The sequence below is a fragment of the Myotis myotis genome, unplaced genomic scaffold (assembly GCF_014108235.1).
Source record: "Myotis myotis isolate mMyoMyo1 unplaced genomic scaffold, mMyoMyo1.p scaffold_m19_p_11, whole genome shotgun sequence".
Lineage (NCBI taxonomy): Eukaryota > Metazoa > Chordata > Mammalia > Chiroptera > Vespertilionidae > Myotis > Myotis myotis.
In genome coordinates this window covers 50,472,663-51,049,378 of record NW_023416315.1, presented here as the reverse complement: position 1 = coordinate 51,049,378, position 576,716 = coordinate 50,472,663, and the positions used below count along the sequence as shown (strand labels likewise).

The window sequence follows — 576,716 nt, the reverse complement described above, 5'->3', positions numbered from 1 at the left end:
CCTAGCAATGAGTCCTCATCTATCTCTGAGGGGAACAGGGTTTGCTCTCCTTCCCCAGGGGCTTCAGGCTTTTGTTCCTTAAGGGAGACAGCCTTGGTGATGGGAGCATGCTTCCTGCTTACACAGAGACTGTGGCTGCTCTCACTAGACCTACACCATGAAGGAGGCTTTGTCTGGTTTTCCATACTCCCTCAAGCATGCTTGTGAGGGCTGTTCTAAGTCTGTGAAGAAAACTTGAAAATAGATGTGAACTTGTTTTTTTCCTTTGGCTCTTAGCCATTGTATACACATAGCACTCCCAAAATGAGTCTTCAACAGTTTTATAAAACAATTGTTATGGGCTTGTATGATGGCACCATTTTTCTCCCATATTCTGGCTCAGGTAAGGCAGTGCTCACACGGATGCCTCTATGGATATACTTACCTTTATTAAGATTTCCTTCCAGCTGGTTTTCCTGCAACCTCAGCTCTTTGATGATTTCAAGAGTAGTTATGATTTTATAGATTATCTGATGTGTTCTTGTTTATGTTGGAAGTAATTTTTTTCCAACTTTATAACTTAAATGAAGTGTAGAAGAAGCAAAATTACTTTTTTTAATGTCTGTTAACAGACAAAATAAAATGGGGTCTATTGTATTTTAACTAACTGATCTTTAACTGAATACTATAGCATCTGAAAATAATGCTTTTAGGTCAAGGTATTTTGTGTCAAAACACTTTTCTGGACATTGCCTACCCAAATTATATGCATACTGCCTATAAAAGATTAATTTGTTATACTTAACAGATTTTTTTCAAACTATGCATTGATTGTATATATTTGTGTGTCTGTCACAAATGATTCTTAAAAGAACTAATTCAATTTCTAGGTAGACACCTATGAGATGACCCCCCCTGGACAGAAGAAAGACCATTTCCTGTTTGGGAAACAATAAGAATTGTAGGATGGAGGTTTCACATTGGGGAGAAGCATGAAAAAAGACTGTGGTTGATGTTTAAACTGTTCACTCTGAGTTAGTTGAGGTTTGGCATTAAAGTCATTGGAGACTTTAGATCAAACCTTTGTGACGTGGATAATGGTACAATGAAGTAGTGCAATGAAAACATTCAATAGTGGTCTACAAAAGGAATTGTTTTAGTAGTTTTCAAATTTTATTCTATCTGAAACACCTGCAAAGTGTTTTATCAGAAACATCTGAAAGTCTCATAAAAACACAGTTTTCTGGACCCTGTCTGCATAGTTTCTGACAGTCAGTCTGGGTAGGATGACACCCATTATGTTTCAAAAGTCACTTAGGAACAAAGTGCTAAAATAATAGAAGTCAGCAGTATTAGTAATGGGAAGGAAGGACCTAGGTGACAGCTGTTTCAGAGTAATAGTTGATATAACTTGTTGAATGATAGAGGATGAATGAAAAGGAAGATTTCCCAAGATTTTGAGCAGGAGTGACTGAGAGTGTTGTGGAGTTCTTGTTAAATGTGATTAAGATTCATGGCGTGTTGCAAAAGATGACACACAAACAGACTTTCAGGGAGGAAAAGCTTTTGGGAACAGAGCTCTCCTTCAAGCCACATTGTGTTTCACATTGGATTTTCGAGGCTGATCTAATGTTTTGTCTATTCATGACCTCTAAATTGGCATGAATAGTATAGCAAAAAGATTAAAATTCTGAAATACAATATAATTCTAGAAGAGGAATAATTCTTCTAGAGTGTGCATATCTCCTGAATCTTAAAATCAATATGTCTCTCTTCCTAATGTGGTGGAAAGGAGAGAAGTAATTTATGAAGTAGACAGTCAATAGAAGTAGAAAATATTGTCTTAAATATATAATACACTCCCCAGCATGAGATAATAAAATGTGGCACTGAATGTTGAAAAATGTACCAACATGTCAGTCCAGGACTTCCTTCTTGGCAAAGTTTAATTGAATATTTTTGAGTGTTGGTCCACGGAGTAGCAAAGGAAACTAAAAGAAATGTTAAAATGATTAACAAATGTAAACAGAAGGATCTGAAGTCATTTCCAGAGAACCACAGGTAATGATCCTGTCTGTCTGTGTACACCAACATATGAAAAGTGACTTAAACATAAGATAGAAAACCATAAAAATACTAGAGGAATCCACAGGCAGCAAAATCTCAGACATATGCCGAAGTAATTTCTTCACTGATACTGTTCCTAGGGCAATGGAAACTAAAGAGAAAATAAACAAATGGGACTATACCAAAATAAAAAGCTTTTGCACAGCAAAAGAAACCATCAACAAAACAAGAAAGCCCACTGCGTGGGAGAACATATTTGCCAATGTTATTACCAATAACGGCTTAATCCCCAACATTTACAGGGAACTCATACAACTTAACAAAAGGTAGATAAACAACCCAATAAAAAAATGGGCAACAGATCTAAATAGATACTTTTCGAAAGAAGACAGAAGGAAGGCCAAGAGAGATATGAAAACATGCTCAAAGTCACTAATCATCTGAGAGATGCAAATCAAAATGACAATACGGTATCATCTCACACCTGTCAGAATGGCTATCATCAACAAATCAACAAACGACAAGTGCTGGCGAGGATTCAGAGAAAAAGGAACCCTGGTGCACTGCTGGTGGGAACGCAGACTGGTGCAGCCACTGTGGAGAACAGTATGGAGTTTCCTCAAAAAACTAAAAATGGAACTCCCATTTGACCCAGTGATCGCACTTCTATGAATATATCCCAAGAAACTAGAAACACCAATCAGAAAGGATATATACACTTGGTTAATTTTCTATGGTTTAGGTCAGGTTACTCTTTTTTTTCCCCCTTGATGAGCAGTTGCTCATAATTCTTCAAGTCCTTACCAATAGTGTTAGTGCAGGAGTATGAGGAGGCTGTGATAAAAGGCTAAAAGGATGCTTTAGGTTGAGAAGCCATATGATTACTTGGGGCTTATTAATACACTCTCATCTCTGGCATACTGCAGAGCTGCAGGGAGCTACTCAGGGAAGGGGCTCCTGTCTGGGAGATTAACTGGTCAGAGTTTAAGTAAATTGTAATAGACTAGTTGGGAAAAGCTGATTTTTGTTATTCCAAAATGCCAGTGGTTTATGAAATATATTACCAAAAATCACTACCTGGACTAATGTCACCCCAATAAATATTTTTTTAAAAATCACTACTTTCTTTATCATTAGAAATATATTTAACTTGACTTAAGATCTTGACTTTCCTGATATTCTTTTTAAAATGGGGAGAGAAAGGGGCAATTCTAGAGCTAGGGCCACTTCTCTTGGAAGCAAGCTTTGGTTTAGAGAGTTAAGAGATGGCATGAAACTCTTTGGCTCATAGATGAAGGGATAAAAGACACTCAGAAAAAGGAAGGCAGGAACATGCCAAATTTTATCCCTGTCTTCTTTCCCAGATAAAGCCTATTTCTAACATCAGCTTGCATGGTTGTCTGAATTTTTCATTTTTCATCTTCTTGTTCAGGTGACATATATTTTCAGCTGAAGATGTTACCAGATAGTAGGAAATTAAAACAATAGGAAAAATAGTTGTGGTTGAATTAATGGAGATATAATAGATTAAAAAAATAACATTTAACTTGTTACAGTTTACACCAATTTTTCTAATACAAAATAAAAATAACAGTTTTCACAGAACTGATGAACAAAACTGCTTTATTTAAAAAATGATCAGAATGATTGATTAAAATTCAACTTGTAAGTAGGTGTAAAAAGTGAGTGTTTTATTTTTGCAAAATATGACAATCTATTTCTGTTTTATTTTTTTGTCATAGACATAAAACATTTTAGTGCTGACATTTGCTATAACTAGTAATTACTAGATACCAGGAGAAGGCAAGTGGAGGTACTCTTAATTAATGTCTAACAAAAGTAATATATTAAACAAAAAAAGTTGATCTTTGCAGTCCATACCTAACTTTTCCTGATATACTAGTTCATAACGAGATTAGGTACTTTACATTTTAAAACTCCCATTTATAATTGTTTCCTTTTTAATAATTTCACAAAAAGGACAATTTTCACTTAAAAGTAATAGGTTTCAGGCATTAGTGATAGTGCTTAAAGGAGATAATTTTGTCATGAACTATTTCAATGGTACCTATCTTATTATATCACATATTGTGTTTTATTAGTTATAGTCACAGTAATTACATCCACCATAATTCATAAACCATAAGCATGAGGAATTTCTTTTTTCATGGTGTTCATGTCTCAGGAGATGAACCACAGGGTTATATAATTGTTCAATACAATGTTCTGAGCAAACAGCATGGATTGTTTATTTTTGAGTAGACAAAGAAAATTCAAAACATATATAGAGAGTTGTGGCTTGAGGTTTGCTGAGTATTAGCATGATATGGCCCAAAGAATGTAAAGTAGAATTTGTTGTTTAATTATTAATTATTTACAAAATAAATTGCATTATTTAAGGTATACAGCATGATTTTTTTATATATATGTATATTTAGTGAAATGATTACTACAGTCAAGGTAATTAACATATTGTTCTCTCACATAGTTACCTTTTTTTGTGATAAGCACCTAAAATAAACTCTCTAGCACATTTCCAGTATTAAATACAGTATTAAAGACTAGAGGCCAAGTGCACAAAATTCGTACACTGGTAGGGTCCCTAGTGGCTTCCAGCTGCTGCTGGGGCCTCTCTCCCTTCCCCTGGCCAGCTCTGCCCCCTGGTTGAACTTCCAGACAAATCCCAGTGGAGGTGACACTTTGCATACTATGCTTTTATTATATAGGATAGTCATCATGCTGTTACCTCTCTAAACTTATCCATCCTTAATAACGACAAATTTGTCTCTTTGACCAGCATCTTCCCATTTCCTCCACCTCCCTGCCCTTAGTAACCACTTTTCTACTCTGATTCTCTGTAGTTGCTATTTTAGATTCCACATATAAGTGAGATATGCAGTGTGCTTTTTCTTTTCTTTCTGTGTCTGGCTTATTTCACTTAGCATGCTATCCTCCAGCTTCATCCATGTTGTTGCAAATGGCAGGATTGCCTTCTCTTTTAAATCTCAAAAAGATTCCATTGTATGTTTATACAACACAGTCTCTTTATCCAGTCATCCTCTGACAGACACTTATTTGTCTCCATGTCTTGACTGTTGTGAATAGTGCTGCAATGAGCATGGGAGGGCAGATATCTCTCTAAGCTACTGGTTTCATTTCTTTTAGGTGTGTATCAGAAGTGGGATTGTTAGATCAAATGGTAGTTTATGTATTTATTTATTTAAATATATTTTATTGATTTTTTACAGAGAGGAGGGAGAAGGATAGAGAGTTAGAAACATCGATGAGAGAAACATCGATCAGCTGCCTCCTGCACACCCCCTACTGGGGATGTGCCCGCAACCAAGGTACATGCCCTTGGCTAGAATTGAACCTGGGATCCTTTAGTCCACAGGCTGACGCTCTATCCACTGAGCATAACCGGTTAGGGCTATTTTATTTTATTTTTTAAAATATATTTCTTTATTGGTTTCAGAGAGGAAGGGAGAAGGAGAGAGAGATAGAAACATCAATGATGAGAGAGAACCATTGATCGGCTGCCTCCTGCACGTCCCCTACTGGGGACTGAGCCCACAACCCAGGCATGTGCCCTTGGCCGGAATCGAACCTGGGACCCTTCGCTCCGCAGGCTGATGCTTTATCCGCTGAGCCAAGCCAGCTAGGGCTGATTTTTTATTTTTTTGAAGAAACTCCACCCTGTTTTCCATAGTGGCTTTAGCAATTTACATTCCTACCAACGGTGTACTAGGGTTCTCTTTTATCTTTTATTAGAGGCCTGGTGCATGAATTCATGCACAGGGGGCATCCTGAGGGGTGGTGGTGGTGGTGTGTGTGTGTGGGGGGGTTCTGGACGTGATCAGTCCTCCAGGCTGGCGGTGGGACACCCTTGCTGGCCTGGGATCTGACATTCGCACGGGTTGTCAGGAGCCACGTGGCAGCTGCTTTTATATCCTTTCTTCCTTGTGGAGCATCTAGGGAGGGGACGCAGCTGTGGTGCCCAAGGCCGACTTCCAGGAGACCAGTGGCACTGTCGGGATCGTGCTGGTGGCACTGGACCATCGGTGCCTGGCCCATTCTCTGGAGATTGGACCTGCAGGACTACTGAGGGAGTGGCTGCCACTGGGCCAGTGGCTGCTGGGATGGGTCTGTCAGCTGAGCTGTGCTCCCGCTGTGGGAGTACACTGACCACCAGGGGGCAGCTTCTGCATTGAGCGTCTGCCCCCCTGGTGGTCAGTGCTCATCATAGTGTCCAGTTGTTCCAGTCATTTGGTCACTTAGGCTTTTATATATATAGATTTTTTTGGATAATAGCCATCCTTACAGGTGTGAGGTGATATCTCATTGTAGTTTTGGTTTGCATTTCCATGATGATTAGTGTTGTTGAGATATCTTTTCATATGCCTGTTGGCCATTTGTATGTATTCTTTGGGAAAATGTCTATTCAGGAACTTTATCAATTTTTAATTGGTTATTGTCTTTCCTATAGAGTTGTATACATCTTTATATATTTTGTATATTTGCTGCTGAAGTAAGTACATATGTATCTTGAATATTAACCCTTTGTGAGATATATGGTTGCAAATATTTTCTCTCAATTCGTAGGCTGCCTTTTCATTTTGTTATTTCCTTTGATGTGTGGAAGCTTTTTAGTTGGGTATAGTTCCACTCACTTATTTTTGCTTTTGGTGTCAATAAAAAAGAGAATCACTGCCAAAGCTAATATCAAGGAGGTTGCTGGATGTGTGGCCCTATCCCATAGATTCTCAGTGAGAAACTGAGAGTTATGGGTTTCCTCCCAATTGTAAGGCATGGTGCCAGTGGTGGGGTTTATGGCAAAAATGTGCCTCAGCTTCTTCTACCTGTTCTGATGTGGGTATTTTCTCAACAGTTAAAGTTTAGAAGTCTCTCTACTAGTTTCTGGATTTCTCTCAGAGGAGTTGATTTCTGTGTAGGAGGGAAAGCCATTTTATTGACATCTTTTCTCAGGTTTGATTGTCTATTAAAGGAGCATTAGGTACCTGGAAAAAAGATGAAGTAGCCAGAGTTGTAACAAATATTGAGCAGAGAACATAAACTTAAATTGGAGGAAGAGCTAACTCTTAACTGTGGTGGTTGTTCAACACTGGTCAAGGCAAGCAGATGTTTTCTCAGACTGATCATGATTGAAGAAAAGCAAAGGGAGGGGTAGTGATGGAATTATCATGATGCAGCAGGAAAGGGGGAACTGTTGATAGATCAGTTTTTGAGGAAGATATTAGAAAAGGAGTTTCTAAAAATGTATGTGTCTGATCATGAATAGGAAAGGCATTTCTGGAACGACTTTCTTTGTTTTGTCTTTTAAGAGGTATGAGAGTTAAACATAAACAGTCTTACCCTTTCTACTCAGAGACCCTAAACTGACCCCTATATGGGTTCTGGAATGAGAAAAGCAGCTCTATACTTCCCTCAACCATTCCTGCTGTCTTTATTTCCTCCTTTCCCTTATTTTGTACTTTGCAAGAAAAGGAAAGTTAGTGAATAGGCAGACATGAAGAAATAAAATTGAGTTGGTGCTTCTCAAATGTATTTTAAAATTTAAGCTATTTCTGTTTAATGTTCAAATTATTATTATAACACATTAGAGCTACTGAAAAGCATTTCTTGAGCAAAATAAAACAAAAGGGAAACTTCATTTTAATGTACATTTCCATTAATTCATACCCTCTTCTCTGCCTTAGACAATGAAGAAGAGTAAACATTTGCTTTTTTCTTACTCTCTTGTACCACGTCTTCTTTGCTTTCTTTTGAGCCCATTTACAAAGGGTAAATATTAGTAGGATTACTCAAAAAGATAAACAGGACAAGGTACAAGTACAATCTCCTTTCCTATTTCATCCCATAAAAGGATGAAGAGATCAAAGCTATCAAAAACACCAAAAGAACCAAAACCCTCAAAGCAGCCATCCATTCCTAAGCCCACAGATTCATTAAAGATGGTCTCCCAATTCATTTATGTCTGAGTTTGTGGAAAATATCTGTGAGAAAAATCACATTTGCTACCTTATCTACTCCAAGGCAGAGATCATGTTAATGCTAATACTCATCCTACTGTGTACTACTATCAGTAATAATTCACAAGAACTTTCCTCATGGTACATTGAGCTTAAATGTACTTGTGAGCTGTAAAATAATATCCTGTTTCATATATAAAGGTTTCTCACTAAACCAAAATCACATATCTGCTAAATAAAAACAGGTTTCAAAGCTAGGATCCTTGATTCCAGATTTTTTCACAAGAATTTGCTGCTTTTCAGTCTTTCCTTTTATAATAATACTAGAGGCCCAGTGCACAAAAATTTGTGCACTGAATTTGTGCACTCAGGGGGGAAGGGGGGTCCCTCAGCCCGGCCTGTGCCCTCTCGTAGTCTGGGACCTCTCACGGGATGACCACCTGCTGGCTTAGGCCCACTCCCCGGGGTATTGGGCCTAAGATGGCAATCAGACATCCCTCTGGCAGCCCGGCAGCCCTTGGGGTACGTCCACTTGCCAGTGGGGAGCAGGCCTAAATTTCAGTCGGACATCCTTAGCGCTGCTGAGGAGGCAGGAGAGGCTCCCACCACCACAGCTGTACTGGCAGCCATCAGCCTGGCTTGTGGCTGAGCAGAGCTCCTCCCATGTGAGAGCTCCCTGACCACCAGAGGGCAGCTCCTGCATTGAGCATCTGCCCCCTGGTGGTCAGTGTGTGTCATAGTGACCAGTCATTCCCAGTCTTTCTGCTGTTAGGGTCAGTTTGCATATTACCCTTTTACTATATAGGATAGAGGCCTGATGCACAGGTGGGGGCCAGCTGGTTTGCCCTGAAGGGTGTCCCGGATCAGGGTGGGGATCCTGCTTGGGTGCCTGGCGAGCCTGGATGAGGGGAAGATGGCTGTTTGCAGCTGGTCACACCCCCTTCAAGGTGGGGGTCCCCACTGGGGTGCCTGGCCAGTCTGGGTGAGGGGCTGAGGGCCGTTTTCAGGCTGGCGGGTGACTGAAGCTCCCCACCTCTCCTTTTATTCTTTTTTTTTTTAATCTGGGATTTATTTACTTGTATGGCTGTCACTGGAACTGAGACGCGGCTTTAGCTCTGAGGCTCGGCTCCAGCTCTGAGACCTTGGCTGCTGAAAGCAGGTATCTGGGTTTGTTTGGCTTCTATAATTGAAACACTGTTTCAGCTCCAGCTCTGAGGCCCAGCTGGCTGAAAGCAGGTTTCTGGGGTTTGTTTAGCTTCTAAAATTGCAACATTGTTTCTTAGAGTGCAGCTCAGAGGCCAGCAGCAGCAGACGGGGAACCTTGGCTTCCTCCATCACTGGAGCAAGCAAGCCTCCTGTTTGCTTCAGCTGCCTGGCTGCCGGCCACCATCTTGGTTGGCAGTTAATTTGCATATCGCCCTGATTAGCCAATTGGAAGTGTGTCGGAGGTACGGTTAATTACCATGTTTGTCTATTATTAGATAGGACATTTATTCTTTATATTATGACAGGTCTAGTTAATATATATATATATATTTTTTTAATATATTTTTTATTGATTAAGATATTACATATGTGTCCTTGTCCCCATGTTACCCTCTACCCCCCCACCCCCCGCTTATGCCCTCTCCCCCCCGTTGTCCATGTCCATTGATTAGGCCTATTTGCTTGCATATAAGTCCTTTGGTTGATCTTTCCCCCTTACCCCCACCCTCCTCTACCTTCCCTCCATCTCGACAGTCCAATCAATGCCTCTCCGTCTCTGGATCAGTCCTTGTTCATCAGCTTATGTTATTCATTATATTCCACAAATGAGTGAGATCATGTGGTATTTATCCGCTCTCCAGTTCCATCCATGCTGTGGCAAATGGTAAGAGTTCCTTTTTCTTCTTCCTCTTCTTAAAGAATAGCTTTCAGCATTTCATATAATGCTGGTTTGGTGGTGATGAACTCCTTTAGCTTTTTCTTATCCGTGAAGCTCTTTATCTGACCTTCTATTCTGAATGATAGCTTTGCTGGATAAAGTAATCTTGGTTGCAGGTTCTTGCTATTCATTACTTTGAATATTTCTTGCCACTCTCTTCTGGCCTGCATGGTTTCTGTTGAGAAATCAGCTGACAGTCGTATGGGTACTCCCTTGTAGGTAACTGACTGTCTTTCTCTTGCTGCTTTTAAGATTCTCTCTTTATCTTTTGCTCTTGGCATTTTAATTATGATGTGTCTTGGTGTGGTCCTCTTTGGATTCCTTTTGTTTGGGGTTCTCTGCGCTTCCTGGACTTGTAAGTCCATTTCTTTCACCAGGTAGGGGAAGTTTTCTGTCATTATTTCTTCAAAAAGGTTTTCAATATCTTGCCCTCTCTCTCCTTCTGGTACCCCTATAATTCTGATGTTGGTACGCTTGAAGTTGTCCCAGAGGTTCCTTACACTATCTTCATATTTTTGGAATCTCTTTTCTTTTTTCTTTTTCGGTTGGGTATTTTTTGTTTCTTTGTATTTCAAATCTTTGACTTGATTCTTGGGATCCTCTTGTCTGCTGCTGGATCTCTGTAAATTATTCTTTATTTCAGTCAGTGTATGCTTAATTTCTAGTTGGTCCTTTTTCATGTCCTCCATGGTCTCACTATACTTATTGAGGGATTCATTAAATTTATCGGCGGTTTCCATAAAATTCTTGAAAAACCTTATAAACGTGGCCTTGAACTCTATATCCAATCGTTTGCTTTCCTCCATTTCTGCCATTTGTGACCTGTGTCTTTGTCTCCGCATTTTGGCAGCTTCCCTGTGTTGATAGAGTGGCCCTGCGCGCCAGGTGTCCTGTAGGGCCCAGTAGCTCAGCCTCCCCAGTTACCTGGGGTGGACACTCTTGGTGCACTCTTGGTGCCTTGGTTGTTGTAGAATCACTGGGAGGAATGACCTCCAGGCCAATTGGCTGTGAGAATCAGCTGTGTCTAAAGTGGGAGAACTTCTGTGCTGAAGACACCCTTCTGGGGCAAGACTTGCTTCAGTGGGGCTTTGGTGCTCACTGAGTCTGCTCCCTGAGTGTGTCCCTTATGGATCTGAGGAGTTGCAGTCTGGTACCCTCTGACCACTGGGTACAGTGGCTCCTGGATCTAAGGAGGTGCTAATTCAGCCTCTGCCTGAGGCCACACAGCAGGAGCCACGAAGAGGCTCAGCTGTGAAGCAATGCAAGCCGCTGCGGGGCCTTGGGCCTTCTCTTGGAAGTTCCGGGTCTGCCTGGTTCGGCTGCAGTTAGGTACATTCACATGCAAAAGCCTCTGCCGCAGCCTGGGTGGGGCGGGGTCTCAGGGAGTCAAAGGGCGGATCAGGGAGCTATGGCCGATTCTCCGCCCGGAGTCGCGCATCTCAGTGTCCCGGTAACGGCTGCAAGCACCTCTGAGGGAAAGCCGCCCTCAAGTTCGCCCGCTGCCGGACAGACCAGCCTCTCCCCGTATGAGTCCTGGGTCCCCAGAGACTTCCCGGAACCGGAGTTCAGAGCAGTCGGGCGTTTGTGATTCAAAAAGACAGCCGCGTCCTCAGGCGCCACCCCCTTTCCTCGCGCGCGCGAGCCGCCGTACCTCTGCACTTCACCTCTGCAGCGCCTCTGGCTCTCAGCGTGCTTTTCTTTCCTTCTAGTTGTAGAATTTACACTCAGCCAGCCTTTCAGTTGTTCTGGATGATGTTTGCTCAGTCCTTTGCGGTAATTTTCAATTGTTGTGTGAGGTGACAATTTCCCAGTGTTTACCTATGCCGCCATCTTAGTTTTCTCGACATGTTTTGAAATTTTAACTGTGTCTAGTTAATATATTTAAGGTACGTTTCAAAAAATCTTTCCTCCCTAGCCTGTTTGGCTCACTGGATAGAGTGTCAGCCTGTGGAGCAAAGGGTCCCAGGTTTGATTCTGCTCAAGATTGCTTACCTTGGTTGCAGGCTCCTTCCATACCAGGGTTTTGGTTGGGGCATGTGCAGGAGGCAATCAATCGGTGTATTTCTCTCACATCGATGTTTCTCTATGTCTTTCGCTTTCTCATTTACTCTCTCTAAAAATGAATGGAAAAATATCCTTGAGTGATGAATAAAAACAAAACAAAAAAACTTTCTAATCAGGAATTTTGTAATTGTTTATTATTGTCACCTTTCAAGCTCTTCTTGCCCTAGAATCTGAGGTAAGTTGGTGAAGATATAGATCTCTGAAAGTTGCACTGCATCATCTCTAGGCTTTAGCTGAGTCTCCCTGAGGCCATATCATGTCCTCATCAAGGTATTGGCCTGTCTCTGATGTGGAAAAGATATAGTGCATATTGGAACATAGCCTGTAGTGATGGCCAATAAAGAATCTGAAGCATCTAGCTAAGGCTGGCCACTTGTATAAAGTTTGTATTGCTAAAAAGTTTTTCTTAAGGTTCTTTGATTCAACAGCTTGTTTTTTGTTTTCTTTTTCTGACTCTCTCTGCAGATTAATAATCCTCAGACTTTTTAATGGGAACAGAAAACCAGACGTGGGTGAGAGAGTTTATTCTTCTGGGCCTGTCCAGTGACTGGGACACTCAGGTCTCTCTCTTTGTCCTGTTCTCCATCACATACATGGTGACAGTGCTGGGGAACTTCCTCATTGTTCTTCTGATCAGACTGGACAGCCGACTCCACACGCCCATGTATTTCTTTCTCACCAACCTCTCCCTTGTTGATGTCTCTTATGCCACAACCATAGTCCCTCAGATGTTGGTTCATTTCCTTGCAGAACATAAAGTAATCCCACTCGTGAGCTGTGCAGCCCAGTTATTTTTTTCTCTGGGATTGGGCGGGATTGAGTTTGTTCTACTGGCAGTGATGGCTTATGACCGCTATGTGGCTGTGTGTGACCCTCTGCGATACGTGGTCATCATGCATGGAGGGCTCTGTACTAGGTTGGCCATCACATCCTGGGTCAGTGGCTCTGTCAACTCTCTCATGCATACTGCGATCACCTTTCAGCTGCCCATGTGCTCCAACAAGTTTATTGATCACATATCCTGTGAACTCCTAGCTGTGGTGAGACTGGCCTGTGTGGAAACCTCCTTCAATGAGATCGCAACCATGGTTTCTAGCATTGTCCTGCTGATGTCACCATTCTGCCTGGTTCTCTTGTCCTATGTCAAGATCATCTCCACCATCCTAAAGATCAGGTCCACAGAGGGAAGAAAGAAAGCCTTCCACACCTGTGCCTCTCACCTCACAGTAGTTATCCTGTGCTATGGCATGGCCATTTTCATTTACATCCAGCCCAGCTCTGGCCCCTCTGGCCTTCAGGAGAAGTTGATCTCTCTCTTCTATGCCATTTTGACACCTATGCTGAACCCCATGATTTATAGTCTAAGGAATAAGGAAGTGAAGGAGGCCTGGCAGAAACTCTTAGGGCAATTATCAGAATTTATGTCAAAACTTGGAACTTGATGAATCATGAGCATCACTTAGAAAAATAAACTTTGCCTGTGTGTTTTCCACTTAACTCAGATATGACAGGCATCAACTGCATTGCCCATAATGTATACTGGTGATGTAGAGTAGGAGTCTGAGTGTTTAGGTTGTGGTCTGAGATGTGGTGCTTTTTTATGTCTCAGAAGCATATTCAGTGGTGTTAAGCACTGTAATCTATTTCACCTTACTCAGTCTTCACTCAGATGGCTTGAGAGAAATTGGAGAAAACACCATTTACTGATTTGATTTGTCACATTGTTTGTCGTCATGGACCTGGTTATGAATCTTAATTTGTACAAAGTTATCATGTTTCTATTGGGAGCACAATGATTTTCACATATGAAGACTCACTTAAGATAAGTGTGATGAATGTAGCTGAATGAGTCACTATTCTTAGGAGAGTGTTGCTATAAAAGTTTATTAAAATGTTTTTGTGCAGGACTTACTATATGTGAACATACACACTCTGTCTGACTAATGGAAATAATTGAGTGGAGAAACAAATAATTTACTCTGATAAAGATATAACCAGGGTCATTTGTGCACAATGACATTATTGGCTAGGGAAAATCTGAATTTTTTTATTTTATGATCATTTTGTGGGCATCCACTTTGTTGAAGACACTGCTGTAGGCATTGTGGGAGTACCAATGTTGTGTTTAGATATTGCCACTACTTCAGGAAATTGACAGTCTTCTAAGACAGGGGTTGGGAAACTGTTTCTGTAAAGGGCCAGATAGTAAATATTTTAAGCTTTGTGGGCTAAACAGTTTATGTTACAGCTACTCTACTCTGCCCTTGAAGCACTAAAACAGCCAGAGGCAATGTATGAAAGAATGAATACCAAATAAATCTTAATTTGTGGATACTGAAATTTGAATTTTATATAATTTTCACATAATCAAATATTATTATTTTGATTTTTTCAAACATTTAAAAAATAAAAAAATTCTTTTCTTGTGGGCCATACAAAAACAGGTGGTGAGCAAAACTTGACTTATGAGGTATAGTTTACTGTACAATTATAGGGCAAATAGGACAAAATCCAAAATTATAACACAAGTTATACACAGACGAACTCTGGGAATTCAAAAGATCAAAGGATTTTCCCCCCTCCCCACTTTCTCCCCACTGAAGGTTGCATTGGTGAAGGCTTCTATGAGAAGATAAAATGATTCTCACTTCAGTTTGCATTTCAGAAAGCATCTCAATTTATCATAGTCATTTATGTTCAGTCGCCCAAGACCTAAGGACTCCATACTAATGGGTAAATAATGCATTGAGTATCTTGAACTATGGGTATCAGCATTACTTTTATTATTGTTAATTTGGGCACTATTACTTTACATTGAATAGTTGAAATTTTTAAACTATTTTGATATCTATTATTTCAATTCTATTGTTTTATCAATTCACTGTAAGGACTGCCATAACAAAGTACCATAGACTGGATGGCTTAAACAGAACTTTATTTTCTCACAATTCTGGAAACTAGAAGTCTGAGATCAAGGTATCAGCAGAGTTGCTTTCTTCTGAGACTTCTCTCCTTGCCTTTAGATGATGTCCTCTCTCTGTGCCTTCATATGGTTTTCCCTCTGCATGTCTGTCTTAATTTCCTCTTATAAGGACACCAGTCATATTGGATTAGGGCCAACTCTAATGACTTCATTTTAACTCAATTTCCTCTGAAGGCCATTGGGGTTAAGGACACGAGTCAGCCCATAACAGTCACATATTCAATAAAGATTTTTTCTGTGACTGTTATAGCCCTTTTCTCTATCCTTTATCCAGTAAGGACAGAATTGACATTAATATTCTCACTCAAAATATGAGAAAATCAATGAATTTGGAAAGGCTACAAAGGATTTAACTTTGCTTGATATTTTATTTTCTTTAAAATTACTGAGGGTTATTCTAAGACAAGTAAAGGTCTTTAAAATAAATTTTTATTGCAGAAACTTTACAGAGATGCAATTTTGCTTTCACTAAGTACTAAGTGCTATCTAAGTACTATAATTAGAGGTCAAGTGAAAGTCAAATTTGTGGTTATCTAAGAGCATTAAAACTCCTATGAAGACACATAAGAGAAAGGAGACAGTGAGATTTTGAACAATCTCTTGCATTTTCCTGATTTTTCATCCTATATAATAAAAGCCTAATATGCTAAGTGTCCAGTCGTCTGGTCTGCTGTTCAACCAATCAAAGTGCAATATGCTAATGATATGCTAAGGCCTCTCAACTGCTCACTCTGACGTGCACTGACCACTAGAGGTCAGACAGTTGACTGGTCAACCAGTTGCTATGACGTGCACTAACCACCAGGGGGAAGATGCTCCGGTCAGTAGGTTAGCTTGCTGCTGGGGTCCAGCCCATCGGGACTGAGTGAGATGGGCTGGACATGCCCTGGAGCCCTCCTGTGGCTCCTTGCCAGCTGGCCAACATCCTGCATCCCTCCCTGGCCCTGTTTGTGCACTGGTGGGGTCCCTCAGCCTGGCCTGCATCCTCTCACAATCTGGGACCCCTTGGGAGATGTCAGAGAGCGAATTTTGACCCGATCCCACAGCCAGGCCGAGGGACCCCACTGATGAATTCATGCACCAGGCCTCTAGTATATACACTGAGTGGCCAGATTATTATGACCACCCCATCAGTACTTCATTGACACTTCCAAAAATACTGAATATGAAAACTTCCTAAGCAAATACTCTCAAGGTTTTATTATTATTTGCATAATTAATTCACTTCATTGTACTGATGGGATGGTCATAATAATCTGGTCGGTCATAATAATCTGGCCACTCAGTGTATATAAAAATGTTTTGGGGGTTTTTGCCAAATTGGTAAATGTTTTATTTTATTTTTAAATTTTGTATTGTTTAAAGTATTACTTAAGTCTCCTTCTCCCCCCCCCACCGCCCTGACCTCTCCCCAGCTGTTTCCACCCCCAGAATATGCCTTCACCCTCCTACTGTCTGTGTCCATTGGTTATGCTCACATGCATGCATACAAGTCCTTTGGTTGATCTCTTACCCTTCCCCCTTTTTCTTTTCTTTTTTTAAAAAATATTTTTTATTGATTTTTTATAGAGAGGAAGGGAGAGGGATAGAGAGTTAGAAACATCGATGAGAGAGAAACATCGATCAGCTGCGTCCTGCACATCTCTTACTGGGGATGTGCCTGCAACCAAGGTACATGTCCTTGACCAGAATCGAACCTGGGACCTTTCAGTCCTCAGGCTGACGCTCTATCCACTGAGCCAAACCGGTTAGGGTTCCCCCTTTTTCTTATATTTTTTTAATGAGAGGACATGATTGTATGGTACATGCACATAAAAAATAGGAAGAAGAACTAGTTATGGGAAGATGATAAATTTGCTTTAAGACAATTTTTCTAAACTTATGAGATGTAGACATGGGATAAATGTAGACATCAGTTGACTCAACTTTCTACTTTCATTAGAGGGGCTGGCAACTAGACTCATAGCTTAGTAAAATGGCATGGTCTTTGTTCCAATGAGAAAAAGGCATCCCTTCAGGATAAAAAGTCCCATGCCAGGGCACATCCATTGTCAAGTAAAACATGGGTGTGATTATACTGTCTTACTTATTACCTCATCTCTCTACCTTTGTGTAACACACAACTACACACTGGAGCTCCAGCGGGTATGATTGAAATGATTCTGTTTTGTGAAAATTTGATGGAACTCACTCATCTAGCTATTTCTGTGGGAATATTTTTAATACAAGCTCCATTTCTTTAATGCTTATAGGATTTTTCAGGCTATTTTACATCCCATCAGCTTTTGTTAGTTATATTTTATCAGAAATTTGTCTGTTTTAAGTTTTTAAATTTATTGACATAAATTTATTCACAGCCTTGCTTATTGCCCTTTGAATGCCTACTCAATTTGTAGTTACATCTCTTTTCAAAATTATGATATTATTTAAATAAATAATATCCTTTATCACTTTTCCTTCTTAAAATCATGTTTATTGATGCATATTTTACATACAAAAATTCATCATTTTAAAGTGTTCAGTTATATGAGTTTTGACAAATGTTAAATTTAAAAAAATATGTTTTTATTAATTTCAGAGAGAGGAAGAGAGTGGGAGAGAGGGATAGAAAGATCAATGATGAGAGAGAATCATCCATCAGCTGCCTCCTGCATGCCCCCCACTGGAGATCAAGCCTGCAATCTGGGCATGTGCCCTGACTGGGAATTGAAATGTGACCTCCTGGTTCATGGGTCTATGTTCAAACACTGAGCCACACCTACTAAGGCTTGACAAATGTTTATAACCAACATAAACAAATTATGGAATATTTCCAAAAGTTGCTTTGTCCCAGTTTGTGGGAATATTTAAAACTATAAATTGAATACCTTTTATAGATAGAGAGGTATTTAGATTATTTATTTAATCTTGTGTGAGCTTTGGCAACACAATTTTTTTTCCATTTCATCCAACTAGTCAAAAGTATTGACTTTAAATATATTCAAGAGGTTTTGTTTTATTCGTTTGATATCTGTAGGACCAGTGGTGATGTCACCCCTTTTATTTCTTAATGTTGATCATTTATAAATTCTTTTTTGTTCATCAATCTGGATATAAATTTATCAATTTTACTGATATAGTACTGTTAAAGAATCAGCTTTTGATTTCCTTAATTTTCTCTATTTTTTCTGTCTTTTCACTTACTAGAGGCCCGGTGCATGAAATTCTTGCATGGAGGCAGGGGTCCCCTCAGCCCAGCCTGCACCCTCTCCAATCCAGGACATCTCTCTCACAACCTTGGACCACTGGCTCCTAATCGCTCATCTGCCTGCCTGCCTAGTCACCCCTAACTGCCCCCCCCCCACCAGCCTGATCGCCCCTCACTGCCTCTGCGTGCCGGCCTGATCACCCCTAACTGCCCCCCAGCTGTCCTGGTCACCCCTAACTGGCCCCCGCTGCTGGCCAGGTCACCACCAACTGCCCCCACCCCCCTGCCAGCCTGATTGCTCCTAACTGCCACCCCCTGCTGGATTGGTTGCCCCCAATTGCCCCCCCCCCCCCCCGCTGGCCTTGTTGCCCCTCACTGACCCCCTGCCAGCCTGATTGCTCCTAACTGCCACCCCCTGCTGGATTGGTTGCCCCCAATTGCCCCCCCCCCCCGCTGGCCTTGTTGCCCCTCACTGACCCCCTGCCAGCCTAATCATCCCCAACTGCCCCCTGCTGCCAGCCTGGTCACCACCAACTGCACCCCCCCCCCCACCAGCCTGGTTGCCCCTAACTTCCCCCCCCACTGGCCTGGTCACCTCTTAATGCCCCCTCTGCTGGCCTGGTCCCCCCAAACTGCCCTCCCCTGCCAGCCTGGTCTCCCTTCACTGCCCCCCACCCCCCACTGGCCTGGTCGCCCCACACAGCCTGCTGTTCAGCCATTTGGTCGTCCCTCACTAACCCCCCTGCCAGCCTGGTCATAGGCAGCCATCTTGTGAGGGCATGATGGTCAATTTGCATATTACCTCTTTAGCATATAGGATGTCCTCATTTTAATTTTTTTCCTTGGTTTATGTCCTTAAGTTCCTTGAAATTCATTTTTGTTTCTATTGCTGATGAATACTTTTATCATTTGTATGCCTGAATATATTCTTATTTATATTTTATTTTTTCTCATTTTTTTTCTGTTTTGCAGTGTCTAATCTGCTATTGAGTCCATGTAGTGTATTTTTTATTTCAATATCGTAGTTTTTATCCTTGTAGTTTGAATTGGTGTCTTTATATCTTTGGTTTTATTCCTCATCATCCTTAGACTTCCCTCTATCTTCTTGAACATGTGAAGTATATTTATAATGGTTATTTTAATGTGCTTGTATCCTAATTATGTCATCTATGTTGTTTCTACATGCTCCTATTGATTGCCTTTTCCCCCTCACTGTGACTTGTTTGGGTTTCCCCACATTGTACTATGACCTAGAAAGTCTCCTGCCTCTTAGCATGCATGGAAAATTTTTATTGCATTACCGACATTGTGAGTTTTATGTTTTCATGTGCTAGATATTTTTGTTTTACTTTAAATATTTCTGCACTTTGTTCAGGGAGGCAGTTACATGGTTTAGAATTTATTTGATAATTTGAGGCTTTCTTTTACAGAAGGGTCATAAAGGTTGGATCTAAAACAGGCCAAAATATTGAGTCAATTTGTAACACTACTGAGGTTATACTTTCCTGAGGACCTTGCTCAATGTCTTGTGTGTTAGAGGGCTTTCCTTTCTGACTGGTGAGCACATGAACTGCTCCGGGCCTGTGTTACCTGTAGAGATCACTCTGTTTACTCCTTTCTGGTGGTTCTCTTCTTGGCCTTGGTGGGCCCTCACAACATGCAAAGATTAGTAGTCAGCAAAAGACTTTAAAAACCAATATTCAGATAATAAATGCCCCTTTCCTTTGCACCCCCTTCTCTTTGGCACTATGTTCCAAACTACGAACTGTCTTTTCAGGATGAACAGGATGACCACAGGCTCTGTTTAGGTTTCTCTCATCATCCTGTAGCCTGGAAACTCTCTCTAGGCAGTGAGCAGGGGCACTTGTGACTCACCTCACTTGTTCTCATCTCTCAGGATCAGTGTCTGGAACTGATGTTTGACTGATGTTTTCCAGCATTTTATGTATTTTGTTCAATTTTCTAGATGTTTAGGACAAATACCATCCCCATTTTTCAATTATGGCCAGAAACTGAATTTGTAATGACTTTGGATATTGACATTTTTAATCCAACAGGGTTTTCTAAAATCCCTAGAATTGGGTTTGATATACTAGCTATGTTTCTCAGTGTCCTAGAGTACTAATTCTCTGGTCCTGTACTAGCAATAACTCAGAAGAACTACATGTTCTCTACTTCCCTTCACATATAATTTAGGATAATTTTTATGATGTTTGACAGTTTTTAATATTTTTCTTTTAAGGAAAAAAATATTTTTTTCTCCCTATTAAATCTAGTAAGTGACCTATTAAATGGCATTTGCTAAGTAAATGGAATTTGCTAAGGGATGGGATTACCTTGTCTTTGTTGCTCTCCTTGCACCAAATGATATTAAAAAGTATTTTATGGTAAACCATAGTTCATTGCCAAGACTAATAAAAAAAAAGAGAGAAATGTAAGAAATAAACAGTATTGTGGAAGAAAGAGAGATTCTATATACACTAAAATCATAGGAAGATATTAATTTAGGCTCATAAATTTGAGAAGTTAGAACAAATTTCTAAAAAAAAAATAAACTTACCAAAATGAACACATGAAGAAATAGAATAATCCTATATACTAAGAAATTTGAATCCATATTTAAGAATTTTCTACCAAATAGAACTTCAAGCCAGGTGGCTTTACCAGTGAATTTTACCAAAAATATAAGGAAGAAATGACACCAGTCATCCATAAAAGTCATTTCATATATACATATCCTATATAATCCTATATAATAAAGAGCTAATATGCAAATGGTCATCATGCCCTTGTGCCCTTGCACCCTCACGCCCTTTTGCCAGGCCTGGGGAACCTGAGGTCATGCACCCCGCCCGGTGCCTGGCTGGGAGACCTGAGGCCATGTTCTGCGTCCCTGCAGGGCTTAACAGGGGATCTGAGGCTGCACCCCCTGCCCAGCGGGGCTTAATGGGTGTGGGGCCAGCCAGGTCTGGGTCTTTCATGATTTTGAGGCATGCGCGGGTGGGCGGGGATTTGACTCTGGGTCCCGTGGCATTCCCCAGACTCTAACAAGAGGGAGATTTTCATATACATTTTACTAATTTTTTAATTAGTAAAAATATTTTCTCTAATTAATTCCTTTTTAATGTGCACGAGTTTCATGCACTGGGCCACTAGTCCTATATAATAAAAGGCCAATATGCAAATTGTCCCCTTGACCAGGAGTTCAACCGGGAGTTCAACCAGGGGGTGGGGCCAGCTGGCCAACTGCCTGCATCCCCTCCCCCCGGCCAGCCCGGCCCAATTGGCCCCGATCGGGGCAGGCCAGCCAGACCTCACCCAGGCAGGAATTCATGCACCAGGCCTCTATTTTAATATATAAAAGCTAACTACATTTTATATAATTTAAAAGATATTATTTAAAACAGCATGTGAAAAATACCATGTCTAGGAACCAATCTAATGAGAGATATACAACATTTTCACATAGAAAAAAATGAACAGATATTAAATAAATTGGAAAATATATATTTTTAAGCGTTGGGATACTCAAAAGCACAGAAATGTGACTTTTCCTAAAACTGATTTCTTAGATAAAATCCCAACTAAAATAGCAAGCTTTTCTTTCCTGGAAATGTTTGAGCTAATTTTAGAATCCGATTACAAATTCAAATGGCCAGGAATAACCAAAACAATTGAGAATGTAGAAACAAGTTGGATGATTTACACTATAAAACAAGGTTTATTATAAAACTACCGTAATTAAGACAATGCAGTATTTTATAATAATAGATAAATAGACCAATGGGTCAGAAATAAGAATTTCAAAACAAACCTACAAATATAAATTGAAATTTGCTTGATGGCAACACAGAAGAATAGTAAGGAAAGCATGGTCTCTCAATAAAGTTGGATAGTCACATAGAAAACAAGTGAATGTGGGTTCCTTTCTCATACTATGCACAACAATACATTCCAGATATATTGTTGATCTAAATGTGAAAAAGAAAACATTAAAGCTCCTGGAATATAACATGAATAATAACTTCATGATTTAGGGTAGGCAAAGATTTTTCAAGACACAAAAGAGCAATAAATATATGGGAAACAACTGATAAGTAGAATTACATTAAAATTAAAAACATCTCTTCATCAGAGACACCATTAAGGGAATGAAAAGTTAAACCACTTTTTTTGGTGTGATACATATAAATGACAAATGACCCATACTCAAAATGTTAAAATAATTAAAATTAATCAGAAAAAGAGAGATAACCAAATAGAAGAATGGGCAAAAGATTGAATACCTCAGAAAATTGAATATCCAAATGAGCAATAAATATTTTAAAATATGCAAAACCTCATTAATCATCGGAGAAATATAAAATATAGTAACAATGGTATACCATTATATGGATATATATATATATATATATATATATCCATCAGAATTGCTAAAATCAAAAGGATTTACAATCCAATGTTAGAGAAAGCTTAGGGCAAATAAATCTTCATACATAGTTGGTGCAAGTATAACGGTACAACTTTTTTTAAAAAAAAAACTGACAATATTAGCTAAAACTGGAAATGCACATAATCACATAATCTGTGATGGGTCAGTGCTACTACTGGGAAACAGAAATGAATACATATATGGGACAAAAGTTGAGAGAGGTAGCGTGTGTGTGTGTGTGTGTGTGTGTGTGAATGTTCATAGCAAGTATTGTTTGCAATAGCTACAAACAAGAAACAACCTGAATATATTGTAGAATGGATATATAATTTGAGATGCTTAAAGTGGATAGTAAATTTCTGTATTTGCAGAATATGAGGACAGACATTTAGATATAAAAGCAGTCAAATAATTAGACAAGGCCCAGTTAAAAGGAGCCTCCTAACAGTGAGCCAAAATTGGAGAAAGCTCATGTACAACTTCAGAATCATGGTACAAAAAGTATTGTTCGTGGTCTCCTATGAGATCTATGAATAATTGGGGGTTTTGGGTCAAATAATGCCAATCATGAGAACATGGACAGAAAGTCATGGGCAAGTTATAACTTCCTCCAAGTGAAAGTTCAACAAAGACCTAAGAGAATGTCTCCAGGGAAACTGGGGCTTTGTTTCTGGGTCAGGAAAAACTAGCTTCTCTTACTAGTGAAAGCAGGTGAAAGTTTAAGATGAAGGAATCACCAGCTAGAGAAGAAGTAACAGGTCTAACAAGCACAGCATAATTGGCCTGCAGAGATTTTATCCCTGAGGGAAAAGAAAGTTACTTCTTCCAAAATCCCACATCCTGCTCAGCCCCACCCTTCCTGGGGCATTGCTGGCCTGTCCTGAAGGTAGGAGAGTCATGCTCAGAGAGTGGGTTCTTGGGACAGGAGTCAGGAAACTAGGCTTTCCTTAACACACAGCTCCTTCCTAGTCTTATGTGATAATTGAATTGAATTGGATTACTGGAGAGATATGTCCCATTTTGAGGAGCCAAACTGAGGAGAAAGTTCTTTCTCCTCTGAGAAATGAAGTACCTAGCACAGGTTTTGACAGCATTCATAGGAATCACTGGGCTTAGCTACTACAGGTCCCATCCCCTGCACTGCACTGCGTGCCTTAGCACCTGCCCACTGGAAATCTGGACTCAGAGGACAGGTTTGTGCAGAACAGCTCATTCTGAAATGATAATGGTCAAGCAGTATAGATATGCATAAGGAAGTCGGGATGGAGTGGGGAGAACAGCTTTGCCAATGAACATTTGGGGAAAATCTCAAGGTTTCCAGGTGGATTTTTTTCTTTAAAGATCACTTGTGATTAACTAGCTTGAATCACAATTCTAGGGAAAAAAGGAGGTACGGGAATGCCATCATTGCCAGTTAAAACACCTCCATTTTACTTTTGAAAATCTGTTTTAATCTCCATTTAATATCAAATTTTCAAAAAATGTTTTAAACATTTTATTTTATTTCTTAACTTAGTCATTCATTTTACTATTGGTGTTACAGCCTTATTTTTTAACCTCCCAACTTTCCTGCCTCTAATGAATTAGGACAGACTTGAAATTATGTTTCCTTTACCCAGAAGAAGAAATTAGGTAATGAGAGTTGAACTGGGAAATTAAAGTTCGTTGGCAAAGGAGTTCACTCACTCCTAGGGAGAGGCACTTTACAAAGCATGAAGATGATGCAGAAACAATGATAAGGCTAACTAGGGGTATTTCTACTTTTGACCCATACCTTTGTGGGCTTTTAAGGAAAATTGCTGACCAAAGATCAGGGATTACATTCTCTTTGTCAAACCCTTAACTAATTATTATTAGTTTTTAAGAAGTGAAAGACTCAAAACTCCAAGAGATTTACATTAGTCAGGTTTTTTGTTTGTAACAAAATCTTATTTGGCACCCGAGAAAACATTAAATAATCACCAGTCATAAGTTACCTCCTGCACTATTATTTTTCTTTTTGCCTTCTGCTGGTGAAATTCCTTTACATAAATTGTTTCAGTATTGTAGCAGAATTGGAGACTACCCCATTCTCCTTCCTTAGCTTAGCTCATAAAAGATCATGCATAGGTGGTCAAGCTCCATTGATGCGTCCTAGGCACAAATTTTTCCCCTGTGAAATCACTTGTCTTTCTCTTATACCTGAGACCCTTAACAGTGATATTTTTGTATTTCAAGTTTTCTTTTTTATTAGGGACAAAAAGGTAGGTTTCCTATTTCTTTGATAGAGATATTGCAAGGTGACTTGTTAACCATTTGAAGTTCTAGAGTAAGTTTTAAAGAATTAAAGAACATTCTGTATTTTTACTGCCTCTCCTTGTGTCCACATAAGTTATCTCTTGAAGTGAGAATTGTTTATCAAGCTTAATTTATTCATAGGTAAAGGAAGGATTGTCATATGCAGATGCCCATGGATCCCTTTCTTCTGGCTAATCCAAGCACCTCTGGCAGCTTCCTTATCCACAGTTAGTGGCTCTTACTGTCATGAATACCCTCAACACAAAGTCTGATTCCCATAACATATTCATTGGTACTATCTGATTACAGTAAGCAAATAATATCTCCTTGGCACTGCTGTGTAAGGGTTTCACTTTCTCTACTTAAATGGCAGACTAATTAGAGGGACAATGTGTGGAAAACTGAGAGTGGGCTTTGTTGAGTCCATGAGGTTTTTGGAAATCACTTGTGACTTGAATAAGGTGCAAACAGGATTACTAGAGATAATACTAGAGCTCCAGAGAGAATACTAGAGTGCTCGAGCTTTCTGAAATACCAATATGCCAGCAGGATTAGAAAGTTTAAGGATGGTATTGAGCAGACTAGCCTATTGCCTTTTGTCTTGCGAATCATGATAGAGGGAATAGAGTGCGAGGATGAGAGAAGACAGTTTCTTGGGGGGTGGAGGGAGGCACAGGATAGTCGAGTATTTCAGATGGGGATAAAAGGAAAGGAAAGAGTTAATCAACAGTCATTGTACTGAGTTAATTCCAATTAATTATTTTCCATCACATTATAGTCTCCAATCCATCATGATCACTGTCCAGGATACGTACAAATAGAATCAGTGGGAATGCACAGCCAGCTTTCCATTACCTCTTCGTTAATAGGCTAATATGTATGGCAAGTATTTGAGTTCTTCTTATTCTTAGGGAAGGTAGTTAATGCCTCCCTGACTTTGATTTATTTCTTGACAGTCATGCCTGTCAAGAAACATATGTATGGTGGATGTATGGCAGTCCTCTTAGCCTCTCATCCAGATAAAAAGACAAGTAGGTGAAGATTTTTCAAAACTAAGCCCAATGGCCAGGTCTTCATTCTTTATGTCACTGTCTCTGAAATGTAATTTTGACCATTTTTTTTTTTTTTTGCTATTTAAAAGCCTATTGTATATTTGCCACATTCTAACTTATAACCCCACATTTCTTATTTCAAAAGGTGAAAATTGAGTGTTTTATTATCATAGAGAATCCAGGTGTAAAAATGTCATTTAAAAAAACCTGTTTCTGCCTGTTAGGTTCCATTTAATATGGATTTTGAGAGAGTAAAGAGGTGAAAACGGGTTTCCAAAGGAGAAGTAAACAAACTTCAGGGTTAAGGATTGGCTCTGAAGAAGAAAGTGTGTTTTACAGTTAATTTTTTAACTTAAATGTCTAAGCATTCTAATAAAACCTTTCCTACTTAAGGAAGGAGAAAAGAAGAATTTTATTTTCTCCTTGAACCTGAGTCATGTTAATGTGTTTTACTATGGTCCCAAACCCTGAAGGAAACAATTAGGGAAACCACGCCATTTAGTTTTAGATGGCTATTTGGTCTACATGCCCTATCAGGCTCTCTGCCACCTTAAGTATCTGGTATTTATTGATTTATAACTGGGGTTTTGTCTTCAGAGGCTCATGGGCAGGGAAAACCAGACTTGGGCGAGTGAGTTCATTCTCCTGGGCCTGTCCAGCTGCTGGGAAACTCAGGTCTCCCTCTTCTTCCTTTTCCTGGCCATGTATCTGGTGACCATGCTGGGGAACTTTCTCATCCTCCTCCTTATCAGACTGGACAGCAGACTAAATACACCCATGTACTTTTTCCTCAGTGTCCTGTCATTTGTGGACATCTGTTACACCAACAGCACTGTCCCACAGATGCTTGTTCACTTCCTGTCAGCCTGGAAGACCATCCCATTCCAAAGCTGTGTGCTCCAGCTCTATGTGTCCCTGGCATTGGGCGGGTCTGAGTTCTTCCTGCTGGGAGCCATGGCCTATGACCGCTATGTGGCGGTGTGCCACCCTCTGCACTACACAGTCATCATGCATGGGGGGCTGTGCCTGGGGCTGGCTGCCGGCTGCTTGGTGGCTGGTTTCATGAATTCACTGATGGAAACAATCATCACCTTTCGGCTTCCCCTGTGTCACAACATTATTAACCATTTTGCCTGTGAGACCCTGGCTGTGCTGCGGCTAGCCTGCGTGGACATCTCCTTCAACAAGGTCATGGTGGCCATCTCAGGATTTCTGGTGATCATGCTTCCCTGTTCCCTGGTCCTCTTCTCCTATGGTCATATAGTTGCTGCCATTCTGCGTATTCGCTCTGCTCAGGGACGTAGCAAAGCCTTTGGGACCTGTGCTTCCCACCTCACTGTGGTGTCCATGTGCTTCGGAACGGCCATCTTCACATACATGAGACCTGAGGTTGACTCCTCAGCAGAACAGAAGATGACCACCCTCTTCTTTGCTGTGGTGACTCCAATGCTGAATCCTGTAATCTATAGTTTGAGGAACAAGGAGGTGATGAGTGCCCTAAGAAGAGTGGTGAGAAAACTTAATGAAAAAAGGTGAAATTTCAAAGGAGTCCTACTTCCCTCCAACAGCCCAGAGAACATTTCAGAGAGGAAATGATTGACATGTCCTTTCTCCTCAGATTTGCTGAAAGGTAATTAGTGAGCACATCCTTTTCAGACTGACTTTCCACACCAGTCCACATTTTCACTATGTATCATTGCCCTGTTATACATGTGGTAAAAAAAAAATGCGTTCAGTTATTAAACAGAGGTCTGCTGGGTAATCTATCCTAGAATTCATATTTCCCCATCCCTTTCATAGTCCTTCTGCATATTCCCTCAGGAAGTACCATGTGGACAATGAAAAGTTTCAGGCTGAGTACAACCATACTTCACATCTTGACCCAACGCTCACCAGCAATATGGCTTTGAAAATGTATTTAATACCTCTGACCTCCAGTTTCCTCAACTATAAAAAGAATAACCAGGAAGTGTTATTATCCTGAAGATTATGAGTAATCAATATAAAATACCTAGTAGAGTGATAGCATAGAGTAGATATTCAACTATTTTTAAGAATATTTTTAGGACACAACTACAGGACTAAGCATTATGCAACTTTCTTTCTATATACAGTTATTCAAAATGAACTTTTTCCCTATTGCTTTGCCTGTAGTAGATCACTATCCCATGTCTGTGATTTTACAGAGAACCATGGCCTCTATCTATCTATGTATTTATCCATCCATCCATCTATCTAATCTGTTTATCTGTCAAAGCTAAAGTTCTTATTTTTCTTATCTCCAATTCAAACAAGAGGTTTCTCATGTGCTCCAAACGCATATGTCTACTGGCTTACTTAACCCCTTCACTTATCACATAGGAACCTCATTCTTAACATAATTAAAATAGAACTATTGCTCTTGCTTCTTCTAGCCCAGGGTACTCCTTTCCTTTTGTCCCAATATACCTTGACTGTATTAGTAAAATTAACCATCAGACACTCAAAATAATTTATTTATTTTTAATCCTCACCTGAGGATATTTTTTTCCATTGATTTTGAGGGAGAATGGAAGAGAGAGGGAAAGACAGAGAAAAATATCAATGTGAGAGAAACACATGGATTGGTTGCCTCCTGTGTGAGCCCCGACCAAGGGCCCAGGTCGGGGAGGAGTCTGCAACCAAGATACATGCCCTTGACTGAAATCAAACCAGGGACCCTTCAGTTTGCAGTCTGATGCACTATCCACTGAGCCAAGCTGACTAGGGCAATAATTTCTTTCTCTTATATATAATCCATCAATAGATTCCATGAGCTTTATTAACAAAATATATGATCAGTCTGCTTTCTACATTTTATTCTTTACACAGCAGCTTTAATTTTTAAAATTATTATTTATTTTTGACTTTATGTTGTGAAGTAAAACACAGAAGCAGAAAACCACACTAAACAAATGTGTAACTTAGTGAATTATTATAATACAATACCCCTTGTAACAAACACTCAAGTAAAAAAGCAGATCTGGCAGCTACTACAGAAGCCCCTCATGTGCTTGTCCTAACCACAACTCCTTTTCCCCCCAAATACTATCTTGACCTTTGTAGCAATCACTTACTTGTACTTCTTTATGGCTTTATTACCCAAACAAACATCCCTACTCATTGTAGTTCAGTCTCATTCAATTTGATATGTCTATGAAGTCTCTCTCATCTATCAGTCCCCTCTAACTCCTTATTGCCATACAATTTATTTGAGTGACCTGGACCATTTGACCTGCAGAAGGCATCTTTACCTTAGGAAATAAATCAGGGCACATCTTTATACTGTTTACAGTAAAATCCAGACTCCACACATGCAAGGCACGATGTGATCCAGCAGTAGGATGCTTCTTCATCTGTTCCCATCCCCTCTCTTACTGCATTTGTGGCATAATGGTTACCTGGCAAGAGTCAGAAGAAAACAGATCAATCTCTATAAAAGGCAAGTTTATTTTTACACAAGTCATCATATTCATGGAGAAAATATTATAGACAAAAGTTTCTTGTGTATGAAATCTGAGACTTATGCAATGTATTAATTTACTAATAAATACTAATAGCTTAATCATAAATACTGACTTTCACTGGAAATTTTGAATCCTATCAATTAGCATCATAAATCGTGCTAAAATTTCTGAATAAAATCTCAACAGCAAAGGCTTTTTGATCTCCCACTTTTTTAAAGAAGAAAATCCAAGTTGCTGCCTTGAAAACGGAGTCTTGCCTTCACTGGTTTGGCTCAATGGATAGAGTGTCAGCCTGCAGACTGAAGAATCCCGAGTATGATTCTAGTCAAGGTCTCATACATCAGTTACAAGCTACTCCCTGGCCTGGGCCCTGGTCAGGGCTCGTGCAGAAGGCAACCAATAGATGTGTTTCTCTCACATTGATATTTCTCTCTGTCTTTCCCTCTCTCTTCCACTCTTTCTAAAAATCAATGGAAAAATATCCTCCAGTGAGGATTAAGGAAAAAGAAAAGAAAGGCAGTCTTGTATTCACCAGCTAGACTATAAGCTTCTTGAGAGCAAGGACTATTCATTTAAACATATTTGTATTTGTGGTGCCTTAACAATACTAATAATTCCTGCTGATTGAATAGTTTATTGATTGAAACTTTCTTTACTATTTTAGGAGTTGCCTTTTCTGAAGTATATAAAGACCATATGTGTTGTAATTTATAAGATCCTATCTAATAAAGAGGGAATATACTAATTGGCCCTCATGCTGTCACAAAGATGGCAGCGCCACAGCCAATAAGGAGGGAATATGCTAATTGACTGTCCCACCCTCAAAGATGGCGGCACCCACAGCCTCAAGATGGTGGCGCTGAGTCCCCTTGGCCCCGCAGGGGTGGCAGGCACGCGGCAAGGCCCCAAGGCGCAGGCAGTCCTCGGATGGTGGCTACCCAGCCGCCTAGGGCTGCCTGAGGCTCAAGTAACCAGGGCCGGCTGAGGCTTGCACTGCTGGCAGTGGCAGCAGCAGTGGTGTGATGGGCATCGCCTTCCCCTAATCGCCAGGTCACCTCCTGCCCCTAAGGGCTCCTGGACAGTGAGAGGGTAAGGCCACGCTGAGGGAATTTTCATGCACTGGGTCTCTAGTTAATAAGTAAGACTTTAAAACTCTCAGGTGCAGAGTGGAATTAATTGATTAATAATACTCCCCAGTACATGGGACATTAATAAATTACACAAGGCCTTTTATTAATTTTTAAAAATTAATTATTTTTAAATTTCATCTCTACTTTTATTTCTAATTTCTAATGTGTTTGATACATATAATTGGATTGAGGTGCATTTATGTATTTTCTAAAAATTCTTCATTGTTTAAAGTATTACATATAGTATTACATATGTCTCCTTTTCCCCCCATTGACCTCTGCCCTGCCACCCCAACCCCCAGCACATGCCCTCACCCCCCTAGTGTCTGTGTCCATTGGTTATGCTTATATGCATGCATACAAGTCCTTTGGTTGATCTCTTAGCCCCTCTTGGCCCTCTCCTGCCTTCCCTCTGAAGTTTATGTATTTTTTAAAAGTGCATTATATTGTTAACTACTCATCCTTTGTCTATACTACATAACACTATACTTTAAAGATCTACATATATATTTAAGACCCATACATATTGCTCATTTATTACTTCTCTTCATAGTAATCCATGGTGCTCACAATATTTTAGCTATCACTCTTTGTTATGGAACCCAACTACCCTCCCCCCGCCCGCCCCCACACACAATCACATATAGCCCCATATTGAACATCATAATATAGGCACACTTAAGTACCCATGTGAGAATTTATTTAGGGAATACACACAGCAGTCAAGTTGCTAGGTCATAGAATATTCTCTCCAGAATCTGTACTAATAATAGGGTAATATGCAAATTGGCTGGGACCCCATCACAGTAACGACCAATCAGCAGGCTGCATGCGCAGCAGGAGCAGGTGGGCAGGGATTTGCAGCATTGCTGCCCCAGCCAGGGGCAGGTCTGTGGCAGAGAGGCCCCTCCTCTGCGGCACCAGTCAGGGGTCCACAGGTGCGCAGAGGTCCGCAGGCCTCTGCCACGGCCCAGCCCGGGGGTCCACAGGCCTTCCCCGGCTCCAGCCTACCTCTTTGGGGAAATCCACTGAGGAGCCCCGGATGGGTGGACTGGGCCTACCTCTTTGCGACAATGGATCGTGGTGTTCCCACACTATGACAGGGCACAGGCCAGGCTGGGGGACACCCCCCCCCCCCGAGTGCACGAATTTCATGCACTGGGCCACTAGTAGCTTTATAACTCTATACCCCTTTAGTGCATGAGAGTTCTTATCTATACAGAGCCTGCACACTTTGAATTTTTTTTCTAGCCTAAAAGATATAAAATTGTTTTATTTTTATTACTTGATAAGTAATTGATATGAATTACTTATGCTGCACTCCTGATTCTTGTCTCCCTTCACCCCACATTGTTCTACCCATGCCTCCCCACCTCAGTTCATGATGACTGCATCACCACTGTGATCAGGCCATTTACTACTCTTTCTCTCAACAAATGATTCAAATCTACAAGAATATCCTATTGTTTGCTGCTTTCTAGATCTAAACAGAATATGCTCAGTTCTCATCCGCCCACTCTTACATGCTAGTGCGAGCCCCCATCTCTTCCACTTGGGTCCTACAAAGGTCTGCAACAAATTTCTCTGCTTCTACTCTTGCATCCCAGCCCTCAGAGCAATCCCTTTAAAACATAACTCAAATCATGTCATTCTTCTTGTGAGTGTTAATATTTTCTCCATCTGTGTTGAACAAATATTTGTTAAATACCTATTATGTGCTAGACACTCTTCTAGGTGTTGTGGATACAACAGTGAAAAGCAAAGAACAATCTCTGCTTTCATGGAGATTACATTCTAGTTAAAGGAAATAGACAATAAATATAATAAATAAGTAGTATATGTAGTATGTTATGTGGTTTTAATTGCTATAGAGAAAAGTAAAATAGAAAATGTAGGTAAAGAATACTGGGAAGACAACGTTTTGGCAGAGTACTCAATGGAAGTCATATACTAGTATACTCTCTGTTAAGGGATCCCTAAATGCTTTATAATTTATGCTGCATTTATAACTGGCATTTATTTTTTTAGTTGGTTATTTCTGATGTACATAAATGCTCTTGATTTCTATAAGGTGGTTTTTTTATCTAGTTCTTACATATTAAATCTAATAGATTGTTGAATATTTTCCCCTACATATATAATCTTATCATCTGTACATAGTGATAGTTCTTCTTATAAACTTGGTACATCTTAATCTATTTTTTTATTCTTAGGCCAGGACTGCTAATGTCATATCACACAGTAGCTATGATAGCAGATATCCCTTCTTGTTCCTGATCCAAAGCAAAGCATCTATAGATTCTCCATTAAGTATTATGTTTGCTGTGGATTTAGGGTATTTTACCTTCATTAAGTTAAGTTTTTGAGAACAAAGTGTAATAAAGTGAGGGTGTGCCTGCCTTAGTATATAGCAAAATATATTATAAAGTAACTACTATTAAAACTGTGGTATTGGTATAGAAAAAGACATGCATCCATGAATCAAAATATAAGCCCAAAGAAGCTTTTGTAAATGGGATTTAGTATATAATTTCAAATAAATTTAGGAAAATAGAGTCTACTAAATAAATGATGTTAGTACAAATGGCTACACTAACAGGAAAAAGAAATGTCATCTTTTCTATTGTATGTCATAAAAATGAATCCTAGCTAATAAAAGAGAAAACATGGTAATTAGCGTACGACCGCTACCCTTCCCATTGGCTAATCAGGGCGATATGCAAATTAACTGCCAGCCAAGATGGCGGCCAGCAGCCAGGCAGCTTCAAGCTAACATGGGGCTTGCTTGCTTCAGTGATGGGGGACTCCAACGTTCCCCGCCTGCCTTGCCGGCCTCTGAGCTTGCAGTTTGAAACATAGTTACAAATATAGAAGCTAAACAAAACCCCAGAAACCTGCTTTCAGCCCCCCAGGATCTCAGAGCTGGAGTTATACATTGTTTCGATTATAGAACCCAAACAAACCAGATACCTGCTTTCAGCAGCAGAGGCCTCAGAGCTGGAGCCAGAGCTAAAGCTGGCCCAGAAGAAAAAGCAGTTGGGAGCTTCAGTCACCCGCCAGCCTGAAAACAGCCCTCAGCCCCTCACCCAGACTGGCCAGGCACCCCAGTGGGGACGCCCACCCTGATCCAGGACAACCTTCAGGGAAAACCAGCCAGCCCCACCCATGCACCAGGCCTCTATCCTATATAGTAAAAGGGTAATATGCCTCCCAGCACCAGGATCAGCAGAGCCGTGAGGCCTCCCAGCACCGGGATCAGCGTGACAGGGGGCAGCGCCCAAACCCCCTGATCGCCCTGCAGCTCTGTGTGTGACAGGGTGCGGCACCCCAACCCCCTGATCGGCCCTGCTCTGTGTGTGACAGGGTGCGGCCCCCCAACCTCCCCCCCCCCCCCCGCGCCCCACGGGCCCTGCTCTGTGTGTGACAGGGTAGAGCCATAACCTCCCCATCGGCCCTGCCCTGAGTGTGAGAGTGGCGGCACCCCAACATCCTGATCGGCCCTGCTCTGTGGGTGATAGAGGGCAGCGCCCCAACCGCCCCCCCACCCCCCCGCCACAGGCCCTGCTCTGTGTGTGATGGGGTAGAGCCATAACCTTCCCATCAGCCCTGCCCTGAGTGTGACAGTGGCGGTGCCCCAACCCCCTGATCCATCCTGCTCTGTGTGTGACAGGGCGCAGTGCCCCAACTCCCCTATTGGCCCTACTCTGTGAGTGACAGGGGGGAACTCCTCAAACCCCTGATGGGCCCTACTCTGTGCGTGACAGGGGGGAGCTCCCCAACCCCCCTGATGGGCCCTGCTCTGTGCGTGACAAGGGGGAGCTCCCCAACCCCCTGATCAACCCTGCTCTGTGCATGACAGGGTATGGAGCCCCAACCCCCCTGATGGGCCCTGCTCTGTGCATGACAGGGGGTGGCACTGCAACTTCCCCATTGACCCTGCCTTGAGTGTGACAGGGGGTGGTGCCCCAACCCCCCAATCGGCCCTACCCTGAGCGTGATTGAGGATGGCATCACAACCTCCTGATCCGCCCTGCTCTGTGCATGACAGGGGGCGGCGCCCCAACTCCCCAATCAGCCCTGCTCTGAGCCTGACAAGGGGCTGCACCTAGGGATTGGGCCTGCCCTCTGCCACCCGGGAGCAGGCCTAAGCCAGCAGGGCGTTATCTCCCGAGGGGTCCCGGACTGCGAGAGGGCACAGGCCAGGCTGAGGGACCCCCCCTTCCCCCCCGAGTGCACAAATTTTTGTGCACCGGGCCTCTAGTTTATAATATTTAAAGGTGAGGAAATATATTTTGTAAATGAGTTTATGTCTGTTGCCTTCCATTCTAAAAACATACCAAATAATGGTAAAGGGATAAAAAATGATATAGTAAATCCACAAAGTGAAGAGCACAATAAGTAAAAAATAAGTACAAATTGGTAGTCACAGAATAGTCATGAAGATGTAAAGTACAACATAGGGAATATTATCAATATTATTACAATAGCTATGTATGGTGCCAAGTGGGTACTGGACTTATAGGGAGGATCACTTTGCAAATTATATAAATATCTAACAACCATGCTGTATACCTGAAACTAATATAAAATAATATTGAATGTCAACTGTAATTGATATTTGTAAAAAAAAAAAGACCCAAAACAATATTTTATGAGAAATGCCAGCAACATTTGGAAACTAGAAAAGCAGCTTTGTTTTGGTTTCTTTTGTCTTTTTGAAGATCCAAAGCTAACTTGGACTCGGTTAAACTTCCCCTTCTAACTGCAGCACTCACATGGGTAGTCCTCAGCAGGCAGATTGTTTATTGTGCTTAGAAAGTTGGCTGGGAGATAATGCTGTTGCCACCAGCTCCCAGAATAAGTTGGGAGAGGAAACCACAAGTCCTTTCCTGGGGCAGTGCCAGGTGGCTGGGCAGAGAGCAGCCTGGTCGCTGTCACCTGGACAAGGCACACGAGTGGAAGTCTTCACTCTCACTCTTGAGGAAGGGGAGAGAGGCACACACTGGGCCTCTGGATGTTTCACTGTACAGTGCTCAACATCCTCAGTGGTGTTTGTTTACACAGGGTGATTGCACTTTTCTTAGCAATTCTGAACCCGGAACGTCTCTAAGTACAAACCAGGGTTTATAGGAAGGTTGTCTTTCTTAACATGAAAGGAAAGGCAAAGTTCTAAAAGGTTACAGGATGTGATGGTTGAATTCCAAAGGTGGAGACCACCCCAATAGTAAGCAGCATCTGTCTAGGGATTGGCATAAAAAGGCCTCCCTGCCCACACTCAGACTAGACAGTGTTCCACAGAGCATCCCAGTGATGGTCTGGCCCCAGAGCTATTGCTGAAAGGAATGCGGAGATGGGTGAATTGGAATGAGGAAGTTGAGGTGGAATCATATCTTCATGCTCATAAAGTGGATAAAATTCCCACCATTTAAAGGCAATGTCGCTGAAGGCTCAGACAAACCCCTCTTGAGAAATTAACGTTTGGTGAGCTCCTTCCCATGCTCTAGGGACAAGGAAGCAAAACCTTCATTGGCAAAGTTGAAATATAGGTTAAGGTATTAGGTGTAGAAATGACCAGATAAGGGGAGGGAAAGTAAAAGAAATCTAATAAACAAAACGTAATTGGCCCCTTGAGATGTCATCACTAAAGTTAGAGAAAGTTCTACCTTATCCAACTGCACTTGCTTTAAAATGACAAGCTTTCCCCGCCTTGCACAGGATAGCCTCCTCCACTCTCCGAAGGTGAGTCTGACATTTTTCAGCCTTTCTTCAACACTTACTTGGGAACATGAATACAAAACCAGGTCCTGTAATCCATGCCTTCTCCTGTATTCTTCGAGCCTAAGAGTGTGATGGTGTGAGGTAATTGTCCTCTAGTAACAGTTTGTCCTAAGAAAAATGCTCTGGCGATCCAAATTATGACGCCAGCACCGTGCCACTGTTTTAGGGATTCCCCATGTGGATGAGCCTGAGAATGCTGCAGAGTCAGTGCCAGATTTGCAGTCATGAACTCTGCTTTTCACTGTCTCCTGGAAACTGGTCAGGCGCCAGGTCTGTGCTGATGGGCCTTTTCTTTGCTGATGGAGTAGAAAGATGAGCCCTCCCCCAGAGACTTGCTCTTTTCTCTCCATACCGAATTTCTGCTTGGAGAACAAGTTTTTAAAGTAACACCATGTATGAAGTGCTTTCCACAATTGCACATCTGGGACTGGGCAGAAATATAATTTGGCTTCTCTAGGTCCCAGTGTACACACTTGTGTGCTGAGGTCAGTTAGCTGGTGCATGTTTTGAAAATAGTCTTATATTTTCAAGTTTATTTCCATTTGCATAATAATAAATCAGTTTGGTTATTTTTACTGTTGTAGGTAACTATGTGTATATTCCTCTGGGGGAGAGATTATTCATGCCATTATCTTTTTTAAAAGTATTTTTATTGATTTCAGAATAGAAGAGAGAGAGAGAGAGAGAAACATCAGTGATGAGAGAGAATCATTGATCAGCTGCTTTCTGAACACCTCACACTGAGGATAGAGCCCGCAACCCAGGCATGTGCCCTGACCAGGAATCCAACCGTCACCTCCTGGTTCACAGGTTGACGCTAAACCACTGAACCATGCCAGCTATGCTATGCCATTATCTTCATTTTACAAATGTGAAAACTGATGTGGTAAGATTTTAGAATATATGCTTTTTCATAAAGCATCAGTCCATGGAAAGGGTCTTTCAAAATGAAAATAAAATGTTTGAGTTGCATGAAAACAATCCAAAGAAAGAAATCTGTTGTTGGTAATGATAAATGCAGGTATTCTACTTGATTTAAAAAATTGTGAGACTGGTTCTAGCTTGATGCTCATCCTTTAAGTACTTTGGGGCAAAGAAAACAGCCCGATAATGGCAAAGGGCTGGAAAGGTGCTGAGCAAGGAGGAGGGGAGACTCTGCCCACAGGAGGCAGATGGACCCAGAAGCCCTTGCTTTTCCTCCAGCTCAAATCTGTGCCATCCCCCCATTTCTTCCTGCTCTCTATAATTTTACTTAGTTTTCTCTTCTTCATCCCACATCTATCTCCTCTTAAAATGATTCTGAAAGCTCTGAGTAAAGGAATGTGGGTTTGTGAACATCTCCACCGTGCTTTTCAATGCAGAGACGACTCTGGTGAAGTACTGCTCCTCTTTACAAAGCAGATTATAATAAAGGGGCCAAAGAGCAGAAATTAAGCTTGTGTGGAAATATACAGTAATGCCAACTACACATGTGTTAATGAAGTGTTTTTGAGTCTTCTAGCTCTTGGTGGGGAATTTGGGGTTTTTCAGTAATGTAACTGAAAAAAAAAAATGTCCTGAAGATTTTTGTATGTGCATATGTGCATATGTGTGGGGCTGTTGTCTTGAAAGATCTCACTTTTCAGATTTTCTGAGGATCCATTGATCTCTCTGGTAAGTATATTTTGATCAAGGTTTCCACCATTAGAGTACCAAATTCTATAAAAATATCACTGTAAGAAATGACTGAACACCACACACCGGGACAGAATACCAGGATAAATAAAATATTGGAAGCTCTGGCATACATATAGCTAGCAATGTGTAAATTTATTAAATGTCAAGAAAATGGCATTTATACATGTTAATTTCTACTTTATTTTCTTTCATTTTCATACTTTCCATTTCTTCCTCATATGGTTTCATTTTTATTGCCTTGGTTTCTTCATTGTGCTCTTCTTTTTCTTTGACTTCCTCTCTGATTTTCTTTCTTACCATCCATTTTCTCTTTTTTACTTTGTTCCATATTAGCTTATCAATATCTTCTCTCATTATTCTTATTTACATTTTAGTATCCCCTCCTTTTCTCTCATTTTTCCATTTTTCACAACTTTCTCTTTCAAATATTTGTTTACCTATCTACATTTATTTATTTAAATTTGGGCTAGTTTTGATTTTTTGAGAAAGACATTTACATATTTAGAAAGACATATCACTGGTCTGTGAAAACTTTCTTAAAACTTGAAGTGAAGTAGGGGAGGCCAGGGGACTGTCAAGGGCAGGGGAAAAAAAGGGACACATATGTAATACCCTTTGTAATACTGTAAGCAATAAAAAATAAAAAATAAATAAATAAATAAATAAAAATTTATCTTTGTTATTGAAAGTAAAAAAAAATATCTTTGTTATTGAAAGGAAAAAAGAAAAAAGAAACATTGAAGTGAAATTCGCATAACATCGAATAGTACACAATTCAGTGGCATTTAGTATGTTCACAATGTTATTTTGGCCTTAAATTTGTAAGGGTACAACTAAGCAGGTATGAAAAGGCGTCTGAACAGCTTGGGCACAAGCGACTATATTTGTGTGTGGGACCTGAGGGGACACTATGGAAAGAAAACATTCCTATGACTGTGGAAAGAATTCCTGCTTCTCTTCTCTGTAGTGATTTCAGCTTAACTACACAGCTGCTCAACATGTTATCTCTGTCTTTGATGTGATTGCCAAATGACCGGGAAATATAACCTCTTTTTTTATGTTAGTGTGACAGTACTATTTACACAAACAGTGAGGGATATGTAAGCACTACTTATAAGTGCTCACAACCACAAGGAATAAATTCCAAGTTCCCGTGGGAGTGACTCAGAGGGGACAAGTCTTTCCAACCAGATAAGATGCATCCCCACAGTCCAGGATCCTTTGTCATGCTTCACCTTCTACCAGTTAGGGATATTCTTTGAACTAGACAAAAATATCCTTAGCTTCACATTTTCTTTTGAATGCTAATTTTAAAAAAATAAACATTTGATTTATCTTTTTCTGATATTAGACCATTATTGTGTCCTTATAGTCTATAAGCAGAGCCCTTTATTTTTTTCTTAGGGGAAAAAAAGACTTCCTGCCATGGATCTACTCTTGTAGTTGTATTCATCGGCATATCCAACACAAAGTAGAAGCATGATCGCCTTTTCAAATGTATAAAAGAGGACAGTTAGTCACATACATCAAGAAGAGTTCCTAATGGGAGACATGTGCTGCGCTCCTGTTTCTCCTTGTCATGCTGGCCATGTGGCTTAAAGGCCAGACTTTAAGTTCACAGGTGAGTGGGAGGGTCTACTCTGGTCAACCATGATTCTGAAGTGAATGGGACCAAAAGTAAGAAGTCAGTCCTCTTGATATATCTCCTGATTTTTGTGTTAGGTGAGTCCACAACCTTTAAACAGTGACTGTCACTGTGCTGTACAAACACAGGGTCATGCTATGTAGAGGAGGAGCATAGCAGATGTACTCCAGGTTATCCGATAATCAGTTTACCTGCTGACTCCTCCACTATCTACTCACTTCACCTCTTTTTCTCTATCTGCAAAATAGAGATAATAAGCCAAAATTCAGTATTGTGAAGATTGTTATATGACATTATATTACATTATATTAATAGATATGTAAAGTATTCAATAGAATGCCCGGTACAGAGTAGGTGTTTAGCAAATAAAGGGTTCATATCAACTTGATATAGAAAAAAGTGTAGCTATGGTTTTAAATTCTTCTCTTAACATTCCTCCCACCCGAGAGAGTTTTTGGTCTTGGCTTGGCAAGAGTATTTCAGGAGCTTGTTTGCTCTCTTCCCACCATCTGCCACCAAACAACGGACAAGACTGACAAGGTTTTCTGAAATTGATCCTGGCTGTTCAATGATTCACAGGGTAATTGAGTTGGGTAAGTTATATGAAACAATTTTACAAAGAAACAGATTTTACTTTGACATATCACTTTTTTAAAATATCAAATATATTTTATTTTTAAAAATTGCTTACACAAATAACATGTCACTTGGAAATACACTTGTTTGACTACATAACTAAGCAAAAACAACATGGCTTTAAGCACAAATACCTTCCTATGAGTATATTTTTGGAAATAGGTAGGAAACATCACTTGTTTTGTTGTTGTTTGTTTGATTTTTTTAAAACTGACATTTGTTTAACTCCTGGTTATAGAATTTCAAACAGTATAAATGAATTTACCATTAACCATCACCTTCAATCCATGCCACCTGTGTGCACATACAGACCTGCTGATATACCTGGAGGAGCTGCTGTATCACACTTACACTTGAGATGTTGGCTGATGGGACTAAAGAAAGGTTATTTGGAACAAGTCTTACATACAATGTAGGACAAAATCACTGGTGTGCCTCTAAAGAAAGGTCACAGTAGAAATACTTCTAGAAAGTAATTTATCCTACTTTGGTATGTTTTAGGTTTTATTTGTGATTTGTATAGTTGTTTAACCCAAACACAGAGTAGGCAACACAAAATAATTATTGATTTCTTCAACATCTATGTTGTCAGCAATTTTTGAAATATGTGTATATACATCTTTAGATGCCAACTATAGCCATCAGGATATTAGGTGGGAAAGAGAAAATAAAGGGGAAAGTAAACACATGTGAAGGAAATATAGTTAAAATATTTAGACTTAAAATGACATCCCTAGGGAAAATAGTTATAGTTTTCCAGAAAACTCCTTTGCCTATCAACGTGGACCTGATGATGCCCTCAATCCAAATATTCTGAAAACTACAAGTGTAGGAAGCCACATGTTGGGTACAAAGCAGTTGGTGGGGAAGGATGGATGGGTCTTGCATTTAGCTGTATTTTGTAGTGTATTTCTTTTAGCTATTGGTGAATTTCCAAAAAGCATTGGTGTATCTGAAGTACATTTACATAAGGATAAGAAAGCACTGTAAACATTACCCATCCATATTTTTATCCGGGCTTTCATGACTAGGAAATTTTCCAACCAGTCTAAGGACAATATTTTCTATTCCAGAATAGAATGTAACAGAACAAAAAGAAATCAGTGTACAAATAGATATGATGCAAAAGAAAATTACAAAGAAGGGATTACAAAAATTAGGACTATGTTATTGATTTTTAGCCACGAGGCTAAAAAAACCTGTTAATACTAAACGTTCTAGAAAATATCATTATTGATTGTAAACCACCTATTTTTTTTTTTCATGAAGATTTCGACTCCTTTATTTTTTTCGCACAGTGAAGAGTCTTACATATTTAGGCATTTTATATTTCTTTGCCAGTCCCATAGCTGAGTATCTTGTTCCAATTAATTTTGGTGTGGGTGACTGAAGCTTCCAGTACAAGGGCTTGAGGGTGGTACCTGACATTGTTTGATCATTTCTATTGTGTGACAATTTCTGAAAGCTCTGTTTTATTTTTAAAAATATTTTTATTGATTTCAGAGAGGAAGGGAGAAGGAGAGAGATATAGAAACATCAATGATGAAAGAGACTCATTGATCAGCTGCCTCCTGCATGCACCCTACTGGGGATCGAGCACACAACCTGGTTATACGCCCTGACCTGGAATCAAACCAGGACCTCCTGGTTCATAGGTTGATTCTCAATCACTGAGCCATGCTGGCTGGGCTGAAAGCTCTCTTTTTAAAAAAGTTTCTCAAAATTTTGGAGCTTATTCAAAACAATACTAAATCCTGAATATTTGATGACTAACCATCTGAATATTGCTATCTTGATAATAATGAATTATAATCTTAAGCCCCCCAAACCACCTGTGTCATTCATTGGTGGTATGATATCGAACATTTTGAAAAGTTGAAACTGGAACCTTTCAATAAATTTAACTGTAGTCTGCTGTCCATCTATAGTTAGGGCATGAATAATCTATGGAGCCATTTGAATAATGATCTTACATGTATTGTCACAGGGCTGTCTCCAAAGCTTCAGATTCCCATCTGTATGCTTTAGTTATGGATCACTTATTTCCTTCTGTAAGTGAGAAAACAAGAAAAATTTTGTTTGGGGGTCAAAAAACTACTACTGCCTATGACATTACCATATGTTCTATAATTATGACCTGATCTTCTATCCTTCTATCTTCACTGGTGAGGTTATATCGATGTTCTATTGTGAGTGAATGAGCTGTTCTTTCCTTAAAAAAACATTGTTATTAAGTAATAAACTGACATCAATAAGCACTCCATTAAATTCCTCTTGTGGGGCATAAGTGATGAATTTTAGAAGCTATGCATACCTTCTCTATGCAACACCTGATAATTGATTTAGACCACCTTGGGTTGATCTTGCCTAACTGACCCACTTGTGTGAGATAGGTAGAGAGGAGGCCTCCTATTTGACACTCTCAAAGTAAAAATACAGCCCAGCCATTGACCCATGAACCATGAACCAAGAGGTCATCAGATCAATTCCCGGTCAGGGCACGTGCCCAGGTTATGGGCTCAATCCCCATTAGGGGTTGTACAGGAGGCAGCCTATCAATGTTTCTCTCTCATTGATGTTTATATCTCTTCTTTCTCTCTCTCTAAAATCAATGAAAGTAAAAAGACAAGTTACAGAAGATAAATTCAAAATAATTTAGTAAAAAAAAACACCTATAAGAATATTTATATTTAAATCATTTAGGATTTCATAGATACATTGCACTGAGGAGAGGTAAGTAGGGTTGTGTCAGAAATATTTAGAGTGGAAACCTAGTAAATAAAAAGCAGTTAAATGCTATTGGACATTATTCAGAAGTATACTTCCATGTGGACCAAGAACTTTCTCACCAGAAAGACAGGGATTATATAACAACTATTAAATTGAGTAGGATTTTAAATCCTACTTCATTCATTACCTTCTCCCATTTAAGAACAGATGTTTGGGAGAAATTATGTTCCAGTTAATTGAACTCCAAGAATGTAATTTCTTTTCTCCTTGATTTCCAGCTGCACAGCTGGATCCCATTGTGTTCTTCGTCTATGGATATGTTCAAGCAGAGTTTGGCTGATGTGTTCTAGAGAAACTTTAGGTTCAGATGGGTAGGTTCTCTATATGGTCTAAAAGCCACCCTTTCAATCCTGAGTTTTCATGATTATTATATCAACACCTTTCGTTTAAATCCTCAGGAACTCATGGGCCAGGAAAATAAAACCCAGACATGGGTGAGTGAGTTCTTTCTGCTGGGGCTGTCCAGAGACTGGGGAACACAAGTGTCCCTCTTTGTCTTGTTCCTGATCATGTACTTGGTGACCATTGTGGGAAATCTCCTCATTCTTCTTCTGATCAGACTGGACAGCAGGCTTCATACCCCTATGTACTTCTTTCTTACTGTTTTATCCTTTGTGGACCTTTGTTATTCAAGCAGTAATGCCCCACAAATGCTAGCCCACTTGCTCTCAGCCCAGAAGTCCATCCCATTCCAAAGCTGTGTGCTCCAGCTCTATGTGTCCCTGGCATTGGGCGGGTCTGAGTTCTTCCTGCTGGGAGCCATGGCCTATGACCGCTATGTGGCAGTGTGTCACCCGCTGCACTACACAGTCATCATGCATGGAGGGCTGTGCCTGGGGCTGGCTGCCGGCTGCTTGGTGGCTGGTTTCATGAATTCACTGATGGAAACAATCATCACCTTTCGGCTTCCCCTGTGTCACAACATTATTAACCATTTTGCCTGTGAGACCCTGGCTGTGCTGCGGCTAGCCTGCGTGGACATCTCTTTCAACATGGTCATGGTGGCCATCTCAGGATTTCTGGTGATCATGCTTCCCTGTTCCCTGGTCCTCTTCTCCTATGGTCATATAGTTGCTGCCATTCTGCGTATTCGCTCTGCTCAGGGACGTAGCAAAGCCTTTGGGACCTGTGCTTCCCACCTCACTGTGGTGTCCATGTGCTTTGGGGCTACCATCTTCACCTACCTGGGGCCACGGTCAGCATCCTCAGTGGAAGAGGAGAAGATGGTTGCTCTATTCTACGCTGTGGTGGCACCTATGTTGAACCCCTTGATTTATAGCTTGAGAAATAAGGAAGTTATGGCTGCTGTCTGGAAAATTTTAAAGAAATTTAGAGATAAAAGATAAAAACTGTGAGAAATTCTTATCAAAACACAAAGGATATCACATTTACACTGAAGAAAATTATTATGGTCAGATCCTTGCATTTGAATGATTAATGAATTTCTTTACATAGGCCAATATCAGATAAGTTATGCCAGTGATCCATGAGAGAGCCTTGTCTTAGATCATCTTGCCTCACATATCCAGTGGTATTTAGACTTTATCTAACCATTTTTGGTTTTACTGGTGTATCAGTGGCTAAAGGAATGATCTGTGGCTTCATCAGTGGCATTAATTGCATTAAAAAAGTGTTATGCAAATGTCACTATATCTATTTCCAAAATTATTCATCACCATAGTCTTTTATTTAACTAATCTTCCAAGACTTGTTTCCTATAAACTGGTCACAAAGTCTCCACATCCATTGCACTCTTTTAAAAACTTAAATGTAGGTATGTATATTTATTCTACTAATTGTTATTATTGATTTTCACATATCACACCAATCTGCCAAGATTATTTTGAATTTTTATTCTCCAATTTATCCCATTAGTTTACTTTCTCTTTCTGTTCCATAGAAAAAATAAGCAGAAAAAGTCATGAAAAGAAATACTAAATAGTACATGTTCATTATATATCACTGTGAACCTACCTCCAGGTAGTAAAAATAGGACCAGATGTCATATAATTGAAATCATGTAGTATGCAGCCTTTTCAGATAGGCTTTTTTGCCATAGTGTTATACATTTAAGTTTCCTTTATGTCTTTTCATGGTTTCATAGTTTTTTTTTTCTTTTTGGAACTGAATAATATTCGATTATCTCTATGTAGTACAGTTTGTGCTACTGAAAGACACATTGTTTTCAAATTTTGGTAATTATGAATACAGCTGCTAGGTTTTGTGGAAATATTTTCAAATCCTTTGGGTAAATACCAAGACACATAATTGCTAGATCACATGGTAAATATATGTTTAATTTTGTAAAAAAAACACCAAACTGTCTTCCAAAGTGGCTGTACCATTGTGCATTCCAGCAGCACTGAATGAGGCTTTTTATTGCTCCATATTTTACCAGAAATTGGTATTGTCAATGTTCTGGATTTTGGTCATTCTAACAGGTGTGTTTTTTTAAATTTGCATTTCCTTGATGACAAAACACCGGAAGCATCTTTTCATGTATTTACTTGCCATCTGTATATCTTCTTTGGTGAGGTATTTAAGATAGTAGGCTAATTTTGAATCAGGTTGTTTGTTTTCTTATTGTCAAGTTTTAAGAGTTCTTTGTAAATTTTAGATAATAGTTATTTATCTGATATGTCTTTTGCAAAAACTTTCTTCCAGTGTGTGGCTTTCTTTTCATTCTCTTGACATCATTCACTTTCATATTGACAGAAATACATATCGACATATGCAACAACTCAATAAAATTATTGCCCATTCATTCTTTAAAAGACTAACAATTATAACAGAAAAATGTAAAAACAACTTCAGCCAACAAAAAATGGCTTAAAGTAAAGGACTAGGGGCATGGAAATTAAGTTGTGCTAGGACAGGCAACAAGCTAAAACCTTCTAAATATAAAATTAAGCTTTAAAAGCTTACATTTTTATGATGTTGAAAGTGAAGAAACCAAAGCCAGAATGATAAGCACAAAATAAAGCTGCCACCTCTATGGGATATGAGAACTTGGATAGAGACCAGTGGAGAAAGAAGTTTTAATTAAATTTGATTAATCACCCTTTCTTAAGAGATTATCCCAAGCAATATTGTCATGCCTGACAATCTTCCATCATCTGGACTTTTATCTCCATTTGTCCCACACATCTGACCCACATGCTAACCTCCTATGATACCACAATTATTCTTTTCTTAAAACAACAACAACAACTCTTTATTGTTGAAAGTATTACATGTGTCTCCTTTCCCACTGTTGTTCTTTCCCAGTCTGCCCCCACTCCCCAGCCCAGGCCTTCACCACCACTCCCATTGATATGAGTATAGGCATACAAGTTCTTTGGTTGATCTCTCCCCACCCACCACCCACCACCAGCCCACCTTCCATCTGCTTTCCCTTTGAGGGTCTGTTCGATGCTTCTATGTCTCTGGATCTATTTTTTTCCCATCAGTTTATGTTGTTCATTACATTCCACAAATGAGTGAGATCATGTGATATCCTTCTCTGACTAGCTTATTTCGATTAGCATAATGCTCTCCAGTTCCATCCATGCTGTTGTAAATGGTAAGAGTTCTTTCTTTTTGACAGCAGCATAGTTTTCCATTGTGTAGATGTACCACCATTTTTTAATCCACTCATCTGCTGATGGGCACTTAGGCTGTTTCCAAATCTTAGCTATTGTAAATTGTGCTGCTATGAACATAGGGGTGCATATGTTCTTTCTGATTGGTGTTTCTAGTTTCTTGGGATATATTCCTAGGAGTAGGATTACTAGGTCAAATGGAAATTAGATTTTTAATTTGTTGAGGAAATTCATCTGTTTTCCACAGAGGCTATGCCAGTTTGTATTCCCACCAGCAGTGTACAAGGGTTTCCTTTTCTCCACATCCTTGCTAGCACTTGCCATTGTTGATTTGTTAATATTTCACAGACCTATAACAAACTCTCCAAAAAATTTATATGGAATAAAAAAAGACCCTGAATAGTCACAGAAATCCTGAGAAAAAAGAAAAAAGTTGGAGGGATCACAATACTAGACATCAAATTATATTACAAAGCCACTGTTCTCCAAACAGCCTGCTACTGGTGCAAGAACATACAAATAAACCAAGAAATCGACCCAAGCCATTATGCTCAATTAATATTTGACAAAGGAGGCAAGAGCATACAATGGAGTCAAGACAGTTTCTTCAAGAAATGGTGTTGGAAAAATTGGACAGATGCATGCAAAAAATGAAACTTGACTACCAACTTGCATCATAAACAAAAATAAACTCAAAATGGATAAAAGACTTAAACATAAGATGGGAAGCCATAAAAATCTTAGAAGAATCTATAGGCAGCAAAATATCAGATATAGCTTATAGCAATATGTTTACCAACATATCTCCTAGAACAGTGGAAACTAAGAAGAAAATAAATAAATGGGACTACATCAAAATAAAAAGCTTCTGCAAAAGAAACCATCATCATCATCATCATCATCATCAACAACAACAACAACAACAACAACAACAACAAAAACCCAAAAAACAAAACAAAACAAGAAATCCCTCTGCATAGAACATATTTGCCAATGTGACATCTGATAAGGGTTTAATCTCCAAAATTTATAGGGAACTCATATAACTTAACAAAAGGAAGATAAACAATCCAATCAAAAAATGGGTAAAGGATTAGACACGTCTCAAAAGCAGACATACAGAAGGCCAAGAGGCATATGAAAAAATGCTCAAAATCACTAATTTGCATCTCTGAGAGATGCAAATCAAAACAACAATGAGGTCTAGGTCACCCATTTCTGTCATTATACCCTGGACTTTCTATTGCTAATAATTGTACTACCTCTGACATCTGCATGTCAAGTTCCCCACTCTGACCACTCGCTCTGATTCCTCTTTCCGGTTTACACCATATAGTATAACTCAAACAAATTTGATCCCACCATGACCTCTATTACATTAAGCCTAGCACATTTTTCTCATCCATACTCCCCCCCGACTCCCCCCTCTGCCACACATACACACACACAGACACACAGACACACACATTTTGTCTTATTACCCCTCTTTCTACGCTGGGAAAGAGTAGCTTCCATGCAAAATTGTATGATTATTACTTCCATGTACTCTGTGGTCATCTTGAGGACATTGCATTTGCAATTAACTCTCCTACATCCAGAAGTAGATTTACCATCAAGCTAATAGAATAAAACTTGATGGTAAATGGTGACTAGATAACAAATCGTGGTAACATCCTACTGAGGAATGAAAACATAAACTTCCCCTTATGATTGAAAAACCTGGACATAACACAACAAGAGACAGAAGACTGAGAAAAAGCAGACGACAACCAAGAGTCCCCAGAATGTGAGGAACAACACGACAGTGAGTTCCCAGGGTTTCCTGACTTTCTCCCATATATCCTGAACTGTGGTCTGAAAAATTCTCCAACCTAGAACTGCCAACAGATAGAGACAAAAACAGCTCTAAGAAAAGTCTATATAGTTGAATTCTAGGATAGGCTGTGTCAGTATGTCATGGACTAGAGCCAGTTTGTATAATCTCTAACCTATTTGGGATTATTTGCATGAAATTTGGACCCCAAGAATCTTGTATGAAGGATCACAGTTACAGCAATTCATAGAAGCTCTTCACAACAGATGGGCATTTCCTATCTTTGGATAAGTGTGTTCCCCTTTCCATTTTCCCTCCCCCACTGTCAGCACAGCAGGCAACCAGACCTGGTTAGCACAACTGTCATTTGGTGGACACTCTCATTTCCATTTCTATCAGTGACCACCACATGACAGTATATTTTAAATCCTTGTTGGAAAATTGTGACTAATATCCAGTTATATACTGTAGAGGCTGTCGGGGTTTTTCTCGGGTTTTGAGATAAATTGAGGCCAGAGATATGAAAGAATTGCCTTATTTTTATTTGCTACAATTTGGTTTTCATACTTCAGTCTATAAGAGAAACTGTATTGAAGGCTGCTTCATTGCCATAAGCAAGTGTGGCAGATTGAGTTATTTATAACTGTTAATATCTCCATTTACCATTTCAGGGAAGCATAGCGAATCTGACAGCTTTTCTTTCTGTGTGGGCTTGCTTCAGAGGTAAGCAGATGATAGAGAAGTGATGTTTGGTAAATTGGAGTTTTGTCCCAAAACATAAAATATTGGTCAAGTGGCTCCCAAAGGCAGTTGACAAAGTAATGATGGTCCCATCACAGGATAAATTTATTTAGCATACATTATGGCACAAGCATTTACAGCAAAAACTTTAATTAAAAATGTACTGAAGTGTAGCAATATAAGTCTACTTTGGGTATTAATGTTTCCCTTGGAGCACTGATATGATCTTCCTGTTTCAAGTAAGCTGAAGATTGAATAATAATCAAGAATTTGCAAATAGATTTAAAAGCACTAATTTTTTTTCTCTTTATGTTTCAACAAAGAATAAATTCAAATGTGGTTCTTTTCAAAGCATGTGGCCATAAGTAGCTCCTTCACCCATGGAACTAATATTATATAAAACAAATTGGCTGTCACAACGGGCAAACAGAAATTTTTCATGGCTCCCACAAGAGACCTGAACTGCCATCATCATGGTGCTTTCCTCTTGGGTCCTTGCAGAGATGGAGGGAAAGTCCTGATCCCATATAAAGCCCTCAGAATCCAGAGATCTTCACTGCTTGAGGCGCCCAAGACTGCAGCTCCCCAGGACGGTGATGGGTGCACTGGCCCCAGGGTGCTCAGAGAGCTTGCCTGGTGCCGCATCAGGCACATATGTGGCCCCAGGCCCCCGGGCTCACCTCTCCTCCAGTCCTGGATGTCAGTGTGGAAGCAGTTGGGTAACCTGTGCCCATTCAGTCCTTCCAGCTTTAGAGGCTGGGTTCCTCAAATCTCTTCAGTACCTGAACCTTTCTTTTCTACTTCTCCCTGCTTTAGAACCAGTGAAGAATTTCTTGTCACGTCCTATCCCAGCAGAGGCTGCTGAGCCGTGGTAAGTGTCCCCTCCCAGAGTGTCACTGTCTGACTGCGCAGGCAGCTCTGTGGCACAGCAGTGCTTCAGTGCTAAATAGTTAATTCCATTGCCACGTCTTCCCACTACCACCCTCGGTTCCCAGCAATGGATGGATAATCTCATCTTTTGAACATCTAGTGCAGCCAGGTATGTATCGAGCTGAGGGAACACACTCTCCCCACCACCCTGGGGGGGCATCTCTTGGTGTTGAATCAGAAATGAGCACTGAAGATTCTGATCCCAATCAGCAGATCCTCCCACACCTCTGACTTTCTGTACTGCAGGCTGCTGTGTCTTCCTGGTGAATCATTTGTGACTCTGGTTGCAAAAACTGCTGTTGTCTCAGCAGGGACGAAGGTTATGTTTCCTCAAACTTAAATTATTTGAAACCTACTTATGTAGAATGTGGACAAGACTAAGGGAAGGTGCATACACAGCAGGAATAAGAATGGAGAGAAGCTAAGATATTTGATTCTAGATCAATGGTAAAAATCTGCTGTGGGGGAAATAAGTTTGAGTACACTGTAATGGAGTAGATATTATCATCAGTGGAAGGGCCCACAAATTTTACAGTAAAATCATACACTGACAACTAATATGGTCAATTCTTCTTTTTAGTATGCAGTAATTAATACCTATGTACTCTCCATTTAGCTGATAAGGACTAGGGAAATTTATTTTACTGAGCTTTCTTTAGGAGTGCAAAATTACTTGTGTAATTTGTGAGCAGATATATCTAAATGTGTTTCTTTAGCAAACATTGTAACTGGTGATTTTCTACTTTGTGTGTGCCCTTAAGTGTCTGCTATAGGGGTGTCTTCCAACTTAGTCTCTTAGTCTCTGATTTGGTAATTGTGACCCATCCTAATCCATCTCCAACATCAAAAGCCAGGGCAAAATATGAGGATGTTAAAATCTGCCTAAAAAACATTCAGTGGTTACTTATTGTATGTACTATAGGATAATTCTTAAATGCCTTAATATTTCATCCAAAAGTCTCCATTATGTAGCCCTTAACACTATGTGTTCCCTCTCTCTCTCTCCCTTTTCACTCTTTCATTCATTCATACTTTTCCCACTCACACAGCCTTTAGGCCATAATGAGATGTTTCCTGACAATGCCAGGCTGTTTCATACCTCTGTTCCTTTGTTCTCTCATTCATGTGCCTTCAATGCCTTGCCCCCTCACTTATTTATATTTTAAGACTCAGTCAATGATTATCTCTTCTCTGATACAGTTACAAAGCATTTCTATAGGTTCATTTGTTTTGTTTGTCTGAGTGAATATGTACCTGTGTCATATATGAATATATTAAAGTTGGGCTTATCTATAATAGCATGTGCCTATAGTATAATTTCAGTAGGTTTACAAAATATTTCCTAAAATAACCAAAAGTTTTAAATGTATGAAAGAGGTGGCGAATCCCAAATCCCAAATCTGGCATTTCTCATCTCTACATGGCAGCCTAGTAATTAAGAGAATGCCATTCACACACACACACACACACACACACACACACACACACACACGCTTCCACAGTCAGACAGATCTCGGCTTTGCTGTGATTCTGACTCATCACTCTCTCACTTAGAAATGTTCATCTAAATCACAGTGTCTTCTGTGAAATTAGAATAACAGCACCTCATTAGTAGTGTTTTGTGGATTTAATGGGATATTGTGTGAAAAGTACTTAGCAAACTTACTGGCACCTAGTACATAATCAGTACATATTGTTAGATAATTTTCTGCACTGATTACTTAGGCTTCATGTTAAAACTAATCAAACCATAACCCTACCAACGTCTTGCCCTTTGCCATGGCCTTATGAGGAATAGGCCTGTAAGCATTCCAACTTTTACCCATCGTAGTAAATGGCATCCCATCTATGTCATAAGCACAGATATGAGATTCCTCCTTGATTTCTTTTTCCTTTAACTCCATGTTCATCCATCAATTACTGTTAAAGACTCTTCTGAAACATATCTTAAATCCACCCACTTCTCTGAATCTGCTCTAGTCGTCAAGGTTACTGTCATCTCTGATTAGCTTCCAACCAGTCTCAGACTCCCACTCCTGCTGCCATGAAGTCTGCTGCGACCATAGGGCGGTCTTTCCAGAGCATGAATCATCTGTGCCCCTATTTAGCATCAATCTTCCACCTGCTTCTCATTGTATGAAAACACTGTTCAGATCCCTTACTATGACCCATGGAGCCATGCACACCCTGGCCCTCACCTTCCCCCAGTCTCTTTCTGCCCTCTGCAGCCCAGCTCTTCCAAGGGCCGCGAGCCTGCCTTCATGTCCCCTCTTCATTGGTCAGAGGGGCCTTTCCTAATCAACTAGTAACATTGTCTGTTTTTCAACCCCAAAATGTCTCACATTTTATTATTTGTTTCTATCTTTGTTTGCTTATTTAAAATAAAATCTCTACCCAGGGACTCTCACCCCTACCCAAGGACTGAAAGCTTCCTAAGAGGAAGCTCATACTTCTTGTGCTCACTGCTCTACTTGGCTCATAACATTTACTCTCTCCCCTCTTATCCCAGACCTACATCTTTAATGACCTATGGAGAGGTAAGAGTCCCTTCCACACTTATCATTATTTATAGTCCATATAAGATTTCATCTAGGTTTTGATCCACATTGATGTACGCTGGGTGAATATTAATATTTCCACTTATAGAAGAGTAAATTGTGTTTCAGAGAGGATCATATTTCAAGGTCACATAGGGTAGGGCAAAAATAGGTTTACAGTTGTAAGTACATGAAACACATAGTTTATTTTTGTATTATTATTTATTAATCATAGTATTATTTTCCATATGAACAATTTAAACCTACTTTTGCAAATCAAGAGCAGACATGGTCCAGATTTTTAACACTGAAAAGCATGACTCATTTTTTTAAAAATTGTATTTTTTATTGATTTCAGAGAAGAAGGAGAGATAGAAACATCAATGATGAGAGTGAATCATTGATCAGCTGCCTCCTGCATGCCTCCTACTGGTGATTGAGCCCACAACCCGGGCATGTGCCCTGACCAGGAATCGAACTGTGACTTCCAGGTTCATAGGTCGATGCTCAACCACTGAGTCATGCTGGCTGGGCTGAAAAGCATGGCTATTACCTCCCCTTCTCAGGTACCTCACAGAGATATGGTCCATTTCAATGCATTTAGAGCAAAAGAAAGAGATAGTAGGTGAGGGATAAACAAGTTGTAAGGAGGAGCTTCCAGAACTCTGGGTGGATGATGGGCAAGGAAAGCCAGGTATATTCTCTGGAATTGGCAATGGGAACATGCGGGTTTGAAACTGTTTAATTTGGGGGTGATTGTGAAGGACAATGTAGGATATTAGACAGAACATGGGGTGTCAGCTTAGACTTGAATGTGATTCCTACACTGCTACCAGTGGGAACTTGGTAAGTTACTTAATAACTACTTTTCCAAGACTCATATCTTCATCACTAAAATGGGTATCTATATATAAAAGCCAAGCAACCAGAACAACAGAACAATCGGAACGACCGATCACTATGACACACACTGAGTTGGCCAACCAGCCTGATTGGGGCCCCAATCACCCCCCTACACACAACCTCCCGCATCCCCTCCCCGCTGCCAACCTGGCCCAATTAGCCCCCATCAGGGTGGGCTGGCTGGACCCCACCCATGCATGAATTCATGCCCTGGGCCTCTAGTAATAGCATAAAGAAGCTATGTGAGAATTAAATTACATTATGTACATAATATACCCAGTATATGGTCTAGCTTATATTAAATTTTTACTAAATATCTATTATGATTATTGCTAGCAGAGAAGGCAAAGAATGGAAGGGTCTAACTAGACCATGGTGTCTGACCAAGTGATTTTTCCCCTCAGGAGAGCTAAGCCCTGTGTCTCCAATATGGAAGTGAAGAACCAAACATGGGTCACCAAGTTCATTCTGGTGGGGTTCCCCGGCAACTGGGGCATGCGTGCAGCAGTGTTCCTGATGTTCCTTGTGGCCTATATTTTGACAGTGGCTGAAAACATGATCATCATCCTGTTGGTACAGCAGAACCGGCCACTGCACAAGCCTATGTACTTCTTTCTGGCCAACCTGTCCTTCTTAGAGACCTGGTACATCTCTGTGACTGTACCCAAGTTGCTGTTTGGTTTTTGGTCTGTGAGCAACAGCATCTCCTTCACTCACTGTATGATACAACTTTACTTTTTCATCGCGCTCATGTGTACAGAATGTGTGCTTCTGGCAGCCATGGCCTATGATCGGTATGTGGCCATCTGCCGCCCACTGCACTACCCCACCATCATGAGCCACAGGCTCTGCTTACACCTGACTCTTGCTTCCTGGGCCATTGGCTTTGGCATTTCCTTGGCGAAGATCTACTTCATCTCTCACCTCAGCTTCTGTGGCCCCAATGTCATCAATCACTTCTTCTGTGACATCTCTCCAGTACTTAACCTTTCCTGTGCAGACATGTCCATAGCTGAGTTGGTGGACTTTGTCCTGGCACTGGTCATCTTACTCCTCCCCCTCTCTATTACTGTCCTGTCTTATGTATATATTCTGGCCACTGTTCTACACATGCCCACAGGAAAGCAGAAAGCCTTCTCTACTTGTACCTCGCACCTGGTGGTGGTCACCATCTTCTACTCAGCCACTATTTTCATGTATGCCCGGCCTCGAGTTATCCATGCCTTCAACTTGAACAAAGTAATTTCCATCTTCTATGCCATTGTCACCCCTGCTCTCAACCCTTTCATTTATTGCCTAAGGAACCGAGAAGTCAAGGAGGCTTTGAAGAAACTGATCTATTGCAAGGCCATCTGATCTGACTAGACTATTAAAAGTCATTAGAAATACATGATTTGCTTTGCTTCCTGCCCTTCCATCCTCTGTCCTTTCTCCTTTAATGCCTTAGCTGGGTGGGATTCATGTTAATAGGCCATCCCCACATCCACATCAGCCATAGGCTATGTCCTGAGTCTGTGTCTGTGCATGTGGTTTGTGCTCTATGAGAATAGTCCTCATATAGAGAATTCTCTTGCTGGAACCCAAAATGAAGTGTCTCAACTGAGGTGGAGCGAGAGATGGCAGTGTATGAGTTAGCTGTTTGGGGATCTAGCATACATTAAGGGCTTTGAGGCCAACAGACTGAGGATGGCTTCCCCAAAGAGGTATAAGGTAGCAGCTTCCCCAACAATGCCATTCTGGATGTTGAGTTGGGAATCAGTCTTGGTGGAAGAGAGTGAAGACTACTTCTCTAGGCCTTCCACCACCTTTTGTTAGGTTAGCACTTGGTTCCCTGTATTAAATATCTTCCTGCTTCTAATAGCAATAGTGCTTTCTGTTATCTGTATGTGGAGTTAACCTTTTATAATTATACTAGGGGCCCAGTGCACAAATTCGTGCACCTTGAACTGGGGGCCACATGGCTGCGGTGGGCACAGGGGTGGGTCTCGGCCCATCCTCCATGTCCCCTCCTGGCCCCTTCCATTGCGGCCCTCAGTCCCCTTTCTGCCGGAAGCCCTGCTCCTGCTGCTGCTCCCACACGCTGACTGCGCTCCCACACACTGACGGTGCTGGCCCCACTCGCACCTGCTGACAGCATGGAGCTATTGGGGCCAGTGCCAGCAGCTGGTGCGAGCAGGGCTGGCGCTGTCAGGGGGTGTGAACAGCAGCTGACAGCCCCGATCACCCCTCAGGACCAGGGGGAGGTGGAGAAGCCCTCAAGGGCAATCAGGGCTGGCAGCTGGTGCTCGCCCCTGCTGACAGCACCAAGTGATCAGTGATGGCACCAGTGCTGGCAGCAGGTGTGAGCGCCGGGCAGGATCACGGAACACAGGAGCAAAGAATTTTCAGTAACCACCAGAGGCTCGCCCTGATGACAGCGACCAGCACCCTGCCTTTGTCTGGTGCCCCCGCTCACCTGCTCCACCATCCCGCCGTGGCTGATGCCTGTCATATTCCGTGCTCTGCCACCTGCTGCCAACACCCGCCATGTTCCACACCCCCGCCCCCTCGGTGGTCAGCACATAGTGAACGGTTGTTCGGTTGTTCCACAGTTTGGTCTATTTGCATATTAGCCTTTTATTATACAGGATACTGTCTTCTGACATAACTTATAGAGTTGCTTTATATTGCCTTTCACATTTTCCTTCTAGATGTCACAATATGTTTGTATCCTCTAGTAGATGAGCACTATATAGATGATAAATAAAATAATCAAATATATTATTTGCTGAGTAAAACTTGCCCTCATCAGTTGCCTGTTCTTCTGAACTCAATGTTCTCATTCCTCTTCATTTTTCTTTTAGTTCCTCCTGACCTTCAACACACATGTCATAGGCAAGCAATGAGGTAATTTTAGGATTTGACAGATTTTCATTCTATGCTACAGTGACTCCCAGTTCTTCTACTTGTTTATCTGACACCTTACCTGTGTACACTAGTCCTTTCTGATCTAACGTGCCTACACATCCACAGAAGGGTACACAGATATGCCCACTCTCTCTTGGTTCACAGTTTTGTCAATGACCAAGGGAGCTATACTTTAAGCTCTATTCCATATAACACACCCATGTCAGTGGGAATTTAAATCTTTCATTAGAAGAATTTAAAATAGGATGGATTTTGGCATTTGCAATATTTTTCAGCTAAGAACAAATACTACTTTCAAGAACATTTTCTCATTCTTTTGAAGTAAGAGGCATTAGGTGGGATTCTTTGCTACATTTTACAAATTTCCAGAACAGAAGCTTAAGGAAGTAAATGATTTTTAGTCACAGATAGTGGGGAGTAGTGTCAAAAGCCCAGGTCTCCTGCCCGGCTGGTGTGGTTCAGTGGTTGAGTGTCGACCCATGCACCAGGAGATCACTTTCCAGTCAGGGCATGTGCCCAAGTTGCGGGCTCAATCCCTAGTAGGGAACATGCAGGAGGCAACTGATTGATGATTCCCTCTCATCATTGATTCTATCTCTCTCTCCCTCTCCCTTTCTCTCTGAATCAATAAAACATTTAAAAAATCTTTCCAAAAAGTCCAGGTCTCCTAAATCTGAACCCTGGGCCCCTTCTTAGCTCATGGGTCTCCTTAGAGAGAACACATGCTTCTTCAGCAAGCCAACTATGGAAACTTAACTGTGCAAAAGACATGGTTGGAATCACCAATTACTACATCTGGAAAATTATTGATAAAACAAACATGGGCAAATGTGAAATACTGTCCTCAGGAAAGAAACAAAGATAAAATGCGATCCTACCTCCTATAGAGAATAAATATGAAAAAAGTGGTTATGAATATATTGCCCCTTAAAACCCACATATGAAGAAAAGTGATTATTTTCTGAGACAATTCATATGAATCAAGACATTATGGCCCTAGCTGGTTTGGCTCAGGGGATAGAGCGTCAGCCTGTAGACTGAAGGGTTCCAGGCTCGATTCTGGCCAAGGGCACATCCCCCGATTGTGGCTCGATCCCCAGCTGGGGGAGTGCAGAAGGCAGTCAATTAATGATTCTCTCTCATCATTAATGCTTTTATTCCTCTCCCTCTCCCTTTTTCTCTGAAATCAATAAAAATATATTATAAAAATATTGTGGAAAATTCATATAGGGCTGTGAAATATGTGCATGGAAAAGCAGGAGAAGACACCATCAGCAGGAATAAGGTATAAAAACAATCTGAGTTTAATCCAAGATATATTTTTAACACATGGCCTGGGACAAACCATCCCAACTTTCTGAAACACTGATTCTTCTTATGCAAAATAGGAATAATAATGCGTGCTCTGCCTACCTTACACAGTGGCCATAATGGCCAACTAACATGATGCAGAATACCTTGATTGTCAAAGGATTGGGCCAGTGGAAGATCAGAGAAGGCTGAAACTCAGTTAGGGTTTGTCTGAAACTCTCCCAAACTGACAGAGCTCCACAAATGTCACCTGGGAGACTCCAAATATAAGGGATATTTGTTCCTTGATTTTTTCTCACAGTGTCTGGGTGAGGGAGTGTGTGGAAGTAATATTTCATCATAAATTATATTAAACTGTGTTTGAGAGCAGGTGGAATCAATAATGTTACCTTGACCTCTGTGTGAGAGGAAGAGCTGAATGCATGGGCTAAGCAGAGTAGAGGGTACACACAGATCAGACCTATGAGGGAATCAGCCCTCAAGGAAAGATTTACAGCAGTGGAATGGATACATGAACATAGACGAGAGCTATGTTTAAGGCGAGGCACATAAAGCAAGTTAGAAGTTTTGCGCCAGTTTTCATGGGGTTAGGTAACCATGATATAGTCTCTGGTAGTCAGTTTTAGCAGTTTATCCTGAGATTAAGCCCTCAGAATTTCGTTATTACCAACCAAACTCAAGGAAGTCCATACATACCTAAGATAGTGGGTTAAATGGTAGCTCCCAAAAGGCTATGTCTACATTCTCTACTTGGAACTTGTGGTTGTGAACTTATTTGAAAAGAGGGTCTTTGAAATGTGATTAAGTTAAGGATCTCAAAATGAGACCATCTTGGATGATCTGGGTACGCACTAAAATCCAATGACAAATTCTTTATTAGTGAGAAGGGGGAATTGGGAAGATGTTATAATTTTGCAGCTTAATTAGAGAAGTTGAACCAAAGTTGAGGTGGCTTATTGGACTGTAAAAAGTTCACCAGAACACAATTATCTTATTTGGATATTCCTTTCCTGACTGACTATAAATTTCTGTTCCTGAATGCTGTTGGAACAATCTCTTTGGTTTTCCTGCTGTTTCTCTTAAATAAATATTGGCACATGTTTAGTATTTACTAGTATTTGTCAGAGACTTTATGTGTGGCAGTGGAACAGGGCAGGGCAAGTATTGAGTAAGCAGCATGGTGATGGCCTGTGATTGGGCAGTGCTTACTAACAGCGTCTGAGGGCCTAGGACCACGCAGCACTTCGCACAGAGCCTGAATGGTGGCAGGGAGCCCATCAGGACACCCAAAGTGTAATAACTGAAAAGCACAGGCTCTGGGGATGTGTACAACTTGGGCAACTTTAACCTTCTGTGCCTCAGTTTCCTCAGATGTAAAATGAGGTTAATAAGATTATCTGTCTCACTGCATTGTTTTTTTTTAATTAAATCTTTATTGTTGAGATTATTACATTTGTTCCTCTTTTTTTCCCCCCATAACTCCCCTCCTCCCATTTCCCACCCCACCCTCCACCCTCGCTCCCCACCCACTGTCCTCATCCATAGGTGCACGATTTTTGTCCAGTCTCTTCCCGCATCTCCCACACCCCTTCCCCCCCCGCAAGAATAGTCAGTCCATTCCCTTTCTATGTCCCTGATTCTATTATAATCACCAGTTCATTCTGTTCATCAGATTATTTATTCACTTGATTCTTAGATTCACTTGTTGATAGATGCATATTTGTTGTTCATAATTTGTATCTTTACCTTTTTCTTCCTCTTCCTCTTCCTCTTCTTAAAGGATACCTTTCAGCATTTCATATAATCCTGGTTTGGTGGTGATGAACTCCTTTAGCTTTTCCTTATCTGTGAAGCTCTTTATCTGACCTTCAATTCTGAATGACAGCTTTGCTGGATAAAGTAATCTTGGTTGTAGGTTCTTGGTATTCATCACTTTGAATATTTCTTGCCACTGCCTTCTGGCCTGCAAAGTTTCTGTTGAGAAATCAGCTGACAGTCATATGGGTATTCCCTTGTAGGTAACTGAGTTTCTTTCTCTTGCTGTTTTTAAGATTCTCTCTTTATCTTTTGCTCTTGGCATTTTAATTATGATGTGTCTTGGTGTGGTCCTCTTTGGATTCCTTTTGTTTGGGGTTCTCCGCGCTTCTTGGACCTGTAAGTCCATTTCTTTCATCAGGTGGGGGAAGTTTTCTGTCATTATTTCTTCAAATAGATTTTCAATATCTTGCTCTCTCTCATCTTCTGGCACCCCTATAATTCTGATGTTGGTACGCTTGAAGCTGTCCCAGAGGCTCCTTATACTATCCTCGCATTTTTGGATTCTTTTTTCATTTTGCTTTTCCGGTTGGGTGTTTTTTGCTTCCTCGCATTTCAAATCATTGACTTGATTCTTGCGCTCCTCTGGTCTGCTGTCGGGAGTCTGTATAATATTCGTTATTTCAGTCTGTGTATGCTTAATTTCTAGTTGGTTCCCCAATATAACATCGAGGGTCTCATTAGTTTTCTTGTAGATCTCATTAAGTTTATTGGCGGCTTCTAAACAGTTCTTGAGAGATCTTAAAAGTGTGGTTCTGAACTCTATATCTTCCATTGACAATTTTGTCCTGTTTCTTTGTCTCCGCATTTTGTTATGCTTTCTTGGTGCACCCCCTAGTGGTCTTTGTGCGCAGTCTTATAGTTAAACCTTGATTGTTGTAGGTAATACCAGGGAGGGTTTGGCCTCCAGGCCAAGTGGCTGTGAGAATCAGCTGTGTCTGCAGTGAGAGAACTTCTGTCCTCTAGGGAGGTGCTAATCTAGCCTTTGCCTGAGGCTATCCGGCAAATGCCTCTGTGCAGGGCTTGGGCAGGGCGGGTCGCACAGGATCAACAGAGTGGGCCGGAGAGAGCAGTTATGGCGGCTCTCAGTCCTGTCCCCAGGGGCTCTGCCTCTCTGAGTCCCAGCGCCCGCTGCAAACCTCGGAGAGAAAGCTGCACTCACTCTGACTGAAGCCAGACAGTCCCGCTTCTCCCGTTTGAGTCTGGGTCCCTAAAGACTCGGCTGTATCTGGAGCTCAGAGTCTGCGACTCCCTCCAGATTGAAAACGCCAACCGCGCCCTCCGCTGCCAGCCCGCTCCGTGCACTCCGCACCTCAGAATTTGACTTTAGCACTGCGCCTCCTCTGAGTGTCCGTATGCATTTCTCTTTCCTCCTAGTTGTAGGACTTCCACTCAGCCAACGTTCCTGTGGTTCTGGGTGATGTCCGTTCCGTTTTTTAGTTTCACTTTTGAAGTAGTTGTTCAAGGCAGCAAACTCCGGCGTTAACCTATGCCGCCATCTTGGTTCTCCTTCACTGCATTGTTTTGAAGAGTAAATTAGCAAATACAGGTAAACTACTTGGATTACTGCTTGGAACAGAGTAAGTGTTCGATAAAGTATATTTTATTTTTACTTGGGGCAAAATATTTATAGGCAGAACATTTTGAAGCTTATGGTGAGAACTAGGGTAGCAAGCCCTTGAAGCAGGCTAGTGATGCTGGGACCACAGTAAAACTTGTAGTGTAATAAGTCCAATTTAGACATTTATACTAAGGGAATGTGTACATGTGGAAGTAACTAATGGGATGCTCATTACAATGTTGTTTACAACATAATAATTAAAAAATAAAACTCAGTATGTTAAACAAAATAGAGTTAGGTGGATTAACATATGACATGTCCTTATGAAGGAAAATGTAGTGAGAAAAAAGGACATGGAAAGTGGCTCATATGATATTACAGAGGTGAAAAGTGGTCACTAATAAGTAATTCCAAAAATAATGTGCAGTGTGATACCATAAAGATACATGCATGTATAGCATATGTGTACTTCCATGAAAAGAGAAACAAAGAGAAGCATTAATAAGTTTAGAGATGCAGAGGAGAGAGTAGGTGGGTCAAATATTAGTCAAATGAAGGATTTATAGTCCAACAGAGATCGAGAGAACCGAGGTGGCTACCCCCTGAACTTGCTTGCTCTCACATTTTACTAAGGATCTCGCATCAAGGCAGAATAACAATGACTGGTTACGTATATGCAGAATTATTTTCCTTTTGTTCATTATCAGATTCTTCTGAGGTTCAGGAACATCTATGGATTGGCCCTATTATGACTCCAAAAGTATATGCAGAGAAGAAACAGGTTCTACTGAAATTTGAAATTTAGGTAGTTTCAGATTCCTGGTGTACGACAGATTGTGCCCGAAGCCTGGCTGAGGTTTTTTGATACGAAAATCAGAGCAACTTCATCAACCTTGCCTTGTGCTGGGCAGGTTGTCATAGTAACAGCAGGGCCTCAGAACCCAGAGCTGGCCAAAGCAGCAGTTATAAGTTTGCATAAAACATATTTAACCTTTACAGAGTTTTGCTCATGTCTAGACTGAGACACTGGAATATTCCCGTGGTGTGCTGAGATCATGTGGTCAATCATAATCAAATAAGGAAAACATCAGCAGGCATAGATACAAATTTAAGAAGTGTTTGTCTCAGAGTTGATGGATGGCATGTTTTCTGCATCTCTGCCTTCTCCCCCTGGTCCTCCTCCTCCTTTTTCATGTACCTCTTACTTTCTGTTTAGTAAATGCTCTATTGCTGTTTCTAAGGTAAAATAATTCCTCCCTAAATTAAAATGCTAATGAGCTCCTGTCTACTCCTCTTTAAGACATGCCAGTGTTTTTCTCCACCAGCTGCAAAGACGGGTTCCTCCACTTGGTCCTGGGCTCTCTGCGCTGTGTTCCACTGCTGCTTCCGTCTCAGCACCTGCCTCCCCAGGGCAGTACCTGACCCTGCCACCAGCACCTTACGTCCTCAATCTTCCTGTCCTTTCTAAAATACGACATGGCCTCCCCATCTTATTTACAGTTCCTGTGCTTAAAACATTCCTCCATCTTCATTTATGTGGTTAGGCATTTTTTATTTTATTTTTCTAGTTCAATTTAGGTGTCACTTCCTCCAGGAACCTTACTCACTGGGGCCTCCTGTTCCTGCAGAGGCACAATCTGTGTCCTGCATTCTTCTCTCTGAGCTCAAAGGAGCAGGCATCTTGTCTAACGCCTTTGTGCCTTAGAGTCCGTCACAGGTCCTGGCGTGTGGTTAGTGCTTGATTAACTCGTTAATCTAAGTGGAACTGAATTAAGGGAGAGTTTCTGCTTTTGAGAAAAAGGGAAGGGACAGAAGGACAAAGAAATTTACTGGAGCCACGTGTGGCATTTCTCCAATACTACTCGAAATGTCTTGAAAAGGTTCCTTAGGAGAAGAATCCAAAAGACCTACACAATTCTGTAGCTGTTACTGACAGACTCAACAGAGACCCAGCTCTGAATAACTTGCTTTAGATGGTGCTGCAGGTACAACACTTACCCAACAGATATAGTTGCTTTCCAAATCATGAACACACATGCAGCATGCCAAAACAAACAAACAAACAAACAAACAAACAAAAAACACAGGAATCAGGACCTGCTGCTGTTATGGAGCAAAACAGCCCCCCCCCCGCCCCCCCGCCAGATGTATTGAGAGTATTGTAGTGTCAGTTGCTAAAACTCAGAATGTTCAAAATTAATGATCTTTCATTCCTTCATAATACACAAAACTAAAACTGACTGCAGTTCTCTCCAGTTGTTATCCAGTTATTATATTTGTTTGCATTTCCTAGACCTCCACTTCAATCCATTCTTCCTCATGTCCTTGGTGCCATAAATCCATCGCCCACCATCATGCATCTTCAAGCCATTATAACCTTCATGTGAATGTACTATCATATCTTCCTTCCTTTCATTCTCATCAAATAGCCACAGAACCAACAGTACCTTTTTAAAAACAAACACCAAAAGGCATTGTATTGAAGTATAATTTACATGTAAAGTGCTGTACATATTTAATATATATAGCTCAATGAGTATATACCCATGAAAACATTACCACCACAAAGGTCATAGACATAGCCATCACCCCCAAAAGTTTCTTCAGCTCCATTTTTATTATTATTAATCATTATTGTTTTTTTTTGTAATAAGAGCACTTAACATATGGTCTATCATCTTAGAAAATTTCAAATATACAATGCAGTATTGTTAGCTATACGCGCTATGCTGTGTGGTAGACCTCCTGAGCTTTTTAAAATTTTTATTACTGAGACTTTGTATACTTTGACCATCAACTCCCCATTTCTCCCTTCATCTAGCCCCTGTCAGTCACCACCCTACTCTGTGCTCCCATGTATATGACTGTTTTAGGTTCCATTTATAAGTGAGATCATACAATATTTCTGTGAGCAGACACACTTTTACAAACACAGCTCTGATTATGAAACTCTGTGTGGAAACTCTTCAATTTTGCCCCATTATCTACTGAATAAAGTTCAAAGACCTCAGTTTGAAACTCAGTATCCTCCACTGTCTATCTGCTTCAACCTGCTTTCCCTTTTTTAATGACACAACAAATTGAATCCATAATTCAAAATTCACCTAAAATACCAAATTCCCATGAAGACTAATGCTAATTTCTGCAGCTGAAGTAATACCTGTGCCTTCTGAACGTTCCCATTTCTCAGTTGTATTATGGTTTTAAAATGCAGGTCTCATTTTCGTTATAAGAGCAGCTGTGTATGCTTTGTCTTTGTGTAGCCTTAACCTAGCATATTTTTGTATAAGGTAGGCACTCAGTAAATACTTGTTAAATATGGTATTTTGAATTGATTTTATAACCATTATTCCAAATAATGTTTTTTGGGAATAATCATAAAATTATTTATTATCAAATATCTCTCCACTTAAAAAATAAAAAAAATCTATCATTCTGTATATTTTATTCATAAATTATAACTGTTATACACAACAGGCTACCTTTTTTTAAATTTTTTTATTGCTTAAAGTATTACAAAGGGTATTACATATGTGTCCTTTTTTTTCCCCCGCCCTTGACAGTCCCCTGGCCTCCCCTACCCCCCAGTCTCTTATGTCCATTGGTTTTGTTTATATGCATGCATACAAGTCCTTCGGTTGATCTTTTACCCCCCTCCCTCCTGCCCCCTAACCCTCCCCAACCTTCCCGCTGCAGTTTGACAATCTGTTTGAGGCAGCTCTGCCTCTGTATCTATTATTGTTCAAAAGTTTATAATGGTCTCTATTATCCATGAATGAGTGAGATTATGTGGTATTTTTCCTTCATTGACTGGCTTATTTCACTTAGCATAATGCTCTCCACTTCCATCCATGCTGTTGCAAATGGTAAGAGTTCCTTCCTTTTTAGAGCAGCATAGTATTCCATCGTGTAGATGTACCACCGTTTTCTAATCCATTCATCTACTGATGGGCACTTAGGCTGTTTCCAGATCTTAGCTATGGTGAATTGTGCTGCTATGAACATAGAGGTGCATATATCCTTTCTGATTGGTGTTTCTGGTTTCTTGGGATATATTCCTAGAAGTGGGATCACAGGGTCAAATGGGAGTTCCATTTTCAGTTTTTTGAGGAAACTCCATACTGTCTTCCATAGTGGCTGCACCAGTCTGCATTCCCACCAGCAGTGCACAAGTGTTCCTTTTTCTCCACATCCTCTCCAGCACTTGTCGTTTGTTGATTTGTTGATGATAGCCAGTCTGACAGGTGTGAGATGGTATCTCATTGTTGTTTTGATTTGCATCTCTCGGATGATTAGTGACTTTGAGCATGTTTTCATATGTCTCTTGGCTTTCTGAATGTCCTCTTTTGAAAGGTGTCTATTTAGGTCCTTTGCCCATTTTTTGATTGGATTGTTTATCTTCCTTTTGTTAATTTGTATGAGTTCCCTATAAATTTTGGAGATTAGGCCCTTATCAGATACGACATTGGCAAATATGTTTTCCCACGCAGTGGGTTTTCTCGTTGTTTTGTTGATGGTTTCTTTTGCTGTGCAGAAGCTTTTTATTTTGATGTAGTCCCATTTGTTCATTTTCTCTTTCGTTTCAAGAGCCCTAGGAGCTGTATCAGTGAAGAAATTGCTTCAGAATATGTCTGAGATTTTGTTGCCTTTGGATTCTTCTAGAATTTTTATGGTTTCCTGTCATACATTTAAGTCCTTTATCCATTTTGCGTTTATTTTTCTGATTATTCATTTTTACAACTCAAAAAAATAGTCCGGTTTCTCAAGTAGTGTTTATTTGGTGTTGGTACCATCTAGTGGGAATTATGAGTAATGCTTCAACAATTGGCATTGGAGAATTAGTCAGAGTCCTTAAAGATATTCAGGTCTAACACTCTTCATTATACAAATTGATAAACTGGGATTTTGATAATTTAAGTAGTTTCTCAATGTCTACATAAGGCAGAGCTCCTATTATATGAAATAAACTGTTAGATGAGATACTAAGAATTATAAAGCATTGTTCATACACTCACATAGCTTACTACTGACTTGGGGACATAAGACATTGATATGTAAAAGGTGACGATAAAATATTTGAATTACTTAATATGAATAAAACTTGCCTGATAAAATATACAGACAAAAAGTTTTATAAATTTATAAGATTAAATTTTATAAATTCATAAATTTGCTAAGATTTCAGTGAATAAAAAAATGAGGTTTTTAAAGGAGGTGAAAGTTGTGTTAAATCCTGAAAGCTGTGTAGAATTTTGGCAGCTAGAGAAGCAAGGAACATTTAATGCAATGGAAAAGACAGAACAAGACATATTTAGGGGACAATGGCTATAGGAATAAGATGACATAAGAGTACATTGACTATTTAAAGTGAAATGGAGGCTTATACAAATAAAATATTTAAAAGTGTTTTTAATAACTTTGACGTGAGAAGATAAACAATAAACCATAAAATTGAATCAATAAATTGAGTGAGTATGGTGAATGTATTGAAAGGTAATATCTTGGAGTTTGTAATTAAGATTATTTTAGCCAAAACCGGTTTGGCTCAGTGGATAGAGCGTCGGCCTGCGGACTGAAAGGTCCCAGGTTCGATTCCGGTCAAGGACATGTACCTTGGTTGCGGGCATATCCCCAATGGGAGATGTGCAGGAGGCAGCTGATCGATGTTTCTCTCTCATCGATGTTTCTGACTATCTATCTCTCTCCCTTCCTCTCTGTAAAAAATCAATAAAATATATTAAAAAAAAAATTATTTTAAACTAGAGATCTGGTGCATGGATTCGTGCACCTGTGGGGTCCCTCGGCCTGGCCTGCATCCGCTTGTAATTCAGGACCCCTCGGGGGATGTCGGACTGCTGGTTTCCGCCTGATCCCCACAGGCCAGGCCGAGGTACCCCACCGGGCCTCTAGTATGCATATAAGATCTTTGGTTAATTTCTCCTCGCCCTCCTCCCTTTTCTCTGAGATTCATCAGTCTGTTCCATGTTTCCATGCCTGTACATTGAGCATCTGCCCCCTGATGGTCAGTGCGCATCATAGCTACCAGTAGAACGGTTGAACCGTCGAACAGTCAAATGGTCACTTAGGCATATATATATATTATATATATATATATATAATAGTGATTAGATTAAAAATTATGAATATACATGAGAAAAAAAGACAAATACTCCAATATTATATGATTGAGCACTTGTTGCTTAGAATGAGATTCACTAAAGATAATATATTGGTTCAAAAAGTGTATTTCAGGTAACTTAAAGGAAGGTGAAAATGGTGTGCTTTAGAAAATTGTGTAAGATGATTCAAAAAGTAGCTCTGATGACAAAGACACTGGTATCAAAGACATATATAAAAGTTAGAATAAAACTGTGGTGTCCAGTCCAAGTGGCTCAGTTGGTGGAGTGTTGTCCCATGCACCTAAAGGTTGCTGGTTCCATAAAGCAAAAACTACAAGCTATTTGCGGATTAATGGCAAAGAAAAGCAGGGCATATATCTGGGTTGTGGTTTTGATCCTCAGTTGGGGAGCATATAGAAGACAACTAATCCATATTTCTCTTGCATATAGATGTTTCTCTGTTTCTCTCTCTCCCCTTCTGTCTAAGCATGTTCTTGAGTGAAGATTAGAAATAAAAACAAAAAACTGGCATAAAATTAAGTCAAAAGTATTATGCCTAAATCATTCAATATTATTGAATACTAGTGACCCAGTGCATGAAATTTGTACATGGGAGGGGAGTGTCCCTCAGCCCGGCCTATACCTTCTCCAACCTGGGATCCCTCTCACAATCCAGGACTGTTGGCTCCTAACAGCTCACCTGCCTGTCTGCGGGATTGCCCCTAACTGCTTCTGCCTGCCAGCCTGATTGTCCCTAACTGCTCCTCTACTGGCTTGATTGCCCATAACCACCTCTGCCTCAGCCCTGCACCCGGGACCTGGGCTTCCCTCCCTCTGACCGGCCACAGGCACTGGGACCTGGGCCAGCTTCACCTGGGCCGGCTGCAGCCGCAGGGGATGGTGGGGCAGGTGGCTTCGCTCGGGCCACAGGCGCTGGCGCCCAGGACCGTGCGGTAAGCGGCTCTCTGTCTCCCAGACCACAGCCAGCCACAGGCACTGGTGCCCGGGACTGTGGGGTAGGCAGCTTCTTCGTCTCTCAGGCCACAGTCAGCCACAGGCACTGGTGCCTGGGACTGCCGTAGGCGGCTTCGCCTGGGCCCGGCTTTGTCAGGAAAGACGTATGGATGGTCATCCGGAAGATGTCTGGTCTAATTAGCATATTACCCTTTTATATAGATCATGGTGTGTTTTTCTTGCCATCATTAACCATAGTAACTGTTGCTTATGTATTAAAGTCCTATTCCTGTTAAGTGTAGAAGCAGCCTCAGAATCCTTCCCACCATTCATCTTAAGTTAGATGCTTAGTTGATCAGAATTAATAACTGAGGTGAAGCCTCTTACTGCAGATGTATCCCAGAATGTATGGCATCCTCTCTGCTTTATGATCCAGCTAATAATACATTGCCTCAATCATGTTGATTGAGGTCATTAGTTTCTAGCAATAAATTACCGTCTACTGCCTAGGAAGCAAAATTGACTGTCTCCATGTAGATCACAAAATAAGATATTTTTCTCATCAATAAAATTTCATTCTTTCAGCATGAGTAGAGTAATTTTGTCAACAATGTATTGAGGTAGTAACAGTTTATAAAAAATTGAGTGAATTATTGTTTTAGGTGCTGTGCTGTGTCATACACAGATTTCATTTTATCTTCGCAACAACTCTATACAGTAGGTACTATAATTACACAGATGAGAACACTGAGGTATAGAGATCAGGTAACTTGACCAGTAAAATCTGAAAGTGGCTGAGTCTCATTTTAAATCCATGAGCCATGCCCTTTAACCATTATACTCCACTCAGTATTGTGCTGGAGCCTGCTCTTACTGGCTAACAAATTTTCAGGAATTTTGCAAGCTGGTTGTTAAACATGGTCATTATTAAAAATTAAATTATGTAATCTTAAAAGTGAATAAATTACATTAAAACCAAAGGTAATACATACTCTAAATTCATCACTCCTCAATTATTCACTACACTTTACTGTTCTGACTCTTGACATTATTTTTATCTTTTGGGTCTCTCTGGTGGAATATAATAGTGTATTACTGCATGTTTCTCCTCAGCTCTGCATTTAATGGCATCACATTAGCAGTTGATATCAGCCATGGATGGAGAATTTATGCCACAGAAATTGGCCAATACTATAAATCAGGGTTTTGTTTTCTTTGATTGAGAGCCAGGTGTTAAACATTTACAGCACAACACTGACCACATTGGTGGCGGTGGTCTTGTCAGAATGTGTTATATTATGCAGATGAAAATCTATTTAAACAGACTTGATATGGATATTTTCAAAGATGGAAGAATTGTCCCTGTCAACTATTTCAGTTGATTCATATCTTCACTGATTGTCATCATTGCAAAGTTTTCAGTCCCTACATGGATTGCTGGATATAATGTGTCTTGCCCTGTCCCTATCCCCTCCCCTTCTAGCCTTTGTTACCTTAAGGACTCTAGTTTTCCATTTATATGTTTAAGTACCAATCTTACCTGCTTAAAAATGTAAGCTTTTAACATTGCTCTCTCTGTTCCCTATCCTTCAGATGAAAAGTGGAGTTGGGTTGGGGCAGCAGAGAGAAATTCAGAAGGGGAATATTGGCGTAATGACTGCAGTGGGAGAAGAGGGAATCTATCTCCTGGGCAGCAGGCGCTGGCTCCCTGGACCACAGGGCTGGCGGCTTCTTCATCTCCCAGGTGGCAGCCAGCCACAGGCGCTGCACTCAGGACCACTGGCTGGCAGCTTCATCCAGCTGGCTTTGTCAGGAAGGATGTCCGGATGGTCGTCTGGAAGACATCTGGTCTAATTAGCATACTACTCTTTTATTGGTATAGATACTACTCTTTTATTAGTATGGATTATATATGATTTAAATCAGTGTAAGTAAATGAATAAGTTAAATAGAAGCTTATATATGATTTAAATCAGTGTAAGTAAATGAATAAGATAAAAAGAAGAGGAATTAATGAGGCTGATTGCTGTTTATTGGTATTTACCAGTATGGGGGGATTTTTTTGGCTTGAGCATTTTCTATATATTCTATATTCCTTACATTTCTAAAACATATCTTACCTTTACAATAAGAAAAATACACTATTTCAAAACAATATAATAAAAGTCTTTTTGTATTTTATTTTTAAAAAACATTTATGCACTTTCATGGTTTAAAATTCAAGAGCATATAGTGAAAAAGTTTTCCTTGCTTCCCCATCCATGTGTTGGGGATGGATTTGGACATCTGGCAGACATAACTGTATGAAGTGAGAGACATAAATTCAATTTTATTATTTTCTAGTACACCCAGTACATTTATTGTGTAATTCATTTTTGTGTCACTGATTTGAGATACATTCTCATGGTAAACAAAATTCCAATGCACATTTGTTTATTTACAGTCTTTTTATCCTGATTCCTGACATATGTCTCTAGTTGTGCACCAGTAACATACTTTAATTACTAAAATTTTAAGGAATTTGGAAATAAAAAAAGGTTCATCTTCCTTGTAACTCTTCTTTTATATAATTTTCTAGTTGTTCATGCTTTTGACTTTGCTGTATGATTTTACCATCATCCTATCTAATTAAAAAACAAATGCTGCTGCTCCTTTGGGATCACTTTATATTTACTGAATTGCTTGGGGGAATTGGAATACTTATTGAAAGGCGCGCCGCCCGCCTCTCCGGGCGGTGCGGGAGGAGGAGTCTGGCCGCTGGGCTCTGAAATCCCTCCGCGCCCGCTGTAGGGCCTGGCCTCCCCGGAGCGGGTCCGAGTGTCCAGACCAGCTGCGTGGTGGCCAGCGGCGGGCCGAGGGATGGGGCCGGGCAGCGACCGACTTCCGGGGAGGTCATGGGAGTGGAAGGCCTCACCGCCTGGCTCTTCCCTCCCTTCCCCCGTGGTCGGCTCCCCGCTTGCCCGCGCTGGGGCCGGGAGTCCATGCGGCCCTTGGGGCCCGGTCGGGGGGACCGGGGCCTGCGTGGGCCGACCGCCGGGCCCCATGGGGGGGGGGCATTGGCTCCCCGGCCCACGGCGGGAGCCCGGCGCGGGCTGCCACCCGCCCGCTGCCCCCCGGACCGTGTCCAGTGCAGCAGCGGCGGCAGCGGAGTGGGGCGCTTGCCCTAGCTCGGGGAGGCCGCCATGTTGCAGTGCACCGGCCCCATGGCCGGGCCTGCTCCGAGCGGATGCCGCTCCTCCAGAGCTGGGCCGCTCCACCGGCCGCACCCCGTTTGCTGGGCCTGTGCCGCCCAGGCGCGCTGGAGTCCCAGTCTGCCCGCAGGCCGGCTGCGGGTGCTGTGCGGGGGGCCGTCCTGCCTTGTGGTGAGTTCGAGTGGCAGCGGCAGGAGCCGGACAAGGACTGCGCCCTCCATCTTGCCTTGGGTACTCCATCTTGGGACAGAGCCATGTGCGCCCTCCATCTTGCCTTGGGTCCTCCATTTTGGGACGGTGCCATGTGCTTCCTCACGGGAAGAAGCCGCTACTAGCCACACCCAGGATTTCTCTGGACTAACCAATAATAATCAAGGGAAGTGCACGCCATCACTATGACCACATCCTGTACCGACTCGCGCCTGGCCAATCGGCGGGGCCCACAGTCCCCTCTCCTGCCCTCACTCCACCCCCCTTTAAAACCCCCTGTCCCATCAGGCCCCTCTCTCTCTCGGCCACTGGAGCTTACCGTTGCATCGGTGAGTGTGGCAGGGGAGCCAAACCTAGGTTTGAAATAAATGACTCTTTGCTTTTGCATCGGACTGACTGGCTCCCTGGAGGTCTTGGGAACTTTGAAATCTGGGCACAACACTTATAATGCTCAGTCTTCCTATTCAAGATGATGATACATTTTCCTTTTGATCAGGTTGTTGCATCACTAAGCATTGTTTTGAAGTGTTCACACATTGTGTTAAAATTTTAAGATACTGTGGAATTTTATTGTTCTTATTTTATTAGTATTTTCTATTTTTAAAATTGTGCTTGGAAAATAGTGCCTGTATGAGTTCTATTATTTGAAATTAGTAGTCTTTGGCACTTGATATGTGGCCCTTTTCTTCTTTTTGTTTTTTCCTTTTCTCTGTGGGTGTTCTAGCATTTGAAAAGAAGATTCATTGTCTGCTTTCAGGATTGAGAATCAGTAAAATATTAATTATATCTACTTTATTAATTAAGCTGCTTTTAGTCCTCTACATCTTAAATTTTTTTAATGATCTGATATGACTAAGCAGGGTAAATTAATGTCTTCTACTGCTTCTGCTTTTTCTTGACATTAATCTTCAAATAGCTTGTAGTTTTTGCTTAATGAAGATTGACCTGATTTCATTAGTAGTTACATGGTTATAACTATTATATTGTCTGTGCTGATTTTGTTTCTTGATGTTATATAATTTATTAATGATTTTTTGCATTTACATTATACCTTGTATGATATTAAGATTACAATTCACGCTTTTCTTTCTAGATATGCTAGATCTCTCTGCTTTAACTGTTTCATGAGAACACCATAAAATTGAGCATGAGAGAGAGAGAGAGAGAAACATCAGTGATGAGAGAGAATCATTGATCAGCTGCCTCCTGCATGCCCCCTAGAATCCAACCTGGGACCCTTCAGTCCGCAGGCTGATGCTCTATCCACTGAGCCAAACCAGCTAGGGCTGAGTTTTGTGTTTTGATACAATCTCTAAGTTCTTTTAATAAGTGAGCTTAGCCCTAGCCGGTTTTTCTCAGTGGTCAGAACATTGCCCCAAGTACTGATGGGTCATGGGTTCAATTCTGGTCAAGGGCACTTACCTTGGCTGCAGGCTCAATCCCTGGCCCCGGTTGGGGTATGTGCAGGAGGCAACAAATCAATGTGTCTCTCTCATACAGATGTTTCTCTCTCTCTGTCTCTCCCCATCCCTTCCACTTTCTCTAAAAAAAAATCAATGGAAAAAATCCTTAATTAACAACAAAAACAAAAAAATAAGTGAGCTTAAGTCTCTTTACATTTATTGTTATGACTAAGATGTTTGTTCTGATTTCTATCATCTGATTTTATGTTAAGCTTGGTAGATTGATAACTTTGAAAAATTATGTTGTATATTTTATTTTTGTTGTGCAAATTATTTTATTGTATTTTTATTAAACTGATTGTAGTGATATTGGTTAATAAGATTATGTAGGTTTTAAGTGTACATTTCTATAATACATCATCTATATATTGCATTATATGCCCATCTCCCCAAGTCAAATCATTTTCTGTCACCATATATTTGACACCTTCTACCCTATATTACTTCCTCGCCCCTCTTCCCTCTGGTAACCACCACACTGTTGTCTGTGTCTATGAATTATTGTTTGTTTGCTCATTTGTTGCTTTCAGTTTGGTATCTCACATCTGAGTGAAATTATATGGCTCTTTACTTTTTCTGTCTTTCTTATTTCACTTAGCATGCTATTCTCAAGATCTAGCCATGTTGTCACAAATTGGCAGTATTTCATCTTTTCTTATGGCTGAGTAGTATTCCACTGTATATATGTATCATTGGGATGATTTATTAAAAACATTGTTAAAATTATGGAAGGTGGAGTCTAAGCAGGCTCAGAGAAACAGTGAAAACTAATAGAAGAAAAGGTAGAACAATGGAAAGACTAGAGGCTCCCATATGGTCAAAAAGTGATATATTATTTGATTTAACTTTTCCCTGATTTTTTTGTGTGAAATTTTTAAATCTACAGAATTTTTGAAAGATTAATATGACAAATACCTATATCTCCTCTTCTTATACTTAATAATTGTTAATTGTTAGTATTTTTACATGTTTTTATCTATCATCTATCTATCTATCTATCTATCTATCTATCTACCTACCTACCTACCTACCTATCTACTATACTATGTGCCTATCTACCTATCTCTCTTGCTTTTTCTCTTGATAGTTCTCCATATCTAAATATATCATAGTGACACTCTGTGGCCCATTCCTGAGGGGATATATGACAATGTCTGGATATAATTTTGATTGTTATGAATGGGAGAGAGAGGTATTTGGTAGGAGACCAGTGTTGCTGCTAAACACCCCATAATGTGTAGGACAGCCCTCCACAACAAAGTATTATCCAGTCCAAAATTATTTAGTTAACAGTGCTAAAGTTAAGGAGGGGAATATATACAGGGTAGGGCAAAAGTAGGCTTATAATTGTTCATATATAAAATAATACAGCAATCAAATAATAATAATAAAGAATAAACTTTTGCATACTCACAACTGTACATCTAGTTTTGCCCCACCCTGTACGAGTATATATATACTATTTATTACAATAAATGTTATATGTACCATTAATAAATATATATTTATTTAAAATATTTACAAATTTATATATAAAACAGTATTATATATAATTATGTAATTATACATACAAAATAATAAATATATATGATTTCCTAATATATATTTTTGCTGAATCATTTAGAAGTATGATTTAGACATTATGGTTAACTGTAATAGAGCATATACACATGTACTTAATCACCCCTATATAATTTAGCATGTACTTCCTAAAAACAAATATTAAACACAGTACCATTATCACATTCATAGAATTTAACATCAATACAATAATACCTACTAATGACTCTGGTGTTTTGTTTTGTTTTTCAATTCAGGGTCCAATCAGAGATCATACATTTAGTTTCTTATCTCTTTGTTTTCATTTAATCTCAAAGGGTTTTCTCCACCTTTGTCTTTCAGTTTTGAAGAGTCTAGGCTAGTTGTTTTGTAAATTACCCTGAAATTTGGATTTATCATATCTAGATTCAGGTAACACTATTTTTGGAGGAATTCTACATAGACTATGTTGTGTTCTCTGGAATGCATCATATCAGGAGGCATAGGACGTCAGTCTGCCCATTATCAATAGTGATAAATTTGGTGATTTGGTTAAGTGTTTCCACCAAATTCTGCATCATACAGGAACATTGTTCTTCTTTGAAATGAATTAGTATCCTGTAGTTTGCGTCTTGGAGATCATGTGAAGAACCTGTCTCCTAACAGTATTTCAGCCAATAATTTTAGCATCCATTGACTGTCTGAATCAATTACTAAGTAGGCTGCGAAACTGTGATTTTCAAATTCTGACATTACTTTTCACATTCTTTCTGAAGAAATTTCTCTTCTGCTTCTCATCACTATTACCTCATGTACCTTTTATGACTATTCAAAATTTTATTTATACCTATAAGTAAATATTTGTAAATACAACATGTGTGAAATTCCCTTGAGGTTTCTGATCAGACAGAGTCCAAAATCATGGCCAGTTCTGATAAACATACAAATCAAATGCTTTGCGAACATCCTCCCTTTGCCCCTCCATATCTACACTTCACTTTTTCTGCCCTGCTCTGTGTTTGTTATGACCAATCTGTATGTACCACACCCTGGGGCTTCACTGCCCTCTGGCTTCTTATTAGGGTTTGGTCCTTTGGAAAGAAAGACAAGAGCTTGGGGAGAGAGGGGTGAGGGAGTTCTAGTGTTTATTCATTTCCTGCAGGTTCAGTGTGGACTGGACCAATAGATTTAGGATTCCAGTTTCTATCAGGTCACACTTTCTACACATTCCCCTTAGTCTCCAGGTTCTTGTAAAAGCAATCTCTTCTTCTTCTTTAGGCCTACAGTTTGTAAAGGAGTTTTATTACCAGCCCAGGATTCTGTACTATCCTGGATTAAACTTTCTTCAGATTACCAAATTTGAGTGAACCTTGTTTCCAGTTGTGAGTCTAGGTAATACACATGGCTTGTTCTCTTCTCTCTCCCTTCACAGGAATCAGACCTTCATCAAATGGCTATCCAAGCCTCCACTGGATTCCTCCTCACTTTTCCTCATCGTGTTTCCCTTGCACATCCAATCTTGTCTGAACATCAGCTCTTGGAAGACCTAGACAAACACTGTAGCTTATGAACCCAAGCATTCCTCCATGCGTTGGGTATTAGTTGACGCTTACAGAACTGAGACGGTTGACTAATTTGACATCAATTTGGTGTCTATCTATTCAGAAAGATTCTGTTGTATTAGTGAACCAGCAAAGGCATCTAAATGGACTATGACAGGGAGATGGTGTACTCAGACCTGGGGTTAATAGCAACTGAGACCGACATATGCTAGCAGCAGGAAATGTACATATTGGAATAATGTTAATTCAAAGAAGTTCTAGCTTATATCTTTTATCATTATGTCTTGAGTTAATGTTGCCCTGTTTGGTCTTCCTTGTTATTGCCAAAGAAGAAATAAATAAGATGGTTGTTTGGGAGGATGAGTAGGTCTAAAAAGAGTATACTTGAGTTCATACTGGACTCTGTCAGCAGAAAAATGTAAAAGGCTTTGGAATCAGTTTTAAATTTGGGAGCTATCACTTATATGACCTCGGATGAGGTTTTTCACTTGATTGAACTTGCTTCTTTTTTTATAAACAGGAAGGAAAGAAATATTTACTTTTAAATGTTATTTTGATGATTGGTAATAATTCATAGAAAGGTCTTAGTTTGTTATTCTCTTACCTAAATGTGTGAATGGGAAAAGCATTCAGTTCATTGATAAAATGCTTTGAGCTTCAGCCTCCAAGGAAGGTGTCTCCACACACCACTTAAACATTAACTGTAGGGCTTCATTGCTGAGTAACCAGGGCTTTCCCCAAAAGGCCACGTGCCTCCGTGGTCTCCTGAGCTGCTGCCTGCTGAGAGTGCCCCTGATATAATTAAGAGTGGCAAAGTTTTAATGAACTCCACAAGGAGGTTTTTTTCTAACACACTTACTTTTTAGCTCCTGAAATAGCTTTTATTCCTTTGAGATCAATTAAAAACTTAAAAACTAACTCTTTGTCAAGGTGCTTGAGGCAACTTTCCAGTTGTGTCTTTTTAATGAGTTCTCTAAATGGCTCATGGACCCTGAGGTTCTTTCGTGAAATAACTGAAGTTACAGGAGCTCTGGGAGCTGGAAAGAGGACAAGAAAACTTGAGAAACCCTTAGGTGATTTCTCTGGGCAGGCTCAGAGGTATCCATACCTTTCAATTTACAATTGCTAGATTCAGTCATGGCCACTGAGGGAGGGAAGAAGGAAGGGAGAGTACTCCAAAAGGATTTAAGAGGTCACTGGTTAAGGCTTTTCCAATTAGTTTCATATATAAGTGCAGACTTTGGGCTTCTCAACTATGTCCTGTCAGCTATGAGCTGGAGCACTGATCAGATCTGCAGTGAGGAATATAAGTACTCTTACCATCCCTAGCCCCAGCCTCAGGCTACCTCAGGTCTTTAATTAACCTGACGTTATGGCAGGTGGTCCTCTCACCCCAGGAAATCAGCACACAAAGAATGTGTATATATGGTATATATGCTTATGCATACACAGACCAGATTGGACTTTTAATTGAACAGATTAGTGAATTCATGATGAAAAACATTTAACTCAAACTTTCGTAGAACTAAGTTTGGGTCCATGAAGCTAAGTAATGGAATAGATTGATATTTACTGCTGAAGTGACCAATTTTTTTGAGTTCCTTGACCTTGTGTTTCCATTGGTTTTCATGCTCACCATCTATCAAATATGCCAGTGGAACAGAGTTGGGGTCAAGGTAAATGGAAGAACCTGCGATGGATTAGAGTTATTATAGATAGATGAGGCAGGAGAGACACTGACATGATATCTCTGATGGAATTTTATAAAGAGTCTTCAGTTTATGACTTAAAGCTAAAGAATTTCTCAAATTCCTTCTGGGGGAAAAAATAAGCCATAAGCTACTAATAGTCAAAAGATTTTCCAGAATATGCAAGGGCAATTTTGTTTTGTAAAATACTAGACAAATTAATTAAATTCATGTTAGAGAGAGAGAGAGAATTCTTAGAGTGAAGAATTTATAGAAATATACAATTATAAGTGACAATAAGGGGTCTGTTTGCACAAGGAAATGTATCAGAAACATTTATCTCTTCTCCCTTCCAAGACACCATGAAATGGCAATAGAGAAAAAGACATAACCCACAGGAGCAAATAGAATGGCAGAGGAGATATTAGTGAATCAGAGAAATTGAAACATACTTTTAAATATGGAAATCACATGGAGGAATAATAAATAATTTATTAGAGAAAAAGCTACCAACTAACAAGCATGCAGAAGGGCAAACGCACAGGAAGTAAGACAGGTTACTTCCAAGAACCCCTGAGGGGCTGCAGACTTGAGCACATTAGCAACAGTGGAGGGTGGGGGTGGGCAAAAGGGTGAAAACCAGGCAAGATAAGAGTCTGTTATTACAGTGGTTGGACTTTCTGACTTCTGTACCCCTCCCCCCCACACACACACACACATACACACACAGCCAGTCAACAGCTCACTCTGGGCAGGAGTGGGGAGGCTCATTCTATGGAGAAACTGAAGATAAAAGCCCTAGATTTTAGGATCCCAGACAAAGCAGAAACCAGTGAGGCTTGGTTCTGAAAACAGGAATTAAGTGAAAGTCTGAGCACTGAAGAATGAGAGTGTGAGCTCTGTTACTCTCCCTGCACATCAGTCTCTCACACTCAGGTGCACTCTACCCCTCCTGCTCCCAATTAGGCAAGAGGTTGAAGAAGCCATTTGGATAAACCATACTTGCAAGAGACATTCACATTTAAGGGAATCTCAACAAAATGGCTACTGGACTATCCTATCCCCCTACTTGAAACTCCACATACAGATTTTCCAATGAAAGACAAAACCAAAAACAAACAAAAAAACAACAGTGGAAATATAAATGATGGCGAGAATAAAACTATAACAGTCAATAATTAGATAATTCCATTTTCCCACCTTCTTTCCCTAGAAGAAATCAATAGTTGGTCAGTTGCTTGGGTGTGGGTGGGGTAGTGATGCAGGAACTCATGGACGTGCACCAGAGGTACCCAGGATGCAAAGTATAGAGGTAGCATGGTTGGGACATTGGATGTACTGAGCAAATAAGCAGATACTTTGAGGACTTATCACAATTGAAAAAGGTACTAATAACTATGGGATAGTGGATAGGCTAGCAAACACTTAGAGGTGTAGGTTGGAATTGAGCAATTGGTATGAAATAATTTTGTTTTTAAGTCAGTTTATTGAGGTATAATTTATACACAATTAAATGTATATATTGTCAGAGTACAATCCAATGAGTTATGACAAATCAATGTGATCAGGATATAGACAATTTTCATCACTCAAACAATTCTCCTGGTGTCCTGTACAATGAATTTATGCATCTTCACCTCTGCCCTATGCAACCACTGACCTGCCACTATAGATTTCTGTCACTATAGATTAGTTTTGCCTGTTCCAGTTTCATGTGAATGCAACCATACAGAATATTCTCTTTTCTGTTTAACTTCTTTCACATAAGTATTGCTATTTTTTAAAAAGCAGCTCTGAATGTTAGTGTACATCTTGGTGTGAAGATATGCTTTCATTCTCTTTGGAAAATACCTAAAAACATTTCCTTACTTTACCATGAAGAAGTGTATATTTTAGTTCAGAGGGCACTGAAAAACAGTTCCATTTTACATCCCACCAGCAATCTATATCTATCTATATATATATATATATATATATATATATAAAAGCCTAAGTGACCATTCCGACCTGTCAACCGAACGACCAGCTGACTGCTTGCTATGATGACGCACTGACCACCAGGGGGCAGACGATCAATGCAAGAGCTGCACCCTGATGGTCAATGCACTCCCATAACCAACCTCCCATGGCTGGCCAACCTCCCGCAGTCCCTTCCCCCCGGCTGGCCAGCTGATCGGCCCTCATCGGCCCCCATTGCCGGCCAAGCCAAGGGACCCCACATGTTCATGAATCCGTGTACCAGGACTCTAGTATATGAGAATTCCAGTTGACCAACATCTTTAATATAGTTTTTAAATTTTTTTTTTACTAGAGGCCCAGTACAAGAAATTCATGCTTGGGTGGGATCCCTAGGCCTGGCTGGCAATCAGGGCCGATCAGGTCCCTGGCCCCCCCACCTCCCCACCTCCTCCTTCCCTCGCTGGGGTGGAGGGGCCAATCATTACTGTGGCTGGTGGGCAGTGGGCTAATCAGAGCCTGTTGGCCAGGGGAGGGATATGGGGAGGAACCCGGGAGGTTGGCCACTGGCCCTGAGAAGGGAGCTGGCCCTCGGACCCCCTGGGAAAAGGGCCATGTCTGCCACCATCCATCCCCAGTTCCACGTCCCAGCCCGATCAGGCAATCGGGGCCTGCCAGCCAAGGGGAAGGACCAGGAGGTTAGCTAGTAGACCCCATTGGCAATTGGGGCTTGTGGGATGGAGGGAGCTCCTGCGGTGAGCATCTGCCCCCTGGTGGTCAGTGTACATCATAGTTACCGGTTGTTCTGGTCATTCCATCGTAAAGGTCGCTTAGGCTTTTATATATATAGATTTTGAACCTTTATAGTGGGTGTATTGTGGTATCTGCTTGTTTTAATATGTATTTCTCTGATTAATAATGTTGAACACCTTTTAATGTGTTTATTGATCCTTTGTATGTATTTGTTTGTAAAGTATCTGTTCAAATATCTATTTATTATTTAGGTCACTTACCTGTTTATTAAATTTAAGAGATCTTTATGTATTCTCTGTAGCTGTCCTTTCAGCTGTCAGATATATGTATTGGGTATATTTTATTTTATTTTGTTGCTAGCCCTTGCATTTTCTTAACAGTACCTTTCAAAAAATAAGTTTTTAATTTGTTGAAGTACAAGTTATCATTTCACCTAAATCATATATATATATATATATATATATATATATATATATATATATATATATATATATATATTTTAAACATATTTTCATTAAAAATATATATACATAGCCCAGTTGATGTGATTGAGTGTCAACCAATGAACCAGGAGGTCATGGTTCAATTCCCAGTCAGAGCACATGCCCAGGTTGCAGGCTCCATCCCCAGTGTGGGGCAAGTAGGAGGCAGCCAATCAATGCTTTTCTCTCATAATGAATGTTTCTATCTCTATCTCCCTCTTCCTTCCTCTCTGAAATCAATAAAAATATTAAAAATATGTATACAGAATATAGAATGATTATAGATGTGTTTGGAACTTTGCACGTAAGTTCCAAAGTTCATGCGTAATTGAAGCTGAACTCTAAAATTTTTAATATAAGTTAAATAATTACCAAGAGTGATTTTGTTTTAAGGGTGAAATTCTTCTCTTTGTCAAAGTATTATTTGATTGTTGTAAATATTTTATCTTGAAATAATTTTAAACTTATAGAAAAGGTATATATATTCTCTAGTATGTGTAATGTTAGTCTAGTATTTTGAAATACTAGTAGTATAGACAACCAAAATGGTGGCATAGGTAAACACCTGAATTTGCTGCCACACACAACCACATTAAAACTATAACTAAAAGACAAAATGAATATCATCCAGAACCACAGGAAGGCTGGCTGATTGGAAATTCTACAACTAGAAGGAAAAAGAAAAGCACATTGAGTCTGGTAGGAGGTGCAGAGGTGTGGAAGTGTGGAGGGAAGCAGCCAAAATGCGGAGACAAAGAAACAGGTCACAAATGAAAAAAAATGGAGGAAAGCAAACTACTGGATATAGAGTTCAAAACCACAGTTATAAGGTTACTCAAGAATCTTCTAGAAACCTCTGAGAAATATAGTGAGACCTTCAAGGATATGAAAAAGGACCAATTAGAAATTATACATACACTGACTGAAATAAAGAATAATATACAGAGATCCAACAGCAGACTAGAGAATCCCAAGAATCAAGTCAAAGATTTGAAATACGAAGAAGCAAAAAACCCCAACTAGAAAAGCAAAAGGAAAAAAGAATCCAAAAATATGAAGATAGTGTAAGGAGCCTCTGGGACAACTTCAAGTGTACCAACACCCGAATTATAGGGGTGCCAGAAGAAGAGAGAGAGCAAGATATTGAAAACCTATTTGAAGAAATAATGACAGAAAACTTCCCCTACCTGGTGAAAGAAATAGACTTACAAGTCCAGGAAGCACAGAGAACCCCAAACAAAAGGAACCCAAAGAGGACCACACCAAGACACATCATAATTAAAATGTCAAGGGCAAAAGACAAAGAGAGAATACTAAAAGCAGCAAGAGAAAAACATTTATCTACAAGGGAGTACCCATAGACTGTCAGCTGATTTCTCAACAGAAACTATGCAGGCCAGAAGGGAGTGGCAAGAAATATTCAAAGTGATGAATAGCAAGAACCTACAACCAAGATTACTCTACCCAGCAAAGCTATCATTTAGAATCGAAGGTCAGATAAAGAGCTTCACAGATAAGAAAAAGCTAAAAGAGTTCATCACTGCCAAACCAGTATTATATGAAATGCTGAAGGGTATTCTTTAAGAAGAGGAAGAAAAAGAAAAAGGTAAAGATAAAATTTATGAACAGCAAAGTGACAACAAATACATATCTATCAACAAGTGAATCTAAAAATCAAATGAATAAAAAATCTGATGAACAGAATAAACTGGTGAATATAATAGAATCAGGGGCATAGAAAGGGAGTGGACTGACAATTATCAGGGGGAAGAGGGTGTGGGGGGTGCGAGAAGAGATTGGATAAAAATCGTACACCTATGGACAAGGACAGTGGGGGTGATAAGGGCAGGGGGCGGGGGGAGGGGAACTATGGGGGGGTGGGGAAGAGGAACAACTGTAATAATCTGAACAATAAAGATTTATTAAAAGTAAAATAAAATACTAGTAGTATAATATTTTAGTGTATGGAGAAACATCTCATTATCTAAAAACTGATTAAATAAATTATAATATGCTCACACAATGGGATACTATATAACTATAAAAAATTAAATTTATGGATAGATTGCCTAGGTTACTATTGGTGAGTGTGACAGCATAGGAAATTATATGAGCTTGACTATCTTTTAAAAATATATGAAATCTGAAAAAAAGAATAGCAATATTAACAAAATTTATCTCTGAATGGTGGTCTTGGTGAATTTTATTTTTCTCTACTTTAAGCATATACATTAATTTAAAATCAAAGGAGGACTAAAGCATTTAAAAAGTTGTTCTGTGTTACAAGCACTAAGGCAAATGAAACTCAGTCAGACAACATGACCATCTTGCCATGTGGCATGTATATTCATGTACTTCCTGGGCTTACTAAGTGCAACCTACCAGACAAGGAAGAGGGCAGTGGCTAAGAGCGTGGAGTTGTAGTCAGATTGATCGGGGCTCAAGATTACTTACATCCTTGCAGGCCTAATTTTCTCATTCACATGAACTCATTAGTTTTCAGTGTATTTTGGACAATTGCTGCATGAGAGCATATATGCAAAGTTTCTGGAACAGTTCCTGACATACACCAAGAACTTAACCAATGTGTCAATTATCATTACCAGTTGAGCTCTTAGAAGCAAAGGATTATGTTTGTAGAGATAAATGTGAACTCAATTTGAGGTTCTTAGATACAATTAGCAACAAAACATAGGTCCAGATAGAAAATACCACTAACTGGAGTACATAAATTTAAACTAGACAACTTTTAAAACAGTTTATCTAAGGGGTGCTGACTGGTAAGGAATCCACTGTTATGGTTAATTCCCACTCATCTTTAGGTGTTGATTAGATGAGAGTTGAGCAGGGTACACCACATCTCAACCTCTGACCTCCTCTGATAATGGAGATGAGACGGCTCATGATCTTAAGTTTTGGGGAATATTTAAGATTCTGTATGTGGGACAATTCCACATCAATAATAAGTAATCATAAATTTTACCTAGATCACAACTAGAAACTTAAGAAAAAACTTGCTTTGAACTTAAAGTTCTTGGCACTCCTAAATTTCCTTTTGACTTGTCCCCGTTCTAGTTATAAAAACATGAAACCCTTCTTATTCTCTTGATCAATGATAAATCACTAGTCTTTGATTAATACACAAGTATTTCAAAATTTTTATATATTATGCAAGTTGTCATTGAAATGAGGAAAAGTATATTTACACCACTACTTTCACTACTACAATGTGTTCAGGATGTGAAGACATGAAACAACTGTAAAAAAAAATCTTGAAAAAAGACTTGAGATTCATGGCTGCTACTCCACACTAACCAATAGATAATGTGTGAGCCTTCCTCATATAGATGTTAGCTCAGGCCCAGCCTCATTCAGTGAGGAACATCAATATAATTACAAGAAGTCCAGTATTAAACTTTTGAAAAAGATCTATTTTTTATCTAACTGTGTTATAAATCTTGAAAAAAAGAGTTGAGATTCATGGCTGCTACTCCCTTGACTGGAACTGAACCCACGACCCTTCAGTGCGCAGGCTGATGTTCTATCTACTGAGCCAAACTGGTCAGGGTGGTTGGAGATTTTTAACCAGGATACATACATAATATGCTTTTCGTTTGAAGGGGATAATTGTTACTATGTGGAGAATGGCTTGTGTGGCAGCAGGAATGGAAGTCTGAAGCCAAGTTAAGAGACTATACATAGTATAGGGGATTTTGTCCCCCTGACTAAAATAAAACCTCACATAACTTAAGATACAGATCAAGTGTTTTAATTTAACTAATTAATGTTGTTAAGGCAGCAATAATAACACAATCTATCTTTGTTAGAGATAAGATAATTATGAGTTGGTAAGGTATTATTTATAGTATAGTATAGGCAGTGTGGTCCAGCAGTGAGACACAGGTTTAAGGTTATACAATAATGTTTTTAGGTGTGTGTACGTGGGTGAGAAGAGATGGCAGTGAGTGAAGCTGTGTGAGGAGTCCGGTGGGGGCAGAGTGGTGGAGGGGGAGGGAGGAACCCAGTCTCACTGAAACTGGTTGCCATGGCCCTCGGGCCCATAGTATATTTTTGGAGATTTTAGCTCTGATGAAAGCAATCCGTTTTTTGTGACTCCTCACTCTTCAGTTGATCGTCCTCCATACAATGGAACAGTTCTGTGTGCAGCATAGTTCTTCAAAAGAAAAACACAAAAAATAAGTTGCTGGTTTCTAAGAGGAAAAGTACATTTTAATAATAGTGCAATGAGAAACTGCTTACGTACACATTACAGTCAAATATTTGGAGTTAAGGTGTTGGTCACACAGATGCGTGATTGTAACTTCATTTCCATTAAAAGATTTCAAATTGCCCCTGCTGGCATGGCTCAGTGGTTGAGCACTGACTTAAGAAGCAGGAGGTCATCAGTTGGATTCCTGGTCAGGGCACATGCCTGGGTTGTGGGCTCAATCGCCAGTTGGAGGCACGCAGGAGGCAGTCAATCAATGATTCTCTCTCATCATTGATGTTTTTCTCTCTCTCCGTCTCTCTTTTTCTCAGAAATCAATCAAAATATATTTAACAACAGCAACAAAAACCAACTTCAAATTGCATTCATGCTTCTGTGTACACATAATGAAAGATGGGCAACATAATGAAGGCTGACCTTCTTGTAAGTCTGCTCTGTTTAATTCTGCTGCCTGCTTTTCAGAATGCTGCGTCTCTAACTGTACACACTTTAGAGATACCTAGGAGTATAAAGTTGTTGCCTGCCAATAAAAAGCACAAAGTTGAAAAAGTTTTAATTGATGTTGTGAATCTATATCTGTTTATATTATTAAATTTGGAATTACTACTAAATGTATGTGTTTACGGTCTTTTTTAACATTGAGGCTCAAACCTCTCTCCCTGTCTTCTAATTCAAGCATTCCTCTTAGACTGTGGTCCATGGCAGTGGCATTGAAGATGGAGAGAAGTGAACAGAATTTAAGTAATTTTGGAAAGGAAGAAGAATGACTCAGTTTCTCACTAGAGTAACTTGGAGGGATAGCACTTCAACCTGTGAAGGTAAGACAGGAAAATTAAGCATCCATTTTGAATACACTAAATTTGAAATGCCTGGGTTCTTGTCTTAAACTGCCTTTATTCTTGAATGAGTCCTACCTTTTCTAGCTTCAGTAGTCTCATCTCCAAATGACACCTTTGGTTGCAATAATCTCTAAGGTTTCTTGCATGCATGAAAGCTGTTTTGTTTTTAATAGTACCTTACATTTACTTTGAACTTTAGAATTTACAAAGCACTTTTTGTTTCCTTATAAAGAGTGAAATTCTCTTTTCATGCTGGTGGTCCTTGGACCAGGTTTTGAGAAACACATCTCTGCTGCTAAGGACTCTACCAAATGCTTAGCAATTGAGAGATAAAAGGAGAATTTGATGGTTTTCTAGCAACAACAACAACAAAAACCCAACAAACTGGCACACAATTTGTCCATCATATTTATTAATATTCTGCATATCTAATACTGATTTTTCTGTGTTTAAAAATGCCATTGCTCCTTGTCCCTCCCCTTGAGTCTATACTGTGGCCCTGGAGATATGAGAGATCATGTAGACTTTTGTCCCCTAATTGAAGAAAAAATGAGAAGGTGTGAAATCCTTACTTTCCCAATCATCAGCTCTTTCTGAGAGTGTTGAGGAATTTAGAACAATGTGATAAGTTGATGGAGTATAGATGTATTTCCAGGGTACTGACAGTAACTCCATTTGAATGTGATAGGTTCCTGGCAGGGCGCACTATTGATAAATCTCACATTGGAAATCTTTGGTAATTTGCCTCCCCATCCTTGGCATCATATTCTATCGGTTGACTCCTTGTTTCATGCTTTCCATTTTCACAGTGATGTTACTGCAAATTTGTATGGTATTTCTGGTTAACCTTTTAATAACAGGATCTTTGTAAATTAAAATGTTCCATGCATGTTGCATAATGTTCACCCTAGGATACATCTGGCATGTCCTATCCATCTTGTGTCTTCTTCAAGGGTGTTCCACCCACTATGAGGCCTGTCTCAACCCCTTTCAGAATAATCTAGCACACCTTCTCTTTGTCCCAGGGTATACTATGCACACTTCTAAAACAGCCCCTAAATTGTTTATTTACATGGCTAGCTCTATAGGGAAACTGTAATGTCCTTCACATTCAAGGCAGTATCTCATTAATGTTTGCTTCTCCAGTATCTAGGATAATGCCCACAAATAGCAGATACTCAATAAATGTAAATTGAATAAGTAGATTAAGAAATGAATGACTCAATGACATTTAATATCTACATGTGAGTAATTATGGAGATATAGTATTCATATATGGAGAGATACTGTATAGAAATTGAAACTCATCTTGGTGATATTTTATTTAGTTCTCCAGTTTTAGGTAGTCAGTAAATTAATTTTATCTAATTAAGTGCTTCCATTAATTTTTAAACCACTATACAATGGCTTTTAAACTTTTCTTATCACTTCTCCAGAGGTTTCAGGGAAATTGTTCCTTGAGCTTCTTTATTTCGCCAATGGAAATATGTATGTTTTCAATTATCAACTAGGCTGTGAACCAAAAACCATAGCCAAATTTTCTTTCCTTCCTTGTTAACACAGAACCACATTGCACACACATAAAAACCTACATCTCTCTAAAGTAAAGTACCAAATGTGTTCTGATAGGTGGATTTTGGACAATTCTCTCCAAAACTTTGCCCAATGAGCAAACACACATAAATATACACATTCGCACCTGTATAGGCTTGACCCATAAGAGAGACATTCAGAAAATTTTTCAAGAAATTCTCTATTTATATTTTATTTTGTGTTATATAAAGACAACACCTCATTCCAAGGCATCATTGTATCAGAGTTTTCACTGAACATCATGAGTATATCATAGTTTAGATGTGAATTTGACATTCCTGTCCTCTAAACCCCAAGACACCTCTTCAAGGCTAGTTTTACTCGGGTTTCTGGTTTCCCTTCCTTCTAATACCCCATATAAAAATCTCAGATGCTATGTGGAAATGTCTCAGCATCTTTCTCATCAAGTGTGGGAAGGTTGATAAAAATGTTTTTCTTACCTACTGATACCAAACTTAAAATTCTCTAAGAAGAAAGGAGAAATAAATTAATGCCAGTTTTTGAAGTCATTATCTCATAAGGATGATGCTTTGCCTCCTCTGAGCTCCACTAATTTCGTTTGGGACAAGACGGAGATCCAGGATCCATCACTATCCAAATACTGAGGGGGTGTAATTTGCAATGTGGCCCCAGGAGTATGTTTATCCTTATTATGATACAAGTTTCATGTATATGGATCCAGCTGGGTATTAAGTCAATAATACCTGCTCCTTTTCTTCTGAATATCCATCCCCAGGGCCCAGAGAGAGAGAAAGACAAACAACTTCTGGTTTTCCTGGTAGAGATGGTGTCTGTATCTTTTGTGACCTTGTCTCATCTCTCTCAGGGACCGTCAGGAACAATCTAGGAGAGCTTGGGTGGCGATGACCTCACTGTAAAACCTTTACAGCTGTGCTCACAGTGAGCCAGCCTATCTCTGCATTCGCCTGCGTCAAGAGAACAGGGACAGAGGGAGTCAGTGGAAGCCTTTGCCCCCTCCCCACATGGGAGTCCGTTCTGTGGGACTCTTTCCTTCTCCCCACGTGGGAGTCTGTACTTGTTCTTCAATAAATATCCACCTTTGCTATAAAAAAAAAAAAAAGAGAGAGAACTGGGACAACTCCTGCACCTGCCAAGATCCTCTTTCCACAACTGTTGGAGGGAGCAAGATCCTCAGCTCCGACCTGCAAAATCTCTCCTCATTTCTATGCAGTTTCCTCTAAATCTAATATCTCTGAGATAAGGCGGGTGCCGCAGTGAGTAAAGGGCCTTTTGCAAAGTGTGATAATTTACAGAAGCTGGGGTCTGGAGGAAGGAAGGGCTCCAGAAATCAACAAATTAAATGGGAGGTACAGGGTCAATTTATGGGCAGGCAGCTTTCTGGGCTTAAGGCAGGGCTGGAATTTACAGATCTGGGGTTATACATTGCCCATTGAGAATGAATACTCTTGAATGCCATGAATTGTCAGGTAGTAGGTGTACACTTCTATGGAATATCTTAGGTTTCCCCTTTTGGTTCTCCCTATGGCCATATGGTTGGTGGAATGTATTGTCTTTCATCCATCCATCCATCCATCCATCCAACAAATGTACTGGGCAATATTCAAATGCAGTGGGCCCAGAAACAGTATCTACTCAGAAGCAGGGGAGAAGCCCTATAAGAGGCTGGGGTGGGGTAGGAGGGGGTAATGTTATATTGTTAACTCTTTACATAGATAACCACTCGCCCTGACCCTGTACCATGAATTGACTCTATGAACACTGGACAGATTAGTGATGTTGCTCTTCTTGTGCCCAGAAAGGAGACAGCTAGATTTTCCTGCATAGCATCAGGAAGTAAAAAACTTACTGCCAGCATTTACTAAAGCCCTAAACCTAGTGAATACAGAGGAAAACGGACCTCTTTGAAATTGCATTTGTAAATCTCATTCCCTAAATCATTAATTTATATATTTGCTCCTGATCATTTATTGAGCACCTGCAATGGGCAATATACTCTGCACACATTATATAAGAGAAAATCAAATGAGGAGGAAAAAATGGGAACAGAATTAAAAATCTAAATAAATTAGAGCCGAAACCAGTTTGGCTCAGTGGATAGAGCGTCAGCCTGCGGACTGAAAGGTCACAGGTTCGATTCCGGTCAAGGGCATGTACCTGGGTTGCGGGCACATCCCCAGGGGGTGTGCAGGAGGCAGCTGATCGATGTTTCTCTCTCATCGATGTTTCTAACTCTCTATCTCTCTCCCTTCCTCTCTGTAAGAAATCAATAAAATATATTTAAAAAAAATAAAAATAAATTAGAAAGTAAAACTACATGAGAATATGGCAATGGGCCTTTCTAAAAAATAAAATGATTAGGCATTCTTGAAAATGATTTATTCTGTGGCTGCCATCAGGATGGTAAAAATGTGGATCTTGCAATCAAAGTTAATAAAATTCTTTAGAAATGGAAACAGTACATGATACCTTGTGCCCATTTAGACTAGTTACCTGAACAGATTGTATTTCTACTTTCATGTGGATAAAAGGATCTGATGTAATGACCCTGAAAGAGGTTACTAGCTGAGTCAGCACACAGTGGGCACCATAAATGCCCTCTTTCTGTTTAATAACTAATCCAGATCTGCATTTGCTTCTCAGCCCACAGCATACTGCAGTGACCCACATAGGCACAGTCGCCAGGGCATGATGGGAAATCAGACATGGGTCACAGAATTCATTCTCCTGGGATTCCTGCTCAGCCCAAGCATGCAGCTGCTCCTCTTTGTGCTCTTCTCGCTGTTCTACGCTTTCACCCTACTGGGCAATACAGTCATCCTGGGGCTCATCTGGCTGGACTCCCGACTGCACACCCCCATGTACTTCTTTCTCTCACACCTGGCCATTGTTGATATTTCATATGCTTCAAACAATGTCCCAAAGATGCTGGAAAACCTTCTGAACAAGGAAAAAACTATCTCCTTTGTCCCATGCATAATACAGACCTTTTTATATATGGCTTTTGCTCACACTGAGTGTCTCCTCTTGGTAATGATGTCCTATGATCGGTACGTGGCAATCTGCCACCCCCTCCATTACCCTGTCATCATGAGCTGGAGAGTGTGCACAGTCCTGGCTGCCACTTCCTGGGCATGTGGTTCCCTCCTGGCTCTGGTCCATGTGGTTCTCATCCTGAGGCTGCCCTTCTGTGGGCCTCAGGAAATCAACCACTTCTTCTGTGAGATCCTGTCTGTCCTCAGGCTGGCCTGCGCTGACACTAGGCTCAACCAGGTTGTCATCTTTGCTGCTTCTGTATTTATCTTAGTGGGGCCCCTCAGCTTGGTGCTGGTGTCCTACACACGCATCCTCATTGCTATCCTGAGGATCCAGTCTGGAGAGGGTCGCAGAAAGGCCTTCTCCACCTGCTCCTCCCACCTCTGTGTGGTTGGTCTCTTCTTTGGCAGTGCCATCGTCATATACATGGCCCCCAAATCCTACCATCCTGAAGAGCAGCAGAAGATCCTTTCCCTGTTTTATAGCCTTTTCAACCCTATGCTGAACCCGCTGATCTACAGCCTGAGGAACGCAGAAATCAAGGGTGCCCTGAGGAGAGTGAAGTGGAAACAGAGAGCAGTGTGAGGGATGCCAGGGAGAGGCCTGAAGGTGGAAGATTTGTTCTCTGTGAGATCTGGGGGAACGGTGATGTGAATATTCAAAAATCTCATGTCTTAGATTTCTGCTATCAAGAATATATATTCATCAATTCTATCCTTAACATGGTGTACTGTCCAGAACATGGAGCATAAGTAGAAAGTGACAAAGCGCACAGACTGGGACAAGTCACAAAGTGGGTAAGCACAGGGGCAGAGAGCCACGGACTCCTACAGCAAATTCCCAGCACAATCTGAGATGCGGTTTCTCTTCTGCTGAGGATTTGTTCTCTCTAATCTCCTTTTAGATTCCTCTGAAATTTCCATTGCCCTTATTGCTGTAAGTGTATGCTAACAGTTCCATAATATATGCTGCTACGAAGGGCACCTCTATCAAGACAGAATACTCGCCTGGGGATAAGCAGACTCCTATAGTCAACTCCCTGCTCTGGAATGTAACAACTAGAGATGATGACATTCAATCTGAAAAAGCATCTGCATCTGAGCCCAATAAATCTATTTCTGTGAAAAGCAAAGTTTAATTATACGAGTTTTCAATACGAGAGACAGAAATATCAGAATCTTAGTTTCATTTCATTCTGCACCATTTGATTAGAAAGAGCTTGTGTCTAGAATAAATATGAGTCAGTTACTAGGGAAGTTGTCTTTCCCAGAGTCCTGGTGACAGAGCTTGATGTCTGTCATCACCCATTAGGATGATCATTACATAAAATATTCTAGGAGTAAGGAAACCCTGTGAAAGGAAGAAAGCATCAGGAGAGGCTAATAGCTTGACAGAACATTGTAGACCCACACTTAGAACCAATAACACGACAAAGTCAGATAAGGACTTATAGGAACCTCAACAAAATTTCAAAGAACACCTGTTCCAGGGACTATAAATTACTTCTTCTGGACCCAAGTGATAAGAATGATATGGAAGAGGAATTTATTTTTTAAAAAAAAACACAAGTTCAAGGCTTAAGTGTCCAGCATAGTATAATGAATGATTTCTTTAACACAGTAATTATGGTGTCTTCTGAATTCTCTTCCTCTCTATTCTTGTTTTATCATGCATCATTCAAGTGTATCATATATGTGATAGTGTATTATCTGCTTTCTTTGCATTTATTTTTTCATCTGAATTTTCTCATATACCATTATCACTTCATATCTTTCTTCTCCCATGAAATTAGGAAGCAAAAGGGAAGCTTTTCCCTCCACCCTCCTATTTTCCTCTCAGTTCTCAAAAAGCTTCATTCATTAGCTCATTTGGGAAATACATTTTATCTCTGGCCATTAGTCTTTTTATCTCCAGCCATTAGCCTTTTTATCTCCATGGAATCAAGACATTTCCAGCCCCAGAAAACCACAAACCTTGCTCTGAGCCCCCTTGCCCCAGTATACGAACAATTTGAATAAACAATTAAAATGGCTCTAAGTGTAACAAAAAGCACTATGGAATTATCGAGTGCCCCATTTGAAAGTTAGCAAGAAACAAACAGGCTTTTTAACTATGCCTAGGGAAATTGTTATTTTCTCTAAAATATGTATATCTTGTGTTAAGGTTAAAACCGTACAAAAGAAGAGGAAGAAGAAAATATAGGATAATTTCTCTCACACAAAACATAAGCCATAGGTTTGAATTTAGAATATTTTTAGAAGAGCCCATTAGAAAAATTAGGGATGGCATTCACTCTTATTATGTCAGTTCAAAAATACTTGACAAAGAATGGGCCTAAAAGACCAAGCTTCTGTGAAGGTAACTGGTACCACTGAATTATTTATAGCCTCCAGTAGGTCTGAGAAGTGGTGAGGACTTAAAAAAAAACAAACACAAAAAAACCCCAACTCTATTTTGTTATTAAACTGCAGGAAATGTTTGAGTATATGAGGAAATTCTATTAACTGTTTTAATATTTGAGTTTTAGAATTCTAATAAATTATATTTTGCTCTTATGACTTCTTTTGTTTTGGAGGTATACTCCTAATTAGAGTTTATTTAGCACATGAGTCCAAATACTGCTTATGAATATTGTTTTATGACTCTCTCTCTCTCTCTCTCTCTCTCTCTCTCTCTCTCTCTATATATATATATATATATATATATATATATATATTCTTTCAACATGAGTCACTGTTTTCAAAGAGATGAGAAACAAAAAAGGATGCATTTTCTTTATCCTTATAATTCTGTGGGATATTTCCCAATTACCCTATTTACATTTCACCAGTAACATTGTGAAATCAACATTATTCCTTTTTTATTGTTGACACTATTACAGATGTTCCACATCCCAACTCCCCCTTACCCACCTCCATCCAGCCCCAGCTCCCCTCCCTCTGGCCACCACCACACTGTTGTCAGTGTCCACGGGCTATGCATATATGTTCTTTGTCTTCACCTATTTTCATCCTTTCGTAGACAAGGAAGCAAACTTTCAGAGTGATTTAGTAATTTGGCCTACACCACACAGTCGGTAATAGGACCTAGGTGGGGGTTTAACATCATCATACGTATTTCAAACCCACACTGCTTGTTTGCTTTCTTCCCAAAATATCACAGATTTTAACTCAACATGGCTTAACGTTGGAATCCACATGACAGAGCAGAGTGGAAGAAACAAAAAAAGAGTTTATATTATTCTGGTCAAAGCATTAACACCACAAAGAACACGTCTGTTATCCAGCCTGTCATTGGAGAAACATTACTTCTCTTGATCAGAGCAGAAACTCTCACCTGAGTGGCCTAAATCATGCCTAGTAACAACTCCTTTTCCACGCCACTCTGCACTGCCCTAAAGGAGGCAATCTGAGTAAGACACCATGCTGTTCTCAGCATCACATCTTACCTAGGATTCTGATCCTTTGCCCATCATCAAGTTTACACATTTGTTTTCTTTTCCTTTATGAGGAATCTCTGGAAGCTTCCCTGCCTCACCTGTATATGGACCTAGGATGGACCTCACCAGTGCTCTAGGCTGATGGGATTAAAGGAAAGCAGGAACCCAGCACTGGCTCAAATTAAGGGGCATCCTATTTTGGAATCACATCTGTATTATGCCACAGCTTCTAAACATATGTAAGCCTCCCCAATCTTGGGGTTTATCTTAGGCAAAACTGGAACAGAGGTAGCTAAGACAAAAATAGGGTAAGAATCTATATCCATTTGTGTCAGAAATTCATTTTCACAAGAGTGGGGCTGGAAGGAGAAGGCTGAGGTCCTAGGAGGTGTGGGAATGTCAGAAATAGGAGATCTTGTGGTTATAAGTAAACTAGAGGCCTGGTGCACGAAATTCATGCACTTGGATGGGGGAGATCCTTCAGCCCGGCCTGTGCCCTCTCACAGTCCAGGAGCCCTCAGGAGATGTCCTACTGACAGTTTAGGCCCGCTCCCCGAGGAGTGGGCCTAAACCGTCAGTCAGACATCCTTAGCACTGCTGTGGAGGCAGGAGGGGCTCCCGCCACTGCCACTGAGCTCACCAGCCATGAGCCCAGCTGAGCTCACTCCCCCTGTGGGAGCACACTGACCACCAGGGGCAGCTCCTGCATTGAGTGTCTGCCCTCTGGTGGCCAATGAGGGTCATAGCGACCGTTCAATCGATTTGTATATTAGCCTTTTATTATATAGGATAAGCAGGGACTGCATTCTCATGAAGTGGAATTCTGGAATGCAATTAGAATTGAGAGGCTCATTGTGAGCAGCAAGAGGAGGTGGGGGACTGTGCCTCTTGTTTCTTGATCAATATGTGGTGTCAGAGAAGGTGGAGGGATAAACAGGTTCTGGGGTGGCACAAATAGGACAGCCACATTGGTGGTGGCAGGGACCTGCCAAGTTTGAGTGGCCAGGGGCAGGTTTCTGGAGGAGACAAAGAAGGGACAGGCTGCGTGGCACTGCAGTCAGCCTAGATCTCAGTTTTTGTCTTCATGATATTGTTCCACTAACACTCAGCGTTCTCCAAGGTGCCCAGGTTTCTGTCCACAGCAAGGCAAGGCAGCTTAGGATATGGGGGAAGCTCACCTCCATCCCACAGAGTGGTGGCAGTGGTAGCAAACGTGGCATGGACACTTTGTGTTTACAGGGCTTCCTGCAGGCAGAGTCCTGTGGAGACTTGCTTCTTTGTGAGAGGTCTGAAGGCTTTTCATGGTGCATCTCTTTAACCAAAGTCCGTGAACCTGTCAAGCCGGACGATGGTCTTCACCCAGCATTTCCCTTGTGTATCACAGGGCAGCCTGGAGCAGCATGGGGTTGGTCAGAGAGCACTGCTGCTTCTGAGTCAGGCTTAAGAGGAGGGAGGACATCTCCTGCAGGGTTGTGAGCTTGTTACCACTGGTCTACAGAGAAGGAGCCCATGGGAGACATATGGGCAACCTCACACAAGCTGTCTTGTGGGTGCTAGGGATGCAGGTCCAAGGGCCCAGGACTGGAGACTGTGGTGTCCAGGGTCCTAGATATGGGTGGTAGAGCCCCACTGCTGTGGGGGCTGTTCCCATTGTCCTGTCCATTGGTTGCCATGTGATCCTCTTGGTTCTTTTGTTGGATCTTCCCCTCCATCTCATTTGGACAAAGAAGTGGGATGGTTCCAGAGTCACAACCTTGACTACCTGCTCAGGTGGTGAATGTGGGAGAGAAAATCTGCTCCATAGAAGAGGGATGTGGATGGTTCTCGAGTGTCCGAACATGATGAAATGAGGAACAAATAGCAGGGGCCTCTTCGGAAGGTCCTTCCAGGTCTTGGATGGGAGGATCCCCATAAGGGGAGCATCCCCATAAGGGGAGCCCATGACCTCTGGGAGAGGGAACTTCCTCCTGGACTGGATATAAATGGCCTGATGATAAAGGTGCAGAATCCAGATGGAACCCAGGGCAGGTGTGTGAGTAGCAGGGTGGACCCTGACAGGCTGGGCATCTTTATAGCTGACAGGGAAAACCACTGGGTAAAGTTTATAGAGCAAGTTGCCCATGGAGGGCCACTTGTGTTCCAAACGGCTGAGAATAGAACAGGACACTGGGGAAATGTCTCCCTCCTTCCGGCTCCTCTCCTGCCCCAGAGTGCTCTGACGTGCCTTGACTCAGGAGCTTCCTGATGTCTCCCTCACTCCTCACCTAGAAAGGTACGCACTCACAGACAGCTCTGGAAGAGAGAGGTCAAAGGGCAAGGGGTGGGGCCTGAATGATTGGCCAACTACCCTGGGCTTCCCAGCACCTAGGGCCTCCATGGTGGGTGGCAGGTGTTTAGCATTTGATGGCCCACAATGCAGGGATTGGGCCAGACCTTGGAGGCCCCATCCCCAGACCTCACCTCATCTGGCCACCGGGTCAGAGCCCTGCTGGAGCCACCAGATCCCACCGGACGTGGCCACCTCCTATGGGCACCTCCCCAGCATCCCTGTGCATTCTGGAATTGGGTGCTCTTTCTCCATAGCCACCAGCCTCACCGCCAGGGGAAAAGGTGCCGGAGGAGTGGACACAGAGCCTGACCTGACTGGATGCTGCATCCCTGACACCCCTTCTTGGCAGGTAGGTCCTTTCTTCACTTCTCAGAAACTTGGTCCTGCAGATGCCAATTTCAACTTTTGTAAGGGGGGATATTTCTTCCCAGGAAAAGGAGTCCTCATTCCTATTATCCAAAACACCCAGTTCTCTTTTTAAAAATCTGAGAAATGTGTGAAAAATAAAAATATGGCTCAAGGAACACAGAGTTAGAGAAAATGCAATTGAACAATATGGAGGTGTCAAAAGTGTAGAAAAAAATCTCCAATAGATCATACTTCTCATAATGAGAACTCAGGTGTCTGTCAGCTGAAGTGTCTGTGTCTTGGGCTGTGCTTAATAATCTCTAACAAATTCAGCTTCTTATTTTTCAAGATTTCAAGTAAAATATTGAACTTTTGACCTATTAACACACAATTACTCCAAAAACACAATTAATAACAATTTCCAATTATTTTCCACCAATTATATGACTTTCTGCATATCCGTTCACCCTTGAGTTGAATATTTATTACATAAATTAAAGCCAAAAACTTGAAAACCAAATTTATGATAACTTGCTTCGGAAGTTGTTTAAATTATCAATGTGTTGATTTTTACTTATTTTACTTTCAAGTAGAAAGTATATATGAATTTTAGTAGCCCTTGCTATAACTACCCTATCTAATAAAAGAGAAACATGGTAATTGCCGTATGACCGCTACCCTTCCCATTGGCTAATCAGGGCAATATGCAAATTAACTGCCAGCCAAGATGGCGGCCGGCAGCCAGGCAGCTTGAAACTAACATGAGGCTTGCTTGCTTCAGTGAAGGAGGACTCCAACATTCCCCGCCTGCCACTGCAGGCCTGAGCTGCAAGCAACTATGTAACAAACATAGAAGCTAAACAAAACCCCAGAAACCTGCCGGGCTTCAGCCAGCAGGATCGCAACATTGTAAGCAAAGGCCAGAAACCTACTTTTAGCAGTGGAGGCCTAAGAGCTGGAGCCAAGCCTCAAAGCTAAAGCTGGCCCAGAATAAAAAAAGAAAAAAGAAAAAAAGGAGCGGTTGGGAGCTTCAGTCACCCCCAGCCTGAAAACAGCCCTCAGTTCCTCACCCAGACTGGCCAGGCACCCCAGTGGGGACCCCCACCCTGAAGGGTGTGTGACCAGCTGCAAACAGCCATCATCCCCTCACCCAGGCTGGCCAGGCACCCCAGTGGGGACCCCCACCCTGATTCAGGACACCCTTCAGGACAAACCAGCTGGCACCCACCCATGCACCAGGCCTCTACCCTATATAGTAAAAGGGTAATATGCCTCCCAGCATCGGGATCAGCAGAGCCGTGAGGCCTCCCGGCACCGGGATCAGCGTGACAGGGGGCAGCGCCCAAACCCCCTGATTGCCCTGCGGTTCTGTGTGTGACAGGGTGCGGCGCCCCAACCCCCCCCTCCCACGGGCCCTGCTCTGGTTATGGGTAGAGCCATAACCTCCCCATCGGCCCTGCCCTGAGTGTGAGAGTGGCGGCACCCCAACCCCTTGATGGGCCCTGCTCTGTGCGTGACAGGGGGTGGCGCCGCAACCTCCCCATCGACCCTGCCTTGAGTGTGACAGGAGATGGTGCCCCAACCCCCCAATCAGCCCTACCCTGAGCGTGACTGAGGGTGGAATCACAACCTCCTGATCACCCTGCTCTGTGTATGACAGGGGGTGGCGCCCCAACTCCCCAATCGGCCCTGCTTTGAGCCCGACCAGGGGCTGCATCTAGGGATTGGGCCTGCCCTCTGCCACCCGAAGCAGGCCTAAGCCAGCAGGTCGTTATCTCCTGAGGGGTCCCAGACTGCGAGAGGGCACAGGCCGGGCTGAGGGACCCCCCTCCCCCCTGAGTGCACAAATTTTTGTGCACCGGGCCTCTAGTCTTTATAAAACCCTAATATGAAAATAGACTGAACAGAAGAACAATGGGACAGCCTGTCGCTATGATGTGTGCTGACCACCAAGGGGCGCGCATGGAACATGGTGGGCTTTGGCATCAGGTGACAGAGTGCGGAACATGGCGGGTGTCGGCCACGGTGGGATGATGGAGCAGGTGAGTAGGGGTGCCAGACCAAGGCGGTGTGCTGGTCGCTGTCATTGGGGCAAGCCTCTGGTGGTTACTGAAAATTCTTTGCTTCCACGCGCCACGGTCCTGCCCGGCACTCACACCTGCTGCTGGTGCTGGAGCCACCACTTGCACCCGTTGCTGGTGCCTGGCACCAGTCCTGATTGCTCAGTGCCATCAGTGGGTGGGAGTGGTGGCTGATGGCCCTAATTGCCCCTCAGGGCTTCTCCACCTTCCCCTGCTTCCAAGGGGCAATTGGGGCCAGTAGTCGCCACTTGCACCCACTGCTGGCGCTGCGTCTTCAGTGAGTGCAAGTGGAGCCGACACCATCAGCACGTAAGAGTGGGGCTACTGGCTGACAGAGGAACGGGGGCTGAGACAGGAGGGGCCAGGTGGGGGCACGGAGGATGGGCTGAGACCCGCCCTTGTGCCTACCACAGCCTCGTGGCCCACAGTTCCTTTTAAGGTGCACAAGTTCGTGCACTGGGCCCCTATGAGTTATAAATGTGGTTGAAATAAGATCTGTGGTTACAGAAAATGCCCAGTGTTGACAGGTAATGTAAATATCTGAGAACATATTTATTGCAGTTAAGAGCTGACTGTGTTTTGTATGTCATTTTCCTTTGTATACATTTATGTTTCATGTATGTTTATGCTTTACTCTGACCACTTTTAGAAGTTTTTTCACACATTAAAGGAATTTCATCTTGATATGCCATAGAAAACATGTCATTTTGAGAGGATGCTTTAGGTTAAAGTCTGTTTGGTACCCGAAGCATTTATATTTAATGTCTTAGTTCTAATTTTTTACTTTTTATAATTGACTAGAGGCCCGGTGCATGAACTCATGCACAGGTGGGGTCTGGCTAGCCAGGGGGAGGGGCCGTGGGCAGTTGGCCAGCTGGCCCCTCCCCCAATCAGGGTGGGGGGCAATTGGGGGGTGGGGCTGGTCAGGGGTGGGGCTGCAGGTGGTTGGCTGGCTGGCCCCGCCCCTTGGTTGAACTCCTGGTTGAACTCCTGGTCAAACTCCCCTATTAACCTTCTATTATATAGGACTAGAGGCCTGGTGCACAAAAATTTGTGCATTGGCAGGGGTGGGGTGAGGTTAGTGGGGGTGTCCCTCAGCCCCACTTGTGCCCTCTCACAGTCTGGGACCCCTCGGGAGATAACCACCTCCTGGCTTAGGCCCGCTCCCCAGGTGGCAGATGGCAGGCCGATCCCTAGGTTCCTGCCCCGCCTCCCCAGGTCACACACAGGGCAGGGCCGATGGGAGGTTGGGGTGCTGCCCCCATTCCTGCACAGGGCAGGGCTGATGGGGGGGGGGGTTGGGGCGCCGCCCCCGGTCCTGCACAAGGCAGGGCCGATTGGGGGTTGGGGGGCTGCCCCAGGTAGCATACGGGACACCCAGGTGGGCCGGCAGATTGCTGCTGCCCCACCCGGCTGCCCCGGTACCAGTCACACACGGACCACCCCCCTGCCCCCCCGGCCCAGGATCACAGATAGCAGGCCCAGATGGTGGCGGCAGGGCAGGCGGGATGGCGCTGTTCCACCCTGCCTGCAGTATGCAAATTAGCTGCCATCTTTGTTGGCGGTTAATTTTCATATCACGCTAATTAGCCAATGGGAGGCGTAGCAAATGTTTGGTCAATTACCTAGGATGATCAGATGATGACAAACATAGAAAACTATGTCCTAAACTATTGTTTTCACAGGATTAGTTGGCTCCTAATTTTGTCGCCTGTCAGTTTTCTGATTTTCTGATATTCTGTAGGTAACCTATAATATAAAAAGAAAAGGAAAGTGGATAAGTGCCAGTATTTATGGATTGACTGGTATGCACTTTGGTGTTTCTAAATGTGTGTTTCTCCTCACCATGGTTATGGAGGGTCACAGCACAGGGGGACTTGTTCTCCAAACTTGATAACTATGCTCAGTTTTTCCAAATTTGTTTCATAAACCCAGCAAGTCAGGAATCACACTGTAGTAAACAAATCAGTTTGTAAGTTGCATGATTAATTGAAATGAAACTTCCAAAATAATGTTTTGACTCCATTATGTTCTTTCAGTAAAAGAATGCAGTAGAGTACAAATAAATATGACAATGCCTTATGTAGCAAATCTTCTCTCAGTCTCAGAAAAAGCATGAAGCTTCAAGGGGAAGCTGCCATGGGGAGGGTCCCTTTCTTTCCTTCCCTGAGAAACTGGACTTAGAATCACCTCACTTCAAAATAAAGATTAGAGGACACCTTCAATGGGTGTGTGCCTTGTTCCCCCCTCCCTCAGGCAGGTTCTGATACGCCCAACTGGGACCCCTTGACCTCTCTTTGGAGTCCCCAGTCCATTCCCTGAACCCACAGCCAGTTGTGTACAGCATCTCCAAACCTTGAGTTGTCACTGGAATCAGCTGTTGTGTTGTTGTTGTTGTTTTTTTTGGGGGGGGGTGTGCTTTCATCCCACCTTTCTGTAACACACAGGCCCCAGATCGCAGTGGGGATAAGCTGAACCACAGAGTTTAATGCCAGGAGCTTACTCATTGTCACATGGGTTCTGCTTCCTTATGGGCTCACCTGGACCAGACGGGGGACTAGGGCAGTGCTGGGATTCATGAAATTCAAATACTGTGGAGTGTTCGGGTTCTGTAATGAGTGACATCTCAGAGGTGTGCTCTGTGTCTGTCTGAGTTTCTAACTGAGTCCTGCCGGAGATGAGAGCAGAAATAGGAAGAGAGAGTAGCTTGTCTCCTTCCCAGTGGAGGTGGGCACGCACTGCATCTCACAGCCCACCCTGTGGTGAGCCAAGGAGCTGACAGCTAGGATGAGCCCATCAGACAATAAATCCCCTTTTCTGAGGATTCTGCCTCATTTTCAATCAGAACAAAAGAGAGGGTTCTGCAGCTCCTACAGAACTTCCAGAAAGCAGGACCCTGCCCGACCTTTAGGTGCTTTCCTCTTCTGCTGTCCTCTTTTGTCTGTATCCTCACTAGCATTTATCTCTTGTCTTCTTGATGACTCCCGTTCTAACAGGTGAGAGATGCTATCTCAATGTAGGTTTGATTTGTGCCCCCCTTATAATTAGTGATAATGAGCACCTTTCCATGCACCTCTTGGCCATTTGTATGCCTTCACTGGGAAAGTGCCCATTCAGTTTCTTTGCCCATTTTTTGATGAAGTTATTTGATATTTTTACTGTTGAGTTGTATGAGTTCTTTATATAGTTTGGATATTAATCCTTTATGAGATATATGGTTCGCAAACATGTTTTCCCATTCTGTGGGTTATGTTTTCATTTTGCTGATCATTTCTTTTGTTAACCAAAGGATTTTAGTTTGATGAAAACTCACTTGTTTATTTTGATCGCCAAGACCAATGTCAAGGAGCTTTTTCCCTGTGTTTTCTTCTCTGAATTTTATGGTTTCTGGTCTTTTATTTAAGAGTGTTTCCTGGTGAGAGTCTCCCTTTGCTTTTGGCACTGCAGTTAAATCCCTACCGAACAGAATTTAACAAGTCCCCTTGGGATAGCTTATCCTGCTTCTGACTCCTTCACATGTTCCCCATTGCTTCCATAGCTTCTGCTGCTTTATGGGATGTATTCCTTATGGTGACTTGATTAAAATACACACACACACACACACACACACACACACACACACACACACACACACACACACATATATATTGCATATTCTGGTTGGTTGTAACATAAAACTCAGCAAACATTAGAGAGGATGGGAAAAATAGATGGTTCCGTCTGCCTTGTTTCCTACTTACTCTATTTGGAGGGTTAGTAGGTGGGGAAATGTTAGAGTTCTTGAAGCTGTAATAAATCCAAGTGTGTGGTAATTGTAATGTATGAAGGAATTCCCTAAATCCTTCTAGTGCTTCTAAATTGATGATGGTGGACCTCCAGTGAGTGAAGGAATCATCAACATCATCTTGTCATAAATGTCCCTCTAGAGAAAACCAGAGACAAGTCCTTGGAGAGCCCCTTTTCCCTGGAAGGAAGCAGATGGCAGTGTGCCTGGTGGGTCTTTCTCCCTCCCCTACACCAAACACTCAGTGTATTGCGAGGTGGTGGAGTTAAGCAGAGAATAAATCTTCTCTTCTGAGCGGAATCCCGTTGCTTCTGTTGGGGCACCTTTCCTCCTAAGAGATAGATCCTTGTGAGCCAGGATTTCAACACTAACTCACAGATGCTATTCGCTTTATTGGTGTATTTTTGCTTACCCCAGCTCACATTCACCTCGTCTTCTCGTTTTTAGCTGTAAGTCTGTGGTAAGTTTTTTTTTATATTATCCAGAACTTTGTTCACTGTACAGTTTCAGATAGGCTCTAAGGAAAAATCACAAATGGAATTGTTATTGTCTGTCAATACCAGATGTCTGCTATTTATAGTCATACCTAATAGGATAATTTAAGTTATTGTCTCCTTTAGATACACCTAATATGGATCACTTACTTTGATGCATTTAGTGTTGAATTTCATGTTTAAATGATAAGGTAAGATGCTATTTGAGAGGTTTGCTTGAAAATATTTCCATTGTCCCATGAAATTAAATTATGTTTTCATGAAATAATGGACCTAATTGACCACAAAATGAGTTTGTTACAGAAGAGTGTCCTGAAAGTTTTATTTTTGAAAGTGAACTTCCATTTGATGAGTTATTTAAATATGAGAATTATCATCTTTCTAGTCCTTTTACCAGTCTTTTTCATTCCAAGTGGTTAAATACACCAGCAGACAGGAATTGTCTTCTATGTCCTCAGTCAAGACATGTGGCAGGACATTGAATATGTTTAGTAAATATCTGTGGATTTTATGTTTTGTGTTTTAGCTACTGGCAGATAGAAAGAAGATGAGATGACACTCATTATTAGTCCTTCTAATTTAGTTCATTGTGTGCCTTCATCCATGACATTTTAGAAATAGCACCACTGTCTCCATTGTCCCCACATGTTGCAAGAAAGTCAAAATAAAAACGGCTAACACTTTTCTATACATTTAGGACCCATGAATCCTATAGTTGGAAGAGACTTCAGCATTCTTCTTGTTCAACTTCTCACATAACATGGGAATACCATCTTGAATAGATGGTTAATCAATCTCTGATTTAAAACATTCACTGACATGAATGAAGGTCAGTCCTAATGAAACAAACGGTTTTATTCAAGGAGGTGATTCCAATTGCTATGAAGTTATTTCTTAAACTAAGGTAAAATCACCTCCCAATATTTCTACTGTGAATTCTGATTCTTCCTTTGAAGCAGGGTAAAACCTTCAAACTTTTGCTTATAAAACCTTGCAAATATTAACTTACCAGTGTAAGATTAGAGTCACTCAAGGCTTTAGGCAGATGCAGCGAGCAAGAGGGGAGTTTATTCGAGGAAATGGGGGATAGAGCCACAACCGGGAAAGATTAGGACTCAGCCTTCACTGTCCTTATCTTTAAATTCTTTATTAGTTAAGGTATTACAAATGTGTCCTCATCCCCCCCATTAACCCCCATCCTCCCCCCCCCCTCCACTCATGCTCTCATCCCCCTGTTGTCCATGTCCATTGGTTTGGCTTATATGCATGCATACAAGTCCTTTGGTTGATCTCTTCCCCTTACCCCCACCCTCCCCTACTTTCCCTCTGGGGCTTAATAGCCTGATCGCTGTTTCTCTGTCTTTGGATCTGTCCCTGTTCATCAGTCCATGTTGTTCCCTATATTCCACAAATGAGTGAGATCATGTGGTATTTATCTTTCTTTGACTGGCTTATTTCACTTAGTATAATGCTCTCCAGTTCCATCCATGCTGTTGCAAAAGGCAAGAGTTCCTTCTTTTTTACTGCAGCATAGTATTCCATTGTGTAGATGTACCACAGTTTTCTAATCCACTCATCTGCTGATGGGCACTTAGGCTGTTTCCAAATCTTAGCTATGGTGAATTGTGCTGCTATGAACATAGGGGTTCATGTATCCTTTCTGATTGGTGTTTCTCCTTGGGGTTGAATTTTATGTGCAAAAACCACAAGGGGCAGAGGCTGGGAGATGTAAGTGTTCTAGTCAGATTAGATGGAGTTCATTATCCTTCAGACTGATCAGTGCTGGCCATGGAGGCTGTGGGCTGTAAGCGGCCGTTGTTACTGTTGGCCTGCTGTCTCACGCTCCAGGGCAGCTGCCTCCTGTTGTGCTGGATATGGTGACTGTTGGCTGTTCCACGAAATGAGGCTGGGCCACTTTCTCATTTAGGACTTTCTAGTCTGCTTGAGCCAAATGTCCTCTGCTGGACTGACTGTCAATCAGAAAATTTGAATGGGGAACTGATAGATAGGAACTCAATTATGAGTTTTCCTGGGATTTTTTTTTTAGTGAAATTCAGATGGATTCTGGATTGAAGGAAGATACAGAGTCGGACAGACAAGAAAACAAAAGCAATGGCTTAATAATTACAAATCAAACCTTAGAATACCCACTTTGTGGTAGAAATACTTTAAAAAATTGATAAACCACAAAAAGGTAAAGGTTCATGATAAATATCTTTATATTAGAGTTAAGCTATAAAATATGTTGAAGGTTCTATGAATGTGAGTATATAGTTAGAGCTTTAGGCTTGGATTTTTAAAATCTTGGGCTATGACCCATTAAGATATTCAACCAGCATTTCTACTGGTGAAATATAGTAGAAGATAATATAGAAAATACGAAGTACTTGCACACTTGCACATAATAAGGATTCAAGTGCATGTGTACATATATAACTCTATATCTTACATATACATCATGCACACACATGCAGGTATAGAATATAAATATTCATATAGAGGATAAGAGGGTGATGGGTAATATCCGATCATGAAACAGCATGATCAGAGTAGACCATCTGTGGGTACAAAAGTCAAAAGACAAAGCTCTCTCTTTTAAATCCAGCTCAAGGTGTGGCAGGCTGCCTACCATTCTCTCAATTCAAGATTATTCTGTCAGTAAAAATTACAAGGCTAACAAGAAATTCATATAATGAAGGCATAGATTTGTGAAGTCATTGATAAGAGGGTCTCTGACATGCTCCTGGTCCATCTTCCCATCCTCATGTGCAGATATGGATACAAGACCATAGCCCAGATTCTCACATGTGGCTCTGTGTGCACTGCGGTGCAGGATCACACACGGGCAAACCTCTGATGGGATCACACCAACCAGGAGTATCCACGGCTATGAAGGCAGTTGCAGTGTTATCATATTGTGAACAGTGGTGAAAGTTTGAAAATACAGGTAAGATTTACTGAACACTATAAGAGAATACTAGCATTTAGTTTATCACAGTGAAAAACAATTTTCTTCTGTGTTATTTGTAAGGCATAGTATTCATGTAGTAAGTGACTAACAGGACAAACATATCATGGAAGATGTTTTCTGAGGAAAGAAACAATGACACAGATCCACCAGGTTAGTCATTACCCTCCCATCCCTCTACCCCCGGCATTCAGACGAGAGTGCCCTTATCTCTTTCCCAGGAAAATGGGGGAAAACCAGACTTTGGTCACAGAGTTCCTCCTGCTGGGATTTCCCCTCAGCCCAAGGACTCAGATGCTCCTCTTTGGACTCTTCTCCCTGTTCTATGCCTTCACCCTGCTGGGCAATGGGGTCATCCTGGGCCTCATCTGGCTGGACTCCCGACTACACACCCCCATGTACTTTTTCCTCTCACACGTGGCCATTGTTGACATGTCCTATGCCTGCAACACGGTGCCCCAGATGCTGGTAAACCTCCTGAGTCCAGCCAAGCCTGTCTCCTTTGCTGGCTGCATGATGCAGACCTTCTTCTTCTTGACCTTTGCTAGCACTGAATGTCTTCTCCTGGTGGCAATGTCCTATGATCGGTATGTGGCCATCTGCCATCCTCTTCGATATTCTGTCCTCGTGAGCTGGAGAGTCTGCATCACCCTAGCAGTGACTTCCTGGACTTTAGGAGCCCTCCTGGCCTTAGTACATACAGTGCTACTCTTACCATTGCCCTTCTGTGGACCCCAGAAAGTGAATCACTTTTTCTGTGAAATTCTAGCAGTTCTCAAACTTGCCTGTGCAGACACCCACATGAACGAGATTATGGTTTTGGCTGGGGCAGCATCTGTGCTGGTGGGACCATTCTCCTCCATTGTGATATCCTACATTCAGATTCTACGCGCCATCCTGAAGATCCAGTCAGGGGAGGGGCGCCGGAAAGCGTTCTCCACCTGCTCCTCCCACCTGTGCGTGGTTGGACTCTTTTATGGCACAGCCATTATCATGTATGTGGGGCCTCCACATGGGGACCCCATGGAGCAAAAGAAATATCTCCTCCTCTTTCACAGCCTTTTCAATCCCATGCTTAATCCCCTGATCTACAGTCTGAGGAACAGAGATGTCAAAGCTGCTCTGAAGAGGGTGCTTGAAAAGGAGAGAACTTCATGAAAGCCTTATGGAATCAGGAAACAAGTGAGCTTACAGGGACCTGAGGACTCCTGTCACCCAGTATCTACACAAGATACACAGACATGCTCTAGGGAGCGGTTCCCAACCTGTGGGTCGTGACCCCTTTGAGGGTCAAACGACCCTTTCACAGGGGTCGCCTAAATACATCCTGCATATCAGATATTTATATTATGATTTATAACAGTAGCAAAATTGCAGTTATGAAGTAGCAACAAAAATAATTTTATGGTTGGAGTTCACCACAACATGAGGAACTGTATTAAAGGGTCGCGGCATTAGGAAGGTTGAGAACCACTGCTCCAGGGTATCCTTTTCATCTTTAAATTTCCCTGTGACTCCCTCCCAAGAAAGCCATTCTGCTTTCCTCCCTTCTCAGTGCTGCACCGAGAGTGAAAACCTCTCCCAACTATCTGTATGTTGAACACACTTTTAATATGGATGTGAAATATTTGCATATGAGGGAATACATTTATATATTCCATAATGAGGACTTATAGACAAAATGTAGAATAAAACAAAGTTCAGCAGAATATTTAAAACATGGACGTTGAAAAAGATTGACCACATAGTAGTTATTTGAATATTTTAAATTTGGCAACTGTCGTCTTCAAATATTGATCCACATTTAAAATATTTGATTATATTCCTACATATTTCTATGACAGTTAGTGATGTTTTCTAAGGCATTATCAACTTAAATTGGGAAGACCAGGAGCCATGACTTTAAGGGAAATAGGATTAAGGATGTGACTGTGATGGAACTAACAAGAACCAAACCCCAAAGGGTGTCATTCTAAAAATTTTCAGACATATTGGAGCTTTCTCTGTCGCTGTCTTTCTCTGCTTCTGGAGTGTAGGCAGAGATCCATGGATCATGGAGATAAGAGTCAGAGAGCAGAATGGAAGTAGCAGAATGGAAGAATTATACATTTCTTCTCATTCATTTGGTCAATTGTCTTTATGGGAAATGACCAAAACTTGGAGAGAACATTCTGACAAATAAGAATAGACTGTAATTGTTGGGATGACTAGTTGACCAATGACACTAAAGCTATAAATTATTAGAATTGATTTGCTTTTTAATTTCAGAGGTTTGAGGTAAGTTAAATAACCATTTTAATCAAACATGAAACTCCAACACTTAATTTTGAAGTGATAGGATACAGTTAAGAAATAGTGGGAAAAGAGACTTTTACTTTTTCAACACTTTCCTTAAATTATTTACTAAGTTAAACCTTCTGAATATTTGAACTGCATCAAAGGGAAATATTTTACTTTAAAAATAATGTTGTTTCATGAACAATATTTTTAAAGAGGACAGTATATGGATTTCTTTCTTACAAAGCATCCCTTTTATAAGGAAATCTGTTATGTAGACATTACTCCATGACCAAACAATGGTTAAAAACCCATGATTTTGAATTCAGATAAAGTTGTTTGTTTGTTTTTTACCAGCGTTCTGCCAGTTGCTAGATGTACAAACTTTTACCATATAGTTAAATTCTTTGGAATTTAGATTTATTGCATCTAAAATAAATTTACTATTACTAAGCTCATAGTTTGTTGTGAAGAGGAAATACTCTGTGCAAAATGATTAGCAGAACCCACAAGTTAAAATAAGAGCTCAATAAATGGTAATTATTCATATTATCCTCTATATACATTCATCAGTTTTATAGAACAAGGACTGTGACATAAATGAGACAATGTAAAATGAGATTTGCTACTATACTAGACAAAAGTAGGATTATTACAAAAAGTAGTCTTTTATGTGATTCAAAATGACTCAGTCTTTTCTTTGCAATCTCAGTTCTCGAAAGGTTTTTAAAAGTACATGGATAAATACAATTCAAAATTGCAAAAATCTATAATAATAAAAGTGTAATATGCAAATTGAATGAATGGCCAAACAGAGGAACAACTGTCCAGAAAACCTTCCAGATGAAGCCAGGGCAGGGCTGTGAAGGCTGAGGCAGCCGAGGCTGCGAAGGCCTACTCTTGCACGAATTTTGTGCATCAGGCCTCTAGTTTATATATACGTATGTGCACATACACAAAATGTGCATTCAGAGAAAGACAAGTATCACATGATCTCACTTACTAGTATATGTGAAATCTAATGAACAAAATAAATTGATGAACAAAATAGATCCAGAGACATGGAAGCATACAACAGACTGACAGATTTCAGAGCAAGGGAGGCAGGCAGGAAGAGGTTAACCAAATAACTTATATGCATAACCCATGGACCCAGACAATAGTGTGGTAAAGGCCTGGAGAAGGGGCAGGAGCATGGGGTGTAGGGGTCAATAGGGGGAAAAAGGGGGGAAATCTGTGATACTTTCAACAATAAAGATAAATTTTAAAGAAGAAATACAAAAAAAGTACATGGATAAATATAATTAAAATTGCAAAAAATTATATGTAAGTATGTGCACACACATACAATGTGTGTTCTTTTTGTTTTTCTTTTTTCACTCATTACTGAATGAATGTGAGATTCATTCAGGTTGTTATATATAGCTCTATTTCATTAATTTTAATTGTTTCATAGCATTACATTGTATAAACTTATCACAATTTATCTATTGCATTTCTGGTAGTAGATTTCTAGTTCTCTATGAGTTTGGCTATAATAAATAGTTAGTCCATGAAGGTTATTACACATGGGTTTTGAGGAACAGATGTAATCATTTCTGTTGGACATGGTCTCAGGGAAGTTCTGGGTTATGAATGCCTTAGACTTGGATCTGCTTTGGCTTGAACGTCTGATAGGCTGCCGATATCATTATTGCTATCATTTACTCATCACTTACAATGTTCCTCACACTGAGATAATGATGGTAAGACAATGGTGAGCCAAATACAGTTGACCCTTGAACAACAGGGGTTTGAGCTGCATGGGTCCACTGTTATGCATATTTTTTCAACAAGTACTGTAAAATGTTTTCTCTTTCTCATGATTTTTTTAATATTATTCTTTTGCTTACTTTATTATAAGAGTACAGTAAATAATACATATAACATAGAAAATATGTGTCCATTGACTATGTTATTGGCAAGGCTTCTGGTCAACATTAGGCTATTATTAATTGTTTTTAGGAAGTCAAATTTATACTATGTATTTTGAATACATGGGGAATGGGTGTCCCTAACCCCTGCATTGTTAAACTGACAACTATATATGAAATTTCTACCTAGATGATGTACAGTCTAACTAGGGATATTGGCAATGGCTCTGATAATCCTATATAATAAAAGCCTAACATGCAAAGTGTTCAGTCGACTGGTTGACTGTTCAACCAATCAAAGCATACTATGCTAATGATATGCTAAGGCCTCTCTGCCACTAGCTATGACGTGCACTGACCACCAGGGGGCAGACAGTCGACCATTCGCTATGATGTGCACTGATCACCATCGGGCAGACACTCCAACCAGTAGGTTAGCTTGCTGCTGGTGTCCAGCCGATTAGGACTAAGCAAGACAGGCCAGACAAGCCCTGGAGCCCTCCCGCGGTTCCTCCCCAGCTGCCAACCTTCTGCATCTCTTGCCCTCTGGCAATCCGGGACCCCTCTGGGGATGTCAGAGAGCCGGTTTCAGCCTGATTCCACAGGCCAGGCCAAGGAACCCTACTAGTGCATGAATTTGTTCACCGGGCCTCTAGTTGTATACATAGATATATTACTGGGTCACAATTCTTTTTTTAAATATATTTTTATTGTTAATAATGTTACAGATTTCTCCTATTTCCTCCCTTCACCCCCTCCTCCCAGCCCCTATCCAGGTCTTCACTACCCTATTGCCCATGTCCATACTAGAGGGCTAGTGCATGAAATTCATGCACAGGTGGGGTCCCTAGGCCTGGCCAACAATCAGGGCTTATCAGGTTCCCCACCTCCCTGCCTCCCCACCTCTTCCTTCCCTCACCACCTGCATGCCACAACCACCCACCCCCAGTTCCCTGTCCCAGCCTGGGGCCTGGCCCAGATTGGGTGATCAGGACCTGCCAGCTGTGGGGAGGGTTGGGGGGAGGGACCCAGGAGGTTGACCGCCAGCCCTGAGGAGGGAGCTGGCCCTCGGCCTCCCTGGGAAAGGGGTTGTTTCTGCCACTACCCACCCCTGGTTTCCTGTCCTAGCCCAGGGGCTCAGACCCATCTGCTGGCCGGGGAGGAGGAACCGGGAGGTTGTCCGGCCAGCCTGAAGGCTAGGGGCAGCTTCTGCGCCCTGGTGGCCAGTGTACATCTAGCGACCAGTCATTCTGGTCATTCCGTCATAACAGTTGCTTATACTTTTATATATATAGGTAAAGTCTTTGGTTTATCTCTTCTCGTCTCCCCAACTCCACATCAAGGTATGTCAGTCTGTTCCATGCCCCCATGCTTCGGGTCTTATTTTGTTGGTCAGTTCATTTTGTTCATTAGATTCCACAAATAAGTGAAATCATATGATATTTGTGTACAAATCTTACTTTTTTATTCTAAACTACAAGCCCCGTGCACAAAAATTTGTGCACTGGCGGTGGGGGGAGTTCCTCAGCCCAACCTGTGCTCTCTCACAGTCTGGGACCCCTCAGGAGATAACTACCTGCTGGCTTAAGCCCACTCCCCTGGTGGCAGATGGCAGGCCTGATCCCTCGGTGTCTGCCCCGTCTCCCCCGGTCTCAGATGGCAGGCCCAGATCCTGTGCTGGGGTGGGCGGCCACTCAGATCGTGCTGCCACCTGCCCTGCCCACCCCGCCCACCCTGCCTGCCCCATCCCGCACATGGCAGGCCCAGATCCCGCGCTGGGGCAGGCAGCGGCTCAGGATTGTGCTGCCGCCCACCCTGTCTGCCCTGCCCCACACACAACAGGCCTGGATCCCGTGCTGGGGCAGGCAGCGGCCCGGGATCGTGCTGCCGCCCACCCCACCCGCCCCGCCCGCCCTGCCCCGCAGAGCGGAATCTGCCTGCAGTTTGCAAATTAGCAGCCATCTTTGTTGGCAGTTAATTTGCATATCACACTGGTTAGCCAATGGGAGGCGTGGCGAAGGTATGGTCAATTACCATGTTTGTCTATTATTAGATAGGATAGTTCAATCAGGAATAAGGAAATTATTTATTTGCCGGGGTCCAGCCCCAGCGATTCAGGGGTTCCCAAAGGTGTGGACAGAGTTGGTGAAGAATGAAGGACACAGAGACAGTGTTCAGATGATCAGCATAGCTCTCTTTAGTCTCCGTGGATCTTCCTGTGCCAGGCTGAGGACACAAAGAGAGATCCAGAGGCAAGCTGAGCCTTTATTTTATAGTCAAAGGTAAACAAGGTAGTGGTTACCATAGTTACACTGTTCTTGTGAGTTTCACTTGTTTTGGCAGCACTTCCTGCACCTCCATCAGCCCATTAGCTTCTTGTGAGTTTCACTTGTTTTGGCAGCACTTGCTGCACCTCCCTCAGCCCATTAGTTTCCCAGATAAGATGTAGGGAGAGTTATAAGGTCAAGCCTAATTATGCTAAGAGGACTGTGCCCTCTAAGCTGGAACTTGTTTGTGACTTTGCCAACAGGTCAGTCTGAGGCTTAACCCTAAAGCTGTGCCCCACATTTATTCTTTTAAAATTAGCTCAATATTTTTTTTAAAAAAAATATATTTTATTGATTTTTTACAGAGAGGAAGGGAGAGAGATAGAGAGTTAGAAACATCGATGAGAGAGAAACATCGATCAGCAGCCTCCTGCACACCCCCCACTGGGGATGTGCCTGCAACCAAGGTACATGCCCTTGACCAGAATCGAACCTGGGACCCTTCAGTCCGCAGGCTGACGCTCTATCCACCAAGCCAAACCGGCTAGGGCATAATTAGCTCAATATTTTTAATTTCCAGCACTAAGAGGTTTGGGGAGTGGGGAAAATGAAGCTATCTATGTGTGTTAGGACTACATGAATATCTAAATGTTTCTATTGAAGCTCTCACAGTCAGCCGGGTTTAAGGAGCCCCTTTCTCATGTCATATCATTGTTCCATGTGGCAATCTCTCCTGGGAGACTTCTTGTGTCCATAGTGAGGCCTGGCTGTTCTCTGCTGAAACTTGGCCTCTCTGGAAATATTACAGGACCTGTCCTGACTTTGGCCCTGGAGCAGGGGCTGTGGAAAGTATGTTTTCTTATTCTGTTGAATCAGAATCAATTTTACTTCATTGGTGTCTCATTCATATCTTACCCCTTCACTGGTGCTGTGAACCTCTCTGAAATATGGTTGTGTATTTTATTTTGTTCTTGGGTTTCATTGAACCACCCTGAAGCCCTCAGGTACCAGACTATTTCACTGGCCCCATGGTGATTCCCTGTGAAAACAGCAGCCCTATTTCTCCAATATTTGTATCTACCACCTGAGGACATGTGGAATCATCTGAATCCTTTCCAGAAAATACAGAGGTGGCAAAGAACCAGGAGAGCGGCCTCAGGCTTGTCTGTCTATACAACTCAGCTCTTCAGTGCTCATCTCTCCTGCTCCATCTGCTATGATGTTTTATGCAGTTGCCTGTACATTGGTCTCCACCCAGAGACACTAATGGGGGACGTAGAGAATTACTTGTATGCTTTCAGGTTCATTCTTATCAGATGTAGCAAATCCCTATCTGTCATTTCAAACCACAGTGGGAAAGCCAGGATATACATACTTTTCTTGCCTGCCTGCCTTTTTCCTTTATACTTTATTGGGGCCAGAGAAACAGACACTCTACCTTTCCAAAATGGCAGAGAATACCTTACATCTTAGGCTGAGTTCTCTCCACCGCTTGCTTTTGGCAACTTCAGTGGTTTTATTAGCTTGGTTCTCCAAAAAATAGAACCCGATGTAAAAGCTTATGTACCAACATTTAATTATAAATGAGGAGAAAGAGGAGTGAGACAAAAGGGTAGGGAAAGCAAGTTCCAGGGTGACTTACTGATGCTGGTCACTGTGTGGTGTTAGAAACAACTAACTGTTCCACCTCATGGGATGATCTGATGAGAGGCCTTCAGTAGCATGCATCTTGAGACAGTTACATCAGGAAGAGTCAAAGGGAAGAAGGTTAGGCTCACTCTTACCTCCCATTGGTGAAAGGAGTGTTTCACTCCATGGGGTGTTATTTATGTCGCAGTACAAGTTGCATGTACATCATGGCCACCAAGTAATCCAGGGTGACTTTCCCCAGGGGCAGAAGGAAAGCCTTGGATCAGGAAGCAAGAGGCATGGGAAGTGACATGAAGTGAGGTGCTCTCAGGTTTTTCCAGGTGAAGCCGAACAGGTCAGAGCCTAGAGCTGGTCACAGTGGTGGCTGAATTAGGATAACTGGGTGAAGATCCCAGAGAACGGAGGTCGAGAGGTCTGAGAATGTGAATGAGAGGTGTCCACTATAAGGGTTAAGTCCCAGAGAAATAGATCTTGATTTATTCATGAAACTATTATGAATTTAGAAGTCTTTCACACAAAGCCTGAATTGTATGATTCTATAGTGGTATGGACTCAAAAATTCTATCTTAGCTGTCAAAAGCAGAATACAGAATGATTGAGGAAGTTTGCTCAAGCTGGTCATTTGTTTTTTAATAGAACATACTTGAGTATTTAACTCTGAAATTAAAATGACTCAATATAAACTATATTGATTAATTTATCAACTTTAGAACTTCTTGGAGTAATTCATGTTCATTTTCCAAATCAGTTGCAAAAACACAGAGAAAGTAAAGATGAAGGGGTCACACAAAGGTGTGAATATGGTGACCATCTGAGAGGTTGGCTACTATTTTGGACATACAGTTATGCATCTTAAGTTTTTTACTTAATAATGCTCTTGAATATTCTTCCATGTTAATATAAGTAGATATGCCTTAAAAAACAGAGAAAGTCAGAATAATCTCTAGCAGCAAGTAAGCTCTGTAAGATCACATAATAATGTACTCACAATGGTATATAAGAAAAGAGAGCTTTCTTAGAAAGAAAACTTCTTGCCCAATTAACATTTCAATATTCCTTATTAAGGCTCCAGTTTTTAACTGGATGTCTCCTCTAAATGAAGTTTTTTAACAGCTAAGTTTCTTTCCCAAAGTATTTCAAGAGTTTAAAGAGAGATAAAAAGACCAAATTGATTAGAAAAAAAAATTAACTTTCTTTTTAAGCATTTTCAAAACACTCTAAAAATAATTTCCCAAATAGTCAGGACAAATATCATCAGTGATAAAGATTAAAGTAAAAAGAAGATACAATTATCTGTAATTAATATTGATAACTTTTTCAATTTTATTATCATTTTAAAAAAATTTTATTGAACATATTGGGGTGACATTGGTTAATAAGATTATATAGGTTTCAGGTGTACAATTCTATAATACATCATCTGTATATTGTATGTTTACCACCCCAAGTCAAGTCTCCATCCATGCATGACCTTTTATTCCCCCTTTACCCTCATCTACTTGCCTTGTACCCCATTTCCTTTCTGGTAATCACCATGCTGTTGTCTATGTCTATGAGTTGTTTTTGTTTTTAGGTTAATCCCTTCACCTTTTTCACCTAGCCCCAAAATTCCCCTGGCCCTTTGACAGCTGTCAGTCTGTTCTCTATCCATGAGTCTATTTTGATTTTATAGCAGAGCTTTGAGAAAATGGGTAATACCCTACAGTACTGATGAGGACCTGAAGCCTCTTATCTTGCCGAGGGCAATCTGGTACATAATAGCAAAGAGATGAGCACCACAAGTTACTTTTGATCCAGGAATTCCAATTTAAAGAATTTATCTAAGGAAATAATTATGTGAGCAAAGATTCCTCACTGTAGTGTTTGTTTGTAGTAGTGAATGATTTTAAACTTTCAAGATTCCCAACATTATGAAATAAGTAAAATACATATTTATGTGGAACATGCATATTAAAGAATATCTTATTAAAAGTCAGGTTTTGAATATATATATATATATATATATATATATATATATATATATATTGACTTGCCATATATCTACAATTCATATTACATAAAAAAGGAAGATTACTAATGCCATATGTATATCAAATTGTGTTTTTTAAAAATATTTTTATTGATTTGTAGACAGAGAGGAATGAGTTGCCTCCTGCACACTCCCTACTGGGGATCAACCCGCAACCCTGGGCATGTTCCCTGACTGGGAATCAAACCAGCAACCTTTTGTTGCACAGGGTGAGGTCCAATCAACTGAACTACACTGGCACGGGCAAAAATGAGAAAATAAATACTCTTACTATTAAGCCATTGATACCAAATCTGAGATAAAGTGTGAAACAGAAAATCAGTCTTCATCCTATTCTGGAAATAGATCCAACTATCTTAATGAGAATATTAGTAAAACATGTCCATAAAATAATTTTACATTTTGATGAAGATTTTATGCCCCCAATTCAAGAATTGTTTAACATTAAAAACAAACAATGAAAATAATTTGCCACATTCACAAATTAAAGGATGCATGTCAGGAGATATAAGAAAGTGTTTGACAAAATTTAACTATGATAACACTTTAAAAAATTGAATTATGATAAACTCTTTATATGTTAGTATGACAATAAGCATTTCTAAAGAGGATCTACCCCCCCCCCAAAAAAAAGAAAACCCACACAGCAAACATCATACTTAATTATGAAATGCTAACATCCTTTCCTGTAAAATAATGAAATAAAGATGTATACTATCGCCTTGTTTTCAACTTTTGCTAGAGATCTGAACTAGTACAGTTAGACAAAAATAAGAAATACAGGCATGCGCATGTGCACACACACACACATTTGAAAAGGAATAAACACATCATGGTTATATGCAAATGACATGATTATGTTGAAAATCCAAAGAAATCTTTTGATGTATAATTGTAATTACAAGATAGTTTAACAAAGTAGCTTAATACAAAATCAATATGAACATCAATTATATTTTCATATAACAATAACAAATAATTAAAAATGAAATTTTACAAAATGCAGCCCAAAACACCAGGACTTAATTTTTCAATGCTTATGAGTAAATGTAACAAAGGATGTATAAAACACTATAAAGAGACAACAAGGCACTGTGGTAACTAAGTGCACAGATATTCACTGTGAGATATGCTAGATTCTTGGATTGGGAAACATAATGTTACAAGCATTGAGTCTCCTCAAATTGATTGATATATTTAATGTAAACCGAATCAATTTCCTATAATATCCCAGCAGCATGTGTGGGTTTGTGCAGAATTTGACACACTGATTCTAAAATGCAAAGGGCTGAGGCTAGCCCAGATACTATTAAAAATGATAAAATACAACGCGGAAGGATCTGATTTCCCAGGTAACAAAATGCACTATAAGGTGCCAGTAAAGGAAAGTGTGGTAATCATCCAGGGATTGACCAGCAAACAAACTGAACATAATAAAAACATAGAAGCAGATCCATGACTTCATGACCACTTGCTAGATGAGATGTGTGGCAGGGCAGGTCCCTGGGAAAAGGAAGGGCTTTGCCAGAAATGGTGCTGGCACAATTGAGTAACCACATACATACACATAGAAAACACAATTCCTAGTATATTCAAGACCCAAGTGTCAGGGGCAAAACTATAAAGCTTTTAGAAGATATGAAGGGGGAGGATTTTAAAAATAATATGTAAAATTATGTTATAAAAGAAAACGTTGATAAATTTGACTAAATTAAAATTAAGAATGTGTATTATTCAATAAAGAGCATAAAAAGGGTGAAAAGACAAGACAGAATCGTCTTCTACTCAAAGACATTTTATTTGTGTGGTTATATTATTGTCTATATGTGTCACATTAGAACTTAAAACTGGGAATTTATTAAATATTTATTTCTAATTCACATTTCCATTATTATATTTTAACATGAAGAATGTCTTTTATGATAAATAACTATCTTGTATAAGACATAAAAATAGTGAAGAGTAGCCATGTTTTACAGTTTTGAAAATTTTCCAGTATTTGGTTTAACAAAGGACAACTGGCTTTTATTCTTCTGCACTCTGTCTGTTGCAGCATCACATATCATTTTGCCTCTAGAGCTCCACTGTGCACTCAGGAGAGAGTGAGGATGGAGAAGGCAGAAAGTGTATACATGTTATTGTGAAAGTAGTTTTGACCTCATAGACCCTTTGAAAGGTTCTCAGAGATTCCCAGTGGTCCCTGGAGCACACTCAAAGAATTCATAACAGTGTGCTTAAGCTTCGATCTCTACATCTGTAAAGTGAAAATTATAATCAGATGGAACTGTATGGTCAATATATGGTATTTAGCACCTTTTCTGAAACATAAGAAGGACTCAATCATTGTTGCTTATGGATATTATAATATCCTCCTTTGTACCTGTCAACCCTGACTGCAGTGAGAGATAGTCCTGCTTGGGGGAACTGTTCTCTCTTAGGGTTGCCCTAACAAATTCCATGGGAACCCACGTCTCAGCCACCTAAAAGTCCCAGCCTCTTGTGTACATGCATGGGATTGTAGAGAAGCATGCATTCATAAAGCTAATAATGGTAAGAGTTTGGGTACTGTAATTTTTGATACCAGTCTCAGGTTTAAAAACCTTGAGATATCTGAAAGTTTATGTAGAAACAGTACGCTGCTAGTATCCACCCTGCCTGTTCCCTAGTATTTTTCCTCTGAGGACAATTGGACCCAATCTCAGCTCTCCTCCAGAAGATAACTAGGTAGGATATCTTATGATCCTTCTGGGAATTTGAACTCCCAATAGAAACTGAAGAATTTTTTTTTAATATATTTTTTATTGATTTTTTACAGAGAAGAAGGGAGAGGGATAGAGAGTCAGAAACATTGATGAGAGAGAAACATCGATCAGCTGCCTCCTGCACGCCCCCCAGTGAGGATGTGCCCGCAACCAAGGTACATGCCCTTGACCGGAATTGAACCTGGGACCCTTGAGTCCGCAGGCCGACGCTCTATCCACTGAGCCAAACCGGTTCGGCGAATTTTTTTTTTTAATATATTTTTTATTGATTAAGATATTACATATGTGTCCTTATCCTCACGTTGCCCCCTACCCCACCCACCCCCGCTCATGCCCTCACCCCCCCGTTGTCCTTGTCCATTGGTTAGGCCTATATGCTTGCATATAAGTCCTTTGGTTGATCTTTCCCCTTTACCCCCACCCTCCCCTACATTCCCTCCAAGGCCCGACAGTCCAATCAATGCCTCTCCATCTCTGGATCAGTCCTTGTTCATCAGTTTATGTTGTTCATTATATTCCACAAATGAGTGAGATCATGTGGTATTTATCCGCTCTCCAGTTCCATCCATGCTGTGGCAAATGGTAAGAGTTCCCTTTTCTTCTTCCTCTTCTTAAAGAATACCCTTCAGCATTTCATATAATGCTGGTTTGGTGGTGATGAACTCCTTTAGCTTTTTCTTATCTGTGAAGCTCTTTATCTGACCTTCTATTCTGAATGATAGCTTTGCTGGATAAAGTAATCTTGGTTGTAGGTTCTTGCTATTCATCACTTTGAATATTTCTTGCCACTCTCTTCTGGCCTGCATGGTTTCTGTTGAGAAATCAGCTGACAGTCGTATGGGTACTCCCTTGTAGGTAACTGACTGTCTTTCTCTTGCTGCTTTTAAGATTCTCTCTTTGTCTTTTGCTCTTGGCATTTTCATTATGATGTGTCTTGGTGTGGTCCTCTTTGGGTTTCTTTTGTTTGGGGTTCTCTGCGCTTCCTGGACTTGTAAGTCTATTTCTTTGACCAGGTAGGGGAAGTTTTCTGTCATTATTTCTTCAAATAGGTTTTCAATATCTTGCCCTCTCTCTTCTTCTGGTACCCCTATAATTCTGATGTTGGTACGCTTGAAGTTGTCCCAGAGGCTCCTTACACTATCTTCATATATTTGGAATCTTTTTTCTTTTTTCTTTTCCGGTTGGGTATTTTTTGTTTCTTCGTATTTCAAATCTTTGACTTGATTCTTGGGATCCTCTAGTCTGCTGTTGGATCTCTGTATATTATTCTTTATTTCAGTCAGTGTATGCTTAATTTCTAGTTGGTCTTTTTTCATATCCTCCAGGGTCTCACTAAATTTATTGGCAGTTTCCATAAAATTCTTGAAAAACCTTATAAACGTGGTTTTGAACTCTATATCCAGTCATTTGCTTTCCTCCATTTCTGTCATTTGTGACCTGTTTCTTTGTCTCCACATTTTTTATGCTTCCCTGTGTTGGTAGAGTGGTTTTGTGTGCTGGGTGTCCTGTAGGGCCCAGTGGCTCAGCCTCCCCAGTTACCTGAGGTGGACACTCTTGGTGCACCCCCTTGTGGGCTTTGTGCACAGTCTTGTTGTAGTTATGCCTTGATTGTTGTAATTCCACTGGGAGGAATTGACCTCCAGGCCAATTGGCAGTGAGAATCAGCTGTGTCTGCAGTGGCAGAACTTCTGTTCTCAAGACACTTTTCTGGGGCAAGACTTGCTTCAGTGGGGCTTTGGTGCTCACTGAGTCTGCGCTCTGAGTGTGTCCCTTATGGATCTAAGGAGTTGTAATCTGGATGGTCCCCCTCTGGCCACTGGGTACACTGGCTTTTGGATCTAAGGAGGTGCTAATTTAGCCTCTGCCTGAGGTTACCCAGCAGGAGCTACGAAGAGAACTGCAGATTCCCCTTCCTTTTTTGTAGTTTGGAGGTGCCCAGATGAGGTCCAGCTGTGAAGCAATGCAAGCTGCTGTGGGGCCTTGGGCCTTCTCTTGGAAGTTCTGGGTCTGTCTGGCCCAGCTGCAATTTGTCAGGTAATTTTCAGGTTGCAAAGGGCCAGGGCATTCATATGCAAAAGTCTCTGCCACAGCCTGGGTGGGGCGGGGTCTCAGGGAATCAAAGGGCAGAGCAAGCAGCTATGGCTGGTCCTCAGCACTGCCCTAAGGGGCCGCGCATCTCAGTGTCCCGATAATTGCTGCAAGCACCTCTGAGGGAAAGCCGCCCTCAAGTTCAGAGTCCTGCCTGCTGCCAGACAGTCCAGTTTCTCCCCATATGAGTCCTGGGTCCCCAGAGACTTCCTGGAACCGGAGTTCAGAGCAGTCGGGAGCTTGTGACTCTCTCCTGATTCAAAAAGACAGCCTCGTCCTCAGGTACCAGCCCCTTCCCGCGCATGCGCACTTGAGTCTCCGTACCTTTGCACTTTATTTCCGCAGCTCCTCTGAGTCTCAGTGTGCTTTTCTCTTTTCTTCTAGTTGTAGAATTTACACTCAGCCGGCCTTCCTGTAGTTCTGGATAATGTCCGTTTTGTCTTTTCATTGTATTTTTGAAGTTGTTGTGGGAGGCAGCAATTTCCCGGTGTTTACCTATGCCGCCATCTTAGTTTCCCCCCTGAAGAATGTTTTTAATTCATCTGATTCTGAAGTAAAAGCTGTGCTCCTGAGCTTCTCTGAGAAACCTTCACCAAGACCTGTGGATCCTCCTGTACCTGGATTTAAACCCCCACAAGCTGCTGAAGCAGCAGGATACCACACCAGTTTAGAGGTACATCTCTCAGCTCTGGGGGTTTATTCCAGGTCAGAGAGATGCTCGTGAGAAACCCACTACTAGCATCTCCTTGTGCAGTAGTGGGGAATTCATGCTGGGACGTAGGTTTCAGTTCAGGTAGCTGGTGTAGGCCAGGACAGCCACAGAAACCACCTGGCTGTGTGGACAGGAATGACATTGCTGGGTGATCTTTCCTCCTGACTCATATTGTGCCTTGCAGGTAGATATAAGAGGCACCTAGATTTCTTCCTTCCTCATCTTAGGGAACTTCTGCCGACTGTGCTGTGGGCAGGGGCCTTGACCTCCCGATGCTCCTGCGTGGTGGTGGGCAGAGCCAGCACAGCGTCTCAGTGAGAGGCTGTGTATCCAGGCATTTTCTCTGAGTGAGGCTCTGACATAGCCAGATGAATGGTGTTGCATATTACTTCGCCTAATGATGGTGGTGATGTCCAGGGAAAGTTCTCTCAGTGGAAAAGAAAATCCTAGTAAGAGTTTCAGTAAGTTGTTTCTTTGCTGAAACAGTGTAAGGTATAAGTTTGCCACCTAGTTATTTCCTTTCCTGACCTTCCCATGTTATCAGCATATCATCATGACTATCAGATTAGAAGCCACAGAGGCCTGGTGCACAAATTCATGCACCAGTGGGGTCCCTCAGCCTGGCCTGTGGGGATTGGGCTGAAACTGGCTCTCCAACATCCCCTGAGGGGTTCTGGATTGCAAGAGGGCACAGGCCAGGCTGAGGGACCCCACCAGTGCATGATCGGGGCCTGGGAGAGACCACGGGAGGGACCGCGGGAGGGCTCCAGGGAGTGTCTGGCCCCTCTTGCCCAGTCCCTATCAGCTAGACCCCAGCAGCAAGCTATTCTACTGGTTGGAGTGCCTGCCCGTGGTGGTCAGTGCACATCATACTGACTTGTCGAACGGTCGAGCAGACAGTCAGACACTTAGCATATTAGACTTTTATATATATATAGACTAGAGGCCCATTGCAGGAAGATTCCTACAAGAATAGGGCTTCCTCAGGCCTATTCCTGCAAGAATAGGGCTTCCTGAGTGAGGCAGAGAAGGGAGCGAAGCCCACCAAGGCAGGCTTCGCTCCCTTCTCCGCTGCCTCACTCCCTCCCTTCTCCGCCTCCTCAGCTCCCTCCCATCTCTGCTGCCTCGCTCCCTCCCTACTGGGGATGTGCCTGCAACCAAGGTACATGCCCTTGGCCGGAATCAAACCTGGGACCCTTGAGTCTGAAGGCCGACACTCTATCCACTGAGCCAAACCAGTTAGGGCTGAGCCTGTGGACTGAAGGGTCCCAGGTTCGATTCCGGCCAAGGGCATGTACCTCGGTTGTGGGCACATCCCCAGTAGGGGGTGTGCAGGAGGCAGCTGATCAATGTCTCTCTCTCTCATTGATGTTTCTAACTCTCTATCCCTCTCCCTTCCTCTCTGTAAATAATAAATAAAATATATTTTTTTTTAAAAAAAAATAAAGGAACTGTGGTCCACGAGGCTGCAGTAGGCACAGAGGCAGGTCTCGACCCATCCTCCACAACCTCACCGGGCCCCTCCTGCCACAGCCCCCCCGGTCTCCTGTCTGCTGGCAGCCCTGCTCCCACTGCCACTGTTCTCACATGCTGATGGAGCTAGCCCTGCTCATACCTGCTGACAACACAGAGCAATTGGGGCAGGCACCAGCAGTAGGTGCAAGCAGCTGCTGCTGCCCTGATTGCCCCTCAGGAGCAGGGGGAGGTGGAGAAGCCCTCAGGGGCAATCAGGGCCAGCAGCGGCTGCTTGCACTCGCTGACGGCACCAAGCTATCAGGACCAGGGCAAGGTTCTGGCAGCAGGTGCGAGTGATGGGCTGGACTGTGAGGTGCGGGAGCAAAAAATTTTCAGTAACCACCAGAGGCTCACCCCAATGACAGTGACCTGCCTTGGCCTGGCGCCCCTGCTCACCTGGTGCACCATCCGGCCGTGGCCAACATCTACCATGTTCTGTGCGCGCTCCCTGGTTTTCAGCACACATCATAGCGACCAGTTGTTCGGTTGTTCTGGTTGTTCCGCCATTTGGTCTATTTGCATATTATCCTTTTATTATATAGGATGCCTGTGTTCCTCCCTCCCTTTCTATTTCTTCTTTTTGCAACAGTCATTTTAGCATTTATTACATTGCTGGTTTGGTGGGACTTTAAGAGCTTACAGACTATTCTGGGCTCCCCTGTGCTTTGGGGTGGGTAGCAGATGTTTAGCATTTGATAGCCCAGGGGAGAACTGTTCCAGACCTTGGAGGCCTCATCCCCAGAACTCACCTCACCTCACTGCTGGGTCTGCAGCCCCTTGGCACCATCCATGGATCCCAGAGGCCAAAGCCCACTCAGAGCTCCTGCTGGAGCCACCAGATTCTGTGGTGATGTGACCCAACTTCTCCAGGGATTTCCACAGTGTCCCTGTGAGTCCTGGGGCCAAGTGCACTTTCTCCATGGCCCCCAGAATCATCAGCTAGTGCAAGGAGTAGACGCAGAGCTGTGACCTGATTGGGTGCAGCATCCATAACATCCTTCCTGGCAGGTAAGTCCTTTCTTCATTTTTAAAAAAATTGAATTTATTGGGGTTATATTTGTGTGTTTACCACCCAAATTCAAGTCTCTTTCTGTCACCATTTACCCCCCTTTACTCTCTTTTACCTCCTCCATCCCCCCTTTCCCTCTGGTAGACACCATAGTGTTGCCTGTGTCTATAAGTTGTGTTTTGCTTACTCTCTTCACCTTTTTCACCCAGTCCCCTAACCTACCTCCCCTCTAACAGCTGTCAGTCTGTCCTCTGTATCTATGAGTCTATTTCTCTTTTGTTTGTTTATTTTGTTCTTTAGATTCCTTATTTAAGTTAATTAACATAATACTCTCCAGGTTAATCGATGCGGTTGCAAAAGGTAAGATTTCTTTCATTTTTGGCCAAGTAGTATTCCATTATGTAAATGTAACACAGCACTTTTATCCACTCATCTGCTGATGGGCACTGGGGCTGCTTCCAAATCTTGACTATCTATCCTATCTAATAAAAGAGAAACATGGTAATTAGCATATGTCCGCTATCCTTCCCATTGGCTAATCAGGGCGATATGCAAATTAACTGCCAGCCAAGATGGCAGCCGGCAGCCAGGCAGCTTGAAACTAACATGAGGCTTGCTTGCTTCAGTGACGGAGGACTCCAAAGTTCCGCGCCTGCCGCTGCCGGCTTCTGAGCTTGCAGTTTGAAACATTGTTAGAAATATAGAAGCTAAACAAAACCCCAGAAACCTGCTTTCAGCCAGCTGGGAACTCAGAGCTGGAGTTGAAACAGTGTTTCGATTATAGAACCCAAACAAACCAGATACCTGCTTTCAGCAGCTGAGGCCTAAGAGCTGGAGCCAGGCCTCAGAGCTAAAGCTGGCCCAGAATTAAAAAAGAAAAAAAAAAGAAAAAAAGGAGCAGTTGTGAGCTTCAGTCACCCGCCAGCCTGAAAACAGCCCTCAGCCCCTCAACCAGACTTTCCAGGCACCCCAGTGGGGACCCCCACCCCAAAGGGTGTGTGACCAGCTGCAAACAGCCATCATCCCCTCATCCAGGCTGGCCAGGCACCCCAGTGGGGACCCCCACCCTGATCCAGGACACCCTTCAGGGCAAACCAGCCGGCCCCCACCCGTGCACCAGGCCTCTATCCTATATAGTAAAAGGGTAATATGCCTCCCAGCACCAGGATCAGCAGAGCCGCGGGGCCTCCCGGCACGGGGATCAGCGTGACAGGGGCCAGCGCCCAAACCCCCTGATCGCCCTGTGGCTCTGTGTGTGACAGGGGGTGGGGCCACAACCTCCCTATCCGCCCTTCTCTGTTCGTGACAGGGAAAGGCACCCCAACCCCCTGATCAGCCCTGCTCTATGCCTGATAGGGGGGAACTCCCCAACCCCCTGATCACCCTGCGGCTCTGTGTGTGACAGGGTGCGGCGCCCCAACCCCCCCTCCCCACGGGCCCTGCTCTGTGTGTGACGGGGTAGAGCCATAGCCTCCCCATCGGCCATGCTCTGTGCATGACAGGGGGGAGCTCCCCAACCCCCTGATTGACCCTGCTCTGTTCGTGACAGGGTACGGAGCCCCAACCCCCCTGATGGGCCTTGCTCTGTGAGTGACAGGGGGCAGTGCCCCAACCCCCTGATTGGCCCTGCTCTGTGCATGACAGGGGGCGGCGCCCCAACTCCCCAATCAGCCCTGCTCTGAGCCTGACAAGGGGCTGCACCTAGGGATTGGGCCTGCCCTCTGCCACCCGGAAGCAGGCCTAAGCCAGCAGGTCGTTATCTCCCGAGGAGTCCCAGACTGCGAGAGGGCACAGGCCGAGTGCACAAATTTTTGTGCACCGGGCCTCTAGTCCTATGTAATAAAAGAGAAACATGATAATTAGCGTACGTCCGCTACCCTTCCCATTGGCTAATCAGGGCGATATGCAAATTAACTGCCAGCCAAAATAGCGGCCGGCAGCCAGGCAGCTTGAAACTAACATGAGGCTTGCTTGCTTCAGTGACGGAGGACACCAAAGTTCCCCGCATGCCTTGCCGGCCTCTGAGCTTGCAGTTTGAAACACTGTTACAAATATAGAAGCTAAACAAAACCCCAGAAACCTGCTTTCAGCCGGCTGGTATCTCAGAGCTAGAGTTGATACAGTGTTTCGATTATAGAACACAAACAAACCAGATACCTGCTTTCAGCAGCAGAGGCCTCAGAGCTGGAGTCAGAGCTAAAGCTGGCCCAGAATAAAAAAAGTAAAAGAAAAAAAGGAGCAGTTGTGAGCTTCAGTCACCCGCCAGCCTGAAAACAGCCCTCAGCCCCTCACCCAGACTGGCCAGGCACTCCAGTGGGGACCCCCACCCTGAAGGGTGTGTGACCAGCTGCAAACATCCATCATCCCCTCACCCAGGCTGGCCAGGCACCCCAGTGGGGACCCCCACCCTGATCCAGGACACCCTTCAGGGCAAACCAGCCGGCCCCAACCCGTGCACCAGGCCTCTATCCTATATAGTAAAAGGGTAATATGCCTCCCAGCACCAGGATCAGCGGAGCCACAAGGCTTCCTGGCACTGGGATCAGCGTGACAGGGGCCAGTGCCCAAACCCCCTGATTGCCCTGCGGCTCTGTGTGTGACAGGGGGTGGGGCCACAACCTCCCTATCTTCCCTGCTCTGTTTGTGACAGGGGAAGGCGCCCCAACCCCTTGATCAGCCCTGCTCTGTGCCTGATAGGGGGGGAGCTCCCCAACCCCCTGATTGGCCCTGCTCTTGTGTGACAGGGTGCGGTGCCCCAACACCCCCCCCCCCACGGGCCCTGCTCTGTGACAGTGGGCAGCACCCCAGCCCCCTGATTGGCCCTGCTCTGTGCCTGATAGGGGGGAGCTCCCCAACCCCCTGATCGCCCTGCAGCTCTGTGTGTGACAGGGGGTGGGGCCACAACCTCCCTATCCGCCCTGCTCTGTTCATGACAGGGGAAGGCGCCCCAACCCCCTGATCAGCCCTGCTCTGTGCCTGATAGGGGGGAGCTTCACAACCCCCTGATCGCCCTGCGGCTCTGTGTGTGACAGGGTGCGGTGCCCCAACCCCCTGATCGGCCCTGCTCTGTGTGTGACAGGGTAGAGCCATAACCTCCCCATCAGCCCTGCCCTGAGTGTGACAGTGGCAGTGCCCCAACCCCTGATCGGCCCTACTCTGTGAGTGATAGAGGGTGGCACCCCAACCCCCTGATCTGCCCAGCTCTGTGTGTGCCAGGGGGCGGTGCCCCAACTCCCCTATCGGCCCTACCCTGTGAGTGACAGGGGGGAGCTCCCCAACCCCCTGATTGACCCTGCTCTGTGCGTGACAGGGTACGGAGCCCCAACCCCCCTTATGGGCCCTGCTCTGTGCGTGACGGGGCAGCGCCCCAACCCTCTGATTGGCCCTGCTCTGTGCGTGACAGGGGGTGGCGCCGCAACCTCCCCATCGACCCTGCCTTGAATATGATAGGGGGCGGTGCCCCAACCCCCCAATTGGCCCTACCCTGAGCGTGACTGAGGGTGGCATCGCAACCTCCGGATCGCCCTTCTCTGTTCATGACAGGGGGCGGCGCCCCAACTCCCCATCAGCCCTGCTCTGAGCCCGACCAGGGGCTGCACCTAAGGATTGGGCCTGCCCTCTGCCACCCGGGAGCAGGCCTAAGCGAGCAGGGCGTTATCTCCCGAGGGGTCCCGGACTGCGAGAGGGCACAGGCCGGGCTGAGGGACACCCCTCCCCACCGAGTGCACAAATTTTTGTGCACCAGGCCTCTAGTCTATATATAAAAGGCTAATATGCTAAGTGTTCGACCGGTTGCTATGACATGCACTGACCACCAGGGGGCAGATGCTCAACACAGGAGCTTCTGTGATGTGCACTGGCCATTTACAGAGAATCGGCACCACAGACTGGCACCCACAAAGCAACACTTGGCTTCTCCTAAGTGGTACACAGTTCCCACCATCACCCCAGAGCAACAGCCCACCAAATTGCAGCCGATGCTGCTGAGACCCCATGGCACAAAATGCGGCCCACAGCCCAGCCCAGCCCTGAAACAATGGCTGTGGGCACAAGGTAATGATGTCACATAGCAATGCCCAGCTTCCTCTCCCTAGCAACTAGCCTCCTTGGAGTTTCTTCAGCCCAGGAACACAATTTGCTTTATAACCAGGTGGAAACATTTTACACTTAAACAAGTGTCTGTGAAGCATTTTCCCATGCCTCATCTCATTTAATCCTCAGAGAAGTCCTGGAGTAGGTAGATAGGAGACTCAGTGGAATCCTATTTTCTTTTCATTAGCCAGAAAACAGAGATTTAGAAAGCTTAGAAACTTGACCCAACTGAAAAGAAGTAAGAAATGGTGGACCTTGAAAATGACTTTAGGTTTTCTCACTGCACAGAATATAGTCAAACACTGCTGTAGTTAAATATTTCACCCTTGGTTCTCCCTGCGTGATCTACAATAATCATCTGCTTTGTGTTGATATTTACTGCTGTGTTGCTGACAATTACCTGAAAGAGAAGTTGGGGTGCTTCAATGGGCTGCAAAAAGTTTAGACAGCAGGTCTAATTAAGCAAGTTTATTCTATATATATAAAAGGCTAAGTTGACTTGCACAAGTGTGATACATATAAAGCTCTCACTGGCACCAATCGCACACGTGTGTTTTGATCTATCATTGTCAATCGTGAATTTGGTTGACACTTCTATGATAGAGAAAGGGCGAATAGCAATATTAAAATATTTCTTCTAATTATTTTCCTTTCAATGTGTACAAATTTGTGCACTGGGCCACTAGTTGTAAATAATGCTGTAATGAACATAGGGGTGCATACATTCTTTTGAATTAGTGTTTCAGGTTTCTTAGATATATTTCTAGAAGTGAGATCACTGGGTCAAAAAGCAGTTCCATTTTTTTTTATTTTTTGAGAAAACTCCATACTATTTTACATAATGGCTGCAGCAATCTGCATTCCCACCAGCAGTGCACTAGGGTTTCCTTTTCTCCACATCATCATCAACACTTGTTGTTTGTTGATTTATTGATGGTAACCATTCTGGCAGGTGTGAGGTGATACCTCATTGTACTTTTAATTTGCATCTGTCTGTTGATTACTGACAATGAGAATCTCTTCATATATCAATTGGCTATCTATATGTCCTCTTTGGAGAAGTGTCTATTCAGGTCCTCTGCCCATTTTTTAAATTGGATTGTTTAGTTTTTCAGTGTTGAGTTGTCTGAATTCTTTATAAATTTTGGATATTAACCCCTTATGAGATGTCTTATGGGCGGATATCTTCTCCCATTCAGTGGATTGTCTTTATGTTTTGTTGGCGGTTTCTTTTGCTGTACAAAAGCTTTTTAGTTTGATGTAGTCCTATTTGTTTATTTTTTCTTTTGTTTCCCTTGCCTGGGGAGATCTATCAGAAAACATATTGCTATGAGAGATGTCTGAGATTTTACTGCCTCTGCTTTCTTCTAGGATTTTTATTGATTTCATGTTACATTTAAGTCTTTACTCCATTTGAATTTTATTCTAGTTATGGCAAAGGAGATGGTCTAGTTTCATTTTTTTGCATGTATCTGTCCAATTTCCCAGTACCCCTTTTGAATAGGCTGTCTTTCTTCACTTCTTTTTAGAAACTTGCTCATCCAGATCCCAATTTCAACCTTTATAAGGGAGGATATTTATTCCCAGGTAAAAGGATCCTCATGCCCATTTATTCAAGACACCCCAGTTCTCTTTTTAAAAATATGATAAATGTGTAACAAATAAAAATATGGCTTAAGGAATTCAGAATCAGAGAAAATGGAATTGAATAATATTGAAGAGTATTTTTTTAAACTGTAGAAATACACTCCTCCCAATAGATCACAGTTCTCATAATAGGAACTTAGGTGGCTGTCAATTGAGGTGTCTGTGTCTTGGGCTGTGCTCAATAATCTTTAATAAATTATTCATCTTAATTTCTCATTTTTCAAGATTACAAGTAAGACTTGAGCTTTTGACCTTTAACACACAATTACTCCATAAATACAACTAGTAACAATTTACAATATCTATCAATTATACACCAGCCATGACTTTCTGAATATCGGGTCATTTTTTACTTGACATTTATTTTATCAAAAGCCAACTTTTACAAACCAATTTTAAGATAACTTACTTTGGGGATTGTTTAAATTATCAATGTTTTGCTTTTTACTTATTCTACTTTCAAATTACAGTTATGTTCAAATTCTAGTGGCCCTTGCTATAACCTAAAGAGTTATAAATGCAGGTTAAAATAAGATCCGTGATTACAGAAAATGCCCAGTGCTGACAGGTAATGTAAATATCTGAGAACATATTTATTGCAATTAATAGCTGACTGTATTGTGTATGCCATTTTGCTTTGTGTATTTGGGTATGTGTGTGTTTTCCTCTGACCACGTTTAGAAGTTGTCCACAAATTAAGTTGTCACCTTAGAAAACATGTCATTTTGAAATGATGCATTTTCCTAGGTTGACGCTTTGTTTGGTACCCTCAGCATTTATATTTATTTTTTTAATGTTTTTGTTCTAACTTTTTACTTTTTATAATTGATGGTCAGATGATGACAAACATAGAAAACTATGTCCTAAACTATTGTTTTAACAGGATAAGTTGGCTCCTAATTTTGTCACCTGTATGTCAGTTTTCAGATTATCTGATATTCTTCAGGTCACCTGTAACATAAAAGGAAAAAGGAAGAAGATAGGTGCCAATATTTATGGATTGACTGGTACATACCAGGATTTTCATATGGCCAGAGCCATCTTCGGTGTTTCTAAATGTGTGTTTCTCCTCACTGTGGATAAATAGGGTCATAGCATAGAGGGACATGTTCTCCAAACTTGATAACTATGCTCAGTTTTCCCAAGTTTATGTCATAAACCCAGCAAGTCAGGAATGATACTGTAGTGAACAAATTAGTTTGTAAATTGAATGATTGATTGATATGAAATTTCCAAAATAACATTTTGACTCCATTATGTTCAGTGTAAGAATGCAGTAGATCTGTATATTGCACCATGTGCTCATACAGATCTTGTAACATAGAAACCCACACCTGAAGCCTATATGTTCTTGTTGACCAATGTCACCCCAATAAATTTAACTTTACAAAAATAATGCAGTAGAGTACAAATAAATATGACAATTCCTTATGTAGAAGTCTTCTCTCAGTCTCAGAAAAAGCATGAAGCTTCGAGGGGAAGCTGCCGTGGGGAGTGTCCCTTCCTCCCCTTCCCTAAGGGACTGGACTCAGAATCTTCTCACTTCAAAATAGAGATTAGAGGACACCTTCAATGGATGTGTGCCTTGTTCCCCCATCCCTCAGGCAGGTTCTGATAAGCCCAACTGGGATCCCTTGACCTCTCTTTGGAGTCCCCAATCCACTCCCTGCACCCACAACCAGTTGTGTAACAGCTGTGGGCAAACTACGGCCCGCGGGCCGGATCCGGCCTGTTAGAAATGAATAAAACTAAAAAAAAAAAGACTGTACCCTTTTATGTAATGATTTTTACTTTGAATTTATATTCGTCCACACAAACACTCCATCCATGCTTTTGTTCCGGCCCTCAGGTCCATTGTGGCCCTCAAGTCAAAAAGTTTGCCCACCCCTGGTATAGCATCTCCAAACCTTGAGTTGTCACTGGAATCAGCTCTTGTTTTTTTTTTTTTCGGGGGGGGGGGGATCCTTTCATTCCTACCTTTGCTGTAACACACAGGCCCCAGATCGCAGTGGGGATAAGCTGAACCACAGAGTTTAATGCCAGGAGCTTACTCATTGTCACATGGGTTCTGCTTCCTTATGGGCTCACCTGGACCAGACGGGGGACTAGGGCAGTGCTGGGATTCATGAAATTCAAATACTGTGGAGTGTTCGGGTTCTGTAATGAGTGACATCTCAGAGGTGTGCTCTGTGTCTGTCTGAGTTTCTAACTGTGCGTCCCGCCGGAGATGAGAGCAGAAATAGGAAGAGAGAGTAGCTTGTCTCTTTCCCAGTGGAGGTGGGCACGCACTGCACCTCACAGCCCACCCTGCGGTGAGCCAAGGAGCTGACAACGAGGATGAGCCCATCAGACAATAAATCCCCTTTTCTGAGGATTCTGCCTCATTTTCAATCAGGAACAAAAGAGAAGGCTCTGCAGCTCCCACTGAAGCTTCCAGAAAGCAAGACCCTGCCCGACTTTCAGGGGCTCTTCTCTTCTGAGGTCCTTGAGTCCAAATGTGGATGCTAAATAGGTTGCCTTGTTTTATTTTATCATCAATTCCTCCTAGATAGGTTGTAGCTCTAGGTTTTTATTGACTATCACTCTGTTATTGCTGTTATTTTTATGCACAGGTAAGGAAATTGATTTCTCTAAGCACATGCTAATTATTTTTCTGCTATGGGGATAGTTTCAGGAAAAGTTCATGCTAACTTAGTTGAACATGTTGTTCACAGCTAATGTAAGTATATGTAGAAGTTGATTAGTTTCATTTTATACAGTGTAGAAGTAGCTTCATGAAAGTGATAACCTGTGAACATTGATGCTGGATAAAAGAAGAATTCTCTGTGTGATGGATTTACATTAAATATATGGAATATTTTCCTAAAGCCAAAGAAGATTGCACTGGGGTATATTATGGAGTAATTTTACATTTCAGTGAAAGTGATAATAGTTCATTTAGTATGTTTATATCTTGTTAATAAAACCACAATATATAATCTATGCTGCCCATACACATTTCATCCATTATCCATAACTTGGAGAACAGAGCCAGGCACATACACAAAATAAAAACTCAGTACTTTTAAATGTTAGACTTTCCCAACCCTGGCAGTGAATGAATGAATGAGTGTGTGTGTGTGTGTGTGTGTGTGTGTGTGTGTGTGTGTGTGTGTGTGTGGTGGGAGGAAGAGGAGTCGAGGTTATGGGGGAAGTGCAGAAAAGGGTAGGAGTTGCTACCTAAAGGATAAGCCCTTCAATTTTTAATAGAATTGACATAGTTTGGGGCTCTTTTTAAGCCCTAATAATCTCTTCAACTGATTGCACACTTTCTCAGTAAAGACATCAAAAGATCAGAAGCCAAAACCTGCTTAACTGATCCTTCAACAAATTATTCACAAGATCACATTGTTGTTTTACATTGTTATGATCAAAACTTTGCAATGTTGGCTTTCCAACTTCATGTCCAATAAGAGGAATCATTGCCAGGGACTGCCATGAACCATGAAGAAGCCATGCATGTCAGATCCATGCAGTCATAGTTTACCTAAGGAATTGTTAAAGATTGACAATAATTGATCCTAGTTATTGAATGTTCTCTGTGTAGTGGGATTATGCTGGATGTATAACATAACAATCTTTCCAACAACTTCATGAAATAGGTACCATCACTTTTCTCCTTTTAAAAAATAGAAAAGTTAGTCTTGGAAAAGTTAAAAAATGTACTCAAAGTCATAGAAGTAGTAAATGCATATTTTCCCTCTAAATCCATATTCTTTAAATGTTACTCCATAGGGTCTTTATGTATATATTTGGTTTCAGAGAAGAAGGGAGAAGGAAAGAGATAGAAACATCAATGATGAGAGAAAATCATTGATTGGCTGCCTCCTGCATGCCTCCCCAACAGGGATGGAGTTTGAAACTTGGGCATGTGCCCCAACTGAGAATCAAACTATGACCTCCTGGTTCATAAGTCAATGCTCAACCACTGAACCACACTGGCTGGGCTATTTTTTTTTTTTTTTTTTTTTTTTTTACCAAACCTTGCTCAAAGAAGAATGTGGAAAGTTCATCAATTTTTTTCAGACTTAATCAAATTGATATCTAGTCCATCAACACATATTTATTATATTGATTGAACACTATGTATCTAGAGTACTATGTTCTAGACACAATGCATTGTCAAATATATGATATTTTATCACTTACTGGATCTAAAATATTTCTTCAATCTAAGCATATATTTTCAAACAAGTTATGATTAAATTAATTCTGAAATACAATGAGATATCAGTTACTGGTCATTATGGTATCAAGAGATAATATTTCAATATTTCAGATAAGTGGGTTGGCAAATATTATTGCTATTATGAATTAGTATATAATATTGTCCAAGGTTGTATGTAAGACAGATAACCTGAATGCAAACTTCCCATGTAATCAAAATACTTATAGAAACCACTCAAATATTGAAACTGTTGACAAGTCTCTGGAATTTCTATGGGGAAAATTTTGGGGAAGTAGAAAAGAGAGATTTTGTGAATGGGGAATTGCAGAAGAGTAATAAGGAAATTTTGAAATGAAGAGAATATATCAGAAAGGGGACCAGAGAAGAAAAGAGATCCAGATAAGGGAAATGACATAGTGAGGGGGGACACAGTCATCAAGAGAAACAAAATTCAGATAAGGAAAGTTACCGAGGATAAAGAGGGATATTACATAATGATAAGCATCAATTCCCCAGAAAGACTGAACGATTCTTAACATCTATATTCCAAACAACAGAGCAAAAATATACATGAGGCAAAAAGTTATAGACCTGAAAGGAGAACTAGATAATCCACTATTATAGATAGAGACTTTGGCGTGCTGCTATCAGAATTTGATAGATCTAGCAGGCAGGAAATCAGTAGGATATATTTGAATTCAACAACACCATCCATCAAGTGGATAGAATGGAGTTGTATAGACTACTTCAACCAACAACAGCAATATACACATGCTTCTCAAAACTCACATGGAACATTGATCAACATAAACCACATTCTGGGTCATAAAACACACTCAAGCAAATTTAAAATAATAGAACCCATATAGTGCCTGCTCTTAGAGCACAATGAAATTAGAGTGGAAATCAATACCAGAGAGATAGCTGAAAAATCCCAAAGTGTTTGGAAATTAAACACAATTCTTCTAAATAGCCTGTGAATCAAAGAAGAAATCTCAAGAGAAATTTAAAAATATTTTGAACTAAAGAGAGAGGAGAGTTCTACTGAGCATATTAAAACAAATATTCCCCATTACCAGTAAACCAGTACTTCAGTTGAGCTGAGGGTTTAAAAACAGCTTCCATTTTAGGAATGCTGCCTGACTCATGCCCACAGCATTAGGAAAGAGTTTGTCAGCTCATGAAATCCTAAATTTTACTTCTCAAAACACAGACTCCATCTACTACTGACAGGTTTGTTCATGTGTAAATAAATTATTTCAATCTTAGATATTTACTTTGAAACCATAGAGAGACCAGAGAATTTATTAGTCATCAAACAATTTGCCAATTTGTAAATTGCTAACTTGTACCTACATGTAGTATATATCATTTGTAGCATAAAACAGTGTATGCATGTTATATTTGAAACTGGAATAATATATGTAATATTTTTTAAGTCTCTCATTTCTACTAGTCCTTTGACAAATTTCATTCATTTGATTTCAGGTTAAGATGCTTTAAATATCATATAGAATGAAATAAAATATGGGGGGAAAGAAAGAAAATAGAAGTGTCTATCAATATTAATGTGTAAGCCCTGGCCGGTGCAACTCTGTGGTTAGAGAGTTGGCCTGTGCACCGAAAGGTCTCGGGTTCAATTCCCATTCAAAGGCATATGCCTAGGTTGCAGGGTTGCTCTCTGCCCCCAATAGAAGCATATGTGTGTGTGTGTGTCGGGGGGGGGGGGGCAACCAGTCCATGTGTCTCTCTCACATTAATTTTCTCTCTCTCTCTCTCTCTCTCTCCCTCTCCCTCTCTCCCTCTCTCCCTCTCTCCCTCTAACCCTCTCTCCCTCTCTCCCTCTCTCCCTCTCTCCCTCTCTCCTCCCTCCCTTCCACTGTCTCTAAAAAGCAGTGGAAAAATATCCTCATGTGAGGATTAACAACAACAACAAAAAAAGATTAATGCCTAAATGTTTTGGAGATTATACAGTTATTTTTAAAACTTCAGACAGTCTGTTCTCTTTTGCCTGGGAAAAAAATGTCCTTAATTGGGTATAATTATAGGAGGCAAGATTTAAGCAAGCCAGAAATTCCAGAGCCAGTCCAAGGATGGTCTAAAAATTCAATATTTAGGCATTCATTTGTTCATGCATATTCATTTATTTGTTCACTAAATAAACATTTGCTAAATGCCAGAATTACAAAAAAAAAAAAAAAAAAAAAAAAAAAGGAGGGGCACACAGGAGAGCATTACTATCCTGTAAAAGGAACTGGACTTTGGGTCCATATAGCAATGATCCTTAAAGCATCTTAGTGTGCTCATTGGGCCCTCCTCTCTCTTTAGGTTTCACAGAGTCATACTTTGAAGTAATGTTTCTTTTTCCTTTATGTGGTCATTTTAGGAGTTATTAAAGCAACACAGGAGGACTTAATGAAGAGATTAAGATTTTTATAAGATGTGGACTGAAATGCATTTTCACAACTAAATATTTTCATGTGCTTTGTAGGTTTTCTAAATAAATTTAAAAGGTTATCCTAGCACAATAAATTTTTATATAATCCTGAGAAAAATAATTCTTGTCATGAGTTAGGAGTTCATACTATAGTAGTTAAATTCATTTGATTTTTGGTGATATAATGATTTATCGACAACGTTACAAAAAAGACAATTGTTGCTTCTGAGAAGGATTGAGTAAGGATGTCCTTCAGTATCCCAGTTAGCTACTTGGACAAGATTTTTGGGGGTTGTATTTCAATGATGTTTTCTCTGCCCAGGGCCTGACCTTCACTTTGTAAACCCAGCTTTGGAACTGTTGTTCAATGTACACATTTCTCAGCTGTATCATACTATTCAAGCTCAAAAAAGAACCGAATAACCTTAAATGGAATTATCTGTTATAACAGATTGGCAAGAACTTTGCTGATCAGCACATTCCCTCTTTATCAAAATAGCTGCACTGGAAGGCAAATGGATACCTCATGATAGATTGGTGAGCCTGGGATCAGAGCAGAAGAGGATTAATTGGAACTCTCACCAGCTAGGGTTATTGATCACTGATCCCTGAAGCCTTCTGAACCATAGATACAGGCCTGCCAAGAGGACAGCACTTCCAGCCCTTAGACTAGACTCCCCTGGGTGGTGTGAGGAGGTGCTGGCAAACACTGACACTTAAGGATCACCTCTTCTTTATTCCTCAGCCTTTCACCAGACAAGGACCCCACACAACTGTTACATCTGGGCTCCAAGAATCAGGCAGGTTCTCTTCCCTGATTCTGTGAGATTGCATCCGAGCACCTGGAACAGACCTGATCAAGTGCACTGAGAACTCCCCAGGTACATGTTTATTCAGGTTGTCTTGTTTCCTCCTCCAGTTCTTCTCATCCATGCTTGAGTGGATTTTACAAGTTTTACTTCTCAAAAAGAAGTGTTATTTCTCTTATTTCCAAGTTCCTCAGGGAGTATCTCATTGTTGTCTCCATTGATATCAATGACAGCTGGACCGAGGGTCTTATCAACAGTAGCATCTTTCCTTACATTAATCTGGAGAAAGTTTTTCTTCAGAGGCAGGCAGACAAAACTTCAACAGTCCACCCACTGGTTATTTTTGCCTAGCAAAGGCACTAACAAAATGTTTGCAGTAGAAAAGATGCTGGATTTCTACTGGTTTATTGAGGAGGCTGCTATCCAGGACTTAAGGACAAGTCAGCAATTATTTGGTACACTAGGGGCCCAGTGCACGAAATTTGTGCATGTTGGGAGAGGGCGGTCCCTTAGCCAGGCTGCACCCTCTCTAATCCAGGACCCCTCGAGGGATGTCCTAAACCAGCAGTAGGACATCCCTCTCGTAATCTGGGACCGCTGGCTCCTAACTGCTTGCCTGTCTGCCTGCCTGCCTGATTGCCTCTAACCACCTCTGCCTTCCGGCCTGATAGCCCCCTAACTGGCTCCCCTGCTGGCCTGATCGGCCCCTAACTGCTCCCCTGCCGGCCTGATTGTCCCTAACTGCCTCTGCCTCAGCCCCTGCCACTGTGGCTTTGTCCAGAAGGACATCCGGAAGATGTCCAGAAGGTGTCCGGTCTAATTAGCATATTAATTTTTTATTAGTATAGATCACTAATTCACAGAAATATCAAATACCTGACTGCCACTGTATTGCTATAGCAATCTGTAAAATGACACATTCATTAAATTATCTCTTTTCCAAAAAATTTTAAATTAGCTATCAGTATAGTATTTAGAAATTCTTTTGTTGTTGAAGGCAGAGTGAATTTATTAATGGTCATTTCCAATGTGTCTGAATTTCACACATGGTACATGATACAAGTGCTAAGCCATTACACAAATAGTAGGTCTTCCAACACACTGCTATTCAAGTATGGTCTTTCCTCCTTATTATAGTACCTAAATTTGCTCTTTTAATAGGAGTAGATATGGGATGGGTTACAAATAGTAATTGAAATGTTTTCATGCATATTTACACACACTGAGCCCTCAAATCAATTCATGAATGCCTGGCTTCATACTCATTTACACCCCTGCACACAAAGTCTAGACTCATGATACATGAACACTGGACAGCCCCCCAAATTCAGTTCCTACAAATATTATGGGTTGTTAGTCAAAACAATTTTTTGATAAATTAGTAACCATGAATCAATCAGTAGATAATTGCCAAATGGCCAACTGTTGGTTTGTAAAATAGAGTCATTAGAGCCCACATGTAGTACATCCATTGATTCTTTCTTAGCAATCTGAACAATCACATTGTCAGAAAAGTTGCTTTTTATCTTTTTGCTCCTTCTATTATGTAAACCACGCTGAAGTGCAAAGGTTGATTTCGGTTACTGAAAGTTGATATTTCTTTTGAGAAAGTAGAATTACATCTCTTTTCTAGGACTACTCTAATCCTCATATTTGGGGTTCTTATATTACTGATTACTTCCACACTCCAGAAATTCTCTGCATCACTTTGACATGTGCAGTTCTAAGATGATCCCTATTTCACCATTATTTTATTTCCTCTTTTGGGTTGACATTCTTTCTTTCCATCACAAATGTCAAAAGTTATAGGTAACTTTTCATTATTGAAAGGGATTGTGTCACCCTCAGGATGAGGCTCACATGGATCAAGGCTGGGAAGGAGCCACATGCCCAGGAAGTCACCACCAGGGCGATGCAGACTCTGTAGTTCACAATGAGTGAATACCAAGGGGCGTATATGACACCAAGGTTATCCTTTAATCAGGAAGAACACTGGGGCTCATACGTCACCAAAGCCTTGGCATTCACGGCCTCCAGATGTTCCCATCAGCAGCACAGAAGGTCACTCAGCCTTGGATGGAGCAGCCTTGACAATAGTTCAAGCTGCTACCCAGGCTCAGTGACTCCTTTGTGAGTCAGTTGGCAAAGGTCTCTCCCTTTGAACCTGTTTTTAGCCCTTCCACCAAGAAAGCATGGGGGACCTTCCTAAGGCAAAGGAATTCAGATTTTGTTTTTGACATCCAACATTTTATAATCTTAAACCCGGAATTTATACATTTCTCTGTGTATAATCTCTCCACAAGGGGAAGGATGAGAATTGGCTTATCTTTTCATCCGCATCGCCTTAACATTCCTAACACATAGTGAGTGCTCACCAAACACTTGGTAAATAAAGGACCCTTAAATTATCTGTTAGCCTCCTTTCTGAATTTCCAGGCTTGAGCTATATTCTGATTTTTAACCTTTTTTAAAAATTTATTTTTGTTGTTAACAGTATTACATATGTCCTCCATTTCCCCCCGTTTACCCCTTCCACTTAGCTCTGCCCCACCCCAGGCCTTCACTGCACTATTGTCTGTGTCTATTGGCTATGCTTATTATGCATATTTTTTTTGTTAATCTGATCCCACTCCCTCACTCCTTTTTCTTCTGAGATCTGTCAGTCTGTTTCATGTCTCTGGACCTATTTTGTTCATCAGTTTATTTTGTTCATTAGATTCCACATATAAGTGAGATCATGTGATGCTTGTCTTTCTCAGAATGGTTTATTTCACTTAGCTTAATAATCTCCAGGTCCATCCATTCTGTCTCAAAGGGTAAGAGATCTTTCTTTTTTATAGCTGAATAGTATTCCATTGCATAAATGTGACATAGTTTTTTTTATCCACTCTTCTACTAATGGCACTTGGGTTGTTACCAGATATTAGCTATTGTAAATAATGATGGTATGAGCATAGAGGTGCATATATTCTTTTTGATTGATGTTTCAGGCTTCTTTGGATATATTCCCAGAAGTGGGATTGATGGGTCAAATGAAAGTTCCATTTTTAATTTTTTTGAGGAAACTCCATATTGTCTTCCACAGTGGCTGCACCAGTCTGCATTCCCACCAGCAGTGTATTAGGGTTCCCTTTTCCCCACATAATCACCAGCACTTTTCACCAATACATCTGCTAGGGCAGGAGAAGCAAAGGAAAACAATAAACAAATTGGAATATATCAAACTAAAAAGCTTCTACCCAGCAAAAAAAAAACTATCCTCAAAATGAAAACGGAATCCACTCTACGGGAGAACATATTTACCAATGATACAAAATATATAAAAAACTCATATAACTCAACAAAAGGAAGACAAATAATCCAATTTTAAAAATGGGCAAAGGAACTGAAGAGATATTTCTGCAAAGAGGACACACAGATGGCCAAGGGACTTATGGAAAAATGCTCAAGGGACTTATGGAAGAATGTATCATCAGAGATACAATAAGATATATCAGCTCACACCTCCAAGAATGGCTACTATCAATAAATCAACAAACAACAAGTGATTTTTTAAACCTTCTTTAAATCTCTCTAATTGTAAGTTATACTAGAACTTTCATTGTAGCTGATAATGACTGAGCACTTTCTATGTGGTAGACCCTATGTAAAATGCTTTAATATAATCTTCACATCAAGTCTGTGGGATGGGAACTATTACTATCCTTATATAATGACAAAGAAAATGAACTTTAGAGAAGTTTATTAACTTACCCAATGTCACAGAATTATTCACTGATAGAAACATAATTCAAATCAGGTAGTCTGGCTTTAAACGAACTCTGAACCACTCTATTATAGAAGATCTACTGATATTCATAACCCAAATGGCTGGCATCAGGACTTCATAATATACACTCCATAAATTCTGAGTGCATATACAAATGAAGGGGTCAAATTTCTGCCCATAATTTCATGGGCCTGGGCATGTGTTCACCATCATGTTTTAAATTAGATATCTTTTTACCCATTAGATTTATTCAATTCTTGCTTTTAGTATATTCTTACATGATGGATATTAATGATCAAGAACATGTTTTTGCTCTATGATCACAGAGAAGAAAGGAAACAAATTAGGGTAGAAATATAGCACTTAGTATTTTAAGAATATCCTGGGGAGGTTTATTCACTTCTATCATAGAGAACAGTGGTTATTGGCCTCTCAGGGGCATGTGCCAAATTGCTAAGCCTGTGTCTCTGGAAGGCCAGAGTGGTCTGCTGTCCGGTGGGAAGCCATGCTAGGCTGTTGCCCTTGAAAACTCTGGCAAGAGGGTGGAGACAATTATGGACAGTAACCATAGGAAATGATAGGGATGGAACTCTGTATGTGGTAGCTGGTTCACTTGCCACCTGAAATTGGCACCTGAAGCATCTTTGGCATGTAGACCAGGGATTGCCAACACCTAACTTATAAGATTGTTATTTACTGTTTGCTGTGAGTGTAGGATATCATTGCTAAATATGGGTTGTTGACACAGAAACAAAAGGAGAAGGAATGCCATCCCACTGAGTGAAAACGTGATTGTTTTCCCAGCCAGCAGGGAAGTGTCTTATACTCCTTGCTTTCTTGACCAACATTGAATAGCACTGTTTCATTTTGATCTATTTGTAACCTGAGTTTCTCTGTTTGTTTGCTTTTGATTTTTGACGTCATGTTGGGCCAAAAGAAAAACTGGATCCTTGGCCACAGTATGATTTAGTCAATGGAGTGTTGGCTCGGAGTCCAGATGTCTGGGTTCTCATCCCAGTTCTCCCACTAATTCACTGTGTGACCTTAGAAAAATTGCTTAACTGCTCTGGCCTTTAGTTTCCTCATCTATAAGATGAAAATTTGAACTAGACAATCTTTAAGCTTATTTCTTATTTTCTAATTTTCTGTCTCTCTCTTGGTTTCCTGAATTTTCATTGGCATTTGCCTTTTCACTTTTTCAAAGGAATATGGAATAAGTTTCATGCAGAAAAGATGAAATGGACTCTTAAAGTTTAGTGAATATCTTAAGCTTAAACATAGTAGGAACTCAAAGAGTAACTACTGAATTAATAAATGAGTTGACTATTTTAGTTCTCTAGGAAATCAGGATTGCAGAAGGCTGGCTGAAACATAAAGTAAAATGCCCACCTAAGAAAAAGGAGTTTTATTGGCCTTCTTGAATCTTATTAAGAGTAACTTTCACTCTTAATAAGAAATGTTTTAGCACCTGGAATAAAACTTAAATGCCTAATTCCATGCCTGTATTGCCCACATTGTAAAAAATAATTTTAATATCAACTATTTATTGAATGATTATTAAGTGTCAGGCATTGTGCTGAGATACCTGTACTATTATCTTGTTTGAGTTTCATAACCCTTCTATGAGGTTAGTACTTTTATTGTACTCATTTAAAAAACCAAAAAGGAAACAGAGGCACGGAGATGGTAAAACTTTCCTGTGACAAACACAAGTGTGTGACACAACCTGGGCTCTAGTCCAGGTCAGCCTGACTCCAAAGACCACACCCATAACCACTAAGCACACTGCAGCTTTTCTGGCTATAGTTAAGCAAGACTCAAGAAGGTCAACTGGAATATTCTGAAAATCCATTTTAAGGAAAAGATAAAAAATATAGTCAACAGTTTTCATTATACAGGGGTGTGCAAAAGTAGGTTTACAGTTATTCATATGGGAAAAGACATGAGGTGATGTTATTACAGTAGCTTTAATTGCTCAAGAGACTGTCACAATGGCATAGTGCACTGAGGTACAATCCTATAAGTACTTGAATTGCTGGCCTTTAATATTCACACATTCTCGTAGTCTTTAAAAATCAATAAACAAGCCTGGATTTCAGTGACCTGCCTGGGTCAGCCCACTGCCTCCTGAGGTGGTTGAACTCAGACCTGCTTCTTCCTACTTCTGTGTATGTGTGTATAGCAATATATAAAACAGGTTTTTATTGGGCAAAAATTACCTAGATATTAGTAGAGACAAATGAACCATCCACAGTAAAACAAGTGAAAACCACTAAAGAATATGAGAGATATAGGGCCCTCTAGTAATTGGAGAAATACATTTTAAAGCATAAGACCATTTTTTGCCCAGGTGAACAAAAATAAAAAGATGGATACTTGCTAGTGTTGCTGAGCATGTGCTGGCAAATGGATATTTCCTTGTAGTCTTGTTGGAAATATAAGTTAATTTGGTGGTTATTTGGGAATATACTTTTAAAAGTAAAATTTGTAAACTTTCTGATGTAGCAATTCTAATTATAGGATCATAGCCTACAGACATATTCACATGTATATGGGCAAATATATATACACAAATGTATTTTAAACTGCAGCATTATTTGTAATAGCAATGTCATAAATTACCCAATATCCTTCAATAGTTGGGTTGTTAAAAAACACACACACACACACATTATCTATATATATAAAAGCCTAAGTGACCGTTTGACCATTTGACTGTTCGACCAGTAGCTATGATGCACACTGGCAACCAGGGAGCAGATGCTCCAACTGGTAGGTGAGCTTGCTGCTGGGGTCCAGCCCATTGGGACTGGGCAAGATGGGCCAGCACACCCTGGATGAATCCATGCACCAGGCCAGTTTGGGCCCGATCCCCGCAGGACAGGCTGAGGGACCCCACGGGTACATGATCGGGGTGGGGAGGGACCGCAGGAGGGCTCCAGGGTGTGTCTAGCTCATCAGCCTCGATCGGGCTGATCAGGGTCAATTGGGGCCGTCTCGCCCAGTCCCCATCAGGGCCAATCAGGGCAGGCTGGCCGGGGAGGGACCCCACCGGTGCACCGGGCCTCTAATAAATCTATAATATGGAATATATGCAACTATTAATAAAGTCAAGTTTTATTTCTATAATATCCAGAGAAGATTCTCATAAAATAAGTGCATATTGATATTGTACTTTATCATCCATTCAATTTTGTATGAAGTATAATCCAAATAAAGTTTCAAGACAGTAGGCCCCACTACAGTAGAGAAATTCTGGATCGCTACTGCTCCCCAGATCACTTCCCGAGGGACCCAGCTGGTATCAACCATGAACCATCAAATCTCTAGATGGTGGGGAATCTATAGACCTGGGTTCAGGTATGCCATGATCAGTTGTATCCTTGTTTTGCTTCCCCATGTATAAAATGTTGGTAATACCACTCACCCTACCTGTTTGTTGTGAGCTTCAAAAAAATGTAATATACATGTCACCACGTTTTAGGTTGAAATGTAGTACTGAACATGACTCTTAGTCCTACAGCATAGATATTCATCTGTTCTCTTCTCTCATCTTCATCTTTTCTCCTCCCCCACTTCCACTATGTGTTATGTACCTGACCCCTTGTAAACAAGATAGTGTGCTCTCTCGAGCTGAAATCTACTACAGTTCAGTTCTAGGGAGATGTCAGGGGAGAGCCAGAGAAGAGTGTCTGAACAAAAGACAAAACTGGTCAAAAGGTTTTGTTTTGGGGTAACCAACGTAGACAGGTATGTGATCCTTTTTTCCCAAAAAGTAGGTTGTGATGGAGATGGGACAAATGATACTTTAAGAAGGTGGGAGAATGGAAAGGCTGTATTTCCAGCTACCTCAAATGATATCCCCATGGTGACTTGTTGAACTGGAAGAGCAGAAGTAATGACTGAAGCTGGTAGAGTCAGAAAACTAAGTGATTAATTCTTCTAGGCTATTCCATCTTTCTTTATCAGATACAGTGGCACAAAATGTTAGTGTGTGTGCACTGGGCATCTTTTTGTGGACTGTAGCAAAGCTACTGGTTGAGTAATATGAGCTTTTGTAAAGCCAGTGCCTATTCGGTATGATTTTGAAGGCACCCTAGGCTTACAATGATGTCTCCTTCCTACTGTCAGATACTTAGAATTTCTTTAGCAAGACAACTTTCTGTTTCACAATCAGAGATAAACTTAACATGCAGATGCACATATTTATGGTAGGTTGTAAGTAGCAGGTACTAGGGGACCTGTTTTGATAAGTGTTAGAGCCCTAGATACCTAAGGAGGGTGGGGAGTAAGGGAGGCTGAGACTCCCCCTGCCAGCATCACCTATTTTCATCCTTACCTCTTCTGAAACCTGTGGCCATCCAGATTTTTAGCTTCCATTTAAGTCTCTGAAATTGCTAGGAGACTTAAGAAAATGGCAGAAACAAATCAAATATACACTTAGTTCACCCAATAGGGGCTGATTAAGTAAACAGCAATATTTCCATGCTGGTGCAATGGAATGCCATGCAATTATCAACACACACACACACACACAAATCTGATATAGTCATTCTCCATATATTATATAGAAAACCCTTCAAGATACATTGAGTAGCTAGGAGAAAGAGTGTTGACTAAGTGACCAAGCCTTGTGAAAAATTTGAATTCACATAATCAAATTTATAACAAGGAAGTTATAAAAACAGAACAGTAACTACACTGATATATCATATTTCTGCTGTCAGATTGGCAAAGATTAAAAAGTTTCAAAAACACAATTAGTGAGAGCATGGGATGCAATACATTGCTGTAATTTGGTATAAATGACCTCCACGGACAACAGTTTGTCAATGTCTCCCACAATTACAAATGCACACACCATTTGACCCAGCAACTCTACTTCCAGGAATATATCCTACAGGTAGGCTGGCATGTATGCAAAGCAACAGAGGTAAAGGTTATTCATCCAAGCATTGCTTGTACTGCTAACCTATTGGAAACCTCAATAGGAAACTGGTTAACCAAGTTATGGTCCATCCATTCAATAGAATACTGTATCCCTGAAAAATAAGCAAAGAAGCTTTTCTGTACTGACATTATGGAACAATCTTCAATATGTTTTTAAGTGAAAAATGCAAGTTTCAAATTATATTGTGGCCTATTGTTGATGTGATATGTTTCCTATAAGCAGAGAACAATTTTGGAAGCATTTCACAAACAACTTGTAATATTGGAGTATTCAGGAAAGAGAGCTGGATAGCTGGGTCATGTGTGATAGGAAAAATGCACACTTTTGTCCTTTTAAATTTTGAAACATATCTATGTATAACTTTTTAAAAATATGATCTTTGAAACAGTTAAAACATATTTTTTAAAATTCTGCAAAATTTCCAGTAACCTTAAACTCTAAGAAAGCCTGAGACTGTTCAGAGGGCAGCCTATTCAAGTTCCAAACCTTCACTGGAGGAGAAATTCCACATTTGATGGAAGATTGGGCATTTCCCCTCCACTGGAGGATAGAGTTTTCAATACAGAGTTGTCAACATACAAAGGTGGGCAAAGTGGTCTTACAGCTGTTCATATGGAAAAAGACATGTAGGTTACGTTTTACTGTAGCTTTATTAACTCAAAAGGATGTCACAATGACAGTGCACTGAGGTACAATCCCGTAAGTGCTTGAATTGCTGGCCTTCATTATTCACACGTTCTCATAGTCATTGAAAATCAATAAACGAACCTGGATTTCAGTGACCTGCCTGGGTCAGCTCACTGCTTCCTGAGGTGGTTGAACTCAGACCTACTTCTGCCCGTGTGTGTGTGTGTGTGTGTGTGTGTGTGTGTGTGTGTGTAATAGTAATATATAAACCAGGTTTTTATTGGGCAAAAGTTAGAGACAAATGAACCATGCACAATAAAACAAGTGAAAACCACTGAAGACTATGAGAGATGTGCAGTAATTAGAGAAATGAATTTTAAAACATAAGATACCATTTTATTTTGCCCAGATGGACAAAACGAAAAAGATGGATACTTGCTAGTGTTGCTAAGCATGTGGGCAAATGGATATTTCCTCGTAGTCTTGTTGGAAATATAAGTTAATTTGATTGTAAGCAAAACATTTTCTCGGGAATATTTTCTAGGAAATGGTTCTGTATGTTTCAGGCAGCTATGAATTCTTCTCTGTAATGTACCCCATTACAGTGCTTTAGCTCATAAAGATGAAAGCACCTCCTTTGCCCAGCTCCTCTGGAGGAGACAGAAAAGAATCATGACATCCAGTGTTTCTTCCTTTATTTCCCTATATTTCCACTGGGGACTTAGAATTACTTTGCTCCATTCAAAGAGAACCAGATCCCTTTGGATGTGGTTAAAACTCAAACCTGAAAACACACAGCCTATCAGTGGTTCTCAACCTTCCTAATGCCGCGACCCTTTAATACAGTTCCTCATGGTGTGGTGACCCCCAACCATATAATTATTTCGTTGCTACTTCATAACTGTAATTTTGCTACTGTTATGAATCGTAATGTAAATATCTGATATGCAGGATGTATTTTCATTGTTCACGACCCACAGGTTGAGAACCGCTGTAAATGAAACAAGTCTGAGATGGGAGAGTATTGGATCCTAAGTGTGGGTGATTATTCTGAAAAGAAGAAAGCTGCCTTCAGCTGGGAGCTACTAGTTCCGCCAGGAGAGATTTCAAAGGTTTGAGAAACCTTTTGTTACTTACAAATTGTGTGTCACAAGAATTATTTAGCGCTAAAAATGCATTTCAAAATTGATTTTTAAAGGACAGCTGTTATTTTCAGAACAGAATGGCTGTGAGAGCAAGACCATTTATTTCCACAAGATGGTGCTATAACTTCTGCCAAGCAGGAAACTTACTTTTCCCTCAGGAGCCAGAAATCCAAGATATACTTCTGATAGTGGATCAAATCTGTGTGTACTTTGGTGAACCCATCAAAGAAGCATGTTGGGCAAAAGTGTTCTGGTGGAGGTTGATTTGGGCCAATAGGGGGAAGGTTGTTCTAGGTAATAATGCCTTCCACCACCTCCACACATACCCGAGTTGATGTCTCAAGGCTCCATGGTCACCATTCAGCCCAGTCCTTTTCCAAAATGCTGCTCTTACCACTGTCAGACATATGTGTGTCAGGCATGGAACCTGGATGCTAAGGTGTGGCATAGAGCATCAACTATAATGGAAATGTATCTCCCACACCCACCCACACTTTCCACCTGGGGGCAGCTCAGGATTCAACCCTTCAATAAAGCCTTTCTTTCCACTCTGGCCCACATTAATCATACTTTCCTTTGGATTTCCCTGGCACTTTTATTTTTACCTCTCTTTAGGCTTATCAGGGATTGCTTTAGGACACTATTTTACCATTTCCATCTACATTTTCCAAGTTGTTTTGGGACAGAGTCAGAATTGCCTTTGTATAACCTACAACAAGGAGCATCCTACCTTGAATTTATGCATATTAATGATATCACAAATGCAGGCAATCTAAAGTAAATGCTCAACAAACTTAGTTGGTAGCCTAAGTAGGAGGATTCTAACCATATTTGGCCACTTCCTAGGAGTGAGGAGTATGATCTTTTAAGTCACATCCTCTCTGGAGTTGTTTGATCATCTCTAAAAGGGTAGGATTGAACTGTCCTCCTAACTCTCCTTTTCTTTTTAATGTTTGCTTCTATGACTTTAATATCTTCAGTATCCCTGACTTGAGGGAGCCATGGAGGCAAGAATATGTGTATCATAATGGAAACAGAAAGATGTTTCTACTGATGTGAATGACATCTTCATCCCTATTCATCTTTATTTTTATCTCCATTTTTGTGTCTTTCATTCTTTGGCAATCAAAACTGTGACACAGCAATCAAAACTGGCCACTTCCTCTATCTTTTGTCACTAGGACCTCTCTGCTCCCACAGGGAGATGAGGACAAGCAGAAGCCCAGGGGCACAGTGACAATAAGGTCCACTGGGCCCACTATTAGGAGTAGGACAGGAAACCTGCTGTGCAGCTATAGGAGTTGTGGCTGCAATTGGAAGAATGGATAATATGGATGAAAGTGAGAAAGGGGTACTTGTTCCTAAGGACAATCACTGAGGACTGTGATTGCTGGAACAAGACACTTCCAGAAACAGATATCAAGTACTAAAATTAGGGATAAAGCCAGTAACTTTCTATTGAAGGGAAAAACAGTGTTTGGACAATTACAAAAGAACCAAGATCATTCCTGCGTTCAAAATAATCAAACCTGGGGAGAGTGTAGTCAAGGTAGCCTCATGAAGAAGCTTGTAGGCCACGCATGCTACTGAGATTGGACTTTATACTTCCAGAGATGCGGCTCCTCTAAAGGATTTCCCCCCATTTTATCGAGGTCTAATTGACAAAAATTGTATATATGTAAGGTATACAACTTGATATTTTGATATTCATATATGTTGTGAAATGATCCCAATTGAGCTAATTAACATACCCATCATCTTACATAGTTACTATTTTTTTCTTTTTTTCTCTGCCATGTCTTCACCCATCTCGGGTTAAGCCCACACTATTTGCTCTTCCCTGAACTGAATGTGTCCCATTTGCAAGGTTGGTATCATCCTCTCCCCAAGCAACAGAGTACATTTTTAAGACAAGTCAACTCAAACCTCATCATATCCTTTAAGCCTTCTCTTATTCCCTAAGCAGTGCTCCCTTCTTTATGTTACCATTGCACTATGTGTGGATCTCAACATGACCCTTACCACACCCTGCTATCACTAGGTGCTTCTTGTGTCTTTCTTCTGTTCCTTGGGGGCAGAGACTTGGTCTTTGTATATCTGGTTTCTAAAAATGCATACTGAGTAAATAAATAAGGCAGTGAATGAGGCAAATAGTATTTATATCTTGAATAGCACTAAATTTAGGCTATTGCAAGGGATGAGAAAAGAAAAAAAAATGTTCATCAGAATGAAACTGGGTAGCTAAGAACCATAGCAGGGTAGACTTAAAGGAGAGAGATGGAGAGACCATGGTCAACCAGTTAAGAACTGAATTCAGAATCAGTTCAAAAGGTTCATGGGATCAGGCAAAAGGCAGAGTCAGAAAGGTCAGAGCAGTTTTCAAAGAAGTAGCACTGGGTCTGCTGAGAGTCAGAGTTAACTAAGTGGGAGACCACACCGCCAATAACAAGGGTGATGTCCCCAGTAGGACATCTGGTCAGACACTGACAGCCCCAGGGATCACTCAGATGAATTCCTGCTTGTAAAAGGTCACTGTAAATCCTTTATCAAAATAGGAGGATAGGGAGCCCTAGCCGGTTTTGCTCAGTGGATAGAGCATTGGCTTGTGGACTAAAGGGTCCCAGGTTAGATTCTGGTCTAGGGCACATGCCCAGGTTGCAGGCTAGATCCCCAGTAGGGGGCATGCAGGAGGCAGCCAATCAATGATTCTCTCTCATTATTAATGTTTCTATCTCTCTTTCCCTCTCCTTTCCTCTCTGAAATCAATAAAAATATATTTTAAAAAAATAGTAAGATCGGGAGACAGCCCTGATTAAGAAGCCCAGGCACTAAGAGCAAGTATCAAGAAAGGGAAAAGAAGGAAAAAGAGGGAATCATAGTTTGCAAAGAGAAGAGCTCAATTGGTTCCCAATATGCACACACCCTGCAGGCAGGGATGCTCCCCGGGAAGAGCTAACTCCCTAACTGATGAGTTTTAACTTTCCCACATCTCACTGCTACTTGAAAAGTCAGATCTAGCCTGTATACTTAGCTCTCTGGATAAGAGCGCAGTGGTCATTGAATCAGGTTGGTAACTTAAAAAAAAACCAAAAGTGCTGATAGGTCAGTGCTGTCAGAACAAGAAGAGGTCAAGTCTATGAGACCTGAGAGAGGAAACAAAGGACAGAGCTGTAATCCAGGAGAGCACAGAAGCCAGAGTGGAGCAGGAAGAATAGCCAGGTTGGTGGGAGGCAGTCCAGTGCCTCTGACCACATGGCCACTCCCAGGAGTGGAACAGCAGCGATCAGCAGCGATCAGCACCTTCCACCCAAGGATCAGGAGCTCACTAACTTTGCTCACCCATACCCTGGTCTAAGTGCGCTCTCCCAGCCTAGAAATAAAGACAGCTTTAGCTTAAAGTTTTAAAAAAATTTTTTATTTAACTATAGTTTGTATACAGTATTATATTAGTTCCAGGTATACAATATAGTGATTCAACGTTTTTCTACCTTACAATGCGATCACCCCTCTAATTCTAATAATCATCAGTCATTGTGCAAACTTGTCACAATATTATTGACTATATTCACCTTTACCTTTTTCACTCACTCACTCCCTAACCCCCACCAGCCCCTCTGCTCTGGCAACCATTCCTTTGGTCTCTGTTGCTATGAGTCTGGGTTTTTATGTTTTGTTTTGTTCATTTGCTTTGTTTTTTTTTTTAGATTCCACATATAAGTGAAACCATATAGTATTTGTCTTTCTCTGTTTGACATATTTCATTTAGCATAATACTGGCCAGGTCCATCTGTGCCATCTCAAGTGGCAAGATTTCATTCATTTTAAGGCTGTAGTAATATTCCAGTGTGTGTGTGTGTGTGTGTAATCTTTATCAATTCATCTACTAATGGACACCTATGTTGCTCCCATATCTTGGCTATTGTAAATAATGCTTCAATGAATTTTTTGATCTACCGCACTTGCCACTTTTATCCTCTTGCTGAGCTTATGACATGTGCTAGGCCTGTCCTTACATACCTGAACCGTCCCGGTTTCCTCCCATTGCTTCCCTCACCTATATGGCAGCGTAGGGTGGGCTGAAGGCTGCTGAACTGTTTAAGGCTTACCCCTCAGAGTAGTGTGGCTGAAGCAGCACATTCTTTGAACATAGAGATGTTTCAGGACTTTACTGGAGAAGATGTTGTTCTACCTTAATTACATTCTATCCTAAAGTCCCCTTCAAAAATGTAGTAGTCATGGTCAGCGGTTCAATGCAGCAGCCAGTGGTCTAACCCACTAGCTGTTTGGGCTCATAGATGGTGGTATTCCCAGGAACAAAATAACCAGAGAGTCCATGAAGATTCCACTTGACTTATATCAGGATGGAACCTCTGGGTGGGGTTGGGGGGTAGTCTGACTAAAATACCAAGAGCCTTGGTCCCTTAGGGGCGTGTGCTCGCGCACCACAGAAAATTCTGACATTCTTTGAAGTCTATGGAGATGCATTAAAAATAGACCCACTCAGGCTTGGACTCAGACCAACAGAACACAAGCTTTCCCTGAAAGAATTAGGAAAAAATACAGCCGTGAAAAAAACACAGGCAGGCCTGAGAAATGGCTTAGATACTTCAGTACAAACACACACAAACACAGAGGTCCTGGGAAGAGGACAGAAGGAAAAACATCCTGAGATGTATCATCATCCTAAGTGAACTCAGATAACACCTAGGAAAGGCTTGGGCATGCGGTTTTAGAGATGCTCATTCCTAGGCCCTGAGCGATGGCCTCTTGGGAGAGGGAGAGGGAGAGAGGGAGGGAGGGAGAGAGGGAGAAAGAGAGGGAGAAGATGAGGGCGAGGGAGAGAACCCAGGATACACCCTTCGTCTTATAGGGAGTCACAGGGAGACAGTAAGAAGAGAATTAACATTGAATGTTAACTCAGAAATGTTAACACAAAAAACTCAGACGTTCAGAGACAGGCTAACAAAAGGCATGGTCCAGAGTCAGGCTCAAGTGAAGAAATACAGGGGGAAGCGCTATCCAAGCAGATTTCAGAGACATACAAGGGCACAAGAGAGTCCCCCCTCCCCCCGCCTCCGGTCACTCGTGCCGGCCGCTGTCCCCGGCCCAGCAGCCAGCCCTCTGCGCCGGGCTCCCCTCCAGGTCGCCACTTCCCAGCTGTGACGCGGGAGATTCTTTCACACCAATGGGGCCGCGGTGCAGCCGGGCCCTGCCCCTCCCCCAGGAAGGTGTGTCCCTGGTTTCCTCACCTGAAACTTCCTAGGAGAACCAGGTCCCTCCCTCCGGCCGGGCGGGGAGGGGCGGGCGCGGGCGCGGGTGGGGCGGCTGTGGCGTCCAGGGCCTGTGCTGGGGACGGCCGGCCGGCGCCTGGGACCCGGAGGGACTCTGGTGCCGGGACAGCATGTGACACTGCCCAGGTGGGTGCCCTCCTCCCTCGCAGCTCCTGGCTCTGGGCTGGCGGCTGTAGAGTCCTGGCGGAGGTAAGGGAGGGTCGGCCAGGACGGGAAACTAGGCCTTTACCCTGGGGCCAGCCCCAGCCCGGTCCCAGGGCGCAGGCTCCGGAAATGGGGGGCTGGGCAGATGGGCAGAGTTTGGGGCGTGTGACTATCTTGGTCAGGAAGGGGAGGGAAGCTGGAGGAAATGCTCTTGCCTGAAAAATTCGCTTCCGGCCTGGCCCCTTCCTTGGAACTGGGCACCCTGCCCCCAGATGTTCTCCAGGCCAATAATAGGACTCTTCCAAGTTTCGGCCCTGGGGAGGGCTGGCCCTATAATAAGGGATTACTGAGACTCGGCTGTGGAACGTTTTCCCCACCTGTGGATGTCTTATTATCTCCTTTTTCTTAACTAGGCCTGGGCCTTCCTTACTCACCTTCCTATGGATTTGCACACTGTGTATGTCTCCATATTTACCTTTCCCTTGCTAGCCAAGGTACTTTCACCTGTAAAAATGATTCCTGCCCTGGCCCCCTTCTCTGGTTCCCCATATCTGGGGAGTCTCTCCAAAGTTTCCTGTCAAGCACAATTTGTATTCTCAACTTGGGGAGATGGGAAGGGAGCTGTTTATAGTTGGGCTTGGGGCTCTCCTTCTGAGCATCATTTAAAATTGCCTTCAGCAAGACTGTCCTCAGAGAGCTAGTCCTGATGCCAGTTCAGCTAGTCCTGAGCTAGCTCAGATGTCAGTCCCTTCTCCCCTTCCTGGATCTTGGATTCCCAAGACAGGTTTGCCCTTCTGTCTACCAAAGTGAACTCTGGCCAGGAGTCTTGTCAGATTGAGGGAGAGGGGTGTGTCAGACAGACAAGGGAGAGAGGGTGGCTTTCTTTTCTAGCTCCTTCCCTCTTTTGCTTCCCCCATGTCATTCTAAGGCCCTGCATCCTTGGCCTACTCCAGAAATCCCAGCTCCTAGCTCAACAGCTCTTAGCTCAACAGCTCCTGATGTGGCCTTTCTCTCAGACTTCCTGTTTTAGCTACACCAGAGTGAAAGAAGAGACTGGCCTAGATCCTAGCAAAATGGGAATAATTTGTTAACCAGTCTGTGGGCCTGAAACTGAAGCCATGTCTACTGAGGGGATTCTTGGGGGGTGGGGCTGGGAGGAGGAAGGACGTAGGTGTCAATTTTGAGTGAGACTGTCTGGCAGGAGGAATGTATGTCATTATCATGGTAGGGAAGAGAGAGGTCAGGAGGTGTGCAAAGGTATCCTTCTTACCAAAAGAAAACAGTGATTCAAAACATAGTCAAGAGTCTTCATGTCCTAGGGGTCCCAAGAGTATATGGCTGACCACAGTGTGGTCTGTCTGAGGTTGTCTGTGGCCACATCAAGCATGGTGTCTTTGGGATAGACAAGAAGATGTCATTTGTGGTGTCTGGAGTGGTCAGTCACTGGTGTGGACAAGAATGGGCCACTCACAGGGCCATGGATTGAACAAGAGCAGTGTTACTCAATGTCAGGTAGCTTACATCATCTGGTGTAGACAGGGTAAATCACTCACTGTGTCTGTGAAGTGAACAGGAGCTGGTCATTTATAGTGTCTGTAAGGTGGGCAAGAACAAGGTCACCTCTCAGGGGCCCTGCTAAGGACACAAAGAAGTCACTCACACATAATCTGTCTGGATGGCAGGGGGTGTCCACAGTGGGCTTGTGGGGCCTGTCAGCATTGATGTTCTGTGCGGGCCCGTGTGGTCTGCAGGGCAGTGGAGGTTGTGACATTCTCAGACATTAGGAATAGATAAGAGCCGGTTATTATAGTTTTCACTGCGATGGTGGGGCTTTTCTAAAGTGGATAGAGCACAGGTCTTTGCAGTTAGTGGTCCAGATTGTTACTCTAATTTTTATATATGTGTAGCATTGGGGACAATAATGTCAAACACTGATAAAGGCATCCATCTATGTGGGAGTCTCAGTTTTTATATTAAAAAAAATGATTTGGGGGTATTTTCCTAAGATAAGCAGTAGTATAGACAATGTAGTATGAATGCAGAAGTGTTGCAATCTCAAGTGTTTTAGTGATTTTTGGTGTGGATCAGAATATTTGAAACTGCCATTGCTAGAAAATCCAGGAAGCAGATATTTAGACCTACACATAGCAGGCAGCATGGGTTCGAAGGAGAAGCAGCAGTGTGATGGAGGTGGGTGGCGGTGAGGTGGCTGTCTTTGAAATAGTGTTATGTCTTCAGACTAGAAATGGACAAGAGCTAAGATGTTTGTGGGATCCAAGGGAGATACTGCGCTCTGTCATACACTGTGTTAATGGGGTGACTTGCAGATTTGTCTTGAAAGAAGTCATAGGTGGGACGGGGTCAGCAGATGCAACATGTGTCTGGTCTGGAAGGTGCCATGCTCAATCTGTCGGTGCTCAGTTACTGAGCTTCGTCCCCATAGAGAAGGGAGTGAGGAGGCAACTGTAACAATGGGCAGTGCAAAAACTCTCTCCTGATGTCTTTATGTGCTTTGCAGATTTCTTAGAGCTTTGTCATGTTGTAGGTTTGTGGTGCCTAATTCTAATAGGGTTATAATAGGACAGGATCAAGTATAGGGAATGGTGTCTGAGCTGGTGACCACCAATATTTCCAAATGGATAGACTGTGTTAGAAATACTGTCAATGGGATTGCAGGAGGCACACGTGCGTTGTGTCACTTGTATGGAACTGAAGATGTCCAGGTAGCCCATGGGGCATACAGATGTAGCCTAAATATAGCAGAAGCACACATATTTTTAGAGACTGTTTGTTTTGAGGACATGGCAGTGTGTATGGGTATAGGGCCAGGACAATACAGCTGTGGGTGAGGGGAGACTACAGATTTAGTTACACTGTCCCCTTGGGCAGGTAGGAGCCAAGATTCATAAAGTGCTTACATTGAGCAAGTATATTATTTAACATGTGGTTGAGAGAATAGGGTCACATCACAGTATCCATAGTGATTATAGTATTTTGTCCTTAGGGCTAGACATAGGGAGGAAATCTTGCACTGTGTCAATTAACTGGAAAAGGATATAAAAACCCTTCTACACAAGTGTGCTTATGTTAGACATGGTGGCTCTTTGCCCTGTATAGATGGTATTTGTGTCTATGGGGTGGCCTGGAACTTGTCACATACTTATCACATCTGTAGGGTGTTTAGGGACCTGCTCGTTTGGTTATGTCAGTCTCTATTGTGTAGAAACTGCAAGGGTGGCTCATTTTGTGTGTGTGTGTGTGTGTGTGTGTGCACATGCAGGTACGTGCATGTGGATGGGTGCTTGTGCAAGCATGTGCACAAGTGCAATACCTTAGCAGGACAGTGGGCATTTGGGTGGTGGGCTTCCACTTTAAGCCCAGACCAGACAAGGAGGGTGCAGGTCCAGGTGCACCTGTGTATTCCCTAGGCCCCTGAGGTCTCTCCAGGCTGGTGACCTTCCAGCTTTCTTACACCTGAACTTCTAGTTGCTTATAGTTGAGTTGTCAGAAGACCTTGGTTAGTTCACCTGTACCAATTGCTTATGTGAGCAAGTGTTTAGATTATCTGACCTTCAGGTTCCTCATTTAACTTAAGCAGTTTTCTGTCTGTCTCTGAAGGTCCTTCCAGCTCATAAGTCCTGTATTTCTCTCTTACACTTATTCTCTCTCATCAACCATAATTACAATCCCTAACATTTTTATGATCCTTACATTTAACAATGCACTTTTTATACTGTCGTACTTAACTTTCATTACAATTCCTTGCAAAGAAAATATCTTTCCCTTTTATAAAGATAAGAAAATGGATGTTTAAGTGATTTTCACAATTGCTTTAAAATTAGCAAGATAACAAAAAGGCAGAACTGGAAACTGAACAGCGCTCTTTCACCTCTGCATTCTTCCTTCCTCCATTCATCCACTCAATAAATCTTTGTTGAGGGCCAACTAAGCTTCAAGCAGAGGGCTAAGCAGTTAACATTGCAGTTTTTGTGCCCTTATGAGAACAGACACTAAATATGTAACTCCAAGTGCAGTGAGTGTGGGACAGTAGAGGCTTCTCTGGGGTAGGAGCAGAGGATTCTAGGCCGAGGAGCAGCACTGAAGGCCTACAGGAGAGAGGGAGGTGAGCCAGAGGGACTGAAGGCCAGTGGGGTGGGGGCTGAGGAGGGGGAAGAGGTAGGCAAAGGCCAGGTTAAGGAGGGTACATAACCCATGCTGGATATTTGTATTTCATCCTATTGGCAGTTAGAGGCTACTGAAGAATTTAAACTAGAAGTGGGGCTTTTGAGACTCACTCAAGTGCTGGGTAGAGAATGCCTTGGGAAAGGGCAAGAGAAGCTATGTAGAGGCCAGTGGCCAGGCTCTGCCCCAAGTGCAGTGGCCTGAGTGAGAGAGGACAGTAGCCTGCGTAGGGTCTAGCAGTGGATTTGGAGAGAAGAGGACAGACTTGAAGGATATTGAGGAGATGGGGTTAATAGGACTTGGTAGCTAGATTAGATATGGGAAATGTAGGCCAAGAGAGAAACAAGAATTTATTCTGTAATTAAAAGGTATTTATTAAATACTTAGTACAGGCCAGGTAGAGAACTATGTATAGATATTTGAGCAGGACAGATGTAGTTCTTTATCTCAGGACATTTACCACCTATTGTTTGAGATAGATGGTAAATCAGAATACACACATCCTATATAATAAAAGCCTAATATGCTAAGTGTTCGGTCATCTGGTCGGCCATTCAACCAATCAAAGTGTAATATGTTAATAATATGCTAAGGTTGCTCAACGTCTCACTATGACATGCACTGACCACCAGGGGGCAGACTGTCGACCAGTTGCTATGACGTGCACTGACCACCAGGGGGCAAACGCTACGACTGGTATGTTAGCTTGCTGCTGGGGTCTGGCAGATCAGGACTGAGCGAGATGGGCCAGACATGCCCTGGAGCCTTCCCGCAGTCCCTCCCCAGCCTCCCATGTCCCTCCCCAGCCCCGTTGTGCACCGGTGGGGTCCCTCAGCCTGGCCTGCACCCTCTTGCAATCTGGGACCACTTGGGGGATGTCAGAGAGCTGATTTCAGCCTGATCCCACAGGCCAGGCTGAGGGACCCTACTGGTGCATGAATACCAGGTCTCTAGTAATTATATAATAATCATAATTGTATAAATGCTACAGAGAAGAAAAGTGCACTGTAATTGATAAGTGCTACAAAGAGGAGCACAGTAACGTAGTTAGAGGATTGGGGAAAATGTAAGAGGTTAAATCGGTAAGTTATAGTCTCACAGATAACAAGAAAGAGAGTATTTCTAATGTCAGGAGTGTCAAATACTGACAAGAACCTCCAAAATAAGCATTCATAGAGTCTCCTTTGATTGTAGGAGACGCAGGCGAGATGCGAGGCTGTGAAGACAGCAGGTATGAGCAACTCCCTTTACAGGTTAGAAAAATGAGAAAGGCATGGACATGCTTAAATGCTGGTGGGATGATTCTAGCAGAGGTGATGGTGAGAGGAAGGTCACCCATAGCATAGGGTCCCTGAGAAGGAAGTCTGAAGAAGGTGGTGCTTTGAGAGGAGGGACGCCTGCCCTGTTGGAGGAGGAAAGATGGAGAGAGCAAAATGCAGGTCTCTCTGAGTTGCAAGAAACTGGAGCAACTTTGATTTCTCCATATTCTCCTTTCCTTTGGTTTCTCAATATTTTGCAAAGAATTTGCTGAAGTGAGAGCAGGGGTGGGAAGGTCAAGATTTTGATGAGTAATGAGAAGAGTTCACAAGGTTGTTGGAGAGAAAGAGTAAGATAATGGAGTAACACAGTTTTATGGACCTACTTGAAGCAGTTAACCTCGGTATCCCTTCAGTTCTAATCTAACAAGTCATTCTGCTTTATGACAGCTGCCTTTCTAATTGAAAACAAAATTGTTAATTAGTTACAGGGCTGTGCGACACTATGAAAAATGAGATGAGCACAGTCCAGACCCAGTATAAAGGCAGTTACACTACACTTTGCCTTAGACATAGGTTATAATGACCAGACCTATTTTAACCCCCATCAGCAGATGAGGAGGAAGGTCCCCCGAAACACTGCTTCTCATGCTGTTAGGCCTTGGGTGTGTCGCTCAGTGTCTGGGAGTTACATAGGCCTGAGTCACTCTTGATGTCCAGAGAGTAGACAGGGAGAGACAATATGACATAATACTATCTAGGAGGAATGACCATTGGGGAACTTGGCACTCTGACAATGAGGGTCTAATTCAATCACTTCCTATCTGTCTCTCCCACAAGACTGCAGGCTCCTTGAGGACATTATCTCCTTCACTACCGAATATCCCCCACTTGAAAGGGTCACTTGCTAAGTACTTATTAAATGGGCAAATAAGTGACAAGTTTTATAGAGGCTATTGCTTATTTTGTTGTGTACCTTTTGTCTCAAAGAATGAGTCTATGGAGAACCAAAGAAATGTCCCACTCTTGTTCTTCATGGTCTGCCCCTCTGATAGTTAAAAGCCGAAGAGGTGATAGAAACTTTGTCTTTTATGCCTCTTTAGGATTCAGCCCCGATGGAGGCTGCGGAGCCGCGGAGTGGAGCACCGGCTCCCATTCCTGCTGTAGCAGAATTCAGTGTCATCCCTGAAGCTCTCGTGAGAAGCAGCCAGCCCCCTGCCGTGGGGCCCAAAGCTCAAGAAGGCCAGGACCCATCCTATACGTGGGCAGAGGAAAGCAGACTCTGGGAGACCCAGCAGAGAGATTTAAGAGATATGAATGACTGTGCAACTGAGAGTATGACCTCTTTCCCCAAGGAGGCCCCTTTGGATCTGGAGACCAAGCAGGAAAACCTTATGGCCGAGGCCTGGGACACCCCAGAGTGCCAGGAGGCAGTGCCCGTGAGCCTGGCAGACAGACAGGCAAGGACACCAGCTCCTCCAGAGCACTGGGCCTGCCCTGTCCAGGGTAAACATCTGGACATGGCCCCACTATGCAGCGAACTGCGCAGCAGAATGGAGGTGGAACTCGGACCAGAATTCCCTTCTTTGACGTTGGGGACTGGACAAGCAGCAGAGAAAGAGGAAGCTTCTCCAGATGCCTCTGCTCGGGCCAGATGTTCATCTTCCTGTGAAGAGCACCTTGTAGAGACCAACTCCCTGCAGGACTCTGAAAGTGGGACTGCCAGGCAGGGCGAGGAGCTGCAGGAAAGTCAAGGGAAAGAAAGGCTTTTGTGTCCCCAGGAGGCCAAGGGGCTGGAGGTGCAGGGACAAGAAGAGGGGGAAGTCCTGGGGGAGGCTGTGTGTTCTGAGGGGCTTCTAGGGGAGCAGGAACAGATGGGGGAGCAGGTTAATGGTACACAGGGAGGACAGAGGCAAAAACAGGGACAGATGCAAGATGATATGGTGCTTGCAAAACAAGGAGAAAGGGAGGAGCCTAATGAGAAATCAGGAGGTGTGAATTGTGATGAGTGGGAGGGGAGGACTCGGGGCCAGGAAGATCTGGAAGTGGGTGAACAGAGGAAGAGGGAGTTGAAGGGGCCTGAGGAGAGTAGGATGGGTGCTCAGTACCAGGAGTATCAAAGCTTAGCCAGGAGGTCAGTGAACGCACCTGGAAGGCAAGAACATCAAGATCTGCCAGGGGCACTGATGCCAGAGGAGGAGGAAGAGGAGGCAGAAGATTGGGATGGGGCCACACTGGGGGGAGTGGGAGGAGAGAGGATTGCAGAGGAGAGGGAAGAGCATGATGGTCTTCCCCCACTAGCCCCCAAGGTTTATTCTCCCTGTGACTTGTTCCCAGATGCTTGTAATGCCAGGATTCCTGGTTCTCAGACAGAGTTTAGGGCTGAGGAGCTTTGTCCCATAGCTCAGACTCCTACCCTGGAGCCAATAGGATGTTCCTGTCAGTCCAATCCTTCACCTCGCTTCTCTCCTGCTGGGGGGCCACCTGCTCAAGAAATAGCTCGGGACCCCCAGCCAGAGGGTTCCCAGTTGGGGACAGGGACAGCATCCAGTGGGAGGCCCCACGTGGCCTCTGCTGGTGCACCTGAGACTTCTCCAAACTCACCAGATTCAGCTCCCTCCCCATTTGCTGAAGTCTCCCCCAGCAGAGCCGCCTTGCTGGCTGCCAGCCCCCCAATTGCCATCCCCAGGACAAAGGCCTCTCTGGCTGCATATTCTCCAGAAACCATCAGAGCCTCTTTCTCCACCGACATCCCATCTGCCTGTGGGGCTTCTGAGACTCTCCTGACGGCCCTCCCCGGCTCCCCCTCTTCAGAGGCTACCGTGGACCCACATGGAAGCTCCAATGGGGCCATTCCTCAGAGCCCCCTAGCTGACTTCGCAGGGGCCATCCAGCACCTATTGAGCAACTCTTTCCCGGGCTCTCACAGGACACAGCTGGCTCCGGACCTGGTGGGACGATCACTTTCCTTCTCTCATTCAGGGTTGCCTCAGAGACCTCCCAAAGCTGCCATCCATGGCTCTGTGAACCCAAGAAGGGACAGGAGAAGCAGTAGAGACTGCAGCGTTATTCCAGAATTCCCTAGTTCATTGTCCACTCTGGGGCATGACTCTGGAGACTTTACCTCTGATCCACACAGGCCCAGCAGTCCCCACAGCAGCCAGCCATGGGACTCCCCACATAATTCAGCTTTTACCCCAGGGTCTCCTATATATGGCTCTTCACCTGTCTTCATAGATACCAGGCTGCATGAACCTCCACCTCCTGCTCCTCCAAAGAAGAGGCACGTCCATGCCTCCACGGGGGAGAGAGACGGCCATCCCAGTGCAGCAGTCCCCACACTGAGGCACTGTAGCTACCCTCCATTGGCCCTAAGTTCAGGGCTGTGTGGCCCCCCCAAAGTTCCACTTCCTGAAATTCCTGACCCCCATGTGGCAAGGCAGTACCGACCTCTGCCCTCTACCCCAGATGATTCCCACCATAGTCGGACTTCTTCCTCCCCAAGGCTGAGATACAACAAGCCATTACCCCCAACTCCTGATTTGTTTCAGCCCCACCATTCTCCCGTTTCTCATAATAGTCCAAGGATCTACAGGCCTCTACCCCCTGTCCCTGTCATAAATCCCCTCACCGAACCACCACCATTACCCCCGAAGGCCAGAGGGAGGAACAAGAGCCTTCAGGGAGCACTCATGAATTCAGGGGGTCAAGCCAAGCCCAGGCCTGTTGGTCAAGAGTGGGCAGTCTCCAGTCCCCACTCTGGAGGACGTACTTCCTGGCCCCCAGCCATGGGCAGATCAACAGACTCTTTGGCTTCCACCAGTAGGAGAAAGAGTGAAGTATCCCCTGACATAGCTTTCAGCAACATGACGAACCTTCCGAGTCCCTCTTCCCCAGCCACCCCCTGGACTATGGGTCTCCAGGAACCCACCTCTGAACCAGGGCTCTCAGAAGAGTCAGAGGCCCCTGCCAAAGGATCTTTAAGAAGAACAGACCCTCAGGAAGGAGCCAGTAGCCTGAGGAGGTCAGATATAGGTCGAACAAGGCAGCCTGAAAAACCCAGCCATCCCCACCTGGAGAAGGCATCCAGCTGGCCCCACAGGCGGGACTCAGGGAGACCACCACAGGGCAGTGGTGAACAGGCTGCCATCTCTGGTGAGGGCTCCAGTAAGCACAAGGGCTGGCATCGGCAAGGCCTGCGCAGACCTTCCATCTTACCTGAGGGCTCTTCAGGTGAGCAAGGAGCACTCATCAGACCAAGCTTTCTGTAGCTCTTACCACTTCATCCATCTTCTGTCCCAGGGCTCTTCCTATTCCCCCTACTGCTTCACTCACCCACATATCCAACCCCAACATAGAGGGAAGTCCTTGGAAGCTCACTGTGATGCTCTTCCTTCTCCTTCCCTGCATCTCTGTTTGTCACCCAACCATGGTGTTTTCATTGTGTGTCACATTTCCTAAGGTTTTTGTGGACACTCTTCCCTACCCCCAAACACACCCCACTTTCCAGTTACCAGCACCTCTTGATGTCCTCCTCATAGTAGAGAAGACATCATCTCCTTGTCCAATCTACGTTCTGACATGAGGGATGTGTTCATACCTCCCAGTCGTGTCATCAGATGCTTTCTGCTTTGGCACTTCCCTCACAGATTCCCAGATCAGCCTTTTTTCCCCTCCCCGGGTGCCTACATCTCTCTATGTCTTACTTTCTTCAGCTATCTCTGAATGTTCCTTTGAAACTTCAGTTACTTCATCCATTTCCCTTTACAGATACAAGAGGCCAGGCCACGGAAAAGCCCCCTGGCCCTTCAGACTCCATTATTTTTCGGTGAGTCATCCCTCCCAACCAGCACACTTGTACTCTCTTTTCTTAGCATACTGAGATTTCTGTTAGTTGACATGGGTTCTGTGACCCTGTCTCTTCCAGAGGGAAGGAGAGGAAGAGACAGACACCAGGATACCAGGGTAGGGAGCCTGGTATCCTTTGATCTACCTGGTTTTGTTACCTAAATCTTAATTTTCTATCCTCCTAGGCCCTTTAGCTATGAACTAAACCCCCTGTAAAAATTCAACATGACATCCAAGAAAGCTCCAAACTACCCCAAAATGGGTCAGGGGACTTGGCCCTGACATCCCAGCATACGTCCCAGAGGTTAGAGACTATCCCATCTACAGTTTCCTGGGGCTCCTCGGTATCTAAGGGCCAGCAAGCACCCCAGAGCCCTTCTTTGCTCCACAGGGAGAAAAAGCCAAAGGAGGTGATGGGAGGCTTTTCAAGACGCTGCTCAAAGCTCATCAACTCCTGTGAGTATATTGAAACAGAACTATGGATGCACATAGGTGTTGTGCCCAAGACTGGGGAGGGGCTTATGGCTGCCAGCAGGGGTTGGGGACACCTACAGGAAGAGAAAACTGCCAGGAGAGCCAGAAGTCTGGTGGCTTCTGTCTGTCTCTGTGCCTAATTCCCCTGTCTCCCTAATTCTCTCCCTCTCCCACACTGCTTTGCCCCACAGCCCAGCTGCTTTACCAGGAGTACAGCGATGTGGTTCTGAACAAGGAGATTCAGAGCCAGCAGCGGCTGGACAGCTTGGCAGAGGCCTCTGGGCCCGCCTCCCCCCGGCAGCCCCGAAAGGCCCTGGTGTCCTCAGAGTCTTACCTGCAGCGCCTCTCCATGGCCTCCAGGAGCTCCCTCTGGCAGGAGATCCCTGTGGTGCGCAATAGCACTGTGCTGCTCTCCATGACCCATGAGGACCAAAAACTGCAAGAGGTACCCAACAGAGCAGGGTGGGGGCAAGAGAGAGGGATGCAGGAGGGGAGGCTCACATCCTATCTCCTCATCAGTACCACCACCACCACCACCTCCACCATCACCACGCACTCGTGCATCCCAAGCTGTCAGCCATCTCCACTCCAACGGACTTCAATTGCTCTCTGAAGATCATCACCCGCCTGCCTGTCCACCTCCTTCTGCCATGGCCATTTACTGCTACCTGGTGTTGGTTCAGACTCATACAAAGTGGCCAGACGTAGAATTAATCCCATCACTAGTGCTTCAGGCTAGACAGAAATTTCCATCTTGAACCATGGTTTCAGGCTCCGCTAAAGATTGCTACTTCAACCAAGGCACACCAGGGGCTTTCTGTTGTATCCCTTGAAGACTGAGTGCCCTTGTGCCTGACCTGTGGTCCATTGGACTCATAGAGGCTTTTGAATGACCATCAGTCTCTGCTTGGTCCTTAGCCCCAAAGCAAGACTGTAGTAGAGGCTGTGTGTCTGATGTCGTTACCATGAATGGGTTTTATCTGGAGAGCTTTGCTGATAACCAGCCTGGGATAAACTTTTCTTCCCAGGAAGATAAAATAGTACAACGTAAAGGTTTCCTGGAATAATGTCTAAGTATTAAGGTTTCAGAGTCAATGACCTGGAAGCCCACTTTAATGTTTGCCAGTTATTTAACTCTGGCCTAATTACTTGCTCTTTCTAAACTTCTGTTTCCTCATTTGTAAAATTGCATTGCAAAGAGGTACTGGGAGAGTTAAAAAAAAAAAAAAAGATAAGTTTCTAATATATAGTAATTATTCAAAGCATGTTCATGACTTTAATTTCGAGTTAGGCCAACCCAGGTTTAAAGCCTTGCCTTGCCATTTACTAGCTGTGTCACCTCAGGCAATTATATAACTGCTCAGTCCCAGTTTCCTCATCTAAAAATTGAAGATAATGAATACCTACCTTTCAGGGTTGCTACATGGTTTAAGTGAAATGACACGTATCTAGCTTTAAACAGAGTGTGTGGCACATTGTTTGATATGCATTGGTGGCATACTCACCCCTTTCAGAAGTGGGAAGGAGAAACATTTGGGCCAGAAGGACTTACGGATAAACGATGCTTTTACCAAGTCAGACAGACAAATATAAATTTTAGGATTTTTGAAGCTCAGACTTGGGGGACCCTGTTCTGACCTCAACTTCCAAAGCACCTGGAGGATATTTAGAAAACCACTTCTTCTCTTCCCCGTGTTTGTGAACCAGACCCTGGGAGCTGATTCGAACCCAGGTCCCTTTCAGCATCTCCAGCATCCTCACAGGTCCACGTGGCTCCCGGGCCAGCCGGTCTCACATTTCTGAGAAGACAGGCCTCTGCGCTTATAAGCACATATTTCTTTCATAAAATAGCACTTCTAGGGTCTGTAAGATGCTTTCACTGACTCCATTTCTTTTGACTGTCACATGTTTGTGAGGTTGGGTCACTGTCCCTGCCCCAAAGGCAAGAAAACAGCTTCAGAGAGATCAAATGAGCCACCCAAAGCCACATAGAGTGTCAGGGCCAAGACACAAAAACAAATGAATCTCTGAGTTCTCTGGCTCATTCTCCCAGTTACCCAACTCAAAAACTGAGGCATTAGCTGGCACTCTTCCTGCTCTTTTAGAGTCCATTTCTAGCAAATAACTAGGTCCTTCCCCGTGTCCCTCCTGAATAGTCATGAAACTGGCCCCTTCCCATTCCCACGGCTATTTAGGCCTTCATCTCTCACCTGGACTTAATACGGCAGGTTCCTAACATGGCTCTCTTGCCCCTTCTAATCTTTTCTCTACACTGTGCTTAGAAACACATTGATGGCCAAGTTATTCCCCTACATAGAGCCTCTTTTTGTTTTTCTGTGGTATGAAGCCCACCAAACTCCTTTGCCTTGTTCACTTAACTCTCCAGACTGCCATGTTTGCCTCTCTGGCTTCCTCTCCTGCCCCTACTTTAGTACATGGTTCTGCAAATGTTCAGTGTAAGTTTCCGGAAAGCATCTTTCTCTATTACACCTCTGGGGTCTGCACATGTTCTCCCCTTGGCTTCAATGCACCTTCCCTCTCCCTGATACCAGGTTAGGTTTCACTGTGACGGTGAGTTACAGATGGATCTGTCTTGTTCACCACTCTACTCCTAAAACATACACCAGGGACTCAAAATGTGTTGTACATTAATCTTCCTCCTCCCCAACTCCTAGGCCAAATTTGAGCTGATTGTGTCAGAGGCTTCCTACCTGCGCAGCCTGAACATAGCTGTGGATCACTTCCAGCATTCACCCCAGCTCCGGGCCATCCTTTCCAACCAAGACCAGCAGTGGCTCTTCTCTCGTCTACAGGACGTGCGTGATGTCAGTGCCACGTAAGACACCTCTTCTCCCAAATGCTACTCACTCCACCTCACTGTCTTTAGCCTATAAACCTTCAGTAGGTATCTTTTTCCTTCTCGGAAACCCTCTCACTGCTCCCTCTGAGATTCCCAATGGCTGTAGGGAACGGAGGAAATAGTAGAGGAGAGGGTCCTGGATGGATAGAGCCATTGGTGGATGAACAAATTAATGAGATGCCTCCTGGGTTGAGTTTTGGATGTACTGTGGGTATGCAGTGCATTGAAGATGAGATTTGGGAAGCATCTAAAGGTTAGAAAACCAGAACATATTCCAGAAAAGAACAAGAAATGGAATATTAGGACCAAAGCGTTAGATCATGGGAAAACTAGGAGCAGCCTCGGAGAGAACATAAGTGCAGAGCAAGGGGCACAGAGCAAAGGACAGAAGTTATTCACTAACTGAGAGATGTCACAGATCAGGTAGAGCAGGGCTCAGCCAGCTGCTCACTTGAGACCCACAGGTCTCATGAGACTTGTTTGAATATTGCGCAGGTTCCTTTCAGACTTGGAGGAGAACTTTGAGAACAACATCTTCACCTTCCACGTGTGTGATGTAGTCCTGAACCATGCCTCCCACTTCCGCCGGGTCTACCTGCCATATGTCACCAACCAGACCTACCAGGAACGCACCTTCCAAACTCTGCTGTGAGACCCAAATCCCGTTCAGTCCCTGTGTGGGCCTGGTAGTGACCTTGCATCCAAACTTCCAACCCCTGATCCAGAGTGCTGTCACCTGAGCACATATTCTGTGCCCGTTCTGTGATCTCAAGCCCCAGTGCCTTCCAGATCACAGGCCCTGGACCATTAGGTCTCAGCTCCATGTCATTGGATCTCACCATCCTTCCCTGACCCACAAACATTCCACTGTGTCTCCACTCCGCATGCCTTCCCTGTGGCCCACTATTCCCCACCCTCCTTACCCACTTGCTGTCTGACAGGAGCACCAACAGCAGCTTCCGCGAGGTCCTAGAGAGGCTGGAGAGCGACCCTGTCTGCCAGCGCCTGTCCCTCAAGTCCTTTCTGATCCTGCCATTCCAGCGCATCACCCGTCTCAAACTGCTGCTCCAGGTACAGACCCCACCTGGGATTCTCCCCTCAACTCAAAAGGGTGATTTCAGGAAGCCCCACAACACAGGACTGGCCCTTCTGCACTGTCCTGCACCCTGTGGACAAAGTGCGCAGTCTCCCCACCACCCACACCCTTCTTTCTCAGGGTTAATTTGCTACTAAAATTTTGTTCCTGGACCTCTCCCAATGGCCCACCCCCATCATCTCTTCCTGTTTACCACCCCTTCCATCTGGCTGCTGTTTGTTCTATAGAACATTCTGAAGAGAACACAGCCTGGCTCCTCAGAGGAAGCAGAGGCCACGAAGGCGCACCATGCTCTGGAGGAGGTAGGTGGCCCACAGTTCCCCTCATGGAGAAGTCTTCCCCTGCCCAGGTCCATGGCCACTGCTGATGGGATTACCCAGGTACCTCCTGCACCCACCAAACCTCCCTCCACACCCACAGCCTCCTCCCACCATGAGGACACTGCAGGCACTCTCCAAATTCCATCTTGCTTTCACTCAGCCCAGGAATGTTGACCCTGTCATAGCAAGTACACCAAGAGTCCTGAAACGTTTCCTAGATACCACCTTCATGCAGGTCAAGCCTGGTGGAAAAGCTGTCACAAGTACTGATTTCCAGATTTCTTTCAGGGCCTCAAAGGTCAAACCTCTAACACAGTGCCCTTCCTCTTTCCTCACCCTGCTCTCCTGGCAGCTGATCCGAGACTGCAATAACAACGTCCAGAGAATGCGCCGGACGGAGGAGCTCATCTACCTGAGCCAGAAGATTGAGTTTGAATGCAAGGTGAGTGAATCTTCGGCATGTCAGCAGTCACCTGCTAACACAGAGCCCTCTGGCTCTCACCATGCCAGTCTCTAACCTCAGTCTGCATGCCTCTGTTCTGTCCTATTTCTGGGTGCCCAAATGCCTACTTTATTCTCCATGATACCCCACTAAGTGGAAAAGGGGAGAGATACAGAAGAACTGTGTGTATTACCTTTGATGGAAAAGTAGGAGGGTGCAAATCTGTACATGCATTTGCTTGTAAAGAAAGTCTGGGAGGAGACATAAGAAATGAAGTTACCTGAGGGGCATAGTGTACACCTGGGAACTGGGCAGATGAAAGAAAACTTATCAATTCAAGTCTTTATAAAGATATGAGAGGCCCAGTGCACGGATTCGTGCATCGGTGGGGGTCCTTCAACCTGGCCTGTGCCCTCTTGCAATCTGGGACCCCTCGGGGGATGTCGGACTGCTGGTTTTGGCCCAATCCCCGCAGGCCAGGCCAAGAAACCCCACTGGTGCATGAATCTGTGCACTGGGCCTCTAGTATGCATATAAGATCTTTGGTTAATCTCTTCCCATCCTCCCCCCTTCCCTCTTCCCTCTGAGGTTCATCAGTCTGTTCCATGTTTTCATGCCTATGCGTTGAGCGTCTGGCCCCTGGTGGTCAGTGCGTGTCATAGCTACCAGTCAAACGGTCGAACAGTTGCTTAGGCTTTAATATATATATACTAGAGGCTCGATGCATGAAATTCATGCAAGTGTAGGCCTTCCTTTCCTCGGCTGCTGGCACCGGCTTCCCTCTGACACCCAGGACCCGGGCTTCCCTTGCAACCCTGGCTTTGTTCGAAGGGCATCCAGTCTAATTAGCATATTACACTTTTATTATTATAGATATAGATATTTTTGGTTCTTCAACCAACCAATATTTTATCTCAATCTAGTGTAGCCCAACCAATAAAAAATTGAATCCAAATCTATGGCCAAGTCTCCCATCCAAATGCAAATCTACAATAGACATTCCACATTTAAATTCCAACTCAGAGCAGATGCCATTCTTATTTCCCTGAGAGAGGGCATACTTCTGATCCCCATATCTATCTTAGTTTCTACCCTTATCTTTACCCAAATTCCAGCTCCAAGCAGATTCTACCTTGTTCTCCTTAATCCCATTCCCACTTCGGATCCCACCTACTCCTCTCATGTCTCTGGTTATAATAAAAGAAAGAACAGATATCAGAACTGTCCAAATCTTTTAACTTCTAAGACACATACATAGTGTTCCCTGCTTTCTTCCACTAAATGCCCTAATTGGGCTTTTCCATGCCTTCTTCAGTTCAGGTTTCTAGGGCCAAGCTTTCTCACATGGTCACTATTTGGTGTTAGACCACAGGTACCTTCCATTGCCTGAGTTGTGGACATGGGTGCTGTACCATTACATGATGGTTGGAGGGTTCACAGGGAAGCAAAGTCTAAGGGGTGGGTATGAGCAAGAGGGAAGATGTGGAAGAGATGATTGTCAGTGGACCTCATGAGAAAGGGGCATAGTGAGGTGGGCCTTGTGCTTGTCCGATCTGAGACACTGCCTTCTCTGCCCTCCTCTACCCTACAGATATTCCCGCTCATTTCACAGTCACGCTGGCTGGTGAAGAGTGGCGAGCTGGCTGCCCTGGAGTCCAGTGTCTCTCCAGGGCTGCGAAGGAAACTGAACACACGTCCAGTCCACCTGCATCTCTTCAATGACTGTCTGTTGCTGTCTCGGCCCCGAGAGTCAGTGATTGGAATGGGAGGACAGAGCACAAGAGGAAAATGGGAGAGGCAAGAGGGGAGGACAGAAAGGGACAGAGAGGAACCCTAGAGGAATCCTAGAGGAACCCTTCTCAGTGGATGTCAGGTCATGGTATAGAGAAGAAAGAGAAAGATCCAAAGCAAAAAAGGGGATCCCACCAAATATGCCACAAGATCACATGGCAAGACCTGTACCATATTATAGACACAGAACAAAATGCAACAAATTAGTTATCACTTTCCCAATCGGTTAGTTTGTGGCTTCTTTGGACTAGGCTGAGCCTACTAGCCCAAAGATACTTAGCTAATTCCAGATCCGCAGGGTCTTAGAAAATTTATATTGGTCTGTCTCTGCAACTCTTTAAAGTGGTGAAGTATCCATGATATTAGATATGTGGTTTGCCAAGCTAGTGACACATACCTGGGGATGCTGGATCTACCATCTTGAGAGTAAGCAGCATCGTATGGTTTTTATGAGAATTTGCAGGCTACATATGCTAAGGACAAGGATTTGGGATCCTAAGTTCTGGGGGTGGATAAAGTATGACAACTCTAGAATCTGGTTGAAAAGCCTTGTATTTTGCAGGGGTGGCCGATTCCTGGTGTTTGACCATGCTCCCTTCTCCTCTATTCGGGGAGAAAAGTGTGAAATGAAGCTACATGGACCTCACAAAAACCTCTTCCGACTCTTCCTGCTGCACAACACGCAGGGCACCCAGGCCGAGTTCCTCTTCAGCACGGAGACTCAGTGAGATGGGGCTGTGCAGAGGAGCTGGGGGGAGGGAGACCTGGAAGCCCAGGAAAGAAATGGGACCAAGGCAGGAAGTGTGTCCAGAAAATAGCCACGGCACTATATAGTCCTTGCTGGACTGGGGAGCATCCACAGAGAAACCCAAATTTCTGGAGCTAATAGACGCCTACAGGACATTGGGGTGGGTGAGGGTATATCTTCGCCACCAAGGCTTAGTATCTATTGTATTCCCTTTAACCTGGAATGACAAAGTCTGTGAGATGCCAAAAAGAGATGGACAGTATGGAGTTACTAAAGAGTTGGATTACTGACATCACCAGTGAATGCCCATGTGTGCAAGCCAGAAATTCCTCAGTGCCCAAGGCTGGTGCATATGTGAGGTGCCATTGGCTTTCCTTGCTCCCACCTTCCAACCCAGTCCTATGTTGAGCAAAAATCCATAGTGTTGAGAACTTCGATTCGCTCATCTTTTAAATAATAATAAAAATACATTTATACATACATAACATTTTGGAGAATATTAAAAATAATACCTAGAAAATCTGGTACACTGTGCCAACAATAATGAACAGCTACAAAACTATACCTATTATTGATGATATAAAAGACATATGAAATGTTTCCTTTAAAAAGTTTGACATGTTACCTAATAGTCGGATCTTCATGTTTCAGACACTTTTCAGTTTTGTCCCTTGGAGGACATTTCAGGGTGGGATCACTAGTGCTGTGTTCACTTGTGGAACAGAGAGCCCGGTGCCGGCGTCTGCGTGCACAGTGTCACCTGCACTGAGTACAGACATGGCCCCGTGTCCTTTACTTGGCAGCTTGGGTAGCATCTTTCTGGAACAGTAACAGTGCCAGCTCTCGATTACTCTGGCGTGTTTGGAAGCCAAGGCTAAGATAATGCAAAAACCTTTAGATAATCACAGAATTAGGCTAGGATGAACATTACATAAGAAAAATTAGGAGATACATCTCCCTGATCTAATTATAATCATAGGATGATTTTCATCTCTGAGACATTTAATAGAAGGGAGGTGGGCAGAGGAGTGTCAAGAATTATGCAAAGTGATCAAGGGGATCTACACTGAGATGAACATTTTGCTTAGTACAATTTCCATAATGGAAAATCCACCTGTTTATAACTGACATTTGACTTTATGCCCCCACTTGAAAGATACGAGATGCCACTGACAGGATAAACTTGGAAAGAGAAGGGGAAACATAAAGGAGGGCAAGACATTAACATACAGTTCAAGATCCTGTCATATTTCCTGCCAAGAAGAATCCCATTGACTTTCCCTAAATACCACTGAATTAGACAGTCTTCCCACAGTCATGTCCGTTCCCCATCTCCTTCCTTGTCCCACACCCCAGAGCTGCAGCTGGAACAATGACCCTCCTTTGTTTTCGCAGAAGTGAAAAGCTTCGATGGATCTCTGCCTTGGCCATGCCAAGAGAGGAGTTGGACCTTCTGGAGTGTTATGGTAAGTGAGGGAGAGAAAAATGGCAGGGTCAGAAGTCTCCTCTAGAGGCAGGAGTTTAGAGGGCTGGATGGTAACTTGGGGAGGCTTCCATTTATTGCTTTTGTCCAGAATTTCATGGTAGAAGCCGCCCACTGGAGGTTAAACACCTGAGATGTATCTGCTTAAAACTTCCCACCACCATGGCAATGCTGCAAACCCCATGCAATCCCTATTTGGGGCAGTAGTTTGCTCTTTTAAAATATTTGGCCCCTTAAGTCTATCCTGTCTTTTTTTAGGTGGGAGCGGGGCTGGATGTTATCTGCTTGAAGGTCTCAGGGAAATGGAGAGAGTAGGGCTGGAGTGGGAGTTACGGGAAAATATCCAAACAGTAGTTTTGTCTTAAGCACACCCTGCTCCTGTAGAGGATGACGAAACCACTGCTCTTACCCCAGGCTTCCGGGCACTCACTGGTAGCCACAGACACACACACATTATGAATGTTTGCATTCACGCCAAGGCTGAAGTTATGGGTCGTCTATAAGCTCCATAGTAGTCCTCCAGCAAGGACTCCCTAATCCGTATCCAAAAGGAGCTGAACTTCTAGGAAGACAGAACCTTTGGTGACTCAAACAAAAGAACAAACAAATACAAGGGAATCTGGAAAAGGAAGTAGGAGAGCCCGGTTGTAAACTGAGTTCTGTTTACTTGCTCACTGTGTGATCATCTGCTGGGCTTCAGTTCTATAGGGTTGGTAAGAGAGGCAAGATAACTCTTCCTCCTTCACTGTGACCCTGTGAATGGCAAAGAGGATGACTTTAGATGAAGTGCAGATAATTAGGTGGTGTTCTGTTTGTTTTCTGAGGGCACTAGTACAGCCAGAAAAGTAGAAAGAGCAATAAACCCATAGATAATGGAATGCTTGTGGGTCAAGAATACTCTGAGGCTTGTTAACCTTGAGCTTCAAAACTGTAGGAATTTCCCGATTCCAGAATTTTCTCAAGAATCTTCTTGATCATCCTAGCCATGTACCTGGGAGGAAACTGAAGCTGAAGGGGATTCGGTGCCTTCTTAGATCTTGAGCCCCACTGGTTAAGTCTCTTCTAGACCCATGTTGAGTAGCATGAAGAAAATAAAGAATGAGTCCCAGACTCAGGTTTTACAATCTAGTTGCAGACCCAGAACACATACATAAAATAATTAGGTATAGGATAAATGGTCTGGCCTACATAAGCAGTTTTGAAGTTCAGTATCCCCTGAGGACTAAAGAGTCAGGAAAGCTTTCAGAGTGAAGATGGATCTGGAGAATTTGTAATAATGAGTCACTAAAGTTGTTTCCAATGTATTTCTCAATTCATCTTCCCCACCGAAATAGAATTTTTGATTTATTTGAATTCTGGTATTTGTATTTCCTTGTCAGCCATTTCGTTCCTGGTAGAAGATGAAGACTTTTCCAATTGTCTCTTTTGTCTGTAACTTTCAAAAACGCAGACTTTCTCGATCTCAAGTCCTCTCAGCCTCCCCCTGCAATTCCTTCTCCATGTTCCAGTTACTTGCCTTTCCTAACTTCCCTTCACACTCTTCTCTTCCAGATTCCCCACAAGTGCAGTGCCTTCGAGCCTACAAACCTCGAGAGAATGATGAGTTGGCTTTGGAGAAAGCAGACGTGGTGATGGTGACTCAACAAAGCAGTGATGGTAAGAAGGGGAGTCCACGAGCAGTAGGCTGGCATTGGAGTTGGATGGAAGTATTCTCTTCTTAGGGCTTCTATAACAAAGTACCACAAATTGGGTGGCGTAAAACAATGGACATGTATTCTCTTGTGGTTTTGGAGGCCCTAAGTCCAAAATCAAAGTGTTGGCAGAGCCATACTCCTTCTATACAGGCTCTGGGGGTGGGGGTGGGGGGGTAGGGGGGTCCTGTCTTGCCTCTCCCAGCTTATGTAGCTCTAGGTATTGCTTGGCTTGTGGCAGTGTATCCAATCTCTACCTCTGTCTTCCTTCTATGTGTGTGCGTGTGTGTCCAAATTTCTCTATTGAAGGATACCAGGTACATTGGATTAATGGCCACATTACTCAAGTATTACATCATCTTAACTTTACTAATCACATCTGCATCAACCCTATTCCAAATGAAGTCTCATTCTGAAGTACTTGGGATTAGGACTTCAACATATACTTTGGGGGAACACAATTCAACTCATGAGAGTAGAGAAAGAACACTAAGGAGTAGGCAGCTATAGACTAGGTCAGACCTAGAGCAGCCAGGGTGAGTGCACTGGCTGTCCCATGCTCTGGGGGCTCGCCCGTCCATTCAGCCTTAAAATTCAGGAATGTGTTTGGAAAGGTGGTTCAGGGGAAATGATTGTGTTCTCCAGATAATTTTTCTTCCCACCCATCTTGTACCCATAGGCTGGCTGGAGGGCATGAGACTCTCAGATGGGGAGCGAGGCTGGTTTCCTGTGCATCAGGTGGAGTTCATTTCCAACCCAGAGGTTCGTGCACGGAACCTGAAGGAAGCCCAGCGAGTCAAGACGGCCAAACTACAGCTGGTAGAACAACAGACCTAGCTATTCTCTGGAAGGACTCCCCTGAGCTTAAGGACAAGTTGTTCTTGGAGAGGGCTGGCCCTACAACCCTGCAACAGAGGCCTTCTGTGGACCAAGAACTAGACCTTCTGAGAGCCCAAGAACAAAATCCAATTACCAATCGCTAGACCCCACCTCCCACCCCCCCACTCCCCGCCTCCTTTTTTGTGCTTTGTGCTTGGTTGGGGATTTTGAGGGACTTTGCGCCGGACTCTGGAAACTTGTTCTCATAGGAAGAGGATCCAGTGGGGCCTACACCAAGGAACTATCCTTCTTCTACCATATAGTACTTAAACATTCTCTTCCAGAGTGCAGAGTCAGAGCTGGCCAGAGTGTCCATCGTGGCTGTGGTAAACAGAATCTGACCACAGTCCACTGAAGGGAGATGTTTAAGAGGGATTAACATGTCAGCTGGGAGGGTCAACCTGGTGACCTCTAAGGTATCCTCCAACTATAACGATTTTCCATGATTGTCGGTATGAGGTAGTGCATGCAACTCTGGGATCTACTGGTGGCGATGTGAGGGGGATTCTCTCTCACTCTAATAAACTTGGCACTACTCGAACATTTTCTCTTCAGACTCTGGAGCACTGAGCGAGGTTCCAAACATGGACCCCCATGAGGCTTCCAGGCTACTTGACTTAGGTGTCATGAAAGACCAAGATGATGCCTTGGCCATGATGTCTGTCAACTCTTGCTTTGTGACTCCAGAGAATTTAGGCATTTTCTCTGCTTATTATGCCTGAGAAGGAATTGATGGGTGATGAAAACCTATTCATACTTACCTTTTTCCTGAACCTTAAGGTATAGGCCAGTTGGGTGAATTTGGAAATCCTACTTAGGCCATTAATGAGTTTATATTTTTACTTGAATTATTGTGAAGTTATCTTCCCAGTTGTTTCATCCTGTTTGTGAAAAGCAATACAATGTAATGGAAAGAGTCATAGGACCCAAAGCAAGAGACCTTTGTTCCAGTTACCACACTGCCATGATCCAGCCTGTCCATGTCTCAGTCTCCTTAAATGTAAAATACAAGTTTGGACTAAGTAACTCTAAAGTCCCATTCAATTCTACAGTCTATGATTGTCTATCTCTGATCAGATCGCCTTTCTCAACTGAAGAGCATCATTCTTTACATTTTTCCTCATATAGAGCCCTCACACAGCAACTGAATAGCCATATTTTTAAAAATATATATATTTTTGTTGATTTCAGAGAGGAAGGGAGAGGGACAGAGAGATAGAAACATCGGTGATGTGGGAGAATCGTTGATTGGCTGTTTCCTGCACATCCTCCAGTGGGGATCAAGCTGTAACCTGGGAATGTGTTCTGACCAGGAATCAAACCATGACCTCCTGGCTCATAGGTCGACACTCAACCACTGAGCCAGGCTGGCCAGACAGCATAGTCATCTTTTAAGCTGTGTCATTATACTCTTTTCCTTGACTGTACTCCTCTGCCTTATCTTTGGGAGGGCTCAAAAGTAAAATTGCACTGCAGCTTTGTACAAAGGTAAGAATACTACTACAGACTGTCCTATACCCAGATAACAATGATATGACATGATGCTATCACTTTTGATAACACATTTTGTTTTGAGTCCATCCAAAAATGTAAGTTAGCTTGTTTAATTGTTAGAGAAGTAATCCCTATCCTAATTAAGATTTGGCTAATAGTAATTTATCCTAACAGATTGACACTACCAAACATCTAAAATGGGAGGGCTTTAGATAAGTTCTGTTGAAGTTTCTCACTATTTTCAAAAGGCAGCTTTTTATTAATATACTAGGGACCTGGTGCACAAAAATTTGTGCACTGGGGGGGGGGGGGGGTCCCTCAGCTGGCCTGTACCCTTTTGCAGTCTGGACCCCTCGGGGGATGACCACCTGCTGGCTTAGGCCCGCTCCCCCTAAGCTAGCAATCAGACATACCTCTGGCAGCCCGGGAGCCCTTGGGGGATGTCCACTTGCCAGCGGGGAGCAGGCCTAAGCTGCAGTCAGACATCCTTAGCGCTGCTGAGGAGGCAGGAGAGGCTCCCACCACCACCACTGTACTGGCAGCCATCAGCCTGGCTTATGGCTGAGCAGAGCTCCTCGTGTGGGAGTGCACTGACCAGCAGGGGGCAGCTCCTGCATTGAGCGTCTGGCCCCTGGTGGTCAGTGTGTGTCATAGTGACCAGTCATTCCCAGTTGTTCTGCTGTTAGGGTCAGTTTGCATATTACCCTTTTATTATATAGGATATAGCCCTGGTGCATGGGTGGGGGCCGGCTGGTTTGCTCTGAAGGGTGTGCCGGATCAGGGTGGGGGTCCTGCTTGGGTGCCTGGCCAGCTTGGGTGAGGGGCTGATGGCTGTTTGCAGGCTGGTCAACCCCCCCCCCCCAAGTGGGGACCCTCACCCCATGGAGGTTTGGCCAGCCTAGGTGAGGGGCTGATGGCTGTTTTCAGGCTGGCCACACCCCCTTTAGAGTAGGGGGGGTCCCCACTGGGGTGCCTAGCCAGCCTAGGTGAGGGGCTGATGGCTGTTTGCAGGCTGGCCAAGCCCCCCCCCCAGTGGGGACCCTCACCCCATGTAGGTTTGGCCAGCCTGGGTGAGGGGATGAGGGCCATTTTCAGGCTGGCCAAGCCTGCTGGTGACAGAAGATCCCAGCCTCTCCTTTCTCTCTCTCTCTCTTTTTTTTATTCTGGGGTTTATTTACCTTCTATAATTGAAACTTTGTTGCTTTGAGTGGAGCTCAGAGCCAGCCAGGGCAGGCGGGAGGGAGGGAAGCCTCCTGCTCACTCCAGCTCCATGGCCATGGCTGGCTGAAAGCAGGTATCTGGGGTTTATTTACCTTCTATAATTGAAACTTTGTTGCTTTGAGTGGAGCTCAGAGCTGGCCACGGCAGGCGCGAAGCTTGGCTTCCTCCATCATTGGGGCAACCAAGCCTCCTGCTTGCTCCAGCTCCGTAGCTGCCGGCCGCCATCTTGGTTGGGTTAATTTTCATATAGTTGCTCTGATTGGCTGGTGGGAGTGGCTTAAAGCATAGTGAAGGTACGGTCAATTTGCATGTTTGTCTTTTATTAGTGTAGATGGCATAATATGTATATGTTATAAGTAAACTAACAACTCGTTTTTCTTAACAGCAATAACAATAATTATAATCCAAATTATTTGTTCAAACCAGTATTTGAATACTGGCCATATGACTCAAACAGAACCATATCCAACCTTATATTTTCCAGGAAAATTTTCCCAGAGAGGTAAAATATTAACTTCTGAATGATGCACAGGCAAATACTTTTTTTTAGTTAAATGACTGCTTCTTTACTTGAAGTTGCGAAGGCTTTCTGAGCACCTTTGAAGCTGACCTCTGAAAGACCAAAACCATCTTTAGGTATTTAATATGTATTTGTTTAATTGGGGTATTATCACCTCATCTGTGAAGTTGAAAGACAATAGGATTCTACCTACCTTTAGGTCCTTGGTGTTAAAGACACACACACACACACACACACACACACAATCGAATAACAAAACATATATGAGTCATCTCTCTTCAGTTGAATTACTAAACTTTCTATACTTTGGGTTTCACAAAATCAGGTCCAGGTCCACTCATTATCCATTTCTTCTGCAAATTTTCAGAACTGACTCAACTTATTTTTTAATTCTAATTGGCATCATTGTCTTAGAAACACAGCAATTTCTTATGATTGTGAAAACAACCATAAACCAACATTTTTTGGACAGAACTACATTTGAGACATATACAAATATGCAGGGTTTCACTGGTTTTTTTAAACAAAGCCATGCACAGGGCAGTGTCTTCAGCAGATATTAACATCAGTCCTCTCTATAGCCCCTTTGCTGAACTGTGACATGCTTGGAGTATAAGCCGTATAGCTATCTGTGAGCCATTTCCTTCCTGCACTGGGCCACACTGCACCTCCATCATCTCTTTTGCCTCCTCATGAGCCAGATTTTTACTGAGCACGACTTGCTCTGTTGTGGTTATTTATAATGATTTTAATAAGATCAGCCTACATGTTAATATTGGGAAGGCTCACAGATTAAGATGTACTTATTTCCCTTAATTTAATTTTCTGTCTCCTTAAACAACTTCTATATCCATGATACAAAAAAAAAAAAAAAAAAGAATGGATTTTGGTTGTATGATGACCAATTTTTTTTTAATTGGCCTTTGGGATAGAAGTTGTTTAAAAGTCTTTGAAAATCTAAAGGAATTCCATTCACTGGGCCCCTTCTTTCACACACATATTTATCCCCCTCACATAAACCTGGTTTCCTTCTGTGGCTCTATCCAGAAATAGTGTGTGTGCTTTTAAGTGTTTAGTGGTGCTGCCCTTATCATAACCTCTTCTCAGAAATGAGACCAAATTAGGAATCCAGGATTTGGTAGAGTGGCCCTTTATAGACACTGCTCCTCACCCACCGCCTAAGACAGGTCCTGGAGCCTTGTGTGTGTTTGTGGTTTTCAGTCCTGCACATAAATATCTTGGTGAGGGTTTGGCTCCATCACTAATGCAATTCAGTGACTGGGGAGCCACAATTGCTGTAAACATGACTCAAGAGCTGCCTGTTTAATGTAATCGTCTGACTCTGAAATCAGGTGTGCAGAGGGGCCAAAGGTTACAAATAAATGAGCTAAAGAGAAATGGATGCCAAACTCAGATCTGGTTCAAACGCACTGAGAACAGTCTTTATACTTAAATAGTTTTAGACCCACTTCTTCCCACCCACCCACTTTAAATTACAGTTATGGAGTAGAACTTTCTCTAGCCTCCTCCTTGGAAGAGATTCAGGCAAAGCATCCATTCAGTCTGCAGAGTTCCCAGGAACAGCAGAAAATGCAGCCTCGGTCACCAGGAAGACAGACGCAGGGCGTGCGGGTGAGTGGGCGTGTTGTTTACTCTTTCTGGGTGGCTGGTGAACGGGCATGTGTGGAGGAAAGGAGCTGGGCTGGTGTGTGCTGTAAACGCTTTCTGAGCTGGTGAGGGAGTGACTACTGATCCCTGCTGCTTAGTGAGTGAGTCACGGGCCTGAGGGCAGAGCCTGCTACAGGGCGGGGCCCAGTCTGGCCCACAAAGTCCTCCAGGAGCACCAATGAACAGATAAATATTTTCCTGGCAGTTATCTGAGCATTTCAGAGAAGCAATTACCTCTGAACAATGCAAATGGAAATTCAGGGGGGTGGGAGTCAGATCAGATTATGGCACTGCATGAGATGGACCACAGACCGAGGGGTTCCTGGACACCAGGAAGTTCCGGGAAAGGGTGGCTGAGGGTGAGGGACCATGGGTACCATGGTAGAGTCCACAAGTCCAGCAAGAAAGACTTCCGCCCGAGAAGCAGTCTCAGGGAGAAAAGGGAAATGCAGGAGGCAAAGAAAGGCTAGAGCCTTCAATGGGACTCACGCAGCCAGTTCTGGCGTTTTCTTATTGAGATCAGCTTGTGGTGAGGATGAGCAATTCATCCCCTGTTGGAGGTGACAGTGGAATCTGGAGAAAGGAGATGGTTTGCCTAAAGTCACACAGCCAGTTAGTTATAAACTACAGGTTACAGCAGCCTGGTGTTCACATCTGGGGCTTAAGAGGATAATCTGCTGAGTTTGTTGAAGGTGACTTGCCATAAATTGTAAAGATTGAGTCAACACAATGTGGATAGGCAGATTATTTCTGAGAGCATGGGAGGAGCAGGTGGCAAGACTTGTGGAATTGTTAATAAGCAGGTTTTGGTGATAGAATTGAGCTGGGCCAGTCAACCAACTGGAAATAAAGATAGGGTGTGGTTTGGCCTCAAAGAACTCGGGAGTGTATGTGCATGCACATGTGTGTGCACATGTGTGAGTGTGTGTGAAGAGGTGGCTGTTTAGCTTTTAGGGTGGGGAGGACTAGAGCATCCCTACTAGAAGACTGGGCTTCCTCCTTGAAATACAGCATTACAGGCATTAACAAATAAAAGGGGAGAAAAGGGGAAAGAAGAATTTTCTAGTTGAAAACCAAGGAAAATGAGTGTGTATAATATTTTTTTAAAACTTTGACCGTAGTCCTTTAAATTGGTTTGGGGACAATTTTTAGTGCACTGTGTATGAAAATATACTCGATTTCACCAATTCAAATAATTATTATAGGAAGTAACAGAAAAGCCTAACCAAAGTGAATAGGTAAGAAGGTATAATGAAGGTATAATGAAAAAGTGGACAAAATGGAATGCTTAGAAAGAGTAAAGGCTTATTGTTGCTGATAGCTCAGAAGGGACTCTATATTCCCAACAGGCTGCTGGGATATGATGGGGTGGGGTGCCAGTCTAGGGAGGACACATGGCATAGAATTCGGTGGAAGAGGCCACATAAGCAGCAACAGGGTGAAAGTGAATTGGGAAGGACCCAGGAATCTCCAGGGGTGGAAACTCCAATCCCAGATAATGAAAACCTATGGCAGGAGGAATGTACCTGAGGCAAGTAGACCAGAGTGATGAGACGAAGAAGCAGATAAAGTGGGAAAGTTACTAACGCAGGCACCAGAAACCAACACTTCTAGACTTCCATTGCTTGTAAGTCATACTCCCAGATGCCTGGGCTCTGAAACAAGTAGTCAGTTTGACATTCTCTCCTCTCCACCTACACAATCAGGTTCTGCTGATTTTTTCGTAGTTCACGGAGATTGCTTCCCTCTGTTTCCCTTCCACTATTCTAGTCTCAATAGCTCACACCTGGGCACTGGAGACTTCCCCAAGGGCATGCCTTCTCCCATCCTTTCACCTGCCGTCTTTCTGTAGGAGTGCTATCAGGATCTCAGCTTTGACTGTCTCCTCTTTACCCCTATCACAGTGCTTCTCAACCTTGGCTGCACATTAGAATCACCTGGGAATCTTTTTAAAATCCTGCTTGATTTCTGGGCCTCATCCTCTGGAAATTCTGTTTCTTTGTTACTAATGCTGTGGCCCCATCCCATAACAAAGAAACAGAATTTCTGGAGGATGAGGCCCAGAAATCAGGATTTTAAAAAGATTCCCAGGTGATTCTAATGTGTAGCCAAGGTTGAGAACCACTGCCCTATCATCTACCAGGTAAGACTGGTCACAGCTGTACCCCATCTAGCCATCCAGCCCCCTCCATCTGCCTCTTTCTTGTTGCTCCTACGTCCACTTCACTTCCCTCTTGGCCTGTTCTTTCTATACATTCCAATCCCTTTCCAGCTTGCAACATGGACCCTCCTGTTCACTGCTCTCTTCGCCCTCTCCTGTCTCACACAATGTTCCTGTTTCTTTTAAATCAAACTAAACAGTGCCGTGTTATTTATTTTTAAATACATTTTTATTGATTTCAGAGAGGAAGGGAGAGGGAGATAGAAACATCAATGATGAGAGGGGATCATTGATGGGTTGCCTCCTGCACACCCTCTACTGGGGATCACGCCCCCAACCCTGGCATGTCCCCTGACCGGGAATTAAAATGTGACCTCCTGGGTAATAGGTCAGGGTTCAACCACTGAGCCACGCCAGCTGAGTGTGTTATTTAAACACAGACCTAGGGTCTATGGAGGATTCTAAATCTAATCTAGATTGCACCTATTGTTTTACTATACTCAGCCCCACCTTCTGACCTTCTTTGTCATCTCCCTCTAAAACTATCAAAATATACTGCTTGAAGTTGGCACCTTCTGACCAATACTTGTTTCTTTTGCAACTTTGGGCAAATACTTAAACCTCTCTGAGTCACATGAATACTACCTTATAAGAAAAAATAAAAAAAAATGCCATACAGATTTGCCATGAAATGAAATGACCTATTAGAGAGCTACATACACAATATATTATAAATAAATTCTTACCATCATAATTAATATTTTGTCTGAGGACCAATTTTTGGGAAAAGTATTTCAGTTCCTCATGGTCTTGTAAACATACAAACACACAGAATTGGCTGTCATAAGTACACATGCACCTATTAAGGCTTGTCCAGTTTCTTAAGTGATATATTCAGGAAGCAAGACTCCTCTGTCTGCATTTGGTGATGTGGAAAATAAACTCAAAAGACTTTTATCTTGACTTGGATAAGGCATTTTTAGGAAATCATAGAAACCTCCGTACCTCCTCTGAAAATTAGGATAATTATATCTAATTTGCACAATTACTTGTCCACCTTCCTTTCCAGACTTTGACCCCATGGGGCTTGATCCCTCCCCATCTGACAGCCCTTCCAGCTCTTCATCTGCACCTTCCAGTCTTTCCTCATCAGTCTCAGCAGCCCCTTTTCTCCCACCCCATTCTCCTCGTCTTATTTGGTGTTTCCACGAGTCTCTTCCAAGACAACTTTTCTTTATGCCAGGTGCTCTGCCTGAGCAATCTGGTGTGGTCTCTTGACCTTAATTAGCATTTTCTACACTGAAGAGGCCCCACAGACCTACTTCCATGTTGTTCTCACTAAATGTGTCCACACAGATAACTACAGGAACTTCTGCTCAACATACAGAGTGGTCTACCTTCCCCAAATCGGCTCCATCCCATTATTTCCTTTCTCAATTAACAGCATTTCTTAGTTACCAAAGTGTCCATCTTCTTTCCTTTCTCTTCAATTCCTTTCAGTGAACTTTCATCCTATTAACTGAGCCTGACTCTTTAAGTATTTCTCCAATCTGCCCTATTCTCTCTCCATCATCTCTCACTTAGACTCAAACTGTAGCCCTATCTTGTTTCCCAGCTTCCTCTAAGCCTCTGGTCATATTTTCCATCTGTCTGTCTAAAACAAATTTGAACAAGATATGCCCACACCTTAAACCTGCCAGTGCTTCTCAGATCTTCTACTACAGCCTTCCCACTGGCTTTATCTATACAAATCCAGCCACTCTGAACCCCTCCTTAATCATCTTTCCAGTCTCAGTGGCCTCACGCTCACTGTGCCTTCTGCCTGAAGTATCCTTTCTTTCCTGCTCTGCTTATCTTAATTTGGTTCTTCCTGTAGGAGTGATGCCTCAGACTCCAGCATTCTCAGTTCCAGCAGACATGGCTGCCCACCTTTGGGACCTTGGTCACACTTGGTTCTTGGGGCTGACCCTGCACAGCTCTGCCCTCCTGCAGTCTAACTGGGCACTTGTGGCCAGACTCCTGGACAAGACTGTCGGTTCCCTGCAAGCCAGAAAGACCTTTCACTTATCTGTGTTTGCCCGGGACTGTAGATCCTGTAGATCCCACTGAGTGCCAAAACATGCAGCTGCCTTTATTTCTGAGGACTTGGTGATGAAACTCGAATGAGAGGGTATTTTTGAAAGAACAGTGTGAACCAAACCACAAATATAAAAACCATAAATCTCTCTCTGAACTAAAATAACACCACTTCTGGGTGAATGAAAATGATGTACTTCCTGGAAATCAGACTTATTCTTAATTCATAAAGACCGTTTAGGACTTGGAGTAGAATCAATAGAAGTCAAATTGTATTTTGCTTCCTGTTTTTCTGTGCTCCGTTTATGCAAATGATGTTAAAATAGGTGTTTAAAAATAACTTCTAATGGGCTATCTCAGTAATATGTAGCTAACAGGAACAGAAAATATAATAGGAATCCAATAGATTTTAGAGCATTTTTTTAGACACATGTGGAGCCTGGATGGAGGGTTATAATGGCAGGAGGGAGGGGAGTCTTCTATGAACTGGGTTCACACCATGATCCAGCTGCTCAGGAGCCTGAACTGCAAAAAGCTGAGCCGAGATACAGAGGCCGGCTCCTGGACAACCTCTGTTTGGATCAAGATGTTAGCATGGATGTAGAGTTTTTAGCAAAGTGCTACAACCAGCATTGCCAGATTTAGCATACATAAAAATACAGGACACTCCACTATTGTAGGAAGCATGCTTATACTAAAAAAGGATTTGTTTATCTGCAGCTCAAATGTAACTGGACATCATACATTTTATCTGGTAAGCTACAATCCAAATGACTTTAATATCTTTGAATCTGATGTTAGTGGCTCTAGGGCTTTTGGAAGAATTAGCATGGGCTTTCTTACTGCAAACTAGTGATTTTCGACCTGCATGCTGCAAGAATTTTTAAAGCATGCAATACCTGACTAGTCTGGGGCACTGACCTCTTTTCCTTTAGATTGTCAAATAAAGAAATGACAACAACCAACACAATAGCTGTCCAGTATGAAAGAATCAAAATTAAACGTATTTTTTGTCAGATTGGCAAATAATACATATTTTTTACTGTACCGCAGAATCTTAGTCATTAGTTTACATGCGCCATGAGATGAAAAAGGTTGAACATTGCTGCTGTAAACCACCAGTTTAAGGCCACAGAGAAACTGGTGGTGGATTGCCATCTGGTGGAAACATTGTGACAGTGAAAACTTAATTTAGATGGGGGAGACATTTTTTCCTGGAGTCTGCAAGGAAGGATTCTGCTCTGGTCAATGGCAAAGCCCTGAGCTTGCACTGTTGAGAGGATGATAACAGCAAGAGGATGTGTATTTTCCAATAATCAGCATTAGAGGTCCAGAATGCCCCCCAATGCAGTGGGCACTGTGGGCTATCCGATGTGGGGTGCTAACTATATATAAGAGCATCCTCTTCTTAGCGCCCCTCACCCGCCAAAAAAAGAAATGCTTTGGGGAGTCTGACCCTGAAATATGCTTGGGCTGCTTTTGTAACCCTGTCCCTCCAGAGTCCAAATTCCGAGTGAAGACAAGGCCCCAAATGCCCAGTTTCTCCTCCAGCAGGAGAGACAGGCCAGGGAGAATGCCAGCTGCACCTGATCACGCCCAGTGGCGCCCTCGCCTGGGACTGGAGCTCAGTGTGAGTGGGGAGACAGTAATTACAGAGAGAAACCAACAGCACACTCGTTTACTGCTTACAGTGAACACTCTGGCTCATGTGTCTGGCCAGGAAAGGAAACAACACATGCTGATACAGAGTTCCTAAGTGGTACCGGCCATCACCTTCAGGGCCGACACCGTACAGAGGTGTGGAGAGTCGGGTAGAGCCAGCCCCTCCCTCCTCACACCAGTGCCCAGCAAGATGAGCTCACACAGGAGCATGTCCAACTTGCACCCCAGTCAACACAGCCCCCAGTCTTTCCTAATGCTTCTGCCGCCATCTCCCTGATGGCGCCCCAACCCCTCCACCCAGCAGCCTGTCTGACATGTGGCCCCAGGACTAGGGGCCGTGGCTGTTTCTGTCCTCCTCTTGGGCCTCCTTGGGTGCCAAATGCTGCTCCACAGTGGCCGTGGGCTGCTCACTGGGGGCCTTGCTGGGTAAGGGTCCAGCTCCTGGCCTGGCCCCGTCAGGCAGCCGGCTGGGCCCTGGAGAAGGCTGTCTGCTCACAGGGTGAGCATAGGGAGCCGGAAACAGATCAGAAAAGTAGCCGTCCCCTCCTGAGGGGTGCCCCAGAGCTTGGGGACAGAAGGGACCAGGGAAGGGCAGTTCTGGCCAGCAAGGGTCATTCCAGGGCACTGTGCCTGTGGGGTCAAAGAACATAGGAGTAATTAGACAGGACTGAGGCACCAGCCACAGTTCAGCACGTGCTGTGAACATCTGCCTCCTCCGACACACAGGCTAGGACCCCACGCAAGTCTAGGAGGCAGACTGGCACCAGGAGCTCCCCTGAGGACCAGGCATGCTCCAGACTCGGGCCTGGACACAGTGCACTGTGGCAGCAAAGAGACCCAAACCCACTGGCCACTCTTCCCCTTCTCCTGGAATTTAGTCATCAGATGGCTGCTTCCAGGTTCTCAGAGGCCCAGCGGCCCGTCAGAACACTCGTATTAGCCGCCAGCTACTCTGCGCCAGGCACAGCCCTCATGTCATTCCTCCTCTTCATCAGGTGTCTCCATGATAGGGGAATCATATTCCCATTTCAGAGCCCAGGAACCTGAGGCCCAGGAGAGTTGGAAACTGCTGAGCTGGACTCCAAAGCTCTCTGGCTGACTCTCTCTCTGCTCAGCATCCTCTGAGAAACTTGAGGAAAAGACCCCCGTGGCAAGAAAAAAGCTTCCCTCGCACCACGCCCTGCCCCAGCCTCCCCGGTAATGAGGCCTCTGTCCCTTCTCACCTTCCTCAGTCACCAAGGGAACCTTCCCTTCCAGCCCGAACTCACCCATGCTCCCAGCAGGCGGCTGCAGTAGGCCCTGCCCTGCCGGGGGCGCTGGGAAGTAGCCCTGTGAGGTCCCCCCATTGGGGCCGTAAGACGGTGGGAAGAAAGCGTCTTCTGGCAGTGGGGGCATCAGTGAGCTGGGCGTGGAGAAGGGGAAGGGGTGCAGATAGGAAAACTGGGGCTGAGGCTGTTGGAAAAGCTGGGTCTGCGGAGCCTGGGAGACCTGGAACAGTCCCGGCTGGTTGCTCAGCTGGTAATCCTGGGGTTCCAGCTCTTCCAGGTATGAGCAGGTAGGGGGTGGGGTGACACTGTGGGGACAGGGAAGCATTTGTGAGGGTTGGGGGGCCTCCTCATTCTGACCACACAGTAGGCCAGTGCCTTCTCCTCACCCCTCTCCCCACCTCCAGGCCCCACCTGCCGCCACCTCCTCTTCCTCTGCCTGCTCCCAGTTTCTCGCCTCATTCCTGCTTTAATGCTGAGATAGCCTACCCTTTCCACCCCTTTCACCCGCTTCCCATTTACTGCTCCTTGCTCCTCTCGGCTAACCCTTTGCCATCCCAAGCCCCTCTCTGCTCTGAAACCCTTCCCAAGATAACTCAGTGGCCACCCCCACTGGTTTCATACCTTGTCCCCCAGGACCCACAGGAGCCATCTCTGTGGCTGCTGTCACTGCCAAGTGTGTCCATCAGCAGAGGCATCAGTTGGGGGGTGTGGGCAGAGCCGAGAGGGAAGGGAAGATTGGCCCTTTGGACAGGCGGGGGGCTGAAGAGTGGTGGGGTCACTGCCACCCTCTGAGCACCCTCGCTCTGTTGGGTTGGGGCCAGAGTCTGGTCAGATGTCAGAAGCATGGGGGGCTCTAGGAGCAGAAGACACGAGGGTTGTGAAGGTAAGAGAATGGGGAGGCAGACTTGGGGTTGCTGGAAGGTAGACATGCAGGACAGCAGAGGGCTTTGGGCCACTCCCATGCCTACCAAGAAAGCCCCTCTGTCTTCACTGTCTTCCTGTCATCTCCCCCCCACCCCCCAGATAATCCTCAGAAGGGGGTCAGCTCACCTGGCAGTGTGTCTAGAGGGGGCTCCTGAGGGAAGGCACCAGGCTCCGGGTCCATGGGCACAGCAGGTGGCAGCTCAGCAGCAGAGCTGGAGGCAGACAGAGTGAAGGTTGTACTTTGGTCCCTGGACATAGATCGGGGCCTCGGTGCCAGGAAAGGGACAGCCTCCCTCCAAGGCACTGGCCACTGCCCCATCCCATGCAGCCAAAGCCCCTAAATGTTAGCCAGCAGCTCCAGCCTCAACGCCCAGACTTTGAGACCCAGGTCCCAGCTTGGACCCCTCTTCCCACCTCCAGGGATGACCCAGCAGGAGGAGGAACTCACCTGTCCTGGCCGCTGGCAGGGGCTGGACCTGCAGGACTGTCCTTGTCCTTCTTCCCATTCAGTTTCTCCACTTTTCGCCACTTTGCCCGGCGATTCTGGAACCACACCTGCAGGGAGAGACACTAGGAGAGCTTGAGGAAGGGGCAGAAGCTCAGCCGTCCTGACTATCCCGCGAGGAGCTGCCTCACCGCTGCGCTGCAGATGCCGCCTGTGAGGCTGGTGTCATAGAAGGTCCCTCTAGCAGCCTTTCCCCTTCTCGCTTTCTAGGCTGCAGCGATGTGGACACGCAAGACAGCCCTAAGAGCTGTAACCTCAGCCCGAGCCAGAGGTGCTGCACACCTGCCTGCTGTCCAGAGGCCCAGCGTGGATTCTCCTCCACCCGTCCCTGCCCAGCCCCCTTTACCATGATGCGCTGGGGGGTGACCCCCACTGTCTGGGCAATCTCCCGGCGCTTGTCACCGTCAGGGTAGTGGTCTGCTTGGAATATCCTCTCCAGCTCCTCCAGCTGGTCTGGAAGGAGGAGAAACTCCCATGAATACCAACCCCAGGGATGTGGTAGGAGAGGAGAAGGATGCCTGCCAGATGGGACCACCGGCCCAGCCCAGGGCTCCCCAGTCTCTCAACTATTTCCCACTGGGCCGGGCCTCCTCTCCTCGGGCCTTGTGGGTGGGGTCTAACCTTTCCAACCTGTTTTCAATTTCACTCTGATGCACCCCCAGCCTTGATAGGCCATGGCCCCGCCACAGGCCAAGGGGGTCCAGGACAGGCAATGTGCAAGCAAACCACCCTCCAGTCTCGCGGGCCACGTTCCCTGCTGAGCGCACCTTTCCCAGAGATGACACCAGACCCCAGGCTGACTCTCACCTTCAGGGACTCACCTGAGCGGTACAGGGTTCGAGTCTTTTTCCGCACTTGGCAGGTCACTTCTAGGGGCTTCTTTTGGTCTGTGTTTTGGCTGTTCTGGGCCAATGTGCTGAGGAGGTTGGCCAGGTGGCAGGGCCCCCGGCCTGACCCACAGGGCACTGGGTTGTTGGTGTCACGGGCTGAGTTAGTGACGTGGGGAGGTGACATGGAGACTGGACCCGTGGCGACAAACTTTTTCTGCTTCCCAGAGCCCGGAGCGAAGGACCTCTTCCCTGCCTTAGCCTCTCTCCTGGGGACGGAACACCCGTCTCCCTGAGGCTGGGGGCGGGGCGGGACCAGGGTTCTGTCTTTGCAGACAGAGCCTGGTGGCTGGCATGCTCCCCTGGCGTCGGGGGCCTTGGGTGGCGTCTTCTCTCCCAGGACAGCGCAGGAGGGGGGCGGCTCCCCACGTGGGACCTCCTGAGTGGCGGGGGCTGGACTCCGTGGCGGTCCTTCCTTCTCCGACCCCGCAGTCAGGGGCTTGCCTCCACCTTCCTGGCCTGTGGGGAATGAGCACTGTAACTGGTTTCTGGTTTGAGCTTAAGCTTGAATTTGTCCATGTACAGAATTAGCTCCAGGCATAGCTTCCTAACCTGCCTATTGTGAGGACTGAAGTAGATGAGCCACTGCTTTGAAGAGTCTAGGCAACTCTAAGGGGCCTTGGCTCATCTACACAGATGGCAGAGGGTATCCCAATGGGGGGACTAACTTCCTGTGAGCGCCCTGCTAGTTTCCTGCCACCTGGAAGGTGAGTTTGAAGGACAGGCATCTGTTCAGCGTTTCTAAGGGACAGATGTTGGGGTTGGGGTAGACTGGGCAGAGAGATTCTGTTTCTAAAACGAGCTTTTGTTCTTGCTGTAGGTCTAGACATTGTGGCTTAGAGTAGGGCCAGGGCGGCATTGGATGGCCTCCTGAAGCCCAGGCAAGGACAGCAAAGGAGACAACAGGAATGACCCCCTCACCTTCCACAGAAGTCACTCTGCCCTGCCAGCCCTCCTCACGGCTATCCGCACCCCTGTCCTTCCCCGGAAGCAGAACCTCACACAGGGGACCAGGCCCGGGCCGCTGTCCTTACACAAGGGAGGGAGGGTGACGCTGCTGACACTCTCCAAGCCCATCTGAGCTCTGACTTCTCCAGGTGCACCAGGCCCTGTGCTAGCACCTTCCATAAATTAGTGGCATCTGATCCCTTCGAGGGAGGCACTGTCCACATCTCCTTCTAACACGGAAACACGGACAAGAAAGGTGAGTCATTTGCCCAGATCACAGGGCAAGTGCTCCTAATCCCCAAGCACAGTCTTCCCGGCCACCAAACCCTCCCCCCCACCACATCCCCACTACTCAGAACCCCAGAATCCTCCACTCAAGATGCTGCTTCATCATTTCCAAATAAATTGGAATATTTACAAATGCATACTAACTAGTTAGTGACTTAGTGCTATTGTTACTCTAACGAAATTGCATGAGATAGAATGTCTTAAGGAATGACTTTCCCCGGAGTGTGTGTAGTAAGATGGGCCAAGGTGCTTTGTCACAGTTTCCTGAGTGCACATGGGCCTGCCCCACAGGAGGGACCTGCAGCTGGTGGAGCATGGACAGGCCTCTACGGGGGTGAAGGGGCAAGGCTGGGTGGGGGAGGCAGAGCTGGTAGCCTAGCTCACCTGGTATATAGTAGGTGCTCAATAAATGCCACGCATCAAATAAGAAAAGTGACGGATGTTGGGACCTAGACTAGCAGTCCTAGGACTCCAGCCCTGACTTTTCTCCGCGTGTAGAGAGATGGGGACCTCAGACCGGGTGGAGTGGGGCCCAGCCCGCGGCCTGCCCGAGCTCTAGAAGAGCCTCCTAAGGTGGGTGGTGGGCCAGCGCCCCCAGCCCGCCCCCGCGCCCCGGCTCACCCCGCGGTTCCCGGCGGGGCTCCTTGGTGGGTTCCATGGCCTGGACTCCGCGGTGGGGCCGGCGGGCTGCACAGGCGCGGCCTAATGAAGCCTCGCGGGGCAGACAGGTGTGCGGAGCGCGCACGGACGCCGGGGAGCCTGAGCCTGCGCCCCTCAGCCGGCCGCTGGGGGAGGCCATCCTGGATCCCGGTGCGTGGGCAGCAGCCGGGCTGGGAGGCCCGCGGGGTGGGCCGCGCCGCCCACTCGGCACCTAAGCCAGGTGCGGGCCTCGTGCGGCGCCCCTCCCTCGTGGATTTAGAGCTCCTCGCGGGGGCGGGGGCGCGGGCGCGGGCGGACCGGAGCGGGCTGCGGGGTCGGTGAGACTCGCTCTTGGATGCTAGGGCCTGGCCGGGCCGCCGACACCCTGTGCGGGCCTCGGTAATGGACTTGGTCGTGGCTTGAGTCCTGGACACAGAGCCCTTCCTTGTGAACTGTGAAGGCGGCCTCTGGAGCCACTTAGCAGAGGACCCCCGAACGCTGGGCTGCCCTCCAGGTTCTCCACGGCTCGGGCTTCATGAGCCCCCAAGATCCTGCGAGGGCCGTGCTACAAGGTAGGTGGCGGCGCGTGGGGCGCACTGCGGAGCACAGGTGCGCGCGGTAAACCCCACGGAGGCGCTCGGTGCTCAGGTTTCGCTTTCATGTGGCTGCCCCGGTGTCAGTTTTATGCTTCGAGAATGAAGGGGAGTTTCATAACGGAGACCTCACAGGGGAGGCCTTTGTGATTGCCCCTTCATGGAACGTCCCTTCCCTTCATTGTGAAATGGTTTCAGATTTAAAATTCGGATTGCCTTTCTTACGTCTGCTCTTGAGTGGGAGGGGCTGGCCAGACCGAAACCGGTGCTTGCAGCTGGGGAGTGGGGCGGCCAGCAGGGAAGTCAGGTGTTTTGCTTTGGACACGGCGGGATCGATGCTAGAATCACCTGGTGGTACAGTTTCCTGCGCCTTGAACTCCTCGGAGGGGCTCCGCCTGTGTGGGGACTTTGGGCAGAGTGTGGGAGAGCTTTAGTTCTTTCTGAAACAAAACATTTAAACGGACAATATAATCAAAAGCTCAGGCTTCTGATGTTTCATTCTGACCCCGGTAATACCCGCTGGTAAAGGAGGGCTTTAGAAACGGGGCCCAGTTCCTCGGCCAGAAACCAAGCGTCGTAGGCCGTGAGCAAGGAGTGGCCTAGCACTTTCCGTGTGAAAAATCAGGACCAGGTGATGGTGACGTGGTTGTAAACGGAACACAGTCGTCTGCTTGCTGAACATTTATAGGACACCTACTGCCCGCCAGGCTCCGAGCATAAATCACTTCACCGCCTGCAGCAGCTCACTGCGGGGAGGTTAGACATATAACACACGTGGGCCATGACAGTGCAGTGTGGTCGGTGCTGAGCTAGAAGGATGCATAGCTCAGAAGGGGCACTGAGGAGCAGGAACCTCTGGTGGGCCAGCCTGAGGGCCAGGGGGACAGGAGGGTCCTTGGAGAGGACGACACAGAAGGATGAGTTGCAGGTTAAAAGCACAGCCGGGTTAAATGCCAGACTAAGCTCCCCGCCTGGGATAGGAGCCTCCCAAGGTCTGGTTCCTTCTTTGAAGCCTCAGCTCACCTCCCCCTACGCCCAAATATTCCAGTTTCCTTCTCTCTTTTACTCAAGTGTTTCTCAATGAGTGTTCCCCAAAACCCCTGGAATAGCATTTCTTAAGGAATTTGTTAAAAATGTGGCTTCCAGGCCCCATCCCCAGAAATGTTAATCGGTAGGTCCAGAGAGGAACCCAGAAATGGGCATTGTAACAAGTCCCTCAGGTGATTTATATTGACTTTGCAGAAACAAAGCTGATTAAAACCAGCCTGGAATGGGAGGTTGGGAGTGGATGGTGGGGGCCTGGGTAGGGGAAGGAATGACCTTTTGTCCTTCATTGAGGTGTCTGCTGCCACGAACAGGGCACAATTAACTTCTTAGATTATCCTACCCCGTTCAATAAGAATAAATCATTCTTGCCCTGGCCAGTGTTGCTGAGTGATTCGAGCATCAGCTCCCCACTGAAGGGCCACAGGTTTAATTCCTGGTCAAGGGTGAGTACCTGGGTTGCAGGTTCAATCCCCGGCCCCATTTGAGAGGCGACCTGTCCATGTGTCTCTCTTACATTAATGTTTCTCCCCCACCTCCCTCCTTCCCGTCTACTCTCTAAAAATCAATGGAAAAAGTGTCCTCCCATGAGAATTAATAAACACAGACTATATCATTCTTTTCTGCCATCATTAATGTTGTATTTCCTCTCACTGTCTGGTTGCCCTCTGCCTGGGGGAAGTCAGAAAAGCAGACTTGGGTCACCCATGGACTGGGCACCACCCTGCCATCAAACACTGAAAGACACAGCGTCTAATTGTATAAAAGACTTCACTCGGGGCTTAGGGAATTAAAGACGTTGGCCTTTTCAAACACAAATTATTGAATTTGTTGGGCTTGGGCTATATTAACAAATTCAATATATTTTTATTGATTTCAGAGAGAGAAGGGAGAGGGTGAGAAAGATAGAAACATCAATGAGAGGGAAACATTGATAGGCTGCCTCCTGCACATCTCCTACTGGGGATGGAGCCTGCAACCTGAGCCCCAAACCGGAATCAAACTGGCGACTTCTTGATGTATGGGTCGATGCCCAACCACTGAGCCACACTAGCTGGGCTAAGTTGTCTTTCTCTTGATATTCTTGGCTGGCTGTTGTGTGATTTAAAAAAAAAATACATGCTATAGTTTTTTTTTGTTTAAATGAAAATTTGATTTAATGGCTAGAAGTGAAATTGGCTGAAGAAAGCTTGGGAGAGAAATGTCTGGATGTGTTTTGTTGGGAAGGTGTTGTATTTGTGATGATGCTGGTAAAATCATCCTTGACAGGTCACCTTCAAGGGAAGGTCGGGAAGGGAGACTGTTTATGGGAGAACAAGAGGTGTTGTTTTCAGGGTCCATGGGAGTATTTATTTCTGTCTTATTTGGTTACATTTCATCTTCATGATCTTCAGGGAAGTCCATATGCTCAAGCTGGTTTAGAGGGGAGGGTTTTTTCCATTTTCCCTTTTTTGGTGTCTTAGTTTTCAGAGCCAAACTGTACACCACACTAAATGGCTCTTAGCAAGAGCCATTTATTCCAATATCTTTTCTTCTCACGGATATAAGAATAACAGGACTAAAAGAAACACGTCTGATGCTACTGCGGGATAAACTTGATCATTGTTTTCGGTCTGTGTAGAGTAGACCACATAATTAGGTTAAGGAAGTGGAATAAGCATTCTTTGCCCTTCCTCCCTCTCTTTCTACAATGAGAAAAATAATCAGAGGAAGGTGGCTGATTGAGAAAAAATTCAAAGCAGAAACACAGGGTAACTTGTTATTGTCCTACGTGCCACACCAAAGTGTAGGTGGTAACAGGTCATTGGACCACGTATTGTCCTACGTGCCACACCAAAGTGTAGGTGGTAACAGGTCATTGGACCAGAGAGGCAAGAATCTGGTTGTGAAAGGCAGGCAGACTTCTGAGCAGGCCCTGGGTCCAGTCACAGCAAACAGGGGAGGGAAGGGCCCCAGGGAATCAGCAGGAGGCGATGTGCCTCTCAGATAGGGAGGCCAACACCTTCAGGGACCAGGACATCCTGAGCCTAAAGAAGCAAAAGGCTAGATGATCAGATAAGCCTTTTCAAACACAAATAATTGAATTTGTTGGGCTTGGGCTAGGCTATTAACAAATTCAAGTTGCCTTTCCCTTTTTTTAAAAAGATATATTTTTATTGATTTCAGAGAGAGGAAAAGAGAGAGTGAGAGATATAGAAACATCAATGAGTACCAGCGTCCAGGAGGGACTTCCCACTGGCTTCCTTTGGAAATCCTGGAAGAGGGTGGTTTGAGGTCGGGGAAGGGCATTGGAAACACCTGGCTCCATGGGCACTGCCCTGGCTTCTCAGTTGTGGATGAATTAGCCTAATAACTGCTAATTCCCAAACACTCAGTTTTATGCTTCTAAAACAAGCATGTCAAACTCACAGCCTGCGGGCCACATGCCTCGTTTATTTGGGCCACGTAGCCTTTGAGTTTGACATGCTTGTTCTAAAAAGAACAGCGACCACGTTGAAGACATGGTTGCTGCTGCTTTTGGTTTTAATCAGACGAATAATAATCACCTTTGCTCGAGTTTCCTGATTAGAAAGTTCCTTGCCATCCGCCCTCCCCCTCCGGATGCACCTGTGTTAGGAGGCAGTCTTCCTTCTTCCTGCTCTGTCCAGTCTTCTCCAGGTTTGACAACCGCGGTGCTAATCACAGTGTGGACTCAGGACCCCTCAAAACCTGGGCTTCCTCTGTGCCTACGTCCCCTCCCCACCCCTGCAGTCTCCTCACAGCCTCGGTGTTAGCCTCTCAGTCAGATCCCAGGCTCATGCCTCAGGGCCACAGATCTCCCCGTTTTATCTGCATGAAGCACCTTCCCCTTCCCTTTTATTTCTGTTAAAGTTTCACTCATGCTTCAAAGCCCAGCCCCAACATTCCCTTTCCGGTGAAGCTCGTCTTCCACAGCAGAACAGTGGCTCCGCCCACGTCTTCCCGGCTTGTGTTTACCTTGACAGCACCTCGCCCAACATGGGCTGACCTGGCCAGAGTTCCCATGTGTTCCCAGGTGTAGCGACCAGGCACTGTCTCCTCGCATGACCAACACCAGCTCACGGAAGCCTCAGAACAACCCTAGGAGGGTCTGTTGGCCCCACTTGGTTGAAGAAACTGGCCCAGAGAGAACCCTGACAGAGGTCACACAGCTGGTCCGCGGCACACCCTAGATCTGAACCCAGTTAGTCTGGTTCCCACCCTTCCTCCTAACCACGAGGCCTGTACATCTGATTATGTTTGTGTCACCATCCTCCAGAGCTTGGCAGTGTGATCTGCATGTTGGGGGTCAATGATCATTGCTCCAAAGTGATCACCATCGCGAGGAGTTAGGGAGCAGGGCAAGGGGCTTGAGGGCTGTGGCTGCACCAGGAATAAGTGATGGGACTTTTCTGAAGCAGGACGGGTGGCCACATGAGCCTACACAGGAGATAAAGTTGCACAGGACTGAATATATACACATACACACAATGTAAGAGTAGTTTCAACTGCATGTGAATCTTCTATTACCTCAAAATAAAATTAAAAAAAAAAAATGGTGATCCCAGGGTTCTGACCACAAGTTCAGTTCTCCTAGACTTGGATAAATTTAATTCACATAAATGATATTTTTGTACAATAGCATTACTAACCTTTTGTTGACAGTAATATTAAAACATTTAGATTTAAATTATATCTTATTTCTTTCACAAGGCTGTAGATAGGCAAGCAGAGAAATTTATATCTAATTTGTTTTCAAAATAAAACAAAAGCTATGTCTCCTTTATGATGAGAATGCAAATTTATTAGGAAGTCATTGGAAAATAGCCAATGATTAGAAAAGAAGAAAGTACAATTTGCCATCAAACGACAATATCAGTTAGTAACAGTTTGATGTGTTTCCTCCAGTATGTTTGCCATTACTGTGTTTTGTATGTTCTACATGATTGTAACTATACTCCTTCTGTAATTTTGAGCATTTCTCCCCTCAAATATGCTGTAAAAATACATCCCTCCAAATGTTTACACATTGTACAAAATGTGCACTATAACAGCTGATAGCTCAATTTTGAAAATGAAATGTATTTTAATAAACACTGCCTTTATAATTATTCAGAGTATGTGTATACATTTGGGGGGATAGCCTATATTTCAGTCTTCAGAATGTATTGAGTGGCAGTGCCATAATTTATTTTACACCTGTTGGAAAAAATTAACTGAAAACTCTACATTTTTTCAAAATTAAAAAGCGAATTTGAAAGAGTTCTCTCTCTTGTGCTTCTCTTGCACACTCATTTTAAAAAAATCATTTGCCATTGGTGATTGGTCTATGTGATTTTACAGTCTCGGTCATGGCACAGAAATAGGCAAGCAGCCAAGCGGGTAAGGGTCTGGGACACTGTGGTCACAAAGGCCAGCAGGGCAGCTTTAGCGAGAGTAAGAGAACAGGTGTCTTTTGACTGCACCTGTGGCGGTGGCTGGCTGATTTTCTGGTGTTCAGGTCAGGGTCAATGGCTCCAAGGAAGGTGTTTTGCCAGGAGACCTCTGTGTGTGGGAAGAGAGCTCTGTGCTCCCAGAACATGGATGTGTGTCCTCCTGTCCCCCATGACCCAGGTGCCCTCCAGGTCTGGTGAACAGCGTGGAAGGAGGTGTCATGTCATGGTCAGCAGGCTCCTTGGTCCTTTTGAGGCTCCGAACTTTGAGGTCCTCAGACATCAGGGTGACAATTCTAGGTCTTTGAAACTGAAGATGACCTAACTCTGTCTTTAAATGACTCCTGGTTCCCGCCCCAAATACAGGCTCATACATGGCCTATAACATAAAACCAGTGCGGCTCACGTAGAGAAAGACCTTTGACACAGCTCAGGATGCCTCAGAGTGTTTGGAACTCACTGAGCAAGGCTGGGTGGTCTGTCTGTCATTCTCTCTAGTCACAGGAGAAAACAGTCTGGGTGAGGGGATTCTAGGAGATGGAGGAATTAGTGGGATGTAAACCAACAAATGCCCAAGTCCCATAGAACAAGGTAGAGGACTGGGCACCTTGCTATAGCAAAGGAAGTTATGTGGCTTTGAAAATGTGTGGGACTCCTGGATTACTGGCCCTAAAGCCTGAGGGGAACTGTCTACTTTCCCCACCAAAAACTTCCTTACCACATGTAGTTTGAAGCTGTCCGTCATGCGACTAGAAGAATTTTTCTAGACAAAAGCATGTGGTATATAGTGACTTACGATGACTGCAATGTGGTTTTACAACTTCTTTAGGTCCTAAATATTGACTGCTTGTACGTAAAGGGCCATCCATGGAGGATGTGTACAGTGTGGCCCCAATCAAGGGGGTGGGAAGATTGCAAAGTGGATAGGACAGGGCAGAATAGGATGAGTGATGCTCAAAAAATCCTCATATCTCAGTGCTTTGAAGTCATGGGGCGTATTGGTCACTCATACTATGTGCCCAGCACCGGCCAGGGAGGCACCCTGCTCCATGCACTCAGAGACCCCTGGTGACCATCTGGGTGACCCATCGTCTATACAGCCCACCCTGTTCCCCAGACCTTCCGGCAGAGCTGAGGGTCTGACAGTGGCCTTAGCTTAGAAGTGACCTCCTCCCTTCTGCTCATATTCCCTGGGCCTGAACTAGTCATGTGGCCCCAATGAACTGCCAGGGCACTGGGAAATGGGTGAGGAAGTGGAATATTGGGGAGCATCACTGTCTCTGCCTTAGCCTTCTCTCCTGGTCACCAAATATCTATTTGCTTCCTTCTTCGCAGTGCCTAGAAACAATTGAAAAGTTCTGCTTGGTCAAGGCATCTGGCACCGATGACAGCATCGCTGCGTGCTGTGAGATAGTCAGGATATCGGGTTAGAATCTGGCTCCTCTTGGTCTGGAAATCTAAGAGATAAGACGGCTTTTCTGCTGCGCAGGCAACTAGCACACAAGGGTAGAACAAGAGCAGGTTAACTGCAGTAAGCACTCACACGTGTGCGGTCAGGAACGAGGTTTCTATACTTGTTTATAGCCTCTTCTCACCAGAAACGGGGCTTTCCTTCCACCTTCTGGCTTTTCCCTGCTGCCTGAGAGGTCTCACATCTCTAAACATAACCCCTCCCACTGCACAATAAATCTGATTCTTCTAGTTTCTCTAGGAACTTCTATCCACCTGTGTGATTGCTAGCCACTCTGTCTGCCTGCCTCTCCCCATTGATCCTTCTATGAATGCATTTTATTGTGATGTGCATTAGCACAGTCTGTGCACAGCACAGCGCGGAGGCTGCAGAGAAACACAGATGACAGTCCTTGGTTCTCAGTGGCACTCACCATCTCCTAGAACTAGGTAGGAAAGAGACCGTGCAAGAGAACTTGTTGAAATTAATTCGTACTTTGTTCGTTATGTTTTTCCCTGTTCTTAGGCAGGTGATTAAGCCTTCACACATTCCCTCGACTCAGGAATTTTTGCAGAGCGGAAAGCAGCTTGAAATCAAAGACTCTTCCTGCCTTTCTTAAAACACAAAGGACATTAAAGGGCCTGGTGGGAGGAAGGAGGCAAGGAGAGGGTGCCTTTGAAAGGAGCAGGCAGGGAAATTGGCCAGCTGGGAAGAGGTTGGGGCAGGAACCCGGGCGCTGCTTTGGCAACATCCTAAGGAAGAAGGGCCATACAGTGTCTGGCTTAGTTTGCATGGCCCAGGGGAGCTACTATTCTGCAAGTTTTACCCTTTTTAAAAAGGCTGGGTTTTTTTTTCTTCCTCATGTTTCCAGACCTCCTGCTGTGGGAGTGCTTTGAGATGCAATGGGGAATAAGTGATGCTCTTACTTGGCTGGCCAGGGGGACATTGTGCTCCATATACTCAGGGATCTCTGGTGACCATCTGGTTGACCCATTGTCTGTAAAGCACACCCCGTTCCCCAGACCTCCCGGCAGGAGAAGTGAGGGCCTTTCAAAGGCTTTAGCTTAGAATTGACCTCATCCCTTCAGCTCATATTTTATGAACCTGAATTAGTGATATGCCAAGTCTACTGAGGGGACATAGTTTTAATATAGTGCGAAATTCTTAAGAGAGACATGTGATTAAAGCAGTCTGGGAGGACAGGAAAAGAAATGGCCGACCTCGCACTTCAGTTTTCTTTCCTCAGTCAACCCTTTCTTCATGTCTGTGGTCCTGTGCTCTTCTGAATCCTCAGCTCAAGCTCTATTTGACCTTTGACCCTTCGCTCTCCAAGCATGCTGTCTCCATCACATAACTTTATTTTGCTTTCTCTCCAGTACCTGGAGAAATTTATCATGGGTCTATTTTTGTCTCTAGTGTCCTCCAATCTTATAAACGTAGGCAGCAGGGGAATTTATTGGAAAATATATGAGCTCAATGATTCAGGGTGGCGGGGGGGGGTGCGGGGGGAGCTGAAAAGACATATTTGGAAAATGGCTCGGGATCTGGACACTAAGGAGGCTGTTGCTGTGACTCATTTCTTAACTCTTTCTGCATCTCTGAGCTTCTCCTTTAAGACACAAAGTCCCGAGCAGAAGCATCTGACTGACCTGGTCTTGGAACAGCCTCACAATCCCACCTCTAATAATAGAGACAGGGTGTTGCTGGCTTCTGGTTCCCACTGAGAGAAGTAGAACCCTGCTCCCACTGAGATCCACCGAGTAAGGGAGTATTCAGAGGTCGAACATATCAACCAGCACGCCCCTCACGTGTCATTACCTGCCAGTGTTTTATCTGGAGATTCAGATCGCACCTGAGTCTCTGCCTCTTGTTCTGACCTCTCTCCTTTTCCAGTTGCACTCAGAGCCTTCCCTCTGGGAGGCTCCAAGGTGCTCCGAACGTACATAGGATGAAAACTGGTCACAGCATCCTCCCCTTCTCATACTCCCCTTTTCTTCAAAAATTACCTGAGATACTGGTTACAAATGTAGAGTCCCTGGATTTGCTCTCCTCCCCCACAGTCCCAATTTTGTGCTTCTGGAGTAGGGCCCAGAAAGCTTAAGTCTTTAGGAGGTAGCTCAGGTGATTTTGACAATGGCAATGGCTGTTCTCTTTCGAGAAAGAGGGTTCTCACCTGTTATGAACTCGGGCCAACTCTTTCTCTATGATCTCTCTCAAATCTTTCCTTCTCTTTCTCCCCCAAACAAATGTCTTCGCTGTTGCCATCTTTCTCCATTCCTGGCTTCATTATCTATCCGTCTCACCATCACGAGGACAGAACGTCTCACGGCATCTCTGCGGTGGTGGCATCAGGGAGGCAGAGGGAAATTGCTTCCTACTTTCTGCTTCCCTTGAGATTTAGCGGCATTTCCAGAAACTGGGTTCGGTGTGGCTGCTCTGGGGGATACTGTGTTAGATGTTTGGAAAGGCACGGGCACTAACCAGCCAGAATGGATGCTGGCTGTACCACTGGCTGGAATCCTCTTTGGGCTTCTGTTCCTGCCCCCCAGCAGCCCTTCTCCAAGGCACCTGCCCGTGGTTGTCAGAGTGACCTTCAGGCCCTGCTCCAGGGATGTTCTGCAAAGGGCATGAGCTACGGTGAACATCCATCCCCTCGTTTGGATACAGTATGGCCATGCCCTTACCATTTCCTTTAGACATCTTCCTTTTCAAAGGTTTGTTTAGTACATGGAGCTATTCACGTAAAATTATTTGGAGAATTCTCTCATCATTCACTTCCTGGAACAAATGCTCGTCACCTCCTCTCTTTCCAGTAACCAAAGGGTTAGAACAAGAAGGCTGCCCGCGCCACACTGACAGTTTCTTTTAATATCAAGAGGATTAGACAATTTCTTTTTTGTCTTATACTTTACTAGCATATATTGATATGGTTTTGTGTCTTCTCTCACCTTGAACTTTTTTGAGGTTTTAATTTAGAAGTTGAACAGGGAGGCTCAATTTCTTTGATTCTTTGACCAGTTGTAGAAAATCACTAGCATCAGAGACGAGAAAGCACCATTTGTTCTGGGGGCCTCTGCGTCATAGATGGGGCCGCAGCCTACGAGGATGCTAACCACTGAAGAAGTGGGTGCTCTCTGTCCCTGACCCGGCGCCAGGAGAGCCTTGTCCCGAGACCCGCGCAGCATCACACCTCCTTGCTTCTGTGCAGGGAAGCCCTCTGCTCCCTCATCAAACCAGGAGACTAGCCATCCAGCCGGTGGCGCAGTGCAGAAGCTGATAAATTCAGAAACGCACCCTGAGTGCTTCCAATCTATCTAGTAATTGTGGCACCCATGGGTCGAGGTTCCTACACCCAGATAGGTGAGAAGTAGCACCTTTCTCTATGTTCTCTAAGTTATTCTAATTTTGATGCTAAACAACTGTCTCTCTAGGCTACGCACAAGTCCAGTGTGTCAGCTTCTCCAAGGTCCTGGGCCGAGGGAGTGGAGACGCCCTGGTTTCCTGTCATCTGTCTGTGTATCGTCACTGAGACAGTGTCCCTATCTGCACCCCCCTCAGCCGGGAGGTCTCCATGTGGAGAAAGGAACCTTCAGCTTCTCAGAGGTCCCCTCACCCGGTCCCCTCCTGCCCTCACTCCCCCGTCCCAGCCCAGGGGCAACCTTTTCTGCTCAGATGAGGCTCCTTCCTGTTGTCGCCTCTTCAGTTCACTCGACCCCTCAAACCTTGTTCTTAGACTGAATTATTCTCAACCAAAATGTTAGTTTACTTTTCCCTGAGAATAGGGAGGACGGGGCCCAAAGAGTGGTGGGGTGGTGTTGGCATCCCATCCTCCTTATGTAGCAAAGAGCAAATAGGGAAGCCCGGCACTAGACGTCTCAAATGCTACCGTCTGGGCATTTGTTCCGTTCCTATGTCTAAAATTTAATATTCACTCCTCCTTATGAATCGGTGCATCTATATCTTAGACATGCTGCTGTGCACTGAAGGGATATTGTCCTTGTCGACACCAGGCAGGGTTCTAGGTTGCATTCAACAACAAAAACAAAATAATTCTTGCAAATTTAAGCAAAAAGGGAGGGTCTGGGGCATCAGGGAAGTCCTCTCAAAAAAAAAAAAAAAAAAAGAGAAAGAAAAAAACGACATGGAGTTAGACAGATAAAGGAGTTGTAATAAAAGTGAGAGGAGATACTGAAGAAACACATAGGGAACAAACACGAGAAGCAGAAAGGGAAACAGACAAACAATGTAGTTTCTGCCTTGAAAGACGACAGTGTGGGAGGAAATGGACCTCGATGCCTATAATGTGAGGAAGTGAGTGGCAGGCAGAGCTGCCACAGTGGTGCTGGGGTGGCCAGCTCAGTGCTCCAGGGAGGAGGGTTGGTCTTGAGCACCGTGGAGCCTGCAAGTGCTGAGCCCGCAGTAGTGATGATGGGCGCTCCGACCCAGGGCGGGAGAACAGGCTGTATTGCACACACCGTAGACCATCCTCAGTGGAGAAGCCACGGTGAGATTGTCTTCTTGCAGCTTTGCTTTGTCAGTGGTAGCATGTCATACCTGGTTTGGAAGGAGCCATCACATACTATTATCATTTGCACTGTCGATATCGAACTTCTTCCAGGGAATGCCGTTTCCATGGGTCAACCCCAAGTGACTAGAGACAGGCATGTCCACATGCAATTTGATCTTAAAGCTATTTACTGCTCCTGGATCTGAGCAGTGACAGCCACACACTGTATTTGAGTAAGTCTTGGCTGCCACCTAGTGGAGCAAATTTTCCAACAGATACAAATCAATATTAAATAAGAGATGCACGCGCCCTGAGTCAACTAACTGTACCTTCGGATGCCTGGTAAAATATTCTGAAACAGTTTGGTTGCTTAGGGGACGTACAGACGCACATGAATATAGCTGTGCTTGTGGTGTGTGTGGAGTTCAGGGTAGGTATTGGCGTCCTGTCTATCTGCGCATAGGATTGCTCACTAAGCAAATAGCCTCAAGCGAAGTCCGCGTCTTGTAGGTTTCTTTCCAGTTCTGAGGTTGTGCAAGGTGTACAGAGCTCTGGAGAACAATTTTTTCTTACTTTATTTTATTTAAAAAAATCTAAGGTGAGAAAAATTTCTCCATTTATTTTTATTTTTCAGTTGCAGTTGACATTCAGTACTATTTTAGAATAATTTCAGGTGTATGCATAGTGGTTAGACAGTCATATAATTTATAAAGTGACCCCCCAGTAATTCTGGTACCCACCTGGCATGACACGTAGTTATTACAGTAGTATTGACTCTATTCCCTAGGCTGTATTTACATCCCTGTGACAATTTTGTGACTACCAATTTGTACTTCTTAAACCTTTCACCTTTTTTATCCAACCCCCCTCCCATATGGCAGCTGTCAAAATGTTCTCTGTATCTATGAGTCTGTTTTTTTGTTTGTTCTTTAGATTCCACATATAAGTGAAATCATATGGTATTTGTCTTTCTTTGTCTGATTTATTTCACTTAGCATAATACTCTCTAGGTCTACCCATGCTGTTAAAAAATGGTAAAATTTCTTTTTTATGGTTGAGGCGTATTCCATTGTATATATGTAACACTGCTTTTCCATCTACTTGTCTATTGATGGGCCCTTGGGTTGCTTCCATATCTTCGCTACCATAAATAACCCTGCAGTGAACATAGGGGTGCACTTATCTTTTTGAGTTAGGGTTTCAGGTTTTTTTTAGATAAATGCCCAGAAGTGGAATTGCTGGGCCATGGGTAGTTCTCTTTTTAATTTTTTTAAGAACCTCTATACTGTTTTCCATGGTAGCTTCACTGATTTGCAGTCCTACCAACAGTGCGCGAGAGTTCCCTTTTCTGCACATCCTAATCAACACTTGTGTTTTTTTTTTAATTTTTTAAAAATTCTGACAGGTATGCAGTGATATCTCATTGTGGTTTTAATTTGCATTTATCTGATTAGTGATGCTGAGCATCTTTTCATATGTCTATTGGAGAATTGTCTATTCAGGTACTCTGTCCATTATTCAGTTGCTTTGTATTTTTGGTGTTGGGTTGTGTGATTCCTTTATAAAATTTGGATTATAACCTCATATCAGATGTATCATTGGCAACACCCCCCGCCCCCCCTAGTTAGTAGGTTGTCTTTTCATTTGGTTGATGATTTCCTTTGCTGTGCAAAAACTTTTTAGTTTGATGCAGTTCTATTTTTAAAAATATATTTTTATTAACTTCAGAGAGGAGGGAGAGAGAAACATCAATGATGAGAGAGAAATGGTGGACCTTGAAAATGACTTCAGGTTTTCTCACTGCACAGAATATAGTCAAACACTGCTGCAGTTAAATATTTTACACTTTGTTCTCGCTGCGTGATCTACAATAATAACCTGCTTTGTGTTGATATTTACTGCTGTGTTGCTGACAATTACCTGAAAGAGAAGTTGAGGTGCTTCACTGGGGTGGAAAAAGTTTAGCCAGATCAGAAAGCAAGTTTATTCTATATATATAAAAGGCTAAGTTGACTCGCGCATGCGTGATACATATAAAGCTCTCACTAGCACCAATAACATGCGTGTGTTTCCATCTGTCATTGTCGATGGTGAATTTGGTTGACACTTCTATTATAGAGAAAGGGCAAATAGCAATATTAAAATATTTCTTCTAATTAATTTCCTTTCAATGTGCATGAATCTGTGCACTGGGCCACTAGTCTAGGATATAAGAAAGGTACCTTGATATTGTAGAATGATTAATATCATAACATATTGGATCAAATTGATACTCCTTCCCAGATTTCCTTGTCCCCCTTTAACCAGACTACTGGCTACTTGGTCCAGAAGAGTCCACTCACCTAAAACCATGTCCACCTGTCTCACCCAGGGTGAAGGCCGGGTTCTTTGAGTCTAGTCAAGTCCGGCATGGGCACCAGTGCTTCCCTCTCCTGGGAGAGGCCAAGGAAGACCTCAGTGAAGTGCCTGGGATCTGGCTTCCCTAGTGGCTGCCTGTAAGACCAGTGACAAGCCTAGTGGAAGGGGCAGGGGCGGGGTCGAAGGCAGAGGAGGTATCTTGTGGGTAGGCCTTGAGAGAGCACATTCAGTTGAGAACTGGAAGATGTCATGTGGCTGGGGATGGTGAGCAGATGGGAGAGGGAGACAGAGGACAGATGGTCTTGCAGGATGATGTGGGACCTCAGCCTGGGTGCCGTGTAAGCCACGCACAGAAGTTGAGCAAGCAGGTTTGCATTTTAAGATCACTCTCACTGCAATGGTAGAGGAGGGAGACAAAGCTTGAGCAAGGGAGAAGATGGGGGAATGGAGGTGGAAGCTGGCAGTGGCCCAGCTGGTGGCAGGTGACTGGCAGGCAGGCAACCGGAGAACCTGTGCTGGCCCTGGCCCTGGCCCTACCTCTGGCCGTGGCCTTGGCTCTGGCTCTGGGTGAGTGCTCTAAGCCTCCTGCTGCTCCATTTTCTCATCCATGTGTTGGAGTTAAAATTACCCCATTCTCAGTCTTATTTTTAAATTAAATAGGATAAATGAACACACTTGTTAAATAATAGATGCTTCAGAAATGCTATTTTGGAGTGAAGGGTGTGAGAAAGGGAGTCTTCTGTGATCAGCACAGCTGTCAGGCCAATCATGCACAGCCACCAGCTAGTTCTTCCCAAAGCAGGCCCTGGCTTGCCTCACGTTGAGCACACAGGTGACTCACCTGGAATAAGGAGGCTTTCCATTGGATACCCTCTCCACTGGGTGAAGGACGGGGCCAGAGCTACTTGGGGATATGTGTCCACACCCAGTGGCTGGCAGGTCACCTGGAGTGGTGGTGTGGAGATGAGCCAGCTGGCGTATTTGCTGTGCCCTGTGCTGTGCGTGTGTTAAAACATAGGCCTGTAACTGTTGTAACTGACAATCCTGGAGTGATGGTCTGTTCACACGGTAAAAACGGGTGATGGATTTGAGATGCAATTTGGACTTAATCATTTGGGTGAGGTTATTTCCTAGTTGACTAAGTTAGCCAACTATTTCTAAAGGGTGCTAATTACTAGTAAAATTTGCCCGGGGTTATCAATTTACTGCCAGAACTGCAGAAAAAATGGGCATGGAAGGGTTTCAGTTGGCGAATGATTGGCTAAGATTTGATTACCATGTGAGGGGGTTTTTAAATGGGCATATTTCACTTTGATTGTGTCTTTTTTTTTGGAGAGGAGTGTGGAAAGATTAGAATTCCACAGTGCCTTCCGTGATTTATTTTGCTCGTTAATTATATTTTGTATCATTAGGGGGGATTCTTTTTTACATCCTGGACTGAGGAACTTGGGGCTGTGATTGTCGCCTCCTTATTGTGGGGGACAGCAAGGAAGCCTGCAGCCCCAGTCACATGGTCACAGTGTCAATTTCATTCATCAGAGTTTGAAGGTTTGGCTGGAGCTGTGCTCTGAAGAGAGGCTGATGGAATTTCCCTGGATGCCTTCCCACTTTCTTTTAAATATTCCCAAAATCGGTTGTCTCCGGGAAATCTCAATAAGAATTAGACTGTAAGCTCCAAGGGGACAGCTGCTAGATTTGTCTCATCCCGGGCTCAGTTCCCAGTGCCTGGCGCAGATAAATCTCAATAAGCCAGTGTCGGATGGCCGAGTTCACGATGCAACAGACGATGTGCCAGGGGCTTGGGATACATCCGTGAATAAAGCAAAAATCCCTGCCCTTGTGGAGATTGCCTACTAAAAAGTACATCATACGGTATGGGAGGTGATACATTCTTTGAAAAAAGAAATTAAAGCAAAGTAAGGGGTTGAGAGTCCCAGGAACGGGTGCGGTAGATCGGGGTAGTTGGGCCTGTTTCCTTATTAAGTAGCATCTTTCAGGAAGGCCTTGTTGGGAAGGTGAGATTTGGGAAATGATTTGAAAATGATGAGGACACCAGCCGGCAGGGTATCTGGGGAGGAGTTTCCAGGCAGAAAATAGCCAAGCAAAGGCCCTGAGGCAGCAGGTGTGTCTGCGGCACAGCACGGAGGCCTGTGGGGCTTGAGCAGCGTGAGCAGCTGGAGAGATAATGCGAGAGAGGTTGTGGGTGGCGTGGCCAGGCCATCTGGGCGTTCTGGTCCATGTAAGGACGTTGGCTTTTTTCCTAAGCACTGCAGGGTTTTAAGTAAAGGGATTATGTAGTGGGACGTGGCGGCCATGCTGGGGAAGAAGGACAGTCAGAAGGATGGGCCATTTGGGTGATTGCAGTGATTCAGATGGGAGACAGCAGTGGCTGGGAGCAGGGGCCTCAATGGCAGAGATGGTGAAAAGTGGTTGGATGCTAAATACATCTAGAATCTAGAAATAAGGAGAGAAAGAGGAGACAGGGCCTGGATAGCTGGAGCAGTGCCTTGCTGTCATCGAGATGGAAGGTCACAGATGGAGCAGGCTTTGGGGAGAACAGCGCGGGGCTGGGGGTGGCCACACTGAGTGAGACAAATCCGTTAGACACCAGGGCGCACAGGCCACGGAGACATCCGACAGAGTTTCCATGCAGACGTCTGAGGCCACAGAGGAGATCGCTGAGTGTGGGCAGACACAATGAGAAGAGTGAGGACTGAGGCAGGAGCAGTCCACGTGACAGGCTGGAGGAACAGTAGGGGAACCAGTGAAGGACAGAGACGAGGGGTGACCAGTGGGGTCAGAGTAAAACCAGGACAGTGTGACGTCCTGACATCAGGGGAAGAACGTGCTCAGAGTGTGAGATTTCCTGATGGGTCAAATCCACCGAGGCATCACCACTGGCTTTAGCCACATGGGGGCCACTGGTGCCTGAGAGACAGTGGCTTGGTAAGTGGTGGGACCGAGGCATCACAGTGGGTTCCAGAGAGAAACGGGAGGAGGGGAACTGGGAAAATGTGCACTTACTTGGAAAACTTTTGAAAGGAGTTTACTACAAAGGAGAATAGAGAAATGAGGTGGTAGCTATTCGGTGAACTGGGGTCAATAGAAGAAGGTTTGTTTAAGGTAGCATCTTTTTCTAATACCAAGGAGGAGGATGCAGGGGGAAGACACATATGATGTAGGGGTGAATGGATTATGGAGACGTAGTATGATCGCCAGGCATTGGTAAGGGCCCACTTAAAGAACAGTCATCACGGTTGGTGCTCACCAGCTATTTTCGGGGGAGAAGAGGTGGAGGTTGCATTTAAACAGGGTTTTGGCTTTGCCTGTGGAGCACAGCAAGAGGGTATTAGCAAGAGTATGATTATAATGACTAAAATGTAACTTAAGGAGGAGATGCTCAATAATGTTTTCTTAAATTTTTTATTTCTCAGTTACAGTACATACAATGATATATTGGTTTCAGATGCACAGCCTAGCAGTTACACATTTATATAACTTACAAAGTGACCCCCTCGATAGTTTAACACCCATCTGATAGTTATCACAGTATTATTGACTACATTTCCTATGCTCTGCTTTCCATGTCTGTGACTGCTGTTGTTACTGGCAATTTGTATACCTTCCTCTTTCCCCCCATCACCCAACCTTCTTCCCATTTAGCAACCATCAATTTGTCCTCTGTATCTATTAGTTTGTTTCTGTTTTGTTTATTTTGTTCCTTAGATTCCATATAAGTGAAATCATATGGCATTTGTCTTTGTCTGACTATTTCAGTTAGGTCCACCCATGCTGTTACAAAAGGTAAGATTTTTTCCTTTTTATGGCCAAGTAATATTCCATTGTGTAACTGTACCACAGCTTTTAAAAAAAATATCCTGTTTTTATTTCTTTAGATATATACACAGAAGTAAGATTGCTGGATCATATGGTAGTTCTATTTTTATTTTTTTCTTTATTGATTAAGGTATTACACATGTGTCCTTATCCCCCATTGCCCCCCCCCCCCCCACACACACTCATGCCCTCACCCCCCTGTTGTCTGTGTCCATTGGTTAGGCTTATATGCATGCATACAAATCCTTTGGTTGATCTCTCCCCATTACCCTCACCCTCCTCTACTTTCCCTCTAAGGTTTGACGTCTGATCGAAGCTTCTCTGTCTCTGGATCTGTTTTTGTTCATCAGTTTATGTTGTTCATTATATTCCACAAAATGAGTGAGATCATGTGATATTTATCTTTCTCTGACTGGCTTATTTCGCTTAGCATAATGCTCTCCAGTTCCATCCATGCTGTTGCAAATGGTAAAAGTTCCTTTTTTACCGCAGTGTAGTATTCCATTGTGTACATGAACCACAGTTTTTTAATCCACTCATCTGCTGATTGGCACTTAGGCTGTTTCCAAATCTTAGCTACGGTAAATTGTGCTGCTATGAACATAGGGGTTCATATATCCTTTCTGATTGGTGTTTCTAGTTTCTTGGGATATATTCCTAGAAGTGGGATCACTGGGTTAAATGGGAGTTCCATTTTTAGTTTTTTGAGGAAACTCCATACTGTTCTCCATAGTGACTGCACCAGTCTGCATTCCCACCAGCAGTGCATGAGGGTTCCTTTTTCTCCGCATCCTCGCCAGCACTTGTCATTTGTTGATTTGTTGATGATAGCCATTCTGACAGGTGTGAGATGGTACCTCATTGTCGTTTTGATTTGCATCTCTCGGATGATTAGTGACTTTGAGCATGTTTTCATATGTCTCTTGGCCATCCTTATGTCCTCTTTTGAAAAGTGTCTATTTAGGTCCGTTGCCCATTTTTTGATTGGATTGTTTATCTTCCTTTTGTTAAGTTGTATGAATTCCCTATAAATGTTGGAGATTAAACCTTTATCAGTGATAACATTGGCAAATATGTTCTCCCATGCAGTGGACTTTCTTGTTGTTTTGCTGATGGTTTCTTTTGCTGTGCAGAAGCTTTGTATTTTGATGTAGTCCCATTTGTTTATTTTCTCTTTAGTTTCCATTGCCCTAGGAGCTGTATCAGTGAAGATATTGCTTTGGTTTATGTCTGAGATTTTGCTGCCTGAGGATTCCTCTAAGATTTTTATGGTTTCCCATCTTACATTTAAGTCCTTTATCCATTTTGAGTTTATTTTTGTGTATGGTGTAAGTTTGTGGTCTAGTTTCAATTTTTTGCATGTATCTGTCTGATTTTCCTAGCACCATTTATTGAGAGACTGGCTGGACTCCATTGTATGTTCTTGCCTCCTTTGTCAAATATTAATTGAGCATAGTGGTTTAGGTCAATTTCTGGGTTCCCTATTCTATTCCATTGGTCTATATTATACCACAGCTTTTTTATCCACTCATCTATTGATGGGCACTTGGATTGCTTCCATAGTTTAGCTATTATAAATAGAGGCCCAGTGCATGAAATTCATGCACGGGGTGTCCCTCAGCCTGGCCTGCACCCTCTCCAATCTGCGACCCTTCGGGGGATGTCCAACTGCCGGTTTAGGCCCCATCCCACAGGGACTGTTGGCTCCTAATCACTTGCCTGCCTACCAGCTTGATCGCCACCTAACTGCTCCCCTGCCAGCCTGATGGAACCCAACTGCCCTCTCCTGCCAGCCTCATGGCCCCCAACTGCCCTCCCCTGCTGGCCTGATTGCCCCTAACTGCCTCTGCCTCGGCCCCCACCACCGTGGCTTTGTCCAGAAGGAAGTTTGATGGTCGGAAGATGTCCGGTCTCCCAGTCTAATTAGCATATTATCCTTTTATTAGTATAGATGCTTTAAGAAACATAAGGGTATATATTTGAATTAATGTCTTGGATTTCTTCAGATAAATCCCAGAGGTGGAATTGCTGGATCATAAGGTAGTTCTACTTTTAATTTTTTGAAGACTCTCCATACTGTTTACCATGGTGGCTGCACTGATTTGCAATCCCACCAAATGTGCATAAGGGTTCTTTTTTCTCCACATTTTCTCCAGCACTTGTCATTTGTTGATTTATTGATGATAGCCATTCCCACAAGTGTGAGGTGATACCTCCTTGTGGTTTTAATTTGTATCTCTGATGATTAGTGACCTTGTGCATCCTTTCATGTGTCTCTTGGCCATCTATATGTCTATTCAGGTCCTATGCCTATTCAGATACTTGTTTATTTGGTGTTAAGTTATATGTGTGAGATCTTTATATATTTTTGACATTAGCCCTTATTGGATGTATTATTGGCAAGTATCTTCTTCCATTCAGTAGGTTGTCCTTTTGTTTTGTCAATGGTTTTCTTTTTTGTACAAACACTTTGTTTGATGTAATCCCATTGTTTATTTTTCTCTTTGTTTCCCTTGCCCAATGAGACATATCCTTTTGGTGTGTCTTTTGTGGATCTAATTGGGTGATGCTCTGGTGTGGTCTGAAACCAACCCCTGGGTATGTTGATTGTGGGACCTCTGGGGACGGGTTCTGGTGCAGGCCAAGGCCAGCCATTGCCTGTGCCCGGCCTGGAGCTGCCTGGTAGGAGCTGCAAAGTGACCTGTGGTTGGTTGCTGCCTGTGCTAGGCTTGGAGGCACTGGGAGGGACTAGGCTTAGAGCATAGGCTGGCTGCCACTAGTGCTAGGCTCGGGGCCACTCAACAAGAGGCACAGGGCACACCAAGGCTGTCACTGATTTTGGGGGAACTTTGAGAGATTTTAGGCAAGTTTGCCTATGTGGGAAAGCCACTGGGAGAGTTTCAGACCTCCCAGCATTGCTGTCCCTGGGAGAGAACTGCCCTGACTCCCGTCCCTCCAGCCCTCGCTCTGAAGTTAGTCAATTTAGTTCCTCCCCATATGTCCCTGTTTTCAAGCTGCTACCCCTCCCTGGAGCTTAGAGGGAGGGAATTTGTGGGCGAGCTTGTGTACAGATTAAGATCTGTAATCCCTAGGTCTCCAGCAGCCTCTGTCTCAATCAGCCATAACCACAGCAGATATTATGGGGACTCCACTTCCTGGCACTGGTGCCCTGGGCTGGGACCCCTTGTTCCTCAGTGGGTACCTCTCAAGCCAAAATATCCCCCATTTCCTAACCCCTACACTGAGGGTGAGGGACGTGCCTGACCCATCTCTCAGGCCCTCCTACCAGTCTCCATGTGGCTGCTGCTTTACAACCTTAGTTATAGGACTTCTGCTTAGCTAATCTTCAGGTGGTGGTTCTGTAATATAGTTGTGATTTTGACGTGGTTGTGGGAGGAGGTGAGCATGGTATTACGTACTCTGTCACCTTGACTGGAAGTCCAGAGTCAGGACAGATTTGTCAGTAATGTTTGTTGAATGAATACATGATTGAATAAGCTTAGATTTTGTTTATGAAAAAAAATGGGTTTTGGAATAAGAAAATAAATACTATCTTAATGCCTGAAATAATGCAGAGGGAATCAGAAAGTGGGGATCTCCACGCTGGGACGTCCTGTTGTACGTGTGTCCATCTTCGCCACTCTGTCCATCTGTCTTCCTGGGCCCGTCTGCCTGTGCACTCCTATTTACTAGTGCCCTTGAGACTCTGTTGCCTGTATCTATGAGTTTGGTGAGTGAAATTATACTTTTTTTGTTCTTTTCTGTCTAACTTACTTCACTTAGCATTAACACCCTCTTGTTACAAATGGCAGTATTCTGTCTTTTTTATTGTTGAGTGGTATTCCATTGTGCATATATGTAGATGTACATAAACATCGTCTGTACATTCATTCGTCAGTGGACACTTAGGCTGCTTCCATGTTCTGGCCATTGTGACCAATACAGCCAGGGACAGGGGCAGGTTAGCCAGTGGTGGTAGTGGGACAGCACAGGGTCGGCCTTCTGTCTGGGACTTTGAACTCTCCTCCAGCCAGGGAAGCTATTGTCCCCTCTGTTCTTTCATCTGCGTCCTTGCACACATCACCAGCCATACATCTTCACACTAGAAACCCGACAACAGATGCAATAGCATTACATTTTCAATGGGGCCATAAGAATACATTTGCAAAAAAAATACAAAGCTAACTAAGCTTCTGATGATTTTAGCTCAGCCGCACACGTCTCAAAAACAGCATGTATCTCCTCCCTCAAACTTCAGGTAGGTATAAAATGTTGGCTTTCCTGGGGAGTTACTCAACACAGAATTTTGGGGATTAATTTAGGGGCCAGATCCCACAAGTGTCTGTTCAACCTAGGTGAACCCCAGTGAGCTTGAGGTTTGAGAGTGAGGGAGTCCGTTTTGTGGCTCTGGATGGCAAACATGTCAAGTGATTCTTTTTTACACATGGATGAAATGTGCCTCCCATAGAGTCTACAACAGGACCTGGTATAGGGAATGTTTTGAGGAGGCTAGAATATGAATAAGTAGGAAATTCTGGAACTCAGGGCTTTTTCTAACTCCTAATTCTTTGTTGTCAATCCATTCATCCTATCCCCCGGCCCCCATTTTTTTTTTAATGTTTTCATTGATATTTAGAAAGAGAGGAAGGGAGAGGGGTAGAGACATAGAAACAGCAATGAGAGAGGAACATCATCCATTGGCTGTCTCCTGCACGAACCTACTGGGGATCTAGCCAGCAGCCCAGGCATGTGCCCTGACTGGAATAAAACCATGACGTCTTGGTTCCTGCATTGATGCTCAATCACTGAGCCATGCCGCTGGGCCATCCTATCCCCTTCGATGTATATTTACTTAATTTTTATGCTTTGGAGATTCTGATAAATTGCACATCTACCCAAGAGAAAGGTTAAGCCTACGGCAACTTGGAAAATGATTTCTTCCTGGAAACAGGAATGAAAAGCAATAGTGTCAGTGTGACTAACACTAGGTTTGCATTTGCATTTCTATAGATACACAATTACTAGCAATATCTCATCTAGAGGAGAAATTACAAAAATGATATGAATATCCACTTCTTAAAACTTAGGACAATTTTTTTCTTTTTGTGGACAACTTACTTTCTACCTAAAAATAAATCTCTCTTCAACCTCCATTTAGCCTTAAAGAGAATATATTGGCTTCTTTATTATCTATTTTTTTTCCTCATGAAACTCATTCTTCAATGCCATTGGCATACAAATGTTTGACTGACCATGTTGCTGGATTCCTTGCTATGGTATTGAATAAAAACTTGGATTAAAAGGTCAACTTTAAAATATGCATAATTCACTGACTAAAAGCGATCCCAACAACTCTGCACCACTTCTCCTCACCCCATTATTCACGGAGGCTCCCCTGAATTTTAAGAAGTGCCAATAAAAGGGCAGAATGTGTAAACCTTTGGGACCTAGGAAATTTTTTTTCCTGAATAGGGAATGAAAGGTAAAGTGAAAAGTATTTCTTAAATTAACAAAATTGGCATAGTAGAGAGAGAATTGACGGACACTTAGTATTTCCTAGAGCACAAAACAGTGAAACCTCTGTTATTCTGAGAAAGCCCTTGCTCTGTGTCCTTCACATATTTGGTTCCATAGCCAGTGTATTGAAAGCCACCCTATTTTTGAGACTATTTTTCAAATTTTATAGCCAATAATATTGGGGTTATCCAGCAGTTTGCAGTGGGGCTCAAGTGTAGGAATTTAAGGGACAGGTGAGCAGAATATCTTAATATTACATAGAAAGCTGCTTTATGCATTGTACAAATATGTGCTGAGCATGTGTGTTAATAAAAGTAATATGAAGACAAGATTTTTTGGAAAAGAGAGGTTTGTTTTCCAATAAAAACTAATTATTTTGTGGCATTCATTTTTTTAAAAAGTTAGATTATAGTGTTATTATGAAGGGTATTATAAAGGGTAAAGTAACAGGTAAAGAGGTTTACGTGGGTAATTCAGTTGGAGATAGCATATCTATTTGTGGTTTTAGATTCCTCAGGCTAATTTTATGTGCATGTTAAAGGTTTCATTTGTGGAACAAGTAGATGTAAAACAAAGGAAATATCAGAATGGAATGCCATGGTTTCCAAGTGTTTAAAAATAGCATGTATTTTTGTCTGTAGTCTACATCAACTCATGATGGCCAAGGTCACTCCTTGAACCCCCAAAGCTGGAAATAGCTCCAGCTACAAGCTTTCCAACTCCGGAAAATGTCTGTGTAACCCCCTATTTTCTATTTCCCCTGCAAGTGGGGCCAAACGTGCTCTTCCCGTTGCTTCCAACCTTGCCTCTTGCAGTCCATGCTGACCTTCCAACCCTGCCAGTGCCTGCCGCGCGGCCTCCGCTTTTCCTTGTCTGTCCCCTTCGAGCAGCTCCCAGTGCCTCAGCCTGTGCTCTTCTCTTCTTTGTGACGAGGGTGTGGCTAGCCATGTGAGCCTGGGTGACGTCTGTAAGCCCAGCCCTGGGACCGTGCAGTGACTTCCTCTGTCAGATGTGCGTGAGTGAGCGGTAGAACCAGGACTCTCCAGTCGAGAATTACAGCCTTGTCTTTAGGACCGAGGGACCTGTCCAGGGGGAGCTTTAGCATCTCTTCTCAAATCTTGCCTGGTTAGGAATCAAGCAAGGAAACGAGTAAGTTTTCAGGGACTAGGGAGTGATGCAGTGTATTCCGGGGCCTGGGCACACGTGGGAGGTTGGTCACTGCCAGTGGTACAGTGGCACCACAGGTACCGCCTGCAGAGCCGCTGCAGACAGAGGAAGCAGCAGATAGTGAGGGACATAACGTTCATGCTCCCCAGGGGTTTACATTCTTACAGAGAATTGATAATGTTAAGCAACTAAAACAATATGAATTCTGCCATCCAGACTTGGCTCAGTTCCCACCGAATTTTGTACCCATAATTTCCCATATTTATTGTCTGAGAATATAACTACCTATTAAACATTCACTAGTCTTTAAAAGAAATACATACTTACGATATGATTTTTAATCTTTTATCAGTTCCTTTTATTGTCAGTTAAAAATGCTTTTCAGCACTTGGGCGAACAGAGTATTATATGTCTTTGATTTCCTGGTTCTCAGGGACGGCTGTGAGTCTATTAGAAATTTCTTATTTCTCAGCTGTGGGCGACCTTGGGGCCCTGCTCAGGTTTTGCAGGGAGGCATTTGTTTCTCTCTGGCCATAGGGCACAAGTCCTTGGACCTGTTCACCCCTCCATTACCTGTGAGGAAGGATGATGTGTTCAACTCTCCATTACCTGTGAGGAATGATGTTGCCATGACCTCCTTCTCAGGGAGCTGCTGTATGGCCAGTGGTGACATCATGCACCAGCTCCGAGCCTCCAGGGGTGCCACGCCAATGGAGAATCATTGATCCTGGCTGCCTGGAGGAGTGTTGTGAGAAGGGGCTCATCAGAAAAGAAAACTATGATTAATAAGTGAAATCTGCTGTGGGCAAGGAAGGACTAACTTGTATGTTCAAGGAATTTTCCATTTCCTATGTATTGACTCCCTGGGAATGGGGTGGCCTTGTGCTTTCAGATTTGATCTTGCCCAGGCATAAGGATCATTTATTTTATTCTGAATAGGATGCCATAGATTCAACATAATAAACTAGTGGCCCCCTTCCCCAGTGAGGCTAAACTGATTTTATAGTCCCAAGTAGGCTAGTCCTCTTAGCACACATATAGTATACAAACTATCATTATTAAATGCTGAAGTGGTAAATTATACTCATATTGTCCTGAATATAGGAAAGACGTATATGCTCAAGGCAGAACTCTTGCACACACACATTTTTTAAAAATGTGCTTTTATGCATTTTTATTCCACCCCTTGGTGGGTTTTCTCACTATAGAATAGAGTTCTTGTTCTTCAATTTAGAATAAGACTATTAGGGCACTGTGAGTGTTCCTGGTGGGCCATGGTGAATAGTTTGACAGGCGCACTCTGGAGAGGACGGTTTCTCCCGTCACTGACGTGGCCCAGACCCTCCTTCTCAGTCACGTCAGGTCCATGTGCACTTTGCTTTGCTCGTTCAGGTGAGTCTTTGGGAAGCATGAACCTGAGCAGCAGCATAAGCAAGGTCTGTCACGGAGGCACTGCACACGTTAGAAGCGTAGCTCCAGCCACTAGCTTGTGACGGCCCAGGCTGTCTCAGCCGCCGCCTCCTTGCCGAGTGATCCTCTGTATGTCCTGAAATGGCCCTAGTTCTCAGAGAAAACTGCTGTCTGCTTAGCAGGAGTTAAGGAATGCAGACATACAGAGCTGGTGGGCAAGAGTAGGGTTATGGTTGTTTGTATGGAAACTAATAATTAATAACTAACAATATGAGAATAAACTGTTTCGTGAACTCACACCTGTAAAGCTATGTTTGCCCACCCCTGTATTACTCTGCACGACCTACAGCTGGGGCTGGGGTCCACTCCCAGTTCCCTACCACACAGATGCCTTATTCCACCTCGGATCACCTGCGGATTCCCAGCTGCTGGAAGAGAAGAGCTGTCACTAATCGGAGATTGAGGTAACTTAGGGCCATTCTGGGGAGACCATCTCTAGGTTTATAAGTTATAAATCTGACCTGTGTGAAGAAGACTGAAACCAAAGGGGCCAAGGAACCCAGTGGTTTTCCAAGCAGGGCCCAGCGTCCAATTTCTTTTAAGGCCGTAATCGGGAGGTCAGGACCCGAACTGGACAGGTGTGCGGGCAGAGGGGCAGCCGGAGAGGCCTGGCAGGTTCCCCAGTGACCTGAGATCTCACCTGCAGGCTCCGTGTTAGTGTAAAAGCAAGCAGTGGAGCTCTGGCCAGTGTGGCTCAGTTGGTTGGCGGGTCATCCGTACGCCAAGTGGTGGCGTGTTTGATTCCTGGTCAGGGCACATTCCTAGGGTGCAGGTTCGATCCCTGGTTGGGGTACATATGGGAGGCAACTGATTGATGTTTCTTTTTCTCTCTTTTCCATCCTCTCTAAAAATCAATAAACACATTCTCAGGTGAGGATTGAAAATCAACATCTTTAAATGATGTAGTCAGGTAGCAGAAAATGGCACTTAAGTAGATTTAGGAATGGAAGGGGTCAAATGCCTCATTCTTCAGGAATCTGGCAGGAATGGGGAGGGGGCCCTCTGCCTTCCATGGGGGGGCGGTGTAGGGGGGAATGGGCGTCACAGCGGGTGGTGGTGTGGGGAAGTCTCAGTGCTGCCTCCATTAGTGCTAATACAGTAAACTGTATTCCTTTAGCTAAATGTCCACTTAACACTGGTAAGATTTTCAGATTAAATAGCACATGCATTCTTTTGTGGTAAAATCTTAAAACAATGGACATATTTATTTTACATGCTGTGAACACATTCCTAGTAATGAATACATAGCGGCTGAGCCCCGACATGTGCAGTAAAGTGACAACAGGTGCTGGGAATGCCCCCACTTGACCCGGCACTCACTGCTTTCCAGTTTCCATTGGTGCAGGTGTGGTGTGGAGTCTTGGGTAAGCTTTTCTGCTGGAGGTTCCGAGTTAAATGAACTGAAGGAGCCGGTGCTGGCCCACCTTCCCCGGCGGCTGTGCATTTGTCTGTGTGGTGAGGGGGGAGCTTGGTGGTGTGTGGACAGGAGCTCTGGGCTCTGCGTTTGTGCTGAGAAGAATGGAAGGACCTAGCGGTGGCTCTCCCTGCAGCACTGGGTGTGAGCTCCGTGGGCCCTCCCTCGCTGGCCACGCTCTTCCTCCTCCAGCTTCCTCCAGTTCCTCTACTCTGACAGGGCCTTCTCTCTTCCTTCCCCTCCAGCTTAGAAAGCTCTTGAAAAGCAATCTACCTGTCCTTCCTTTCTCAGTCCTATAGGGTACACAGGTCCATGCCTAATCCTACTTTATAGGGGGGGTCACAGGTAAACACCTGGCACAGGGGATCTGGAAAGGAACTCCCAGGGAAAGAGGTTAGAGAATGTATTAATAATAATTCTGGTTGTTCTCTGAAATCAGATGAGTGAAGTATTGCCCTTACTAATCATCCTTTGAGGAAATCTTTTTTAAAATGTAGAAGCACTGAGGTGAGAGGTTGGTGATAATGAAGTAGTTGAGGAAGATTGTTTTCTTTAATACTGACCACACACGCGCACATTAAACATTTTTATTTGACATCTGGATTCCAGTCTCACACACGTTGGCACAGATGGTTGAGAGGATCTCACGGTTACCTGCGCGCTGGTTCAGAGAGGCCCTCTCGTAGCACCAGGAGGAAAGAGCTGCTGGTCCCTTTCCCACAGCGGCAGCCCACTGGCAGGTTCTTCTACTTCCTGGTTTATATGGCCACACACGGGTTGGGAAACGGGACAGAAAGGGTAAGAGGCTGGAGGAGGGTCTAATCCTAACAGCAACGTGAATGTTTCAGTGCCGGACTTAACACCCTCACCCTGTGCAGGATCTGCCCAGGAACCGCCAGTCCGTGTTTGGGCCCTGAGTGTGGGAACGGGCTCCGGACCCTACATCCAGTCCCTCCATTTCCAGGTGAGGAGAGGGCTCCGGGGAGTCAGGTGACTGGGGCACAGGAACGCAGGCTCCTCAGTGCACGGAGCTCACTCATCCCACAGGCTGCCAGGCTCGTGTTCTGGTCATCGGGTAAGCGTGTTGCCTGCGAGCCAGTGTTTCTCAGTCTGAGGTGTGTCAGGAGTGATTCCACTTCTGGGCTTGCTGTGCACAGCTGTCTCAGTCCAGGCTGCAAGGCAATGAGGCAGCTTTGGGGAGTTTCCCAGGGCTTTATGAATTCATGCCATTTCTCTTTTCACCTAGAGCTTCCATAACCGCCTGCTTTCAAATTTAATAATTAGGCCAATGGGTCTTATTTTTAAGAGACGGTAATAAGGCTGAAGTAAAAGGGTGCAGTCCTAACATCTCAATCTGGTAAGAAACTTTCATCTGCTACACAGGAATCTAATGCTAAAAGGCTCGGAAGCAGCCCTGGGTGCCAAGCCCTGGAGGGTGTGCAGCAGGAGGCCTGTGTGCTGATACCAAGGAGCCCACTGAGCTTTCTCAGTTTTGAATTAAAGTCATTTTCTAGGATAAATGGAATGATTAATAACATAAGGACAATAAGTACTGAACTGTATGGTGGAATGATCCACATTAGTTTTTCAACTGAATGTAATAGAGCTTATTTATTTTCTTAAACATAATGATTTCTCCCCTCACTGTAAAACTGAGATCTGTCATTACGTTACCTGAATTTAACTAAACATTGACAGCTTTAAAACAAGTAGAATTAGACTCCTGCAGACCAAGGGGAACTGTGCTTGTTGAGCAATGAGTTGTTGGCAGATGAGGTAAGTTGGAGGCAGAGCTACGAAGGCTAGTCCCTGGGTCAGTTTTTGATGGCCATGGTCCAGAGGAGTGGGTGGTCCGTTTCCACGGTCACAACACCAGATCCATCGTAGGTATTGGAGGTGCTGACCAGGGTTCCAAAGCTGAGCACGTGATTTGCTATAAGAAAACGAGAAGAAAATGTTTGGTGAAAGCCAACCTTTCTCCAGTGTAGAATGAATCTGTCAACAGTTACCAAAACACAAGTGAGCACATGCTTTGATAGAAGATAGGTAAAATGTGGGTGGACGAAATACTAGTATAGGACATGGGGTTTTAAAACTGGAAGTTTTTCTAACTTGCAGTAACCTCTCTTGCTGGGGCTGGTGGCTGGTTATTGACCTTTCGGATACATGCCATTCTCATAGCAAAGTTCTTTAACTTTTCTTTTGTTTTCCTTATCAACGGTAAAACCAAATCCCATTTCTGTAACGTGCTATTCCATTCCTTGCCTGGTGCAATTAGAATTTTTCTTGATGATTCAGAACATGTACACCAGTCATTAAACTCTATAGCAATCCTGTTTTAGCTTCAAGGAAGCATAGGATTTTGATATTTTTTTCCCTCATAAATTGAGTGAGCCACTGCCGCACAGCTGCAAAGCAAGTACAGGAGGAGCTGTCCTGTAAACCACTTAGTTATCCAGCTGAAGGCTTGAGAGGGGTTATAATAAGAACTTATGTATTCATAAATTACATAAATCTATATTTACACTTTCTAACACTGTGCTTGGAGTAAATGCTAGGCACAGTGGTGACCACACTTCTCTTTGCTTATATAAGAGCAGTTCACGTTTCCAACATGACTGTCTTATAAATATTATTATTTTTGGGTAAAATTCAGGGAAAAAATAAACAAGTGCTATGGGCCCATACAGTCAGAGTCAGGAAACCTGGAAGTTGCACTGTAGTAATTCGATTGTAATGCCCACTTCCCACTAGAGAGAGCCTGTTATCTTTCTGAGGAAATATTTGGAAAGGCAATTTTAAAACTCAGCAATAGTCTTATATTACAGGATAATGTATAACTAATATTCCTACATTCTTTAAGGAATATAATGAGTAGACTCCTGTCTGGACACATAGCAGATACTCTTCTAATCATACTCATTCCAAACCATCACTTTTCCTTCCCACTGCTCTAGATGCCTTACCTGATAGACCCAACTGCCTATAACCTGCCTGTTCCCCATCCCAAACATCCTGGCATTTGAGGCCCTTCCTTACCTGACTGCTTCCTCCTACTTGCCCTTTCTTTAATAGAACAGGAACATCCTACTCCCATGAAAAGTTTCGATGTGCTCTCTCTCCTGGCACATATCTGATTTTTTCTGTGCTTGCTGTATCCTTCAAGGCTAAAGTCAAGTGTCACCTTCTAGCCTATAGAGGTCTCTTTGGTTCACTACCTCCCACAGGTGGATAATAATTCCTTTTCTGAGAATTTGAGTATTTAGATTCTTAGTCTAGGATCAGCAAAGTATAGGTGAGTCTGAAACATCTGTTTCCAGAAAAGCAAGAGAGAGCTAAAAAAAAAAAAAAAAAAAAAAAAAAAATCAGTAGAGATTGAGAAGATAGAGAAGAATACTGAGAGTGATGCAAAATAATATATCAAACAATAAAAAGAACCCCCGAGGCAGGGAGAGAGGAACCTCTCTTCTATAGAAGAGTGCTACTACTAAGGAATGAGTGATGGAATTAGAGAATTAGAAAGGCACCATCTGCAGCTGCCAGTGTAATAACTGGTTCAGGCAGGATCATCTATCAATGATGCTAAAGCCACTGAGTGAAACGTTGTTGGGGAGTAAGATATTTACAGTCTCAAAGTATTCCATGTATTACTTCCAATTTAAAAAATGTAGCAGACAGAGCTCCTATCACCAGTAAAAGAACAAACTGACATTACGTGCCTCGTGATGTGATGTGACATGAACAAAAATACAACATCACTTGTGTAATAATTTTTGTCAAAATTGCTTACTCTGAATCTAATCAGGGGAAGCCATCAGACCAGCGCTGAATGGGGGACACCTGGCAGGTTAGCTGGCCTGGGCTGTTCAAAGCTGTCAGTGTTAAGGTATGTGTGTGTGTGGGCTTTTCTGAGTTAAAAGACCCTAACAGATAAGACAATTAAATATGATGTATGACTTTTAAAGATATTGTAGTGGATTTAAAAATGTTATAAACAGCATCACTGGAAAAAAACAAGGGACATGAATATAGGCAATACAATACTAATCTATCAGTGTTCTAGTTTTTGGAGTAGATAATGGCACTGTTGTTATATGGGAGAACATACTTGTTCTTGAGAGATACTTAACCCCCGAAATGCTTCAGGTTGTATCATCATGCCTGCAACATAGAGTCCCCAGCTTATGACGGTTTGACTTACAGTTTTTTGACTTTAAAACGGTGTGAGAGTAATATGCATTCAGTGGAAACTCTATTTTGAACTCTAATCTTTTCCTGGGCCAGCAATATGCACTGTGATACCGCAGCAGCAATGAAATGATGCTGCCCAACTGTAGGCTAGCGTGTGTTCTGAGCACCTGTAAAGTGGGTGAGGCTGTGATGCTCAGTAGGTTAGGCATATCAAATGCATTTCTACTTATGATATTTTCAACCTAGGAGGGGTTTAAGCAGGATTGAAATGGTTTGGAAAGCAAAAAACACACAAAAGAATTGCATAAGTAGAAAAATGTCAACAATTGATAAATTTGGGCAAAATATATATAGATTTTGCTGTTGGTTTGAACCTTTTCAACTTTAAAATTTAGGGGAAAATGTGGGGGAAAAGGCTAAGAACTTACGAAGGGAAGTACTTTACCCTTGTTCACCTTTATCTCCCTAAGAGCTGAAGTAATGCCATTACAAGAATCAAATCAAGAAATGCCCATTGATTTGAAGTGCATTAAAATAAATCAAAATGAAAGAGAATGTGAGCCAAAGATAGGAAGCAGCTGTCTAGGTTGTGATGTCTGCACTAGAGCTTCTGGGAAGAACCTAAGGGGGGCTGAGCCCACAGCGGGCCCACGGGAAGGAGCTCACTGACGCTCACCAAGGACAACCTTCGCTGCACTTACTGATGCAGGAGGACCTGAAATTAACTGGAATTATGTACAGAACTTAGTGCCGGCTCATGATAAGAGCAGGCTTATTCACTGCTATGCTTGCCTCTGATAACAAGCCCTCAGCTGTGCTTGCTTTTGGACATTATCTCTCAAAACCCTGATTTGCCTAAGACTCCTCCAAGGTAAGCGCAGGCCACCGCTCTATCCTGACAGCCAATCTTTCTTGAATCCAAGTGGCTAAGGAAGGGCTATTATAATTCTAGTGAAAGTGGCTGCATTTATCTTTATCGCTCTCAGAAGTCACACTTCCTGTGCCCTTGGATCAAGGCTGGAAGTCATTCAAAGGTCTCGGATGCTCAATTCTTCCTTCTGTTTCCCATATAATGGCTCATCCCCTGTCCAAAACAATTAGACCAAGAACACCCTGCTGCTTGAAGGCATCAACACTACGTATGCCAGTTAGAAAATGTCTACTGAGATGAACACTTTCAAGTGTGTAGGCATTTCAAAATAAACCAAAAACAGTGGTATTGTTTTCTTTGCTGGAATGTGTTATGCCAGTGGTCGGCAAACTCATTAGTCAACAGAGCCAAATATCAACAGTACAACGATTGAAATTTCTTTTGAGAGCCAAATTTTTTAAACTTAAACTATATAGGTAGGTACATTGTTATTAAGTTAATTAGGGTACTCCTAAGCTGGCCTTTGCTAAAAACGTCCTCAATCTGATTGAGGTACGTTCGCTGAGGTCGACCCCTTCCTACTCTCCCATCCACACTCGTCTTGTATACTTGTTTCGTCTATCTCCTTTCCGAAAACCGACTTCTGCGCCTAGGCCACAAAGTTTCAATCGCACTGTACACACGCGCCCGCACGTGGTATTTTGTGGAAGAGCCACACTCAAGGGGCCAAAAAGCCACATGTGGCTCGCGAGCCGTGGTTTGCCGACCACTGTGTTATGCCACTAGCATGTCTATCCCAAGGCCCTAGGTTGCAGTTAAAGAGCCAATCAGAGCTGCTTTAGGGAAAATGTAAAAACTTACTGGGTTTACGAAACAGAAAGGGCAGTTCAAATCCACGAGTTTACTTACAGTAATTACTAGTGGTAAGAGGAATGATCTGTGTAGAACTGGCCAAAAATTTTCAATGTAAAAAGCTAGATTTAAATGTGTGCAGAGCGGAATGCTAGTCTGTCCAAAGGCTGCTTCACTTCGGTCTAGTAATCAGGGGTGGGCAAACTTTTTGACTCGAGGGCCACAATGGGTTCTTAAACTGGACCGGAGGACCAGAACAAAAGCATGGATGGAGTGTTTGTGTGAACTAATATAAATTCAAAGTAAACATCATTACATAAAAGGGTACGGTCTTTTTTTTTCAATAGTTTTATTCATTTCCAATGGGCCGAATCCGGCCAGCAGGCCGTATGCCCCCAAACCATTCACAAGAGGGTGAGAATCAGAACTGCACATGGCCTAGAGCAGTGGTCGGCAAATTGCAGCTCAAGAGCCACATGCAGCTCTTTGGCCCCTTGAGTGTGGCTCTTCCACAAAATACCAACTTCTGCGCATGGGCCACAAAATTTCAATCGCACTGTACATGCGTGCCCGCACGTGGTATTTTGTGGAAAAGCCACTCAAGGGGCCAAAGAGCCGCATGTGGCTCGCAAGCTGCAGTTTGCCGACCACGGGCCTAGAGGACTGGCTCCCAGACCCAGGTTCTCCTCCCACTCTGTGGCCGACTGGCCATAGACCACTGGGCTAGTCACCATGTGCTGCCAGCTTCTGCCAACTCTCCACTGTAATATCCTTACCAGTTTTGCCAAATGTTTCTTGGGTGACCTCAGCATCTATTTGAAAAATACCAATAATACCTGTCCCGTTATCTCCAATACACTGTTGTGGATATGAGTAACTGTCTGTGAAGGGCTTTGACTTACCCATGAAAGTACTGAAAATTTGTTATTATCAAATGCTTTAAAGTGGCATTTACTTGTATCCTTCAAATGTCAAGATTCTTCTAAGCACATCACCAAATGGAAATGGCACAGAAAAGTGATGGAAGAAAAGAATACATGAGGTAGCACAGTATGATTGCTTAACATCAAACTCAAACCTGCAGGTGCCATCTATACAAAATACGCTGAGGAGACAAGCCATGCTCCTTTAAACTGTACCAGTCAAATCTGGTAACTCCAGACAGACAAAAAACACAGTTCTGTGGAAGAAAAGGCATCAACATGTGATAGGGGCTATTCTGGAAGGCTGCACGTCGCATGCCCGAGAAAGAGAGAAGAGGTTAGAAGAATCAGATGTGTGGGGTTGGGAAAAGTTGGTGACACCCCCCCGCCCCCCCACAAAAAACTGCTTTAAAGGACATTACTAATTTGGGTAAGATTGGACTGAACCAGCATATTTAGGCCTCATGCATAAGCTGACTTGTTGTAAAACAAGGACTTACTTACTAGGTGTACCAGTTAGTAATGGCGGATTTTGTAATCAAAGAAAACATAATTTTAAGAGAAACATCAAAAGTGCTTTATTCAAAGTAAATGTCCATTGCTAGCTACACATTTTCCCCATCTTTCAGGTAATTTGTGGAACTGTCCCAATAGAACTTTTCTTGTTTTGAGGCAAACCATTCAGAGACCCAATTTTCCACTTCTTCGTACGTTTTGAAGTGCTGCTCAGAAAGTGCGTGTGCCATCGATCAGAACGAGTGGTAATCTGAAGGAGCAAGGTCTGGTGAATACAGCGGGTGGGTTAATACTTCCCAGGCAAGATCTTTTAACGTGTCTTTAACTGGTTTTGAAGTGTGTGATGGTGCGTCATCATGAAGCAAAATTACTTTGCTGTGTCTTCTGGCACATTCTGGTCGTTTCACAATCAAAGCGTGTTCAAATTGATTATTTGTTGTTGGTAGCGATCAATATTAATAGTTTCATCTGGTTTTAGAAGCTCATAATACACCACACTTTCCTGATCCCACCAAACACAGAGCATTGTCCTCTTTCCGAAGCTATTTGGCCTTGCAGTCGATGTTGATGGTTGACCTGGATCAACCCACGATTTTGTGCGTTTGGGACTCTCAAAATAAATCCACTTTTCATCGCCAATCACAATTTGATGCAAAAAAGACTTTCTTTCGTGCTGTTGAAGCAACATTTTACTGATGACTTTTCGGTTTTCCATTTGTCTTTCGTTCAGTTGATGTGGCACCCATTTCCTTCCTTTAAATCTTTCCCATTGCTTGTAAATGATCGGAAATTGTTTGCTCAGCAACGTTTAATCTTTCTGCAAGTTGTTTTTGAGTTTGACGCATCTTCATCCACTAATGCTTGTACTTCCAAACTTTTTTTGGTTGACCTGGATGTTCTTTGTCTTTCATATTGAAATCATCACTTTTAAAGCGTTTAAACCAGCGTTCACAAGTATCTTGAGATGGAGCATGTTTACCATAAGCTTCCCGAAGTATACGATAACTTTCAGCAGCACGTTTCTTCAAAATAATGAATTGAAACTTCCCGCAAGTGCTCTCTTTTGGCATGAAATTTGACATTTTAAGTGTAAAAATATGTATGATGTTAACACCTTCAGTAAATTTGACATATGAAGTTTTGAAGTTTGCTGTCAATACAACAAAATAGTATACATATCAAATTGCATATATATCAACATATGGGTAACTCCATCTATTGAATAAAATCCGCATTACTAACCGGTACATCTAGAATGCATGTCAACCTTCTCTTTGGCGGTACAGGTAGGGTTAACTGGCTATAGCATGTGATGGTAGGATCTGGATTACAGCTGTCACCTGGAGTAGCGAGGGAGGTGGTGGAGACATCAGAGAGGACAAGGCCAGGGGGAGCCATGCAAATGAAGCCAGATGACTATACAAGGGGATGAAGACCTGGGGAGTCCCCTTCACAATCCACAGACAAGTTTCTTGCAGTTTACAGTCCGGAGCTAGTATTATGTAATATGTGCTACGAAAGTTTGAAGGCAATAATTAAAGATGACCACAGCATGGAGACAAACTGCCTAATCCAGACACGAAGAGAAAACCCACCGTTCGGTCTGTTATGCATGGACCACAACTGGGAAAACATGCTTATGCACAGATATTGAAATTTTCTTACAACCTATTTAAACAATAAATTATAAACAAAAAGTAGAAGGGCATGGATCTTTACAGAACCCGTGTGAAGAAGGATGGAAGAGCTCGGCCGCTTTGGAGTAATGTTCCAAGTTCTGAGCACAAGGTGTCATATGGCTACAATGAGGGGGTTTTCAAAAATACATATATTATCATATACATTGATGCACACCCCACAAAGTCTTCCTATTTCTGTCACCCAGGAAGAATGAGAAGGACTGCTGCCTATACTGACAAACCTCAAGAGTGAGTTTAGGTACCAGGAGAAGTTGAATGTCCAAGTCAGGGCTGGGAAGATCCTGTCAGATCACTCAGAGGGTCTGAGTCTTTTGAGTTTAAAAAGCTCTGGAAGTTCTGAAATATTTGCCTGTAAGTCCCTCAGATTCTGGCTCAATCTCGATACAGTCAGCCAGAGCCCTGCTCCTCGGGGGGGATCCCTTGCTGATGAAATGCCCTCTTCTCCATGAGGCACCCTCCCAGGGATACAGGCAGGACTTGATTTCAGCTCCTTTACAACAGATGATCTTTCTGACACTTCAGCCTGGAACATAGTGAGACCCTAACAGTGAAATCCCAGTGGTCACAGTGGCTTCTCACTGTCCTGTTGAAAGTATTTATAGAACAGAAGTAAGATATGACCTTCACTATTAGACAGAATTTCATTAGTGAGAGTCTGAACACTGTCTCTTAGGAAAAACAGCATTTAAGTTAGATGTTTTACTATTAACAGATATGATTTGTTGTATTGAAGGTAATAAAACAGTACCTTAGGCTTTGTCCATAAACCTATAAATTTTTATGTTTGCTCTAAATGTATTTCATCATGACTTACTTTAATTTTTTTAGTTCCCCCTAATATATATACAGTGATAATATTTCATATTAGAAATAGCTGGCATCTTATATTAATAGTCTAATGAGTCTGAAAATATTTGCTATTCTTAAAAGCAAGCTACTTTAATTCACAATTGACATATTTCCCCTACTCTAGTTATAATAACAAATCCATTTTCAATAATCATGCCATGGTTTCCTGGTAACAGCCCGAACCTCTCTTTTCTTGATGAACTTTCTTTGTATAACTATTTGCTTGCAAAGCAGATATTATTCTATCCCGGCTTTACATTTATAACTTTCTACTTAGCAATTACTCTATTACTGTGGAGTGAAGGCACACGTGTCCTATCCTGTATGTTAACTGTTCAAATGTCTTTTTCTCCCAATCAGGTATGTAACGTGATCTGACTCATTTTTTGCATAGGATTGCTAATCTGAAAGGAACTTTATTATCTAGTTGGGTGGTCTGACACAGATAAAAGTGAACTGTGCCTACTTGAAGCATCTAGGGTACCAGGCTCAGGGCTCTGTCCACTCCCAAACTAAGCTGACCTTAGGGACTCAGTAGGCCTTCAGGGCTTCAGAAAATGTAGTCCAAGAGCCACTGGTCTAACACCCAACCCCTTTACTTCAAGGCTGGGAAAACATTTCAAGGTATCATTGAGCTAAGGATGCACAGCCCCAGGGCCGAGTCTCTGACTCACAGAATTAAACTGCCACTTCACCTTCTGGTGGGCTCTCCAGAATCACGTTCAGATTGGAGCAAAGTTAAATGACTCGAGCTACATAGCACTATTTGAGCTGGTTGAAATGTGGCTATGTTACCCAGGTTTTTCTAAAGCTTAGCCACATAACAGAAGAAAGCAACTGGCCAATGCTCTGGGCTCAGACAGCAGAAAAGCTGACAGAGGATCGTGCCCCTGGTCCTTGAGTGTGTAAGCAACAGAGCGTGGACACAGATACGAAGCACTCTGTACTACATTCCACTCAGAAAATGCACAACATAATTCCATTAACCGGACACCATCTGTAAGAGATTTGCTGTCACTGCTGTCACTATTTAATTATGGAGTATTAACAGTCTAGACAGGCAAGGGAAAATGATTCAACAGGACTAGCTGCTAGACATGGTTCAATACTTGGCTTTTAGTAAAAACGGTTTGCTATATTTGTAGAAAATATAAAAAGGTGAAATTCAGTTAATCTGTGTTCACTTTTACTATGGGAAGATTATTTCTTGGTATAGAAGATTTAAATTACAGAGCTTTTATTTGTAATTCTAGGGAAACTGATCTACATTGTTACAGAAGGTGAAAAATAAATTGAATGGCTGCATTTGCCATTATCTGAATGAAAATTAACGTTTTTAAAAATATCTATATCAATTATACACAAATTAGGTGATTACAAAATTTTTATGTAGAAAAAATATTTACTTTGAAGTATTTGGAGGGAGGGATGGAGAATGGCAATTTTGTTATGTTGAAAAAAATAATTCCTTCAAAACTGAATTATATGATTTGTACAAGTGAAAGTTATATCAAAGCTGCAGGTTAAGAAGTCATATTTACCTGGCATAATACAAATTTACAACTATAATCTGGTAAAACTAGTTTTTAAAAATCTGCTAAATCATAACAAATATGTACATATATAAATAGCTTATGAGGGGAGAAACTAAGATGGCGGCATAGGTAAACACCGGGGAATTGCCGCCTCTCACAACAATTGAAAATTACCACAAAGGACAGAGCAAACATCATCCAGAACAACAGGAAGGCTGGCTGAGTGTAAATTCTACAACTAGAAGGAAAGAAAAGCACGCTGAGAGCCAGAGGAGCTGCGGAGGTGAAGTGCAGAGGTACGGCGGCGCTCGCGTGAGGAAAGGGGGTGGCACCTGAGGACGCGGCTGTCTTTTTGAATCACAAGCTCCCGACTGCTCTGAACTCCGGTTCCGGGAAGTCTCTGGGGACCCAGGACTCATACGGGGAGAAGCTGGTCTGTCGGGCAGCGGGCGAACTTGAAGGCGGCTTTCCCTCAGAGGTGCTTGCAGCAATTAGCGGGTCACTGAGACCTGCGACTCCGGGCGGAGAATCAGCCATAGCTCCTTGATCCGCCCTTTGACTCCCTGAGACCCCGCCCCACCCAGGGTGCGGCAGAGGCTTTTGCAGCGAGCCAGGCAGACCCGGAACTTCCAAGAGAAGGCCCAAGGCCCCGCAGCGGCTTGCATTGCTTCACAGCTGAGCCTCTTCGTGGCTCCTGCTGTGTGGCCTCAGGCAGAGGCTGAATTAGCACCTCCTTAGATCCAGGAGCCACTGTACCCAGTGGTCAGAGGGGGACCATCCAGATTGCAACTCCTCAGATCCATAAGGGACACACTCAGGGAGCAGACTCAGTGAGCACCAAAGCCCCACTGAAGCAAGTCTTGCCCCAGAAGGGTGTCTTCAGCACAGAAGTTCTCCCACTCTAGACACAGCTGATTCTCACAGCCAATTGGCCTGGAGGTCAATTCCTCCCAGTGATCCTACAACAACCAAGGCACCAAGAGTGTCCACCCCAGGTAACTGGGGAGGCTGAGCTACTGGGCCCTACAGGACACCTGGCGCGCAGGGCCACTCTATCAACACAGGGAAGCTGCCAAAATGCGGAGACAAAGAAAAAGGTCACAAATGGCAGAAATGGAGGAAAGCAAACGACTGGATATAGAGTTCAAGGCCACGTTTATAAGGTTTTTCAAGAATTTTATGGAAACCGCCGATAAATTTAATGAATCCCTCAATAAGTATAGTGAGACCATGGAGGACATGAAAAAGGACCAACTAGAAATTAAGCATACACTGACTGAAATAAAGAATAATTTACAGAGATCCAACAGCAGACAAGAGGATCCCAAGAATCAAGTCAAAGATTTGAAATACAAAGAAACAAAAAATACCCAACCGAAAAAGAAAAAAGAAAAGAGATTCCAAATATATGAAGATAGTGTAAGGAACCTCTGGGACAACTTCAAGCGTACCAACATCAGAATTATAGGGGTACCAGAAGGAGAGAGAGGGCAAGATATTGAAAACCTTTTTGAAGAAATAATGACAGAAAACTTCCCCTACCTGGTGAAAGAAATAGACTTACAAGTCCAGGAAGCGCAGAGAACCCCAAACAAAAGGAATCCAAAGAGGACCACACCAAGCCACATCATAATTAAAATGCCAAGAGCAAAAGATAAAGAGAGAATCTTAAAAGCAGCAAGAGAAAGACAGTCAGTTACCTACAAGGGAGTACCCATACGACTGTCAGCTGATTTCTCAACAGAAACCATGCAGGCCAGAAGAGAGTGGCAAGAAATATTCAAAGTGATGAATAGCAAGAACCTGCAACCAAGATTACTTTATCCAGCAAAGCTATCATTCAGAATAGAAGGTCAGATAAAGAGCTTCACGGATAAGAAAAAGCTAAAGGAGTTCATCACCACCAAACCACCATTATATGAAATGCTGAAAGGTATTCTTTAAGAAGAGGAAGAAGAAAAAGAAACTCTTACCATTTGCCACAGCATGGATGGAACTGGAGAGCGGATAAATACCACAGGATCTCACTCATTTGTGGAATATAATGAACAACATAAACTGATGAACAAGGACTGATCCAGAGACGGAGAGGCATTGATTGGACTGTCAGGACTTGGAGGGAAGGTAGGGGAGGGTGGGGGTAAGGGGGAAAGATCAACCAAAGGACTTATATGCAAGCATATAGGCCTAATCAATGGACATGGACAACGGGGGGGTGAGGGCATGAGCGGGGTGGGGGGGTGGGGGAGGTAGAGGGTAACGTGGGGACAAGGACACATATGTAACATCTTAATCAATAAAAAATATATTAAAAAAATAGCTTATGAGTATGTTTTCTATAATAGTAATTAAGAAATAATTCCATATATTTCCTGCAAGTATCCAGGCTGTCAGAGTGAAAGGTCTGTGGCCTCCGGTTCCTCTGATGTCATGTGGCATCTGGCTGGTGGTGGACTGAAGGGGAGGCAGCTCTGATTGGGCCCTTATGGTGCCTTGTTAACAAGCAGGGTCTAAGTTACTTGTTTTGATCCAATCAGTAGTGGACGGAGCCCCCTAACCCTCCCTCTGATGGTTACAACTGCCACTTCTCACTTTTCTACTCTTTAAGGCATTTTTCCAAGAAGTAATCTGGGAGCAGCAAATCCCTCTCCCCTATTCTTCCTAGAACATCGCTATCACCTGGGAAAGGTGAGTATTGGCTCTGGGCTCCTTTGGGCCTCACTGAACATTCACCGCTGCTGTCCTCTGAGTGCTGGCAGATCCCTGGCTGCAGAGATGGTGAACAGTTGTGTGGTCTCTTTTTCCCCACACTTAAGAGTAGGGCTTTCCAAGGGGTGACTACAGACTGGCCTCTACTTGGGCTCCTAGACCATCTGATGGATCTGGATGAACAGCTGTCTCTGATCTCGGCCTTGGGGCAGCGGCCACGAGCCTGTGTGCCTCATTCTGTCAGTGCTAGTGTCCTGCTCTGCTCTCGCTGATGGACATGCAGTGATAACTGTCTCCTCTCGTCAGAATCAAAGGGGCAGTTCCCACAGTATACGCCGCAGGGCTGGGGCCTGGTGCCAGGCTGTCGCAGGCATTCATCTGACTGCTGGCATCTCTGTCCTGGCCCTCATTCCACAGAAGCCTTATCCTTTCAATGGAATCCAGAGATGCAGACACCTTTCCAGGCCCTGCATCCTGTCAAGGGAAGGGGAGGGGCAGAAACCATCTCAGCGTCTTCCTTTCCTTCTCCATTGAGAGACATGTAGAATTCTACCTGGGAACAGACTTGTACTTCCCACAGATCTAGGCATGATTTGGGCATCTGGTCACACCCCTGCCTGTGACTTGTGCCCTGGGGGTACCTTTTTCCTGGCACATTCTGGGCATTTTGCCTGAGAGAGTGAGTGACCTCCTCTTACTCAGGATTTAAATGTGGGTCACATTCTAAATAAATGTCATTCTGATGACTAAATCTGCCATTTCAGTAGGTCTGTTTCTCCCCATGAGGCCTTCATATTCTAAAATTTTAAATAAAAAAGGAATATATCACCTTCCTGTCTTCTGCCCATTTTTTGATCAGACTTTTTTGTTATTGAGTTGTATGAGTTCCTTATCTTTTGGATACCAACCCCTTATCATAAGGTATATTAATACAGCAACATTGTATACCTGAAACTACCATAATATTGTATGCCAGCTATACTTTAAACAGAAAAATTTTAATTAAAAAAATAAATGGAATAGATTTTAAAAATTTGCCATAAATGCAAAGCAGTTTCTAAAACGATGGGTAGTCCTATATGGCTTTCTTTTTTTTTGGTAATAGATGCATTTCATTTAGTAAATGTTTCTAAAAAAAAAATAAAGCAGGATCAGGGGGCTAGGGAACACCAGGCAGTCAGAGGAGGACTCAGCACTGAGACTAGAAGGGGTGGGGAGATATGGCAGAAGCAGGAAGATGACTCCGTAAGAAATGATAAGGGCATGGACCAGAGTGAGCAGTGGAAAGAATGAGACATCCGGTGAGGTAACTACATGGCTCTCAGAATGTGCAATGAAGAATGGTGATGTGTTTAAGGATTAGTGTAGCTTATGTAAATGATTTTATGGCATGGAAAAAAACTGTAAAATCAAAGTGAGAAACTATCTTTACTTTTCTTGGAAAAAAATGGATAATACATTAATCATATTGAACATTATTTGATACCTAACAGGCTCAGAGATGTAAGCTCGTGACCCTCTCGTCAGACATCAAAGTCAGATCATAGGGGACCAGTACACTCTGCAGGCAAACATTACGTTTTTAACAGAGCAGCTGACTGCATGGAGTTCAACCTTCAGATGCAATGCTTGTGAAAAATTGCAAAAAACACACTCTGGTATGTGATATGTTACTGGTTTCTAAAATGCTAAGATAAAATGATCTACTTTCTGTTTTGATTAAGCCCAAACCTGACTTACAGGGGATTTCAGTTGCAAGGCCATAAAAAGGAAATGCAAAGGTAGCAGAATAGTCTAGGTTCCTCCCATATAGCTAATTATGCCATTTACGATGTAAGAGACAGTGTAATCACAACAGGAAAGAAAAAATACGCCTGAAAGACCTCTTTTTTAAAGTCTACAGTAAATTTCTCCTGGGTCCATTTAATTGCCATGCTAGGATTTCATAAATCTGTCCCTTTGAATACACTTGAATGTTTAAAAACATTCTGTAAAAATTATGAAAAGTGCCAAAGTACTGCAATCTACAAAGGCATTCATGAGCTTTATTTTGTACAAGACTAATTATGGGGGTAGAGTGGGAAGTGTGTAGTTTGAAAAAATTATTCTTAAAATTTTAATTATGTTAATCTCTTTTTCTGTGAGAATTCAGACATTCAGGGTATCCTTTTTATGTTTATTAAAAATAGTTATGACTTAACACGTTAAGCGCATGTCAGTCACCAGTGCCTGACACTATACTTTCCGTTTGTACCTCGTCAGTCTCCGGCCGCTAGCATATTGGTGAAATCGGATATCGCGGGCTAAACGGAAAGGAAGACAAAACAGGCTTGGCGCTCAACGTGTTAAAAAAGGTAGGGGACCCTGGAATAAGCAGGCAAGAATGTTGGAAGGTGCAATCCCAATTTGTTTTTCATAGATTTGCTATGTTCTCTAGCTCGAGTCTGACATTATAGTACAGCTTGGCAGGGCTCGCAGCTGGAATTCAGGGCTCAGTGTGCGCGCGCATTTAGGGCCTTGGTGTTATGGACAAAGAACATTATGAAAATGAAGGGAGGAAGGTTATTTTATGATTATACTTAGAGCTTGTCTCAACTAGTAGAATAGTCTGCCAATCCAAGAAACTCCAATGAAAAAAAGTCCCTAAAAGTGCCTCCCTAATTGTTTACATTATACAAAAATAAGAATATTAAAATTATTATTTTTCTACAGTTTGCTTCCTACTCTGGATCACATAAGCCCACGAGAGACCAGGTTTGTTTTGCTTTCCGTTATACCTGTATACTTAGCATAGTGCCAAGTACACAGTGGACTCACTATAAATATTTATTGAGTGAATAAATGAATATCTAAATAAAGCAACCAGCATACAGACTGAGAATGATTTTGGTGCTCATGAAAAAAATGCAGACCTGAAAGTGGTGTCTTCTCTACAAACACCCACCCAGGCTGTATCTAGGTGACCGATAACCCACCCAGAAAGCCAAAGCACAACCAAACCCACGCCTCCTTTGTGTTGATTCTCCCTGAGCTCTCAAATCAAGGGTCTTTCACTGACTTCAAAAGAGAACCCTTTCATAGAACTCAGCATTTCCTTAACTAGTTGATCCTGATTGAACCACACCAATCCCTTCTCTAGAACCTACTGCCTCTAGGCCATCTGACACAGGTGTGTCCACAAGCACCAGGGGGAAGGAAGCACTGTCCCCAGTGGCTAGATCCTTGCTTCCCATTTGGTCCCTCTCATCTGTTTCCTTACCATTGAGATCATTAGCAACTTCCATTACCTTCCTTTGATCTGTAAAGTACTGTCCAGGATGGAACTTTAAGGAACGTTCTTGTGTTTCTGATAAACTAAGTGTTTTGTTAAGCTTTTCTTTTTTAAAAAAATTTTATTTTATTGTTTAAAGTATTACAAATAGTTAAGCTTTTCATGTTAGCATAGCATCAATGGAGAATTCCTGCCTCTTCTCAGCTGGTTTCAAGGTGTTTCTCTCCCTGGATGTAAACAGCACTTTCTCTGTGGCTCAGTGGTTTTACTACTGGAGGAAACATCCCAGTAAAGTTTCCCATTAGGCAGTTAGGAGAAGAGACATTGCTTATGTGAAGGGAGGCAAGGTTTGCTATATAATCAATAAACAGTAATTTACCCTTATTTCTCTTATCAGGGAAAATGTCTCTCAAATATCTTACAGGAACCAGGGAATATCTTCTGGAATAGTAACAATAATTCTAAAAGTTTGCCTACTACAATAGACCATTAATCATAACATTTATCATGCCTATGGTTATACACATATATGTTTAAATTCTCCTTAAATTCTCTTAAGCCTAAACAGCCAGTATAAATAATACATAGTCATAAGAGCTTGGTGCAGTAATTAGTGGAAAGTTTGGGTCACTGCTCTGCTTTATTTGATTCCAGATTTGAAAAGGAAATTGGCAACATGCCTGATATATGGCTAGTAAGAACAGTAGGGCGGAAGTCCAATCTCTGATTGTGAAAGGTGTAAGTTTGTGCTCAGTGACCTGTTAAGTCTCTCTGTCCTTTAGGCCACTGGTCTCAGAGATCTGGCCTGACACTCCACTTCCACACCTTGGGTTTACCAAAGATATTGTCCCTATGGTACAGCTTAAACTTCAATTTTAATTTCTGAAATATATTCCTACGACTTTCCTTACCTCCATTCCATTACTATATTTCCCGGGTCTCTCATCTCTCAGGTTCTATATTCTTTTAACTAAAGTAATAATACTGCCTCAGCATCTTGCCAACATTCACTCCAATGTCTATTAATTCCATCCACCCACTACCTCCCTTCCTCTGGTCACCATACAAAGCAAACATCTCTGTCTGGACACTCTGGATCCTGTTGGCCCTGACCTCTCACAGTTTCGCCACCATTCTCTCCTGTTTCTTCCCATCTCGTTATTTCAGTGAATACTCAGATCTGTCCAAGGCTCTGCCATCTTGAACTCATCCATGCCCTGCCCCACTCTGAGCTCCTTTCAGCTATCAATCCGTCTCTCTTCCCCACTTAGAGCCCAAACGTTGGAGTTATCTACTCTTCCATTTCCATTCATTCTACAACCAGCTGCATGGAGGTTCCACCCATTACTCCCCTGAGACTGTCCCGGGATCACCAATGACTTTGTTTGTACTCTCAGTGCCTACTTTGTGACGGGTATGTGGTAGAAACTGCCTTTTCTTGTTTTCTTAACTTGAGAGCTAGTTCTGCATTGTTGAGCTACGCATTGGCTATAGCTTTACTTGAAAGAACTCTTACAATCCTCCCAGCAACTGGATGGAGTAAGTATTGCCGTGATTCCTAGTTTGGAAATTAGAGCTCACCCACAGAGGTTACATCTCCACATGCAAAACACACACCTGTCCTTCCTCCCCAAGACTCAGCCTGCCTTCTCAGCACATGAACACGAGCTCAGTACATGTTGAGTGTTATTTTCCTGCCTCCTAAAACCACGCCTTGCACATGGACCGGACTCAAAGTCCTCACTAATTCAATATGCCCAGTGAGGTCAGAACGATGGCAAGCACATGATCATTGCTGGAAGCTGCGGGTGCTGTGGCCTCAAAGGCAAATAGGGACATTCTTCCGGGACCTGGAGGCCTCCAGAGGCCATTGCCCGGCCACACTGCTTTTAGAAAAGAATAAGAAAAACCTTCTACTTCTCCTTTCTATACAATATGCACTCACTATTTCTAAAAAGGCAAAATTATAGCTGGTGCTATTTGGTAATCACAGCCATCTTTCTGAGAAAAGGACTTACCTTGATCTCATTTTGGCAGATATTTGTTACCATTTCCCCTCTTTTTTTTTTTTTTATTGCTTAAAGTATTACAAAGGGTATTACATATGTGTCCTTTTTTTCCCCCCCGCCCTTGACAATCCCCTGGCCTCCCCTACCCCCCAGTGACCATTTTCCTTCTTATGTGCATGTCTAAATATTGGAGTTCATGAGATTTAACTGAAAATCTGCGACTCTAAAGTGTAATTAAGGGGTTGAACAAAACAAATGGGAAGTCAGAGCTTAGAGTGACGGATGTCTTCTCTGCCTTCCCCCCACTGGAGTCAGTTGATGGGGATGGAGAGGATGCAGGCAGCTGGTGGAGCTCCCTTCCGTTCCAGGAACCGTGCAAGGGAGAAGCGAGTGGACTGTGTTCACACTGCAAGGGCACAGAGCTCCCAATATCCCGCCCAATAAACGCATTAGCCTCCACTGGTCACTCTGCCTAAAGATTGCTAACTGCTCAGTAAAACCCCCAGAAGACAGTTGCCAGTTTGCTGAGAAGTCCCATGAAGAGGTGAGAGATCTCTTATGTATTTTGGGTATTTTTCCTCAGAGCAAGGAGATCTGATGGGACTTATGATATTAGAGACACTGTGTTACTTTAATGATGCTGCCCTTCAGGAAAGAAAACGATGCCAAGGGGAAAAAGATGATAAGAAGCTAACAATTCACCAGGTGCCGGCTTTACACAAAGGATGGGTTTCTGCCTCAAAATGCACTACAGGAAAATATTTGGCAAGAAACCTGTAAGTGAGATAAAAGGAGCTTAAACTCAAATGTGAAGGGGAAAGGAAAAAAACACACCCAGCTGAACTGCCAAAAGGAGGCAACACAGATGGCTGTTGATATCTTCTGGATGCCACAGGAGCAGATTCTGAGATTCTCATGAAAGCTCGCTGGGTTCATGTGATTAGGTCCCTATGTACTAACAGACAGATGTAGAAAGAAAGGAATTCTCCCTACAATAGAATTCTACATTTGATCCTACCAGAATGAATATTACTGTTTTATAATCATAATTCTGAGGATGGCTTCACTATTGGGAAAGACAAATAGAACACTTGAACGATGGGAAAACAGAAAAGCTAAAGATTTTGGAAGATCATAAAATCAGAAAGTGCTAAATTCAGTCAATCAATTACCAGGGTCACTAGAGTAGTAAACACAGAAGAAAAACAAAGGTCACCTGCTCAGGTGGGGCACATGCAGTGGGAACAAATAGCCTTCTAAAGTCTGTCTGTCTGGACACAGAGGGGAGTTGGCTGTTTACCGTCCATAGTTCTGTGAGTTTCTGGACCAAAGGCTGGCTAGGCAAAGCATCTTCCCTGGGGCCTCAGGAATTGGTAGTATTGAGAGAAACTGTCTTTCTACTGCTGGTCATGAAAGAAACCCAAAAGTTAGCAGTTACCATCTCTAAACTTGAATACCCTGTTTAAGTTGTAGGCTTACCTAACGGCATTTAAAATATCGCAAAATGATGCAAACCCACAACAAAGCACCCAACCATAGATCATTTTCCAAACCACCTTGCATTTCTCTAGTGGCCCATTTTTTAAAGACTTGCAGCCAGAAGAGCTTCAGTGGGAGAAGGAAAAGTGAACATCCAATGCAAGGTGAGCCACACCTCTATTCCTGAGTATCACAGCCAGAAACTTTTCAGTTAAACAGATTTGAGAGTGGTGCTGCATGAAAAGTCAGTTAGTTCAACCAAATCAGCTCAGAAAACAGTCTAAAGGGACAAAATAGAAAATTCTAATCAGGTTGCGTGCACAGGCCACAGTTCATCTTAGCCCTGAGAGTGGTGCAAAATATTCTTATTTATGAAGTCCTGAAGTTATGAAATGTTTATTCAGAGTCCGGTTAGAGATTTAGAAACAGCAAAATTTGTGGGAGGTGGAGTTGCAGAAAGGCATAACTGACAAATTTGAATACCTATAAATGAATTCATTTAAGAAAGTAAATGTACCCTAAAATTCTTTAAAATAATTTATCTAAATAGTGTAAATGACCCACTGTTAACCTGCCATGCAAATCCTTCTCTTTAGATAAGAAAAGGTTTGATTAATAATAACACATTCCAAATTAGTGACATTTAATTGATATTATTTTAAAGAATCATTAATCATACTACCTTCAAATGCAACCATCATGAATATTAGAAGTTACAAAGTCCTTTACCCTGCCAAGCCATCATGATTTATTCTAAATGAGATACAGCCTGTTGCAATTATGGGTAACACATTCTTTCTGAATTTACTTTTGAGTTTGAGAATTGGCACCGAAGTTTAGGACAAGACACTCTTTGTCTATATCTGACTAAGCCATAGTTACTATCCACAATATTTTTCCTGTCTCTGGCTGTTCTAGTCTTTCCCTAAAACCTAATACTCATCTTAAAGCAAATATTATTTACAGTGCACCACTCTGCCTTCTGTGAAAAATTTGTAGTTTTGGATGTTCAAGTATAGGGAAAAGAGATGGTCCATCTACAGCCCATTTAGGCAGTATTCCACAAGTACTCTCATATGTCACCGGTAATATTTATGATTCTGCAAAGTGACATTGTCTTTCAAGAGACAGGATTGATGAGCCTAGAAAGAACCAGATCAAGAAAGATTCTCGTTCTAGACCAGGGGTGGGCAAACTTTTTGACTCGAGGGCCACAATGGGTTCTTAAACTGGACCGGAGGGCCGGAACAAAAGCATGGATGGAATGTTTGTGTGAACTAATATAAATTCAAAGTAAACATCATTACATAAAAGGGTACGGTCTTTTTTTTTTTTAGTTTTATTCATTTCAAACGGGCCGGCTCTGGCCTGCGGGCCGTAGTTTGCCCACGGCTGTTCTAGACTACTAGTCAATAGAGAACCACTGCATAATTTCTTATGAGAAATGACTGGATGGAAGCAATATTTTAGGGATATTTGACAAATATGATAGAGCACTTTAGGAATACTTGACTAATATGATAGAGCATTCTGAAGTGGGAATTGAAATAAAATACTTTTGCATTCAACTTACATTATGCTGTTGCCCCACTAAGATGGTATCTTCTAATCCTTTGTTAGCAAAACCAAGATTTTAAATTATTTTTCTGAACTACTTATGTGGATTGATGTTCTCAATGGCACATGTGCGGAAGTATGTCTTGAAAATGGTTGGATAGATAATGGCTTAATCTGGGAGCTCAATTAGCAAAGCACCGATATCAATTCTTCTGGCTAAGATAGCTCCATTTATTCATTTCACCAACAAACATTTTCAAGTATTTACAGCTATAGGTGAAAGTTGACAAAATTTTAAAAAAGGAATACAAATATGAATGTTTCTATAACTTGATCGTTTTTAGTAGAAAAATTAGGGAATGGAGATGTTAAGGCTAAAAGGTATTTCTGTTCCTTAGGTTAAGATTTCTGATGCATCAGTTATTTTAAAAAGTTTTTTTTCGGTGGAGAAACCAAGATGGCGGCATAGGTAAACACCTGAAATTGCTGCCTCCCACAACAACTTCAAAAATACAACGAAAAGACAAAATGGACATCATCCAGAACTACAGGAAGGCTGGCTGAGTGGAAATTCTACAACTAGAAGGAAAGAGAAAAGCACACTGAGACTCAGAGGAGCTGTGGAGGTGGAGTGCAGAGATACCGAGGCGTACGTGGCAAGGGCTGGCACCTGAGGACGCGGCTGTCTTTTTGAATCGGGAGGGAATCACAAGCTCCCAACTGCTCTGAACTCTGGTTCCGGGAAGTCTCTGGGGACCCAGGACTCATACGGGGAGAAACTGGACTGTCTGGCAGCAGGCAGAACTCGGAACGTGAGGGCGGCTTTCCCTCAGAGGTGCTTGCAGCGATTACTGGGACACTGAGTCACATGGCCCCTTAGGGCAGGGCTGAGGATCAGCCATAGCTGCTTGCTCTGCCCTTTGATTCCCTGAGACCCGCCCCACCCAGGCTGCGGCAGGGGCTTTTGCATATGAATGCCCTGGCCCTTTGCAACCTGAAAATTACCTAACAAATTGCAGCTGGGCCAGACAGACCCAGAACTTCCAAGAGAAGGCCCAAGGCTCCACAGCAGCTTGCATTGCTTCACAGCTGGGCCTCATCTGGGCACCTCCAAACTACAAAAAAGGAAGGGGAATCTGCAGTTCTCTTCATAGCTCCTGCTGGGTAACCTCAGGCAGAGGCTAAATTAGCACCTCCTTAGATCCAAGAGCCAGTGTACCCAGTGGTCAGAGTGGGACCATCCAGATTACAACTCCTCAGATCCATAAGGGACACACTCAGGGCGCAGACTCAGTGAGCACCAAAGCCCCACTGAAGCAAGTCTTGCCCCAGAAGGGTGTCTTCAGCACAGAAGTTCTCCCACTGCAGACACAGCCGATTCTCACTGCCAATTGGCCTGGAGGTCAATTCCTCCCAGTGATCCTACAACAATCAAGGCATAACTACAACAGGGCATAACTACAATCAAGGCATAACTGTGTGTGCACAAAGCCCACAAGGGGGTGCACCAAGAGTGTCCACTTCAGGTAACTGGGGAGGCTGAGCCACTGGGCCCTACAGGACACCCAGCACACAAAACCACTCTACCAACACAGGGAAGCATAAAAAATGCGGAGACAAAGAGGTCACAAATGACAGAAATGGAGGAAAGCAAACGACTGGATATATAGTTTAAAACCACATTTATAAGGTTTTTCAAGAATTTTATGGAAACTGCCAATAAATTTAGTGAGACCCTGGAGGATGTGAAAAAAGACCAACTAGAAATTGAGCATACACTGACTGAAATAAAGAATAATATACAGAGATCCAACAGCAGACAAGAGGATCCCAAGAATCAAGTCAAAGATTTGAAATACAGCCGAAACCGGTTTGGCTCAGTGGATAGAGCGTCGGCCTGCGGACTGAGGGGTCCCAGGTTCGATTCCGGTCAAGGGCATGTACTGGGTTGCGGGCATATCCCCAGTAGGAGATGTGCAGGAGGCGGCTGATCGATGTTTCTCTCTCATCGATGTTTCTAGCTCTCTATCTCTCTCCCTTCCTCTCTGTAAAAAATCAATAAAATATATTTAAAAAAAAAAAAAAATACCCAACCGAAAAAGAAAAAAGAAAAAAGAATCCAAAAATATGAAGATAGTGTAAGGAAACTCTGGGACAACTTCAAGCGTACCAACATCAGAATTATAGGGGTACCAGAAGAAGAGAGAGGGCAAGATATTGAAAACCTATTTGAAGAAATAATGACAGAAAACTTCCCCTACCTGGTCAAAGAAATAGACTTACAAGTCCAGGAAGCGCAGAGAACCCCAAACAAAAGGAACCCAAAGAGGACCACACCAAGACACATCATAATGAAAATGCCAAGAGCAAAAGACAAAGAGAGAATCTTAAAAGCAGCAAGAGAAAGACAGTCAGTTACCTACAAGGAAGTACCCATACGACTGTCAGCTGATTTCTCAACAGAAACCATGCAGGCCAGAAGAGAGTGGCAAGAAATATTCAAAGTGATGAATTGCAAGAACCTACAACCAAGATTACTTTATCCAGCAAAGCTATCATTTAGAATAGAAGGTCAGATAAAGAGCTTCACAGATAAGAAAAAGCTAAAGGAGTTCATCACCACCACAGCAGCATTATATGAAATGCTGAAAGGTATTCTTTAAGAAGAGGAAGAAGAAAAGGGAACTCTTACCATTTGCCACAGCATGGATGGAACTGGAGAGCATTATGCTAAGTGAAATAAGCCAGTCAGAGAAGGATAAATACCACATGATCTCACTCATTTGTGGAATATAATGAACAACATAAACTGATGAACAAGGACTGATCCAGAGACGGAGAGGCATTGATTGGACTGTTGGGCCTTGGAGGGAAGGTAGGGGAGGGTGGGAGTAAGGGGGAAAGATCAACCAAAGGACTTATATGCAAGCATATAGGCCTAACCAATGGACACGGACAACGGGGGGGGGGGGGGGGGGGAGGTCAGGGCATGAGCGGGGGGTGGGGGAGGGTAGGGGGTAACGTGGGGATAAGGACACATATGTAATATCTTAATAAAAAATATATTAAAGTTTTTTTCCCCCCAAATTTTTACTTAAAAACATTATAAATGTACTTATATTACATTAGTAGCTACAGCCGAGACTTTTTTTAAATAGACTCGTTTTTTTTAAATCTTCACCTGAGGATATATTTATTGATGAGAGAGAGATAATTAGTCGCCTCCTGTACGCACTGCGACTGGGGACCAAACCCACAACCTCTTGATGCACGGGATGACACTCCAACCAACTGAGCCATCTGGCCAGGGTTTTACAGTCAAGACTTTTTTGAATACAGACCTTGTGTCAATTTTTAAAGAATTTTCATTGAGAGCAGAGTGTACTTCTAATTCTAAGCCCCTTGCATGGGTTTGGCCCTGTGACTGTTCTGGCCAGTGCTCAGTGGATGGAGAGGGCATGATGACAGGCCAGTCCTCAGGCCTTCAGAGGCCCTGGAGGCTCTGCTTCCTGTCTGCATGGTCTGCTGCCATCTTGAGAATATGCCAGCTCCAAGTCCAAGGGGAGACATGAGGAGTGAGGTCATCCACATGTCCCACCGTCGACTTTAGGACAGTGGTCGCCAACCGTTGGTCCGTGGACCACTGGTGGCCTGTGAGGTTTGAAAGGTTGGCGAGTGCTACTTTAGGAGGCCAAGCAGGGACCTACAGGTGCTGTGAAACAGTCCAGTTTTAGTTTAGCCAAATGTTACCTGAGCTGCAGCCGTGTGAGCAATATAAACAATTGTGGTTTTATACCTGGTGTTTGGAGGGAGCATGAAACACAGCATCTTTGTGCCAACAGCTAAGGGATACCATGGCATCATGGATTATTAGAACCCAAGTTTGCGGGCTCTGGTTTGAATGGAGATTTTATCTATCACTTTTTCACTAGGCATGGCACTGTGACATACAGAACTTACTCTGTGATTTTTGTGTACTTTTCATTGCCATTTTCAGCAATTTTTAATTCTTGGTTTACTACCTTAACTTCCCACTGCCTCTCCTACTTTTTGTTACTATGTATGTATTTCCCTATGTTTTAGAATCAATTTCTCCACTTTTATGACATTTTGTTTTCTTTCTTGGAAATCCAAATTTAAAATAATGGTCTCTTTCTCTAAGAAATCTTTCCATCTTAAGATCCTTATAGATTTTGTGGGGGAAAGGAAACTTTAATAATAGTCTATTATCACTCTCACTTTTGCTTAATCTTAGACCAGGTTGTGACAATTCAGGGAATATCCCCAGAAGCTTGCTGTGCTTTTTTAAACAGCGGTTTATACCTCAGAATGCATGAATGAGAACTACAGACCTGGGAACGGATCTCATGAAGTGCTTTGGACACTCTGACAACTGCAATTCATCAACATAAATTACTGTGTGTAGCTGCAAAGCTTCTGTCCTGGAGACACAGGGCACTTCCTAAATTGCTTCCTGCCCTCTTTAATGATCATCTTAGTTTTTACAACCCAGATATTCCAAGATAAAGATGCCTTGATGCCGAAAGAGAGAGAAATGTTCAGATTCTATGAATGTTACTGGAGCACCCTTGGCTGCTCTATTTATCTTTATATTTGAGTCTTTTTCCTGCTTGTCTAGACGTGGCAATAGATTCTTGGGCAGGAGAGCCAGGTGAGGAAGCTTAGCAGTGAACAAGTACTCTGTCTCACTTTCCTTTCAAACAAAGGAAGGCCCTGATGGAATTCATGCTGGCCTCTTAGTGGAGTCTTAAATGGCCTTAGCGTAGGGAGAGCCTTTTCACCTGGAGCATCACACAGCACACTGATTTTAAAATGCATATGTCAGACACGTGTTTCTAAAGACATTAGCATTTAGCAGACAGTATGACTAATTGTAAATTAGGAACTCTAAGCACCAATTTTTCTCGTTTTTTTAAAAAGCATCCATCTGCCTTTCAGAGATATTTGAAATATGCTACCAAACAAATGCAGAGTTTCATATGTTTTCATAAAAATCTAATTTTCTGGATAGAGTTGAATTCCAGTGGACTTTTCTAATCAAGCAGGTGAGCTGACACCTGGTCCCAGGTCCACCTTAATGCAAAGCTCATGCTCTCTCTACTGTCCCATGCGGCCCCTAAGGAAGTACCTGTCCACATAAGCCATTTCTAGAAAGCCAGTTTTAAGATCACTATGCATAATGCCAAATTTCTGAGCTGCTTTCCTCCAGGATTACAAGAACAGAAACTTCTGGTTCAGAGATTATAAAACAGGCTCACTAAGAGAGAGAGAAAAAAGCGTATTTACTAAGCTTTCTGCCTTTATAACCAGTTCCACAACCCAGATAGGGCTGTAGAGACAAGACCAAACATAGTTATAGTCAATTTCTTTCTGAGTCCTTGCACTTCCATAGCTGCCAGCAGCTGTATGCAGTCTCTAGCATTAGTAGTAAAGCCATCTGCGGTACACGGAATACTAGCCGATGCCCACCTCCTAATGCCCAGAATCCATGAATCACCCATTTACATGGCAAATGGGGTAAGACTGCAGATGGAATTAAGTTTTCTAATCAACTGGCCTTAAAATAGAGAGATTATCTCAGATTATCAAGGTGAGCCCACTGTAATCAAAAGGGCCCTTCAAAAGTGAAAAAGGGAGGCAGAAGAGGAGGTTAGAGTGATCCAAAATGAGCAGGATTCAGTCCAACTCCATTGGCTTCACAGATGGAGGAAGAACCAAAAGCCAAGAACTGTGGGTGACTTCCGGAAGCTGAGAAGGTCAGAGACAGATTCTTCCTTAGAGCCTCCAGAAAGAAGCATAGGTCAGATGACATCTTGATGTTAGCCCCGTAAGACCCACCTCCAACTTCTAAACTAAAGAACTGCAGGATAACAAACTTGTGTTGTTTTAGCCACAAGTTTATGGCACTTTGTTACAGAAACTATAGGAAACTAATACACCATCTTATGACTGAGACAGGTTACTTTCTACATTATAGCTCTCAGCTCTCTAAAAGTTAAATAAATTATGGGTAACTGGGAGACAACAAGAATTGAAAATAAAAACAGCATCTTATTTAAATAAAAAGAGCTTTATAATAGAATAGCAAAACACAAGCCACCAAGAAAAAAACTGATAAATTGGACATCATCAACATTTAAAATGCTTATGCTTCAAAGGATAGTACCAAGAACATGAAAAGACAACACAAAGAATAAGAAAGTATTTCCAGATCATGTCTGATAAGGGTCTAGTATCCAGAATACATAAAGAACACATAACAAGAAATAGACAACACAACTTTCAAAAGAGCAAAAGATTAAAAATGTGTATATCCAGAGAAGACATACAATTGACCAACAAACACATGAAAAGATGCTCAGCATCATTACTTACTAGGAAAATGCAAATAAAAACCACAATGAGATACCAATTCACACCCACGATGATGACTATTTTTAAAGCAAAAGTAAAATAAATGTTGGTGAGGATGTGGAAATAGATGGAACCCTTCACACATGGTTAGTGGGGGGTGTAAATGGTGTGGCCAATGAGGAAGACAGGCTCTTCCTCAAAAAGATAAAGAGGCCGTAACTGGTTTGGCTCAGTGGATAGAGCATCGGCCTGCGGACTCAAGGGTCCCAGGTTCGATTCCGGTCAAGGGCATGTACCTTGGTTGCGGGCACATCCCCAGTAGGAGGTGGGCAGGAGGCAACTGATCAATGTTTCTCTCTCATCGATGTTTCTAACTCTCTATATCTCTCCCTTCCTCTCTGTAAAAAATCAATAAGATATATTAAAAAAAAAAAGACAAAGAGAATTATCGCAGGACCTGGAACTGCCACTCCTAGGTGCACACTCACAAGGGCTGAAAACATATGTTCACAGGAACATTATTCAGAACTAGAGGCCCGGTGCACAAAATTCATGCACGGGTAGGATCCCTAGGCCTGGCTGGTGATCAGGGCCTTCCTTTGTTCTGAGCCATTCCCCGGTGGTCAGTACACGTCATAGTGAGCAATCAAACTCCTGGTCTCCTGGTTGAACTCCCAAGGGGACACTTTGCATATTATAGATAGGCAAAAAGTGAAAACAACCCAAATTTCCATGAACCGATAAATGATTTAAAAAAGTCTATCCACACAATAGAACTTTTTTAGCCATACAAAGGAGTCGAGTGGTCTTACATGATTAAACCTGAAAAACTTTATACTAAGTGAAAGAAGCCAGACACAAAAGGCCACATATTGTATGATTCCATTGGTATGAAATGTCCAGAGTAGGCCAATCCACAGAGACAGAAAGTAGATTAGTGGTTGCCAGGGAAGGGGAGAATGAGGAAGTAGACAGAGCACAAATATATACAGTGTTTCATTTTGGGGTGACAAAAATGTTCTGAAATTAGGTGGTGGAAATGGTTGCACAACACAGTGTATATACTACAAAAATAATGAATTAATACTTTAAAGTGGAGCACTTATGTTATATAAATTATGTCTCAATTTAAAAAACTAAAGGAATAGGACCCATCCCCCCAACATGCATTTAAAGCTTAGAACTAAATGTCTAGGTCAGTACGCATTACCTATCACCTTGCTGAGTTGAAATGATCTGGCTATCTGACCAAGTCTTGGTTTTCCCTTGCACTTTAAGCACTCCAGAATTCTGCCCTTGGTTGGATTATGAACCCAATTCCATTTCGAAAAATACATTGCCTCAGCATTTAAAAAACGCCTTTATTAATTCCAGAGAGCGAAAGGGAGAGGGCTAGAGAGATAGAAACATCAATGATGAGAGAGATTCATTGATTGGCTGCCTCCTGCGTGCCACCTGCTGGGGATCTAGTCCGAAACCCTGCCATGTGCCCTGATTGGGAATCAACTGTGACTGTTTGGTTCATAGGTCAACACTCAACCACTGAGCCACACTGGGCAGGCCACCTCAGTATTTTTAATTCCTTCCACAGAAATCTGACTTTCGGGAGTCCTTTCTCAATTTTAGCTTCACGGCACAGCTTATGAACTTGCATTTCTGCTTGTTCCTGTGTCTGTGATCTCATGGACAGGAGACTCCCTTGATCCTATTGCAGATTCCCAAGCAATTTCATCTGAAACATCTGCCTGAGGACCTACTAGTCCGGAAGTTAGATGCCCTTCTAGTCTTTTAGTGCGTGCTTTAGGAATCCCCACATGCTGACCCTAACGAAGCCTGATTGTGTTCAGTACCTTCCCCCACTCTGGAGAACACAGGAACCTCAGGGCATTAACTCCTTGAGTCATCCCAACTTACAGGTGCACATGTTACAATCATTGTGTATTTTAATTCTGTTATTTTCCCTTCATTTTAAAAAACCTTTTATTTTAAAATAATTATGGATTTATAGGAGGTTGCAAAATGTACAGAGAATAGCAATGCACAGGTAATTCTATAAGTCATATATAATCCCCCAATCTATAATGATAAGGGATGTTATAAAATAATTTGTATTAATTTTGTCTGCATTAAAAGTAAAGATTAAGGCCCTCCACTTCACTGTCAAAAACTTCAGAAGATCAAACAGTATAGGCCGTGATAAGCATATAACACTCTATTACACTGTGCCATGCCAGCAGGTCCAAGGATGTATGGAGAAAACCGGATAATACATTTATCATTTTTTTATGCTTTTTTTAATTAAAGAGGATTCCTGTTCCTGTTTGCTTAGGGAGACATTTAATGTCCTCATCAGGTCATTCTCAAGTTATCTTTAAAACATAAGAGCTACTCTCTACCTTTCAACCAAAGAAATGTGCAGGAGAATGAAAGGGGTGTAGAGCCAGTTGAGTACAAGGCCACACACCTTTAAACTTATTAAAACGCCTTTCCCCCAGAAACACAAAGACAAAAATGCTAAGCTAGAATGCACGTCAGACTTTCCAAAGGGATGGAGGAAGGTGAGATAATAAGCAAGAGCCCATTTTCTCTGCTGGGATCTGTCAGTGTAGCTGTGGGCATGGGTACCTAAAAACAGCAGCATTTTTAAACTGAAACTGCAATAGCCCTTGATGGTTTTGACTCATTTTCTCTGCTGTTCGTTTATATTTTCTTAACTACTTGAGAACTAATAGTCTTTTAAAAAACGTTGTAAGTGTGTTATTCACCTGAACTAACTGATCAACACCGTTTATCCTGCCTAACGAAGAGTCATCTCAGCACTCAGCATGCATGGCAGCCTTGAAGTCTGTGTTTAAATTGCGCTTATTGGAAAGTATCTTGCTAGCACTTATCTGTGTTTATGGTGCTATCTTCTATATAGTAGGTGCTGAAACAACCATGACTAGTGGTGGATGTGTCCACTTGGTCTCCCAGTCTGATTCTAGGTGCCCTGAAGGTTACATTAGCATCACTTGGATTCTTGTTAGAAAAGCAGAATCCCAGGCCTCTCCCTGGACCTACAAAATCAGAATCTGCATTTTAACAAGACATATTAAAGCGTGAGAAGTACTGATCGAGCCATTCTTTAAAAAATTAACCCTTTTGTTTCATGCACCATTAGTCTTTCATTTATCACGTCCTTTCTTTCCTTCTTGAAACAACCCAGTGTTCATCATTTAAAAAATACTAATAAATAAAACCAAATTTCTCCCCATACCCTACCACCTTCAGTGACTGACATCTTTTAGCGATCAGATGGTCTCAATTTGGCTTCTTTGGTTACCACGTGCCTGGAATGAATTCTATGCCCCATTCCTTTTATTTTTAATTCAATTATCTCCTCCTTAAAACTCTAAAACTTGACTTTTACTCCAATGTAGTTTGTACACAAAAGACTAAAAAAAATGATGCAGACAGTTAACCGTGGGGAGCTTAGGTCAACCTTAAAAACATCCACAGTCCTTACACAGACAGATTGGAAAGTCTTGGCAGGATTTGGTGCCTGATGCCTCTCCTGGGCTCACCTTTCTCATGCCTCTACTCAAGATCCCTGCAGGTGTGTGCTCCTGCCTTGCTGGCCAGACTGGCTTCACCAGCCCCAGGTTACTGATGCCTCCCACAGCACTATCCCCACCTGAAAAGCAGATATTTAATCTCTCTGCAAAAATAATCCAAAGTACACACAGTCAGAAATCACAGCAATGAAACAAAATCGGACCTAGTATTTACTATCAAGCTTTACACAACAAACCTACATCATTGAGGAACCCCAAAACCAAAACAGAAACAACTATTCTCAGTTCCAGTGACCTTTCTTCCTTCTTATTGTGGTAGAACACTTAACATGAGATCTACTCTCTTAAAAAATTTGAGTGCACAATACAGTATCGTTAATTAGAGGCACGGCGCTGTATAGCAATTCTCTACAATCTATTTAGAATGTACTCATTTTGCAGAACTGAAACTTTATACCCGCGGAATGGCATTCCATACAACAAAGGTTTGAAGGTTGAGCTGCTCTGAAATTTACTGGGAACCTCACCTTCGATGGATTCCGAGCCATCTGCTTACTAGTGATTGGATGTGGTGTTATTCATCAGGCTGGCCTTTTATGAAGAAAAATGAAGAGCATAAAAGAAAAGAGCCACAGTGAAAATGGGGGTGTGCTGAGAGGTTAATGTGCTCTTCAGTCCACCTCACATAGATCACTGCGCGGCACACAGTCTGTGTACGGGCTGCATGCGGAAGAACTGTCAGCTTCACCTCTGGAGGTGGGCCATCACTCCTGCCGACAGATTATGAATTGTGGGCTATGGCCGGCACCTGGCTGGCCAAGGAAGAGTTCATAAATCAGACCAAAGACAACCTGACTAAAATCCTTGAGTTCTTTAGGAGGTTGAAAGGACATTTGAGGAGAGAATCAGTTAAGCCCACAAGTGTGGGTGGGTATACTGAGGGGTGGCAAGGGTATGATTTTCTAAAGGCCTTTGTTAAAGTTCTACAACGAAGTACTTTTGTTTCTTTTTGATGGACTTGAGTTTTGCTTCACCATGCAATGGGATGTAGGATGGTTGGGATAAATATTTTGATTTTAAAGAGGAAACTGGCTTGGCCTTCCATAGGAAGAGCAAAGTGATCAATTCTTTCAATAAAAAGTATAGTCAATTCTTAGGGTCAGGGTTTATTTATATTACAAATAATCTGGAAAACAGGCCCATAATCTGGAAAACAGCCACAACTTTATAGCTAATCCTAGGCAAAACATTAAATAGATGAGAATAAATTAAAAGAAGGTTTATAAGTATTTGAAAAGAGCCAGAAAAATGTCAATTAAAACAAAATGTTGATACATAAATGTCCTTGAAAAATAATCTAAACCATTTGTAAGGAGATGGGTTTGGCATATTTTTTATGATGTAGGAATGAAATTCAGAATTTTTAAAACTATTACTTGAAAATATGTGCCACTGAGTCCCCAGTTTCATCACACCTGGTACAAGTTTAAAGCCTTAGAAAATAAATTCCAGGTGCCTTTATAGTTTGTTGAAAAAGAATGTAAACAGTCTCGTTCTGATTTTTCCTTTTGATGTTATCTCATGATTCCCTTCTAACCATTCCCCCAAAGGAAATGACTGTCAGACATGTATCTCAGAGAAATAGTGATTCAATAATTCATCATCTGTGAATTGCCAGACCATCTTTAAACTGGCCAGAGCATTATAAACAATATTCATCCTAAAATATAAATTTCTCTGCCTTAGAGAAATAATTATATTGTAAGGTATGGAAACCTGTTTTGTTTTTTTAAAATATATTTTATTTATTTTTTACAGAGAAGAAGGAAGAGGGATAGAGAGTTAGAAACATCGATGAGAGAGAAACATCGATTCAGCTGCCTCCTACACATCCCCCTACTGGGGATGTGCCTGCAACCAAGGTACATGCCCTTGACTGGAATTGAACCTGGGACCCTTCGGTCCACAGGCGGACGCTCTGTCCATTGAGCCAAACCGGTTAGGGCTGGAAACCTGTTTTTGAACACTCAAGCATGTGACTGAGTTCATTGCCCCATGTATAAGGTATATAAAGTATCCTGTCTTGTGCTATACAGAAAACCCTCAAAATATATGAAAGGTAGAAAGTGAAACAAACTTAAAGTCATAGGAATTTTAAGTTCAATATAAACATGACTATTTGATATAAATATATAAAGAGTGTTGGAAGTTAGCGTGGTTATCAAATGAATAATAGGAAAAAATAATTGTTATACAATTCACTTTACTGGCATTGTATAGAGAAACTGCATGTAGAAAGAAGGGAAGGGCCCAGAACCTGCCAGTCCCAAAGCTGCCTCTGTGGCACAGTGATTACTCTGAGTGGAAGGCACTGGAGAAACAGTGTCAGGAAGGGGTCTCTGACCTCCCTCTCTCTAGCCAAAAGCGGGATAACATTTCCCATAACAAAGGTGCCCTCACGGCACCAGGAAGAAAACATTCTTACTACAATAACCTGTATCTTCCATTAGTTTCCTCCATAAGTTTCCAGGTCACTTTCCCACATTTTACCAACACTAGTCCAAACTTCTTTTTCCTTTGTCTTGACATGTCTCCATAATTTATCTTTCTTTACTAAAATACTATATGAGCTCTCAGGCCCATCTTCTTCTTTGGGTCTTCATTTCTTATATATGAAGGCTTCCATGTATACATAAAAATATTAACATTAAATAAAATTGGTATGCTCTTCTCCTCTTAATCTGTCCTTGGTCAATGTAATTCTCAGGCCCAGCCACAAAACCTAAGAGGATAGAGGAAAAGTCTTTCCTCCCCTATAATCTTAAATGGATGAGTAGCATTTGAATAAGACATTTTGAGTAAGAAGGATCCATTTGTTAATTCTCCTAAATATTCAAAAAGCAGAAAAGAACAATAAGAAAAATACTTATTTTTTTTTAATCTCAGCTAATATAGCACTAATACCAAATCCAGAAAAATCTATTTAAGACAATTTCAAGAATTATGAAATAATTTGTGATAAATTTGACAAAATTTTATAGGAGCTATAAACTAAAAACATTGCTGAGAGAAATAAGTCCTGAACAAACAGGAAGATAGACTATGTTCTTGGGCCATAGATTCAATATTGTTTAAAAGATTCAAGTATTAAGACTTACACTACCTGATTCAACCAGAAACACCAATCAGAAAGGATATATGCACCCATATGTTCATAGCAGCACAATTCACCATAGCTAAGATCTGGAAACTGCCTAAGTGCCCATCAGTAGATGAATGGATTAGAAAACTGTGGTACATCTACACGATGGAATACTATGCTCCTGTAAAAAAGAAGGAACTCTTACCATTTGCAACGGCATGGATGGAACTGGAGAGCATTATGCTAAGTGAAATAAGCCAGTCAATGAAGGACAAATACCACATGATCTCACTCATTCATGGACAATAGAGACCATTATAAACTTTTGAACAATAATAGATACAGAGGCAGAGCTGCTTCAAACAGATTGTCAAACTGCAGTGGGAAGGTCGGGGAGGGTTAGGGGGCAGGAGGGAGGGGGGGGTAAGAGATCAACCGAAGGACTTATATGCATGCATATAAGCATAACCAATGGACATAAGACACTGGGGGGTAGGGGAGGCCAGGGGATTGTCAAGGGCGGGGGGGAAAAAAAGGACACATATGTAATACCCTTTGTAATACTTTAAGCAAAAAAAGAAACACTGAAAAAACAAGAAAAAAAAAGAAAGAAAAAAAAAAGACTTACACTACCTGATTCTAAGACCTATTATAAAACTACAGTAACCAAGCCCTGTGGTATTGGGGTACACATAGTCATACAGATCCGTGGAACAGAAAGCTAAGTCCAGAAATAGACATACACATAATTGAACAATTAATTTCAATAAAGATTTCAAAGCAATTCAGTGGGGAAAGGAAAAATTTTCAACAAATGGTTGTTGTAACCATAGGATAGCCATGTGCAAAAATATAAACCTCAAGTCTTAAATCATCATTTACAAAAATTAACTTGAAATGAATCATGGATCTAAAACTAACAGCAAAACTATGAAACTTCTAGAAGATAATATATGACAATATTGTAGTGAGCTGGAGTTAAAAACAAATAAATAAAAAGCATGGCTTATAAAGTGTTAAAAATCAACAAGTTAGATTTCATTAAAATTAAAAACTTTTGTTCTTCACAAAAGGCTGTTAAGGAAATGAAAAGGTAGCCATAGACTGGGAAATATATTTGCAAAACATATATAGCCAAAGGACTTGTATCTAGAATAGATACAGAACTCTTAACTCACTAATGCAATGAGCAACAATCCAATAAAGAATAGGCAAAAGATTGAACCATGTCTTGTACACTGCAGCATGCTCAGCAGCCTCTCAGTCTCTAGCCACCATGACAATAGAACTCCTTGTAGTGACAAACTCAAAATGTCCTAAGATGTTGTCAGTAGTACCATGGAAAGCAGAGTTGCTTTGAATAACACTTCACCTAAGAAGACATGCAATGGCAAATAAACCTGTATAACTTACAATAATCCATTGGGGTCTTTGATAAACACACAAATGTTAACAAGATAGAAAATATGAAAATATAATGAAAGGCAAGCTTTCACACTCAATTACAACAAAAATATTTCAGACATGAGCTTAAGAAAATTTACTGAATGTATATGAAGGAAGTTATAAAATGTTACTGAATAAGCATGAAAGAAGGTGTGAATGAATTGAAAATATAAATTCCCCTAATGTAAATATTCACTGAAATTGCAATGTTATCAATATTTTCTTTTAGGAGCATGATAAAACAATTCTAAAGCTCATTGAAAGCATAAATGGGATACCAAGGAAAATATCTGGGGACAATAATAATTGTAGGTCTAAGGTACAGGTGTTAAAAACAATACAGTGAGCCCCGGCCAGTGTCTCTCAGTAGTAGGGTGTTGACTCATGCACCAAAGGGTCACGTACTATTCCCAATCAAGGGCACACACCTGGGTTGCAGGTTAGTTCCCTGCCTGGGTCAGGGCACATGCAGGAGGCAACCAAACAGATGTTTGTTTGTATATCTCTCTACCCCCTCCCCCACCAACCTTCCCTCCCTATTTTCTACTCTCTCTAAAATTCAATGGAAAAAATATCCTCAATGAGGATTAACAACAACAAAAAACCCAGTATAGTGATAGGAACAATGCACAGAAAAATCAAAGAAATTCACCATGTGTGCCTGGATATTGTACGCTTGATAAAAGCAGTGTTTGCAGCCAAGCACAGGATGAATCTGACAGCTATTTGGGAAGAAAATAATGTTGATTCCCTACCTACATTACTTCTTATCCTCAAATAAATTTCAAATGATTCAGATCAAAGTTTAAAATGTGAACCAACAACAACAACAACCCCCCCCCCCCCCCCCGAAATATTTGGGTAAGTTTATACTTTTGACAGAAGAAAGTCTATTACAAGGAAAAAAAGGCTACTAAAAGAAAAAAAACTACTATATCTGATTGCATAAAAATTAAACACCTTGAGCTAAATTTAAACTATTTACATGGGTAAGTCATAAAAACAATGTTCAGCAATAAAAGGAAGTCGATATAAATTTGCTATCATTTACAAAAAAAATTAAAATACAGAAAACAACATATTACTTATAGACATATATACAGGCATTCAAAAATACACAAATAGTTTTAGAAGAATCTAGAACATACTTTGTCACTCAGGAAGTAAATCCAAAGGTGGTAGTCTGGAAGACTATCTTTTCTTGTAATGTATTACATGTTTTATTGTTTTAAGTTAAAAAAGAAAAACTGGAAACAAAAACATAAAGGATTGTTAATTCTGGCTGGTAGAAATATGAATGAGAAATATATTACTTTTCTACATTTGTGTATTTCAGAAAATTTCTCAAAATAATTAAAAATATTTGAGATAAAATAAGTACATAAATAAGTACATGTCAGAATACAAACTACAAAGAATTTATAATACGTAAAAGTTCAACACCACCAATAGAAAAGAGTTTGTTCACATCACTGAGAAGATGAACAATCCAAAAAAATGGACAAAGACAATAAGTAGGCAATTAAAAATTTTTTTACAAAGCCTATAAATGTAAGATGTATTTCCATAATAATTAAACAACAATTTCTCTAATAATTAAATTAAAATTATAATTTCCCCATTAGACAAAGAAAGCTCATTTTGGCAAGTGTGTGAGTGTATGTATACTAGTATTCACATTACCCAGCCATCTCACTTCCAGACACTGGGTCCTCTTGACTATTCTCACATGTACATGTATAAGGGTTTTGGCTAAAATCCTATATAATAATCCTATATAATAAAAGGCTAATATGCAAATCGACCAAATGGCGGAATAACTGGTCGCTATGACGTGCACTGACCATCAGGGGGCAGACGTTCACCACAGGATCTGCCCCCTGGTGGTAAGTACGCTCCCACAGGGGGAGTGCTGCTCAGCCAGAAGTCAGGCTCACAGGCTGGCAAGTGCAGTGGTGGTGGCGGGAGCCTCTTCCGCCTCTGTGGCAGTGCTAAGGATGTCCAACTGACAGCTCCTGGCGGGGAGCAGGCCTAAGCCATCAATCAGACAACCCCTGAGGGCTCTCAGACTGCAGGCTGAGAGGGTGCAGGCTGGACTGAGGGACCCCCTTGAGTGCACAAATTTTGTGTACTGGGCCTCTAGTATAGTAATGAAAAACCTAGATGGACATAACCCAGGTACATATCTAATTGGAACTGGCTTAATAAGTCATGGTAGCTCTATACAACATGATGCTATGTATGCATTGAACAAATGGGTCAAGTCTGTGCTTATAAAATAAGATAATATCCTATATAATAAAAGCCCAGCAACCAAATGGCAGAACAACCAGACGACCGGGAAACCAGTTGCTAAGATGTGCACTGACCACCAAGGGACAGATGCTCAATGCAGGAGCTGCCCCCTGGTGGTCAGTGCACTACCACAGTGGGAGTGCCACTCAGCTGACCAGGATGAGCAGCTGCTCCTGCTGGGAACCCTGGGCTGATGGGCAGGAACCTGGGCTGTGATCACCTCCTCGTCCCAGGCTCCTCCTCCTTGCTCCCTGCCCCCTCCTCTGGACACCCGCAGGCCAGCAGGCCTTGCAGTGCCGCCACCGGGCTTACAGAGCTGACCGTGAGGCTGGGAGGCAGGTTCGTGGCCGTGGCGGGACTGAACCCTACTCCCCCACCTCTCAGTGCTACTGTCCTGAGTCCACCCCGACCAGGTAACCTGGAGAGACCGGATCAGGGAGCTGCTGCTCAGAGGGCGGGTCCACAGCTGCTCCGCTGACTGGGATGGGCAATCCCACAGCGGGCGATCCCCACAGGCCACGCCCCCACCAGTGCACTAATCCTATACATCGGGCCTCTAGTATTGAATGATACATAATGTGTTTAAGTGAGAAAAGTACAGAAGAATATGTTTATTATGACCAATTTTTTGGTTAAAAATATACACAGATAGTAACAAAGGCATAATGTTCTAGGAAGAGAAATACCCAATTTTTAGAAGGTTAGCTATGATAGTTGGATCATGATGGGACTTCTAATTTCTATGTTTCATGTGTCTGCACTGTTTCATTACTATGATAATATGATTTTTTTAAATATAACTTTTTAATGTGTATTTTGAAATGTATTTATTTTTGTAGGAATTCATAATTAATGACATGCAGTGTAAGTGGCATGGGAACTTGAATAGAATTTCTGAAGATTTTATATAAGAGGAGGAAGAAAGTAATAGAGTAGTATGTGTTTCTTTAAGAGATATGCTATATAATATTTTACACTGGATGTAGAGACGCTATAGTAATTACTAATGCTATAAATTATACCAACATTGCCTTAAGTTATTGATTGCCCTTCTAAGTATAATTGTAAAGAAAAAAACCCTACACTTTCCTACCTGAATACAGTATTTGAAATACTAGTATTTATATATATGCAAAGTAGGTGGTATTTCATCCAAGTTGTCATCAATTCATCTAATTCTTGACATGTATAATTTTTAATGATGTGCAAAATAATTCTGCAAGTACTCTATCCAAAATCGTGTATATTACTACGACCAAAAGTTATAATGACACACTAAATATAACCAAAACCTAGGCAATATTCCCCCTTTCTGTCACAAAATAGATAACTTTGGCTCACAAAGACACAGCATAGACAGCAACTGAGCATTTTCTATGGCATCTTCTGATAAGTGGTGCCACCCAACCTCAACAAATTCCCAAGACATTTTAAAATGAGCAATTTAGCTGCCAGTTCCAAAATAAATCATTTTATTTATGCAAAAGCTGAGACAGTTTAGATACCTGCTAGAGAGTATGCCTCCTTTCTCTCCGTGCCCCAGTGCCTCAAGTATCTGACAGTCATTCCAATGAATTCCCTTCAAAGATCAGAATGATTCCCAGTATATGTCTTCTCTGGGCGGGAGGGGGGAGGAGACCCAGAGTTCTGTGGCCTGTTCTAACTCGAGGGAACTCAAAGGACCTCAGAATCATTCCACTAATAGGGTCTGCTAATTTGCTAAGAAATGTGCTCTACTTCCCACTGCATGTACAAACTGAACTGGTACTTCACATTTCTTGTATGACTGCCTGCCTGTGAGGCTCAGGGCTGTTGTAATAGTTGGTGTTTAAATAGTATGGAGTCAATGAAGGAAATGGCTCATTGTAGGTAGCCTATGAAGGAATAAGTGGACCCCACCACCCCAACTACAATTCAATAATGATAGAGAGAACATACTTTGTCTCTTTACTAGGAGAAAATCAGTAGCACTGTTACTTATTTGGGTTCATCTCAGGAGACACCTATTCGTTCTGAATTTCTATTATGCAAACAGTACTTTTAGAAGGGTTGAAAAATAAGAACACCCACCCATAATCTTATTGCTCTAATGAAATATATTTTCCCACTTTCAATCTACATGCATATATATGATTTTTTGGTTTTGCATAGTTCAATCATAGCATGTGCAATTTTATATCTGGTTTCTATGTGTATTTTCCAAATGAAAAATTGTTCCTCAATGAGCAAGTTTCTTCTTCAGCATGAGATAGTAGTCATTTCAAGAGGGATAGGAATGGAATTCTTTTAATTTAATCAGATGTTTAGAAATGTAGTTTTCTCTTCTTTGGGGGATATTTGGGGCTCTCAGAAGAGGTGTAGGCCCACGTTTCCTGCCATATTCCTGCTGAGATGCTTAGAGCTTTAAAAGTATTTGGCAGATACTTGCATATTACTTTTGTTTTGTTTTTCTTGCATATTACTTTTATCATTCATTTAATTTCTACTGTAGCTGAGGTTATTTGACCTTTTTCACTTATAATTTTACTTTTTTTATTTCTGATTGACCATTTTCTATCTAGTGGTTTCTTTCTTTTTAATTATAAGACCACTTTTTTGAATGCTTAACAATATTGTAATTTTTCACCTCTCCTTTGATCATTTTTATTTCCTTCTTTTGACTTTCTTAGATATACTAGTACTGTACTATTCCATTTATAGCTTCTTGAGTTAAAACTGATTTTTCTTTCTTAGTATGCAAGTATTAAAAGCTATATATTTTTCTGAGCAAACTTTACTGTATCCAATTATATGCACATTTTTGAAAAACAATTATTACAATGCATAAGTATTTCCTTTGATTCAAGAGAAGAGTAAATTTTTTCTTTCTAGAATGTTGTTATAATTTATGTATTATAATTTTTAATTTTATTGTACTGGGTCAGAATGTGGAATATATTACTTCTATTTCAGGGAAGAAATTGAATTTTTTGGTCACTTAATAGTCAATTTTGTAAATTTCCAAGGTGATTTAAAAAATGTATCTGTCATATAAAATATACAGTTGACCCTTGAATGACAAAGGGGTTATTGGTGCTGACCCCCCACCCCACTGCACAGTAGAAAATGTGACTATGATTTTTTACTTCCTCCTAACAACTAACTGTAATGCTTGTATTAATATGTATATACACAGACATAAACATATGTTTATGTGTGTGCATATATATCTATTATTTAAACTGTACTAATTATAATTTGGACGTTTTGCATAATTTTGTTTATTTTCTTAATCTGTTATGGGCTAGCAGAAGTTTATTATAGCCTATCATCACTACTAGGTTTCTGTCAGTTTATCCTTTTATTTTCCTGTAATTTATGTTTTATGAATTATGGTACAATAGTATTGGAGTATAAACTGATACCCTCATTATGTCCTTTAATATAAATTTGAGATGGACTCCGCAACCTAAGTATGTGTCCTGAGCAGGAATTGAACCCGCAACCTTCCAGTGCACGGGACGATGCTGCAAGCAACTGAGCCACACTGGCCAGGGAAGGTCACTTTGCTTTAAGTGGATCTCTTTTTTACCTAATGTTTAAACATTTTGAAACTAGTTTTTTTTTATTTTTTACTTTTATGTATGGTTTTATTTTGGGTCTGAAGTTAGAAATCACACAACATATATTCTTACACAAAAACGTCTTTCCATCCTCTACACTGGACATTTCTGGATAGGTCCATGTACAGTAATGTCTGAATCCTTTACAATTCTTAGAGCTGTGCATAAGGATTGGATTCAAAATATATTTGTCAACTGACTTGTACTGAAATGTCAGCATGAGTGAGTCTCCAGTGTTTGAGTTTGGAAAGTAATTGAAAGCCCAGTGGTGATAAATTTGGGACTGGAGTCTTCCTGGCCTGACTAGAAGCACAAACCTCAGTCACCACATCCATCAACAACATGCACCTGCTGTGCCTGTATTTGGCACAGACTAATTGGATAGGCACACTTTTGCTCAATAAGAAATAAAGCAGTGTCCCCTCCTCTCCAGCCACCTAGCCATTGCTACCAATCACTCTAAAGGCAGTTCCAATTTGGAATGAGATTTTGACTGCCCCACTTGCTTCTCCTAGATCAATATGATAGCTGAAAACAGCAATAAAAGAATAATTCAAATAAATTTAAAATCCAATGCAACACAGTGGATGCATAGACCTGAAAACAAACTGCATCCAAAAACTCCCCATTCCTTCCTGTTCTTGTTTCACTTAAGCCCCTTGTTATCTCTGCAGCTTTCCCTAAGCCATTTTTTCATTGGCTTTACATTGGAAGTTAATACCCTTCGATGGAAATATTTTTGAATTCTATAAAGCAATCTTTGAAAGAATGAGACTGCAGTCACTTGACTGTATTCCTAGACTATGCTCAAGTAGAGAGAGACTTTAAAAGAAGTAAAAGTGACTGATTATAAGTCTTTGGCTCACCTGTCCCACTCACAATAAGAGCATCACTTTCAGAATCTAGAAAGGGATGGGGATGTGAGTGGAAATGCTGTTAGGTTTCTTTTGTAAGAAAATATTATCCTTCTAGATACAAGGCAAAAACACAATCACAGCTACATACAAATCCAAATGTTAGACCAGGGAAAACTGCTGAACGAATGCTGAGTGAGTACCAGACTGGAACTATAAGAAGGAAGATGCATGGTGGTTGGTACTTAAAATAAAAAGTCTCAGGGAGAGATCCAGTGGCCCAGGGAAAGGAATACCCCCCTCCTTTTGGTACTGAGGAGAACCAACTTTGAAAGGTCATGAACCATGGTCTCCATGGGCACCAGTCACCATCTTAATTAGTTTTCCAAACTCTATGGGTAATCACTTCACAATAGGTCAAAGGATATTGTTTTCTGAAATAGATATCAAATCAATCAAGATTTCCATACTCTCGTTGAAGTGATTATGATAATAAACTAAAGCTAAAACAAAAGTTAAAGAAATGGAAAGGGTGGTGGTGGGAGAAACAGAAAAATGTAGCAGGTGTCTGAAAATAAAGATATGTTGGTGTAGTCTTCACTCCACGTTTTCAGCAGTTTTACTAGCAACAAGTAGAGAAGAAGATGGAAAATGCCCTTTCTTTCTAAAACCATGTAAGGCTGTAAATTTTGCTCTAATAGCTCTGAAACAAAGACTGGAAAGAAATGGAACAATATGGAGCTCTACCATGATGTACATACATATTTGATAGAAACTAAACAAATTCAAATCCAAGTAAATGAACACTTTTTTCTTAGTGTCAAAACAAAATAGCATTTGGTTTCTAATTCATTTATATACTTTGGGTTTCTGTATTCTTTACCATTCTTCCCAAGCTAAATTTCCAAACTTTGCAAAGTAACTGACAGGTACTCACTGGAGATGACAGAACGGCTGTGGAGAGCCTTGGCACCAGGGAACCCTTGCACCTATGTTGAAACTGCTGATCAAGTGAGTGTCTCATTTGTCAAAGTTGTCACATTCTGATGGAACTGACATTTTGGCTCAGGAGACAAGAGATGACACCTGCCCTCAGTCTTTTCTTCATATTTAAATTGAAGGGGGGAAAAGCAAATAATCTAAAAAAAGTGTGTGTGAGTAGACATCTGACAAAGATTCAGATCTTTGGATAAAAATGGATGATTTAAAATAGCTGTTCAGATTATTACGCTCTTTATGTCAAAAGGTTCAATTTCACCCAGCCACTATGGGTGTGGCTTGGTGGTTGAGCACTGATGCTTGAACCAGGAGGTCAAGCTTTCCATACTCTGTTGAAGTGATTATGATAATAAACTAAAGCTAAAACAAAAGTTAAATAAATGGAAAGGGTGGCGATAAATTTGGGACAGGTTTCTTCCTGGCCTGTTTAGAAGCATAAATCTCAGTCACCACATCCATCAACAATTCCCAGTTAGGGCACATGCCCAGGTTGCATGCTCGATGCCCAGTAGGCAGTCCATCAATGATTCTCTCTCATCATTGATGTTTCTATTTCCCATTCTCTCTCTAAAATAAATTTTTTAAAAAAAGCTCAATTTCCTCCTGTCTTATCTTTACTTGTATAAAACATACTGAGAGCCATGGAGATTATTCAAGTCAGGAGGGCTGTACCAGGCTTCCATGGTTTGGAGAATCATCCATTATCTACTTTTGTCCTACACACATAGTAACTCTGTATGGTTTCTTTTTCTTGTTATTATTCACACTTCTTTCTAAACAAACATCCTCTTATTTACTCAAAGACTGAGACCTATTCACAGGACTATAGGACAATCCCCACTCCATTACATCACATCACATCACATCACATCACATCACATCACATCACATCACATCACATCACATCATCACCAATGGCATATTTACAGCAGTTCCTTTTACCTAATATATCATGTCTAAAAAACAAACTGAGAGCCCTGGTCAGTATGGTTCAGTAGTTAGAGTGTCGGTCTGTGAACTAAAGGGTTATGGGTTTGATTCCCGGTTAAGGACATGTACCTGTGTTGCAGGTTCGATCCCCTGACCCAGTCAGGGGGCATTGGGAGGCAACCAATCAATGTGTTTCTCACATACACTGAGTGGCCAGATTATTATGACCACCTGACGTTTGTAGGCAAATTAGCTATAATTTCTCGCTGAAGTTGCTTGAGGGCCAGACCATTATAAATAGGGAAGCAGGTTGTTTACCACGACAGTACAAGTGATTTTTTTCTGAAGATACGGGTAAACAACGCGATTTAACAGCCTTTGAACGTGGGATATATTTGAACGTGAGTGGCCAGATTATTATGACCACCTGACATTTGTAGGCAAATTAGCCGTACACTGGATCATATGGGATATAGAAGTCGAAGGCCTGTTCGAACACCTTTGCTGTCTGCAGTTACCAAGATAAAACGTCTCCACTTCACACAGGAACACAAGGATTGGGCAGTCGAGCATTGGAAAAAAGTCACGTGGTCCGATGAATCACATTTCCAGTTGCATCATACAGAGTGAGAATTTGGCGGAAACAGCATGAAAGCATGTACCTCACATGCATGAGTACAACCTTTCAAGCTGGTAGGGGCAGTGTTATGGTTTGGGACACGTTTTCCTGGCATGATTTGGGCCCTTTAATTCGTGTGGAACAACATCTGAATAGCACAACATACCTAAGTATCATTGCTGATCAGGTTCATCCTATCATGTTGATGGCGTATCCCAATAGAGATGGCTTCTTCCAACAAGACAATGTGCCATGCCACGGTGCTTGTATTGTGCAGGAGTGGTTTCAAGAACATGAGGGAGACTTTACCTTGCTTAGGTGGCCCCACAATCACCAGATCTCAATCCAATTGAGCATTTGTGGGACGAAGTTAAAAGAGCCATCAGGCAGCTGGTTCCACAACCATCAAATCTCACAGAACTGGACAGTGCTACTCATTAGGCATGGTGTAGCATCACCTTTCAATATCTCGTGGAGTCAATGCCAAGAAGAATCGCCACAGTATTGAAGGCAAAAGGTGGCCCAATGAAATACTGATGGGGTGGTCATAAGTGGTCATAATAATCTGGCCACTCATTGTATATGTATCCCATGTTCAAAGGCTATTAAATCGCGTTGTTTACCCATATCTTCAGAAAAAAATCACTTCTACTGTCGTGGTAAACAACCTGCTTCCCTTTTTATAATGGTCTGGCCCTCTAGCAACTTCAGCGAGAAATTATAGCTAATTTGCCTACAAACGTCAGGTGGTCATAATAATCTGGCTACTTAGTGTATATTGATGTTTCTCTCTTCCTCCCTTCCACTGACTCTAAAAAAAAAAAAAAAAAAATCAATGGAAAAAATATCCTCAGGTGAGGAATAACAAAAAGCAAATACATAAACTGAGAGATAGAGTAAGCATCAGAACTAGACTCAGATATGACCGGGTTAAAACAACTCTGATTAACATGCTAATACTTCTAATGGATAGGTAGACAACATGCAAGAAGAGATGGGAAATATAAGTAGAGATAAAAATTCTAAGAAAGAACCAAAAAGAAATGCCAGAAATAAAAAATATTCTAGCAGAAATGAAGATTGTCTTCAACAGGCTTATTCGTAGACTGGATATGGCTGAGGAAATCCTCCGAGCTTGAAGACATCTCAACAACAGCCTCTCCTGAACTGAAAAGCAAAAAGGAAAAGGACTGGGGAAAAAAACATCAACCCCAAAACAAGAACAGAATATCCAAGAACCAAGGAAGGTCAACTAGAAAAGGTGTAACAAATTTATAATGGGAATGCTAGGGAAGGAAGAGAGAAAGGAACAGAAGAACATTGCATTTAAAACAATAATTACTGGGAATTTCCCCTAAATTAACGTCAGACACCAAACCACAGAACTGGGTAACTCAGAGAATACCAGGCAGGATAAATGCCAAAAAAGACCCACAAAAAACCTACACGTAGACACATCATTTTCAAATTACAGAAAATCCTGAGAGAAGCCAGAGAAAAAACTTCAAAATTCCCATCTTATCCACAAGGAAGCCCAAGTCTTTAGAATCCCTTTAAGTCCATATAGGGCCTGGATGAGTAGACAAGAATCTACTTCTAAACAGAAGTAGCATCAGGCATAATCTTATAATTCTTGCCAAACTTTCTCTACCCACTAAATACAGAAATGTTGAGGCAAAGAAAAATTATTAAGTACAGTATTTAAGAGGTAAGGACAAGTCAGTACATTCATTACTTATGGTCTTATTATTCTTGTCTTCTTTCATGACCCTTTGTTTGAATGTGAGTGCATGTCCTCAGATAAACATGTCCTATTCATGTTTCTGTTTTTTCCACCTTATTATGTATGTTGTTCCTATTTTTGCTTCAGGAGTCAAATATACTCAATAAACATGACCAAAATTTGTTTCTTTCTTCCTCCCTTCCACTGACTCTGAAAAAGAAAAAAAAATCAATGGAAAAAATATACTCAGGTGAGGAATAATAAAAAACAAATACATAAATTGAGAGATAGAGTAAGCATCAGAACTAGACTCAGATATGACCAGGTTAAACCACCCCCCCAACCCCTCGCCCCCACATACACACACACCTCACCCCTCTGGAAAGATGCGAAGAATTACCATTTTACCTGAACAGCATTAGATAATCTATTTAATCTGTTCCAAATTGTAGGAAATGCAGTTCCCACTAAAATACTTTTTTAAACTGTAGGCCGGTGATTCTTACACTGCTGCACAAGCACCCCAGGCGGCACTGGGCACTTTTTTTTTAATATACATTTTTAAATTAATTTCAGAGAGGAAGGGAGAGGAAGAGAGAGACAGAAACATCAATGATGAGAGAGAATCATCGATTGGCTGTGACCTCCTAGTTCATAGGTTGCCGCTAAACCACTGAGCCACGCCAGCCAGGCAGCTTTCATCTAGAAGTCAGCACTGCAGTACTTGCTGGACTTTTTACATCCCCACACTGAGATCCCAGACTCCTTCTCAGGCCCTCTTACCCCAAGTAGCCATGATCTAGTGCATGAAGCAGTGAAAGTGGGGAGACATAGGGAAACTGCCCCGGTCTCTATGTGACCTGCCACCTCCACCCCAGCACCCCCAGGCAACAAACTGGAGCCTCCATTCTAAGGTGATCATCAATGCCTTTACAGGCTGCATTTCTGGGAGGCCAGCAGCTGTTTCCAAGGATGCAGAATGACGTACACATAAGGCCATCATCAATCATTCATCATTTATAATTACATTCGCATCCTTTTACCTTATCACAGCCTGCAGCGGCTACCACCCATGAACAGTTCAAAATCAGTTAAACACTGAGGGTGATTATAACACAGCCACCCACAAACACTCTAACACTATCAAATGTACATACTCAGGTTTCATTTCAAGAAACAATGCACGTTCCTCTTCCCCATATCACATGCTAAAGTGGGAGTAGAGGGTAGAATATGGGGTTGCAGTGAGAACACAGGGTAATCACACCCCACATTTCTTTGGAGCAGCAAAGAAACACATCCTTTGAAGAAGGAATTCCTGGGATGGTGGTTTTAAGCATATTCTCACATGAAGTACAACATCTTGCAAAGCTGCTTTGTACTTGCATTCATATCTTGCCAACCCCCTTCCTTCCTTCCTGTTTTTGCTTTTCCCCTACCAGGCTTTGTCGTAGTAGTTTCTATTAAAATTAGCCTTAAACTTTCTATATATTCATCTTATCCATGACCTCTTTTTGGGGACCATTATAAACAACACTAAAAACACTGAAGGAAATCAATGACCTTTCTTTTCTTTTTTCCTCTATTGGAAGTCTCATGCCTCTCCTATCACAATCGTGTGTGTGTGCACGCGCATGTGTGTCAGAACTGTCCGTCACTGGTCAGACATATACTGAATTGATTTCTGTTCACATCTTGTTAGGTAATTAAAGTGCTTGTATACTTTCTACTGTACATAACATAATTTAAGGACCTAAAACTTTAAAACTTCTGTTACATATAACATGATTTATTTAAGGTTGAAAAGAACTATTTAAAGGATCTAACACCCAGGTGATAGGAAAATGATTTTCCTGTGAGGAGTAGAATTCTAGCGAGGCTCACGAGCACACCTAGTTCCTCAGGTACAAAGACTTGGGGAGGCGAATAGAGTCTCTGTAGTCACGTGGAACCTCAGTCACCTGGCTCTGGCCTTACTACTGGGTTATGTTAAGGTAGCTGTATAATCTTTGTCGGGAATTGCATTATATTGAGTCCTAGCAATTTCAGGATTTTAGGTAAACCCACTGAACTGCGTGATGAGTAAGCCACGTGTGGTGTGGGGATACACAATGTATTAACTGTCAAGCTTCCCCAATGGAGTTAACTGAAATCTGGTTCTTCAGCTAAAAGGATTAGTTGGTGTTTGCGTCCTGATTGGAAATATCCTCAAGATTGAAAAGTGCTGTTTTAGGCAAATATCTCCTCCCCTTTCCCTGTCCTGCACTCAGACCTGTTCCCACCTACAAAGGAGACTGGCATGCAGGGCTGCTCAGTGCAGTCACAGACACTGCCTTCACTGGGGCCTGAGGCCAGGCTAGCCTCAGCCTGGGCAATATGATGATTAGGTTGTAGGATGTTTGAAGGAGAAGGAAAGGTTGCTCAGTTCCCAGCATGCTTATTCCTACTTCCACATCTATTTTTATATTCTTCCTCCTGCCAGGAATGCTCATTTTCTCTTTCTTTCCTTTTCTTAACTATTCATTTTATCCCACTTTGAAGGCCGAGCTCAACTCAAATCTGAATTGTGATGCCTTCCCAGAGCATGACAGCGATTCTCCCGTGTGCATCTCTTCCTGCACATTTTCTGGAACACTCATCAGAGCTTGACTGCATACTGCATTTTTCATATGCGTACAAACTCGTGTTGCTTCCAGGGCACTGCAGTGTTTGGAAGGTCAGCTGCGTGTAAGCTCTGTGGTAGTGTGGCTTACAGAAGAGAAGGAGTCTTAAATGGATGCTTCTTAGATCTTGGATTTTAAATTACTTATTTGGGAGGGAAAGGACAATCTCTTATGTCTCAAATGCTTATAAGTTGGATATTTTTAGACTTTGGGGAAACTAATGAAACAGCTAATGTCAAAGCCAATTAGGATGGAGTTTCAGTGTCTACTTGTAAGATCCAACTTGAGTAGGTTTAACATTTAATCATGTTTTCAAACTTTAAAATAGATACAGTATAATACTAGAGTCCATTTAAACATATTTTAAGTAATAAAAAAATAAGTTAATACATTCTTCAGCAGTTAAGCAAGATTATCTACCAGTAAAAGAGGATAATGGGATTTATGACCCATCGAATCTATACATATAATCTAACTATAGGTATATCATTTCTTAGAATGAAGCATGCAGAAAAACTTGAAAAAAATACCCTTTGCTCACATGTTTGAGATGTGACATTAGAGTGACTTACTCATAAGCATTTCAACATATATCAGTAAGCATGCTGCAGGGTATTTTAGAGAAGTAATGAAGGCTCAGTAATGTCAAGTTTTCCCCCAGCCTTCATTTCTAGGAAATAAGTGAGGTGAACTTCCTTTTCAATTCAAGACTCAGCTCTTCCTGTCCATAATCTCATTTATCACTCATCTGACACATTTGTACTGCTGCTTATTCTTTTGTGCAGCTTCTCCAGGTCCTCCACTCACTCCAGGTCCTCTGGAGACAGAGCCAGGGTTTGTTCATCTGTGTGCAAAGCTACCGGCAGTGCCTAGTGTGAAGTGTGTGCCCACGATGAGGAAGGGGAGTTTTGAGACAGACAGGGAAAGCGCAAGAGGAAGGAGGACTGAAGGACAGACTGGTTGGTTGGCACTGTCTGCTATAGACTCTGTCTCTGTGCTTTCTCGGCACTCCATCCGCATGATCTCATTCACCTACACAGCTATCTTGATCCAAAATCTCCACCCAGCATTTACTGAAGGTCTCTTGGCTGCTAGCCACCTTTCTCTGAATATCTCCTAGGAAACTTACAGGCAGATAAGGACATGAAACAAAAATATGGCACAATGAGTTCTGGATTGTAGTGGCAGGGCACAGGGAGAACGGCTTGTGTAAAAACAACCTAGGAGTTGGCCTAAAAGGGGGAGGACATTCTATAAGAGAGAAGTGCAGGAATACAGAGGGGGTGGGCACAGGATGGGGTGCAGGTATCTGATGGCAGTTTCTGTTGCTAAACTGAACAGGGCCAGGCACTGAGCGTGAGGAATAATATATAAAACCATGCCACGTAGGACCCGAAACCTGCTTAATGAGCACCGAGTTAATCTGATGTGCAGGTAATTTCAGGAGAATGACAGGACACTTCGGGTAGTTTACTCTGGCAGTTTGGGAAAGCACATGTTTGAAGGGATAGAACTGAAGGCAGGGAGACCAATTAGTAGGTGGGATGAGATGAGAGACTTATCCAGGGCAAGAACTGGAAGTGGGGGAAGATTCAAGAACTATTTTGGAAGTACAATTACTGTTCTGCCTGAGTAATCCTTTTCAAATGTAAATCAAATATCACTCCCTGGCTAACCCCCTTAGAAGGTGTCCCATTGTTCTCCCAGGCCTCCAAGATTCCCCCTGCGCATCTCCTCATATCAGCCCACTGTCCCCCACCCCAGGCCTCTTCAAATGCCATTCCCTTCACACTTCTTCACATCTCCCCCTTTCTCCCCCCCTCTAGAATTATCTTCCCTCAGCTCTACATGGTGAGTTCCTTCTCATTCTTTAAGTCTCACCTCCTCAAAGGGACCTTTTTGGAAACCTCATTTAATGTGAGCTTCCTTGGTTACTCAATTATTTTCAATTTGCTAATTTCCTCCATACCACTTATCACAGTGTTTAATTATCTTATTTGTTTATCATAATTGTATTTTACCTATTCTGCTATCACCCCACTCCTCCCTGAATGTGTCATGGGGATCATGAAATATGTTTATCATTAACAGTACTAGCACAATGGTGCTTGGTGCACGGACACTCCTCTATATATGATAAATAAATGAATGATTAGATATAATACTCAAAGGTGTGTTAGAGGAAGAGCCAGAATTTGCACCTAAGACTGATTCCAAATTCCACTTTTAGTCACAATCCAAAGTACTCCCTCTTTGTTTTAGTATAATTCATTCATTCACACTGCAACGTAAGTGCTATAGGATAACCCAAATAAAGACGCTGTCTCAAGACAAAACCAAATATAAAAATGACTGAAAACATGTTTAACTGGCCTAAGAGATACTTATGTGCTATGAAAGCATCTATCTATCAAACTATTATCACACATAGAAATGTTTTACTTCTTACATGGTTAATCTGCAGATCAAATCTGGTCATCTTAAAGATATGGTCTTTTCCATTTATTTCTCAAAAATGCTTTAGAAAAGAAAATGGCAGATAAATAACCTTGATACTAAAAAGTTAACTATTTTTATAATATGTTCAAGCATATGAATATACTATATAGCATTGTAGCATACAAATTAATAAGTGGCATTTCTTAAAATTAAAAGTCATTCTTATAAAAGCTTATTTTTCCCGTTTGCTTCCTTTTTAAATTAATTTTTATACCATTTGTATCCTACCTTGTGAAATATATGTAAAATTCTCTAAAATTAAATATTTTGCATGTATTAACAAAATGTTTGTTTACATATGTCTAGATCCCTCTATTCTAAATTTTTATGACAGTTTGGTAGTGTTCCACATCATCAGCTAAATACTAACAGATCAATTAAATTTATCTATATTTTCATATTTTCCTTATGACAAGGAAATACATCCTTTCAGGAAATAACTGAGGAAGGGGCAGTATTAAAGGGGTAACTTTCATTTGGGTTCAATTCAATTTCAACCTCTTTCTTTTATGCCAGAAGTTCTGAAATTTTAATGTTCTTGAGGTTCATCTGAATTTTTCTTAAAACAAACATTGCCAGATCCTGATTTACATGGGTTAGGCCCCAAATATGTACATTTTTAAAGTACCTCAGGAAATTATGGTGTGTTTACATTTTCTACATTTCTAGAGCTCTTCCAAAAAAAATAAAATAAAAAAGCCTTACTTTTATAGTGCTTTTGGTTTATAGTACTTTGCCATCCATCTTCTCATTTAATTGCCATAACAACAGAAAGATGGAAAAAAACAGGTATTGGCATCCCAATGTTAAAGCAAGACTCTAAGATTCAAGGACGATAATGACTGTCCTTCCATACTTGGTCCTTTGAGGAGCAAAGATAGTGACATTTACTCATTCACAACAAATATTTAAGTAGCTGCTTTTGTGCAGGCATTATTCTGTGCTCTTGAGGAAAATTAGTAAATAAAATATAAAAATCTCTCCCTCATGGTGATTATGTTCTGGCAAGGAGAGACAGATATAAGCAGTAGACATAAATCATGAAACTAATGTTAAGTCCAATGCAATCTATTCAGAGTAACCAGAAGTTAAACACTACACCTTACAAAAATCATCAAATGGACTTTTGAAACAAATGAGCCCTCCAGTTAATGTAATAAAAAAACAAAATGAGACACAACACTCCATTCCCTTAGGAGTCTAACTAATAGAACTTTAAGTATGCTAACTGCATTTTGCAAACATTCAACCATTTTTTTTAAAATATAGTAACAAAGTCTTCCTGTATGCACACAGCTAACTCTAAACACAGCCGCCTCTAATTCCCCTGTGGCTGCGTTATTTGAAGTGCATAGTGGAGTCTACAGTATTCAGTCTCTTCTGTAGATGGCACTGCAGGTCCAATAATGATCCTTTGCTTATTATTCTTATGGTTACTGCCAGGAACAGCAAAGTGTCATGTTGGACACTGTGAAAACTACATTCACTCCAAAAACAGAAATCAGTTTGCAATGGCAGGACATGGTTCTAATTTATAATTTAATTAAAACTTTCCTTATAAAGTATTAGATCCCACAGGCTGAACTGCTGAAATGATTCTGTTTCGCTTGCTTCATCTGTTTTGGTTTGCTGCCAGGGACAGTATGTTTGTTCTTGAGGTGGACAAATGATTCATTGATAAACTGATACATAATAAACCACTCCGGTGGGTTCTTGAGTCTCACTCATCCAAAGGAATGCTTTTAATGGCTTTGGAATTTTACTTCATTGCCCAGGAAGTGAAGTGATTTTCTGCAAGGAGGTAGATTTAATGTCTGTTGAAGGTAAAGGACAGAGGGTTAAAGACAGGGGCATTGTACGGCAGTCAGACGGTCATGCCAGGGAGGGAGTCTGTCATCTTGACAAGAGCAAGAAACTGCAGTAAGTCTGCTCCAGTATTTAAGAAAGAGAAAGGTCAAGTCTTCTGGTCCTGAAACTCGGACTTTTATTTCACTTAATTGATGGACTGATTGAATAACCTTTTAGCAGGGGTCCCTCATGGCTAATGTAACTCTAGGAGGGACAAAACAGTTTAAACTATGGCATAGCTTCAGGCTACTCCCTTTGCCCATACACTTGAATTACACTTGTTTTTTTTCTGTCTCAAGTGTTAAGCTAGAAAACAAGCACAGTTATCAGATATTCAACAACTTGTTTCATGAGACATACACCCATTTCCTTACAGGTTCATCCTGAAACATAAGGATGGGATGGCCAAGTCTGGCAACTAATCATCATGGCCACTCGAGGGTCAAGATAAAGTTTCCCAATCAAAGGCATTCTCTCTTCAATTAGACTGCTCCCTAAGGTCTCTTGGCTATTTGTGTTCTATACTGAAGGCAAGGCCTCACTGAGTTCTAGCTGATACCAGGACACCTATGCAGTCAGAGTTGGGAAAATCTCCCGTGCCCATTGTCCAAGCCAGTTACTCAGAACTGACAGGGGAGAGATGAGCTGTCCTTCTGTCCCTTCCTTGGAGCTGTGTTACTCATCCTACCTGTCCGTATCACCAGCTAGCCTCAGTGAAAGAAACTGTGAGGAAGAATGCAGAGACATATGTTCAGATCCAGCAGCAGTGAGCATGCTAGAATGATGAGAAAATAGAATGACAATCTAGACAAAGGGAGAAGGAAGGATCTATCAATCCTGATTGTAGTTCTTCCAGTGGATCACAGTGATTTCACTTTTCAATTATCTCGGAGGCAAGGTATTGAAAGGAACCCAACAAAGACCCCAGGGCTCTCAGAATCACAATGGGCAGGCAAGTCTGCATCAGGAAACCAACAAATAAACAGCCAGAGCAATGACATTCTTCTTCTCCCCTATATCTCAGACCTCTCTGAACAGCTAGGAGGTTTGTTTTAAAAATTCCCCAAATGAGATATAAGGTCAGTGTATCATTTGACAATAACTTAACTACTCTAATGTCACATGTGATGTGATGTGATGTGTGTGTGTGTGTGTGTGTGTGTGTATAATTTTGCTGTTGTTAATCCTCACCCAAGGATATTATTTTGTTTGATTTTTTTTAGAGAGTGTGAAAAGGGGACAGAGAGAGACAGAAAGAGACAGAGAATCATTGATGTGAAAGAGATACATCAATTGGTTGCCTCCCGCATGCACCCCGACCGAGGCTGAGGATTGAACCTGCATTCCAGGTACATGCCCTGACAGGGAATCAAACCCATTTCCCTTTGGTGTGCAAGCTAGTGCTCTAACCACTGAGCATGCAGGCCAGGGCCACACATGACAGATTTTAATTAAAAAATTTAAAGTATAACTTTTTAGTGATTTCTTGATTCATTACTAATTAGTCTGTGCATTCAGTCAGTAGTTCCTAATGGGGGAGCTAACCAAGAGAATTATGCCCTCTGCCCTCCAGCCACAAGGGGCACTGTAGGCTACAGATACACATAAACTTTTCAAGCATATCAGTTTTTTCCTCCATTCCTGTCTTTCCCAGGAGAGTATTTGTCTTCATGCTTCCAAGGATTCTGTTAGTTTATGTTGTAACAAAATCTTCAGAAAAAAGAAATTTATCTACAGGATATATAAAGTCTTATAGGAAAAATTATAACTATAATCTGAATGTGAAAAGGAACAAAAGGAATAAATCATTGTGAAAATTCGAATTTGTAAATTAAAAAAGAACAACCTTAATATGACAGCAGAGTGAACTTACTGGAATTAAATAATGATGATTTAAAAAATCATCACATCACAATACCCCCAAATTGGGGAGAGGAATGAATAGACATTTGGGGGGGAGGTTATGCTACACCATTAAACAAGCATCTGTTTTGTGAAATGAAAATTACTTGATGGCATGTAACCTATTTCTGGTTGTTCCCAGGAAAACAAGTGAACATGCTTACTCCAGATGAAAGCATAAATGCCTCTACATGCAATCACAGGAAGAACTAATCTACTTGCCCAAATAACAATTTAGTGATGAGCATGAAAATCGATCACATCTTTCCTTTCTCTCTTTCTTCTTCTTTTTATTACTTTTTTCTTTCTTTTCTTCTTTTTTCCTTCCTTCTCCCTCCGTACTTACCTCCCCACTTCCCACCCATGTATCTATGTACACACATAAATGGGTACCTGCATGCTAGGGCTGTGAGTCCCTCTCTGAACACTAACCATTTTCCTCTATGATAGTTGTAAGGAAGGTGCTAACATGCCCCGTAGCTAAGAGCAGCAGTGTGGGCTACTAAAGAAATACTGAGAGCTCCATACGAGGAATAGGTTTTTAACCACTACTGCTACTAATTCACATAAACAGATGTTCCCTTCTACAGAATCTTCCCATTTTCTGTCCTATGTTCTATTATCCAAAGTAGTATTTTTCCAAACGATATTTTACCACTCTTCACATCACAAACATGGTGTAAACCTAGGGGAGGGGGTGTCATAAAACATAAGTAAAATGAATAAGACCACCTAGAAGTTTTTCAAGGACCCACTTGAACATTCTTAGGGCATTATTGGTTTGTGTTTTTATTTTATTTTTTTGTATGAAATGAATAAAGGAAACTTCATGTAAAATGGATTCTAGAAGCCTTATAGGGGGCCTCCCGCATGCTGCATGCTACTTACAGAAAGAAGGAAGATAAGAATTACTTTGACAAGAGAACTTTTTTTACATAGGAATTTTAACAAAAGAAGAGTCCAGCAGTGATGCACTATCCACCACCTGCTGCAACAAGAAACCACCACAACATCTAACTCCTTTTCTCCTCCAGTGAGCTTTTGATCAAAACAACCATCCCCAATTTCCTCCTCAAACCTCATCAAAGCTAACCTTCTCTGCCACTTCAGACTTGCCCATGGTTCACCATAGCTTCCTTGTCCTGAATTTCAATTCTCTGCTATTCCTGAATACCAGGTGTACCGGTTAATAATGTGGATTTTTTTCCAATGATGGAATTACACATATGTTGATATATATGTGATTTGATATGTATGCTATTTTGTTGTATTGACAGCAAGCTTCAAAACTTCATATGTCAAATTTGCTGAAGGTGTTAACATAATACATATTTTTACGCTTAAAAATGTTGAATTTTGTGCCAAAAAAGAGCACTTGCGGGAAGTTTTAATTCATTATTTTATTTTGAAGAAAAGTGCTGCTGAAAGCTATCGTATACTTTGGGAAGCTGATGGTGAACATGCTCCATCTCAAGATACGTGTGAACACTGGTTTAAATGCTTTAAAAGTGATGATTTCGATGTGAAAGACAAAGAACGTCCAGGTCAACCGAAAAGTTTGAAGACAATTACAAGCATTATTGGACGAAGATGTGTGTCAAACTCAAAAACAACTTGCAGAAAGATTAAATGTTGCTCAGCAAACAATTTCCGATTGTTTACAAGCAATGGGAAAGATTTTAAAGGAAGAAAAAGGGGTGCCACATCAACTGAACGAAAGACAAATGGAAAACCAAAAAGTCATCAGTAAAATGTTGCTTCAACGGCACAAAAGTCTTTTTTTGCATCAAATTGTGACTGGCAATGAAAAGTGGATTTGAGAATCCCAAATGCATAAAATTATGGGTTGATCCAGGTCAATCACCACCATCAACTGCAAGGCCAAATCGCTTCAGGAAGAAAAGAATGCTATGCACTTGGGGGGATCAGGAAGGTGTGGTGTATTATGAGTTTCTAAAACCAGGTGAAACAGTTAATACTGATCACTACCCACAACAAATAATCAATTTGAACACACTTTGATCGTGAAACGACCAGAATGTGCCAGAAGACACGGCAAAGTAATACTGCTTCATGATGACTTACCATCACACACTTCAAAACCAGTTAAAGACACGTTAAAAGATCTTGCCTGGGAAGTATTAACCCACCCGCTGTATTCACCAGACCTTGCTCCTTCAGATTACCACTTGTTCTGATCGATGGCACATACACTTTCAGAGAAGCACTTCAAAACATAGGAAGAAGTGGAAAATTGGGTCTCTGAATGATTTGCCTCAAAACAAGAAAAGTTCTATTGGAAAGGTATCCACAAATTACCTGGAAGATGTGGGAAATGTGTACCTAGTGATGGACATTACTTTGAATAAAGCACTTTTGATGTTTCTCTTGAAATTATTGTGTTGGCTGGTAAAACAACTGGCTATTTTATTTTTGAGATCAGTGGATATGAATAACAGTGGTGTAAAGAGTCAGCATTCCTAAGTGGTCCTATTACAGGAAAACTGAACTTAGAATGGCTTTATTTTAGTTGTCCATCCCTTGTCAGTCATACCCACCCCATGTGGACCCTATGTGAACAAGGGCATAAACATAGCAGAAGGCACCTTAGCTTTCAATGTAGCCCTTCTTAACCTTGACTGACCAGGGCACACCTAGAAAGCTTCACACACACACACAAAAGCATTGGGGCCAGCCCTGAGACCAGTGAAATCAGACCCCCTAGGTGGGGTATAAAAGTACAGACATCGGTACGTAGTAAAGCCCCCATGTAACTCCAGTGCCCAGCCAGGCTTGATAACTGCATTTGTTTCCAAAATAGTTGCAGAGATAGATAACAAAGAATGTAATAAAACCAAACTCTTGCCTGTAGGCTAACTTATCAGAAAGCCATAAAGCAACTAATTCTCTGTAAAATTCTCTTCAAGTATGTCTAACACATATCTCTCTATAGTAAGTCCTGCAAATTCTGAAATCCTGGTGAAGGTTTTTTTGTGTTTTTGTTTTGTTTTGTTTTGTTTTTTACTTTAGGTCAGAGGTGGTGTATGAGTTGTTAAGTACAGGGTTTTGGAATCAGATGGCCAGAGAACTATTCCAGCTTAAAGGCTTGGTGACCCTAGGTAGCAAACTTAGTACCTCTGTATCTTAGTCTCCCCACCTGTAAAATGGCCCTTGACACTATTGGATTATATGAGACAATTCACAAAAAGCACTTAAAAGAATTTCTGATCCATAAGGAAATACTCAATATTCACTTAGTATTTATTAATTATTATTTCTTCCAGGAAAAATAAAGCAAGGCCATAATTAAAGTTGGAAATATATGTACAATGTTATGACTTCACATCAGTGAATTTAATACAAACTATGTGATAACTCACTATATGTGATAGAATTTGTATGCACTTTCTTCAAACAAAAGGGTTGCTTACCTACTTTTATGGTTTAAAGTTCTAGGGAAAATTTTGGTTGAGCAAAGAGTTCTGCAATTTAAAAAAATGTTTAAAATCTTTGTGTTAACATAATTTACCCTTATTGTACAGATTTAAAACACATCATTAGAAATATTCAGGGGCAATGAAATATTCTTTTCTGAGGCCTCTTTGATTAGGTTAATTAGATGGATCCCTACTATGAACATGGGTAAGGCTAAATGGCCAAATTCTTGGCTTTCAGGTGGTTTACAAAGCATTTTGCTTGGTTCTGTACTTAAGAAACTTTGCTGACAGGGATAATGATATTGATAAGACTGTTGTTGGTCACAGACTTTCACTGAATTAAAGCCACTGGGAACATGATAGAACTGACTAGCACAATGCTAAACATGGACATGAGTCTTCAGAAACTTCCTAAGATTTTAATATTCAGGAAAAAAGTGATATTCAGTTCTGGTGGAAATATCCTCTTACAGCTGTCCATCGTGATCTCAATGAAGAGAGAAGTATAATTTGTTATTGTTATTATGTTAGCTGGTGATTGGAAACACATTACCAATGCACAAAATAGAGGCTCTAATTCTAAAGTAATTATCAGCCAATTTCAGAGTTGTTAACATGATTAAAATTATGAATACATTAGCTGATTTACCCTTACAAATCAAATTTTGATTAGATAATACTACAGGCTAATATGTCTGACATTCAAATTTCATAGAGGCTTTTATCCGAGTATACAAACTCGGATAAAAATTTTTCCATAATGTATGCAGAGCTAGGAAGAGGGAATGAATAAATGATTGATGGGTTTTTCCTTATAAATATTATTGAAGGTTCTGATTTGGTTAGTCTCCAACTCTTTGAGCTCAGAATTAGGAATTCTAATTTTGATTATAGCTCATGTGCACTAGATTAGAAAAACATCTCACAAAGCTATTAAAAAAGTAACTTACTCTCTAAACAAGCAGTGATGAAATAATACTTCATACAGAAAAAGTTCCTGACGATTCTGCTTTTCAATTTATTGTTAAGACATGTGCTCTTAAAGAAGCACCAAGGAAAGTTAGTTCCTACATAAGGACATATTAAGATATATTCACCATCGGTAGGTAATATCTGAATCCTGCCAAGAAGTATAATCCTTCTACCAACAGCAGCAGGGAGCTGAAAACACAGTAGAGTAGGTACGTGTAGTTGTGAGTATGTAACTTGATTTTCTAATGTCTATAGAACTTCATTTGTGGTACATCTGGTCCTTTAAATTGCATCACTCTGTTTTAAACAAAAGATTCCTAGGTCATTTGGTTGGGTCAGAGCAACAGGGAAAAGTTCCAGAAATAGAGGTTTGTCATATTTCAAAAGGAGAAAAGACACTTGCAATTTTGTGGGTTTTTTTTCTGGAAAGAATCAAGTGATGGTACACATCATATGCCTGAGGAAGAGACTCCTTCCTTCATAAGCAGACATGAAAGTTGAATTTTAAAGGTAAACCTGACTTGCGAAACATGGAAAAATATTAAATATTAAAGGTCAATGGTACATATTGAAAAAGAGTATTATATACTTAATGTAGACATCATTTTCCAAAAATGTCGCTCAATAGGTCTTATCCCTTTAGAATGAGGGAGAAATGCTTCTTTGGAATGTTTATTCAGATAACTGACAAAAAGTTCTAGTTTCATATACAATCTGATTTTTAAAAAGGAAAAACAACAACATCTATTTACTGTCGTTCCCTAATCTAACCCATGTAATGATTCTAGAGTCATCTTTGTTAAACACAAAGGTGATCATATCTCTCAACTGTTTAAAATGTTTCCCCACTGCCTATAGAGTAAATTCAAACTTCTTACAGGACACAAAGTCACCCAATCATGATCTGATTCCACCTAAGTTTCTGGCCGCATCTCTTTCCACTACTACTACTGAATTCCTCAGCTACATCAATCCCTCCTAGACCTATTATGAAATATTCTTGCAAATGCTGCGCCATGTTCCTGGAATATAGGACTGTGTGTTGTTGTTTTTATAGTTGCTTCTTAAGATTTCCCTTCAGAGATTATTTGTAATTGTAACACATCATAGCTTCCCAAGAAAACAATTCAGCATACAAACAATGAGTCTTTGACATCAAAGAAATATTCAACTATATGGCTATATACTATAAACTCATACATATATTACAAAGTATTTAAACCCCTTGTGAAAATCTATGTGTTTTTCCAAAGTAAAAAATTAAACAAAAAACTTATCTAATGTGATTCATAGATTAAAGGCAAAATAGAAATGACTGTAATAACTGAAACAGAAATACATGGACAACAATAATAGAATTAGAATAGATTTAATATTTTTCCATGTTCCGCAAGTCAAGTTGATGTATTTCATATCCTTACTCATGGTTTTATGGTTCTTGGCAATTCTTTGGATTGTTTTTGTTTTTAGGCAGGGCTACCAAAACCTTTTCTAAGTTCATCCATTCTGTAGCTTAGGTCTCCTCACTGCCTTGGCGTAAAAAAACGGAATACCGCCATAAATGAAAGCTACCCAACAACCAGTGTGTGCAGGGCAAATTGTAATTTCCTTAAATCCCTCCCCTTTAAAAAACCAGGTAGGACATAGCCTGGAATACTATAATCCTTTAGTTCAGAGGTCACCAACCAGTGGTCCGCAGACCACTGGTGGTCTGTGAGGTCTGAAAGATTGGCGACTGCTGCTTTAGTTGGTAATTTGCTTTTGCTATTTCTGCCTCCTCTTTCTGGAAACTTTTCCTTTATTTATTCAATTATAGAACCATAAAATTTGTTTTTGAGTATACAAGGACATAAAATGCCAGGATTTTCATATCTGTGGTTCCCATAATGAAAATTAAAAGATCAGATGAACTGGAAATAACTGAGTAATAATTCTGATATACATTCTAAATAGACCCTACAGTCTACAATTGAGTATATTGATTCTTAGAACTTAAATTGCTGTGCAAAACAGCATCAGAGAGGTGGATTAAATCTTTGCATGCATTTTAGGGAGGAGGTTGGCAAGTTTCAAACTTATAAGAAGTTTTTGCAAAATTATGTCAGACTCTCCAAAGCTCTTTTCTAACAATTTAATCAGAATTACTTTTCATTCCCTCTGGGATCCATCTATCTTCTGATAAAGTAACTATCCACTTGTCCAAATCAATGAAACCAATCTGTACTTTGACTGGATTTTCCTGTTTTATAATCTACATTACTTTAAAAACAATTTAAAAGGCAAAAGATTCTGGGGTTTGTTCTAATCAAAGGTATAAGGCACAAAGCCAGGCATTATTAACACCTGAGAACACACATAACAAAGGAAATCATTCAGCCCCATTTAGGCATCTTCCACCACTCAGGAGCTTCATGCATATTTAAATGAATTTATTTTCTGCAGTTTGCTCTGTAAGAGCTTAAGTGGCCATTGGCTGTTGCTTATTTCAGGATTCCTTGCCCTTGTTCTCTGAGTCACCCACTTACAACTTGCGTGTTTCAGGTGTATTCATGCTCCCAAAGTATTTAAATTACCATCAGGAAATCCAATTTCCTATTTATAAGACTCAGAAGTGACTCTTCACTGTTAACTTTTTCACAATTAAGGCTATGGACTTGTATCCATGGCTGAATTTTTGGTACTATATTTATTATGGGCTCCATGACAGTCAGTACATATTTTAGAGTGTCATCAATATTGTAAGCACAGTCACTTGACACGGGCTACTCTTGAATCCTCTTAAAACGGACATCTGGGGTAACCATAAAAGTTATCACCATCCTAATATTTACTGCTTATTATACTCTGTGCCAAGCATTGCATACACACCATCCATTTAATCCTCTCAACAGTCCTATGATGCGGTAATTGTCTTCTCTATCACCACTTAAATTTTAGAGAAGAGAAATGTAGGCTCAGAGAATTAAATCACAAGGTCTCATACCTAGCAAGCAGCAGAACCAATATTTAAGTGCACTGCTCTCCTCCTTTGCAGCTTTATACTGATCATTAAAGGCTAAGGCATGTGTTTTAGAGGGTGCAGGAATGATTCTAAGGGATTTAAAATCTAGTTAGGAAAAGGGACCTAAGACATTTAAAAATATATTACCATCCAAGGCTATGGATGCCTTCAAATGACACTTGCAAATGCTTTGAAGGTTCAGAAAAATGAAGATCACATCTGGTGGGGGTATAATTCTTCAAAGGGGAATACTTAGTTTGAAAAAGCCTAGAAAATAAGGTGGGATTCAGGAAAGGGAAGCTGTGGATATCAGGGTTCATAGGCACTGGCCTTGAACTATGGACAACTGACAACTGAGAGCCTATCCTCCAGGGGTGGACTTCCTATGGAAAATTCCTGGATTTTGGACAAAGCAGAACTGAATCACAGTGATGAACAAGGCTCCTTTGAAACTTCTGTTTTGAGGGATTTTTCAAGGCACATCTTAGCTAATCAGACTGTTAAAGAAAAAGGCCTGCCTTGGCAAAAATTACATTTAAGATTCATCTTGGGTATTGTCTCTGACTCCATCCTGGTGCTGCCTTCTCTATATCCCCCATGTCTTTGGTCTGACGTAGTCTTGTAGGTGTGGCATGATGCCCATCTCCAACTCATCCTCCTCTCTGCTTGAGTGTCCTCCATTCTTATCTTTCCTGGGAGAGCTAACCCTGGCTTAGTCTTTCACTGTCAACAATACAGTTAGAATAAAAGGGTCCCAGGCTTAGGCTGAGCCTTCTTTCTTGATTTCATTTTGGCATGTGCCATCTGACCCAATCCCATAGAGAGTTTACATTCAGCAAATATCTGCTCAGGGCTTACTCTGCACAGGAACCACACTTAATATTCAAGACAGTGAAGAGCTAGACAGTTAATGTCCTTGCTGTTCTGAAGCTTAACTTTTAATGAGGAGAAGACAGAGAGCAATGAATAGGGTGATTATCAAACAGTGATGACTGCAGTGAAGACAATAAAACAGGGCAATATGCTAGAGGGAGTTTTGTTGGGAGGGGAGGGATTGGTGCTAATTTAGATCTACTTATTAGAAATAGTTTCCATGAAGACACAAGATCTAAGCTGAGGCTTAAATAATACAATATGCACACCCATTGAGAGATGTGAGGAATAGTATTCCAGGCAGAGGAAAAAGCAAGTACAAAGAGCCTAAGGCAGGAAGCAGAAGGTCAGTGTGACTAGTAACGGAATGACAGGGAGAGTGGTACAGCTGGAGAACTGGGAGGAGGCCAGTCCTGGAGCAGGACACAGACAGGCATATGGCTTTTATTGTAAATACAAGGCAATAAAGTTTTCTCAATGGGGGAGGGGCATAGTTTCATTTTGGCTTTTAAAAGATTGTTTGCTTTGTGAAGAATCATAAAAGAGGTGATCGAATAAGAGGCTGTTGCAGATTCTAGGAGAGAAACGAAGAGGGCCTGGGCTAGGATCATGGTAGAGGAGATGGGGAGAACAGAAGGATGAATATAAGGCTTTTGCTTTGAGCTATTAATTGTGTATGTGTTCATTTACTGATGTGGGGAAAACACAGAGACCCAGTGGGACAGAAATCAAGTATTTGGTCATGGCCATATTAGCTTAGACAAGGTCCTTAGACATTCATTCAATAAAGATTCACCCAACCAGAACGCTGTACAGGTACTCTCTGGGCACCAGGGATCTACATTTGAGGAGCAATGGCATTTAGATGTCTTTAAAGTTATGGGTTGTGATCATATCACTTAGGGACAGCTTCTACATAGAAGGAGACATAGAATCAGACCAAACAAGGAGGGACATTTTCTTAATGAGACATGAAGGGATCAAAATAAATCTGTGGACTTCTAGGTCACAAATTTGTCTTAAATCTGTTTCACTATGCTGACTGACATGGCAGTTAACTCCCATCTACCCCTCACTTAATTTAGAATTTTTAGGTGCAAGTATAAGAAAGTGATTGCTGCACTACTCTCCTTTTCTTCTTCTATTCATACCTTCATTATTAAAATTTATTCATGGATGAAGTTAAACAGAAAACACAGTTAACTACAAACTTTCAGTCTCTAGACTCTAATTTGTGATTGCCATGAGTTAGTGGTGACTGAGTAACAGCTCTGCATACAGAATGAGGCTCTGCACATGAAGGGGGAAAGCATCTACAACTTCCATAACCCTGACTCTAGCTCTACAGGTTCCTTTTCAATCCAAGGAAGTACATGTGATTACCAGGAGAGACATGATTTTACGAGTGACCTTAACTGCTTTAATGAATTAAAAAAATTGATCAAGAGCACTAGTAGTTACACTTACTTACAGATCACTTGTGACATAATTCGCAACCAATGGAGACACTGTGGCACTTGAGAGCTGCTGCCCTGGGCCATGCTTTGCCACCATCAGTGACCCCAGTGCACTCTGTCTACCTTTCCCTACTGGAATTCTGCACGAGAGAAATTTAGAACATTATTTATCCCTATATATAAAAGCCTAAGAGTCCCTTATGACCAAATGACCGGAACGACTGGTCAACCAGTCACTATGATGAGCACTGACTGCCAGGGGGCAGACGCTCAATGCAGGAGCTGCCCCCTGGTGGTCAGTGTGCTCCCACAGCCAACCTCCCATGGCCTGCCAACCTCCCCCCAGCTAGTCAGCCAACCTCCATCAGCCCCTCCCCCTGGTCAGCTGGCCCCCCCATTGGCCCCGATTGGGGGGCGCCAGCTGGACAACCTCTTGTGGCCCCTCCTCCCACCAACCTGCCCCCCTGACTGGCTGGCCAACCTCCCGCGGTCCCACCACCTGGCCAGCTGGCCCCCTGATAGGTGTCGATCACTGGTCAGGCTGAGGGACCTCACCCATGCACAAATTTGTGTACCGGGCCTCTAGTATTCCTCAAGGGAAACTCAAGGTACAAATTACATAGAGAGAAGGTAAGTAACATGGTATATACTAATCTTAGAGAGTTACTTTGTCAAGGGGCTTACAGCCTTAATCTCTTCCCTTTTCTGGCCATTTAAAAAAAATTTAATAAGTATATTTCTATTGATTTCAGAGAGGAAGGGAGAGGGAACATAGAAACATCAATGATGAGAGAGAACCACTGATCAGCTGCCTCCTGCATGTCCCCCACTGTGAACCGTGCCCACAACCTGGGCATGTGCCCTGACCTGGAATCGAACCATGACCTCCTGACTCAACCACTGAGCCACAACGGCTGGGCTTTTTTGGATGTTGAAATCTCTACCCTCTCTCACTAATTCAATTCCACTGTGTGGTTCTGTGGCATACCCTATTGGACAGAGAACTTACTTTCTGTAATCTGCACCTTGGGCTTCCCTCGAATTATAGGCAGAAAAAAAAATCAAGCAAATATTTAAAAAATTTTTTTTTTTGAGATACAGAGATCTATTTAAAGGCTGCACAATTTCCCCTTCTTTAATTTAAGCCTACTGCTCTCCAAATATTTCAGCTTTTTCACAATTTGGCCTCTATGTAACCTTCTGGACATAGTAGCAGTTTGCTGCTGAGAAACCCATGTACGATCTCAGCCTCCCACCACCACACCGTCCTGCTCTGTTATCACTGTTCCTTTTCACCCCTGAATCTTTAAATTCAAAATCCCTGTCTTAAGCATTTATTCTCCACCCTCCTTTGTGAAAGGTAAATACACTTTTTTTCCTTGATTCCTTATCGCTAGTACCTTGAGAATAACAATGAGTGTCGAGTTCAGTTTATAATCACCCCAGTGATCAGACATCAGAGTGGACCTGCATTACACTGAAACACATTACATCATGCGCCACAAACCTGCATGAGCTCTAGTTTGTGATCTCTGGCTCTCAGGATGCAAAGGAATGTCTTAAAAGGGCTTCCAACATGATTTTAATGGCTAAGGTTAGTTCTCTGTCTCCTTTGCTCTAACCCTGCCCACATTCAGGGAAAAGTCTACTTTCATTCAGGCTAAGGACTGTGAGATAGGTTATTTCACCATGTTCAAAGCTTTTAAAAATACATATAATCAGTGATGGATCTTTTCATGCGCACAGAGGACTAGGTTAAGAAAATAAGCTTGGACAATTCACTTAACATCATGAGCCTCAGTTTCCCCATCTATAAAATGGAAATAATAATACTTCCTCTGCATTAATAAAAGCATTGATGTTATACCTGGATGAGAATGAGTGTAGGGAAAAGACAGGTCGTGCTATTCAAAATACAAAGTATGGCTATTGGACCCAGTAGAAAATTATACCCACTTACCTGTTCCCAGAATAAAAGTTTATCCACCTGCACCCCTTGATTCTTTCTCTATAATTCATACAATGATCAAAAGTTATTGCTTTCCTGTCTCGGTATATTAGCTGGATGGCTGAATGCACAGAGCTCACGTCTGAATCAGCACAAAAGTGAAACCTGGAGGAGGGAAATGGAAAGGGACCCTGGAGCTTACACTGGAGTCATTCTCATCCGTCAACCTGCCCACATAAATACTAGGAAGTCAACTCATTTAAACAACTTGGGGGGCAAACCTGAGTTATATTACGTTCCTGAGCGCTGGTCAATGAAATATTTGTCTCCTCACAGATTCCCATTTATCATATTCCCTCCAAATGCCTGTTAATTGTTTACATATTTAAATACCAAGAATCAACCATAACAAATGTGTTGTCAGGTTGTTGGAGTTTTCTAAAAACAAAGCGAGATGGTTATGGCATATAGTAAATCATTGTTGGTTCCTTATGCTCTCAGTAGAATCACAGAAGGGTGAGAACTAAAGAGAAGAAACATCATTCATGTCTAGTTCCAAATCTGCAGCACAAAAAATTGAATTGGAGCTGAGTTAATGAAATATGTATTTAATACAAGTTTGTAGTAGGCTATATGTCATTAGTCTGAAATGTCTGAAAATGTAGTATTTGTTTACAAATAGAGTACTTGAAAATCCTTCAGAATAACATAACCCAAAAATATTGTTCCTCTTTGTATTTTCTCTCCAGAACAATAATATGTACTGCTTATTGACCTCCCCCCCCCACCCCAACTTTGCCTTCTTCATAAAAGCTGGGTCCTAGTTTCCCATGTTTGTCTTTTTTTTTTAATCCATTTTTATTAATTTCAGAGAGGTGGGGAGAGGGAGAGAGATATATAAACATCAATGATGAGAGAGAATCACTGATCCTCTGCCTCTTGCATGCACCACACTGGGGATAAAGCCTGCAACCTGGGCATATACCCTGAATGGGAATCAAACCATGACCTCCTCATTCATAGGTGGATGCTCAACCACTGAGCCATGCCAGTTGGGTGCCATGCTTGTTATTTTGTGTAATGATGCCTCAATTGCTCATATTCAGAACTAAACAAAAGTGTCAGTTTATATCCCAGAATCTATATAATAATAAAACCCAAATTGTAATACACGGTAGTACCAATACATAGGTGGGCACAAGTGCCTGTGTGTGCAGAAGGATAGAGAGAAAGGTGATAGTGGTATAAGCAGTGACCTAGTACTTTGATGGTGTGTGTTTGCCCAGTGAATTAATTAATTAATACTTGACTGCTCTTTAAGGACCTTTAGAGCCCTTAGATTCTAATATGTGGCTATAAAAGAAATATAAGTGTCAAATTTCCACCCTTCATTTTTTTTTTTACTATTTTAATCTCACATCTGATTGTTGCTTCTCATTGATAGACATTCCCAGTTTCTCATATAAGTATAATCTCAAAGGCCAGAAAAGAGAAGAAATACAAGCAGGATAGTAAAAGATGAGTATGTCTAATAAGAGACTGGTTACAACCCACAGCTGGTTGGAGCTGTAGCAAACCTTCTGATTTTTTTCCTGGTTCCCAGGGATCAGACTGGACATTTGACTAATCGTAAATGTGACTATAATCCTTGGGGATCAGAAATCAGACTGAATGGAAATTGTAACTCTCTTTGTGTGTGTGTGTGTGGCCACCAATTAAATTGTACGCACACAATTGGTTTGTTTTTAATTTTGTTTTAATTTTGTCCTGAGTCTTTATCACATGTTATCTGAGGCCAGATGAATGACAACACCGAAATTCAGTTTTTCAGTGACAATAGAAATAACCTCCATACATTAATTTTCAGAGTCACGCTAAAATTCAACGATATAATTGTATTCAATAAGTATCCTATCTAAAAAAGAAGGAATATGCTAATTGATTGCCCAGCCCTCAAAGATGGTGGTGCCCATAGCCAATAAGGAGGGAATATACTGACTGACTGCCCCACCCTCAAAGATGGCAGTGCCCACAGCTGATAAGGAGGGAATATGCTAATTGACTTCCCCACCCTCAAAGATGGCAGCGCCCACAACCACAGGATGGTGGCCCCCAGTCCTCTCAGCCCCCCAGCTGCCCAGGGCTGCCCGAGGCTCAGGTAACCAGGGCCGGCTGAGGCTTGCGCCATCAGTGGCAGCAGCAGAGGTGTGATGGGGCATCACCTTCCCCTGATTGCTGGGTTGCCTCCTGCCCCTGAGGGCTCCGGACTGTGTGAGGGGGCAGGCTGGGCTGAGGGACTCCCCGCACCCCCCCCCCCCCCCGGCCCAGTGCATGAAAATTCATGCACTGGGCATCTAGTTATTTCAGAAAATTTTTTAATTCATCAATTACAGACCTGCTATAGTAGGCTGAATAATGGTCCCCCACAAATGTCTGCATTGTAGTCCCTGGAATCTGAGAATAAATTCCTTACATAACAAATGTAAGGAATGTAATTGAAGTGAAAATCTTAAAATGTAATTGAAGTGAAAATCTTAAAATGGGATTATCCTAGATTACCCAGGTTTGTCCCAGGATTAACAAATTCCTAAACAGTGAAAGTCAGAGAAAAAGGTGTGTCAATGGAAGCAGACATCACAGAGGGATGTGATCACATCAGGCTGCCAGCTTGAAGACTGAGGAAGGAATCGCTAGCTGAGAGGTCCTGGAGCCTCTAGAGCAGGGATGGGGAACATCCAGCCCGAGGGCTGCATAAGGCCCACAAAATCATTAGGGCTGGCCCTGCCCAGGCTTAGGGGTGAGTTAATTAAGTATCTGACCAAATAAAGCAGGCTAACTTTTAAGTTGATAACCTGTATGGCCCATGAATGATATTATAAATATCCAAATGGCCCTTGGCAGAAAAAAGGTTCCCCACCTCTGCTAGAAGCTGGAAATGGTGAAAAAACGATTCTCCATTGGAACTCCCAGGAGGACTGCAGCTCTACCAACACTTTGATTTTAGTCCCCTAAAACCCATTGTAGATTCTCATCTCCAAAACTGTAAGATAACAGATTTATTATTTTAGGACAGGTGGTATCAGTACAAGAAGAATGTAAGCAAGGGAACAGAATAGAGATTCAAGAAACATACTCAGGAACAGTAAAACTTACGGTACACTGCAAATCATTGGAGAAAGGATGATAAATGATGCTGGGGCAACTGGTTATCAGTAAGGAAAACAAAATTGGATCTCTAACTCATGTCATATACACAAAAATCAATTTCAAGTGAAAGAAAATACCTAAAAATAAAACATAAAACTAAAATATGAGAACATCTTTATGACCATGGGAAATAGAAAGAGGACTTAAGACACAGACATTACAAATCTTAAAGAAAAAGCTTCATAAATGTGACTACCTTTAACTAACCACAGTCTCTGTGATACAAAAAGGCCATACACAAATGGGAAAGGTAAAGAATAGCCAGGAGGATGATAATTAGGGTCTGAAGAACTAAGAATTAATAAGGAATAAACTAAGTTAGCCCAAAGGCTAATAGGCAAAAGGCAGTAGCAATCCACGGACAAGGACACCTGCATGACCTGTAACTAGAGAAGGTACTTTCCCTCTCCAGCAGGGTCCACAACCAGGTATGGAGGTATGATTGACACTGATCAGATCAGCAAACAAGATCAAAGCTAACAATTCCTAGAGCTGGGTAGAGACTTGGAGAGGGGACTCTGAATGCCCCTAGGATGAGGTCACATTGGAAGAATCACTGTCAGAGCAATATGGGGTGTACCTTAAAGGCGAGAGTGCACTGATCTAGGATGTAGCTATTTTAATGCCAGCTGCATACACCCTCGAGAAAATCTTGAACCAGACACAACACAGAATGTTCACAGCACACCATTATGCAATAAAGTATTGTAATACAGGTAGCACCAACAATATTTATAAATATTGACTTCTGGGTGATAGGATACATAGGCATCTACCACACTTATTTTTTATTAAAGACAGAACATGATGGGAGATACTGCAAATTGAAACAGGTAAGTCGGACTACTTTTAGAACGTGTGGCATCAGATTTTAGAATAAGTGTAGCCTGGAAGAAATCAACCCTGGGGACCACCTGAGGAGGGCTCAGATATGCTTCCTTAAGGACTTGCTTACTTTCCTTGACCCAAAAAGTAACAGCCCCTGACTAAGTTACTGTATTGCCATTCTCCTCTCTAGGCCCAGCCCCAACCAGTCACTTTTGTGGTGTGAATGACGAAATGACACTGACCTCAGGCCTCTGCTTTCACAGACAAGAGCAGGGGCTCTTCCGGGTGTAACAGGATAGTAAGAAGCTAGGAAAACTCCAGGGCAAGTGGAACAGGGAACTAAGAAAAGAAAATTAAACAAGGCCAAACAGTTTGGGCAGTTTGCAGCAACACCTTATCTCCCCCAACCAAGAACATGCGAGAACAAATGATTAATATCTCTTCTCCCTAAGCAGAGAACAGATAGCTTTAATCACCCTGGAAATGCTAAGGCAAGTGGGGGTGAAGGGGGAAGGAACAAAGGGGAGTTTATCTCACCCACTGAACAAAGAAGTCAGCCATCTCAGGATTTGCCAAGATGACAAGGGGTACATACAAACATTCCCCCCAAGAGCTACAAAAAAGTAAAAGGGAGACCTTGAGAGCTAATCTGTACCAAGATATCTGGCAGAAGAATCTTAAAACCTATACAGTAAAAAAGAAGGAACTCTTACCATTTGCAACAGCATAGATGGACCTGGAGAGCATTATACTAGAAAAGATAAATATCACATGATCTCATTCATTTGTGGAATATAATGAACATAAACTGATGAACAAAAATAGATCCAGAGACATAGAAGCATAGAACAAACAGACTGTCCAACTTCAGAGGCAAAGGCGGAGGGGCGGGGGGAGTAGGAGAACAACCAAAGGACTTGTATGCATGCATATAAGCATAACCCATGGACACAGACAACATGGGGGTGAGGGCATGTGCTGGGGGGAGAGGTCAATGTGGGGGGGAGGAGACATATGTAATACTTTAAACAATAAAGAATCAAAAAACAAACAACAAAAAAACCCCACAAACCTATAGACAGAAAAGTATAAAAACCTTTGAACCCTTACGAGGCTGGCTCCTCAGATAAGCTGAGAGCCCATCTGCATTTTATGCCATATGTATTTTGATAGCTTTGCCTGCCTTGCTTCTTTAATAAATTTGCTTTACTACGATGTTGCTGTCTGTCAATTGTTTGAATTATTTCTCTCAAGACTGACAAGGACCGAGGAGGGGAAAGCCCTCTCCCTTCAACTCAGGGAGCTGTCTGGTAATACCATTTTTGGTATTTCTGGTGCCTATAACACAGGTAAAGAAATCCTTCTACTTCTCTTCAAGTCAACATTATGTCATTTCACATAATTGTTATTACTTTTTAATGAGGTTATATCACCTATGGGGAGACCCATTAATTAGTACTTTTAACAGAGATAATTAAACACTGTGTCTCAACTCTATTACTTTGAATACTCCATGAAGTTCCTAATTATTTTCATAACGTTGTAGAAAAAAAATGATTTCAAAAGTCAAATTAATTTGTAAATATATAAATAAGTAATAGTGTGTACCATTTTGGCAGGATCAAACATTAACCCAGGTAGGAAGGTTAAAAGCCCTACCCTCATCATACCCAAGGCCCCCATCCTGGAATAAACTTCATGATGCAGAATTAGGATATGTACATGACCGTGGTACCCAGTATGTAAGAGGGTGTTCTAAAGAGCCCTGAAGAAGCATGTTTCATCCTATGACTCTCTCCCATTAGTGTACAATAAAGGAAGTGGAGGCTACTGCCCAGATAGCCAACCTTCACTTCTCTTTGCTCAATGCTCCTATCTTGGTGTCAGCTCTGAAAAGTAAGGCCACTACCGATTCAGACAGAGGCTCACCACTGTAGGAACAGTCCTTGGAAAGAACGGCAACTCTGAAGAGTATGATTGTTTTTGGCTGTAATGTTTTCAGAAAGTTTCTCATGGGAGGCCATGTCAGTTTCAGCTAACCAGCTTCAAGGCCTGTTCCATACTTCTGTACACTGGAGATCTGTTCTCACCCTCTTTTCAAATCTGATGACTTCTCTGGACACTTGCTTCAAAATATCTCATTTCCCCCCTAATTGTTTCAGCAATGGCTCATGGACAGTTCTTTTAAAGTATCTTTTCATCTTCAAATTATTTCTTTCTTGAAATATTTATTTCCTTGTGGGAACCTGAAAGCTTTACATGCTACAAAAGAATGACGATGTGGTTCCTTACTTTACTTTTTATAACTATAGAGGTATTGGTCAATCAGGGGAGAATCCCTTTGATAATCAGTCAGGCTCTTTGATTAAATTACTGTTATTCTTAAAGAGACTAGAGTTAATTCACAAGGCCTGATGGCTCTTTTGGCATCAGCATTATTTCATGAACAGATCCACTTCGTTTATTTTTCTTTTAAAAGCAGACAGTTTTAGTATAACTAGAACTTAATGCAGTTAGTAAGTACTGGGAAAACATTTTAAAATTTAATAAGAACAGCTAATCTTATAAAATCTCAGAGTTTTAATTATGAAAAGAACTTGCTACATTAGTTAGAATAGCTACCTCTCTGGGAAAGTAAATTAGGTTTCAAGTACATAAAATCATGAAGAGTTCTTAGGTTTGACACTGAAAGTACAATCAATAAAAGGAAAAACTGGACTTTATCAAAATTAAATGAATTTAGTTAATGAAATTTTCAAAAATCAAGAGATAAGCTGAAGATTCTGAGAAAATATTTACAAGTTATATATCTGATAAAGGACTTGTATCTGGAATATATACAGGTATCTCACAACTCAACCTAAAATGAGAAACAATCTGACTAAAATATGGGCAAAAGATCTGCACAGACATTACTTCAAAAAATATATACAAATGGCCCATAAACATATGAAAAGATGTTCAATACCATTAGTTACCAGGAAAAATCAAATAAAAACCACAATGAGATAACACTAAGGTATGTATTAAAATAGTAGATAATATCAAGTGTTGATGAAGATGTAGAGAAACTGGAACCCTCATACAATTGCTGGTGGGAATATAAAATGATGAAGCCACTTTGGAAAACAATCTGGCAGTTCCATGAAAGGTTAAACAGAGGTATATCATATGAACCAGCATTTCCACTCCTAGATATATCCCAAAGACAAATATAAAAAAAAGAAAGCCTCACTCTGTGCAAGGGCTTTACTTACTGAGGTTCCACTTTAGGCCCGTCGTTGTAACCTGATTGCAAGGCTGTCCAACAGGAATAAGGCCACACCAATCACCTTCCATTCCAGTGTCTACATACAATTTGTGCTTTCCCTGAAGCAGAAAAGGGATGTTCATTAAGACAGGGAAGAGAAAGAGAGGGACATTAACGAGCACCGAATACCTGGTTGGAAGCACCAGGGACATCCTAGGAACACTGCATGGTTTATCATACTAAATCCTAATAACAAATGTATATAGTACTATTATGTGCTGAATAAAGCTAAGAGCTTTCACCTGGCTTAATCCTAGTAACAATTTTACAAGGTAGCTTATGTTAATTATCACGTTTACATGAGGAAACTGAAGCTTGCAGAGATTACATGTGTCCAGGATCACACAGAGATAACAGTTCCTATCTATACCCACCTGCCAATTCCAGAGACTAAACTGGTTCTACAAACTAAAGATGTGGCACTATGTGATGTAGAATTCTAGAGCCTTATTCAAACACATGCTCAAGTGTAAATAAAATATTGGTTCCTAAATAAAACCTCTGCTTTTTCTGAGATTATAAATTTCAGCATTCAATGTCAATCCTAACAGTGGTTAACCTGCTTTCTACATGTATAGATGTCTAGGAGCTACTCGGTGAGAGTGCCTCTACCAGGAAACAGAGTATCTGCCCTAAACGAACTAGCATGTTTCTTCCATTTTGATTACGAAAACTTACGCAATCTACCAGCTTTCATGTTTTTCCATTCAAAAGAAGATTAAAGTTAAATGTAATGCTCAATTGAACCCACAATGTTTCCTTTTAAATAGGATACTTGAAAACTCCTCTTCTACAAAGTAATGATTTTCCATTTCTGTTCTATTCATTATCCTTTGGGTACATGGTCTTTATAGAACGATACCTCAAGTCCTTGTGGGGAAATGCCAAGGCATGCATGCATTCATAATAGAATAAAAAAGTGTTTTTTATCATTCATATATCCCAGAAGAAAAAGTTCCAAAGGATATTGTTTCTTTTAATAAAATAATGTCTTAAAATATGTATAATTACAACTTATTACCAGACTAAGGTATCTAAGAGTCCTTTTGCAGTCATTTTACTTTTATTCCAATGATGCCTTTTGTACTCTATGTTATAAGCTTCTAAAAACTTTATTTTGCTATCTATAAGGCTTAAACATATGAGTAGGCTCTCTTTGTCTTATTCAAAGGATTGCTGTTATCCTATCTAATAAAAGAGAAACATGGTAATTGGCGTATGACCGCTACCCTTCCCATTGGCTAATCAGCAAGATATACAAATTAACTGTCAGGCAAGATGGCGGCCAGCAGCCAGGCAGCTTGAAACTAGCATGAGGCTTGCTTGCTTCAGTGACGGAGGACTCCAACGTTCCCCGCCTTCCGCTGCAGGCCTCTGAGCTGCAAGCAACTATGTAACAAACATAGAAGCTAAACAAAACCCCAGAAACCTGCCGGACTTCAGCCAACAGGATCGCAACATTGTAAGCAAAGGCCAGAAACCTACTTTTAGCAGCGGAGGCCTAAGAGCTGGAGCCAAGCCTCAAAGCTAAAGCTGGCCCAGAATAAAAAAGAAAAAAAGGAGCGGTTGGGAGCTTCAGTCACCCCCAGCCTGAAAACAGCCCTCAGCTCCTCACTGAGACTGGCCAGGCACCCCAGTGGGGACCCCCACCATGAAGGGTGTGTGACCAGCTGCAAACAGCCATCATCCCCTCACCCACGCTGGCCAGGCACCCCAGTGGGGACCCCCACCCTGAAGGATGTGTGACCAGCTGCAAACAGCCATCATCCCCTCACCCAGGCTGGCCAGGAACCCCAGTGGGGACCCCCACCCTGATCCAGGACACCCTTCAGGGAAAACCAGCCAGCCCCCACCCATGCACCAGGCCTCTACCCTATATAGTAAAAGGGTAATATGCCTCCCAGCACCGGGATCAGCGGATCCGCGAGGCCTCCCGGCACCGGGATCAGCGTGACAGGGGGCAGCGCCCAAACCCCCTGATCGCCCTGCGGCTCTGTGTGTGACAGGGTGCGGCGCCCCAACCCCCTGATCAGCCCTGCTCTGTGTGTGACAGGGTGCGGCGCCCCAACCCCCCACCCCCATGGGCCCAGCTCTGTGTGTGACGGGGTAGAGCCATAACCTCCCCATCGGCCCTGCCCTGAGTGTGAGAGTGGCGGCACCCCAACCCCCTGATCGGCCCTGCTCTGTGGGTGATAGAGGGTGGCGCCCCAAACCCCTGATGGGCCCTGCTCTGTGCGTGACAGGGTATAGAGCCCCAACCCACCTGATGGGCCCTGCTCTGTGAGTGACAGGGGGAAATGCCCCAACCCCCTGATTGGCCCTGCTCTGTGCATGACAGGGCGTGGCGCCGCAACCTCCCCATCGACCCTGCCTTGAGTGTGACAGGGGATGGTGCCCCAACCCCCCAATCGGCCCTACCCTGAGCGTGACTGAGGGTGGAATCACAACCTCCCGATCGCCCTGCTCTGTGTATGACAGGGGGCAGCGCCCCAACTCCCCAATCGGCCCTGCTCTGAGCCCGACCAGGGGCTGCACCTAGGGATTGGGCCTGCCCTCTGCCACCCGGGAGCAGGCCTAAGCCAGCAGGTCGTTATCTCCTGAGGGGTCCCAGACTGCGAGAGGGCACAGGCCAGGCTGAGGGACCTCCCCCTCCCCCCCGAGTGCACAAATTTTTGTGCACCGGGCCTCTAGTTAGGCAAATAATTGTCTAAATTTCATATAAGTCCTTGAAATTTAATATAAGTCCATTTGGATACTCATTACCTATATAATTCATACACATAAGGTATATTTTGAACATTCAAGCAGAAGTTATAAACTGGATTAAAAGGGCTTAAATATATTCAAATGAAAAGAAAATGTAAAGGGACTATAATACATTAGAAGCCAGGTGCACGACATTCGTGCACTGGGTGTGTGTGTGGGGGGGTGTCCCTCAGCCCAGCCTGCACCCTTTCGCAGTCCGGAAGCCCTTGGGTGGTGTCCGACTGACAGTTTAGGTCCGCTCGCCGTGGGGAATGGGCCTAAGCTGCAGTTGGACACCATAGCACTGCTGCGGAGGCGGGCTGGTGTGCTTGCCAGCTGTCAGCCCGGCTTTTGGCTGAGTGGCACTCTCCTTGTGGGAGCGCACTGACCACCAGGGGGCAGCTCCTGCATTAAGCATCTTCCCCCTGGTGGTCAGTGCATGCCATAGCGACCGGTCGTTTTGCCGTTAGGTCAATTTGCATATTATCCTTTTATTATATAGGATTTTGAACTTGTTGTTCATCATTGGAAAAAAACATAGGCAACAAATGTCAGTGCACACCAAGCAGTGGATTAAATGCACACAGAGAACCGTGGGTGGATTGGGAACACAGTGCATGGTGAAAACGTAATATGTAGAAGGAAACAGAACTGGGGTAAATTACATAACCCATCCATACAAGTTAAAATAAATTCAAACACAAGACACTTTTTCTAATAACAGAACTTAAAACTATTATTTACACACACTAACATGTTTGTCTGTGGGAAGAGCAGGAGAACAGAATGTGGTACAGGGATAAAAGGGAGGCATCAACCAATCAATGAGCAGGCTTGGGGCAGAGATGACAATGGGCCATGAACAGATGAGCATTAGTGACTCAACACTGGATCTATACAAATAAAACAACAAATGTTTTCTAGATGCAAAGCCATACAAGACTTCAAAAAAAGTAGATACAATATTCTAATAATTCTAAACAATAATTAAAGAAAGAGGAATAATTAGAATACAGGCATAGATAAATTCAGGAATGAAATAAAAATGAATCTTGTTCTCAAATAATAATCTTTGATGATTTTCTTTTTGTGTCAATATAGAGCAAAAGCATAGAAATCATCATTGTTATACAAATGTTCTACATAATACCATGTAAAAGTAATGCTATGATTGTTGTAAGGCACAGGGGAGGAAAAGTGGAAGAAAGTATATTGGCCTTAGGTTCGTCATTGTTTTACATGTATTGAAATCAAGTTGTAGATTTTAAAAGGAGGATTTAAAAATTGCCCCTGGCCAGAGTAGCTGGTCACATGAATAACATGCCTAAGCTCCAGGACAGACTGAGGGATGAGTGAGATGTGAAATAGTCCTTTTCTTCAGCAGCTGTATTTCTCATTCATGAACCTCCATGCCAGTTATTTACAGAGCTATAGACATGAGAAGGATGATAAGTGCATGGAAGGCAAAAAAAAACCACACCCAAACAAAACAAAACAGGAAAATTACAGATCAGGGGCATGCTCAGGTGTGTGGAGTGTGGCAGAAGGCAGGCAGGTGTGGTCACTGAAGGATGGACAGGAGTCAGCACCATGGAGGGACAACGAAGAGGTTTGAAGGCCGAGGGTGCACATGTGCAAAGGCCACACAGCAGTGCAGGGACATCACTGATGAGGAGAGGGTTGGGAGGAAAGAGTGGTGCACAGGGCAGGGAAACTATTCTGTGTGACACTGTAATGATGAATACATGACATTATGCATTTGTCAAAACCCATAGACTGTATAACACAATCAATTCTCACTTTTTTCTTTTGTTCCAAAAAGATGAGCAGCTGCATGTGCATGATCTTGTGTTTATAAACAGGCAGATTTAGCTTTGCATGGTTAAAGGAGAGCAATGCTATCTATACTTTTCTCCTATATTCTCACATCTATGTGACATCTTTCAAAAATGAACAACAGAAGGAATTTTTATTCATTCCTCAGATTTCTACATTTATAATATATGCCAGCCTATATGTGATTTGGCATATGCAGGCAGGCATACAACCCAACATTAAAGAACTTCCCTGAAGATTTATGCCATTACTGGAGACCAGGGGCACCTGCCTAACCAGTGACTTCCATCCACGCTCATGAATCACCACTGCACAGACTCCTGTTCTGTCCCCTGTTCTGAGGCTCTGAAGTTAAAGACACTTCTGTACAATAAAGACACAACAGAAATCAATCAGACACTATGCTTTTCCAATTGTGGTTATTTAAAACACATTAATTACCTCAGAAAGGTATGAAATGGTAACTTAGTGAAAGGGAGCAAAGACATTGCCTGATACCTATGCTAGAAATCACACGTGTGAGTGTGTTAAGGACAGGCAGCGTCAGGAAAGTATAGAGCAAAAGATACACAGTTACCTAACAAGGGCATAGGAAATCGCTGTCACTTTGCTTGTATTATACCTCGTCTTTGAAAATGACGAGGACATGATTGAGAGAAAAGATAAAGTTTGCCCCAGATTTTGCTTTGCAAAAATACCAAAGACGGAGTCATCTCTTAAATCCAATAGCTATGCCAAGTTTTACCCAAAGTTATCTCAGTGTGGACATCAGAAAAAACACAGCAATTTAACAAGATCATTCACAAAGCAACTAAACACAGGACAGGAATAAACATACTTTCCATCTAGTATAAGAGATTCCAGGAGCAGATGGCAATGGCCATTTATAAAGTGGATAACCATTCACCAAATTGCTGTTGATGCTGAACGGACACCCTGGGGCTAAATGGCAACTACAATTTCTGGCACACAGGTAAACCCAGTGTGAGGGAATACCTTTGTATATTAAATACAAGGCTGACCTCTGGTACTTAAAATTTTATCAACAAACACCACAGGGAAATTCCATAGCCTGCATGGAAGAATAGTGAAAGAAGTAAACTGAAGGATCTATACTACATTTACCAGAGAAGTTACCTGCCCCACACAAAGACAGACATTTGGACTGGTAAATTTTCATAGTGGGAGTACTCATGTAGCTGAAAGTAGTCACAAGAGAAAGGGTCTCCCCAGTGAACATGGAGATATAAAATCTCAGAACTAGAAAATGTCATAGTTCCATAAATGTAATTGCCAGAGGGAATGGGGGTAGGGTGAGGGAGAAGAAGGTAAAGGGGCGGGGGGAATGGAAGGAGACTTGACTTGGGATAGTAAACACACAATACAATATATAGATGATGTATTGTAGAACTGTACATCTGAAACCTATATAATTTTATTAATCAGTGTTGCCCAATACATTCAATGAAAATAAAATAAAAATACTTTTTAACAACAAAAAGCAAAAGTGTATTGATTTTATTAAAAAGAGCATACATTGAGTCAAATTTACATGTAAATATACTTATCTAGTTCTTTAATTTAGAATATTTCCTTCTGAAAATGCAATATTCATCTATAGATAGCTTTTAGTGTTTCAAATCATGCCAGAACCACATTTTTTCAAGTGCCTTCCACAGAACACTATTTCTTAGATTACTTCTTAAATTCTCTTCTGAAGTCACAGTGTATGTGCTCAGCATGTGTGATGTTCTAGGTCGTGTTGCAGCAAAAACTGACCACCTGAGCAAGTGTTTCCCACACTGACTGACTACGGATCCTTGCCTATCCCTCAAACATGTCGTTAACCATATAATCTGCATTTCATGAAAACCATCTAGGAAAATATTGCTTTGGAATACTAATTTTGCACATAGCATCTAAAACTATGATGTTTTGGCCCTGGCTGGGTGGCTCAGTTAGTTGGAGTGTTGTCCTGTATACCAAAAAGTTGTGGATTTGATCCGCGGTCAGGGCACATAGGGGAGGCAGCTGGTGGATGTTTCTATCTCACAATGATGTTTCGCTCTCTCTATCTCCCTCTCCCTTCTTCTCTTTCTCAAATCAATAAAAACATATCCTCAGGTGAGGATTGAAAAAATAAAACTATGATATTTTGCTTTATTATTTCCACACCTAGAGCATTTCAATGATATGTTTTGAAATTAATAACTTCCATCTGATTTATGTTTTCAATATTATTTAATAAAATGGCGCAGAAATCAGGCAGGTTTTGAAATGAGGTAGGCATACTCTCTGATTAAATGGTTAATGACAATACTGAATGCTTGCCCAAAATAAAACCTCTGAATGCTGTTTATTCAAAAGTCAACAATAATTATGAAATACCTACTATGGTTAGAGATAATGAAAGACTGTAATGATCAGTTAATTTCCTCATTAACCCCTGAACACTAGACTATTTTAAAATAAAATCAATGTTTATCCTTTGTTTTCTATCACCTCGGTATTCTTGCTGCCCCCCCCCCCTTTTTTTTTTACAATATAACCTGTCCTTTCTTTATGCCTCCCTTTCATAAAGGGAGAAGATAATCTGGGGAGTACACTAAATTGTCAGAAATCTATTCTTGACTCCTCCATAAGATACAGACACTTTAAATTATGACTTCTACGGTAAAGACAATGCTTATTCCAGAAACAAGAACTTCTAACAGTGGAAACAGGACAGACTGAACCGAAAGATATGTTTTGAATCAAAGAGTGACCACAGAGTTTTCAGATACCTTCAGATGAATGTAATTTTACCTAACAGAGAATGATCAAAACATTCATGTTCTCTGGTCTATTCCTCTGCTATTTCTCCAACCTTAATCTATAGAAACCTCAAAGCAAAGGGCAAGCTCTACATTGTTATGAAAACTCCCTAGTTACCATAGATCACTTGCTTCTACTGTCTACAGTCTTATTCATACTATAAAACAGCTTTTTTTTTTCTTTTACTGTAACATGTCTCTTAAATGCGTTCATGTTGTGTCCTTGAAAAGAATAAAATTTCTTTAAAGGCAAAAACTCTTTATTTCTGTTCCATTTATAGCATGGTGGAAGGAACATAGTAGTGGCTTAGAATAAAAGAAAAAAGCACTGATAAAAAGATGTCACCCTGCTTAGAAAATATTTATCAATAATACTTATCAAAAATATTTATGAGTAGATGAAGGAGGGTTCAGTTGAACTGAAAGGTCTAAGTACAGTCACCTAGAAATTTTTATGCAGATAATGTCTGCTTAATTGAACACAAGGACAAAACCACACACAACCAATAATTATGAATACCTCATTAACAGTATTCCAAGTACACTTTGAGGTATGTACAGAGTATACATTTTATGTTTGTATGTAAAATGGGCATTGGGTTGAGAACAAAGTCAGATAAAATGTATAAGGAGTCAAGTACAAGGCTTTAAACATTCATCTATGAATGCTGATTTACTTATCCCTCTTCTTCTACCAGGCCCCAGGTTTAATTTGAACACAAGTTTTCCTTCCATTCTTTTCTGCTTTTATTTTATAAAAGCCTACTCACTTTGTTTCAGTAATTGTAAAAGGGAAATAAATGTGATTATTCCTCATAAGACTAATGTGAAATTTAGCAGGAATGGAGAAAAAGAACATCTTAATCTAAAAAATTTATGTTAGACCTTCAAAAGACATTAAAATATCTTAATGAAGAATCAGGCCTCCATTTCTATGTAGAAACTCTAATTTTCACTAAATTATTTTTTAAATGGTTCTCAATTCTGAAATCGTCCTTTATAGGAACACACCTCCCTAGCTTTGTGCATCAATTTTAGAAAAATTCTATGAACTCTGAGGTCTCATACCTGGTCATTATATCCAAAATGCAATTCTTAAAGTTATTTTCTTATGATTCTCAATATAACTGGACTCTAAATCCACTGGAATTGTTTCTCAGATTTTTCTCACAATTGGTAAGGACTATGTAAATGGGAATCCCAGCCCTGCAATACATATTCCAACTTTCCTTCTATAAAAGAACTGTGTGTGTAGTCTCCAACCATAGGCAATCAGCTTCACACATTAACCCAATAGGAATATCCTCCCCTACTGACCCCTCTATTTGTCAGGTTCCAGTCCCCCAGCACTTCTCTCCTCTGCTGGCCCTGAAGCTGCAGTCCTTAAATGGGCAGGGAAGAGGGAGGGAGGAGAGGGGAGGGGAGGGCTTTGGGAGGTAGTTTGAGAGCTTGAGAAAGAAGAGAACTGCTGCAATGATCCTACTCATTATCCTCTCTCAGTTAACTCCAGGAAGTGTCTCTGCTTGCTGGGAGGTCATATGGCTGATGTTCAGCCTGGTTAATTGAGTTGGGTGTCTAGTTTATACCCCCCACTCCCATGCTGCTCATGATGCTCAGGGGATCTTGTTAGTGCTGCTGAAGAAAGGGGATAGAAAAAAAATCCACTTTGCATTTATTTATTTATTTATTTATTTATTTATTTATTTATTTATTTATTTATTTTAACCCCCCAGCATGACTATCAAACTTGATAAACTGGAGGAAATAATGAGAAAGTTCTGGTTAAAGAAAAAGGGAGAGAAGCAAGGAAACAATTTTTGAATATCTGCTATGTTCTATTCATATTCTTCTTGGCAGCAAAATTCTCCTAACAACCTCGAGTGGTAGAGTTACTACTAAGACAGAGATTGTAGACTCAGTACAGTCATTAGTTTGCTCCAGATGACTCAGCCAGTAATGGGTAGATGTAGGATCTAAACCCAAGCATGTGATGACTTTAAAGTCCACCTATTATTTTTCATCATTCTTTTCTAGACTTCTAATTTTAAAAGCCAGTCAGAACCATTTCATTCCTTTGCTATTCTTCCCATTCCTGCTTTTTGCTCCCCATATTTGATCTCCAAGTTAAGCTATTTTATGATCTGTCCTAAATAATAAATACTTGTGCAGTAAATGGATGAATAAAGGAATAACTATCTGCTTGCTGTCATCCACCTATCTTCAACATTTTCCATCCTATGTATATGCCTCCATTCATTTAATTGTTCTTTGTCAGTCAGTGACTGAAGATAGAGAGGGTACTAGTAAGGATGTGTGAGGCACTCATTTGTATTTTAAAACACACTTATTGGGTTTTCCAGGAGTTCACAAAGAATAGTTAAAGCAAGTTCAATGACTGGGCTAAGATGAAGAAAATGAACATACAAAAGTATTTTTAGTCTGGAACAAATAGGACAATTTTGTTTCTCTCCCAGATTCTATCCTATATAATAAAAGCCTAATAGCTGTGTCCAGTAATCCATTCAACCAATCAAAGCGTAATATGCTGATGATATGCTAAGGCCACTCAATTGCTCGCTATGATGTGCACTGACCACCAAGGGGCAGACGCTCCAACAGGTAGGTTAGCTTGCTGCAGGAGTCTGGCCGATCAGGACTGAGTGAGATGGGCCGGACACACCCTGGAGCCCTCCCACGGTCCCTCCCTGGCTGGCCAACCTCCGGTGTCCCTCCCTGGTCCCGATCATGCACCGGTGGGGTTCCTCAGCCTGGCCTTCACCCTATTGCAATCTGGGACCACTTGAGGGGATGTCAAAGAGCAGTTTTGGCTCGATCCCGCAGGCCAGACCAAGGGACCCCACAGATGCATGAATTCGTGTACCGGGCCTCTAGTAAAATATAGATTAGAGGCAGTTGAGTTAATATTCAGATGGTACGGGTTTCAAAACTCAGTTCAGACATCATCTCCTCTATCAACCTTCTCCAAAGCCTGTAGCCTGGGCTACCTGGACACCCTTGCACTCCACAGCACATTGTTTTAAGTCTACACTGTAACTCCCATATCGGAAGGTAAATACCTCAATGAGAGAAGTCATATCTCAATAATTTTTATATCTTGAAAACTTGTACAATGGTAGACACAAAGTAGAAATACAATAAATATTTATCTAAAAGAGAGCACTAGCTTACCTGTTTTTCATGTAACTACTCCCAACCTCCAATTCATGGGCCAGCTTCCACCCCACCATCCCAACCCCATTTCTTTGGTCCTCTTTACATTACAAGCCCTAGAAAGGGTTGTCTAAATTCACTGTCTCCAGTTCCTTATATTCATCCCAATTCAGCTTTCACCCCACCTTTTTTCCAAACTGGCTCTCATGAAGATAAACAATAACCTCCAAACTGCTAAAACCAATGGTCCTCCTCTGACTTGACCTAGCAGAATTCACAGTGGGCTATCACTCTCTCCTCCTGCACACACCGCCTTTACTTTGCTTTCATACCACCCTCTCTTGGTTTTCCTCTTCACCCACAAATTTTTTGGCTGTCTCCTTCTCTCCCAACTCCTAAAGCTGGACTCCTTCAGGGTGGAGTTCCTTAGTGTCAGCTACATCTTCCTCCCTCATCTACCTACATTAATGCCCTTGATGATCTCAATCATGTAGATCTTGGCAAATACCAAATTTGTGTCTGCAGCCTGGCCTTCTCTCCATAAGTCTGGTCTTGAACATCCAACTGCCTATTTGACACATCTGGACCTTTAACCTCAAACGTACCCCATTCACAGCTTTTAATCTGAGTTGATATCTACTCCATTCTTCCAACTGCTTAGATGAAAGTTTTTCTTCCTTTTATTCATACCCTTAAGGAAATCCTATTTACTCTATACAGGATTTCTCTTTCTAAATATATCCAATTACCGCTTCTCACAATTTCCTTCATTACCACTTTATCCAAGCCACCATAATAAGACCTCCCTTGGTCCCATGAGAGCCTAATGTCAACTCAGCAGCCAAAGTGATTCTTTTAAAAAATATGTCAGACCTACCTTCCTCCACATGGACTCCACCCCTCCAGAGAAACAATCCCCGCTTTCTGAAAGGTTTCCACTTCTCTTCTCATCCTGGCTGGACTTTCAATTCTGCCCATGGAGTGAGTCTGACAGAAACACTGTCATTATTAATGAATCCTGGTTTTGAACTAGCCTGTGCAAGTCTGTCCCATGCACAGTGCTGTGGTTAAGAGCATGAGTGCTAAAGAAACACTTCATGGATTTGAATCACTTTTCCACTATGCTTGAGTTTCATTTTCCTCATCTATAAAACCAGAATTAAAGGTTTGCTGTGAGAATTAAATGGCCTGATATGTGAGATACTTAGAAGAGTGCCTGACACAGAGTAAATGGATCTATAAACATTATTATGTTTATCATACAAAAGGGTTAAAATGAACAAAAAAAAGTGTGTTACATTTAATTTTAGACAGTCAATTTTCCTGCCTCTTATTTTTGTGTCAAGTATATTAGATTAATATCTCTGAAAGCAACTCAAAAAGTACCCCATACTATTCTACATATGATATATTGGCAAAATGTTGGAATAAACATACCTTTCAAGGTATATTGATCACAATCTTAATTGTTATAGTAGTCTTATTTTGGTACCTCTTAACATGTAAGGTAAGAGTCTTTAACGTCAGAAAGGTAAAAATGCTGATTTGGAGGGATAATAGGTTTTTTTAAAATAATATATTTTTATTGATTTCAGAGAGGAAAGGAGAGGGAGATTAAAATATCAATGATGAGAGAGAATCATTGATCAGCTGCCTCCTGCACACCCCAGACTGGGGATTGAGCCCACAACCCAGGCATGCACCCTGACCAGGAATCAAACTGAGACTTTCCGGTTCATAGGTTGACACTCAACCACTGAGATAAATTAGCCCAGCTGTTTTAGATATCTTGAGATGAAACTATGGTAAGATTTCTGAGAGTAATATCATGTCTTGATGCAGCTTAGCCTTATAATTCTGTGCTGCAGAAGAGATTACTCTGATAAAGACACAATTAAGCATAGCAGATGTGCTGCATTAGGTCTGAAGTAACAACTGCTTGTACAGCAATCTGGGTGTTTGCCACAAATCAAGAACAATGCCAGACAACCGCGATCACATTCACCTCAACTGCACTACTTAGTCTTCCACCCTTTCTGATACAAGTGCATGTATCCATGTGTGTTCATGTGTGCCTACCATCCTTGTCTCATATTTCTCTGTGGGAGTCAGTCCCCACAGTGGCACCCACTGATCTCCGGGCATTCATGTCCTTGCATGGTGATCCCACAGGAATAGCACTAATTTGTATGTCTTGACAGCACCCACAGAGGTGCTGGTGGGTGACTTCTAGGCCATATCATACAAATATGACAGCTGGCCCCTTGCTTGCTTCCTCTTACAGATCACTTGTTCTGGGGAAAGTCCATCACCACGTTAAGAGGATATTCAGGAAGCCCCATAGAGGCCAAACAGAGAGGAATGGAGCTATCTCCACTCACCCGAACCAGCAAGCACCACTTTCTACCTTAGAATGAGTGACATCTGGCACAGCTGAACTTCATGAGGCACCAAGCTTGAAACAGCCAGAAAAAACAAATTCTAGACACAGAGAAACTCTGTGAGATGATAAATGTTTCCGGTCACTTTAAACCACCATGTTTGTGGTATTTGTTACACAGCAATGGATAACCAACACACTCTTGATCCTTGCCGTCCCTTTCCAGATGCCTCTGTCTGCACTGCCGTGTCTTTCTCTTCCCATTGCTGTTCTCCTTCTCACTTCCTGTGTCTTTTCTGCTTCTTTAAATGTCTATACAACAGATTAGGAATATATGTCATTTTTTACACTTGTTCAAAGTAGTATATGGTTCCCTTTTAAAAAGTTTAATTATGGCCCTGGCCAGTTTGGCTCAGTGGATAGAGAGTCAGCCTGTGGACTGAAGGGTCCCAAGTTTGATTCCTGGTCAGGGCACATGCCTGGGTTGCAGGCTCGAACTCCAATGTGGGGCAGGAGGCAGCCGGTTAATGATTCTCTCTCATCACTGATGTTTCTAACTTTCTCTCCCTCTCCCTTCCTCTCTGAAATCAATAAAAATATTAAAAATAAATAAATAAAAAACACAATTATGACAAGTTTTATTTTTCTTTGTTTCTAAAGAAAAACTACCTTCTGTGTGTGAGCTGGACTGATTTTTCCCTAGTGCTCATTCTTTCCTTAGCTATCAACTTAGGAAAAGGATAGAATTGGGGGGAAAAGTTCCCCAACAATCATTAAATCTCTTCTTAATAAAATTAAGATACTAATAGATAAGACAATCATTCAAACAGACACTTTATGCTTAGCAACACTATATATACTAAAATGCCCTATGATGTACATGATTATTTAAAAAGACTATGTTAAAGTAAGAGTGAACCATATTTCATAAAGAATTTCACATGGTGGGAGGAAAAAGCATTAAATATTGTACAATAACTACCTCTCTTCCTATTCCCAAAGTTACTTATTTAATACCATTTAAATAGATGATATAATGTGGCCAAGTGTAATTTTAAGTTTGATTGGGATAATATAGTTTCCAAAATTGGATCCTTGAACTCCACACATAATTCAAGAGCAATTCACAAGGGGCTGCTTCCAGTGTTCTCTATCTTATATTTTCTACTCTTCTAATTTTGTTTATATAATAAAAAATTTTGTTTTAGTTTAGCTGTTACCAAGTTATGGTATCCTAGAAACTCCACAATGACCGAGAAGGACAGGTAATCACAACAAAGCAGAATTACCAACATATTTACGGCCTTATCATCTGACAGGAAAGGTCAGAGCTTCTCAGAGTTTATTCATATCCCTGCACCAGCTTTCAGTCCTTTGAAAATTGCTCCTGGATACCCGGCTTCCCTGAAATCACAGGTAGTGGCAGCCACTCTCTAAAGGCATAAATCAGATTCTAAATAACTGATGGCACTTTTTCCTCTAGACCTGGACAAAGGAAGCACTACATTCCCATTGTTGAGTGCTTGCAATTGGAAAAGCCAGTGCACCGAGGATGTTTGGAGGGTTTAATTTCTGAAGCCATCTAAGAAAACAGTCTTTGGGGATTATGAAAAATAAAGGTTTGTCTTGAAAGTTACTGGCATTTTAATATCTTGTCTTCTTTCATTCTCCAAATCCAAATGAAACACTATCACAAACTTAGTATTTGTTTATCAATGAATCCTATCATGACTTTTTTTTCGTTCCAAAGTTAAAATGTGCAAAGTGTGTGTTATTTGGCACACTATACTACAGCCAATGACATAATGGAAGTGAAATAGATGCATGTATGTATATGCAACTAGCTACTTAAAGAAAAAACCCCAAAATTACAGAGAGATGTTTAATAAAAAGCAAGACAAAATATTTTGAATTTTTTTCTATAGATGTCAGTAATTATTTGTTGTAGGGAACATTAAGAAGTAGGTCATAAGAAACCTTTGTTCTAATAATTAGTAACATCCTATTTAAATGTCTGGCATTTAACATACAAGTAGTCATGGTAGTCACGCATTTCCTCTGACACATATGGATGCATCTGGGGTAGAACCTGAAAACCATCCAGGTGAAAAACATTTGAAAGCTCAGGATCTTTCATCTGTTGGCATGGTTGTCAATCAATGAGTTATCTCTTTACTTATCTCTAAATAAATGTTGCTTTTCTATTTAGTTATTTCAATAAAAATTAATACAATCCAATTAAGGGCCACTCAGAGGACTTTCATAAGAAAACCCTTGCATTGATCTTTGTTGCTACACTTTAGCTTATGTTTATCACTGTGCTGGCAAACACACGGCAATGAGACTCAGTGCGGATTCTTGGGTGTGACTGTCTGGGATCAGATGCTGTTCTGCCACTCATTGGCTGTGGGACTTTGGACAAGTAAATTAATCTATTTCTCAATTCCCTCATTTGTAAAACAGAGGAGCCATGTAACATCACAGCATCGTTAAATTAATAATACACATAAAGCACTTAGAGCAGTGCTTGGCACATAGCGCTCAATAAATACATCTTAACTATTTTGTTATTATTTGTCCTGGCAAACAAAGAAAATGACTGAAGTAGGTTTAATGTGTGAATGATGTACTTTCAGGGGGACACGGTCTCTGTTGCTAACTATTCTCTAATTTTGTCAGATAAGCCCATAGAGAAAAGAAGAGGCAGAAGACAGGTTACAATTTCCATGCAGTGCTTTTACGTAATGTACATTAATGTGTCACCTCTGTCTACATTACCCCATTCAGCCTCAGTCCTCATTCTAGGCCATCTATGCTGTCATAGCTTAAGGCTGCAGTCAAAACACAGATCAAATAACACCGCCTATTACATGAAAGAAAAATCAATACAACCAAATTGCTATTTGTCTTAAAAATGCCATGATTATACATCCTAGCACCTCTGTAAATTTCACAGTGATGCTGTTTGGATATATTATTTATGTAGCAGTTAAAATCTGAACCTTCATCTTCTGACCTTAAGTTGGACAGTACAGCTTGTATGAGAAGTTACTGGGAAAAGGTAATTTTGTGGTTATCTTAAATTCTCAATGATTTAAAAAAATTTTAGTCACTTAAAAATTAATTGTTCAATATTTAGAAACATTAGACATTGGAGTAATAGAAGCTAGGCTGCCATTACATCCAACAGAGGAAAGTTAGGATTCATTCTGTAGAAACTATCTTATCCAACTTCTTTTCTTTTCCTCAAGAGACAACTTGACATTAAAAAGTAGAAAATGGGGCCCGGCCATGGCGGCTCAGCGGTTGAGTGTTGACCTATGAACCAGGAGGTCAGGACCGAGGAGCGTGCAGGAGGCAGCCAATCAATGATTCTCTCTCATCATTGATATTTCAATCTCCATCTCCCTTCCTCTCTGAAATCAATAAAAAAAAATATTTTTAAAAGCAGAAGAGTTTTAAAAATCAGCCAAGTTTTTCCCCATTAAAATTGTTTATATTTATGTCCCTCTTCTTAGAGCTTAAGAATGATGCCTTTATTAGCTTTGAGTATTAATAAACAACCTCATCCAATTCTTTAACTTACAAAAAAGAAAGCATCTGAAAGTATAGATACTACTTCCTCAAATGAGGAAAGTTGTTATCTAAATATTGGTCACATAAATAACATACTTTTGCAAATGAAAGAACAATATATACAATCTATATGCTTTTAAACATTAGCACATTTTAACCTGCTGTTTCTCAGGTACTAAATAAATAATTCCCAGTCCTTTCTCTTCTAACCTCAATTTACATAGTCAAATGGAATAAATTTGAAAAATCAGAATATTTCTGCTATTTGAAAAGTCCTCATGGTGTGGTGGAGAGAGAGGGGGCACAGAAAAGTGTAGAAAGAGTGCAAAATTAAGGTAAATACAATGTTTTATGAGCTCCCAGAAATCTAGTTCTATGGGCTGATCTGAATATGACAAAGTGCTCTTCCCTTGGAGATTAAATGTGTTAATGCAAGAGCAGCAGGCCTGATATATTATTTCGGTGTTTCTTACCAAAGAGGAAACTTTCAAATTCATCTGGTTTTAAAGTAATGGGAGATGTAAAAGCTGACAACCCCGCAAAGTCAGGAGTGATGGGTGAAAATGTGAAAGAATCAGGGCAGACCAAAAGGCAGAGCTCCCAGTACGCGGTGCGCAGAGTTCTAGGTGTGCTGGGAGGAGCTGCTAAGACTGAGATGTGTCAGGATTTACATTTCAGACCTTGCGTCTAGGTTATGAAAAGTATTCTATGCACTTAAATGAACATGGGGTAGAACATGGGGTGATTTTCCCCCTCTTAAATGTAAGCTTGATAAATGATGCTTGAAAGTCCACCAGTCATTTTTATGACTGCTCAGTACATTAACATAAGGCTTTTTAATTTTCACCCCTCTGTACCTTAAAAAAAGGATTTTCTTTGTTTTGGCTTCTCCAGGATGGTCACAGCTTCTGTTGGAAGAAATGTCATCTATGTAAACTTAAATAGCTAACATAATATGCTTTCTTCCTAAATAATAAAAGTCAAACCATGAATATTTTAAGATGTAAAACCATAGATTTGTGTGTTAACAACTGTATGTCCTAATTAGAAGTTTAGTACTGTTTACAACAACCAAAAAATGGTATTTGTTTTACTTAAAACACATGTAGAATATGTGATAATGAATTGGTGATGGTTCACAAAAAGGGACATACAATTGTGCATGAGAGAAATAACTCTTATTTAATGAAAATGAAAAATAAATAAACCTTGTAAAATATCACAGTCTGAGAGAAATCTAGAATTAATGACCTTTGTGAGGCTTAAAAAAAGAGAGAAAAGAAGAAATACATTAGCATTATTGTTTGACTCAAATATTTTTTTCTGTTGTTTACAGCCTAGAAATTGCCCAAGATAAATTTCTGACATCACAAACCTAGCAAAAATTGTATCAAAGTGTCTTGTTTCCATTATAAAAAGCATCTAATACTTAAGGTTTTACTTTTTAAAGTAATAATTCTGAAGTAAAAGTTGTTTCCATCTTTAAAAAGATGCACATTTGCATACCTATAGGCATTTTCTTCTCAAAAAGATGGTTCTGGCCCTAGCTTGTTTGGCCCAGTGGACGGAGCATCAGCCTGTAGACTGAAGAGTCCTGGGTTGATTCCAGTCAAGGGCACATGCCTGGGTTATGGGTTCAATCCCCAGTAGGGGGTGTGCAAGAGGCAGCCAATCAATGATTCTCTCTCATCACTGATGTTTCTACCTCTCTCTCTCTCCCTGTCTCTCTGAAATCAATGAAAATATACTTTAACTAGAGGCCCGGTGCACGGCATTCGTGCACGGGGGGGGGGGGGCATGACCTGCGGGGATCAGCCCGCTATGGGAGCGCTGCTCATCCTGGTCAGTCTAACGGCTGTGGACCCACCCTCTGAGCAACTGCTCATCCCAGTCAGCCATCCCACTGTGGAAGCACACTGCATTGAGTGTCTGCCCCCTGGTGGTCACTGCGTGTCATAGCAACCGATCCAGAGGTCGTTCCACTGTTCGGTCGCTGAGCTTTTATTATATAGGATAAAAGATGGTTCTGAAACAATAACATTCAGTATTTGATAAGTGAATCCCATGAACGTATTATATAGATTTGCATCAAAACTATGTATTTTTCATAATAAATTTAATGAGAGTCACCTTGAGTTATTTCATAGAATTTAAACATGAAATGAAGAAATGTTATCATTTATATGATGGTAGGGCTATGGTGATAATTTTATAAACATAATAATAATAATAACAAAAACCCTCATATACTCTGGCTTGGCATTGTAAAACCATGCTAGAGAGCAATCCGGCACTAGTTAAATAAAGTAAACATAGACCTTATGATCTGACAACTGCTTTTCTAGATATATATGAAAAGCTCTTACAGGTCCATAAAGGCACATAGGTGAGGGGGTTCATTACATTATTGGGCTGGGTGGGATTGTGGGGGGGGATGATGCAGGGTTTGGAAGCAATTTGGTGTTCAGCACTCAGAGAGTGGATGGGCAAATATACTAGATGTATAAAGCACAGTGCTATGAAAAAGTTAAAAGGAAGAGAATCAATGTGTATTTAGCAACACAGACTGATCTTAAAAGTATAGGCAGGGGTGGGTACAGATTAACTAAAGAACTTATATACATATGCATAACTCATGGACACAGACAATAGTGTGGTGAAGGCCTGGGGCAGAGGGCGTATGAGTTAGAAGAGGGTTAATGTGGAAAAAAGGGGGATATCTGTAAAACTTTCAACCATAAAGATAAATTAAAATTATATAAAGAATTATTAAAAAAAATATATATATATCCAGAAAAAACATGGAGGAAGCTTGACTGCACCTTGTGAACCAAAATAAGCCAGTCTGAAAATGCTATACACTGTAGGATTCCAGTTACACGAGACTCAGGAAAGGCAAAACTATAGAAACAGTAAAAAGATGAGTAGCTCCCAGGGGCTTGAGGGAAGATTAGAAGTGATGAATAGGTGAAGGGGATCACCAGGTGGTGAAATTATACTTCATGATATCATAATGGTGGATACATGACAGTATGAGTTTGTCAAAACCTACTGAACTTTATGACACAAAGAATACACCTTTTTGTCAGCAAATGTTAAATCAAAAAGGATTAGGGAATCCTGGGAAAATGCATATTGTGACAAGAGAACCTAACTCTGTCACAAACATAATGAATAACCTTAATGAAAGGAGAAGAAAAGTGTTGAAATAAGTAAATAGAAGTCAATAGAGTCTGTAAAATTAGGGGCAAAATGAACTGCAGGTAAACACTGTACTCTAGTTGATCAAGTTGTTTTCTCCAAGGGCACACGTTAACAATTCTAATAGTGCTGCTATACATGTAAATTGGAATTGAATAATTAAGTAAATGGATGCAGATGGTGGGATCCAGGATTCTCACTGTTGAATGGGACATTACAGACAAAAAAGGGAGAATAAAATGATCCATGTGGTACTGGATTAGAGTTGGAAGCATCAGTAAGAAGTCATGTTAAACTTAATAAAAGTATAGATGGTTACATATGTATAAATGTGGGCAGATACAGATTAGTACATACACCTTATTTTTTTGCTGAGAGAGCTTAAAAATGATACCCCAATAATAAGCACACATAGCACCTCAGTTTCTAATACCATTCTCCAACAGAAGGAAACAGACTCTAGTAATGGCTGATTCTAAGAGCAGGAAATATACAAAAGGCAATCCTGGGATATCTTATAGTAGAAACAAAGGAAGCTTACACACTCTGGTATACATAGGTACAAACACACACACATACCCTGTACGTTTAAGGGCTATATGTCAAAGAAGCACAGTAGCCAAGTGGCCTAAATTGGAACAGTTTGAACAAACAAATAACTAAAGTAATATTACACTACAAATCAAAGTATAAAATCAATATCTATGAGTCAAATATGAAAATAAATTATTGAATATATTTTTTGAATGGGGCAAAAGGGATGAATCTCCCATGAAGAAAAATTATAAATTATGTAACTACTTTTCCCACGGAGGGGAGGTATATCTCCACTATTTCAGTGGTCGGCAAACTCATTAGTCAACAGAGCCAAATATCCACAGTACAACGACTGAAATTTCTTTTGAGAGCCAAATTTTTTAAACTTAAACTATATAGGTAGGTACATTGTTATTAACTTAATTAGGGTACTCCTAAGGCTTAGGAAGAGACACACTCAAGGGGCCAAAGAGCCGCATGTGGCTCGCGAGCCGCAGTTCGCCGACCACGGCACTATTTCACTGTGTGTGCACATTTGACTCCCTCCTCAGTCACAGGGAAGGGCTAACATATAATACTTCTAGGCTGATGGTCAAGGGCAACAAAAAGTGTCTAAGTCATACTGATAGTATGCACCCTTGATATGATGTGATAAAAATGGCATTTTATGATCTTCCTCTTAGACATAGTCCAGTCTAAGCAGGAGAAGAACATCAGACAAATGCCAATAGAGGGCTAGCCAATAATATGTCCAACAAATACTCTTCAATACTGTCAAGGTTAACAAAAAGAAGGAAAGTCTGAGAAAGTGACACAACTAAAAGATGCCTAGGGACACATAACATCTAAATGTATTATGGGATCCTCACTAGGATCATGGAACAGAAAAAGGACAGTAAGTTAAAAAGTAAGAACATATAAAGAAACTATGGACTCTAAGTTAACAACAATGAATCAATATTGGTTTATTAATTGTAAGAAAAGTACTATACAAATAGGTTAATAATAGTAGGGAGAACTATGTGTGTGGGTTGAGGGAAATATATAAGAACTCTACTATCTGCTCAATCTAATTTATAAATCTAAATATTCTCAGGTGAGGATTAAAATGTAAAACTATTAAAATAAGCTTATTATTAAAAATATACAATTACATACAAAGGTAATAAGGGAAAGGTAAAAATAATATTTATGTAAAGTGTAAGTGCACACAAACATTCCCCCCCAAAATAAAGAAAAACAAAACTATATGCAACTTACTTCACAAAGAGGTAATATCACTAATATATGAAGAACTACTAACAATAGAGAAGAAAAAAAAATACCAATAACTTTATTTGTAGAAAAGATGGGCTAGCCAGAGAAAAACGTGAACAGCTATTAGAGATATAAAATATACTCAATCTCCTTTATAAGAAAAGTGCAAATTAAAATTACTCTGGGATATTACATATCACCTATTAGCTTGCTACGGCTAAGGGAAATCAGGTACTCTTCATCATTGCTTTGTACAACACTATGGAGGAGCATTTGGAAGACACTTTGTCCAGTAACTACACTTCTATGAATCTATCCAAAAGATACACTGGCAAAAATACACAAACACATGCAAAAGACTATTCATTGCAGTTGAAGTAATCACATCACTGTAGTATTGGCTTAAAAACAAACTAAACCATCAATGAAGTAGTGAAAGAGGCTAGGAATAGGTCCATGTGTACACGGATAACTGATTTTTGACAAAGCTGCAAAGATAATACAGTGGGGAAAGAATCATCTTTACAACAAAAGGTGCTGGAACAAATGGGCATTCACATTCAAGTAAATGAACACCAACCCAAACTTCACACAATATACAAAAATTAAATCAAAATGGAATACAGATCTAAATATAAAACCCCAAACTCTTATAAAACTTCTAAGAGAAAACATAAGGGGAAACCTTTGTAACCTTAGAAAATATTTCTTAGACAAAACACTAAAGCATGACTGGTAAAGAACAGATGGATAAAGTATACTTCAAAAAATTATTTTTAATATATTTTTTTATTTCATGGAGGTAGGGAGAGGGAGAGAGAGATAGAAACATCAATGATGAGAGAGAATCATTGATCAGCTGCTTCCTGCACACCCTTCACTGGGGATCAAGCCCACAACCTGGGCATGTGCCCTGACCAACAATCAAAACGTGATCTCATGATTCATAGGTCAATGCTCAACCACTAGCCACACCTGTTGGGATACTTCAAATTTTAAAAAGTTTGTTTATCAAAATATATTATTTCTCTGTAGTACTGAGTTAAATGGCATGTCTAAGTATGAATTTATGTTATCTTAAATTTTTTTTTAACTTTGTCTACTGAATCAGTTTAGTGGCTAGAAGCACTCCCCTTAAGGTCCAGATATGGTTTCTAGATATTTCTTACTAAAAAGGCCCTAGGGAAAAATTTCAAGACTCAACCAAGAAATATACAAGATAAGCTGGGAACATGCTACAGAAATAAAAATAAGAAAGTTATGGCCCTGGCTGGTTTGGCTCAATAGATGGAGTGTCGGCCTGCACATCGAAGGGTCCTGGGTTCGATTCCAGTCAAGGGCATGTACCACGGTTGCAGGCTCCTCGTTGGCCTGGGCTATGGTCAGGGTTCGTGCAGAGGCAACCAATCGATGTGTTTCTCTTACACTGATGTTTCTCTGTCTTTTCCTCTCTCTTCCACTCTCTCTAAGGGTCACTGGAAAAATATCCTCGGGTGAGGATTAAAAAAAAAAGAAAGAAAGAAAGTTAGGAAGGACAACTGGATCCCCTTTAGGGATTAAGAAACCAAACAGATGCTCCTACTGACCAAAGATAGGACACTTTGAGTAGCAAAAAAGATAAGAAGTAGAATGGATTGATCAAGCATAGCAAATATGCTTAAAATCATGAGCTTAAGAAAAATAACTAATTAGTGTTGAATGCTAAGGAACCAATTCATTACCTTGGAAAAAAAATAAACAAAATAAAAAAGAATTAAGTATGCATCCTTCCTTCCTTTAGATACTGTTTCACAGGAAAACCTAGCAGCTGATATGAGGGAAGTTCCCCTTTTCAGAGGTTTTTCAGGCAACCCTATCTAATAAAAGAGAAACATGGTAATTAGCCATACATCCGCTACCCTTCCCATTGGCTAATCAGGGTGATATGCAAATTAACTGCCAGCCAAGATGGCGGCCGGCAGCCAGGCAGCTTGAAGCGAACATGAGGCTTGCTTGCTTCAGTGACGGAGGACTCCAACGTTCCCCGCCAGCCGATGCCGGCCTCTGAGCTTGCAGTTTGAAACATTCTTACAAATATAGAAGCTAAACAAAACCCCAGAAACCTGCTTTCAGCTAGCCGGGATCTCAGAGCTGGAGTTGAAACAGTGTTTCGATTATAGAACCCAAACAAACCAGATACCTGCTTTCAGCAGCGGAGGCCTAAGAGCTGGAGCCAAGCCTCAGAGCTAAAACTGGCCCAGAATAAAAAAAGAAAAAAAAGAAAAAAAGGAGCAGTTGGGAGCTTCAGTCACCCGCCAGCCTGAAAACAGACCTCAGCCCCTCACCCAGACTGGCCAGGCACCCCAGTGGGGACCCCCACCCTGAAGGGTGTGTGACCAGCTGCAAACAGCCATCATCCCCTCACCCAGGCTGGCCAGGCACCCCAGTGGGGACCCCCACCCTGATCCAGGACACCCTTCAGAGCAAACCAGCTGGCCCTCACCCGTGCACCAGGCCTCTATCCTATATAGTAAAAGGGTAATGTGCCTCCCAGCACCGGGATCAGTGGAGCCGCGAGGTCTCCCGGCACCGGGATCAGCGTGACAGGGGGCAGCACCCAAACCCCCTGATCGCCCTGCAGCTCTGTGTGTGACAGGGGGTGGGGCCACAACCTCCCCATCGGCCCTGCTCTGCTCATGACAGGGGAAGGCGCCCCAACCCCCTGATTGGCCCTGCTCTGTGGGTGATAGAGGGCAGCGCCCCAACCACCCCCCACGGGCCCTGCTCTGTGTGTGACGGGGTAGAGCCATAACCTCCCGATCGGCCCTGCCCTGAGTGTGACAGGCTGCGGCGCCCCAACTCCCCTATCGGCCCTACTCTGTGAGTGACAGGGGGGGAGCTCCTCAACCCCCTGATCGGCCCTGCTCTGTGCGTGACAGGGGGCAGCGCCCCAACCCCCTGATTGGCCCTGCTCTTTGCGTGACAGGGGGTGGCGCTGCAACCTCCCCATCGACCCTGCCTTGAGTGTGACAGGGAGCGGTGCCCCAACCCCCCAATCGGCCCTACCCTGAGCGTGACTGAGGGTGGCATTGCAACCTTCCGATTTGCCCTGCTCTATGCATGACAGGGTGCGGCGCCCCAACTCCCCAATCGGCCCTGCTCTGAGCCCAACCAGGGGCTGCACCTAGGGATTGGGCCTGCCCTCTGCCACCCGGGAGCAGGCCTAAGCCAACAGGTCGTTATCTCCCGAGGGGTCCCAGACTGTGAGAGGGCACAGGCCGGGCTGAGGGACCGCCCCCTCCCCCCCCCCCCCGAGTGCACAAATTTTTGTGCACCGGGCCTCTAGTAAATGAAATAACAATGTTCGAACAGTTTACTGTTAGCACCTAGTGACCACTAATGAATTCATGGAGGTGAAAGATGACCATCAATGGCTGTATCATCACAATAAAGAGACAACCAAGTGTTATGAAGTAATGTCACCTATTTCAGAAGTCCCTACCCCAATTGTTCTGATAACACCTCTAAACTTAAGTACAAGTTACAAAATAGGAAAATATAAAGTATTTAATGACACCATGCTATACAATGAGCCCAGACTATGAAAATTCCACAGAATAGATGACAAAGTTTCTTCAATAAAAATGTTGAGGAGGAAAGGGAAAGAACAAAAGGGAAGAGAATAAAAATGGAGACAAGACAGACAAGGTGACCTACTGATTAAAACAACAAAATTCAACCAATTGCAATGTATGGACCTTGTTTGGATCCCTAATCATATAACTAAATTCTTAAGATGCAAAAACATCCTAAAAAAGGAGAAAATGTAAATACTCTATTTTATCATATTAAGTAATTATTTTTAACTTTACTAAGAAGTGATAATAGCACTATAATTATGGTTTTTAGGAGTCCTTTCTTTTAGAGATATATACAAAAATATTTTTAATGGTTATGAAAATATGTATATACTAGAGGCCCTGTATATGAAATTCATGCGGGGGGGGGGGGGGAGGGGTGTCCCTCAACCCGGCCTGCACCCTCTCCAATCTGGGACCCCTCAGGCGAATGTCTGACTGCCAGTTTAGGTCAAATCTTGCAGGGCCTAAACCAGCAGTCGGACATCCTTCTTACAATCCAGGACCACTGGCTCCTAACCATTCGCCTGCCTGCCTGGTTGCCCCTAACAGTTTCTGCCTGCCAGCCCGATCACCCCCTAACCACTCCCCTGCCGGCCTGATTGATGCCTAACTGCCCTCCCCTGCTGCCTGATCACCTACAACTGCCCTCCCCTACCACAACCCACCTCCTCCGCCGGAACCCACCTCCTCCACGCTAGGCAGCGGAGATGCTGGGACTGGCCTCCTCTACGCCATGCAGATCCATGGGATCCCTAGGCCTCACCATGCGGAGCAGCCACTGGGCCCCACCTCCACTGTGCACGCAACCATCTTGTGGTGGCATTGAGCAAGGGCATGATGCCACCTAGGCTTTTATTATATAGAATTTTGCAAAACACATACAAACAAAAAATAAATTATGCTCTATTAGGATGGCTTCTCATGTGATGAAAAGGGAATCCTAGAGGGGAATGGGGCTTGACTAAATGGACCCAAATCAAATAATGAAACAAAACTTACCAGTGATGATAATGTGCCATGAAATAAGGACTATGATTAATTCAACCCTTTCCACTTGAAGCCCGAAGGAAAGAAGCCAAACAAAAAAAAAATTAATTTCATATACCTGACCTTAGTTTAATTTCATGCAAATCATGTGCATTCCCGCTTCTGTTGCAGATGAAGAAACTGCGACTCAGAGAGCCTCCAAGAGAGACAGTTCATAGTCCTTAGACACTACAGTCAAGACTCAACCTCCAGGCCCAGCCAGAAGCACCACCTAAGTCTGTGCAGAATAACTTAAAATTTTCAGACCTAAAAAACCACAGCAGAACACACACGACATTGCTTCTTCATACACTTGCTCATTAACATTCTGTTCTGTAATTAACTATGATATAAGGGCTCCTTCTAGTTTCTTGTCTAATGGTTCTGAGTGTTTTCCTGTCTTTGAGTACATCTCCTCTCCAAAAGAAACTTGGTGTAATAAGCTTCTATTGTAGATACCAATACAGGTTTCAGGTAAAAAAGCATTGTAGATAAAAGGAATGGAAAATGATTTTTGTAGCATTAGCTTATTTTTAAATGGTGTACATCAATATTTTTATGCTAAGTAGTAGGTTAAAATTTGGTTCATAAATTTGTTTTAAATGAAGTGTATGTTAAAGGCAAAACGATTTCAAAGAATTATGCACTATTTGGTTTTAGAAATGAAATGCTGTATGGCAGCCTTCTGGGTGATATGCAGTATTAAGTGTTGCTGCTAATAATCTTGCAGCCATAATTAACACTACTCAAAAACGGTTTATGAACATGGCTGCAATGAATCGGTGCTTGCAAGGGCAGAAACCTTTATATCTCAGATGTCAGTTCAAGAACAGAATATAAGGCCTGCATACTGAGTTGTATCTACAGTCAATCAGTCTCGGTTTTTATCATTGAAAACTAGAGGCCTGGTGCACTAAATTCATGCATGGGCTGCGGGTCCCCTCAGCCCAGACTGCACCCTCTCCAATCCAGGACCCCTTGGGGGAAGTCCAACTACTGGTTTAGGCCCAATCCTGGGCAGTTGGACATCCCTCTTACAATCCAGGACCGCTGGCTCCTAACTGCTCACCTGCCTGCCTGATCGGCCCTAACCGCCTCTGCCTGTCGACCTGATTGCCCATAACTGACCCCCCTGCCAGCCTGGTCGCCCCATGCAGCCTAGTGTCCAGTCGTCCCTCACTAACTCCCCTGCTGGCCTGGTCGCCCCATGCAGCCTGCTGCTCAGTCATTTGGTTGTCTCTCACTAACCCCCCTGCCGGCCTTGTCGCCCCACTCAGCCCGTTCGGTCGTCCGTTAGATTGTTCTGGATGTGACGGCCCCTCTCTGTCTCTCTCTCTCTCTCTCTCTCTCTCTCTCTCTCTCTCTCTCTCTATATATATATATACATATATATATATACATATACTCTCATTTCTGTTTTCTCTCAAGGAGAGAGTAATATAGTCATTAAGGAGCACAGATCTTACATGTGTGGATACCTCTCATTCCTGCATCCTTCTAACTGTAAATAAGACCTGGAGCTTCAGTTTTCTCAGATGAGAAACAAGGAGAATAATAATTACCTTTTTATAGAGTTGTTGTGAGGTTGTTATACAAGTTAACAAATAAACAAAAATAAAAGAAACAGGAATAGGACCGGGGCCATGGTGAGGCTCAGTATTAGCCACTAGGAATATTTTCATTATTATTGAAGAACTTGGCTACCCGCCATTTGATAATCTGTTAATAACTCAAAGTGAAAGTCCTACCCATGAATATAACTAAACCCTTCCCATGCTCACTGGTGAGATAAGGAGGCACATAAGTATTTGAAGCAATTGTTTCCAAGTGAACTCTATGAAGAGGATCAGGTTCTATAAACTCTTCAATTATATTTTTAAAATTTAATGTCTGTATAAATATACATTTTTTGGAGAGAAAGTTCATATTTTTCTTCAGATTCTCAAACAGGCTCATGACCCCAAAGAGTTACAAATCATTTAACTCCAAAGGATGAAAATCCCCATGCCTTCACATGGCATAGGAGGTGATCTTTAATTTCTTCTCCACTTACCCTCTGTCATCTTCATCTATCGCCATATCATTTTTTTTCCTCCCCCAGAAACAATGGGCTTTCTACAGTTCTCCCTAAAGTACTGGGCAGTTTCTCACAGCACACCTTTACTCACGGTGTCCTTTCTAGAGATCTTCTGACCTCTTCACCCTTTAACCTCTACTCCTCTGCAGACTTTTGAGACCCAGCTCAGACATGACCTCATGTTCTTCCTGTACCTGTCCATAGTAAATGATATGCTCTGCCACCTCTCTGGGCTTCCATCATATTATGTATTTGTGATATTGAACTCACTTTATCTTATGTGAAATAATGATTAATTTAGTGAAGGTACTCTTAGCTCTTTGAGAGTAACTTATAGATCTTCAATCTAGCAAAATACCTGATATAAATAAATCCCTAATAATATGTTGATTGAATAAAAGCATGAAAAAAAAGTTGTCCAAGTCTTTTAATTTTCATAGGGCTTGCTCTGCTCCCGGAGATACTTTAGAGTGTGAAATATGCTCAGAAAAATATATTAAGCTCTATTCATAGCTTTTCAATTACTATTATCAAAATTTCAAAAGGAGCCCACTTCTTAATAGGCTAGCTTCACCCAGGAGAAAAATAAATCCTCCTCCATTGTCCCTTGAGCAGTCTTGTACATTAAACTCTCCTGATAAAAAAGACCAATGTTCCATACTCTTTTACCTTGAGGGCTTCTGGTTAGGAGTGAAATTGGCTTCCTATTATCAGACAATTGGAAAGGTCAATGTGTACACAATTAATCAATTTTGAGGCTCCTCTATCAATGTAGCTTTTTCCAAAAAAGAAAGACTGGTTCATTACCATTACTATCTCAACTATAATAGAATATTCTTCCTCCTTGGTAAGAAAACTGATTGTGTCCATTCATTTCTTTTTAAAAACTTATCTACACACTACACAAGGTGGCAGTGAAGCCTAATTCTCTGTTATAGAAGAACTATATGGTCTTTATAATTTATGCTTCCTTAATGAGTTGTCCATTTAAAATGGTTGCTTCTACATGGAATGGCATCATACCAAGCTAGCTAATGAATCATGTCATGTAACTGGGCATGGAATGGAGAGAGCTAAAGGGTGAATCTGATATGAATGTGGTATGAGGCTTTACTGTTAACTGGTAGAATAACCTTGACAAGTCAATTCGTCTTTTTAAGACCCAATTTACTAATCTTAAGAATTGGGTCCTATGGCCTCTTCTTCATTAGGGGTGTTGAGAGTAAAATATGTCTCTAATGGGAAGTCGTATAGAATCATGTGAGGACTATTTGCAAAATAGACATGGCCACTGGAAGAACCACCTAGTTTGAAATTGCTGTATGTTCTTTCAAAAAGCCACACGAGTGAATTAAATTTAGGTACATCCACATAATAGTGTACTAAGCAGCCACTAAATGAGGGTGATCTCTATTATTGAATATAGAGTGATCTCCAAAATATATTAAGTGAAAGGTAGAAACAGATGTATATAGTATGCTAAATTCACATTTTAAAAAGGGAAACAAGAAACTATGTATATATTTGCTGTTTTTACTTTATTTTTTACAAGAATCAGAAAGCTTCTGAAAGAGAGTGGTGGTGATGAGGGGAAGAGGAATGGAAGCAAGACCTCTCCTGAGGATATCTTTTTTCAATCAAGCTTTGCCTATTGAACTATGCAGTATTTAAAAATATTTCAAAATAATAATTAAAAAATAGTCTTTCTTTAAATAAACTGCAAAAAAATGAACCTAATAGTTAAATTAGTAGCATAACAAGAGAAAGAACAAAATTTCATATTTCAAATGACAAATTTTAGATACAATACTATGATTGGGATAAAATTTAAAGACAAAACTTGCAAATAACTTTAAATTTCATTCAGTAGATTTTCTATTCGTAGTAATATGGGTATTACAATTTTGAAACTAGTTACTATATATTATGGTATAAAATAAGTTATTTCAAATCAGGGTTTGAGGGAAGGGTAAAACTAAAAAAGATTAACATTTCAAAAACTATATTAAAAAGGAATTCAAAATATTAATATGAACTCATCACATACACACATACACACACACACACAAACACACCTTTTTGTTTCTTAGTTCTGTTTACTGAAAATGTACAGAAGCAATGCCACCACAGTAGCAATAAGCACATCCATTACCTGGGACTTGCTTTCTAAATACACTTCCCATGTTGAAGTATTTAGGATAACATAATGTGCCATCTGAAATTTACTGCCAAATTGTTACGTACAAAAATACATCTACACCTGCATGATAAAATGTTAAAATATTAAAAATGGTTGGACTATGTTGTTCATTATACTATTCTTCTAAATTCTCTGTATATATAACACTTTTCCTAATAAAAAAGTTGGCTAGGAAGGAAAAAATAGCTATGAATCATACCCGGGTGCACAGAACACACCTGCACCTGGTAACTTTTCCTTTCTTTTTGAGCCCTCCCCATAAGGTCTAGTGACATTTAGAGAATAAGTGTAGATTCTAAGTGACAGCTATAAAGCCAAAGGCACAGGAGTAGGACTGGGAAAATTCCCAGATTGCTCATGAATTTAGCATGCACCTACAACGTGGTTCTATGCATAATCTCCTCATCTGAGAAATAGGAGCAATGTACCTGACCACTTGTTTAACACAGCTGCTGAGAATCAGATGAGTCGATGATGAGGTACTTCATAAACCAAAGGTGTTGTAGAACTCTAACAATATTGTTTTTGGTCATTTTCTAGCCTTTCAGGTACATAAGCCATTTTATAATTCATACAGGCTCTCGAGAGATTTCAGCTGTGTATTAACATTCAGTATCTTTGACATTTGGGTTATCCTATGTACTTGACATCATATCAGAAGTATCTCAGTTTGCTTCAGAAGACAATATAATACCAGAGCAATCTCTCTCCCTCCCTCCCCCTCTCTCTCTCTCTCTCTCTCTCTCTCTCTCTCTCTCTCTCTCTCTCTCTCTCTCTCCCGATTATCTTGATTATACTCTGCTTTGTTAATTTTGCTCCTGACTCAGATGCACTTTTATAAATTTCATTGTTAACTAACTTCATATGCATTAAGTCAAATATCTTCATGCTAATCATGACAAAGTTATGAAAAACAAAGTGGAGCTCTTAAAAGACAGCTACCATATTTTTCCATGTGTAAGATGCTATTTTTTCCTAAAATCGTTAGACTGAAAATCAAGGGCATCTTATACATGGAAGTCAGCTGAGGTGTGAGCCATGCAGGTGCAGTTGCGGCCCATACCTTGTCAAACAGGCTTCCTCCAATCACCAGCCTTACTGTTACTGACGTCAGCTGATGCTATAATTGGAGGTGGAGTGTGCACAGATGCAACAGAGACCAGAGCGTTCTGAGCCCATAAAGATGTCAAAAAATAAAAAGATAAATACCAGTAAGCAATTGTCTTACTCTGCAAAATTCAAACCATATGTAATCAGCTATGCAAGAGAGCATGGGAATAGAGCTGCAGAGAGACAATTTGGATCTCCTCCCACTGAGTGTATGATCAGACAGTGGAGAAAACAGGAAGAACAACTCCTTAAAATGCCAAAAAAGAATAAGGCCTTAAGAGGAAAACCAGCGAAATGTTTAAAATGTTGATTTCTTAATTTTGGGTTGGAAAAGTAGGGAGCATCTTATACATGGGGGCATCTTATACACGGAAAAATACGGTATATAAGAGAGGGGTTTTCAAAACATATCCTCCCTCAAAGACTTGAGAGACCAGAATACTTACTTTCCTTCCTGTCATTAAGATTGGCTTAGAAGAGGTGAGATTCTTGGTGTGTGTGTGCACATGCATGTTACATGTGTTGTACAAGTGTGTATATGAGGGTGAGGAAGCTTATACTGTTCCTTGGAAAAGCTTCAAAATACCCAGGGTGGATATATAGTTTGAATAGGTGCCCTCGAATTTCAGCCCTACTAGCTTAACTTTATATAAATTTTCTACTTTTTCTTCCCTTTCCGTTTTGATCTCTTTTGGAATAAACAAACAGCTCCCAAACAAGGGGGGGCGGGCAGGGGGGCGGAGGGGCAGGGGGAAGTGTCCTTAATTGGATGAGAAGTAGCACAGCCATAGCTATAGGAAGCTCTTCATACAGAAATTTGCATTGTGTTTATCTTCTTCCCAGAAGCTCATCTCATTTCCCTGCTGGTGACACTCAAATCACTTCACAGCTCATTGATACAGCATTGGCAACCTTTGGTTTCAATAAAAAAGATGCCTGAGCAATGCTCAATTGAACTAAGTATACAGAAGACAGTGTGCTTGTGTCCTTGCCAGAGGACTGTGGGAGGGGGATCAAGGAAAAGATGACACCTGGCATCCAATATTCCATGACTTTTGCTAGAATTGGATTATGATAAATTATGATGACAGAGCTCAGATAAACGCTGATGCGATCTTTTCTACTGTCGTACCTGCACACAGCCCTCTTATGGATTGCTTCAAATCTCTAAAACGGATTCTCAGTCACTCATGGTTGAAAATGAAAGGCCAATGTTCAAATAAGTTTTTAAACAGTTTGCATGCAGGCTGAATTTGATATTTCCTCTCTGGCTGCTTTGGAGTCACTGAGTGATCACCACAGGTTTTTGCTGATGGCATCTTTCTATAAACCTCCCCCAGAGAAATATTTCTTTAAGGTCAAAAAGCTTGTATGCTGTGTGGGTGAGTGACAGGTATCAGGGCTGTCATTTCACTTCTTTCCCCTTGAGACTTCATTATAGCCAGATTGCTTTAAACCCTGCCACCACCATCTTAGTTCATTTGCTCAAGAGAGCTAACACACTACCAGCCACTAAAAGCTATGGCTCCCCTATAAATGTTGGAGATTAAACCCTTATCAGTGATAACATTTGGCAAATAATGTTCTCCCATGCAGTGGGCTTTCTTGTTGTTTTGTTGATGGTTTCTTTTGCTGTGCAGAAGCTTTTTATTTTGATGCAGTCCCATTTGTTTATTTTCTCTTTAGTTTCCAATGCCCTAGGAGCTGTATTGGTGAAGAAATTGCTTCGGCATAGGTCTGAGATTTTGTTGCCTTTGGATTCCTCTAGTATTTTTATGGTTTCCTGTCTTACATTTAAGTCCTTTATCTGTTTTGAGTTTATTTTTGTGTATGGTGTAAGTTGGTGGTCTAGTTTCATTTTTTTTGCATGTATCTGTCCAATTTTCCCAACACCATTTACTGAAGAGACTGTCTTGACGCCATTGTATGTTCTTGCCTCCTTTGTCAAATATTAATTGAGCATATTGGTTAGGGTCGATTTCTGGGTTCTCTGTTCTATTCCATTGATCTATATGTCTGTTCTTGTGCCAGTACCAGGCAGTTTTGAGAACAGTGGCTGTGTAATACAGCTTGATATCTGGTATTGAGATATCACCTACTTTGTTCTTCTCTGCATGGGAGAACATATTTGCCAATGTTATCACCAATAAGGGTTTAATCTCCAACGTTTATAGGGAACTCATACAACTTAACAAAAGGAAGATAAACAATCCAATCAAAAATGGGCAAAGGACCTAAATAGACACTTTTCAAAAGAGGACATTCAGAAAGCCAAGAGACATATAAAAACATGCTCAAAGTCACTAATCATCCGAGAAATGCAAATCAAAACAACAATGAGGTACCATCTCACACCTGTCAGAATGGCTATCATCAACAAATCAACAAATGACAAGTGCTGGAGAGGATGCGGAGAAAAAGGAACACTCGTGCACTGCTGGTGGGAATGCAGACTGGTGCAGCCACTATGGAAGACAGTATGGAGTCTCCTCAAAAAGTTAAGAAATGGAACTCCCATTTGACCCAGTGATCCCACTTCTAGGAATATATCCCAAGAAACCAGAAACACCAATCAGAAAGGATATATGCATCCCTATGTTCATAGCAGCACAATTTACCATAGCTAAGATTTTGAAACAACCTAAGTGCCCATCAACAGATTAATGGAATAGAAAATTGTGGTACATCTACACGATGGAATACTATGCTGCTGTAAAAAAGAAGGAACTCTTAACCATTTGCAACAGTATGGATGGAACTGGAGAGCATTATGCTAAGTGAAATAAGCCAGTCAATGAAAGAAAAATACCACATGATCTCACTCATTTATGGATAATAAAGACCATTATAAATGATGAGCAAAAATAGATAAAGAGGCAGAGCAGAATCAAACAGACTATCAAGCTACAGCAGGAAGGCCAGGGAAGGTTGGGGGGGCGCGGGGTAAGAGATCAACCAAAGGACTTGTATGCATGCATATAAGCATAACCAATGGACACAAGACACTGGGGGTAGGGGAGGCCAGGGGAAGGTCAAGGGGGTAAAAAAAGAAGACATATGTACCACTTTTTGTAATATTTTAAGCAATAAAACAAAATTTAAAAAAATAGTAAAAAAAGAAAAACTTAAAAAAAAAAAAAATAAATAAAAGCTATGGCTCCCCCAAATGAGCTTCCAGCAAATGAGGAAGACAGCACTGCCAACTGGGAAATAAGGGAGGATGTCACAGCTTCTGATTCCCAACCTGGGACCCAATATGTGTATTTATCTTCTTTTAGGCAATTCTACTCAGTTCCAATGATAGAGTAACCTGGTCTTGGCTGGGTAGCTCAGTTGGTTGGAGCATCATCCTGATACACCAAAGTTGTGGGTTCAATCCCTGGTCAGGGCACATACAAGAATTAACCAATGAATGCATGAATAAGTGGGACAACAAAATGATGTCTTGATGTCTCTGTCTCTCTTTCACTCTTAAATCAATTTTAAAACAAATAAAACAAAGACAGATTAACCTCCTTATATCCCAAAGTCAGCTGCCCATTTTCCAATTTTGACCTGTTCTTCTCACATTCTCTATCTCAAAGGACAGCACCCAGCGGCCTAATCCAAAATCCTGGTCATTATATTGACTCCTCCCAATGGGTTCCTCCAATGGAGACATTCAAGCATACATCCTAACAAAATTCATTTCTTCTTCTTCATGCCCATACTTACATGTAAGTTTACTTATTTATTGAAGGTACGGGGAGGTTGTTAGCTCAGTATGATAGGCCATTTGTAGATATAGAATGCATAGTGATCCTTTGTTCAGACTCTCACTGCATGAGATATACTTCAATTTCAGCACAAATTTTCTTTCAAAGAAATACTATGTATAACAGGGGTCCTCGAACTACGGCCCGCAGGCCACATGCAAATACAAATATTGTATTTGTTCCCGTTTTGTTTTTTTACTTCAAAATAAGATATGTGCAGTGTGCATAGGAATTTGTTCATAGTTTTTTTTTTTAACTATAGTCTGGCCCTCCAACGGTCTGAGGGACAGTGAACTGGCCCCCTGTTTAAAAAGTTTGAGGACCCCTGATGTATAACCTTGGACAAAGCACTTTACTTTTAAGTCCATACAATTGCTCCTCTATAAAATGATCTCCAAGTTTTTACACTATTTACACCACAGATTCTAAAAGGTCAAGCAACAACAACAAAATATATGAGAACATACAGGGAACAAAAGAAATAATAATGGCTGCTCCAAAGAAAGGAATTATCACTAGGCACTAAATGGTGATAAGATTATTGATATGGTTTAGAATTGGGAACTTCCTATCCTTTCACTCCAACCCACTCTGAGATCCACTTCTCTGGTCCCACCTATGACATTTTGGACGTGTGGACATATGGGTAGACAGACCCAAATCTTCCATTATCAGCAGAAATCATCATCCATGCCAAATGTGCATTATGAAATTTAGTTTCTTTCTAATAGACTACTCACACATTTCTATCATATTCATTACCAACATTACATATGTACAATGCATAAAATATCAGAAACCTATATAGTAATGAATTGATCTCATGAGAGGCAAAAGCAATTGTAGTAACAAGACTAAGAACACCATGAAGAAATATTTACAACATATTTAGAAGTTTGTTCAAGTGAGATAAAAACTGACAGAAGTTTGCTCAGTAACACCATTCTCCTACATCAGATTCTGAAATCCTGAATCACAGTCACTGAGCAAGGTTTAGGATCATGTAAAAGACACGCCTGATTAACTCCTGGACATCTCATTTCTTGGCCATAAATCCTATTACTGACTGCCATAAAACTTGCCAATAAAAGATAATTTATGCTTAGTGTACAGAAGCTAATGTATCTGTAGAAGGAGAGACCAGAAAATGAGAGCCATTCACACTCCGCATGGTTAGCAAGACAGACATGACTCTGAGCGCCCAACAGTCCTCGCAGGGAATAGGCCTGCCTGGTAACTAACCTCAGGGAGCTTCGTGTCTGCACTGTCTCTCTCCAACCTCATAAAATCTCCTGTGCATGAAAGGCCATGATTCTTAAGAACACATTTTTGGAATTAAGGGGGAGATGCTTACTTTTCAGGGAGGATTTATAATGCATTCTAAGTTTTAATTTTCTATTTAAAATGGCAGATTAAACATTCCTTCAAAGTAAATGCTAACTACTGAGGTTTTCACTCATAATGATATTTGATCCATAGTAATGAAACATACCAAAACACAATATAAAAGATATTATATACCAAAAAGCCAATCAACTGAAAAAGTCTAAACATTTTATCAAATTTATACAGATCTGAAACTACACTATTGTTTCCTTGTTTTAAAATCCAATTTGTAATTAACAAAAATAAGCCACAGAAAGGGGACTGAAGAGAGAATGGAGATGAAATTCTTCAGGCTAGAATAACCTAAACAATTTTAAGTGAACTGCACCTAGACATCAGGTCAGTCCCAAATGACTACAACTGTAACCATAATGAATGAAGGAAGACTACTTATTTATACAACACAGTTTCATGGGAGTCTCATGTGTGGACACTCAGATGATTTGAAGATAGGGAGGCTTTTTTAAGAAAGATCAAGAGAAGTACCTATCAGCCTCATGGTCTACGGCTATCCCAGCCTCTTAAGACACAGCACTAAAGTGTTTATCAGACAAACAGTCCCCAGAAGATGTCTCACTCCTCCTGCTATTACCTTCGATTTCAGACAACCTGTAATTATAGAACCAATTCTAGAAGACACTGTCCTCAAAAACAATACTCATAATAATTAACATTTATATTGAATCTTCCCACTTTTGAAGTATTTTAGCAAAACTCAATGATAATCTCATTGAATCTATTTAAAGATTTTGTTAGAGTTGAAGAGAACTCAGAGTTATTTTGGTTTAATTTAGGGGTAAGGTAACAAGGCAGGATATATCCTTAAGTTTATCCAAGATTTAGCTTAATTAAAAATAATATTGTGGAGATTAAAGCTGCTTAAAAATATCATATGCCGAAACCGGTTTGGCTCAGTGGATAGAGCATTGGTCTGCGGACTGAAAGGTCCCAGGTTCGATTCCGATCAAGGGCATGTACCTGGGTTGCGGGCACATCCCCACTGGGAGATGTGCAGGAGGCGGCTGATCGATGTTTCTCTCTCATCGATGTTTCTGACTCTCTATTTCTCTCCCTTCCTCTCTGTGAAAAATCAATAAAATATTTAAAAAAAAAATATCATAGACTATATGCAATTGTGTTTCCACTGAAGGTGACACAGGGCAGGGCCAGGTGGGCCTTTAAACACATGTGGTGCCACTGGCTTGAATCACTTTGCCATCATCTCCTATAGCAACTATTTACTCATCCTTAAATATTTAATGCAATGTGAGCTCAACAGAATGTACATTCCATGAAATAAAGGGGCTCTGTGTAGGTGGCTGCTGTATTCCTGGAGAAGTGCCTGGCATGTAGCAGGTGCTCAATAAATATTTGTTACATAAATGGAGCAAATAAAAGTTGAGTGAGTGCTTCTGTGAAGCCTTTCCTTACCACACTCTTGACAAGTTATATAATCTTTCATCATCTTTATGGAGCAATGTTTTAATCTTGCTTTATATTTATACTAGAGGCCTGATGCACAAAATTCATGCAAGAGTAGGCCTTCCTTCCCCCAGCTGCCGTCACCAGCTTCCCTCTGGCACCAGGGACCTGGACTTCCCTCTGGCTGCCAGCAGGCACCCAGGACCCGGGCTTCCTTCGCAGCCCCGGCTTCCACAAGAAGGTAATCGGGAAGGATGTCCTGTCTAATTAGCATATTACACTTTTATTATTATAGACTAGAGGCCCGGTGCACAAAAATTTGTGCACTTGGGGGCGCGGGGGGGGGGGGTCCCCTCAGCCTGGCCTGTGCCCTCTCGCAGTCTGGTGGGACCCCTCAGGAGATAACGACCTCTGGCTTAGGCCTGCTCCCGGGTGGCAGAGGGCAGGCCCAATCCCTAGGTGCAGCCCCTGGTTGGGCTCAGAGCAGGGCCGATTGGGGAGTTGGGGCGCCGCCCCCGTCATACACAGAGCAGGGCGGATTGGGAGGTTGCGATGCCACCCTCAGTCAAGCTCAGGGTAGGGCCGATTGGGGGGTTGGGGCACCGCCCCGTCACACTCAAGGCAGGGTTGATGGGGAGGTTGCGGCACCACCCCGTCACGCACAGAGCAGGGCCAATCGGGGTTGGGGCGCTGCCCCCTGTCACGCACAGAGCAGGGCCCATCGGGGGTTGGGGCACTGCCCCCTGTCACGCACAGAGCAGGGCCCATCAGGGGGGTTGGGGCTCCATACCCTGTCACGCACAGAGCAGGGCCCATCAGGGGGTTGGGGAGCTCCCCCCTGTCACTCACAGAGTAGGGCCGATAGGGGAGTTGGGGCACTGCCCCCTGTCACACACAGAGCAGGGCCAATCAGGGGGTTGGGGCGCCGCCACTGTCACACTCAGGGCAGGGCCGATGGGGAGGTTATGGCTCTACCCCATCACACACAGAGCAGGACCCGTGGGGTGGGGGTTGGGGCACCGCCTGGATCAGGGTGGGGGTCCCCACTGGGGTACCTGGCTAGCCTGGGTGAGGGGATGATGGCTGTTTGCAGCTGGTCACACACCCTTCAGGGTGGGGGTCCCCACTTGGGTGCCTGGCCAGTCTGGGTGAGGGGCTGAGGGTTGTTTTCAGGCTGGCGGGTGACTGAAGCTCCCAACGGCTCCTTTTTTTCTTTTTCTTTTTTTATTCTGGGCCAGCTTTAGCTTTGAGGCTTGGCTCCATCTCTTAGGCCTCTGCTGCTGAAAGCAGGTTTCTGGCCTTTGCTTACCTTCTGTATTTGAAACAATGTTGCAATCCTATTGGCTGAAGCCCTACGGACTAAAGCAGGTTTCTGGGGTTTTGTTTAGCTTCTATATTTGTAACATAGTTGCTTAGAGTTGCAGCTCAGAGGCCTGCAGCGGCAGGCGGGGAACGTTGGAGTCCTCTGTCACTGAAGCAAGCAAGCCTCATGTTAGTTTCAAGCTGCCTGGCTGCTGGCCGCCATCTTGGCTGGCAGTTAATTTGCATATTGCCCTGATTAGCCAATGGGAAGGGTAGCGGTCGTACGCCAATTACCATGTTTCTCTTTTATTAGATAGGATTTTATAAGTGTCTGCTTCACTGAACATGGACTGGAGAGCAAAGATGCTATGTCATTTTTTTTTTTTTTTTCTTAATCCTCAACTGCCTAGCAGTGCGACAGGCAGAAGCAGACATAACTTTTGACTACATAAGTGAACAGTAGAATTTGAAACTGAATCCTCAGCTCACCTTCCACATCTCAGAAGTGTTCCAGAAAGCAACAGTTCCAGACAATGCAAAGAACCAGAAAAAATGCAAATGTGGCTGCTCAACGGTGAGCATACATTACACCCATTATATTAACCAAACAAATTGTAGGTAATGACTGCAGATGGAGCAGAAGCAAAACCGTAAGTAGTTCATTACAATAAGAGGTAAAAAATAAAAAGTCTACTGTCTTTAAAAAAAATGTTACCACATGATTATTTTTCAAACTAAAATCCACTAATCAACCTTATATAATCTCATTTACTAAGAAGCCTGCTCTAAGCACTACATTAATAAAAATTTCCTCAATATTTATGATTGGAAATGAATGACATCATCATTAGAAATTTATTCATAGGCAGTGAAATTAATAAAAAGGCAACCTAAGAACAGTAAAAGTTAAAGATTTTTTTAAATGCTTAACAAAATCAACCCCAGTTTCCAATTATAATGACAACACTGCAAATATATGAGAATTCCATTTAAAATATTTGCCAAGCTTTGTTCTTCCTCTGAGATTTTCCTCATATTCAGCTGCTCAAAATGCAAAAGTATTAAATTTAATTCTTAGTCAATTTGATTAAAAGTTACAGGATTTTTTTTTCTGGGTACAACAGAATGAAAACTTTGAGGCTTCTCCCCTACATTTTTCCTGTTCAGTGACCAGAGGCAACAGACTAAAGTAGCACAAGTAAGCAAACATGGTCAGGTTCACTAATGGCTCAAGAACACACATGGGGCTGATGTTTTCTCCTGGTCTACTCAAATGGTACAAGTGTAGTGGAAGCAAATTACTGACAATATAGTTATTCTGCACTTACTGGTTGGAGCAGGTAGATGAGAGATTCCTCTTGGATGATTATAATTGGCAAAGGAGTGATGCGAGTCGCTTGGAACAAGGTGCTCACGGACGCCATGATCTGGTCAAAACGCCCAGCAAGTCCTCCCATTGTCACAATCACATTGACCTGAGGAAGGCAAAGCAAAACTGGAGTCACATAGTTAAAGAATCCTATGTAATAAAAGCCTAGCGACCTTACCCTAACCGGTTTGGCTCAGTGGATGGAACGTGGGCCTGCGGACTCAAGAGTCACAGGTTCGATTCCGGTCAAGGGCATGTACCTTGGTTGCAGGCACATCCCCACTGGGGAGTGTGCAGGAGGAAGCTGATCGATGTTTCTCTCTCATCGATGTTTCTAACTCTCTATCTCTCTCCCTTCCTCTCTGTAAAACATCAATAAAATATATTAAAAAAAAAATGCCTAGCGACCAAATGGTGAAATCACCAGAATCACTGCTCGAACAGTCCCTATGACATGCACTGACCATCAGGGGGTAGACTCACAACACAGAAGCTGCCTCCTGGTGGTCAGTGTGCTCCCACAGTGGGAGCGCTGCTCAGCTGACCAGAATGAGCAGTGCTCCCACAGGGGGCTGATCCCCACAGGCCACGTTCCCCACCAGTGCATGAATCCCGTGCACCAGGCCTCTAGTTTTAAATAACTAAATAGCATCAAACACCTTAATAGGGCTCCTGATATTACATGTTTATCAGATAAGCCATAAAGAATGATAGATATCATTTCTGCTGTTTAGGTGAAGGAATTAAGTTACTTGTTCAAGGTCACAGAATTGGTAAGTGGCAGAGTCAGATTTCAAGACCAACTCTTTCAAGTACAAATTTTACATTTTTCCTACCTGCCTATTCACCTGGCCAACCAGCCAACTCTTCCTTTAAAACTCTGTCCATGTGTTCCTCCTATTTGCAATCTTTCCTGATTTTGCAGCTGGTGCATCTCCCATGCACTCCCAGAGCACACCTGTGGGCACTTATTTAGTAACGCCCAGCAATGGACACTGAGCCTGCTTTACAGGTTGTCACCCCACTAGAATTCAAGTATCTTGAGGACCTGTACTGTCTCTCAACTGAACCTAGCAAGGTGCCTAAACCTCTGTACCTCATTTTTTTTTAATATATTTATTTATTGATTTCACAGAGGAAGAGAGAAGGAGAGAGAGGAAGAAACATCAACGATGAGAGAGAATCATTGATTGGCTGCCTCCTGCACACCCCCTACTGGGGATCGAGCCCGCAATCTAGGCATGTGACCTTGGCCGGAATCGAACCCGGGACCCTTCAGTCCGCAGGCTGATGCTCTATCCACTGAGCCAAGCCAGCTAGGGCTGTACCTCATTTTTAAGTTCACATGTAAATAGTGGATTATAATGGACAATTAATAGAGTTGTTGTGGGGATTAAATGAGGTAATTACATGAGTTATAAGTGTAAAGCATTTGGAACATCCTATCTAATAAAAGTAATATGTAAATTAACTGTCACTCCATGACAAAGATGGTGGCACCCATAGTGGCCAGGGTGGGACACTAGTGCCTCATCTCACAATGTATCAGCATAGGCAGAGCTGGTAGATTGACCATGGAAAAGTAAGGACTGAAGAATTTAGTGAATATATGGCAAGAAAACCTTACATATAATAAAAACAGATAATAATAAACCATTCTATCTGAAATTAAATAGAAATGGTTTAAAAATACAGTGGGGCCTTGACTTACGAGTGTTCTGACTAACGAGTTTTTCGAGATACAAGCCATCTCTTGGCCGATTTTTTGCTTTGAGTTGCCTGCTAAAATTCAGGTTATGAGCCAGCTTCAGATACCCCACCGCTAGTTGGCGCAGCGAACGTCACAGTGAATGCCACAACATCAGCCCAGCATCACGTGTCTCACTCGTTCACTCTTTGATTTGACATACGAGTAATCTGAGTTATGAGCTCCATCACGGAACGAATTAAACTCGTAAGTCAAGGCCCCACTGTAGGAGTATTTAAGTGGATAATTTTTCTGTGGTTCTCCCTGAAAGACAGTGTGATCACACAAGTTAACATATAAACTGAGGTACTTCTGAAAGTAAAGTGTAAATAATTACACCAAGAATATAGGCACAAACTGGGACCATCCCATGTAAACTGAGACATATTGAAAGGAGTTAAAGCAGAATTAGGTAGATAGGGTAACAGATGGAAGAAGGAGGAATCTGTGGAGCTGAAACAAACAAAAAATGTGTTTTGTAGGAAAAAGAATAGCAGAAAAACAGGATGGGTAGCAGAAAAACAGGGTGTTTTGAAACAAGGATGTTTTTCTTGCAAGTGCAAAACAAAATGTTGCAAAAAGGCCAGGAACCAATCAGAGAGTAGCACAGATAGACAAAGAGTGGGCCTTTAGCAGATATAAGGGGAAGAGCAGAATGCTTAGGGGGCAACCCATCTAAATCCCTTTCCCAGGCAGCCTGTGTTTGTTTGCAATAAACTGCCTTGTTTGAACTCTTCTGGTCCACAGCTTCGTTCTTCGAGTCCTTTGAGTCCGTGGGACAAGACCCCAGGAAGAATTCCTACTTGCCAGTTCCGGTATCAATATGTTTACCCTACTGTTTGATAATTACAATATTAACGAAACCAACTTAGCAAAATTCAACACTAGAGTCTCAAAAAATTTAGACATTTTGTGCTACAGTTAGGTTTGAATAGAACGATGAAATTCTTTGGTCCAATTGAATGTCCAGCCCGCATGCTGTATAAGGCCCAGGAAATCACTTGGTCTGACTCTGCCAAGGCAGTAGGGGTGAGTTAAATGTTTGACCAAATATAGCAGGCTAATTTTTAAGTTGATAATTTTGTATGGCCCATGAAAGATGTAATAAATGTCTACATGGTCCTTGGCAGAAAAAAGGTTCTCCACCTGTGCTCTAATTGAAAGATGGAAGACTTGATGGAGGAAACAAAGGGAAGGGCTGAATCAAGATGGAGCAAAACCAAACTGACAGAAACCAGCAATATCAAAATGTTTGAATAAGCCTATAAAATAATTTTTATGATTAATGTGAAGTACAATGAGACACCAAAGGAATTACAAACCTCGGATTTTATGGTATCGAAATATACTGTGTACTGACAAATAAGAATATAACCTCTGCAGGATCTGGGCAGCTGGTGAAAACAATACTACAGGGATCCCACTTAAATTTCAAGCAAGCCCACTGAGTCACGGTTTAATGCAAGCCTGTTTGGGTGAGAAGTAAAGAATGCCTCTTGCATTGGCAACATAATGAGGCTTCCGTTCAGAGATGAGAGTCTAAGAAAACTCAGGATTTTTCTCAATAATTCTTACTCCACCTTCCCTGCTGCAGCTGTCACTCAGGTGAGGTCCTTCTCTCCTAGATAACCCCACGGGCCACCTGCCTGGCCTTGGATAACGAAGTAACCTTCCAACTGATTATGAGAACTGGCTTCTGCATCTGCAATTTGATCATGCATGTTCAGCTTAAAATTAGTGCTGGCTTTCCAGAATATACAAAAGTCCAATGTCCTCCCACGCTGACTCCACAGTTACACCCTCAACTCTGACATCATTTACATTCCACACGTGCTTTAATTGTCAGAACACACCACAGGATATCAATCTGTAGAGCCTGGGCCTCCCCTGCCTTGCAAAGAGTGGAAGTACTATAGTTATTTCCAAAGGATGCTTACGTCCACCCCCTAACAAAAATGAACTTAGATGAATAGAGTGTTTTATCCAAGTCTGTCAAATTGTAAATATGTTATTAAGAAATGCCATAAACATGTTTATATATAACATGTTTTTTAACATGTTATTTTAGAGAAAAAATTTTTAAAAGGTGGAGGAAGGGACATATTTATACTGAAAACAATTTTTGCAATCCTGTTTGCATTTGAGAGAAAAGCTGTGGAAGCAATGATAAGGATCTATGCTAAGACTTCTGACTGCTATAAACCATAATTCCCAAAAAAGTTTATCCTGAAAACCTATACCCTTATTAACCAGAGGAAACTTATCGTGTCCCTGTGTCTTTGTGGAGAGCTCAGCTGAGGGAACTCCAATCTCCTTGTGCAAATGGGAAAGAACTTGCTGGCAGAGGTCCTGGACACACTGGTTACAAGTCCTCAGTGGAAGAAGCTAGGAGAGACACACCAAACCCATTGCAATAAGGTTGTGTGTGTGGCCCCCTCCCTACTAGTTCATTCTGTTAGCTTGTTCAAGGAAACATGTAAATACTGCACTAACCAGGTGTGCACCTGTGATTACTGTGCACACTGCCTGCCCCTTGACATTCCAAACCTAAGAGTTTTATCTTTAGACTTGAACACTCGGAATAAAACACTCCCCCTCATTCTGGTTAGCCCCTATTCTATCTTCCAGACTCAGCTCAGGAAAATGTGTACAAGGGGAGAAGGTTCGGGTCTCACCCACCCTATGAAACTTCAATTACAGCACTACTGACAACAGCATCATCTGCTTAACAAAGGCTGATGGCCACAAATTCTGACAGTCAGAAACTGCCTGACTCACTGTGTTAGTGAAGATGTATGACAGCCTATTGGGAAGGACAAAGAGGTGGAGCTCCAGAGAGAGTTAACTGCCACAGCCTCTGCCAAGCTTGGTCTTTGGGGCTTACTGCAGAAACCTGGCTTACGGAAGACACCACACCACCGGGGAGGGTTGTGTAGGTGCCGGGGGACAATCATGGTTCTCTAGGGCCCTGTAGAAATTGGGTCTTGGTTTGGTCAGTATCTGGCAGTCATAGATAATGCCTGCCTTTCCAGTCAGTGTGGCCATGGGATTTCAAGTGTCTTATTTTGTGGCAGGATTTTTGTGTGACTTTTTTTTTTTTAATGGAAACTATTCCTGGGTTGCAGTAAACTTTATGAAGCCTCAGCAATGTGTTCGTATTAGCCATCAGGAAGGTCTCCAACTAGGGCAGTGATAGCAAACCTATGACACGCGTGTCAGAAGTGACACGTGAACTCATTTTTTTTTTGGAAATTTTTTTAAATGCCAATAAACATAGCATTATTAATTATTTATTTTTAATATATTTTATTGATTCTCTACAGAGAGGAAGGGAGAGAGATAGAGAGTCAGAAACATTGATGAGAGAGAAACAGACCAGCTGCCTCCTGCACACCTCCCACTGGGAATGTGCCTGCAACCAAGGCACATGCCCTTGACCGGAATCGAACCCGGGACCCTTCAGTCTGCAGGCCGACGCTCCATCCACTGAGCCAAACCGGTTTGGCACAAACTCATTTTTTTTGGTTGATTTTTCTTTGTTAAATGGCATTTAAATATATAAAATAAATATCAAAAATATAAATCTTTGTTTTACTATGGTTGCAAATATCAAAAAATTTCTACATGTGACACGGCACCAGAGTTAAGTTAGGGTTTTTCAAAATGCTGACAGGCTGCCGGGGTCCAACCCCAGCAGGTCCAGGGGTCCCCAAAGGTGTAGATGGAGTCGGCGAAGAAGGAAGGACACGGAGACAGTGTTCAGTTGATCAGCAGCCTAGCCAGGATCTCCAGCCAGGATCTCCAGCCAAGTTCTGGTCTGGATCTCCAGCGAAGTTCTGCTTCAGGATCTCCAGCCAGGTTCTGTGTCCAGTTGTCTTGCTAGGTTCTCCAGGTTCTCCAGCCAGGTTCTGTAGCCATGTTCCCTCGCTAGGTTCTCCAGCCAGGTTCTGTCCAGGTTCTCCAGCCAGATTCAGTCACCAGGTTCTAGTCAGGTTCTCTTGCCCATTTCTGTAGTCAGGTTCAGTCCAGGATCTTTTGCCATGTTCTCTCAATCTAAGTTCTGTGTTCTAAGTTCTGTGTTCTAAGTTCTGGCTCTCTTGGTTCCGTATTCTAAGTTCTGTCTCTTGATGTCTTATTACATCTGTATTTATACCAGTTGATTCAATCCTATCAATCTCTATTACAAAGGTTAGGGCGTTTCTTATCTCCATTCCAGCGAGTAAAGATTATGTAGCTTAAGCATGATTGTTCGTAGTTAAAGTGATTAATTACCCACCTGGCACTAGTTAAGAGGTTTTATTCCCTCCCTAACTTCAGGGGAAAATCCCTACCTGGGGAAACAACCTTTCTCAGAGACCTTGGTTAAAACACATAGTGCCAAGAAGGTGAGCAAACATATTAAGAACAGTATGCCATATATGCCAGGTCCCTTGAAACAGCAAGCATGGACCGGCTCCCGGCAACAGGCCAAGCTCAAAAGGTTCGCCATCACTGAACTAGAAATACCTGTCCCTGCTTGCTCCTCCTCCCTGTCATCATTTAGCATTCTTGTCAAGTTGCTCAGCTTGGAGTTGTCTGTCAGGCACCAGTGTCCCATGGTTATAGCTGGAAGAGCATAACTCTCCTGGTAATGCTCAATTAATAGCTTGAGGAGAAGGTCTTCTTTCCTACTTCCTAAGTAAGCAGTCTGGGGAGAGCATGGGCATCTCATTTCTATGTCTATGGGTATCTGGTCCAGGTAAGATTGGGACTTAGGTAAGATTCTCTTCGGGACATCCTTAATGTTTATTAGCTTCTAGCTAGTGTTGTAAGGCAAGTGCCAGAATTTGGAGATCTCAGTTCTTCTCATGGTTTTTTATTCGCCATGACTAATAAGCTTCCTAATAAATCCTTGCCAACTACATATATATGAAATAAACTGCCTGACTCAGTTTGCATTTTTCAACCTTCTATACCTTAGCAGAGTGGCTGCTATACACAGAACAGACATATGGTTATAGGTTTCACACGTTAACTCTTTGGCCAACAAGACCACTAGTCATCACCAAGTATACACTTTAACTATTTTCTAAGGTCCCTATTTCTTTCTCAAATTCTTGATAAGAAAATGACTAAAGAGTTATTTTTCAAAGAATCCTGTAATTGGTTCTTTTATTACTGTCATTAGAATTTGCATCCTTTAATTCATCTTGCACATAAACATGACACTATTTTTCTAAATTATCTATGACCTTGCATTCAAAATTCTTTAGAGGATTACCATTACCTGCAGATCAAACTTCAAATTCTTTATCTTTCTAGAAAATAAAGATTTTCCGTATGTTGACCTCAGCTGCCTTTCTGACACCGATGACAGCTGTGACCACTCTCCTTAGAACTCTTAATTACCACCGTTTTAGTTCTTCTTTGCTGACCCTCAGATTGCTAAGAATCCATGAAAACCTTTTAATTTCAGCACCCTGGTCATGACAAAAAGAGTGTAGGACAATGACTGAGTTCTTTGCCAGGTTAATGAAATGCTTTTGTGATTTACCCTGGGCAAGTCTTTGACCTTTTTAGTTAAACATCTCAAGCCTGACTGTAATAACAGTGCTCTTTCCTCACAGGTCTGTCCTGAGTACTTATATTCTTTGACTGACTAGATACACTTCTCTGGGGTGGGACATTTTTTCTGAACAAATGAAACAACAGTGTGATATATGTAAATGTGGAAATGTGTTATTTTTCCTTCCCATGGCAAGAGCATATTTGCATGTATTTACATTTCTCTATATCAGGAAGTGAGTACCATGGAGAGCTGAATAGAATAAATAAAACACCCACTTGTGGAGGTTGTTGTTGTTTTTTCTGTACATGATTTTACTCTATTATGTCTGCTGAAAATTAAATTTTTTAAAGATAAAAATAAAAAATATATTTATAGGCAAAATTACATAAAATCACAGTCTGTGTAAATAAATAACATGAATATTATAAAATCTATTGCAGGAGATTATGGTCTCCAAACCCCTCACACTGACAGGACATAAAAGTATTCTTAGGGGAAAGGTATTCCTTTTGAATTATGGTGTTCATTGTAAATGCAAAGATGTATTGTGATTTTGAACACCGCAAATACCTAGCATAGCATCTTCAACACCATTGGTAGTTAGTGCAAAATTAAAAAGTCAAAGAATGATTTATATCATATTCAGAAACAATTAGTTACTTGGAATTAGAGTTTGAAAGGTTATTATAATTTATTTTATACTAGAGGCACGGTGCACAAAATTTGTGCATGGGGGTTGTCCCTCAGCCCAGCCTGCACCCTCTCCAATCTGGGACATCCCACTCACAATCCAGGACTGCTGGCTCCCAACCACTCACCTGTCTGCCACCCTAATTGACACCTAACTGCTCCCCTGCGGGCCTGATTGCCCCTAACTGCCCTCCCTTGCTGGCCTGGTCGCCCCTAACTGCCCTCCCCTGCAGGCTTGGCTCCCCCCAACTGCCCTCCCCTGCAGGCCTGGTCCCTTCAACCGCACCCCCCCTGCAGGCTTGGTCCCCCCCAACTGCCCTCCCCTGCAGGCCTGGTCCCCCCCAACTGCCCTTCCCTGCAGGCCTGGTCACCCCTCATTGCCTTCCTCTGCAGCCCATCTTGTGTCCACATGGGGGCGGCCATCTTGTGTGTTTGGAGTGATGGTCAATTTGCATATTACCTTTTTGTTATATAGGATAAATGTTGTCCACAGAAGCTAAATGACTGCTTGTTAGATAAATGAAAAATTTCAAATCTGCATGCTTTGTCTATCCTCCTCCAAAAACACCAGCTATTTTTAAAATCTGGCTAAAGATTCTTTTACATAGGAAAAATATACCATATTCATGGATTGGTAAAATCAACATCATTAAAATGTCCAGACTTCCCAAACAATCTAAAGATTCAATGCAATCCCTATTAAAATACCAACAGCATATTTCACAGAGCAAGAATATTTATATGGAACCAAAAGAGACCCCAAATAGCCACAGCAATCTTGAGAAAGAAGAACAAAATTGAATGGATCACAGTACCAGATATCAAGTTATACTACAAAGCCACTGTAATCAAAACAGCCTGGTACTGGCACAAGATCAGTGGAACAGAACAGATAACCCAGAAATTGACCGAAGTCATTACATTCAATTAATATTTGACAGAGGAGGCAAGAGCACTCAATGGAGTCAAAACAGTTTCTTCAATAAATGGTGCTGGGAAAATTGGACAGGTATATGCAAAAAAAAAAAAAAAAAAGAAAAGAAAGAAACTGAACCACTATTTACACCATACACAAGAATAAACTCAAAATGGATAAAAGACGTAAATGTAGGTCATGAAACCATAAAAATCCTAGAAGAAACCACAGGTAGCAAAATCTCAGACATTTCTTGTAGCAGTGTTTACACCAATACAGTTCCTAGGGCAGAAGAAACAAAGGAGAAAATAAACAAATGGGACTTATCAAAATAAAAAGCTTCTGCACAGTAAAAGAAACTATCATCAAAATGAAAAGGGAACCCACTGTATGGGAGAACAGATTTGTCAATGATTCATCTGATGAGTTAATTTCTAAAATATAAAAGGAACTAATACAACTTAACAAAAGGAAGTCAAACAATCCAATTAAAAAATGGGCAAAGGACCTAAATATACACTTCTCCAAAGTGGACATACAAATGGCAACAGGCATGTGAAAATATGCTCAAAGTCACTGATCATCAGAGAGATGCAAATTATAACGACAATGAGGTATCATCTCACACCTGTCAGAGTGGCTATCATCAATAAATCAACAACTGAAAAGTGCTGGGGAGGATGTGACAAAAAGCAACCCTAGCACACTGCTGGTGGGAATGCAGACTGGGTGCAGCCACTATGGGAAACAGTATGAAGTTTCCTCAAAAAACTAAAAATGGAACTGCCATTTGACCCAGGGATCCCACTTCTAGGAATATATCCAAAGAATTCCAAAACACCAATCAGAAAGAATATGTGCACTTCTATGTTCATAGCAGCACAATTTATAGTAGCTAAGATCAGAAAAGAGCCCAAGTGCCCATCAGTAGGTGAGCTGATAAAAAAGATGTGGTATATTTACACCATAGAATACTATGCAGCTGCAAAAAAATCACAGGGAAGCAGGGTAGGGTGGTGGGTGGTGAGATTAACCAGGGAACTTATATGTATACTAGAGGCCTGGTGCACAAAAATTCATACACTTGGGGGGGGGGGAGGTCCCTGAGCCCGACCTGCAACCTCTCACAGTCCAGGACCCCTCGGGGGATGTCCACCTGCTGGATTAGGCTCACTCCCAAGGGCTCCCAGACTGCCAGCTTAGGCACGATTCCCCCAGGGAGCAGGCCTAAGCCACAGTAAGACATCCTTAGCACTGCTGAGGAGGCGGGAGAGGTTCCCGCCACTGCCCCTGCGCTCGCAGTAGTCAGCCTGGCTTGTGGCTGAGCAGAGCTCCCCCTGTGGGAGTGCACTGACTACCAGGAGGCAGCTCCTGTATTGAGCATCTGCTCCCTGGTGGTCAGTGCCTGTCCCAGTGACCAGTCGTCCCTGGTCTTTCTGCCATTAGGGTCAATTGCATATTGCCCTTTTATTATATAGGATTATTATATAGGATATACATAGCCCATGGACACAGACAATAGTTGAAGGCTTGAGGGGGTCAAAGGGGAAAAAAAGGGGGATGTCTGTAATACACTAAAAATTATTTTTAAAAAATTCACATACATGGTGCTCTACTGAAGTTAGATATTTAGAATGTTAAGAACGTTCACAGCATTAAACAATATTATTCCCATTCTGTGGAAACTGGCTTATGAGGTACCAGGACATGGAACCTGTAGCCTCTTCCTTAGTCATTCCCACCACTGAGCCACTGGAGAAGAGACAGATAATTTCCCAAACCTTTCAGCAAGCAGACTGGTTTTGGTAAGAGGTAATTGGTTCCAAAAGATTAGTAGTTCTGCATGTGATCATTTTTAAATATCCTATCTGGCATCATCATGATTCATTTTTACCCAACAATATTTCTTGCTTTGCTTCATCCAGAGTCTAAGTCTTTGCTACATATTCTTGCACAAAGTGATAAATGAAACTCTTGGTCTCCATGTCTGGATGGATTTGATTCTGCTGTTTGAAGTAGTTTGAGGGCATTCTTTCCCCAGAGTTTAGGGATGTAAACTCTGTTCATCTTTTTTATTAACCAGTGGATAATCAGCCTATCAGACTGGCATAATGCAATCTCTATTTTTTTTACAATCTGAAGCAATATAAATAGTTTATGCTAATTACCCCCTTTCCATCTTCTGGGAGAACAGAGAACATTCTGATTGCAAATTTTGCACTTAGTTATTAACATTCTGGTTTCTAGATATGCACTGGACCATTTTAGAATGCTGAATGAGAATGTTAAAACTGTTACTACTGTTCTGGCTGGTATGACTCAGTGGTTGGAGCATTGGCACATGCACCAAAGGGTCTCAGGTTCACTTCCCCACCAAGGCCATGTACCTTGGTTGCGGATTCAATCCTGGGCCCCAGTCAGGGCTTGAGTGGAAGACAACCTACTGATGTGTCTCTCTCACATTGATGTTTCTCTCTCTTTCCACCCCCTCCCATCCACTCTCTCTAAAAATGAACGGAAAAAATATCCTTGGGTGAGAATGAAACAACACACACACACACAAACAAGCAAAAAAACCCAAAACAAAACAAAAAACCCAAAACTGTTACTGCAGTGACATTGATTACCTAAAGCTTATTTCTTGCCATTTAGTAAGTTTGCTTCAGATAATACATGTGTATAAAATAATTACCTCATCATCCTCAGGTTGACCTTAAAATTATAAGCAAATGTACTACATATTCATGAACACCACAGTCAACTGAGTGCAATCTAAGATAGAATACCTGTCCAATAATAATTTCCTCTTCATGAAATCATTTTCTTTCTTTATATGTATGCTTTAAAAACACAATTTTGGGGGTCAGTTTTATAGGCATCTAAAATTTCTAATAGAAATGGATGATAAAAGAGAATTAAAATTTAATCAGTCTATTTGAATTCAGATAGTCCCATTTTTTTTTAATTATCTTTTAAAAAATATATATTTTATTGATTTTTTACAGAGAGGAAGGGAGAGGGATAGAGAGTTAGAAACATTGATGAGAGAGAAACATCGGTCAGCTGCCTCCTGCACACCCCCTACTGGGGATGTGCCCGCAACCAGGTACATGCCCTTGACCGGAATCAAACCTGGGATCCTTCAGTCCGCAGGCCGATGCTCTATCCACTGAGCCAAACCTGTTAGGGCCAGATAGTCCCATTTCTAAAGTGCATCAAAATAACTTGATCCAGCTTTCCAGACTGGGAATTACATACATTCACATATATGTAGAGAGGGGAAGGTACATAGTATCTCAAGGAAAGAAGCTGGTACCATCTGATTTTTACTCTTTGCATCTTTTAGTGTGCCACCTGCTGTTCTGAATCAGCACTTTTACCATGGAATGCTAAATTCAACTACTTGGAAAACAGGCGTCCATGGAAACAGAAAGACATCTTATCTTCTACCTCCAACTATTAAGACAGGAAAAAGATGGACAGTGAATACTATAGGATTCTATCTTCTCTGATGTAAATGGAACTTTCTGAGATTCCTCACACACACACAAATGTCTTTCTATGTATATATTCTCTCCTCATGATCACTTAAATACCACTGAAAATATATTAATTTGATATGCAAACCCTCACGATAAACAGTAACATCATTCTAGCTCTTCAGTCGTGGCTCAAACTATAAGTCAATCACACCTTTAAAATGTAGATACTATTAACACTGTGGATAATCATAATTACAGATGTAGGTATTTTAATATGTAATATGTGTCTTGCTAAGGGATACTCAAAATAAGGAGAACTTTTATAATCTACTCAGCATTTTCAGGATGTTTTATTATGTGTATTACTCAAGATATACTTTCCTCCTCCCTCTGCAATTTCTGTATCTTCGCAATGCAGTAACTCAAAATGAAAAGTCCTTTCACACAAGGTCAGCGTTCCTCTGCGGAGGAGCTCCACCCCAGCTATATCTGTAATTCTCTGCATTAATAAGAAATCTTATCTGGCAAGTGAGCCATCCAACTGAGATTCTTGGTAGCACATAATCTTACCCCCTGTCCCAGGGCATATAAAAGCATGCTTTTTCCCCAGCAGGGATGGCTTAGGCTGCCACAGCCTGTGAGGCAGTAAGCTTTTTATATTCTTCACAATATGTCCAGAGTCACTTCAAAGCACTGGCCTCATCTATTTTCTCTTGCTTCACAGCACTATAAAAGAGATTGCTGGTTTCTAAGAAGAAGGGAAAACAGAGATGTGATTTCCTCTTTTGAAGGCAGCTCCAAAATGATCTAGGAAATAGCCTGCTAGTTCACATCAGGCCCAGAAATCTTTTTTTTTTTTCTCCTTGCTTCCTTGTCTGATACTTGGCTCCCATGGATGCATAAATGGATACGAGCTGGAATTTATTTATTTTAAAAACCCACATTATTCAATTTTCTGAAATGAAAAATTAAAGGGGGAAATAGAGAAGGGTTCTCTATAAACAATCATTACAAAAACATGAATGTATTTGGAATAGGAGCATTAAAGCCTTTATAGACTGAAATTAATTATGCCATGGTTACCTGTATATCTGTCTCCTCTATTAGACTGGAGGCTATTTGCGGTCGTGAACTTAGTCACCAAATCACCACATGATGACAGAGAAGAGGTACGATCTAAAAGTAAACTGACTGGAATAAGATCCCTAGAAGCTTTCACAGTATATCCAAGGGGAGGAAGTCTGCCTTTGGAACTCTGAAGTGAACTGTGACTCATTTTGGAGTAACACAGCCCTCAGAGAGGACAAAGCACACGATGTCTATCTCAGGATTAGAGAAGTTGGAGCACATCTCTTTTTTCTCTCCATCAAGGCACAGAGCCAACAGTGGTGAGCTGGATTGTACAACTCACCCCCCTGTTGGATCCCATTACTAAAAACATAGATACTACTCTCACTGGCTCCCTAAAATAGGGAAAGTTTAAACCTCTGCTAGCAAGCACTTCAACATGCAAGTTGTACTCCATTTACTTCAAGTTCCTAATATTAAAAGAATTCTTCTAAAAGGAAAATATATCCAAAAGAAACAATGCTATGGTAAGTCCATGAACTTTAGCCATAAACTGTAACAACCTTGCTTAAGAGATTTTAAAAATATTGTCTAATTCTAAAACAATTATTCCATGAAATTTATTACAAGATCAAAAAATCACAATATATTGTATAAAATATATTTAACATATTTTCTCTTATCCTATATCTTATAAAAATATATTAAATATATAAATGCATTATCTAAAATGTTACAGATCACAAGACTATGATCTGTATACAACAATAGTCAATATATGACTATTAATACCACCCCTATAACAGTTACATTTTCATTAAGGAATTTATATGTTGCAGGCACTGAGGCAAGCGCATTAAGTAATAACTTGCTGGTATATATAGGTTATTATTCTAATATATGAGAAAACTGAAGCTAGAATAACTTAAATAGCTTTCTACTGTGATAGAACTAGAAAGAGTGCCAGGCCTATCTCAAGTACGTAAACATCTAACCTCTAATTATAATGTATTGGAAACTGATACTTTTAATAATAAACGTTCATTATTACAATTGGTAGAGACCACGAAGATGCTAAGCATCTGGACACATGTCACAGAAGAAGTGATATGACATCCAGAATGCTACTAAGAAGATCCCTTCAAAGAATCTATATGCCAGTTAAGGTTTGCCATGATGTCCTTTAGAATTTGCATTGATAATACTGGAAATAAATTTATTCATTGAACAAATATTTATTAAATAAATGAGATAAAAAAGTCAAACCAATACACATTTAAGAAAAAGGACATGAATTTTAGAGAGTAAAGGGGGCAAACAAAATGCCAATCAAATAACCCAGGTAGAAATATAAAGTTCTGAACTAAAATAGTATCAATAAAACTAGAAAGAACAAAGTGGGCATAAGAGATACCTGTAACCAACTTATAAGGGATGGTATAGCAAAATAAGGTTTCTGTTAGGTTTCTGCTAGGTGGATGGATGGCAGTGCCGAAGAACGACATAGAAAATAAAGAATGAGAAAATGAGATTTTGTGAGAAAGATGGTGAATCTTGTTTCAGACAGTGAAATGAAATTCCTCTGGCCTGCCAGTTAGAGGTAGAAATATGACTTCGGAGTTTCAGATGAGAGGTATAAATTAGGGAGTTAATGACACAGACTGTAACTGAAGCCCAGGGAAACAAGATGAAAGGCAGGTATGACAGAAGATAAAAGTGAGGATGGAGACCACTGGAGTTTGATAGGTAAGGAGGGGATGCAGGATAAACAGGGTTACTTCTTCTACAGTCAATACTGATAAACCATGTCTAGTGCTAGTTTATCTTTGATCAAGTCCTACTATTCTTTGCTCTCTTGGGAAACTAAGAAGGTTGAGAGTGTCTGGGTTGTAACCACAGTTCAAACATCATCAAGCATAAATGTGCAGCAGAGACTCACAATTTGAAACTTTGTGAGGACACACTTTAAAGTGAGAGTTTATAAAACAGTATTTTGATTTGATTAAGTGCTAAGAAGTACTTGCCCTTTTATTTTATACTAGAGGTCCAATGCACGAAAATCGTGCACTGGTAGGGTCCCTAGGGCTGCTGGCCGCAGGCCAGGTACTCCCTCCCTTCCCCTGGCCGGCCCTGCCCCCTAGTCGAACACCAGGATGAACTCCTGTCGAGGGAACAATTTGCATACTACACTTTTTTTATGTAGGATTATTATGAGTCATGTCACAAAATGATTACATCATTCTATAGTTACAGCATATGTGAACCAGTGAACATAAGTTTTAAGTAAACTTTATATTTGGGGATAACTTTAGATGTAGTAAAAAGTTGCAAAGATAGTACACAGATAGCACCAGTTTCCACCAATGTCAACAGCTTAAATAACTATGGTATACTTGTTAGAGCTAAGACAGACAGTGGAGCCACAGCAATCAGACAAGAAAAAGAAATAAAAGGCACCCAAATTGGAGAGGAAGAAGTAAAACTATCATCATTTGCAGATGATATACTACATGTGAAGAGCCCCAAGAAATTCCACAAAAAAAACCCATTAGAACTTACAAATGAATTCAGTAAAGCAGCAGGATACAAAATTAACAGTCAGAAATTGATTGCATTTTTATATACTAACTAGAGGTGCAGTGCACGGGACTCGTGCACTGGTGGGGGCGTGACCTGCAGGGATCAACCAGCTGTGGGAGCACCGCTCATCCCAGTCAGTCGAGCGGCTGCTCCTACTGCAGAGAGCAGCGCTCCCACTGTGGGAGCGCACTGACCACCAATGGCAGCTCCTGAGTTGAGCATCTGACCCCTGGTGGTCAGTGCGCAACATAGCAACTGGTAGACCAGTCGTTCAGGTCATTCTGCTGTTCAGTCGTTGGGCTTTTATTATATAGGATAAGGAACTTTCAGAAAAAGAAACTAAGAAAACAATCTCGGGAGGGGGGAAGGGGGAGAAATGGGAGACATCTGTAATACTATCAACTATATATACACTGAGTGGCCAGATTATTATGACCATCCAGATTATTATGACCACCATATCAGTACTTCACTGACACTTCCAAAAATACTGAATACTGAAAACTTCCTAAGCAAATACTCTCAAGGTTTTATTATTATTATTATTTGCATAACTAATTCACTTCATTGTACTGAGTGGCCAGATTATTATGACCACCTGAAATTTGTAGGCAAATTAGCCATACACTGCATCATATGGGATATGGAAGTCGAAGGCCTGTTCGAACACCTTTGCTGTCTGCAGTTACCAAGATAAAACGTCTCCAATTCGCACAGGAACATAAGGATTGGACAGTCAGGCATTGAAAAAAAGTCATGTGGTCCGATGAATCACATTTCCAGTTGCATCATGCAGATGGCAGAGTGAGAATTTGGCGGAAACAGCATGAAAGCATGCACCCCACATGCATGAGTACAACCCTTCACCTGGTGGGGACAGTGTTATGGTTTGGGACATGTTTTCCTGGCATGATTTGGGCCCTTTAATTCGAGTGGAACAACGTCTGAATAGCACAACATACCTAAGTATTGTTGCTGAGCAGGTTCATCCTATCATGTTGATGGCATATCCCAATAGAGATGGCTTCTTCCAACAAGACAATGCGCCATGCCATGGTGCTTGCATTGTGCAGGAGTGGTTTCAAGAACATGAGGGAGACTTTACCTTGCTTAGGTGGCCCCCACAATTACCACATCTCAATTGAATTGAGCATTTGTGGGATGAAGTTAAAAGAGCCATCAAGCAGCTGGTTCCATGGAACTGGACAGTGCTATTCACCAGGCATGGTGTCAGATTCCTCGCATCACCTTTCAATATCTTGTGGAGTCAATGCCAAGAAGAATCGCCGCGGTATTGAAGGCAAAAGGTAGCCCAATGAAGTACCGATGGGGTGGTCATAATAATCTGGCCACTCACGTTCAAATATATCCCACATTCAAAGGCTGTAAAATCACGTTGTTTAACCATATCTTTAGAAAAAAATCACTTCTGTCATGGTAAACAACCTGCTTCCCTATTTATAATGGTCTGACCTTCTAGCAACTTCAGCGCGAAATTATAGCTAATTTGCCTACAAACTTCAGGTGGTCATAATAATCTGGCTACTCAGTGTGTGTGTGTGTATTTTTTTAAAGAATCTCATTTATAGTTGCATCAAAAAGAATAAAATACCTAAACAAATGGTCAGGTATTTTGTAGAATGACCTTCAATTAGGTTTCCTAACTTTTTATGATTAAATTGGAATTATGGGTGTAGGGAAGAACTCCACAAGTGCCCTTTCCACCCTATCTATCCTATCTAATAATAGCCAAACATGGTAATTAACCGTACCTCCAACACACTTCCCATTGGCTAATCAGGGTGATATGCAAATTAACTGACAACCAAGATGGCGGCCGGCAGCCAGGCAGCTGAAGCAAACAGGAGGCTTGCTTGCTCCAGTGATGGAGGAAGCCAAGGTTCCCCGCTTGCCGCTGCTGGCCTTTGAGCTGCACTCTAAGAAATAATGTTGCAAGTATAGAAGCTAAAACAAACCCCAGAAACCTGCTTTCAGCCAGCTGGGCCTCAGAGCTGGAGTTGCAACAGTGTTTCAATTAGAGAAGCCAAACAAACCTAGATACCTGCTTTCAGCAGCCGAGGTCTCAGAGTTGGAGCCGAGCCTCAGAGCTAAAGCCGGCTCTCAGCTCCAGTGACAGCCATAGAAGGTAAATAAATCTCAGAATAAAAAAAAAAAAAAGAAAAAAAGGAGAGGTTGGGAGCTTCAGCCACCCGCCAGCCTGAAAATGGCCCTCAGCCCCTCACCCAGACTGGCCAGGCACCCCAGTGGGGACCCCCATCCTCAAGGGGGAGCGACCAGCTGCAAACAGCCATCATCCCCTCATCCAGGCTGGCCAGGCACCCAAGAGGGACCCCCACCCTGATCTGGGACACCCTTCAGGGCAAACCAGCCGGCCCCCACCTGTGCACCAGGCCTCTATCCTATATAGTAACAGGGTAATATGCAAACTGACCCTAACAGCAGAAGGGCTGGGAATGACTGGTCACTATGACACACACTGACCACCAGGGGGCAGATGCTCAATGCAGGAGCTGCCCTCTGGTGGTCAGGGCGCACTCACATAGGAGGAGCTCTGCTCAGCTACAAGCCAGGCTGATGGTTGCCAGAACAGCGGTGGTGGTGGGAGCCTCTCCTGCCTCCTCAGCAGCGCTAAGGATGTCCAACTGCAGTTTAGGCCTGCTCCCTCCTGGCAAGTGGACATCCCCCGAGGGCTGCCGGGCTACCAGAGGGATGTCTGATTGCCATCTTAGGCCCAATCCCCCCAGGGAGCGGGCCTAAGCCAGCAGGTGGTCATCCCCCGAGGGGTCCCAGACTGTGAGAGGGCACAGGCCAGGCTGAGGGGGCGCCCCCCCCTCCAGAGTGCAGAAATTTTGTGCACCGGGCCTCTAGTATATATACAAAAGCCTAAGCAACCCATCAAGCAGCCATCTGACCAGTAGTATGACGCACAATGACCACCAGGGGGCAGATGCTTAACACAGGAGCTGCCAAACTGCAGTGACTTGGCAGCTGCAGTTCTCGGGTGATGCATCCGGAACCAGAGAGAAGGGAGCCCGATTCTGGGTGTGTCACCCGAGGACTGCCTTCTTACAACCTGGGAACTCCTCAGGGGATGTTGGAGAGCCAGTTTCAGCCCGATCCCCGCAGGCCAGCTTGCGGGACCCCATGGGTGCACGAATCTGTGCACTGGGCCTCTAGAATCTATATAGAGGGGTATGTTATCAACATGAATTATCACTAATGATGTTCATTCTCATTACTTGATGTGAGTGGTATCTACTGGGTTTCTCTACTGTAAAGTATTTTTCCCTTTCTAGAACACGTTTCCACACACAATAGAAGTATTACATTTTGCTTCAGATGAGACTGGAACCTTGCTGTAGATATCAGCTCATCAGAGCAAGCTGTAAAGAAACCAGTGTACTGTCAGTTGGGCACTAAACTTATCAAGGTGATCACTTTGTAAGTTATATAAATGTCTAAACACTATGTTGTACACCTGAAATTAATATGTCAACTGTAATGGAAATATTTTTTGATTTTTTTTAAAGACACCAGAGCACCTTGGAAGATACCTCTTAGGGCACAATCATGGCTCCTCCTGCAACCTTTTGAATCAAATCTTATACTAATGAGTAATTAGTCCAATCAAAGTCAGACATAAATTTAATTTTTAAGTGAGGTGCAACAGATATTTACAGAGGCATAAATCAAAGCCATTACAAAATTATAATGTAGTTAAGCCCAATATTAATAATTAGTGGATATAAATAAATATTCTAAAACTCATAGTATTTATAGATATGTAAATGTACTGTATCTGAGAAATACCATGTATGAATCAAATAGAAAAACTAATATTCCTTACCAAAATGCTAACAGTCAATAGCTGAGAACTCCAATTCAGATATAAATACACAGAACCTATCTAATATATATAAATCACAATTCAGTATTTTCTCAGGCCATTAAAAGAATAGAAGAGGACAAAGGAGGATAATGGTGGTGGAAAGAGACTTAACTTTGGGTGGTGAGCACACGATGTAGTGTGCAGATGATGCATCACAGAATTTTACACTTGAAACCTGTATGGTTTTATTAACCAATGTCACCCCAATAAATTCAATAAAAAGTGTTAATCTCATTTAAAAACATTCAAAAAAGAATAGAAAAAGAATTAAATGTTACATATAGTCTTTTTTAGTATTTAATTTGTCGTTAATACTTTGTATGTATATAAATAAAATTCAGGCATTTGTTCTTATTCAGAGTACTAATTTAGCATCCTGCATCACTTAATTAAACATTGCTTGAAAAAATAAACATGGAATAAAAGGGCTAAATTGTATTGAAGTTTTAGTAAATAAAACTAGAATGAGTTTAAAAATTATAAAACATATTTTGAAAACAATGGCAACTTTTCTGTTCAAATTTTGTCTACTATGAAGTCTGTGTTTAAAATATCAGAAATACAAGTGTCTAATCCTATTGCCATATAATACTATGAAATACCCTAAAGACATTATTATTTTTAACCTGTCTTATAACCTAGATTTATTTCTGCTTTATCCTAAACAATGTACACCTTACATTTTTAAAAACTTGGAGAAATAACTTTTAATTTTCCCCCTGAACCCCAGGGTTTAGATCTTGGGTGTGTATCACAGCTTAGAAAACATATGTGCTTCTTGAAGAGCCAGTTGTCAGTCATATCAGATGGCATCCTGAGAGTGTATCGCTCACAACTCAGTTATAGATAAACAGCATGAGGTACATGGAAGCAAAGAATTACAAAGTCAGACGTGTCAAACTTTCTGCAGAAGAATAAAAATTGGGGGTGAGCAGGTTTAAAATAAATAAATAATATAATTTAGGGAAATCTTTCTTTTTAATCAATGTGTGCTAGAGAATAAACGCCTTTAGGATGAGGGCAGATCCTAATCCAAATTGTATAAAGTTCTACCATGTTACACTGCATTAAATACTACTTAATTCAACTGACTTGTATTATAATTAACATTTAAAAAAATATGCTAATAAGATCAGATATTACTATAAAATATAGACACTTTGACCACAAATTCATATTTAAAACGTCAGTGGAAAAGCATAAGTGCATGGTAATCTGATCGGATTTATTATGTGGATAAGGGTAAAGGATATTTGGAAATAGTTTAAAAAGCCCTCATGATGATCTCAGCTGAGGGTGGAGGATGTGTGGAGAGGAACCTGGTATTTTTTCCCTTTCTACTCTTCCTAACCGTGCTTTTCTCCTGCTACTACATGAAATGAATTGCAACCTTGTACTTCCAGGTTAAATGTTAACTCGGGTGGAAGCTCAAGATGCTCTATTTGGTCAGATTTAATACAACCACCTCTTTCAGTCTGATTGAGAGCTATCTGGGAAGGTTTTCACTATGAGTGTACAGCCTTCAGTTTATCTAACTATGCTTTTTAAAGCAGCAAAGTAACCACACTGCTCATTCTCCACCTTTAAACCCTTCAGACACCTGCTGCTGGCTCACTGCAGTGCTATCCATCCTCTGTACACAACGTACTCCCTGAACATGCCTCCCTGTGGCCATCTAACTGCTATTCCTTTATTCCATCTCAGCTTCTCTCAAAAGCCTTTCCCCAACTGTATCTCACTCTCCTCTCCTGCATGTTCCCATGGCACTAACACGGACCCCACATGCCCAGAGCTCCTCTTATATGCCAAGTGCTGCTGTTCAGTCACAAACCAGACAGACCTGACACCAGCTTCAAGGTCCGTATCATTTAGCTGGGAAGAAAGGCTTAAAGAATAAATCAGAAATAATTAACAAAATCACTAGAAGAGTCCAGAGTGCCTTAAAGGGAACAAAGGGGGGCACAGAACTGTAGAATAGAACTTAACCTAGGGGGATGGTGAAGGAAAGTCCTCCTTAATTGCGTCAAGTACACTGCCATCATGGTGTAGGCCAAGACAAGGAAAAATACAAAAAATATTCATGGCCCTGGCTGGGTAGCAGCTCAGTTGGTTAGAGTGTCATCCCAACATGCCAAGTTTGAGGGTTCGATACCCAGCCAGGACACATACAAGAGTCAACCAATAAAAGTATACTAGTAAATAAGTGGACCAATAAATTTCTCTCTCTCTCCCTCCTTCCCCTTCTCTCTCTCCTTCTCATTCCTTCCCCTCCATTCCCCTCTCCCTCCTTCCCAAATCAATTTTAAAAATTCAAAAATCCTAAGCATGAGGACAACATATGCAAAAACACGTCATAGTGGGGGAGAGGGAGAAAGAAAGAATATGTAATATTTTAGCAACAAAGAAAAAGAGTTGTACAAGATGAGGCTGGAGAACACCTTGACCCAGAGCATGCCAGAGGTCCATGGAAGCCAAGAGGCACACTGCTCATTTCCCCCAGAAAGAACTTGATGTTGGGCTGTGAGCAAGACAGTGGGCTATGAGCAGGACAGTGGGTTGGTTGTGAGCAGGGCAGTTGGCTAAGACTTTTAGGACACTGCACGACATGCCACCAAGGCCAAGCTCCTCCAGGGCAGCCTCCAGTCCCTGGCTAAGCATAGTGGAGCTGGCCCCTTCTCTACAGTGCAGGAGTCCTCTTGGAGGTCCTCCTGCTTCAGTCCTCCCACCGGATTGGCCAAGACTTTGTCAGATTTGTTTAGCAGATCATATACATCTGATTACAGTCTTCGCCAGTTTGAGGCGCTCTCTGGAGTTTGGTCTTATTCAGTGTGAGATATGCTTATTTGTTTTGAGAGTCTTTGAGTGAACGCTGTACTATGGATACTATCAATTAGACACAACAAATGAGACTCACATAATTGCATACCCAGCTTTCAACAACTTTGTAGCTCTGGGGAAATTGAAACAGTTGTGAAGATTTTTTCCCTAAGAAATTCAAAAGATCAGCTATGTCTGGATGAAGCAGATAACTCTCAATGGGCTGTGTTCAGTTTTCATTAAACAAATATTTAATTATAACAATTTATTGCTGGAAACAGCACAATACATTTGGTATAGTTTAAGCTACAACGGAGATGAGAATGTTGGCTCAATTACTTCTGTTGAGTTCCCACAGTGAACAACTTGCCATTTAAGATAGTTAACAAGCCTTTTCTCCAAAGGAAGAAAAGGATCCACTGCCTCAAATTAGTATATATATATTTGATAAACTTTTGCAAGGGAGTAAGTTTCCATTAGGGATGCCTCTCCAACACCTACCCTGTCTTGCCCACGTGTATCAGCCAGGTAGTCTGATTACGTGAACATGGATGGATCCCACTCCTTGCTCCAGCCTGAGACAACCAGGATATTCATCCTCCTTTGCCAAAACCAAGAGTGACCTAATGGATATGTCTGCCTCTTAATCCCCCTGGATGTGAAGGGGTAAACTGCTGCTAGTGGCAGCTACTGGAGACACTCAAGGAAATCAGACTAAAGACAAAGCCTGCACAGCGAAGCCAAGATCTTCAAAGAAGCAGACCTGAGCTGTGTCTGAAGGCTTCCCTTTCCTACCTGATCACTGAAGCCAGGGTGAAATGCATCTCCTGTTACTCATACTCTCAAAAGTATTCTGCCCTGGCTGGTGTGGCTAAGTGACTGAGCATGGTTCCATTTACCAGCAGGTTGCTGGTTCAATTCCCGGTAAAGGCATATGCCTGAATTTCAGGAACAACCCGCAGTGAGGGACACGCTGAAGGCAGCAGATCAATGTTTCACTCTCACATCAATGTTTCTCTCTGCCTCTCCCTTCCTCTCTCTGTAAAAATCAATAAAGTATCCTTTAAAATAATAGTAAAGTTATTTCTTTTTAAAAAATATATTTTTATTGATTTCAGAGAGGAAAGCAAAGGGAGAGCGAGATAGAACCATCAACGATGAGAGAGAATTATTGATTGGCTGCCTCCTGCACCCCTCACTGGGGATCGATCGAGCCCGCAACGGGGCATGTGCCCTGACCGGGAATCAAACCATGACCTACTGGCTCATAGGTCAATGCTCAACCACTGAGGCAAGCCAGCTGGGCTAAAGTTACTTCTTTTTTTAAAAAGTGTTCTAACACCCAAGGGTGCTTTCCTCGTTTTCTTAGTTTAAAATTACACATTTGATCGTGCATCTCAGTTTACCTGACAAAAAAAATGACAGTCAATTGTTACTGAATGCATGAGGCTCAGTTTCTTGATCCTCACTAAACATAGACTTAAAAATTTTTTGCATACCATTTCAACAAGTACCAAAAAATATTGTAAAATATAATAAAATATAAACGTGTATTAGCTAATTAGTGGGATTAACACTTGCTGCTAGGTAAAAGTCATGATTGAATACTTAAATATCCACAAATAAAAAGCAGCGGACTCTTTTCTGATTAAAAAAAGTTGCTATTCAATTTGTTTATGTGAGAGTTTGCAATGATGACCTGTGGGCCAAATCTATGCTACATTTGTTTGCTTTGCTGACAAATATTTAAACACACATAACATATATAAACAAAGAAAACATATAGCTCTGTATGGCAACAAGCAACCAGAGGTGAAAAGCAGCTTCTCACTTCAGGCTAAAAATGAGCAGCCAATTTTTTGTTGCTTTTCTTTTAGTTTATCTTTATTATTGAAAATATTACAGATATCCCTTTTTTCCCCCCAGTGATCCCCTCCACCCCACATCCCCTGCCCGCTCCTCCTCCTGCCTTTACCACACTATTGTCTGTCCATGGGTTATGCATATATGCATATAAGTTCTTTGGTTAATCTCTTCCCCTCTTCGCGCCCCTCCTCCCCCCGCCACACACACATTCCCTGAGATTCATCAGTCTGCTCCATGCTTCCCTGTCTCTGGATCTATTTTATTCATCAGTTTATTTTGTTTACTAGATTCCACATATAAGTGAGATCATGTGATACGTAACTTGCTCTGACTAGCTTATTTCACTTAGCATAATGCTCTCCAGGTCCCTCCATACTGTCTCAAAGGGTAATATATCCTTCTTTTTTACAGCCACATAGTATTCCATGGTGTAAATGTACCACAGCTTTTTTATCCACTCATCTGCTGGTGGGCACTTTGGCTATTTCCAGATCTTAGCTAGTGTAAATTGCACTGCTATGAACATAGGGGTGCATATATTCTTTCTGATTGGTGTTTTGGGGTTCTTTGGATATATTCCTAGAAGTGGGATCACTGGGTCAAATGGCAGTTCCATATTTAATTTTCTGAGGAAACTCCATACTGTTTTCAATCGTGGCTACTACACCAGTCTGCATTCCCACCAGCAGTGTGCTGGGATTTCCTCTTCTCCACATCCTCTCCAGCACTTGTTGTTGATTTATTGATGATAGCCCTTCTGACAGGTGTGAGGTGATACCTCATTTCAGCAGCAAGTTTTGATTACTTTGTACAAGGTCCCCTTCACCCATTCTGAGACCTCACCACTATGAGGTGATTGATTATGTAACCTCTGATGTAAGAGTACAGATTTATTCCATATACTGAAAAAACCTGACAGAGAATTCAAAATCCGGCACCAAAGTAAATAATGATTTCTTATTTTAGAAAGCAAATAAGGTTTTAGATGAGTGAAAACTTTCAATAGAATCTTTCACATCCTTTTACCACCAAATAGGCATATCATACCTGGAGGTCTTTTTCTTCTATCTTCTTCTGCAGCACTTGAAGGCACTTGGTGAAGTCAGTATGGTCCTGGTCAGGAGTTGAAATGAGCTCACATCCCTATGTGTTAACAGAAGACAAAAAGTGAATAAGTAACGATGTCAACCTTATGAACACCATCAAGACTATAAAAGTAACGATAAGGTATAACAGAGACATTCTATTATGTCTGTATTACATCCCGATCATTAGAATCATTGCCCTGTTATCTTCTTTATTTCACATAACAGGACATCTCAGAATAGCAAAATAAAGGTCTGATTGTGAAAATCATTTTACCAAGGAAAGGTACAGATTAGATTACATTAATGGTCTTTAAAATTCACTGCAGCAATGAAAGATGAATATAAGAACTCTGTTACAAGACTTATAAAATATATTCACAGGGAAATAAACTTGTTAAAACTATTGCTAAGAAACTTAAAATTCTTTGAGTAGACCTCCTACATTTACTTACATGAATGGAAAAAGTAATATTAATATAATGATATTACATTTTAAGTAAAATCAAGTGAGATGTCCTATAAAACTCGTTTTCTGCACCCACTTTCCTATGTAAAAAGCAGCATGAAGAGATTTGCCCGTGTGAATATGTTTCCTGGGTTATCTTCTGGACATAATGAAGTGAAGTTATAAGTTCTTTGCCTCTTGTCCAACAGATACCTCACCTAGTAAAAACCACTGAAATCTTTTCATAAATATAAAGCCACAAGAGTGACAGCTTGTTGACATCATTGAATGTAGATGACTAAAGGAAAGATATTTTTGAAATGACACATTTTCCTCCAATGTCTTATAGGGGGAAAGGTCTGTAAAACCAGAGGGAAATGGGACTTCAGACTTCTTGATTCAGGAATAAAACAATTTGAGGCCTCTGAAAAACAGTTGAGTAAGGGAAAGTTAAATAGATCTACTATATGACGGTACCATTCAAACAGTTTTCAAGGATACAAAATACCTATACTATCTCTTAAATTATTCTAAGAGCCATTCTCAGTCGATTTAAAGGTTCTTCTTTAACTTCAAGGTTTCTTTAAATGTGGCAAGCTCAACCTATGCTTTTTTCATTTATGACTGCCCTACCATGTGGTGACCAATGAAAAAATTACTTTCTCATCATTTAGAAACGTATTAGGCTTTAGAAGATGTATATGCCATCTTTAAAAGATCATCGACATGTACTTTCCTGACCCTAAAAGAACACTGAGCCTGGCTGGTTTGGCTCAATGGTTGAGTGTCGACCTATGAACCAGGAGGTCCTGTTTTAATTCCCGGTCAGGGCACACACCTAAGTTGTAGGCTTGATGCCCAGTGTGGGGCGTACAGGAGGCAGCTAATCAATAATTCTCCCTCATCATTTATGTTTCTCTCTCTCTCTCTCCCTCTCCTTTCCTCTCTGAAATCAATAAAGGTATATATTTTTTAAAATAACACTAAAATTACTAAGCAAGGGCATAAACAACTGGACTGGTCTCAGGCTAACACTCGTATAAAAGAAGATATAAGGCGACACCAAAGCATACAGGAATATGATCAGGGCTGAGGGCACTGGATTGTCACCAAAGCAAAAATCGCTTTTCTGCAAGTTCCCTGAGGACAAGAATTATGTTTCACTCATTATTGTTTAACTGCCTGGCACCAGTTTGCTACATAGTACATAGTCAATAAATGTTTAAATATTCTTGAGGGAAAAAAATGTATGCTAGCAAAGGGACAGGAGAATGTGGCATCTTATTGCTAAATATAGCGTATGCCACAATGGAAAAGTTTTTTTAAATGCTGACAATAGAAACCATTACTACAGTAAAAGGAAACAAAATTAAAAAAGCAAATAGAAATAGCAAAATAAGAGATGATTAATAGATGGTTGTCTACCTTAAAGTTATCTTCACAGAATCAACAATATTCACAAGAAAACTTATAGCTAAAGAGAACCCAAAAAAATAATCTTTCTAATGCCATTATAACATTATGGAGACTAAGAAAATAAAAACAAAATAAGAGATTTAAACTGACTTGTTAACCATTGGACAACAAAGTAAGCAGCAGTATTGATGTCACATTTATAAATCCTTTTTTTTTTAATCCTATGAAATGGGAACAAATTCCTAGAAATCTAATAGAAAAAGGTCATATAACATCTCTAGAGTTGGTTCTGCAGGAATGGTATTATAAATAAAACTGCTTGAAATATACGAGCAAGGCTTCAATAACATCTTACTTTATTTCAAAAGTTTTTAGTCTCCTCAGGTTTAGAGAATGTGTGTTAAGATGGACACACAGAAAAGTTTAAGTCAGGACACAGAGAAGATTACCAGTACTGAATAGTTAGTTAGATTATAAACCAAGAACCTCTAGAAACTCTACTTGGGGTATTTATCAGCCATCCACAGCTTCTTGGAATTTCATGAGTTTAAATGATTCTAATCTTATCACAGGTTGACAAGGAATTCATCAGAAGCAGAAACAGCTTCTAGCCTGACCGGGTGAGCTTCCAACACCTAGAAAGGAGGCCTATGAAATAAAGTGCCACAATAGACCTTTAGCTAAATATGATGTTCTCACTGTTTTCTGGGTCTTATGATAACATATTAAGATCTAATAGAAAAGAAATATAAAGCTAAATTGATAAACTATCAAAACCCTGCAGAGAAGGAAAAATGTAGAAATGGTTGCTAATAGATATTAAGCAATGCTCAACTATTATACATTAACTAGAGGCCCGGTGCATGAATTCATACATAGGTGGGGTCCCTCGGGATAGCCTGTTTGATTGGTAGTGTGGGCATTTGAAATATCTATTGACCTTGGGGCTAAGCAACATTCTCTAAAATCTACAATACACTGCAATGAGAGAAACCTATTGAGAAAACTATTGATTGATTACATCAGCTTATCCTCAGTAAAGTGTAACTAAAGAACAAAAACTTGCAGTGTTGATATCATATGATAGAAAATATGTAATAAAATTGATGTAATTTGCAATGATCAAGAAAACATCATGAGTTCATATTAAGATGATAGCTGCACTAAGGTCCAGGAGAACCAGTTTAAAAGCAAATATTAAAGGTACAGAAAGATTTAGAAAGTTACAAATAAGGAAAATTAATCCTACTGTCAACATAATAATTCATCAAACCTGAGGAGACTAAAAACTAAAAAGAAGCAAACTGGCCGCTTTGGGAGCAAATTAACCAAAGAAGTGGAACAAATTACACACACACACATCCATGGGCAAAACCTCATGTCTGGCAAATCCTTTGCTGCTCCTTTGGGAACACAGGCTCTTTAGTCAGGACTAGACTCAATGCCCCTGAGCACAGGGAAACTGACTTATGAAAGTCAGTTGCTAGGACAGTGCGGGTACATTATCAAGCAGTCAGTAGAAGTTTGATGGATAGAGAAATAATGGATGGGTTAAAACCACTTCTTTCCTCATAAGACTAATGGTATGTTTCACTAAAATATAAATCTAGATAAACTAAATAGTGAATCCAACAAAGAAAAAGCAATATTGATGTTATTATTTTTTCAGGTATTACACTTCCATTACCATGAGTTAATTATGTAACACATTTGTTTTAGGGCACCATTGATACAGATTCTTAAAATGGTGACAGATATTAGTTCTTCATATGCAATTTAGTAGTTTAAAATAGAACAATACGTTAATGTTAGCAAAGTTACCATCCAGGCAGGGAAAGTGAAACACAAATGTACACATGCAGCAGTATAAAGTGTTACACAAATAATTCAGAACATTCTGAATAAGTTGTAATGTATTTAATAGATAGACAAATGACAAGGAAACAAGCTGTTATCAGGAATTTGGTAAAAATTTAGCAATCAATGGTTTTCAGAACATGCCCTGGAAAGATATTAGCTCAGCTCAATTTCCAATACTGCTGACATCTATAGCTATAGAAAACACAAACATACCTAATCGTAATATGTGACCCTAATCAAGATAAGGTCACAAATTAGTTCAAAGGGATGGTTTTGCCCAGTGTGGTTTATTTACACACTAGAGGCCTGGTGCATGAAATCTGTGCATGGGACGGGAGGTGTCCCTCAGCCTGGACTGCACCCTCTCACAATCCGGGACATCCCTCTCACAATCTGGGACAGCTGACTCCTAACTGTTCGCCTGCCTGCCTGATGCCCCTAACTGTTCGCCTGCCTGCTTGATCGCTCCTAACCACTCTTCCTGCCTTCCTGGTGCCCCTAACTGTTCGCCTGCCTGCCTAATTGCCCCTAACTGTTCGCCTGCCTGCTTGATCGCTCCTAACCACTCTTCCTGCCTGCCTGGTGCCCCTAACTGTTTGCCTGCCTGCCTGATTGCCCCTAACTGCTCGCCTACCTGCCTGATCGCTCCAACCACTCTGCCTGCCTGCCTGATCACCCCTAACTGCTCTCCAGCCTGCCTAATTGCCCCTAACCGCCTCTGTCTTGGCCCCCGCCACTACAGCTTCGTCTGAAGGACATCTGGAATGACGTCCAGAAGGTTGTTTGGCTGTCTGGTCTAATTAGCATGTTACGCTTTTATTATTATAGATTTTAAAAGAAAATAGTTTCAAGCAATAAGGGTTATGATAAATGCTAAAATTAAATAATTTTACTACTAGATGAACTAAACAACTTAATTATATAAATTATTAATAGTCTACCTTATGAATAAGGAAATATTAGACTGACCAAATAATTTATTATAGGAATTTATTAAATCAACCTTATGGTTATTAACATATTAATCAAAGTTTCAGCTTTAAGCACATCCCACTGTGTCTCTGTTCACTACTGCGTACCCAGTGGCAAGGAGTAAGCATTCAGTAATGAACAGAGTCATTTACAAAGTCTTGAGATACACAGATCAGGGATCAGCAATGTTTTTCTGTAAAAGGTCAAACAGTAATTCTTTTACTTATTTATTTTTTAAAATATATTTTTATTGATTCAGAGAGGAAGAAGAGGGAGAGAGAGAGAGAAACATCAATGATGAGAGAGAATCATTGATTGGCTGCCTCCTGCACGTCCCCTGTTGGGGAATCGAGCCCACAACCTGGGCATGTGGCCTTGATTGGAATCAAACCCAGAACCCTTCAGTTTGCAGGCTGACACACTATCCACACTCAAACCAGCTAGGGTGCAAGCACTAATTCTTTTAGGCTGTGCAGTCCATAGGGCTTCTTGCTCAACTTTGCCTTTATGGCATGAAATCATCTTCAGACAATAAATGAAGGAAATGTTTGTATCCCAATAAAACAAGTTTGAAGTTCACATAATTTTCATGTGTTAGGAAATAATTTATTTTGATATTTTCCCCCAACCATTCAATATTGTAAAAACCAGTTTTCACTTTGCCAGCTGTACAAAAACAGACAGCAGCCCGACGTGTCCTGGGGGCTATAGTTTATCAAGTAATCCCTGTTCCAAGTCCACAATTAGTTTTGTGATTATAACAACTAAACCCTATATGTGTGTGAGCAATTTAATGTGAGGGAACAGGTTCAGACCTTTAAAAAATCTCTCTGAATCTGCTTTTCCTCATCTGTAATGCAACTATTATGCAAAATAAAACTGCTGTTCTGTTTCCTCAGGATTATCTACAGAAAGTGGTGGGCCCAGCGATGAACTAGGAGCAAATGTTCACCCCACACTTCAGAAGAATCTCTAGAAACATCAGATGTCACAGTCAGACCAAGTCACACCAAAGCTTACTAGAATTAACAAAATATTAATATTCTCTGAGAACTTTGTGTGGATGCTTACAAAACTATTTTGACGTTTACTGACAAAAATATTTGCCCAAACTATTATTGACAACTAAAATAAATTACAAGGTAATGAGTGTTCATAATCAACCAATTCCAAAAGACCAATGCAAAAACCATTAGACTGTCATTCATGATCACTTAATTAACTGTTTGTCAATAATTTAACTAACATAGGTTAATGAGTTTTTACATTGAACATGCATAAAACTTATCAGTTTATACTATACTGTCTCTTCTAATATTCCTTAATGGAAAAGAAAACATATCTTTTGAAAAAAATGATGATAACATATCAATTGTTATTCCACGCACTATTTTCAGAGAGAGATTTTTCCTCATTAAAATAAGAGGCAAGGAGTTAAATCTGGTGAAAGCATTCCCAAATTAGCTATTACCTTATTCATTCTAGGTTAAGTCACTCTGCCCATCCATTTACCCAGGCCAAGGCAGGACTTTTGTGCAAATTATCCTGCAAAGATTTTTATGGGGCTCTGAACCTTCTACTGTAACTTTATGGACTAAATTTATAAGGTTAAGAATTAAAAAGTTATTTCCTCTTAGGTACCATGCACACCAATTTTAAAATTTATTTGGAGTGACTTACGTATAGCCTCTTATCTAGCATAATATAATGTATATAGTTATAAAATATCAAATAAAGTAGGATTCTCCCCAGAAAATACAATCTAATTCTCTGAAAAAGCAGGTAATGTTAAAAGTATCTAATCTTCAAATTAGAATCTTAAAATTATGATCTCTTGATAATTAACTATCTTCCTCACTAAATTAATAACATTAATAATCTAATATCCGAGTACCCCTTGTGTTATGTGAGATATTAGTCACTTTATATGAATTATGTTCTTGAATTCCACAATGACTGTATAAGGTAAATGTAATTATCTCATTTTTACATATGTGGATTGAAGTTTAGAGAGATTAAATAACTTGCCCAAAATAGCACAGCTGGTGAGGACATTGTATATGATCTGAAGCCCATACTCTTAACCTAACATGCTTTGTACTCAATCTTGCTTAATTAAACTTCAAGTATTTTAAAAGGTTTAAGCAGGAAAATGCCTTTGTAATTTATACTGAACTTTTATGTAGTTTGTTTTCTCCAGCTTTAAGAACTTGAAAATCCTTTAGCTCTTAGGCAGACATGACACCTGCCTGCCTCCCTGCTGCTTCCATGGGAGCCAAAGGCTTTGAAAGCCCCTGGGCTCCTCCAGCCAGCCCAAAGTGGGTAATGAATGGCTAGAGCCATTTGCTGCTTTCCCAACTCATTATATTATCACTATAATCATATTATCATTACATTTATGACCATTTATTTTTTCTTTGCTATTAAACATACTATTATGATCAATGTCTCTGTATATGTGTTTCTGGTTATTTTCTTATAATTGAATTCTAGGGATAAAATTGCTGGGAAAATCATAAGCACATTTTAAAAATCCTTGTTAGATATTGCCAGAGTGCTTTCTAGGAAAGGTTCAAAAATGTATATTCCTAGTAATAACAGATGAGGGTGAAGAGTTTCTTCTTTTAAAACAACTAACACTAAGAAAGATAATTCATGATGAATCTCTTTAAAATTTTTTTTTATTGATTGGTATTTTTAGGGAGAGGAAAGGAAAGGGAGCAAGAAAAAGAGAAAGAGAAACATGGAGTTGTTGTTCCACTTATTTATGAATTCATTGGTTGATTCTTGTATGTGCCCTCGGGGGATCAAACCAGCAACCTTGGCATATGCTCTAACCAACTGAGCTGCCCGGCCAGGGCTCATCATGAATTTCTTACTGTGAATTAATTTAATTGCCTCTTAATAGTAAACAGAGATAAGTTTCATTCAGGGAAAGATGTCTTTCACTGGCAAGGAAAGGAAGAGAAAGTTAAGATAATTTTGGAGTGGTGTGAAGCAGGAATGAGGACTTAGAAGCTAAAGAACAGTATAAAAAAATGGACACTTCCGGGAGGGAGAATAGTAGTCAATCATAAAGAAGAAAAGACAATATAGTACCTAAGATCATTTTTCAAGTGGTTCTGAACACATGAAATATAACTTACTATCCCACGACATTAGAATTTTTTTGGCAAATGATCATTCTCAAAAATGTAGCTCCCACATACTTTATTATCCTCTAGTCACTGCTGAAGGTGCCTCTATTCTTGTATATAAGCATGATATACACCATACAATATTTTGGGGAGATATATTCAAGAATCTTCTAAAAAACTGAACATATTAATTTTTAATGACTTTCCACAATCACTCGTTATACTGAGTTGACCGGAGCTCTGTAATAAGACCACCTGCCAGTTTAAAAGTGCAGCAGGCATAAAGCAAAATGAAATATGCTCTAGATAATCAAAGAAACAGATCCAAAATTAGCCCAAATTGTTCTCAAATTTGCCAAGAGGAATAGTTAAAGCCAATTGGAATCTAAATGATCTGCTCCTGATACTGGAATGAAATTCCTCCTTAACCCTGTACAAAGGGAATCACAAAGTTTCCATTTTCCACTTTCCTCTTCATTGTATAAAGCATGCTGGAGTAGACTGCTCCTTCAGTCTTATTTACCAGCCTCCTGAAAACATCTCTACTTTTCAAATTAAAAAGATGTCTTTAAATCATCCAATGACAGCCGACAAATAACCATTTCTTCAGCAGGAATGAATGTCACATGATTAAACTCTAAGTAACAAGTTGCCTCTTGCTGTTTTCTAGATGGTATATAAAAGAAAATAATAAACACAATTTAACCTTGTAGCCATTCTCCATTCAATCCCAAACATAAAGAGACATTCTAATCTAGTGTAATCTGCACTGCCCTGAGTGTTACAAGATAACTTTTTCTTTCAGAGTGGCACTAACTGAAAACTACAGCATTTCAAACAAGAAAGTCACCATTTCTCTTAATGGAAGTCAAAACCTTTTTTTTAAAACAGCAGAAACACTTAAATGATGGCTTCCATCCTAAAAGCAGAGCCAGAGTTCTGGATGAAAGAGGTGCCCAAAAGAGTTAATAAAGCAGACTTGAGACTCCTCTCCCTAAAAAGGCCTGCTGGCAAGGTTGGCCCTTGACTGACATCTGAAAGCTTGAATGGGAAATAGCTCCCTATACTGATAAAAAAAACAACACAAAAACACATACATAAAAAATGCTAACAGGGGCTCACTGTGCCTAAATTGTTTGTACAAACAACATGGTTCATGCTAAGAACATGCTTGTTTGCCTATGGGCGTCTGGAATTTTGGCACATGCTATACAGAGGGGGTGCAGGTGGATACATGTGGGTGCCTCCAGTGAGACAACTCCTCACTCTTGTAGTCACAAGTTGATTAATCACAACCTGTGTGGCTGAACCGAGAAAGGACTCTTGGAACTGGAGACTTTCCCTCAGACTTTGCTTGCACCTATGTGTCTGCGTTCCTTGGCTGGTTCTGCTTTGAATCCTTGTGCAGCAAGACCTAAGACTGTCAGGAGGACTCTGCTGAGTCCTTGTGAGCCTTCCTGCTGAATCACCCAACTAGGGGATTATTTTAGGGACACCAAACGAAGAGCTAACAGATTCTTCCTCGATCACATGCCTGAATAAGCTATTTGGTAATGTTCCTGAGACCTGCTCTGTCTGGGCGCTGTTTCTTCACCACCACTACACGTATGCAGAGGAAAGAACCAGCCTCCCAAGGCTCTCTACCAAGTCCTCCCAGAAAGGCAAGGACACACATATGTGTGTGTGTGTGTGTGTGTGTGTGTGTGTGTGTGTGCGCGCGCACGTCGGGGGGAGGAGGAGGGTGGATAGAGGGGGGATGGGAGTAGGAGGGAAACACTGAAGGAAGGCTAAGTGGGTATTGCTGCTGTTACTTAGAACAAAGTCGAAACAGAAAAGGGAAAGCTAAATGCTTATACAGAGAAAAGGAGGTCCCAGAATTTCCTCAGCATGTGAACCACATCCTTGCTTTGCTTTGAGAAAACTACCTCCATTAATCTAGAGGATTATGGCAAAGTGGTTAAAAGAGCCTGTTTGGCTCCCCTTCAACCTTTCTTAGCTGGACAAGCTTGGGCCAGACTCCAACTCCATACTCCCCGTTCTCTGTCAAAAGTAGCTAGACTTCTCACCTTCTAATAAAGTTTGTTGCAAGGATTCCATGAATTTATAAAGAGAAGTACGCACAAAAGTATTTGGCCTATTGTAAGCACCAAAAAGTGGCTGACTTATTATTTTCAAGGTTCTTTGGATAATTTTCTCTTATCGGCTTTTAAAAAGAAAGAAAACCTATATAGAGTTTTGAAAAGTTTTTGAAAAAGTAAAACAAGTTTCTAAGCATCCAAATACATTTTAGCCTAGTTGGAAACCAATAAACTACATTAGGTGTTGTGGGTGAAGAACAGTATTGTGCCCTGAATGGATGGCTCAGTTGGTTGGAGTGTATGGTTGTGGGTTCCATCCTGTGTCAGGAGGCAACTGATCGATGTGTCTCTCTCACATCAATCTCTCTCTCTCACTCCCTCCCTCCTAAAAATCAATGGAAACATGTTCCCCAGTGAGGATTTAATTAAAAAAAGAAAGAAAAGAAAAAATGATAAAGGACAGAAGAAAAAAATAAAAGAATAAAGAATACTGTTGCATGATCAAATTCACTTAACAAATACCAAGGTAAACAGAATTAGATTTTTGGAAGACTTACTTAAAATGATATTGTGCACAGTGAATGTCCAAAAGGGGCATATAGAAGGTCAAATTTCATAACTGATCACAGAACCTTTTTCACACCAAGTATCCGTGGCACCCATGCTTTGCTGCTCTGGTTCTAAAATTAGGATCAGATACTTGATTCATGTAAACATTAAAAGAGAACCTAGCTACTGGGGACATCAGGATGAAAAACTATAGACTTCAGGTTGTAGGAGGTCATGTATTAACAGGGATAAGGAGGAAAACTTTGATGAATTGTTTATATCAAGCTCTACGAGAAAATTATAAAGGAAGGATTATGCCCAGCAGCTATAGTGGGAACTGTAAGGTGGGAGGACTATTTAGTAGGGGGTCCCACGTGCCAGACAAATGAGGGAAGAGTCTCAGAGGCCCTGGAGAACAGGCAGTACTAGGCGGTTGAGGAGAGGCAGGCAGGTGCCGAGGAAGTCACATGTGAGGCACCTGGGAGTTCTTAAAATGTAAAGAGCACAGGTTCTCCTTTTTAAATGCCTTAAGTATGTTAAACAAATTTTAAAAAAAAACAGGCTTTGAAAAATACAGACAATATAAAACAAAGTCAATTTGAAAGGACTGTAATAGAGACAAGCATAAGAGTTAAAGTATATTCAAGAGATGGTTTCGCATAATGTCCCTGCCTGTTCCATCACTCCCTTGGTGAGATGCTAATAAGGTGATCCAACCAGTTTAAGAATAAAAAGTGAAGAACCTGTCACTCTGTCACCAAGGGAAACTGCCTGTCTATAATTACCTTTATAGCTTGGCATATGTTAATACATGTTAATACGTAAGCCTAAAAATGTACTATTCTCCAGGGGTGGTTTTTTTTTTTTTAATTTAAAGAAATTAAAAATATATTTAAAGAATATATTTAAAAATATAAGAAATATATTTTTAAATGAAGCATAGCTCCTTACATGCTATATAGCTTCCTCTGTTTGGCACAGCAATCAAACTTGCTAACATTTTTACAATTTCTAACAGCCCAATTTTCCATTTTCTCTGAGTTAATTACTTGTAGTATATCTAAAAGTAGCTGGTATGTGGCTGAGCAGAACTGGGAAAGAGGCACAGCTAAAAAGTAGAAAATAGTAAGATTCATGAGATTAGGTGGATCAATGCAGGTGTTTTTAACTAGAGATTAAAAACTTATGGGAGATTCTATGAAATTTAAACAGAACTGAACCTGAAGCATTATCAAACTCAAAAGGATATTTTGAGTATGAATATAAATAAAATCCAGATTCATAAATTGTACACTATGGATATAAACTGAGTAAAAATCTTTTTAAAAGCAATGTTGCTGAAAAGTTCTTAAGTAAACAATTTTAGAAAGTAAAACAAAATACTGCCATCATATATTAAAAGTTATTTAGCACTTGTAGAGTGCTTCTTTCTACATGTACAACATTATTTAATCACTATTATAAGTGTATGAGAAAGCCAGGGTTCTGTAACATGATTTAATTTCACTACCTTGGTAAGACTTCCATGTGTGTAAACTGACAACTCCAAAAATAATTTGCATAGTTAGTTCAAGAAACCATAATCACTTCATTTGTAAAAACCTAAAAACTAAAATGCACATTACTAATGGCCAAGATTCCGTATTATTTGACATCTCTTGATGATTATTAAGCTTATCTATACCTCCCATCCCCATCATTTGAGAATCCGTGTTTTCAAACTGTAATTAAAATAAAAGCATTTCCTGCTTAATATCAGTAGTTCACTTATTTAAAAAATAAGACATTCTATTCAAATGTCAAACAAAAAAACAATTTCCCATTATTCTGACTGGGAAAAGGTATATTCAAATTCAGATCCTGAATCTCCTAAAATGTCAGCCATTATGAGATATAAAAGGTGAGCAATTTTCTGTGACTGTAGGTAACATTTATAGCATCTTATACTTACCCAGAGGAGCACGGGTTAAAGAAGTTAGACATACTACACTTACCTATCAAGAACAGTCTTCAAAAATTTGGATATGGCCATGCTTTTGAATCAATATTCATGTTTTCTATAAAATTTTATTTTTAAACTGGGACTCGGTTGCTATTACTGCTTGTCAACAGATTGCATTGGGCCTTTGGACAAGGCTTGCAAATACCTTGCACAAGGTATTTATCATCCTTGGGAATGAGTGTCAGTATCACCATCAGTGGGATAAGTCAGTGTGATAACCAAACTCTCTACATTCCCATTGCCATCTTGTTACTCCCTTCCACCCCCAATCTGGGGTGCAATATTGGGCCAGACCAATGACATGAAAGCTATTTACAGGAAAGGGGATTGAGCCACGACAGAACATTGAAGAACCAAGGTGATCAGGTAGTAGAAAATTAGCCAGGGTATAGGTGGCCTGGGAATATGAGAATATCTTCCTTTGTGCTATAAGGGAGTACTTTGGCATTCCACAAGGCCATGTTCTAGACAGGGGTGAAAATAACCCTAGTCATAAGTCAGGAGTAGGACTCTAGTTCTAAGTTCTGATTTTATCTTCTCTGTTAATCCTGCCAAATCTGGACGAACACAATATGGTACATGACAGTGGTTCGAGAATATGGAAACATAATGTGGGCCTAAGATCTCAGTTATAAAGGCCCCAATCGGCCTTGATCACCAGTCAGACCTAGGAACCCAACTTGTGCACCAGGCTTCTAGTTTTAGGGTAAAATGTTACACAACAATAGATAACTCTACCATTGACCCTTGAACAACGTGGATAGGTCTGAATTGCAGGGGTCCACTTATATGTGGATTTTTTTTTCAATAAACATATTGAGATCTGCAATAATTTGAAAAAAATAGCAAATTATGTAGCCATAAAATACAGAAAATTTAAGAAAAAGTTAGGTATGCCACGAGTGCATAAAATATATGTAGATATCAGTTTATTTTATCATTTATTACCACAAAATATACAAATCTATTATAAAATGTTAAAATTTATCAAAACTGTACATGGAGCTATTTGCAGTCAAAAGGAATGTAAACGATTTTTTTTGGACAGAGGAAAAAAAATGGCAACCAGCAGGAAGGTAGGGAGGGAGAGAGTGTGAGAGCGCAAGGAAGTGATAGAGGAGTGTGTGGACGCGTGTGGTGTGTGTGTATGAGCTAGGGACAGTTAGATTCTGCAGGTCTTCTAAGGGGCTGCTAAACCGGGCAGTCTTAGGCGGTGGAGTCCCGCTCCCTGCACGGACACTCCTGGGCGGCCAGCACAGGCACGGCGACCACTGCCATCTTGGGAAACAGAGCTGCTTGAGACTAGGATCCTGGCCTCAGCGCCACCCAGTCTGATCTCAGACGCATACCAGGACCCTGCAGCCACTGGGGACAGAGACCTGTGACCACAGCTACAGACCTGCTGACACCAAAAGTTCAGAAATCCCAGCGGCAGATCCGTCAGTAATGGAGCCCATCCCCCCTTCCCGAAGGCTTGCGGGCAGCGCCAGAGTAACTAACTGATAGACCCACCCCTTGCCGGGGCCTCAGCGCTCCAGGAACTTTAGCCTGGAAGTGCGCAAGCACCTTGGAACTGATCCCGCATAGGGCCAGCTTCTGAGCCCTGGGCTGGGAGCAAATGCGCGAACCCCAGGAACTGAGCCTACACGCACTGCCGGCTTAGGAGCCCTGGGCTGGGAGCAATCCCGCGAACACCGGGAATTTGTCCCGCATATCACAGGTCCAGGGACCCCGATTCTCTGGGCAGGAGGCAGCACCAAGCACCAGTGACTTGACTGTGTTTCTTATCACCTGCGCCTGAGACCCTGATTCCCTGTGCATTCATACTAAGAGCCAGTGACTCCAATTCCTGGTGCAAGGGCACACAGGGACCCAGATTCTCAAGGCAAGGTCACGCGAATTAACAGAGACTCTGATACTGGATTCTGGGAAACTCTGACTAATGGCACACGCTAGGGGGCTCTGGTTTTCAACACGCTTCAGGGGGTCTCTGTTTCAGCACAGTGCAGGCAGGGTCCTTGATTCTAAGGGTGCGTACGAGGCCACATTGAGCGCTGACAATACTGACTCTGAGCAAGCATGGTTCCCACCAACCCACCACAACCACACATCTTAGCGTCAGAGCTCTTCAGTGACACTAGGGTGGTGGGAGGCTCCCACTGCACAGGGCCCAGGCCCACGCAACTCAACGTTTGAACCATCGGGAGTTAATCAGAATGAAGAGACGAAACAACACCCAGAGGAAAGACAATGAGGAGTCACCAAGAAAGGACATTAATGAAGTTGAAGCATGCAACATGACAGAAAAAGAATTCAGAATAATGGTTGTACAATTCATTCACCAGATGGATGAGAAAATCAACAACCTATGCAAGAATCAGGAAGAACTGAAAAGTGATATAGCTACAATCAAAAACACCATGGAGGAGAGAAACCAAGATGGCGGCATAGGTTAACGCCGGAGATTGCTTCCTCGAACAACCACCTCAGAGATATAACTAAAGGACAGAACAGGCATCATCCAGAGCCACAGGAAGGCTGGCTGAGTGGAAATTCTACAACTAGGAGGAAAGAGAATATCATACACAGACTCAGAGGAGGCGCAGTGCTGAAGTGAAATACTCAAGTGTGGAGTACGCACGAGGAGTGGGCTGGCGGCGGAGGGCGCGGTTGTTGTTTTCAATCGGGAGGGAGTTTCAGACTCTGAGCTCCAGATCCGGGCGAGTCTCTGGGGACCAAACGGGAGAAGCGGGACTGTCTGGCTTCGGACGGAACTCGAAGGCAGCTTTCTCTCCGAGGTTTGCAGCAGTTGCCGGGACTCTGAGAGGCAGAGCCCCTAGGGACGGAACTGAGAGCAGCCATAACTGCTTGCTCCGCCCGCACTGTAGATCCCTGGGGACCCGCCCCGCCCAAGCCCGGCACAGAACCATTTGCCGGATAGCCTCAGGCAAAGGCTAGATTAGCACTGCCCTAGAGATCCAGCACAGAAGCTCTCCCACTGCAGACACAGCTGACTCTCATAGCCAGTTAGCCTGGAGGTCAAATCACCCCTGGTATTACCGACAACAATCAAGGCTTAACTACAAGACTGCGCACAAAGACCACTAGGGGGTGCACCAAGAAAAGATAAAAAAAATGCGGAGACAAAGAAACAGGACGCAAATGTCAGAAATGGAAGATACAGAGCTCAAAACCACACTTTTAAGGTCTCTCAAGAACTGTCTAGAAGCTGCCGATAAACTTAGTAAGGCCCTCGAAAAGACTGGTGAGACCGCCGATAAATGTAGTGAGATCCTCAAGAAATCTAATGAGACCCTCGATGTTGTGATAAAGAACCAACTAGAAATTAAGCATACACTGACTGAAATAAAGAATATTATACAGACACCCAACAGCAGACCAGAGGAGCGCAAGAATCAAGTCAAAGATTCAAAACGCGAAGAAGCAAAAAACACCCAACTGGAAAAGCAAAATGAAAAAAGAATCCGAAAATACGAAGATAGTGTAAGGAGCCTCTGGGACAGCTTCAAGCGTACCAACATCAGAATTATAGGGGTGCCAGAAGATGAGAGAGAGCAAGATATTGAAAACCTATTTGAAGAAATAATGATAGAAAACTTCCCCCACCTGGTGAAAGAAATAGACTTACAGGTCCAAGAAGCTCAGAGAACCCCAAACAAAAGGAATCCAAAGAGGACCACACCAAGACACATCATCATTAAAATGCCAAGAGCAAAAGACAAAGAGAGAATCTTAAAAGCAGCAAGAGAAAGAAAGTCAGTTACCTACAAGGGAATACCCATACGACTGTCAGCTGATTTCTCAACAGAAACTTTGCAGGCCAGAAGGGAATGGCAAGAAATATTCAAAGTGATGAATACCAAGAACCTACAACCAAGATTACTTTATCCAGCAAAGCTATCATTCAGAACGGAAGGTCAGATAAAGAGCTTCACAGATAAGGAAAAGCTAAAGGAGTTCATCACCACCAAACCAGGATTATATGAAATGCTGAAAGGTATCCTTTAAGAAGAGGAAGAAGAAGAAAAAGGTAAAGATACAAATTATGGGAACAACAAATATGCATTTATCAACAAGTGAATCTAAGAATCAAGTGAATAAATAATCTGGTGATCATAATAGAATCAGGGACATAGAAAGGGAATGGACTGACTATTCTTGGGGGGGAAAGGGGTATGGGAGATGCAGAAAGAGACTGGACAAAAATCGTGCACCTATGGAAGAGGACAGTGGGTGGGGAGTGAGGGCGTAGGGTGGGGCGGGAACTGGGAGGAGGGGAGTTATGGGGGGAAAAAAGAGGAACAAATGTAATAATCTGAACAATAAAGATTTAATTAAAAAAAAAACACCATGGAAAGTTTCAACAGCAGACTAGAAGAAGCAGAGGACCGAATTAGTGAATTAGAAGATAAGGCAGAGAAACAAGCTCAATCTGAACAGCAACTGGAGAAAAAAATTAAAGAGCAGGAGGAGAGCCTAAGGGAGCTTCGGGACAACATGAAATGAAGTAACATACGCATAATAGGGCTGCAAGAAGGACAAGAAGAGCAGCAAGGATTAGAAAATATATTTGAAGAAATAATGTCAGAAAACTTCCCAGATATGGGGAAGAAAAGTTACACAAGTACAGAGAGTCCCAGGCAAGATGAACCCCAAAAGACCCACACCAAGACACGTCATAATAACGATGGCAAATGTACAAGACAAAGACAGAATCTTAAAGGCTGCAAGAGAGAAACAGAGAGTTACCTACAAAGGATCCCCCATCAGATTATCAAATGATTTCTCAACAGAAACACATCAGGCCAGAAAAGAATGGACAGAAATTTACAAAGTGATGCAAAGGACTGAATCCAAGAATACTCTATCCAGCAAGGCTATCATTCAAAATTGAAGGGGAAATAAGAAGCTTCACAGACAAAAAAAGGCTAAGGGAGTTTATCACCACCAAGCCAGCAATGCAAGAAATGCTAAAGGGACTGGTGTAAAAAGAAGAACTAAAAAGCCCAGAAAGAAAACAGCCACACAAAAAAAAAATGGAAATGGCTACAAACAAGTACCTTTCAATAATAACTTTAAACGTAAATGGACTAAATGGTCCAATCAAAAGACATCGAGTGGCTGAATGGATAAAAAAACATGACACATATATTTGCTGTCTACAAGAGACCCACCTCATTAGAAGGGACTCACACAGACTGAAAGTGAAGGGATGGAAAAATATCTTTCAGGCAAATGGAAATGAAAAAAAAAGCTGGGTCGCCGAAACCGGTTTGGCTCAGTGGATAGAGCGTCGGTCTGTGGACTGAAAGGTCCCAGGTTCGATTCCGGTCAAGGGCATGTACTTGGGTTGTGGGCACATCCCCAGTAGGAGATGTGCAGGAGGCAGCTGATCGATGTTTCTCTCTCATCGATGTTTCTAACTCTCTATCTCTCTCCCTTCCTCTCTGTAAAAAATCAATAAAATATATTTACAAAAAAAAAAAAGCTGGGGTAGCAATACTTATATCAGACAAAATAGACCTCAAAGTGAAGGCCATAACAAGAGATAAGGAAGGCCACTTTATAATACTAAAGGGATCAATACAACAAGAGGATATAACCCTGATAAATATATATGCACCCAATGCAGGAGCACCCACATACATAAGAAAACTCCTGGAAGATATCAGGGGAGAGATCGACAACAATACAGTCATAGTAGGGGACTTTAATGCACCACTGACACCACTGGATAAATCCGCAAGACAAAAACTCAGCAAAGAAACAGAAATCCTAAATGACTCACTAGATCAGATGGACTTAATTGACATCTTCAGAACACTTCACCCCAAAGCCACAAAATATACGTTCTTCTCAAGTGCTCATGGGACATCTTCAAAAATAGACCACATATTGGGTCACAAACAAAGTCTCCCCAAATTCAAGAAGATTGAAATCATACCAAGCATCTTCTCAGACCACAAGGCCATAATATTAGAAATAAACTACAATAAAAACAACTCAAAATACTCAAACTCTTGGAAGCTGAATAGCACGTTATTAAGTATTGATTGGGTTACCAATGAGATCAAAGAAGAAATTAAAAAAATCCTGGAAACTAATGACAATGAAAACACAACAATCCAAAACCTTTGGGACGCAATGAAAGCAGTCCTAAGAGGGAAGTTTATAGCTCTACAGGCCTACCGCAACAAACAAGAAAAAATGGTAGTAAATCATCTAAATCTACAGCTCAAAGAATTAGAAAGAGAGCAACAAGAAAAGCCCAGAGTGAGCAGAAGGAAGGAGATAATAAAGATTAGAGCAGAAATAAATGACATAGAGACCAAAAAAACAATACAGAAAATCAATGAAACCAAGAGCTGGTTCTTTGAAAGGATAAACAAGATTGACAGACCTCTAGCCAGGCTCACCAAGAAGCAAAGAGAAAGGACCCAAATCAACAAAATCAGAAATGATAGATGCGAAATAACAACAGATTCCACAGAAATACAAATGATTGTTAAAAAATACTTTGGACAACTCTACTCCAACAAACTAGACAATCTGGAGGAAATGGACATATTTCTAAAAAAAATACAACATTCCAAAACTTAATCAGGAAGATTCTAAAAATCTCAATAGGCCAATAACTATGGAAGAAATTGAAGCAGTCATCAAAAAGCTTCCAGCAAACAAAAGCCCAGGACCAGACGGCTTCACGGGGGAGTTTTACCAAACATTCAAGGAAGAACTAAAACCTATCCTCCTCAGACTACTACAAAAAATCCAAGAGGAAGGAACACTTCCAAGCTCATTCTATGAAGCCAGCATCACCCTAATACCAAAACCAGGTAAAGACAACACAATGAAAGAGAATTACAGGCCAATATCCCTCATGAACATAGATGCCAAAATCCTCAACAAAATCTTAGCAAATCGGATCCAGCAGTACATCAGAAAGATCATACACCATGACCAAGTAGGATTTATCCCAGGGATGCAAGGATGGTACAATATCCGCAAATCAATAAACGTGATACATCACATAAACAAATTGAAAGAAAAAAACCACATAGTCATATCAATTGATGCAGAAAAAGCTTTTGACAAAATTCAACACCCATTTTTGATAAAAACTCTCAGCAAGGTGGGAATTGAAGGATCATACCTCAACATAATAAAAGCCATATATGACAAACCCACAGCCAACATCATACTCAATGGACAAAAACTAACACCATTTGCCCTAAGAACAGGAACAAGACAGGGATGCCCACTCTCACCACTCCTGTTCGACATAGTACTGGAAGTATTAGCCATTGCAATTAGACAAGAAGAAGAAATAAAAGGCATCCAAATTGGAAAAGAAGAAGTGAAACTGTCCTTATTTGCAGATGACATGATATTATACTTAAAAGACCCTAAAGACTCCATCAATAAACTATTAGACTTAATAAAAGAATTCGGCAATGTAGCGGGATACAAAATTAACGCCAAGAAATCTATGGCATTTCTATACACCAATAGTGAATGTGCAGAAAGAGAGACTAAAAAAGCAATCCCATTTACCATCGCACCAAAAAAATTAAGCTACCTAGGAATAAACTTAACTAAAGAGGTAAAAGACCTCTTCTCAGAAAACTACAGGACGTTGAAAAAAGAGATAGAGGAAGACATAAAGAGATGGAAGAACATACCATGTTCTTGGATTGGTAGAATCAACATCATTAAAATGTCCATACTGCCCAAAGCAATCTATAAATTCAACGCACTTCCCATTAAAATACCAATGGCATATTTCACAGACCTAGAATGTACTCTCCAAAAATTCATCTGGAATAAAAAACGACCCCAAATAGCTGCAGCGTTCCTGAGAAAGAACAAAGTAGGTGGGATCTCAATACCAGATATTAAGCTGTATTACAAAGCCACTGTTCTCAAAACTGCCTGGTACTGGCACAAGAACAGACATATAGATCAATGGAATAGAACAGAGAGCCCAGAAATCAGCCCCAACCAATACGCTCAATTAATATTTGACAAAAGGAGGCAAGAACATACAATGGAGTCAAGATAGTCTCTTCAATAAATGGTGTTGGGAAAATTGGACAGATACATGCAAGAAAATGAAACTAGACCACCAACTTACACCATACACAAAAATAAACTCAAAATGGATAAAGGACTTAAATATACAACGGGAAACCATACAAATACTAGAAGAATCCAAAGGCAACAAAATCTCAGACATATGCCGAAGCAATTTCTTCACCGATACAGCTCCTAGGGCATTGGAAACTAAAGAGAAAATAAACAAGTGGGTCTACATCAAAATAAAAAGCTTCTGCACAGCAAAAGAAACCATCAACAAAACAACAAGAAAACCCACTGCGCGGGAAAACATAATTGCCAATGTCATATCTGATAAGGGCCTAATCTCCAAAATTTATAGGGAACTCATACAACTTAACAAAAGGAAGATAAACAATCCAATCAAAAAATGGGCAAAGGATCTAAGTAGACACCTTTCAAAAGAGGACATTCAGAAAGCCAAGAGACATATGAAAACATGCTCAAAGTCACTAATCATCCGAGAGATGCAAATCAAAACAACGAGGTACCATCTCACACCTGTCAGACTGGCTATCATCAACAAATCCACAAACGACAAGTGCTGGAGAGGATGTGGAGAAAAAGGAACACTTGTGCACTGCTGGTGGGAATGCAGACTGGTGCAGCCACTATGGAAGACAGTATGGAGTTTCCTCAAAAAACTACAAATGGAACTCCCATTTGACCCTGTGATCCCACTTCTAGGAATATATCCTAGGAAACCAGAAACACCAATCAGAAAGGATATATGCTCCCCTATGCTCATAGCAGCACAATTCACCATAGCTAAGATCTGGAAACAGCCTAAGTGCCCATCTGTAGATGAATGGATTAGAAAACTGTGGTACATCTACACGATGGAATACTATGCTGCTGTAAAAAAGAAGGAACTCTTACCATTTGCAACAGCATGTATGGAACTGGAGAGCATTATGCTAAGTGAAATAAGCCAGTCAATGAAAGAAAAATACCACATGATCTCACTCATTCATGGACAATAGAGACCATTATAAACTTATGAACAAAAATAGATACAGAGGCAGAGCTGCCTCGAACAGACTGTCAAACTACAGCAGGAAGGCCGGGGAGGGTGGGAGGGCAGGAGGGGGGTGGGTAAGAGATCAACCAAAGGACTTGTATGCATGCATATAAGCATTACCAATTGACATAAGACACAGAGGGGTAAGGGAGGCCAGGGGATTGTCAAGGGCGGGGGGGAAAAAAAGGAGACATATGTAATACTCTTTGTAATACTTTAAGCAATTAAAAAAAATAAAATAAAAGTAAAAATAAATATTTATACAATACTTCTGTTTTAATTTTTAAATTTAAATTAATTAAAATTTAAAATTCAGTTCCTCAAAAAAAAAGGAATGTAAACAAACATAAAGATGTAGTATTAAATCACAACTGCATAATATTAACTATTGCACAGAATGTAATACTATAATAATCTCCTAGCTACCAACTGATTCATCAATTATACTAGGCTTCCATAAGGCAATCGTATTGCTGCTTCTTTGTTATCAATGTGTGAATTATCATACCTGTCAATAAATATAAATTTCTTTTTCACATTATCTTTCCCTTTTTGATGTCTAGTGTAATACATATAATATCTACAGTGTTGTGTATCATATAAGACAATATTGATGTAGGTACTGACAGACAGATGAGATGGTTCATCTTGCAAACAGAAGATCTAGACTTATAGTATCAATAATACAGTAATGCAAATGTATTTTCTCTTCCTTATGTTTTAATTAATATTTTCTTTTCTCTAGATTACTTTATTGTAATAATACAGTCTATAATGATACAACATACAAAATATGAGTTAATGACTATGTTATTGGTAAGGTTTCAGGTCAACAGTAGGCTATTAGCAGTTAAGTTTTGGGGCAGTCAGAAGTGATAAGACAGATTTTTTGACTGTGCAGTGTCAGTGCCATGACCCCTGCACTGTTCGAGGGTCCCCTATACCACAGACTGCAAGATCTAAGGTATAAAATATTCTGTTTAAAAGCTGACAAATCAGCCCTACCTAGTGTGCCTCAATGGGTAGAGCATCGGAGTGTGGATCAAAGGGTCCCTGGTTCGATTCCTGTCAAGGGCATGTATCTCAGTTGCAGGTTCCTTCCTGGCTCTGGTCCTGGAACCTGAATGAGGCAACCAATGGATGTATTTCTGACACATTGATATTTCTCTCTGTCTTGCCCTCTCTCTTCTACTCTCTCTAAAAATCAATGGAAAAATATCCTCAGATGAGAATTTAAAAAATAAATCAAATACTTTATATTTTAGTATTCTCAGAAATTAAGCAGGCAAACACATTTAACATTTTGTATAGTCATATAAACCTAAGGTTGTTTTTTTTTTTTTTTCTGTAAGTCAAGGACATATCTACTGAGGGAAAATGTTGTATGAATAAATGTTGACTACAAAATCAACTTTATAATTTTATGGTTTTAACAAACCTTTAGCATTTTCAAATTCTTTTTTATTTTACTTTATCAGAGCCCCAGTTTCAGCTTCATTGAAACCCAGACCAGATGGGAGAAAGAAAAGTGCCTTTGAAAGTGAAGATAACCTCCTTTAATTTGTAACACAGCAGCTTAAAGATGGTTTAAATCGGAGATAATGGCTTATACGAATTGTGTGTAATGCTGCATTAACTTGTTGTCATTATCATTATTAAAACCGTAGCTAAACATTCGCCCTGACCTATATGGGGCACATCAGCTCTATCAAAGACATCATCAGTGCCTTCCCAGGAGAGATCCAAAAAGTTCAAAGCAGTTGTTCTCATCAATACATGAAAACTTGATTGTACTACATCATCTCGTAACTATGCAATGTAGTAATTAGAAGATGCAGCTAACCTTACTTTCCAAATTAAACCTCAACAGATAAAAATTAACATTGAGGTTAAAAAAATAAAGCAAAAAATATAAGAGAAATTTATCAAAAGGTATTAGCTCAAAATTTTATTTTATCCCTGACCCCATTTTACTGTATTGGGAAATGGAAAAGCTGGTTCCCCCTTATTTTTTGTTATTTCCTCATCCAGGATGGAATGATGAAATCAGCACTTCCAGTGTAGGCAGCCAGCAGCATTTAAGAGAGGAGGAGAAAAGTCACATCTGGCTAGATCTTCCACTTGTTTCTGAGTGCTTGTTTCTGCCTCTCCCGCTGTTTCTTCCCCTCCCAAAGATACGATGAATAACTATGAATTTATAAAACTCTGCATTGTAAGCAAGGCTGAGAGGGCTTTCCATCTCAATGAGGTTGAGGTATGGAGTTAATGAGAAGTGAGGCTGTGGGGAATGAATAGCAACATGCCAATGTTAAAGTAATTGAGCATGAATATCAAACACTGACTTGGGAACAGTCTTCCTTTGCTGATGGGAAAGTCTGATCAGCTGGTGGGCAGATAGGATGTGCATTGAGCTACGTTCACTGCCAGTCCTGGGATTTCTATCAGAACAGCCTATTGTACTTTATAAACCTGGTACCTTTGCTTCCTCCCCCTGAATCATATTTTCCTTCTTTTTCTTCTCTTTCCTTCTACCCTCCCTCCCACCTTCTTCCCATCCTTCCTTTTTTTCTCCCTCCCTTCCTTCCATCAAAAGGCCTCCTTTTTCTTCTTTTTTATTTTATCTCACCCATCCCCAAGCCTTATAAAGAATTTAAAGTTTTAATATTTCAGTAACTGCTGTTTCTTTTAAAAATATGTGTAATTTTCTAATTAGTTCAGAATAACATAGATGACGGTATTGTGGCTAGAATTGCTAACACTATAATTTTTATTTTTAAAACTCTGCATTGTCCTCTAAAGCCAGTGAAAGCTTGAACAATTGATCGCTATAATACTATGTGCCTTCCATCATTCTCAATTAGATCATTTGCATGTTCTTCTTTGCCAGCAAAGATCACTAGAAGACTTTCACAATAGCAGTAACAATATGAAAACTTTAAGCTGTATGTTATTGTTAATTTCAAGTTGTAATGAATAATTTTCTTTAGAATAGGCTAAAAATAGTTTCAAAAAACTAAAATATTTTCAATAAACTAAATATAATAAACAGGTTTATTCAGAACAGGATGATAATATTTTTAAAAAACTAAATATTGAAGGAAAAAACTGTGGCTCTATAATTATGCATTTTTATAAAAACTCATTTACAAAGATATTTTTATTAGTTTACAAGGTAAAAAAATGAATACAAATGTAAATCAATTGGGAATTGGTTAAGTAAAATATAGTTTGTTCATTATTAAATGAAATAAGAAGTGATTTATGAAAAATGGATAGCAACTAATGAGGATATAGGCAATAACAGTATATTATTAAATTAGCCCATAAACTATAAATGTTTTTTAAAAATATGTGCTTAAAATACTAAGCATTAATGCTTATCAGGTGGTGACTGAATTTCTAAACTTGTATTTCTATTTGCCATTCTCTAAATTTCCATTTGAATGTATATCATAACTTATATAAATTAAAAAAAAACAACAATTAGTTTCTTAATCCCTACACATACACAAAGGAAACCAGGAAAAACATAGGAAAAGCAATAATATGAGAAATATTTTAAATACAGAATTATGTCTTACCTTAACAGTGTAGTATTCTCTAACTTCAGGCCTAATAGAATCAAAGTCTCCACTGATGAATTCAGGCAAAAAGCTGAAAGAAAGAGTTCTGAGTCAACTAATTAAGACTACTTACTTGTTAATCTTTAAAACTATGATTATAAGGACCAAAAGGAAAAAGGGGTCTATTTTTACAGTGAATGGGATGTCAAAGATGTCAAATTTTACTCTTGGTTACAATATAGTATGACTGGGGTACTCCACATAACCAAGTAATTAATCAACTTAAACACCCTATCAGTCAGTATTTATCATGCTTCAATAAATAAAGATTAAAGAAGATTATTACTTTAAAAAATTTCCAGGTCAACAACCCTAAAACAAAGACTCAATCTTTGCATATTACCTTCTACATATATTCAAACCTTTATAGTATTGTACCCTCACAGAGGCTCAGAACTCTCAACAGATTCGAACAGAGTACATGAGGAGGAGGAGAGGAGGAGGCATTCTTTGCAGAGCAGGAGTCAGTTCAAAGACATTTTCCATATAACCTATTGATGTATTTCTAGAAACAGGAATCTTCTAGATAGGTTTGAAATACTACAAAGGTCACTGTTACTAAATACAGGGTGAGGGTTCCCAAAAGTGGATGTTCTAATTCTATCACAATTATCTCATTTCTCTTTTCTACCATTTAAATTTTTTCAGAAATCATTTCAGAGATCTTACCTTATTCTGTCTACATAAGCCATGCTTTATTTATTTATTTTTTTTATATAACATGTAGTAGAATTTCTTTGCACGTAGAACACCTAACTGTGGAAAAATAAAACTTCTCTGGATTTCTTAATGCTCTGCAAAAAGCCTTAGGCTCAAGAGCCTCAAGAAGGTATATGATGTAAAGAAGGGAATGTTTGCTTCCAAGTCCTCCAGAAATATTCTATTCTACACCTATCATAAGAATTAGATCTGTAACCATTTATCTAGTTAATTGTTCTGATTCAAAAGAAAAATAAAACTTCAAAATGTATTCTCAAGAGGGCCAAACTGTTACATAATGGAGACAGGTACTTTATCTCCCTGTGTATTACATGTCAAAACAGATAAAACCCCAAAACTTGGAGACATCTCCAGGTCATAAAAGCCAAGATATAGGAGACTATCCGGCTCCTAGAGAAATTTTTTACTGATGATGAATATGAAAAACTCAATACTAATGTTGTCCTTTTGCATAATTTTTAACTTCTTAACTCAATTGGAAATATTACTTCTTAGGTCTAACCCAGAGATTTTTTAACCTGTGCCATCAGAATGTTTAGAACATGCAATACCTGACTACTAGTCAGAGGGCACTGACACCTTTTTCCTTAGACTGTCAAGTAAAAAAATAACAGCCAACACAATAGCTGACCCTTCAGTGTGAATGAGTAAAAATTTTACCTATTTTTTTGTCAGATCGGCAAAAATATAACATTTTTTGATGTGCCAGTAATTAGTTTATGAGATTGAAAAGGTTGAAAATTGCTGGTCTAACCCGTGGTCGGCAAACTTCGGCTCGCGAGCCACATGCGGCTCTTTGGCCCCTTGAGTGTGGCTCTTCCTAAGCCTTAGGAGTACCCTAATTAAGTTAATAACAATGTACCTACTTATATAGTTTAAGCTTAAAAAATTTGGCTCTCAAAAGAAATTTCAATCGTTGTACTGTTGATATTTGGCTCTGTTGACTGAGTTTGCCAACCACTGGACCTAATCTAACTACCTGTGTTGGACCACTCTTCCTTGAACTGTGTCTTCCTAGGACTAAATGGTAAGAGGAAGTTCTGCTTCACAGATCTGTGCTGCATAAGCTGCTTCGTTTGTTTGTTTGATTTTTGTTAACCAATAACGATTGCTTTTTTCAATTTTTAGTAATTAATAAAAATTTTATATTAGCTGATTCCAGAACTATTTGCTGAATGTCAACCATGCACAAATGACAACAGTTCATTTCAGAATAAGACAGAATTGGGAAGTAAAGTACCTAGGTTTTTAAATCACTTTGCCTGATTTCAACAATTTCTCATCAACTTTTCTTCTCAAAACATCTGCATGGCCAGTACCCAATTTACTTCTTTATGTGAGGCAGACATTTAAACTTAGGACTCTGGTTCTATGCAGCTGAATTATACTACTTCCTAATAAGACTGATTTATATGGCTCTACAAACTTTAGTACCTCAGATATCTAGAATCCATTTGGCAGTTTCCAAATATGATATTGATTTTGATAATAAAAATGAAAAATAAAAACTGACATATACAGGCAGCTAAATGTCCTCTTATGATATATCATTTAAAAGAGAATGAGATCCCTTTTTAATGTATACTATGAATAACAAAAGAAGGCAATCATGAAAATTCACTTATCTTTTCATATAAAACATTAACAGGAAAATTAGATAAAAGATAACTAACTTTGGCCAACTTTTAATATAATTTTATCTAATATAACAAATGAACCAGAATGCTGAATTCTAAGAAGACGCATGCCCAAAATACTCCTAGTATACACGACTAAAATTATTAATACCTTTTCATCATATAATATACTAGTTTTTGATACTTTCTAAAATGTACTTTCAGACACCGCACTTGATAGCCCATCTCACATTTCCTGGAGGGCACCTGGTGCCATGGTACCTGGCGTTCTGAAGAAGTATTGGGGATGACACTTCACAGATGCAGAGGAACTACATTATGACAAAAAAGGCAGTTCACATGGGAAGATTATTTTTCAGAACTCTTTGAGAACTGACTTCACATAGCAACTAAGGGTATATGGACTGTGTAATTACTGACTGCATTTCTGTCTCCTGTTGACACAGATCAGATCAGTATGCCTCCTTCTGGCATCCTCAATCTACGTGCACTGACTTGTTTTCCAAACACTCCAAAGTGGCATGGGCTCCTTCATATTTACATTTAACTTTTACAGCACTTGCCACACACACTTGACAAAATCAGAGTCCAAAAAGGGCTGCCATTAGTAAATGAGATTTAAGCTCCATTACCTGTAATAATCAAGAAGAGGTTGATAGTTATAAAATATGCCTAAACATAATGTGTTAGACTACAACTACTCTTTCATAAGTCATTCCCTAAGACTCCGTGGAAGGATAGATACCCCTCCACAGAACCTTCCTTGCTCCCACAGGGAAAAGCAATCCTGTATAACTTGTAAAGCCCTAAATCCGTAACTTTCCATCACATTCTAAGCAACTTCTATAAATATCTTTTAGCTTCTACTACTGTAAGTTCTTTGTAGCAGGATCTCTGACTGATCTTGGTGTTCCTCAGAGCACCAAGTACACACATATTGATAATAATGGAATAGATGAACGGGGTAGAGGAGGAGAAGGGTGGGAAGTAATGAGGGGATGAAGAAAGAGAAGAGGGAGTGGCAGGAAAAAGGGTCGAGGGAGAATGGGAAAGAAGATAGGAAGAAGGGGAGGGAAAGAGAGAGGAGGAGATGGAAATGGTCAAAAGGGAAGAGAAAGGCAAGGAGAGGGAAGAAAGAGAAGATGGAGAGTGAAAAAGAAGAATGAGCAAAGAAACATTTATTTAAAAATTTCTATTATGCCTGTCTCCCTACTTCCTGGCTTGTCCAAATTATTTCACCTTTCTGAGCCTCATTTCTTCATATGTAAAATAAGGACAATTTGGAGTGGTATGAGGATTAATATATGTAAAGCACTTAGAGAATGCCTGGCATACATCAAGCATGATTTAAGCTATTTGGGTAAAATAACAGTTATTACTAGACAAACTAAGTAATTTGCCATAGTGTACAACGAGGATAATAAGAGCTAGAACCAAACTCCAAGCACAGGCAGCCCAATCTTTGTTCTTTAATGGCCAAATCTATAGCCTCCCACCAACACGCATGCAGGAAATGGATAAGAGTTTCTCATGGAGAAAGCTCTGGACATAAACACATTATCGCCTCTGCTAATTTTAATGATCATTGATAATTTGGTCAAACTCTAGTTTTGGAAAGATATCACTGAGGCTGAAAAACAATGTTTGTGCTGGTTGCTGTAGGAAGGATAGGATTTTTATTAAAAGAATTTTGATTAAAGAACTATGTTAGTAGTTCTAGAAGTGATAGCCATAGAAATTAGACAAGAAGAAGAAATAAAAGGCATCCAAATTGGAAAAGAAGACGTAAAACTGTCATTATTCGCAGATGACATGATACTGTACATAGAAAACCCTAAAGACTCCATCAAAAAATTATTAGACTTGCCCTAACCGGTTTGGCTCAGTGGATAGAGCATCGGCCTGCGGACTGAAAGGTCCCGGGTTCGATTCTGGTCAAGGGCATGTACCTTGGTTGTGGGCACATCCCCGGTGGGGGGGGGGGGGCAAGGGGGGGCGGGCAGTGCAGGAGGCAGCTGATGGATGTTTCTCTCTCATCGATGTTTCTAACTCTCCCTCTCCCTTTCTCTCTGTAAAAAATTCAATAAAATATATTTTTTAAAAAATTATTAGACTTAATAAATGAATTCGGCAATGTAACGGGATGCAAAATTAACGCCAAGAAATCAATGGCATTTTTATATACCAATAGTGAACTTATAGAAAGAGAGACTAAAAAAACAATCCCATTTACCATTGCACCAAAAAAAACTTAAGATATCTAGGAATAAACTTAACTAAGGAGGTAAAAGACCTGTACTTGGAAAACCATAGGACACTGAAAAAAGAGGTAGAGGAAGACATAATCATATGGAAGAACATACCGTGTTCATGAATTGGTAGAATCAACATCATTAAAATGTCCATACTGCCCAAAGCAATCTATAGATTCAACGCACTCCCCATTAAAATACCAAGGCATATTTCACAGACCTAGAATAAACTCTCCAAAAATTCATTTGGATAAAAAACAACCCCGAATAGCTGCAGCAATCCTGAGAAAGAACAACAATGTATGAGGGATCTCAACACCAGATATCAAGCTGTATTACAAAACCACTATTCTCAAAACTGCCTGGTACTGGCACAAGAACAGACATATAGACCAATGGAATATAATAGAGAGCCCAGAAATCTACCCAAACCATTATGCTCAATTAGTATTTGACAAAGGAGGCAAGTACATACAATGGAGTCAAAACAGTCTCTTCAATAAATGGTGTTGGGAAAATTGGACAGATATATGCAAAAAAATGAAACTAGACCACCAACTTACACCATACACAAAAATAAACTCAAAATGGATAAAGGACTTAAATGTAAGACAGGAAACCATAAAAATATTAGAGGAATCCACAGGCAGCAAAATCTCAGACAAAAACCAAAGCAATATCTTCACTGATACAGCTCCTAGGGCAATGGAAACTAAAGAGAAAATAAACAAATGGGACTACATCAAAATACAAAGCTTCTGTACAGCAAAAGAAACCATAATCAAAACAACAAGAAAGCCCACTGCATGGGAGAACATATTTGCCAATGTTATCTCTGATAAGGGTTTTATCTCCAACATTTACAGGGAACTCATACAACTTAACAAAAGGAAGATAAACAATTCAATCAAAAAATGGGCAATGAACCTAAACTTTTCAAAAGAGGACATAAGGAAGGCCAAGAGATGTATGAAAGCATGCTCAAAGTCACTAATCATCCGAGAGATGCAAATCAAAACAACAAAGTGGTACCATCTCACACCTGTCAGAATGGTTATCAACAAACGACAAGTGCTGGCAAAGATGCAGAGAAAAAGAAACACTCGTGCACTGCTGGTGGGAATGCAGACTGGTGCAGTCACTGTGGAGAACAGTATGGAGTTTCCTCAAAAAACTAAAAATGGAACTCCCCTTTGAACCAGTGATCCCATTTCTAGTAATATATCCCAAGAAACTAGAAACACCAATCAGAAAGGATATATGCACCTCTATATTCATAGTAGCACAATTTACCATAGCTAAGACTTGGAAACTGTGGGAAGCCACTGCTTGCCAATACTGTCAGTGCACCAAGGAATGGCCGATAAATCTTGGGCTTTGGCAGGGCTGATGCCAAGCACCTCGTCTGTTGAGATAGTGGTGGCTTAAGGCAATTCCTTACCTGATAATCCTTTTACTATTTACCAAACTTTACCTTTGACATGCCTGTATGCTTTGCTAAAGGCAAATGTGTATTCAAGTAAATAAAGAGCGGACTAGTCCAGAAGTTAGTGTGTCTCTTCAAGAAAGAGGCTCCCAGTCACCCCCAATGCCTTCTAAATTCATATTTCTTGTAGAGTATTTTAATTTATGCATCCGCCCCCTCTCCTTCAGATCCTGAAACCCACTGAGAAGGTAGTGGCAGGAAACAACCTAAGGGCCCATCAGCAGATGAGTGGATTAAAAAAACTGTGGTACATCTACACAGTGGAATGCTACACTGCAGTAAAAGAGAAGGAATTCTTACCATTTGCAACAGCATGGATGGAACTGGAGAGCATTATGCTACGTGAAATAAGCCAGTCAGAGAAAGATAAATATCACATGATCACACTCATTTGTGGAATATAATGAACAACATAAACTGATGAACAAAAACAGATCCAGAGACAGAGAAGCATCGATCAGACAGTCAAACCTCAGAGGGAAGGTAGGGGAGGGTGGGGGTAAGGGGGAGAGGTCAACCAAAGGACTTGTATGCAGGCATATAGGCCTAACCAATGGACACAGACAACAGGGGGGTGAGGGCATGAGTGGTGGGGTGGAGGGAACAATGGGGGATAAGGACACATATGTAATACCTTAATCAATAAAGAAAAATAAAAAATAAATTTAAAAAAAGAAGTATGTTAGGAGGATATAGAAAACATTGTTAAGAGTATGACTAGAGATAACAAGAAAAAAATGGCACTCAGTCTAAAGAACGTAGAAATTAATCACTCAAAGATTTGGGCTAGCATTCCCTATAAAACTGCCTAACTTAATCAAGAGGGAAAACTAGCAAAAAAAAAAAAAAAAAAAAAAAAAGAACCAGAAAGAGCCAGGCTTGAGGTATTTAGTGAATCAGAGAAAAGGAAGGAAAGGGTTCATAAAAGTAGATACTGCATGAAAAGTTATAAATAAATGAGATCATAATAGGAGGATGAGAGATACAAATAATGTCCATCTTCAGGAAATGAAAAGAAGTAGGAAGACATGAGAGGTAAAGAAACGGTCTTAAATGAAGGGAGAGCACAGTACACCACAAAGACCACTTCCTTACTTCTGAGATGACAGCTGCCCTTTGCTGTAATTAATTATTTTCCAAAAGTGGCTGGAGGGAGAGAAAAGGAGTGAGAGAGATTGTATAACTGGACAGCTAGCTATGGGGTTATTTTCTTAGAAGGAGGCAGTGATGGTGCAGGTGGGGGTGGTGTCAGAAAAGGCTGTGGATATTGAGAACTGCGCTAAGCCTAACAATACAAGATGAAATGTTTCATCTTTTTTTAAAGTTATTTTTTTAAAATTTATCTTTGTTGTTGAAAATATTACAGTTGTCTCTTTTTTCCCCATGGACCCCCTCAACCCTGCACCCGCCCCTTTGTCTTTTCCTATTTACAAACAGGAAAAAGACACAAAGCATAAACACAGATTCCCATTCTTCACCTTAACAAATATAAAAAAGACTAGCTCACTGTCAGTGATTTGCTCCATGTAATTTATTTGCTTCATGCTTCTCTCTGTGATTCAGTGGAGATATGATACACAGAATTCAGTAAGACAGATAAATGCCATCAGGGTCACTAACAGGCTGTTGCTCCTCCCACGTTGTCCAAAGTCAAGTGTATCAAGTTGCATAGCTAGTAAGTCTGCTAGTAGTGTTTTTAATCCTTCTTTTCCCCCCTCACAACTTCTCTCATAGTAGGAACTAAACCTTACCTAAGAAAATGACAATAAAATAATTTCTTAATGCATATGCTGTTCTGCCAAAGCCAGTATAATATTTTCTATCCTTGCTAGTTTCTGTTTTTATCTTGCTGCTTTTATGCATTATATTTGAATGTGTGAAACATTATCTTAACAGACAGGAACTGGAGGCTGGAAAGATCTCTACAGTACTTAATAGTTTCTGTTTCATAGGAAAAGAATTCAATCAGATGATAATGGCTTAGGTACAGATCACCTTGAAATCATAAAATCATTAGATGATGAACACCATTAATAAAAGTAAAAGGCAAAATAGAGAAAATGTTTCAATGAACTACAAGGGGCAACTATCTTTGTTCGAGTAGAGATGACATCAATAGTTTATTCAAATAGTAATAAAATAAAGGAACAATCAAATAGACAAAATATATCACACGAAAGAGAAGAAATTTAAACATCTATACTAATAACAGGAATATGCAAATTGGCTGGGATGCCTTCATGTAATGGCCAATTAGGATGGGGACAGGGTCAGGGCAGAGAGCTCTCAGCCAGGCAGAGAGCTCTCAGCCCGCCTGTGCCAGAGGCCCGAAGGGGCATGAAGAGGAAGGGAAAGCAGATAGGCAGTTAGGGGGATCAGGCCAGGAGGGGAGTGCAGATAGGCAGTTAGGGGGATCAGGCCAGGAGGGGAGTGCAGATAGGCAGTTAGGGTGATCAGGCCAGGAGGGGAGTGCAGATATGTAGTTAGAGTGATCAGGCCAGGAGGGGAGTGCAGATATGTGGTTAGGATGATCAGGCCAGGAGGGGGGTGCAGATAGGCAGTTAGGGGGATCAGGCCAGGAGGGGAGTGCAGATATGCAGTTAGGGGGATCAGGCCAGGAGGGGAGTGCAGATAGGCAGTTAGGGGGTTCAGGCCAGGAGGGGAAAGCAGATAGGCAGTTAGGGGGTTCAGGCCAGGAGGGGAGTACAGATAGGCAGTTAGGGGGATCAGGCCAGGAGGGGAGTGCAGATAGGCAGTTAGGGCAATCATGCCAGGAGGGGAGTGCAGATAGGCAGTTAGGGCAATCAGGCCAGGAGGGGAGTACAGATAGGCAGTTAGGGGAATCAGGCCAGGAGGGGAGAGCAGATAGGCAGTTAGGGGAATCAGGCCAGGAGGGGAGTACAGATAGGCAGTTAGGGGAATCAGGCCAGGAGGGGAGTGCAGATAGGCAGTTAGGGGAATCAGGCCAGGAGGGAAGAGCAGATAGGCAGTTAGTGGGTTCAGGCCAGCAGCAGAGAGCAGATAAGCACTGGGGGATCAGGCCAGGAGGGGAAAGCAGATAGGGGGTTCAGGCCAGGAAGGGAGAGCAGATAGGCAGTTAGGGGGATCAGGCCAGGAGGGGAGAGCAGTTAGGGGGATCGGGCCAGCAGGGGAGAGCAGTTAGGCAGTTAGGGGGATCAGGCAGGCAGGGGAGAGCAGTTAGGGCCATCAGGCAGGCAGGCAGGTGAGCAGTTAGGAGCCAGAGGTTCTGAATTGCGAGAGGATCCTGGATTGGAGAGGGTGTAGGCTGGGCTGAGTGACCCGCCCCCCATGCACAAATTTCGTGCACTGGGCCTCTAGTCCAGCGGTTCTCCACCTGTGGGTCGCGAACAATGAAAATACATCCTGCATATCAGATATTTACATTACGATTCATAACAGTAGCAAAATTACAGTTATGAAGTAGCAACAAAAATAATTTTATGGTTGGGGGTCACCACAACATGAGGAACTGTATTAAAGGGTCACGGCATTAGGAAGGTTGAGAACCACTGCCTAGTCTTTATTTATTTCTCTAATAATCATATATATGTACATAACTTTTACATTTTCAATCTCCAAAGACCACATATTGCCATATTATTAAATCTAATGGTCATTTCTTCCCTGTTATTTTATTATCAGAAGCATTTAAAACAATTGGCCATTCTCTATTTCTTGATTCTCCTTCACTTGATCTAAGGAGTATGATTTCTTTGTTTCTGCTTTGATTCACTGTTTACTCCGTCCCAGAGTTAAGCATTTAACATATGATATATACACATCCATGCATAGATACATACATATACATATACATACAGTATAAATACACAAACAATTGTTTTTATTTAGGGTGGTAAATGTTTCTGTTGTATTTTAAATAACCTTTCTAAGATATTTCAGCATGTTCTTAAACTCTCTGGCTACAGGAGGCAACACTGAACCCTTCAAGGAATACAGTCTCCAACAATGCTCAGATCTCTAATTAGTGCTGCATGTGACAGTTCAGAGCTCTCCTTGGTATTATTGCCGTTTGGATATTTTCTCACAAAATTTATTAACTAGCCCTAGCTTAAGCTGAATTCTAGCTGTCCCTTTTCTGTGCCCTAACAGCCGAAAGGTCATAGCTGGCTCAGGTGCAATTTCATCATCCAGTCATATTTCATGTCCCATAATGATGTGTCAACAAATCATAGATACCATCTTGTTGTTGGAGTTCTTCTGCTTACTTCTGGTCCAAAAATACAAAACCAACATTTTAACTATAAGAAAACCATGCAGGAAGTATCTAGGTGTGTGTGCCAAGTATGCGTGTATGTGCATTCATTTAAACGTATATGAAAAATCAGATAGTTGAAAAACAATTATATACACACATATATGTATGTACATATATATACACAAATACACACACACACACACACACACACACACACACACTAGTGGCCCGGTGCATGAAATTCGTGCACATTAAAAGGGAATTAATTAGAGGAAATATTTTAATATTGCTATTTGCCCTTTCTCTATAAAAAAAAAAAGATAAAAGAAAATTAGTAAAATGTGTATGAAAATAATATATAAATTTATTAATAAACAGTAACAAAAGGATATAACAACAATAAAGGCATGATAGAAAAACAACAAAAACATGATATAAAAACAACAGTGATGCAAACAATGACTGATAAAGTAATTAAACTTATTCTAATATCTCCCTGTACACCACATTAAGAATGAAAACACTTTCAGAGCGCTTGACTAATTTCCCTTGTGGTGAAGTATTTAGAACTTTAACTTTAATGTCACATGCTCTTCAAACTCGAGAGAAAGCAACATATAACTGATCATGTGCGAAAATGGATTCGGGTAGGAATATGCCTACTCTGTCTAGAGTTTGTCCTTGTGATTTATTAATAGTCATTGCAAATGCTGGCACCACGGGAAACTGTCGTTGAATCAATTTAAATGGGAGGCCAGTGTCAGATGGGGACAAATCAATTCTTGGAATCAAAACAACATCTCCCTCTGCAGATCCTGTTAATACTTCAGCTTCGATGATGTTAGGTTGTAATCTTTTGATAATAAATCTGGTACCATTATAAAGACCCCATTTACTATTAAGATTTCTCAATAGCATGATGATTGCACCCACTTTCAATTTTAATTTATGACATGGCATTCCCGAAGGAGTAATGCTATTAAGAAATTTGATGGGAAAATTTTTCCTTTTCAGCATCATCTGTTGAATCAATGGAATCATCACTCAAATATGTATGAAAATCTCCATGAGTATATCCAAAATTTCTTCATTTAACTTTTGAACATGCTCATTTCTTGGACAAAGAATTGCATGTTTAGATATGTTTTTAATATTATCTATAGATATAGTATTTCCAAAGGTAGCTTCAATAATAGATCCATTACAAATCATTTCACAGGGGATTTCAATAATATCCATTCCTAAATGAAAACTGCTATCAAGTTTGCCATCTCCAAGTTTTACTAACCACTCACTATAAGCAGAATCCTCTGATCTCTTATTTGTTGTAAGAGACAACTTTCTGAAACATCCCCAAACATTACAGTACTTTAAACTCGTTTGTACTATGCTATTCAACACATAGCATGTGGTACAATACTGAGAAATTGTCGAAAATCCCCTCCAAGAAGGAGAACTTTCCCACCAAATTCAAATTCAAATTCATAATTTCTCTTAGTAATATGTCTATGGCATTTATAGCATGACTGGATGCCATGGTGCATTCATCAATAATGAGAAGTTGGACCTTTTTAATAATTTTAGCAACTTCACTGTTTATATTGAGTCTAGAAATTAAAGTTTCATTTAATGGAACGGGTAATTTATATTGGGAATGAAAGGTCCTTCCACCGAGAAGTAAATTTGCAGCAATTCCTGTAGAAGCTGTGGGAAAACAGTACCTCCATGACCTGTAATATAATGTATTAAAACTTTATAAAGATACGCCTCCACGCTCTGAGGGGCGGTTCCTGCCTCAAACCTCGCCCACCCCGAAAAACAGTTCGGGGAGGGCGCAGCCCTTGGCAAGGCAACCCAGGACTCAGTGCGTCCACGCTCCAAGGGCCGGTTCCTGCCTCAAACCTCGCCCTTACTAAAAACAGCTCAGGGAGGGCGCAGCCATTTCCAAGATGACCCCTACAGGACTGACTTACTTCCAGTTGGTCAAGCTTCAGACGTGAAGCGTTACACCCAGGGTTTTTATATAAATAGATACACACACACAGTATTATGTGATTGCTCTCAATATTTTTCAACATAGCAATCAAATAATATACTGAAGACAAAAATGTGACAAAAAACATAGCCTTTAAAGCATATTAATGAGTGCTACAACAATTCAACTTTTTAAAAATAAGTAAAATTAAAGGAGACACGTGTTATTCAAAATTTTGGACAGATGACCCAAGTATCACTTAAAAATCTTCTGAAGGAAATTTACTCCTGAAGATCCCATCTGTAGTGCAGGGAAGGAAAGGGGTTTTGTCAGAGACATACATTATGAAATAGGCTGGCCGTAAAGAACAATGCCTCTGTTTAAGTTCAGTTGTAAACTGACTTCCTGCAGCTGCTTAAAATGATCTCACACTGAAATTTATTTGACTTCATGCGTGATCTGACCAACATAGAATTTTGCATATATATTTTCCCCCTCCAATAACCTGAAATGATTCAGAGCTATGCATGGATAACTTTGAGATCTCTGATTTATAGCATTTGATAACCAACAGACTAAAATATGTCACTTAACTAATCCAATCAATAATCCAAGATAAATAGATCCTCATGGTTTGTTGTGTAGGGTTATTTAATACCAAGACTACTAGTATAAATTTTCTTTTAAATGGGCTAATCATTTTTATCTTCCATCATTTTGATTTAAAGACCCAGTAAAGTTGACCTGCTTACAGACTTTAGTAATTTGATTGCATAAATACTTTTTAATAGAAACTGGCTGAAGCAAGTGGCTAAATATTGCTTAAGGGTAGGCTTATAAAAGTCAAGCTAAGCAAACACTTTTGGTTTTCCTTAAGCAAAGTGTGTACTTGTTTCCTTCCTGTACAGGGTGGGAAAACGTAGGTTTACAGTTATAGATATGATTATTACATTAACTTTATTAACTCAAAAGAATGTCGCCACGACACAGTAAACCTACGTTTTCCCAGCCCTATATATGGTAAAACATACTGAAAGTCCATTTTTGACTACACAACTAAATGCTTGATCATTAGTTAAAATAAATCTAATCACTGAGGAAATTATAGTCATGTGTAGGTATCAGTCGTCACATATATTGGAGGTCATCAAGATCACAGTGTATGCTCAGATATGTAACACCAACTTATTTCATAAGTTTTATATTTATTTTCTTATTCCATAAAACTTAACAAAACTAAGCAAGCTTTTGCAGAATTTTCATAAAGAAACAGCAAACGCAGGCCTTATATATGAGTCTCAACTACTATTTATATAAACTCTAGGACTCAAGTGACAACTTTGAATTTTCTTTTTTGTTCTAACTAAAAGAACTAACATTTCTCTCCAAGAAGCACTTGAAAAAATTAATATATTCCAATTAAAAGGGCAATTGTTTAGACTCATCCATCAACTGCATTGAATAAACAAACAAAACTATTGTATACCATATAATGAATACCACTCAGCACTGAAAAAGAACAAACTCCTAGTACAATAACATGAATGAATCTCAAGAGCATCCAATAAATAAAAAAAGTCAGACATAGAAGACAACAAACTGTATGACTCCATTTAGATGACACTAGATTCAGTGGTTCTCAACCTTCTGGCCCTTTAAATACAGTTCCTCATGTTGTGACCCAACCATAAAATTATTTTTGTTGCTACTTCATAACTGTAATGTTGCTACTGTTATGAATCGTAATGTAAATATCTGATATGCAGGATGATCTTAGGCGACCCCTGTGAAAGGGTCGTTTGACCGCCAAAGGGGTCGCGACCCACAGGTTGAGAACTGCTGCAAGGTTGCAGGAGTCAGGGTATAGGAGTTGGGGACTAACTACAAAAGGGAAAGGAAGGAACTTTCTGGGATGATGGATATATTTTAACCTTGACTGTGCTGGTGGATACACGTGTATACCAATTGAATTGCAGGCTTAAAATGGATGCATTATATTGTATGACGTTATATCTGAGCAGCTGATTAAAAACCAAAAAGAATCAGAGGAGCCAAACACTACATTCCTCCTTTCCTACAACTTGGAAAGTGCTTGCAACCCTTCTAAGAAGTTGTACAGTTACTGCAAGCAGAATATAAAATAGGACAAGAATGTTTTCAGCTATTGCTTGAAACTGCATATTCAAATATTCTATCATTCATCATGCCACAGCTTTGAAAGGCCACCCTCCATCCTCCCAGCTTCTCCAAATCTATACATATAAAAGCCTAATATGCAAAGTGTCCCCTCAGGAGTTCCACTGACTGGGAGTTCAATCGCTCGCTATGATGTGCGCTGACCACCAGGGGGGCAGCATAGAACAAAGGGGGGCCCCAGCCAGCAGCAGGCAGCTGCTAGGGACCCTACCCATGCACAAATTTCACGCACTGGGCCTCTAGTCTTTTATAACCAGCCCAAATAATAGGTTTCCTCAGTAAGACTTCTCTGAATACTCCACTGGGTGGTGATCTCTCCTTGAAATGTCAGATATGAAGAAACCACAGCCCAAGGATGTGAAATTACTAAAATCACCAAATCAGATTTTGCATCCTGACCTAATTAGCAAGTCCATTCATGCCTCTCACTGCCTGATTCTACCTGGAAGCTACTGGACAGAGAACAAAACTGTTAAAAGTTATTCATATGCAGACTGACACACGTGTCACTGATTTCTTCAAGGGGGTATCAAATCCTTGCTACCAGATGCCCACTTTAATTATATTGATAAAGTCTCTGGAAGCTAATTTTTAACAGCTAGCCTCTCACATTATTCAGTTATTTAAATTATATTTTGAAACTGGTTTCGGAGGACATGATAGGTTTTACAGATAGTTTCAACAGACATCTTCTCTTCTCACTTGATCACACTGAAAAGTGGTATTGATCTATTGATGAGAAAGCTACCAGAATATATAAAGGTAGAGAGTGTGAAATCTTAACCTATGAGAAAATTAATGAAAAGGAATAAGAAATCAAGAATGAATCTTGCATTCTCTTTAAGCACCACAGGTCCTCCTCATCCCACCACTGTTAATGTGTGTTTAACTGAATGGTAATTTGTATGAATTTAGGGAAATTTTGCTAGATGCTAACTAAAATAATCCTATCTAAGAAAGAGGTAATATGCAAATTCACCATCACTCCAACACACAAGATGGCTGCTCCTATGTGGTCAAAGATGGCCACCCCCATGTGGTCACAAGATAGCCGCCAAAAGATGACTGGCAGGGGAGGACAGTTGGGGGCAACCAGGACGGCAGGGGAGGGCAGTTAGGGTTGACCAGGCCTGCAGGGGAGGGCAGCTAGGGGCAATTGGGCCAGCAGGGAAGTGGTTAGTGGGCAATCAGGCAGGCTGGCAAGCAAGCAGTTGGGTGCCAGATTGTGAGAGGGATGTCCGACTGCCCGTTTAGGCCCAATCCAACTAGGCCTAAATGGGCAGTCGGACATCCCTCAAGGGGTCCCAGATTGGAGAAGGTGTAGGCTGGGCTGAGGGAGACAGACACACACACACACACACACACACCCGTGCATGAATTTCATGCACCAGGCCTCTAGTAATTATATAAAAATAATCTTCTGTAGGACCTCACTTTTAAAATGCTACATCCATCAACACTCTGAGAAAACTAACCTAAAACAGCACTCACCACCATTTCAAATTCCTACATACTAACGGTACCAAATTGATAGCTATATCTTAGAGTCTCTAAGTCCCACAGAATCACAATTTTTAAAGAAACCTCTAACATTTAGCACTGATATTCACGTTGCTCTCAAAATACCAATGAATTCAAAGGCAAGGGTCTAAGTTTCACAAGAGGCTCATTTAGGGAGAAATTAGAATGCAGTGGCATTCTAAGAAACAAAGTGGAACTTTTCCTATACATGATTTCAGAAAAAACATGTGCAATCTTTTTAGAAGATGCTATGGTTTATACATACTAAGAAGATATATAATTATACAAATTTCTTCTCTACATCAAGATATTGCCGATAGTTGATATCATAGCTTAGAAATCCACCACTGGAAAAAAAAAACAGTCTTTGCGACATTTCTGCTAAAACATCAATGAAAACTCATGAATCCAATAAATTCTTGGATGCTCATTAGAGTTCTAGATATTATCAGGCATGTAAGAAAGATTAATTATGATTGCTGCCTTGGAGGAGCTCACCACATAGAGATCAGTACATCTACACATAGGTAAATCACAAGATAAAATGAGAAAAGTAAGTAATTATAAAGTGTTATGCAAAGTTAAGGGACCATAGATCACTAGAAATTTACAAGCTACTAAAGGATATAAGTCTTCACAGCTCTAAATCAAGGTAACATGTGAACCTAACATTGCAATTTGCAAATATTATTACAGTACTCGAGGCCCAGTGCACGAAATTTATGCACGGGGGCGGGGGGGGGGAGGCCCCCCTCAGCCCAACCTGCACCCTCTCCAATCCAGGAGCCCTCGGGGCATATCCAACTGCCAATTTAGGCCCGATCCCCTACACTGGAAGTTGGACATCCCTCTCGCAATCCAGGACCTCTGGCTACTAACCGCTCACCTGCCTGCCTGCCCTAACCACTCTGCCTGCCAGCCTGATCCCCCTAACTGCCCTCCCCTGCCAGCCTGGTCGCCCCTATTAACTTTTTATAACACATTGTATGCAGGAAACGTATTTATATGTTTTACGTTGACTGGTAGTAGAGCGCGGGACACGTATTAATACGTTTTTTATAGGCTAGCGGTAGAATGCGGGTAACGTATAAATACGTTTATTTTTATACTTTTTTATTGCTCTAAAGGGATGCTAACATGCAGATATGCTAATTCCAAAGGACAAAATTTGGGTCTCTAACACATACAATGGTGAATTATGTATGTACTTCCAGGTATAACGGTAATCAATCTATTCAACTGCAAAAATGGCCCACGCCACCTGTTAGCGCGCGATAAACTACCCGCAAACAATGTGTTAAAAATCTTATCCCCTTTACACACAATTGTATTTGACTTCCTTATTGGCTTCTCTCTCACACACAATTTTTCTCTCTCCTTTATGTAACACTTTTTCCTACTGACTCATCATTTATAAACTTTTCTTTCCTCCTTATTTCCTACTTCTGTTCCATCATCCTTCTTCCCATCTTTCTCCTACCCTTCCTCCCTCCCCACATTCCTTCTTTCCTTTATCTTTACCCCTGCTTCCCTCCCCTTTTCCTTCCTTCCCATCTTAATTTTTTTCTTCACTTCCTCCCTTGGACCTGCTTTGCTCCCTCCCCCATTTCTTCCTTCTTCCCATTCTCCTATTAAGCTCTATGGGCTCCCCTTTAAAACTTTTCTTTCCTCCTTCTTTCTCTCATTCTAGTTTTCCCATACATTCTTCTCTACTTACTTCCACTGTTTTAATATCTATCTACCTAGCTAATTATTCACTATCATTTATCTTTTTTCTTTTCTGACTCCTAATTTTAAAATCTGTCCCCAATACACAACTATACTTGATTTTCATTATAGCTCCTACAGTTTACTCATACATACTCTTTCCTTCTTTAACTCTGCTGTCTACTGACTCCTTTATAAAGTTCTTCCCCTGCTCCTCCCTCACTCTTTTACCGTTTACAGGCTAATTAAAAATTCCATGCTTTTCCTCCTTAGTACTGACTTCTTTCCTCTCTGGGACCTGTAGCCGCCTCTGTTTGGGTACTCAGGACCCTCTTGCACTGGCTTTGAGGGGCCAAGTGACAATGCAGCTGTGTCTTGCCTACCATGGCCCGCACCTCCCGCCTCCAAGTCAGGGGAGGGTCTCGCCAGGCCGGGGCCGGTGTCCATTGCAGGGACCGCTGTGTTACGTGTGCACACATGTGCATTCATGCGCATGTGAGGCTTTTCTCCTGTTGCAAGCCGGGGGCGGGGATGAGAGTGGGGGGGGGGGGGCGGGAGTGGGAGGGGACGCGGAGGCCTTTCCCATTCCCCGGTGTGCCTGCTCCCAAGCCTCAAGCTGCAGCTCTCCTTCCGCTCCCATCCAGAATTTGCAGGTGACGGGCGTGCTTGCGCAGGCACTGTTGGGGCCTGGCTTGTCCTCGGAGGGGGAAGCGGGGGGAGTGTTCGGCCCAGGATGTAAGCCCCTGTCCAGGTCAGACCAGGCAGATGAATGGATGGCTGGAGAAAGCCACGGGGGCTTCCCTGTGGTGTGAGGGTCACCTGTGGTCCCCACAGTGGCAGGGCTGGGTCCGCAGGGCAGGAGGAGGCTTCGAGGTTGTGTGCTTGGGAGGATCAACTGGTGTCCTGAGTGTCGTGGAGCTGCCCTGTGTGTCTGTGGCGGTGGGATCCCTGCGTTGTTTACCTGGTGGCTCGTCCAGGTCCGGTGCCTTACCTCGACATCCACTCTCTGTTGTCGCGTCTGGGCCCTTCCTTCGTGTTGGGTGGACACCCTCTCAATTTGTGTGTTGGACCCCTCCCAGGGGTCACCGCCGACGCTTGCACCCACTGGTGGGTGTCTGTTGACCGCGTCCAAGAACTGGCCTTCTGCCATGTGGATGTGGCCCCTCAGGCTCCCCCCCCCCACCTCAGGGTGGGGGTTGGTGGTGCCCCCAGGCAGTGTCGTGGGGGTGTTTGTCAGGCGCGTGCACGCGGGGAAAAAAAGAGGACTCCGGCACCGGGTGGGGGACACAGCCTCACTTCCCGGGCCTGGCGCCAGGGGCAGGGAAGCAAGCCTCACGCCAGTCCCCCTGCTGCACACGCAGCCTGTCGAACAGTCATTACTGTGATGCCATAATGGACAATTTACGTATTACCACTTTATTATATAGATAAGAGACGTCACATCCCGGCTGGCCAGGGAGGGGCCCTCAGGGAGCAGACAGAACTTTAGCCAAGCATGGCTTCATGGAGAGGTACTACAAGAAATGCCAGCATGTGCTACTGAAACCTTCTGGGGGTCAGTGAAGCACAGGATCTATAAGCACTGCCTGAATGGATGGCAGACTGCAGGAATGGATCATGGGCAGTACCAATGTGAATAACTGAAGATCAGCATGGGAAGGGCCTGGCACAGGCAGTGAGGAGAAGGGTCCAGAAGGCAGGGAGGAAACTGAGCATGGCTGAAAATGAGTGAAAAGCCAAAACCTGAATCTCAAGGTAACTAGTTTAGATTTTTTGCAGTGCCTCCCTTTGTCACAGAGCCTATCACAATGAACTAGAATTTTCTCCTTCTGTGCTGTCTAATCTGTCATAATGAAGACTAATTTCCTTTTACTTCTTGTTACACTGCAAGTTTCTTGAGGGCAGGAACTGTATTTTATCTAGTAACTATCAAAATGTCTAACTATAGAAGGTATTCAATAAGTGCTTTAATGAATGAATGAATCACAAGTTAAATGCTACAATCTTATTTCTGCCACTGAATTATTCTAAAGAGACCCTATCTCATTCCAAAGCTCTCTCTTTTTAATATTTTTTTTAAAAAAATTTGTTCATTTTACCTCAACTATCTAATAGAATAGGGTTTAAAAATGTTTACCTAGCTTTAAATGTATTATTTTTTAAAAGAATATTCAATAAAAATGATTTCTCCCATGGCCAAACTATTTTTGTTGTTTGCATTTTTGTTGTTCTGGATTTTGTGATTCAAATTTGCTTCTGTACAACTCTTATTCTCTTCTTCTTGACTCCATCACTTCCTCCACCTCTTACCATCACTAGTGTGACCATAATTCTCCTATAGAAACTACAACAATCTTTCAAGTACAGAGACCCATAAATTCTGTATCCCCTCAAGAGGTCCATATGCTAAAAATCCAATATCCTATATAATAAAAGCCTAATATGCTAAGTGTCCAGTTGTCCATTCAACCAATCAAAGCATAATATGTTAATGATATGCTAAGGCCACTCAACTGCTTGCTATGACGTGCACTGACCACCAGGGGGTAAACAGTCGACCAGTCACTATGGTGTGCATTGACCACCAGGGGGCAGATGCTCCGACTGGTAGGTTAGCTTGCTGCTAAGGTCTGGCCGATCAGGACTGAGCGAGACAGGCCAGACATGCCCTGGAGCCTTCCCTCGGTCCCTCCCTGGCTGGCCAACCTCCCACGTCCCTCCCCGGCCCTGACTGTGCACTGGTGGAGTCCCTCGGCCTGGCCTGTGCCCTCTCGCAATCCAGGACTCCTCAGGGGATGTCAGAGAGCCAGTTTGGGCCCGATCCCGCAGGCCAGACCTAGGGATCCCACTGGTGCATGAATTCGTGCACCAGACCTATAGTATTATTATATTTTATAATGTCTAAAAATAGGCAAAATTAATCTCACATTAATTATGTCAGGGGAAACATCAATGGCAAGAAGCAACAGGGAGGTCTGCAATGCTGGTAACATTCTACTGACTGATCTCAGGACTGGTGACATTCAGGTGTTCCCCTTCGCAAAAACTCATTGAACTGTAACATCAAAATACACACTTCTTTATATGCTTGTTTGTTCTTCACATTCCTTGTGATGGAAAAGGTTGGTAATACTGCCACAGGCTGCTTTATTCAGGCGCTGGTTAGCAAGTCACTAGAGCAGATACTATTTTCTTAGTGTTCTCTTAGAGCAGAACCAGGAAAAAGGGGCAGAAGAGGAGAGCAATGAAGGCTGAAGAAGGGAGGGGATGGGGACTTCACCCTGCCAGAATCATTATTATGTATCAGGTACACAAAAATAACAATCTTTCAATAGTCTTTGGTGTGGACAGCTTGCACTTTCCTGAGCTAATATAGTATCAATAAAATCATCACTAGAAAAATTAAATAAACCTCCAATGCCTGTTGATGATGAGGATGAACAAAAACAAAAATCTGATCCTGAAAATTTTTGTAGGAAATCTTACCCTGCTTCTCTGGTATTTTCCCCCATCTCTGTAGCCTGTGATTACCCTGATCATGGGACCATGCTTTACCACCCTGGTTCTCACCAATATGAATTTGATCTACTTGGGAGAAGGCAGGAGGAGGATGTTCTGAGGCCACCACAGGATGTTTTAATCACCAGAATATAAACATGAGACTTCCCTACAGCTCTAATTAAAGATTAGAGCTGTAGAATTGGGGGCATTGGCCAACATATCTATACCCCACCTTACTACCCCACATTTCTAAAGACAGACAGCTCAAGTTAGGAAAACAGTCAATTAAGAGTAGGAGAATAGAGTATAAAGACTGAGTCTTCAGCCCTAACTGGTTTGGCTCAGTGGATAGAGCGTCAGCCTGCGGACTCAAGGGTCCCAGGTTCGATTCCGGTCAAGGGCATTGTACCTTGGTTGCGGGCACATCCCCAGTAGGAGGTGTGCAGGAGGCAGATGATCAATGTTTCTCTCTCATCGATGTTTCTAACTCTCTATTCCTCTCCCTTCCTCTCTGTAAAAAAATCAATAAAATATATTAAAAAAAAAAAAGACTGAGTCTTCCTAAAATGTCTTCCTCTTTAATCCCATGTCCATAGCCAAAACTAAGATCTACCTGTCTTTGGTGATGTGCGTTCTATGTTTTCCTGACTGGTCCCTCACCCTGCCTGTTTGATGTACAGACTGAACAAACACCCAAATCATAACCTATCAGCTCTCAGAGCAGAGGTAATCTACTTACCTAAAACATGAGGGTTATTAATCAAAGTCACTCAACACCTTATGGGAAGAGAGAACAGAGTAACTCTAATCAAATAGCCACTTATTAACAAATATTTATTGAGTGTCTAATATTCCCAGATAACCTTCCAGGCCTGAGGGCGTTTATATTCATTGAGCTTACATTCATTTTAGTAAGAAAAATTAATCATATTTCTGTTCTTCCTCAGGGTAGAACTAATAGACTCAGTGCAACTCAATTACTTAGTAAGAAATAACACATAATTGTTATTTTCTTCTTTTTGTTTCTCCCAACTCACTAACATAGATTTAAATCATCATGTATTATTCTCACAATAAGAACAAAACATTTAGGACTTCCTAATGTAGAAAAAAAAGCACTTGGTAAATAGAGAGAGGCCATTTTCAGGGTTGAAATGAAGAAATGGCATTTATGAAAGTGGTACGAAGGGCTGGATGCGTCAGTGGAGAATCAGACCTAAGGCTGCACTGATCTTTGCCTCAGCTCTATCTCCACAGACCCTGCTCCTCTGTAACTGTCTACACCAGCTCTCCTTTCATTCTAAATGCATAAACACCTCACTCTGTCTGCAACTGGAGATGATTTTCGAGACATTCCTGTTTCATTGCATAGTAGTAAGTATTACAATTGTAGATATGGACACTAAATAAATAAACCAATAAGAACCAGCGAAGCCATAGTTCACAAACCATGCTTGGCTTTTTAAAACTCATGAATACTGTACTGTCCCCCTTTTCATTGTGAAGCCTTTCTACTCAAAATACAATTAATAGGAATCATGTTTAGTCACCTGTATCCAATTAGTTTCACAAGTTAGCATTTGGATTTGGTAAGATGTAATGCAAAGATTTAATTCCCACATCTTACATTTAGCTTCACTGACTCAACTCCTTGTTAGAGATTTAGCCCTTACTCAGGCCAGCCAAGTCCCCAAGGACTAGAGTAGGAATCATGGCAAATATATTATTACAACTAGGAAATCAACTAAAAGTATATTTTCTTATTGAACATCTTCACATATGGACAAATGGTTTTTAGATAAATCTTAGAAGTCTTCATAAGATTACTTATAAATGTGTTAAGAAATACTGGAAATGATTATTTTGAAATTTGGCACAAATAATGGTACTTACTCCCCAAATCTAGTCATCTGTTTTGCTTTTAAATGTGAATTATAGTATTGTGTTCAGCCCAGTCCAATAAAAGTAATCAGCACAAAAGTACATTTTTCACACGCATTCTAGATGGTTCTTATGATGATGGAAGAGTTGGGAAGCACTAGATAGCATCCTTCCACAACTCATGTTTATATGATTACTAGAGGCCCAGTGCATGAAATTCGTGCACTGGGCGGCAGGGGTGGGGGTGGGGGTGTCCCTCAGCCCAACCTGCCCCCTCTCACAGTCCGGGAGCCCTCAGGGGATGTACTACTGACAGTGGGGAGTGGGCCTAAACTGCAGTCTGGCCTCCCTCTGCAGGCTGATCAGGGGAAGGCGCCACCCCTATCACCCCGCTGCTGCCACTGCTGGCCGCCAAGGTATTTTCATCAACACAGACTCCAGTCCCTTCACCACAAAATGACAACTATCTTTAGGCATTTTCAAGATGTCTCTTTCATAGGATATGACATTTCTTTCTTTCTTTATTTTTTTTTTATCCTCACCTGAGGATATTTTTCCATTGATTTTTAGAGAGCATGGAAGAGAGAGGGAAAGACAGAGAGAAACATCAATGTGAGAGGGACACTTCGATTGGTTGCCTCCTGCATGAACCCTGATCTGAGCCCCAGCCAGGGAGGAGTCTGCAACCTAGGTACATGCCCTTGATTAGAATCAAACCCCGGACCCTGCAGTCCACAGGCCAAGGCTCTATCCACTGAGTCAAACTGGCTAGGGCAGAATATGACATTTCTTAGTCCCTCCAGCAGCGAACCTTAATTTTTTCCTCCAGGAGTGAGGTGGAAAAACCCTAGATCACCTTCTTGGATTATTACCATAGTTATCAAGAACACTGAGAGTGACGTACAGGGAGCTTAGCCAATGAGCTGTAAGAAAAGGTGTTTCCTCTGCAGCTCATGCGCAGAGGTGGGCCTGCTGGGTGCTATCTCCCAGCGGAGGCGGAGACGGCCTGGGCATGCCCCCCTGCCTCTTGGCTTCTGCTCCCGGGCCTGCTGGGGTGCTGTTTCCTGGCAGCAGCAGCCTGGGCATGGCCTCCTGCCTCTTGGCTTCCACTCCCAGGCCTGCTGGGGCATTGTCTCCAGGCGGCCTGGGCATGCCTCCCTGCCTCTCAGTTCCCACTCCCTCTGCGGGCCTGCTCCTCCCTGCTCTCTGCGGACCTGATTGTTGTCGCAGCGACTGGCAGGCCCTGCTTCCAGTTCTCTGAGGGCCTGCTCCGCCCTGCTCTCTGCACGCTTGCTCATTGCCTGTGCCATCCATGGCTTGCCTCACCATGTAGCAGTCCCCACCCCGATCTGCGTACGCAGCCTATAAAGAGGTAATATGCATATTTGTCCGGTTATAACTGTTACGGCGTCCTGGACAAACTTGCATATTCATTCTCTCTCTCTCTCTCTCTCTCTCTCTCTCTCTCTCTCTCTCTCTCTCTCTCTCTCTCTCTCCCCCTCCCTCCCTCCCTCCCTCTCTCTATATATACACACACACACAGATATATATATATCTGTGTGTGTGTGTGCATGTTCATGAGCTACACCTACAATTAGAGAAACAGTATTCTGTACTAGACTGCCTGCCAGCAAGGAGGCTACAGGCAACAAACCTGACCCAATCCATCATCTAGGACTCATGTGCATTATGCTTTTCCCTGAATGAACTGGCCTAGGCACTTTTTATAACACATATTTGAGTTTTTAGGGGTTTTTTTATACACTGTCCATGTCAGGTCTTACAGAACACAGTCAGAGGAATCTGTAAGTTAAAATAAAGAAGCACAAAATGTTGTAATCGCTTTCTAGGCTGTTATTGCTATATTCTTTGATTAAGCTCTCAGTCCCTAGACATTAGCATGCCCAATCTCAAAGGAAACAGGCCTTCCTCCAATTTCAGAAACCTGAGCTAAAAAATTTGATGCTATAAAGATGTACTTTACAACATTTCAAAATACATATATTTAATTCACACCTACAGTATATTGAATCATAATATTTTCATTTTATTTTTTGCAAGGGGGTGATTTTTCAACCTATAAACATTTCACTACATTTAATAACATATATGACAGAAGTGAAACTAAATTTCATAGCTAGTCTACTTATATCTCGACTATAAATTCTTATGTCTGCCAAGAGGTTGAATTATAAACATGTTGATGATGAGCTAGGTTTAAATTTTGCTTTATCAATGTATTCTTTTTTTCTAAAAATAACCAACCATGCAAAGATCAGGAAAGCCAGACAACATACATAACAAATCATTACAAAATTATTCATCTTCTAAAATATGTGTGGGCATAACTTAGAAGTGACTATGAGTATACTATACTGAGCTTTACTCAACACTAATATAAACATCTTCTACAACAGAACATGCATTTCGTTTACAGATCACTTTTTATTCATTTAAACTGAATAACAACTCCAATTACTAGTAGAAGTTTTATTTAGTCAATGTTCAAAGGCCTCAAAAATACCAATATTTAATAATGCTACTCACTGAGGCTTTAGAAGTAGTAGAATGGGTGGGAGTTTTGTTTTGTTTTGTTTTGTTTTGTTTTGTTTTTAAGAATATGATTGGCCTAGTTCTACTAAGAGCTACCATTCAAAACAAAGAAACGACACCACAGGGTTAAGCAGCTCTCTCTCTCACTGAGATGGTTTCCTGTTAATTTTGACAGAAGACTAACAGTCACCACTGACTAAGAAGAGAATAAACAAACTAAAGATCAGAATTAATGGTATCATAGACATTGCTTAAAGAAAGCTTACCGTTCCCTCTCTCCGTCAGTGATATCATATAAGCGATTGGCACCTCCATCAGCACAGGCTCTTAACAGAGCTTCAAATAGAAAAGAAAAAAAAAGAGAGAGAGAGCATATCAATATAGGAAGCTTAGAGCAATAGATTCCAAAGGTTGAACACTGAAAAGCAGGCACTCATACACATATAGTCACACTTCCCTTCTCAGATCATTTCACACTCAGCTAGTGATGCTGCTGTTACCAAAATATTTGCACATGGCACACCCAGAAAGACAGAATCCCCTGCAGACAATATATTTCCTTTCTGCCTCTTTTTCGATTTCCTCTTATTGCTGATGTTTTGTCCTCAATATCCCTTAAAGCTTGTTTTTCCTGCTGTATGGCAGAAGACAGACCTCACACTCACTACCAGGTAACTGTTATAACTCTGTTCCCTTTTTAAATTAATGTTTACAGATACATTCCCTTTACAGCAGGTATTATGGGTTTCCAAATTTCATGTGATATAGAAGGTTTCTTTTAAAAATGAATCATAAGCATAAGTTTATTTAAAAATATTAAGTCACTAATAACCTAGACAATGTGTGAAAACTGAAAATTGTGAAGGTGATGCAAAATTGACTGAAACTCAAGAGGAACTAAGATATTCAAGTAAGACGGTCTGTCTCTCCAACTGGGGCTTTCATCTGTCGCCTTCTTAAGCCTTCTCCCTGCTGTCACTCTAGCATTTGATGTTGCTGAATTGGTATTAGATATTGATATTGGGATTAGATATTAGATATTGCTGTAAGCTTCTTGCGGATATTCCTTGAGATTTTTCTCAGTTCATAGACTCCTAGATTTGTTGTTACTTCTCAGATTTCTAATTTTCCTAGAAATGTTTGGTCTCTTAGCCTCAATTTCCTCTTTCATTTTTTTTTTTTAATACCTTTACCTAATGGTTTAGGATCAAGCTTTATATTTTATCCTGGGTGATGAGAGTGAATGCAGAGATGTCTTGGGTTCTAATTCCTCACTCTGAACAGACCAACCACAGCCTTGCCTCCTGTTCCCAATAGCTGTTAACACACAAGTCTCTAAGTCCCACAGCTCAGTAAAGATCCTGGGCATCAGCAGCTTCAGAAGAAACAAGTATTCTGAGCTACTTCATTCTGTGGCACTTATGAAATCCTCTTACTTTATGGCAAATTGAGCTATACATTTAAAAAAAACCTTTATAATATTCCAGGTGTTTTATAACAGGCAGGCTAGTGTAAAGGATAGCTAATTGAGTACATTGGCAGAAATAAAGTCCAAATGTATTTTCCACTAACCCATTTTCTTTGATCTGTATGAGAAACAAAACAGAGGTCAAGTGGCCAAAATATATTCCTTTTTTTGCTTCAGCTTTCTCGTTTGTAAATGGGGATTATATAGATTATTAAGCAATTAATGAATATATACAATGCTCATCAGAATACTGGAAGAACACAGTAAGCATTCACTAAATAAGAGCCCTGACATTGTCAGAGGAGAGGGGGTTGAGAGACTGAGTGAAGAAGGTAAAGGGATTAAGTAGTAATTACAAAACAGTCACAGTGATATAAAGTACAGCATAGGGAATATAGTCATTAATCTATACATATAAAAACCAAGTGACCAGAACGCCTGAACCGAAATGACTGCTTGCTTTGACGTGCACTGAGGCCACAGATCACCCCCACCATCCCAACCAGGGGGTGGGACTGGCCAGCCAACCACCTGCAGCCCCTCCCCCCACCCAACCTGGCCCCAACTGGGCCCTGATTGGGGCAGGCTGGCCAGACCCCACCCATGCACCAATTCATGCACCGGGCCTCTAGTATTGTAATAACTATGTATGGTTCCAGTTAGGTACGGAAAATATCAGGAGGACACTTTGTAAAGTATATGATTTTCTAACCATTATGCTATACACCTGAAACTAATATAAAATAAGGCTGAATGTTAACTATAATTAAAAATAATCAAACAAAAAAGTTATAATACTCTTTGATGCTGTTCTATATGCATGTAGATGAAATTTAGATGATCATTTTATAAATGGGGGAGGGAAACAGGATATAAAGGGAAGTAAAAAAGAAAAGAAAAATAAAATAAATGAGTCCTCTTTCTCCATTTTTGTTAGAATTAAAATACAGTTCTAAAAGCCTCATGTTACTAGAAAAGTAAAGCCTGAGTTACTTCAAAGGTGAAAAACAAAAATAAGAGTTTTACAAAGATATCTAACACAGACATCTCACATTTCCAATTACCAACAATGCACAGTTCCTTATAATAAGAAAGGCACCCAAATGCAAATTAAGCCACAAAAATTACTTGCAAAAGATTACAGAACATTCTGCACATTTAAAAATATCAAAACCTAAAAGTTCAAAAGTCATCAAAATCTAAAGTGGAGTGATCATCTCACATAAAATAGCTGGCTTAGAGTAACTGAATATGGAGATTGGAAAGACTGGTAATAGAAACAGATGGTGAACTATTAATAATTACCCTCCAACTGTACAAAACAATTCTCTGTAAACAAATTAACAAGCACATGGGATCCTTTTATGTAAAAATGGATTCAATGAAGTAATATGAAAATCTAAGGAATAGTTTTTAGCAGCTAAGATGATCAAATAGAATAATTTTCACAGTATATTATTTTGCCAAGACCAGTTGAAGTCAACATTATACTAATTATGTGCCAGGCCCTATCTAGAATAGAAAGATGAATAACAAACACATCTAGTCCTCCAGGCTCACATTACAGTAGAAAAAATAGAAACAAGCAAATATATGCACAATGCCCTGCAGACCCTAAGGAGTGCTATAATAAAAGCAATAAAATTAGGTGGGAGAATGAGGGAAGAAGAGAGGAATTTCAGTGCATGAATCTGTAAAACTGCTTATTAATAAATCTGGTTCCGCTAAGATCAGTGTTATTTTTCCCCAATCCAAAACCTTTTTCCAATGCCTGTTATTTCTCATACCTAGATTTAAATTGATATTGCAGAATAGTTTATAAAACAAGAGATAACTAGATCACAGAAAGTAAAATTGTCCACATTTATTCCTGCTTTAAATTCAAAGGGAGCCAAAATAACCTTGATGAAACCTATACACTATTCTCTCTTGACCTAGATGTTGGGATGCAACCCACCTAAAAGGAACAAGTTCTAGACTGTCCCTAAAATTATTTTGTTTTCAATAAAGCTTGATAAAAATGATGTGTTCTACCACATTTAAAATTTTATTAACAAAAATGTTTTAATTATTTCAAATACATTCCACATACATAAATAGAACTGCATTGAAAATGTAAAATCCTTCAATCATGTTGTAAATAATCTTGGCATAAATTCACTGATAGCAGTTTGAAAAATGAACAAAATATCACTGTTAATGAAAGTGACCAACTAAAAGAACAATAAGTAAATGGCATTCTTTATAAGATATTTTTGATAAATCATAATGAATTAGCCTCAAAAATATGTTCACTCCATCATTTAAATTGTTCCAAGCTTTAATAAATAGAAGTTACCACATGAGTTATCTTTTAATATGAAAAGTTCATTGGCTTATTCAGCAAAATTGTTGCAGATTTGTCAAATACTATAACTTCAATGGTTGAGCAATTCTTTACTATGCATCAAGCTGATAAACAGCTGAAGAATAAAATGCATTCAAATCTCTATAAACCTTTATATATTGATACTACCAGTGAATATATTAAACACATCTTAAGCTATCAATTTTTTTAGCCTGGCATAATGTAATTTAAAGTTACTGAAAATGAAGATTTTCACTTACAATAGAGACTAATTGGCTATTTCATTAATTTCCACTGAAGAAAGTTGGACAAATATAATTTGACTTCCCAAAAATAGAGTATTAAGTTAGTTCCAAACATTTAGAAGTAAAATTAAATAAACATTTTTCAGTTTCAGTTAACTAAAAGAACACCAGATAGAGAAGATTTCAATTCTAGTCTAAATCAAGTACCTGTTCGTATTATGACTTTGAGCTAATTCCAAGAATACTATTCTAATGCAAAATAATTATATTTTACCAAATTGACAAAATTTTTCAGAGACTAGAGAGACAACATAGATAAAATTAGAAGGAAAGAGCATGGGCAAACACATTCTATAACATCTTGTTGATGAGGCTATAACTTTGAGGGACAATTGGGCAGATATATAAAAATTTAACTGTGCATGCCCTCTAATCCAGAAATTCTATGGAAAACTAGTAACAAACTTAAACGGCCACCAATTGAGTGCTGATAAATATATCCTGGCCCTATTATGGAACAAAAAAAAAATGAAACTCCTATATTGTGCTATCTCTTACAAGATACATTGTTATTAGCAATTTTAAATAAATCTTCGTCAAGTCTTCCTTGCAGTAGCAACTCAAATGGAGAGGAACATACCAGATTCAAAAAAACTAAGAACCAGGCCAAATTTACTTTGTTAAGTAAATATATTAATCCTAAATAATAAAGAGGTAATATGCAAATTACTGTCACACCCTCACAAGATGCCTGCCCCCATGTTGTCACAAGATGGCCACCACATGATGGCCGGCAGGGGAGGGTAGTTGTGGGTGACCAGGCCTGCAGGGGAGGGCAGTTAGGGACAACCAGGCCGGCAGGGGAGAGCATTTGGGGCGGGGGGCAGGAAAGGCCAGCAGGGGAGGGCAGTTGGGGGCGATCAGGACAGCAGGGGAGCCGTTAGGCGTCGATCAGGCTGGCAGGGGAGTGGTTAGGGGGTGACGAGGCTGGCAGGCAGAAGCAGTTAGGGGCAATCATGCAGGAAGGCAGGTGAGTGGTTGGGAGCCAGCAGTCCCGGATTGTGAGAGGGATGTCCAACTGCCAGTTTAGGCTCGGATCGTGAGAAGGATGTCCAACTGCTGGTTTAGGCAGTTGGACATCCTCCGAGGGGTCCCAGATTGGAGAGGGTGCAGGCTGGGCTGAGGGACACCTCCCCTCCCCCCAGTGCACGAATTTTGTGCACCAGAACGCTAGTCAATGATAAAAGGGGGGGAAAAAACCCACAGGAGTTACTATCATCTATATATAAAATAATAAAGGTATTTACTTTTACGTTTATACAATTTTAAGCACAAGAAATTGATTACAGTGATACTTCTGCAGAAAAGGACTGGGTTAGATTTAATTTTTGCATAACTAATTTTCTCCAAGGGAATTCCACCCTTGCACTCTCCACCCAGAGTGACTGATTCAGAGGTAGAGATGTGCCAAAGATAATGAGGCCTAAAAACTTCTCTACTGTCCAGCAACTTAACAGTGGAAGCCTGGGCCTGTGATCCATCATCTTGACCCAGAAAATGAGGGGCAAACAGTAAAGGTAAAGCTAGGAGATAAGAACACTGATTGAGTCCCACAGCCATGGGCACTAGCCTTATTAATTTCTACTGCAAAGACATAGTATTCCTCACATCTGTGCCAGATCAAGCCCTTAAGAGGAAGGGCTTGTATTTTTGTAGATAGTTTGCCTATTATTTTAGATACTATCATCAGCAAAGCCTTGATTATGTCCCAAATAGGTTAGTTTCTGGACAGGTGAACAGACCAATGAACCTGTTTCCCCATCAAGGCTTTATCTCATGTGGGAAAACTTTCACTGAAAGCACTGCATGGAAATATATGCTCTCTGACAGAGAGAGCACAACAATTTCTTTTGCTCACAGGAGCACCAAACCGCATAATTAACTTATACTTAGCTAACTCAGAGCTTCAGGTGAAAGGTTTTACTTATATTATATTTGTGTGCAATTATTAGGAAAGCTCACATTACTTGCAATATACACAAATAGTCAGGGAAATTCCCAAATTTTAGTCAGGACAGGAGCGTAGAATTATCCTTATTTCAAATGAAAATAATAAGTGGTAATTATATTGAGTATCTGTGTGCTGTGTAAATTCTATTTTCCTTCCTCTCTGCCACCTTTTCTCTCCTCCTCTCCTAGATATGCGCTATGGAGATAAAGCTTGTATGACATTTACTCTTTCTTGATGCTATTTGTCAAGTCTATAATCAGGTTCCTCTTTGACACTAAGTGACACCAAATACCTCATTATTGAAAAAAATCTTAAACATGATATGATAGACAGCCAAACATCAAGCTGTCTATCATAAATTGGCACAGGAAATTTTTTTCTAAAGAAGAGTAAAGTTTATAGTGTGTAAAAGCTGCAAATAGCTAAGCTGTGCAGAAAAATAGGATCTTGGATGTGAAACTAGCATATACATGTTTGTGAGCTATGAGACATGATTACATTTTTATTAAAGATTGGCTACACTTTAGGGACAAGGTAGCAAATACACACACTCAGTTTTATGGGGAATAAGAAAACGTATAACAGGCCGTGTTGTTGTTGCCAGAAACAGGGTTGCTCAACCTTGGCGCTATTCACAATTTGGGCCTTTGGTGTGTGGGGCTGTCCAGCACATTGTAGGACATGGTTAGCAGCATCCTTGGCTTTGCCCATTAGATGCCTAGAACACTCCTGAGTTGTAACAACCACAAATATACAAAGACAATGCTAACTGCCCAAGAGCCAGTGCCCTAACCGGAGGGCCACTCACACCCAGCACTGTCCAGAGTTACAATACATAGCTGTTAGGCAAACTTGTTCATTGCTATTCTCTAAGTTCCAATTTAAAAGCAGGACTGTCACCCATAAACAACAACTACCTAACTACCAAACGCAGGTGAATTAACAAATCAAATATGTCCCAGCTAAACTGCCTTCATAGCTATCCCAGACACAAAGCTACCTCAAATTTAGCTTTCTGAGTCAGCAGTAAGACTTCACATACAATCAGTGCATGTGTTAGGTAGCTTTAATATTCTGGTTAATCTTCTAGCATGACCCCACACCCTTTCCTATTCATTTGAGACCCTATTACTATTATTGCCACTAGTTACAACTGCTAAAGGCAGGTCCTTTAACTGTCTTCCAGGATCTGCGGGTTGTTTCACGTTATCTCACACATCAAATGAGAAGTAACCATCACTCAGATATCACTTTAGACAGTGAACAAGAAAAGTGACAGCTTCTATTAGCTCAGTTCACTTCATAATGTACAACACTGATAAAATAGTAGGGACAAAACAACGAGATGTGGCAGATCTCTATGAATGGGCAAAAATGATGAAATGCCTAGAACTATCAAGAGTTGGAATGGAAGAAAAGAGCAACGATGGGGACTGGTCCACTTGGCCAAAGTAAGTTTGTTGTTGTTTTTTTATATCACTTTGCTGATGCAAATATGTTACACAATAGAAGAATGTGGAGATTTGGGAAAGATTTGCCTCCTTTTCCTGCTTTTCCTGTTCCTTTGGAACTAGAATTCCTTCCCCTCTGCTTTTATTTTATGGAGCAGTAGTAACAGATCTCTGAAATTACATGCAAGGCACATTTCAAATGAGGGATTACTACTGCATATATCCAAAGTGAAAATGTATCAAACCCAGATTTGTTACACAAAAAGTGGTATTTATCTTAATTTGCAGAGATAGAAAAATACCTAATTTGATCAGACCTGTAACTCTCCTAGTAACCTTGACATCTTCATAAAAATATTTTAACACAATTTAAATATTTCTAGTAAATACATCTATTATTTTAAATAATCATTGATTGTTCATAATAATGATAGCATATCTTCAGCAATTCAGTCTTAATAAAAAATAACTAGAAACCGAAAAATGATCACATATTTTTACTGCCAACTATTGTAAGAATCTAACATTATCATCTTAGAACTTGACTATGCTATTTTTCTAACTAAGCAGACACAATCAAGCTAATTTATGCTGCTTAGAAAAAATAAAGGGGGGGGGGCTTTCTAAAGGCTTTGATTAGAAAGAATGGGTGAAGAACTAGGGATAATATTTCTAGAAAAAAAAGATGGAAAGAAGAGGAATCACTGGGCTCTGGTTAAAAGCAAGAATTCAACTGGGCCTCCTTTGTGTTAAGAGCTACAATCACGTGGGACAAAGCACAAGGAAAGAGCAAAATGCTTCAAGGGGGGTGAGTTAAAAGCCTCACTAACCATCACATTTCCTAATTTGCAAGTTATAATAGGACATTCTGAGAGACAAATTAATCTGAGTCTTTAAAACATAATTTATTAAGGCATGAAAAGAGTTCATTTTTAAAACTAATTTAACAAAAGGTCAGTTAAAACCACCAAATGAAACAGAGTTTAGTCACTATGGGTTTTAAGTTGAGTGTTCTAGCTTTGGTGTATTTAAAGATACACTTGGGAGGTGAAAGTGCCTGGATCAGCTAAGACTGGATGGGGAGTATAGTGAAAAGGAATCAGAGATGACCCCTGGGTTCCTGTATTGTGCAACAAAGACACACAGCATTTACAACTGTTCTGTATTTCCTATTGCCTGTCCTGTCTGTGAGTTCTAATGCTTGGCCACCCACAAGGTCTTGTTATTCTTGGCCTTCTATCTTTCAAAATTTTACTGTTCCATTTATATTGTAAAGATACCTGTGTTCTTAAAATGAGAGGTGTGAAGGTTTGCATGGCTTTCTCCCAGTTTTCTTTACAGTCATTTACCTAAGGTGTCCTGCCTAATGGAAATATTTCATACCTGTGGTAATTACCAAATGAATGACATTATCAAAGATTTTAATGAAAGTTTAATACATGAAATACAATGTGTAGGACAGATGCTACATTGTTAACAAGTGCTATTCAGAGAAGTTTTATTGTTTGGGCTTGAGTCCAGGTTTCCTTGTTTGTTTTGGTCCATCCCAAACCAAAGGAAATATGAAACAGAAATATTAGGAGGGACCTGAGATACCTGAATGTGTGAGGTCACTTCTGGTAAAGAAGCCTTGGTGTGAAAGCTCAGGAACAACTACTGAGGCAGATTCTGAAAGAAAAACCTAAAACATCAGATTTTTCCTGTTTGTTTTAAAAAAAGTCTAAGAAGATTATAAGAAATGTTCTTTTCAGGAAATATAACATGGAGAACAAAGACTATGGGGATTATCAATAAGCACATGAGAAGATGTTCAACATTATTAGAATAGTATTAGAGAAATTCAAGTTAAAAGCACAATGAGATGTCACTACATAGTTACAAAAGTGGCTGAAATAAAATATCGTGATTTTGTTTTAGATTAAATGCTGTAGGGGAAGCAAAGGAACTGGACCATCAACATGCTGCTAGTGAGGCTTTATTACAAAACGATGAAACTGAAAGACTTGTGCTTTATTTCTTATCTTATAGACAAGGACTATGAGCTCAAAAACACAAAGTGATTTTCCCCAATTACATAATGAATTTTCTTGTGGTCTTCAGAGTGAGAACCTGGATTTAGAAAATGATTTTTTTGTTTACATGTTATGGAATTAGAATTATTATAACAGTGGAGTGAGAATGAGAGCCTATTCACTGGGTAATCAAGTCCACATTGTTTTTGCTACACAGAAAGCCCGCCCTGTATTTGAGATGGCTCAGTAAAGCAAGCTGAAGTTTAAGGGTGAAACAACACAAGCTTAGAATCTGAACCACCAACTTCCTCATTAAGAATCATGCACATGGCTCTTCCAGCGCAACAGAACAATGGTAAGAGCCACAGAGAAGCTCGCATTCGCTGATTCGACAGCCCATTCAGAGAGCTAGCATCATGTCTTCGAGAAAAGGGAGAGCAGGTTAAAGAGGTCTGAGAGAACTTTTAAATAACAGTCACTTTCCTGATCTTAAGATCCTGGAGAAAACAGTTTGCCTTCCATCTCCAACAGGGTCCAATTAGGGGACACCATAAAGAAATTTGAACAGAGGAAGTCATTTGTGAACGTGATTGGAATATGAGGGAATTACTAACCAAGACTGCAGTAGAAGGCGGCTGAAAGTAAAGAACAAAGGAGCAGCAGACGTAGGAAGTAGACAGCACTGGAAGGGGCTCAGTGGTGGGATGAGAGAGACTTCCTACATCTGATGAGCTCAGGGACCCCATTTGCAGGGAGGTGCTGGCCTTGGATTCACCATGAAGCCCTCTGAAAGGGTGCTGGAGAGAGTCGGTCAAGGAAGGTGTCCCACTTCATAAAAATCTGTTGAGACATCACCTGATGGGGTGCCAGGAGAAGCTGACTAAAAGGGAAGGTGACAGGTACAACTGACCCCAGGCACTGCAGAAAAAACCTGTGCTGCAAGCAGCAAACACAAGAAAGACACTGGGCCAGGAAGAGAAGCCTCGCCATCTATTGGCCTTCCCCTGCCCTCTGCTGACACTACGGCCAGTTCCAGGATCCCAGAGCAGATAATGAAGACTATATGCGAAGCTAATTTGCAACAGAGTGATAACTTCATAAAAAAATATTGTTCTTTGCCACTCTGACAGTGAATAATTGTTTATTCATTTGGTTCTGGTCACCCTTGAGCCAGATGCACACCTGGCATACACAGCCTTCTGTAGTGCTTGCTGAACTGAACTGAACTGAAATATACCACAGCCACAACATCTTTAAAAGACTCAGGCTATTCCAGATTTTTAAAAATACTATTTACCTTAACTCATGAGGGTACAGAGGTCCTAGTGGGACACTGAGTTTATTAAGTATATCCCCGTAGGGAATTAAAATTCTGGATTAAAATGCTAACCTGAAATGCACAGAACAAAGTAAATTCAGTTATAAAGTGTACTTTTGTACTTGCATACATCAAAGGAGCATTTCTCCACCTGTGCATCTTTTTCAGCAACGGAGTGAAATAATTCATGTGGAGTGTACCAATAAAGAAAAATATCTGCTGTTTTTAATCCTGAATTTTTACTTTCAAAAAATATATAGACCCGAAGGATATTCTTTGAATGTATAAAACGTAAATTTAGAACCATACATCAAAGAACAAAAAGTAAGATAACCCCTCTGTGACCTAATGCTAGAATGACCAGTTTTTATCATCAGCACTTTGTGTTACAAAAAACAAAAACAAAAACAAAAAAAACTGCAGAAGATTATATTCCCTAGACCCTAGATCTCTAATGACAAACCAAACTACAACTGGTTTTCTTTCTTTACAGATTTTTAAGGCTGACATAGTGTGCATTTGCATCAATGACCAATGTATAATATTGTGTAATGTATTATTTCTTAAAATGATGTTCCAAAACTTGCTTTCATCACTCAAACATTATGTTTTTGAGGGAAAACACAAATCTAGTTCATTAGATGCATTTAACTTCTGTACAGAGTTAATGAATGTGTCCAAAATGTTTATCTATTAATAGATGCTTAGGTGACTTATATGTTTTTACTATTTTGAAGAATGCTGCAATTATTTCCAGGCCTCCTGTGCACAGGAAAAAACCTCACCTCAATGGTATATGCTAAGTGGGCGTTCACTGGTTCACAGAACATGCACATATTACTTTCACTACATACACCCACTGCAATCCAGATGGACTGCACTGACTTACACAATTGTATCAAACTAAAGCAGACACGCTGGCGTCCATTTGTATTAACGTGTATATGGGACTTGATTATAAATTTGGATACAGCTTCTGTGGAGGAAGCTCTCTCAGTAAATATGAAAGGTGCTGACTATCAAATGCTGGAACGCAGGGACAAACGCTGGAAGGTATACCTTGATGGAGACTGAACACCCTCTTTATTTCCCCTGCTATCTGTCTCCTGCAATAAATCCTTGGCAACTTCTCTCTTCAAAGCTTGCCCCCACTGCTCTCAACAGGAGATACTGATACTATTAGTGACCAGCATCAATCTACATAATAACCTTCCCAGTATCTTTTGTTCACTCACTCATTCACTTGTGGGCACTGACTGAATGAGCACCAACAGTAGCCAGAAATGCAGCAAAAACCAGACATGGTTCCAACTCTCAAAGGGACCACAGTCTAGAACTATCTATACAGTATGGTAGCCACTTGGGTATTGGGCATCTGAAATGCAGCTAGTCTCAAGTGAGATGTGCTGTATGCTGTATCTTGTATGTTGTGTGTTGTAAGAAACTGGATTTCTTAGACTAGGTTTAAAAAGAATATTGAATTATCATTAATAATTTTTACATTGATTATATGTTGAAAATGATAATATTCTAAATAGACTGTATTAAATAAGACAGTATTACAATTACTCCTGCTTCTTTTTACTTTTTCAATGTGCCAACAAGGAGATTTGAATGTGTATTGTGGCTCACATTGCGTTTATTTTCACTAGCAGTAGTCAAGAAGGTATGAGACATAGTATCTATTACCACTTCCATACTTTCAGAATCGCCAAATCTAAAAAATTAGCAGTTGTATAAATAATATCCATGATAAGGGAATACAGTTCCCAGAACAAGGCCTCTCTCCCCCATTACATATATGAACCTGCTATATATCCCAAAGGAAGAAGCTGAAGGCATTTTATAACCTCAAATGTTGACTCAAACAGTAGAATCTTCATATTATAGCAATTTTTAAAAGTACACAGTATTTTTTAAAATACATTTTTAATGATTTCAGAAAGAGGAAGGGAGAGAGGGAGATAGAAACATCAATGATGAGAGAGAATCATCAATCGGCTGCCTCCTGCACACCCCACACTGGGAACTGAGCCCACAACTCGGGCATATATCCTGATTACGAAACAAACCATGACCTTCTGGTCCATGGGTCCATGCTCAATTACTGAGCCACACCAGCAGGAACATAAAAATACATAACTATTATAGCTAGCTTTTCTCTATTCTAGAGTCTAGAGGTGACTTTTTTAGAAACAAAAGAGATGCAAATTAGAATGTTAATCAGTTCTGTGAATGATACAGTTAAGTTACACAAAGATAAAACTATGAATCCCTTTAATGTGTTCCAGTCCATTCTTACACCCCAAGCATCAATGAAAAACACTTTTATTAATATGAAAATAAAAACAAACCAAAAAAAAAATCAATGGAAATATAAATAGAGTAAAAAAAAAAATAGTGAGATTTGTTGTTAGATGATAGTTTGTAACAGGACCTAAAAATGAAATAATTTCAATAGCTGGAAATTACACTTGGCTCAGGTTGCTCAAATGCTACTGTGCTATTTGCAAACATGATGAATGGAGTGCAGCTTGCAAACATAATGGACAAAAAGAAATATTTCACTATGCAAAATGTACCTCATTGTTATGCTTGTAAATCTGAAACAATTATAAGTTCTGCTGGCAGACACATACTGTTCGTCATTTTCAGTGACTAGCAGGTAGTAGGTGTTTTGTGTTTTCCTTGTTTTGGCTGCAGTGCATTTGAAAACAACTTTTGGTATTTGATCATAGAAACTAAAATAACTACCTCCTTTCCCACCAAAGTACAGAACTCTTTTCTCCCTACAGCCTTGATCCTTGCAACATAAAAAGCAACACTAAGTAAAATCTATAATAATAAAAGCATAATATGCTAATTAGACCGGACAGCCAAATGACCTTCTGGACGGCCTTCCGGAGGAAGCCCCTGCTGCAGGGGCTGAGGCAGAAGCGGTTAGGGGTGATCAGGCAGGCAGGTGAGTAGTTAGGGGCAAACAGGCAGGCAGGCAGAGTGGTTAGGGGTGATCAGGCAGGCAGGCGAGTGGTTAGGGGTGATCAGGCAGGCCAGTAGAGCGGTTAGAGGCAATCAGATAGGCGAGTGTTTAGGAGCCAGCGGTCCCGGATTGCGAGAGGGTGCAGGCCAGGCTAAGGGGCCCACTCTGCCCCCTTCCCCCACCCCCTCCAGTATCCCATGCAGTGGGCCTCTAGTTCAATAATAAAAGGAAACCAGTGCCTCAGGATGGGAAAGCAGGCAAATAAAAGATACTTCCATTCTTTTTAAAAAGATGCAGTCAAGCATGTTTTAATAATTCATAAGATATACAACCTCATAAATGCACAAAGGAGGACACTATAGCCCAGAGAAGTGAACTGAGATGGAAATATTGATCTCTACCATACTTTTAGTAAGTCATTACCATGGTGTGCCCTCAAAACAAACCATCCTCACAGTGCAGGATGCCCCACTTGTTCATGTTAACCCCACCTGGGAACCAGACAGTGAAATCTCATCCTCCAGTAAAACAATTAACAAGCAGAGGAAAAGTAAACAGGAAATAAAAGAAGCCAAGAAGCCAAATACTACTCCACAGAAGGCTTTGTTAGCTGGAATAAATAACTGACAAATTTAAAGTGGTTTTTTTTAAGATGAGTGTTTTGAGAGAGCAGAGTGGAGAAGTCTCTGTCCTTTTTCCATCCCCAAAAAAATACCAGAACGAAAACAAGACGGAAATTACATCTTAGGGAAAACTAGGCAAAAATCTCTCACCCAATCACCATATATGCGGAATGCAAGAAGGGGTATAGGAAGATGCTGAGAGGAGACTTTCGGCTTAAGATTTAGATACAAAATCAACGCAGAAAATACTGTTGCTGAGACAAAGCAGACAAGGCAGATGACCAAATTGTGAACAGCCTCTGGCTCCCACTGCAGTGGCAATAATCAGTAAATGTTAAACACTCTCGATATACAACCATGTGTGGTAAAGTGCTTCTGTGAACCAGGAAGAATTTCTATTCCTCATGCTCTCACAGCCCCCACATCCACCAGTGCAACTCAGTGGTTCAGGAGGCATTCAATTCATTCAAAGATCAATAAAAACAAGCACAGGATCTAGACCAGACCAGGAAGTTAAAGGAGAGAGAGGGAGGGAAGACAAGAGAGGGTAGAAGAAATAGGAAGTAAAGAGGAAAAAAAAACAGAGAAAAGTCACTAGGAAAATGCTGCTATCAAGCAAATGAAAATCAGACCAGAAATATCCCTGTAACTCAAAGAACTCAATGAAAAAATAAAAACATTCAAAGGAATAGAAGAGTGCTTGAAAGATGGGGCAAAATCACAGAAGATGCATTATGAGGCCACAGCATTCATCAAAGAAATTAAATCTAAACAAGAAACTGACACAGAATGTGCATAACTGAAATAGTCTGCAAAAAACAACAATAACAAAAAACAACAACAACACACCAACAAAAACAGGAATGTGTATTATAGAAAGACTAGGTGGTTAGTTAAAATAGTCCAGGAATATATCATATTCAAGAGTTTTAATCAACAGGTATACATGAAATTCATACCCTGTGTATAATATTGTTTTGAAAAACCCCTGTACCCAACAACATACCTATCCAGTTTAGAAACCAAAAGCCATAAAAGAATTGAAATAATACAAGAATAAGGGCAACCGAAGACTCCATGTCATATCATCCACTACTCACACTTAGGTAAATTCTGAAAAGAAAATGATCACTATAGGCCTGGAGTCATAGAGAAGGATTTGACAGAAGGAGACACACTGGACTTTGAGGGAAAGGTAGACCAGAGTCCAAAGGAGAAAGAGGACAGTTTTACAGACCAAGAAGAGAGTACACATTGCAGCAGAGAGTCAAGAATGAGGATGGCCCAGCACAGAGGAAGGGCATTCTGGAGAGGAGACTGAATGGTTTATGCTGGTAAATAAAAAAAGATGAGGTTATGACAGGGTCCACTATGGAAGAAACTGAATATCAGAAAAAGGAATTGAAATGGGATGGAGTACACACTATAGCTACTGCAAAGGGTTATGGTGAAGGCTAGGGAGTGCAGTCCAAGAGATGAATGGCAACGGAAAAGAAAATGTGATCTGAGAAAATAGCTTGAGAGACATATAATGATCAGTCAAGAAAGATGGCAGCAGTGAATATACAGAGTTAAAAGTGAATTAAACAGACATTTAAAGAATTTTTAAAAAATCAACAGAGGTTGACAACATATTATAAAGGAGGGAAGGAAGAAAAGAAAGCATCAAAGATGATCCAGTGCTTTTCTACCTAGGAAAGCAGAATGAAAGACTGGGAGCATATTTGATCACAACATCTAAAATGTAACAATTCAAAACAAAAAAAACCTTCTACCACAGCAAAAGAAACCAGCAACAAAATAAAAAGGGATCCCATTGTATGAGAGAACATATTTGGCAATGACACATTTGATAAAGGATTAATATCCAAAATATATAAGAAACTCATACAACTTAACAAAAGGAAGACAAACAACCCAACTAAAAAATGGGCAAAGGACCTAAATAGACACTTCTCTAAAGTGGATATACAGATGGCCAAGAGACATATGAAAAAATGCTAAAAGTTACTGATCATCAGAGAGATTCAAATTAGAATGACAATGAGGTATCACCTCACACCTGTCAGATTGGCTAACATCAACAAATGACATGTACAGACGAGGATGTGGAGAAAAGGAAACACTAGTTCACTGTTGGTGGGAATGCAGACTGGTGCAGCCACTATGGAAGACAGTATGAAAGTTCCTCAAAAACTTCAAAATGGAACTGCCATTTGACCCCATGATCCCACTTCTAGGAATGTATCCTAAGAAACCTGAAACATCAATCAGAAAGAATATATGCACCCCTATGTTCATAGCAGCACAGTTTACACTAGCTAAGATCTAGAAACAGCCCAAGTGCCCATCAGCAGATGAGTGGATAAAAAAGCTGTGGTATATTTACACCATGGAATACTATGCCGCAGCAAAAAAAAGATCTCTTACCCTTTGAGATAGCATGGAGGGATCTAGAGAGTATTATGCTAAGCAAAATAAGCCAGTCAGAGAAAGATTAAGTATCACATGGTATCACTCATATGTGGAATCTAATGAATAAAATAAACTGATGAACAAAACAGATCCAGAGGCATAGAAGTATGGAACAGAGTGCCTGACGAATCACAGAGGGAATATGGGGGTGGGTGGGTAGGTGGATGTGGGTGGAGATTAACCAGAGGACTTAAATGCATAACCCACGGACACACACAATAGTGTGGTGAAGGCCTGAGGTGGGGGGAGGGGTGGGCTAAATGGGTTGGATGGGAGGAAAAAGGATACATCTGTATTACTTTCAACAATAAAAATAAATTTAAAAAAATAAAATGTAACAATTCCATCTATTTTCACATCTTTCCTGGGCATCTGGCTTTAATTCATGGATGCCAAAGGAGGCACTTTGGGATTTTTCAATAGGAGAAACTCAAGTATATTATATTAATACTAGAGGCCCGGTGCACAAAAATTTGTGCACTCGGAGGGCAGGGGATCCCTCAGCCAGGCCTATGCCCTCTTGCAGTCTGGGACCCCTTGGAGGATGTCCACCTGCTGGCTTAGGCCCCCTCCTTGGGGGAGCGGGCCCAAGCTGGCAGTCAGACATCCCTCTGGCAGCCCGGCAGCCCTCAGGGGATGTCCACTTACCAGCAGGGAGCAGACCTACGCTGCAGTCAGACATCCTTAGTGCTGCTGAGGAGGAAGGAGAGGCTCCCGCCACCACCGCTGTGCTGGCAGCCATCAGCTTGGCTTGTGGCTGAGCAGAGCTCCTCCCATGTGAGAGCGCCCTGACCACCAGGGGGCAGCTCCTGCATTGAGCGTCTGCCCGCTGGTGGTCAATGTGTGTCATAGTGACCAGTCATTCCCAGTCGTTCTGCTGTTAGGGTCAGTTTGCATATTATCCTTTTATTTATTATATAGGATAGAGGCCTGGTGCACAGGTGGGGGCCGGCTGATTTGCCCTGAAGAGTGTCCCGGATCAGGGTGGGGGTCCCGCTGGAGTGCCTGGCCAGCCTGGGTGAGGGGCTGATGGTTGTTTGCAGGCTGGTCAAGCTCCCCCCAGTGGGGACTCTCACCCCATGGAGGTTTGGCCAGCCTGGGTGAGGGGCTGATGGCTGTTTTCAGGCTGGCCACACCCCTTTAGGGTGGTGGGTCCCCACTGGGGTGCCTGGCCAGTTTGGGTGAGGAGCTGAGGGCTGTTTTCAGGCTGGCGAAGCCTCCCAGCGACAGAAGCTCCCAGCCTCTTTTTTTATTATTATTATTCTGGGATTTATTTACCTTCTACAGTGGGGCCTTGACTTACGAGTGTCCCAACTAACGAGTTTTTCGAGATACGAGCCATCTCTCGGCCGATTCTTTGCTTTGAGTTGCGAGCTAAAATTCAGGTTACAAGCCAGCTTCAGATACCCCACCACTAGTTGGCGCAGCGAACGTCACAGTGAATGCCACAACATCAGCTCAGCATCATGTGTCTTGTTTACTTTTTGATTTGACATACGAGTAATTTGAGTTACGAGCTCCATCACGGAACGAATTAAACTCTTAAGTCAAGGCCCCACTGTATAATTGAAACTTTGTAGCCTTGAGTGGAGCTCAGAGCCGGCCAGGGTGGGCGAGAAGCTTGGCTTCCTCCATCGCCAGGGGCAACCCAAACATCCTGCTCGCTCCAGCTCCGTGGCCACAGCCGGCTGAAAGCAGGTATCTGGGGTTTATTTATCTTCTATAATTGAAACTTTGTTGCCTTGAGTGGAGCTCAGGGCCAGCCGGGGCAGGCCGGAAGCTTGGCTTCCTCCATCACTGGAGCAACCAAGCCTCCTGCTCACTCCAGCTCTGTGGCTGCCGGCCGCCATCTTGGTTGGGTTAATTTGCATATAGTCACTCTGATTGGCTGGTGGGAATGGCTTAAGGTGTAGCAAAGGTATGGTCAATTTGCATGTTTGTCTTTTACTAGTGTAGATTAAGTCAACAGCATAAAACAAAGACCAGAAATAAATCTTTTTAAAAATTTCCTTATTTGTGTATGGAAATTAAATGATATCTGACATTTGCTTTCCCATAATCCAGTGGGGGAAAATATATATGAAGCAAAATTGGCCAGTAATTGTTGAAGATGGATGATGAGTACACAGGGACACATTAAACTATTCTCTCCACTTAGGAACAAAAACCTCCTCACCACTTTTATCTAATCACATGAATCTAATAGTTCACTCAGAGCTCCCTTCTGAAGGAAATGATTGTAAAATGTGAGAATGTAAATTGAAAACAATCCTGACTAAAAGACAAGTCTAACACATTACAGCTGTCACTAAACATAACTGCAAAAGATATAAAACAATAACTGAAAACCCTACCTATACTGCCCTTCCATATACCTCTGAACTGCAGTTGAACATGCTCAGAACATAATACCCCACAATGCTGGCAACACAGTACACTGTAAAGAGTATCAGTTGTTTACTCCTGTGGTCGTGTGCCTGACCCAGAGCTGTGGCTCACTGCCATTGCCCAGGAAAAGATAAAAATTCAAAATCTGAAATGCAGTTTCTACTAAGTGTATATCATTTTTGCACCATTGTAAAGTAAAAAAAAAAAAATGTAAAGCACTGTAAGTCAGAGCCTGTCTGTATTTCTTTCAGTGATGAACAGAGAATTTTATGCCAAGCTACATACCAATGTTATGTCTAGAAATCCCACTTAGACTAAGACAATGATGACTAAATATTGGTTGAAACCTCACATAATTGAAAATATAAAATGTGTCATGTTAAATTTACAGAATTCACTTTGAGCATCTATCTTTTTCCTTTCCATTATATCTGCTTACACAGCAAACATAAGGAAACTGGTTAACAAATAGTAAAATGGTAAACATAATGGAATTCTGTATGTTATTATCTTTAAACAACCATGCTGCCTACATTGGTATCAGTTCATGAAGTAAACAAAATGAAACAACTATAGATGTATTCCATTCAAACTAGTTAAAATACAACATTCAACCATTTAAAAAATTCTTTATAACCCAAAGGTAGTTCTCAACGTAGCTATCATAAATAGGGAAGATAAACCTAAGGAATAGCAAAGGAAGGATTAGCAAAAATCCCTGTTATTCATATACATTGTGACAGGTCAGTGGAGACTTGGAGGCAGCAGTGAGAAGGCCTGGTGGCCAGAGGAACCTCAACCAAAGAACCCCATCCACTTTTATCTGTTTACTGTCCTGGGAACTCCAAGATTTCTCAGATATGATTTTACTTCAATAAAAGGATTTTGCAGGTTAAAGCACTGCAAAAGATTATTTACTGTTGTTAACATAAAAACATTCAAACCTGTAAAGAATTTTTTGTGAGTTTATTTGAGCCAAACTGTCCACAATTGCCAGGAAGCAGAATCTCAAGGGATTGGGATAATGCTCCAGAGAATGGTGGTTTTTCACCTATTTTTATTCATCACAATCAAAGGAGGAGACATAAGTGGGTTGCATGAACTCCATTAGTGATAGATTAGTGGGAGAAAGCAAAGCAGGGGAACCTCAGGGATTGGATAAAAAGTAAAATGATAGCCCTAACTGGTTTGGCTCAGTGGATAGAGCGTCAGCCTGTGGACTCAAGGGTCCCAGGTTCGATTCAGGTCAAGGGCATGTACCTTGGTTGCAGGCACATACCAGTAGGGGGTGTGCAGGAGGCAGCTGATCGGTGTTTCTCTCTCATCGATGTTTCTAACTCTCCATCCCTCTCCCTTCTCTGTTAAAAATCAATAAGATATGTGGTTTTTTTTAAAGTAAAATGATAGACACATACTTCTTTTACTTAGGTGGGTACAGGATAGTTAACAGTCAACAATTAACATGAGAACAGTAACGATGAAGGAAGTTATGGTCTCTGTGCTAGTGCCCAAGCACATTTCCTTGTGCCCAGGGGTCTGGAGAAAAGGGAAGTTACGAGTTACCCTGACATTTCAATGATAATGTTATTGTAGATGCAAAAAGACAATTAGCTTGTTACAGAATTTACCAGGTGACCAGAAAACACACAACAGGCACTCAGAAGATCAGGAACACTTTATTACAGGAAGCACTGGTGATGAATGGCCCAGGGGAATTGGATCCCAAATCTGAGGGGGGTGAGGGGGAGAGTAGGGGGCTTTCCCTTTTATTTCCTTAGTTTTTTTGTCTCCCAAATATGGACCAGGACTCTGGACTTTTCATGGGCTTTGCAGCCCCCATGGTTGGAATGGGGGACATGAGATTACACCCAAAGGCCTGGCCTGGCTAGCACCAGAGCTGCCAACCCCCTCCGGGAGATGTGTATGGTTCATGGTTTATGGCCTCCATAAAATGGAAGTGTTCAGATAAACAGGTTCTGCAAGGCTAGCTAGGACACAAGTGGAAAGGGGGTTGGGGCTAGCAAGCATATGCATCAGAATGCAGGTTAAGGAGGGGGAGGGGGGCCCAGGCTGCCTTCACAAGCTCAGTTAAGGTAAAGTTGACCTTGTTAGGGATACCTGCCTAGGAGATGACTACCCACCATAACTGCTTTTAAAGTTTAATTTCAGACCATCCTTTGTGGTTACTTTCGGTCTCTTGAGTTTGTAAGACTGCCATGCAGACCTTCCCTGAGCTTGTCAGGTTAGCATGTGGTCCCTTTTTGTCCACACAATTCACATACATAATCCTATGTATTTATATTCTAATCCTTATAATATACATTTGAAAAGAAGCTGGACAGCCCTCCAACCAACCAACACACTAGGATCTGAATGAGGCTGGAGATATTTCTATTTTAACTCCAGCACTTCATTATAAACACAGTTTGTGTAGAGCATCAGTCAGTGTCTCTCACTCTTGTCAAACTGTTATAGTGAAATGGAAAGAAAGAATAAACAGCCCTTCCCAATCCTACTCATCAGGCTTAAAGAATAAAATGTCATTACTGAATCATCATTATTCTGAACTAAATGTGATATATTCATAAAACATAACACTGGAGGGATAGAACTGCACATTTTTTTCCTGACTTGTTAAGGATGACCATTTAACTCCACTTTACTCTGTCAATTGTGATTTAAATGGCAACCAAAATGCATGAAAATAAATGGTCTATTCTGCTGCTTCTTTTTCTGCTTGCTTTATTTATGCTGGTCATAACTCTACAACCAATAAAGAGCGGTAGTGAATATTGTGTGAAGGCAGCAAAGTCAACTTTAACTAATAAAGGGAGGTCTTATCAGAGAAGAGCAAACCTTGGGTTACTGAGAAAATAACACATAAATCCACCACAAGGCTTCAGATATGAATCTGTGTGTGCTGACTACTGAACACACTTAATTTATGGTTTTAAATAGATGATTGAATGAGTAAATCAATATGTGTAAATTCATATTAAATGTCATTAACCGAATGTCCAAATCACTGTGTTTTATGTTAGTGTCTATTTAGGAGGAGACATACTGAGTAATTTTGGAGGCAAGGCTGATCAAGCTGACTTTTTAAAACTAAACACAAAATCAAAACAAATTTAGTCTGAAAAAGCACACAAAAAAGTCAAACTTGAATTATTTCTACATACATTACACTATAAATGTGTCCCAAAATCATTTTGTATTGTTGATCACTCATTTTCTCAGCAAATTTTTCTCTGAACAAATTTTTTTTTCTAAAATTTTCTCCCAAAATAAATATACATTTTAAAGGATTTTTTATGGTGTGGCTGAACATTATACAAAACCTCAAAAAATTATGAAAAAAATTTGAAGATTTTACTTAAATAAAGGAGTCTTTTGTGTGGTTCATTACTTCCTATGGAACAAATACGGTCAATTTTCAAATTAGGATCTCTTCTCCCCCACACAAATCACATTTCTATATAATGACAACAATCATGTAGAAACCAAAATTTGAAACACAGATTCACCTTTATCACTTCGAAGAAATCAAAATACTTAGGTACAAACCCAAAAATACATGTAAAGATCTGAATGGTAAAAATTAAGACCTAATGAATCCAAAATGCTGAAGTTGGGACCCTGTAAGTAATTCTGATACATGTTAAATTTGAGAACTATTGGCCCAAATACTATATGGATGTATCCAGAAGCAAGGACAAAGTATAAGACAAATTTTGGTATAAATTAATACTTAAGAAAAGTGAACATCCCAAGTCATGAAACCATGAAAATCCTAGAAGAAAAACATAGGCAGCAAAATCTCAGATATCTCACATAGCAGAATTTTCATTGATATACTAGTATCTCCTAGGGCAAGAGAAACAAAGGAAAAAATAAACAAATGCAACTACATCAAAATTAAAAGCTTCTGCACAATAAAAGAAACCATCATCAAAATGAAAAGGGAACCCACGTATGGGAAAACATATTTGCCAATGACACATCTGATAAGGGGTTAATTTCAAATATATGAAGAATTCATACAGCTCAACAAAAGGAAGACTGCCGGGGTTCAGCCCCAGCATGTCCAGGGGTTCCCAAAGGTGTGGACGGAGGCAGCGTTCAGTTGATCAGTATGGTTGGGTTCTCTCGCCTGGTTCTATCCAGGATCTCCAGCCAGGTTCTGTGTTTTATTATCTTGTTACATCTGTATTTATACCAGTTGATTTTAATCCTGTCAATTTCTATTCCAAAGGTTAGGGCGTTTCTTATCTCCATTCCAGGGAGTAAAGATTATGTAGCTTAAGGGTGATTGTTCGTAGTTAAAGTGATTAACTACCCGCCTGGCATTTAGTTAAGGGGTTTTATTCCCTCCTTAACTTCAGGGAAAAATCCCTACCTGGGGAAACAACCTTTCTCGGAGAGGTGACCTTGGTTAAAACACATAGTGCTAAGGGGAGCAAACATATTAAGAACAGTATGCCATATACGCCAGGCCCCTTGAAACATATGCTGTGCAGATGTTTCTTCCCTGCAGCAACTGTGTCAAGCAGCAAGGACGGACCGGCTTCCGGCAGAAGACAAATAATCCAATTTTAAAAATGTATAGGCACTTCTCCATAGAGGACATACGAATGGCCAAGAAACATATGAAAAAATGCACAAATCACTAATCGTCAGAGAAATACAAATTAAAACTACAATGAGAAATCACCTTAGACCTTCCAGAATGACTATCATCTATCTATCAACAAACAAGTGATGGCGAGGATGTTGAGAAAAGGGAACACTAGCACACTGCTGGTGGGAATGCAGACTGGTGCAGCCACTATGGAAAACAGTATAGAGTTTACTCAAAAACTTAAATATGGAACTACTGTCTGACCCAGAGATCACAGTTCTAGGACTGTATCCTAAGAAACCCAAAACACCAATCAGAAAGAATATATGCACCCTTATAATCATAGCAGCATTATTTACAATAACTAAGATCTGAAAACAATCCAAGTGCCCATCAGTAGATGAGCAGATAAACAAGCTGTGGTACATTTACACAAAGGAATACTATGCAGCTGTAATAAAAACAGGATCTCTTACCCTTTGAGATAACATGGAGGGATCTAGAGAATATTATGCTGAGTGAAATTAGCCAGTTAGAGAAAGACAAATATCACATGATCTCACTTATAAGTGGAATCTAATGAACATAACAAAAAAACAAAATAGGTCCAGAGGCATGGAGCACAGAACAGACTGACATGTCTTAGGGGAGGTGGGGAAGGGAAGAGGGGAACTGGGAAGAGATTAAAGAACCTACATTCATACTAGAGGCCTAGTGCACAATATTCGTGCGCTGGGGGTGGGGGTCCCTCAGCCTAGCCTGCCCCCTCTCACAGTCTGGGAGCCCTCAGGGAATGTCCTACAGATGGCTTAGGCCCGCTTCCCCTGGGCCTCAGTCTGGCTGTGGAGGCTCGGAGCAGGCGCCCTGTGTGTGTGTGTGTGCGCGTGCGCGCGTCCGCTGGGGGCCTGCCCCAGCCGCACCACGGAGGCTTGGAGCAGACGCCCCTCTGTGTTGGTGTCTCAGCTCTGGGCTGTGCCTGCGTGCTGTTCTCTCAGGCTTGGGGCCTTGGTCGTGGTCATTACGAAGTCCTGACCTCATTTGCATATTACTTCTTTATATATATAGATGTGCATAACCAATGGATACAGACAATACTGTGGTGAAGGCCTGGGGTCGGACAGGGCTTGGGAGGAGGGAACTGGGGAACATTTGCAATATTGTCAACAATAAAATAAAGTAAAATAATAAAATAAATATAATAAAATAAATAAAATACTAAACAAAAAAAGGGAACATCCTAATGAAGACACAATTGCCTATTATTTTTTGTAACAGCTTACTGAGATATAATTTCCCTACCATAAAATTGACACGTTTAAATAATTCAATGGTTTTAGAATAGTCAGAGATTTGTGCAACCATCATCAGTCAATTTTAGAATATTTTTATCACTCTAAAATAAAAAAAAACAAACATACATTTTAGTTACTCTCCCTAATTTCCCATTTCTTAGAGCCTTACGCATCACTAATATATTATCTGTTCCTGTAAATTTACTGGTCTCAATAGTTTGTATGAATGGAACCATGTAACACGAGGTGGGGTTTTTTTGTGTGTGTGTGGATTCTTTCATATAGCTTAACGTTTTTAAGGTTCATCCATGTAGCATATATCAAAACTACATTTTCTATGGCCGAGCAAATTTCCATTTCATGGACATAGCACATTGGTTTATTCATTCAATTGTTAATACACATCAGGATTGTTTCCACCTTTTGGCAGTTATGAAAAATGGTGCTATGAACATTCGTGCACACATTTTGGTGGATATGTTTTCATTTCTTTTGGGAATATACCTAGAACTGTTGGGTCTCATGGTATTTAATGAACTGACAGAATATCTTTGGAAGTGACTTCACCACTCCTACCAGCAGTGTATAAGAGTTCTGATTCACCACACCTTTACCAACACAAATCTAACTTTTTTTATGCCAGCTATCTGTGGGTGGAAATTAGAATCTCATTGTGTTTTGATTGGTATTTCCATTATGACTAATGATATAGAGCATCTATCTTTTAGTGTGCATGTTGGCTGTACATTATCCTTGAAAAATTGTCTATTCAGATCCTTTGCACCATTTTTAATTGGGTCACTTATTTTCTTATTGAGTTGTAAGAGCTCTTTATACATTCTATATATAATCCTCTTATCAGACATATGATTGGCAAATATTTACTCCTATTCTGTGGGTTGTCTTTTCACTTTCTTGGTATGGCCCTTTAAAGCAAAATGTTTATGATTTTTGTTAAATGTTTTCTAAATAAATATCAACTCTGAATTCACTGTTGAATGATAAGTGTAATTAATATACTAGATATTAACATTGAACACTTATGATTTATATTGTGGAAGTTGTACTAGATTAGGGAAGAATTACATTTAAGGTTGGTCTTAATGTGAAATAACTTACAGAATATCCAGACAGAGTTTATAATGGTCACAAAGTAATTCAATGAATTTTTCTAACTGGTGTTTTACAAGAAAAGCAAATTCTTCTCATCTTTATAAAGGGCAATAGATCAATGCCCAAAATAATCATGAATGATTGAGTCATCTAAACCTGTGCTTTAATCCATTTGTTTAAACTTTTTTTCTGTATCTGTTTAAAGTACCCCAGATTGATTTCCCAAAGCCTGATTATATCCATCAAACTAACTTCTAATATATAGATTATTTCCACTGTTTTCTGAGGTCAGTGAAAGGTCGTCTTTAAACAAAGGGGGACCAGTATCAGCCTCAGGCTACAGCATTGAATCAAGGGAAGTTCAATTCTTATCATAATTGATTGAAGCTGCAGGTACCAAGGTAAGACCAGAACTGCCTATAATAATACCTGGCACCAGACTTACAAATAAAATGGGTCCTTCTATAGAGAAGAGAGGACTGAACAATTCTCAACTTGCCAAGAAGGCTTATATATAACAGTATTAGTTTGCTAGGGCTTACAAAATACCACTGACCGGGGAGACAAACAACAGAAATTTATTTTCTCAAAGTTCTGGAGTCCAGAAGTTCAAGATAAAGGTGTCAGCAGGGTTGGTCTCTCCTGAGGCCTCTTTCCTTAGCTTACAGATGGCTGCCTTCTCATATGGCTTTCTCAGAGAGTGCCACCCCTGGCATCTCTCTTACAAGGACACTAGTCCTATTGCATTAGGACCCCACCCTATGACCGCATGCAACTAAATTACCTCTCTAAAGGTGCCATCCAAATATTGTCAATTGGTATTTAGGGCTTCAACATACCATCTGGGGTGAAAACAATTCAGTCCATAACAATAATAAACTTCTAATTGCAGGGAATATTTATGATACATATATACAATGAGACAGTGTACATCAGACATTAGATTATCAACACTTTAAGAACAGGGCCTCTGTTTTTCTCACTGACATCCCAGTCCTTGTACATTATTTGACACAGACAATGCATATATATATTAAAAAACAAAATAGCCCTAGCTGGTTTGGCTCAGTGGATAGAGCATTGGCCTGGGGACTGAAGGGTCCTGGGTTCAATTCCAGTCAAGGGCACATGGCCGGGTTGTGGCTCAATCCCTAGTAGGGGGCATGCAGGAGGCAGCCAATCAATGATTCTCTCTCATCATTGATGTTTCTATCTCTCTCTACCTCTCCCTTCCTCGCTGAAATAAAAATTTATTTTAAAAAAATAATAAAATAATGTATTATTTTGCCTCTCAGTAAACATATTAGAAAATGTAATGCTGTGAAACTTGATATTTAAAAGTGACTTTTCTCTTTTAGAATATCATGTGCAACAGCTCATATAAAATCCCATGGGATTAGGAAGTATAGCAGAAGATTTGTAAATGCATTTCAAATATAAAGTAGTTGAAATTGTGGTGCAATTCCTTAATCACCCGATAATACTTTGACTACTGAAACAAAACACAACACAACACAAAGGCTTAGGAGTGAACCTGGGAAAGAAAGTGACTCAGAGGTCATCACTCTCTAGCAATATTTGTATCATAATGCCCAGCATCATAAAAGATCTGATTCAACAGAAGTGCACCATCATTTGGGGATGGAAGTAGCAGAATGCATCTCTGGACTCATATCAAAAAATATATATTTTGTTCTGTGCCTCTAATATATTAAAATGTAAGACATATTTAAATGCTTTTTTCATAGTCCCTAAATGTTTCTGCATGACTGGTACAATCTTCTCTTCCAGCTTTATTTACAGGGGCTACAGCTCATATGAAACTGGTTTTGCTTAATGGACCAGAACCAAGTATGCAAATTGCTCATCAGAACTTTGGCTCTATGTTCACTTAAATGTGAAATACTAGGACAGAAAATGACCAAAGTAGTGCTGGTCTGGTAGCTCTTTAGACAGTAATGTTAGAAGACAAGGATACTGCTAAATTGAATAACTTTATATTCCTCTATATAATAAAAGATGCACCTTACCATAATACCTTAATGAACATAGGATATAAATTTATTCTAATGACACTGATATCAGCACTTCAACTGTCAAAGTCATATAACCCAGAGTCAAAAAAGGAATACATGATTCCACACGTGCTATGAGGAAAGACGAATATATTAATAAAAAGTATCAGTTCTTATAGGTTGTACAAAGAATTATCAAATAAGCATCTGGGAGTCATAGAGTAAAGGGGAAAAATAAGTGATGGAGCTCAAGTTAGCAGAAATACAAATGGGACCCAACCTAGTCTCAGGAGAGAAAACCTGGGGGAGAGGGGAGGAGGAGCAAAGGGGGGTGAGGAGAAACAGAAAGACAGGGAAGAACTTCCTGCTCCCAACTGATTCACATCAAAGCAAGAGGATTTCCAGGATCTAGAAAGCGTCAAATATAGACACTGACCTTCAGCAATTGCCAAGATGACCTACAGTAGTACCTACCCTCAGGCTAGTCTCCAGGAATTAAAAGGAAAACACCTTCACCTAAGCGAGTGGTTCTCAACCTTCCTAATGGCGCGACCCTTTAATACAGTTCCTCACATTGCGGTGACTCCCAACCATAAAATTATTTTCGTTGCTACTTCATAACTGTAATTTTGCTACTGTTATGAATTGTAATGTAAATATCTGATATGCAGGATGTATTTTCATTGTTACAAATTGAACATAACTAAAGCATAGTGATTAATCACAAAAACAATATGTAATTATATATGTGTTTTCCGATGGTCTTAGGCGACCCCTGTGAATGGGTTGTTCAACCCCCAAAGGGGTCGTGACCCACAGGTTGAGAACCGCTGACCTAAGCACTCTATTATCTCCAGAAGCTTATCCTCAAAGAGGCAGAAGGTGACCTTCATCAGTGATAGGAACACAAAAGAAATACCAGGGAGAAAATCTAGCTCTACCTGGTCAAGCCAGGGAAGCGTCCCTTCATAAGAGGCAGCATTTGAGCAGGACTTAAAAAGACCAGCGGAAATTTGCAAAATGAATATAAATCTACTTTTGGGCAAAAAAAAAAAAAAAAAAGCAGTTCTCTATCAGTCATTAAGTATATAAGAAGGGGTAGCAGTGGAAGATGAGGCCAGAGAACACACTGCATTAGAAACACATTCTTAAAAAGAAAAAAAGTGGACCCTGGCTAGCCTTCCAGAGCCAGCTTTATGAGTAGCCCTGAGGTGGTTTCTAAATTACAAGGAAAATGTCAAAACACTGTTCCCTTAAAATTCCTCTAACAGGGATGATGTACACAAACAGATTTAATAGGATTAAAAATAATGATTTATGCCAAGCATTTTAAAGCAGGCCAAATCAACTCAACCAATATATACATAAAAATGGAAGGTACCCAATTTCTCTTATTTTAATGAGAATAAACATACTGGATGCCAGAAGTGAGGTAAAGAGGTCTCACAGAATTGAGAAATGGGAATAAAAATAGAAACATAAAACAACTTTCTTCAATATAAACTTGCTAACTTAGATTGAGCTTAACTTCAAAAAATCAGTTTAAAAAAAGGTTTACAGAGACCGAGGTACACAGTGTATGAGGGAAAAGGACGCACAACCAAACTACTGAAGCAAGCTTCTTTACAGCAGGTCGCTCCATTTAAAACTTAAATCTGATGGCAACACTATCGTTACGTTAGAGCAGTCTAATTATGAGGCAAGTCATAATCCTATTAAAAAGCTCTATTTGGGTACAGTGTTTTTGTTTAAAGAAAAAAAACATATAGAGGTGAGCAAAGTAGATTCGAATAATCAAATACTACATACAATAAGTTCAGCTATTAAGAAGCAGGAATAGAGCAAGTTCATTCTAGGGACTTGTAGCTTGAAGAACCACATCTCATGCCTTCATCAGAAACAGGCTGCGCTGGGCACCCTGAACTCTAAATTCTGGCCATAACGAGAGGCCACAGTTATGTCCCCAGCTGCTCACCTACCCCCTCAACACAGAAGGGCGCTGACAGATATCCATCAATTAATTACAAACAGAACAGAAGGGAAAACTGATATTATAAAACTAAAGACCTTGCTTATATTTCATTTCATGAACTGTGACAGATGTCTCCCTTTTACTGTAAAACCTGCTTGATTGGTCCAATATTTTATGACTTAAGCCTCATCCAAAGGGAACCAGAGTATGTTGCCTATACCCTGGTGTGATCTTACGGTTGGTTACCAGAGAACTGAAAAAGGAAGAAATCAAGCAAGGAAAATAATTCCTTATTAGAGGAAAAAAAGGGTCACACTGAAGACAAACACCTGTCATTAACATTAACATAATTTGATAATGGAGTCATAACCTAATGAACATGGTCACCGCTGTTCTGCGAGTCCTGTGGAAGAGACAGGGAAAGGCTGTGAATTAAAGTTAAAAAATGAGGATACACTGAGAAGCCCAACTCCTAGAAACCTGGTCAGTCCATGTAACCTTAGCCCAGGTAAATGAATATCTGTAAGGATTCATATTTCTTTTTTTGTATTTCAACTTTACGTAACTTTGTGATCTCTCCCACTATCTTTGAGGACCTGGGTAAGCCTGGTGACCCCAAGCTGAGAAAAACTGACCTACAACAAGAAATAAGCAGAGCTATTCAAACATAAACATCCCTATTTTTTCCACTTATCACATATTTCAGGGTGAGAAAGACATTTACTGGAAGTGAAAGCTTTCTGTTAAAAAAAAAATAGGTAAGAAATCTAAGGACAATATCCATTCACAAATACCGATGATCATACCAAGAAAACCACTGAGGCTTCATGAAATATTAAAGAGAAAATACACTTAAAAACTTTCATAATTTTAATCTCCCTTGAATCCCATTTAAACTAAATTTCAAAACATGTCAATTAAGCATTGTAGGAAGAAACTAAAATAAAATAAACCTTCAAGTAGTCTTTTTCCTGAAACAGATCCCAGGAAATACCTACTCAACAGTGTCGTTGGCATAGGTTCAAGTTAAATCATCGATTGTAAATATGAGAGACTTATACTGCGCAGTAGCCTTCAAAATTTTCTGTGTTTTGGTTTAACAGCCCAGCTTTTACCCGTTGTCTGCTCTTCAGTCTTCACGTCCATGAAACAGAAGGTACAAAAAAAAATTGCACGTCTGAGCTAGAGGGACCGGCATGGCAGCCTCCAACCTTCACTTACTTGCTGAAATCTCAAACCACAAAGCCATCACATACTTTTTCTAGGCCTCTCTTGGAAGAAATGAAAGAAATACCTTTGCTTAGGAGAGGAGCAACACAAACATAACATCACAGCTTCTGTTATGAGAATAACAAAAATTCTATTCCACTTTTCCTTAGTAATTATTAACAGATCTGCTTTTTATAATGATGAAGCCAAGAATTATCCTAGATGTCTATATGAAAGCACTTAACATTTCCTTCTCTCCATGTATACATAGGGTGTCCCAAAAAAATGTATACACATTTTAACAGTTGATAAATCACTTGATTTTCACTCCTTTTCAGGTTTAACTGATTTGAAATAATGGGTGAAGCCACACTAAGCTTTGAACAAAGAAAATTTATCTTAAAGTGCCACTAGACATTTTTTTTTATGGAGATACATAAAAAATAAAGTTTACAGTACAAAACTGGCAACAGTTGAGAGTTAATGTTGTAAAAGTTAAATAAAAAAAGTCAATAAAGCCAGTTTCTTACATGAAACCTCATAGAAGTATTAATTATGTGAAACTATTTTATTTTTAACTATATTTTTCAGCATCCCTACAAAATCTAATATACTAGTAACATGTCTTCATTTTTTATTTTGCAAAATGGATCACTGCAGATAACATTATTGGAAGCTGGGAAGAATGAGATTTGTGGATGCTTTTTGCTGTCACTGTGCCAAAAATATTTGTTTATACTTGAATAAATAGTTGTTGAGAACTCAGGACTAACATCCACACAGTAGTGCTGAAATACATTGAATGAAACTACTTTGTAATTCTACTTTTGGGGGTCCCATGGTAAGAAATCACATCCTATTTAATAAAGATGTAATATGCTAATGGTCGTTACACCATGAAGGGTAACGACCTGATCACAGATCAGCAGGAGGGCGGGGCAGCAAGCTATGGGAGGTGGGAAGGGTGGAGAGCTATTGGAGGGCAGCAGCAAACTACTGGTGAGCTACTGGCACAGGGATTCGTGTGCAGGGCTACTAGTATATAAATAAGTTAACAGAGAAGCAATAAGGGACTTTCTGATAAATCACATTATGAATCCACTTTTTGTTATTAAACAGTATTTAGGTTCCAGAATATTTGACAGTCAATGTTAATCAATCCCAAATACAGTAAGAAAACAAAGAAATATACACACTAATTAAGATTACCTTTGCTCCAAAGATGACGAAAACTTTTGTCCAAAGGCTGATTCAATATCACAAGGCAGTATTTCAAATTTCCTATGGAAAAAAAAAGAGAAGTAAAATAAATAAATAAACTGAGTCTCTTTTGCCTTCATTTGCATCTGGAGTCATACTCTACTAGTCCAGATTTTCTATCTGCATAGAGCTAAATTTCAGCCACAGCTAATTTCTGATACTCTTATTTTTTCTCATATCTTAATTTTAAAAGACACCATTAATTGTATCTAGCATATTCAATATGTCCATCACATTACTATATTTATCATAAAAAGTTTATTGTAAAAAAGGAATTACAAAAACAATTTATTATAAAAACAACTGGGTAAGCGTCTTCTCTGGCAGTTTACCAGTGCCCAGTAAACTTGTAGATTTTTAATAAACAAATCTTCACAAAATGGCTAATTGGAAAATATTTTCTACACATATTAAAGATAGTACAAATTCTGTCAAAGCATAATCATACAGGAAAATGGCAGCAATGATCACTTGTACTTCCTTAACAAGCTCCAAACACAATCTAGCCAGCACTGACAAGAACTTAGTGGAAGGAGGGAGGGAGAAGGGAGAGAGGAAAGGAAGGATGAACTTGAGATTATATCAATTATCACAAATGATAAATATACCCTTAAGTATATATAGCAGTGGATCTCAACCTCACTGCGTATCAGTCATTGATTTTTTTTTTTAAAAAAAAGCCAATCTGCTTCCCTAGAAATTCTGATCAATGTTCCTAAATTAAGCCTGTCCATCATAAGTTTTTAAGTAAAAGCATCATTAAGAGAATCTAATGGGTAACCAAGTTGAGAACCTGACATGACATCTCAAACTATTTACTTATGATTGTGGAAATAGCAACATTATTTTAAAAATACTGTTCAACCTTATCTTGACCTTTTAAATTGCTATTTTGTGAAAAATATGTATAGCCAAAATTATTTGTAACTTTTTTATAAATAAACAAATGATTTGCTTTTTACTTTTTACTGATAGAGACTTAAAAAAAAGATTAAAGATCAGTACTCTATGTGAAAATACACTGAAATGAAGCACAATTTACAATATAAAAAGTTAGACTGAAATCCATTAGCAATTTATCAAGGGTTTATGATCTCTGTTTAAAAAAATATGGGAACTCAAATAAAATCAATATTAGCCAAAACCATGCCAGTCATTATATATAAAATACCTATTTTGTTAGAGGACCAAAAACCATTATGAAGAATCTCTCATCCCTGAAAGTACTTCAATTAAGTAATGAAAACTCTACGGCATGGATTTCATTTTCATATTGCACAACTTCTATGCTTATGAGGATATTTCTAAGTGTGCACTAGGAAATCAAAACTATCAAGTCAATTCATTCTTTGAGGAAATAAACTGCATGTGGACAAAGCAAAACTATGAAAAAGCTCTGAACATATTTCATACCAAAGTCTATTAAATAATTGAATTACCAATAGACTAAGAATTGGTAAGTCATATAAGAAATTGCTTCTGAGAAAGTAAACATAACATAAACAAGTATTTCTCTGCAAAAATCTCTCTTCCCACCCCCATCCCCACCACCTAGAGCAGCGGTTCTCAACCATGGGTCGCGACCCCTTTTGGGGTCAAACGACCCTTTCACAGGGGTCGCCTAAGACCATCGGAAAACACATATATAATTACATATTGTTTTTGTGATTAATCACTATGCTTTAATTATGTTCAGTTTGTAACAATGAAAATACATCCTGCATATCAGATATTTACATTACGATTCATAACAGTAGCAAAATTACAGTTATGAAGTAGCAATGAAAATAATTTTATGGTTGGGGGTCACCACAACATGAGGAACTGTATTAAAGGGTCGCGGCATTAGGAAGGTTGAGAAACACTGTAATTATATATATGTTTTCCGATGGTCTTAGGTGACCCCTGTGAAAGGGTCATTCGACCCCCAAAGGGCTCGCTACCCACAGGTTGAGAACTGCTGACCTAGAGTAACTATTTTCTATTATCCCCATGGCTCCCCCTTCCATTGGCAGTGTCCCAGTTTAGATGAGAAATTAGATGCTCACTTTATTCCTCACCATATTCAGATCCCATCTCTCTGTTTCAATCTTCAGCAAAATTCACTTCAATAAGGTTTTGATCCCACCACTTCCAGGAAATAACTACTGTCAGGGTCATCAAAGACCTCCTATTGTACAATTCAATGGCTATACCTCAATTCTCATCTTGGCTCACACTTCTCAGTACCATAACAGAGCAGATCACTTTTGCACCCTTCCTTCTTGAATCATGTTCTTCCCTTGACTTCTTCATATGACTGCCTGCTCCTTCTCAGTCTTTTCTACTCACTTCTCATCTGAGCAGAAAACCCTCAATAAATATTTGTTGAATAAATGCAGAGTATCACCAACTTCTATAGCAGGAGTGCTCTAGGATCTATTCTTCGGCCTTTTCTATATCAATCTATACTGACTCCCAAATAATGCCCTCTAGACTCATGGCTTTAAATACCATCTATAATAATGGCTTCCATATTCATGTCTCCAATCTGGGGCTTTTTTCCTAAACTCCAGAACTGTATGTTTAGTTGTTTATTCAACAATTCCACGTGGATATGTAACAGACATCTCAAATTTAGCATGCCCAAAATGAAACTCCTGGGTATCCTTCCTCTAATTAAACCTTCTCCTTCCAGTTTTGGCAATCTGGTACCAACTTCACCACTAATAACCTATTCACCTGAACATTTTCCATCTCTAGATTTTACCATGAAGCCCTCTAATCGCCTCACTTCCACACTCACCTTCCCTAAACTCTGTTCTCCACTCAGTAGTCAAATGGATCTTGTTAAAATATAGACCATGGCATTTCTCTGTTCAAAGCCCTCCACAGTTTTTCCTTATCAGTAAAAGCCAAAAATTTCTAACAAATCACAAGGCCCTACAGAATCACATTTCTCTCTCTCTCTCTCTCTCTCTCTCTCTCTCTCTCTCTCTCTCTCTCTCTCTCTCTCTCTCACACACACACACACACACACACACACACACACACACACCCTGACACACTGGCTTCCTTGCTGGGCTCCTCAAATATAGCAAGAACAATTCCACCTTTAACATTTCTACTATAGATAGCCACGTAATCAGTGAGCACATTACTTTCTCTCTCAACCTAAACCCTCAGGTATCTGCTCAAAGTTGATTGTCATACAGCTTCCTTGACCAACCTATCTTTAATAGTAATGCCTCCACCCCATGACAGTACTTACTCTTGACCCAATTTGTTTTTTCTAGTGACCTATCATCAATTTATTCATTTATCCTTTTTTCTAATGCCCGACTCCCTACAGGAAAACATAAGCTCCTGGGTCAAGTGCCTATAGCAATGCCACATACTAGTAAGCAATCAATAAGTATTTGTTGAGAAGTTCTTCTAATTCTGACTTTATGTCTATTTATAATAAATTAACTCCAGCTCCTCACTTCAATAATCAAGTGACTCCTTCCAAATTTTCTAGGGACAAACAGTTCCATACTCAACACAATTCCTCACAGAATGAAAACACAATGGCCCTTTCTAGATCCCGGAGCCCTCAGGATCTCTTAAATGAATATTATACACAATGTTCCAGCAAGGCTACTAGAAAGACAACAGCAAAAACAATAATCTTGCCTTAAAACAATTAAATGCTATTTTGATCATTATAATTCAAGAAAAATCTAAAAAAAAATGGCGATGGCCCACAGAAGTCCAACTATATAACTAGTGTGGAAAATTTTTCTTTGAGAATAGATTAGACCTTTTCAAGCTACATGGATGTCTACCTATTTAAAAAGAAACAAAATCCATGTTAATATAACATTGAGCCTCGAAACCTGGGCACATATTTAGTTATTGAAATTCAACCATTGCGGTTGAAGTGTAAATAGATTTTGAAAGGTTACGTCAATTTCCACCTAAAAGCATTACTTCTGATGATGCAATGGAAATGAGTCTGTCCAAGTTTGGTAATCCTAACGTTATATAAACTATGCCACTGAAAACAAATTTCCCCAATAAATTCTCACAGGCATCCACACATGCTAGAAATAAATGCTAGTTCAGAAAAAAAGAGCATTTTATATTTTACAATGTTATAGGGGGAGGTTAAATCTAACAAAGTTTTGAGTCTTTCTTGACATAAAAGGAGAAGACTGTACCAAGATCTATTTTCTTTACCCTTGCAAAGGTTAGCCATATTTTTGCTCCCAATAAACACATTCTCACTAAAACCCAAATGAAGGAATTAAGTTCTTCATCTCAGCACACTGACACCTCAAAGCTGCTCTGTCAGCTGTCTGGGTTCAGGTGACCTGGGCCACAATAAACTGTTTCCTGTCAGTCAGAAAAATCAATCCCTGCCTAGCAAACGGTAGATGTAATGTCATAACCCTAAGGGTTCATCATAAAGGACTAAAGAATTATAGGCCATCACATCGGTTTTGACATGTTGACAGCTGGGCCCACAATAATACTCACACTTGAAAAGCTGGTTTAAAATGTTTTCTGAAGGCAGAATACATCAAGGTTTGGCAAGTGCTACTGAAATGAACAGAAGCCCTCCCTTTCATCCTTAAGCTACTCCTGCAACCTCAACCCACTTCTGACTACCCAGAAAAGTGCAGAATCCCTTTCACTGCCCAGCAACAAGAGGGCCAAAGGTTCAGCATGCCAGCACACACTCCCCTTCTAATAATACCTTCTCTAGACTTCCTACTGGGCTTTGGGTGAGTATGGTGAGAAGTTAATTTGGGGATGGGTTGGTTTTGAAGGTTTAGGGCAGGGGTGGGCAAACTTTTTGACTCGAGGGCCACAATGGGTTCTTAAACTGGACCAGAGGGCCGGAACAAAAGCATGGATGGAGTGTTTGTGTGAACTAATATAAATTCAAAGTAAACATCATTACATAAAAGGGTACGGTCTTTTTTTTTTTTTTAGTTTTATTCATTTCAAAGGGGCCGGATCCAGCCCGCGGGCCGTAGTTTGCCCACGGCTGGTTTAGGGCTTCACACTTAACAACTCTATGAATGAATAATAACAATACAGATACCCTATTTTTTCTTTTTAAAAATTCCTTAAGCAGGATTTTGATTCAAGAGTCATACCAATATTTGTAATCAAAATAAGCCCAAATTAAGCTAAACTGAGACATATTCAAAGCACAGACTGATGTTCTCTGAGACCTACAGTTTGTATGGAGAAAACAACTGCCATTTATTTGGAATTACAGTTTACTTAATTACCACTGCCTTCTTCAACTGACACTGATTAGACAGCAAGCTCCCATTGGATCAAAGGACTTCTGAGCAAAACAGAAAATACATAGATTTAAATTTAAAATAACTGTGGACTATGAATTTTGTTCACACACAAACACACACACACACACACACACGAATCTATCATGTCAAAAATCAAACCCACACTGGAGGAAATCTTACTAAGCTCAGGGTAGGTGAACACTTTTATCTTGGGCACTGTGGGCTTTTAGAGAATTCAAGAGTAACTCGTGCCACCAGTAGGCAGAGCTTTGGCAACCAGGCCACGAGGAAGCACCTGACACACAGCACCATACTGGCCCTCTGTGGTCCAGATCCAGGTGAATTAACAGAACAGGTCTCTCTACTATTGCTTTTCTTTTTCCTTTTTCATAAAATAATATAAACACAAAATAGTCTGTAAGCAAAGATATCCAAAGGTTTTGTTTTTAATAGAAAAATAATGGAAATAACACATTAGCATAGGGTTATACTATGACCCACACAGTAGAACAGTTCTATATGACCTAATATGGAAACATCTTCAATATAAAAATAAGTGGAAAAAAGCAAGGTGCAAACTAATTTAAAAAAATATATGCATATATTTTTACAAATATCAAGAATATCTATCAAAAAGGAAAAATTTTAGCTGGAACACTAAGGCGTCGCCTTCCCCTGATTGCCAGGTTGCCTACCACCCATGAGGGTTCCTGGACTGTGATAGGGGACAAGCCTGGCTGAGGGACCCCTCCTCCAGTGCATGAATTTTCATGCACCGGGCCTCTAGTATATTATAAATGTGTTAGCCTGTGCTTATATTACTTTAAAAAAGTAAAATAAAAGTTTAACTAATGAAAAGAAAATAACCGTTCTCTAGTAATGTGTCCCAAACAAAAAGATGATGGCCATTAATCTTTAAATGCCACATTAGAATACAACAAAGATTTAGTAAAATAATAGGTTATTTGGGTTTCTGAGTAAAAATTAAAATCAGATAATTTTTGAAACACTATGTAGCATTCTTTCCTATCAAAGTCATCAAGTAACTTAGGGTAATTAAATGAGTGGAAAGTGATTTTTAAGACCAGGGAAAGGGACTGACAACAACAGGATTCTCAGGACAGCCAAGGAGATGCAACTCTCTCTAAAGAACAAAATGTGGGGTTTTCCTCTACTGAAATATGTTGGAAAGAACACCATAGCTTAGGGCAGGGGTCCTCAAACTATGGCCCGCGGGCCACATGCAAATACAAATATTGTATTTGTTCCCGTTTTGTTTTTTTTACTTCAAAATAAGATGTGTGCAGTGTGCATAGGAATTTGTTCATAGTTTTTTTAAAAACTATAGTCTGGCCCTCCAATGGTCTGAGGGACAGTGACCTGGCCCCCTGTTTAAAAAGTTTGAGGACCCCTGACTTAGGGTAATATTTTATAAATCAGTGTTACACTTAAGCATTCATGTCCTAATTCCTAATTCCATTAGTATTTTCACACTTTCCTCACATACAACATTATCTTCATCAAGTAGAGGCCAAGTGCACAAAAATTTGTGCACTCTGGGGGGTCCCTCAGCCCGGCCTGTGACCTCTTGCAGTCTGGGACTCCTCGGGAGATGTCCTCCTGCTGGCTTAGGCCTGCTCCCCGGGGGATAGGGCCTAAGCTGGCAGTCAGACATCCCTCTAGTAGCCCAGGAGCCCTTGAGGGATGTCCACTTGCCAGCAGGAAGCAGGCCTAAGTTGCGTCAGACATCCTTAGCGCTGCTGAGGAGGCAGGAGAGGCTCCTGCCACCACCGCTGTGCTGGCATCCGTCAGCCTGGCTTATGGCTGGGCAGAACTCCCTCTATGTGAGCACACTGACCACCAGGGGGCAGCTCCTGCATTGAGTGTCTGCCCCCTGGTGGTCAGTGTGTGTCATAGTGACCAGTCATTCCCAGTCTTTCTGCTGTTAGGGTCAATTTGCATATTACCCTTTTATTATATAGGATAGGATAGAGGCCTGGTGCATGGGTGGGGGCCAGCTGGTTGGCCCTGAAGGGTGTCCCGGATCAGGGTGGGGGTCCTGCTGGGGTGCCTGGCCAGCCTGGGTGAGGGGCTGGTGGCTGTTTTCAGGCTGGCCACACCCCCTTTAGGGTGGGGATCCCCACTGGGGTGCCTGGCTAGCCTGGGTGAGGGGCTGAGGGTCGTTTACAGGCTGATCACGCCCCCCGGCGACCCAAGCCTGCAAAGGCCTCTCCTTTTTTTCTTTTTTTTCCTGGGATTTATTTACCTTCTATAATTGAAACTTTGTAGCCTTGAGCAGAGCCCAGGGCTAGCCAGGGCAGGCAGGAAGCTTGGCTTCCTCCATCGCCAGGGGCAACCCAAGCCTCCTGCTTGCTCCAGCTCCGTGGCTGCCACCATCTTAGTTGGGTTAATTTGCATACTCACTCCTGATTGGCTGATGGGTGTGGCTTGAGCATAGCAGAGGGACAATTAATTTGCATGTTTCTCTTTTATTATATAAGATAGCCACCAGACATGAACACAGAGAATGCTGAAACATGATAAAGCCAATTTTACCTTAGAGAATGAGAAGGAAGAGGGGAAAGGGAGAGGGGAAATCAATAACTTTTTCTGTATTTGCCTTTGCAATTCAATTTAAATGGTTAAATCAAGTCTGTACTACATTTGAAAGTGTTTTTAAAAGGAGGCTAGAAAGGAATTTGTGAGCAAATTCATTAGTCATTCTCACCTATAAACCAGAGTATTTAACTCTTTTTGCTAATAATAGTTATAAGCTCATTTTAAAAGTTTATACACTTTAGCCATGTAGGAAAAAAAATAAGTTACTCATCCCTTTTTAGCTCCAATATTTAGCCCAGGACCTGGCACAAGTGATTTATGAAATAACTGTTTCTAACCTGAACTTTAAAAACATTCATTGTGCTTTTTCCTGCATCACTAAAACAGTTACCCCTAAAACTAAACATACACACATGCACAGAAGCTCAGAACCCTCTAAATTATGGTTAAGTTTCTTCCAAAATAATTTTCAAGACTTTCAATGTCTTACAAAGTTGCTTCCAATGTCACCATACCTTGTATGAACAGAAACACAACTTTAGAACATTTTTTATGTAAGAAACAAACCATAACTGAGGGTATGTGGTGAAAGGACTATAACCAAACAAGGCTGCCAGGAGCCGGTCCATCCTTGCTGTTTCAAGGGACCTGGCATATATGGCATACTGTTCTTAATATGTTTGCTCACCTTCTTGGCACTATGTGTTTTAACCAAGGTCTCTGAGAAAGGTTGTTTCCCCAGGTAGGGATTTTCCCCTGAAGTTAGGGAGGGAATAAAACCTCTTAACTAAGTGCCAGGTGGGTAATTAATCACTTTAACTACGAACAATCATGCTTAAGCTACATAATCTTTACTCCCTGGAATGGAGATAAGAAACGCCCTAACCTTTGGAATAGAGATTGATAGGATTGGAATCAACTGGTATAAATACAGATGTAACAACACAGAACTTAGAAGACAGAACCAAGAGAGACAGAACCTAGGCACAGAACCTACACAGAACGTTCTCTAGAGACAGAAGAACTTCGCTGGAGAGAACATGGCAAAAGATCCTGAACAGAAACTGGCTTCAGAACCTAGAGACAGAACTTAGCGAGAGAACATGGCAAAAGATCCTGGACTGAACCTGACTACAGAAATTGGCAAGAGAACCTGACTAGAACCTGGTGACTGAACCTGGCTGGAGAACCTGGACAGAACCTGGCTGGAGAACCTAGCGAGGGAACATGGCTACAGAACCTGGCTGGAGAACCTGGAGAACCTAGCAAGAGAACATGGACACAGAACCTGGCTGGAGATCCTAACCAGAACTTCGCTGGAGATCCAGAGCAGAACCTCTCTGGAGATCCAGACCAGAACTTGGCTGGAGATCCTGGCTGGAGATCCTGGCTAGGCTGCTGATCAACTGAACGCTGTCTCCGTGTCATTCCTTCTTCGCCAACTCCGTCTACACCTTTGGGGACCCCTGGACCTGCTGGGGTTGGATCCCAGCACAAGGCCTACAGGGACTGTCAAGGAGATAGTAAGAGCAACTCTCAATGAATTTATGTCTTAGAACCAGCTGAAGACCAATTCAATCCAACATGGTGATTCATTTGACCTTGTGGTAACCCCAGCTTCATTACACACTCACTAGAGGCCCGGTGCACAAAATTCATGCACGGGGGAGGGGGGATGGTGTCCCTCAGCCCAGCCTGCACCCTCTCCAATCTAGCATCCCTCTCACAATCCAGGACTGCTGGCTCCCAACTGCTTGCCTGCCTGATTGCCCCCATTTGCTTCTGCCTTCAGGCCTGATCACCCCCTAATCCAGTGGTTCTCAACCCTGGCTGCACATTAGAATCACCTGGGAATCTTTTTAAAATCCTGATTTCTAGGCCTCATCCTCCGGAAATTCTGTTTCTTTGTTATGGGGTGGGGCCACAACATTAGTAACAAAGAAACAGAATTTCTGGAGGACGAGGTCCATAATCAGGATTTTAAAAAGATTCCCAGGTGATTCTAATGTGCAGCCAAGGTTGAGAACCACTGCCCTAACCACTCCCCTGCCAGCCTGATTGATGCCTAACTGCTCCCCTGCCAGCCAGATTGCCCCTAACTGCCCTCTCCTGCCCCAACTGCCCTCCCCTACTGGCCCCATCACCCCCAAATGCCCTCCCCTGCCAGCCTGATTGCCCCTAACTGCCCTCCCCTGCTAGTCTGGTCGCCCCTAACTGCTCTCCCCTGCAGGCCTGGTCCCCCCCAACTGCCCTTTCCTGCAGCCCTGGTCCCCCCAACTGCCCTCCCCTGCAGTCCTGGTCCCCCCCCAACTGCCCTCTCCTGCAGGCCATCTTGTGTCACATGGGGCGGCCATCTTTATGTTGGAGTGATGGTCAATTTGCACATTACTCTTTTATTAGATAGGACTGTAATATATTAGCATACTAAGCAACACATCCCATGGCCCCATGTATGAGCACAACAAGGCCTAGCCAGTTTGTCTCAGTGGATAGAATCCCTGGTTCGATTTGGGTCAAGCACGGACCTCGGTGCAGGCTAGATGCCCAGCCCTGGTCGGGGTGCGCTTGGGAGGCAATCAATGGATGCGTCGCTCTCACATTGATGTTTCTCTATCTCTCCCCCACCCTTCCACTGTCTCTAAATATCAATGGAAAAATATCCTCCGGTGAGGATAAATAATACAACATGGTCAAGGGGACTCTTCTAAGAAGTCTCCACCCCTTTCTAGTCACCACCCATTTCCCAGAAAAGTCCTCACTATTCCTCCTCCTTATTGAATGCCCTATTCCTCCACTGAATGAGCCTCAATAAAATAAGTAAATCCCACTAAGGAGGGTCAGTTCTGTCTGTGGAACAGCCCCCCCTTTGTCTCACTGCTTCACTAATAAATTCTCTTTCACGTTAAACTCTATGCTGACTCATTTCAATTTCTTTCCTGAGCAAAGCCAAGAACCCACTGTGTGTCTCTGACCTCTGAGTCCCCAGACCCCTGGAACACCTGCATCACAACAAGCTCAATGTACTGTCACTAACTTAATGCATACAGTCCATTTCTTAATCAGCTACAAATTGAATTTTATTTCTATAGCATTCATTATAAAGTCAGACGTTTATTCTCAAGAGTGGCAAGAAACACTCCAAAGACTTACTGGCCAGTTAATAATCAATAAAGCTTATAATTGAGTTGAAAATGCCTGGAAGGTTTTCATCTGAACTATGCCCCACCACCCAAACACATTCCTGGAGATGATATGGGGATGGAGGGAGCACAGGAGAAAACACAGTGACTCTTTCCCTCCCTTTCCCTATCAGAACCCATATGAAATGGTTTTAATCTCCTGGGCACATGTCCACAAATCTGATTAAAACTTCACCTCCATCTATACCTTTAAAGGAAGCATATCAGAATGTAAGAGTACCAATAGCATTATAGGGTGATAAACATTAGCAAATTTACACTGTGAACCACTGGCCCAAGGGGCTAAGGGTGGTGGGGGGAAGCCCTGATTTCTAGCCTTTGCCAATTTCCATGCTGCCACTACCCCACCATGGACAATTTCCTTTCCCTCTGTTTTTAAAAAAATGTTTAAATTTTTATTGTTGAAAGAATTGAAATAGGAATTTTAGGAGGATATAAGCAGGTTTAGGAAATTTTTAGAATTGGGGGGTCCATGGAAAAATACACAGGACTACAGAGTTGCAAAAGGGCACATTTCTGTAACACAAGGGAGCCAGGGGCAGTTACATTTCCATAAGACAAGGGACACTGGAAGAAGTTACATTTCTATAAGACAAGGAAGCAGCAACAGTTACATTTCCATAAAACAAGGGAGAGGCAGCAGTTACATTTACATATGACAAGTAAACTGGGAGTAGTCAAAAGGTCTATATTTACAAAATAAAGGAAGAGGAAGAAAGCCCAGAAGGAACAGGAGAACAATGAGGGAAGAGGGCATCACCTGTCCCATGTGATGTTTGACCTTTGAACTCAGGAGTTACTATAGTAACCAATTCAAAAGGGAATACTGACCAATCAGAAGGGGTATCAGGACACAGGAACTGCAGCCTTTATAAACTGTGGAAACAGGAAGTCAGCAGGACTCTTTCCCCCTCCCTAGTGGGAGTCTGTGCTGTGAGACTCTTTCTCCTTCCCCACGTGGGAGTCTGTACTTGTTCTTCAATAAAATTTCCATCTTTCCTATACCACCTTCTGTCCATGGATTCATCTTTTGACTCCGTGGGACAAAGAGCCCAGGAACCATCCTGCCCAGGGGAACACCATGTGTTCCAGTCCAAAAATCCCGTTTCAGTATTACAGATGTCCGCTTTATTTGTGTTGGTTCTTTTTCTCCCATTAACTCCCCTATCCTGCACTTGCCCTTCCCAAGCCTTCATCACACTATTGTCTGTGTCCATGAGCTATGCATATATGAATATAAGTTTCCCCGGTTAATCTCAACTCCCCAACCCCAGATCCCCACCTTAAAAAATATTTTTACTGATATTTTAGAGAGAGAGAAAAGGAGAGGGAAAGCTAGCAAGAGAGATAAACATCGATGTGAGAGCAAAGCTTCTATCAGCTGCCTCCTGCAGGTTCCTTCTTGGGGATTGTGCCCAAAACCCAGACATTTGCCTTGACCAGGAATCAAACTATCAACCTTTCTGTGCACAGGACATGCTCCAACCAAATGAGCCACACTGGCTAGGTCACCAAGGCCAATTTCAAGCTAATAAATGGCTCTCAAATTTCCTGATTACTTAGCATTCACTGGAGAATTTCTTTAGCAAACACTGCTTTTGAAAAAGAATAAAGCTTTGGATTCCTATATTTCTGATAACTTTAATAGAGAAAATATACTTCTTTAGTTCTGGACTGAATATAAGTAAAATTTTAATAATCATGTTTATCCTAAAATTCTAGTATAATAAAGAAGTTATTATCCAAGGAACAATGGTGAGTATCACACAAGATTCATTCTAGCAGTTGTGAATGGTACAAATGCCCCAGGTAGAAAAGGTAAAGCACTCCAAACCGAGAAAACACCACATACAAAAAGGGTCAGACATGCTAAAAAAAAGTGTCCAATATTGTGAATGAAGGAAAAGGGGTGTTATTAAACTATTTAAACAAGGAGACCATTAGATTCCAGGTAGCTGTAATGTCTTGGTAGCTCAGGTAAGCAAACCATTCCTAAGCCATTGTCAATTGAGGGTACGGCTTACCTCTAAGGAGAGAAACTTAACAACCAATCACAAACTGCCAAATAGAGTAGCTGCCTAAGCTATAACCAATCAAATAATTTTCTTGAATGGCTTCAGAGTCTGCCCTAAAAAAGCCTCTTTCCCACTCTTCTCCCAGGAACACCCCTAACTAGTGTTGGTTTGGCACTGCCTGATTCAAGTAGATGTTTCTTCAAATCAACTCTTGAAATTTTTAATGTGCCTGTTTATTTTTTTAACAAATAAAAAATTAGAAAAAGTTAGCGAGTTGGCACAGAGTAAAATATATTTTAGACTGTTTTATGCTTTTTGTTTGTTTGTTAAATCTCACCCAAGGATATATTTCCATTGGTTTTTAGAGAAAGTAAAAGGGAAGGGGAGAGACAAAGGAAAATAAACATCGATGTGAGAGAAACAACATTTGTTGCCTTCCGCATGCACCCCCTGCAACCAAGGTATGAACGTGCCCTTGACAGGAATCAAGCCCGTGACCCTTCAGTCCCGAAGCTCTATTCACTGAGCAAAACCAGCTAGGGCTATTTTAGACCATTTTGAGCAATGATCACTAGCTTAGCCTCACCCGCGCTTATTAATTTCAGCCGGAGATTCTAAAGAATTAAATAACTGATTTTACTTTTTAATCTTTATTCTGATATGGCTATTAGCTTTAGAGCAATGTCAAGGTGCTTCAGATGGCTGTAAGGTTGTGAATGTCTTCTTTAAACTTGACACACAAAAATTAAAATGAAATCGTGCTTAACATTATTTTTTTTTAATTAACTCATGTTCTTCAGCATTATGACTTCAGCAGGTAGGACTTCTAAAATTACAGATTTCTCAAAAAAGGTAAAAAGAATTTGTGAATAGGATTGTAAATGAAATCTAAAGAAGACAGGTTAACTCTGCCCCTGAATGTAAAGGCCAAAGAATTCATGTAATTATCATCTGAATAATAAGTGCCAACACAGCAAGCTGTCCTCTGAAACTCTTGGCAGTCCCTTCCTTTGAGCACTGATGAAGCCAAAGCCAATAAGGTAGGGATGAGTGAGATCGTTAGAACTCTCATTTCCCCAGGTATTGTCAGCCCCAAAAGAATAAGAAGGTGCTATTCTTTTATTATACTGCAAGTTACACCATTACATAAACTGTTATACAATAACTTCTTATACAGTAAGGTCACATTTACTGAATGCTCACTACATATCAAGTACTGACATTTTCCCCCTTTAGGGAAGAAGCTTGGAGAGGACAGGCATTTTTATCTAGATGCTCAGTACGTATACATTGAATACAAGAATACAAAATAAAGCACAGTTAGAAACTGAAGTATTATATAGGCACTATTTCACTTAATCCCTATAAATAATGGGGGAAAGCCTATTACTTTTTTCCTTTTTGCCAAAGAAAACATTAAAGCTTGAGAAGCAAAGTAACTTATCAAATGGCAGAACAAAGCCAGACTTTCACATCAAAGCCCCTCTAGGCAGCCCCCTCCACACCTAAAGTTGATTCCTACTTATTATTACACTTCATACAAATCCAGAGCCTGAGGCCTGGAGTTTGATTTAGAAAAAAACTCAGCAAAATGGACAATTCTCATTAATCCATAAAAAACTACTGTGTTTCCAGCAGAGTAACAGGCTGCCCATGTGCCTTGGAGGAAACAATTATGCAGCAGTAAAAAACAAGAATCTCTTACCCATTGAGACAGCATTGAGGGACCTGGAGAATATCAGGCTAAGTGAAATGCCAGTCACAGAAAGTCAAGTATCACATGTCTCATTCATATGTGGAATTTAGTTAACAAAATAAACCGATGAATGGAGTGAATCAAAAGACATGGAAGCATGGAACAGAGTGGGGAATCTCTGAGGGAAGGCGGGGAGGGTGGGTGGGTGGGAGGTAATCAACCAAAGACCTTGTATACATATATGCATAACCCATGGATACAGACAATAGAGTGGTGCAGGCCTGGGCAGGAAGGGGAGCTGGGGCCAGCTAAAGGGGATCAATGGGGGGAGAGGGGGGGTAAGGGACATATGTGATACTTTCAATAATAAGGATTAAAAAACAACAACAGAGAATAGATAGAAACATTCTAGAAACCTCAGGATTAAAGGCAATTTTGGTGCAGATTTCAGCATTTAAAAGTCCATTGTTTATCTTCAATTTTCCTAATTACTAATATAAGTAAAATTTCCCTTCCATACTATTATTTTTTCTTTTATCAACCTTTAAAATATTTCCCGTTATATATAATGAATATATTATTTTTATTTTTTAATGTAATAATTTTTAACGTAAAAATTTATTTCATAACATGTAAGCTAGAGCCTTACCAGAAAGGGTCAAAGAATGGTTTTTCACACAATTGGGTCAGGACTGCCACCTAACTGACAGTGACTGCAAGGTGCCATCTCAATTTTAGGAAGGTTAAAATGTGACAGAAAAATGTGTCTAAGAATCCATGGAAAAGAAAGTGAGAACGCATATGAAAGTAAAACCTCATGAATGGACGTATCTTATGCTCTTTTCAAAGAGGTTCACACAAAATGGAGCACAAAGTAGCAGCTCAATAAATATCAATAAATATGAACTGAAAATACATAGAGCATTACTGATTTGCTGTGAAATTGTGTATGTTGATTAATCCCTTAAAAAAAAACTAACCTAAAATAATTAAGAAATTAAGGAATTATTTTCAATTGGAAGGTATATTAATTTTTCTTTTAGATAAAGGGTCAGATAAACTGGAAAAAAGGGTCATTTCTAAACCCCTGGTGTGTTAACATTTCAAAAAAGACTGTATATATAAATTTAAACAAAATTGAAAGAATGCATGGGAGATAAAGATTACTTCACACACAGATACAAGGGGCATCTACAAATGATGAAAGTTTTCCAAGAAAACAAAAAATAATTTTACTTTGTATAGACTACAAAATCACACACTCACTGAAGGCAAATGTAATTACTGTGGTTTTTCATACAACTGGGTCACAACTGCCACGTAGTTGACAGTGATTGCAATGTGCCATCTCAATTTTAGGAAGGTTAAAATGTGACAGAAAAATGTGTCTAAGAATCCAATCCCATAGCCCTGTCCAATATGTCCTTCATGAACCGGAAAATTCAAGGCACTCCCATAATTCTGTCCAGTATGGCCCTGATGAACCTTGTGTTTTTACTGACCCTTGGGGCAATGCCACTGGCCTGGCTTAGGTTGGCCTCACCCTGCTGCTTGGAGTATTACGGATAGTGACCTTGGTTAAATTTTGTATGAGACAAATCGAACAGATTTGCTCTGAGTGTCGGCTGATATGATTAACCAGAGTGGCTGGGTAGAGGGGGGTATACATATGAACATTCATGACAAGCCAAGACGGTATAGAAACAAGATTTAATTGTTGGGAGACAATTCCCCACACGTCTATGTTTCTGCAAGTGAGGTACGAACTGGTTTTTCCAGTCTGGCCTTCCAGACTGGAATGGTTTGGAAGACAGGCAGTGTGGCCTCTGGAGCAGTGCTGGCATGCTTGTTTTACAGTGTAGTAAAGGTCGTAGCTCCTTCCAGGGCACTCACCTCCCATTATAAAATCTTGAGGTTGATAGCTGTGGGTTTCTCTCTGTAATGCACCCCATGGCACCAACAGGTGCCATCTGACCCCCCTCTTCACATTGTCCTTTGGGAAATGAGATCCAGGAAACTAGCACAAAAGTGCTAACCTCTACTGCTATAACAAAGTATCCTTCATCTCTGACCTAGGAGTCTCCTGTCTCTTACCACTATCCATGAAACTGAACAGCTGACTCATTAGCTCGCAGTGGAGTGAAATCTGAGGTAGTTCACAGGTCTTGCCTTTCATAGCATCAAAAACAAATTATCATAATTTTAGGTACAAGAATGAACTGCCTACCACCATTTTTGAAGCGCTTAAAAATGTTTAAAAATGTTTTTAAAATGTTAATTAACAATGAATGCAAAAAAATCCCCCTCCGCTCAGCCTTTCCCCCACCCACAAGAATCAAGTTTATAAGCACTCAATTTGATTAACTATATCATGTGCTTTGAACTTTATAAATTCTCAGTATTTTACTTTTAGCTGTAAAATTAACAAGAGTTAAAGTCACAGGGCTGAAGCACACTAGAGAATTGACTATAAAAGACTTACTTCAAAAATTTTTAGGAATGAATAAAAGTACTGCTTGGTATCTAAAATTATCTCTTGGGAAATTGTAGTTGTTTTCATATGCATTTTTCTCAGAATTTACAACTCTATGCTATAAATAATATATCAGCAGAGGATAAATACTATAGAAGTCACATTTCTGAAACATGTAAGAATACACGGTTTATAGAAACAGTAAATATGTCAGAAGAATGCATATTCAGGCTTATGGATAGCAAACATATGTCTATGTCAGTAAGACTGATGAAAGTGATAGCTATTTCCTTTCCTTCCATAAGACAATATTAACTATCCCATAAAGCACAAGACACTTTTGTTCACATCATAAACTACCAAGTCAAAGTACATGCACATAAGAATAGCCATGGAATGTCTCTGTAAATGCCAGTTATCATCGCCATAAATTTCTAACAGCTCATTATAAACCAAACTCAGGAACAAGACTCAAAATTACATTATTTTAAAGACAAGTTATCATTCATGATTGATAACTCCATATACTGCTGAGGTAAGGGGCTACTTTACAGTAATAACTTTTGTACTCTAAGAAAAATGTTCACATTCTTTGTTGTTGTTGTTTTTTCAGTAAAAGGCAGCAAAAACACTATTAAAGTAAATCCTAGATGTCTTATCATTTCATTTGTAAATAGTTCAGCATGCATCTCTAAAAGACAAGAGTTCTTTTATATAAAGACATAACTACAATATCATTATCACATCCCCAAGAAATGAACAACTGCTTAAAGCAATTATTTAATGTGTTCAAATATTCTCTTGTTCAAAATCTTTTTATATGTTTCATTGAAATGAGAATTCAAACAAGGTCCACATATATAGCTGTTATATCTCTTATAATCCAGGTTTCCTTTCCAATTCTTTTTATTGCTTTCCTTGCAATTTAATTTTTGAAGAAATTAGTTTATCCACACTGTGAATTTTGCTGATTGTATCTAATGGTATCAGTTGGTATATTCCTAAATTTCTTGTAAGTTGACAGTTTCAGACTGTTACCCATTTTTTGCCTCCCAGCTCTACCCTTCCTCGCCTGCTCTGATGATGATGGAGCTGAATGTGCTCTTTACTTCTCCCTTGCCAGAGGGCCCAATGCTATGTTTGGTAAGTAGGACACTGAAGAAGGGGTTTCTTTCTGATGTACTCTTCTCATTGGACTCCAGGGTAGTATGTGGTTCTTTTCAGTCCTCTGAAAGGCCAGCATCACCTGCCCAAGGACAGCTGCCCTTGGCATAGTCCTCTGGGTTCCTTCAAAGATGAGTGACCTCCATGGGGCACTTCACTGTGATCAGCTTCCCCCAGCATTACCTCAAACAGGTGGTTTCGTAGCAAAGGATCAGGGGCTGCCACTTCCCTTTAGATGGCTTTCCCTAAAGGTGATGGTGTTAATAGGTGGGGCCTTTGGAAGGTGCTTAGGTCATGAGGGCAGATGAGATTAGGCTATCCTACGGAGCTCCCTTGCCCCACCCCTTCCATCACATGAGAACACAGTGGGAAATCACCAGCTATGACTCAGGAAGGTGACCATGCTGGCACCATGACCTAGATTCCCAGCCTGCAGAACTGTGAGAAATATATTTCTGTGTATAAGCTACCCAGTCTATGGTATTTTGTTATAGCAGCTCAAGCCTGCCTTTCCAATGAGAAGTCAGAGCATCAAGCACTACAGAATAAGAAGTTAAATTGGAGCACTCTGGTTTCATGGATGAAAAAGGGGGAGAATGTGGTTCTTATAAATCTAAAATTTTATACTATTTCTACCCCACACATCAAAGGCAGAAAGCTGGTCTTTATTTCCTTTCTACCTTTCCTATAGCACCCTACACAGGACTTTTCACTCAAGATATGATCAATAATACCTTTTAACTAAAATAGCGAAGGAGCAGGCCAAATAATCCATGGCTCCACCACTTTCGAAAATATTTATTTCTTTGAGATCCCATGTTATGGCCCCATGGTTCACTGAACCACAATTACAATGAACTATTTTACATAAATGTCTCATTTTTTTAAAAATATATTTTATTGATTTTTTACAGAGAGGAAGGGAGAGAGATAGAGAGTCAGAAACATCGATGAGAGAGAAACATCAATCAGCTGCCTCCTGCACATCTCTTACTGGGGATATGCCCGCAACCCAGGTACATGCCCTTGACCGGAATCGAACCTGGGGCTTTTCAGTCCGCAGGCCGACGCTCTATCCACTGAGCCAAACCGGTTTCGGCAAATGTCTCATTTTTAACAAGAAGATCTCTCCTATTCTCAGTAAAACAGTGTGTTCATTTTGTGTATACTGGTTTTAATGTTCTAATACTTCTGAATTTTTTCTATGGTGTTGGCATATCCTATCTAATAATAGACATGGTAATTAACCGTACCTCTGACATGCTTCCCATTGGCTAATCAGGGCGATATGCAAATTAGCTGCTAACCAAGATGGCGGCCAGCAGCCAGGCAGCTGAAGCGAACAGGAGGATTGCTTGCTCCAGTGACGTAGGAAGCCAAGGTTCCCCACCTGCCGCTGCTGGGCTCTGAGCTTGCACTCTAAGAAACAATGTTGCAATTATAGAAGCTAAACAAACCCCATGCTTTCAGCCAGCCAGCCAAGCTGGAATTGCAACAGTGTTTCAATTAGAGAAGCCAAACAAACCAGATACCTGCTTTCAGCAGCTGAGATCTGGGCTGGAGCCAAGCCTCAGAGCTAAAGCCAGCTCTCAGTTCCAGTGACAGCCATAGAAGGTAAATAAATCCCAGAATAAAAAGAAAAAAGAAATAAAGGAGAGGTTGGGAGCTTCAGTCACCAGCCAGCCTGAAAACGGCCCTCAGCCCCTCACCCAGACTGGCCAGGCACCCAGTGGGGACCCCCACCCTGAAGGGAGTGTGACCAGCTGCAGACAGCCATCATCCCCTCATCCAGGCTGGCCAGGCACCCAAGCGGGACCCCTACCCTGATGCAGGACACCCTTCAGGGCAAACCAGCCAGCCCCCGCCCATGCACCAGGCCTCTATCCTATATAATAAAAGGGTAATACGCCTCCCAGCACCGGATCAGCGGAGCCGCGAGGCCTCCTGGCCCCTGGAGCAGCGTGACAGGGGGCATCACCCAAACCTCCTGATCGCCCTGTGTGTGACAGGGGGTGGGGCCACAACCTCCCTATCCACCCTGCTCTGTTCGTGACAGGGGAAGGCGCCCCAACCCCCTGATCGGCCCTGCTCTGTGTGTGACAGGGTGTGGCGCCCCAACCCCCCCCCCCCCACGGGCCCTGCTCTGTGTGTGACAGGGTGGAGCCACAATCTCCCCATTGGCCCTGCCCTGAGTGTGACAGGGGGCAGCGCCCCAACCCCCCAATCGGCCCTACCCTGAGCATGACTGGGGGTGGCATCGCAACCTCCCGATCCACCCTGCTCTGTGCATGACAGGGGGCGGCGCCCCAACTCCCCAATCGGCCCTGCTCTGAGCCCTACCATGGGCTGCACCTAGGGATTGGGCCTGCCTTCTGCCACCCGGGAGCAGTCCTAAGCCAGCAGGTCGTTATCTCCTGAGGGGTCCCAGACTGCGAGAGGGCACAAGTGGGGCTGAGGGGCATCCCCCCCACCCCCCACCAGTGCACACAAATTTTTGTGCACTGGGCCTCTAGTCATTAAATAAACATCCAAAAAAATTTATACGTATACTTCCTCAGAATACCTATAAATTGTTTGAGTTTTTAAAAACTAATAAATTCTCCAATTTAGAAGAAGTTTCTACTTTAAGATAAATATAGAGAGATTGTAAATTGAGTGACTTTTTGTGTTTGTTTGTTTTTTTGTTTGTTTTTGGCCACATCTCAAAACCAAGAAATAGTTCATGAGGTGTTTGAACAATGATACAGAGAATTATATTCATGTTTCAAGTCTACTGTGTTCAGCCAGGTCTTTGTGCTGAGCTATTTTGATAGCAGATCTACATCTGTGTGTTACTAGAACCTCTCCTGCACATGCAAGAAAGATACCTTCACTAGAGGCTACAAGTCAACTCAGAATCAAAGTTACTATTACAGCAGGTTGGGTCTAGGCCTACCTTACTAAAGAGAAAAACTAAAATTATACTTGAGCTTTTCATTTTTATATGTTGCAGATAAACTGGAGGAACTTACAGGAAGAAATCTGACCTCAAAGAGGCTACCTTCTTTCAGCTGGGAAATTTTTTAAAGCTTACTCTGCTCAATGTGGACCAAGGAGGATGTGGATAATCGCTCTTTATAACTAGTACTAACTACTGTTCTAAATGTTTTATTTAATACTCACACAATGCTCTGGGTAGCTACTTTTTCCAGCTCCTGTTTTTAAGATGAAAAAACTGAAGAAATTAGCTCATTTGGCAACAACAAAAAAAAGGTTATATAACAGTGGGGGTCTGGCCCAAGTTTCCCACTATTGAGCCCCACAGTATATTAAATCCTGTACATTTTTTGACTGAGTCCTTGGGAGGATACTGACTAAAATATATTTTTTTCCAATTTTTACAACAGCAAAGCTACAGAGCTCAGGGGCATTTTAAATACATTTGAATTATACACAGAGATTAAATTATTTGGAGAATGACAGTAATAACCAACTTAATCCAAATGAAAAAAATAGTAAAAGTAGCTGGTGTGCTTCTTGGGGAAGAGAGATGGCCAAACCTGAGTTAAGTGGGACAAGGGTCCTCACAAGGTCTACATTCTCCCACTCTCTTTTAGACTACTAATTTAACTTCTCTTTCCCTTTGAACCTCCTTCCCCATTCTCACTCTCACCTTCTACTCTTTACACGCTCTTCTGTGATAAAACAGAATCCATCGAAAAACTTCCACAAATTTATGCAAACAGCCTCCCCTCCCCATCCACACACACATACACTGATATACTGTGCTTCCCTTCCTAGATTGACAGCTGTTGGCTCCTGAGGCTCGCCCTTCTCTTGTGCCCTGGGTCCCATACCCATTTGTTCTAGATCTCATCACTAGATCCCCTCCTGTCTGTAGTCCCTCCTTCTTTTCTCCTGCATAATCCATCCTTTCCCTGTCTGTTGGGTCATTCTTATCATCAGACGTAATGTTGTTAATTCTCCATGCTTTCACACACACACACACACACACACACACACCTTCTCCCTCCAGCAATCTTCCCAATTCTCTGCTCTACATTAGAGAAAAATGCTTCAAAAAAGTCTTAAGAACTCTATTCTTATTTTCCCTCAATCCCTAATATCCCATTCTCTTTAAACCCACTACAATCAGGCTTTCACTCCTACCTAGTGACAATGCTCCCACCTAAGTCGGCTATGACTCCACTTTGCTAAATCTAATATTGATTTCCATTCCATAACCTATGAGCAGGATTTCATTCAGTGGATCACTCCCTCCTGTCTGGGAGTGCTTTCTTTACCTGTATCCAAAACATGACATCCCTTGTCATGCCTCACTGTGACTCCCTTAGTTTCTTTTGCTAGTTCCTCCTCTTTTTCCCAGTTCCTTAATGTCACAGTGGCCTAGGGCTCATCCTGGGCTCCTTCGACTTTCACTCCTATGGTGATCACATCTAGTCTCATGCTTTAATTACCCTCTATGTACTGTCGATTCCCAATTGTGTGTCTCAAGCCCTAATTGTTCTTCTGAATTGCAGCCCTGTATAGGGGGTTGTTCATATGGAAAATATTACAATGATTAATAAATAAATATACAAGAATAAACTCCATGTTTTACGTATTCACAACTGGAGACCTACTTTTACCCCAACCTATGTATCCTATCTGTACATCATGTATCCATATGTATATACTAGAGGCCCAATGCATGAAATTTGTGCAAGAGTAGACCTTCCTTCCCTCTGGTACCCAGGACCTGGGCTCCTCTACAGCCGCCTGCAGGCACCTGGGATCCAGGCTGCTCTCACAGCCCTGGTTTCGTCTGGAAGGTCGTCCAGAGGGATGTCTGGAAGGATGTCCAGCCTAATTAGCATATTATGCTTTTATTATTATAGACAGTAGACATCTCAAATTCAACAGGCCCAAATGGAACTTCTCACCATCTACGGCAATTCCCTATCTTAGTTCATGGCAGTTCTATCTTTCTAATTGCTCAGGCAAAACATCGCACAGTGGCCAATGCATTCTCACACCCCAATCAGTTCATTGGCAAATCTAGTGAACTCTATGTTCAAAAAATAGCCAGCATTGTGCCCTTTCTCCCCACCTACACTGCTACCACCCAGATCCAGGCCACTACAACCTTTATCCAGAGCACTGCACTATCCTCCTTACGTGTTCTCTTGGGACCACCTTTATCACCTAAATCCATTATCAACAAATCATATCATGTCAATCCTCTGTTCCAATGCCCCTGCCTCCCTTCAGCCCCAATCCACTAACAGAAAAGCCAAATTCAGGAAGGTCTTCTACAATCTGGCACCCAGTACCATTCACGTCACCCATCACAACTGCTTCCCTATTCTGCTTCAGCCACACTAGGTCCCCTTGCTATGCTAACTTTCAGCACATCAGTCACATCTCTGGCCACTGGGAGTTTTCACTGGCTATTTCTCTGCCTATAATACTCCACAATATCTTCATTACTGACTCCCTCACCTCATCAAGTTGCTCATGTGGCCTGCCCTAACCTAACCACCTGTGGAGGAGGGAATTTAACCTTGCCCAAAGAGAGGTATGACCTTTGTGGTCAGCTTCTGGGAGGTAATCTCTAAGTCCTTGATGTGTAAAGCCTATAAGAGTGTCTCTGTTTGCCTGGGAGACCTTAGGTCAGGCAGTACAGTGTAACAAAGCTCCCATTGAGAGTGGGAGCTTTGGGCCAGCTCAAGAGCGGCAAAAGACTGAGATTAGCTGCATGGTCAGTCAACCATGCCTACATGTTAGGGTCCCCATAAAAACTCTGGACACCAAGGCTAGGTGAGCTGTGCCAACTGACCTACATCGATGTCAAGAACATGCCACATCAATGCCAAAGATGCTATTCATAACTTCACAGGGAGAGGACAACAGGAAACTCTGCATCTGGACTTCCCTTGATTTTGTGCTACTACCTTGGCTGCTTTTAATCTGTACCTTTAGCTATAACAAACTGTAACCATGAGAATAATACCTTTCTTGAGTTCCATCTGTCCTTTTAGCAAATTACTAAGGCAATGGGCAGTCTTAAGGACCCTGGACTTGTAAAAACATGAGGGCTCTATGGACTGGGCTCCCTCCTAACTCCACGCCACCCATTTCTCCCGTGTCACACACTTTCAATCCTTCTAACCCAGTATGTTTCCCACCACATTTACCATCTTCAAAACACATTGTCTACTATATGTACTGTGGTTTCTTATTTCCTCCAGTGAAACAGAAATTCCACAACTACCTATACATCTCCAATGCCTGATACAGAGTAGGCATTTGGCATTTATCTGCAGAATAAACTCCAGCAACTGTGGTCGGGCAATCTGTTTAAACTGAAGCCAAGGAAATAAATTGAACCTAGCTGCTTATAAACAGGTTGGTTATTAGTCTTCAAAACATACACACACAACAACAACAACACTGTGGCTAAAAAGAAAAACTTTCATTATACAGGAGTTGGTAAAAGTAGGTTTACAAATAAATAATAATAAATAATAATTCAAGAATAAACTGTTTCACATACTCATAAGTGTAAACCTACATTTGCCCACCCCTGTAGACTTATTCCCACCATTAGTTCTTCATCAGGAACAAACTGATCATTCCCTTTCATGTAAACTCAACCCTACTGACAACCTCAGTCATGCTCTCCCCACTAGTTCAAACTAATTGTGCTGGAATTTAAAGCTATATAGCTGTCCTCCCAACATGAAAAATACATATTAATTATCATTGTGCCCACGACACAAGCCATGTACATGAGCATGCCATCTTATGTATTTTTATATCAGCTGCTATATACTTGAGTTAAGGCAGCTGGCACACTGCATTTTTAGACTCTGATTATTCTATTTTGGATGCCCAATTTGACTATATACTTGAGAAGGCAGATACTATGTCTTCCCTACATTAACTGGTATACAGAACAGTGCCTGGCCCATAGTCAGAATTCAAAAGTAGCCGTTGAATTTCAAATCACCCAGTGATACCAATTCTGCTTTAGAGCCTAGTCCTTTCATCCCAGCCTTCTGCCAAACGCTCCAGGACAGACTCTTTTACAGGTCTAATGCCTGCTCATTATTGTATCCCTCAAGATCAGCACAGTGCCTGGCACAAATTCAGAGTTGAAAAAGTACTCATTCAAAAAAAAAAAGTGCTCATTCAAGCTGTATACTACATGGAGCATGGGGGAGAAGCAGAAACAAGTACAGAGAAGTTTTATCAACATTGCAGTACACTGGAAAAGAAGTCATTAGTGTTTAATTATAAGGCTACACTAAGATTCTCTGAGAACACTTTTACCAAGGAACTTCAAAAAATTAAGTAATTTTTAGACTTTGGTAATTGTGTCAGTTAGTGTGGAAATATTAAAAAAGTCACTGAGGGATCTCATATTCTTTGGATTCTGGCATCAGATGGAGGTCTCCACAGCAAAAACAGCAAGGTGATTCGGATGCTAATTACATGGGTGCATCCAATATGTGAGAACTCATCAGGCTAAAGGCTTTTATGGTTATTATTTATAATAATAAAAGGGTAAAATGCTAAATAGACCAAACATCCTTCCGGGTGTCATTACGGATGTCCTTCTGGACGAAGCCGGGTCCAGAGCCAAGCAGCCCAGGTCCTGGGTGCCTGCCATTCGGTGGCTGGAGGGAAGCAGCCCAGATCCCAGGCACCTGCGGGCAGCAACCAGAGCAAAGCCCGGATCCCGGGTGCCTGTGGGAAGCCGCTGCTGGCAGCCAAGGGAAGGGAGGCCTACTCTTGCATGAATTTTCTAGTACATCAATAATTTTTAAAATAGTGAATGGATACAAATTTAAAAATTAACTGAAGAACACAAATGAAATGTAAGAGGTTCACTGGCTTGTTTCTAAAAGATTGGCAAACTTTCTCTAGTTCTGAGCACATGTTAGTAGGTGGAACAGGTCAATAATGGGAACCTGGAGTAATTGATGTTCTTTAAAACATGAGTAGTTCTTGCTGATAAATCAGACAGCAGCTCTGAATTACAATTCATGCTGTTTTTATAAAGCAACTAATTTCTTGCTGCCAGCACTAAAACTACCTGGAACTATGCAGCCTTAACTTCATTACCTTCTCTATTATCTTTCAAAAATAGGTATCAAGTTAACTTGCTTAGTTAGCTTTGGACATATCTACAAATATCCTCCCTTTTCAAAGCACTAAAGTTAGAGTATTAAATTTACAACATATACTACAAAATTACTAAACAATATTGGGGCTTTAAAACATGCTAGCCTCCCTTCATTGCAAATTTTCTTAAACGAATGTATTCTTCATTTTCTACATTTTTTCCAGGTAATAATATAATTCTAAGTCAGGGGTTGGGGGGGGGGGGGGAACACTTAGTTGTACTAGCCTTTCTGGTTGCAAAAACCAATTTACATTTATACCTCTAGCCTCTACCAATCAGCATTATGCAAATTATAATTTAATATAACATAAAACTTTAATTCTTTCTAATAAAAGTTTAAGGGGGGAAAAACTTCAAAAACTCATTTCTAAAATACTTACAAAAACATACATGTTTGTATTCACTAAATGTCAATGATCCCAATTCAACATCATAAATTTCAAGAAACAGGTAACCACATTGATTGTGTTCCCTTAACAAGTTGAGCAGGCTCAGGCTTGTGGATTGTTAATAAACAACCAATTAAATTTATGCAAGTTTCTTTTTAAAGTGGAATTTTAGAGTAATGAAAATTCTGACTATAAAGAAAAATGGTAAGCTAGCATTTACTCTTGTGGTTATGACATTCTATTAAGATAATTTATCCTACTGCAATTTAAGTTTCATTCCTATGTTCCTTAGTTAAGTGTATAACTAAATTTAAAATGGACTCCAACAAATATAAATATCACCGGAGGTACAAATAAAAATATTTTCTTGGCAGATTATACTCATTCCTCTCGATGTACCCTGCACTAGCAATAAAAACGTACTTACTTTTTTTTGGCCTGTATATTATCATAAAGTTTCACATCATAAAAAAAGACTTTATTTTGAATCCTGAAGTCCCTGGAAAACTCCAGTCCTTAATGAAACTTCTATTAAGTATTTTCTTTCACTAAAACGTCTCTGCATACAATTTTAGAGACCGTGATGACATATTTTAGTATTATATTTCGAAGATGTTGTCACTTTTCATATTCTCTTACTGTTCTTCAGGAAACTTATTCAAAGGTTGAGAGAAAAAGGTCAGGGTTGTCTGCAATATCTCTAATGATATTAAATTAAAAACCCACCACTTTTTCACTAAAAATACTTTCTTCCACAAGTTAGCTACTTCCTCCCATTCAGTCAGAGCAGAAGCCTGTGGTCAATTTGGCACACCAAGTCCGAATTCCTTAGTCAAGAACCACTCTCTGTGATAGACCTCATCCTCCTTGCCCTTTAATCAGAGGAAATAAATATAATTTCTTTATCAGCCCTAAACTCTCCAGAATCCCTCACAGCTTCCTGTGACCAGAGATGCTATTTGCCTCACAAAGCAGTGCACCCTGCGGGGGTGGCCGGGGCCATGGGGTCATGGGTTGAAAGTGGACAAAATCTAACACAGGTACCCTTCCTATATGATTCCACAGGCTCTCCCAAGAAGAAGCTACAGAGAGCCTGCTTGAACACCTCAAGAATAATCAGGAGAACCGTAAAAATGGAGATTAAGGACAAGTGTTCATCCTACAAGGATAAAGATGTGTGGGGGGAAAATCTAGAGAGCAGATATGCCAAATCTGAATGCAGATGACCATTTCAATCTAAAACAAGTGTTATTACATCCAGAGCCCAGCCAAAAATACAGTCAGAACAAACAAGAACAGAACTGTGGCTATCTGACCACTTGAAACCACGCCAAAGTTTCCTCTGGAGCATTCACATCCCAACACTATTATTTCTCTCCATAGCAAAGTACTCTTGTCCTCTGAGGGCTAACCATGGTATTATCAAAATAGCCTTGAACAGCAAAGTTTAGGGAAAGAAGGAAAAAGGAATTGCAAGGTTATAGCTTTGGAAGAAACTCCATTCAACCATTCTTTTAGAGAGCAGAAACCTTCTAGAGACAGAGAACCATATGAAACCTTTACTTTCAGAGTAACGCAGCCTATTCTGTCTTCCCTTAGAAATGTTATATGGGAACTTTCAATAAAAACGTAATAAACTTTAAAACCTTGGCATGTGCAAACTCTCAGATCCGCTGCCTGGATTTCATGCTTACATAGAGACTTAATACACTTGGAATTGCATGTGTAGGGCAGGAATCATTTGCATCCTTCTACCACTGGTTTGACAGTGCTGCCATTAATAACGGAGAGATTTTACATTTCAACCTTCAGTGGAAATTCAGCCTGCTCTCACAATGTGGGATCCTGACATTATGGGGGAAGGAGAACAGCTCTTCTGAAAATAGTTCTTATTTTAAAAGCTTAAGTTAAGATACTGAACAAAGATAAAAGAAATTAAAGTACTTTTGAAGAAAAGAGCTGTCAATATATTCCCAGTTTCTTTAAGAACACTTAGATTTCAGTTTCATATTATAATTACCTTTCAAAACCTTTGAAAGTTACAATTGCTCATGCACAATGAATATTTGAGGGGGGGGGGAACCCTTAATATTATAATGCAGCTATGATTTATTGGGCAAGTATAGCTTTTATACAAAAAATGAGACCCGAAGAAGAAAAATGAGTTGGAATATGCAACACATGCAGTATCAACTCATCAACAGCATTTGGACCCACCGATGTCAAATTCACACTTTAGTGTACCTGGCAGCTGGGGGCGGTCCCTCCACAGGCTGGGAACCTGCTACCACAGCCACTTCTATGCTTCCAGCTGGAATCTCAGAAGCTAGGAAGAACACCTGATTGCTATAAGTATTATGATTCTGCTACACTGTGCATTAAATGGGCTTTTACAGGCTAGTATGAGATCTTAACTAACATTACAACTTCGATTCCATGAGAAAATATATTCTGAGTTTAAAAACTGACAAGAAATACATTTCAGGTACTGCTGTCTACACAAATTTAAAGTTACGTTAATTGGAGCTAATCAGTACAATACTAAACTTCTTTTAAAAAGGTAAATATGACACTCTCCAGTTCCAACCATTCACCATTGACTTTTTTTAAAAAATAAAACTAAGCCAAATATCAAATATCTTATCCTCAACTATGCACAAAGGCAAAAAAATGACTTAAAATTCATAATAATGACATCCAATAGCTTAATAAATGCCCTTGACCCACAGCCCTTGTCCTCACATTATTCTACAGTAGAGCAGAGCATGAAGAGATAATTACCACCCAATCCTATATCAATGAGTCTGTGGTAATTAGTTTTGGGTTGGGTTTCTATTTTCAAATACTGTTTAGTTTTTTTCAAAAAACAGAGAACATATTGACATATGTAATTTATTGACTAAATTCTGTATAAAAAATCTTATTTTATAAAAGACTTTGATGAGATGGGGCCAAAATAGAGCAGAGAGTTGTTCAGAAAAGGGACAATTTACATTACAAGTGGGTTTGAGAACTTGTAATAGATATATATTTTCGGTCCATTAAAATAATCTGCTTTGAGGACTCCTTTAATGCCCCTTTATTTATTTCTCAATAAACAAACTCGTTGCAGATCAGGAGCAGATTGGAAGGAGGCTTGAAAGGAAAAAAAAAAAAAGAGAGAGAGAGAGAAGTTAAAAAAAAAAGAGAAGGGCAGGAATAATCAACAACTAATCATTTTTGTTTTAATGTTACTATAACTTACTATAAGGATCAGCTGAAAATTACAATTTTAATTCTGAGTCACATCATCAAACCAGGGAGATAATTTTTATGGATTTTCTGAAATGCCACTTCATACTCTATGTTTTAAGTGAACTCTTTAATAAAAGTAAATAGATAAAAGTTACAAACCAACAATTAACCCTACAGGACACACTGAATTTTGTTACCTGGCAAATGCTCCAAAGATGGACATTAAACCTGATTGTTTCTGGTAGACAATATACTAACACTAGTGGTGAAGGTATTTACATTTCCATTACACTTTGATAGCACTTACTTTCTGTAATAAGCTATTTACTTAACATACTGTGAACTATAATATACACTTATTTTTTTCAATAAGTTGGCTATTTATATGGCATTCTCCCAGACACAAATTAATTGAGCTATTTTTTCAGTTGATCAAACTGATACTGTGTATACAGACATTCTTCTGAGTTTTGACCCACATCATATGTGAGTCAGAGCAAATATAATTGCTATTTTTTTAAGCCCTTTTATATATTGGAATGTGCTATTAGTTGACAAACCAGATAGTTGTTAGCACTGTGTCAAAAGTAGGAGTAAATGGAAAAAATATAAGGAAAAATATGTAGTAAATATGTAGCAATCACTATCTCTCTTCTTACATTGAATTTCCAGTTCAAATGTTTCTAGATAGTCCAAAATCCTATCCCTGTTTTAATTTTACTAAATCATTTCCAATTACCCTTAATTCAACAATAATCTTAGTTCATTCGGCATTTCAGTCAGCACCACATATTATCTAAATTAGATGCTCCATGAAAGATAAAAAATCTTTTGGACTTTAGGTTTTCTCTCTCTTAGCCTTCATTTCTTTTTTAATTTGGCTGTATAGCTATAACCAGTAGACAATCTTTCACAATCTTTCTCAAACCCAGTCTCTTCTAAAAATACTGAATAACAGAACAATAATTTGGCCACTGTAAGAGATATTTAATGCATAATGCCACTGACATTCTGCAAGAATACTAGAGCATTTTAGCAAAACCAGTAAAATGATCTTTAAAAGTAATAAAAAGTAAGTTACCTAATTGTTTGAAAATAATAGGTAAAAAGGATCAGGCTGAAAATGCATAATACGCCATTCTCACAAATACTATTACCTAACTTTTTACATGCACATCAAAAAGAAAAATTTTGTCTTGCATGTTTAACAGTTTTCAGAATGCATCAATTAAAATATATAAATAAAACATTAAATACTGTGTTAATACATTACTTCACCTCTCTGGCAAACCAATAATTGAATCAAAATGATCTAAAACACCTCTGAGCAACCAACACAGAAGTCCAAAAGTCTAAGAATTAAGAGAAATACACAAACATGGATAGTATACAATTTCTTCAAAAATTAGCCCTAATTCCTTCATTTACTATATATTTTTCCTTATTTTTTTTCATTTACTCCTACTTTTGACACAGTGCTAACAACTATCTGGTTTGTCAACTAATAGCACATTCCAAGTAACTTTAAATTCTGACTGTATGCTCTAAGATTCAAAACATCAGGAACTATATACAAATACTGTACTCTAGTTAGTAAATTTGCTTCTCACAGGGCTAGGGGTTAAAGATTTTCATGCATACTAGGGTTGAACAAATAAGTAAATATATTGTAGAAAACAAGAACCAGGTTTCTTACTGTTGAAGAAATTACAAATCAGGAAAGCAGGAATTCTAGAATGAATCCTATGGTACCAGGATGAACTCAGGGTGTTTTAACCCTACCAGACCGCTGTACCAATTTTTCGGTAATTTCCACACAAAGGTGCAATATTGGCGCTAGATGAAAGGTAGATGAAAGGTAGACCTATTTTCTACAATGTCTCCAAGTTACATCTTATTCTAACCACTTGTTTGCATGTAACTAACATTTTTCTATATCATGTTGGTTTTTTCTCTTTAATGCTCAGGAGCCCAGGTATAGGGGACAGTTAGGTTCAGGGCCTCAGGTCTGGTAGGATTAAGATACACACAGAAATACTGGTAAATACAGCTCTCTGTGTATGTATAACTTAGTATACATATTCTGCTAGCTCCATCCACTAAGAGGGCCTTGAAGGAATTGACAAATAGCAGCAATGAACACAGGTAGCCTAGCCCCCAAATCTTGGCTTCTAAATACCATCTATATATATATATATATATGTGTATGTATATATATATGTGTATGTACATATGTATATATGATCTATATATGTGTATATATGTATATATACATATGTATATATGTATATATGTATATATGTGATCTATATATGTATATATGTATATATGTATATATGATCATATATGTATATATGATATATATGTATATATATATATATGATCTATTTATATAAAGAGGTAATATGCTAATTGGTCCTAACAGTGTCACAGGCACGACCGTAAGGAGAAGGGTGGAAGCGGGGAGGCGTCTGGAGGAGGCCCGTGCCCAGGAGTGCTGGGGTGAGAGCCCATAGTGCCCCCCGCACCAGTCCTTCACCACCCAGCAGGCGGGAGGTTTCCACGCTCTTCTCTGGCGCCATGACAGGGCGGAGCTGCCATGTTGCTCTGGAGACAGGGCAGAAGCGGGGAGGCGTCCGGAGAAGGTGGGACCAGCCTGAGGCGACTTGAGGGACTGAGAGCTGGGCTTAAAGCGGCCAGAGAAGGCCAGAGGGGTTGGGGGTCTGGGCCAGGCGCACTGGAGCTGTGTGTGGAGAGGTTCGGGTGTCAAGGCAGGGTGGTAGGTAGGTGGGTGGGCCACGCAATTTCTCACGCTGGGCTCCTATAAAAGAAGCCCAGTAAAAGAAGACAAGGTTCTATGAAGTAGCTGTTTCCAGGGCTGGGGCAGAAAAATAAAAGATGAGCAGAGAGCATCTCCTGGTGCCAGAAATTAAGAATGTTCAAAAAGTTTAGGAAAATATCAAAAGAGCCCAGGAACTCACCTATCTGAACTCTCAATGGTCAAAGCTAGAACAATTTGGGCAACAAAATAAATAATAGTGTCAAATTATAATCCAACAAAATAAAATATCCATTGCCCGGCCAGCGTGGCTCAGTGGTTGAGCGTTGACCTATGAACCAGGAGGTCACGGTTCAACTCACAGTCAGGGCCTATGCCCAGGTTGCTGGCTCGATCCCCAGTGTGAGGCATGCAGGAGGCAGCCGATCAAAGATTCTCTGTCATCATTGATGTTTCTTATCTCTCTCTCCCTCTCCCTTCCTCTCTGAAATCAACAAAAAATAAAATAAAATATCCATGGGTTCATGCTGATAGACATAAACAAATAAATGGAGAAGGGATAGCCCTTCCTTACACAAGAATCCTAATTAGTACATGTAAAAGGGGAGAGGAAAATAGAAAATCACCACAGTAGTAACTCTTGCAAATAAAACTCATCAAAGGACCCAAAAGCAGTGAGCCAAAGTTTAAAGAGACAGAGGATATGTGCATAATTTCAAAGTATCTACCTGAAAATATTTATTAATTGGGAAGGGAAAAATAGTAACTTTACAGAAGGAAAGCCTATGAAAAGCTGCTTTAACCAAGTGTAAACAAGGTTATCAGCAACAGCCATAAGACATGAGCATCACATGCCTGACATGAGGCACTGAGAAGGGCACATCATTTCTGTGGCACAAATGCAAAAAAAAAAAAAAAAAAAAAAAAATGCATTGCCTAAATCTAGTTGTGAGAAAATACCGTAAGTGCAAATTGAGAGATATTCTGGGAAACAACTGACGACTATTCTTCAGACATATTTAGGTCATGAAAGATGAAGGAGATGTAATATATGTATCAGGGCACTTAGCACAGGAGATACAAAGATAAATCAAGCAGGGCATTTGCCGGGGTCCAACCCCAGCAGGTCCAGGGGTCCCCAAAGGTGTGGACGGAGTCAGCGAAGAAGGAATGACACGAAGACAGCGTTCAGTTGATCAGCAGCCTAGCCAGGATCTCTAGCCAGGATCTCCAGCCAAGTTCTGGTCTGGATCTCCAGCGAAGTTCTGGTTAGGATCTCCAGCCAGGTTCTGTATCCATGTTCTCTTGCTAGGTTCTCCAGGTTCTCCAGCCAGGTTCTGTAGCCATGTTCCCTCGCTAGGTTCTCCAGCCAGGTTCATTCACCAGGTTCTAGTCAGGTTCTCTTGCCAATTTCTGTATTCAGGTTCAGTCCAGGATCTTTTGCCATGTTCTCTTGCTAGGTTCTGTCTCTAGGTTCTGAGTAGGTTCTGGGCTAGGTTCTGTGCCTCTTGGTTCTGTCTTCTAAGTTCTGTCTTCTAAGTTCTGTCTCTTGCTGTCTTGCTACATCTGTATTTATACCAGTTGATTCAATCCTATCAATCTCTATTACAAAGGTTAGGGCGTTTCTTATCTCCATTCCAGGGAGTAAAGATTATGTAGCTTAAGCATGATTGTTTGTAGTTAAAGTGATTAATTACCCGCCTGGCACTTAGTTGAGCGGTTTTATTCCCTCCCTAACTTCAGGGGAAAATCCCTACCTGGGGAAACAATCTTTCTCAGAGAGGAGACCTTGGTTAAAACACATAGTGCCAAGAAGGTGAGCAAACATTTTAAGAACAGTATGCCATATATGCCAGGTCCTTTGAAACAGCAAGGATGGACTGGCTCCCAGCAGGCATTGCCTCCAAGAGCTTAGGCAAGTGTACCGATCATTTCCATAAGCGATGTCACCTCTTGATCCTTGACCTAGTTCTTTGATCTGAAGTCCCACTCCTCTCTTGAACTTTAGAATGCGATAATCCTTTCTCAGACATAAGCAACAAACTTGGAAACAAATGTAAACATAATGTAAGTATAAGGATCAAAAGTAAAATTATTCCCTAACCAACTACAACAACATTCTAGGCGTTTATGTCTATATCACCTTCTTGTTGAGTGAACACATTTTAGGGCTACCAAATAATTGTTAATGTAAATTTGAATTTTGGACAATAAATCATGTTTAGTATAACTATTTCCCATATAATACTGGCTAAATCTTTTTTTATCTAGTAACACTAATCACTGGTATAATATAGGGTCGCTACTCCTGGGGTGGGGGGAATCTCAAGTATTTATCTACCATGTTGCTCTCAGCTTACCTAAGCATTCACTGATCAAGTATCTATGTGTCTGCTATTGGCATAGCTTTGGTGGCATGACACTCTCATTTTTACATGTTTTAGCATATAATCAGTTCCCCTAATTATCCCATAGTAGTGCCTCACCAATGATTAAGAACACAATGAAAGAAACTAGTGCTTTAGGAAGATTCAGTACAAACTAATGAAGTATCCACACAAGCAGCTCAAGCAGAATAATTTTTTAAATCTTAAGACAGATGATATTTTGAGACAAAAGAGAGCATCAGAGAAGCCTGGCCTCTAGTCATGGCCCAGGACTAGACTGGAATTCACAAGGACTCTCATATTTGAGATACTCTGCAATGAGCAGAAAGCAAGGAGCAAGGTAAAATCCCAAAGCCAAAGTAACTAGATTCCTTGGAGTACTGTCAAAAGGCCTTCAAGAAAAAGGACTTCAATGAAGTGAGCCACTTTGAGATAAAAATTGACAAGTATATCCTGGATATTATCACCAGGACTAGAGCTCTCAGATCCTGACTACAAACAAGATTACAATGATCCCAAATCCTGAACACTGGGCATGAGTTCCTGGAAGTCATCCAGTCCTGACAACATGACCCCACATGCTTGGTCTCTAAGAATGGCCACAGGAACTGGTTTGGGCCAATACGGCATTCACAAAATTCAATTATGTGACTATTCTGGAAAAGATGACCAAGCTGGCTGCCCTTCTTTTTTTACTGCCTGCATCCTTTTCTCCTCTTTCTGCTTGAAATGTGTTCTGACGCCTAGAGTCACAATAACCATTTGGCCTCCATGAGACAAGATGAAGCCAACAGCCAACACAGCAAGGTTGGAAGAGCACAAAGAACAGACCTGCATCCCTGTCAACAGAATTCAGCAGCTGCACCAACCCTGAGCCACCTATCTACCAACCTCTCACGGCTTAAGGAAAAGACACTTCTAATTGTTTAACCTACTACGAGTTGAGTTTTTTATTCCTTTTGCCCAAATGCACTCCTAACTGATAAACCCTTTCCCAATGAAGGACAGTGGTGGTGTCACTGCCCACATTTAAAGTGGCCCCAAAGACAAGAAATACAGAGGCTGGAAAAGCCTTCAAGGCAGAGAAATAAAACTACATCAGGCAAACCGTGCTGACAAAATCAGTACTGCAAAGTGCTTATGGGTAGGGCTCTATAGCCAGACTGCCTAGTTCTAAACCATGACTCTGCCACTTATTAGGTATGTAGCCTTGGGCAAGACAGTCAAGCTCCCCACACCTCACTATTCTCATCTCTAAGTGGGAATAACAATACACTCCTCTGAAAAGTGAGGTAATATGTGTAAAATTCTAAGACTATATTGCTCCTTGTATACAGTAAGCTCTCCGTAATCATCATCATATTTAAGCTGATGATATAAACACAAAGAGCTATTATGCCGACACATAGATAAAAACGAGTAAGTATAGTCTATGCAGCTCATAGTGCAGTACAAGTGAGCAGAAAATTCCTCATAGACTTCGACCATCTTTAAAGCATTGTCTCAACTATGTGCTTCTTCGGGTCTGTTAATAGCTGCATCAACAGCTCTGGCTCTTAGGTGCCAAGGACAATGACTAAACATTAGCATTTACACTTCAAAAAAACACAGTTCAAGAGCAAAAATGTAATGTCAGATTTCGTCTCAAGGATTGTTCTTACCTGGCAAGTAGAAACAATAACTCACCTCCTAACATTAATAGAAAAGATAAATTTATTATCGATTTCAAGTATATAGTACTACAGTACGCATAATCCTTTCACAGCTATTTAACATCACATTCCCATTCACACCTCCACTGGATCACTATTTTCTATGAACGGCATTAGTATGAGCTGGTGTGCACATTGTTCTCTTCACATGAGATCTTTTAATCAACAGGAATTATTACAGCCATATCCTAACAGACTCACGGAAATAGGTTACACTAATTCAGGTGAGTTAATAACTAGCAATAGAGAACTTTCCAAAACCAATTATTGTTCCTATGAGAATAGTAATTTGGGTCAAGAAACAGACAGCAGAAATCAAAGAGGTAAGCAAAAACTATATAAAGTTTCCACCCAGCCTCCCACTCCAAACTAGTCTGGTTTTGAAAATTACTTAATAGCCTCAGGCACTAGACACCTGTAAATTCCTGTTACCATCTCATGCTTCCAGGTCCTGCTCTATTCCAGATGTTCTATGTCAGTGTTCCTAGCCTTTCAACTCTATCACAAATACATCAGCTTCTTTAGCTCTCCAATCCTTGCCATCCCAAATGCATCCTATCCTATTTCCCAATTTCAGTTACAATTTTTTTAAAATATGTTTTTATTGATTTCAGAAAGAGAAAGGGAGAGAGAGATAGAAACATCAGTGTTAAGGATCATTGGTCAGCTGCCTCCTGCACACTCCCTACCGGGGATCAAGCCTGCAACCTGGGCATGTGCCCTGACCGGGAATTGAACTGTGGCCTCCTTGTTCATAGGTCAACACTCAACCACTGAGCCACTGGCCAGGCTTAGTTCTAATTTTTAAATTTGGGGAAAAAAACATTTTCAGAATTGACAGTAACACTTTGGTTCAGGAAAAAATAAGTCTTTTCTAGAGTTAAAAGGTAATACTTAGCACATGGAGATCAAGCATACAAAAATTAAAATACATCAAATTTTGTAGTTGTTGCCTAAATATAAGTTATTGACTACTATCTCCAGTTCACCAACTTCTTAGAAAACAGGTGATGAAATACAAATCCAGATGGCCTGGAGTTTATTTCATTTCCTTCCCTTGCACACTTCTGGATCAAGGAGCTAAATAGCTAGCTCACCAGGTCAAGAGCCAATAATGAAAAAACAGGCTGAAATGAGCTGTCAAGGATCCCACCTCTGACAACCAACAACTGAAGTTCCCAGCATTACAGAGGCACCTAGAGGTTCTGGCAAATATGTGGAACATTATGGGGGGAAATTCTTCTCTTGGAGCCATTTCCATGCACATCCCAGCACCACAGTGCCAGCCTACACACCCTCTCTGCCGGAAACGAGCCAGGCAACCTATGTGCTCTGCTCCTCTGCCTGTGTTTTCCCTACTAAGCACTATTCAACAACTGCATCCCACAGTGTGTAGAATGAGGCACGTGTCCCTGCCCACCTAGCAAATTCTCCTAGAAGGCTTTAGGCCATGTTTTTCTTGATGCGTTTTCACTTGGAACTCTCACATCCTGTGCTAGATAGTTTCCAGACCAGGAAATTGTGTTCAAAGAAATGTATAGCTATCTACTTACCTTTTAAATTAACAACAATATAAAAATTTAACTGTTGGTAAAGCATAATTTTCAAAAAAGTTTTAAAATGTCAGTTTCATGCAAATATAAGATAAAAAATGCCAAAGGTGGGATTCAACTCAATTAATGAGGGTATCTGTACAAATTTGAATATAGACAAACAGGATTACTAAATCGAATTTGCTAACAGATGCAAAAATGGTAAATCTATTATAAGAAGGGCTTGCAAAATAAGCACCAACGCGCTCAGGGTGACTCAGTGAATTAATGGGACAATGTACAAACAACTACTAATTTGCTTGAACCTAACTACTTAATAAAAGGAACTGTTAGCTATTTCTTTTGGCCTAGTGGCACCTGGAGAACAGTACTGAAGCACTAAGAGTACTATACACTGAAAGAAGGTTTAGAAATCTCCACTAGAGGGCAATAAAATACTTGGATATCTCTTCTTTAAAGTATAAATCAATTGTATTTCAAAATATTTTCCATTATTATAGATAAGAATCATTTGTAGGACTATCAGTCAACTTCTACCTCCCAACACCCATGCAGAGCTGCCAAAGAGCATAATCAAGAGAGTGAATAAGCCGGAACCGGTTTGGCTCAGTGGATAGAGCGTCGGCCTGCAGACTGAAGGGTCCCAGGTTCAATTCCGGTCAAGGGCATGTACCTGGGTTGCGGGCACATCCCCAGTGGGAGATGTGCAGGAGGCAGCTGATCGATGTTTCTCTCTCATCGATGTTTCTAACTCTCTATCTCTCTCCCTTCCTCTCTGTAAAAAATCAATAAAATATATTTTTTTAAAAAAAAAAAAAAAAAAGAGAGTGAATAAAAGGTGTAACACCCCATATATCGTCATTGAAGGGTCCGCTAGGCAAGCCCCCCATTCGGCTAAAGGACACCCAGCCATCCCTTTTGCTCATTTCCAAGTGTTGGACAACTTTCCCAACTTACATAATGGTTAGTGCTGATAGGAATAAAGCAAAAGTCATAGGAACACAGGAGGGGTAGCTACAATCCATGAGTATTTCCATCAAGATCTGCAGAGCATGCATTCCCAGCAAGGCTGCATTGAAAGGGACACTCTAACATACTGCCATGGGACTTGTAACTTGTAACTTGGTATGACCTTTCTGGAAAGCCATCTACTAACACAGTAGAAATCACAGAGGTTCAGATCTGTGATTCTGTAATTCCACTCCCAGAAACTTTCATTCAACAGATAATCAGATGTAGACTAAAATATACATCTATCTCACAGTGTTAATTACAAAAAAAACTTAAAAATTCTGAACAAGCAGATTTCCCAGCTTAACTATTTTTTTCCAGAAGCCTCCCTTAAGTTCCCAAGCCTTTCCAAGTGATCCATCTAATACCAGGATTTCGCCTATGATGTCTCTTATCAGACTGCACTGTAATTTCTGATTTACTTACCCATTTGCCCTATCCTATATAATAAAGAGGTAATATGCAAATTAACCTCACACCCTCACAAGATAGCTGCCTACAAACAGGCCAGCAGGGGGGTTAGTGAGGGACGATCAAACGACTGAACAAGCAGGCTGCGTGGGGTGACCAGGCCGGCAGGGGGGTTAGTGAGGGACGACCAAACGACTGAACAAGCTGCGTGGGGTGACCAGGCCGGCAGGGGGGTTAGCGAGGGACGACCAAACGACTGAACAAGCAGGCTGTGTGGGGCAACCAGGTCGGAAGGGAGGATAGCGAGGGATGACCAAACGACTGAACAAGCAGGCTGTGTGGGGCAACCAGGTCGGAAGGGAGGATAGCGAGGGATGACCAAACGACTGAACAAGCAGGCTGTGTGAGGCAACCAGGTCGGAAGGGAGGATAGCGAGGGATGACCAAAGAACTGAACAAGCAGGCTCCCAACTGCCCCCCCTGCCGGCCTGGTTGCCCCTCGTGGCCCCCATGCAGCCTGCTGCTCAGTTGTTTGGTCATCCCTCACTAACCCCCCTGCCGGCCTGGTCGTCCATTTGGTTGTGATGGTCACTTAGGCTTTTATATATATAGATGCATTTCCACAGACAACAAAGCACCTCAAAAAAAAACCCCAAAAAACACCTTAAGGGAATAGTTTAAAGAAAATTTTATATAATGATAAATCTTATCTTTAAATGTAATTGAGATTTTTGTTTGTTTTAATTATTTTAAAAAGAAATCTGATATTGTTAGGCTAGTGCTTCTCAAACTTTAAAAAGCATAGGAGTTTTGTTCAGATGCTGATTCTTAGTCTGTCAGTTGGTTTAAAGTGTAGCCTAAGAATCTGCATTTTTTGCAAGGTCCTCCCCAACCCCTCCCCCCCCCCCCCAAGGTAATACCAATGCTGCTGATCTGGAGACGTTTTAGTAGCAAGGTCTTAGAGTACCATATGAGGAAACTTATCAATGCAAGGCTCCATTTTCCAGGTTGTTACGAATCCTGAAGCACTGTTCCCCTGATGTTTTATCAAAACCTTCCTTATCAGGATTCTCAAGAACCTGCAGTTGTTACTATATATATATATATATATATATATATATATATATATATATATATATATATATATATATATATATATATAATATACCAACCAGCCGGTATCTATGATGCACAATGACCACCTGGGGGAAGATGCTCAATGCAGGAGCTGCCAAGCGACAGCAACTTTGCAGAGTGTCCTCTCGCACTCCAGGACCCCTTGGGAGATGTCAGACTGCCTGCTTTGTCCCGATCCCTGCAGGCCAGGCTGAGGGGCCCCACTTGCCAGAGGGACCCCGCTCACTCCTCAGTTGCCCTTCGAATCACAGCATCGTCCCAGGTGCGGCCGGCTGGGGAGGGACTGCGGGAGGTTGACTCCAGGGCGTCTGGCCCGTCTTGCCCCAGTCCTGCCCCATTGGCCACTTTCTAATTAATTTCCATTCGATGTGCACGAATCTGGACACTGGGCCTCTAGTCCAGGGGTGGGCAAACTTTTTGACTTGAGGGCCACAATGTGTTCTTAAACTGGACCGGAGGGCCGGAACAAAAGCATGGATGGAGTGTTTGTGTGAACTAATACATGTTAACACTGCTGCTGGTGAAGGAGCGGAGGGGAGAGCAAGAGAACCCTCCACTCTTTCGGCTCCGCGGGCCGGACAGAACAGCCGAACAGGCCGGATCCGGCCCGCAGGCTGTAGTTTGCCCACGGCTGCTCTAGTCTGTCTGTCTATAAAAGCTTACGCGACTATTACAACCGAATGGAAAGACCTGTCGACTAGTCGCTATAATGCACACTGACCACCAGGGGGCAGACGATCAACGCAGGAGCTGCCCCTGGTCGTCAGTGCACTCCCACAGCCAACCTCCCACGGTCCCTCCCCCATTGGCTGGACCCCATCGGCTCCAGGTGCTAAACCATTTGTAGACAACCTGCTTCTGGGTTGGGGTTTTGCACATAGTAGAGCAGCTAACATCACTGAGTTCTATTGAAAGTCAGGCCTCAACACAAGGGTTTGTCTCGATCATGTCTTCTCCCTTCCCTGGGGGCCGCCCCCCAGCCATGGTGGCAAGGGAAGAAAGAGGGCGGGAGGTTGGGAACGTATGATGGCGGAATGCTAACTGCAGCAGTGGCGTCCAATAGCCGTTCCTTCTGTGCCTGGCCCAGCGAGCCGGAGGTTGGAGGGGCCGAGGGAGAATGAGCGAGGGCGAGGACGCGCCTCGCGGGGCTAGGCCCTCAGCTGTGCGGTGGGATGAAACAGAAGCCGCCCCCTACCCACCCCCACCCCCACCCCCACCCCGGGGCCTTGGTGCAAAAACGGGGACCGCAGGGCTCCCAGCCCCTCCCCCCACGGGCCTGGGTGAGACTCACCCGGGAAGAGCAGGGGCCCGTGGCCAGGCCCGTGAGAAACAGCGCAAGGCGCTTTGAAAATGACTAGAAATGGCGCGCACGCCACCCCCTCCCCCCATCCTAGAATAAGTTTAACCAACTTACCAGTCATTGTTTTTATCAATGTTTTTATATCATGTTTTTGTTGTTGTTGTATCATGTTGTTATTGTTTATTAATCAATTTATATATTATTTTCATATGCATTTTACCAATTTTCTTTCATCTCTGACACTTCTATTATAGAGAAAGGGAGGATAGTGATATTAAAATATTTCTTCTAATTAATTTCCTTTCAATGTGCATGAATCCATGCACTGGACCACTAGTTTAAAATAATGGAAAACACAGAAATGAAAGAGGGGTCATCACTACAGATCCCATGGAAATTAAAGTAATATTAAAGGAATACTATGAACAACTCTATGACCACAAATGTAATCAGGATGAAATGGACCTATTACTTGAAAGACAAGCTACTAAAACTCACACACAAAAAAAGATGATCTGATAAACAGATCATACAACTATATGCAGAAAAGCATTTGAAAAAAAATCCAACTCCCACTTGTGATAAAAACTTTCAGGAAACTAGGAAGAAAGGGGGATTTTTTCCACTTGATAAAAACTATTTACAAAATAGCTACAACAAACATCTTACTTAATGATGGGAAACTCAAAGCTTTCCCAGTGTGATATCAACAAAAGATTAGACAAATATATCAATGGAAAATAATAACCCAGAAATAGACCTTCATAAATAAAGTCAACTGATCTTGGACAAGGTGCAAAGGCAATACAAAGGAGAAAAGATAATCCCAACAAATGGCTCCAGAACAACTAGACACAAAAATGAATTTAGACAAAAAAACCTTCCATTCTTCAAAATAAACTCAAAATGAATCATGGACCCAAATGGAAAATGGAAAACTATAAATTTCTTAGAAGATAACATAAGAATAAACCTAGATGACCTTGGGTATGGTGTAGTCTCCTTAGATATGACATGAAAGACACAATTCATTTAAAAAGTAATTGGAGGGAAAACCAAGATGGCAGCACAGGTAAACACCTAAACTTGCTGCCTCCCACAACCACACCAAAATTACAACTAAAATACATAACAACTATCATCCAGAACTGTGGGAAAACTGGCTGAGTGGAAGTACTACAACTAGAGAGGTAAAAAAGAATGGCATTGAGACTGGTAGGAGGTGCAGAGGTGCAGAATGGGCTGGCACCCAGATATGCTGCTTTTTTAATTGGGAGGGAGATACAAGCTCCTGCTTGCCCTGAGCTCCAGTGCCGGGTGAGACTCAGGAGGACCCAGACAGATAAGGGGAGAAACTGGACTGTCTGGCATTGGGGCAGGAACATGGGGGCGGCTTTCTTCCATACAGAGGTGCTCACAACTGTCATTGTTCCTGTGCTGGAACCTCCCTGGTGCAGGGCTGACTGCAGCTATTACTGTTTGCTCTGCCCTGGAGATTCCCTGAGACCCCACCCTACCCAATTTACACCACCACCCAAGCTGTGACCAGAGGCTTTTGCATATGAATGGCCTGTCCTTTCTCAGCCTAAGACCTGTCAAACAAGCTGCAGCAGGGTCAGGGAGCCCCAAAGCTTTCAAAAGAAGGCCCAAGGCCACACCAGCACCAACCTGCCTTGCTTCACAGCTGGGCCTCGTCTGGGCACTTCCAAACCCACTACAAATAGGAGGAATCTGCAGATCTCACTGTAACTCCTACTGGGTGGTCCCAGGCAGTGACTGACTTTGCTCCTCCTTGGAGATCCAAGAGACAGTGTACCCAGTGGTCAGTGTGAGTATATCAAATTACAACTCTTCACATCCATAAGTGACACACTCAAGGGGCAGACTCAGTGAGCACCAAAGCCCCACTGAAGCAAGTCCTGCCCCATAAGGGTGACTCCTGCACAGCAGCTCTTCCATTGTAGACACAGCTGGTCCTCACAGCCAGTTGGCCTGGAGGTCAATTCCTACCAGTGATACCAACAGCAATCAAGGCTCAACTACAATAAGACTGTGCACACAGCCCACAAAAAGGTGCACCAAGAGTATACACCTCAGGTGATTGGGGAAGCTGAGCCACTGGGCCCTATAGGACACCTACTACACAAGGCCACTCTATCAACTCAAGGAGACTTATCAGCTACCCAATACATAGAAATAAACACAGAAAAGCAGCCCAAATGCGGAGACAAAGAAACATGCCACACATGAAATGGAAGAAAGCAAACTACTGGATATAGAGCTCAAAACCACAGTTATAAGGTTACTCAAGAATCTTCTAGAAACCTCCAAGGAACTTAGTGAGACCTTCAAGGATCTTGGTGAGAATGCCAAAAAAATGGAAAAGGACCAGTCAGTAGAGTAGAGGATCCCAAGAATCAAGTCAAAGATTTGAAATACAAGGAAGCAAAAAACACCCAAACGGAAGAGCAAAAAGAAAAAAGAATCCAAAAATATGAAGCTAGTGTAAGGAGCCTGGGACAACTTCAAGCGTACCAACATCTGAATTATAGGGGTGCCAGAAGAAGAGAGAGAGCAAGATATTGAAAACCTATTTGAAGAAATGATAGAAAACTTCCCCTACCTGGTGAAAGAAATAGACTTATAAGTCCAGGAAGCGCAGAGAACCCCACACAAGAGGAATCCAAAGAGGCCACACCAAGACACACCATAATTAAAATGCCAAGGGCAAAAGACAAAGAGAAAATCTTAAAAGCAGCAAGAGAAAAATAGTTAGATACCCACAAGGGAGTACGCATACAACTGTCAGCTAATTTCTCCATGGAAACTATGCAGGCTAGAAGGGAGTGGCAAGAAATATTCAAAGTGATGAATAGCAAGAACCTACAACCAAGATACTCTACCCAGCAAAGCTATCATTTAGAATTGAAGGTCAGATAAAGAGCTTCACAGACAAGAAAAAGCTAAAGGAGTTCATCACCACCAAACCAGTATTATATGAAATGCTGAAGGGTATTCTTTAAAAAGAGGAAGAAGAAGAAAAAGGTAAAGATAAAAAAATTTTGAACAACAAAGTGACAACAAATATATATCTATCAAGTGAATGTAAAAGTCAAGTGAATAAAAAATCTGAACAGAATAAACTGGTGAATGGAATAGAATCAGGCCCATGGAAATGAAGAGACACAATTTTCAGGGGCAAGGTGGTTTGTGTGTGTGTGTGGGGGGGGGGGGGTGCAGGAAGAGATTGGACAAAGATCTTATATGCATGTATGCAGTACCTATGGATGTGGACAGTGGAGTGGCGAAGGTCTGGGGTGGAGTGAGAACTGGGTGGAGGGGATCTATGGGTGGAAAAAAGAGGGACCTCTGTAATAATCTGAACAGTAAAGATTTTTTAAAAAGAAATAATTGATAAACTGGTCTTCATTAAAATTTAAAACTTCTCTGCCAAATACAATGTCCAAAACATGGTAAAGGTCTGCCAGAGAGGGATGTCCTCTGCAGTAAGAGGGAATGACTTGGCACAGGAAACCAGGTTTGCTGCCTTCTGAGCTCACCCCACAGCCCCTAATCCTGGATTTTCATTACACAGCTCTGGTTCACTCTGCCAGAGACCAAGGGCTACTGAAAATATGTCTATGGACCACAGATGTTATTCTGGCCTTCAAAGAAAGTAGACATCCTTCAACCCAAGTTATAGGAGTTTGCAGCCTGAGACACAGAACTGCACTGGGCATAAAAGCCCTCATTCAAAAATAACTTAAACATTCTGTTATAGCTGCATGAAATTTATCTATCAAAGAGATATTTTGAAATGCTGAGGATTAAGAGAACACAACTGCTTCTGATAGTTATGTTTATTCGAAACAGTTGGTTATGGAAAACACCACAAGTTTGGATGACTCAAACTTGTCTAGATTTTTCAGCATTATTCACGGTGACCAGGACATGGAAACAACCGAAGTGTCTTTCGATAGATGATTGGATAAAGAAGATGTGGTGCATATATATAATGGAATTACTACTAAGCCATAAGAAAAGATGAAATATTGCCATTTGTGAAAACATGGATGTACCTTAAGAATATCATGCTAGGTAAAAAAAGCAAGAAAAAAACTAAGAACCATATAATTTCACTCAAATGTGGGATATAAAACTGAAAATAAATGAACAAGAAAAACAAACATACAAAAACTCATAGATACAGATAACAGTATGGTGGTTACCAGAGGGAAGTGGGGTGGGTAAAGGGTAAAGAGGACCAAATATATGGTGACAGAAGATGACATGACATTGGGTGGTGGGCACACAACGCTATATACAGATCATGTATCATAGAAAAGTACCCTTGAAAATTATATAATTTTATTAACTAACTAGTGGCCCAGTGCACAAATTTGTGCACATTGAAAGGAAATTAGAAGAAATATTTTAATATCGCTATTTTCCCTTTCTCTATAATAGAGTATCAACCAAACTCACAATTGACAATGACAAATAGAAACACATGCATGCAATTGGTGCCAGTGAGAGCTTTATATGTATCATGCATGCGCGAGTCAACTTAGCCTTTTATATATAGAGAATAAACTTACTTAATTAGACCCACTTTCTGACTTAGCTAAACTTTTTCCAGCCCAGTGAAGCACCCCAACTTCTCTTTCAGGTAATTGTCAGCAACACAGCAGTATATATCAACACGAAGCAGGTTATGATTGTAGATCACGCAAGGAAAACAAAGGGTAAAATATTTAACTGCAACAGTGTTTGACTACATTCTGCACAGTGAGAAAACCTGAAGTATTTTCAAGGTCCACCATTTCTTACTTATTTTCAGTCAGGTCAAGTTTCTAAATCTCTGTTTTCTGGCTAATGAAAAGAAAACAGGATTGCACCAATTCTCCTATCTACCTACTCCAGGACTTCTGTGAGGATCAAATGAGACGAGGCACAGGAAAATGCCTCACAGATATTTGATTAAAGTGTGAAATGTTTCCACCTGCTATAAAGCAAGTCGTGTTCCTGTTTTGAATAAACTACAAGGAGGCTAGTCATCACTAGGGAGAGGAAGCCAGGCGTTGCTATGTGATGTCATTACCCGTACTGTTGGACACTTAGCATATTAGCCTTTTATATATATAGATGTCACCCCAATAAATTTAAAGAAAAAGAAAAGAACATGAGAAGACAAGACACACAGGCTGGGAGTAAATATTTGCAAAAGACACATCTGATAAAGAACTGTATTTCAAAATCTATATATATAAAAAGCCAGCGACCAGAACGCTATAATGACCAGAACGACCAGTTGCTATGACGCCCATTGCAGCCAGCGAACTGGTCTGATCTGGGTGGGGCCACTGGCTAACCTCCCCCGTGGCCCCTCCCCCCTGGCCGTCCCTGCCCCAATCATCCTCTCTACCCCAATAGGGGGCGGGGCCGGCCGGCCAACCTCCTGCAACCCCTCTCCCTGGCTGGTCCCACTCCTGATGGGCCCCCACCACTGCAATCAGCCCGCATCCTCTGCCCCCAGCTGGCCCCACACACAATTCCCCTCCTTACCTTAATAGGGAGCGGGGCCAGCTGGCCAACCCCCTGTAGCCCCTACCCCCACCTGTCCCCACCCCAGATCGGTGCCCCCATCCCAATTAGGGACAGAGCCAGCTGGCCAATCACCTGTAGCCCCTCCCCCTAGCCAGCCCCACCCCCGATGGGCCCCCACCACCACCACGATCGGCCTGTGGCCCCTCCCCCCAGCCAGCTCCAACTCTGATCAGCCCCGCCACACCAACTGGGGGCATGGCCGGCCAACCCACCACCCACAGCCCCCTCCCCCCGTCCCAGCCCTGATTGGGCCCCGATCAGGGCAGGTCAGCCGGCCAACCTCCTGCTGTCTCCACCTCCCACCAGGCCTGGCCCCAATCTGCCTCGAATAGGGCGGACTGGCCAGACCCCACCCATGCACGAATTCATGCACTGGGCCTCTAGTATACCAGTAACACCTAAAACTTAACAAGAAAACCACCCAATTATAAGATGAGCCAAAACCTTAACAAACACCATCAAAGACATACAAATGGCAAATGAACATATGAAAAGATGCTGCACATATGTCATCAAATTAAAATTTGATGTCAGCAAATTAAAACACTATCACAGATACTACTACACATCTATTAGATTGGCTAAAATCTGAAACATTGACACCACCAAATGCTTCTGAGGACATGAGAACAGGAACTTTCAGATATTGATGATGAGAATGCAATAGTACAGTCACTGTGTAAGACAGTTTTCTCACAAAATTAAACATAACTCTCACCATATGATCTAGGAATCATGCTCCCTGATATCTACCCAAAGGAGTTGAAAAGTTATGACCACACAAAAACCTTTATGTAGATATTTATAGCAGCTTTTTCATAAGTGCCAAAATTTGGAAACCACCAAAATGTCCTTCTGTAGGTGAATAGATAAACTGTGGTAAACCCAGAAAGAAATTATATATAAACCTTGAGAGGACATGGAGAAAGGTCAAGTGCATATTACCAAGTAAAAGAAGTAAAACTGAAAAATCTATAGCTAGCCGAAACCGGTTTGGCTCAGTGGATAAGAGCGTCGGCCTGCAGACTGAAAGGTCCCAGGTTCGATTCCGGTCAAGGGCATGTACCTGGGTTGCGGGCACATCCCCAGTGGGAGATGTGCAGGGGGCAGCTGATCGATGTTTCTAACTTTCTATCTCTCTCCCTTCCTCTCTGTGAAAAATCAATAAAATATATTTAAAAAAAAATCTATAGCTATATGACTCCAACTATATGACATCCGAAAAAGGCAAAACTATATGGAGAAAATAAAAAGATCAGTGGTTGTTGGGGGTGGTAGACAAAGAGGCAGAGCATAGAGGATTTTTAGGGCAGTGAAACTATTCTATATGATACTATAATGATGGACACCTGTCATTACTGTATACATTTGTCCAAACCCATAGAATGTACATCAAGAATGAACCCTAATGTCCACTATGGACTTTGGGTGACTATGATATGTCATTGTAGGCTCACAGATTGTAACAAATGTACCACTCTGGAGCAGGGTATTGATAATGGAAGAGGCTATGCATGTGTGGGGCTGAGGGATACAAATATGGAAATTCTATGTACCTTCCACTGTGTTTTATAAACCTAAAACTGCGCTAAAATAAACAGTATTTTTTAAAAAGGTACACAGGCTCCCAGTAAGCATTCTTGAGAAGAACACCTGATTTTCCAGGAGTGAATTATTGAAGCAAATACTGGTGTAGTGGAGCTAGAAATGTAAGGAAAATGGATGGCATGTCTTCCAATACCAAGAACAGTTCCTGGTACATGGCAGGCAATCAAGTAATTGGTGAACAAATAACTACAATATTTAGCCTGGAAAGAGAGGGGGGGGAAATAAGAAAAATCTAGTTAAGGTTTTTCAATATTTGAGGGCAATTTAAGTAGAAAGCAAGTAAAAGTCTTCTGTACTATTTCAGTAAGAAAATAAAGAACTAAAAGTCAATTTCAGCTTATTCTAAATACACATTTCTAACAAACAGTTGTCCAACACCAGTATATTTTTTCTCAAAATGAAAGAGCTACTGAACATGTTCAAGCAAAAAAGCTAAGTAGCCAAGTTCAAGGGACACTAAGAGCATACAGTAGGGATTTCTAAGGTCCCCTCCCCATACATAGCATTCACTACTCACACCACTTTACTCAGATTAGGAAGAAACTGCAAGAGCAGTTTTCCTCCTATAAAAAAGAAAAATAAAATTGCCTCAACATAAACAGCAGCAACTGGGCCAGAAGCCACAACCTTACATATGACCTAAGAGTAAATCAAATGCTTAAATTCTCTGGAAGTCATAAAAACAAAAGAAGCTATTCTACTGTGATAAATGGAAACCTTCAAACACAATAGTGCCATAAAGATACAGAAATACTCTCAGGATGAAAATCCATTTGTTTGAGCATCTGTTTGTCACCTACAAAGAATAACTCTTTCTGATGGATTTAACCAAGAAAAAAAAGATAACGAAGTTCATTTGATGGGAAGTTAAGCACAAATACACCTCATTTTCTTAGAAAACCTCAAAAGACATCTGGTGTTAATGTATCAAAACCCACAGAAGGTGTGTGTGTGTGCGTGTGTGTGTGTGTGCGTGTATGTGTGTGCGTGTGTGTGTGTGTAATGAAGCCATAACATTTTAGCATTTAACAATACGAAAACTGCCCCCAAAACTTCAATTGATATTTTCAATTGTTTCATCTAAAACAATACCATTATTTCTGATAATGCTATAAAGCATCAATTTACAAAATTCTTTGAAAACATTAAGATTATTTTTAAACTAACATTAGAAGCTTTAGTTTCTAAAAGCATATAGCTATTAAAATGCTAATGTGGAAAGATGGGGGGATGCTAGAGAGACTTAATATAAAACACAGGAAATTGATTGTTTAGAAGATAGGAAAAAGATGGCTTATAGAATTAATGAGATATTATTAAGACAAAATAAACAATTTAGCCATTTACAATGAGGATAAAGCAAATATTTGTCATCAAATAAAATGAAACTAATTAAAAGGACAACAAAAATTAAGGCAAATATGAAAATCAAGTAAAATACAGAGAAAAGTTAAACTACATCAAACACACAAAGAGCAGTTATGGCAGTGTTAATGTAAGAAACATTCAAACCTGTGAAGAATTTTTTTGAGTTTATTTGAGTGAAACTGTCAACAAATGCCAAAAAGCAGAATCTCAATGAACTGATTTAATGCTCAGGAGAATGGCAGTTTTTCACCTTGTTTTATACATTAGAATCAAAAGAGGAGACATAAATGGATTACATGAAATCCCTTGGTGATAGATTAGGGAGGCAGGAGAAAGCAAAGTGAGGGAAACCTCTGGAATTGGATAAAAAGTAAAATGACAGACATATACTTCTTTTACTTAGGTGAGTACAGGATAGTTAACAGACAACAATTTAAAAATGTAACAATGAGGGGATCTGTGGTCTCCATAGAGCAGTGACTGTGCTTTGAGGGGTCTGGGGAAAAAAAATTACTTTGACATTCCAATGATATCATCGTATGTGCAAAAAGATAACAGACAGGCTCAGTTAAGGTAAAGGTTGACCTATGTCAGGGAAGATACCAGCATAGAACATGACTACCCACCATAAACTGCTTTTTAGTAAAAAAAAAAAAGTTTTAAGTTCAGACCATCCTTTACTTTAGGTCTCTGAGTTTGCAAGGCTGCCACACAGGCCTTCCCTGAGCTAGTCAGGTTTGTATGTGGCCCTTTTTCGTCCATAGCAGCAAGTCATAATGAGTTAGAAATAAATTGAAGAGAGTAAGGAGGAAGGGTCCCAACAATTACAAGCCATACACCAAGGAACACATAAATACTCAGAGCAGTAAATTTTCCATGAACATTCAAGACACCTGAGGACTACCTAAGGTGGATTTCTAAATTTAGAAAATGGCTGGACAGTACATTAAGAGGATTACATTTTGCCGAAACCGGTTTGGCTCAGTGGATAGAGCGTCGGCCTGTGGACTGAAGGGTCCCAGGTTCGATTCCGGTCAAGGGCATGTACCTGGGTTGCGGGCACATCCCCAGTGGGAGATGTGCAGGAGGCGGCTGATCGATGTTTCTCTCTCATCGATGTTTCTAACTCTCTCTCTCTCTCTCCCTTCTTCTCTGTAAAAAATTAATAAAGTGTGTAAAAAAAAAAAAAAAAGAGGATTACATTTTCAAACTCAAAAATGCACTATTGCCCTAGCTGGTTTGACTGAGTGATAGAGCATCAGCCTTCAGACTGAAGGGTCCCGGGTTTGATTCCAGTCAAGGGCACATGCTCAGATTGCAGGTTTGATCTCCAGTGAGGGGCATGCAGAAAGCAGCCGATCAATGATTCTCTCTCATCATTGATGTTTCTCTCTTTCCCTCTCCCTTCCTCTCTAAAATCAATAAAAATATATATATTTTTAAAATGCACTACTTTGTCTCTTAGCTATCTTAGGCAGCCCTGTATTACAAAAAAAAAATAAAATCACAATCCTTAAGCAGCAGCTTTTGTCAGTTTTATCATCCACAGAGATAAGAGTTTCTTTAAAAATACTGCTAATCTCTCCTTCTCCCTTCCTCTCTGAAATCAATAAAAAATTATTTAAAATACTGCTAGTTGTACAGTGCTTTAAGTAAAAAAACAAAACAAAACAAAAATGCCATGTTGATATTGAGGACACAGAGGGAAGCTAGGTAGACAGGGACTGGAACCATGGGAGGGGTAAGGGGGGTAAAACCCGGAACCCAACTAATGGGAGTTACTAAAACACCCCCCTCTGGGTGGGGAAGGAAGAGCGTCCACAAAAGACATGAGCTTTAAAATGTATAAATGTTTCCCGGCCAGCATTGCTCAGTGGTTTGAGCATCAACCTATGAACCAGGAGGTCAGGGCGCATGCCTGGGTTGCGGGCTCGATCCCCAGTGGGCGGCGTGCAGGAGGCATCCGATCAATGATTCTCTCCCATCATCGATGTTCCTATCTCTCTATCTCCCTTACTCTCTGAAATCAATAAAAATATTTTAAAAAATAAACAAAATGCCTGAATGTTGCTAAGACAGATAGCTTACAGATAACCAATCACAAGATAGTAAGGCACATAAACTAATCCCAAGGATGTTGCTAAGGCACAATTATTTGAAAGGGCCAATCAGGAGCTAACAAGCATGTATACAAAAAAGAGTGTGATCTTCCTCCTCTCTCTTCTCCCCTGCAGGCGATGAGTTCTGTGGGGGAGCACATCCCTGTACCCACGTGGTTTATGCCCGTGTGGGGCTCTACACATGAACAAATAGACTTTAACACCCGGCTGTTATAAGGAAAGGAAACTCTAGACACTGGTCTGCTCCGAAACCCTAGCTGCACCTTTTCCAGGACTGGCTTCTCTCAATAAACTTTGGTTCTGCTAACCATTTTTGTCTGCAACTTCCAACAGCACACATTTTGGTTTCAATATCAGGAAAAATATACAGTCAGAAAACCCAGGTTTCAGTCCCAGTTCTATTTCCAATACCCGTTTCAAAAGGCTTTTCCTTAAAAAAGGAGTATGTATTCCCTGTGTCTGAAATTTATTCCAAAATTGAGCCTATGAGTAGCTCCTTGAACACATGAATAGAAACAAAATATCTGACATATTATGATAAAATGTATCACAAATTATAATGAAATACAGATCAAATCAAGCATTTCTATTGAAAATCTAGCATCTGAATTGAGATGTGCTAAAAGTGTAAACTACATACTGGTGTTGGAAGTTTTTGTACCAAAAAAAGTAAACTATTGCATTAATAATTATTACTTCAACATGTAATCAGAATAAACACCATTTAGATATTAGGTTAAATAAAATACATAACTAAAATTAAGTTCACTTGTTTTACCTTTTTAATGAGGCTACTGGAATATGTTAAATTACTATGAAATTATTTTTCTATTGTATTGTATTGAATAGCCTGCTGTAGAATGAAGTCTTTCACAGTAAAGTTTGTCACTTCTTTTTTTCTACAGCATCTACTAGGATGTGGCCCATAACAGATGATACTCAGAAAGTGTTGAATGAACAAAGAAAATGTTGTATCTATACTAATAAGAGTAATATGCAAATTGGTCAGGACGCCATCACAGTAACAACCAATGAGCAGGCTGCGTGTGCAGCAGGCGTGGGTGGGCAGAGACTGGCAGTGTGGGGGACAGGGGCGGGGCCATAGCGGAGAGGCCTCTCTGCCACAGTCCCAGCCAAGGGTCCACAGGTGCATGGAGAGGCCCCTCTACCACGGGCCTGGCCCTGGCCAAGGGTCTGCAGGCACGCGGAGGTCCACAGGCCTCCACTGCGGCCCAGCCCGGGGGCAAGGCCGCGACAAGGGCCTCCATGAACCTGTGCCAGGGGTCCACCGGCCTCCCCCGGCTCCGGCCTCTCTCTTTGGGGTAACCCATTGAGGAGCCCCAGATGGGTGGGCGGGGCCTACCTCTTTGGGGCAATGGATCACGGGGCTCCTGCACTGTGACAGGGCACAGGCCAGGCTGGGGGACATTCCACCCCTGCCTCGAGTGCATGAGTTTCGTGCACTGGGCCACTAGTATAAGTAGAAAAGAGCAACTAGGTAAGACTGAAATTGTCACTTTTTGATTCATATTCTATTGGAGTGGCATCAAAATCTTCCTCATTTGGTCATTATGAGTATTCTAATATATGGATCAAGACAATTTAAAACTGTTGAACTTCAGAGGGAAGGCAGGGGTGGGTGGGTGGGAAGAGTTCAACATAACCTGTGGACACAATGGGGTGGTGAGGGCAGAGCGGGGAGGGAGGAAGACAGGAGCAGCCTGGAAGAGGTTAATGGGAGAAAAAGGAGGACCTGTGTAATACTTTTAACAATAAAGATTTAAAAAATAAATAAATAAAAATAAAAAATTTACAGCTGAAATGTAAACATACCTAATTTGTTGTGGGTTGAATTGTGTCCTCCTGAAATTCCTATTTGAAGTCTTAACCCTACCCTCATAATGTGACTGTATTTTAAGACTGAGACTTTAAAAAGGTTAATTAAGGTAAAATGAGGTCATATGAATGGCCCTAATCCAATATGACTGATGTCCTTATAAGACCAGGAGATCAGAACACAGGTAACACACAGACCAAGAGGCAACAGTGAGGACCCAATGAGAAGGCAGCTGTCTGCAAGCCAAGGAAAGAGTCCTCAGAAGAAACCAAACCTGCTAACACCATGATCTTGGACTTCTAGCCTTAGAATTGAGAAAGTAAGCTTCTATTATCTAAGCCACACATCTTTGTTATGGCTGCCCCCATACACTAATAGACTATTCCAAACACAAAACTTTTTCAATAATTTTGTGGAGTTTTGTTTTTACACTTGAATTATCAATTCAGTTCCTTAGTCACACTAGCCATATTTCAAGTGCTCAGTAGCCACCTGTAGCTAGTGGCTACTGTGTTGGATAGCACAGCTCTAGAGTAGAGACCAAACCAGAAGTTTCTAATAAGAATGTTTAATTGGCCGAGAGATATGACCAAGAAACGTCACTATATTTCTACTATATATTGAAGCATTTTTAATCTTTAATTTGTTTAAAAATGCAAGTGACTCAAGTCTACCCCAAGTAATTCTTACTATGATTTGCTGAGTAGAGATTAAAGATTAGAACTGTGTTTGGTACATATGAATGACATCACTTAGGATTCTTGGGAGATCTGTTGCTGCAAAATACAGAGGACTACTTATATAGGTGGCCAGTGTACATTTACCATTATGAAGGAGTCAGAACTCTAGGTATAACTTACCCATGAATTCCCAAATCACCCACTGATAAACTGGGGAAAGCTAATACCCATCTTCAGGTTCTATCATGCCTTTTGTGAACTTAATCAGGCATTTTCCATGGAAATTAAATTCCAGAAATATAAGAGATGGCATGAATACTATAATGAACAGGATTTCCCATATTCATTAACCATGAGGCATCAAAAACCTGAGTCCACTATTCATAATTTCATGCATCTATAAAATAAAAGTTCAACAAGCATGAAAGAAAAATACATAATTCAGGAAACAAAGAGAGTATTTCTGCTAGACTTGCCTAAATACTCTTTCACCTAAGTGGACTGAACACATTTACTGAACCAAGTAGTTATCTCCTTTGCAAAATGTAGGAAGGGATTTCAAAATTTAACAATGAGTATAATAAAATTCATCTAGTAGTAAGTACTTTACATTGTATAATGTGCAATGTGCTTTTTATACTTTGTAATATCTTAAATTTGCCCAAGAACTTTATGTTCAGATATGTTACTTTTCATAAATAAACTAAGGCTCTGATAAATTAATTGACATGTCCAAAGCCTATAACTAGTGGAAAAGTAGCTAAAACTCAAACCTGGTTCTTCTAGTTCCAAAACTTTTCTACAGGCTTTATCCTGTTAAAGCACCGGGACTATGGCCAGCACACAGTGCCATGCAATAGTCAGTTACCATAAATATTTGCAATATAATTATGTTGACTTGAACTGTATACCAATAATACTTCAAAATGGTAATTAAATTCAGAATAAACCTAAAAAAATAAAAATAAATTCAGAATAAACATCAACAATGGTTAATTCAGTTCAGAAGAAATAACTCCCAAGAACATTATGGTCACAGAAATCTTTTTAAAATTTAAATATAATCTTTTTGCAAAGAAATATAGAGAAATAAAAAACTTTCAAGCATAAAACGTATTTACAGTGATTGAACTGTGTGGGGAAAAGAAAATGGAGCTTTTGACTCAGGGTTTATTATATATGTTTAATGTGAATGATGTTTCATATCAAATTGCTACATTTTCATTCTATCAGATCAACTTAAGAGTGATGCAAAAGCTTTACTTAAAATGTCAATATTCATTGTTAAGGTAGATTTTGAAATGCAAGGAACAACTGTGCTAGATTTTAAAACACTGAATGGAATGCAAAGGTGGTCCTAGTTTGGAACAAGCAACTGCAAAAGTTATTTTTGGAACAATGGAAAAGTTTAAATACAGATGGTTTTAGACACTGTTTTCTATAGGAACAACTGTAAACTTACTTCCCCCCACCCTGCATATGTACTATATTATAAAAAATAACATCCATATTTTCATTAAACCAGAAATTCAAACCTCTATGACTATTTACTCTGTGTCTTAGGACTGTGAAATAAGCACACATGAAATAATTCTAAGGATGGTTTGATTCCACTTTTATTTCAGCTAGAAAGGGTGTAAAATAAATCAACTTTACTTTTAAACACATGGAGTTCCGAATACAAAGCTTCATGATAAAAACTGAAATGATCATACACTGAAGAACAAAACAAAAAGGCCAGGTTTTATAAGAATATTTTGAAAAGGCACCTATATTTACAGAGTTTAGAACAGCAATTGTATGCCCTTACCAGTTAAATATTATTCTTCCTTAATTAAAAAAACACAAACTTTTAGATTAAAAAAAAAAGCAATGAGAAAAATAACTAAAATGTTTACATCCTTACTGTATATCAGTGTTAATGCTTTATAGATATTCTTTAATCTTCACAACAATCTCCCTAAAATGTTTTCTCCCTACTTAATTGATGAGAAAATCAAGATTTACTGTATCCAGAATATATAAAGAAACTCCTACGTGGCAATCTCTTGTAATAGATAGGGTGTCCCCCCAAAATGTATACTCTTTACAGCTGATAGCTCAATAGAAGTTTCTTTTCAGATTTAACCATTGGAATTAGTAATTATTCAAAGTGTATATACATTTTTGGGACACTGTATACATATATCAAACTATAATGTACACTTAAAACTAATACAATATTATATGTCAATTGTATCTCAATTAAAAACTCCTACAGATTCATTTTTTTAAAGAAAAGACAAACTAATAGAAAATAGCTAGAGATATAAACAATACACAAAAGATATTAGAAACACAGACATGTGACAAGATCAACATTCTGCATTAAGGGAAATGCAAACAAAATCACAGAGATAAGGCTACACACCCACCAGAATGGCTAAAATTTAAGGATAACAATTCTAAGGATTGGTAAAAATATTCCAGGCAATAAATTTAGCATGAGTTAAGGCAAGAGTATAGAAGCCTGAACAAATGAGAGTTCAGCTTGGGTTGGGCAGAGAGGCGAATGATGGAAGTATTCTGGAAGAGTAGTTAGGAATCAGATCTGGAGGACTTCTGAGGCCAAGACAAGGACTTTAACCTATAAATGATTAGCAAAGCAACCAGGATATGGATGGCACAATTTAACTGAGTCCTAGAGTATATAAAAGGCTGCTTTGTATGAATGTTCCAAGGGGATTCAACAAAGAAACTAAAACACTTTCTTTCTACTACCCTGCAAAAAACCTCTCTATTCTCCACAATGTTTTACCCTCCCTGTTCAATTACAGTCTTCCAAAATCCCCAGCTGCACTTTCCAGCCTAGTCAGGCTTTCTTTGCCTTCACTCACCACCAGGTGAACTCTTTCAAGATCACAGGCAGCACTGAGCTTTCACTCAAGAACAGCCTATCACCTGACATGCTCTTCTGCTTCCCCCAGGCCTCTCAAGTAGGACCTGTTTTATGCCCTTTTCTGCAACTTCTTTCCCTTACCACTTTTTATGGTCCATATGTATAGATATCCCAAGTTTTTGTTTTGTTTTACAGGCAGTACACACTCAAATGAACTAGTCTTTCTTAATAGACATTTAGATTATTTCTAGTTTTTATTGTTGCAATCTATAGTGCATATCTTTGATCATGATATTTCTGCATATTTATGCGAGTTTATGAGGATACATTCCAGAAATGGAATTGTTGGGTCGAAGGGTATGTTTGCATTTCTGTTATCAAGAGCAACTAACAACCAGTTAGTGGCTGTCCTTTGATACTGGGTGTGTGGGTATACAAAGAGAAAGATATACTTGCTTCTGTTTAAGAGCTTCCAGTCTCATTGGAAAGTCAAGAACAAAGCAAGGATACTTACTAGTTAGATGTTGAATAATGTATTATAGAACCCACATAGAACTATGGAGACTGGGGGACAGAGATGAGGACAGGCTGGAGTAGGCAAAGAAATCATGGGACTGACAGACACTAACTGGGCCTCCAAAATAGCACCGGATTTAAATGGTGAGAGGCCTAGGTCAGCGGTCGGCAAACTGCGGCCCCTTGAGTGTGGCTCTTCCACAAAATACCACGTGCGGGCGCGCACGTACAGTGTGATTGAAACTTTGTGGCCACACTCAAGGGGCCAAAGAGCCGCATGTGGCTCGCGAGCCGCAGTTTGCCGACCACTAGCCTAGGGGAAGCAGAAGAGCATATCAGGTGATGGGCTGACCTTGTGCTTTTCTAAGTTTTAGAGTGATAATCTCTGGTAACTGCGATTTAGAATGATAATTTCTGGTAGACTTTTAAATTTAGGAACATTTCTATTTTGTTTGAAAAAAATTAAACAGAGTACATAATGTTGGTAATAAAAATATTTCAATATTTTCACTCACTGCCCCCCCATTTTTATTTACAAAGCAATTTATAATATGAATCCACTTTCTTTAAAACAAGAGTAATAATATGCTGGAATGTATGTGTCAAAACAATATCTAGAACATATGCCAACTGCTAGTAATGGTTATTCTTACAAGAGGAATTACGAGAGACTTCACATCCTGGGTTGTTTTTCTTTAAATAATAAGCACTTACTTTAGTTATAAAAACAAAAAAAAATTATTTTAAATCTTTCTCTCTGAGCTAGTGATCATTCCAAAGAGAGAAGCATTTTGGTCCCCCCAGCAATTTGCTATTCTGAAGAGAACAAGCTTGATTTTAATTGTTGGAGTGCCCAGGATACTAAATCTAAGAAAACATTACAGGTAAGTCATACCTACAAAATAGTTCACAGAAGTATTAACAGAAAAACTACCTACTTCTCTGCTACATAAATATTAAAAGTCTGTCTGATGAAGAGAACCCCGCTAATGTAAAGTTAACCTCTAGCATTTACTGAATTACTGTGTACATATGTTTCCCGTTAGAAAAGACAGAAAGGAGGGATGAGAACCACTAAATCACACAGAGCCCCAAAGGAGGGCTGATGTCTCAGGGGACCTGTGCTTCACACAGGGTGTCACAGTTGTGATGTACAGGCCCTACATGCCCCTCCAGTGCTGTTCTTACTGACTTCGGAGCCGGGCCTTCTCCAACAGCCTGTGATAAACACAGATGGAGCCAACTGCCTGTCTTTCCTGCAGGATATTGCTCCACATCTCTTCCATCTCAGCACTGATCCTGAGATTCAACTACCCCTTTCTTTTCTGGTTAGTCTTACAGCTGAATATAACAGCTTATCACTATTGACGCCAAGTGATTTACCTGCATTACAACTCGTTCATACAATAACCCTGCCAACTATTCCTATTTTACAGAAGAAACTGAAATACAGTTGATTCCGGTATCCACATTCAAAGATTCAACCAACTGCAGGTCAAATTTGTTATTCTGAAGAGAACAATATTCAGGGGGAAAAAAGTTGTGTCAGAACTCACTACATAGTCTTTTCCTTTCTTGGCATTCTCTAAAAAACACAGTATAACAACTACTGACATTGCATTGGGTATTATAAGTAATCTAGAACTGATTTCAAGTATAGGAGAGGACAAATACGATACCATTTCATATAGGGGACTTGATTTCGATATCTGGGGGTTGGGGAGTTCTAGAGCCAATCTATCTGGGATACGAGGGACAACTGTACAAAGACGGATAACTAATAAGTGGCAAAGCTAGGATTTCAACTCAGAGATTCTGATTCCTCGATCCCAACTTTACTATGCAGCACGCATCTCTCTATCACATACTTCTTTCAACCTAGACAACACCAGAAAACTTCAGTCAGCCTAAGTACTTAGGTTTGAGGAACAAATCTAAAAATCAATAGGACACCAGGGTCCAATGTTTACTCTTGGAAATGCTGTTCCTCTGGCCAACACTGGGTAACTGAGACCTCTGAAATGTAATTTGCAAAATGTTTGTTTGCTAATGCTTAACTTCTGAAAAGCTGTTTAATGTCTAAACACCCAACCTCTTAACCACATCAAATCAAATATATCTGGATTCAGATTCTAGTTCTGTCACTGGTTCCTTCACCGGAAAGTAAGATGTAAAAGTGTATGTAAGCACCTCAGCACAGGGAATGACTGGAGGGGAGGAATCAGTGTCCCCTATGGTTATTACTATCATCCTTTGATTGTTTTAGTATCATTTCTCCCAGGATGAGGAAAAACTGACAAGTTCAAATCAAATTCAATACCTTAAACCAGGGATTTTCAACCGACGTGCCAATTTTTAAAACATGCAATACTTGATTATATAGTCAGGGGCTATATATAGCCTTTTCCCTTAGAATATTGTCAAGTAAAAAAATGACAACAGCCAACGCAACAATAGCCATTTGGTGTGAATGCATCAAAATTATACTTTTTTTTTGGTCAGATCGGCAAAAAATATATTTTTGGTGTTCCGCAGAATTTTAGTAATTAGTTTATATGTGCCTTGAGAAGAAACAAAACCCATGAATTCATGTTTACTGAGAACAACTTTAAACATTAAAAAATGATGCACTCCGTTTGAAGTATGAAACCGATAAAGTAGAGGAGTTCTACACAACACAAACAATAACTGGTAAATAAAAAATGTTTAATATTGCAAAATGGCCGAAACCGGTTTGGCTCAGTGGATAGAGCGTCGGCCTGCGGACTGAGAGGTCCCAGGTTCGATTCCGGTCAAGGGCATGTACCTGGGTTGCGGGCACATCCCCAGTGGGAGATGTGCAGGAAGGCAGCTGATCGATGTTTCTCTCTCATCGATGTTTCTAACTCTCTATCCCTCTCCCTTCCTCTCTGTAAAAAATCAATAAAATATTTTTTTAAAAAATAATAATAATATTGCAAAATGACCACACCAGCCAATTACACTGAGAATGACCGCTACTGACAACCAGCTTCAATGCATTCCTTCCCTCCATTTCACGTGCATCACATAATCTGAAACTTTAAAGTAACAAAAACCCTTAAGTGAGTGTTTTATCTTTGGAACATTTTACACAGCCACCAGGTCGTCTTTTGTTGGGTCATCTCGGGCACTTGGCAGAATGGACGGGCCATAACGACTGATCTCCCCCCTTTGATGCCTAAGGGTCCGCGGTGTCGGGTCAGTTCACAGGTGAGAGAGCCTATCAGCTAACAAGCTGCCCTTCACCCCTCCCGGGGGGGGGGGGGGCAGATGGGGGGGAAAGCATACAAGGTGTCAAGTCCTTTGGCCTCCCCAACCCTGCTTGGCCAAGAACAAGGAAACTGGGGCGCGGGCGAGGGTGGGCAGGGCCCAGGGGCGCAGAGCTAGGAAGCCCCAGGCAGACGGGAAGCTGCGCTGGGTCCAGCCCGAGGCCAGTCCCTTTCACCCCTGCAGGGCTCTGGGCAGAGCCCGCCAATGGCGCCAGGAAACGGGGAAAGACATACAGTACCAGTGGGAAGCAGGGGTTCCAACGGGGTAAAGGCATGCTCCATATTGGATGGCTGGGCTCTGCATTGAAAAAAATTAAGACGCCACGTTAGAATGTCTATCTAAATTAAACCGCACGCGGAATCGCCAGGGCATGTGGTCGCTTTAACCCGCGCCCCGGCGCGTCGAGCTCAGGGCGGACAGACCGGGGGTTAAGCGGGCCGCCGTGCGGGAGGGACGCGGGAGGCCGGAACCCTGCGGGTCTCTGAGATCGCTTGGGGCGCACACGCGCGCCCGCCGCCATCCGGGGACTGGAGGAGCGAGGGGCGGCCGCCCCCTCCCCGCGCTCGCCACCCCATTCCCGGGCCCGCGCGCCGAGGACGCGGGCGACGCGCCGGCGGCAGTCGCACTTACACAATGGCGGGTGGAGCCACCGGCGGCGGAGCGCTGGCTGCGGAGCGAGGGCATCGACCGCTCGGCGATCGGCTGAGGCGCCTCCGGCGGCGCGTGGCCGACGCTCGCGGGTTTAAGTAAGGGGCGCGCGAGGGAGCCACGCCCCCTTCCGGGAGGCCGCGGCGTCGGGAGGCGCGCGCCCGGCCGGGACTGCGCGTGCCTGGCGGTGCCTGAGCCCCACTGCCCGCCGTCTGCTATCGCCAGCGCAGCCCTCGGTCATCATAGTTTCATTTGGAAGAAACGTTAAGCCACCCACTTGCAGCCCGTGAAGAGGAATTCTGTTGCCAGGCAGCTTTTTTTTTTTTACACGACTGAGCAAGCCTAACCGCCAGAACAGTTCTCTTACTTTGGGCAAAAATCCCCTCCTGCTGTCCCACCACTGCCCCCAGGACCCTCACCTGCGGGAGGGATTCCTGGCCCTCAGAATCGTCTTAAATGTATTTGAACAGTTATGCTTCCCTGGCTTTCTTTACCCTTTCTCGGCTAAATGCAATTTGCATAAGGTTCTTACAACAGGGTTTTCAGACGCGACCCTGACATTGCTTCGTTGCTTACAAATCGTGGTCCCAGGAACTGGTGCGACCTGCGCAAGCCTCAGCACCTAACAAGCGTGCAAATCTCTCCTCTGAGAAACCTGAAGAGACCTGCATGACTACTATTAGCATCGAGTCTGTCCCCAGGATGACCACAGACACACACAGAGCCCCCCGCCGCACCCCCCCCCCCCCCCCCCAAAACACACACCTATTAAAGTGCCTGGCTGAGAACTCTGGTATGCCAGGAGAAATTACTCTTTAGTCAACACCTGATGGTAGGCTACTGACCTCCCAAATGGCTTACAATTGTGAATATGTATCTCTAACAACTCAGAGCCTCATGCTCAAGGACTTGAATGCCATTCCTTTGAAATGTAATCATCAGAAAGGATAGGCTCTCTGCCTCCCATCTTGGACAATAGAATCCTTACTTTCAAAGGTGCTAGCTGGCGAAGGTCTGGCCTCATGGCATTCACTCTGACTAACTCTGTAATTTTTCACTTCTCTGACACTACCTACTGAGAATCTTCCCCCATCTTCCCCTTCCTTATTCTCCCTGCGAAATGCCCCCATCAGCTCTGCACAAATGAAATGGAGCTCAGCTTTCCCCTGCTGTCAGCAGTTACTAAACTTACTCTGTTTTCTCTGCTTGTTTAAAGATAAACTCAGCTGTGTTTAACTTTACCTCTGGTCACAATGTCCCAAGAGTGATTAACCACGGGAGAGTAGTCATTGCCAACGCTCATTACCATTTTTGTAGTGGCCACATCAAAGCAGCGGTTCTCAACCTGCGGGTCGCGAACAATGAAAATACATCCTGCATATCAGATATTTACATTACGATTCATAACAGTAGCAAAATTACAGTTATGAAGTAGCAACGAAAATAATTTTATGGTTGGGGGTCACCACAACATGAGGAACTGTATTAAAGGGCCGTGGCATTAGGAAGGTTGAGAACCACTGATAGAACTTCCAGGCATTTTTTTCACTATTAAGTATATACCTAGCTTATACTCAATTGTAGACCAAAATACTAGGGACTTCAAGTTTATATTTGTAAAGTGAAATAGTATGAGCTTGCGATAACAGTTGCATCAGGCCATTTCAACCATGTCACCTACCACTTGCAGGACATTCCAGTTCTACCTCAGTATCCTCCGGTGTAAAATGGAAACAATGTTGTCAACTTTGAAAGGGTTCTGCAAGGAGCAAATAACTTGGTTGACAAACACCTCAGGTGCCTAGTACACCTAGGTTTGTAACAGATGTCCCTCTCCAGCAATATGGTACCCACATATCCCTTGCTGATGGCACTGTTTACATTTGCAGCACACATCCTTGCAGTGTGTTTTATGTGTACGCATCTACATCAAGTTTCTCCCAAAGTCACAAAGAAGAAAAAGGAAATCTTTTTAAAAAAAAAAAAACTAGAACAAATTTATGAAATCCACATGTTTAGACATGCCAGTAGTAAAACTAAATGGCAACAAACCAGAGGTGGAGGGAGAATATTTGCACATGTACCAGACAAGGGCTTGCTAGCTTTTATCATATGAAGAACTGCAAATCCATCAGTAAAAGGCAAAGAAAAAACAAACAGTAAAATGATGACTGAGGATACACACAAGCAAATTACAGAATATATTCAAATGGCAAATAAACATGTGGAAAACACGCCATCAATAAGAAGCAGGTGTGAACAATGAGATAAATTTACTTGCCAGCTTGGGAACAATTTTTAAGTAATAAAACTTACATTGATTAAGCAATCATTATGTTTCAGTCACAGTGTTAAGTAAGGTCTTTTATATTTTATTTAATTACCCTAAAATTCAGGTTCTAGAAAAACGAAGATCAAATTTTAATTGTTTCCCTTTGAACCCTCACTCTCTAGCACAATTGCTGGTAAAGAGCAAACAACCAATGAGTGCATACTGAATAGTCATAATGAAATTGATTGCAAACTCCTGCAGGTCTCCTCACAGCTGGCTCATCTATCAAGCCTCAGCACAAAACCACCTTCCTTCCCCTGGTTACTCTTTATCTCACCTAGGATTGCTTATTTGTTTTCCTGCAAAGCAATACTCACAATCTATAGTTATTAACTTAGTCTTTTACTTGCTTCTCTACTGGAGTTCCACTCCCTAAGAACAGGAACATACTTGTTTTGTTTATTGCTATTTCTCCAGCCAAACAGGATGCCTGGCTCATGGTAGGAGTTCAAGAAATATTTAAGTGGATTAATAAATGGTGGGGGAAATGGAAATTTATAGTATATCTCAGCAGGAATTATTAAAAAGATTAAGTCAATATGTCCTCATGTGAAAAAAGTGTCCATGATGAAGTAAATTTAATAAATGCAAATGGTAAAATAGAGAGAATTGTTCAAAGTGATCTCTGAGAAAAGGAATGGAGTGTGTAGGAGGCAGTAGGCTGAGGGAAATACTACTTTTTTTTTCACACACATTTTATTTTGTCACCTTAATATTTTTGCAATAGGCATATTGTATAAATGAAAGTGTGCAAAAATATATATTAAAAGAAAATTATTGCATCATTATTGTTAATATTTGACATATTTGGGAGTTGGGGGGCTTCCAGAGAAAGCAGTGCACATGCACAGTATCAAGAGTAGAGATTCTACAGCTTCAACCAAATTTCCAGTGGATTCTTTGACCTCCAAAAGTTGCACAGGTTAGGAAGGAGCTGCTGCCAGTGGATTATATGTTTATTTTTCCCCCAGGATACAAAGATAGCTATCCCACCTCCTTCACCAATTACCTTCCACTCTGCCCCCATCTTCCTGAACTGGGTGGATATCAGAATATAAGGTATATGGCTGCAAAAGATTTGATAGTAAAATTGTTCTGCAGTGAAATCACCTTGGAAAATTCTGCACCTTTTCACCCATCCCCTTAGAGCAGTGGTTCTCAACCTTGGCAGCACATTAGAATCACCTGGGAATCTTTTTAAAAATATATATTTTATTGATTTTTCACAGAGCGGAAGGGAGAGGGATAGAGAGCTAGAAACATCAATGAGAGAGAAACATCGATCAGCTGCCTCCTGCACACCTCCTACTGGGGATGTGCCCGCAACCAAGGTACATGCCCTTGGCCAGAATCGAACCTGGGACCCTATAGTCCGCAGGCCGACGCTCTATTCACTGAGCCAAACCGGTTGGGGCTGGGAATCTTTTTAAAATCCTGATTTCTGGGCCTCATCCTCCGGAAATTCTGTTTCTTTGTTACTAATGTTGTGGCCCCACCCCATAACAAAGAAACAGAATTTCCGGAGGATGAGGCCCAGTAATCAGGATTTTAAAAAGATTCCCAGGTGATTCTAATGTGCAGCCAAGGTTGAGAACCACTGCCGTAGAGATTTATAACACGTGATCTATCTTTAAACATCTCATGAAGACCAGAAGTAAGGAACCTGTTTATCTCTAAAACCAGACTTTCTCAAAGACATTGGAGCATGCAACACTGTTTTTTGTTTTGTTTTGTTTTGTTTGGGGGTGGTGGTGGCACATCTTTTAAAATTTTACAGTGCAGTATTGTCCCAAACAACTGGTGAGGAAAAGATAGGAGACTCTGACCCCAGGTGCCATCTCCTCTTTGCTGCTACCGCTGTTCTACTTACTGCTGCCACTAAGTATTCTTGGAGTTTCCAGTCTTTGACTGTTAGGTCATGGATTTCTGCATTGTTTTTAGAAAATCAAATCATTCTCTCAACTTCCAATGCATATCTTATTATCATCTCTTTACAGCTCAGGCAGTAATTCTAGCCATCTAGGATATCTGCACTTAAGTCTTTCACCACTACCTCTGATTCAAGTGGCCAAACCTGAAGTCACTAATTTATTTCTCTTCCTAGATACTCCATTTCTCTCCTTGGTATCATTATTCTTTTGCATTCCTTGATACATAACTTCAATATGCCTCTTCTTTCATCCCATAAACTCAGCAAGTTGACAGCTCTTATTCTGTTGATCACTTATTCCAGTCTGTTGAGGTCAATTTGGATCAAGGTTCAATCATCCTTGTCATTTCCTCTCCGCCATCAATCAAAATTCTCATTATTTTAAAGCCTATCTAAAGTATCATCTTCCTTGAAATTCATTTAAGCCCCTCACAATTAATCTCATTTTGCTCTGTGACCTCATTATATATTTTAATAGCCCTTTCCACAGTCTGACACACAATAGTTCTCCCCTTTTCTAGGGGTACATGTTCCAAGATCCCCCAAAAACCGAGGAGAGTACCAAACTATCTATGTACATACCTATAGATGCATACATACACACATACATACATAATGAAGTTTAATTTATAAATTAGGCACAGTAAGAGGTTAACAACTAATAATAAAATAGAACAGTTATTACAATCTACTGAATAAAAGTTATGTGACTATGGACCTGAAAATTAAGGAGACAATTTTATTCAGGCTATAGAATAAAGAGCATACCCTGGGTCCTAAGATTTAGGATCTCCACAATGTGGTTTTGCTTTAGATGTTTATAGGGACGCATAGAAGAGTCTCAGGTGGGGTGACTTATAGTTGTGATCAGGAACATCTTAGCTGGATAGGAAGTGTTTATCTCTGTGTTTAGTTATTTGGGGGTAAACAAACATTTCTAATATCAGCTAATCATTCATGAGAGAAAGAATGGGGGGGTGGATACAAATGAGACTAATAGAGTGTTGTCTGTCAATTATATCTCAGTAAAGAATGGGGGATTAGAGGGACTTTCTGGGCTCAGAGGTTCAGGGAAAAACAAGAGACACCTGAGAGTCTTATGGGAGTCAGGAGAACCAGTGGAAGGAGTCTTACTTACCTAAGACAGATGGGGAAGTGTAGGCCTTGAGGCAATCTTTTTCCTGAACACAGAAAGAGGGGAGAGGCTCTGAAAACAAGAGAATGGGGGCATTTCTAGGCCCTCATTGTTTTTCTGGAGCACAGGCTCAAGGGAAGTTCAGCAATGTTAGTGACTTCCGGAAAGTTTCACAAAATACTTTTGCTTAAACCTAACCATCTAGCACTTGATCACGTGGCTCCCTCTAGCTTTAATGGAGCTTGAAATTGTAGACTTTAAAAAAAAAAATTACCTTTATTGTTTAAAGTCTTACAAATGTCTCCTGTTTTTCCCCATTGACCCTTTCTACCCCGCATCCACTGCCACCAGGCCTTCACCACACTATTGTCTGTGTCTGTGGGCTATACATATAAGTTCTTTGTTTAATCTCTTCCTGCCCCCTGACTTCCCTCTGAGATTTTTCTATGCTTCTATGTCTCTGGATCTATTTTGTTCATCAGTTTATTTTGTTCATGAGTTTCCACATATGAGTGAGATCATGTGATACTTATCTTCCTTTGATTGGCTTATTCTATTTAGCATAATACTCTCCAGGGCCAGCCATGCTTCCTCAAAGGGTAAGCTTTCTTTTTTACAGCTGCATAGTATTCCATATGGAGAAAAGTGAACCCTAGTACACTGCTGGTGGGAATGCAGACTGTTGCAGCCACTATGGAAAACAGTATGGAGTTTCCTCAAAAATTATAAATAGAACTGCCATTTATCCCAGTGATGCCACTTCTAGGAATATATCCTAAGAATCCCAAAACACCAATCAAAAAGAATATATGCACCCCTATGTTCACAGCAGTGTTGTTTACAATAGCTAAGATCTGGAAATTGCCCAAGTGCCCATCAGTAGATGAGTGGATAAAAAAACTGTGGTACATTTACACGATGGAGTACTATGCAGATGTAAAAAGAAGAAAATGTAGGCTTTTAGATGAGATGCAATAGAGCCAGATAAAAATGGGTTATTAGGTGGTAGCAAACAATGCAAAATACAGATGATGTATTATAGAATTTTACACTTGAAACTTATATAATCTTATTAATCAGTCACCCCAATAAAATCAATGAAGATAAATAAAATAAAAGTACTGAAAAATGAATTTCCTTTACTAATAGGAAAGGGAGATGGGCCGTTGGGCATGAACTAGGGAACACGCCAGATACTGGCCGTTGCCCTTGTCCACTCTTCTACCCCCCTGACCTGGTCCTCATACAGTAGCCACAGCTCTTTTTAAATTGTAAAGCAGGTCATGCCCCTGGTTCCTTACAACTCATCAACTAACTATAGAATAAAATCCAACCTGAAAAGACCCTGAATAATATGGTCTTTGTCTATCTCTAATTTTATATTATATTAATGTTCACACATGTGAAGCTCCAGTGATATTTTCTTCTGTCATGTGTTTTAAACAAAGCAAGTCCTTTCTACTTTATTTTCCCTCTCCATGAATGTTCAGGTCCCATCCCTGCCAAGTTCTTCATGTCATTCATGCTAAGCTCAAATGTCACTTCTTCAGGGAAGTCTTCCTTGGTTTTCCTATCTCAAATTGCTTCCCCTAGTTAATAGCTATCTTGGCACACTATTTGTTTTTCTCCAAAATATGTTATCTTGTTAATTTACTTATTGACCTTATTTTCCATGATGAGGCAAGGGATTTGGCCTGATCTGCTCACTGCTATAGTCTAAGTGCCTAACACAGTACATGGTGCAGAGTAAACACTTAGTTACATAAACTGTGTATATATACAGATATACACAGAATTTATATAATTTATGCATGCATAATTTATATAATTTATATATTACATTATAGATCTATAATAATAAAAGCGTAATATGTAAGTCGACAAAATGGCCGAAGGGTGGAATGACCATTCGGAGGACCTACCAGACAAAGTATGGCTGCAAGGACCCAGGCAGCTGGGGCTGTGAAGGCCTACTCTTGCATGAATTTCGTGCATCGAACCTTTAGCATATAAATATTTGTGAAGGACTTATTAACCACAAAAGATCTGTATATCACTGAAAAATATCCTATCTAATAAAAGAGAAACATGGTAATTGGCGTACAACCGCTACCCTTCCCATTGGCTAATCAGGGCAATATGCAAATTAACTGCCAGCCAAGATGGCGGCCGGCAGCCAGGCAGCTTGAAACTAACATGAGGCTTGCTTGCTTCAGTGACGGAGGACTCCAGCGTTCCCCGCCTGCCGCTGCAGGCCTCTGAGCTGCAACTCTAAGCAACTATGTAACAAATATAGAAGCTAAACAAAACCCCAGAAACCTGCTTTAGTCCGCCGGGCTTCAGCCAGCAGGATCGCAACATTGTAAGCAAAGGCCAGAAACCTACTTTCAGCAGTGGAGGCCTAAGAGCTGGAGCCAAGCCTCAAAGCTAAAGCTAGCCCAGAATAAAAAAGAAAAAGAAAAAAAGGAGCAGTTGGGAGCTTCAGTCACCCCCAGCCTGAAAACAGCCCTCAGCCCCTCACCCAGACTGGCCAAGCACCCCAGTGGGGACCCCCACCCTGAAGGGTGTGTGACCAGCTGCAAACAGCCATCATCCCCTCACCCAGGCTGGCCAGGCACCCCAGTGGGGACCCCCACCCTGATCCAGGACACCCTTCAGGGCAAACCAGCCGGCACCCACCCATGCACCAGGCCTCTATCCTATATAGTAAAAGGGTAATATGCCTCCCAGCACCGGATCAGCGGAGCCGGGAGGCCTCCCGGCACCGGGATCAGTGTGACAGGGGGCAGCGCCCAAACTCCCGGATCGCCCTGCGGCTCTGTGTGTGACAGGGGGTGGGGCCACAACCTCCCTATCCACCCTGCTCTGTTTGTGACAGGGGAAGGTGCCCCAACCCCCTGATCAGCCCTGCTCTGTGCCTGATAGGGGGGAGCTCCCCAACCCCCTGATCGCCCTGCGGCTCTGTGTGTGACAGGGTGCAGCGCCCCAACCCCCTGATCGGCCCTGCTCTGTGTGTGACAGGGTGCGGTGCCCCAACCTGCCCCCCCCAACGGGCCCTGCTCTGTGTGTGACAGGGTAGAGCCATAACCTCCCCATTGGCCCTGCCCTGAGTGTAAGAGTGGCGGCACCCCAACCCCCTGATTAGCCCTGCTCTGTGGGTGATAGAGGGCGGCGCCCCAACCCCTGATGGGCCCTGCTCTGTGCGTGACAGGGGGTGGCGCCGCAACCTCCCCATCGACCCTGCCTTGAGTGTGACAGGGGACGGTGCCCCAACCCCCCAATCGGCCCTACCCTGAGCGTGACTGAGGGTGGCATCACAACCTCCCGATCGCCCTGCTCGGTGCATGACAGGGGGCAGCGCTCCAACTCCCCAATCGGCCCTGCTCTGAGCCCGACCAGGGGCTGCACCTAGGGATTGGGCCTGCCCTCTGCCACCCGGGAGCAGGCCTAAGCCAGCAGGTCATTATCTCCCAAAGGGTCCCAGACTACGAGAGGGCACAGGCTGGGCTGAGAGACCCCGCCCCACCCCCCCGAGTGCACAAATTTTTGTGCACCGGGCCTCTAGTCTATTATACCACAGATTCTTTATGCCAAAGTGACCTATTTGGGATAATATATTCTGCCACTCTTCATTAGCTAAAAGCCTCACCTTATATTTTTGTCTTGATGATAATTATGTGATTTTCAGTTAATAGATTAGTTTTGGGGCTTTCAAAGAAAAGTATGTTAAAAACTGGTCCTGTGTTTCGTTTTGTTTTTGTTAATAAACTTTTATAAATATTAAGACATAATGTTTTTAATCAAGAAGACTCACTATCACTAAAACAATTTCCCAAATAAATCTAATAAACTTAATGTAATGCTTTTCAAAATCTCAACAATTTCTTTTGGAATTTTACAAACTAATATGTAAGTTTGTCAGAAGAATAACTTTTCATTTATTTTTTAAAAAAGAAGGTCTATAAGAGACTTTTCCTACTAGGTAAAGAAAAATAGCTGTTACCATAGTAATTTTTAAAAGGTAGGGTTAACAGAAAGAGATAATTTTCTAGAACAAAATAGAGTTCAGAAACAAACTCATATTTTGGAAGTTTAGTTTATGATAAACGTGACTTTTAAATTAGAGGGAAAATATATTGGTATATTTAATAAACATTATTGATGCAATTATTTATGTATGGAAATAAAAGTTAATTTCTACTTCCCATCATATAAAGATTAATTTCTAACATATTAAAAAGTTAAATATAGTCCAGCCAGTGTGCTCAGTGGTTGAGCATCAACCCATGAACCAGGAGGTCACAGTTTGATTCCTGGTCAGGGACATGCCTGGGTTGTGGGCTCCATCTCCAGTAGGAGGTATGCAGGAGGCAGCCGATCAGTAACTCTCTCTCATCATTGATGTTTCTATCTCTCTTTCTCCCTCTTCCTACCTCTCTCTAAAATCAATAAAAATATACTTTTAAAAAGTTAAATATAAAAGTCAAATCTGTTTTGGGATAAAACTTTTAAAAAATATTTGGATGAGGAAGGTCTTACTCAGCAATTCAGAAGTCAGCTCAGATTTGGTGAAGAAATTTTTAATTCCCTCAGAGTAAAAACAGCATAATGGAAGAAACAGTACATAGGGAAAAACAGATGCAACATAAATATCAGGCAAAAACCTACTATCCAGAATATAAAAAGTGCTTCTGCAAATCAGTAAGAAAAAAGAAAGCAGTTCACAGGAGGGAAAAAACAAAACAACACAGCAAAGTACCAATAAATACATCAAAGATTTCAACTCTCTGATAACCATGGAATACAAATAGAGACAATAAAATATATTTTATTAAAGAATGTAAAAGATTAATAATGTTTAAGAGGACTTCAGGAATGGGCATTTTCATATACCTTTATGTATGGTAAGTGTTAGGTAAACCTTTTCCTTTTCTGGCAGGCAAATTTCATAATATCTATCATTATTTTTAAAGGCATATTCCCTGCAATTCACTTCTTCTATTTCTAAGCATCTGTCTCAGAATAGTACTTGCACACTTTTTCTCCATGTAGGTATGCAGATGTTATTGTTGCATGGTATAAAATGTCCAAAAATTTAAAATGTCCAAAATAGAGGAAAGACTGAATAAATTAATTTAATACCACACATTCTGATGTAGTGATTAAATGGAATAAAACATATCTCTATATATGTCTATGAATATATCTCAAAAAAAAAACCAACAACACACAAGGTGCAGGATGACATGTGTAACCAGTTTTAAACTTTAATGCTCAAAAGTACCATCTGAGGTAGTTAGAAAATAGTCATGGTATGTAGTGTACAGCATAGGGAATATAGTCAATAATATTATAATACCTATATATGGTGCCAGGTACTGGAACTATTGGGCAGAATACTTCACAAAGTATATGACTGTTTAAGCACTATGGTGTACACCTGAAACTCATACAAAATAATATTGAATGTAAATTGTAATTGAAGAATTAAATTTTAAAAACAATAACAAAAGATTCACCTTAGGAACTTGTTTTAAAATGTAGGTTTTGAGGCCACACTCCCAGAAATCCTAAGGTATTGGTAACTGCATTTTAATGAGCAATCCAGGTTAGTCAGGTGTGTTACAACCATTCTTCAGAAACACCATTCCAATCTAATGCCTTTTTTTCAATAGTTAAATATGTATGCATGCTCCGGGAAGTGGAGAAGCTCACTTAAAGCAGTATTTATGTGCATGTATTTACACATCATGTACTTCTATCTACCTGCGTTTATTTTTCAGTAACTACTGCCACCTGTGCTCTGCTTCAAACCATCTGACTCACCCTCCCACTTCCCCATCCCTCTTCCCATGAATACCAGACTCATTTAGGACATTACTCTAATTCATAATTTTTTGTTTGCTTTCCCTATTAAAATATGCTTACCATGATACCAAAATTAAATATTAAATTAAAAACTAAGTATTAAAATAGGCTAAATTATTAAGATTCAGGACTATTCATTGTAAAACTTCGAACTCATATTTGATTCAAAACTTTCCTCCTCTCCCATCTCCCAAGACTAGACTTGTGGGACTAGCAATTCTGAGTGGAGGAGGAAAGCATCCTGCTCTCTCACACCTTTCCCTTTCTCACTCCTTCATACTGTTTTGGGATGAATACTCAACTGAGGAGTGTGAAGAGGGAGAGGGTAGGCCGACTGCAAAGATGACATTGTTGCCCCCTCTTCTTTGGTTTTCATGGACCTTTTGATTGCTTGCAGACATCAGGGTGAACTGAAAGTGACATCATTACACTGCATGGATAAAGGAATGATGATGCATCACACATTATTAAAGGGATCAATTTAAAGAAAGCCCTGGCTGGTGTGCTCAGTGGTTAGAGAAGCGGTTCTCAACCTGTGGGTCGCAACCCCTTTGGGGGTTGAATGACCCTTTCACAGGGGTCGCCTAAGACCATCGGAAAACACATATATAATTACATATTGTTTTTGTGATTAATCACTATGCTTTAATTATGTTCAATTTGTAACAATGAAAATACATCCTGCATATCAGATATTTACATTACGATTCATAACAGTAGCAAAATTACAGTTATGAAGTAGCAACAAAAATAATTTTATGGTTGGGGGTCACCACAACATGAGGAACTGTATTAAAGGGTCGCAGCATTAGGAAGGTTGAGAACCACTGGGTTAGAGTGTCCAACTGCTCACCCAAGGGTCATGGGTTCAACTCCTGATCAAGGACACATACCTGGATTGCAGGTTCAATTCCCAAACCCTGTTGGGGTGCGTGTGGGAAGCAATCAATCAATGGGTCTCCCTCACATTATGTTTCTTTCTCTCTCTTCCTTTCCCTCCCTCTCTCTCTTAAAATCATTGGAAAAAAATATCCTCAGGTGAGGATTAACACACACACCAAATAGCTTCTATAGGCATAGCCTGCTACCGTGCTTTCACTGTAGGGCAGCGTTTCTCAACCTGTGGGTCAAGACCCCTTTGGCGGTTGAATGACCCTTTCACAGGGGTCGCCTAAGACCATCCTGCATATCAGATATTTACATTACGATTCATAATAGTAGCAACATTACAGTTATGAAGTAGCAACGAAAATAATTTTTTGGTTGGGTCACAACATGAGGAACTGTATTTAAAGGGCCAGAAGGTTGAGAACCACGGCTGTAGGGCAAGCCTGCAGCCCGATTTCATCATTTCCTTACCTCCAGGCCATCGCCTAGTGCCACATGTTTTGGTTTGGGTTCCTCAGAAACAGAAGGTACAACAGGGATTGAAGTGTAAGTAGTTGATTTGGAGGAGCAGAGCCACTTGCAGAGAGTGGAGTTATTAAAGAAGGCAGCTAAGGAAGGGTGCATAAGCCAGGCAGCCCTGCCGGAGACTGCAGCTAAATCCCCCGGGGAAGGGTTGGGAAACATGCTTCAGGGTTATCCCTCTCAGGGCTATTTACACCATCATTATACATCAATTATTTCTTGCTAGTATATGAAATACAATTTATTTTTTACATTGGCTCTGTATCCTGTGATTTTGTTAAATTCACTTATTAATCATTTAACTTTTTTGGTTGTTTTATTAGAATCTACAGATCACATTGACTGCAAATCTACTGATCATATCAGCTATATATATAAAAGCCTAATATGCAAATTGTCCCCTTGGGAGTGTGGGAAACTGTTTATTGCCTTCACTATCTGATAAGCATAGACAGAGCACTCCCCGAAATCCCCCGAAGGCTGGGTGCCTTTGAAGCCCTCCCAAAGGTCAGAGCTAGGCGCCACCTCTGTTTGTCCAGACAGTGGTAGCTGAAACTACTCCCCCATTTATTATTATGTAAATCCTTGCTGATGGGCTAGTCTGCCTGTTACTAGGGGGTCACCTGCCTAAGGGCTATGCTATGGGGGCATCCCAGATCAATAAAAGGTTGGAGCGGCCTGAGCATTGGGAGAAGTCCTTCGGGACTTGCCGCCTGGTCCCCCAATATTGCAAAATTATCTCGTGTCTTTTTCTCTCATTTGCTGTGCGGCTCCTCTTTCAGATACCGAACCCTACTCCACGTGAGTCGTGGAAGGAAACACTCAACAGGGAGTTAGACTGGGAGACCAGGAGTTTGATAGCTCACTCTGATGTGTGCTGACCACCAAGAGGCGGCACAGAATGAAGGAAGGCCACGGCCGGCAGCTGGAAGACCCCGATTGGCCCTGATTGCCGACCAGGCCTAGGTATTTTCATGCTTCAGGCCTCTAGTATGCAATACAGTTTTTTTTTTCTTCATTGATTAAGGTATTACATATGTGTCTTTAGCCCCTCATTGCCCCCCCCCCCCACACACACACACTCATGCCCTCACTCCCCTGGTGTCTATGTCCATTGGTTAGCCTTATATGCATGCATACAAGTCTTTTGGTTGATCTCTCCCCATACCCCCACTCTCTCCGACCTTCCCTCTGAGGTCTGACAGTCTGATCAATGCTTCTCTGTCTCTGGATCTGTTTTTGTTCATCAGTTTATGTTGTTCACCCCTATGTCCATAGCAGCACAATTTACCATAGCTAAGATTAGGAAATAGCCTAAGTGCCCATCAGCAGATGAGTGAATTAAAAAACTGGTACATCTACACAATGGAATACTACACTGCCATAAAAAAGAAGGAATTCTTACCATTTGCAACAGCATGGATGGAACTGGAGAGCATTATGCAATAAAGTTTTATTTTTTCCTTTCCAAACTGAATGCCTTTTATTTCTTCATTTTTATTTTATTTTTTTCCTTATTGCACAGGATAGGATTCTTCAATGTAATTTTGAAAGGAAACACTGAGAAGAGGCATCCTAGCCTCATTCCAAATCTTAGGCATAGAGCATTTATTAATTTTACCATTAATTTTGAGGTTAGGTGCAAGTTTTTAATAAATGTTCTTTATCAGGTTGAGGAATTTCTCCTCTACTTCTTAGTTTTCTGAAATGCTCACTGTAAATAAATGTTAATTTTGTGAAATGTCTTTTTTTTTTTTAACCTATTAAGATTATATAATTTTCCTACTTACTTCTGGAAGTAGAAAAATTGATTGATTTTCAAATGTTAAATGAATCTTAAATCCTGGAAGAAAACATCACTAGGTCATGATGTATTATCTATTTTATATGTTACTAGGTTTGATTAGCTCATATTTTGTTAAAGATTTTGCTTCTATGCTCATTAGGCAATATCAGTTAATGGTGTTCCTTTCTTGTACTATGTTTGGTTTTATGAGGGCCCTCAGCCATTCTGCTTGGGGAAGGAATGATGGAGTAAAGGCAAGCTGTTCCTATTACCCACTTCAATTTGTCCAAACTATTTTATTTTTCTTCCTTGGTGTGCTGGAACTTTTCCTCTGAAAACCTGTACTTCTGGCTCTCTCATTTGTGGGTGACTGTCTAAGACAGTGTTTTCCAGGAGATCCCAGATTACAGCCAAGATGGGCTAGAGCTGGTTCATGAACCACTGCAGATCCACAGGCAGGACTGAGTTATCTCTGCCTATTTCCCAATGCATGGGTGGGTGAGACTCTTCCAGGGTCCCTCAGCTCCCTCAAATGCACTTTTGTCTATGGGTAGATGCCAAAATTTTGTTGCGGGAGGGGAACAAATATGAGGGACATCTTATTCCACCATGATGCTAATAACACTGACTTTTTTACTCCAGGTACTGTATATATCAATGCTAGAAGTCCCATTTTATCATTTAAAAGAAATATCTTCCAGTTTCCTTTAAATCCTTGCGTATAATTATAATAGGTGTTTTATAGTCCTTATCTGCTAATTCCATAATCCCTGTCATTTTGGAATCTCTTTATTGCCCCCACCTCCCTTTTTTTTTCTGGTGTCAGTCAAAGAATTGTGCCTTGTAGCATGTCTGGCAATTTTGGTTTGGATGCTGGACATTATGACTTTTCATGGTTGAACTTTTGCATTTTGTTTTCTTCCTTTAAATATCCTTAAGTTTTGTCAGACAATGAAGTTCCTCGAGGATCTGCTTTATCTTTTTTGAGGTTTGCCTTCAGGCTTTGTTAGGACTTTTCACAGTGGCTTCTGCTCTAATTCTATTTAGTCCTGGTACTAAATAACTTATTAACTTATTACTTATTAACTGGTAATAAGTAAGGCATGACTCTTCTGGGGTCTCTAGTGAATGTCTTGAGCATTTAAAAAGTTCTCTCCTCTTTGACTGATAGAAATTCCACTATCTCCCAACCCTGTGTGAACTCTGGGAATTGTTTAGCTTCTAGTTTTTTAGATATTACATTTTGGCTAGTTTTCTAGAATTCTACTTAACACATGACCAGAATTAAATTCAAAGACTTGAAGGGATCTATATGCAGATTTCTAGAACTTTTTTTTTTTTTCTGGATGGTTCCCTGGTATGCTGTCCTGCAAATTTCAGGTCCTTGGGCCTCCCCAACTTTTTATCTATGTTCTTTTCACTTGAGTAAGATAATTTTACTTGATTTTTCCCTACCTATGCTCTAGTCTGGAAATTGCTTCCAAATAGAAAGCTGGGGTAATCATAAGGCCGATCTTGTCTGATTCTCTTCCCTCAGGCATCACAGTTCTGCTCTGTTACATATAGTTTCTGTAGTGTTATGGTTGTTTATGCAGGCACAAAGATACTGTACCAGACACTTCTATATGAAAGAAGTTATTTTCATTAAGTTTAAGATAAAAACTTAATCCTCAGAAGGTTATTGGAAACTCTGCATTCATGATGAGGATATTTCGACTGTTGGACCATGTAATAGAATGGGTGATTGATTTCATTATCCTCCTTCATAAAAGCTATTATCTGTAGAACCTTTCTTTTGGGCATCTTACTTTGAAATTCAAGTTTCCAGAATTCAAATATCTTTTTTGTTAAATGTTTCCAGAAGATAAACTTTTCATTTTCTCTAAGGGCAGCTCAACAATTCTCCAATTTTATTTTATTTTTTTTGCTATTTAACCATATTCTGAGGATAGTTTTCTCTTAATTTTTCATATCTTCAGAATTAGTTTTTTCATTCATTTTTATATCTTTTTAATTAGTTTCTTTCATTTTTAAATCAGCCTAATCTTTTATTCATATTGTCTGAATCAGTATGCACATGTATGTGGGTATGCATATTCACATATCTACACATTGACACATAAACACACGATCTACACACATACATACATGCACAAAAACAAATAGATGTATATATTCATATATGTGTATACATATATAAAATATATATTAAAATTATATGCTTAAATATATTTAGCATTTCAATATATTTACAGTGGGAGGATTGTTTTCATCAGTTAAGGTGAAATGTGGCCCCTAAAATTCTTTTGGAATGTTGGGGTCTCTATATGTATGTGTGTGTGAGAGCAGGGGAGAGGAGGAAAAAGGAACAGGTTTGTTTTGAATTGCAGAGAAAACTAAGCACATGTCTGCACTGCTTCAGTATTACTCTTCCCTTATAGCCCAACTCCACAACCTCTCCCTTCTATAGGCTCATCGAACTACACACCAAGTCCTTTCCCTCGTACCTTCTAAAACTTTCTCCAAGTTGTCCATTGCCTCCTCCTATTGCAGACTTCCCTAATACTTCACTGGACTGAGGCAGTAGCCCCTGAAAAAATGTGTAGGGTCTTATCCCCACTTGCCCTACACAGATGTTTAGTGATCTCTCCTAAACACAAGTCAGATAATGTCATTCCTTTGTCTGAACTCTAAAATAACCAAGTGATTTCCAAATAGTCTGGGATAAAGGCCAAAATCCTAAACATGTCATGTTCTGCTCTTGCCTTATTCTCCAGCATCAAACACCACATTTCTTTAGCATGTTGACCTCTTAGTTCCTTGAGTGCACCAAGTACCCTTTGGACTAGGGTCCTTTATATACACTACTTGCTCTGCTTGTAACGTTATTCTAGAAATTCTAATACTCATTTCTGAAATTTGTTTGTTAAATGTCTATATTTTCTCATAGACTCTAAGTTCCATAAAGACATGCAACAGCTCTTGGCAAGGTACTTGGAACATAGAACAGGCTCAATAAATATTTGTTGAAGGAAGAAAGGAAGGATGAACAGAAAGAAGGAAATGAAACATTAAGAGCCTTAATTGTAATAAACTTTTGTTAAAGTGAAATTGATCCAAATATAAACAAGGGCAAATAAGTGACCATCTGTTTCATTCTAGTTTGATATGAGAGGAACATAAATGAACTATTTTTTTTTCTCGGTATAGAAAGGAGACATTTGGAAAGAGGAGATTGGAGCAGAAGTCAAAGTTTATGGAATTTTATAACTTCTTGTTTTAACTAATTTTCTTACCATTGAATGAATACAAAGAGTTCTAACTCGAGATCCTAAGATAATTTCCTCCTGCCCCTACAAGTATAGCCAACTATGCTTAACTTAGTTTTATCGTGGTTTTAGAATATTGTTTTAATAATGGTGATTTAAAGTAGCAACTTTTGGAGCTAATTTATAATGATGAAAAATTACTACCTCTTGTTTTTAGGTTACTGTGTGCTTTCCTTTTTTCCAAAAGAAAGCTTTTATTTGGTTCTGCTTTTCAATTAAGAAAAATATTCTACACATTCTGGCAGCCTTGTAGAAATTATTTATGCTTCCAGTAGAGGGCAGTAGAGGAGCACAGCTCAGGATGAAAAAACTTGGCCACATCCACGACCATTTGATTAGGGCTACCTTGGAATGATGTGTGCCTAGGTCATTTAAAGCAATATTTAAGCAATTCAAGAAGATACAAGTTGTGAAGATATAATGACTATAAAGTCCAAAAATATCTCAAAATTTGGTAAAAATCCACAGAATTTTAAATATGTTGATTTTGAAAGGATACATTTTATCTCAGTCTCATGGATAGGAAAACACATATTATTGACAATAGCAGACCTTGGCTTTTCTTAACTTTTTTCTTTAACGATTAACCCTTATTTTTATTAAAACACAAAAGTGATGAATTTTAACAAGTTGAACTTGTGTTCATTACATAGATGGAGAGAGTTTAAAAGTGAGCTATAAACATTTTAGATCCATGCAACGATCACACCTAGGAATTTATTTTTACATTGTGTAGTCTACTGTTTTTCCTATTTGGCTGAGTGAACTAGGAAGGCTTCTGCACTTAGAGAAATAAATTCTGCAATATTGCATACCCAGCATTATGAGCCACACAAAGTGAATCACAGAGGAAAAGCACATACAAAATTATTGGAAAGCAGTTCTCTTGACTGGGAAGCAGTTCAGTGTTCACCTAGGATAGGGCCATCATGCTAGAATATGAAGGTTCAATGGAATTTATGTAAAGTCCTAAAGTCTGTAAAGCTTGACAGGATGGAGCTATCATTTTTTTAAAACGGTTCCCTGTCACAGGAGGAGATTGAAGTACAGAGAAAGCAAGTAGGATGGTCTGGCTTATACAATAGGATGTCCTTATGGGTCAGTATCACAGAGAGTTACTGTGAAAAGTTTCTCATGCCCACTTAATTCAAGAAAATTACTTTATTCAAGAGTAGTGCTGTCCATAGTATCCTGAAGTCTTTGGTAGCTCTGGGTACAAAGACAAACAACAGAATAATTGGGTATCCAATTATTGATGACATTTGGTCCTAGAAGCTGCCACAAAATTTACAATGGAGGAAGGAGCCTCGTTTCCTCTACTACACTCAAAAATGAACTTTAACATAATAGTTTCCATCGTGCAGAAGCAGATCATCTTAGGATGTTCATTTTGGAACATCTCATCTGTGGTATGTGAATGATTTTGATAATAGTAAAACCGTAATAATAACAATAAATGTTTCTATTGATAATAATATATCTCCATACTTCATAGAGTCTAAAACACATTTTTTTCTTCACTTATTGACACCTCTGACCATTGGAGACTATAATTAATGGCAAGTGATAGTCATTGCCAGCCAAAAGGACATAATTTCATTGTTTGTGAATTCAGTTTGATTATAACTTTCATACTGTATTTTTTTTACTGTGTACTGAGAATTATTGTGCACACAGAAAAGCATAGAAACAAATGTGTTACCTATGAACAAAAATGTCTGTAAAAGGCTAAGAAAACATTTCACATATAACAATTCTAAGGATAAAGAAGTATTGTGTTGTAGTTTAAGCAGTATTTTGTTTTCCTTTGTGGTACATAAAAATATTAATGTGTATTACAATCAGTGATGTCTTAGATTTGATAAAACATGACTTTTTTTGATATATGCATCTCATAGCAGCACAATTTACAATAGCTAAGATTTGGAAACAGCCTAAGTGCCCATCAACAGATGAGTGGATTAAAAAACTGTGGCACATCTACACAATGGAATACTACGCTGCTGTAAAAAAGAAGGAACACTTATCATTTGCAACAGCATAAATGGACCTGGAGAGCATTATGCTAAGAGAATAAGCCAGTCGGAGAAAGATAAATATCACATGCTCTCACTCATTTGTGTAATATAATGAACAACATAAACTAATGAACAAAAATAGACCCAGAGACAGAGAAGCATTGAACAGACCGTCAAACTTCAGAGGGAAGGTAGGGGAAGGTGGGGGGAGGGTAAAGTGATCAACCAAAGGACTTGTATGTATGCATATAAGCATAACCAATGGATACAGACACTAGGGTGGTGAGGGCATGTTCTGGGAGGTGGGAGTGGCCAGGTACAGGTCAATTGGGGAAAGAGGGGACATATGTAATACTTTAAACAATAAAGAATTTTCAAAAATAGAGCCTGAAGAATGTATATGCATATATGCATAACCCATGGACACGGACAATAGTGTGGTGACGGGGTGGGGTGGGGGCGGGCTAGAAGGGGTCAATGGGGGGAAAAGGGAGACACCTATAATACTTTCAACAATAAAGATGAATTGTAAAATTAAAACAAATAAAATAAATTAGAGCCCCAACCCCCCCCTCCCATGACATTTTTATATCCACTTTGTGAGTGAGAAATATGAGGCCAAAAAAAAGGGCTAAGAAAAATTTCCAAGAAAATAGTAACATATAGTTTCGCATCTATCACAAGTTGCCACATATCTAAGTAGAGAGGGTAAAATGACTACCTCACTCCTCCATTCTTACATTTTTTCCCAATGACAACTTCATTAACAATGTTTGCATAATCATACCTATTAGTATTAAAAAGAAGTTATGCCTTCCTAAGCAAGTTAAATATACGCACACCTATGTTCATTGCAGTGTTAGTTACAATAGCCAAGAATTAGAAGCAGCCCATCAATAGAGAGGATAAAAAAACCTTGGTACATTTGCACAATGGAATACTTCTCCGCTGTAAAAAGAAGGAAATCTTACCTTTTGCGACAGCATGGGTGGACCTGGAGAGCATTATGCTAAGTGAAGTAAGCCAGTCAGAGAAAGACAAGTACCATCTGATTTCACTTCTATGTGACATCTACTGAACAAAAAAACACTAGCAAACAAAGTGGAGATAGACTGATGGATACGCAGAACAGACTGAAAGCTCCTGCGCCGGGTTGTTTTCTGAGCAGGATGTAAGGGTGATTTCTTTCCCGGTCCTTGTCCAGATGGATTTGGAGAATGAAGCCACAGACAAAAGGTGGTAGACGAAAAGGGTGGAAATTTATTGGAAGCAAATACAGACGCCCATGCAGGGAAGGGGTTTCAAGGGGTCACTCACTAAGTTCCTTTTTTCTAAGGTTATAAAGGCTGCAGTCCTTTGTTTCTTCATACTGCCTTCTAATTGGTCACTCTTGCAGAATATCAGCTTCAAAGCCCCAACCCTACTTGGTGCCCCTCTTTTTCTCTCCCCCTTCAGTGGTAGAATTCTCTATCTCCTGTGAAAATCTGTTTTCCTCTTCCCCCCATTTGTCGACATTTCTCTATCCTCTGTGAAAGTCTGTTTCGTTTTTCTCCCCATACCAGTGGCTGTTCCCTATCTTCTGTGAATGGATGTCTTCCTCTCCCCTTACCCTGTGGCACCTTTTCCCCCCTCTGTGAATGTATGCCTTCTGGCAGCTCCAAGCCCTCACCTATGCAGTCCTCCCCTGTGGACCCTCTTTATTCTAAAACTCCCCAAACCTGCCTATTTTATCCCTAAAACTCCTTTCACAATCAGAGTGGAGGGGTTGGGGCCTGGCTGAGAAGGGTGAAGGGATTAAGCAAAGAAATGAAAAGAATGACTCATGGATACAGAAAACAGTGTTGTGGCTGCCAGAGGAAAAGGAGGTGTGGGGGGAGGTAGAAGAAGGTAAAGGGGGGATAAATGGTGATGGAAGGAGACTTGACTTGGGGTGGTGAACACACAACAGGATATAAGATGATGTATCATAGAATTGTATACTTGATTCCTGTGTAATTTTATTAACCAATGCATCCCAATAAATTCAATTAAAATTTTAAAAATAAAAAGATAAAAACCCCACAATGCCAATTTAAAATAAAAGGAGCAATTAGTACAATGATGTTGTTATGTCACAGAAAATGAATTCTTAAGAAACTAAGTCTTAAAAAGGTTAATATAATTAATCATTGAATTAACACAATTAAAATAAATCTGTGTGGATATAGGGAGTTCACAGAGTGAAGTTGCTTAAAACTCGTAACGAAGTTTAAATGTTAAGCCTGTCCAAAACTTGATTGCCTGAGCAATATCCTTAAGTGTCCTATAATTCAAAAAAATGCATAGATATAAAAGACAAATGGGATATTTTATTGCAAACATTGTATCCTCTAGTGTCAATAATTTTATGGCTCTTGGCTCTCCAAGTAAAGTCTCAAAGTGTGGGGTGGAACTTGGAAGCCAATACACTTAGCAGGCCAATCGGCCCAGTGAAACGAGCACCAGGCAGATTTTAGAGGCTCACTCGACAGTTTTAATGTCCAAATAAGCATCCTGCTTTGGATTTGGTTCAAATTCACATTTAGCCTTGACTTGCGGCAACCACGTTTCCGATGTAGTCCTCCTGTATCACATCCCCACAGAGGAGGAGCTTTCAGGCGCTGTGGGCAAGCTTCCTTCCCTAAGCTGAGGACTCTGGTTCTGCACGGGGCAAACAGAGATGGAATTCAAGTTGAATACAGTGCTGGCATTTGAAGGAGAAAGGCATACTAGTTACTATGTGACCTTGAGGATAATTTCCTGCCAGAGTGGTAGGGACTCTCTCATGTTTGGTGCTGGTGTTCAGGCAGTATTTCCTGCAAGGTGCTGAGCTATTTGCAAGTAACCTGGGCTGTAAGTTACTAAGCAATGCGATGGCTCTCTGTATGTACCCCTCTGGTGGCTTACTTGAGATCAATGGAAAGGGGGCTACTTTTTTTGGAGTGGTGAAAAACACGAAAACATTCTGGGTTTACATCTCATCAGTTAGTTATTCTCTCATTCTAAGGAACATCTCTTTGGAATAACAATGTCATTTGCTTTACCCAGAGAGAAACCCAGCTGAATCATTCCTGGTGGAGAGGAGTTTTAGTTTAAAGGGAAGGGGGAAGAAATTTGATGCAAGACCATAAAAGTAGGAGGAAAAGTATTCATAAATATACCTTTCATCTCTCAGATGTCAACAATGTCTTTTTCTTCAGATTAGGGCTTCCCTTACTCACTGAGAGTCAAGTAAATATGCCTTGGGAAGTTCTTGTATATAAATTGAGCTATTTAATAAAGAATTCAAGAAAACTAAGTTTGAAATGCACTTTTGGTCATCTACAATGATTTATCCCTTGAATTTAGACTGATTTATGTTTCTCCATGAGGTAGAATGAGTAGAAGATAAAGAACACTGCTTTTAATTAAACATAAAAAAAAATAATCTGGACTATCCAGAAATGCAGATTTTAGGTGTCTGTAACTCAACATTTCCCAGTAAATGCCAAGCAGCTAGTTGTCAGAGATGGGAGAGAAGGGTTACATGTTCAAATGGGTTAACCCCTAAGATTTCAGTATTTCCCCTTTATTTTATAAAACAAACCAGAAAATGATGAATCTTCTGAACTCTCCATTCAGAAGAAAAATGCACCTAAAACATACGATTATTCCATCTGCCCAAGGACCAAATCTTTGGATGTGTTGGGCATACAAAATATCTTGCCTATTATTGTCTTGGCTCAGCAGAAACACGGGAGTTTTAAATAACTTAAATTTTAATGTGTACATTTCATGGATTTTTAAATTATTCTGTTTAGAGCTTTCTGGACTGAGGACTCTATAGGTCAAACTTAGAGAGAGATGTGCTTTGCCAGCCTGAAAGGATGCATAACATCAGTGCACATAAGATATAGAAACATATTATTTGCTTAAGTTGTCATTTCTGGACAAGCTATAAATAGCTTCACTTAAGTGACAGAGAGCATCCTAAGTCATCTGTAGCAGATGAGGTCTTTAGCACATTATATTTGTTTTATGGGTCTGGTCATATTGAGAGTGGGGAAGGATATGTAATGAGAATAGAGCCACAGTTGTCTAATAATTATTCACCTTACTAATTGTAGATAAGAAGTTTGCTTACAGACCCTGGGAAACTGAAGGATGAAACAGTCCTGTTAAAAGATAAGATGCCTCAATGGGTCCATTACTCAGAAAAGAAACACATTTTGAGAACAGACCAAGGACAGGACATGCTTTGATTTAGTTGCTATGCCTGGACCCTGACCCCCTCTGGGAGTTTTTCTCAGGAACATTGACCATTCTCCGGTCCCAGGAACGGGCTGAGCTGTTTGTAACATCATAGATTAGCCACCTTGTTATCAGACTTTGAGCTCCTGAAGGCCGGACTGAAAACTCTACTTCCCCTTTCCATGTTACACTTGTAGCTCATAGCTGCACGTAGCTATCTTCTCCCTCGTGTGTGTATATAACCAGCCAACTGGCAAGAGGGGTCAGAGCAGATTTCTGTGGGTGACCTGCTGCTCTCCCATGCTGCCGGCATTATTGGAATAAATGCTCACATATGATTCAACCCTGTCTCCACTTAATTGGCTCAAGTGGTCACAGGCAGCCGACCCCTTGGATGTCCAGCTACAATATAGGTTCAGTTGTAGGCTGACATATGATGGTTCCCGTTTAAATCTTAGAAGTACGTTTAATAGAAAGAACTTATAATGATTGTGGTTGGAGAAAAGGTAATGAGATTACTTAGTAAATGGCTCATCATCTCTGGATATGCATTGGAAGCTCAACCAATAGATTATTCCATCGTAATGAGCATAATTTAAAATATTTTGGTACTCAAATATACTCTATCATTTGTTAACTGCATTTTGAAGGCTACTTAAGTAAACATATTATGTTTTATTAAACATATTACATAAATGAAAGAGGTTATTGTAGTTATGTCAGCCCAGATGTCAGTCACCAAGCTTATCTAAAAAGTATATAAAAATGTTGAATTAATTTGAAGTGTTTCCTCCCATTTGAAATGCAAATAGACTTTCAAGTTTTAATTGGGGCTATTAGCCATAACAGTTTGAGTCCAGCCAAGGGACGTGGATGAAAAGAAATCTTGCAATGAAATATAGAATTAATCACTACCTACAGGAGAAGGAAATAAAATATTTAATCATATTAATATTTTAAGCACAGTTGAACAAATGAACATATCCATGACAAAGTTCAAGGTCTGCAAGTAGAAACACTTAATAAATCCTTTGGGTATTTCAATTGTTACTCTCTATATTATAAAGTGGCCAATTGTTTGTTTTTAACATCTTACAATTCAAATGATAATATATTCAAACTGTTCATTCACCCAGCTCACTAATTAGTGAGATTTTTCAGTTTCATTCCAAGCATTTTGTCCAGGCAAGTTAGTATGATGCTATCACTTATAGTTCTCTGGAAAAATGAAGACTGGTGGATCTTGGAGAACTAAGTTCAGTCGCAAAACATATTACTTAATAATGCAAGATGAATCCATCCCATTTTTGTGTGTGTGTCCTTCTGGGAAATATTTGCGTAGAGAATACACAAACTAATATTGTTACTAAGTATGAAGTTTGTAGAAAGAAGAAAGAAAGGAAATGTAATGGAAAATGACTCAGAAAATTCAAAGAATGTATCTAAGAAAATGTGTGAAAAGAGGAGAAACTACACAAAAGTTAGTTGAAGAGAAGCATCATTTTTCTTAATACCAAGAATCAAATACTTATAGAGACATGAGTAGAGAACTTGTTTCATTGTTAGGTTTTGATCTACAAGAACAAAATCTTTTATGTTATTAGAAAGGAATTTATAATCCAGTGTAATATCCCATTGACCTCAAGACAAAAAAGTATTGATTTAGGGAGTATAACTGTAACATTTCATGAATATAATTACTTGGCCATGAATTTCCTTGTGGGCTGTATGGTTTACTCTCAGCCATTATATAACATTATCAGAAGAGCAATAGCAGGTTTGATTATTCTCCATGGAAGTTAATATACTGACTTTTCCCCTACAGATTTGTGAAAACATTCCAGAAAATGTTTCCTCCATATACTTCCATTCCTGTCTGCTTCTTTTTCCTTCTTAAGATAAAATCTCAGCTCTGAGATTTTTCTGCAGTTTCCTGTAACCTTGCCAATCAACAAATATTTACTGGGATATATACAATGGGAAAGGTCCTGAGTTTTTGTAGTTGTACTTTCAGTGGGAAGGGAAACATCATTTTTATGCATATGAAGTGATAGTTAATAATAAAGGCAATTTATTTCAGGTACTGAATAGGGGATAGGCACAGAGAGACCACACTGGGTTGGGTGTAGAACAGTCATTGCACATCTCCGGGAAGATACACAAAAAACTGGCACCTTGTTGCCCCAGGGGAGGGAGACTAAGACATTGAAGTAGGGTGCCAGGAGCCGGTCCATGCTTGCTGTTTCAAGGGACCTGGCATATATAGCATACTGTTCTTAATATGTTTGCTCACCTTCTTGGCACTATGTGTTTTAACCAAGGTCTCTGAGAAAGGTTGTTTCCCCAGGTAGGGATTTTCCCCTGAAGTTAGGGAGGGAATAAAACCTCTTAACTAGTGCCAGGTGGGTAATTAATCACTTTAACTACGAATAATCATGCTTAAGCTACATAATCTTTACTCCCTGGAATGGAGATAGGAAACGCCCTAACCTTTGTAATAGAGATTGATAGGATTGAATCAACTGGTATAAATACAGATGTAATAAGACAGCAAGAGTCAGAACTTAGAATACAGAACTTAGAACACGGAACGGAGAGATGGAACCGAGGCACAGAACCTACACAGAACGTTCTCTAGAGACAGAAGAACTTTGCTGGAGAGAACATGGCAAAAGATCCTGGACAGAAACTGGCCTCAGAACCTAGAGACAGAACCTAGCGAGAGAACATGGCAAAAGATCCTGCACTGAACCTGACTACAGAAATTGGCAAGAGAACCTGACTAGAACCTGGTGACTGAACCTGGCTGGAGAACCTGGACAGAACCTGGCTGGAGAACCTAGCAAGAGAACATGGACACAGAACCTGGCTGGAGATCCTGGCTGGAGATCCTGGCTAGGCTGCTGATTAACTGAACACTATCTCCGTGTCCTTCCTTCTTCGCCGACTCCATCTACACCTTTGGGGACCCCTGGACCCGCTGGGGTTGGACCCCGGCATATGGCGCCCGAACAGGGACCCCTAGGTAAGCGCCCCGCACTCGGGACGGATAGGACTCCACCGTAGGAAGAGGGTGGATAGTCTTTGCCCCACAATCGGGATGGATCAGACTCCACCATATGAAGAGGGTGGATAGTCTTCGCCGACTCCGTCCACACCTTTGGGAACCCCTGGAACAGGATTCCCCTAGGTAAGCCCCCCCCCATTGAGAACCCCCACACTCGGGACGGATAGGACTCCACCAGGGTGCTACAGACCCCCCTATAGAAGATAAGTAGGGTAAGAAGGTGGATAGTACAGAACTTAGATTGAGAAGATGTGCCATACTGAGTCCAAAGAAAGAAGACTCTGTATTGATCCTTAGATTGAGAAGATGTGCCATACTGAGTCCAAAGAAAGAAGACTCAGTATTGATCTTTAGATTAAGAAGATGTGCCATACTGAGTCTAAAGAAAAAAGACTCTGTATTGATCTTTTAACATATATGCTTGCTAGCAGAGGAATTAAGGTTACTCCCAGTCAGACAGAACGTTTTATACAAGAAATATGTCCATGCTTTTCTGAGGAAGGAAAGGTAAATGTAATGGCATGGGAGAAGGTATGCCCAAGGAGCCTTATCCTTAACCCCACTGCAGCCTTTCCACCCTGGGAAAGTGCAGGATTGGCAAGCTCTCCCTGGGGTGATAGATCAGGACTCAGGTAATAGCGGAAAGCGTCAATCCTACTCTTAAAATGGATACAAGAGAGCATTTGGGTTTTTTTCTTTTTAATGCCTGCTTTTAAAAAATAAAAAAGGGGGAATTTGCCAGGAGCCGGTCCATGCTTGCTGTTTCAAGGGACCTGGCATATATAGCATACTGTTCTTAATATGTTTGCTCACCTTCTTGGCACTATGTGTTTTAACCAAGGTCTCTGAGAAAGGTTGTTTCCCCAGGTAGGGATTTTCCCCTGAAGTTAGGGAGGGAATAAAACCTCTTAACTAGTGCCAGGTGGGTAATTAATCACTTTAACTACGAATAATCATGCTTAAGCTACATAATCTTTACTCCCTGGAATGGAGATAGGAAACGCCCTAACCTTTGTAATAGAGATTGATAGGATTGAATCAACTGGTATAAATACAGATGTAATAAGACAGCAAGAGTCAGAACTTAGAATACAGAACTTAGAACACGGAACGGAGAGATGGAACCGAGGCACAGAACCTACACAGAACGTTCTCTAGAGACAGAAGAACTTTGCTGGAGAGAACATGGCAAAAGATCCTGGACAGAAACTGGCCTCAGAACCTAGAGACAGAACCTAGCGAGAGAACATGGCAAAAGATCCTGCACTGAACCTGACTACAGAAATTGGCAAGAGAACCTGACTAGAACCTGGTGACTGAACCTGGCTGGAGAACCTGGACAGAACCTGGCTGGAGAACCTAGCAAGAGAACATGGACACAGAACCTGGCTGGAGATCCTGGCTGGAGATCCTGGCTAGGCTGCTGATTAACTGAACACTATCTCCGTGTCCTTCCTTCTTCGCCGACTCCATCTACACCTTTGGGGACCCCTGGACCCGCTGGGGTTGGACCCCGGCAGTAGGGAGATTTACACTTCTCACTGTATGCCCTTTTGTGAGGTTTTGGTATTTTACTTTTGTTCATGTAACCCTACCTGCATTAGAGATGTTTGTTTCACTGTTGAATATTTAGGAAAATGAAAAACCAAAAACAACCCATAACAACATCTCAAGTTCTACATGATCTATGCCTATGCAATGAATAAATGTTATTCAGGTTTAATTGCCACAAAAACAGATAAGGAGAACAGCTATTTAACCAATCTGAATCTCCAGAAATATAGAGTTTTATAAAAATACTAGAGGCCCGGTGCACGAAATTCATGCACCAGGGGGGTGGGGTGGTCCCTCAGCCTGGCCTGCACCCTCTCGCAGTCTGGGACCCCTCGCTCCTTACTGCCCGCCTGCTCGCTGCTCCTTACAGCTTGGTTCACTGCTCCTTAGAGCTGCCGCGGAGGCGGGAGAGGCTCCTACCACCACCACTGCACTTGCCAGCCATGAGCCCGGCTTCTGGTTGAGCGGTGCTCCCCTGTGGGAGTGCACTGTCCACCGGGGGCAGCTCCTGCATTGAGCATCTGCCCCCTGGTGGTCAGTACGCATCATAGCGACCAGTCGTTCTGCCGGTTGTTCCACCATTCGGTCAATTTGCATATTAGGCTTTTACTATATAGGTTGAAGACATTTATGAGTTGTATTCTCTCAGTATTCCAACTCAAAGCTTTAGAAAATAGAGTTTTCTTTGTTTTTAAGAGGCAGGTGGGCCAGATCCTATTCCTTTCTTTCTTTATTTTTCCCTGTTTTTCAACTAAAGCAGAATCTGAGCTGGCTGCCTCTTCCTGTCTGCACAGTCAGCACAGTCAGCAGCAGCCTTAATAGCTTGAGGTAGAGTGGGAGGCCCAAGCACATGGCAACACCTTCTATGCATCAGCTAATTCCACGCTCTAGCTGTAGCCTTGGGAACACAAGAAATCTCAAACAGATGCTTTTTCTCAAGATAAGGGGGAAAGGAAAGACTGATCCTGCTGAAAAAGTGATAAAAATAAAAAGTACATCTGTGTATTTGAATGCAGCATTAAAAAGGTAATGCCAAAGTTTTCATTAGCAAATTAGCACTTCTGTGCAGGCTCCTGGTAATTTTTTTCCAGCTACTTTGTGCAAGTTCATGCTCAAGTTGCTTTTTAGCTTGAACTTTCCTCCTGTCCAAAGTCAAGTACCTTAAACTAAAGCAACTATATGGTAATTATATATCTATATCCATATCCACTGTACTGGTATAAAATCAACTAGTGTGAATAGGACAAATTGACATACTGTCCAATTTTCAGTCAAGCTTTGTGATCATCTGTGTGCCATGTTGGGAAACACTGGGAGAATGCTGTTCTTACAGAAAGGTACGGAGAGCACAGCAGAGGTGAGCATCTTTGGGTTGGAATCATGGCCTCCCATTACTTTTCCTGTGTCCTTAGAAAGAAGTTCCTTTAGTAGAGAAAAGGAATCTGCCATAAATATTTGCTCTTGAGACAAGCACTGAGAAGGACTTTGCTGAGGGGCTCCCTGGCCGTGAGTAGGAGGAAAGCTTGTGTGTACATAGGAAGTGGTAGAATCCACTGAGAAGGAAGGACCAGACTATATGGGCCCCATATCCCTGATTCCAGAGAGAAAGAGAGAGAGAAACTTTTGGGAGAAAACCAGACTGTTATTACTCATTGTATTCGTTTAAGACTGCCATACAAAATACCACAGGCTGGTTGGATTAAATGACAGGAATGAATCTTATCACAATTCTGGAAGCTGAAAATCCATGATCATGGTGGCAGTAGGGTCAGTTTCTGGTGAAGTCTTTCTCCTTGGTTTACAGACAGCTGTCTTCTGACTGTGACCTCACATGGCCTTTTCTCAGTGTATACACTCTCCTGGTACCTCTTTGTCTCCTTATAAAGACACCAGTCCGATTGAATCAGAGCCTCCCCCTTATGACTTCATTTAACCTTAATTATCTCCTTAGAGATGATGTCTCCAAATATAGTCAGGTTGGGGGTTAGAGCTTCTACATAGAAATTTTATGGGGTTACAATTCAGTCTATACAATTCAGGCAAGTAATTTATTCTATAGCATACATGATAGACCAAAACCTGGCAATTATTTTTATCCATAGCTTTTCCCAACTGATCTCACTCTGTCTCAATCACAGGTGTGCACATGCCTGCACACACACACACACACACACACACACACACTGCAGATACAGACACCCCTGCCTGCCTCACAGGTATAGATACTACTTTGTCTCTAATTCTGAAGTTTATACAAGATTTTCTGACATTCCTAATGCATGGCTAATGATTGATAATTCATTTTTCCAGGATAATGTTCTTCCTCATTGTACAAATTGGGTTAGATGATGAAGATGATGATGATGCTGCTGCTGCTGATGATGATGATAATAATAGTTATTGAGTATCAAGGACTGTTCTTACTTCATTTCCTTAACTTCCCCCTCTTACAGATGAAGTGGGTTTTGAGAGGTAGTGACTTGCCTAGGCTGCATAGCAAATAAATTCCATACTGTCTGACTCACAGCCAGAGCCTTTAGTCTCTATGAACTTGAACACAGTGACAAGAGTCTGAGAGCCCAGACGAATCTCCTCTGTCTTTACCTTGCCACTGAATTTGCAGTCTATTCAATCTCAGAGCTAATTTTCAGTCTATCCCAGAGTGGACAGGGCACTGGGTAGAGTCTCATGCCCATATATCATTAAAATATGGTAGGCTCCTTATTTCCATTATGTTTACATTGCTCACTTGTAAGCTTTCCCTTCCCTATCTTTCACTGCACCACCCCAGAAGGACGAGGAAGATGAATAAAATACTGTTCCTGAGAGGAACTAAAAATGTAATTGGGGGATAGATGTATCCAATTATTTAAAGTACATCATAATGTGGGTGCTAGATTTATTGGGGGTGATCACTTAGTAAGTTATATAATATCCAATTATTGGGTTATACACCTGAAAGTAACACAATATTATGTCAACTGTAATTGAGAAAAATAAAAAATATTTTAAAAATAAAATAAAATAAGATACATTATGATGAACAAGGCACGTTAAATGGTCTGTTCAAACTACTGTGGTAGCATAGAGAAAATACAGAGCTACCTGGAAGGGCCCATGAAATAGTGTGTTACTGAGTAGCTTTGTGGCATAAATGAAAGGTAAGTGAAAGTGTGCCAGGCAAGGTGCACGGTGTTCCAGCTTGGGGTACATCATGCTTTGTGTCGGGATGTTTATGTTTAGCTGTGGTTTTTGTTCTGTAACATTTAAAAAAAAAAGAAATAACATACCTCATTCCAGCCCTTCCACATCCTCACCCTCCAGCCAGGACCAATGCTTCCTGTCCTTCGGATAATGACCTCTAGGCAATAATAAGGAGCCAGGTATTGGACAAGCAAACAGTCTGGCAAACTCAAGATTATATACATTGGATACACAGTGATAACAACCCACCCAAATACTTTTACTTTACTTGAAATATACTATATGAACTGATAAACATCAGAGATTAAAATATCATACGATTATATTACTGAACCAATAATGTGATTTGAAGTCAATCAAAATGTGTTCTGCCATGGCCACTCCTGAGGGAGGAGTAAAATGTTCACCCATGTAGCACAAATGGCCTCTCTCTGCTTTATTCCCACTCACATGCCATCAGTTTGAGGTTTATCAGGACCCAGCTTAGTTTACAAATGAGGAATTTTATTTCAAACACATAAACCTGCATCACCTCTAGAAAGCAAATAATCCCATTTTTGAGGTCACAGATGTCTCATACTTTCTGACAGTCTGGCACAAACCCCTTGGCCACTCTTAACCCAGGTCAATAGAGCTCTCTCTCCATCTACTTTCTCAGTCTTTTTTTCTGGTTTTGAAGTTCAAGGCATCAATTTTTCTATAATGACACCTGTTCTGCCTGCACCTATCCCTTCCCCACCTCTGTTCTCATACAATCTTCCCATCATCAGCTTCAATTTGCTTGCTTCCTGCTGAGAAAGCAGAAGCAACCCATGCTGGCAAGAATGCAATAGGAAATTCCATAATAAGGTGAGTTTTTTTTCTTGCACTCTCTTCATCTCCCAAATAAGCATGTGGTCTGTAGCCAGCTCCCTCTGCAAGGGGCCACAGAGAGTGAGGCAATTGGAGGAGATGGCCAATCCGAAAGTAGGGGCAACGGAGGGGGCAGAGATAATGGCCTGGGTGAAGTGGACAGTGGAAAGTGAGAATGCAGGATATTTTCATGGGAATTAGTATGGAGCATGGATACAAGGAAAAAGACATACTGAGAAATCAACTTAAAAGGCAAGTAGTACATGTAGGTTAATGAAATATATTCCAAGAAATAAACACTGGGTTTTATTGCAGTGATGGCCTGAGTAGAGAATATTTGGGCTCACACTTGGACATAAATCCATAAGATGCTGAGACAGAAGTTGAAGAATAACTCAGCTAACTGCAGAGTTCCATGTGGGAAGAGGAAACGCAGGGGAGAGAGCTAGCATTCCGGGTCATAATGAGCCAGGTGCTCTGAGCAGTGGTTCCTGCACCTGGCTGATCATCACACTCTTTTGAGGAATTTTAAAAAATATGGAATGTGGTCCTTCCCTGCACTCACCCAACTGAATCTCTAGATGTGAAAGCCCAGGGACATGTATGTGTATGTATATAAGATCGTTTGCCACCTCAAGTCACTTGAGATGCATTTCAAGTCATTAAGATGACTGCTAATTTGGGGAATCCAATTCTCATGTATTTTTTTCAATGAGCCAAGGAGGTAAGTTAAGGAGGATGGACTTCATGATAATGAACTAGGGACTTCTGTAAGAATGCAGGGCTTGTGGTGTAAAGAGAATGTCTTGTACTAGGTCTGGTGGTTAATGAAATAATGGCATGAAGAAGCCTCAGTGAAGCGCAGCCTGTGGGGCCACATCTGCTGTGTGGGAAGTACTCGGTAACTGTATTTCTGCGACTCTGCTTTGCTGGCTTCAGGATCTACCTTGAGAACAGTTACAGTTGATTAGTTGTTTTTTTAAACAGGATGTCCCATTAGACTGATCATCCTTTACCAATAAATCCTTGGATCCTGGGACGTGGAGTGCATAAGAAAAGCCGTATGGTTTATTATCATGGTGAGCAGTTTGCCAAGATGCATTTTCACAGTGAGGGGAAGCATGCTGTCAGAGATGAGAGTCTGGGCTCCATGTCAGACATACACGTGATTCCTGGCTCCACTGGTTGCTGCTGTGTGACCTTGGGCACATTCCTTACACTCCATATGCCTCAGATTTCTCATATGTGAAACAGGGGTTTGGATATTATCTGTTTCATAAGTTGGTGTGAGAATTAAATGAGAAAATACATGTAAAGAGGTAAAGAGTTTAGGATAGTGTCCAGGGACATACTTTGGGGTCAATAAAAAAAAATGTGTATTTCTTGAAGAATTCTCTAGCACATTCCTTAGTGTACAGTGGCAAGTTCAAGGACCATAGTGGATCAGATGGCATAAGGTCACATATTTGCTAAGTGGCAGATTTGGGTTTTAAATCTGAGTCTGACTGACTTTAAGCCTGTGCTCCTTTGGCTGCTCAGCACTGAACATTGGCCACAGGAAATAAGTAATCACAAATCAGGGGGCCTGAGTGCCAGGAAGAAAAGGAAACCACCTGGGCAGATGGGAAAAGGATAGGGTCACACAAATAAGCGCAATCCCCCCACCTTCCAGAACAATTCAGAAATTGAAGGAGATAAAAACATGAGCATGATAGAACTAAAATAGAACCTACTGAGAAAGTAACTGGTTCTTGGTAGAATATATGCTGTGACCAAGAACTTGGAAAAAAAAATTAAATATGGGAAAGACAAATAGTGGAAGAAAGAATCAATTTGAAATTCCAAGGAAACAAATGGTAATACAAGAATGGAGCTCATTGAACACGGGGACACCAGTTCGGGTCAGTCTCTGCCAGCCGAGCGCGCACACCAGCAACCATGTCTAAGGGACCTGCAGTTGGCATTGATCTTGGCACCACCTACTCTTGTGTGGGTGTATTCCAGCATGGAAAAGTGGAAATAATTGCCAACGATCAGGGAAACCGAACCACCTTGAGTTATGTTGCCTTTACTGATACTGAACGATTGATCGGTGATGCTGCAAAGAATCAAGTAGTAATGAATCCTACCAACACGGTCTTTGATGCCAAGCGCTTGATTGGACGTAGATTTGACGATGCTGTTGTCCAGTCTGACATGAAGCATTGGCCTTTCATGGTGGTGAATGATGCTGGCAGGCCCAAGATCCAAGTAGAATACAAGGGAGAGACAAAAAGCTTTTATCCAGAAGAGGTGTCATCCATGGTTTCAACAAAGATGAAGGAAATCGCAGAAGCCTACCTTGGGAAGACTGTTACCAATGCTGTTGTCACAGTACCTGCTTACTTTAATGACTCTCAGGCCACCAAAGATGCTGTAACTATTGCTGGTCTCAATGTACTTAGAATCATCAATGAGCCAACTGCTGCTGCTATTGCTTACGGTTTAGACAAAAAGGTTGGAGCTGAAAGAAACGTGCTGATCTTTGACTTGGGAGGTGGCACTTTCGATGTGTCAATCCTCACAATTGAAGATGGAATCTTTGAGGTCAAATCTACAGCTGGGGACACCCACTTAGGTGGAGAAGACTTCGACAACCGAATGGTCAACCATTTCATTGCAGAGTTCAAACGCAAGCATAAGAAGGCTATCAGTGAGAACCAGAGGGCTGTCCACCGCCTTCGTACTGCTTGTGAACGTGCTAAGCGTACCCTCTCTTCCAGCACCAGGCCAGTACTGAGATTGATTCACTCTATGAAGGAATCGACTTCTATACCTCTATCACCCGTGCCCGATTTGAAGAATTGAATGCTGACCTTTTCCGTGGCACCCTGGACCCTGTAGAGAAAGCCCTTCGGGATGCCAAGCTTGACAAGTCCCAGATCCATGATATTGTCCCGGTGGGTGGCTCTACTTGTATCCCCAAGATTCAGAAACTCCTACAGGACTTCTTCAATGGAAAAGAGTTGAATAAGAGCATCAACCCTGATGAGGCTGTCGCTTATGGTGCAGCTGTCCAGGCAGCCTTCTCTCTGGAGACAAATCTGAAAATGTCCAAGACCTGCTGCTGCTGGATGTCACACCTCTTTCCCTTGGCATTGAGACGGCTGGCGGCGTCATGACGGTGCTGATCAAGCGCAACACCACCATCCGCACCAAGCAGACACAGACCTTCGCCACCTACTCCAATAGGTGTGCTCATCCAGGTTTATGAAGGTGAGCGTGCCATGACCAAGGATAACAACCTGCTTGGCAAGTTTGAACTCATAGGCATACCTCCTGCACCTCATGGTGTCCCCCAGATTGAAGTCACTTTTGATATTGATGCCAACGGCATCCTCAATGTCTCTGCTGTGGATAAGAGTACAGGAAAAGAGAACAAGATTACCATCACTAATGACAAGGGTCGTCTGAGCAAGGAAGACATTGAGCGCATGGTCCAAGAAGCTGAGAAGTACAAAGCTGAAGATGAGAAGCAGCGGGACAAGGTGTCTTCCAAGAATTCACTTGAGTCCTATGCATTCAACATGAAAGCAACTGTTGAAGATGAAAAACTCCAAGGCAAGATCACTGATGAGGACAAACAGAAGATTCTTGACAAGTGCAATGAAATCATCAACTGGCTTGATAAGAACCAGACTGCAGAAAATGAAGAATTTGAACATAGGCAAAAAGAGTTGGAAAACGTCTGCAACCCCATCATTACCAAGCTGTACCAGAGTGCAGGAAGCATGCCAGGAGGAATGCCTGGGGGCTTCCCTGGTGGCGGAGCTCCACCATCTGGCGGTGCCTCCTCTGGGCCCACCATTGAAGAGGCTGATTAAGCCAGTTTTGAGCATAGATCTAGCATTGTTCCATACAAAATATTGAAGGACCCAAATTTGTAGCAAATTCCATGGCAGTTTTAAAAGTTGAGCTGCTGTATAGTAAATAACTGGGCATTCTTGATACTTGAATACAGACTGTGCACAGGGAAAGGAAATATAATGCACTTTATAACTGTATTGTAAAGTGGAAAATGCAGCGTCTTAAATAAAACTATTTAAAATTGGCACAAAAAAAAGAATGGAAAAAATAATCACAATATGCTACTTTGCTCTGTGGTAAACAAGACTACATATTTATAATAATGTAACCATGGCTTATTGATTTAACCTAAAGGGTGATGTTGCTATATTAGGTAGATTGGGGGAGGAATATGGAAGTAGTATACATGAATTCCATGCTCATCTATTATAGCAGGAAATCAATAGATAATGCACACAACGGAAAAAATAAGAGCTATTATTATAAGCATATTATGTAGAGCAGAGATAACTACACAAAGAAAGAAACTAAAGTGTTAAAAATGCTTGCCTCTTGGGAAAGAAGTTAGAGTAGCACATGGGGATGTAAAGGATTTGCTTTTCATTAAAAACCTTTTAGTAGTATTTGTGTTCTAAATATCATCTTCCTATTTTTAAATTAACAATTAAGATACAGTACCTATTAAAAATAGTTTCTGTCCCAGCTGGGTGGCTCAGTTGGTTGGAGTGTCATACCATGCATCAAAAAGGTTGCAGGTTCAATTCCAGGTCAGGGCACATACCTGAATTATAGGTTCTGATTCCTGGTTGGGGCAGGTAAGGGGGGCACCAATTTCTCCCTTTCTTTCTTTCTTTCTTTCTTTCTTTCTTTCTTTCTTTCTTTCTTTCTTTCTTTCTTTCTTTCTTTCTTTCTTTCTTTCTTTCTTTCTTTCTTTTCTCTCTCTCCTCTCCTCTCCTCTCCTCTCCTCTCCTCTCCTCTCCTCTCCTCTCCTCTCCTCTCCTCTCCTCTCCTCTCCTCTCCTCTCCTCTCCTCTTCTCTCTCTCTCTCTCTCTCTCTCTCTCTCTCTCTCTCTCTCTCTCTCTCTCCTTTCTCTCTAAAATCAATAAACATGTCCTGGGGTGAGGATGTAAAAACTATAGAGTTTCTGGTTTTCATAGTCCACATCAACTGGCATGCTTCACTGATAGGAAGGTCCAGTTTGTTCTGCTCTCTTTTTAAGATAATATGACATTATCTGTAATTTTACAATACTTCCTTGGTTTAATCTAGAGTAACTGAAAAAAAAATTATATTGAAAAAGCAAATGGAATATGGTTTGGGTCAAAGGAGAAGATGGGTGGGAAATTGTAGGATGAGAGAAGGCAGATTTATAAATCCTATAAACCCTGGAAGAGTAATTAACATCAAGAAAATGCAACAATTATATAGCCTTTACTAGGTACAGGCACTGTTCCCAGCTCTTCTATATGAAATAATGTAATCCTCACAACTCTATGAGGTTAGGTACAATGATTATCTCCATTTTATAAATGGCAACATTGAGTGAGAGGGTTGAAGTCATTTTTTGTCAAGATTACATGGCTAGCAAGTGACAAAGTCAAAATCTGAACCCACACCCTCTGGCTCCTAAACTCCGAGCTCTTAGATGTACACTATAGACGTTCTGAGTACATGCACACATCTAGGTTCTGGGTTGAAATGGAAAACAGGAAAGCTCACCACAGTGAATACAGGGGTTGCAAATAGGTGGGGGAAGCTTCTCGCTTCCGCGTACTGGTTTTAGCTGCTTAGAATGTCACTTGCTTATTATCAGATAGCAAAATGATGGGGGAAAAACCTCAGTAAGGGTGCTAAACATGAATTTGTTCTAAAGTGATGACAAAGATTCTCTCTTTGACCTTAGTCCAGCTCCTCTGAGATCCCTACTGGACAAGTCCTGACCATGGGCTTCCATCTATTCCTGGAAGAATTCAGTTTTGTCAAGAGCCCTGCTAAGTCAGTTTCGTTGGCATCCCCACCCCCAATATCTGATCAAACTTCCTCATTTCTCATAATCCTCCAAGTGATGTCTGATTATTCTGGGCTGCTTTCAGCAAAAATCTAATGAGTGGGTTTAGTAAGAATGCCTCTTCCCTAATGTTTCCTCTCAGTAATTTTCCATTAACTGACAGCTGCATGCCAGATCTGTTTCTTGGCTATACATTCTCACCTGTCCATGCTGTTTGGAATCGAGCCCAGTTCTATACTGAGATCTCTTTCCCCTATTGCAATAATTTCTGAATGAAATCTATTTTTACTGCCTTAACTACTGCCCAGCTCTGGTTTTCTTTGACAGCGATCAATCCCTTGGCACCTGTGGATGGCCAAGTTACTAGGAGATCGTTGCTGAACTACAACATAATATTACCTCCCAGGGCTTTGCTCATTTTGATTAGACAGCTCTTACTGACCCACGCCCCCTATGCAGCCCTCTGTCCATAACCCTATTCTGCCTCTCCCCTCCATTCCCCCATTTCCCCAGCTCACTAAAGCAGGTTACCTGGAAATGAGAATCCAAATCAGAAGTTTAGCAGACTTTTCAAAGTGATGAAAGCGGAATGGGTAGAAGTTTATAAAACAGGAATATGGTCATATTCCTATAGTTAAGTGACATTTACTGATTTTAAATAGTTAACGTATTCTCAATAAAAATACTTGATAACCCATTTTGGATAACCCAACATGCAAACATATATGGTGTAAAGACACCCAAGAGCTACTTGGGAAATTCCCCTTATAATTAAATAGATCAATTTTATACAAGTCTCAATAGAAAGATCCATTTCTTAATGAAATATTTTCTCCCCTACTCATATTGCCTATTAATTTGTCTTTTGGTTCAACTTTTATTGGGTTATGTCTTCTTTTCAACACCCAACTTTTCACTGATCTTTAAAAAATATTTTCCCTACTTTTATCTATAAGTTTCAAGAACTTTGTCTTAATTTTTAAATGTTTTTCATTTTTAAAGGAATTTGTTCCTCTTTAATAATTGCAATTATCTCCTATCTTTCAGAAATTATTAAAAGCAATGATACTTAAGTTTTTCTAGTTTCCTTATCTTTATACTTCAAATTTTTTCTATTTTGTCACTGTCCTTTTTGCTAAAGCTATTCTTAAAATGTCCAGTGATCCACTGTCCATGCATATATTTTTTAAAATCTATCTTTATTGTTGAAAGTATTACAGCTGTCCCCTTTGTGGTTTGTTTTGTTTATTTTCATATTGACCCCCTCCATTTTCACTCACCCCTCCCAGGCCTTCACCACAGGATTGTCTGAGTCCATTGGGCTATGCATATATGCATATAAATTCCCTTAATCTCCTCCCCTCCCCCATCCCTGCCTTCCCTCTGAAATTCGTCAGTCTATCCCGTGCTTCTATGTCTCTGTATCTATTTTGTTCATCGGTTTATTTTGTTCATTAGATTCCACATATGAGAGAGATCACCCGATACTTATCTTACTCTGACCAACTTATTTTGCTTAGCATAATACTCTCCAGGATCATCCATGCTGTTACAAATGGTAAGAGTTCCTTCTTTTTTACAGCCAGGCAGTATTCCATTGTGTAAATATACCACAGCTTTTTATTCACTCATCTGCTGATGGGCACTTGGGCTGTTTCCAAATCTGAACAATTGTAAATTGCACTGCTGTGAACATAGTGGCCATGCATATTTAAAATAGTTGTTTAAAAAACTGGGGGCAAGGAGCACATTTGGCTGGAGAGTTAGTCAGCTTCACTCTAGGACAACTGATTGGATGAAACTGTTCATTTGGTTAAGGGATGTTAAGTGTCAGTATTAGTAGTCCTTTCTTTTGGCCCAGTTACTCTCATCAGAAGAGCATCCCCTTACTGTCCTGGAGGTAGATAGAGATTAGGAAGGGGGTCTCCCTGCCCGTAAAACTCCCTTTCATTTCAACGCCTCATTTAAGCACAGCTGTCAGCTCTGCTTGGGGTCCTGAGTCCAGGGATTTACTGATTGAATCACTCAAGTGAGGCCAGTTGTCTATGTAGATTGGTGGTGGTGGTGGGGAGTCGGGGGGTGGGGGGTGGGGGGGGTGGGGGCGGTGGGTGGGGGGGTGACAGCTGGGTATCTGCTTAGAATCCAGACTTTCCACTGCTTTCATCTCCACTTTAAATTCTACCCCTCAATCCCACTGTGTTGGAAGCCTCCATTTTTGCTTTTGGTTTCCCCATGCCTGACTATACTCTGCAAATTCAGTATCTTCTTATCCTTTTATTTTCTCTCTCCCCAAATTTCATTGCTACCTTCCATCTACTGTTGTCTCCTTTCATTTTTTTCATTTTTTGGGGGGAGGGGGAGAGTATGGTTACTAGTATACGGCTTACTTTTAAAAAATAATCCATCACAATTATTTTGGTGGATTTTCATGACAGAACAAAGATAAACACACCTCAGATCTGCCACGTGTAGTTAGAAGTGTTATTACTCACTCTTTTATCTTTGGCACTAGGCTAATGATGGGATCAAGTGAAATTCAAAATTTCATTAGTGGCCTTTAAAGTTATTAATGCCATTAGCAAAGAACAGGGCATACTGAATCTATTTTTTTTCCAAGCAAGTTTCTAGATGACTCAGGCTAAAACTGGAGATCTATAAATTTATTTATCAGGGTCATTAAGTATTGAAAGCTAAATCCAATGTCATGTAGCACTGGAGAGAACATTAGATTAGAAGTTGTAAGTTCTCAGTTCAAGATATATCTCTGCCATCTTGAGCAACATACTTTTCCCTTGGCCTCAGTAAAATGTTGACAATTAAATTACCTTCTAAGGTTCCTTCTAGACAAAACATGATTTTATTAGGTAATTTAAAATCCCTACTTGAATTCACCACAAATACTGTTACCTAATGTGTAAAATGCACATCATTGGTGGTCAAGGAAATAATTTTTAATGGTATGAGAATTCACATTAATCGCTATTTTTGTTTCTATAATTATGGATTTATTTTAATTTAGTATCAGGGAAAATGATAACTAGTGCAACAAAGCCAACATTTTCTCTGTATATACATTTACTTGAACTTCAAATTATGAGTTGATTTAAAAAAAATTCTGAAATATAGAATGGCACATAGTATGTGGACATGGTAAGAGTTAAAAAGATAGCTTGCAAATGAGTGCATTTTGTGAAACACGGCCCTCTCATGACATGTCCTTTCTTGACAATCTTTGCACACACATTTGTTCTCCACTTTGCAAAATCTGTGACTGTCCAGCTCAAAGGTTGTTTGCTTACTGAACCCATTCAAGATAGAAGAATTCATTGTAACTGATCTATTTACACAGACTGGGGACTGTGTCTCATTCATTTTGTATCTTGAAGACATTAAAGTGTTTGGCTCATAATGGATGCACAATCAATACTTGTTGGAAGAATAAACCAAATAAGTCTATCGATAAATATAATGGGCAAATGTTTCCTGTAATTGATTTCTTTTCAGCAAGGACTGTCTTTCCCTTATTAGTTCCAGAATATAATGTCCAAAGAACCCAAAGCAAGAAGGACAAGTCTCACATGAGAGATTTTAAAAAAATAAACAGAAACTATTGGAAAATTTTGAGACTAGTATAGATCCCTGTAAATTTGAGGAAGGAAACATTTCAAACATCACTGAATTCTGAGATTTGAAGACACTGAGACTCTGGCCTCTTCCACAGAAATGGAGATTATCTTCTGTTAGAGAAACTTATATTTTGTAGGCTTTCTACTATAAAATCTAAAGTCTACAGTAGTTTGAATTTACAAACAATTTCTATGCCTATCATTTAATATTATCCTCATAATAATGCTTTGATGTTCATATAACAGAAAGGGGAAATGAGGTTAGAAAATTTAGTTAAATGATTTTCCAAATGTCACTGAGCTGGCAGTTGGCTTGAGCAGGAGTCTACAACTATGATATGAGGTTGGGGGATAGAAAGGCAGCTTCAGCCCACTCTTTGTTTTTATAAATAAAGTTCTACTGTAACAAAGATTCACCCCTATGAGAGGCTAACTAGATTTTACATATGAAAAAGAAATTGAGACAAAGAAAGTGGTGGATTCAGGAGGATTCAATCCAGCATCCTAACCCCAAAGCCTTTGCATTCACAACTGTGCTGGTACTGGTTTTGGGGTCCAAATCCTAGCTCTAGCTCCGTGACCTGGAGGAATTTGCTCCTTCAATAGCTGGCAAATTAATACTTGTCAAATGGTTAAAATAGAGCATGACACATTAAAAACACTCACAAATTATTATTTTTATTAACATTCAAAGTCTTTCATTATTCCATTTCTTTCCAGTAGTAAAAAAAATCACATCAGAATTATGGGCTAGATGTTCTATATATGCAGTCTTATTTAAGTTTTGTAGTAACCAATTATTAATCTCATTTTAGTAGGAAAAAAATGGAGGTTCTGAAGGGTTATATAACTTGTTTTGTAGCATTGGTCTCTGGTTTTTAAGCCTACCTTCTGTACATTACTCCTTCTAATATAATCATTTCCCTTAAATGAACACAGTGATTATAAAAAAAATGAATGAATGGACCATTTCTTCCCTCCCTCCTGACCAACCAACATATTAATCAACCATCAACAACAACAGGCAGGTGCATTCATTCTCAAATTCATCTTTGTCTTGCCTGCCTTGTTCCCTTTAGCAAGTTATTTCTGGAGTCTGAAATATTCTGTTTCTCCAACTCCCTTCATTGAAATTCTATTTATACTTTGAAACTAGTTTTGAATAGCCCTGAATCCTTAAAGACTTCTCTGATCACCAAAGACAGAAATAGTTTGTTCTCCTCAAAATCCAATAATGTTTTTGTTTGTACCATGCTTATATGATGTAGGTTGATTTATAGTATTATTTTCATATATGCCTTTAAGGTACCCTCAGAAAGTGGTAACTTTAAATCCTTAGAGGAAGGTGGGATATTTAGGCCTCCAATGGAATATACTGGAATGTTTCTTTTATTAAAAAGAAATCTTAAAGTGTTATTTTGAATGCACTTACAAAGATATCCCATCTGCAGTACCATGTCTTGTATTATTAAATGGTAGGCACTCAATCAATATTTACTCACTCTAGACCTCAAGTTCTTTTTATAATGCTAATTTCATTAGCTCAGTACCACTAATTTATTTATTTATTTATTTTTTTTAAATATATATTTTATTGATTTTTTACAGAGAGGAAGGGAGAGAGATAGAGAGTTAGAAACATCGATGAGAGAGAAACATCGATCAGCTGCCTCCTGCACATCTCCTACTGGGGATATGCCCGCAACCCAGGTTCATGCCCTTGACCGGAATCGAACCTGGGACCTTTCAGTCCGCAGGCCGACGCTCTATCCACTGAGCCAAACCGGTTTCGGCTCAGTACCACTAATTTAAAAGCAACAAGATAATGATAAATAACATAGAATAGATAACACCTTATCTTTGTGTTCCTCATTTGAAAGTGTCTAATTTATTTCAGATTTCATGTTAGTAGCTTAAATATATTTCAAGTTATTTTAAAAAAACTAAAAGTGGCCTGGCTGGTGTGGTTCACTGGTTGAGTGCTAACCTATTAACCAGGAGGTCATGGTTTGATTCCTGGTCAGGGCACATGCTAGGATTGTGGGCTAATCCCCAGTAGGGGGCATGCAGGAGTCAGCCTATCAATGATTCTACATCATTGATGTTTCTCTCTCTCTCCTGCTCCCTTCCTCTCTAAAATCAATAAAATAACTAACTAAGTAAAAATGACTTTTGGTAGATTTCAGCCCTTTTTTGCAATACTCATAATATGACTGATCTATCATTCAAAGTGAGTCCTTTCAAAGAAACAACCAAAGCATGATAATCTATTTATTTGTGTTCATACATTATCAGCAATGTTCATATTTCTCAACTTAGTTTTGCAGCCTCTGCTTTATTTTTTATTTGATTTGCCTAATATAATTCTTAATTGGGAATGGAGAATGCCACAACAGTAAAATATCACCTACTTAAATTAACATTGGAGGGGTGGGAGGGATGGTATGAGAGAGTCAGCTTGAATTAGTGAAAAGCTGCTTTAGATAAAATTTTTTTTTTATTGCTTAAAGTATTACAAAGAGTATTACATATGTCTCCTTCCCCCCCTCCCCCCGCCCTTGACAATCCCCTGGCCTCCCCTACCCCCCAGTGTCTTATGTCCATTGGTTATGCTTATATGCATGCATACAGGTCCTTTGGTTGATCTCTTACCCACTCCCCTCCTGCCCTCCCACCCTCCCCGGCCTTCCTGCTGTAGTTTGACAGTCTGTTCGAGGCAGCTCTGCCTCTGTATCTATTTTTGTTCATAAGTTTATAATGGTCCTTATTATCCAGAAATGAGTGAGCTCATGTGGTATTTTTCCTTCATTGACTGGCTTATTTCACTTAGCATAATGCTCTCCAGTTCCATCCATGACGTTGCAAATGGTAAGAGTTCCTTCTTTTTTACAGCAGCATAGTATTCAATCGTGTAGATGTACCACAGTTTTCTAATCCATTCATCTACTGATGGGCACTTAGGCTGTTTCCAGATCTTAGCTATGGTGAATTGTGCTGCTATGAACATAGGGGTGCATATATCCTTTCTGACTGGTGTTTCTGGTTTCTTGGGATATATTCCTAGAAGTGGGATCACAGGGTCAAATGGGAGTTCCATTTGTAGTTTTTTGAGGAAACTCCATACTGTCTTCCATAGTGGCTGCACCAGTCTGCATTCCCACCAGCAGTGCACAAGTGTTCCTTTTTCTCCACATCCTCTCCAGCACTTGTCGTTTGTTGATTTGTTGATGATAGCCAGTCTGACAGGTGTGAGATGGTACCTCATTGTTGTTTTGATTTGCATTTCTCGGATGATTAGTGACTTTGAGCATGTTTTCATATGTCTCTTGGCTTTCTGAATGTCCTCTTTTGAAAGGTGTCTATTTAGATCCTTTGCCCATTTTTTGATTGGATTGTTTATCTTCCTTTTGTTAAGTTGTATGAGTTCCCTATAAATTTTGGAGATTAGGCCCTTATCAGATATGACATTGGCAAATATGTTTTCCCACGCACTGGGTTTTCTTGTTGTTTTGTTGATGGTTTCTTTTGCTGTGCAGAAGGTTTTTATTTTGATGTAGTCCCATTTGTTCATTTTCTCTTTAGTTTCAAGTGCCCTAGGAGCTGTACCGGTGAAGAAATTGCTTCGGCATATGTCTGAGATTTTGTTGCCTTTGGATTCTTCTAGTATTTGTATGGCTTCCCGTCGTATATTTAAGTCCTTTATCCATTTTGAGTTTATTTTTGTGTATGGTGTAAGTTGGTGGTCTAGTTTCATTTTCTTGCATGTATCTGTCCAATTTTCCCAACACCATTTATTGAAGAGACTATCTTGACTCCATTGTATGTTCTTGCCTCCTTTTGTCTAATATTAATTGAGCGTATTGGTTGGGGCAGATTTCTGGGCTCTCTATTCTATTCCATTGATCTATATGTCTGTTCTTGTGCCAGTACCAGGCAGTTTTGAGAACAGTGGCTTTGTAATACAGCTTGATATCTGGTATTGAGATCCCACCTACTTTGTTCTTTCTCAGGATCGCTGCAGCTATTCGGGGTCGTTTTTTATTCCAGATGAATTTTTGGAGAGTATGTTCTAGGTCTGTGAAATATGCCATTGGTATTTTAATGGAAAGTGCGTTGAATTTATAGATTGCTTTGGGCAGTATGGACATTTAATGATGTTGATTCTACCAATCCAAGAACATGGTATGTTCTTCCATCTCTTTATGTCTTCCTCTATCTCTTTTTTCAACGTCCTGTAGTTTTCTGAGTAGAGGTCTTTTACCTCTTTAGTTAAGTTTATTCCTAGGTAGCTTAATTTTTTTGGTGCGATGGTAAATGGGATTGCTTTTTTAGTCTCTCTTTCTGCACATTCACTATTGGTGTATAGAAATGCCTCGGATTTCTTGGGGTTAATTTTGTATCCTGCTACCTTGCCGAATTCTTTTTTTAAGTCTTATAGTCTATTGATGGAATCTTTAGGGTTCTCTATGTACAGTATCATGTCACCTGCAAATAAGCAGAGTTTCACTTCTTCTTTTCCAATTTGGATGCCTTTTATTTCGTCTTCTTGTCTAATTGCAATGGCTAATACTTCCAGTACTATGTCGAACAGGAGTGGTGAGAGTGGGCATCCCTGTCTTGTTCCTGTTCTTAGGGCAAATGGTGTTAGTTTTTGTCCATTGAATATGATGTTGGCTGTGGGTTTGTCATATATGGCTTTTATTATGTTGAGGTATGATCCTTCAATTCCCACCTTGCTGAGAGTTTTTATCAAAAATGGGTGTTGAATTTTGTCAAACGCTTTTTCTGCATCAATTGATATGACTATGTGGTTTTTTTCTCTCAATTTGTTTATGTGATGTATCACGTTTATTGATTTGCAGATATTGTACCATCCTTGCATCCCTGGGATAAATCCTACTTGGTCGTGGTGTATGATCTTTCTGATGTACTGCTGGATCCGATTTGCTAAGATTTTGTTGAGGATTTTGGCATCTATGTTCATGAGGGATATTGGCCTGTAATTCTCTTTCATTGTGTTGTCTTTACCTGGTTTTGGTATTAGGGTGATGCTGGCTTCATAGAATGAGCTTGGAAGTGTTCCTTCCTCTTGGATTTTTTGTAGTAGTCTGAGGAGGATAGGTTTTAGTTCTTCCTTGAATGTTTGGTAAAACTCCCCCATGAAGCCGTCTGGTCCTGGGCTTTTGTTTGCTGGAAGCTTTTTGATGACTGCTTCAATTTCTTCCATAGTTATTGGCCTATTGAGATTTTTAGAATCTTCCTGATTAAGTTTTGGAATGTTGTATTTTTTTAGAAATATGTCCATTTCCTCCAGGTTGTCTAGTTTGTTGGAGTAGAGTTGTCCATAGTATTTTTTAACAATCATTTGTATTTCTGTGGGATCTGTTGTTATTTTGCCTCTATCATTTCTGATTTTGTTGATTTGGGTCCTTTCTCTTTGCTTCTTGGTGAGCCTGGCTAGAGGTTTGTCAATCTTGTTTATCCTTTCAAAGAACCAGCTCTTTGTTTCATTGATTTTCTGTATTGTTTTTTTGGTCTCTATGTCATTTATTTCTGCTCTAATCTTTATTATCTCCTTCCTTCTGCTCACGCTGGGCTTTTCTTGTTGCTCTCTTTCTAATTCTTTGAGCTGTAGATTTAGATGATTTACTACCATTTTTTCTTGTTTGTTGAGATAGGCCTGTAGAGCTATAAACTTCCCTCTCAGGACTGCTTTCATTGCATCCCAAAGGTTTTGGATTGTGGTGTTTTCATTGTCATTAGTTTCCAGGATGTTTTTAATTTCTTCTTTGATCTCATTGGTGACCCAATCAATATTTAATAACGTGCTATTTAGCTTTCAAGTGTTTGAGTATTTTGAGTTGTTTTTATTGTAGTTTATTGCTAATATTATGGCCTTGTGGTCTGAGAAGATGCTTGGTATGATTTCAATCTTCTTGAATTTGGGGAGACTTTGTTTGTGACCCAATATGTGTTCTATTTTTGAAGATGTCCCATGAGCACTTGAGAAGAACGTATATTTTGTGGCTTTGGGGTGAAGTGTTCTGAAGATGTCAATTAAGTCCATCAGATCTAGCGAGTCATTTAGGATTGCTGTTTCTTTGCTGAGTTTTTGTCTAGCGGATTTATCCAGTGATGTCAGTGGTGTATTAAAGTCCCCTACTATGACTGTATTGTTGTCGATCTCTCCCCTGATATCTTCCAGGAGTTTTCTCATGTATGTGGGTGCTCCTGCATTGGGTGCATATATGTTTATCAGGGTTATATCCTCTTGTTGTATTGATCCCTTTAGTATTATGAAGTGGCCTTCCTTATCTCTTGTTATGGCCTTCAATGGTTTCAAGTACACTGGCAACTAACTACTAACAGAGGAGTTTTCAAGTAGAGGCTTTAATGCCAATTTTTAATTAAAATTATGCATATGCATGAGAATAATTTAATTTAAAAGCTACTCAAAATTTTAAGTTTATTCTTACATAGAATTTGATAACCCTTTTATGAAAGCACAGAATTGTTTCCTACCCCCAGACATTGAGTGATAAAAGTCTCTAGGATGAATGGAGACTGGAGGTTCATTCAATGACCAATGGCTAATGATTTCATCCATCATGCCTCTGTAATGAGGCCTCCATTAAAACCCAAAAAAGGAGGTCTGGAGAGGTTCTGGGTTGGTGAACATGAGGAGATTTGGGGAGAGTGGCGAGCTCAGAGAGGAGGTGGAAGCTCCATAGCCCTTCTCTATACCTTGTCCTATGTGTCTCTTCCATCTGGCTGTTCTTGAGTTATATCCTTTTATAATAAACTAGAGGCCCAGTGCATGAAATTCATGAATGGGTAGGCCTGACTTGCGATCAGGGCTGATCCGGGCCTTCTGGCTGCTGGTCAGGGCCTTCCTTCATTCCGCGCCACCCCTTGGTAGTCAGTACACGTCATAGCAAGCCATCGAACTCCTGGTTGAACTCATGAGAGGACACTTTGCATATTAGCCTTTTATATATATAGATTTGTTATCTAGTAAGCAAAATAACTCTGAGTTCTGTGAGCTGCTCCAGCAAATTAGTCAAATCCAAGCATGGGATCATTGGAACCTCCAATCTACAGAAGCATAGGTTATAACCTGGGCTTGTGACTGCATCTGAGATCTTAGGTTGGGGGTTAAGAGAGAATCCTGTAAAACTGATCCCTGAAGCTGTGGAATCCAATGCTGTCTGGGTAGATAGTGTTAGAATTGTTGAGTTATAGGATACTTAGCTGGTGTCAGAGAATTGCTTAGTGGTGTGGGAAGCCTAGCATCCCCCACACCTGGAATTGGGTGCAGAACCCATTAATTCCCAACATAGGTAATACATACACTTATATTAATAATTTCAAACATGTTCCATTAGAATAAAGTGACTCTCCTATGTATACTCAGATGAGAATTTGTCCTCTCCTAAAAGGGACAAATCCCACGGTCTTATCCAGTTCCAAGTCCTGGATTTCTGGGCGATACATTCTTCTTGGTTATGTGCAGGTATAGTTCCTATTCATGTAGCAAGTTATGCCTAAATTATACTGTTAGCCAACCTCACACATCCAGGAAAGAGGGTAGGACGAATAAAGGATAACTGACTGCAGAAAATATTTCCCTTTTGGAAATAAGAGAAGGGAACACAATACACACAGTCACTGTGCCCACTGTATGTGGCGTCATCTTCTGTGGACATATCTGAAAGGAGCTTTGGGGAGCATTTCCCTGGCAGGAACTTGATAATATTTCTAAGGAAATATTTGTTGAGTGAGTGCCTAAATAAAAAAAAAATACCAAGCATGATACAACCTGTATTTATCTGTGAATTACAGCTTGCTGACTTATCACTACCACTTCTGAGTCACAGAACTTCTCCCATGGAGAACTACGACACTACATTTTAGGATTTATTTTATTTTATTTAATAGATCCTTTTAAAACCAAACTGAGCTAAAAGTACTATACTTGTTCTATTGATTGTCAAATATCCCTGTTTTTTCAACATATTGTGAGAGTTCACAGAATGCCCACCAGGCTGCTGGGGTTTGCCAATGAAAGCCCACATTGAAATGTTATATAAAAAAAAAAGAACAGTTTATCATAATCACAGATACTATACATAACAGTAATTTGCTTCTTGAAAGCTAATTACAAAAGTTGTTTGAAATAATCAGGCCCTTATTCAGCAACTCAGGGAGGAGAACAGCTGCATAAATACTTACTGCCCCAGCAATGGCAAGAGAGTAGAGTGGAAAAAAAATAGGTTAGTTAAAAGTTCAAACACAGAGTGAATAAACAAAATGGAAATAAATTCCCTTAGCTCTTCTTAGTGACTGTAATGAACATTCAAGGATATCATATTCCTGGTTTTCAGCATACTATTGAAAGACACTTTTGACATAACAATGACATCTATTAGAATTATAAAGCTCTGGGTATCTACAGGGTGTCCCCCCAAAATGTTTACACACTTTAACCTCTGATAGCTCAATTTTTAAAATGAAATATATTTTTACTAGAGGCCCAGTGCACAAAAATTTGTGCACTCGGGGGTAGGGGGTCCCTCAGCCCCGCCTGTGCCCTCTCACAGTCTGGGACCCCTCGGGGGTGACCACTTGCTGGCGTAGGCTTGCTCCCCAGGGAATTGGGCCTAAGATGGCAATCAGACATCCCTCTGGCAGACCGGCAGCCCTCGGGGGATGTCCATTTGCCAGCGGGGAGCAGATCTAAGCTGTAGTCAGACATCCTTAGTGCTGCTGAGGAGGTGGGAGAGGCTCCCACCACCACCGCTGTACTGGCAGCAATCAGCCTGGCTTGTGGCTGAGCAGAGCTGCCCCCTGTGAGAGCGCACTGACCACCAGAGGGCAGCTCCTGCATAGAGCGTCCGCCCCATGGTGGTCAGTGTGTCATAGTGACCAGTCATTCCCAGTCTTTCTGCTGTTAGGGTCAATTTGCATATTACCCTTTTACTATATAGGATAGAGGCCTGGTGCACGGGTGGGGGCCGGCTGGTTTGCCCTGAAGGGTGATCCGGATCAGGGTGGGGTTCCCGCTTGGGTGCCTGGCCAACCTGGATGATGGGCTGATGGCTGTTTGCAGCTGGTCACACCCCCTTCAGGGTGGGGGTCCCCACTGGGGTTCCTGGCCAGCCTGGATGAGGGGCTGAGGGCTGTTTTCAGGCTGGTGGGCGACTGAAGCTCCCAGCCTCTTTTTTTTTTCTTTTTGTTTTATTCTGGGATTTATTTACCTTCTATAGCTGTCACTGGAGCTGAGAGCCCGCTCCAGCTCTGAGGCCGTGGCTGGCTGAAAGCAGGTATCTGGGTTTGTTTAGCTTCTATAATTGAAACTCTGTTGCCATCACTGGCCGCTCTAAGCTCCGAGGCCCTGCTGGCTGAAAGCAGGTACCTGGGGATTGTTTAGCTTCTATAATTGCAACATTGTTGCATCCGGAGCTCGGAGCTCAGAGCTGAGCGCGGCAGGTGGGGAACCGCGGCTTCCTCCATCACTGGAGCAAGCAAGCCTCCTGTTCGCTTCAGCTGCATGGCTGCCAGCCGCCATCTTGGCTGGCAGTTAATTTGCATATCTCGCTGATTAGCCAATGGGAAGGCTAGCGAAGTCATGGTTAATTACCATCTTTCTCTATTATTAGACTAGAGGCCCAGTGCACAAAAATTTGTGCACTCAGGGGGGAGGGGAGGTCCCTCAGCCTGGCCTGTGCCCTCTCGCAGTCTGGGACCCCTCAGGGATGACCATCTGCTGGCCTAGGCCCGCTCCTGGGGGATTGGGCCTAAGATGGCAATCAGACATCCCTCTGGAAGCCCGGCAGCCCTCAGGGGATGTCCACTTGCCAGTGGAAAGCAGGCCTAAACTGCAGTCGGACATCCTTAGCACTGCTGAGGAGGCAGGAGAGGCTCCCACCACCACCGCTGTACTGGAAGCCATCAGCCTGGCTTGTGGCTGAGCAGAGCTCCTCCCATGTGAGAGTGCCCTGACCACCAGAGGGCACTGAGCGTCTGCCCCATGGTGGTCAGTGTGTGTCATAGTGACCAGTCATTCCCAGTCCTTCTGCTGTTAGGGTCAGTTTGCATATTACCCTTTTACTATATAGCAGGGGTCCTCAAACTTTTTAAACAGGGGGTCAGTTCACTGTCCCTCAGACCGTTGGAAGGCCAGACTATAGTTTAAAAAAAAACACAACTATGAACAAATTCCTATGCACACTGCACACATCTTATTTTGAAGTAAAAAAACAAAACAGGAACAAATACAACATTTGTATTTGCATGTGGCCCGCGGGCCGTAGTTTGAGGACCCCTGATATATAGGATAGAGGCCTGGTGCACGGGTGGGAGCCAGCTGGTTTGCCCTGAAGGGTGTCCTGGATCAGGACCGCTTGGGTGCCTGGCCAGCCTGGATGAGGGGATGATGGCTGTTTGCAGCTGGTCACACCCCCTTCAGGGTGGGGGTGCCCACTGGGGTGCCTGGCCAGTCTGGGTGAGGGGTTGAGAGCCATTTTCAGGCTGGCGGGTGGCTGAAGCTCCCAACCTCTCCTTTTTTTCTTTTTTCTTTTTTTCTTTTTTTTATTCTGGAATTTATTTACCTTCTATGGCTGTCACTGGGGCTGAGAGCTGGCTTTAGCTCTGAGGCTCGGCTCCAGCTCTGAGGCCGTGGCTGGCTGAAAGCAGGTATCTGGGTTTGTTTAGCTTCTATAATTGAAACTCTGCTGCCATCACTGGCGCTCTAAGCTCTGAGCCCGCTGGCGGCTGAAAGCGGGTTTCTGGGTTTGTTTAAGCTTCTATAATTGCAACGTTGTTGCATCTGGAGCTCAGAGCTGGGCTGTGGCAGGCAGGGAACCTTGGCTTCCTCTGTCACTGGAGCAAGCAAGCCTCATGTTCGCTTCAGCTGCATGGCCGCCGGCCGCCATCTTGGTTGGCAGTTAATTTGCATATCGCCCTGATTAGCCAATGGGAAGGGTAGCAAAGTTACGGTTAATTACAATGTATCTCTATTATTAGATAGGATAGGATATGTTTTTATTGATTTTAGCGAAAGGAAGAGAGAGGAAGAGAAAGAAACATTGATGAGAGTGAAACATCATCTATTGGCTGCCTCCTATATGCCTCCTGGGGATCAAGCCCACAACCTGGGCATGCTACGTGGCCAGGAATTGAACAGATGACCTCTTGGTGCATGGGTCAACACTCAACCACTGAGCTACACGGGCCAGGCCGAAATGTATTTTAATAAACACTGCCTTTATAATTCTTCAAAGTGTGAGTATACATTTTTGGGGGACACCCTATATTTAATTAATTACATCTAAACTTCTTGGAACTCTCATACTCACAGGATAAGTAGCAGGTTGAATCATATTTTTCTCCAGAGAAAGGGTATAGAATATGTACCAACAAAACAGGTAGTATTTACAGCCCAAGAATCTCACTCAGTGGAATACACTGACATAATAACATAATGTTAGTAAACCGTTCTGTTATTTGCAAGGCTGTTTGTAAGTGGAAGGAAGGCGATGACACTTCTTTTCCTTTCCAGGGACCTGACCAGGCATACCCAGAAAAGCCTGTTTCTTGACTGAGTGAGCAACAGTACTTCCAGAATAGATTTTGTCACTTTATTTTATTATGAGATAAGGCCCAATAGCATTGTCCCCAAAAGGAATAATCACGATTTCACAAGTTAGTGGAGCACTGACAGTCCAGAACCTGTGCTTTCCAGGATGAAGTGCAGCCACAGCACGATCCTTTCAGCAGGCAAGCTCCTCAAACCACCAGATTGCTACTCAGAGATTTCCCAGATATAGCAAGAATCACTTGATTTATGTTGCCTCTTTTGACCAACAATAAAACCAGTTCCTACACTTAACAAAAAGTGTTCCTATTGTTCAAGGAAATTTATTTATTTTTTCAAAAGAGAAAGTTATTTGGGCAACAGAAAAATAAGGTTATTTGTTGAGTTAAAAGAGCCCAGTGGAGTTATAAATACATATGCACATTGCATAGATAATCTCTACTGAGCTTCACTTCTTTAAACTTCTCAACTTACACTCATAATAAATCCTACCCAGGCCTAATTAAATTGGGATTCAGGATCACTAGTATTTTATCTTTTCCTGAACTTTTAACAGCCGCTTCATTATTCACTAGCGTGGGTGGAATACACATACAAATAGTAGAGAGTAATGCAATATTTATTATCTTCTTTGTGGCAGAATATTTTTACACAGTTAGGTTTTTTAAACCCCAAAATTAGAGTTGTTTTCAGTATATGGTACATTATTGAGCAAACAGGGTATCATGAGTTTTGTTGATGGATTAAATATTAAATAAAATATTTTAATGGGTTAAAACTATATAAAGTATATATTTTAGACTACAATACATGGTATTTTGGTTTATAAAACAAAAAATCCTGCATGTACAACAATTAAGCATGGACCTTTCTAAAGAAAACAGGGTTTAAACATATCAAATGACTAAAAAGACATTATAAACCTTTAATTTACAAATTCAATGCTAAGCATATAAATACCATGTCTTATATGCCAGATTATTTTTGATTTCTTTATAATATTTGGTAACATTAACTACTTATTTAAACCTGTTTATTTAGAAATGATCACATCATATTTGCTTAGAAGATTTTGTGGAAGTGATTCTCCCTCCGTCAGAGAAGCATCATTCCCAGACGGGCAGTAGCTTTATTCTTCTATATGCATATACCATAGTGTCAGGAATATCATAGACAGGCTATAAGAATTTACTGAGTATGATTACATAGTGAATAAACATATTAATGAATATTTCCTGTTTTCTGAGACGTTTTCCTTCTTTTTTTTGGTTTCTATGGAAATATATTCAATCAATAAATAAAATGTTTATTACATGTCTTCTATGTGCCAAGTACTGGTCAATACTACAAACACACTAGAAAACAAAAAGGCAAATGTTAACAAGTAATGAATAGCATAATAAGTGCGGTGAAAGTGGAAATATGAAGTGCAATGAAAGTTTATTATAGGAAATCATAACCTACTCTGGGGCTCTAGAATAGGCTTCTTTAAGGGAATGAGTTGTTAACTGAGACCTGAAAAATGAAGAAGAGTTAGCCAGAAAAAATATGGGAAGGAGACGGAAGTAAGGAAGAAATTCAACAGAGGGATCAGAAAATTGAAGGACTCAACTTCATAGAAGATAAGAATGAGTCAGTTTCTTTTGTTACCAAAAGAGTTGGATGGGGTTAATGAACAGACAATATAAGAGGAGTATGCTAAAAAGACAATATAGAGGTGCACTATGATTTCTGAAAATTATTCTAAAATTAAGATATGTCTGTAAAAACATTTTTAAAACAATGTACTATTATTAAAGGCTATCAACAAATGGTAACTGGGTTCTTAAAAGCCTGGAGAGCACACCTAACATAGTACTTTGTACACAGCAGACACTCAATAAATATCTCTTGACTTAAGTTGATTTAAGTAGCCATCAGAATAAGATTCTGCGTAAAACAAGTAGACACAATGTTTAACTCTTGGACTTTTTTGAATAAATGGGACAAGATAAGCAATAAAAATGAATGAAATTGAGAGGAAAAAAAATAAAATAGTGGAAAAAGTGTTAGTCCTATAGAAAGAGGACTTGGTTTGGTATTTGTGTCAAAAAGTTTGTATTTGGTTGTTCATTGACAAATTTCTTAATTGTTCTGAGCCTCAATTTTATCATCTTTGAAATAAAAAAAGAATTATCTGTCTCTGGGTTTGTGAAAACTGAAGGGAGAGCTCTTTGTAAGCAGGCAGAAGCTGTATAGATTTGTAAGATAATCTTATTAGCCTGGTGTATGGAATGAGCAGTAACACCTCATCCTTATTCTGCTCATCTGAAGATTCCTTTTTAGAGCTCTTTCAAAAGCTTAGAAAACACTGTTAAGACGAATGTTTGTGTTCTTTTTTAAATAATTCAAATAGGCTACTAGGTCAGAGCAGTTAAAAACAAATCCCAAACAAAAGAAAACAAAACAGTACTTTTCCAGAATAAAAGGGATCATTTGACCCAAAGGATATAAAAGTCTCATGTTAATTGAGAAAATATTTTCTCTTTCAGTATGGAATTAGCCTTAGTTTGAGCTGCCATACAAAATACAATAGGCCAGCGGGCTTAAATAATAGAAATTAAATTTTCAGTTCTAGACACTGGGAAGTCCAAGATCAAGGTGCAGGCAGATTTGGGTTTCTGATAAGAGCTCTCTTCCTGGCTTGCAGATGTCCACCTGTGTCCTCACAAGGCAGAGAGTGAGGAAGCTCTCGGGTATCAGCTCATATAAGGATATTAATCCTACCGATTACGGGACCACCTTTATAACCTCATGTAACCTTGATAATGTCCTTACTCCAAATGTAGCTATATTGAGAGTTAAGCTTCAATATGAATTTTGGGAGGAGAGGATCCAGTCCCCAGCAACTATGTAGTTGAAAATGGTTAATAAAAGTCTTAAGTAGATGAACTTACTTTAAAGATTATTTAATAAAAATTTAAAAAATGGGAGTCCTATAGCTCACTCTGGCAAGAATATTAAAAAGAAGTTCAGACTAGAGCAGTGGTTCTCAACCTTCTGGCTCTTTAAATACAGTTCCTCATGTGACCCAACCATAAAATTATTTTTGTTTCTCCTTCATAACTGTAATGTTGCTACTGTTATGAATTGTAATGTAAATATCTGATATGCAGGATGGTCTTAGGCGGCCCTTGTGAAAGGGTCATTAGACTACCAAAAGGGTCGCGACCCACAGGTTGAGAACCGCTGGACTAGAGGATCCCAACCCAGCTTTCCAATAGCACTGGAGGCCTCTCTCGCTCTAGCTGCTTAAAGATAATGTATGTCATTGTCCATCAGGCTAGAGCCTTCTCTGGATCCCTCAAACCTGCTCGATTCACACTTGGACATGGTATTGGGTGAAGGGAACAATAATCCATAAGAAGAGATTTCTTTCTATAGGAAGAGGCAGCGTTTTCCCAAAGGGAAAAAGGTTGGAAATTCAAACAAAGATTTAAGGAACCACTTAGGAAATGAAAATGTAATACCGACTTACAAATTCTTTCAGTGCTGCAGTGCTGAGAATGGGGAGGAGAAAGACATTTGGACAGCAGGATTATAATTTACATTTTTACCTTCCTTTATCTTTTTTTTTTTTTATATATATATTTTATTGATTTTTTACAGAGAGGAAGGGAGAGAGATAGAGAGTTAGAAACATCGATGAGCGAGAAACATCGACCAGCTGCCTCCTGCACACCCCCTACTGGGGATGTGCCCTCAACCGAGGTACATGCCCTCGACCGGAATCGAACCTGGGACCTTTCAGTCCGCAGGCCGACGCTCTATCCACTGAGCCAAACCGGTTTCGGCTACCTTCCTTTATCTTAGAGTTGCAAGGGGAAGTCCCATTTGGCTAGAACTTTAACCTTTTCCCTCCTAATGTAATTCTCTTTTGAAATTGTGTTTACTTTTATAGTAGATCAAATCACATATTCTTGAGGCTAATAGGCCAATAGTTCGCAGTGTTATTATGGTCATCCTCATTGTTAAAATGTTTATATTCTTCCTTACTTCGTATGCTGCCCTGGGATTCCCTAAATGTTCCTCTACCTACCATCCCAGTCACTCTAGACCAGTGATGGCAAACCTTTTTTGGTTGATTTTTCTTTGTTAAATGGCATTTAAATATATGAAATAAATATCAAAAATATAAATATAAATATAAATATAAATCTTTGTTTTACTATGGTTGCAAATATCAAAATACTTCTATATGTGACACGGCACCAGAGTTAAGTTAGGGTTTTTCAAAATGCTGACACGCCGAGCTCAAAAGGTTCGCCATCACTGGTCTAGACTTTTCCCTAGGACTTGTAGAAAAGTTAAAGCGACATGTATGACTCATGTTATATTGTTATTGGACAGTACTGATACGGATTCAATTCTTAGCAAAACGGTCCTCAGGTTTTCCTTACAGATTTATCTACTTTAACATATTACCTTCAGTTAACAGACAAGAAAACTTAAGCAAAGTTTAAGGAATTACTTTCTAATTGTGAAGCATCAGGCAAAGCAAGGGTGGGCAATATTTTGAATTTCACAAAGTCCTTCTCTTCAGGTTTTACAATATAGAAAATTGCATCATGTCACCTAGTCATGAAGTCATAATAATATTCCTTGTCTTAAAAATGAACAATAATGAATAAAATGCATACGCTGTCCCTTTCCTATTTCTCTCCTCTATTTGCATTGTCCCTCTTCAATGGGAACTTTCTGTCCATAGGGACTCACTTTGTTTATTAGAAAATGTTCCTTATGTTCCTATTAGGCATTTGTTTAAAAGGTCTCCAGGTAAAAAGTATGCCACATGTACACTCACTGACTGTGCTGTTTTGGTTGATTGGCCTCTCAGAAAAATAATGCCTGTCCTTCAAAGAGCAAAAGGAAACACTTTGTGCATGTACTCAAATCAACACCATTGTAAGAGTCAGGTAGCCCGCTGTTCCTGCTCAGCCCACATGGTGTTCTTTCTGCCTCTAGAACAGGTTTCAAGGGTAAACAAGGTCAGGCCTCAAAGCTGCAGCCCTAAAATTGTAAGTCAGAGTTAGTTAGGTAGATGGAATATTACACATACTTTTTTCTACTTCAGCTATTTTAATACAGAATCTTATGACAATGAAGTGTTATGTTTTCCCCTCACCAGACACTTTAGCTGAATATGCCATTCTTTCCAGCTTTTTAAGTTCAGACTCGAAGAACCCTTTCTGTTACCAGTGACCATGTCTGTTGTTCTTGTTTTTTTACCTGAAAGATAAGCTATGATGTAAAGATTTCATAGATATTTTAAGCACTTTTTATTTAAATATAAAATTTTATTCACAGACATATGGTGATTTCAGCATCATTGTCAAGAACATAGGACATTCAAGTGTTTACATTAGAAACTTCCCACTTATGATGGTCCGAGTGCTGAGATTTCCCTTATGGCGAATAGAGGGACTATAGATCTAAATCACTGATTCTATTCAACCAAATTCTGTTTTGAAAATGTCAAGGTGAGGTGGGGGAATGGAGTGAGGTTAATGGCAAGAGCAGGCAAGAAGGCAGGGAGGGATGCGGGTGAGTGGGAAGGAAAAGGGGTGGGGTGGGGAAAGGGAGGTGGGAAGTTGTGGACGGTAAAATAAGATAGAGCAAAAAGCTAGACTGAAAAACAGCGAGAACTTGAGAAAAGGGAAGGGAAGAGAAAGAGGAAAGTGCAAAGGAGAGATCAAAGGAGAGAGAAATAAAGGAAAAGGAAGGGGAGGAGATAATACAGGAGAATTGAGCTTCCTATAGCTTATACCTGTTTCTAAAGCATAGGGTTTTATTTGAAAAAAGGGTTTACAACGTGAAATAATAATATCATATAGGCATTCATTATTTCAATGTTGTTGCATTTCCAGTGATCAAATGATTAATGCATGCTCCTTGTTTTTGATATGTGCAATAGCTACGAACTGCCTCACATCACTGAGAATCTAAATAATGTCACATTTTTGTTTCTTTTGTGCTTTCACTACAAAAAGTTTAAAATGCTTCCCTGAATGAATGCTTACACCAGAGAAAGAAAACATTGCCAATAAGTCCAACATCAGTTATTGTTTTACTGTTGATCTAGTCTCTTCCTTAAAATTTTTCAAGAATTCTCAGATCTTTAAAAAAGCTGCCATTTTTCTAACTCCCTAGTAGGGGAGAGCTCAGATCTTTTGGGCTGTGTCTGCCACCACTGCTAAGGTTGCTTTTAGTCCTCCTGTGACCTGGGAGTGAGCTGGGTGTGCACCATCCCTCTGTCACTGCTGCTTGATGCCATTGCCAAGGTCTACACCCAGCAAGTCAGCAGGTACCCTCACTAAGCATAGGCCTGGGGCCCTGCACAAGGTTCCCTAAGTAGCTCCCAGCACTTAGTGGCTTCTCACTGCCATTGTGAAACCTTTCCTGCTCCAGTGTTGTTCTACCCCCTCATTCCTCTGACCCTCCTTTAGACTCTAGGGATCCGACAATGACTTTTGCCTTTATCTTTTCACTTTTCCTTCTTCCAAAAAAATAAAGAAAATCCCAACACTACTTCATCAGACACATTTCTCGCTCAATAGAACTTAATGGCTAATCAGCTAGTGTTTGATTTCTTAAGAAGCCAAGTTTCAGACACACTAGTAAAATAATAATTTAGGAAAAAATGTCTGTAACTCTCCCAGGGAGAAGGAAGCAAACATTCCTCCACTCCAGATGACTCTAAAGCAGTGAAAATAAGCTACACCAATAGTAAACAATAGAGTCTGGATTCAAGCTCAGATGACGCCTCAGAGCCTATATCAGTTGCACAACATCATACATCAAAATGTGCTTAAGCCAGGTGAAATCCAGGTAACCTCCATGCATATGAAAGCCTAGTGTTCCAAAGTACAATATTAAAACAATCGGGAATTATAGGCATCAAATTAGAGGCCTTGTTAAGTTTAGTTAGAAACGTATGAAAGTTCAAAGCCATTTCTTCTTATACCAATTAGAAATCTCTGAGAAACTGCTTTGTTTTAAAAAATAAACTTTAATCTATTTGAAGCTAAATGAGCAAAGGGCTTGATATAAGTTCTATTATTTACTGCTAAAAATCCCACAAAGGTATTTGATTATTTATTTATTTATTTATTTATTGAAAGAACTGAAGTTCAGAGAGGTTAAATAGCTTGTTGAAGATTATATCAATAGTAAACAATAAAGTCTGGATTTGAAGACAATAGAGTCTATTTGAAGACAAAATAACAGCGGAAAACCCAAATGCTTAGACAAGGGCTACAGATTATGTGAAAGAAACCTCTAAAACAATAAAACAAGTGGTGTAATAACAAGCACCTGAAAAAAATAAGTAAAAATTGAAATAAACAGGCAGAAAAGTAAAGGAAAAATATAAAGAAAACAGATTTTGTGTAATTAGGTCCATAAAAATATATTTGAATGTTTGAGATGGCTTAGTAGAGATGCTAATATACATATTTATCAGAATATGAGGTTTAATAACAGTAAAATAACTTTTGTTTATTATAAGGAAAAAAGACATTCTGTTTTATTGGGGGTTGGGGGTCTTCTAGAAGCTTTCCCTGGAAGCTATTTATTAGTGTGACCTGACAAAAATTGTAATAGAATGAAACTGTTAAGACACTGCTTAAATTCAACATCTCAGCACCACAAACATTCCTGCAAATAGAGTTTAGAGTTTCTCTGCCAACCCACCTCCTGACTCTCTCTACACCCATCATTTTTGTAAATCACTGAATTAACTACCTGTCCCTTGTGGCATTTAACACAGGTGTAGACTTGTGTTTCTTTGTGTGATTATTTAATTGATAACTTCTTCGTACTATATGGTGAGTCCCAAGGCGGCAAGGATTGTATTTGATTTTGTTCACAACTGGAATTCCAACACCCTCCATAGTTCTGGCATTTCTAGTAATTAGAACATGAAGTGAAAAAGTAGGCTTTTTAACTAGTTAAAAATACCCACTATGATGGTCAGAAGCAAAAAAAAATCAAATAAAAATGAGCATTGATGGGGATGCAGAGAAATCAGAACCCTCCTACACTGCTGGTAGAAATGTAAGATGGTATAGCTAGTTTGGAAAGTCTGGAAGTTCCTCATATAATTAAATAGAATTATCATATGACCTGAAATTCCACTTTGAGATATATAGCCAAGAGAAATAAAAACATATGCCCACACAAAAACTTGTATATAAATGTTTATCACAGCATTATTCATAATGGCCAAAAGGTGGAAACAATCCAAATGTCCATGAATGGACTAATGAAAAAGTAACATGTGGTGTATGCATACAACGTAATATTATTCCATGAAAAGGAAAGAAGCACTGACATATGCTGTAACTTGGAAGAACCGTGAAGGCACATGGTAAGTGAAAGAAGCCAGACACAAATATCTACATGTCATATGATTCCATTGATATGCAAGTCTAGATAGAGAAATCTATAGAAATATAGAGCAGATTAGTACTTAATTAGGGTTGGGGAAAGGGGTAATAGCTAACGGGTATTGGGCTTCTTTTTGAGGTTGATTAAAATGTTCTAAAAAAGACTGTGTGAGCCTGCACATTTCTGTGAATATACTAAAAATCATTGAACTGCACACTTTATACCCCAATGAAGCTGTTTAAATAAAACAACTGGCTGTTGTACCCTCTCACTGCCGCTCACTTTTGATGAGATGCACGATAAAGTCCAATGTCAAGAGCATTGGCTTGGAGTCATTTAACTGGCAATTGGCTCTGGCAGTCATTGAACGTCTCTCAGGCTCAGGTTTTCCATATGTAAATTATAAAATACAGTAACAGCAACTCCCTCATAGAGTTTCTTCGTAAGTTTTGGATAATGTATATTAAGTACTTGGTCAATAGTAGGTATACAATAGTATCATTTACAACTGGCAATCCCATTTTAAATGAAAGAAAAATAAATACCCATATAGAGTTTATAGTTCAATAAAAAGGTCTACTATATAAGAAACACATTTAAATATTACTGAGTTCATTCTATCATCAGCCCTGACATAGCAAAGCAAATATATGCTGTTTCAAAACAATGCTTAATATTTGCATGTTCTGTTTCACAGAATGTAAATCAGAACCAGATTTGCCACTTAGCATGAGGAGACTTGTCACTGGCTTGGTTTCCTGTCCAGACTGTTGTGGTTCTAGTTGTACAAAATGGTTCTCTTTTTGCATTACTCGTAATAGTGAAGTATGGAAAATAAGAATCTCCCAAAAGGGAAAAGACTAAGTTAATTATCCTCTTGTATCATGAATATGCACTCATTTTGTAGAATTTTTTTGTAGAACTTTGTAGAAGTGAACAAGATGTTAAGAGATAAAAAATAGAACAATAATAAATATAAATACACATATAACAAATGCTATTCTACAGTCTTCTAAATGGTATATATTGATAGATATTTTTAAAAAGAAGTTTGGGGAAGGACCAAATATCAAATAGTTGTGGTTTTATTATGCGGTGAGAAAATGCTTTCTTATTTTAAGCATTTTACATTGTTTTAAGTGGTTTTACTAACACACAGATACTGCAATAGGTTAAAAATACCTAGTGCTGCTTGTTCTCTATTTTATGGACTCTATTAAGAGAGATAAAAAAAAAGTTAATTATAAAGGAAGCTAGTTGGACAGTATTGACGAAACTCCTAGCTCTAAGGAAAGGTGCTTTCTTATACTTGATGACATACTGAATGGACATTTTTAAAGTTGATGAATGATGTCTGCAAGTCTGCTAATTAGCTGTGTCCCCATGAGCAAGCCTTTTCACCTCGAAGGATCTCAAGGCCCTCATTTATAAAATAAGAGGTTAAAAAGAGAGAGAGAGAAGTATTTTGACATATAGAGGTGTGGAAGTCAGTGGCTTGAGTAGAAGCTGCCATCTTTAATTCTCAGGGAAAACCTGACTCTTATAAAATGATGTCATTTTCATTGCATGCCGAAGAAATGAAACCCAGGGTTCTGTGACCAGAGATGAGGGGACTGCCTGCTATTTTTGTCATTCTTTAAGGGCTGCTGCTCCTGTCCTCTATACTGAAGACACTATTTAGAGAGATTTTTAAAAGTTAATTATAAAGAAAGGTGAACAGTAGAATCCTCAAAAGATACCATGCAGAAGTAATTCTGTGACATAATATTGCATATGATATTTCTTGCAATTAAAAGCACTTATTTAGTACATTTACCTAAACATGAAACTATATTAGATAGAATTAGGCAGATTCTCTTTTCTATGGTAACCTGAAATTTAAGGCAACAATGAATAAAAGATTCAATCACTCTTCTAAGAGTTACAAATCCAATGAAGATATATCAAGTCCTTATTTAACTAGTAAGTTGATATCTTAATAAATAATGAAATTCTTTTTATGCTCCCACTTCTGTTATACACTGCTTGCATAGGTAAGTAAATTTGTTGTAATCAGTTAAGATGGGAGGTTGAACTTACTTGAACCAATGTCTTAACTAAACTTAAAAATACACTATACCAGCCTATATTTTCCTATCAATTCACTGGTTCAATATTAGGATTCCATAATAATATATCCCTTATTATGACATGTGTGTGTATGTGTGTGATATTTCAATGTACATTATTATTTCTAGTTATTTATAGGTAGCAGTTCAAGCCATCCAAGATCTCAGTGTAAGCTGAGGAACCGAATAAAGGTCTTTTCCTTTTTTAAAATCCTCACTCGAGGATATTTTTCCATTGATTTTTAGAGAGAATGGATGAGAGAAGGAAAGAGAGAAATACTGATGTGAAAGAAACACATGGATTGGTTGCCTCTTGCACGCGCCCTGACCAGGGGCCCAGATGGGGAAGAGCCTGCAACAGAGATATGTACCCTTGACTTGAATCTAAACTAGGACCCTTCAGTCTGCAGGCCTATGCTCTATCCACTGAGAAAAACTGGCTAGGGAGAATAAAGGTCTTTTCAATGAAGACAAAGTCAAGAGCCTTTAGGTACTTTTTAAGACAATAGTTCGGGGAAGGCTTGGCTAAGGGGAAGGAGCGGGGTGGAGGGTGTCAATGGGTTAGGGGGGTGGTGGAGAAGGAGGAAAGGGACATCTGTAATACTTTCAACAATAAAAATAAATTAAAAAATAAAGTATCTGAATGAAAAGGGAGAATTAGATTTAGACATCCGTTGGCAGTGTCTAAGCCAGCCATGGGCAAACTACGGCCCGCGGGCCGGGTCCGGCCCGTTTGAAATGAATAAAACTAAAAAAAAAAAAAAGACCGTACCCTTTTATGTAATGATGTTTACTTTGAATTTATATTAGTTCACACAAACACTCCATCCATGCTTTTGTTCCGGCCCTCCGGTCCAGTTTAAGAACCCATTGTGGCCCTCGAGTCAAAAAGTTTGCCCACCCCTGGAAGCCCATCCCTAACTTAGATATAAGCTTGGCAACATTATTTCTAAACCAGCTGATCACTTTCTATGCCATGGGTCTCTTTCTGTCCAGATTCCTAGTTACACTCTCTCTTCTACTGGTAGTCCACCTTTTTTACTTGTGATTGACATGCACCCAAAACTCTTTTTTCTCTCTTACTTTTATCTTATTTTCATCAGTTCTTTTCTCTCACATGTTGAGCACCTGTGTGCCAAGAGACAGAATGGTATTTAAGGCAGATGGATTCACTCTCTTCTGGACCTTGTGGTCGAGAGGGGATAATGAGTAAATGGACAAGTAGCAATTCGTGTAATTGTTGAGGATGGGACTCTAGGCTGCATTGTGGGGGTGAGGCATGGCATTTCAGGGGCAGAAACCTTTTGTCTGAGATCTGGAGAATGAGAAGGGCTTACCTAGGACAAAGAACAAGGGAAGAGCACGTTCAAGGTAGAGAATACATGAATAGCAAGTTTGAGAAATTCGAGGAAACCCAGTCTTATTGGGATGTAAAATGAAAGGAGGGCAAGAAAGAAGGCTGGAGGGATAAACAGTGACCCAATAATCCAGCATTTTGTAAAAAAAGGTGTTGAACTTTTTCTAAGAACAATGAGAAAACTTTAAAGGTTTAAGTAGGAAGATTTCCAGACTAAATTTGCACTTTAGAAACATAATTCAGTTCCAAGTACTGGAAGTGGATCAGAGTGGACCAGTAAAGTGGATAGTGCCTTATTATAGGTGAGAAACAGCAAGAAAGGTTAAGTTCAGTTTGGACATGAAGAGCATGAAGTGGTGTTGGACCCGTTAGGTGTAGAACACTGGCAGGTAGTTAAATATATAGTTTTGAGGCTGAAGACACAGGTTTGAGAGTCCTCCCATATGCATCACGGGGTGGATGAAACCCCTCCAATGGCATGAAGAGTAGGAAGTGAAGAGGATCTTGCAGATAATTCTGGAGAATACCAGCATTTGAAAGATAGGCAGAGGAAGAAAGCCAGCAAATGACCCAACTATGCTTTACCTGTCATTCCCTCTTTCCTTCACCTGGTGAGCTTACTAGGCTCTTCTGGATGCTTCCCCTGCTGTGAAGCCTTGACTCCCTCAGGCGGAGTTCACTCTTCCCTGTCCTAGTTGCTCTTATGATTCTTATGACACTGCATTATAGCAGAACTGCTTGTTTACTTGACTGTCTTCCCTTCTGGATGATACATTTCCTCCGGATAGTGATTCTTTCCTAATTTTCTTGGTATCTTCACCACTCTAACAGTACCCACTAAAACATCCTCCCTGTTTACTGAAGGAGTGAATGAAACCTAATTCATCTACTCTTATTAATAAGATTATATTTACACTCTTTCCCAGTGTAAATGTGCAAGATATTTGAAATAAAAAAAAATCACATCTTTCTTAGCTCCAATTTTCCAAAGATCTAACAGAAGTGATACATGCTATGAATGCTAAGGAAGTGTTTATTGATTGATTAGCATTGATCAGAGACCTTAGGATTTCATTTAACATGCAGAGAGTGGGCAGAAAGGGGAGGCATGCTAGATACATTCTCACCCAAGGGTAAGATACAGGGCGGCCAAAAGAAATGAGGTAGTGTTTGGTTCAATGTCCCTGAAAGGAAAATCACTAGTAGGTTGGTTCCTTGTGACCCTGAAATATTGTTCACTAACAAACTAAATATTTCTTTATAAATCCAAGATGACACTTTTAGACCAAAGTAAGAAACCTTTTTATTTTTCTCTGGTAAGTCAGTGGCTCATTGAAACTAAATTAATTTGGGGTCACAAACAAGTAAAAGTAAGTGTAGTTGATTTTAAAGAGGGAAATACATATATATATATATATATATATATATATATATATATATATATAGTCAATTCAAATAACGCCTATGAACAGTTAAAGAAGTGATAGAGAAGGTAGAAAGGAAAAAACAAAGTAAAGATAAGGAGAAGGGAGAAAAAAGGAGGGAGGAAAAATGTAAAGGGAAAGAGAAAGAGGAGACATAAGGAAAAGAAGAAACCAACAAAAAAAGAAAAGAGGTCTCAGAAGATTTTAATAATAATTACAAATGTAAGTTCTAAGTTACTTCCTTTGGAAGAATTGACAGCTTGGTCCTTTGTTTTGTGTGATAGAGTCTGAGTGGTCCAATTTTACAGAGAAGAAAATTCATATAGTCAGCGACAAAACTGAGTTAGAATCCCTGTCTCTTTATTTCTAGTCCTCTCTGCTTCTCTGATGTTTAATGTATGTAAATGATACTTGTTCTGCAGTTCACTCAGTCTGAGAGTCTCAAAAGAAGTTAGCACGTGTTAGTTCTGCTCTTTGAAATTCTTACGACAGGACCTCTGGTAGTACAGAGCCACATTTTCTTATAGAAAAAAACAGCTTGTCTGCTTTAGTGCCAAACCTTAAAGTTTATTTTTGAAATAAATGTTGACTTTCCCATGGGCTTCTGCATCTTTTGCAGGTGTATGAAGGAATAATTCCAGCTATAGAAAACTGCTTTAGAATAGTGGCAATATCTCTCAATTCACCAGCTCTCACCTGCAATCCCTTCGGTGTAGAAAACTGTCAGATTG

General features: G+C 41.2%; 9 protein-coding genes, 1 long non-coding RNA gene and 1 pseudogene across 24 annotated transcripts; 9 read left to right on the top strand and 2 right to left on the bottom strand.

The window, feature by feature from the left end:
* The first annotated feature begins 12,512 nt into the window (after nucleotides 1-12,512).
* LOC118665715 (olfactory receptor-like protein OLF3) lies at nucleotides 12,513-13,466 on the top strand. The gene has a single exon (XM_036327008.1). It carries the CDS (start codon nucleotides 12,513-12,515, stop codon nucleotides 13,464-13,466), a length of 954 nt encoding a protein of 317 aa, XP_036182901.1.
* A 13,092-nt stretch (nucleotides 13,467-26,558) lies between these two features.
* LOC118665714 (olfactory receptor-like protein OLF3) lies at nucleotides 26,559-27,491 on the top strand. Its single transcript, XM_036327007.1, has one exon. It carries the CDS (start codon nucleotides 26,559-26,561, stop codon nucleotides 27,489-27,491), a length of 933 nt encoding a protein of 310 aa, XP_036182900.1.
* Nucleotides 27,492-43,500: 16,009 nt separating this feature from the next.
* Nucleotides 43,501-44,442, top strand: LOC118665713 (olfactory receptor-like protein OLF3). The gene has a single exon (XM_036327006.1). It carries the CDS (start codon nucleotides 43,501-43,503, stop codon nucleotides 44,440-44,442), a length of 942 nt encoding a protein of 313 aa, XP_036182899.1.
* A 9,588-nt stretch (nucleotides 44,443-54,030) lies between these two features.
* LOC118665712 (olfactory receptor 6B1) lies at nucleotides 54,031-54,957 on the top strand. Its single transcript, XM_036327005.1, has one exon. The coding sequence runs from the start codon at nucleotides 54,031-54,033 to the stop codon at nucleotides 54,955-54,957; it is 927 nt and encodes a 308-aa protein (XP_036182898.1).
* Nucleotides 54,958-90,439: 35,482 nt separating this feature from the next.
* On the top strand, nucleotides 90,440-91,372 carry LOC118665711 (olfactory receptor 2A5). The gene has a single exon (XM_036327004.1). It carries the CDS (start codon nucleotides 90,440-90,442, stop codon nucleotides 91,370-91,372), a length of 933 nt encoding a protein of 310 aa, XP_036182897.1.
* Nucleotides 91,373-106,455: 15,083 nt separating this feature from the next.
* On the top strand, nucleotides 106,456-107,388 carry LOC118665710 (olfactory receptor 13-like). The gene has a single exon (XM_036327002.1). It carries the CDS (start codon nucleotides 106,456-106,458, stop codon nucleotides 107,386-107,388), a length of 933 nt encoding a protein of 310 aa, XP_036182895.1.
* Nucleotides 107,389-153,422: 46,034 nt separating this feature from the next.
* On the top strand, nucleotides 153,423-176,695 carry ARHGEF5 (Rho guanine nucleotide exchange factor 5). 9 transcript variants are annotated; one of them, XM_036328442.1, is made up of 16 exons: nucleotides 153,437-153,553; nucleotides 158,948-158,984; nucleotides 160,113-163,242; nucleotides 163,780-163,837; nucleotides 164,249-164,313; nucleotides 164,523-164,776; nucleotides 167,007-167,167; nucleotides 167,687-167,839; nucleotides 168,133-168,262; nucleotides 168,515-168,589; nucleotides 168,708-169,049; nucleotides 170,641-170,846; nucleotides 171,403-171,564; nucleotides 172,984-173,054; nucleotides 174,623-174,727; nucleotides 175,442-176,695. In XM_036328442.1, exons 3-16 carry the CDS (start codon nucleotides 160,125-160,127, stop codon nucleotides 175,597-175,599), a joined length of 5,058 nt encoding a protein of 1,685 aa, XP_036184335.1. In that variant the 5' UTR covers nucleotides 153,437-153,553; nucleotides 158,948-158,984; nucleotides 160,113-160,124; the 3' UTR covers nucleotides 175,600-176,695. The 9 variants fall into 9 exon arrangements, with proteins under 9 accessions (XP_036184340.1, XP_036184339.1, XP_036184336.1 ...); XM_036328447.1 differs by lacking the exon at nucleotides 158,948-158,984 and having other exon boundaries at nucleotides 153,423-153,553; nucleotides 168,960-169,049; nucleotides 170,641-170,798; XM_036328446.1 differs by lacking the exon at nucleotides 158,948-158,984 and having other exon boundaries at nucleotides 153,423-153,553; nucleotides 168,960-169,049.
* A 10,076-nt stretch (nucleotides 176,696-186,771) lies between these two features.
* Nucleotides 186,772-198,714, bottom strand: NOBOX (NOBOX oogenesis homeobox). Its single transcript, XM_036328994.1, is given in 9 exon segments — nucleotides 186,772-187,073; nucleotides 187,712-188,016; nucleotides 188,333-188,564; nucleotides 188,762-188,847; nucleotides 189,084-189,266; nucleotides 189,473-189,593; nucleotides 189,962-190,486; nucleotides 198,147-198,348; nucleotides 198,688-198,714. Coding segments are annotated over 9 exon segments (1,983 nt in total).
* Nucleotides 198,715-206,521: 7,807 nt separating this feature from the next.
* On the top strand, nucleotides 206,522-236,210 carry LOC118666299. Its single transcript, XR_004970932.1, has 3 exons — nucleotides 206,522-206,652; nucleotides 235,329-235,493; nucleotides 236,098-236,210. It is a non-coding gene; the product is annotated as an uncharacterized LOC118666299 (long non-coding RNA).
* TPK1 (thiamin pyrophosphokinase 1) lies at nucleotides 216,248-508,982 on the bottom strand. Of its 7 annotated transcripts, XM_036328440.1 has the most exons (11): nucleotides 508,843-508,981; nucleotides 508,451-508,509; nucleotides 445,785-445,856; nucleotides 413,302-413,371; nucleotides 387,328-387,400; nucleotides 362,090-362,185; nucleotides 336,378-336,524; nucleotides 295,583-295,694; nucleotides 293,039-293,076; nucleotides 292,568-292,664; nucleotides 221,522-221,622 (listed from the first exon to the last, which is right to left on the bottom strand). In XM_036328440.1, the coding sequence occupies exons 2-9, from the start codon at nucleotides 508,491-508,493 to the stop codon at nucleotides 293,072-293,074; spliced, it is 618 nt and encodes a 205-aa protein (XP_036184333.1). In that variant the 5' UTR covers nucleotides 508,494-508,509; nucleotides 508,843-508,981; the 3' UTR covers nucleotides 221,522-221,622; nucleotides 292,568-292,664; nucleotides 293,039-293,071. The 7 variants fall into 7 exon arrangements, with proteins under 7 accessions (XP_036184326.1, XP_036184327.1, XP_036184329.1 ...); XM_036328433.1 differs by lacking the exons at nucleotides 292,568-292,664; nucleotides 293,039-293,076 and adding an exon at nucleotides 216,248-219,056 and having other exon boundaries at nucleotides 219,596-221,622; nucleotides 508,843-508,980; XM_036328438.1 differs by lacking the exons at nucleotides 221,522-221,622; nucleotides 292,568-292,664; nucleotides 293,039-293,076 and adding an exon at nucleotides 228,252-228,841.
* A 34,502-nt stretch (nucleotides 508,983-543,484) lies between these two features.
* Nucleotides 543,485-545,687, top strand: LOC118666296 (annotated as a pseudogene).
* Nucleotides 545,688-576,716: the final 31,029 nt, after the last annotated feature.

Coding starts and splice junctions, on each gene's coding strand:
- LOC118665715 (XM_036327008.1), top strand. CDS start 12,513: ATGGGAACAGAAAACCAGACGTGGGTGAGAGAGTTTATTCTTCTGGGC.
- LOC118665714 (XM_036327007.1), top strand. CDS start 26,559: ATGGGCAGGGAAAACCAGACTTGGGCGAGTGAGTTCATTCTCCTGGGC.
- LOC118665713 (XM_036327006.1), top strand. CDS start 43,501: ATGGGCCAGGAAAATAAAACCCAGACATGGGTGAGTGAGTTCTTTCTG.
- LOC118665712 (XM_036327005.1), top strand. CDS start 54,031: ATGGAAGTGAAGAACCAAACATGGGTCACCAAGTTCATTCTGGTGGGG.
- LOC118665711 (XM_036327004.1), top strand. CDS start 90,440: ATGATGGGAAATCAGACATGGGTCACAGAATTCATTCTCCTGGGATTC.
- LOC118665710 (XM_036327002.1), top strand. CDS start 106,456: ATGGGGGAAAACCAGACTTTGGTCACAGAGTTCCTCCTGCTGGGATTT.
- ARHGEF5 (XM_036328441.1), top strand. CDS start 160,125: ATGGAGGCTGCGGAGCCGCGGAGTGGAGCACCGGCTCCCATTCCTGCT. Junction 168,590..168,707: donor CGCACCATGCTCTGGAGGAG/GTAGGTGGCCCA, acceptor CCACACCCACAG/CCTCCTCCCACCATGAGGAC. Junction 174,728..175,441: donor GACTCAACAAAGCAGTGATG/GTAAGAAGGGGA, acceptor TTGTACCCATAG/GCTGGCTGGAGGGCATGAGA.
- TPK1 (XM_036328434.1), bottom strand. CDS start 508,896: ATGCCCTCGCTCCGCAGCCAGCGCTCCGCCGCCGGTGGCTCCACCCGC. Junction 362,186..387,327: donor GAGAATACTACACTGTTAAG/GTAAGACATAAT, acceptor GTTAACACATAG/GGATGTGAGCTCATTTCAAC. Junction 336,525..362,089: donor TAGAAGAAAAAGACCTCCAG/GTATGATATGCC, acceptor TGCCTTCCTCAG/GTCAATGTGATTGTGACAAT.